The 576,716-nt window shown below is 42.3% G+C and overlaps 4 protein-coding genes and 1 non-coding gene across 10 annotated transcripts; 3 read left to right on the top strand and 2 right to left on the bottom strand.

Moving 5' to 3' along the window:
- Window positions 1–118,675: 118,675 nt before the first annotated feature.
- On the bottom strand, window positions 118,676–529,942 carry CTNNA3 (catenin alpha 3). 4 transcript variants are annotated; one of them, XM_054288361.1, is made up of 20 exons: window positions 526,298–526,399; window positions 521,343–521,535; window positions 512,757–512,923; window positions 501,683–501,802; window positions 446,899–447,162; window positions 442,660–442,863; window positions 399,353–399,368; window positions 329,289–329,303; window positions 293,062–293,079; window positions 287,621–287,688; window positions 282,474–282,626; window positions 258,564–258,656; window positions 237,977–238,133; window positions 217,214–217,414; window positions 199,963–200,114; window positions 178,312–178,404; window positions 170,553–170,734; window positions 140,332–140,437; window positions 132,504–132,638; window positions 118,676–119,957 (listed from the first exon to the last, which is right to left on the bottom strand). In XM_054288361.1, exons 1-20 carry the CDS (start codon window positions 526,397–526,399, stop codon window positions 119,670–119,672), a joined length of 2,727 nt encoding a protein of 908 aa, XP_054144336.1. In that variant the 3' UTR covers window positions 118,676–119,669. The 4 variants fall into 4 exon arrangements, with proteins under 4 accessions (XP_054144336.1, XP_054144334.1, XP_054144338.1 ...); XM_054288359.1 differs by lacking the exons at window positions 293,062–293,079; window positions 329,289–329,303; window positions 399,353–399,368 and adding exons at window positions 330,466–330,481; window positions 402,222–402,250 and having other exon boundaries at window positions 287,621–287,692; XM_054288363.1 differs by lacking the exons at window positions 293,062–293,079; window positions 329,289–329,303; window positions 399,353–399,368 and adding an exon at window positions 529,924–529,942 and having other exon boundaries at window positions 287,621–287,701; window positions 526,298–526,404.
- Window positions 344,369–421,019, top strand: LRRTM3 (leucine rich repeat transmembrane neuronal 3). Of its 3 annotated transcripts, XM_054288367.1 has the most exons (4): window positions 344,369–344,733; window positions 345,069–346,600; window positions 373,288–373,338; window positions 418,979–419,065. In XM_054288367.1, the coding sequence occupies exons 1-3, from the start codon at window positions 344,730–344,732 to the stop codon at window positions 373,291–373,293; spliced, it is 1,542 nt and encodes a 513-aa protein (XP_054144342.1). In that variant the 5' UTR covers window positions 344,369–344,729; the 3' UTR covers window positions 373,294–373,338; window positions 418,979–419,065. The 3 variants fall into 3 exon arrangements, with proteins under 3 accessions (XP_054144342.1, XP_054144341.1, XP_054144340.1); XM_054288366.1 differs by lacking the exon at window positions 373,288–373,338 and having other exon boundaries at window positions 418,979–421,019; XM_054288365.1 differs by lacking the exons at window positions 344,369–344,733; window positions 373,288–373,338 and having other exon boundaries at window positions 344,807–346,600; window positions 418,979–421,019.
- A 13,661-nt stretch (window positions 529,943–543,603) lies between the features above and the next one.
- Window positions 543,604–543,685, top strand: TRNAS-UGA (transfer RNA serine (anticodon UGA)). The gene has a single exon. It is a non-coding gene; the product is annotated as a tRNA-Ser (tRNA).
- A 4,496-nt stretch (window positions 543,686–548,181) lies between these two features.
- On the bottom strand, window positions 548,182–557,557 carry DNAJC12 (DnaJ heat shock protein family (Hsp40) member C12). The gene is made up of 5 exons (XM_054288374.1): window positions 557,478–557,557; window positions 554,439–554,517; window positions 552,652–552,791; window positions 550,723–550,924; window positions 548,182–548,644 (listed from the first exon to the last, which is right to left on the bottom strand). Exons 1-5 carry the CDS (start codon window positions 557,553–557,555, stop codon window positions 548,550–548,552), a joined length of 594 nt encoding a protein of 197 aa, XP_054144349.1. The 5' UTR covers window positions 557,556–557,557; the 3' UTR covers window positions 548,182–548,549.
- A 3,875-nt stretch (window positions 557,558–561,432) lies between these two features.
- SIRT1 (sirtuin 1) lies at window positions 561,433–576,094 on the top strand. Its single transcript, XM_054288364.1, has 9 exons — window positions 561,433–561,868; window positions 564,228–564,344; window positions 565,257–565,498; window positions 566,735–566,887; window positions 567,941–568,088; window positions 570,449–570,528; window positions 572,944–573,130; window positions 573,851–574,408; window positions 575,261–576,094. The coding sequence occupies exons 1-9, from the start codon at window positions 561,433–561,435 to the stop codon at window positions 575,581–575,583; spliced, it is 2,244 nt and encodes a 747-aa protein (XP_054144339.1). The 3' UTR covers window positions 575,584–576,094.
- Window positions 576,095–576,716: the final 622 nt, after the last annotated feature.

Raw genomic sequence — 576,716 nt, 5'->3', positions numbered from 1 at the left:
TCTGTTTCATATTTTGAAGTAATAACCTATGGGTAATACATCCCTGCTGTTCATAAGAAAAAGGTGCATCATAAATTGCTCACAACTCCCTACTGACTCAGAAATAAAAAAACCCATTCAAAATACATCTCAGAAATAGCATGGTCTCTCTCTGGTCAGATTCCATGAGCAAAGCACGAATTTCTAGGTAGTTTGTGTTCATCATCATCCTGCATAAGCAGGATCCTCAGCAATCTGAGTGTCTCTGCCTTCCCTTGGCTAGAGATGGTGTGTGCATTTTCTGGGTGTGGGACAGTTCCAGCACCATTCCAGAGTTCCTCCATGTGTATTAATTTGTGCACTTAGTGTTTGAGATGGTGAAAAAAGACAGAGACTGCTTTGCATCCCAAAACAGCAAGTCTGAGGGGACAGCGAAGGCAGCAGAATGGTGGGCATGTGTTTTAATGAATAAGATGTTGTTATGAATATAAATACAAATACCACGAAAAGATATCTCATGGAAGAAAGAATGGATGAGAGGGGGAAAGGAAGGAACAATAAGCTGAAGTGGTTGGGTACACTGCATATCCTCATCCCTTGAAATGTAAACAAAACTGAATGCTATCAAAGTCAGGGGATTTAAACAGGGAGAACTGCATGCTTTAAAACCATAGTATCCATCATTTTAGTGATAAGTCTTTTTGGGCAAAATGGGCTGGTTTTGCTAGTTTCCTGGCAAGGAATCTAGAACTAATGTTTAATTAATATAGTGGAACACAAAAGGCATCAAAACAAAAGGAGTTTTACAGTAAGACCATACCTAAATAGTCTACATTACCTATATACCATACTATTAATGTAGCAATATATTGCTGTATGATAGATCAAAAGGGGACAACAGGGCCAAGAGTTGAATGCAGTCCAGTATTTCATATGATGTTCAAGTCACCCAGTCTGACATTCTTAAGTTATGAATACTGTTTGCACCATTCCCCCAATTTCTAGATGAGAACTGGGGTCTTCCTGTTGGAAATACTTCATCAATCACCATGAAGTATCTCTATATCTGTTTATTTCACTTTTTCAAGGACAAAAGAAATTAACTGGGAAGCCTGAGCCTAAAAACTAACCAAACAAAAAAGCTCGGGTGGAAGGAGTGACTGATGGGATAGGAGGAGAAAGCTAAACTGTTACTTTGATCCTTAATAGATAGCTAGAGCTGGGTAATGAGCAGGATGGTTAAACATGTTCTAAACACTTGAAGAAAGTGGGTGAGGAAAAACCTATCTCTTTTCCCTTCACTTCTTTCATCATCTACTTAAAATACTGTGTCTATTGGCCATTAACAAACATTCCATTAACAAAAGTTTACTAAATCTTAACAAGGTGTTTCTGTCTTCCCTTGCAAACGGGCTCAAATCCATTCACCTTTTCCCTGTAGTGCTGAGCTGTTCTTCCTTACCTTGTAAGCAGAGGTCTCCTGAAGGAGCCAGAACTTTCAGGTGTTGGATTGCTCACTTTTACAATTGCACACATGAGGCAAAGTGAAAATTTTCCAGGATAGAAATCCATTTTAATTTAGGTGAAATGTACATTTCTGAGTTGAGTTCTGGTTAGAAACCATAGTTATTTAGCCAGACTGCAAGGCCTAAGCTCAGTGAAGTTACTTCAGCGAAGGACAGAGATAAAGGGGAGGAGACAGAAGATGATAGAGACAGAAGATGATAGAGACAGAAGATGCTGTAAGGGCAAGTCAACCTGACCTCAGAATTCTTTCTGATAAAAGGGAACTAGTGGTAAATGTCGCACAAAACCCATAAAAATGAATATGTATGAACCTATTGTGAAACTGTATGCATATGTATTTGAGAGAGAGATAAAAAGAGAGCTGAAGTTCTCAGAAGCACGCATGCCTTTTTTGGAGGAGAGCAATCTCCGCATGCGTCCAGCGCTGTAATAAACATACCGAGCTTTACAACTTTTATGAAGTTGTGGGGTTTCTTCTTTTCTCCGCAAAACACACTTGAGAGCCCAGCTCTCAGCCTGAATGCGTGGCCTGTGTTAAAGTAGTTGCTGACAAAAGTAATCAGCTGCAAGACTCGTTTGGTCCCAATCTCTTAGGTTCAGCTTTCTTGCTATTAAGAAGAGGCAAATCCACAGGTGTGCTGAACTAAAAGGAGAGTCAGGCAGCTTCCAGGTGTCCTGAGTGAATGCACAGTGAAGCAAATATCAGGGGCTCGATCCAAGTCTGTGAAATTGCCAGCCTTTTATGGTGCTAGCAGCGAAACCACTGTCCTTGAAGCTGACTAATTGGTAATGTAAAATTCTGGCAGTGCTTCCCAGACAATCTGTTGAATCTGTAGATGTTTGCAGCTACAAAAGCCTCAGAAAAATTAACACTTTGTGTGTGGGCACTTTTGCATCTCTGTATGCCCATATATATGCACTGTATGTTTTATTCTGATAGCTCTCAATTAAAAGAGCAATAAAAATTTTAAGCAGCTGCCCTTTCTGATAGCTGGTACCGTGGGACTCTTTCCAATGGTCATTGAAAGTTAGTGACAAAGATCCTATTACCTTTAATAATGCAGGATCAGGGCCTTTTATGATGTGGTCAGTCCTGCTGAGCATGTTTTCAAAGAATATTCACTTGGATTAGACCATGCACTAGGCTGCACTAATTCATTTGTGCATTAGCTCTTCCTGAATATTCTGGTTCAGGCCTGTCGGTAACCAGGGATGTCTGTCCATGGAAACAGAGCTGAGTAAATGTTAGAATATGGTCTTGGAAACAGGTTTTAAACTTATGACCTTTCATACAAAAAAATCTGCAGAAATTCTTCCTAGCGAATCATGCAGTTCATGTCTTCAGTGGTAGCAGAGAAGTCTGAGGTTTAAACCCCAAATACTTCCTGATAATGAACTGGTCACATGCAGGCTACAGGCAGGGAATGATCCACCCATGCTGTATGGAACAAAGTCACTTGTCAGGCTGTAACAACAAAAAGTGAAATAATACCTAACCTTCTAAAAGATAACATATTTACTTCCTAACTGTCAACATGTGTTTTTGGAGTATAGCCTTCATCCACAGAGGTGGCAGCTTCTTGCTTTGTCTTAGTAGAGTCTACTATTTTTTACTGATTTTAATGCTTCTCTTCTTAAAATAGCTGAGTTTATTCAGACCAAAATGCCTCTACAAGAATTCTACATGAGTCACATATATTTTGTTATTTCAGGAAGGAATAGAAAAGAAAATCCTCAGCAGAATTGCTTCAGAAAACAATTTTTGTTCTTGGCTTTGTTGTTTTATATCTTCTGCTTCTTTGTGGCAGGAGAACTGAATGCAAATGAGAAAAAAACAGCCCAATCCCAGATACTAACTCTGTGGGATTTAATTTAGGAATTGAAACTCCGGCTTAAACTTTTTCTTGCATTGAATTTGAAATTTGCAAGTCAGATTATTTGAAAAATCCAGATGGTCTAAATATTTCTTTCCTAGGCAGAGGGGTGTTTTGGCTTTATCTTAGCTACAGTTATTTATTTTTTTTTTTAAGGCTGGTGACAAACTTTGCTTTGGGACTGTTTATGAGAACGTGACATTATCTCTGTGCCATTGCCTCTAGGTTCTAGCAGAATGCTTTAGGTGGCATTCTCAGAACAACAGGGATGTCTCCTCTGTTGTTCTGAGAATGCAGTTTTCTCTTGTTTTCTGTCTCTTCCATCTCCACTTTGGCAGAAGCTGCTGTGCAAGTAGTGAACAGATGAAGGGTATCTTCTGAAATCTGTGCCAGTATTTTCTATCTCTTGTAATTAACCTAAGACAATAACACTCTCTTCTAGGAGAACATTTTTTTCACCATGCATTGCTAACGCTTTACACTTTAATCAGAAACAACAAAACCTTTTGTGTGGAATTACTCTATAGTGATGTAAGTGTTTGATGATTTCTTCAAGGTGATTCTTTATATGAGGATGCATATGCAGCTGTTTCATTTGAAAGGCCCATTAAAATCTTTGCTCACTTTTTTTGCTCTGGTACTGGATGAATTTTTATTCAGATCTGCTGAGCTGGGAAAGCTGGGACAAAAGTGTTTGTATTTTAAGTAACTTCTATTGGTAAAGTTGCTACAGCTCTGAGCTCTGAAAGTCTGGAAAGGAGATTTTATTAATTTTGTCTAGGTCATCTCTGTCATGCAAGTTGATAGCTGTTTCTGTGTACCAGACACCAGTTCCTGGGGTGTGAAAAGCCAGGCTTTCTCATCTGCTGTTTGAGAGTACCAGATTCCCAATTCCCATAGCCCTGCTCTAAATTCCTCATGCACTCATTTATTTCCCTGTTTTGACCATATCCTTTCCTTCCAGCAATAGTATGGGAACTTCTGCTTGATCCACAACCACTAGTTTTGTAATTTTGCTATGGCACCCTCCTGTCAGTAATTCATGCAAATATATATAATGTACAAATTGGTTTGGTTTTCATGGAGTAAAACCCAGATCTACTCTCCCTTGAGCGTGAGATTAGGCTGTTCAGCAGGGAAGAATGAGCCCTGGGGTAATCTGCCCTGAGCTGGCTGGCTCCTGTGGAAGCCAGGAGGAACAGGTGAGACAAGCCCCTCTCAGGAGCAGTTTTTCCTGCCTTTCTGCTCAGGGAGGGACGGAATGACCTCCGAAGGACCCTGACAGCTCCAGGCTCTGTGCCTTTGATGATGACTGTGTTTCCTTCATCAGTGTGTGGGTTTGTTTGTAGAGAAAAGCAGCACATGCTGAGGTGGGACAAGCTGAGACTTTAGAGCTTCCCCTTTTGAACCAGAGCTAAGAGAGGGGATAAACTTCCTTCCCTTTTTTACCCTCATGTGATAACTTTGCTTTTCCCCATCCACACCTCCTACCTGTACCAGCTGTGCTCAGTGCAGGACACCCTCTTCCCCTGCTTTTTCTGCATTTGATTCTTCATGGGCCTCTTCCACATGTGAGCCTATCCAGTTCTGCCCTAGGAGTTAAGCAATGTCCTGCTACACCTGCCCTGCTCCTGTGCCCTCCTCAGCTGCCAAGGGTTTTCATCTACCACAGAAGGGAGAGGGGTTTTTTTCTGGGCTGGTGTTTCATGTGCCGTGTGCATTTGTCTTAGCTGGCTTGCATGTAATTCCCATCTGAAAGGTTGCTTATTCTAGCCAGAGTGCCTGCAAGATAAACGGTCATCCTAATACAAAGGTGTCATGTGTAGGTTGGCAAGTATCCTAAAAAAATGCAATGTTATTGTAAAAACATTGTCTGCCTTGCTCATGCACCAAATCTTTAAATGCCTCTTGTGGGTTTTTTGTTCTTTCTGAACATGTTTCAGGGTTACGCTCTCTGTGATCATCTCTTTGACTTTCTTTGCCTCTCTGAGACACAGTGTTAGTGTTGGAGTGATTCACACAGAGTCCAGAAAATCTCAGCCCAGCTGCTGTAGTGATCCCTTTCTAAGAAAAATACAACTTGCTTATCTAAATTAGACTGCTTGTTTACAATATAGATCTAATTGATAGACATTGGCATTTATGAACAAGTCTTAAGAAAATGGTCTGAGGAAAGGATGCCTCCTAAACTGTAATTTCTTTTAGATTCTTCATTAAATGATGCCCTCATATTTCAAGGCAGTTTAGTGTGCCAGTAGTTTCAGTGTTTAAACTAATCCACTGAGAAAAGCCAGAACCAAATGGTTAATATAATAAATACTGAAAGCAGATTATTTTACTCTTTGTATCTATTCCTACAGTGCTATACAAAAGACTTCTCTATTGGTTATTAAGAATTTAGGGCATGGATGAATGTCAGTGGGAGTCTGTGGAAATAATTCCTTTGACTTCAATTGGATTAGTGTCCATTTCTTATGAAATAATTGTAGGCAATCCCTGTGTAGGAACTGTTGCTGAAATTCATAATTCATAGAAATCTCAGACTAAAAGGAATAAATATCAAGACGACTTCCTTGTTATGAGAGACAGACAAGTGAGATACTTTCCACAAGCTAACTAAGAAATGCATCTCTTTTAAAACATCAGCAAAATGCTTCAGACACGCAATGTTAATAAAATCAATGTTCATTTGGAGTTTAGCTTTACTGAATCAGGGCCTGGTAAATGTCTCTGGATTTCGCAGATCTGCTGTTCCACAGAAAACCTGATTTCAAGGTGTGAGGATATATTCCTTACATCAATACAAAATATACACACTCACTTCCACACAACAAGATAGTAACACCCGGCAAAAAATTTCTGTACAACAAAACAACTGCACCCTACAAAAACTTTCCATACAGCACGATAACAACCCCCTATAGTGAACACACACATTCTCACAAACACCATTTTATAACCAACTAGACTAGCAACCTTCCACTGCAACACCACTTCTACTATTACAAGGAGGGGGGAGAAGAAACTGTAATTGTTTACAGTTTTATGAGGAAACACAGACAGAAGAAACAGATCTACAAGATGCAGTTCAACCATATCTAAAGAAAGAACGAAATTTATTTCCTCCAGATAACAGAGACTCCTCCAATTTTAAATCAAGGGCTTATTCAGAAAACTGCTTAAATATGATTAATTACTACATTCAAGGTAATAATTTGCAGAAACTTTGTAGCATTATGAGAAAAAGAGTTTAATGATGGAGTATCAGATTGTTTCCGGATGCATGGGCAACTATACTTTGTTGAGCCTCTGAGAAAATGGTCTCTCACATTAATAGCCCATAACTAAGCATCTGTCAAATTGCTTAGAGCTTAGGTATTCTTTAAGATTTTTCTTCTTTTCAAAGAAAAAGTAATTGATCTAGATTAAAGTAATATTTGTCATGAAGGAAAAAAAAAATTATGTTAGGTGTTGGACAGGTGGTGCTATGACCAAATTAAATCTGATTGCATTGTTTGCTTTGCTGAGTTCTGTATTTATAGGAATTACATTTATCACTAAATAATTAAAATGCCAATTATTGGTCTCAAGTGACATGAAAGCATATGCTTACATCCTATAAATCAATATATACTAGCTTGATTTCTTCTAATTTTTGATCTCTAATAGAAATGTATTCAGTATTCAGCCATTAGAAGTATTTTTGCATCATCCTTATTCCCTTTCAACCCCCACTGAACTTTAAAATAGCCACTGGATTGTCCTCAATTGAGGAAAAGATTGATTTTTCATAGCCAGGAAATATTATTTATTTACAGCTGAAGAACATAGAGATAACCATTTTTGGGGACATTGCTTAACATTTCCATGTAATTGACTTTGATAACCACTTAAAATATCTCTGTAATTTCGAAACACTCTTGGGAGAATAGGAAAACTAATCTCAAAGTTCTTATAGAAAATGAAATTAGGACTCTAATGTAAGTTTCTTTAGCAGTATATTAACTGTATAGCTAGGTGGAAGCAGAGACTCCTTTTCTACTTGATTCTTGGCAGAAAGGAATCTTCTGTATTGGTGGCAGCATTATGCAAAAGAATACATATCAGAATTCAAGCAATTTTAGTTTAATGCATATTTTTTAAAACGTTTGTGTTTTTAATGTATTTTCAAAGGTTTTTTATGCAGCTTCATTTCTGTTTTGCAAGTCATAAGGAAGGTGATGATCATTCTTTCATGTGAATGGCAATGAACAGCTATCGGAAACATTTTGGTCTTTGTTTAGGGCAGGGTTGGCCACAGAGCAAAAAGTGTTTTCAGCCAACTCTTTCTATTTTTCTCAGGGTAAATTGAGCTGCTCTAGTGTTGGTGTAATTCCAGACAGCAAGGTGGTTGGAGAAGAGCAAGTCATCAAAATTCCCAGAGAGCAAGTCATCATGTTTTTCTTTCTGGCATTTAGTGGTGTGTCTGTGTTCTTCATGTGTGCAGTTCAACACTGCTTTAAAGCAATAAAAACAGAGACTGAGGGGGGTTTTGTTTCAGGATATGGCTAAACTTCATTAGGAGGTCAGGTTTCTTCAGGTCAATTTCAATACTAGAAGCAAGAAGCAAGGTTTAATCAATAATACAGCTCTGCACAGGTTTGATTGATTGATTAATTGATTGATTGAGCCTTTCATGTACTCATGATATGGAGGAATGAAATACAAAATATTCCCTGGAATAAGCAGTGGACGGTCCTTTAAGTTAAATGGCTGTTCCCTCTCCTTGGGGCAAAGACCCATGATGCTTATTCATGTGATTTATTATTCTGCTGCACACTACATTGTCTCACAAGACAGGCTCTCCCTTCCCACATCATCCTGGTGATCATTGACTTCATCTGTTCCAGCCTCAGTTCCTCTCTATTGAGCAGAAATATGAATGGCACCTTCTGGTTTTGAGTGAGTTTTCCTCTGGGCCATGGGCATGACCTGATCTTTACAAAGAGAATTTCAGTAAAAAAATCAGCAGAGTTTCTGCATAGCAAAACTCTGAAAACTCCAGCTGGTGAAGTATCAACCCAGCTCTGGATACTGCTTCCTGTACCAAAAAGAAGTCTTCTAAGATTAACTTGAATTTTTCTACATGAAACTGAATTTATCTATGCTTATGCAACCAATTTATGCTGAAATATATATGTAAACATCGTACAGGGGAAGAGACACTTCTGAAGGGCTTCTGGGGATCTGTATAAATTGGTGAGGGCACCCTGAAGATGATACACACATTATGTAAAGGCAAACTACTAGTCTCTGTACCTTTGTAAAAAGAAATGTTGTTAATGGTTCTATAATAATTTATTTATAATATATTATATAATGCTCTTTGAATTCTGGTGACAAAAACTTCTGCAAGTCCTATGTAGGCACTAGGATGCACTTCAGTTTGGTTCATTTACTATTTACTGGGATTTCAGTTCTGCTTTCCTCTGCCAATAGCTAATTAAAAACTTCCATATTACTTGGCTACCACTGAGAGGATATAGCTGAATGGATGAAAGTTCCACCTCTACAAAAGTGATATTTTTATTCACAATGTTCCCGTGCAGTTTTTCCTCTCCATGTAACATTGGTCCTGATATTTTTATCTCTGTCAGCCTTAGACTCCAGAATTTTGTTTGATAGTTTAAGAATATTGCAAGATTTAAAAAAGTTCTACTGACCAACCAAAACCAAGCAAGGAAGGGTGGCTTGCATGAAGAATTTAAGATGGGCAAATGCAATTTTATTTTATTCCAGTTATTTTTGTTTCCATTACTTTCCCTTTCATTTGGCTATCTTCTTTTTTTAAAGTCTTGATATATTAGGTGTGTTCAGCAATGCATGCAGCATTTGAGAGGTTTTCTGAATACCCTGTAAATTTTAATTAGCTGGTTAGCTTTTCTGCCAATGTCAGTATTTTTCTATGTGCTCTGAGTTAGGTAACCATCTCTGGGGACTAATTCACTAAGAAATTTTTGTTTAGCCTTTGAAATCCAGTTTTTAGAAATTGTCCTTTTAAATAAAAATAGGCATTGGTAAAGTTAAATTAATTTTGCCTAGTCTACATTAAAAATGTCAGCTTCTTGAATCAGTGTATCTGCTTGATTGGGTTTTATTTCAAATAGGAGAGTAATGGTTAAACAAAAAAATCTTTCACCACTGCAGGCCATTGGTGGAACACCAGTCGCATTAATGAAAGAGTATTCCCAGAAACAGCCCAAATCAAAACTAGGTTAACCATGAAAAATTGTGTAACTGGAGATAATTTGACTCCTGTTCTCCTGAGTTCCTGCCTTGGATGTAAGGAGTTCAGTGTCTTGGGAAGAGGAGGTACAGATGTCTACATTTTCTTCAGCTTAACTACAGAAATACCTGATCTTTTTTTGTTCCTAAAATGTCCTGATTGTGCCCATGCTTGGCCTTGGTTGGAAAGCAGCTAATTTTTCTGATTTGGCAGCCCTTCTCTGACAAAAGGGAAAACACAGTGCAATTCCCAGTTACCACCAGGCAGTCCTTTATTTGTTTATCTGCCTACACCAAAACAAATCCCAGCTGGCAGCAGATTGGCATGGAGCCTTGGGTGGGCCCAGATTCCTCCCAGAAATGTTATTAATATCCCTGAAGTAAAACATGCATTGAAATGTCTTAATGGGGGAGAAAAAAATAAGTTTCTCTTGGAAAAGTGAGCTTCTCTTCTAAATATTTATTGAGTTATCACTACATAGCAAAGCTCTCTTGCTAATTGACCGAACTGCATTTACATGTGTCAGAGGTACCTTGCTACAGCAGAACCTGGAGCTGTGTTCATAATGCCCAAAGGTCTCACCAGGGATGAAAGTCACTCTGCATCCCTGTGTTAAAACGTGGCCTTTGTCTCCTTGTGCCTGATTATTCATAGAACATGCTGGCATTTTTTTTCACATGCTGGAGTTATTCTTTGAAAGATTTCTCCTGTATGAAGCTTTTTGCTATCTCAAATGTCAGCTACAGATCATCAGATTCATTTCTAAAATGAATTTTAATGTATCACAGTTCCTTCTCCTATTTATACTTGGCTGTCTCCAGCACAAAGCCTCCAGATAGAAGATATTCTCCAAATCCTACCTTTAATCTGTTTGTGTTTATGTTCATAGTGTCAGTTAACATTAAGAAACTGTACACGGGCTTAAAAATACTTTTTACATAATCACTAAATATCACTAAAACTTTTCTTTGTAGAAGCAAATCCTACACCCTCTGTCCCCCAAGAATATGCAGAAGATTGTTATTTCAAATTAAGGTACAAGACAGTGTGCATGGTATACATTTATATACACTTTGAGCTGAGGATACAGGAGTGGCACACAAGGAAGTGGAGCTTCCTTCTTTCCCTGGCAGGGCACTTCACTGCTTTTAGCCACTCCTAATACTGCTTATTGGAATGTGGCTTAGAAGGTTGCTTGGTTGGGTTTTTTCCTTTAAATTTTTAATTTTTAACCCCAGCTTGAAGTGCTTGAGTTTAATTTTTTTTTTTTTAATATCATATTCTGAAGAACATTAAAAATCATTCCAAGAAAGAGATTAATCTCTTGAGTGAAAAACAAGGGTAGATATTTAATGTAATAATTTGGATACATTTGGCTAGTAGCAAAAGGTAGCCAGTCAGTGCATAATAATTATTTTCCTCTTTGTGTTAGCAAAGCCTTGTACTGTCACACTTGGAATTAATGTTACCACTGAGGTGGAATTGTGAAAAGGCTGTGCCAGCCAATTAAAATGGTAATATGACTTCAGAATCTGTTTGTGATCATATTGATTCCTTCTTATGGAACACGTCTCTGTGACCTTTTCCAAGCACATACTGTACTTTTCACACTTTTGTAGATTAATCTTGTAGAACGGTATTTTAAATTGTCACACAGTAGACTTGTAGAATTTCATAAATTGCCAAAAAGATGATAAAAACTACTGTGCTTCTGTGATAAAGAGCATTAGAGCACTGCCAGCAGATCATGCAAAGTGCCTCTGAAGGTCTACTGGGAATACCCCATAGCAGAATGAAAATCACAGTGGAGCAATTAAGAAGAGGAAGATTTCTTTTATGAAGAAATAGGTATTTGTTGTGGTGGGAAACTTGTTTAAAAATGTACTACAGCATAAACTATCAAAGAAAATTTAGAGTAACAATTTATAGTTCATAACGTTTAAAAATATGAGTAAAAAGACCTTTTGAGATTTGAAGGGAAGCAGTCACTACAGTGGACTCTGTTAAACTATAAAACGCTGGGCATGGACTTCATCCCTTAGATACTCGGTGTGCAAGATGGAACCTAAAGCAAAATTCCACCCTGGAGTCCAGCTCCTCTGAAGCTTTACAAGTCTGAACCTTCAGATAGAAACCAACGAGTTAAGTGTGATGGGAATCGACCTTTCTGGAGAGAGAAGAATACTTGGGGAGGGGGTTGTGCAAATGGATTTTAATTGTGACGAAATAATGCTTTGGAGTCCCATAAGGGCAGGGAATTAATGTGTTGCCAAACTTTCTAAGTTATAAGAGATTCCTTGGCTCATAGGAGAGAGGTAAACGCAGATGCAGTGCTTATTGACTGCTTGCTTATTTGAGCCAGCTCTGCCCCTTTTTCAGGAAATAAGAGGGATGTACACTAATTCCTTAGGCGTTTCTTTATAGGTGAGACGCTTTGCCTTCCTTTGGTCTGTAGGTCCCTTGGCCTTTAGAGTGCTCACAGTGCTCTTTATTGTGTGATTCTCACTCATCTCCTTCATGCTCCTTGAGACCTAATCGAGGCTGTCATCTCATCAGAGCTCCCTTAAAAACTTGGTGGTTTTTAAGCAGTCTTTGCTGGCAGCTAGCATTGCCATCCCAGTGTCATGATCAGTCATTCCATCTGGCATGGCCTGTGAGTAAAATAAACCCAAGGTGAAAGCATTCTGATCAAGGCCTCTGGGTTTATATGGGGTTTATATTCTTCATTCACTGTATATTTGATTTTAAATTCTAGGCTCTCTTAACCATCACAGTCCATTCAGTCTTTCCTTTCATTTTTAATTTGTATTACCTTGTCTCCTTGATTATCAAATTGCTGAAACCAAATTTCTGTAATCAAATTTCTTTCTGTGAAATACTTTGGTACTTAACAATAAGGGCTAAACCTTCCAATTCATCATATTTGTGCTTTTTCTCCTGCTTTCAGTATTTCTCTGACGCTGAAAGGTGGAAATAAAGGGCCAGCTTACTGGGCAGTGTGTGTGTCACAGGGCTTGCAAGGGTTGCAGGATGAAGAGAGAGGCGAGAATGTTGACCTCATGTTCAGAAGGCTTGATTTATTATTTTATGATATATATTACATTATAACTATGCTAAAAAGAAATAGAAGAGAAAGTTCTCAGAAGCTAGCTAAGCTAAGAATAGAAAAGGAATGAAATAACAAAGGAGCTCTCTCCAACTCTGTCCCAGAGAGAGCTTGGTCCTGGATTGGCCATTAATTATACACATCCAACATGGGCCAATCACTGGTGCACCTGTTGCATTTCACAGCAGCAGATAACCATTGTTTACATTCTTTTTCTGGGGCCTCAGCTTCCCAGAAGGGAAAATCCTAAAGAAAGGATTTTTATGAAAAGGTGTCGGTGACAGTGCGTGCTGTGAGGTTTGTGCACCCGCTGCAGGTGTGTGCTGGGCAGGCAGTGAGTGGCCGTGAGCTGTGGGCTGGCTGCTTGTTCTTTGAGATGGATGCTCTTCACTGGCACTGAGAGGCTCTGGGAGGCTGGCAGGAACAGAGGTGCCTCTGCTTTGCTGTGCAGTGCTCTGACTTGCACACAGGTGCTTTCATACACACTTCCTTTGCAGCAAGGATGACCTAAACCTGACCAGAAGGCTGGAATTTCAGCTCATTTCCCATGGTGAGTGTTTCTTGGAGAGACTTTATCAGAAGCAGCTGTATCCTTTCTGTACTTGCCTCTTCCCATCCTAGGCAGAGGCAGATGAAGAAGCTGTGGCGGATGCCAGACTGCTTTGCCCACCTGTCCCCCAGAAGGGTGCTATACCTACCTGGTGAGCAGGGCATTGTGGACACACATTTCTGTGTGCAGTGAGTGCCTGAAGGAACACTCTTGGAGACCCATAAATCTCTGCTGGAGTAGCCTGTGCTGGCCCAGAGAGGCCGCAGTGCTGCTGGCCTTGCTCCAGACAGGTAGAGGGGGGACCACACTGGTCTTGTCTGGGGTTCCTATGAGATCCACATTAGCCCCGTGTGGGAAGGTCAATTTAATTTGCAATTTGATACTCTTGTCCATCATGTACAATAATGAGTATGCTGCTGTGCACCAGCAGAAGTGGTCTGTTAGCTCTGTCAACATGTTTCACTTGCTGGTGCAGGAGGATGTGTGTGGGCATAGAGAAATGTAGGAATTGTTTGGATAAGGCTGGGGAGTTGTTCAGCATGGCAGGCACAGAGGCTTATCCCTGCCACCCCTGCATAAACTCACTGCCCTGTGAGTTTTACACAAGGGACTGTGGGGAGTGTGGATAATAAGACCAGAATCTGGGAGAAAAGAGTAAGATTGAAACAAGTGATAGCATAGGCACAGCTGAGTTTTGAAAGCATCATAAATATTGAATCGGCCAAATGTAAATCTATCCCTTTTACTACTGTATCTCAGGCTACTTATCTTGCATTTTTTTTAGCTTCAAGTCTGAATTTCTGCTAAGATAAAGATTTCCCATGACAAATTGTCTGATTTATGTAAAACAGTGCTACAGCTCTGGTCTTTGCAACCTTTGTCTGTGTAAATCTTGGGTTTGATGACTGCCCTGGTAAAGGTATTATTAGTGAGTCCTTTCAAAGATGCTCCCAGATCCACCTCTGAAGACTTTCTGCTTCTGGTGCTTTCCACCCACAGCTGAATTCCAACTGAATGAACACATAGCTGTCATACAGTTGCAGCAGGCAGTGCTGCTTTGCAGCCACATGGAAAGCCTGGGGAAAGCTCAGAGCTGCACCACCTTCTCTGGAAGCTCTCCACCTGTTCAAGTGACCTCTTTTGAGTTCTTTTGGCATCAGTGGGCATTAATAATGGGCAGCTTGCATCAGGAGCAAAGTCCCTCCAAGCATCCCGGACAACCGAGTGCATCTCCTGCTGGAGAGAGGACAACGGGGTGCATTCCCTGCAGGAGATGTGGTGTGAGGTCCTTGACTTGGTGACTCAACATTTTCAGAGGCACTTGCCCGTGCTGGGCTCACCAGATCTGTTTGAGGTGGTCTGGAACAATCTCTCAGCCCACATGACTGTCCTTGTGCCTATGCAACTCCTTGCTGAAATTTTAGGGTAACTTGGTGTTGTAGCTGAAGCACAAGCTGGCCAGTCTCCAGGCTGGTGAGCCACTCTGTCAGTCAAGTAGAACTCCATTAAACCATCAGCTTCTGGTTTGAGTATTCCTACATGAAAACAGATTTTCTCTGCAATATTCACAGGTTTGACAGTGAGCAAAATATTTCCATTTCCCCCAGCAAACAGCTTGTCCTCATGTAATGACAGTTTTCCATCTGCAAGAACTGCCTTTTTGGTACCACAAACCACCTGAGGTGAAAATGTAACTGACTTGCTTCGCTGTAAACCTGCCAAAAGTAAAATTATTTTTGCCTGTAGCAAGAACTGTTTTCGTGCCAGTATATTTTCCAACTTTGCTAAAAGTTACATACTTCTGATTTTATCAGAACGAAAGAATAGCTGTAGTGTATCTCTTAGCAAATTAGCCTATTTTATTGTGAATCAAGGCAGCAGTTTTATTTGGGACTTCAGGCTTCATATTCACTGAAGAAATCTCTGGTGTGTCAAATTATGCCTTGTAAGTACCTGAATCTGAGATTCTAAATCCCAGGTAAGACAGAAAAGCAGACCCATTTCTGGAAATAAAGGGAACTGCAAGTTTGCATTTTCAGCTCCTTTTGAAGTCAAGGCATTTTTTTTTTGATTTAGTAATATAGATTTAAGTATGTAATGCATTAATTTTGAAAATATTTGACCTAGAGAATCATATATTAGTTACAAATGCTCCAATTAGAGAGATTTCCAGAATAAAGAAAAATGACGTGAGAGAAAAAGAAAACAAAATTATTTCAGTCTTTAGAGGTCTGCATTGTAGTGTTTTGGCCAGCATCATGTTCTGACAGACTCTGAGGCCAATCTGAAATATAGTTTCTTATTTTAAAATAATACAGTTTCGTGATGTACCTAGAACTGACTTCTAATGACTTATTTTTCCTTGCACTGTGATTGTCCTTATGTTAGGAAATATGTAATTAAAAGGCATTGCTTGCCCTGACCACTCTGAGAGCAGGAATGGACTTCAGCCAGTATCCTTTCCTAGTTCCTTACTGCTGCAAGGATGGAGAGCTCTTAAATGAGCTTTTATGGAGTGTGAAATACAAAGTGAGAAAAATATGACTACAAGATACCCAAGTAGTCATCACAGTTGCTTCCTAGGAGAAAAACATTGGTCCCAGTGAAATCAGTATCAATATCAGCATCTCTGTTGATTTTTGCAGAGCTGAGAAAAATTTCAGCATGGAATAATAAGCCTTGGCTGTCTCTTTTCCTGGTTCTATTTGCATTTCATCAAGTAATGGAGTATCAGCTACAGCACATTAGAAAAGCCAATCTATATTCTGACTAGCTATGGACTTGGTAATTTGACAGCACTTTAAGTCAACATTACTTTAAAGTATTTTTGATTACAACAACATGAAAAATAGCATGGATTATTATTTCACTAGGAAGTAAATGTAAAACTGTGTAAAATAGCAAGACAGTTAAAAAACCCTAAACCCTCTGCTAGAAGAGACTCTCTTTAACAATTTGCAATAAAGCTTGACTCTGTGACAGTCTAAAAATTGACAGTTGAATCGTCTTAAAATAATACAGTGAGAGCTGTGCAAATGTAGTCCATCAACAACTGCTGGATACCAAGTGCCCTAGAAAAGGCGTTGCAATCACCCAAGTTATAACAGGCATTCAGAGCTTCAGGATGTATCAGTGCAGTTATGTTTGCATGATAAACATGCAGACCAGTGCTAAATCGTATCTTGACTTCTACTGAACCAACTAAAATGTTCCCCAAATTAAAATATTTAGAACAGAATATTGAGTCACAAGAAATTGCTTTAAAGAGACATTCTGGGTATTGATGTATATGATATACATAAATCATCTTGAAAGTATTTTGAGTGTCACATTGGATATAAGCAGAGAGACATTACATTTTCTTTGTGAAAGAATTATTAGGCTGCAGCACCACATTGGGGCTGTGGTTGTTTTGATTTTGACAGTAAATCATTTCAATAGAGATGGAATGCAAAACGTATCAAGCCAAACCTTTAGGGAAATGTATAGGCACTGTCAGCATATTCTTAAATATTCCAGAAAAGAAAAACAAAATTTAAAAAATGAGAAGATTCATCATGAAAAGAGGGCAATCTCAGTCTAGAATTTCTGCTGGAAATAAAACTGCTATGGTACTAGTACCAAATTATAAAGGTCACAAGGTTTTTCTTTGGACCTGGGTTTAAATGATGGAGCAGTAATGCCACACTTGCCTTGGAAACCAGCAATAATACATAAGAGAAATTAGATGAAATAAGTTTAATATGAGGATCCTTAAATATTTGGTGGTTTTAACTAGACTGAATGGAGGCAGTTCTTACTTCAGTACATAGCACTTACATCACTTGGAGCAATTGCTTTGCTGTTCCTCAGTGTTGCCTTACAAGGCTGTGGTTGTTCTGAACCAGGGCTAGAGGAAGGGCTGTGGCTCTGGCACAGAGAGGGTGTTTGTGGATTTTCATAGTAGCCCGTGAAGACAACACAACAAACGCCTGCTCTTTAAAACAGAATTTTAGTTTGTAATAAGGGCGATGTCAAAGTGCCACCTGCTCAGCAGCACAAAGCTTTACGCTGTCAAGTTGTAATGCATGGTAAAAACAGAGATGTAATGCACTTATCACTGTTCTATTCCAGTCAATTCTTAACAATTTATTTTTTTTTTCACAAATTGTTATAACACCATTCCAAATACATGCAGTTGATCCACTGAGTAGCTTTCCAGGAACACTCAGCTGCTTTTGGGTGTCTTGTAAAGACATCCTGACTTTTAAATCTAACTTTTAAATCTGTCTTGTAAACTGCAGTTATATAGTAAAAGTCACTTGCTCAGTCTCTTAGGCAAAATCTCCCTCCCTCTGGAAGCAGAAGAAATGTGGTTTAAGTGTTCATAAATGCATATACCCTTGTGGAGGAGAGTCCCCATATCTAGGGGAGATCTGGAGGAAGTTACTGTCTGGAACCATGGGCCATGTTCACAGACTCCGGCGTCTTTTGAAAGTCCTATTGCTTTCTCCTTTACCATTCTTTATCTGTATGTGCTGTTGCAAATCTGTAATTCCTTCAGCCACATCAATACTGACTTTGTCACTTTGAGGTCTGCATATAACATCTCAAGATTGTGTGACTTTTTTGCTTTCTTACAACTGTTATGGACCAAGAATCACTGTTCCTTTGTATTTCAATCCCATTTTAACTACAAGTGGTAGATGAGAAGCAATGAGAACTGTGTGTTCCTACATGTAAAGCCAGCCTTTCTTTCAATCAGCCTGTGCTCTGCTCTCCAGGCTCCACAGGTGCCATGGCAGTTGTTGCTGCTGTAAGCATGCCTAGCAAAAATCAATGTGGTCTTCATGACCTGTTGTTCATCAAGGGTATCCTGTCAATGTCAGTGACCTGAGAACTGAAGTCTGTTACAGGTACCTAATTTTCATACAGGCATTTTAAATTAATCTTTCCATGTTATGTGTGGAGGGTCCTTTTTCTCTAACCCCTCCATACCCCTGGTAATATCTTATAAACCATTTTTAACTAAGTAAATAAAAAACAAACTTTAACTCAGGGCTTGCTAAGAACTGTTGGGCAAAAAACCCAGAAAATTGCTGTTAGAAATCTCTTCTTCATGTTTTGTATACCTCATCCTGCATTATAGTTCTGCCAGTCACAGTTTGTAGGGTTTTTTTGCAGTTGATGGATTACAGCATTTGTGTAGAACCATTGCTGTCATAACCAACCATACCACTAGATGATTACAAATCCTTGAAAGGATCCTCTCACAGGTAGCATGGTCTCATCCTTCCTTTTCCCAATGCCTGCAACCCAGGTCTCTTTGATTCAGGTCTTTATTTTCTCAGAACCTTGTATTCAAATATATTTCTAGTATGTCCTTATATAGAAAGGTTTTTTGGCTTGGTGTTTATAAAGCTGTTCTGGATTTGTTCTCTGGGGAATAGATTCTTTTCCCCCATATAAATAACTGTATCATTAGTCTTTTGTGCTTTGGAGATCCATCTTTATTTTTCACTTTTAGCAAAGTCAGGAGAATCTGCCTTTCATCCAGAAGGAAAAGCTGTGGTGGCTCATTCCTGCCATTAGTAGGATTTTATGCTCATTTACATTCCTTGTGGTGCCTGCTGCATTTGGCTGACAGTGTCAAGGCAGGACCTGCTGCCTGCCTGACCAGTAACAAGTTGGGGCTGGCTGTGCTGCTCAGCACTGCAGGAAACTGCTGCAGTCACAGCAATAGATGAGAGTTAATGAGTGTGTCCGCCTGCTTGGAAGAGTCTTGGGCTTTGCTTGCTTGTTTATTTCCTGTGGTAGAATTAATGGGGACAAATGTTCGTTTGGGCAGTATTAATAAGGTCACTATCTGTTACATAATCAGTCTAGTAAATTGTTTTTGAAAGTTTAGTCTAAGATGCAAATAGAAGATAATTAGCTACACAGGGGTACAGTGATCACTGCTTAGTGGTAACTGATTGATGAAAAGTGGTGGGAGTCTTCAGAAGCAGTTTCCAAGTGTTTAAGTGGTTATTAGTGTGAAAGCCTATCAGTGGCCTGGGAGGTATATTAAAGGTTGTCAAATGCTTTTCACTGTCTTGTTCTCATGTCGATTACAGTGGAGGATTTTTGCAGATAGCAGAGAAATACTTCTATTTTGCTGTTTTTCTTATAATTAGCAGGTTGGTGTGGGAAGATGTCAGTGGGACATAAGTGATGTTTCCTGATGTGCAGGAGGTAATGTTTCTGAGTGTAATCAGCAGCTTCTTAAAATGGGTTTTGCAGCCATGATATGACAAGGTATCAAATTAAAGCACTTCAGTAATTTAATGCAGTTTATTTCATGTAGCTTGCACATATTACAGAACTATTATCCATTCACAGCATAGTCATTTCAAGACTTAAGCCAAAACAAAACTATGTATATATTGAACAAAGTATGTATTTCTTCTACTAATCATTGAAGAGTTGGCAAAGATTTTCCTATGTGCAAGTCAGCTTGATAACCTAGTAATTAAATAATTTTATCTTTTCAAGTATACATGTCATAGTTTATAAACTGGACAAATTGCAAATACATAAGGCTGTTTTCTCAACTGGTAAAAAAAAAAAAAAAAGTATGATTTGCAGTGAGTTCCTGTCTGTGAATTAGTATGTGCCCATTGTCTCAGAAATCTCGGTATCCAGATAGAAATGCCATCATTTATATCCAGTCATGTATATAACAAAAGAGTGTCAAAGATGGAATAATCATCTGCAAATAGGCTGCCTAAATATTTCAGGGCCAGGTTGAGGAATAATGGTAGGGAATGTGAGTTCTTAGGAACCCAAAATAAGAAGATCTGTTTTCTTCCTAATAAAACTGCAGCTCCAGAAAGGGCAATTGAAGAAACCTAATTATTAATTTATGATTTAATAAGAGCCTGCAGAGATGGAAGACTGCAAGTGATGGAGTGGGATGTCACAACTGTAAGTCTTCAGCCATTCTGCAAAAAAAAAGATAAACTCTGTCTTATTGGTGAGGCCTTTTCACCTTCACTTGTAGGCAGACAGTCAACCCATGTGTGTCTCTCACTGTGACACTCAGACATCCCCCAAGCAATTCCCATTGCATTCAAGAGTAAAAGATCTTACTCAATATTCAGAAGTGGAAACACAGTGCATACTGGAGCACTCAGTTCTTGCTACAAAGGAAGAAAAAGTGGCAAAGAGGAGAAAGGGATGAGGGAAGGACATGCACAGTCTGGGGTACCATCATTCCAGAACTTCTCACCCCACACACTCAAACAGAAGGTGTCTGAAAGATTTAAAAAACATCCAGTGAGCTGCTGAGAAGGACAGAGAAGATGCTTTATGACTCTCCTACATGAGGAGCTGAGCAAGAGGTGAATGAATGTAAAGCCCCAAGACAGAAAACTGCTGCTAACGAGAGGGCTGGAACAGCAGCTGTGTCAGGAAAGAGAAGAAATATGAGGTGTAAAGAGCAGTGGTGGGCGGACAGTGAGCTGGAGGTGTCCTGATCCAGAAACTGTTGAGAACCAGGGAGTGTGGGCCTGAAGTAGAGCCAAAGTGCTGTCCCAAAGGAATTCAATGGAAACAGAAGTAGCAGCTGTCATTGGGCAGCAAAGGAGAGCTTGATTTGTGGCCTGATGAAGTGTTCAGGGAACATGTTCATTGACTAAAAAACTTTAAAAATGCAGAATGAATCAGAACAGACCCAGCGGTTCTAAAGGACTTTAAGGGGTGTTATGGGGACAGGAGCCTTCAGTATTGGGCATGCTTGTGTGGAGTTTAACCTTATACACGTGAATGGTGCATCCATGTGGGAGCAGTCCTGCGTGTGCTGACTGATAGACTGAGGACAGCAGGACTGTCTGAGTGCTAGGTAACCTCATCTAGGCTGCCTTTTGCCAGTTGATTTGTCACGGTTCCTTCCAGCCCAGGCTATTCTGTGATTCTGAGCTGTGTAGCTGAGGTCCGTGTTGGTGGGAAGAGGCAGAGATGGGATATTCTCCCAGAATAGGGAGGGTGCTCCAGGAGGAGCTGCCTGCCAAGGGGAGCACCTACCAGAGGAGCCAAACCTAAGTATTTGCAGAGGGGATGCAGTTCTGAGGGCTTGCCTTCACAGAGAAACACAGGAAGCTTTGGGAGAGCTAAGAAGACAAGAAGCAGCAGAAGACTGAGAAAAAACTACCTCAGGAACCACAGATAGAGTCTGTAGGCATGACTAGAGACTTTTCATTTCCTTATGACCCCTGTTACAGGGCTTGCAAGGGTTTTTCAGGGTGAAGAGAGAGACTAGAAAGTTGACCTCATGTTCAGAAGGCTTGATTTAGTATTTGATGATATATATTACATTATAACTATACTAAAAAGAAATAGAGAGAAAGTTCTCAGAAGCTAGCTAAGCTAAGAATAGAAAAGGAATGAATAACAAAGGGCTGTGTCTCAGCAGAGAGAGACACCCAGCTCTGCCGTGAGTGGTCAGTAAATCCAAACATTCACCCGAGACCAATCACGGATGCACCTGTTGCATTCCACAGCAGCAGATAACCATTGTTTACACTTTGTTGCTGAGGCCACAGCTTCTCAGAAGGGAGAAAAATCCTAAAGAAAGGGTTTTTCACAAAAGATGTCTGTGACAGACCCCTACGAAAGGGACTGATTGGGGCTACCCTGAGAGGGGAGATGATACTAAAAAGCCATCTCACGTGCTCTATTCAGTAACCAAATCAGACAGCATCTAGAACGTAGATGGCAGCTCTTCCTGACTTATGACTACCTGTATTCATTTTCACATGGTGCAATGGTGATTCTCCTTCCATTTAACACCTCTGTGCTTTCAATGAATGGTAATACATTAGTGGACCTGTGGTTTGGGGTGGGTAAAAGGCCACAACCCCATAAACTGAGTCATGCTTCTATCAGTTAAGAATTAAAAGAAGAGAGATTCTTTGTATGCCCTACATCTTAGAGGAATTTCTCCTGAATTTTGACAGTTCACAAAAATGATCAGTATTTTCCAGAATTTTACCATGCATCCAGGTATGTGACTTGCAGAGGAATTGAAGCACTGGAGAAAATCACCGTGCTGCAACTTACACAGGTTTTCAGAGTGTTCTCACCCTCCTGTTACTGCAGGAAGGAAAGGGGCCACAGGAATATTCAGAGCATGATCCCCAGTGCTCTTTGTGGCTTTAAGTGAAAACGTTCTTCTACAGTCGTAGGAGTGATATATTTATGATCATAACAGCTCACATTTCATGGTGAACATATTTGGGGTGATGGCAATTCTACTAAATACAGATTTCCTCTAAAAAGGTTTAATGTTGACTCTGTTAATAGAGAAGAAGCATGTTATGGGAGCAGATGGTGTAGCTTCTTTTTATTCTTATTGCTTGACTGGAAAGTTCAGAAGCTACTACTTTTTCGAAGACCTGTGCTTTCTGTGGGATTGCTTGGTAAGCCTGTGCTCTGTGCTTGGGTTTTAATGCTTGACACGAGACCTTAAAAATTGACCTCTTAGGTAAAATACCAAGACCTTCAGAAACCTGCCTTTTTACTCTTTCTAGAAAAAGAGTAAGGAACAGCTACTTAGGGGCAGTTTTGTGAATATTTAACTGTTTCTCTCCAATGTTCTCCCTAGGAGGTGATGAAAGCAATGCCACCAGGTTTGGTGAGCCCCTGCTGGGCTGAGACAGGGAGCACAGGTGCTCTGGGAATCTGGGAATCCCCAGGGATGTTGGAATGCTGGTGCTGACATGGAGCTGTGCTCCTGGGTTATTTATTTATTCAACCGGCTCACCCAGTACACTCAGCAGCCCCTGGAATAAGAGTGTGCTCCAGGCTTTTCATGGATGTTTGAAACCAGCCCTTCTTCATGAGCTTTCTGTTCCATTCGTTTCAGTGAGAATGGAGGGTGTGTTTCAGGATTCTTAAAGCATACAGTGTAATTATTGGAAATGGTTATTAAAGGAGGTTGCATTCCTTATGCTAGCATTATCTTGGGATAAAATATAATTATAGTCATAGAATTACTAGGAGAAATTACTTCAGTAGTAGAAGTGAAAGACATTGTAATGAGGAGGTTTATTAGGTGAAATTACAAGAGAAAAATTGTAAGTGGGAACAGGCAGACTATTTTCATTTTGAAATAAAATTATTTATAACAAAGTGTGTTTCTCTTGCACTTGTTAGCTACCTGCTTCTGGGGAAAATATATTTTTAAATGGTTTTATAGACACAAATAGAGCAGGAAATTTTTCACCACTAGCTGGATAATGTTTTAGGTAGGAAGACTCAATTTCTATCTTGTTTTCAAATCTTTCTATTGAAATGAAAATGCATCAGAATAAATTATTATTATAAGCTAAAAAGCAAAAGTTGGTTTTTTTAAATTAGTATTAGTAACTTGTAAAATTATAATAAAAATAGATTATATGTTATAGTTTAGAAAATGCAACTTTGTAGTAATTTAATTTTCTAGAAAAACATTTGCACCTAAGAAGTTGGTTTCTATGGCAGACAAGCAGGAGGAGTATTATGCTGTTCCCTGTCACTAACTAAGCTGCAAGATGCATTTAAACACACAAAGAACATTGTTATTTCATATGTCTAGATATTAAATCCGGTTGAAAATATGTATAATTAAAAAATACTTGCACTGGAAAAGTTTTGTTTTGTATACATGCATCCACCTTCAGATTCCACTTCTGTTTTGCTTTTAGTAAGTGCTATTCCAGGAAAGAAATTCCAGGCACATTATTATGGAACTGTACAGTTCTATGGGATGTTTCATTCTATTCTATACTGTTTTGACCCTTCTGTGTGAATATCATGCAGAGGTCCAGAGTGGTAGTGCTGCTTTAGTTTTTCCAACACTTCCTAGCTTTGTGTGCAAGCAGCATACTAAATTGATGTCCCATAACAATACATACAAAAAGAGGGGGAAAACTCTTTGTATTTTTGATGTTGTTTTGGACAAGGAAAGAAAATAAGCAGTAGAAGTTTTCACAGCCCATCCACCTTTTGTGCCTATCCTGGTATGCATGAAAAGGGGCACACACACTGGAGGGAAAAAATCCGTTCTTACATTGCTTCCTGTGCAGAAGCCTTTCATGGCATGCAATCAGCTGAAATTAGAGTGTCATGCAAATTTCTTCACATGCTTGATTTGGGTCCCTCTGTATTTACCTGTTACGGTGAAGTTTTCTCCCATTTGTCCCACAATGCTGAATCAAAGCTTTTCTGCAATAAAGAAGATGCACAAGTCCATTACAGACTAAAATTTTCAAAATGGAAAAAAACAGTTAACATTTTGAGGACCTTTGACCAGTTGTCTTGAAACTTTACAGGACATTTGTCCTTACTCTTTAAAGCTATGCTAGGGCTTTTCAAATACAAAACCAGTCTAAAGGTAATGAAGGGAGGAAAAATTGGAAATTAAAGCATCAGATGCACTTAGCAGTATCTCCATAAGAAGTCCATTCTCTGATTAAAGCCTGAGTAGTCAGAGCTTTGTGTGTCCAACATGCTTTTAGGCCAGACTTAGGACACTTTGAAAAGCGGATCTGCTTAAAAGCCAAACCTGAGATAGCTTTATTAGCTGTACTTTAATTAGTATTTCTCTCTTGACAGCCCTAAGCTAGTGCTAAATGCTTAAATACTCTCAACCCACTCTGTATCTGTAGAACGCAGGCGCTGAAGAGAGAAACGAGGATCCTTTTGTGCTCTTTAAAGCATTATCAAAATTCCCAGGCTCTCAACTGAGTGTAGAATAATTTAAGAGGCTTGAAGCCTGCTGCTGATATTTTACATGACAAAAGTGAGTGGCAGTGGCTGTTTCAAGAGAGCTCTATCTACAATTCCTTCACTGCTGCCTGGGGCTGACCTGCTTGCAGGGAAGTGGGAAGTTCTCACTTTGCCCTCCTTGCTCAGTATTTATGAGCAGGGTTTGGGGTTTCTCAGTGATCTTCAGTGGCTGATCAAAGGCCCAGGGTGAGGATCAGGAGGTGAAAGTGGCTCCAGGTGAATGAAGTCTTTCATAAATGCCGTGGAAGTCTTCTTCTGAGGTGGCTCCATTGGAGTGGATACTGGGACATTTGGCAGTTCTTGAACATGAATGTCAGAACATTGTCAAAAGTACTAAAAGGGCTTAAAGTTGAGGCAAATGAATAAGAATTTATTTTCCATGTTTAATAGATTAACATTCCTTTTTTTTTTTTAATATCCATGTCATTATGATTTATCCATGTCATTTTAATATCCATATATTGTGATTTTCTTTTGCTAAGTTTTTATTGTATATGTACTATAGATAAATTCTTACATTTCTAGCTGCAAGAAGAAAATACAAGGCTTTCTAGTAGGTTTTTTTCCCACCTGTTCTGGAAAAAAATATTTTTGCACATACACATCTTTACTGTTTCCACTCTGCTGTACTTGTAAATAAGTTATGATCTTCAAAATAATATTTCTATAGCTAATAAGATATGAAATTCCTTTTCTGTGAGATACAAAATTTTTTTTTCATATTTTCTGTTTGTAAGCAGAGAAACTTGTGTCTTTTTAATTCTTAAAATAGCTGACAAAACTCCCTATGTGTGGAATAATTTCCTTTGAAATGTTTTCATCCACTGTTTAATTTTTCACTTTTTATTTTTAACTCCAGTTATTTTGGGGTTTGGGTTGGTGTTGGATTTTTGGAGAGTTTTTTGTGTTTTGTTGTGTTTTTCTGTGGTCATTTTTTTCTTATAGACATGAGAACTCAATGAATTTTGGGTATTTATGTGATACTTCATAGCATCTGATTTGCTACACTCTGTGATTTTCTTAGGGCTGCTTCTCCATACTTTGAAATTTTCCTTAGACTTGCAAGACCTGAGTTGTATTTAGTTCTGCATTATTTTCTTTGTGTTTCAAGTACTCCAGTATTCTTTAAAGGACCTGAGTATTAGTTTCTCAGTACCCTCCAGTTTATGGCCATCAGGAAATTATTGTCCACCTATGGAGGTGCAACTGTTGGCCAAGTATTTCTTGGAATGGTTTAGATTTAGGCTTTCATTAAAACAAAAACAAAAACAAAAACACTCCAAACAACCACCTATTGATTCCTCCCCACACCCAAAAAAAAAAAAAATCTCAGTTTTGAAAACTTTCTATGCTTTGAAGTCTGATTTTCAAAGCCTTAATTTTTGGTGAAGTTAAAACCAAAACAGAACAGAGGCTTACTGGCTGGATCCAAATCTCTTAAAATAGAGCATAAATACATTCTATAGCATTCTCCTTTGAATCAGGTAGAATGGATCTTTCTTGGATTGTAATCTTGCTCCAAGATCTTGTTCCCACATCATGGCTAGTGGTCTGAATTATGTCTGCTTCCTTGTGTCTGAGCTTATGATTTATTTCCATTTCAAATTTGTGGAATAATAGAATTTCTCACTGGTGTTGTTTGTGTATAAATCTTTCTGACCCAGAAGTGGTAATGGATAGAGTTTGTGCTCACATTCATCCATACTCATTTTTGCAAACAGTGGGACAGTGTCAGACAGCATGTACTAACCTAGTACAGAGGAGGGGATTAAGGGATTTGCAAAATTGGTCATGTATGGTTTAAAGGATCACTAGTATTTAGTGCAATGTGTTTTGACTGCAGAATACTCTTCTTCCAAATCTTCCAGCTGAGCATCCCATAAAATTCAAACATAGGAGCAATACAGTGAATTGCAATAAAAGCACTTCATACTGTACAGTGGACATGGATCACATTGAGTGGACAATTGATTGCAGTGGATAAAAGCTGATTTGTAAAACCCAAGCAAGTAATTCAAAACAGTTGTTCCTTCTATCTAGTAGTTCCAAACTTGTTTTCAGTCTTACCAGTGCATGCAGCTGCTAATTAATGTTCTAAGAAATAAAGGAGAGAAGCTTAGCGTGAAGACACCACTGAGAATGCTTTAAATCAGTTTATTGGAATCTTGACAGAAGTGAATGTAAAAGATGTTGGTGTGAAATATAGCTAAAGCAGCACCCTATTGAACTAAACATTGGTCAAGTCAACCCCCTGTGGCAGCTGTTTTGTGACTGATACCAGAATTGAGAGCCATGGAAAAGGTTTGTTGAACACCTAGGGCTTTTCTGACTTGCAGATTTTTCTCTCTCTCTCCCAGGTACCTTTCCTGTCTCTCCAAATCCTCAGAAGCGAGGAACTTCTGTAATGAGGATAACGATTTCTGCCCTTCTCCATCTGCAGCCTGATCCCTGCACTCAGCCCCGTCACAGCAGGTTATTTCTGCAGCTCAGGAGATCAGTGCTGGTGGCTGTGTGTGACAGAACTTGGCACAGACACTGAGGTGTCCAACCCTCAATGAATATGCAGTCTCACAGTGGATACGAGGCACAAATATTATAGGCAGCCTTGATCTTTATGGTTCCTACTGATTTAGCATTCAGTGTTGTAACTGTAATAACTTTTATTAAAATACTTTTTGGGTTTCTTATAACTTTTTCAAGTAAAAGCTGAAAAAAGCCCACCACACCAGGGTTGAATTTTTCAGACCCCTGTGGTCCCAGCAGTGCCCAAGGGCAAAGCTTTGGCTCTCCCTTACAGGCCTGTGTTCTCTGCATGCTGAGGTGGTGGTGTTGGGGATTGCTCTTTGCCAGCAGCAATTCCAGGACTACAGAGGACACTTGATTCTTAGGTTTCACAGGTAATTGCTGGTGGAAGTTGGGCTAAATTACAAGCTGAGAAGAGAATTTATACACTGAATAAAAAATTCTCTGCTTGTATCTTTCAAGCTTTACATTTCTTCTGCACCATCCCCTTCCATCCCACCTCACAGTAAATCCTTTTTGGCATACTCCTCATACTATTCCCTTCTTCCTCCAGAGGACTGTGCAAGCCAGCCCCGCAGAGGATTTTAGTGACACTTCTACTCTTCCTGCCCTTTGAACTGTAGCCTACAGATTGTTTTCTGAGGTTTTTGTCAAGGCTGTATATTTGCTCTTTTTCTGCCCTAACAGAGATTTGTTGACACTGTCATATTGAAGAAGATGGTAAAAAAAATGTCTGTGACAGAAAGGACGAGCTTTCAGATCTGTCTTGAACAAAGTAAGAATAAGAGGCATTTTCATATGCAGTCAGCAACTTTTTTTTTTATTTGAGATGCATGGGTGGAAGCAGCAATTACTTTCCTCAGCCATCTTATAAGACGCCTGAGTATTATTGCCTGAGTTTTAAAAAGGCAGTCGGGGACAGATTCATGACTTGGGCTTTATTCAGAATCCCTACATTTTTGGGAAACATTGAATAGTTCTAAATGGATTCCAAATATTATATTTTTTTTTGTTTGTTTTAGTGCTGAGAAGAGCACCAAGGATACAACAGTGTCAGGGTAAGATGTGTTTCTGTGCTGTAGCAGGATGCACAGTGCTGCATTCCCTGGGGATGTGTTTAGCATTGAAATTACAGGACAAAAAGTTATGACAAAGAGATAGGTGCCAAAGAAGGTCTGGGATAAATAACCTGTGTTATAATTTCATATAATTTAGCCTATTTTCTTTATCCATGATAAACTGGTAAGTAGAAATAAGCTTGAGTTTCACTGGGAAATATAAAAAGTGATGTATTATTAAGTATTTGTAGCAGAAATCATGAAAATAGGTTGCTTGGAAAAGCTGTCCATTGTGATGGAAATATTGAAGAAACATATTAGACACAGATGTGCCAGAATTACTTTAATAGATTGAGACAACTGGTGAGGGCATAGGCTACACAGCCCCTGCTCTTTGTTAATGAAAAGTATGAATTCACTGAAAAAGTAGAATAAATAATATGTAATATTTTAGTTTCAGTAAATACAGGCAAATATTAACACAGCAGGTGATGGGGCATTTCTGTGCAGTTCCAAGATTTTTACTGTGCTGGTTCTATTCCTCAGTAATACTACGAGTTTACAGATTAATTTGGGGTGCTCAGTAATGGATAAGAATAGAGATAAATTGATAAAGCAGCAATGAAATGTAGGTCTCTTCAAAACTCAAAATGCACTTTTTACTCACTTAACTGCCCTGCTCCATTGAAAATCTCAGTTCCTGGCACTGTTCCATAACATTCTCGTGCAGTTGGTGCAAGTTTAAATATGCCATCAACAAGTTAAGCTGTAATTTTCTTTGCTGTACAGGGTCACAGCATGGTTCAGATTCACAGCCAAACCTTCTCCTCACCACCTTCTCTCTGACACATCCTAGTGCCTTAAAACCTAAAGATGCCTCCCAGCAGTTCTGAGAGACCTGAGTTTATCAGAAGCACATGTTCATAACTCTACATAGGAACACAATTTTCCTTTGAGGGCAGAAAGGAAAAGAAATAAACGTGGATGTGACTTATTAGCCTCATGATGGCAATCCATTTTCTTACCTTTCTGTTTCCCTAGCAACTGTTTGTGGTTGTCCCCAAAATGTGTACTTTAAATAACTCCAAGAATGTTATTTCAGTCTGAAAGACAAAGTGCTACTGGTGCCAAGCTAAGAAAAGTGGATTATCTGTTGCATATTATTTTAAATAGAAATATTGCCAGTGATTGATGTTCAAGCCTCAAAGCAGTTAATACTGGGGGCTCTGGGATGGGTTTCTTGAAAACAAGCTGCTACCAGCTGGAAGTGATCTGCTGGTAATTTTTCCACTCTCAGAACTGAACATTTTCCATACCAAGCAAAGTGGTAAAGAAACTGCTGTACAGACTGTATGGTGTTTGGAGACTGCTAATTACCTTTCCCCTGGCTGCAGCAAACTCAGGGGTTGCTATTTTGATGTTCTGCTGAGATTATCATCAGCATTTCAGTTCTTTGAATGCAAATTGTTTGGTTATACTTAATCAAAAGTCAAAAAATCAACCTTAGCTTAAGTTTGGCAAAGGCCTTTATGGCATTATTGAAAGGGCTGTTTTCTCATGAAAATGTATGTCAGGGCCATTGTGCTCATGAGAACTTGGGGGACCTTTGTTACCTGGAAAGGAACTTTCCTTTCCTGCTCTGAAGCTCCCTTTTGCAGCATGTCCTTGAAGGACCTTGGGAGGCATTGTCACCTAGTTCAGAGTGTAGTTCTGGGGCAGTTTTGGCCTGTAACTTCCCATTAACTTTAAGACATCATTTTCTTTGTGCAAAGGCTGCAGTAATGACTGCCAAATGAGCCTGCAATATGTCAAGGCTTTCATTATGGTCATGGTCCTGGTCACAACAGAGGTGGGATATTTTCATGAAAAGAAATGTGATCTATTCAAAGAATTCCTTCCCCTGTGTCTGCCCTCCCCCCATATTTTCATTACAGATAAATGAAAGGCAGCTTCTACTTCAATACAAATTAAATTAGTTATTATCATATTGATTTCAATTGGGCTAGTGGCAAGAAGCAATTATTATAAGTGGGAACTTAAAAGGTTTACTACTGACCATTTTAATTCACAAATGGCCTGCTTAAGAATGTCTTACATGGGAAAAGCTCCTGTTAGGCTTCAGAGGAAAGTGTGCCTGAGCAGCAGCAGTGCAGCATGTAGGCAGAAGCAATGAAGCTTGGCAAACATATCTGTGTTCTGGAGGTCTGTTATGGCACACCAATGCAATGTCTATTAAAAACATCTTCATTAAACTGATAGAAGAAATCACAGAAAGTAATTTGAGGAGGTAAAAGTAATAGGAATAGGAAGAAATTAATTAAAACAAAATATAGTGGGCTCTTGAGGCTGGAGAGTAACTTGCAGGCAATTACTCTCACAGGAATTGGTTTTTCAGCCTGGTGGTTACTACACAGCAGAGCAGAGCAGGGACAGGGTGTAATCAGGCTGCCCCCATGGCAGGGAGCTGATGGTGTTGCCAGGAGAAACAGGGATCCAGAAGGGTCCCACCACAGCAGCAGGGCACAGCAGAAGAGAGTGAGGGCTGACATGTTAGGGTCTCTTGCATCCCTTATAAAGAATGCTGTGTGGAAGGGCTGACACCTTAGGGGCTCCTGCATCCCTTACAAAGGATGCTATATGGCAGGGCAGGCAGCCAAGAGGAGCAGGGTCCTTTAGGAAGGAGGAGATGGGAGCAAATCCCAGAGGAACTGTTTGGAGCTGGGGAGTTGGCTTGGGTTGGGGTCTTGTGTTATGGTTTGCCCCATGGGCACTGGGAAGGTGTGACCCCCCTGCTCACACCAAGGCCTTTCTATTTCAGGTTTTGGCATGGCAGGGTTCAGCTGGTGGTGGCTCTGCAGCCCACAGGACAGGCTGTGTGTGTCACTCTGCTCTGAGGCAGGAACAGCTCCCCTGGCACTGCACTGCTGCTGTCCCCAGGGGTGACAGAGTGGGTCAAACATGACAATGGCCAGCTCAGTTATAATGGGCCAGATTTTTAATGCCAGCAGGAGAAATGGTGGATCTGGTCCTCTCCAGGAGGCTGGGGAGGGACTAGGGGAAAATGTGTGGAGTGGAAGGTGAGAGGAGAAGGAGTGAGCAAGAAGGCAGTGCCCAGGGATGGACACAGTGCTGAGCATGCACCAGGGAGTGCTGGGGCTGCTGGGGTCTGTGGGACAAATAACCAGGGCTGTCCCAGGAGCTGGGACAAGAAGGAGGTGAGTGAAGCCAGGTGAGGACACTGCAGGTGAGCAGGGTCCAGAGCCCAGAGCTCTCAGCCACACAGAGGGGCAGGAACAGGGACCACTTGGCTCCTCCCAGACTCAGCAAGCTCTGAGCCCTTCCAGAGAGATCCTTCATGGCCATAATGAACATTTATGTTTCTTTATGCCAAGACCAGAACAGAAGAGGAAAGTACATAGGCTAAAGATTCCTGTCGAGTGTATATCAGAACTTTGTACATCCCATTTCAGCCTGTATTCACCTCACTCTTTCTTGGAGACCTGAATCTCACACCCTCGGCTGCCAGCTTGCCCAGTTGTTCAATCCAGCTGCTATTTCTGCTGCCAGGAACCTGGATCTAACCAAAGGAGCTGGTTTCAAGAATTCTAGTGAGCGTCTGGTTTCTGGCTACAAAGGAGAAGGTGTGAATTGTCACTCTGGCCACAAGGAAGGCACTGTGCATTTTTACAGCAGGGAAGGATGAGGGGAGAGTTCTACAAGAGCACCTCAGCAGATGTAAATGCATAGGTAGTGCTGGCAAAGGTAAGAGATTTTAGTTTATTCCAGCTAAGGATCTGACCCTGGCTTTGGAGCTGTTTTCCTGACATCAGTGTCTTTCATTTTAAAGGCTTCATTTCTGGTTTAGATGTCTAGAAGAGATTCAGAGCTATCAAGCAATAGTAAAGGATGAGTAAGAAATGTCTAACAATGATAATTCATAGATATCAAGAGGTTTCTAGGCTGTGTTTGTACAAGTTACACTTGTGCAAGTGCTTCAATCTGTTGTAGGTTCTGTTTCTGCCCCCTCCCATTGTTAAACAGAAGCAGACCATATGAGCATTCAGTCAGAACTAGATAAAAATCCTGCCTTTCCTGTCTCTGGTCTCTGTGCTGTTCCTGGTTTTGGTACTGAAGGACAAGCAAGCTACTTGGCACAGGAGCGAAACAGACTCCTCGCATTTGGGGGTTTTGCAGAACCGCTTTGTTTTAAAGGTTTTCTTTTCAGTGTGCTGAAAATTTAAATCACAAAAAGTCTGTGTAAGTTTTAAATTGTAATGCAGTCTGTTTAGATGTGTCTTGTGATCCAGCTCATGTAATCAGAGGTGATGATTCACTGAGCACTTTTAAAGTATTCCTTCTCACATCCTTTAGGAAGTATCCCAGGAATTCACAAAGCTGTCCTTGATCAGTTCTACTGTACTGTTTGCACATTGACAGTTTTTGGTGCTTTAACATATTATTAATGTGTGGCTTGGTTGTTTACTTAGTACTACAAAAATTATTTTTCATTATGTAGAGGATACCTGGACATGATACCCTCTTCCTTATCCCTGTAATCCACATGAACATCTAAACTTTGTGAACAAAGCAAAGGTTGTTTCTACAATGAGACAAAGAGACCAATTATTTGCTAATTTGAGATTTTAGCACATGATAGAGCATTCCAAAGTTATCATTAGCAGTTAGCTATTTCATAACTTTTTAATACTATCTAATAGTTTGTGTGATATAAAATTGGAAGACAGATCACAGTGGCTCCATAATATAAACAACTAGCAAGAAATTACAACTGAAATAAGATTTACTTGTGTTTTGGGTTGATTTGTCTTACAGGTATACAATTGTATTATTCTGGTTATGTGGTTGAATTTGTCCTAAGGAGCACTATAAATCTGTGTTCAGAATTGAAAATATGTAGGATCATTTAGTCTGTCTTCATACATAACTTTCATTTGTGCTTGCTTTACCTCTTATCCTTAAGGAATTTTTTCCATGGTTTTGTCCTGTGGTTAGCATGGAAATCCCATGATGTGTGGGGTGCTGTGCTGGTTTAGCACAGCACAGCATTTTTTTGTGAAATGAGGAAGCCTCTGTGTCATGGTTTGTTGCTGGCACAATGCCAGTGCTCCCATGAAAATAAATGCTCCCTGGTGACTGCTGTGAGATGTGACTAGGAATAAGCAAAACAGGCTCCCACTTAGAAATAAAGAGAAAACTTTATAAACTTACAACTATATATAAAAAGAAACACACAGAAAGAATGAAAACCTTCCAAAAACATCTTCTCCTCCCCCCACAAAATTTCCAATACATCCATCCCACAGATCACCAAGTCTCAGTCATTCACCAGCGAGCAGGCTCAGTACGGAGCTGCTTGGGCATCACAAAATGTCAGGACCTGAGCTTCAGGGAGTGCCTGGGACTCAGGGGTGGGTTTAACCTTCCTTGGAAGTGCAGTAGTTCAGACCACAAAGAGAAATGTGCCTGAGAAATGTGTAAATAAAATTCCCTTCCTTACACTTTATAAAGAGTAGAACAATGCAGATAATGTTGAATTAGTTAGCATGGAACTCCCTTTTATTTAGCTTTGTAAGTCACAGCAGGGCTGAAAAGAGACATTTACATTCCCTTTCTCAGTGGGAAATTATGTCAAGGTACCTACTAGGGGAAGCCTGAACCATTAACCTGAAAACTTATGTGGAATAGGAAAAAGTCCCTACGTGCTTTATGGAAGCCAAAGAAAGCAGCTGTTTATTTAAGTAGTGTTTTGCTGGGGTAAAAGCCTGAGACAGTGCGGGATTCCTCTCAACTTGTTAGAAAAGAAAAATAATGGGGTGGTCAGTGCTTTGCTACAGGGTCTGCTAATGCATAAACTCTCTAACTTCTATCAGTCATCCAGAAAATCAGTGGGAACAGCTCAGTGCCCAGGGTGTTGAGACTCCTGAGTTTGGGTGGGAGCAGAACTGTCCAGGGAGCTTTTAATGCACATGCAAAGCCCTTAAAGGAAGTGGCAACATTTGAATTTAGGCATCCTGAAAGCATAAGGCTACTTCTTTGGATCTGAGAAAAGGGGGAAGAGACAACTAATTTCTGCTTTTGATCAGAGAAATCTTTAAATCTTATCTAAATCCTTGTGGGGATCTAGCCCATTCTCCTTTATTTTTATTATGTGCTTGATGGCTGTGAAATATTAGAAGGAAATGGGATGTGATAATATAATGAAGAGTCCATATGTAGCATTACTGTCTTCCTTCTGACTCTAGTTGTTTCTGTAATTACCTGTGTTCCATGTTGAGCACAGCAGGAGTGAGATGGATGAGCTGCTGGCAGAGGAGCTCAGGCACAGGGACCATGCACTCAGTGCCTGCTGAGCTACCATGGAAAGTGAAACAAGTGTGTGGGGCACCCATACATCATCCCCACAGATCCTTACAAGAACATTTCCTAAAGCCCATCTGTAGGGAGAGTCCTATGTATTGGATAAGTGGGTCCCAGCTATTCTAAATGAGCCACAGCTGCAAAGTCCTTAGTTGGGCAGCAGCTGTGGCTCGTAAAGATAACTGGGATAAAAGGGGGTGGGTGGAGAACCCTGGAGGCATCCCTGTGAAGCCACGAGGAACTGTGCTGCAGAGAAGAGCTATGTGGTAGAAAACCAGCTAGAAGGTATGGACTTTAAGAATATAGTAACAACAGTATGGGACTCTAGAAATATGATAATAACAACAAGATAGCAACACCCATCCTGTACACCTGCAGGAGTGGTACATCAGCGTTCCAAACTGCAGACAGGGTGGAAGTTCTGCCAGTACGTCACAGGAGGAGCCCTGTCCTGTTGCAAGTCAGCAGTTACTGAGCCCTAAAGTTTCAGTGAGGCCAGAATCTCAGCTCTTGGGATTTGTAGATCTAGGTTGACAGGGAAGTTTAGGTCTTCTATTCTTTAACTGTCTTATTCATTCAGTGACTTAGGAATTTTCTTTTTTTCCAGCTGAAAGAATTAAATTTTAGTAATCTTCTTCAGTCTTTTCCTTTAGTTCTTCTGCAGACATTTGTACTCAAAAATTATCAGCAACTAAGAATTCCACATTCCTTTGTGAATGTATAATCTATATTTGGTCAAACCTTATCTTAGTTTACCATTTCAGAGTAATTAGATGCTCTACACAGTAAGATAGATGGTGGAATTTTTCTGCTTGGCTCTCCGAAGGTGCAGAAGGAGCCCTTGTTGTGAGCTCTGCAGCTCAGCTGCTCGTGTGTTCAGTACATTACCTACAGCAACATATAATACCCTATAGCCCTGGCAGAAGCCTGAGGGTGCAGCAAATACAGTAAGGGCGAGAGGCACTTAAGGATATCATAAACTGTTTCAATCCTAAATCCTTTGGGACATTTTTAGGTTAAAATTTCAAACAGGACAGGTTAGAATTTCAAACAGGAAAGAGTTATGTTAGAAAAACCTGCCACCACAGGTAATATTGGAATAGCTGGTCAGTTTTATGCCAACACATAAAGAGCATAAATAGGTACAGGTATTTGTGAATTCTTTATAGTCATATTCTAAGTGTTGCTAACTCCACATATTTTGAATCTGGAAAGTCAATTAGCGTGTTTAATCCATACAGTGGTCTTAAAAGAATGATATAACAGTATGTTAATGCTAGAGTACATTTTAGTTACATTTCAGCACTGAAGGTGTAGGCAGGGCTCTGTTAGGTACAATGAGAAGCACAAGCCAGCAGCTGAAAGTTGTGTCGTCCCCTTCATGTATTAAACAACTGAACAAGGACTATGGTTTCTCTGCTCGCCTTGGCATCCAGGCCTTGCAGCTCCTAAGGAAATTAAACACCTGGCTCCTTATAGGGTCCCACAGAGTTTGTATGGCTACCCCAGTCCTGCCTGTGCACCCTCCATTCCAATATTTAAAATAATTCAGACTCAGATTCTGCTGAATGTATGTGTTGCTGTCTGAAAAATGTTGTCTGTGGTTTGCTCAATTTTCTGAAAGAGAGTAAGATCTAAGTAAGTTCTGTAATGAATACAAAACTGTTTAAGGGCATTATGGTTTCAGATGAAAATTTTCATGTGTCATAAGTTCATAGGTAGTGCCTTTTTTTTTTGTTTTGTTTTGAAGACTCTTCATTGTAGGATGACATTTCCTTGGCCTCAAAACAGAAATCTGTTGTTTACTGCATACTGTACTTCTTGCTTTTCAGAGGGTCAGTTTGTCAATGCTATGCTGCAGTTTTGCAGCTCCGTGCAGCTTTAACACTGCCATTTCCAGCAAAACCGAGTAGGAGTGCACCAGAGGCATTACAGGATCTGTGCACCTCCTGCTGCTCTTTACCCTCAGGCAGGGTGGTTGTGAGTACTCTGCCCTCAGAGCTGCTTTGCTGTGTGCCCTACAAGGCCCCCTCCTTTCGGCCTGCTGAATAAATGAGAAGTAAGAGGCAGACGTGACTCCAGATGTCTCGTTACATCAGCTGGCTGCTCCAGGACGGTGGCACGTGGATTAAAATGGCAGTGTTGGGTATTGCTGTGTAGGCTGGCCCACACCACACCTTCTGCAGGAAGCCCTGAGGTGCTGCCCAAGCAGTTCTGGTGACACAGGGATGTTCTGCAAGTGCCAGGTCCTGTCAGCATTTCTGCATCTGCACTGCTGGAAATGGCAAAGAAACTGAAGACCTTGTGACTGTTAAAGGCTGCTTCCAAAGGGCTCTTGAAATCATGAGTGTCTTGAGATGTGAGAGTCCTTGAGAGTCTTAGGAGTGCTGCTAACTCTTCCCCATTTGTTGAAAATGTAAAAACTCTCAGCTCCACAGGCAGTCGAGAAAAGGCTGTCAGAAACACATGCTGCCTGAGAGCTGGTGTGTAATGTGGATTAGAGTTGTTCAAATGTTCTTGTAAACATCAGTAACCTATTCTCAGCGATCCGTGTTGGCTGGATGAGTACTACAGAGTTCTGGCACTTTCAGCTTTGTTAGGCATAGTCTTTATACCGTTAGGGACTTTCTTGGAAAACAAATCTTTTACTTCTTCAAAACAAAATCTTCCCAATTTTCAAGGCTGCAGATGCCTTATACCCAGGAGCAAAACCTACAAGCCTATGTAGACATTGTAAAGTCATGACTTTACAATAACTTTACTTTTGTTAAAGACCAGGGCATAAAAAAGGCAGCTCACTTCACTTTGTTCTCTAATACCTGACAATGTCTGGGAGTGCAGTTTGTACTGAGTATGCTTTCAGAAAGGGTAGACATGCAGTATTCATCTTCCTCTTATAAAGAAGTGGTAACAGTTCTAGGACTTCATAGCGGGGAGGTGGTATCTGACTCATGGAAAAGATGTGTAAGGAACTACTAGGCTCAAAGATTGGGTTTGTGTTTATAGTCTGCTCAGCATTTTGTCACTTGCTTTATGGCTTATTAAGGGTTATTCAGTGTCTTAGCTTGATGTCATACACACCATCTTCCTAATAGATGTTTGGATTTGGTGTGTTATCTCTGCGGTGGACTATAAGTATGCCTAATCATCTCATAATTTCTATGTAAGTGATAAATCACAAGAGATATGGTTTCAACAGTTTCAAGAAAAAGAAGAATCCATAATTTATGAAATAAATTCTTCTACAGGAGATTATGGAAAGGCAGAATACAAAATAAAAAACTCTTATTATTTCTGAGTGTGATGTTTTTAAACATTATTTCTACGACGACTAGATTTTCATATTGATTCAGGACCCTGTAGTACCTTTGATGGTACCTCACCTGCACTTATTTTTATTTCCCCTCCATATCAGCAAGAGTGGGGGGAGGCGTTTTTGAGGAAAGTACTTGAGACCAAAGGATCTTAAAGAGCTGACAGATATTACCTTGGCCATCATAGGCATTTTCTTTAATGCTTGAAGTTAGCTGAATGGGAGCTGGCTGTCAGCCTCTGGAGAACCCCAGTGCCTCCAGGACTAATCAGCTTGGGCACAGCAGTATGATCCTATAGTGAGTTTCTAAGAACAGCCATGGAAATATCACCAGCTTTACCCCTTTGATTTGGTTCTACATGTGTGATTGTGAGAGTGAGAAAAGCCAGAGTAAAATGAAAGCAATCTGAATTACCACACCAGCAAAATTTCCTTTTATTTAACATGCTATTCTTCCACTGTATTTATCAATTCTGTTTTACTCTTCACCTCTTACTAAACCTAAATTGAAAGATCAGAGATAAAAATACACAAAGGGAGGGAAGGATCAAGTAAGTTTTATCTCACTGAAAGGAAAGGCAGAGGTCCCATTGACTTCAATGGCCACATCTCCTTTAGTGCTTTTCTTTGATTCAGAAGTGTGCTTTTGAAGCAGATCATCATCACTTACTGTGCTTTGGCTCACGTCCTGTAGTGTTTGTAGAGACAAACTGAGTTCCTCTTGAATTAGACTGAACTTGAGGATGTACTCCAGAAGCACAACTTCTGGAGTCAGACCATGGCAGGAGAGAAGGGCTAATCTGAGTAAAGGTGCTCTCAAATGGATCTAACCTGGGCATTAAGTTCTGGGTGCTGCTGTTTCATTTTGTAAGTCTGCTACTGCTAGGCCACAGGATTTGCAAATACAGACATGAGCAGTGATTGCTCTGTGTGATAATTGTTTTAAAAGGCACTGTACTCCTTGGAGTGGTAATAGCTTCCTTAAAATGTGTTGGCTGATGCGATGGCTTACGGAAATCACGAGTGCTTCAATTGAGATACAATATGAAATCAAAGTTATGAGAAGAAAAGAGATATCTGAAATTAATTTGAAACTGTGATTCATCCCCTGAGTTTAAGAATAGGTTTTCTTGTATGGCATTGTTGTTACGAAGGTACTGTCAATGTGCTTGACTGGTCTAAAGCATACCTGTCTTGAAGAAAATGACATTTTTAGGATGCCCATCTGCAGAACCAATTTATCACCATGAATTAAATACTGTATTTAGAGTGAAATAGCTGGGCAAATAGTATTTGCATTCTTTCTAGTACTGTAATAGTACCTTGTGAAGCTTCAACGTTTAGTCTTTGATGGGTTTTTCAGTGGAAAATCTGAAAGGAAAAATTGGAAAACTCTTGTGGGAGGGAACAGGAACATATACCCAGTAAGTGAGATTGTGCATTATTTTAACTTTGTGTGGACTTACAGAACATCTTTTTAATTGTGATGACTTTAAAATATATTATTAGTGATCTGAATTAATTAATCTGAAAAACCAAGGACATAAAAAGACATAGCATGCGTTTGCTCATTAGATATGACAGTAACTCTGCAGGGGAAATTAATATTGATATGTATATTGAAACAGAAATACACTGGAGAGGAAGAGAGGCTGAGCACTCTTCTGTGCCATCATTAATAGTGGCAAAATGATTAATATTGACTACAGCTTCTCATATGCTAAGGGTTTTGTGTCAGTTCCTACCATTTCATTTCCTTGAGACAAATGGTGATTCCAGTAACACTGCTGCATTTCAGACAAGGACAACTCCATAATTGGGTCAATTTTCCTAGCTACCAGTATACTAAAATATTTTTGTGAAGACTTGGAGGCTGTGTTACAGCCTACACAGGTTTTGTGGTGTGTGTGAAAGCAGAAGCAGTCAGTGTACATATTAAGCTTTACTCGAATTTCTGCATTTAGTTACCTGGCTCTTTGTAGGGTAATCCAATTTATGTCACTATTGCTACTGTACTATTGTACTCTCTGGCAGCAAGCCAGCAGCTCTTGTGTATTTGGGGTAGGGCACTGGGCTTTTGGGGCAAACATATACATTTTTGTTGCTGAACTTTTAACAGTAGGATTTAGAGCTGTATCAAGACGTATATCTAAGTTGTATTTCAGAAGCATTTGCAAATGTTTTGACTAGCAGACATTTTTCTTATGTCAGTGCAGTTGGGTAAAGCTTTAGTATATTTTATTTAATGGAAAAAATGTTCAATAGTTAAATAGTTAGGAACATGAAGCACAGTGTAAATCAGTGATGTGCTGCTAATCTTGCCTGGTTGCTGTCTATAAGAAGTGCCTCATCTCTATTGGGATTCTTCAGTAGGACAGTAAATGGGGCACAATGTGATGATACAGTTTCCTATAATTCTTGTCAGTTTCTTTGCTTTGTTCCTACTTTGTCTTTCTGAAATATGCATCAGATATAAGGAACTCCCACTACAAAACTTCCCATAGTAACATCCCTGAGGAATTGGGAACAAGCTGCATGCCACCAGCAGACTCGTGGTTTAGAGGCAGCTGTGGTGGCAGGTGCCTTTGGTGGCTCAGTCTCTGGCAGCTGGGGATTTCTGCCCCCCCGCCAGCTCTCCCAGAGCAGCCCTTCATGTGTGGGGTCTCTGACAGAAGGGCCTGGTGCTTTAGCTACGCTGCAGTCGCTGCTAGGAATTGAGAACTTGAGCACTGCATGAAGCCTGCAGGATCTGAAGTGCCTTGAAGCAAGAATGACTTTCTTGGTATGTGTGCATTCATTTTTATAACACCTCTGAGTACCACAGGAGACCTGGCTCCAGTGGTCTGCAAATAAAGTACTGTTTTAGTAGTGAATTGTGACCTTTCTGCCATGTCAGATGATGGTCTGTGACACAAAGGAGCAGAGCAGGTAATCAGAGCCACTGCCATTGAAGCACCAGTTTCCTGGGTATAAATAGAATAAAATAGAAAGCGAAATAGAAATAGAAAATAGTAGAAACTAAATCAAATAGAATTGTGCACATATCTGTCTGTGTAGGTCAAAATAATTGTTGCCTTTCAGGTTTGTTCCAAAAGGGTTTAAGAGAAATTTAATACTTTAATGTTCAGTCCTGTGTTTCTCTTGCTGTTGACCTCTTGGTTTGTTTTGGGTTTGTTTTGTTTTGTTTTTCTTTATTAAAAGGAGAACCTTTATTGTTTCCCAGTTACTGCAAGCAGAGGGCCTTATGTACGTTAAGCATAGAAAAGGTTTTTTGAATCTTGAAATGAAACCCTGTTAATCTGCTGCCTGAGTCCTGCGACCAGGGTGTTTTTTCTTCTGTTGAAGAAAAGAAAGTGGGAAATAAGTGGTGGGCTGAAAATTGCTGTGAGATTGTTCAGCAGCGTAAGCAGCTCCATTACCTGTCCGCTCTTCTCAACAGGTTTGGAGGGGTGTGCTGACTCTTAATAACAAAACCATGTAGTGTGGCCACCCTTCAACAGGTTCCTTATTTGTCATAACTGAAGCCAGAGAAATGATAATGGAGCATTTCCTTTGGGAGCAAAGGGGTGTAGATTGTTGAGCTGGCTCAAAATCCATTCCACAGAAGTAGCAGGAGTGCCAAAAAGGGAGCTCTAGTAGAGAAAAATGTGTGTCTGTGAACATGCAAGTGAATGTGAACAGTCTGGTTGCCTTCAAAAATCTACTACATGTGGAGAGTCTGAGCTTTGGGAGAGCTTCAAGGATTTCTGTTTTTCATTCTGGTGATTGCAGGTGTAAAAACCTACATAGCACTGACAGAAGTTATTTCTAAGCAAGTAATGTGCATTCTGCTTGGGAACTAGTGACCTCTCCTTTTCTAGTGTTTAAACCTCTCCAAATAAGCCTGGAATTAACAGAATAGTAGAAAATAAATTTTTTACACGCAATTTCAATTTGGAAGCAAGTACTGGTATGCAGGTACTGACCTCGAAGCCAAAAAACCAGTTTCATTAATGGTGAAAACATGATACAATTGCTACCTTTGTTAATGGATGAATGAAATATATCTTTCATGCAGAGGATGAGGTATAAATTATTTTGGATAATGGTCCTCAAATGAACACAGGAGTCTGGAAGATTTTATGGAGGTGGTAAAAATTAAGGAAGCATTATATGTGATGTGTATCAATCCATCAACGTCTAGTTTTGATATAACTGTGTGCATTTGACAACCATTTTTCCAACTGGATTGAGTGGGTGTTAAGAAAACACAGTGATTAGGAGCCCCACAGCAGAATATGTGTCTATGCTCTATGAACTTGACACCAGTTATCCAATATATGCTGGAAATTTAATTGCAAAAAGGTGGACTTCCAGAAAACAATGTATATGCAAATCTCTTCAACAGAGAGAGAAATTTAGTTCGCTTGCTGTGCTGAAATTTTCAGATGCTAGAAGCTGGTAAATGCAAATTGAGCTTTGTTTTTCATTCTAATGCATGCTTATCAATTAGTAGAATTCTCTTTATGGGCTGCTGTATATTTTATTACTGAAGTGTGGGAGCATATACTGTGTTGTCTACTTCCACTTCTGAGAGTGGCACACCTTACGCATATACACTAGTCCATTCCCTTGCACCCTGGTGCTCTAGTTCTGCATCCTTGAGGAATGCAGATTTCAAGTGGACAAAAACATGGTTGGATCTGTCTGGCAGAGTTTGGTTTATTTTCCATAATTTTATTAGTTTCAGTAAAATACAGAAGGAAGAAGATATTATGGCAGAATAACTGTGTGAGCATAAAGTACAGCTATTCTGCTCTAATTTGAAAAATCCTTTTAAAAAAAAGAAAGGTAGGTAGTGAACTGAGTATTCACAGGGTATGTCCTTCTAGGAAGCAATACCGCCACAGTTCCAAGATTGCTTGGCACAGGTAACCCTTCAACTGGGAATTATTTATGACATACATCAGTGGTATTGACTGCGTGCAAAGTGTGAATGCCTGCACAGTAATGCAATGCTGAAGGAAGGATTACTTTGGGTGTGCTGTATTCCCCTAACATTTTCTGCATCCTGGTTACTGCCTGGAGCCCCTTGAATCAGAATGTAGGTCAGGGCAACCAAAAGTCATTTCAAGTTCTCATGTGCCCCAAAGAGGCTTTCAGACTGCAGTGTAATATATGGATCCCTGATTGTTTTCAGCTCTGTTTCAGTCAAGCACAGCTCTCAAAAAATAAAGCACCTACAACATAATAACTTGTAGTGACATTCTGCCGGGGGATTTACCTCAGCTCTCAGTTACTCAGCTTGATAAACGAGTACTGGCTGTCTGTGTTTGTATGACATGCTTTGTAAAGGAAAATCTTTGAAGAGGAATTATCAAAGCATAAGTAGACTGCTACTGTGCTGAAAACAGTTCTGAATTCTGCTCTGTACCAGTGGAGGGCCATCATGAAGTGTAAACTCTGTGTTTTTTCTCTGAAGGTGTATGGCAAACAGAAGCTGCGCTTTCTAAAATATGTCTTCAAAGAAGTACCCTGTAAAGCTGGGGTTTGGAAAGTGCTTGACCTCAGCTGTGCTGATGCTCTTTAGCAAAATGCTAATGCTCTTGTAGGCAATGGGAATAGGAGCAGCCCAACAGAGTAAGATTGGCTGCTTTTCTTTTCCCTTTGGCCCAGGTGTCATTTAAAAAATATTTTCAAAGTTTCCCAGTGAGTTTTATGGAAGTTTCTTCCTGTTTCTTTTCTTTATCTGTCCACTTAAATCGATTAGACTTTTAAATTTACAATAATGCCATTTATTTTTAAGATGTAAGATACTGTGTGTTGTGAAGGAGAAAACTGCAGCTTTTAGTTTATGGAAACACAGAATCCCAGAATATGCTGGATTGGAAGGAAACCACAAGGATCATTGAGTCCAGCTCCTATTACTTAGTATTTGCTTCATTTCCTGGTCATCACTACAGAGAATTCTGATGGATCATAGCATTTTGGGGTTTTTGACACTATTTCCTATGTTTGAGTTAAAAATACAGTATTTTCCCTTTTGCACTCTTATTTTGGAGTTCTCACCCGGATTCTTTTGACTGGATTTTTGAATATAGAGCATTGTCTCTTAATGAAAATAGACTTGACTTGTGTTCTAAAACGTTACCGTCATTTCCTAGGCAGTATGTAAAGTAACAACGTGAAATTAATTTGTCTGGCAGTGCCTTATTGCAAAACCGGTACAAATGTGAATAAATGTGAAATGAGGACCTGCTATGATCACAGAATGTGTCAGCTCTGCAAAGGGCAGACTCTGGGAGCTGGTTGAGAAATTTAAACACACTCTGTGAGTGAGTCACTTGGAGTGTGTTTAAAATAACTTCAGGAAAAGGCTTAAAACTCTAAAATAAAGCCAACCCACCACCACAACAATAAACAAACAAGCCCCCACAAAAACAACAGCAAAAACAAGCAGCCAAACAAAACCCAGACAGTCAGTGAGGGCTTTTAATTATCCCCTGTCAGATCTTTCTAGAGGAAAGATTTGGAAGCTTTCACATAGATTATGTCATGATAATATCATTTAAGGTACTCTGAATTGTGCTTTTCAAAGGGATCTGTGTCGTCTTACCTGCTCATGGAGTGCCATGGTGTAGTTAGACATTGAGCTCCTGGGAAGCATCACTAAAATTGTGACTACTCAAGATTTGTGCAGTCCAGAAAACACCCTAAATATACCCAGCAAGGCTTGCAGGTCCTGTTTCTGCAATAAATCCAGGAGGAATGCTGTATAATGTCACATACTGTTTGAGAAGATAACATTCTTCTTGTGAAAAAAAAATTGAAGCGGTTACTTAAGTCATAGAGGTAAAGGTGTCCAAGGACAAAAATACTTTAGAAAGCAAAGCAAAACAAGACTGAAAATCTGGAAATGTTAATCTTACTTCGATGAGGTTTTTTGAATTTACTGGAAGAAAGGAAAGTTGTCCTGAGGATGGGGTACTGCCGAGAGAGGTCTTGGGAAATCCACAGTCATTTAGAGTGTGAATCTTGGGGTATATTGGGATAAAACAAGAAAGTCATAGGCCATTGTAAAATTATTTATTTGGATGGATAGGAGAAAGGAATTGTATGTGGAAACTGAGAGAGGTATTATTTTTCTTCTATTTTATGTTAAGATACTATCCTGAAAATTTACAATGCTTGTTTGGTATCACTGGCCTTATTTTGGGGCAGAACTCCAGTTTTAAGAATTTTACTTGTAAATAGTGTTTTGAGATACTGTGGCATTGAGGAAGAGAGATGCCAACGTCCCCTTTAATTCTGACAGGGAAGAAAGGTATGAAGACATTTCAGATGCCGTTATGGATGACTTAGGAGGAAATAGCTGTGTCTGATTACTTAGGATTGGAAAGGAATTATGTTAATTTGAAAATACTATTAATGATAATTGAATTACATTCAATTTTCTGAAATTAGAGATAATTGAGTGGGAGAAATTAAAGTGACTGTAGAAGGAACTGTAGAAGAGCTAAATTATTATAGCTTTCAAATGCATGAAAAAGGAAGGGGAAAGCTTTTTTTTTTACTTGTTTACAGAATGCTACTTGCAAATTGAGACTGGAACAGATACCTCCTTTGTTACTACCTAGCCTTAATAATTCTTACTAGAATTAGGTTAGTTGCCAATGAGTGTGACATTCTTAGATCTTTATAGCTGCCTCTTTAAATTTAGCCAAGAGGAATATGGCCCAAATAACTACAGTAGTATTTACCATTCATGTCTGTTCATTTACCAAGAACAGTCTCCTTCAAATCTGCTTGTGTTAATATTTCCTGATTTCCGAGGGGGCATGGCATTTTCAAAGAGTTGGCATTTCACTTCATGTTCTAATTTATACAACTTATTCAAGTTACTGTTCTGCAATGAAAGGTGATTGTGGTGCCAATGCTGAATGAAATAGCTGTTGTTGAAGAAACAAATCTAGCTAGGGATTAGAGTCACGAATGCTGTCCATTCCTGAATCCCTCACCTGCAGTGTGAAGGGATAATGCACAGCAGGTGCCACTGAATATTTGAGGTCTCAAGGCCAGCAGCTATCATAGTGACAGCTCAGATTTACAGCTTTAAGTTGCCACAGACACTAAGGCTTATCTCAGAAGAGTGTGGGATGATTGAACTGCTGATGAAGTTGTTTCAGTTTTAGATTATTACAGGGGTGATTACAATTATTTCTATTAAAAATGTGTATTGAAATAGCTAGTAAATTTTATTATTTACAATAGTGATTAAAAACTACTTGCTTTGGATTCAGTTTCAGTACACTGAGTTTTAGTGGAAGAAAAAAGTCAAGTGCTCAGTTGAAGGTTTATGTAGGAGTGCAGCACTGCTCTGCTCCTCCTGCTCATGGGACACCTGGAGAGGAACCAAAACCTGGTGTGAGCAGCACAGAGCCGCATAAATGGCTTGAGAAGGAAGAGCTTTAGCTACAGAATTACTGTTTTCTAAGTAGTTTGCTTGGTGACTTAATTATATTATTATTTATAAGTTACTCCTTTAGTAACTTATAAATAACAATATAATTAAGTGCCCATCTTTTTTCTCAAAAGATCTGTTTCTTTCATCTTTTTGGACATGACTCTGAGATTCATGTGCAAAAAATACAAATGAGTCTAATTCTCTGCTGATTTCTTGAAATTAATGCAATTCTGTTCTTGCATCTTTTGCAAAGAAATGTGCTTCAGGCAACCAAGTGCATTGAGGGAATGAGCAATTGTGCCTCACTTAATGAACTCACAAGTTTCATGTCTGTGAATGGCGGCTCATTTTCAAAGTGAACTTTCATGTTAATGTTGAGAAGACGGAGAAAGTGTGGAAGTGTATGTTTTTCTTTTCTTCTGCTTTCCCAGAGTTCCTAATTTCTGATGTGATTTTAATGCCATTGTGATACGAGATAGCTAATTACACTGATGATTTATTTTCGCATGAAACACCATACAAAAAGCCAGGTTAAAGGGGATGTAGTGTATAAATTGGGGACAAGGCATTTACAAGAAGTATCAATCAGAATGGATATGAAAATCTGGGAATATCACGCAGGATTAAATTGCTTATCTTTATTTAGGAATTGTGGATTGCTAATGGAGCATAAGGACATGATTCTAAACTGTGGGTGATAACTTCATGAAAATTGAGACCCAATGTTGTTAATAGCTCAGTCTTCCTGAGCTGCTCATGAGAAAAACCTCCACATGTATTATTTTGAGTGACTGAAGAAATGAAATAACTTTTCCACTCTGAATTAGCCTATTGTTTATTAGAATTAAAAATTTCCTATTTGATAATTCCTCTGAAATTTCAGTGGGTTTGTGGGTTTCTTCTTCAAGGACAAAACCAGAACTACTCGTTATATGTCCTGTGCCTTGAGCACTGCCAGTGCAGAAAATTCTCAGTTCATAATGTTTGCAGGTATTACATTTATTTGTGGTGTCCAATCCTGCAGTTTTCTGTCATATTCAGAGGCATAACATTTGTCCAGGGGCTTCAGTCATCAACTGAAATGATCAGTAAAACAACTGATCATTTATATAAGGCACTTAAGCAAACAGGAATTCAGGACTGGACCATTTACTGACACCAATAGTTTTAAATCCACCCAAAGTTCTTTGACAGCTACAGTAAGGACAGATCTTGTTTGTCCTCGTCCCACTTGGGAGTTTCCCCATGTTTGCTGTGCTGGCCAGAGCAATGGTTGCTGTGCTGGCCGTGTGCTTGGGCTGGGTCAGGATTTGGGGAAGTGGCCAGCAGGGACAGTGCCAGGTGTGTCAGTGCCAGGTGTGTCAGTGGGACAGCCCCAGGTGTGTCAGTGGGATGGGCTGTGGGACAGGACATGTGCAGTGCTCTCCATCTGTGTGTGCCCACCGAGTTCCTCCCTGAGCACATCAAGGCTCCTGGATCCCTTTACATCCTGTTTATCCAGGCACCCGTTACTCTCCCTGCCTCATTGTTCCCTCAGAGTTTTGGTTGTTCCATAAAAAAGGAAATATTACAGAACGTGAAATCTGGATGCCAGGCACATTTCTGATCGCGTGCTACATCTGGAGCCTTTTGAATCGAGAAGTTTCTTACCACAAACATAGGGTTTATATGTGCCTTTAACCTTGATTTGGTTTCTGAGCTCCTCCCAAAACACAAGTCCATTCACATCTCTAGTTTAAAAAATTTTTTAAAACTTTCTTTGACTGGGGTTTTACCTGAAGTGATCTTGGTTTATGAGGCTGAGATAGTGACTGGGAGGGGTGAGGGGGAGTAAACTACCAGGTACTAGAAACATTCATGTTCTGTGAAGATTATGACACCATTGCTAATTAAACAAATAAAATCTTATAGATTTTTCTCCCACTCTGTCCTTTTAGTCTGTGACTGTTCTTCTTGATACTTACTCTGTAAATATTCAAAATGTTTATTGATCACCACTGGCAAACTATTCTAATTAAGAGTGAAATTCATTAAATAAGTTCATGGGAAACAACTCCATCTGGCTGTAGAAAATGAAATGAATATTTGGTAGTTTGTGATTGCAGTGCAAAATCCACATGAATAGAAAGTGGTTTCGAAACCTTAAAAGCTCATTATCAAAAAGTAACACTTTTAAAGTTATTAAAATTTATATTGAGCAAAGTGAATCTTAAAAGTACTGAGTTTGTAAGGTAGGTTAATTTAGAATTACACAGTTCTATAATCAGCAAAGAACAAGTATACTAGATAGTAGGTCCAGGCCTAGAAAAGTGAAGGGACAGGAAGATGTATTAGGAATGAAAAACCTTACCAATACTCTGATCCTTGAAGAATCACATAATGTACAGTGCAGAAATTGTACACACAGCAAGGGAGGCTGATAAAGCACAGGGAAGGGACAAATTCTACAAAGAGGAATATTCAGGGAAGGGATGTTGACAGAGAGGAACAAAAATCAGAACAAATACAATGTTAGACAAGAAAATTTTCCTTCAAAGTCCTAAAAGTACTTACTTGAACTCCTGTCTTAGAAGGTGTTTTCTGTTTTAAAGTCTAGACATAAACCAAAACCACAAACTTGAAAGGCAATGGCGTATCAATACTTAGTAGAATCTGTCCTAGGTACACAAACAGGCACAAAAAAAATTTAGATCCAGTCTAGTTAGGAACTTTTTTCTGGTGTAAGTTTTTGTGATATTTCTTATTTTTCTCTAAGTTGAATTTGGTTAGAAAATGGTGTGCCACAATAAGTGAATAAAGCAATGTCAGTGATTAGTCACTTCAGAATTTCAGCTTCAAGATACCTCATTCTTGCTACAGCATAATCTAAATTTAGCAGTGCCATTTTTATCAGAAGGGAGAGAATTCCTTTGAGCTGATAAAATGTTCTTCATCTGACAAGGTCTCTACTCAAATGCAGCATGTTAAAAAATCCTACATAAAGAATGCTAACAAAAGATTAAACCAGACAATTGTGTGATGTTTGTAAGAGAAAAGAACTTGCCAGAGAAATCTTTTTGTAGTTCTCTAATGTTTTTCTGTACTGTAAGGGACTTCTGCTATTAGAAAGAGCAAGATGGTAAGAAAATTTAGCTGAAATGGAAAATGCTTCTCCTTAAGAACAGCAACTGAGAGGTAATTGTAGTTAAAGAGTTCTTGAGGAGTGAGGCAGTACTACATTAGCTTGAGTAGATCTGGTTTTGTTAGGGCAGATTTTATATTTGAAAGCTGTGTTAACATTAATCATTGAGTTAAAGATCTGAGTGTAGCATGGCTGAGTCTAATACAGTGCCCTTTGATTTGCCCTTTGATTAGTTCAGTGTCCTGGAGGATATTCCTCATTCTGAAACAGTTTCCACAGACTCAGTGTTGATCATTGTTGGGACAGCTCCGCTAATTGGCACCAGTGTTACTTTCTTCTGTTCTTGAGCTGCTGACAACTTTTTCACATTTAGTATTTTTTTCTTCTTTAAGTTGTTAATTCCAATATTTTTTTTTTCCCTCAGTGTTGACCCATTCCTTTGTTTCAACTGAGAGTGTTCTTTCCTGTGCTATTCATAATCATAACTCATTTTCTCAGAATCCATAAGTGGCTCCAAGGGACAGGCATTTCTAATTAAGGACATTTCAGAAGTTCAGTTTAATAATTCACAAATGAGCAGGTGAATGCAAACTCCCAGGTTGCTGCTCCAGCATTTCATGCTGTGGTGTAATGCAGATCTCAAAACACATGGGCCCAGTCCTTCCAGCTACATGACTTCATAAGGCTGTTGTATTGCTTTAGCCATTTCTGTTTCTGTGAAGTGGCAAAAGCAATATAAGCAATATTGTTTGTTTCAATTTATTTCCTTCTTTTTTAACCTTATTAATTATTATTTTGTCTTAATTTAGATGTCACTGGTTTAGAGAAGTCTACTTGCACAGTATCACTAGTAAATGCCATAAACCATGTCATGAAATGCAAATGCTGCTGGGTACAAGGCCTTATTGGAAAAGCCAGAACTCACAGATTTCAAACAATATCTGCTAGCTGAGATTGAAAGCAAGGATGTGTACAGAGATGGTGCACTTTGTTCTGAGAAGCACTGGAAATGTGGCAACTCTGCCATAGCAGTTGCTGATAGTTAGAACTAAAGGCAAAGGCCTGATTTTTGGTAACTCTGTTAGGGGTTTGTAATGAAGGTCACACTGAATGACCCTTCCCATTGTCTCTCCCTTTCTTTTTGCTAGGAGAGAAAACACAGAGGAACTAACAAAAACCATCAGGTGTGCTGTTACATAATGCATGTGCTTAAACAACATTCAGAAATTTATCTTCTGTGATGCTCACTGGATAAAAAAGTACTTACTTTAAAAATTCCTAATTCCTTTTTTTGTCTGCCTTGGTCAAAATACAACATGAACAACCTGCCTTTTAACAACCTGAGGGCAGGTTCCCATTAGCAGAAACTAAGCTTGCAACAGGAAAACATCAAGGCACAAAACTCTCTCTTTAAATTGTCACAGTTTGCAAGGGTACTTACTCACCTGAAGTCGTAACCAAGTACATTAGAAATCCCAGCAAGGCACCTGGAAATATATTGAGGCATCTGAATACCTTGAGCTGGTAGATCTAGCAGACACCTATTCTCTGTGGAGCATTTGGAGACAAAGTGTATGGTAATGCACTATAACAATGCCCTGATGAGACAGAGCCTGCTGGGGCTGGACCGTGGGTAAGAAGTCCTAAAGATCTCAAACAAGTGAAGGATGTTGATAGAATAGCCTGAGTTCATGTTTTCAGCGTTTCGACTTGGCTTGCTTGTGTGTTAAATCTGATTAAGGGATGTTCTTGCTGAGAATTCCATCTCGTAGATCTTCTTTTCTTCCACATCTGTTGTTGTGCCGTGGTCATTGTTCCCAAGAGGTTGGAGAAAAAGTCTCAAATCTTAGATTTGAGTGATCTGGAGCTTGGATGTTTTGCCAAGTATGAGAAATTGTGGGTTTAGAAAGGGGGTGAACTGGTCTCAATACACTTATCTCAAAAGAATCTCTTTCAACTGAAGTAAGAACCTCTCCTGTAAAAATCTAATTTCCTTGTTTTAAATATCACTTTAAAGGAAAACAATGCTATATGTTCCTGAAACAGCGTTTCATCTTTTGGAGGATTCAGAATTGTCCTTGTCTGGAGGGTGATACTTCATGTAATAATGAAGTGTTTAGCTATGATATATGGTTCAAATTTTTTTTGTCATTGCCTTTTGTACTTCTGTTCTGATGGTTTATATATCCATATAAAGAAAGGGGGGAGAGAAGAGAGGACTGCACTGAGTTGTGCTTTGGTAAGCTGTTTCTGTAATGACTTGATTCAGGTTCTCACCATGAAACAGCTCACTGTCATCAGTTTTAAAGTCCTTTAGTGGCTGTGCTACATCTAAATCAAAGGTGATGGTCATATTTTTACTTGGTAGCGGTACAAGTCATGGGTCACGTTGGTTGTAGATGAATGCACATGTGCATCATGGCTTGAACCCATCCAGAAATGGTGAACTGCTTATGGCAGGGAACAGCAGCTTTATTTCCCTCAGCCTGCTGGAGGCCAGTGAGGTGTCAGCCTTTAACTGTTAGAGTCTTTAATTTTGGAATTTTGTTTACAAAACTACAGCAGCAGAGGGGCACTCTGCACAGGCTCACCACTCCTTCTACATAATAGACAACAAAGGTATTTTCAATTACTTTTGTGGCCCTGATTTAATTTTTTCAGGGTTTGCTGATGATGAGACTTTTCTTTTACTAACCCATTCCTACTCTCTCCTTCATAGCTCTGCACCACCTTTTCTTATTTCATTATTTTTGCTGTCCTTACCTCCTTCCTTGAAGTGTAACTCCCTCAACTTACTTTGTCAGCTACTCTAGCTGCTACTGTGCTCCTTATGCTTTTTATTTACTTCCACACCTTTCATATCCCTCTCTTCTCCTTTCATAATCTTACTTTTTTTTTCTCAAATTACTGACCATAGTCTGTCTTCACTGAGTAGTACAGGCAACATGCACAGTGTCCTACATTTTCACAGAAATGCATGTTTAAATGCTTTACTGAATTCTTCTGCTGATTACACTTCCAGCAAAAGACAGAAATTACAGCATGGATCGCTTTGAGCAAATCTCAAGGGAATGCTTTTCAGAAAGCTGCTTGAAGTTTTGACAAAATACAAAAAACCTAACATTACCTACCCTCTCCTTCCAAATATAAAATGTATGGAAGAGCAAAGACTGTCCCCAAGTTAACCTGTGTAGAAAAATTTTGACCGTTTGCTTGTTTTCATAAGATCTCTTTACAAGAGTTAGTGGATTTGTAGGTAGTGTTTATGTAATGAGAAGGCTTTAGATGGCATTTCTGGTTAAAATGGATGTACAGGATTATGTCAATACTGCACAAATGCTTCATTTTTAAGTTCTTGGGTTGATTTCAGTGGAGTTCATTACACGTGTGTTTGCATTCTTCTGTGGGAGCTACAAAATCAGAAGCGCAGCTGTTATGTCACTGAGGAAAGGCACGTCCCTTTCAGAAGCATAGAAAAGGTGTTCAAAGCAAGTTCTGATAGGCAGGAAGAACAAATTGTTACTTTCAAATACTGTTCAGAAATAACTTTCAAGAAAGGTTAAAGCAGGAAGTTGATTTTGCAAGTATTCTGGAAACAAACCGTTCCTTGCATACCATTTGCTGCACTGGCTTATCTTTTTGTTTTGTTTGCATACTGTTTTACAACAGACTTCAAATTTTACAGTTTTGTTCTTGTGAGTTATTTTGCAAATGCTTAATGAGGAATATCTTCATCTTGTGGGTTGTTTACTAATTGTGTTTTCCATATGTTTATATGATCAGCTTTTCTGTTGAGGGATTTCATCACTTTCATCACATGCTTAAGGACTGTTTTTTCCAGAAATGATTATATGTAGCATAGTGCTGGAAAAGAATATGGATCACTAAAATCTTTACTTTCTCTCAGATGGAGTCTTTGAGACCTTGCATGCTAAAGATTCTGCAGAACTTTATGTCATACATATTTTGAAGAATATGGTTTTTTGCCGCTCATCACTTTATAACCTACTGATACTAAAACCAGTGTTGTTAAAAGCCTTCATCTGTATTGGGGTTTATTCTTTGTCAGACACAAACATTTGTTTTTAAGGAATGAAAGCCAACAGCTGTGGCTACACACCAGGCATTGTGTTTGATGTTGTGAGTTTGGAGCAGATTTAAGAGTCTTCAGATTATACACAGATAATCTTTGCCCTTCTACCTCCCGAGTTCAGTTTCCTTCTCTTGCCTTTTTCATACTCAGCCTTGCATTTCCACTTCCCGACTGATTTATATTCCTGAGGCTCTCTCAGCTTTTTTTGCCACCCTTCTTCCAGGATTCAGAGAGCAAGCCTCAACCTGCCAGAGTTTAAGTGTGGGGCTTTGTCAAGCTCTCAGTGTTGAGTTGTTTTTTAATATGCTAAATCACCTCACAAACAAGTAAATCTCATCTCCAGTCACTTCCTGGCTTTTGGAAGAGTAATTGGAGTTGGGTGGACAGTCAGATTGATTCAGCATTTCAAGTAGGCAACATGTTGATTAATGCAATTTTTCCTTCTGTTTTGGTTTTGAATGTGTCTACAGAATCTTGTGGGAGGCAGGGAAAAGATAGAATTATGCCTGTCTTTGAAATGAAATGGGAGTTTGAGACTGTTAAGGGTTTTGGACAGATTACAATTTCTGCACTGATGAAATTCACAATTTCTTTATGAAACCATCCTAGAGGATGTGCCTAAGCAGTGTGAAGCAGTTCAAAGTGTAATGCTTGTTGGTTTCAAAGCTCAACATGACATACGTAGTCCAACTCCCACTCTCTGTTTATTTCTTCATAATTGGGGAAAAAGAGGAAGAGAAATAGCAGAACAGGACATGAGTCTACCAGTCTGTGAAAAACATCTGAGCTGTTTTTGCCCAAATGAAGTCACTCACAAAGTATCCATTCTCTTCCGTAGGAATATAAATTATCCTTTGTGGCAAAAGGGGGGTCTGTCTTACAAGATCTCTTTAAATTTGTGCATGTGCATCCCTGCAGGTTGTTGTGTCCTTCTAAATCAATGTGGCCTGGTTCTCTCTGCCCGAAGTGCCATCTCAGGGTCTGGTTGAGTTTGATCCATGCAAGAACCAGCAGAACTCAGCTGGGCTTCCTTTGGGCCCAGCTCAAGGGCTTCCTCAAGGCCCAGCTCAAGGGCTTCCTCAAGGCCCTGCTCAAGGGCTTCCTCAAGGCCCTGCTCAAGGGCTTCCTCAAGGCCCTGCTCAAGGGTTTCCTCAAGGCCCAGCTCAAGCCAGAGACTGATTGTGTATCTTTTAGAGCGGGAAACCTCTGACAGAAATGTTATCTCCCCATCTTAGGTGGATGCAGAGACCTGTGGGGGAATGTAGTGTCCGTGTCTTTAGCTTGCATTCACAAGTACGAAGGTTAGCTGTTTGTCACCACTTCTTCATTTCCCTTACACGTTCATTTATTTAACAATCTCTAAACTATGCTGCTGATGATATCAGGATTACAGGGACATTACTTTGGCATCAGAGTGCCAAAAGACACAGTCCTATTTTGTCATTTGATCACTGGCCCAAGTACAGGAGTTCTCTATGGGTTCAGCAAGAGAGGTTGTTATCACATTTTCTGTAAATAGCCTGCTGAGTTCAGTGAATTGCATTGTCCTTCAGGTCTCAAGCAGTGGGTCAAATCAATTTTGTTCAGCTTGTAAGTGCTTCAGGACAGCACATACTCAGTGTCCTGTGTCAGTGAGGAGTACAGCCATTGACTCTGGAAACACTGGATCTCCTGGCAATGAGGAAGTAGCAGTCATCCTCCTCATTGCCTGTGGTACTTTCACTAGGACTGATAACAATTAAAAAGACCCAGACAAACAGAACCTATAAACACGAAATGGCCTCTTGAAAACTGACCTGACAGAAATCCATTTGCTGTTCAAAACGCTGTGAGTTTTTGAATTTTGAAGGGACAATACAAAAAACCATTTTCTTAGTGAAACATTTATGCAAGTCATAAGTTAGCCTGTTAATCATAGCCATAACCTATCTAAGATGAAAGGGCAAAGCCAATGTTGTAGTCTCAGTAGAACTACACCAGACATCAATTTCTCTCTGCCTTCCACTGTCCAGGCAGGCGGTGATGTACTGATTGTAAGCACTTACTGTGAAGGTTATTTTTAGGGGAAACATGGCAAGGTGGTAAAGCAACAGATTTACAGCTGGTAAAAATTGAAAGCAAGGGTTGTCTAGAGTTCATTCACAATTTTTCAAATATTAGATCAAGAGCTATCAAATATGAAAAAATACTGTGAAAATGGGAGACATTAAGACAATGGGCCTTACAATTGCATCAAATAAAAGCAAAACAAGCAGATAGGACATCTAAACCCATGGAGGATCCACAAACAGGTGCAGTAGAGCATCACTTGCAGCACTTTCTCAAATACAGAACCTCAGAATTCTACTCCCATCACTGTTGAGGGATAGCCATGCCAAAAAAGCCAATTTCTGTGGCTGCAGTTTAGATGAGCAAGCAAGGTCTTTGCAATACAACACAGAGGAAGGGATTTTATCTTTAGTGGAAGCTTTATTGTGGCTCAGATGACACAGCTTGATACGGCTAAGGAAAAACAGGCTCTGTCAAGCCATGTGCAGAGGAGCTTTTCTGCTGACATCCTTTGACTTGGACAAGTGAGCAAAGCATCTCAGTGAATTGTTCTGTACCTACACTTCGCAATCCAATCTAACAATGTCAGAAGTGAGCAATCATCTTATCCCACAGGCATCATTTAAGACTGAATGACAAAATGCCTCCTATCAGATGAAAGATAATAATGATATTTATCTTCTAAGACATTACATAAGATTAAAAAAATGCTTTAATGAATGATCTGCAGAAATAACAATATATTAAACTTTATATAAAATATATGGAGGAAAATATTGGGCAATAACTCTTAGGGGAAAATGCCCCAACATACACACAAAAAAGCAAATCAACAAATGTAACAGACAGCTGTGTGAATATGGAATCAAGAAAGTCACTACAATTGCCAGAGCATTTTTTGGGGGGAAAAAAAAAAAAGGAATATGAGAAGATGCTTCCAGTATAATCACCCTGAGATAAAATATTGAAATATTTACCTTAGTATCTATGTTAGTTGTGCTGGTATTACTAATATGTTTCTTGTCTGTCTGGTGTTAAGCCGTAGGTCAGGTTCAGATCTCAAAATCATATCAAGGAGGGGTTTCTGAAAGGTTTTTTTCCTGAAAACTGAAGACTAAAACCAGACATTTAATGAAAAATAACTATGCATATCATTTAGCTTCCCATTTAGCTACCCAAAGTCTATTAATTTTCTCTCATGGTTTCTGCACACAAACATCAAGGTGGAAAAAGGTTGTATTTCTAGGAGGAACAGTCCAAATATTCAGATTGTGTTCTCAAAAATAAATAATATGATTAGAGTATGCTTACAGCTCAGCTTTATTGTTAGTCCATATAGGATGGATAGTTTGATAAAACAAATGTTTGTCTTCAAATTCAGTATCTCATTTTTGCTTTGGCAGTGTCTTCTGAAAAATCTACACCACTGGCAGCCATTATCAGACAATGTTGTCTTTCATTTGACTGAACTAGAAAGATAATTTTGTGAGCCCATCCAGAAAGAAATGTTCACATTTATAGAGGTTTTTGGATTAGCTCATTTTTACTGTCTTGGACAAATAGAAGGAAGTGGTCTGAGCACTGAACTAGATGGAGAGAAAGAAGAAGAATTAGATGTGTTCATGGACTCATCTCAGGAGTTTTTATATCCAGCCTGACAAGAAGGCATTCAGAGATGCAAGATCTGAGAACGCTCCCAGCAGTGTATCATAGGCATTCTGAGACAGTTTTGATCACAGACTCCCAGCTATTCTTCTACATACAGAAAAATTTTAATTGCAAGGTAGGGCATGTATTCAAATGTTTTAATTTCTAAAGGCTTTTTTGCTTTTGAAGAAGTTGACCAAAGCTGGTGGACTTTGTGAAGCCCCACAGCTCTGGTAGGATTAAATAAGCAGAATTGTTCATAAAAACTGTGGTAGATGTAATTATTTTTTTCCATCAGAGAAAAATGCCAGAGAGCACTTCAAAGAAACAAACAAAAGATAGAGGAGAGTCAGCAAGATGAACAGAGATAGGGAATTGCGTGGAAAGAAGATGTGATATTGTAGCCTATCATAACTAATTGCTGACAGGCTTGTACAAGAGGCAGAATCCATGTTCACTGGCTGCAGATGATGGCAGGGTAGCACAGAGGGGTCTCCTGTGTGTGTAACTGAGGCCAGCCGGGTACTAAATGTCCAGCAATTACCAGCGTGTGCTCCGAGTCCCCTCAGTGGCAGACAGGAGCAAGCCGTGGGGCTCCTGCCTTGTTTGTGGTGCTGCCATCACCAGATGGCTCAGTCACCCAGCTCTGCCCCAGCAGAGTGCTGGAGTGTGGCACCTCACAGGCTGCAGCACTGCAGTGTCTCTGAACCACCATGGGCTGTGTGAAACACTCCATGCTGATGTGTGGCACCTCAGAGGCTGTAGCACTGCAGTGATTCTGAGCCACCAAGGGATGTGTGAAATGGTCAGTGCTGATGTGTGGGCACCTCACAGGCTGCAGCACTGCAGTGTCCCTGAACCACCATGGGATGTGTGAAATGGTCAGTGCTGATGTGTGGGCACCTCACAGGCTGCAGCACTGCAGTGTCCCTGAACCACCATGGGATGTGTGAAATGGTCAGTGCTGATGTGTGGGCACCTCACAGGCTGCAGCACTGCAGTGTCTCTGAACCACCAAGGGATGTGTGAAACACTCCAGCACTGAGTGTGGCACCTCACAGGCTGCAGCACTGCAGTGTTTCCGAGCAGAACCACCAAGGGATGTGCGAAATGGTGCAGCTCTTCTCTCTTTCAGAAAGGCCAGCCCAGCACGAGCATGCCCTTCCATAAAGAGCAGTGATGGTGGCTCTGTGCTGGAGATGGCAAGGGAAAGACAGCTCCAGTGTTCCTAAAGCAGTGTGTTAGATCTTAATAATTCAGCAGTAAGTTCCTAGCCAGATGTCTTGAAAGCAGAGACTGAATCACTGCTGTGAGGCTTTTTCAGCCTTGTGTTCTCCCCTCTAGAGGCTTTTATGGCTGTGCTTTGATTTCAGTCTTTTCCTTTCCATATCTGGGCTTTAGGAAAAGAGACAGATATAGCATTTTATCACAACTGCTCTTCCATCAAGCAGGAATTGTTTTGTTCTGTGGCTACTTAAGAGCATTGCCCAGTGTATTTAGTTAGCTCAAATTAACAGCTGTAAACATACAGGAGTGTTTAGATTTCATCAATATTTTATGTGTAATATATATTAGCAACAGCATATTGCACACTAATACGGTATTACTATAATTTAATTTAATTTGAGTATTTAGATCTGATAAACATCTCCAAACATCCAGAGAGATGATGACTGGAAGTTGGAATGTGTGTGTTGGAAGGGGAAGCAAAGCCCATTTGCATTGGCCCTAGCAACAGTCGTTTTCAATCTGTCTGTTCTCTACTTTCACATGGCAATTTCTATTAAAAGTTACTCTTTTTTCAGCAGAGAACAGGTTTTAAGCCACTTCTAGCTTCCCCTTACCTGATGATGGGTTCCCTGAGTTGTCTGTTATGGTAAATTGATTCCTTTGCTCAATAATCTGCACATTTGCCTATTGAAAAGAAACTTTCTTACAGTTCCTCCTCAGAACCCTGTATTTTTATAATAATTTATTTAGTGGAAATGAATTAGCTTGTTAAAATAGAATTGTGTGAGGTCTTGCTGAAATGTAGTCTGGAAACTTTAAATCAGTCGTGTGTCTAGTTTCTGCCTCATTTAATGTGACTCTTGAAAATTGTATTAGGGATCAAAAAAAAGATTGTACTGGATATTTCGGTCCCTAGAGAAATAAAGGCTGTGTGTCGGATCTGGTAATGAATTCAGATTTAACTGGCTTTATCAGGAACTCTGATTCATTAAACATTAGGCATTGTGTACGAATACAGCTGTTAGAGATGAAATGTTTCTCAGCTGGTAAGGATAGAGGTGGACTCAGAAGTTGTGATTTTGGAGCTCCCCTGACAAACCATTGTTCAGATTCTGCTCTAATTATTATTCAAATTATACAATAGGACAGCTCCAGAAGGAAAAATTGGGATCAGCCTATGTCAAACTAATTCAGAGGCTGGTCTTGTGGTGGCATTGATTAACATTGTGGGAGTTTCAGACTCAAATCCCTCTTCTGCCAATAAATGATATGACTGTGGAATTTTTATGTGTTATTTCTTATCAGTTAGCATTTTTCCCCCTGTTCTCAAGAGGCAATTTTAAGGATTACATTAAAATGTAGTACAAATTGTATGATGTAATTTGCACAGACAGAAGAGAAAGAGTTCCAGAAAAGCAGAAGTTGAATGGCACAGGATGGCCTCTTCTTATCCTCTCTCATGTGCTGTCTCTCTTAACACTTTGCACCTGCTTCAGGCCAGGTGTCCTGCCTGCTCTGGGAAGTTCCTGATCCACTTGCTTTGCAGTGTCATCCCCATTGTCCTGAAAAAAATGTGTGAGACCTGTACACGTTACATGTCCCAGAGAAGTCAAAGAAATAATATATTCTGTATGTTTTTGTCTTCAGTGCTTAGAAATTGGAAAGAATGAGCTTAAATGTCTGAGAACACTTCATGTCAGCAGTGGATGGCCCTTGGTGTAAAGTAAAACTGAGGCAATCTTGCAATGCAAATAAATACTCATTTAGGAACTGCATGGCCTCACCACGTTTTGCTCTGCATGGTCAGGGGCCAGTTTATCACTGTTGTCTTACTTATGCAATGCATTATATAACTAACTAAATAAATAAAACTATATATATGATAGACACTTGCTCTCAGCCAAATGGCATTCATGTTCAAATGTTCCTTATCGGTGTTCAAAATTGAAAAAGCTATTTTAAGGAACAGCAAACAATGGAAAGTTGAGATAACTTTCACATCTTTCCTTTCTCATTTAACGTAGCCATTACTTCACTCCACATTTGGAAAAAAGATAGCTGTGCTGTGTCCTTTTGTCATAGAATGGCATGGGAACAGAGAGAGGAGGAAGGGGATATCGAGCAAAGGAGGAAGTGATTCCTGGGTGGAGGAGTATGGTTTCATAGCATTTTAAGGAAGGGGATGCATGGGATTAGGTATATCCAGCTTAATTCTTTGTAGGCTAAAGATTTTGATAGAAATCTGCACAGGGCATTAGGATAATTCTAGTAAAGCAGTCTGTTGGCATCAGCTTTATTTCAGATTGCCTACTGGTGCTGCTTGTCTGTCATCTGCCCTATGTGAGCACAGGCTCTTTTCTGCTGCCTCTCTGCTCTGAACATACACACCTGTGTAGGATTGAAATCAGCCCTGGTGAGACCTGCTGCAATTCCCACTGAAAGCTTGTGCCAGCGAGAAGTAATTGATGTTGCAGGCTTTTACTGATTCATAAAAAAAATTACCCTAAATATTGATTTCAGTCTTCCATTAACTGTTGAAGTAAATGCTTCTATGTAGGGCAGTTACACATCAAGTTGTTATAACAGTTTGAGAAAATCCAAAGACTTGTTTCACTTGATACTATTTTGTGGCTTTTGTGTAAACCTGTGTGAAATTCAATTTATCAGTAAATGGATAAAAGCTATAGTCAAAGCAATTTAAATCAGACTTGCTTTTGTGTTAGATTATATCCCTGAGAAAATCACAGTGCAAATTAAATAGAGGTTAAGCCAGAGAATGTAAAAGCTGTATACCTCTAAATACTGCCTTGAAATTTCATTGTACTTTAAATACTTTTCAATTTGGTTAACACCCTAGCCCAACCATGAAAATGTGTGCTTTCAAGAATATGTTTCTGGCATACTTCTTAATAAGTAATCCCAGGAACTGCTTGATTCAAGTTATTTTTCTACATTTTGCATTCTTGTCTGAAAGACAAAAAGAAAGAGAGAAATTATGAGAATTCAAGTAACAGTAAGATACACTCAAGATTCTCTCTTTCTGATATTTTTACCCTTAGCAGGAGACTTTAGTGGTAAAAAAGCAAAAAAGCAATGCCTAGAACTGGAATTGTGCTGTAACATTTATGTTGAGGTTTGTAAACTACAAAAGGTTTAGATGTGGTGATTCAAATACAAGTGCCACTGCTCTTAACTGGAGTTTCAAGATCCTGTCACCTGTAGCCTGTCACTACTTTTTGAGTTTCTGCTATTCTATTTGCACTTGGTTGTATGAAGAATTTTGTCTGTTACAAGTCTTGCAAGAGGAAGGATGAGCTGGCAGGGAGCTTGGACAGATCAGTGTGCAGACACTGGTGTAGGACTCCAGAAAAGCTGCTCAGTTTGGGTGTGCTCCATTGCCTGGGGCCATTGGGCTGATGTGAGCCTGTGAAAGTCAGCGGCCACTACCTGACGGGAGGAAATAGGTCATCTAAATTTGAACTTTTAAAGGTTTCCTAAGGTTTGAAAGAATTTATTTGTGAAAAGAACATTAGCTACGACTGACTCCTTGTAAGGAAACAGTGCAAATTGTGTAAATATATACCCATCCAGGCAGTGGAAGTGAAGATAATCAGTCTGCACATTCTAGCCCGTGTTTTTGGTGTGATTGGCTGGGGAGGCTGCTTGACATTGTTGAGTACCAGGAATGAATTCTCTTGGGCAGTGTGCATTAGTAGTAAAGAACAGCCTCTGCACTTCTGATCAATATGTTTATTAATTTCCCAGCCAGCAGAATGTGGCTGGAAGAGTACTGCAGTGCTCCTTTCTGCAGTGGGTGTTTTCAGCCCAGTGCTTCGTGCAGCTCAGGCTGCACTTCTGTGCATCCTGGTCCAGCCAGCTGTCACTTGGGCCCTTCCTATGCTTCATTTGGATAAAAGAGGAAAACACAAAATTCATTAAGGAGATAGAATGTTACGGATAGGTAAAACTTTACAGCCTTGCAAAATCACGGCTCAGGCCTGTTACTTGGGCCAAGTAGAAATGGACTGTGGGAAAGAGACTCGGCTGAATTATGAGTGGGAAAATAAGTTATATAACCATTGTGTGTTCACATTGTGGTGTGTGGTGGTTTGTTGAATTTTTTTGTTATGATCTAAAACTGTGCTTGATAAAGGGCTGACTGTTTAACAAGGCTGGGTTTTTAAAATAAAGCTGCTCTCCTTTGCACCTGCCTGGGGACTCTGCATCACTACAGACCCTCACCAACAATAGAAGACAATAAAAATTTCTGAAGCTTAAACTCAGTCTTTAATAGGTTCCTTTTCCTAAATCTTTTGTTTCTCTTGTCCATGATTTTTTTTGTAGATACCAAAGGGTGATATAGTAAAAGTAAAATGTTACTCTTTCCTTTCTTTCATTCTGATTATTCATTTTCCTCCATAAAGATGCAACTTTCCTCCAGAAGCCCACAGACTGATGTGACAATCTTTGGAGTACCTTTTGTTTTTAAATTTTTTTTAGTTACTTACATGAAGACCATGTTTGCAGAGAGCTTGCAAAAGAGACTTCCCTTAAGTAAGTACCTTTTCCAAAACATTGGAAACCTCCAGGAGTGAGCCTGGCTTGTAAGTGACTCGCTTTAGGCAGGTATGACTTTGTTGTTCCACTTCCTTTTGTAGTTTTAATGTGTGAAGGCAGCAGTACGAGATAGCAAAACTCATAAAGAGCTAGCAGAAGGAGTTCAGAATTGTTGGCAGTCAACTTCCATGTTAAGAGAGAACATCAGGAAGTACAGAGGAATGGAAGAGGACATGTGCCTAATGGACCCGTTTGATACTCTGCAGTCACAGCTGTGTACAGCTTGTAAAATATGTCATACAAATTAGGCTCTCCCTTTTTCAAGGTGGGATAAAAAAGAGACCTCAAATTACTGATAAAATAGATGTAAAAATACATTTCAGGACATGGTAAGCATTTGCCTGTGCAGCAGTTACCTGCCTCAGTGTTGGAGAACACTCTGGTTGTGATAGAGCTCACTTAGTGAAATCTAGTTTTGTGCGCCCCTGCTTATCTGAATGTTTTCACATAAAAATTAGTGAAAACAAGACATTTAATAGATTAAAATTCAGCTGGTTACATTACTTTCACAGGGTTCTGAGGCAATGTGTGTATTAAAAAACTCAGCAAGGAAATTGTCTGGAGAAAAGAAAGCAAAAGGAGGAATGATGAATACTGCAGCAGTCATATTTGTTGACAAAAACGGATCTAGCAGGGCTTGCTAGCTTCTGTGAAGTTGGACATAAAAGGCTGTAGAAAGTACAGCAGTTAACAGAGAGGCAGATGTTAACAGAGTAAAATGTAATCAAAATGAATACAAAGAGGTTCTCACTCTGTAAAAGCCAACAATGAAAACATAAAACATGGGAATGCTGACTAAGAAACAGTGTTAGAGAAGTAGGATCATGGGAGTGCTAAATTGAACATAAGCATGCAGTATGGTGCTGCTACAAAAATGCAAATATGGGGATACAACTGAAAGGGGACTTCTCTTTCTTTGGACTAAGAAGAATGAGATTCCTTAAAGAACATTCTCTGGCTGAAGCAGTATCATCAGAATTGTTAGAGAAAATGTTCTGCTGGGTGACTGCTTCAAACTTACACTGACGTGCTCTATTAAATCTTTCTGTCTTCAGAACTGACTTTTCAAAAGGCTTTCCAGATGAAATTATGATCATTCCCTCATGGCATTAGAGAAATTGCCCCTTACAGCCTTTCTGTCTTTGTCCTGCTGGCAGAGCACTACTCCTTTTCTGCAGAGAACAGTTAGAATTGCTGCTTTATTCTGTGTAACCTGTTTATTGCTGCATGTCCCCATTGAGTTTTCAACCTCCACCTGAGGAGCATCTTAGAACAAGCACTCCTCCAGCAGCTGTTTTTCCAGTACTTTGCTGTGCTTCTTGCTGTGTTCAGCTGACCTTTTGTGCATAGTCTTTGCAGCTGAAAGCAAATTATGCTACAAGGAATACAGGAGAACTTTTTTTAAGGTTTTTGTGCTCTCCTTAGGTTAATCATAAGCTTTTCCATTATCACAAAATTAAAATAAAGCCAGTTATGGAAGGCTGTATAAATTGGAATCCAAAGGAGGAAAAAGCTGGTTGTTTTTACTTCTATTACAGTTATTTCTACTTCCAACAACTTTCATCTGACTCATGCTTTGTAAATGGTCTCTTGCAGAGATCTTTCAGAGGCTTCTTTGGTTAATTTTCTTTTTAGCATTCAGTTGATTTATTTCCTCTCTTGCCATCTGAGTCCTACTTTATATGGCTTTTGACAGATGCTTCTGGTTTTAACTTGCTGCAAGCTATAGCTGTTAGTTTCACATTGTACATTTGCTCTACTGTTGTATATTCTGGATTGCACTTTCATATTATTCCCTTTTGGTCTAATAATGCAAAGCCATATGCAATTTTAGCTTCAGAGTTATGAACTAGACACGTAAAATTCTTCACCACCTGAACAATTGCTCTGTTTGAAGCAGTGGCTGTTCTCTCTGTGAAGCTGTCTGATCATAGCATGCATTTTCCTGACTGAGTACCATATATTTCACTGAACATTGTTATTAGCAATTCCTAATACAGGTGGCAGGGGAGTTCTATGGCAGGCGGATGATGCTACTGTTCAAAAGAAACAAAGCTGTTATTTTACTTTTAATTACTTCTAAAAACTATGTCTGTATGCAATACCATATTCAATTCTACTTGAACATGATCTAGGCTGTTTAAGGGTGAGATTAATTTAGTTACCTTGACAAGAATTTTGAAGTTCTTACTTCTGAAGTAATGAAAACTAGGTAAGGTTGTATTTTCTCTGCAAATCCCTCAGACACATGGTAAGTCTCTGGGGTAACAGCTGATGTTAGATAGAGCTGCTGAGAAGAAAAGCACAGATAAATCAGAAGTAACTGCCCTTACTGATAACAGCTGTGGTCACGGAAATTAAGAAAGATTTTTCAAAATGTTCTAATCAGAGACAAGAGGATGAAGGAGTCTCTCAGAGACAACAGATAGTCCTTGAATAGCTGACAAAGACAGCTGCACTTGCGCCAGAGCACTGTCCAGAGCAAATGTCTTGTCAAGAATTGTGCAAGTGTATTTCCTGCTGGGGGGCATCCAGTTCTTTGTGTTTGAGCTGAGCAAAGGAAAATGGACAAGGAACATCAATAAGTTTGTCGAAGGGGGAGACAAGAAAGTCGTGTAACAATTTGGCTTCTTTTATTCTATAAGAAAGCTGTAAGGATCTTATTTCACTTATTTTCAGAACAAGTAATGTTGTATAGTGAGATTTGCCCTCTGGAAATTTAGCTGTAAAGAGACTGTGATGAATAAATGGACTTCTTCCTCATGGCCTTGGCTGTATTATTTACAGATAGAGCAGCTTCTTCCATTAAGCTGTAATTCACTTAGTTTTAAACTGAATCACCAAGAAACAATAAGAGATCAGGAAATATATTATTTGGAAGGGAAAAAAAGTCACATTTACAGTAGATCAGTTTTCTTAGTTTATAGCAACAGGGATATTTTGATCTTTTCATTTAATGATGATTCAACAGGGGTAGGTCTGTAACCATAGAGCTCACACAAGACAGAGTGCTGAAGACCCTTAGGCATGAACATGGTGTGTCTTGGTGGCCTTGCCAGTGACTTCAGGGGAAGCCAAATCCACACTTCTTTAGTGAAACACTGAATAGGAGTCACAGAAATGGGAACAAAATGCCAAAAAGGTCCTTGTTTATGCTTGGTTTTGGGAGAGATGTGGCGTGTGCCACTGGACAGTTCACTCCATGTGCTTTGCTTGCTTCACCTACGTTTCCCACTCAGGCTGGGAAGTGTTTGGAGCAGGCTGGCTCCTACTCTGGTACCAGAGGGTGCTTCTCTACTTCACCACTGCAGGGTCTTCAAAGTGGGGCTTTGGTCATCCTGAAGGCCACGAGGCACCTGTGACGGTGGTCATAAGGGTTGCAAGTGAAGAGAGAGGCGAGAATGTTAACTTCATGTTCAGAAGGCTTGATTTATTGTTTTATGATATATATACTACATTATGGCTATACTAAAAGAAATAGAAAGAAAAGTTCTCAGAAGGCTAGCTAAGCTAAGAATAGAAAAGAATGAATAACAAAGGTCTGTGTCTCGGCAGAAAGCAAGAACAGCTTTGCTGTGAGTGGTCAGTAAATCTAAACATTCACAAGAGACCAATCACAGATCTACCTGTTGCATTCCACAGCAGCAGATAACCATTGTTTACATTTGTTGCTGAAACTTCTCAGCTTCAGCAAGAAAAAAATCTTAAGAAAAGATTTTAATGAAAAGATGTCTGTAAGAGGCACCCACTCAGGCTGCACACAAAGCAGCGTGGCACTGCCCTCCTACAGCCAGTCCCCATTGCCTCTTGCTCTCTGCAGCTCAAGAACAGAAAAGTACCATGCTTCCAAGGACATTTTACAAAAACTCCTAAATTACCCTGGTTTAATGATCTGCAGTTTTCCTTCTCAGTTCATTATTATCTAAAATGGGTTTCTATACTTGCACATCTCAGCAAAGCACAGTTTGTCTAGAAAAAACAGTGTAAGAAGATCATGTTGGCAATTATAAGTTATTTCCAGTCTAAATTGCACCTATTGAATGCTTCTGCTGGATTGTACTTAAAAATCATTTTCTCAATAATAGTGCAAAAATATATGTATATCTTGCAGTCTGAAGTCTTCAGTTGTTAGTTTATTGGGCTTTAATCCATTTTAGTGCAGAAGGCTGCAAATGTCTTGAAGAGAAGAAAAATGTATGCAGTTCTCTTCTGTAATCTTATAAGTTGCTATATCATGTTATTTTAAGAAAAAAATTAGTTGGAAGTCTTCATTAAAACTGAATGCTGATGAAGGAGGCATTGGTGCTTGTTTAAACACTGCTGTAAAGGTCTAATAACAGTGGTAGTTGGTGTAATGTGAGTCTAAAGAATACTCCATGATAATAAATAATCTCATAATAACTAATCACTCTAAAAAGTAAGAAAAACAAATTTGAAGAGTGCTGGTTTGGAGTAGTAGTTTATTTGAACATGAGCTAGTAGAAAGAATGTAAGATTTAGGCTACAAATTAGACCCATAAAAAAGTCACAGTTCCAATTATAATGTTTAAATTAAAACATGGCAAGAGGTGTAATGAGGAATTATATGTGGAACATGACTTTTCAAGTTACTGTTGTACTAGCTTGGCCCAGTTCTTAGCAACAAATACACAGTTGTAGTAGAAAGGGACCTTAGAAGTGGAATTTACCCACTTGGCCTTGAATGACTGTTTATTCTAGCTGAAAATGCATTTTGTAGTGTGCATTTGCATTTTTTTGAAGTTTTAAATTTGCAAGTTATTTTTAAATTTTAAATTTAACTGTGGAGATAGTGAGTTGCATTAAACCAACCAATATAGCTGACAAAAATGAGGCACACAGAAACAGGGGGGAACAACCTCTGTGTTTATATTTGAGACATTGCTACCCTAAATTGCATTTTGTTAAGTAGAGTGAGATCTGACTGCAGGAAATCTATTGCTTCTTAAAGAGAATGAGCAAATTAAAAATCTTACCCCAGAGCTCACGATTGTCTCATGTTTTCTTAAGATTAAATTGACACCATCTAGCAAGATCAGCACTAGCAAATTTTCCAGCTCTTTGCACGATCCTTTGCTGCATCCAGAACTCCCTGTGCTTGTTTGAGCCCTCACTTTGAGGTGTTCCTTTTCACTCTCTGCCCTGTGTAGCTGTGTTCTCCATTCTCTGGCATTTGTGCTGTTCCGCTCTGCAATCTGCCTTAGAAGCTCTCTCGTCTGAAATCCACCCTTTGATCCACAGAAAGTGTGAGATCACACCAAATAGCTGCCTGACTCTGCTGTACCTTTTCTCTTCTAGATCTTTGTGTTTTCTCTCACTGAACTTTTTTTTCCCCCCCTTTCATCTCTTTGGGTTTGTTTTTATTCTCTTTAGTCTAAACAAATTGTCCTAAAGGCAGTTTTTTCTTCTTGGTCTGCACAACACATTTCCTGGCCTCAACACCCCCTTCTTTTTCGTTTATTTACAGGTACTGCCCTGTTATCTTTCCTGCCAGTTAATTTTCTTCTGTGCCACAGGTTTAATGTGTTTGAAATCAAATTGTGTGTTATTGTTGTGTTATTCTTGAAAATAGCATGGTCATAACTATGAATATGATATGAGTAATTTGTACTCTGAAACAGTAAACTGGTCTCACTTGCCCTACAAAAAGCCCTCTGAAACTGGTTCCCCGTTTCTTTGTTTTTTTCAAGTTTGAACAAAATATCTCAAGGCGTAAGACTTGCAAAATAAAGATCTCGGTTGTTTTGGAGTCATGAACCAAACATCAAATTTAGGCAGGGATCATGCATGTGAACAGCAGATGTTTCTTAATTCATCTATTCTTTTTTAAAAGAGGAGGAAAGCAAAACGGAGTTATAAGACATATTGCCAGTAAATGAAAGACACTTCTTACTGAAGATGAACATCTTTTCAAGACAAATGCACAGAAAAAGCCTTTTGGCTGTGTCTGTGCTTTGGGTACTGTGGGTGACTAGCAAAATACTGTAACTTTGTAAGGTAAAGCCTCCTCTAATTACCATTACTATGCAATTCGTATTTTTTTATGAAAGATATTATTGAAAATCTCATTAACCATTTATTATTTCTTAGCTTCAGGAAGAATTTGAATATTTCTTACCTTGGGCTTACAGAGATCACATCACGAAGAGTCTTGTGAAATGCATAAAGGCAGTGGAAATTAAATGAATAGGGGTTTTTTTGTTGTTTTAATTCACCCAGGTGTTTGCTTATAGAAGATCATTATATCTTCCTAGAAGGAGCTGCTTTCACATAAAGTGCAGAGGTGCTGCAGGAGTTACCTGCACAACTTGATGGGATAATGGAGATTGCCAGGGGAGAAAGCAGCACTCCTGTGGAATTGTCTTTTAAACATTCCTTTCCTAGATCCTAGTGCATCATTGCAGGGGCCCAAAGCTAGACCTGGGAAGGTGTCAGCTATGTTCTATGGGAATACTGGATTTATTTCGGAGCCTGCAACTGTGATGAAACAGAAACTTTGTTGGGAAATTACTGACTTTTAAGTTCTCCTTTCCGTCTCCAATTCATGATGCTCACCAGCAGCAGGTTTTGTTTGTTAAGAGTTTATTATTTTTTACTTCATCTTCCCGACATAACCAGGACCTCAGGATGAGAGATGTGGAAGAGTTTATCCAGGATTAATCTGTTTTTAAAGTAAGGGTTGAATAGCATGCAATAAATACTTTGGCATGTTAGTGTGCATTAGAAGGAGCAATAAGAATTAAACAAAACAATACCTGCTGGGTGCTTAATTGACCAGCATTCACTTTGAGCCATAACCAAGGCTGAAGTTCTTTGGGAAAAAGAGTTGTGATTATGTAATGAAAGATGATTATAGCTCAAGCACAAGGGAATGGATTATGTTTGCAGAGATACCAAATGCCAGAACTAAGATTATTTTTGTGCCTGTAGCATCTGGTCCTGTGAGAAAGTAAATTAGAATAAATATCCCCCTGTTCTTGTACAATGACTTTCTTATATTCTTATGAAATATTTTTAATCTACACTTGTGGAATTCTTCCTCCCACATGAGAGATAATTTTTACATGGAGCATCTGCCAGTCATTTATGCATCCAGGCCCATGGAATGTGCATGAAAAGAATGTCTTGGGGAATTTGACTTCTAGGATTGCAATGAGAGATCTTCGACACGTCCCTCAAGACACCGTCTTCTCAACAGGTCATCCAGCAATGGATATCTTGCTCGGACAGCAGCAAAAATCCCCGAAATCTTTTAATGCCAAGGCAGAGTTAGATCAGACTCACAGTCAGACCTCCTCTTGTGTGAGGCCCACGGGGATGTGCAGGTTTGTCTGCAGTTTGACAGTGTGGCACAGGGTGAGGTGGTATTATTCAAAGTTGATTCTCTTGCTCTCAGACCAGTATTCTGTTGGAATGAGACTTCTTTGGTGTCAGCAAGAACCCTGAGTACTCAGCCCTCTTCTCTTTGTTCTTGAACTTATTTTCTCATTGCAGGAGAATATGCAGACCCTTCTTTCCCCAGCTCTGCAGGATGATTAGCTGCACTGTAAACAAAGCATTTGCAACTAGGCATTATTTTCTATTCCATTTTAATGTGACTGTGTCCTTAGAATACACAATTTAAGTTTTAATTGCTTATTAAGAGTAGTCATTGCAGTTAGATAATTCTGTGAGGAAACGGGAAAACAAATTACTTGCAACTAATCCTTGTTCAATTTTAGCACCCTGAAAATGAAGAGTTGCCAGGAGAGTGAGAGAGAGGAGGGGGAAGGAGAAACACTGGTTAAACATACATTATTCTTTCCCCCCGAAATGTCAATAACAGCTTATCCAAATTTCTTTTCTAGATTTTCAAGGCATTAGTTTAGAGCATTAGAAGTTTTTGCACCCACAGACAGTAGGCTGCAATTACCTAGTAGAAAAACAGTCCAGCAGTGTGTTGAAATTTCCTTTTCTCCTAGGAATAATATCATGAAAAAATGATATTATTGAAAGTTATTTTGTAGCACTGATGTGACACTGCTGTCTCAGAAAACAGGTTTTAGTCAGTTTTATTTTTAGTACTTTCTTAGAGAAGCCAAACACACCAACCTGTGTGGTTCTCCCTCTTAAAAGTTAGATATGTTTTAAAAATTCCTTTTGAAAAAACAAGGTATGAGAACTAACCTTAAAAAAACTGGTATTCTGCCATGATTCCATTGGCTGCAGTGGAGCTGTGTGATTTAAAATTAATACTAATAGACACCTGAATTAACTCCTGTGTTTTCCCCTTCAGAATGATACAGGTGACAGGCTTTTAATGCCCTTCATTTAGTCATGTATTAATATTTTAAATCCTTAGAGTAAAAGACTTCCTGGAGGATTGGAATGATGATTTGTGTTTCTAGTCTGCTCTGCCAAACAAGAGAAGTCTGAAAAAGGGAAGAAACTTGTAATATCATGATTTCTTTAAATGCAACTGGGTGGTGTACTTTGAAATTATTTCTTAAGTTTTAATGTCAGTAATATTTGAGCGGTTTAGGTTATTGTTAATAATTGACCTTAAGTACCTTCCATGAACTATTCAATTTCTAATCTGAATTTATGAAGTCTTTAATAATACTGGGCTGGAAAGCAGTGATGAAAATAAAAAAGCATGTGCTTTCTGATTTTTTAATAAACCTTTTTTTTCTGCAGAGAAAAATAGATTTTTTTTAGTGAGACTCGGTTCTTACTTAAATGATAAAGAAGAGGCATTTTATGGGCATTGCATTTACATAGTTGTCTCACATTATTGTTTTTACTTTAATTAGCCTTCTGTCACACCCACGTACCAGTTAGTGGTATTTTTGAAGGGAAATGTTCTCTACCGTTTCTTAATTAAAATCAAGGAAAGAAGAATATGCATTTTTGCTTTATTGTTTTGGTTATTTTTTATGTGTTTCAATGAAATATCTAGCTGCACAAATAGGAAGCATTGGACCTAATATTACATCAATATAGGTGCAGTTTAGATCGTGTGAAAATGCAAATGATGAGTACATTTGTCCGGCTGGTGTATTCACTGGAATGTCTTCAATTAATAATTTCTAAGGGCTTGTGGTGGTGTTAAAGCATTACCCCTGGACTGCACTCATGCTCCATGCTTCAGTTCTCCAGCGTTAAAATAAGGGCAGTAACTCCTTCCCTTTGCCCTTTTGTTTTCTCTTTGGTGTAAAGCCTAAACTGGGGCTCTGAGTCTCTCTCCCCTGTGTTTGCTGGTTCAGCAGTGTGGAATCCTTGAGTGCTGCTGTTACACTGACCCTCTGAACAGATTATCTCTGTTCTTCAGCTCCTGGTTTGCTGCTCGTTGTTTAGGAAGGTGATTCTCTTCAATGTGTTTTTAATAAACCCCTTTAGACATTCTTTCATGACTGTTCTGCTCATTGTGAAGACCTCTTTCCCACAACTACTACATTGGGCTTTTATTTGAGTTGGAGCTTATATTAGCTGACAAGACTTAGGGATTTTCTTTGTAAATCAACCTGCCATTGCTCAGTTGAGTTTATTGTCTCCTGAATTATTCCACTTCTTCCCCTTCCCCAGCGTTTGTCCCTTGGGAAATGGATGGCACTTTTTCAGGGGAATATTTAATGTTGTTAATTTTCAGAACCAGAGAAAGGGAAGGTGCCTAGAGCTCCCCCATAAAAAGTACACAGAGATGGATTTGTCCTTAGCATGCAGGCAGTCCTTAGGCTGTCAGTTGTGCAAGTTCATAGACAGTGATTTCTGACCTAACTTTCTACTCTCTCCTGTTTTCTAGCAGGCAGATCATCAGTGAAATATTTAAAGATACAGAAGGCGTACCTGCATAAAAAAATGAAATGAATGCTAGTAGCTTGTAATGAAAATGATTTGTCTATGCTCTTTCACAGTAAAATATGTTTTAATTTTTTTTCAGCTGCATTGCTGCAGTGATTTGAAAGCCAGATCAAGTTTACCAGGGGCATTATTATAAAACTGGGATTAAAGCTCAACCTACTCAATTTATTTGTATCATAAAACAGTCAAAAATGCTGATGGCAGTTGAACTATTGATAGTTTATCAAGTTTTATGGACTAATGGAATGTAGATCACCAGTACTTGTGTTAATAATGATTTTATAGCACTGTTTTTAAACAAAGACAGTGATTAAAGAATGTTGGTTAAACAGCACGTCTGATAGTTCTCTAGAAAATATTTCTTCTTTCTTTTTTCTTTTTAATTGAAGAAGCCCTATGAGTTGCAGTTTACTTAATTGAAGGAGAGCGTGTCAATAACCATAAACTGGAGAACAGCTAATAAACACGCATGGATTCTTCTAATTAATTCCTGATTGCAAAGTGTCAGAGCAGCAGAGTGTGTGTGGCCGCTTGCTTTCTCTCTCCTTGCACCCTCCGTGTGCCTGTACCTGCCCCCAGGTACAGATTGTACAGCACAGCAACCACATGGACCTGGTCTAAACTGGAAAGAACCCATCAGAATAAGATGAAACGTGAGACTTGTCTTGATTGCTGTCTGAAATGGGCACAGTACAGCTGAAACCCTTTATTCTGGCTGCCACTGTTTGACAGTGCTGTGCAGAGCATTGTTTCATTTCTTGTAAGTGTGAGCTTGGTAATGGTTTATAAGAATCATTTCTTGTCATTTTACAGGCATGAGGGAATTTGTTGGTACCCTCAGACCTCTAAGCCGTGGTTTCTATGACACCCTTCTTTTTCTTAGCTCAGCGGGAAATGCACCTTGGCATTGAGAGAAATTGTTTTCATGCAGGACTGGTTCTTGTAAAATTAATCTGAATTTAATATAAGGATAAGCATGTAGTTAATCAAATAGCATATTTGTCGGGGAAAAGCTGGCTTGACTTAGGGAATTTTCCTTAATTTATTGGCAACTAATGCAAATTTAATTAGTGATCCGTATATTGAGAAAAAAAGCCAAGCAATTTATCCCTTAGAGAAATACTTCCTCTCCCCTCTCCCCAGGCTCAGGTTCAGCCCACCACATTTCCATGCCCCTTCCTACTGTGTTAGCGGGCTTGCAAGGGTCTTTCAGGGGTGAAGAGATAGACAAGAGTCTTGACTTCATGATCAGAAGGCTGGATTTATTATTTTATGATATATAATACATTATTACTATGCTAAAAGGAATAGAGAGAAAAGTTCAGAAGCTGCTATGCTAAGAATAGAAAATGAATGAATCAACAACGGAGCTCTCTCTGATTCTGTCCCAGAGAAAGCTTGGTCTTTGATTGGCCCTTAATTGTAAACATGGAACATGGGCCAATCACAGGTGCACCTGTTGCATTTCACAGCAGCAGATAACCATTGTTTACATTCTTCTTCTGGGGCCTCAGCTTCCCAGAAGGAAAAATCCTCAAGAAAGAATTTTCCGCAAAAGATGTCTGTGACACTGCTGCTGTTCCTGCAGGTTTTCCCCCTTTGCTCTAAACTGGAGGTGCTGTTGGGAGGTTGAAGTCACCTCTTGTCCCAGAGAACAAACCCAGACAGGGCAAGAGCTCCAGCCCTGAGCATCCCAAGGGCTCAGAGCTTGCTTCTGTCAGGGACTGGCACTTGTGGGCTGTAGTGAATTGTAACACCAGATCGGCTCAGTTCAGCCTGGCTGCCTATCTGAGAATATAAAATGGTTTTCTTTACCGTGTTGGCAACCACCTCAGGTTTCTCCTTAGTTCATGTGATGGCCTCATCTCTGGGGTGTGACCCTGTGTTTACTGCTTCTCGCCATTCATCTTTTGAGGTCAGCTAGAGTGTGTTGCCCGGGCAGAAGGAGCTTTGCATTTCATTCACTGCTCTAATTTTTGGTGCTGCAAGCACAGGAGTACAGTGGAAACAGAAAGGTGAGAAAGATGTTTCAAGTGAAATTAACTGCTATTGTACTGACATAGCCTGGTTATGAAATCACCCTGTCTCCTTTCCTCTGCTGGTAGGTACATCTTTTCTCTGTGACTTCAGAAACTGTGGAATAGCTTTCTTCCAATATTTTAAATCCTCAGAGAAAAATAATAGAAGGGATCAACTTGTAGCTTTAAATTACTTAAATAACAGACTTTTAATTTAAAACTACATTAAATGGCACCATCCAGCAAGGGAAGAGCTCCCCTCTTCTCATAGCATATGCATTTTGGATGTTTACTTCATTCTGTTTTTGCTTTTTGCTTCCTAGCCATCACCTCCAGTACAAATCACAGGTCTGAGAAACTGAACCTATGAGGCAAATTTAATGTTTTTCTTTCTTCTGTGTTGTTCACAGTAGAGGAAAGAGATGAAACACCAAGTAGAAAACTCAGGCAGCCACAAGAAAGCAAAATTCTTGATCCTTCAAAGACACAGGGTTTTTTACTTCTTCAAAGTGTGCTCTGCCAGACTGATGTTTAGCATGAGACACAAGTCTCACAGTTGTTGATGGGACTCCTTAAAGATTTCCTTGCGCAAATACCTGATGATTAAGCCTCAGCTAACTTATTTGATATTTTGTCATTAGTTTAGGTTTAAATAAGTGAAGAGTCAGTCATGTAAAAGTCATTAAGTACCTAAGCCCATCACTGAGACTTCCAAACACCACATTTTGGTGGTGCATAAACTAGGAAGTCTCTAACTTTTTACAGGTCCCCGGATGGTTTGGTTTCTGCTTCCTGTCAGAAGCAGAAGTGCCTAAATCAATGTTGGTACCTGCTGGGATATCCAAACCTTGACCTTCTTAGACCCAGCAATAACACCTAGTAAGTCCAGGGAGAAGGCTGTAAGGGAGTTGTAGTCAAGTGTTTAGAAGACATTTCCCCTCTTTGTTTCCGTTTTTAGTTGGCTTTATTAGGTTCATAGTATGTTCTAAGCCTGCCTGCATATGAAACCAGAAGATATCTCGTTGGTTTTGTTATCTGTACAGTAAGAGTTGTAAGGACTGGTTGTGAAGAGGGCATTAGAAACCAGGGGATGGATTAATTTTCTCAGGCCGTCCTGGATATCATTCTTTTGTTAAAGGAAGCTGACTGCTTGAAATACTCATTGAAATTTTGCAAATCCAGAGTGGTACATGGATTCCTGTACTTTATAGAGTGTCTTCCAGACCTTCCTGGGTTCTTGCAGGCAGGGGGATGCTGCTGTTTGGATTCGAGGTTGCACAGCTCAAGCTGTGTTCCTGTAATAATCCAACAATGTTCCCTCACCTTTCATTCCCACCTCAAGCCTTGTGTGGTGGTTTATATTATACACCAAGTGACTGCTCAAGCTGGTTTTTTAGGGGTTCAGGTTTCTTGTGCTGTGTTGCATTTTTATGCTTTCCTAGGTTTTTTGCCTTTAGTGTGATCTGTGGCCATGAATCAATGAAATGTAGATAACTCAAGATGCTATATGATTTCTGATTTAACAGAAGGTGCTTGTGGTTTATTGATGTCGTTCGTGTAAGGTACTGAAGGGCAGTTTCTTATGGATTTAGTTATGTTGCCTCAGTATTTATCCAGCAGCTAATTACAACAAGTTCAAGTCTATCTTAACACCTGTTTAATGATAGGTGTTTGCTAAAAATACTTAGCAATAAACCTCTGCTGAGGAGTAGTATTGCTAAGCAATATGGGTTGGGACATTAAAGGCAACTTTAAAAACAGTGAACCAAGGAAAAAAGAACAAAACATAAAAAAAGGCCCTAGAAGTGATGGAGGGGTGTTTATTGGCATCAATGGCATGATGTTTGTACATTGGTTACGGTGTAACGTTGCACAGATCAGGCACATCTCAGAAGCCACGTGTGTCAACACAGGAGATCTGAGGCATCTTTTTAAGGTGCTAAGGAATGAGATCAGGAAACCTTCTAAGAAAATGAAAAAGTACCTCCCTACCTGCTCAGCTGGGCTGCCAAGGTAAAACACCCAGCTTAGAGCTGCTCTTGGTGCAGAAATGGGTTTTCCTAAGTGTTTCCTATGCACACCTACTGGGAGACACCAGGGCCTCTTCCAGCATTTTGTTCTTGGTTGAGATTTAAGTGCCTGTGATCAAAAAAAAGTGCTGACTTGTTACCATTTCTTACATCCAAAATGCTGTTGGTGAGAGGGGAGAAAGGCAGGTTGTATTCCCCTGGATAATTTTAGTGTTAAAAATAATAAATAGAGAATTTCCAAGTAACTTAGAAAATGAGCTGTGAAGTTTGCAAGGCACAAGTGCTTTCTGAATGTCTTTGTGTTTATGAAGGTGCTTCTTATAAGGGGAGGAAATGCCTCAAGAACGTTAATATCCTTATGCTATTATTAATGCAAATAGTCTCCTTCTGCTCTTCTCTTTTTCTTTCTCAGTCTCTTTTTGTCTTGAGTTGTGAAGTGTTATTAAGAACTAAATTACTTTACCTAAAGATTTTGCTAGTGCCATGGGTGCCAAGAGAATTTCTATGTCACTGCCTCCAATGATTCGATCAATATATTAGTACTTTCCAGGGTCTTCCAGATGTGTAACCCAATTGAATTTATTCCAAGTGCATTTTGATTCATATTGTTCATCCTTACCTAAGTGAAGTGTTTTGAAGGTGAGGATGCAGGTGAAAAAAGGATTGCCAAGGGTTGCATTCGTTTTGTATATCCCTTATTTCTACAAAAAAACCATAATTTCAGAGGAGGAAAATACTATAGATATTATTTAGAAACTAATTGAAATAAAGATATTTGTTAAAAATAAGTAGCCAATCAAAAAAATCTCATTATGCAGAGGAAAAATGTCTACTGTGAATCCTCACAGTTGTCTTCCTAAACTTGTTCAAACTTAGTCTGTGGCAGTAAAACTGTCTTTTTGTGTGATGATTTTATGTGTTTCTCATTGAGCTTCCCTGTGTTTTAGGTGTAATAGGTGATTATAAATAAATAAAATCACAGCATTGTTTTTACCTACACATTTTAGAGTCTTACCGGAATGAGTGTGGAGGGTTTGTCTTTGTGAAGGTAAGGAGACAAAGGTAACAGCTTGAATTGTGGAAATGCCTTGCTGGCTGTATGGTATATATGGTGTTTATATGCCTGATGGACAGATGGATTCTGTACTATGTGTTTCCGTGGCTGAAATAACATGGAATTCCCTGTACTCAGCATTTGTTCCATATGCCTTATTTTTTATTTCACACAGTAGTATTCCAGGAAGGAAACTGCTCTCCTACTTCTTATTAATCAAATAAGACTTCCAAATTTTAGTTATTGTCAGGAATACCTTTATTTCTCTTTCCATTTTTAAATTCAAGCAGTTTTTATGCTGGTGGCCCTCCACCTCTTCAGAATATTGTGTTGCTAAATGATTGTCAGCAGACATAAAATCAGCATTGACATTGATAAAATTATGTCAGTAGACACAATGCAGGGTTAATTAGAAAGTTTGGCATATAGAAAACCACTTTGTATAGTCTTTCACTGCCTGCATTATCATTCTTAATGAGAATTACATAGGGCTGCTAGCAAACACTTCCCCTTTGGAGGTGACTTACACTGCCACACTCTTTTTCTGTATGTGAGATGTCATTTCTGCATATAAAATTAAATATATAATGTTCCCAGACTTGGGAAGCTGGACCTGTTTGACCATGGGAGAGGACAGTTGCTGAACACAGTTACTGCCTGCTCTTGTTTCTCAGTGCCAAACATAGTCACACTGTTAGAACGAGCTGGAAAATCCAGAAAAGAGGCAAATCCCCCCCCCAGCTGCAGTGCTTGAGTCCAGGCTGTAGCTCTTTATCAAATCTGCTTTATCTAGCAGGGTTCAGGTGTGATGTGGAGGTTGTTATGCAAGGTGTGTCACCTGGGCTGGGTTTAAATAAAGCTGCTGATAACCACTTGTTGAAAACCCCCTCAGTTTCAGTCTGAATCTCTCTCTTTGAGGAGCGCTGAGATTCATGATAACCCAAGGAGAAATGATAGTCTTTAGAAGTGGTGTGTGAGGGAAAAGGAAATGAAGGGACTTAATCTTTGTTTATTCTCCTCAAGATCAGAATCTGCAGTTTATTAGTCATAATAAAATAAAGGTAGAAAAATTCTGTGGAGCTTTCTAACAAGACTTCTCCCAGTGAGACTCTCACAAGAGTAAAACATAGGAGAGCTAGAACTTTAGGGAAAAGAAAGGATTTGTCAAAACCAAATCACTGGCATTGTGGGGGAGAAGGAGTGTCAATATAAATCAAATTGGGGAGGAGGATGGGAGGTGATGCCTGCTCCCATGGCTCACAGGCCTTGAGAAACAGGCCTGGCTGTGCCATAGCAGAGAGAATTTGTTCATGCAGCCTCGGCCTCTGCGCGTTCCTTTGGGGTCGCATGAACAGGAGTGGTTTTAATAGATTAAAAGGTGATGTTTTAGGAGGATAATATAGATAGAGACCAGAGCTTATTTTATAGTAATTTCATTTTTCTGCCAGTTTGCAAAGTCAGCGCAGTGCTTTACTGTGCTCCCTACATAGCACTCATGTTTCAAGTTGAGCTGTCCCTGGGGGAATGGAGCTTACTGATGCCAGGCTTTCAGTGGTGTAAACAAATCACACAGAAACATTTGTTCCACGTCCAGGAAATATGGCACATGCTATTACAGCATAATTTAAAAGGAGATATTAATAACTAAAAACTGTCCATCATAATTTATTCCAGAGTGTAATGGAGGATAAATGCTTTGTATCACAGAGATCTGGCTCCCATTTTACTGTCAGTTTGTATATGCAGCAATTCAGCCTCAGGTGAGAGTGAGTTTGAGGGGTGGAGAAGGGGACAGTAATTTGAGCTTTAAAAAATATTTTGTGTAATTTAAGATCTCTTGTTAGAACAAACTATGTTCAAATAGTCTGCAGTGAGCTTAGCCTGGATATATTCAGTGTCTCCTGAAGTATCTTAAGTGAAAGAGGAAAAAGAAGTAAAGCTAGTGTGTTGAACTCAAAGATCACCCTCTAGTTCAGGATTTGAGGCTTATGCCCTTTCCATGCTTTCTGTGATTGGTGATGCTGACACCTGTTGTCAATGCTTCCTTTATTATTGTGAGGCTTAAGCCATGTCTGTACACATGCATCCCTGGTGTCTTGGGGAAGGATGAGATTTGTTCGTTTTGACTTTGGTTAAGCCTTTCATCAGGATGTTTTATTTGAATCTGCCTTTGCTCTGTATTTTATGCATATAGCAAGATACTGAGACACTTGGGAATCTTCATGTAAGACCTAGTTTGCTTTGAAACTGTGAGTTGTGACCTGTTGTATATCAAAATCTAAAGTCTGCCTGCTGGAAGTGTGTTTGCACAAGTTAGGTGTTACGGAGGTGTCACTGAGAAGCTATCACTGATATGTAGGTGAGAACATTAGGGGATCTCCAAAGTCATCGTGACACACTGATTGTTACTGAAAACTAGGTCATTTCCACAGAAACTGGGACAGCGGGGACAGGAGTCAATGAAAAGAAGGGGGGAGAGGGATTTCCAGTTGCATGTCTGAAAAGTAAAATATCTGTCTTCCCTTTGAACTATCTGCTCAGATCTTGGAAACTGATTGGGTGTTTTTTCTTGTTTATTCTGCTCATTTACATCATAATGTATTTTCTTAAAATCAGCCATATCATCTTTCTGTGATTAGCTGTGGTGGATTCAGTCTTGGCCTCTGGAGCTGCTTTCATGTCAGTAACAGAACTGACAGTAACATCTGGAATATCAGGTGGAAAATGGCAGCACTAGAGAGACCTCTGCAGTATCAGCCTGTGTACCCTGTATGTGACATGAGGAGTGACAAGGAGTGTGTTTCTCAGCTCCTGAGCCATTTGCAGCTTTTAATATCTGAATATTTAAATACTGATAGCAGCACAAGAATGCAAGTTTCTATCCAGTCATGTAAGATGCCCAAATGCATTGTGGACAAAAGCCAGCGTGGAGCTTCTTGGACAGGAGGTTCACAGCTCAAAGGCAGAAGCTTTCCAAGTGTCAGGGGCAAAATCCAGAAGGCAGCTGAGCCCCCCATGGCCTCTCACTCACTTGCCCCCAGTGGGATGAGGGGGAAATTGGAAGGGCAGAAGGGAGAAAACTTGTGGTTTGATAAAGTCATTTTAACAGATAAAGCAAAAGCCCTGCACACAAGGAAAGCAGAACAAGGAACTGATTCCCCCATGGCTGGGCAGGTGTTCATCCATCCCCAGCAGAGCAGGGCCCCATCATGTGTGACAGTGACTGGGGAGGACAAACTCCATCACCCTGAATGTCCTTTGCTTCCTTCTTCTCCTGCCCAGCTCTGTGTGCTGAGCACGGCCCCACATGGGCTGGGAAATCCCTTGGGTCACTTGGGCTCAGCTGTCCTGGCTCTGTCCCCTCCCAGCCCTCACTGCTGGGGCTGGGTGAGGCCAGAGGAGGCCTTGGCTGTGTGTGAGGTCTGCTCAGCAATGCCCAAAACATCCCTGTGCTGCCAATGCCCAAACCATCCCTGTGCCACCAACACCCAAAACATCCCTGTGCCACCAATGCCCAAAACATCCCTGTGCTACCACTGCCCAAAACATCCCTGTGCTACCAATGCCCAAAACATCCCTGTGCTACCACTGCCCAAAACATCCCTGTGCTACCAACACCCAAAATATCCCTGTGCCACCAATGCCCAAAACATCCCTGTGCCACCAGTGCCCAAAACATCCCTGTGCCACCAACACCCAAACCATCCCTGTGTTACCAACACTGATTCCGGCACAAATCCAAACCATGGTGCTAGATGAGCTGCTCAGAAGAAAACTAGCTGAAACCAGTGCACCAGGAAAGAAGGGCCATGAGCTAGTCTGTTGCTTATTCAGGACAAACGTGCAGCAGGAAATTTAAGTCACCAAGTCCATGGTGACTCTCCTTGGATCTGCTTGTTGAAAATAGCACTACAATACATCCTCAACGTGCAGGTTCCAAATCAGTGCAGAAGACAAATCTGTGTTTACTGGTAATCTCAAGCCATTCTCATCTTATCTTACATCTTCTTTCTCCCCATAAATCCCTAACTGCTCTTGGTTAAAAGGGCACTCCTTCAGACTGTGTTGTTTAGCACCGACAGCATGTGCTGCCTTGACTGCAGGAGGGTGTCATCAGAACACTCTTGCTATAATTATCAGAAAGACTAGCAACCTCAGGGGATGTCCTCTGAAAAATTCTCATTTCTAATGGCTGTGTATTACCAGCCTGTGCCTGCTTGCATGTTCTGATTAAACATGGCATCTTGAGGCTCCTTCTGTTAAAGTTTTGATAGGAATTACTGCCTCTGAGGGTACACAGAGTTTTTCTTCAGCTATCCTGACTCCTTCAGTAGTGTCAGCTTTTGTTACAGAAAGAAGCCAAGCATGGAGCTTCTCTTGTCACTGTCTTTACTGTCTCCCACTACTTCCCACTTCATCACTAATGTTCATGCTGGCCACCAGTGTTTTTAATGCTAAAGACCCATCCAAACCTAATTCCAGCAGGAATAAGAAAGGTCTCCAGCATCAGACAGCTTAACATACGCATTCAGGGTTACTCTTCAAAGTGGATATGGCTCTGAAATCGCAGCAAGATCCACAGCTCCTGCTTTCCAGAGGGTGCTTTTGCCTCGAAAAAGCAGGTGGAGCAGTGCCCCCCTTGAGGGGGAGCCCCTGTTTTTGTTCCCAAGTGCTTGAAGCGCTGTGCTCTGCAGAGCATTCTCTACCTGTGCTGAGACCATTAGCAACACTCCAAGAGATTTCCGGGGGAGAAGCCTCCCTACAGTTTTGCTTTCTTTCAAACTATTCTGCTTCCCTGCCCTAGCACTTTCTTAGCATGTGCTCCAGAAATTGTCACAGTAAATAATGGTCTGCTGTCATCAGTCCTCAGCATCAAATACCTCAGCAATGAGACAGAGCTGCCAGGGAGCTGAAAGCTTTTAATCCTACACACAGACCCACCACCCATAATTTCAGTCAAATGTCTTTTCAGGGATAGACTGACAGATTTAAATCCTAATGGCAGTCTATAAATTCTGCAAGACAGGCTTTTAATATCCTGGTCTATGGCTATACTTTCTAATTCTTGAGCATATTCAATCTATTCTTCCTTCCTCATCCCCTATCTAAGAAACCATCACAGGGTCTTGAAATCCTATCATTATTTTATCCAGGTGCCATGAAATGAATCTCCTATGCACTTTGATGCAAATGAGTTTTTCAGAAACTTCTTCCCATTTAAAAAAACGAAGGCTAGAAAATATTTTTGATTTTTTTTAATCCGAAACTTCTTCTTTGGAATGCTGCCTCTCTGGGCAGTATTCTGCTGAAGAAGGGAAAGTTCTTCAGTATTCTGCTGAAAGTTCTTCAGTATTCTGCTGAAGAAGGGAAAGTTCTCAGGCTGTAGAATACAGACACCTACACGTGCACCAGATCACTGCATCATATAAGAACCAATCTCAGTCAGTTCCAAGGCCTGCTGGTGATGTTTCCTTTAAAGATTGTGCTGCCAGCCAGCTGACACCTTGCATAAGGGGTGGAACAGGACCTTCTTCACCTGCACAAGTGCTGAGGAGCAGAGCATTGCCTCTGCCTTTGCCATGAGCTCAGGGTGATGCAGGAGAAGGAAGATCCTTGGATCTTTGCACAAAAATGTTAGGCTGTATCCGTAGCTTACAGCAGTATTCCCTCCCCAGTGTCATTTCCAGGCCTCCCCAAGTTCTTGAGGTAATTTTGCCACCAAACACCAATGAAAACTCCCTCAGCATCACACCTGCAGGCATTGTGCAAGATGGAACCGTGGCACAGCCTGCCAAGCCCCCCTTGGGCCGTGCAGAAAAGCCCTGACTTTCTCCTGCCAGTACACAGAGATATCAGCCAGAGTTATCTGTGTGCAGAGTCTTGTGACTCAGCCAATCACTCACACAATATTTCTGTGAATATTCATTTGGATTTTTAAACTAATTAATGGGAAGTGCTTTGAAATAATTCTGTGTTTACTGTTCATTTGTGTCTGGGGAATCATTTTCTCTCGTGTGAATTCTCACAAGTAGCCTGAGCAGGATCTGACTGAACTGCAAAATATGTGTATCAAAATTCCCACTGTTCTTGTTATCTAAACTATTCAGTGAGGAACAGAATACCATTTAATTTCACAAGTGATTTTAAAGAATCTGTTTGTGAAGATAATTTCTGAATGTGTTTAGACAAATTAATGTCGATTAATAAATCTATTCAATGGTTTTTTACTAGATGTGAATTTTCACCACATTTATGAAATTACTCCTTTGAGTTTCTAACAGTTCCAGTAAGACTTGGAACTACATTAACAAAATTTACTGCTAAGGCCACAGATCTGAACCCAGCCCTCAGTCTCCCCTGTGTAACACTGACTTTACAAGCTGTGTTACAGTCCTCAGATCAGAGCCATTCTTTTATGCTGTGTTCATTGATTGCATGGCACAATACCTCTGTTTTCCATATAATTCTTGTTATCACTTGAGAACGAAAGAACATTTTAAATAACAACATACTAAAATATGAATAAACTATTTCTCCAGAACTAGTGAAAACTGTAGTTTATAGTAGATGCTTTCTCAACACATCTTCCCATTTAAGAATGTGGAACCCTATTAAAAAGTCAATGGAAATTTTGTTTATCAAGCCTCTCAAATAATTTTTAAAAGGGCTTTAATATATACTTGGAGTTGTATGGTTTTCAATGAAATAATAATTTTATTACTATTATGTACTTGAGCAGTGTTAAGCTGACCACTAAGTTCATTGGGAAGGACTTTGCTTAGTAACCATCTGATCTGTTCCACTGAAATATTCTTTGACTTCAATCCAAAAGAGAAAACTGTTTGGTATATGACTTACAAAATTTCAGTAAGAAATGAGAATTTAATGAGGTGTCATGAGACATACAGGGGGTTTTTATACACCATTACATGAAATAGGATTAATAATTTTAAGGAAATTACCTACAATTATGTAAAAATACAGAAAGCAGGCTCGAGGTGAATTGTTGAGGAAAACACCCTCAACAAAAGTGATTTTTTCATTTTGTTCAGGAAGCTGCCACTTAAAGTAAAACACTTTGCTTCTAAAACTCAAAATTGTGTTAATGCACCCTGCGTGTTCACTGTAGCAGTTAATTACAAAATTTATTACAATTTAGAGTTAAGAAAACCATTTGCCTTTGAGGTATGGTAGCAAAGAGGCAGTGATAAAGAAAATAATGAGTACATGCAACTATATATGCATATAACATAGGGGTAACATTTGAATGCATGTCTGTCAGTACAGAGCAAGACTTGCAGGGGGTAAACACTCGGAGTTTTGAGGCCAGATTTATTATAAGTGTTATTTGTGGCACTGCCAGAGTTTGACCCCCACCAGCAGATAAACTGCTTCTAACTTTAAAGCTAAGCTCTAATTTTTTCATGAGCTTTTTACTCTTCTGCTGTCTCATGTCCCCACAACAGCCCTGGCTGCGCACAGCTTGCTGTGGTCACCTCATGGAGCGAAGTTTTGTGATGAAGAAAAAGTCCACGAAACAACTTCCTGGTGTCTCATGCATGTATGGAATTATGGAACTGTAGCTTGAGCTGTGCTGAAGTCACAGGTGGGCTGCTGGAAATCTTGTGGAATTCAGGAGGAGCAAATGCAGGGACCCGATACGAGTTCAGCAATCCATCAGGACAGACCCAGAGTGCACCAGCATCTGTGTCCATCACTAGCTCACAGCTGATACTAGTATAAAAACACTGGAATATTTTCATAGAGTACTTAGCTGACATTTCTTCCCCTTTCTTCTTTCTCCTTCAAAATGTCTCTCATATTTTTTACACAAAAGTATTTATTCCAGAGTTCCACTCTCTGGAGTTTAATATCTCTTCTGCCTTACATCAGCATCTAGAAATATATTTTTTTTATATGCAGAACCTTGGAGGTATAAAAAAACAACTGCAAAACCTAACTCTGTTCCTTTTCTGACTGGTTAAAAGCACAGCAGTAGGAGTTAGCTAGCTAAGAGCAATCATTAAGGATTTCATTTTAAGGATTTCATAAAGAGATTTTTTGGTTTTGTTTTCACTTAAAGTCTGTAATTTACCTCTTCAAATCAAAATTCAAATGGAAATAAATAAACAGTTAAAAATATGCTCTTAGAAACTAATTTTTAGTACCTCTAATTTTACTGCAGGTGCATCTATAAATGGAAAAAAATAGATTCAAAGGAGTGGTGTTTAAATGTAAGTAGACTTAGGAAGCAGCATGGTAAACAGGCTTGCTGCCTTATGTTGTGTGCTGTGGGAGCTGCCTCATCCAGCCTTACTCTTTTGTGCTGGGACAGCTTTGTTTTGTTGTGCTGGTTTGTGTTCTCATTTATATAGATGCCAATACTTTCCTGTTTATCACACACTTGCTGGCTGGCTTCCAGTTTGGTGTTTGAATATCCAAGCAGCTGTTGGGATTTGAGATAACAGATACAGTGTTGCGCTAATGCTGGGCGTGCATTTTTGCTTGGATTCACCGCTTTTACAAAAAGTATATACTTAATCAGCAAACTTTGGAATTTGAGAGTGTCTCAGTTCCATTTCTTACTAAAAATTGTCACATATTTTACTGCAATTTAACTTGCTTCCTGGTGATAATTACTGTTCTCATCCTTTACATTGAGACTGTCCTGGAAAAAATTTAGTAGCCATACGCTGAACATGCTTTTCAATCCAAAACCAGCAATTCCAGCTTGGTTCCGTGCAGTTTCAGTTGTTTGTTTGTCCTGTGAGGAATCTCTATGTGGCATATTTCACACACAGTCAGTAGCTCTTGGATGTCACTGTGGCTCCTGCATATGCCTTCTCCAGGCTGGGAAGAACACAAAATGGTTGGAACACAAAGATAAAGGTATTCTGGGATTCTGCAATTTTAAAGGGTTGTGGTTTGTTGTTTTTTGAGGTTTTTTTTTTTTAAGTCAGATACTTTATTCTTAGAATCTGCTATTTAATGGAGTTTTATGTGAGCAGGAAATGAAAGCAGCCTGAAAGGGCAGTGGGTGGGATGTTTGAGGTGTTGCTTTGGGCAAGGTAGAGCTGGCAGGTGTCTGGGTGCTCTGTGTGCCCTGTGTGCCTTGTGAGCGCTGTGTGCCCTGCCCCTCTGTGTGCCCTGGGTGCCCTGTGAGCACTGTGTGTATTGAACCTCTGTGTGCCCCTCTGTGTGCTCTGTGTGCCCTGGGTGCCCTGTGAGCACTGTGTGTTCTGCCCCTCTGTGTGCTCTGTGTGCCCTGTGTGTCCTGTGTATGCCACTCTGTGTGTCCTGTGTGCCGTGTGTGCTCTGCCCCTCTGTGTGCCCTGTGTGCTCATTGTGCCCTGTGTGTCCTGTGTTCCCTGCCCTTCTGTGTCTCCTGCCCCGAGTGGGGACTGTCAGACCACACACAGAAAAGCTCAATAAAAGTATCCAGAGCACATTGCTGATTCAATTACCTGAAACTGCCTTTTTTTTTTTTTTTTTTTTTTCAGACTGGCACCAAAAAACACTCTGGGAGAAAACTACGTCTAGAAAATGAACAGATACAGATAAGACATATGCAAAAATGGAGTTTGTCTCCAGTGTTAAATACCAATTCAGAAGTCCACTTTGATTGGAAGATTTGGTAAATCACTGTCAAGGCTCCATATTGAAGGCTATATTGGTAATTATTTTGATAACTGGGGTATATTTCTTGCTCCTTGTTTGCAGTATGTTATCAGTAAGCTTAATAGTCTTTTATTTTAAACCAACTGAAAATTATTTTCTGGCCATATAAAACAGTTACTTCTGAATTTTTCTGATGTCAACCTCTCTTTAATGACTTCTGTGGAAGGATGTGTTTCATCAACTAGTTGTTGGCCTTAAATAGACTTTCCTTTTTTTTCTTGAATCAGAATTGAAGGGAAAGATTACATAAATAATGTTTTTACTTCTGGAAAGCTTCCTGTATTATGTGACCTGAACTGCAGCAATACATTTACCTTTCCTTCAGCTAGGAAAGTGTCATTTAGTTGCAGAGCTCCTCTGTCACTGCCTCAGCTGTACAGGGTAAGAAAATGCAGCCAAAGGCTCCTGCTACCATCCTGTGCAAAACAGACTCAGCCTGGGGCAATTCCCTTAAATCAGAGTAGAAATGAGAAATAAAATGAAGTCTTAAAATACCTTTCATTCACCCCACCTTTGTTCCCAGGCTCAGCTTCACTTCTGAGTTCTCTACCTGCTTCCCCACAAGGGGATGGGAATGGAGACATGGTCAGTTCTTCTAGTGTTTCTGCTGCTCCTTCCTCCTAGTATTGGTGGTGGTCTAGTATCAAGACATATCACAGGAATATTTCGCTTCTAAAATGCTCTGTACAAGTGTGCAGAACCAGGGGAACTGGAACCAGAGCGATTATAAGCATTTATTATATTAAAAATTTGTCTGGATAATACTTAAAGCTGTTAATGGTGTAAAAGCCTGACCTATGTAAGTGTGGCAGAAAAAGTGCTGAGTGCAAGAGTTTGAGAGAAATACCAGCAATACAAGCAGATGAGATTTCCAAGGTTAGAAATGCATGTGCAGGACAGGAATTAGAAAGAAGCTTTAGTTTTTGGTGATGAAGACAGCTTTCTCAAGCAGTCCTTTCAGCCACCCCAAATTATTTCCTCACCAAAGGATATGCAGGGGCATTTCAGCAGCCAGAGAGAGAATGGGTATAAACTGCTGTGGAAAACATTGTGGTGAGGTGTGACTGGGGTATTGCAGCTGTAGAGCTCAGTCACTGCAATACAACTTCTTATTCATGGTGTGAGTTACTAGGGACAGCAATGGAAAGCCAGGCTGTTTTACTTGATACACATCATGTAAATGGCTGTGAAATGGAAATGGTTATTACTTATGTGCTGTAGTTGGGTTATACCACGTTGTGGTGCTTTGCAAACTGCTAAACGCAGAATTTTGCAGTGCTCTCCTCACTGAGGACTGTGCCATACGACCATATAGCCTATAAAAAAACCCCAAACAACTCAGAGTAAGAGCACATCATGTAGAGTTCTTTAGATCCTAGCTGAGGTATTTTTCTTTCTCTTTTTCTAGGAAAAGTTACTGGATGGAAATTTCTTGGTGTTCCGTAACAATACAAGAGCTCATCAGTCATAAAAGTGTGTCCCTCAAAGCGCCATCAGAAAACCAACTCTGAACAGCCAAAGGCTTCTTCAGAGAATCCAGTGAGCCATGTCCTCTACCTGGGCTGGCTTGAGTGAAGTTTCTCTGGTTTACCTCAGAATCTGACTGTGCCTTGGTTCTCCCTGGGCTGCAAGAGAAGGGGACCTGGTGCTTGCCCACTTACAGTAATCAGAAGTCCCTCCACTTCAGCTACAGACACAAGAAGTGCTTCTCAGTTGTTTCACATCAAGCTTCTGAACAACAGAAATGAATACTGAAACAAAACAAAAACATGCCAACACTATTTAATGTAGTTTTTTTTTTTTTTTAATGTGACTTTTTGAAGGCAAATTGCTGCACAACACTGTTTGAGGTATCAGATATTTGTCTGCATATTGCAAAACCTGCAAATGAGATCCCCCAGTGGGACATGCACAGGCACAGCTGGCAGTGCTTCAGAGGAACTGGACTGAGAGCAAAGGAGGAACAAAGCACAAGGGGCACAGAGAGAAGGAGGAGGACAAGGTAAAGCTTTGGTTTAGGTGCTGCCTTTGAAAGGCTGGTATAGAAGATGAGAAGGGCTGTGAGAACACTGCTTCAAAGTTCTGCTTGGGCTCCCTGTAGTGCTCACTCAGAGTGAGGGAGGGGAAGGAGTATTTACCTGTTGTAAGTACAGGTGTTCTGGGCTGGCACCTGGAAGAGCAGCTGCAAGCCTTGGGAGAACAAGGTAAGATAACCAGAAATAAAGTTATGCAAATAGATGGGCATAGGGGCACAAGGTAAGATAACCAGAAATAATGAAGTTATGCAAATAGATGGGCACAGGGGCACAAAGTAGCACAACACTTCTTTGAATTTTGGTGAAGACGTTGGAAGGTTCTAGTGCTGCTTTGCGGGTGTAGGATTATGCAGGATCAAAATGAACCCATAGTAATCATGTAGTTTTGTTCCTGTAACTATTTACAGTGAGGATTTTTGCTGATGCTGCTGTGGCAGGTACACATATGCCTCATTGCAATCTGATCTGTTGAAACAGTAAGTCAGAGTTGTATTGGAGTAATGCTGCAATCAGAAGCATGTTTTGACTTTGAAGGAGCTATTTCTGCTATAAAAGCTGCTGCTCTGTGTATTTATATACCCACTCCACTTGTATTTTCAAACTTTGAATTTTCTAAGACTTTCTTTGTCTTTTTGATGTTCTGAGTATAGGTAGTTTCAAATTTTTATGTTTCTACAACTGCCAGTTAATGTAGAGCTCAAATGCTGACTGAAATCATCTTAAGTATGGGCACAATACAGGTCAAAGTAATTTTTATATATGTTACCTCAATAAAAGTGCCTCTTGCACTTTAGAAATAAATGCATGTTCCACAATAGCTCCTTGTTACTGTCAGTATTGAGGTGTATCAGCCGGGTAGGGCAAAGAAAATGCTTTTGGAGACACAGATTTATCATAGTTTATGTGGCCTTGTGGCCTATGTGACAACTGCTGAAATTTCAAGGCTCATAATTAATAATGCTGGCACTGAAAGAGGGGAAGAAGCCGTCAGGAGAGGTAATATTTTCCTGTATTGAAACCAAGTAAGGTTGGTGATGAGAGAAGCTACTTTTCAGGAAGAGTCATTAAAAAAACCAGGCGGTATGGAAATGCTTTCATATTTTTCTCAATAAAAATAAAATGTGAAGATGACAGCTGAGAATTGAAGCATTACAGTCAAGAAAATATCTTGTCCTGGGAATAACTGGGGAGGTGGAAGGGGGAATGGGTTTAAAAGTCTTAACAGCTTAGAATGAGTAAGTTAATGTTTTCTACAAAGTGTTTTCATTTTCTCAGTTGCTATTGAGGGATTATATCAAGACTTCTTGCAACAGATAAAGTTTTGTGTAATTTTATTTTGGAGAAACCCTCAGCCTCTTTTTCATCATCTGTAAGAGATGTATTAAAGGATTTACTGGTTTGTGTAAATTTCAGAAACAACAGGACATCATAATTTTATAACTTCTTAATAATGCATGTGGGTGTCTTATTGTTGAGTAAAAGATTATGGATTTATGATTTTTCTTTAAGAAACATTTGTTTCATTAGCAGGGTGCCTTCATAATGAGACATTGCATCCATCCAACTCTGTTTTATGCAAGAATTTCTACAATACTGATCATTGCTAGAACATGCCAGATTTTCAGATATATTTTATTCTTCAGTGTAACATGAGTTGTCTTCAGCTACTTCAATAGTTAGGGTCAAACATATTAATATTAAATAATAGCTGGGTAGCAGTTGTCCCAGTGTGCCATTTCCCAGTCCTTTCTTTGGTACTGGGAAATATTTAGCTGGAGTGTTGAGTGCCCTTCCCTGGCCAGTCTTTGGATGAAAGGCAGTAAAAGAAGCTTTCTCCCTAACAGGAAAAGGTATTCACCTGGTGAATAAGTACCACCTGCCACACTTCTACCAAATTACCAGTTAATTCCTCCTCTCCCTCATAATTAGTACAAAAATGCAGGCACGAATCAGAAGGATTCTATTAGTGCCTTCTAAATTACATCTAACAGAGAGAATACCCTGGGTATTAAAACAGCCTTTACTGTACCTCCCACTCTGTCCTTCCAGTTTTATTCCCAGTCTTTCCTGTTCTTATCCATTTTCTTAGGTATCCCTAAAATGTGGTAGTCTGAAGCTGAACTTTGAAAGCTTGAAAGTGTTCCTGGTGAATTTGTTTTATTTCATAGCTTTAGCCACATGTCAATTTTCATTTTCACTTACAGTGCTGGAGACAAGCAGATGATCAGCTGAGTGAGCAAATGTTTTCAGTGTTCTTTCTGTTGTTTTTGGCCTGTAGGAATCTGGGGCTTCCTCATGGGTCCTGAAATCAAGGAAATTTTTAGATACTGGCCTGTCACTATGGTTCCTGCCAAGAAGTCATGAGAAAGTTGAGTTCTAGTAGCTGCAGTGATGGGCAGCTACAGCTGAGAAAAGCAGGAAATGTTGGAGTGAATTGTTCATGAAGTGCTCATTTTCACTCACCAGTACTTCTCTCTTAATTATAGATAATAATTGTGTCTGCTGGGACGGTGTTATAATGGTATTTTATTGCTTAACAACAAACAAACCACTGGAATTACAAATGGAAGACAATGAATTCCTCCTCTTGGGAAGTGTAAGGCTGGTTTTTAATTGTGGGATGAACTTAAGGAAGAGATAGACTGAGGGGGATAAGTTATTTCTGTGGGTACACAGCCCACTTTGAGATTTATTTTTCTTGCTCCCCATTAACAATAATTGTTAAAATTACAACACTCTTGTGTAATGAAATGTATTTGGCTTGGTAAGTGCCTGGTAAGTGCTATGGGTGAGCAGGGCTCATTTTTTTCTGAGTAAGCAGTGAAGTGATTTGTAGCCATTTGAATGGTATACATGAATAAGCAGAAATAGCTCATGTGTATTTGCAAGGCCACTAGCAGCCATGTCAAGCTTATTTTCCCATCAGCCAGTTCTGAATTAATCAGTTATTTATTGGGGGATTATATACGAAAGCATTTTAAATGGAAATACAGTGCCAATCTTTATTGATTTTTTTTTTTTTTTTTAAAATCTCTGTTTTCAGTTATGGGACGTGTTACCCTGCAGAACTGGAGAATTTACTGTAATCAAACCAGATATTTTAAACTTGGCTAGGAACAGTATCATTGACTGATGTGTATTGGTAAAAAAAACCACCTAGTGCACAGGCATAACTCTGGCATTAGGAATTCCAGGAAGTTTCCCCTACAGGAAGCCTTTTCCCACATCATCAGCTCAGGCTTTGTGATTCTCTTACAGACAGTGGCTGACACACACTTTGAGAGCTTTGCTTTAAGCAGCCCAAAAAGCATTCTTCTGACCAGCACTTGAGGAACTGGCTAGTATGCTCTCGTCTCATTTGTGTTACAAAGCAAACACCAAAAATTCAGTGCGTTTTGTTATTTTGCATGGAGGGGGTTCAGTCTTTTCCCAGTAAATGATAAAGCACTGAATTACTTGCGTACTTACTTTGATCTAAATTCCTCTTTAAATCAAAGCTTCCAAATACACAAAGGGGTGCAGATATGCAGCTTGATCAAATACATGATTAACAACTGTCTTATAATTTAAAAAATGCTTGACTTCTGTGATAAGCATCCCAGGTTTATTTGTATTTCATTGGACCCCCATCAAAGCAGCTGCAGTTGGGATGAATTAAAGAAATTATTTAATGCAAGAGATGGCTGTGAAAGGATGCTAAATTTATGGAAATACCATCCAAGTCATGACATCCCTAGGCTAAAAATACTTGACAGTCAGAATAGTTTTACCTTAGAAGTGCTTATTGCCACTCTTGGAGGCAGGATGGCCTTCATCTGATAGAGTCCTGCTCTTCTGATGGTAAAGTTCTATTCTCGTTTTGCAGCTTGTACTGTCAGAGGAGTTTGAGTCCCTTCTGTAGCCCAGCTTATGTAAGATTTATTACAAAAGCAATTCACTTATGGGCCCCAGGGCTTGAAATACCAGTCCAACAAGGAGGGAATTCACTATGATGTTTTTTTCAAACAGACACGTTGTGATCTTGCTTATTTTCTAACTGTGATTTCTTGGCATCTTGCAGCCTTACTGACCTGTTAAAATACACACTGAATTTATGTTGAACTGTAGGAACTTGGAATATCTTGACAGAACTCACAGTATTTTTACAGACTTAAATGGAAATTAGAAATCTGTAGTTTTGTACTGAAAAAGTTGTTCTGAATTGCAGAACTATATTAAACCTTTTCTGAGAGGGTCAAGCTGCATCCATGACCTGAACATTTTTCACCAGAAAATGTGAGGCATGGGTTTTTTCTCCTGTCCTCACATCATTTCTTGAACTCTCACTCAGTGTAAGTAAAAAAAAAATCTCTTCAGTTTACTGTATCCCTAAACCTTGTGCCATCTGAGTTTCAAAAAACCACAGAATCCTGTGTGTTTGGTGGTGTGTTCCATTCCCATCTCTGCAGGACAAAGCCATTTTGGAAGAGGCTCAACCTCTTCATTTCCAGGGCAGAAAGGCCACCCAGCTGACCAGGCTGCTGCACTGAACTGCAGGACCAAATTAAGCATTTCCTGCAAAATATTATGTGAAATTTCTGCATTCTCAGAAGTAGGAGTGTTCCAGTAAGAGAGAGGAGTGTGATTTTAGTTTAGAAGAATAGGTAAAAATACCAACAATTCATGCAGTGGGTTACTATCACACATTTATTCCCCTCATTCATTCTAAAAATGTAATTAAATCATCCTTCTCTCTTTGTTCAGTTTTGTTGCTTTTTACTCCTAAATTTTTTTCATTCTCTTAATGTTTGCTCTTTTGTCTTTCACTTGCGTTGTCACACTTGCTCATTTTGATTTTAGGTGTTGAAGATGCTTTTTTTATTGTCTGCTTTGTTATCAGATCAGCTTCTCAGATTGTTGCTGCAGGATACTTAAGGAATGAGACTTCCATCTGCAATAGTTGGCAGATTGCATCAAGTCATGGTTGAGGGAGAAAGGAAGTCAGGCATGTTTATATTACACAATTTTTTGTAGCGCCAAGATGTCTTTGCTGAATCCTCCCTGTCTCAGATATTTTGTAATAACTTTGATACAGCTGTGCTTCCTAGAGTGTACTCGGGGTCCACCAGATCTTCGCTCTGCATCCCTGACTTACATTGCTGAATGTTTTGCATCCAACACATCATGAAAGCATTCTTCTTCAAGTGTTGCTGTTTCACAACCACCTCTCTGCTGACTCCTTCACCTCTGCTTGTCCCCAGTCCCAAATGAGGAGTAGGTTTCAATGGCTGTTAGAGAGGAGGCCCACAGAATTTAATGAGGCTGTTGAGCAACTTGAGTCTAGATAATTGCTTAAATACATTTCTGGGTGTATCCCTAACAAATAAAGGACTGTACTAACAGATCATTAAGAAGCAATTAACTTACTGCTTTTTCTTCTCACCTTGAGACTTGTGATTGTGACAGCATGTTATTAATTACCTTGCAGCTTCTCTTGGGACTCCTGCTGTATTTGATGTCTTCTTATGCCTCCATTGTTACACTGGCGTGTAAAACAGGGTGTTTAATTCAGCTTCACTGGAGCTGTGCCAGATCCTGATGGAAATGAGGTTAGCACTTATTTGTCCAGTGCAAGTAAATGGAAAGCCATGCTAAGAAACACTAAAACTCAGCCAAATTAGTGCTCTAACACAAGATTGTCCATAAACATTAACAGGAATTCTGTCTATAGTACAGGTGGGACCGTGCTTGTTCTAAATACATGCAATCATGATATGGATGAATGCAACGAATTGAAAACCACCTTGGAAGTGCTACTTATAATGAAGGCAATATGGATGGGTCTGGGATATCCCCTGGCTCTCTGGGGGTCAGCTTTTCCTGTTGGAGAGCCACTCTTGGGTTGTTCTCACTTCCAGAACAGCAACTTTGATTAAGTTCTACACCATAGCTTGTCTAAGAGTGATAGAAAACCCCTTTCAAGCATTTTCAGCCATAGCCAACCATGAGTCAAAGGGTTTAGTGAAGTCAAGCAAGAGATGATTACTGGAATATTTGAACATGACTGTGATTACTGAAATACTTGAACATGACTGATCGAGCTCTTGAGGTTTGTCCTTGTGCCTTGTCCAAGTGTATGTCACATCAATCCACATTGATATTCTGAGTTGTTTTTTCATCTTTGTATCCTTTTCAGAATAATGACCTTGCTTTCATGCAGCATCACTGAGATGTATTTGTAGTCATAACTTTCTTTCAGTACTCTTTATCAGGTCCTGGAATGTGCATCGATCTTTTCCAGGAACCTGGCTGCCCTCCAGTTTCTCACAGCTTCATGACCATAGAAATCCACTTTGCCCTGAATTAGTATAAATTATCCTCTAATTATATATATATATATTTGTATCCTAAAAACACTTAGTAGCTTATCTAGGAGGCACCCCTCTTTCTTAGTAATGTTCCAATGTCATTTTTTTCGAGAAAATTTAGTAATATGTCTTCCTAAATTTGGTTCTGCTACTTTCAGTTTGGATCTTGCTTTCAGTTTTAACAGTGCTTGAAAACAAGATCCAGTGTCTGCAATATGCGTTCTGTTACATACACAAAGGTGAAACTCAGCATATCAAAAACTTCTTTTCCCGTTACCTTCTGACTCTTGAGTACAACTAATGAGTCACAACGTGCACCAGGTTTGGAAATGTCAGGGTATTTTGCTTGGATAGACCTTCAGTGCAGAATTCCACTAGTTTCTAGCATTTCATTTTAGTTTTCTTTTATTCTTGACTCTTTTCCTTCTACTTTCCCAACTTTAGTATTCCATCAAGGTAAAATATTAAGGCCTTTGAAAATATAACTGTTTAACTCCCTCATTCATTCATTCATTCATTCATTCATTCATTCATTCATTCCTAATGCAGGAGTAGCCATGTAGGCTATGATTCCCTGCTGTGGTGTAAAAGGCCACTGTGTTCTTTGCTGAAGTGTTTAAATTATTTTGATGTGGCCAAAATTTCCAACATATCTGCTGGTTTTAATTGTAATTCATTTACAGTTAATGCAGTTATTGCAGTGCAAGGTGCATAGAAATTACACCCACAAATGTGTTTTCTTAGATTTTTTAGTTTTGATTTTTGCACTCAGTAGCCACTATATCTGAATTTGGACAGGTTGCTGCATCATAAAAACGGTTTCTCAAAGTCTGACCCTTATCTTCCATTACAAACCTACTGATTTTCTACTTTAATGAGAGCAGGAGAGGATTGAGCGAAGTCTCAGTGATTTCTGCACTTGAGTCTATCAGGTAAAGTAGTTCAACCTGGCCTAACAGAAAATTAATTGCCCTCACATTGAAAAAGGTGAAGACCTTCTGTTTCTGTTGAGGAATCATAAATTATTTTTTCTATTCATAGGTCTGTGTCACGGTTTGATGCTGGCACAATGCCAGTGTCCCCATGAAAATAAATGCTCCCTGGTGTCTGCTGCGAGATGTGACCAGGAATAGAGCAAAGCAGCTCCAACTTAGGAATGAAGAAGAACAGCTTTATTAACCTACAACTATATATAAAAAGAAACACACACAGAACTCAGAATGAAAACCTTCCAAAAACATTCCTCCTCCCCCCACCAAATTTCCAATACATCCACCCCTCGGATCATCAGCTCTCTGTCCATCACTACCCTTTAGATAATCAATTCTCAGTTCATCAAGAGGAGAGGAGTCCTTCTTGGGCCATAGGCTTCCCCTGGAAACAGAGTTGAGACCTCTTGTGTTTCCTGTCACACGTGGCACTGCCTGGAGAACATTTGCCATGGTGACATCTTCATTCCATGTCCAGTGCTCTCACCACTGCACATGGACCAGAGCTGCTTCTAGGGTTCCCCTTTTAAGGATGCTTTGTCCAGTTCCAAAAAGAGAACAGTCTCTCACTTTTGGGATACCTGTCTCCCCCAAATTCACCCCCTGGGGCCGAGGGGTTTCAAGAACAGAGATCTTCTTCCCTGAAGATGGAGGGCACCAACCACCCTCCTCACCCATTGTTATCTTGTTGTTATATTTCATATTTCTAAAGTCCCATACTGTCGCAAACATATTTCTAAAGTCCCTTACCTTCTCGGTGATATTTCTTGGGGACATTTCTTCACAGCACAGACTACTTCTTCTCCTGCTTGTTGCTGCTTCTTAGTCAGGGCACATGTTAAGCATGGTGGTACTTTCTTTATCTTCTGTTTCTTTTTCTCAGTTTAACACCAGAATATTCTACATGGAGGTTACACAAACTGAAGTTTTAAGCAGTAACTTTTCTAATAGCAACAGTGGCATAAAATGATGCCCTTAGTGCATGAAAATGGAAAACACATTCTAAAAGTCTCAGATTTCTTTAAACCAGCTGAATTAAATATCAGGCATTCTGAGAGGAAATATTTTGGTTTGGGGCTGTGTATATGGAAGATTAAGTTTAAAAGAAATTAATTTGAGACCAACTTGAAATGGAAGAGATGATAGAAAATATTTTCAAGCCATATTGATAGCTTTACTGGAATTAGTGTGTGTGTACAAATAGGTGCATGTGCTTGTTGACTTCACAATCTTTTCTAGTCTTCATTCTGCAGCCTTGCAGTCATGGGTAGTCTTGTTTCTCTAAAAGAAAATGTCCTTTAATGACTATAATTATTTTCTCTTGAAAAATACTTCTCATGTGGATGCGAGGCATGAAAGGTTTTAAGTACCAAAAATCTGGTCTTATTTCCTGGGTTTTCTACTTCTGAATTTCCACTGTTGTGCTTTAGAATTTATCCAGCATTCTGAGCAGTAGACCTGTGTGTGGAGCAGAGCAGGAGTGTAGGCTTTGGCTTTCCTCAGGCATAAGGGCAGAAATGAGAACTGAAAGAGATGGAGGAGCAGAACATCCCTTCTCCCTGGTGCTGGCACCAGGGACTGCAGCAGGTCAGGGGAGAAGGGAAATTGTGTGTCCTCAGTGAGGAGCTGCCATCTGGCTGCCTTGGGATCCAGATGTCACAGTCCTCAGCAGTCAGAGGATGCAACAACTGTTCCAAGGTTTACTTGGGGGGAAATTCAGCTCGCAGGGAAGAGGCAGATGTGAAGCAGACATAAAGATTTGGAAAGTAATTAGAAAAGATTGGATATTCTGTTTTATACTCTTCAGAGATTTGTTCCACCTGGTTTACTGTTATTACAAATCTTGGGAATATCCTTGAAATGTCAAATACGACAAAAATGTTGATGCCTTTTTACTGCATGTGCAAAGTGTTTGGGTAAAGGCTTTTGAATGCTTTTTTTTTAAGACAGCAGCCTTTCCACAGAACTGAAAACTCTGTTGTTACTAAACCACTATCTTAACAATGTGCTTTAATTTTAGAGAGTATTTACAACAGAGGTGTTGGCTGAATCATTGATGTCGGTATAATAATTAGTGTAAACCAGGATCTAAGGACTGAAATTGGTATTACTCAGCAAAAAATACCTGTTCTGGCTGTGGAGGAAGCTGTGTGCATTATGCAGAATTCATTGTACATCAGAACGTGCTCTGCCTACAACAGAAAAAACAAAATCCATATTCAGGCACAAAGTTGAAAAAGCGGTGCTTAAATAATTACCTATCACTAACTGATGCTTTTTATCTACCCCACGATTCTGTTCTGTAACAGAAATCAAACTGGGATAGGATTCACACCAGCTTTTGAAGTTCAAATTAATTTAATTTCAGCAGCAGAGGGATCCTGATGGCAGTTCTGAGGCAGCATTGCAGTCTGGAGGGAGAAGCATGCATTTGCCTTCAGCCAGCCTGGGGCTAAACCTGGAGGCATCCCACCATCACTCTCATTGTCCTCAGAAATTTCCTTTCCAGTTCTTGCTTGTGTGTGTGCCCCACTTTGGGAACATCCCTGCCAAACTGTTGATTCCAGAATTTTTCACTCCACCTGGATGCTCAGCACTGCTTCTGAGCCTCCACTTTGTGCAGCATTTGATGCTCAAATGGGCAGAGAACTCCCCACGCCTTCACTTCAGCTGCTGTTGAGCTGCAGGTTGGTTTGTGTGGGGCTTTTCCCTCTCCATGACAAACGCATGCATTTCCACAAATGGGATGCAAAGTTTTTTTAATCAGATTTGTCAGCCTACAGTTTAAAACAATACATTGGATTTTTCACACTTGCCCCCTAACTTTAACCTTTTTATTATTAAAAATACCCTGCTTCCAGCCTTTTATTCTGTTGTCTCTGAGTCTTTGCCTGCCCCTGTTATAGGGAATGCTTTTGTGAAAGTCTCCTATAGGAGGCTCGATGCTAAAACATTCAAGTCCTAAAACTCAAAAGGAACTTTTAAAGTTTTTCTGTATTCTAGCAAGAACAGAAAATGGGAAAACATTGGAGACATTTTTACGTGAAAAAACCTGATGTTTGGGGTAGCAGTTTTCATCCAAAAATTCCTCTTTTCAAAAAGGAGATTGTTTGTCTCTTGCAACCTGTAGGATGTTTATAACTGCATGGTTTTAATCTCTATATATAAAAAAAGTGTTACTGTCTCAGGGTCCTGCCCTTTTGTCAGCTCATTGCTTTGACAGGCTTCAGTTCTTACATGCATAAGATGAGAGGGCATGAAGACTTTCCCTGATGTAGATAAGCGACTTTATGAAATAAGAATTCCTGTACCTCCAATCTATTATTCCCTTGTTCAGATGGTTGCACAGCCAGTCTTACTGGCTCATACAGCTGATGCCATTGTTTAGACAATGGGTGACATTAGTGAGTTACAGCTGGTAACTTGGGTGCTGCCTTCTAAGAAGAGGAAAATGTCTTGTGAAATACAGATTTTTGTTTGCTATTGGATGCTAAGCCACATATATGAAAAATCTGTTTGTGTTTGGTGATTCTTTCTTGGCTTTTGTTTTATTATGCAGTTTTCAAACAACTGATTGGTTTGGCCTGTGACCTTTACTATCCCAGGAAGTCCTTTACCTCTGGCTGCAAATAAATCTGAAAACCTGAGTTTATTATGCCATCCTGACCTGTGTCAGTTTTAAAACAGACTGCAAGATCATTATATTAAATTAGGCACTACATATGAATTTATAAAGTAACATGCAAATGTGTCCTTGCAGTGGTGATACACTTAATGAAAAATAGAATCAATATACCAACTCTCCATTGGGCAGCTTTGCATCTGTCATAGGTGATGTTACACCAGTTGAATTGTTTGTTTACCGTAATGTTTTGTGTGGTGAAGAGACACAAAGAAAATTGTTTGGAACCCTTGACATGCAGAAGCCAGCAGATGTGCAAACCCAGCTTGTTGCCATATGGTTCCAATGTCCTTTGGCATGTTTCGTAGAAAGTTCAGATCCGGATCACACTGTCAAACATAAATTTCAAGTAAATGCTTTCCTACTTAATAAGTACATATCATTGCTTGATAGAGCAGTCGGTGAAATATGGATGGATCCAGGGCAGCTTTCTGTTCAGAACTGCTAGAAAAGAGGGGACCTGTGCTAATAATTGTTATTGTGTCTGTACATTTTTAAACTAACCTAATCCCTCCAGAATTCCAGCCTCCTAGATCTGCTTGACCAGTCCCTCCCACTGCACTCTTTCCTACCTTGTATCTATCACTTTTACTTCTCCCTTTGCCGTGTGACGGTGTATTAGACTTTGGGTTTTGGTTCTGATATTTATATTGTATTAAGGGCGTGGAAATGCATCCCCATGGTTTCACCTTTTTTCTGTAAATGTGTGCAGAAGGTGGAGCTGGGACCAGAAGCCTCAGGGGCTGAGCCTGAGAGCCCAGCTCTGTCTTGTGGGCTTTGAAGTGCTCTCCTGAAATCCACCTGAGGAAGGTGAAGTGAGAACGAGCGCACGTCCGATTGATGAGCAACGCTCTCCGATTTATTGATCCAGCTTACACACTTTTATAGTAGTGTTAATTAAGCTCATACATATTGCAAAACCCGAGCTCATCATTGGGTACAGATTACATGTCAACCCCTCCCTTGTTGCTAATACCTGTGGCTTTCTTGTTGAGACTAATACTTGTTTTTTATCGTGCTGCTGACTACATTCAAGGCCTCCATGTTTTCCACCATGTTTTTCTCATCACTTAGCCAAGGACACAGTGTTTATTGTTTTTAAGGAAAAAGCCTGAGAACTTGCTGCTTACATCTGCCTTTTACTTCTTAACCAGCTGTATATGATCATGGCCTTTTTCTACAAGCCATGTGTGGAGAGTCTGGTTCAAGCATGGTTAAAAGAAAGAGGCCATGAAGGCATACAGTTAAGGGAAAAGTAAAAGGTAGTTATGAAGCAATTCCCAGGCTTGATTCTATAAACAATTAGGCTCTCTCAAGCACCACTTTATAAATAATAAGATTCTCAGACAGTTTTCCCATAACAGGCAAAACACTCCTCTGTCCTTGGGCTCTCTGGGAAAAGATAGCTACTCTGGGAACAGATATGGAGGTTTTGGGAACTTTTCATATCACAGTGAGAATGCTGTCCTGTTTTCAATAAACAAATCATAGGTATTGTAAAACAAAAGGAGGGATTAGAGTTTTCTCTGTTAACCTATCGTGAGCTTGGATTTTGCAATATGCATGAAGTTAATTAACACTGTTATATAAAGTGGCTGATTGATCAATAAATCGGAGTTCGATGCATCAGTAGGATGGTCGTCTCCATTCACTTCAATAACCATGTCTGAACAAAACTCTCCAACATCCACCAAAAAACCAGTGAGTTAGAGTGTTGCACTCCATCTACTCAGTTCAAGGAGAGATACATGAAACAGAGCTTCTATAGCTTATATTTAATACTGGGTGTTAGTTCCAAAGTTGCCTTTTCTTTTCCTTTTTTTCCCTCCATTCTAACTGATGGTATATTTTTATACAAACAGACAAAGCCACAGTGTTACAGTTTTGGCTTGGCTGAGCCTCAGTGATCAGTTTGCCTTTCTGTGAAGCTAATGTTGAAATTGTTGATGTTGAAGCTCCTCCATTCTCTGGGTACGTAGGAAGGGAGGTAATTATTCAAATATTAGTCCATTGTTCATGGCTTTGTTGATATGAAACCTACAAGACACCCTGCAAACAGTATTCCAGTGTTACAGAAAGAAGACCAGTGGTGACTTTTTCTATTCACACAGCTGCCAGCTTCAAATCACTAGAGGAAACTGCTTTAATTATTTGGCATTTCTTTCTTTATTTGATGTGACATAAAGCAGAACAGCTGCCATGACATAAATACATGGTTAGAGGATTTTTTAAATGCTCATTTTTTACCATGCCTATTCAGACCTTTTGGGAATCTTGTTGAAAATAGTTTACGGTTTTGGATTTTGCTTTAAAATGGCAGTGACAGGAATGATTTTCATTAATGTCTCTACTAATGGCTAGAGATTCTAAGGCGGAAGTTGCACCTGAATTTCCATAATTTGATCCAGTGGTTGTATTTTCCATGTTATTTTCATTTTGATAGCTTTTTCAACAAATAGTTGAACAGCATGAGCTCTCCACTTTGCCTTCAGTTTTAGGATATTTAATGAGCTCCTAAGTTGAGTTATGACCAAGACAAATTAAATTCTTTAGCTGAATATATAACCTGCCAACAATGTTAGCTTATTGTTGCCATTTGTATTTACAGCTTCATTAGTCATGGTATTAATCCTTTGATCTACTTAATTTCATTTAATTCGAACAACACTGAGGCTAATGCATTATATTATAATATTATTATATAACTTATTATATATATATTATATAATATATATAATATATCTATTACATAATATATATTATATTATATATATATTATATATATTATATATATTATATATTGTATATATTATATAACTTATATATTATTAGTTAGTATTAACAACATATTAATTTGACCATTATTTGATTTGGATCCTGAATTTTTTATTAAGATTTTAAGGACCTCCAGTATAATTAGCATTTACTGACATTGCATATGCTTGCTTTCACATGCATTGCCTAGGAATATGGTGGGTGGTTTCCTACAGTAAATCCCTCCCTTTCTCCTCCTATAGGAAAAATCACAGCAAAGCAAGCAAGGGGAGCTGTGCAGCTGCAGAGCAACAGCTCTGTTCCTTGGCTGGAGGAGAGGGGAGGAGTTTGAGACATTGGTGTTTAATCCTGAAAACTCCCACATTTGGCTCTGACCCTCATTGAGGTTTATCTGGCTCACTGCTTGTGAAAGTTGCAGCAGCAAATTCAGGGGGAATCTGTGTAGGAGCAGCACACACGTAATGGCATTCTTTGCTGGGAAGTGGGAAGATAATCCCAGAAAGAAGTTAGTTCTGAATGAGGGATTTGCACACCCACTCCTTTAATCAGTGAGACAATCCATTCTCCACTAGAATTTCTCCTTTTTAACCCACTTACATTTTTTGTTACCACTACAATTTGAGGCAGTGAATTCCAACATTATATACTGAAAAAGAACTCTTCACTTTCTCTATTTTGGACCTGTCACTTGGCAAAGTTACAGCAAAATATTTTTCTAAATATTGTATCATGCTATAATAAATGCAAGTAGAGCTTTTCAAATAGAGGTATCCGAAGTTTGGTATATAATTTAATCTTGAAAACAACTGAAATTTCTTTCAGAAGTGCTGACATTTATGTCGAAAACTAGTGAGTCAAGTGTTTATTTCTGCTTCTAAGATTGCATGTAACAAAATAAACCTAATTTGGGTTTTATTCACAGGAAAATTCATTTTCACTCTCCTCCTCACCAACAAGAAGTATTATTTCTGAAGTTGGGTATGCCCATTTCCTATGCATTGATTTTGATGGGAAAAAATACAAATGAGGCTTCTAATTTAAATGATGCTTCATTTTCTAATGGTATTTCTGCCAATTTTCAATAGTTAATGCCAGTGTTAATGAAACTTGATTTTTAAGCAATTATGTAACGCATTTCATGCTAGCAAAATGATTAATTACAACCCTTTGTTGGACGCCAGAGTAACAGCTAACACTGTGTCTGTGTGTGGGGGTTTAAAATTCAGATGAAATTCTGCAGTTGTATTAAATTCAGGCTGGGCACTAAATGGCAGAACCATAGAAGCATTTAAAGCAAAGGTGGCTGCAGGTGAGATCTTAATTGCCAGCTGAAAGATCAGCATGGTACGGAGAGCATTTCTCCAAAATTGCCTCTGCCACTTGCTGTCAGTGTTGTTAGGGATGCTGGACTGCTCTGCTCCGTGTGCTGAGGCCCCCAAAGGAGCCTCATGTTCCCTGGGAGCTGCAGGAGAGAGGAGAGCTTCCAGCAGGGTGGTGAAGAAGGGCAGAGCCAAAGTCAGCACCTGCCCTTTCTGATCCTCTCTGCTCCAGCCCTGACAGGGGATTCATTCCTGGGGCACAGAGGGAAGCGCTCAGGCACTGCAGGCAGATGCTGTTCCTCCGCAGGAGTGTTCTTTGTGTACTAGAGCCCACAGGCTGAAATTTGAGATTGGCAGTCTGCTCAGGGTTAACACGTGAGTAATTGCTCCTTCTCATCCCAGATAGCAGTGTTTTATTTTACCTTTTCAATTGCTTCTGTTCTTTCTTTGAAAGTGCTGCTTTCCCTAATGGCTTGAGAATAAATGGAGTTCTTTTCCTGAATCACGTCCCTGATGTCCATCCTCTGTTACTCATGTTCCTATTTAGGTCTTTAATCAATGGTGCAGAAGTCAGTCTGTCTGTCTTCTTTCTGATGCCTAATCTTTTCTCCTGCAGTTCCTTTTCCCTCTTCTCCCTGCAGCTTCATGGCTTGCTGTGTGTGTTCCTGCCTTCCCAGCCCAGCCATTCCCTGCAGAGCTTCCCTCCTTTATTATGTGCACTCCAGCTCTTGAGCTCCTTGTGTTTGCTGGGGGGTGAGGGGGGTTGTGTTTGTTTTGTTCCCAAGGTTTCCCTTTTCTAACTCCAAGTTTTGTGAGGACTCAAAACACACAGGCTGCTCTTGGGGGTTTATGAGTCATGGTTTTCACCTCATGCCTTTGATTTCTATTTTTATTTCCTGTATTTGAGGTGCATTGAATGTGCTGTGTTTAGTGGGCGGTGCTTCCACAATCCATTGAACTTTTAAAATGCACATGTAATTATGTGCATTATTCCTGTCTTTCTGCAAATGCATTTCTGCTTTGCTCTCTGCTACCAGTTATTTAATATAGCATGAAATGTTGCAGGAAAACCTGACAAGCATTCTGTGACTTCATTGCTAATGTGTTCATTCTGAGGTGGATTAACCTGCTCTACAAGCACTACAAGCTTTCCAAGGTAATTTGGCTTTTAGATTTCTTTAGGTTTAAACACTTAGAAAGGAAGTTTTCCCAATTAGCTGATCTGAATGTACAGTAAGAGGCTTTGATTTCTGTGCTGCTTTATCACCTTAGAAGAAATTTCAGTTGCACTTATGGTCAGGAAAATTTGTTCTTAACTACACACGGCAGTAAAAATTCAGCAACATCTTGAAGATCTCCTTTCATTTCTAAAGAACACAGAAATCTTTCTCAGTTTGATGTTGCTGAGTAGCTGGCCATTCCAATTTGTAATTACATAAGGTCACAGCAGAACATCAGTAGTGCTGAAGTATTCCACTGTGAATACTGGGGGGAAATGCCTCTGCTAGGACTTGCTTTATTAAGGAAATAAGTCGAGTATATATGAGGAGCTGCAGTCATGGAAGTGTGTAACCAGAGGCAAATTAATTCCGTTTCCTTTTTTAAATAAGATCTCAGTAAAAGAGGTGAGGTTGAAACATTGTTATTTGACCTGCTGAGTTTCTTTAATTTAAACTTAAAGGGTAATTGATCAGGAAGATATAAAAATAAATCTTGTTTTCTCTGGAGTATTTTTGAAGAGATGCAGATGTGTGAGGATCAACAAGACAACTCAAACCTTCATCCATAGGGACGAGCACACAAGGCCAGATCAGGGTTATGTTCCCACTGGGTGTCAGGACACTTACAGACACAAGGAATTACAGACACAAGGTCTTTTCTTCTGCTGTCTGAAGTCACCTTCTGAAATCTGAAGGTCACCTTTGATTTTGCCGAACTCTGCTTGTGTTGCTATTTCTATATTCAGTCTTTATTCAATAAATTACATAAAAATATTGGGCACAGGACATGGGTTTTAGTAGAGGGTAGGTAGAGGCTGTCTGTAGTGAGGTAGTTCTAGAATAGTACTTCTTTTTGTTATGCAAATCTCCTAAGAATAGTCCATTTACAAGCCTTGCAAAAATCACTGTTTTACAATCCATGCAACCTATGCTTTCATTGTCTGAGCCTTCCATCTAATATGCTTATCTGTGAAAACTGCTCCACTTTCCAATGGATAAAATGTATATATTTACAGGCTCACAGAGGAAGAGAATTGAAATAAGAGCACCCCTCACAGATATAAAAATTAAAAGTCATGTCCCTGTCCTGGTGTTTAGTTGGTTTGTTTGATTTAACTCACTATTGGAGAGCTTTGAGAAAGCAGACTGGTGTGGTTGTCAGTGCAGATCCAGCAGAGGAGAGCTGTGTCCTGTGTTCTGGACAGTCTTGGAAAGCCCCTGGTATTTCAGTGGTACCCATGGGCAGGTCTTGGCTGGAAGCTGAGTGAATCAGTCTGGTGTTCTCCATACCCATCTTTTCTCGTTCACATGGACATAAAGATTTTTGGGGTTTTTTTTTTAGACTGGCATGAAGAGAATTTGTAGTGTTGGTTCCTGTACTTGCATAGATTATTGGTTTACATTAGATTTCTCACTAAAATTCTCTGCTTATAAAGGCAGTTTGGAGTTAATTGTCTCGCACTTTCAGTGTGTAAAATAGTGCAAGAAAAAAGGGGTTTTTTCATAATAATTCAAAACATTGCAATAGTCTGTGTTTTTTTAATCATAGCTTCACCATGAAAATTGCCTTATTAAATATTTCTTATAGTCAGTCATAAACTTCTGAGGAATATTTCTCAGCTGCAAGTACTGTATCAATGCAGGACACAATAAATAAATACATAAATATTTCTGAAAAGAAGCAAGTCTTTCTATAGAATTATAAATCTGCCTTCAGTACTTTCTCCACCTTCTCTCGTATGCACCACCTAAATTCAGCTTGTTAAGGACTGCTGGCATATGAGAACTTTCCTTTACAAGATTCTGTTTCAGTGTTTCCCTCCATAGAGAAGACTGGTATTATCTGGCCTTCTGAACCAGCAATTCTGTTTTCTGAAGCAGAAAATTAAGTTTTCTCCTCTTTCCTGTGAAGAAGCCAGCGTGTGTCTCATATTCACGCTAGACTGTCCTGACACACCAGGAGCAGCAAATGTGAAAATAGTGTGTCCAAGCACCTAGGACAGCAGAACATTATTTTCTAGCAGAATCTCTATCAGGTGCAGGTTCTGATTCTCATTCACACCAAGAGACCTTTCAATTGCTCCAGAGTGCCAGGAGCTGCCCAGGGTAGAAGGTTAATTCACACTCTGCACTGGAATTCCCCCTCTGTGTAAGCACTTCATCTGCACAGCCCTGACAATGGGTTTTTCAGATTGTGCTGCCCTGGATGATCAGCTTAACGTTGTTTTAGTGCTACTGTTGGTGCTTAGGTCCTGAATCTCTATGGGCAGACCAGGAGCATTTATTAGAACAGGGTAAAACACTGGGTCAATGCACAGTGGTGTTTGGGTACCCCCAGTTTTTCCTGGGGTACATCCCATAGCTGTACTGCCAGCCTGCCCAGTAATGTAATTTCTCTCTCCTGCTGAAGGTTATTCAGCTTCTCCTGTAGTTTAGGTTGGAATAACAGGTAGAGAACAGTGCCTTGGGGCTGGAACGTGGGCTGCCAGGTGCAGCGTGTGTCACATGAGAGACACAGGTTACCTGTAAAATTTACTCCAGTGCATTGGGTCCCAGTTTGCTTTTCAAGAGGTGGCACAGCCCACGGCCTTTCCTGTGTCTTACTTAGCTAAAGAAAATAAAATTAACTAACTGGAGTGTTGATTGTACGGTATCTTTAACAAATACGACATTTGCTTGTTAAATATTGAAGGAATTTCCATCTCTTTCTAAACACCAAGTACTTTGACTTTCTGCCATCTCCCTCTGCTCTCTCTTCCTCTCTCCAAAACAAACCAAAGTTTATTTTTTTTTATTTCAGTCTATTCTCCTAACTGAAGAGCGTTTCCCTTGTTCTACAGCCATCACAAATCACCAGTGTGCAGCCCTGCCACATCACATTAAGCTCCTCACTCATTCTTTGTGCCTTTGTCTCATCTTATGAGGGATTTCGTCTAAGGGTTTTGGTTTATGTGTTGCTTTCTTCAGCTGAAATAAGTTACCTGTGGCTTTCTTCTCTTCTGTTGTTTGTGTGCATGTGAAACAGGGTACCAAATAAACTTCATTATGGGAGAGTTGGGAAAATGAGCATGGTGATGATGGAATTTCCTGGTGCTTAGTTACAGTAGAGAATAGTTCAGTATCTCAGCAATGTGGGGTGAATGCAAGCTCTCACAAGAACTATGGAGAGCAAAACAGCTTCCTGTACAAAGGCAGAAAAAATGTAACTTGCATCTCAAGGTGCTGACATATGGAGTAAAATAAAAACTGGCTGCAGTGGCAAAATCAGTTTTGCCTTAGCCTTTACATCAATTTTGAACGGCTTCACAGAAGTGAATTACAGACATTCTTTAATTACTTCACTTGTGTTGCTTTAAATATAAGTCTCAGGCCAAGTGACTTTCCCAAGATCATACATTAAAAAGCTGAGACAAGAGTCTTAAGCTGTACCTCATTTTCTGGACAACAAATAAGCTTTTGCACAAAATTTTGGTATAGAATAAAACATAGTTAAAATGTGTATGTATTAAAAACCATAAAGTCATACCATATTTTAATTATAAGATGTACCATAGATGTGGTTATTCTTTATACAGTCTAATTAACGTGAAAATAAATGGATGTGGCCAGAACACACAGACACAGACTCATCTGCTCCATTCATGTCCAGTCTCCCTCCTCCAACATTTTTGAAACACAACAGGGTGAATAAAAGTGGTCGTTTTGCTACTGTGCTGCAGTGTTAGGACAAAAATAAATTTATTTTGCTTTGGAGATGCCAGGTGCCTTCTGCATGTGGTATTTAGTGATCCTGCAAAGACAGTGGAAAAAAGTGAAAGGGATGTCAAGAGAAAATCCATCTGTAGAGGAAAAATCAATGTTTTTAAATCACTTCAATTTCTCATTTTACAAACTTCATTACATCTAATTCTATTATAAAAATCCACTCTCTCAATATAGGAAATCATTGAAAGAAGAAAGTTCAACTGGATTAGATAATTAATTTATCAAAGTCTTAAAATGTTGCTGGGTTTTTTTTCAATCAGATATAACAAAATTACAGAAGCTCATTTTATCGGTCCAGATACAGTCTCATGCACAAAAGATCCATCCAAATAAGTAAATCTGGTCTGTACTTCTTATAAATTCATACTGAACTAATTCATCATCCCCAAGCCACAGCAATTTACGTTAGCAGGAGTTCACAGTGGTATAATATGCTGTGTTGTTGCTGTGTATTTGATACCAGTGCTTGTTGTGTCTGCTCTCGTGCAGTGCGATGCCCAGGGCTGTCCGTGCACATCCAAGGGCTCTGCGGGTGGAGGGGACGCCGGCCCCAGCAGGGGCTGTGTGCTGCTCTGAAGGGTGAGCAGAGCCCGGGTGCCTCCTGCTGCTGGGGCAGGGCTGGGGGCTCCATGGATGAGGGGCTCCATGGATAATGGGCTCCGTGGATGGGGCTCTGTGGATTGGGGGCTCCATGGATAATGGGCTCCGTGGATGGGGCTCCGTGGATGGGGCTCCATGGATAATGGGCTCCGTGGATGGGGTGGGCTCCATGGATAGTGGGCTCTGTGGATGAGGGGCTCCATGGATGGGGTGGCCTCCATGGATGGGGGGCTCTGTGGATGGGGCTCCATGGATGGGGGGCTCCATAGATAGCGGGCTCCATGGATAGTGGGCTCTGTAGATGGGAGGCTCCGTGGATGGGGCTCCGTGGATGAGGAGCTCCATGGATAGTGGGCTCCATGGATAGTGGTCTCTGTGGATGAGGGGCTCCATGGATGGGGGGCTCCATAGATAGCAGGCTCCATGGATGGGGCTCCCTCTGCACGCCCAGCCTGGGCTCTGCCAGCTCCTCCCTTGCACGGGACATCCTGGCAGCACTGCCGCCATCCTGGAGCCGTTCTGAGGGACAGCAGCAGGCACTGCTTCTTGGAACTTCCCTGCCGTGCCGTTTATCTGTTATGTCCTTACCTACCTGGCTAAGAAAGACATAAAATGGCTCCCTCAGAGATTCTGGACTAAAATACAAGTACAAATCTGATGGCACAATCTTCTGGGGAGAGTTAACTTCAGAGATCAGAGTATTGAAAGCAGTGTCTCCAAAACTCAGAGACAGGAGTACAGAAGTAGTAAGCAGTGACAGAGAGGTGGCTGAGGTCTTTAAAATACTTCTGATTGTCCTCTTTGTCACTGAAGTTAACAAGTGAGAGCTGATTTCCTTGAGGCCCCTGTAAAAAGAGATTGTAGTGCAGTGGCTTCAGGAGTCCAGTAAATGATTCCTGGTTTTAAAGGAGAAATCTTGTTTTCTAATCTCTGTCTAAAAGTCTTGTTTTCTTTTATGACACATGGTTTGCTGTCTGTTCTCAGAGCACACAAGTTTAAGGATGGGAATTATGAAAATATAACCCTATAACAAGGAAATACTGTTGCTGTTGCCAAAGCACAGACTGGGGGGAGAAGCCTTTGCCACTGCAGTTAATGTTGTTGACTTCATTGGTGGAGCCTGCTCTCTTTGCAGTCTGAGGTTTTGAGTGCTTTGTAAGCTCTTCTGCATGTGCTGCTTTAATTCTTTAATGTTTTGCTACTAATCCTTGTTTTATCCTCCCTTTAGGGTATCAGAATCTTTAGACATTACAGTGGGAAATTAACACAGCTTGCTAAAACAGCTTGGCACTTGAGTGAAAAAGGTTGGAATCTTCCTGCCAGAGAGGCAGTGTGGGAATGATGATAATTAGGCTGACACTGGCCAGTGGATCTTTCATTCATTTAAGGAGAGCTAACTACAAGGGAAAATCTGTCTAGAAAGGGAAAAAAGAAGTATGTTGAAGAAATATGGGGAGTTTATCTCTCTCTGTGTCCCTTAGGTTAGCCAAGCAGGAGGGCTTGAGCAGGTTGGGATCATATTGATTTCACAGGACAAAGGAAAACCTTTAATTCAAGAAGCAAGGATGGAATTCAAGTCAATGTTGGTCATGTATAAGTGACAGAAATATTAAAAGCATTGCAAAGTGATCTGAGTGCTATTGCAGCCCATCTGCTGCCAGCAGGCTGGCCCATGAGAGTGTTTGTTATCCAGTGCTTGGGGATGTGTCAGTCCTGGCACTGCCTTTTTCCTCAGACAAGCAAAATGTGCCTCGAGTCCCTTACAGAGCAGTCTGGTGAAAATGAACAGTGAGCTTCCTTAGGAAGGTGGTTGGTGGCATTCAAAATGCTGACAATGAACTGGTGGCCTCAAAGTGCTGAGTACAAGGTGGGCACATGTAGGAGGAACTCCATACAAAGAAACACCCCCAGAGGCATTTCTGGAGGAAAGCAGCACTTCTGCCCCGAGACAGAGTAAAAATCCCCCAGAGCAGAAATCCATTTTGATTTAGGTGAAATGTACATCTTAAGTCTGTAAGGCCTAGGCTAAAGGGAAAACTGTGCCAGTGAATGACAGAGATAAAGGAGAGACAAAGAGAGATGACAGATAAAGAGAGACAGAACCTGCTGTGGGAGCAGGTCAACTTGGCCTAGGAATTCTTTCTGATAAAAAAGAACTAGGGCAAATATCACGTGCGAAATCCATAAAAATGAATATGTACAAACCTATTGTGAAACTGTATGCATATGTATTTGAGAGGGAGATAAAAAGGGACCTGAAGTTCTCAGAGGTACACATGCCTTTTTTGAGGAGAGCAATCTCTGCATGTGTCCAGCCCTGCAATAATAAACATACCGGCTTTACAACTTTCACAAAGCTGTAGAGTTTTCAGCTCTCTCCACAAAACACCCCCTTGGGAAATGCTGCCTTAACAATGGAATTACAAACCAGAAGTTTTCCATGTTTTGTAAATGTCACTTTTCCTTTTCTCCCCCTTCCCCCTTGCTCAGGAAGGGGCACACTTTCTCTCCTGCAGCAGCAGCACAAAGGAGAGCAGGATGGCCACACAGGGTTCTGCCGGCCCACGGGCTCCACAGCCCGGGTGAGGGTGCCAAGAGGGAGTGGGCACGGCTGGGAAGGCCCAAGGGGCTGCTGTGAGCAGTGAGAGGGTGGAGCTGTGCCCAGTGGCACAGCAGCTGGAATTGTTAGAGGTACTGGAACAGGGGCAGAGGAGACTGGCATCTTAAAGTTGTGCCTCCATTAGATACCCAGCTCCAGGGAATTGTAACAGTTTGGCTGGTGACTGGATTTCAAAAACACCAAACTTCTGTTTTAATCACAGACTGAACCCATTTCATTGTGAGATGTAAATCTGGGAATATCTATTGCAGGCAGCGTCTTACATACAAGCTAAAAAAGCAAAATCAAGTAGAGACAGCCTGGGACAAGAGGAGTGAACACGGAATAGTTTGGCAGGTTTGAGTCTTGAATTTCATTCCAGTGACAGGGTTGTCTATACTCTGCTTATTTTTATCTAAGATTATGAGTGAGTTTAATTCACAGTAACTGCTGGAGATGGAATCTCCAGGATGGGTTCAGTTGCTGGAATGTACATTTGTATATGCTGCATTCATTCCAGAGCCCTGTAATGAATTTCTTCCGAGGTTCTTCCAGGGGATGAATAAGGAGGAGTAGGTGAAGGACAGGATGCTGGGGAAGTGAACCATCTTAGTCATTCTTGTTAACATAACAAGTACTTGTCTTGAAATTATATTGGCTTGTGTAACGTTTGCAGCTAGACAGAAATTATTTCAGTGATAACAGAGCTCATCCTGAGCCAAAAAGTTACCTCATTTCCCTTTCTTTTTATACTACAATAGGTATGAATATCCTATTCAAACTCTTCAAAGGTTTGCAGACATAATTGTTCTGTGCTTATTTTTAACTGCTGGGGGCTTAAGTTCCAGTTTGCTTTCTGAGTGACTACATGCAGTTGCTATACTTTTGCCATAGGATGCAGCCATTTTTTCCCTGTCAGAGTAATTCAACAGCAGAAAATTGAGGCTGAGTGTCTGAGATGCTGCACCTTTATAAAGTGAAGCCTCCATGTGCTTCTGCGTACTTGCTCTGAATTCTAACAACTTCAGTTTATCAGTAACTAAATATTATGTAATTATAGAAATACATTTAACTATAAATATATCTGTATATTTAATTCTATTAAAATAATTGCATTGATTTATGTTATTTGTATTTTGTGACTATTATAACACATACATTACTAATGTGTGTTGTAATAGATATAAAACACATAACAGGTAAATTATGTAATTATATCAATAGATAAATAAGAGAGGGTTATTTTATGTCAGCCAAGGGCAAAGATCCCCCAAGCACTGAGGTTTGCACATTGAGGGCAGGTGGTTTGCAGTGTGTGCTTGCGGTCTGCCTGTCTGTGTTTGCTGTTTCTGTATGAAGTCTGTGGCACCTGTGTAATCCACACAGAATCACAGAAAGCTGAGGGGTTGGAGTGGACCTTGAAGACCATCCTGTCCAACACTGTCCCAGCCTGGCCTTGGACACTTGCAGGGATCAAGGGCACCCTGGGTGCCCACTCTCACAGTAAAGAATTCCTTCTCCATATCTAACCTATGTTTCCCCTCTGAATTTGTACCCAAGACATGAAGTAGCAGAGCTCTAATCTTCTTTTCTTGCTCCTAAGTGCAGATGAGCTAAATAGAAATTGTGCAATATGCACCCAGATGTTCTCTTAGAGAAACCAATGCAAACCTTCCTGACAGCACTGGTTGTTTTATTTGCTTATTTTCATTTGAGGTTCTAAGGATCACACCCCCAGCAAGCTGCAAAGCCCCAACCCTCAGTGATGTCTGAGAGGACAAGACTGGGTTTGTAGAGGGAGTGGAAGGCAGAAAAGAGCCTTTTGCTGTTTTGTCCTTTTTGGAAAGCCTTTACTCCAGGGAGATTCTGCTTTCCTGGAGAAATCATTGCTTTAAATGACTCTTCCTCCACCAGAGAAGCTAAAAATCCACCAGGAAAGTTTCACCTGATCTCTCAGCCACGCTGGCTGGTTGAGAATGGCACAAAGTGAGGGAGCAATGTCCTGTCCTGTTTCCATCCAGTGAGGATAACTGGGCACGAGGCAGCCCAGGGACAGAGGCTTGCTGGAGCAGGGAGCTCCTTTAACCCTTTAGCCCCTGGAAAGAGCAGTGCCTCACCCACAGACCCTGAGCTCTGGGTGTTGGCAGCTGCTGCCTTCTGTGAAGGAAGCTGAAAACTGCAGCAGAAAAGCCAATGGCTCTAAAATGACCAGGCTGATAAAAGATGTGAGGGTTGAGAGGAAACATCACCCTGTACAGGGCATCTCTGTGGTCTCCAGCCTGCTTTAACATAGTCATTTTCACCATCAGGAAGTAAAATGTGAATATTTCCTATCCTGTAAAAAGCTCCTTAAAACTGTTAGATCCACCTCTTGCAGTGCAAACTTTCATCTTAACTATTGCTTTAGGCTGGAGCCAAAAATTAGTTCCTCAGCTTCCAGTTCCTTGGGCCATAGCAGCACATTCCTCCTGTTGATGAGAGACATCAGGGGCTTTGAAGTATGTTCATGGTTTGTTTGCCATTTCTGCTTTGGATGTATTTTTTCTTTATGCCAAGAAAGTTTCCAGTGAGTTGTGGTTTATCATTTGAAAGGTGCGTTTTTTCAGTGCAGCAACACCAAATCCATGGCTTTGTAATTAACACTGCCCATGCATTTCTTCCCTTCAAGAAGTTGTTGTGCAAAACCCAAGCCCAGTGATGACCTTGGGGAGAGAGAGAGTGATCTGCTTTATCTTTAATTATTATTTAATTACTCTACTCATGTGCTAAATTGCCTCTACTGGACAATACCAGATGAGTGTTTTTGTTCTGTGAAAGAACTTTCTGTATCATGAAAGAACTTTCTGTTTCGACATACTTTTCTCAAATGCTCCAAGCTGCAGGCTCACAGAGAATAAAGGACACAAGCCTCTCAAAAATCACTGCAGGACCTTTAAAACACCATGCCTGGCCCGATCTCAAGCTGCTTCGTTGTGTTCTTTAGTAGAGATGCAGCTACAGAGCTTCCCTAGTGGTACCAGGCTATGTTGGGAGAAAAAGCACATTGGCTGTTTATTAAAAAAAAAATAAAAATTCAACAGCTTTGGGATTCATGGAAATGATGCAGACCTGTCCTCTCAAACGAATGGGCTTCAGCAATGGGATTCCCATTTTCTAGTGCTCTAGTGAAAATTTTTAATATAAAATTGCCTTCAGTCATCCATCACACCGTGCTCCATGATGTGGTAATGGGGAGAGGCCAAGGCAGGCTAATGGAATAATCTGAGGTGAGAAAGCTGCAGCTCTGCCAGGCTGAGAGCAGCAGTGTGAGGGCAGGCAGGAACTGGGGGAGAAGCTGCCCTCTGAAAGCTGGGCTGGCAGGGAATGAGGAGATGGAGGAATGTGGGAACTCAGCACATCACTCCCGATGTCCAGAGTTACCGAGACAACCCTTGGGGGGCTCAGAAATCCTGGAATGCTTGGTGGTTGGATTTTGACCCTGCACGGGATGTGCCACCTGTATGAGGACATGAGAGTCACTTGGGGATGAATGGTGTAAGAATGATGTATTTACAGGGTGGAAATAGGGATTTTAGGGTTTTGGTACGGGGGGGTTATGGAGACAAGATGGAGGGATCAGGGCGTGTCTTGTCCTTCTTCTGTCTTCTTGTCATCCATTTTCTGTGGTGATGTTGGCACTTTGGGATTGGTTCTTGGTGAAGGTGCACTTGCTCATATGGGTGAAAGGTATTGGGAAATAAAGGTAAATATGATGTACGTAGTTTTTAGTATAAAAATAGATGACTGCCCAGTGGGAGGACAGAGTGCCCTTGGCTGCCTTGCTGGTCAGACCTCCGTCAGGCTGGAAGAAAATTTTGTAGATAAGAAATAATAAACAATTCGAAGACTGAAAATCTGAAGAGTCAGACTCGTCCTTTGGAGCGCGGGCTGTCCCAGAGCTATCCTACGTGTGACCGTGCAGGGACGAACAGCCGGAGTGGTCAGAGGAAGAATGAGGAGCTGCTTGGAATAACACTGAGCAGTTGGTCCTCCTTCAGAATTCTCCCTCGTGGCAGGGAAGTAGGTGGTGGTTCCCTGCTTCCCAGACTGGCTGAAGGGTGATGAGCTGGGCTTTTTACAGCTCCAGGACTTCTTACCCTTTGCCTCCTTAGCCAGGAGTAAACTTTTTCCCTTGGGATTGAATTTAACCCAAGATAAATTTAGTCTAAATGTGATTATTGCTCTTTGGCTCTTCTCAACAGCCTGCAGTGGGTTTTAAATTCCTTGTTCACTTAGAGGGTGTTTTTTGTGTAATGAATTGCTGTGTTGAGATCAAACTGGCTACTGAGCATGGCCAGGGAAGGAACACAGGCTGGCAGTGCAGGAAGGAGCATGAAGGAAGGAAATGAAGCAGTAAAATGTGCTTTAGTGATACTGGTGCTGGAAAACCTCTCGTGTAGAGCAGCTAATGGAGCACACACAGTGTGCTGGAAGGAAGGCTTCTGTGAGCATACCTGGCAGGCCTGGAACTTCAGACACACTGAAAAAATCCCACAGCACTGACAGCAGCTTCTCGGGGTGTACATGCTTTTTTATTAACAATGTGGTGCCAAGGCATTAGTTACAAACATTTGACATCAAGGGGACCAGGATCAAGCTGTGACCTGGAGCCAGGAGGGTTTCAGGACAGTCCCAGCCCCAGAGCAGCCCCCAAGGCTGTGCCAGCTTACCTGCTGCCTCTGGAGCCCTGGGAGGAGCAGCAAAGCCAGGAGACAAGTACTGACATCTTGCTGCAAACATGCTGGAGGGAACTGGAGTTGGAAAAAGGTGATTTTCTTCCAAACTTCTCCTTTTGTTTCCATTTAACTGATTGCAAGGTTAGGGAAGGTGGAAGAATGACCAGTAGAATTTTTAATTCATGAGCACTGTAGTTTCACAGGATTTTATAGAAATTACCCTGCCCCAGTGTGCTGAGCTTACCAAAGGGCAGCCCCAAGAGGAAAGGCACAGTTCAGGGCTATTCCTGCTGCCCACACTGGGCTGGGTCAGGCACTGCTGGGCAAGAATGGTAATAAATGACCTGGAGCAGTGGCCCAGAATGTGGAGCCATCCCAGAGTGGCAGTCAGTGACACAGGGAGCTCTGGCTTCTGAGGGAGCCCTTTCATCTTGGCAAATGTAGAAGCCATGATAAAGGATCTACGGAATGGCCAAGCAAAGACATCTTGAGTAACAAATGTAGTCTGGGAAGAATTCATGACTTGGCAAAAAGGCAAGTTAGAGCCTTCTAAAAAAATTAGTCGAAGTGGATTTCAGATTCAAAAGTATTTAGAAAAAACTAGTTTTTCTTAAGCACATTGCAGAGGTCTGGACTAGCAGGATTTACCTTCCTGACACACTTTGAGTGCAGCCATTCAGTGCTCACCAGCAGAGTCCTGCATTTAGCAAGTCTGTCAGAAGTAACTTAATTCCTTACAGTTGCTTTGGAAAAGTCACCCCATTCTAAGATTCAAGATATGTGTATTTCACACACTCAGAATAATGATTTATTTCAAAGTTCTTCTTTTGTGCAGCCATAGGAAAGTTTTTTTATTGTTAATGTCTGACTTATCTGAACTGCCAAATACAAGAGCCAGCAGGTTTATTGGGGCTCACAGAAGAGAGCAGGGAGCAGAACACAGATTCCTGGTCATGTTTCCAAAGGCCTTCTAAAAAGCTGTCACCCCTGCTGGCCTGCAGTCAGTGCTTTCTTTACTGCATTGTTACATCCACGTTGTTCCAACACTCTGTGTGTTTCATCAAACATTTTCAAGCTTACATTTCCAAGGCACGGTCTTGGCCAAGGATGCTGCAGTCTGGACCCAGGTTTGGGTGGGTGTGAGCTGGTCACAGGTGCCCCTCAGGGCCTGGCCCAGCAGCAGAAATGCCTGTGTCACACCCAGACCCACTACAGTGGGGCCACCTCACCTCCCCACTGCAGGAGAACCAGCATTATTTCCAACTGTGTGCTTCTAACTAATCCAACAGCATTTTCAAAGCATTCAAGCAAGTGTTATCTTACAAATTTAGAGCAAAACATTGACATATATAATTATTAAGTAAGCAGGGGAAAAGATGAAAAATCATGGGAAATTCAAGGTAAGAAAACATAGTGGCAAAATATTAGACTATTTCTCTGCCTCTGAATTCACTCATGACTTGCACAGGATGGATTCTCTTCTTGGCAGAACCTTTTCTGACAGCAGCATAGATTTCTTCTGGCTTCTCCCTTTTAATCAGGGGCTTCTTCTCTGGAGCCTTCATTCTCCACATCACAACTGGATGGCGTGGGCCAGTAGGACTCTGAATCTTGATGATCTTTGTGGATGCAATATAGGACATCTTCACTGTCTGCACCACAGAATTCATTAAGTTTTTGGCGGCCTGAATCAGTGAAGTGACACTGTCCAGCTGTAAGAGGAAACAGAAACACCAGCCTAGAAGTCAGTGTGCTTTTAACCACAGTAGGCACAGGAATAAACACCAGTTAAAAAGTAAGACCACCAGAGACTAAACCATAATTCCCACATTTTCCTTTTGTGTGTTTGATCACTGTGCTCATGCTTTGCTGCTCAGATTTATTGTGATGTATGGAAATTCATGCTGGTGGAACAGATAAAAGCTTTGGAAGATAATGCTAATTGGTTTTTTTTTCTGTAACAGGAATTCATGATGCTTGTCTGCGGGGTCCTATTGCAATTACTACTGATGGGTGATGAAACCAACTTGAAGAAGAGCTGTGAAACTGTGACCACTTGCTTCCTTTGTTTCAGCACTAGGTGAGGCCTCCAGCTGCTCCTGCCCCATTCCAGGCTCCCAGGGGTGCTCAGGAGCAGTGCTGGGATTCTCTGGAGTGTTTGCCTCTAGCTCTGGCAGAGCTGCTGAACCTGCTCTCAGCAGCCAAGATGTGTATGGGGTATTGAAAATGGGATAACCCACAGAAATCCCAGTGACTGTGGGGAGTGCCACCCAAGGGCAGGATGCAGAGCAAACACAGCCCATCCCCTTCCCCAGCACCCAGCACAGCCACAGCAGTGCCACAGCAGGGGTGTCCCCTGTCACTGCTCAGGGACAGCAAACAGGAGCACTGGGGAAGCTCTCCATGGCTGGGATGGAGAAACAGTAGGATCACTCTTCAAAATGGGAGAGCCTCCACACTTCACCTTCTAAACATCCCCTTTGCTGAATCATTTGTGTAAAAGCACTGAAGCCAGTTCTCTGAAGGGCTCTCTGTGGGTTTAGTGGCAGAGTGATCCTTTCCTTTGCCATCTAGCCCAACCCCAGAGCCTTGGGCAAGGTACGGATTTACAAATGGGGTTATTAGGAGAGGTTTGAGGACTTCTCCCTTTGCCAGATCAAACAAACTGATCAGGTGAGAGAGGTGTATTATTATTGCCTGTCTTCATTCTGATTGTGTAACACAAATACCAATAAGGCAGAAATAAAAAATTCAGCCAAGAGGCTGGATTTAGTTGCAATTTGGAAACATCTCTGAACTGGCAGAAGAATCTTCCAATTAATACAACACACACTGCTGCTCTCTGAAAATGCAAAAAACCAAAAATTTTTAAAAAGTTAAGATAACCAGTTTAATGCACACATATGATGGCAAACTGAAATTATCTCAATTCCCCAAGAAAAGGTGTAAAATCTACCATGCTGCAGCATGTGAACTTTCTAGAAAGGGCTGCCAGTCTGCAGCAGCCCTGTGGTGTCTGCAGGGCCCTGCTGCCATCAGAGGACACCTGGGTGTGTTTGGGAGCTGAATCACTGAGCCGGGCTGCCCAGCCCCTCGGCAGCCTTGCCCTGTGAACTTCAGTGCACGTGCTGAGCCCCAAATTTCAAACACTCCTTTATACACTTACACATGTGAAACAAGCCACTTCCCAAGGCTGCAGGCTGTGGGGAAGGTTCTGCTCAGAGTTCCTGTCCCACAGCTCACTGCTGGATGCTGTCACACAGCGTTTCCTGGAGCAGGAGGAGACACAGCTTCCTAGGAACTTCTTCCTTTCATGCTAACCTGAGGACTGGTTATACACAGACACAACTCTGCTTGCACACACACACACACACACACGAAATTTCAATTATCTGTTGCTATCTAGAGCAGCTGACAACACCATAATTCTGACAGCTTCTTGAAAGATTTGAATAGCTTTTTTTTCCCCCCTATCCTAACAGTCCAGCACTGGCATAGTAACACTGCTATGAAGCTGCTTGGACAAAAAAAAAAAAAAAAGATGGTTTTGGTTCTCTGGCAGATGGTAATGGGCTTCAGAGGAAGCTTCCTTCTTCCCTGAAGTCTCCCAGTGACTGCAGTGTGTGTAACTGCTCCACCATTCTGAAGTTGCTGGGTGACAGAGGGTAGCAGGTTGGGCACCAAAGAAATTCTTGTTTGCATGGCAGGGAAAAAGCTTATTGAAGAAACTGGTAGCATCCAGGCAAGATGCTACAAAGCTTCAGCTGTTCTTTATTGTGACCTCAGTGTGTGTAGTGTGGAACATGGAGAGTGCTGAGGTGAGCAGAACTTAGCTGGCCTTGCCTCTCCTGTGGAAACTCAACAGTTACCTCCTCCTTCTGCCCCTGTGGCTTCTTCCACAAATGGGCTGTGCAACAGCCTAGGGCTCCTTCACCCCACCCCTGAGATCACAACACCTGCACTTTTATTGTTTTCTAAACTATAATCATAGGTATCTACTGTAAGCAGCAAAACCCTTCAGGGGTGCCCAGTTTTGGTGAGGCTGTACCTGAACGCAGCGTGCAGCCGTGTCAGCCTCGAGGTCTGCCAGGGGACAGCTGCCAACTGCAGCACTCCAAATGCTGGAGAGCCACAGCCTGACTCCAACCCAACTGCAGAGCTGTTCCAAGAGGCAGAATTCCCCTGCCCCTTGCCACGCCAGGGGAACTGAACCTCTGCCAGAGCACTAAAATTCTACAAAGGATGCCCTGAGGCACAAAGAGCCGTGCAGGCTGCGAGGAACAGCTCTGTGTGTCCCTGCTGCAAGGCACTGACCTAGGGCCCACCAAGGGCCCTTCTGCTGCATTACCTGGGGCTGGGCTGACTCAGAACAGGCACTGAGGTGCAGGACACTCAGTTGATGCTGCCCTTTAGGCTGGCTGCCCACAGCATTGGCTGTGTCCCTGTGTTTACCTGGCCCTTCACCTTTCTGATGCATCTCGCATTTGTCTTCCAAAGAGGAAGGTTGTGTTGGGGTGGATGGGGTATTAACTGCACTCAAAATTTTGGAGAAGCTTTTAGATGTTTTTAGATGTGTACTACAGATGATAATAATCTGGCCATACATTTAATTTCCTCTTTTTTTGGCTTTAGAGAGCAGTTGTTTTTCTACCTCAATGCCAGTAACACTGCATAGTTTGGTGGAAATCTGTTCTATAAAACTGATGTACTCAAGAACTGTATTCACTTGAATGCTTTTATCTCAGATATTCTGCCGGCTCTTCAAGGTCTCATATCTAGGAAAACTGAAGAAATGAAACATGGCATAAATAAAAGCCTGATAAAATATTCATGGAGCGTTTAAGTCCATTTCACTTTGAGAGATGTAGCTGCAAACTCTTCAATGCACAGCGAGCGGTACATAAAGATTCACTGGTGAAACAAACAAACCAACCAACCCCAAACTAAAACCTGCTTTATTTTTGCCTAACTTCACTTTTGCTCTATCAGCATTTTCCATGGAGATGCAATGTCCCGGCCTTGAGATTTTACAGGTCTGTGTAAGTTAAGACAATAACTCATTAAAGGCTGTAGGAAAAACATCCCTTGACATTTCTTTCTTTACCTGTCCTGTGAGCAATAGTACTTGGCTGCCATTGCAAAAGGAATTCAGAATTATTCTGACCACTGTAATTTTACACTGGGGTGAAACACACACAATGCAGAACAGATGACAGTATTTTTAAGAAAAAAATTCCCACCCCAAATCAGGCTGGCAGCACTTGTGCTGAAATCCACTCTCCCTTCCCCAGCACTTAAATTCCTCCTCTGTAGCAAGTCCTGAGAGCAAGAAAGCAAACTCTCCTCTGCATAACGAAGCTGAAGGAAAATGTTGGACAAGAAATGAATTTTGAAACTTTTTTTTCCAGTTTACTTACATGCATTGTATTTTTCTCATTTTGGTAAAGTTATTTCATGTCCACCAAATGCAAGACTTTTTTATCAGTGTTTGAAGTCTGAACTTAAAATTCTTTTGGAAACAAGGTCAGTTATTAAAAATTGATTTTAATTGAAACACAAGGTTCATTATGTAAATTCCTAGAAGCAGATTTCCTTTGGTACACTATACTGAAAGCCTACGACTGAATTTATATTTCTTTGACAGCTACATCTGAAAGTTACATGAGTTCTACATTTTTGTGGAGAACAGTGTGTCTGAGCAATGCTGCATTTCAGGGAAGGAGTCCTTACCATATTGTGCTTTTGATTTTAGTCCTGCTTTTTTACTAGGTGTAGCTAATTGCTGTTTTGAATTATTTTATGGTTCTTTCACTAAGGTTGGTACATAAAATAGTCATTTAATCCCTTAAGATTAAAAGAAGCCAAACAATTCAAAAAGAGTGAAATCTCCATTGTTGAAGGCACTGGAATTTTTACTGGGCCTTGGCCAGGATTTGAACACCACTTACTTGCCTGCTTTTCTGAGCCTCCTTTTTTCCCACTCAGAGTAGTGGTAATTTCCTTTAAGTGGGAATGGGGATCTTGGTCTAACCGTGGCACCAGAAAAGTCAGGTGTCCAAGAAAAGCACAGCAAAGCTGGAACTGGAAGCACTTGGCTACCTGCCATGTGTGCTGACAGATGACACACAGAACCTGCCACAGATTCAACCCCAGCACAGTTTAGATGGGAAATGAGCCAAAGGGAGCCTTGCCACTGGGATTTCTTCTCTGGGAGCTGTTCCCTCAGTGTTTTGCTCACCTCTGCTTCACCATGCTCTCACTCTGGGATACTGGAGAGGTTTCATCCCTGTGGATGTGGCCTAAGGAAAGCAGCTTCACTGCTTGATTTTCTTTTCAAGGAACTGAGTTTTTCTAGAAACGTGGCTGTTCCATTGGTCATCTATGTTTTTGTGTCCATCCAGTGACGGCACTGAACACCTCAGGGGTCTCTGGGGTCTGTTCCATGTTTTACCCATTTTTCAGGTGGGGAAATTGAATCTAATGGACTGAAAACTAACCATTACCAGAGTCTGCTTCAGGCTAAGCAGGATTCAAAGGGCTGAAACTGAGTTCTGTAATTAGGCCAGGCCTATGTCCAAGTTAAATGATAAACAACCTACATTGAGGGCTGTGAAACTGTTCCTGTGCAACAACATAATGGAGCAGATGCTTAGCCAGGCAGATAGCTCAGTCCCTCCCCACTACTGCTGCTTTCACTTCCAGGGAGGATTTTAAAAATCTATTTTAAAAAACAGGCCCTTGAGGAAAAGAACAGTGGCTTAATATAAATCTTTTCCTTACTGTTGAGGAAGAAATTGAGTGTTTGTTGCAGCAATGTTTTACATACACTGAGGCTGAGAACTGTAAGACACATCCTGATTTTGCTGACTGCCAGAGTAATTATTACTGGGAAAAGTTAGCTGTCCTTTAGTGTACATTACCATTATTTCCTACTCCTTTAAATTAGTTTTTCTTGTAGATGCAGTTCAGAATGCAGTAGTACCTGAGCTCTCTGTAAGTGATTGACAGGAAAATCTATCCCTTGCTTTGCTTCCAAAGGCCAGGATTTCTACATCCACACACCTCCCAGTGTACACTAGGCAAAGCTAGAAAGGTATAGTGTTACTAACTAAAAAAAACCTCAGAGTGACATATTTTTGTCAACTCTCAGCAGAAGAAAACTCGTGTCAGCTCTTGGGGGTTAACGTCAGCTTTTAGAAATTGAGCAGTTCAGTATTTTCGGAGTCAAATACTGAAATAAGTCACCTCATGCATGGTGTGAAGCCCTACAAGTAACAGGCTGAACTAAGAATTCTCAACAAGCCCCGAGGAGAAGCAGCAGCCAGGAGAGGCAGAGTGGCTGAGCACGGAGCAGGAGCTGTGCCTGGTGCCTGGGGACACGGCTGTGGCACACACTGTGGGTGTGCAGCGGGGAAAAGGGAGGGGATGCCCCAGAGTCACAGTGCGGTGACAGCGGCACAGGAGCCACCCAGGTCCTGCAGTGACTCGAGGACTGGCAGGGCAGCCCTGCTCCAGGGTGATTCCCAGCTTGCTGCTTTTAGCCCTCCGTGCCTTCCATCCAGTCCTGTCAGGGCCCCAGCAAGGCTGTCCTGCCCATCTCACTTCTCCTCCAGGGGAAAGCACAGCCAGACCCCAAAAGGAGCTGAAAAGCCCTGCTCCCATCTCGTGCCCTGCCTGAGGGGCAGCTCCTCTCCAGCAGCAGCTGAACCCCTTCAGTGGTGAAGGTGTGGGGCTGTTTGCCAGCTGCCACAGCAGTGCACCTGGCCCAGGACAGCCTTTTCCTGGGGTGTGGATAGCCAGGCATTGGGACTGTGTCAGCCAAAGGCCTGCGGGCAGAGACTCTCCCTTGCATTTTTCTAACTTCTGGCTTACAGCTTTGCCTCTGTGTTTTCACCTGTGGTCCAGCCCTCAAAGCTGGAACACATTCATTGCAGTGTCATGCTGGAAACTTGTGATTTAACAAGCCCAGGAACTTAGCAAGGGAAACAGATATTTCAGTCCAGCCTTGGAGCATGAAGTTAGACACATTAAAGCCCCTCCATTTGGCACAAAAGCAGCCTGATGTCAGTGTTTAACTTAAAGTCTGGCTCTTGAGATACCAGGGGGAAGAGCTGAAGATAAATGAGACATTCGCAGGAACAGCAAAGGAAAACAGCCTTTAGTGCACAGGTAAAGCTAGCCAGCCTGGGGTGGAGGGGGAAGATTCTGTGCCTGTTAGCCAATTCTGGGATACTGGGACCCTTGTGAGTTTACTCTTCAAAACCCTTCCTTTTTAAGGCCAAAAGGCTTTGTCTCTCTTGCCAAGTACAATATAAAATTAAGCATAAGCAGATAATGACTGTAAATAGCATAAAACAGAATTGCCTGATGAAAGTAATGGAGCACAATATTAATATGTAAGATATGTTAATTTTCTGCCCTGCAAAATAATTCTCTCTAGTTAAAGCCATTGCTGGAAAAAGAGCAAACTGGCAAGGTAAGGTGCAAGCCCATTGCTGTGCAGTGCTTGTAAGTGAAGTATCAGTTTATCTGCATAAATGAATGCAATTACTATCAATCTGCAAATGTTACCCCATTATTTTGTGCCTGAAGAGGCACCAGTTTAATTAATAGGAGGAAATGTCCATTTCCTATTTAATCACTTCTAATGAAGACTTAGTGAATCCTTACCATTTGGACTGGTGCAGCTTAGAACCTGACAATGCCAGTACTCCCAGTATTGGGTGGGCCTATGAAAGACTAAATAGTGAGCAAGGAATTTTTAATGAATGAAAATAACAAAACTGCAATGCATGGAGACCCAGAAGGTGATGACCCACAGCTCTTCCTCTCTTTCTCTGTACAGGACCCCCTCTAACCTCCATAATGAGGGGCTGACCAGAGAGAAAGTACCAGAGCTTGGTAATGGACAGTAAGAAAGGCAGACCACAAGCGTGTGCAGCCTGAAGTCCCAAAGCCACTAAACAAGGAGAGCAGTGAGAAGAGCTGCCAGGTGGGGAGTCCACAAAGCATCCCAGCTGACAAGGAAAGTGGCCTAAATAACCTCCACTGATGCTACAGTCAGGGATGAACTGCAGGAAGAAAATGCCAGGGCTGGGGGGCTGAGCACTGCAGCAGGGCAGACACGGGCACAAGGCACACAGGTCACAAACAGCTGAAGAGGACTGAGCTGTGTTTATGGATTTCAACAGTTTCTCATATGCATCATAATGCTCTTGGTTGTCATTCCCTGCTGGCAGCCAGCATGGAATCCTCCAGTGCAGATCATGTGGGTGAGAACAGAATTTGCTGCTGACAGAGACACAGCTGCCCTTGTGCCATGGCACTGCCACCCACGGCTCCACTGTACCACCCAAGGTTAACCTGGAGCACCAGTTCAGGGCTCCTTTGGTTTAGGGCTCCTTCCTCCACCACAGCATCATCCAGAACTGGTAAGGCAGTGACTGTGGCTGCTCTGTTTCAAGAAGACAGTTCTTTCTTTTGCAGGTCTGCACACATGTGACACTACATCCTCTGCTTTTCATCCCTCTCTTCCTCTCTATTGCTCCTTAGGCTTCAAAAGAGGCTGGTTTGGGTAATTTTTTTAATGAACTGCTGCTCTTGTGAGAAGGTATTTTCCTTGAAGGTGATTTAAACCCAAGATCCTTGTTCTAATGGTTGGAGAAGAGAGGTGTGGGGTGAATGTAAGGGCCATCCCAAAACAGTGCTTTTATGTGTGGATTCCACCAGCTGGTACTCAAAGTGGGTTTGTCACTGTGCAAGTTGGTACTGACCCATGTGAACATGGAAATGTGTCATTTCTCACAGGAGAGGAGCTTCCCCCCTCAGCTTCTGTGCTGCCAGAGGCCTGTCCCAGCTCCTGAAGGAGGGGCTGTGAGGAGCCAATGCCAGCCAGAGGAGGGGAGCATGCCCGAGCACCAGGGAGGTCATTCCTGCACACACCTACATGGATGCAGGGGAGAGCAAACAATGGAGAAATCTATATGATTATTTCCTAATGCTCTTACTGGTAGATTTCTTTTCCTGTAGCAGATCTTCACTAACCAGAGGATGGATTCAGTTTCAGGTATTTGGAGACTCCCAAGTTTTTTACTTAATGCACAATAAAACCTTTACTATCTGCAAGGGCTTGCTGTCTCATTTTCTGATTCTCATTCAAACAAGATCAGGATTGGGGAGAATATAAAATATAATCCTATTCCAGCTACAGTTCTGATTCCTGTATTTTCTAATGGAGTTCTAATATTATTTTCTGGGCAGGGAGAAGGTGGGAAGGGGGAGAGAACCCCCCTGCTGCCTCACACAGAACTTGGGTTTGTCATTTATTTCAAGGCCAGCTAACCTAGGAATGTGATCAACTTCTCAAGTCCCCACATGAACTTTGAAAACTGGAACTTGCTCCAGCTTTTAAGAAAAGCAATTCAGTAACCAGCCGTTTTATACCACTAGTGCATTTCTCTCCTTCTCGACTGAGCAATTTATCTGCACAATGTAAATCCCACTGTTCTTCTAAAACTGAAGCAATTAAAACATGAAGAGTTAAATTAATACAAAAGGCCATCACTGTTTTGTTGGGCTGCAGTTTCAGATAATCACAATTTTATTTGCAGGGGGGCAGTTGAGCACAGTCAGTCACAAATGACCTCCCCTTCCCAAAACAGAGACCAGCGAGACTTTTTTCAATTTTCTAGAAATTTTTCATAACCACTGGTGCCAACCATGTCTCCACTGTCTTTAAAAGACCTGGAGTGAGAGCACATGTCTCTTTTGACACTGGCTAGCAATCTGACTCTTTTCTATGTAGCACCCATTTAAAAATCAAAAAAAATAACACAGTCATTGTTGGAGCATTTTCTAAGATGATTTAAGAGAGTAGCAACCTTGCAGCATCTCACCTTGATTTCACAGAACACCCCCAAAGCCATTCAGGCCTCTAAGCACGTTCTCCATTTCACTGGTTCCCAAAGGAAGCACCTCCCTGCCTGTTTACTGAGCTAGAGGGGATTGGTGCAGCACACAGAGCAATAATCTCTGCCCTGGGGAGGCTGCACTCAGCACACACAGCAATAATCTCTGCCCTGGGGAGGCTGCACTCAGCACACACAGCAATAATCTCTGCCCTGGGGAGGCTGCACTCAGCACACACAGCAATAATCTCTGCCCTGCTGAGGCTGCACTCAGCACACACAGCAATAATCTCTGCCCTGGGGAGGCTGCACTCAGCACACACAGCAATAATCTCTGCCCTGGGGAGGCTGCACTCAGCACACACAGCAATAATCTCTGCCCTGGGGAGGCTGCACTCAGCACACACAGAGCAATAATCTCTGCCCTGGGGAGGCTGCACTCAGCACACACAGCAATAATCTCTGCCCTGGGGAGGCTGCACTCAGCACATGGGGCAATAATCTCTGCCCTGCTGAGGCTGCACTCAGCACATGGGGCAATAATCTCTGCCCTGGGGAGGCTGCACTCAGCACACACAGCAATAATCTCTGCCCTGGGGAGGCTGCACTCAGCACACACAGCAATAATCTCTGCCCTGCTGAGGCTGCACTCAGCACATGGGGCAATAATCTCTGCCCTGCTGAGGCTGCACTCTGCACATGGGGCAATAATCTCTGCCCTGCTGAGGCTGCACTCAGCACTTGGGGCAATAATCTCTGCCCTGGGGAGGCTGCACTCAGCACACACAGCAATAATCTCTGTCCTGGGGAGGCTGCACTCAGCACATGGGGCAATAATCTCTGCCCTGGGGAGGCTGCACTCAGCACATGGAGCAATTTCTACAATAAAGGATCTCCTTGGGATGCATCAGGGGGTCTGTGTCGATTCATTCCCCGCTGCCACAAACACACAGTCAGCTTTCTCAAGTTCCTGGGTGCACACAGGACAAATTCCTGCCCTCCTTCCCTGAAGCAGGGCTAGGATCTATAGTCATGTCTTTAGGGTTATCAATAAGTTAAATTTGGGGGTTCATTTTCAGAATTTAAAATTTTTGCACCAGACAGATTGTGCACTGTTGACAGGAGCTACACAACAAAAAAGGTAAAGAAAACAACATGAGTATTCCACAGCAGGAGGCAGAAATAGCAAGAACCAAACTTGGTTCCAACATTTGGCTTTACTGTAACCCACACTGGTCACAGAACTGCTTGTGAAAAGAAACAGGTAAGGAAGATAAACTTTGCTAATGTGCTGTCCAAGTAAAAACAAGCATTGGCTTCAGAAATTATCCATGCAATTAAAATTATGTAACTGTATGTTCCAGAGGTTCGAATGTGGTGTCTAAATTACCATTTAAATTAGCCAGCACAAGTATCCTATAGAAATGAGTGCTTCAAATCTCACCTCAGCAACAAAGACTCATTTCCAAATATTTATAAACCACATAAAATGTAATAATAGTTTTAGTGAAAGATAAATAGGGATAGGCAGGCCTAGAGACAGAAATAGGAATGTACAGATATTGATGGTTAGAGACAGGGCTAGACAGGCACAGGGAGAGGCAGAGACAGGTACAGAGAGGTTGACACAGGTAGAGGCTGCTCTAGAGAGAGCTGTGAGTATAGACAGGTAGAGATAGGTACAGACAGACATGGACAGGTAGAGAGACAGGCTGACAGATATGGACAGACAGACAGAGGTGCTGACAGAGTTTGTCAAGCAGAGGTAGATACTGACTATCTAGATAAAAGAAATTTTTGACAGGGAGAGGAAGTGACAGGTACACATAGACATTGACAGAGAGGTACAGACAGATCCTGACAGATTCTGTTAGATCCTGACATTCTCTAAGATTTTAGCCGATTCTGTTAGATTTTGGCAGATTCTGATACGTTTTGACAAATTCTCTTGTATTCTGACAGGTTCTGACAGAGATATTGGCAGGGCTGGAGACAGATCTTTGACAGAGCTTTTGTCAGATATTGACAGGTACAGAGAGGGAGATATACATAAGGACAGAGAGTGACAAGTACTGACAGGTGGAGTAAGTATAGATGGATAGAGACATGTATAGATGACATGTATAGATATAGGTAGAGATGTATAGAGATGTATATAGAGGTGTAGATACATACAGATATATATAAAGATACATATAGACAGAGACAGGTTTAGACAGGCAGAGCTAAATCCTGTCAGGTATAGAGAGGTACTGACAGGTATGAACAGGCACAGGTAGAGACAGGCAGAGATAGGTGTGGTTTGACAGAGACATACAGAGACAAGTACAGACAGGTACAGGTACAGACAGGCAGAGATAAGCACACACAGGTATATATAAATACAGAGAGCTGTAGATAGGGATAGACAGAAATGGGTGACCTGAGACAGGTGTAGGTGGATAAAGACAGAATCAGGCAGAGATTAATACAGATAGGTACAGACAGGTGGAGGGACACAGAGACAGGTATCACTGGGGGTAGATAGGTATAGAGAGATACAGACAGATACAGATCAGGATACACAGAGACAGATGAACACAGATAGCCAGGGATAGGTACAGACACAGAGGAACAGCTGGGGGGAGAGAGATACAGAGAGCAAGCATTCCAAACTATGTGAGTGAAGTTTCCCCTCAACACGGTGCCAAGTATGTGAAGGGTAGGAATGTGCCCAGTGTCTTACCTGGGTTTGGTGCTGTTTGGCAGATTTATACCTTGAAATCACAACCCTATGTGCTCCAGGCAGAAACACCTCACAGAACATGGGAAGGTGAAGGCATTTTATGGATGGCTGTGCCGAGGCCAAGTGCATAAAAGTTCCATAAAAGCACAAAATGTCTTTTCCATGGCTAATGATACTTGGCTGTAAAGGAGCTAATAACTCTTAAAGCAAATTTAAGAGAAATCAATAAATTCACTCAGGAATCAAGTCACTTTGCTCTTCCTGTTATTTATTTCTGTAGACCTGTAGAATGTCTTGCAGCATTTTTTTCTGGCCTGGAACTCCACCCTGGACTGCTTTCACTGTGTTCAGACACACCCATTAGCTTGCAGTCCACACATGCAAGCTAATGCACCTTAGAGTTCTTCAAACCAGACTACCTCATAATAACAGTGATAATGTGCTGTGAGAATTTTAAAAGACCAGGTGATGATTATTCCTTTAAAGCCAGAAGTTCTAGGTGTCACTGCCGTAGATTCTTGCTGTTAAGTGGGTATTAGAAAAGAAAACAGGATTTGGAGTGAAGTGGAACATGCTGCAAGCACAGGTCTGACTAACAGAGCACTTGATGCCATTTTTCTACTTACTGCAGACATGATGAGCTCTCCACCGAGATGCTGGATTTCTGCTTTAACCTGGCTGCAGATCTTGAGCTGGTGGGAGTACAGCTTGATCTGTTCTAGGTAAGCTAGCAAATCCTGCTTGCACGACTGGTCTGGGCACTGAAAAGAACAATAAATAAAGCACTTCAGTAACTGCTGATTCAGAATGGTATCTCAGGAATCATTGAAACTTCACTGGGGAGTATTCCAGTTGCAGACTACTGGAGCCTTGCTTTTCACTGCAGTTTATCAGGCTGCTAAGTTCATTCCCCTTGGGAAGTTTTTTAATCTGTAGTTGGAAGCTCAGATGAAGCCTAAGATTCCCCACATGCACTCTGTATTTAACATTGCTGAGCTTGCCTTAGCAGGATTTCTAAACATATCTTTAATGTATAGAGTAATTACTTCCAGTCCTTAGATGATCTCTAAGAAAATACCTCTATAAACAGTGATGAGAGCAATCCAAACAGATTTCATGGGCTGTGTAACCACACATGCAGAGACATGTTAATATCTGTATGTTATGCTTTATCTTTTAACCAGATCTATGGGGGTTTTTTGTGTTCCATCTAGACTGTACTGAATTCAATCTGCAGATCCTCTCTCGCTGTGGGAACAGCAAAATTAGAATGTCTTATTGAAAAGTCACAATAAAAACTGTCAATATTTTTAACAATATAGATTTATATTACAGAAATCAAACCAGGATTGCTGTAACCTATTTTTTTCCCCAGAATACATGGAGTACTTGGAGTGCAACGTTGCTCTGTGGGTACCAGGCCAGCCATGAAAGGCTGGGTATGAATTTGTTCTAAGGCTGATTCCCATTGCTCTGGCAGAATAAAGGGATCCTAAGGGGAATGGTGAGCCCCTGCTGTGCTCCCACAGCTGCAGAGAGTAAGAGCATAAATAAGCACAAGATCCCTGCAGGTGCAGACATGGTGTTGGACTGGGTGTGGTGCACACATGACAAATACAGCCCCTTCCTTTTGACAGGAAACTCTCAGCTTTGCATACTGGGAAAGCAAAGACACATCCCCACCAAATGCACACTGTCAACAATCACCTGTGGTTTTATTGAATTGTGGTCAGTGGATTTAAATCCAAACCCACCAGGAGCCAGAAAAAGCACCAATTCTACTTAACTCCAAAAGTATTTCAGCTCCTGGCTTTGCTGAAGCAACAGTATGTGTTCAAAGGGCTGCTGTGACAATGCTGTTCTTCATGGCTATGCAATAATAGCAAGTTCATGCTTCAGACTTAGCAAAAGGTAACAGTAAACAAGGTCAGAGTGTACAATTTTAAATTAATTAATATGACTTAACATCAGTCCTTACCTCATGTTCTGCTACGTCCATTATTGTTTCCTGTATCTGGGCACAGTTTACAGCAAAACCAGAACATTTCCTGGACATGTTTTCTTTCTATCTGATAGAAAACTGACCTAAAATATGTTTTTATTTCTTCCTTATTAAGCACTGCTTTAAGAACTGCCCAAATCAGTATTCATATAACAGTATCTCAGTGTTCAGAAAGCTGGAATACTCACTGTTTATTTAATTTAATTAATAAAAAATACATTTCAAGTAAAGTACAATACAATCCCTTAGAGCATCACAACTCATAATACCAAGATGGTGTGTATTCCTGGAATGACATTCTTCCTCCTCTGTTCTTTTTCCTTTCTCCTTAGTTACACTTTGATTTTATCCCTCTGGCCAGAAAAACTCAAGAGAAAAGTGTATAGGGTGCCAATATAGTGCCTCATCCACTTCAAACAGTGACAATGCCAATTACAGAAGTTCAGAGACAAGAATGATTATTACATAGTACTCTTTTATTTTCTTGTGTCAGGTTAGTCACAGTGCTGTCTCTCTTACACAGCCTTACAGAAGAAATGGGCACCACTTTAGGAATGCTACAGATGATACACATCAAAGGGCAGGAAACTGCACTCAAGAGCAAGACCTTGAGGTTCTGTGCAAACACTTTCAGTACCAGAAGGATTCAAAAAAGCAAATGCAGGGCATTGGATAAGAAAATTCTCCTGAAATGTAATTATGCAGTGGCATATTCACAGCTGCACTACCTGAGTAGATCCCGTGCATCCTTGCCCAGCCAAGGCCCAGATGGAAGGAGAAAGATTTTACTGAATCCTGTAATTCTTCCTCCATTACAGACCCCAGGGGTCATTAACAGTGACTCCCAGGAGCACAAAACAAAGGAAATGGTTTTTAACATGAGGGTTGTTAAATTGCAGAAATCTTTGTTACAGAATGGTGATATTAAAATTTTATGTAAGCAGAAGAAATTACTGGACAAACAAATGGAAAATTATCAAGGACAATTTCCCCACATTGAGGGTACCATAACCATATGTTTGGCAGTGTAAATTCTGGCTTGGCTGCAGGGGGCTGGGAGCACCATGAAGCCAGGCCACGCTCTCCAAGCTGTGTCAATAGCCGGTGTCACCTCCTGGCAGCAGCAGGGAGCAGTGGATCCGTGCCTGAGCTCTGGCTCAGCACTGCAGCAGAGGCTCAGGCTGGCCAGAAAATGAAACCTCATGCCTTGCAGCACGTCAGATCAGCCATCAGCAGATGCTGGGAACAAATGTTCTGCAGGGAGGACACTGCACAAGGAGTCATCTACCTACTGCTCAGGAGCAGCTGGTACAAGCAGCACTTGCTCACCAGCAAAACCAAACACTAGGCTGCAACAGAAGGACAATCAATAAATTCTGAGTTTCACCATCCCACAGTAATTGATGGTTACCAGTTTACTGCTGCACATTCCTGACTGGAGAGCCCATCAGATTCTGAGAGGTTTTTCCCCACACATCCTGTGGGCAGTGGCTGTTGCTGCCAAGGGCTTTCTGTAAGAGCAGCATCAGAACTGACCTGCATCCCAAAGATGCAGTGCTATTTTACCCAAGAGAATATCCACCAGAACATCCAAACAATGTGAGAAATTAAAATAATGCAGTAATTAAAACCAGACTGAAACCAGCACTCACCATCCAAGTGATAAAGCCAGTGGCACAGCAGTGGCACAGAGGGTGTGAATGAACAATGCACAGGAGCTTCTGCCCACAGACCATTCTGGGTTTGCTTTGTTCTCACTTCATCCCCTTGCTAACCAAGGCCAAAGCATTTCTCTACAGAACCCAAACCTGTCTTCATGGTGATCAATATTGGGGATAACCACACACCACCTACTACAAATGTGTGCTGGGCACAGACAGGAGGCAGCTTTGCTGCTCCCCCAGTGGGGTTGTGTCACCCAAAGGGATTATTTACACACTGCAATTAGCTCTGACAAACTGCACTCTGAATGAGCCCAGCCAGGCCTGCCTGACTGGGAGCCCAGTGGGTGCAACACAGAGCAGGCTCTTAATACAGACCTCACTCTTCAGCACATTTCATCAACCCAGGGGGAGGCACTCACTGCCTTCATCATCTTAGGGCTTCCAGGTCACATCAAGCAGCAAAAATCTTCGGACAGAAGGAAGAAAGAACAAGAATCTTCTGACAAAAGGGAACGTCTCCTGATAATGAATTTATAATGCACTTGTGATTCAGGTGTGTAAGTTGCTGTTGATGCTGTAACTGTGAGGATTTGGACCCTTGTTACTCTGAGCCATCCTAGAAGTGCTTGTGACTCTGGGCTGAAATACAGCTGAGTTGTGCTGATTGTAGCATGCTGTATGCCGTCTCTTCAAACACAGCAACAGGGAGCTATAAAAATCATATCAATCCTTTTGTTTCACATAATAGAAGCGCTACAGAATTTAGTTGTTAGTAAAAGGCAACATGTGAAATACTCCACTAAAAAGTCCAAATGCTGCTCAGGAAAGCAATACTCATGTTTGACTGGGTACCAAATTCCTGAAGGGCTTATCCAGTTTGGCCCAAATTCAGAGAACAGTTATGTGGTTGCCCAGAGGAATGTAAAGTTTATTTTATTTTAAGACCCCAGAAGTACAGGGCATAGGAAACCTGGCAAAAAAACAGCTGAGAAAAGGAATTTGAAAATACCGTCAAGATTTAAAAAAAACCACCACAATAAGAAAAGAGCTTTCTAAGTTAAAGAATAACTTGCACAGCCAAAAAAAACCTTTTAAACCTTCTTTTAACAGAAGTTAAAAGCTTTCTAGCCATGCAAGGAGTGAGAGGATCATAATAAGACTATCTGTAATAGCAGGAACAAAGCAAGATTCTCTTTAATAAATTTGACACCTACCTAGCAATACTTGCAATTGTGTTCACCATAACTGGAAGGGCTGCCTTGGGCCATCTTTTGATTTGGATTTTTCTGGTTTTAATGCATATAATGTAATGTAAAACTGCATCTAAAATCCAAGCAACACCTGTAAGTAAGGAGTGTCCTTCAGATGCACAAATCCCAGGGCTCAGGGGGCCCCTGGGTGCCAGCTGTGTGCAAGCTCTAGGTGAGGACCAAGGCAAGGAGCTGGAGTGAACTCAGTAAATGGGTTACAATAACCTCAGTGATGTCACATTTCCCAGCAGCTCTGAGGGGACACACGAATTATCACCACTAGTGGTTCATGAATACTTTCTCCTCACACTGATTTGCTCATATTTCTAGGCTGGAGTCATTGTACTAATACAGCTGAAATCTTTCTTTCATAGAAGAAATATTTCAGTGAGAGTGGATTCCCTGTCCTAAAAACCAACAGGAATTTATGATCCTTAGTCAGCTTTGCCTTTGCTATGTCATCAGTTTCTGCAGTGTATCAGTGACGGGTTTGAATTTTAATCAGTAATAGATAAAATCTTGAAAGCAGCTGTTGTCCAGTGCTGGAAGAAAGTGTGTTAAGATCAGGAATTGGGGAATTCAGACATTTTACCTATTTTTTCCACAAATCTGATCACAACTGTATAGATACAAACTAGAAATTCTTTGTTACCTGGAATTCAGAGAGACACAGGACAACCACTAACAGACTGAGGTTTCTTTCTAGACAGTAGGAAAGCAAGCACTGAATATGAAAATAAAAAGTGAAGGGAGAAGAGAGAGCACATGAGGGTGTGGAAACAGTGACTGTCCTGTGCTGCCCTGGACCTGAAAGGCAGCCACAAAGGAAGAAATGCTTCAGGTGTGACACCTGCACTGCTCTGCTGGTGTTGCACAGCCCTAAGGAGACCCAGCCAGCCTGGTGAGGAGGTGCAGGGGTGCCCCGTGCCACTGCAGCTCCCCTAGGCAGGCTGCTGAGCTACCCTGCTCTGCTGGGCTCTTCTGGGGGAGGTTGAGCCATCTAAAACTCCAACAGAGATAAAGCACACCTTCCAGCTCTAACACTTGGCATTTCATGGTGATTAGTAACTCATAAGAGTTACTTAAAATAACTTCAAATAAAAACTAAATGCAAAACCAAAAATCACCTTCAAGCTGCAGATTTGCAGAGGCCAAAACAGACAGTGTTAGCGGTGGGGGGCAAGGAAAGAAAGTACAGGAAAAGTGTGGATTCTGTGACTCTGCAGAGGGTGGAGAGCAAACCATTCTGGAGCCAGACAAGTCTGTCCTTCCTAAGCTGGTGCTCAGAGCCCAGAGCAGCAGAGCTCTGTGCCAGTGCCTCCCTGCTGTGCTCCCACAGCTCACCTGGAGCAGCTGCATTGCTGCTGGGCAATTCCCCAGCTCACTCAGGAGAGGATGAGCCTGCAGCTCTGCAATGCTGCCTGCACAGCTGCTGCCTTTGCCTGGCACAGAGCTCCTGCTCTCCACAGGGGCTGGCCCCCTGCTCTGCTGGATGAAGAATGGGAAGAAGGTGGCACACAAGGACCTTTCAGTGTCCCACCCTCTGCAGTGAGCAGCGTGCAGGCAGCTGGGGGGGAGCACGGCCAGGACAGGTGATGTGAACTGGCCAAAGCTCTTCCATACCAGTTCCATGGAGTGCCATGGCCAGCATGGGGGACTCACCTGGAAGGGGCTGACTGCTGTTCAGGGACAGGCTGGGCATCAGGCAGCACATGCTGGGGAATTGTGCTGGGCATCCCTTCTTTCTCTCTGGTCTCAGTCCTCTCTCCCCCTCTCTTTCAGCATCAATGCTAGTACTACTACTACTACTATTATATTTTAAATTAATAAACTTTTTACAACTACCCATGAGGTTTTCTTTTTTTCCAGTTCCAGGAGTAGGTGACCGAGCAGCTGCATTGTACTCAGTTGCCAGTTGGGGTTAAAGCAGGACAACAGCTTTTTATACAACTATTTATATACATAAGCCTTAATATGTTAATAATAAATAAATTAATTAATTAATTAAAGCAGCCATGAACATATATATTTTAAATGTGTATCTGTATACATGTTCATATATTCTGTATGTCTAAAATGTTGCACTCAGAGCTTAAGGGAGCTCACAAATATTCAGACACATGTACAAACACATGTGCAGATGGATCTGTGTCCCTAGACACGTGTGATTTAAAATATATATATTTTAAATGTGTAGCTATATACAAGTTCATATATACTTTATGTCTAAAATGTTGCATTCAGAGCTTAAGGGACCTCCCAAATATTCAGACACATGTACAAACACATGTGCAGATGGATCTGTGTCCCTAGACACGTTTCATGTACGTACACGTCCCTTTCAGGTGTACATGAACAGACCATGGATACATATAGTAGGAGTCTTAGTAAAATATCTGTATTGTATATTGAATATCTGTATATAGGCCTTGCCCTGATAAGCCCTGGTTGTTTTTGATGGGCTGCAGCTGCGATGTCCTTAACTGGGCTGTAGCTCTAGCTAGTGAAGATAACAAGGATAAAAGGGGCTGGGCTTGGCCAAAGAGAGCTGACAAGGAGCCCTGATAAAGAAGGAGCAACAAGCAGGAGAAGCAACAAGCAGGAGAAGAAATCAGAACTGTGAAGAACTGTCCCCAAGAAGTATTACCGAGAAGGTACGAGACTTTTGAAATATTTTTGCAACAGTATGGGACTTTAGAAATACAACAAGATTACAACATCTGGTGACCCCAACGTGATGGAGATAAGCAGCCTGAGAGCTGTGGTGGCTAAGACAGCCTAGAGCTGTGGAGAAGCATGGCCATTGAATCAAGGAGCTGTGGCAGCCAGGAGTTGTGTTGGATTATGGCCTTTGAATCAGGAAGCTGTGGGGAAACATGGCCTTCGAGTCATGGTAAATATATGTGTTGTGCAGCCAAGAGCTGTGGTAGAATATATGTAGTATATTGTGTCCATCTAAATATGTTTCTGTAAAAAGGGGGAAAAATATAGTAGAAGTCCTAGTTGTATTGTATTGTACAGTCGAGAGCTGGGAAAATATATGTATTATGTAATTATAAGTGGAATATGTAAAACCTGTCTCTGTAAGTAAATGAAAAGGGGGAAATATAGTAGGAGTCTTAGTAAAATATCTGTATTGTATATTGAATATCTGTATATAGGCCTTGCCCTGATAAGCCCCGGTTGTTTTTGATGGGCTGCAGCTGCGATGTCTTTAATTGGGCTGTAGCTGTGGCTAGTGAAGATAACTGGGATAAAAGGGGCTGGGCTTGGCTAGTCAGGGAGAGCCTGGAAGGAGCCCTGACTAAGAAGCAGCAACAAGCAGCAGAAGAAGTCAGAGCTGTGAAGAACTGCCCCCAAGAAGTATCACTGAGAAGGTACGAGACTTTAGAATGGGACTTCAGAAATACAACAAGATTACAACAGATACACACAGAGGGAGGCTCAGACAGAAGCTGTGTCCCAGGCACTCCCTCAGCAGCCCCTGGGAGGAGCTGGGGTGAGGCTGAGCAGGGCAGGCTCCTGCAGTGCAGCTCACCTGGTCGGCGATGAGCCGCGCCAGGGCGTCCATGCGCGAGCCTGACTCCGAGATCACCTTGGCGGCGTTGATGACATCGGCCGTGTGCTTCAGAGGGCCTCTCCCCCTGCAGAGAAGCACGGACAAAATAAATCACAGAATAAATCACAGCCCTGCACACTAGGTGCAGAACAACTCAATTAAACAAAGCAATAATCCATACACAAGTGACAGTAATTAAATCCTCCCCCAAGTGTTTTCATGTCCCACGAATTTGTACTGTTTGGCATCAACAGGATGCAGAAGCACCAGAAAGATGTTACAGTTTCTTCATATTGAAAGTACAACCCATGCCAAATCCTGATTTTAAGAAATTTCTTGGGCAGTTTGCTATTCCCAGAGTTATATGAGGTTCCTTTCCGTTCCATTTTCTAGTAATATGTTCCAAGGAAGTTCAGCTCAGTGTATTCTGAGAGCCATTATGCATATCTGGTCAGAAAAATAGCAGGGTTGGTTTAGTTGGGGTTTTAAAAATGTAATTGGTGCACCCACATCCAAACAGAGATATATGAACAGGGCTGCACATCAGCTTACATGTGCCACTCAGAACACAGATATGCTGTATCAGAAAAATACTTCCGAAAAAATTAGAGAATTTCCTCAGAATTTCAGTCCAGGAAAACAGCCAAATTCTTGTGAACAGTCTGCCAGAAAGTCAGACACTTTCTGTATGCCCTCCTCCCAAGTCCAAAAAGCTGCTTTAATTACAGGAGAATGTTTCTAAGAGCTAAGAAGTAAAATGTGACTACTTGAGGCAGGAAGTATGACCACCCTTCTCTTCACATTTGCTTGAGCCTCAGCCTCTTTAATGTTGAAACACTTCAGCTGAACTAAAATCAACACTTAATTGTACTTCATGCATGTATAAAGGGAGCAATGCTGCTGAACTCAGCTTTGCCTTCCAACATCTTTGACAGGAATACTTCTAGTTTCACTAAGCATTTAATTTCCAAAGGCCCAAAATCAATTTACAAGTTCAGCACTGGACAAAGGAAGTAGACAACATGAAAAAGATTGATGTAAGTCTTTGTTCAAATGAGAAGACCCTTCTCTTCCAAGTCAGTATGGATTTATGTGTAAAGACCATTCCACTAAAAAAACTCATTTAACCTAAAAATACTATAGTATGGACCTGTACCAGCACTGCAGTCAGGAAATGACAGTGGTGACAACACAAGATGACAGATAATGTTTAATCTCTGCTTGATTAATCATATTGCTCAGCAAAGAGCTATAAGTTCTTGGGGGAAAGCATACTTTACTAATTAAAGTTCCTTATTCTCCACTTTGGAAGCCCACAATTGGAACAACCTAGAATCCAGTATTTTACACACCACTGTTCCTCAAGAAAGGCACCTTCTTGTTATGGCAAAGTATGTGGGGAATGAATTTGCAAATGCAATCCCCTGAATCTAGGATTGAGTACTTGAGCCCTCACTGTGTCTTCCATCTGCCTCTCCTGGTCTTTTCCCTTTGAATCCTTAGGCCCAATTCTTTTGTGTGCCTACTGACCCTTCCCTCCATTCCAGGCCACTGGTTCATTGTTATTTGCACTGCAACAAAGGCCAGAGGTTTGTCAGGCATCCACAGCACATCCTTCAGCTGCTCCACAAACTACCAGCAGCCCTGGCAAGGTCCAACCCAGGACCAGCCAAACAATACCAAAGGTGAACACAACCCAGGATTAAAACAGCCAGCAAAGAAGAGATGGCATGGACAGTTCAAGCCATTGCTGCTTAGGTAGTTCTTGGACCTGCAGCAGCTTTGCTGACATTTGAAGCTGGCTTTGAGGGTAAAGTTCTCCAATTAAACCAGGAATTTCCTTGTACCCTCAGAGATCTAATGAGAATGAAATAATTCCACCCCAAAAAATTACTTCAGAGAAATTAAAATGAAGCGTTACTTTTCCCCACAGACATGGCCACCCTCAGAGCCACTAGAGGTGCACTCAGCAAGGACTGTTCTGGAGATTTCTGCCCCACGGGGCACCTAATGCATCAATGACTCAAGTTCTCCTCTACAGCCCCTAAGAAATGTGGGGTGTGATGCCTCTGAGCTTTCAGCCACAGCTCAGTCTTGACATAAATGTTAAATACCCAGGAATGCCTCAGCCGTGTGTTAAAATGGGCTGAATCCCCAGCACAATAAGAAGACAGAAAGCTCCTTTCCTACACCACCAAGGAGCGTCTGTGCTCCTTTTTTAACTTTCATGTAAAATCCAGAGCCTTTGATATAAAGCAGAGGCTTAGCTGTCTTACAGTATAGCATAATAAGCCATTAGTCCCAGTTAATGATGCTGGGAAATTCTGAGTACTCTGAAAGGAATATTTGGGAAAGTACACCAGATCTGCTGAATCACTGGCCAAATGGAAGAAACAGAGGAAAAAGAAAAAAAAAAAAACTAAACAGGATGTTGGTTCAAGTGCAAACACTAAATTTTGACCAAGTAATCTACTGATTAGAAAGAGAGTCCCTATAGCATTCCTGTACAAAGCCAGAGGGGTTGTTTCAGTGTTTCAGCCATCAGTCTGAACAGGAGTCCCTGAGGCAGAGCTGCTGGGAGAACAGCAGACAGCACTGAGGTACACACCCCAGTAAAAGCCTACACAAAGCATTCCTGCAGCTTTCCCTGTTTTGGTAAGGCTGCAGCTCTGTGAGGGTTTCCATGAAGGAAGCTTGGACACACTGGGAGCTGAGCAAAAAGGATGATTACATGTCATAAACACAAGGAGAGACATAGGGGTTCACACCCACAACAACCCGGAGTTTGGAGTGGGGCAGAGGAGGAATGCTGAGCAGGAGAGGCTGTGGGACACGCGGAGAGTCCTCGAGAGGCTGCAGGGCTGAGGTTCAGAGCTCCCCTCTGGAGGGGCTGTGGCACCACCCCTGCCAAGGGGCAACAGCAGCCGTGCCTGTTCTGAGGGTGGGATCCCTCCATCCTCTGCTGAGGGCTCTGCAGTGCTGGGATTTTATAGTTTCAAATTCAACAAAGGAGTTCCAGGGGTTTGGGTGAATAACTACCAGGTTCAATGAATGTTGCCTTCAAATGACACCAGTGCAGCTGTGCACTTTGTGAATTCCCACTTCTCCTGATTTAGCACAAACTCAATAGATTCAGAATGCCACTAACTCAGATTAACTCCCTGAATCCAGATGTTAGAGACACATAAAGTCTATTAAATCATCTAGGTTGTTTTCCTCAGCCACTGCACAGCTTCCTAGCAGTTTTATATGCACTTGAATTTTTTTGTGATAAGTCTGAAGTATGAAAAAACACTTTGCTTTAAAGGCAATGTTTCCCTGAGCTATCCATCTCACTCTCTGGAATGTTTTTCCAGATATTTAGGTCTTTCTCTGTATCACTGTAACAGCATCCCTTTCCTCCTACAGATCTACTCCCTGATCCTCCTCCACTACATGCTGAAGCATCCCAAATCACGGTGGATAGTGCACACCTACATGCAATAGCTCATGCACCTACAGCTGTTCAAGAAACAAATATAAAAAAACTTTCCACCAACTACCATCTGTTGGTCAACAACATCACAAAATTTCTCCACTCTGGCGTCTTCTACCTCTTCCCCTAAAGAAGTTCTAATTTCTCGGCTATGGAAACTGTGTAATATTTATTTTTTTTTTCAAGTCAGCTTTAATCTTACTGTTACTTCCCTGCTTCCAGTCTTTAATGTTTAAGGCTAGACTTTACCTCACACACTCAGTTACTGACGTTGGTCCCCAGTGAATTCATTGAGTTCAAAACCTGCAACAGCAGAGCCTGGATTCATTGCATGGAGGATCTAATGCATCTATTTTCCTCACACCTCACTATTTCCAAGCATAAAGCCTTACAGGCTGAGCAAGCTGACAACACATTCAAGGCAATGAAAAACAAAGACAAGACATGAAGTGCTATACTTACAAGCAATTATATCTCCCCAAGGTAGTGATGGATTGTTACTGGAGCTCAAATCAGCTACTCCATCCAACAACAAAACCAGGAGTACACCATAAATAATATATAGAGAGACATCCAGCTAAGTCTGACACAAAAGAAAATGGATTATTTCCTTCGTACAAAGAAGGAAATAATTTCCTTATTTCTTTCATACAAAGAAAGCCATTTGGAGTATCTCCACAAAGGTATAGGAGGAAAAAACCCAACACTTCACCTCAATGTTTCTTGAAAGGTACAATCACTGGAGGAAAGAAGCTGGACTGTGTTAATTAGTATAACACCAAAGGTTTTGGGTAATTGTGAAAGAGAGCATGAAGCCTCTCAAATCTCATTGTTCTTGCTCCAAGCCAGGATGAACTGAGAGCAACTCCATCCTGTCTGCCTAAACTTAACCACAGCAACCTGCAGACATCAGTATGGGGCATTAGTTTCTGTTTTCCTTCACTCTGGTATGTCACTCTGAAAAGCACTGATACTCTTGATTCTTACAGTAATGAAAACTTCTACTTCACCTCCAAAACATTTTTGCCATCACCTTCTCCAGAGAGAGAAGAGAAGAGAAATTCTTCTGTCTGCAAGCAAAGCTGGTGGCTTCTCCCTCCATGCTGTGCTCCCCTCAGCAAATGCTCCACACTTGCCTGCAGCAGAAGCAGGCAGAGGGAGCTGCACTGAGCAGTGGCTGAGGAACCCACACCCCAACACAGGGACACATTTCACAGCACTCCAGGGTGTGGGCTCAAAGCTCCAGCTCCAGCCACAGCCCCCGTGCTCACAGGCACTCTCTGGCCCTGAGCTCCAGGCTCTGCCCTTGTGCCATCAGGCCCAGCTGGTGGCTCAGCAGGTCCTGACACTGCCACTCGAACTGCAGGTCTGCCAGGGCTGCACAGGAGGCACGACTGCAAACACTCCTAACCAGCATCCTCTCTCTTGCTGTTCAAACCTGAGCAAACCTGTTCAGAGCAGGATCAGGTCTGGCAATCCTGGCCAAAGCCAGGCCAGTGCCCACCTGAGCAGCCCCAGCCTGGTCCATCTGTCAGGGCTGAAGGAGGCAGAGTGCTGGCAAGGGCTCCTTGGAGGGGGAGTGGACAGGGATATTTCCTGAGGTGAGGAAGGTCAGAGCTCCTGTCCAGGTGATGCAAGTGTTACTTCAGCTACATGTTTGTCCTGAGGAAAGTGCATTACTTACTCTGCAATTGTATAAGGTACAGCCAGTTATTTACTCACAGAAAGACACTCCTACAAATAATAATTACCTTTTATGGACACACTTGTGGTTAGTTAATTCAGTTGTCCCCACATTCCAAGGTACCATTTGTACCTCCTGCAGTTCCTTCCCAAACACACTGTGTGTTTCCTCTTTCTTCTGCCTCCCACTGCTGCTCTGCAAAGCGCTTCAGTACTGGCATGGTAGGAAATCTGGATTCCAGTCTCACATTCTGATCTCTATTCTGTGAGCTGTTCTGAAGTTTGTTTTTTGTTTTATTAACCCAGTGATTGTGTGCAGTCCTGAGAGCAGGGACAAGGAAGCAGGATTCACACCTCACTCATTACAAATGCTCTAAACTTACTGAGTCAATCATTTTCTCCTGCAGATCGCTTTGCCTGCCCCACCCAGCTGAACATGCAGAGTTTTAGATTAAATTTGTGAAAGGCTTGGCGTTCAAGGAAGAAAAATCTTACTTTTTAGAATTGCGGCTATAATCAAAAATCCCTTTTATTACACATGGTTGCACATCTCTATCAGTTACATCTACACAAACAGGAGGCAGCAGAGCTCCTCAGGAAATCCACATGGGTAAAAGGTAATTGAAGATTGTACAGGTGGATCCCAGAGTTGACCTCTCTTTTAGCCAGTTTGTTACAGCAGTAGACCCAAGAGCAGGAAAACGCATGATATGAAAATCTTTCTGTTGCTGTCTGGCTGTATAGGTTTGGAAATTACAAGATAAGAACTCTTAATGCTGGTAAAACTAAGTAACTGAACTAAGGCCAAACCCCCACTTGACATTTACAGGTGCAATGGCTGAAGCAGGTCTATTCCTTAACAAAATTAATGTAATAAAAATGAAAGCATGGACAGATGAGAAAAGGGCACAGTGAAAAAAACATTCAAAGGCATGAAGTAAACAAACATAAACTCATTGTAATAAATAGCAGTTTTTTAGATAGAAATACCTTTTGTGAGTAAAGGAATTTAAGACTTAGGAAAATATCTGGTTTCTAAGGACCCAAGAATGGGACAGTGGAGTTCCAGGCAATGTGAACACAGCATATAATATGTATCTGTCTGTTCTGGAAGTGAAAATGGGTTTAATACAGGAGTTTCTCTTCCTTGCTGCCCTCCTGCACTGCTAATACATGGGGTCTGCATCTCCCTCCAAGAGGAGTAAGGGACAGGAGGTCTGAAAGCACTGGCTTTGTACAGCAAGAGCAGGGTAACACACACAAACCCAACCTGAGTATTTTGTAAAGTAAAAAAGTTTGTAAAGGCTGTTCTGGGTTGGTACCTTTTTGACTGTGCACAAGCCAGCCCCTGACCTGGTGCCCCTCCAAACCTCTTGGCAGCAAGGGCAGCAGAGCAGCTGCCCCTGTTGTCTGTCAGCTCCAAATGGTGTCTGCTGAGGGCAAATAAATCCTATCAATTTGAAATAAAACAAAAAAAAGCAGGCAGAATGTAAGAGATATGAGAAACAGCCCAGATGATTTTTCAAGGATAAATATTGTCCGACTAATGGAAAACAAATGTTTATGGCTTCTGGAAAGATTAGAAGCTGTAAATACCATGTATCTTCAGGCAGGGTCTGAAACCTTCTCCTGTTGCATTTTTATGATCTGCCTAAACAATACATGGAAAACAGATGAAGTCATTGCTAAGGAGAGGCCAAACTTGGAAGAGCACACTGCAAGAGGGACTGGTTATCAAAGGGCCACTGCCACAGCGGAGGGCAGAAGAGAAGCAACCTGGTTTCTCTGCCTTGGTGTTGGAGCTGCTCAGTCCTTTATTCATGGCTTGGGTGAAGGGAATAAAGAGAATGCTTAATGAACTTACATTTGATACTAATGGCAAAGAAGAAGGAAATAGGATAGGAGGCCAGATTTGGAATTACAAATTACCTGAGGAGAGCTGGAAGAAAAGGTAGATGCAATAAAAAAAAGATACCCTCAGGTAGGAAAACCAAACACAGAGATACACATGGAGAGTCAGCCCCTACACAACAGTGTCGGATTTTTGGGGCTGTTTAGATGGTCTGGGAAAAGCCCAAGATGGCCTTGGGTCGCCCGCGTTCCAAAGGACGAGAAGAAACTTCAGATCTGTTCTCGGTCTCGGTGTTTATTAATTGCTTATCTAAAAGATTTTCTCTTGGCCTGACAGAGTTCTGCTCAGCAGTCAGCCATGGGCACACACTGAGAGCCCCTGGGGCGGCCACCTATCTTTATACCCGGAGTTACGTATACAATATTTATCATTTTTCTCCAATACCCTCTACCCTTATTAACCAGTGTTCCCCTAGTAAGGTCCAATCCCAGAGTGCCAACACCACCACAGAAGATGGAGGCCTAGAGGAAGAAGAAGAAGGAGAAGGGCACGCCCCAATTCCTCCATCTTACTTCTCTAGACCCCCCTGTACAGAAATCTTAAACCCTGTATCTCACACTCCAATTAACTTGTCCCTTCACCATTCACCCCGGTGAAATCCTCCTGTCCTCATACTGATGTCATCTCCCCTGTGGGATCAAAGTCCAGCCACCAGACATTTCTGGCAACATTCCAGGACTCCCGAGCCCCCCAGGGGTGGTCTCGTTCACCCTGCACCCCAGTTCTGAGAGACTGAGATCCCACACAACAGGAGAGTAAGAAGCACTGAGTTTCAGCAGATCACAAATCCATCAGGAATCAGCACCAGCATGCTGCAGAAGAAGAGGTAATGGGAAATATAGACAAATGACAATACAGAGGAGAAATAAACACTTCTCATCTTTTTTACAGTAATGAGGTCTCTGTAGGAGAATTCCTGCAAAGATGTAAACTTCGTTTAGGAAAGAGAAGACTGAGTGCCAACAGAATGGATGAGGTTTGGGTTTGCTTCTACGCTTCAGCTCATTCCTGGAGCAGGCACTGAGCTCCTCCTGGCCAGCAGCAGTCACTGGTGCTGTGCACAGGGAGCTGTGCTGTTCTTGCGGCACTCACACAAGTGACAACAAGGTCTGGAGCAGCAGTGACACCCTGCCCACCTCCAGCTCCTGTCCTGTCCCTGCTCCTGGGAGCTGTACTTCCAGACTCTCCCCTTCTCCAAGGCAGAATGGTAACACAACTCTGGCTAAAGAAATAGTGAAAATGAAGACCAGTGCAAAAATCCATGGGATTAGTTAAAGGCTTTACACCTCTGTGGCAGTGAAATGGGAATTGAAAATTACTGTTATTTACAGCAGTTTTTTTAGATCAATACAACTTTCTATCAGTCCTATGATTCTTTCTTTTTCTGCTCTGCTATCTAGATACTCATTGCTGATCTCACATTGTAGTTTTCTTATCTGGGTCATCCTTCTCTCCCCAAGCCCCCTGTCCTTTCACCAGCTCTACAAAATAAAGCCAAGCTATTATTTAGAAGAGTTTGCTCTATGAGGGACCCAGTCATTTGGGTTTTTTTCTCTTACTTGCTGTATTGTGCAATCCAAGACCAAAATACAGCTACCAAAAGTTTTCTCAGTGCTTCATACAATACAGAAGCAGAGTTTTCAAAGACCATCAGTGATTATCAATTTCAGTTCTGATGGCCATGTCCAAAATTCCCTGAATCTCACTAAAACCAAGACCACTTGTGGTGTCAGAGGAAAGCCTGAGTGCTGTGGAGATTTCACAAACTCTGGGGTACATCTGTAGCTCACCTCCAGTGCCACTCCCATGTGGCAGGGAATTGTGGGCACCGAGCAGCAGAGCCCTGCCTCCCCATCCCCCCAGCTGCTTCTGAGGACATGGTCCCTGGCTGTCTGTCTGTACAGCCCTCAGGTCCATCCTCACCAGTTCTGCTCCTGACCTCCCCATGCTTTTCCCAGAGCTGGCCATCTCTCACCTGTAACAGGCAGCAGGTCTGCACCATGACAAACACAATGGCCTTTGTCTGCAGCACTGCTTGGACAATGTATTTGAGGCTACAAAAACACAGAAGGAACCTTTTCCTAAAGATCCCTGAGTTTTCTTCCTCTCTGCTTGGATAAATGAAGTCACATCCAGTTATTTAAACATGACAAGGACAAACAGGAGTATTTCTACACTCCCATATTTTGTCAGCTGAAGGAAGTTTGTTAGAGCAATCCAGGCACTGCAAACTTGGCTGCACGGTCAAAGATGAGCACTGCAAAAACTGTCACTAGAATTATTTCTGGTCCACAGTTTTAAAAAGCATAAAACCAGAAAAGAATTCTTGCTTCAGAATGTAGTTCCATATAGCAGAACACTGCTGTACCATCCTGACCATATCACTTGTGGAACTGAGACACCCTGATATCATTCAGAGGGAAAAATGCTGATACTACTTGAGTAGTTGCTGATAATAATGTTACCTATCAGGGATGCTTCAGAATCTGGAACTGCCTCTTAAAATAATATGGAAGAGAACACAAAGCAGCAGTCAGGTGGAACAGAGGAAGGTATGTCAGGAGAGAAGCTGTACTTGCAGCCTGGGAGGCAGAAAAGCAGCTGAAATTTTGACTGTAAGTTGTTAAATCACAATTCTGACAAAACTGATCACAGCAACAACAGAATGTGGGAAGCAAAGCATCAAAGGGGTACAGGTCTGACTCTGCTGCACTGAATATTCATGTGTGCAGCAACCACACACAGCAGTGCCTGCATGTTTACACACACTAGTTATAGAGATGAAAATCAAAGAATTGTGCCATCTTCCCACACTTACACTTGTGCACACACACAGACCTTTCCCTTCACTTCTACACCCCAAAGTCCACGTCTTCTCTACACTCTAAGACACTTGCAGCTCTCTTGCAACCATGATGAAATGTGTTAATGAAAATGTGTAATTTCTGTCCAGTTGAGACCAGCCATATATATTAAAGAACAGAATACCATATAATGAAATACTTTTATCTAGATATAAAAAAAAAAAATTATCAAATTGTCATTGTGATCTAAAGATAAAAAGCACTTCACAAAGCTCACTGTGGTTGCTAAACTATTTAATCAGTGGATTTTACACTGAACTAAAAAAAAAAATGTCAAAAGCCTGTAGTCATGAAAAAAAGTGGAAAGAGAGGAAGCTGCTGTCCTGCAGCTGGTCTCAGCTGGGTATAAACTGGACTTTGATGATGCACCTTACCAAAGACTGCAAGAGAATTCCAAACATCCAAGGGTATCCCTCTCTGTACACAAGTCAAAGTATGGCATGTCTTGGATTTTCAGCTCTGTAAGCACATATAAACATAGAAATACTTCTACATTTGGCACTAGTTTGTTAAAAAGAGATTAAATGATAATAAAAGCAGTGGTTTGTACAAGATAATGCAGCTGGATAAATCTGATTATCCCTTCTGTAGGTAGATGGCATCCATGAAGCTCAAGTTTCGTTCCAGAGGACATTATTTACAGCTGTAGAAACTGTAAACTGGTTTCCCCAGTTTTCAATTTCCCACTCACCATTTCCTGTGCCAGCAGAAATATATCACCAGAATTCCTATGATCTGCCTCTCACAGCCATACACAAACACCATTAGTGCAAAGTGAGGGAACACCACAACATCTCAAGTGTTGTGCCACCTCCACCAGACACTGTGTATGCCTCTCACCTCTTTTTACTCTCATTATCCCTCAGATGCTTCTCCATCTCCTTTTGCTTCCAGAGCCAGCTTTTCAAAGAACACTTCCATTTCCAGTCACAGACTTTCATTTGGATGTCTGTCATTTTAATCACTGTGTTACATTGCCACAGTTACTGTTTCAGTGACTGCAGGAGAACTCTCTGCTATTTGCCTCATCAATCTGCACTCTCCCATTTTTTTCCTGTCATGAACATGAATTCCCTGGAGATTTTAACCTAATACAGGAAACCACCCCAGGACCTCACAGCCTGTGTTTCAGGGATTTACTCTCAGTAGCAGCAACTGGGTTCTGAACAAGCAACATTAAACTAGTGAGCACACATTAGGCTTTGAATGCAGGGCCCCTGCACTCTGAGCTGGGCTGGGAGGGGACAGTGCAAAGGACACATCAAGGCTTGTCCTTGTCCAGCAGGCCAGGACTGCCATGGTACCTGTGAAAAATGCATGTATTTTATGATTGGCTTTTAGCAAATATTCAAATGAATATTGTATGTGTTGTGTTAGAAAGCAATGCTGTATTAATTCTCTTAGGCACTGTGTTAAATACAGTTTTAGGCTATAAAAATTGTTAAAATAGAAACTATGCTGTGTAAGATGCTTTGTTTAACAGAAAGGGCTTGCAGCGAGATAGCAGCCACAGGACACCTAGATCTTTCAGAGAAAAGGAATTTATTGCTTGCTTATCAAAAGAAACAAACTTCTTCTGACCTAAAAGGTGCTGTTAGGATTAGAGGGAAGAAGTTAATGAAGACCAGACAGAATTCTGTGTCTGAATTTATGCATCATGTATGAGGTGTATGAATATGCAACAGGCTGTTGTTCTTAAGGGTTAATCCTTTGTTAACGGGTGTCCTTTTTCGGGCTCGTGATGCCCAGAAAAAGGTACCCGGACGTCCGTAACTCTTTGTTTTTATTGTCTCATATTGTCCTAATTCGATTTGTCCAAATTGTTATTACTCTAATTGTGTTACTATTCTTTTTAACCATTTCATTACTATTAAACTTTTAAAAATTTTAAAAACAAGTGATTGGCGTTTTTCACAGTACCCCTGGGCACTGCCAGCCTGGCTGCAGGGGCACTCCCAGCTGTCCCCTGCAAGGCTGGCACAGCAGGCACAGAGCTGTTTGGCTGTGTGCAGGATGTCTCCAGCTGACCAATTGCAGCTGCACACATCTGCATCCTCCCAAAGCACACAAGTGAACTCCAGCCCAGCCAGCTGTAAGGAATCTGCAGAGAGCCCCCCCTGCTTCTCACTCCTGTGGGCCACGTGCTGAATTTTCAACAGGAGTTAGAAAAAGCAAGTCTTAAGGGTCTGGAAGGAGAAAAAATGCCACAGGAGGGGTACTAATGAGACAAAGTAGGGGTGTGAGTGGTATAGGGCAAAAATAGAGCAATGCCTCTAAAAGAGGTCAATACTGTCTTCTAAAATCCTCTGAAAATGGTGTAACCTTTATGAAATGAAACATCCTCCTTGCTTTTGAAAGTGTATCTTTTCGGTTCCCCAATAACAAGAAGCAAATAGATTGTCCTGAATATCACAAACAATGTATTTTCTTTAAAAAATCCAGCCACATCTACACCCAGACTACTTCCTTATCCTTTCAGAGCATGCCCTGCAGCAAGGCCTGTTCAGCAACTTAAACTCAGTGAATCCCAAAAGAGTTCATGGCTTTATAACTGCTGTACTATCATTTTTAAGGTATTTATTCCTCAATTGTGTCATTTTAAAAAATTACATTAACAGAAGACATTACCTTTCGGAATTTCCCATCAGAGCACAGACACTCATGAACTCAGCAGCAAAAGTAAGTTACAGGAGCCTGGCCCAGGGCCATGCTCCTGAGGGAAATCACCTCTCTAAACCAGTCTTGGGCCTCTCCAGTGCCAGCAGCATCCTCAGGTGGATGTGAGACCTCCCAGGACATCCCTGCGTCCCTCAGCTGGTCCCCCACAGCCTGTGCCTAACCCTGCACTGCTGCTCAGGAACCAAGTGAGGGATCCCCTGGCTGCAGAGAGGCACTGGGGCTGTCCTCGGCCAGCAGCTCTGTCCCTGCACTCACAGCCACTGTCCCAAGGCCATCCCTTGCCTCAGGGATGTGTTATGAATGAGAAGCTTGACTAGGCCAATATTCAAGCAGCAATCAATTTATTAATTAATATGGTAAAGTGTGAGCAATACAGCGCTGGGTACAGTGGGGGAAGTTTTCCCTCCAACTGCACACTGATAATTGATGGTTACAGGTATTTATAGGGGTACCCATCCATTTTTTTCAGCAGTTTCTATTTCCAATCTTTGACTCATCAACAATTTTTATTCCAAATTATTACATCACAATTCTATACACTATTGTGATTTTAATTTCTCAGAATGTATTTTCAAAGGAGTATCCCCAGATGGTGATGGTCCAGTTTCCGAAAGAAGAAAGGCGAATCCCATCTGGTGGGGTCCAGCTCCCCAGATGTGTGTCCACCTTTTAATTGCAGAGACCATAAATCTCATAACAGTGATGTCCAGCTTCCCTTTGGTCAAAACCATAAACCCTTGAGGTGATGTTCATCTTCCTTTCTCAAGCTGTTTTTCTCTGCTTCAATAAGGTGTGAGATAAGCATATTTCCTTTATATATATATTCTAAAGCAATAGTTTCAAGGATACAAGTAATATTCTAAAATTATACTTCAAAAGGTTATTATTGCAGAGCTTTTTATGGATTAAATGCAAGCAAAAAGCAACATCTTTAACACCTTAATTCCAATGCTCCTAAATCAACCAGGGTTAATTTGCAAACAAAAGATGGGTTCAAAGGCCTTTTTCCATGCTTTATTTTCCTCAGTTATTATTAGAATTTGCAACTGTCCCATTGTTGGTGTCCATACATATCGCAATCACAAGTACACACATCACCTGTTTGTACCTGACACCAAACACAGTTTTGCATCTCACAGATGCAAAGGCCACGGGGCACAACACGTGCAATCCAACAAATGGAGCAATCTGCTCTCTCAAACACCAGATTCTCCCTGAGAACAAAGCAGGGATGGAGCACGGGATAGGACCTGATCTCACTTGTTTAGTGGCATGTACAAATGAGCAGAGAGCACCTTTCCCCAGCCTCAAGCAGGTGAGAACATTTCTGCATGTAGAAAATGAACTAACACAAAATATTTCCACGCAATTTAAAAACAAAAGCTACCTGGCAGATGCATAAATATCTGAATTCAGAAAGTCCAAGCTAGAGGTTTCCTGGTGCCAACTACCCTCTGGACAAGAGTTGTAAAGAATCCTAATTATATCATCACAAACACAGATGAAAACACAATGGTGCACTTTACTTACCCATGGAAAAAAAATGGATGGTAGCAAAAGAAAACATAGACATTGAAGAACTGACTTCTAAAGGATTTTTAGATTTTTCAACAACTAACAAAGAAGACAGTAAACTGATTATCCAAGAATAAACATTGAAAAATGGAAACTCTGGGAAACCTGACACAGGCACAGTGCTGGGGGTGTGAACACAGCTGCTGAGAGGGCTTTTAACACAACTAAGCTAAGAGCTGGATCAACAATGCAGTTTTAACTCTGAACCCTTCTTATCTCAAATTTTTTCATTCCCCTTGGCTATCTCTTCAACCACAGTTATTAAAAAAAAGTCTCATCCAGATCTCAAAAACCACAAAACTGCTCAAAAAGTTGTGCTGTTTGGATTACTTGGGGGGAAGGGAGGTATTTTTGAGGCTCAAGACTCCACACTGGTCGTGTCTCCAGGCATTTAATATCTAATCATGAAAGCCCAAACCATTCTACCCTCCAATCAAGGTGATTGAACGGCCAGAATGAAGTCACTGACTGGGGTCACCTCTGCAAGAACTGACAACAAAAGTACCTTCCCAAGTGAAGCAGAGCTCTGAGAGGCTCCTCTACCCACAGCTCCTCAGAAACAGCCATTTTAGGGAAAAAGAAACTTGTATTCCTAGATGGGGCAGAAAATGGCAGAAGAACTGGCAGAAGTGCTGGATAGCAGCAGGGTCACAGGCTGGAAGTGAGGCCAGGCTATGGCCACATAAAAAGATGTATTTGGCTAAAGGGATATTACATTATGGCAAAACTGTCTTTCAGAGCTTCCATCTTGTGTTTTGCAAAGAAAAATAATCACAATTATAAAAGATTTTGTAACTGTGATAAATGCTTTTTAAATTGGATGAAGTTTAGGACGCATAACATGGGAATGGAAGAATTTTTTGGAGTCAGGGAAGTTTCTGGTAGTTAGACTACTGTATCTTAACTATGATAGCTGCATTTATCAAGTTTTCAAGTTTCATCTCCAGAAAACATTGGCAATTTTTGCCAGACTGGGACACTTCCCAGGGGGAGTCATGAAGCTGAGCCATTCATTATAAACTCAGCAGCAACTGGAATTTATGGAGCCTACTGAACCTAGAGAGGAACCAAACCAGGACCACCAGAAGCAAATTCTCCCCCAAACCTGTAATGATAGGCTCCAAGTTGGTAGTGGAAGATAGTAAAACTCACCTTTCAAAATTAGTTCATTCCACAAGCAGAATAGTATTTTAGAATTAGAATTTTAGTATTTTTCAGAAAACTGTCCTCGCCCCATTTGTTCTTTTTTTTTTTTAAACACACTTTCAGTGTTGCCAACTGAAACTAATAACATGATCTATAATATAATTAAAACATTTTGTAGTAAAAAAAGAACAAAGTACTCATAAAAAATGTACATTTTATGTTATATATGCACCTAGCACATCTGCTATGCCACTGGGACAGATGTTTATTAATATGGATATCAGCTCATATTGCTAGACTGCTAATGGCTCAGTAATCTATCTTCTAAATATCACACAAGTTTCTGAATATATGCAGAACCAATTATCAAAATATTTCCAAAAAATCCTGCTTTACTGCTGTGGCCTGTGAAAAGCATCATTAACTTGCAGTTTGGTTTCAACAACAGGGTACAATAATTACAACATGTTGTGTTTATAATAAGTATGTTGTATGAAAGACTTAGAGACACTGCCTCTAATACAGCAACTTAAACAAAACTTCAAACAGTCAGGATTAGAACATCTCCCCTCTTCTTGTCATAGTTCTACAGACCATGCCCTTACCTGAATTACTGGCTTGTAGTGAGTTTATTTAGGCAATTAGACAATTCAGTTAATTATGGAAATGTTTGGCTTCATCTGAGCATCACTGTTTTAAGATTTTTCAAACTGTACAAATAATGATGGTTTATTAGATTAAAGATCCTAATATCCTTTTAACTACTGATGCCTCACCCTCACTGTGGACACACCCTCTCACCAAATCTCCTCATTTCTAAGCCCTCTCAAAGGTATGGATAAAGTTTACTTCAATGCTAGTTCACTAAAGAGGAGAAAGTACCTGGCTGTAAAATGCAAAGAGGAAACTACTTTCACAATAAGAATATCTACTTTGCATAATGACACAGAACAGTCTTAGACTGAAATGCATTTTCTTTGTACTTCATCAATTTGATATGTGCCTTGCCTGCACTTTGGGAAAAACAGCAGGCAAACAAATTCTCATTGATATGGTTGGCTTGGAGTTACCAACAGCCCTGCAGAACCAAAGGAAAAGGGTTATGGTGTTCCCATCCTCCCACATCTCCCCCACTTTCCATGGGGGGCTGTGCTTCCACAAACACAGTGTTACGTAGAGACTGTGTGAATGAAATGTGTATTGTCAGCCCCAAGCACTCAAATACCATGAGTCAGGCTCCAAAATACCACAGAACCTGAATAAACATCAGGAGAATTGAAATAATACATCTGCAGTTCTTTGTACTTCCTTTCTCTTTTCCAAGACTTCAGGGGTCCCATTGTCAGGATTTGCCCATGAAACTTAATTTAAAAATGCTGGGGGTAGGTGAGCTTCTCCCACAATAACATATCTCCAGTGCCAAGACAAGAAATAATACACAAAGATTTTTAATCATGTTTTGAGTTAGAAGCATTGATGTATTATATGAGTCTTAAAAAAGGGCAGTTAAAACATGCAAGGTCTTAATTTCTGTCTGCTCATCAAGTGGCAGTGAGGAGAAGCTCTCTTGCAGCCACACAGTGGTGAGAGGTAAGAGGCAATTTGGCAGGAGAGTATATGGGCACTGGCTAGAATCTACCACTGATGCAAAAAAAAAACCACCCCAAAACAAAAACAAAAAACCCAAACAAACAAACAACAAAAAAAAACAGAGCAAAGACTTCAGAAAAATTAACATAGGTGCTGTTTGCTAGAATAAGCCTTTGGCAGGCAGTCCTGTCTCTTACAGTGCTGTTCAAAGCTTACATGACTTTGCTTTCCTCTCCAGCATTTTAAAATAAGGAATGTGCTACAGACTGGCAATTAGAGAGCATCCATCATTCCTGCTGCAGAACACTGGGGTGAGGAAGGGATTTCCTTCCTCACAGTGATGCAAGAACTCCCCTGCTGAAAGACCTGGCTGAGAGACTGCCCACTGCAGCCAGAATCTGGGGCTTACAGAGATCATTCCTTACTGTTTTGGACTGCCTGCTGCAACCTCAGCAATACAGGCCATTCCTGATTGCACTAATTAGGTACTTTGAGGTCAACAAAGAAGGCAGGAGACTTTTCTGAAGGGACACACAGTTTCTGCAGAAGACTGTATTAACACAACTGACACAGTTCAGCCAGGCAAGCTACTTGGCATCAGCATCTGTGTCACTGCCACTTTGCTGTGTCAAGACAAAGCATTTGAAAACATGTTTGGCACAGGCTCTTCAGTGAATAAAACATTTTTTCTTGTATTATGGAAGGCAAAATTTCCTAGGATGGAAAGGGGGAAGGGAGCATTTAAGTTGAATAAAACATGCCCAAAAAATAATGTGGCAGTCTTGAACAAAAACACCATTTCATCTGATTTTTCCATCAGTATTAAACCACACTTTTTTTCTAAGGCCTAAAATTATAGTGGCAGCTTGTTTCCTCAAGCCTACAGGATTTAAAGTTGAAGAGAACTTCTGAAATAAGTTATTGCCTTGGCAAGGAATGCAGTACAACAGCTGCTTGTTCACTGAGATCCTGACAAAATCCTGAGGCTTTCTGCTGCTGAGACAGCAAAGATGTGAAGAACAGCCCTGAGTAACTTAGTGAGGACTTCCCTCTACAGCATCCCCATCATCATTCCTCCTCCCACCCTCCTTCTGTTTGGTTTGCCTACTGTCAGAAGCTGGGGGAGACCTCACCTGAGTGCTTGTCCCTTGGGAATGTGGGATGTGCATTCCCAACCCAACAATGGGCTGTTGCTCAAACACCAGCCACATGCCACCAGAGAGCCTTGCCATCCTGGGGGCTCAGCCTGCTCCACTGTGGACAACTGCTTTTGCAGAGAATCTGATGGACAGGTCTGGAAGTGGCCTTTGAGGGAAAAAAAAGTGAAAAAAAAAATCCCACAGCTAGTTTAAAAAGGTATAGGAAATGAAGGAGAAGTAAGTCATTGACTCTCTTATTAATCCAGAATGAACTGCTGGTTCCAAAAGGAAAGTTATGGCTGGTGCAGAGGAAAGCTGCAGCCTTGTGTGGTAAACAGAACTTTCCTGACATCGGTAGAGTGCAACAATTAATGTGGACAGGACCTGCCCATGCATAGCCCTGAATACTTTGGAAATGCAAACAACACGTTTCAGCATCCACACAAAATGAAAGGCAACCGTGACTGGATGCTTGCAATGCCCCTTCCAGCTTCCAGCAGCAGTAATCCCTTGGCAGCAGCTCCTTCCTGCCATGCCTGTGCTTCCCACACCATGCCAACCCCTTGGTGTAGCACAGCACTGAGCTCTCACAGTTCCTGCTAACAGATGTCCAGCATCTGGTGTGTGCAGCTCCTGCCTTCCTGCACAGGCACTGAGAGTCCTTTAAGGAAATCACTTCTAGAATATTCATGTTATCCTCATCTGCTGCCTCTGACTGGCCCACTTGAACAGCAGCATCAACAGAGCAGCAGCAGTAATGAAGACATTCCAGAGAGAGAAACAGAACCATGCATATTCCAGTACAGAAACCTTGAAGCACTAAATTAACTGGGATCTATGATCTGTTTATAACTACTCAGCGAAAAAAGTTACTTAAGAGCAGAGCATTACCATATGTCTAGCAATTACCACAGGCCCATACACACCAAAGAGGCTTCTCAGCCATTACCCACTGAATATGCTGCTCTGCACAGATGATTCGGCCAACAGGAAAAAGATGTTTAAACCAATGAACAAAATTGAAAATAAACCACTGCTTAATGCTAAAAGTAAGTCAAAGCTGTTAGTGTAAACGGCCGAGTCTTCTCTTAATCTTACACCTAGCTTCCAGAGCTTGCCTTCAGCTCCAGGGACAGACAGACTCTGTCAGTACAGCAACAGAACTAGTGATCAGGTCATCCAGGTGGGAGTGGGAAGCTGATCAGAATGTTGAAAAGCAGAAACTACATTTCTGTTTCCTCCTTCCCTGACAATGCACAGATCAGAAGCACACTTTCTCCACAAGAACACTCATCCCTGGGGCAGGCCTAGGGGAAGAAGTATGTTCACAACACCTCTCCTGTTGCATGGCTTTGCAAGGGTTCCTCAGGGTGAGAGAGATAGACGAGAATCTTGGCTTCATGAGCAGAAGGCTGGATTTATTTATTTTATGATATATATGTGTTACATTATGACTATACTAATAAGAATAGAGAGAGAAGTTCAGAAGCTGCTAAGCTAAGAACAGAATAGGAATAGAATCACAAAGTTCTGTGTCCAGGCAGAAAACAAGGACAACTCTCCCGTGAGTGGTCAGCAAATCCAAACACTCACAGAAGACCAATCACAGCTGCACCTGTTGCATTCCACAGCAGCAGATAATAATTGTTTACGTTCTTTCTCTGGGGCCTGAGCTTCCCAGAAGAGGAAAAATCCTAAAGGAAGGATTTTTATGAAAATATGTCGGTGACACCTCTCCCCTCCTCCTTCACAGGTCTGGTTTTATTTTATTTATTTTCCTTCTTGGTAAACTGAGGACCTGTGGCCTTTCCATCAGCCTAAAGAACCTCAATAACAGTGCCAGCTACTTCTTTTAAGGCAGCAATAGAGGTGCCTGTGTAGGGATGATCTCAGTGGTCTGTAGCAGAACTATGACTACGGAGCAAAACTATTTGCTAACCTTTGTGAGCAGTCAGCCCAGTGTGAGGTGCTGAATGACACTGCCAGTGCCCCCTTAAGGACAAAGACAGAGTTTTCATTCCCAAAAGCAGCAAAACAGCAGCTGCCAAAGGCACTGAATTGAAAAACGTTCTATATAGCCTTGGAAGAAGGAAGTGTGAAAACCATTGGCAGGCTATGCAAACCGTGAAAGGTCCTGGTTTAATTAAAAAAGTTTGGAACAGACTCCAGTCATAATTTCAGCAGAAAACAGCAGTTCAGCACTGTTTCTGTTGTTCACTGTGCTCCCAAGGTGAGCATTTGTGCATAGTTTATCTCAGAAGTATGTATACTCCAGGAAGAAAACTAAACTAAAATATTACTAAATAAAATTAATTATATAGGAAATACAGTAAGAGTGTTTCCAACCCTGCAGCTTCTGGGAACAGTTATATTTTATTTGATGGCAACTCCATGGCCTGACTCTTGGCCATAAAGAAACCAAAGGTTCTTCCTCTGTGGAAATTATTTCCTGTGGGTTGATCACTCAGAGAGAAGCAAGTCAGACATTCAGCAGGGTGAAGAGAGGGATGAGAACTAATGCAGGAGAAGTGACTCTGGAAAAACAAAAGCCTTAGCCCTCTGAAATAACCATCCCTTCATCTGCACAGAAAAGGGTGACTACAGCAAGTGCTGCAGCTCTCAGTCTAGGGAGGAGGGGAAAGCAATAATAAAATAATGATTTCAGAACGACTGAAGTAATAAACTTCAGTCGAGAAAATTCTAGCTATACTTCTTCTCCCCAGCCTAGAATGTACTGCTGGCATCCTAAACAACCAAAGCCAGACACACAATCTGGGGAGCCTGCAGCTGGTTTGGGTACAGCTGGGTACACATCCACCCGGTTTTCGGGGTACGCTGTGCCCTCACCTCACCTACACAACGACAGCAGACACATGACTGATCTCCTGTAAGCAAAACTTCCATTTGAATCAGCATTAAACTCACAGGGGAAAAAAAGGAACTAATATTTTATGTCAAATTTCTGGTTGTAATTAATTCACTGCTGTGCCTATTCTTCCAATGAAGGGGCTGATAATTGCAAAAGTTTCCAGTCTTATTTCTTGGAAGCCCTCCAAAGGTTTAAGCTTCTAACTTCTGCTAATTAATTCAGGAGGAACCTGAACATATGGTGTTATAACCAAAAATATATAGCATATACAAAATATAGCAAATAAATCCCATAAAAATAGGCCTATATTTTAAAGGGTAAAAAGCTGGGAGAGGTGTTTTGCTTTTTTAATGACTGCTTCTTTATTTTCCTAGGAGACATTGCTGGGTGCTCTCACCCAACAACAGCTTGAGCAAAATAAACATAAAAACAAGACTTGCACAAGACGCTGAAGATCAAAGGCAGGTTCCATGCCGTGCCTTTGGAGAGTGCTACAAAACTGTCATTGTTATGAGTTCCCTGAACACTGTCCTGAGGACAGAATGCCAGCTCATCACGGATCACCGCCTCATACCCAAGTATCCCAGGGGATCCCGGCTTCCAGCCCTGCTGTGCCCAGTGCCACAGCCTCAGGGCATCGGTGACCCTCAGGACTGCAGCCCAGAGCCCTCAGCGCTGCCCAGCCCAGAGCCCTCAGCGCTGCACAGCCCAGAGCCCTCAGCACTGCAGCTCAGAGCCCTCAGCACTGCAGCTCAGAGCACTCAGCGCTGCACAGCCCAGAGCCCTCAGCACTGCACAGCCCAGAGCCCTCAGCACTGCAGCTCAGAGCCCTCAGCGCTGCCCAGCCCAGAGCCCTCAGCGCTGCCCAGCCCAGAGCAATCAGCACTGCACAGCCCAGAGCCCTCAGCACTGCACAGCCCAGAGCCCTCAGCACTGCAGCTCAGAGCCCTCAGCGCTGCCCAGCCCAGAGCCCTCAGCGCTGCCCAGCCCAGAGCAATCAGCACTGCACAGCCCAGAGCCCTCAGCGCTGCCCAGCCCAGAGCCCTCAGCACTGCAGCCCAGAGCCCTCAGCGCTGCCCAGCCCAGAGCCCTCAGCACTGCAGCCCAGAGCCCTCAGCGCTGCCCAGCCCAGAGCAATCAGCACTGCACAGCCCAGAGCCCTCAGCGCTGCCCAGCCCAGAGCCCTCAGCACTGCAGCCCAGAGCCCTCAGCGCTGCCCAGCCCAGAGCCCTCAGCGCTGCCCAGCCCAGAGCAATCAGCACTGCACAGCCCAGAGCCCTCAGCGCTGCCCAGCCCAGAGCCCTCAGCACTGCAGCTCAGAGCCCTCAGCGCTGCACAGCCCAGAGCCCTCAGCACTGCAGCCCAGAGCCCTCAGCGCTGCCCAGCCCAGAGCCCTCAGCACTGCAGCTCAGAGCCCTCAGCACTGCAGCTCAGAGCCCTCAGCGCTGCCCAGCCCAGAGCCCTCAGCGCTGCACAGCCCAGAGCCCTCAGCACTGCATCTCAGAGCCCTCAGCACTGCAGCTCAGAGTCCTCAGCGCTGCCCAGCCCAGAGCAATCAGCACTGCCCAGCCCAGAGCCCTCAGCACTGCAGCTCAGAGCCCTCAGCACTGCAGCTCAGAGTCCTCAGCGCTGCCCAGCCCAGAGCAATCAGCACTGCCCAGCCCAGAGCCCTCAGCACTGCAGCTCAGAGCCCTCAGCACTGCAGCCCAGAGCCCTCAGCGCTGCCCAGCCCAGAGCAATCAGCACTGCCCAGCCCAGAGCAATCAGCGGTGCCCAGCCCAGAGCAATCAGCGCTGCCCAGCCCAGAGCCCTCAGCGCTGCCCAGCCCAGAGCAATCAGCGCTGCCCAGCCCAGAGCAATCAGCACTGCCCAGCCCAGGCTCACCCGGGCCCCTCGCACAGCCCAGAGCCCCAGTTAAGCTCTGCCCAGCAGCCCAGCCCAGCCCTGGCTCACAGCTACAGCTGCCCCCAGCCTTGCCCTCCGCCTGGGGCTGATCCTGCCTTGCCAGCAGCTCCTCCCCCGGGCAGGTTCGGGGACATGCCCCAGCCCAGCTCTGCGGCCCTCAAGGGACCATGGAGCTGTTCCCTGCTCCTCCGGGCTGGGACTGGCAATGGTTACCAACAGCCTGGGCTGCTCCCACACCCCGGTGCGGTGCTCAGCGCCCGCCGTGTCTGCACCGGGACCGCCCCGGCCCCTCCCTCAGGGGGCAGCCGGCTGCGCCCTCACGGTCTCGGCACCTCGCTCCTGCTGCCCCGGGACAAGGAGGAAGGCGCTGAGCGACGGCAGTGGAGCAGCCCCAGCAGTGTGGCTGCCCTGCAGAACCCAGAGCTCCAAGGTTCCCGCTGCCCCTGCTGGGGGCTGAGCCAGCTGTGCCCGCCGTGCGAAGTGCTGAGCGCCCCGGCACTGCTGCAGGGCACCCCCGGCTCGGGCCCGGCGCCGCTCACACGGGCACGGCTCGGAGCTGCTGTGCTGGACCCAAAGGACATGTCCCACCACAGCCCGCCCAGCTCCACGGAAATCTGCCCTGGAAGCTGTACAATTACTGAACATCTCTTTACACTCCTGATGCCTCTGCTGACAGGAGCCCATACTTGAGAGCTCTGAAATCCCTTTGCCCTCTGACTGTAGCAGACCCTAAAGATGAAAGGCAGAAGATGGCTCTTTCCAGCACAAGACTTACAGCTTGTCACTAAAATAGGGCTGCATTTGCTGTAATGTTCACTGTGATTTGTAGTCGATTTGCTTCTGGTCCTGGACAGACTTCTGCCAGAAGCTACATAGATCTGTTTGTCTGCCTTATTTGTGATTTTGCTATATTTGAGTATGTCTCCATTTTATTAATTTGTTGACTATACATATGAGGCATGGACAATAGGTCCTCATGATCCTCTCTGCCCAACCAACAAACATCTCAATCTCTTCTCTTTTTTTCCCTCAACTTTTATGCTAAGGGTTGTAGTACTAGATACTCTGAAATAACTCTTACACTAATTGTAATATTGCTAAGAATGCAAGGAATTCACTAAAATCTTACACAGAACTACAGGAAAAATAAAAAACAAGCACCAGCTGTTCCCTCTGATTGTTCTGAGGATCCCCTGTGTTCAAGAAAATCCCAGTCACGTTTGGACGCGGGGACAGGGAGGTTGTGTCAGTATTATCCACACATGAGGGATGACACACATCAGCACTAACTAAGGACTTCTACACAAACAGCACAACTAAGCCTTACTGTTTAAATGGAGCACATTTTTTGGACTTCAATTTATAAAATTCCTTTAGGATGTGGAGCATGTAATTGCTCTAATCAGAGGAATTAATCTTCACAGCTTCCATGACTACAAGGCATCCTACAGCAAGCAAGAAATGATTCAGAAGTGGCTTCACACAGCCCAGCAGTAAGTCAACTAAATACATCACGCAAGTAAATCATCACCAGAATTTTTAAGCTGAAGAGTTTTACACAAGACTTTTAACCAGATGACTGGGAGAATTCTCTTTGTGAGAATGTGTCTTGATTTCTACCTGTATACATGAAATTTAGGAGTCATTTCCCATTCTAGCTGCAAATGACTGTTTGTTTAAAATCAATTAAAACATTATCTTAAATTCACTTTCATGTCCATATGAAAAAAGTGCCATTCATAAAAAAGGTTCAGTTTCTGAGCCCTGCTACTTTTATCACAATCTGGTTTTCTTGCAGGAAAGTAAGAATTTTTTAAAAATGGTTTGCAAGCATTGGCAATATAAAAAGTTGAAATGTAGAAAGGTCAAATGTCAAGCAAAAAGAATTTTTTGTCACCTTTCTTTCAACAGACTGACTGCAACTGTTAAGCTCAGTAAAAAGACAGTGTTATGTTAATTTTCATTTCTGTTCCAAGGAAATGGAAGTTGCATGAAAAAAGTACCTTTTTTAAAAACAGTTTTTAAATGAAAGAACAAACTGTGAATGCCTCACCCTTCCAAGGAAAGAGGCAATAGATAAACTGTGAAATAATTACACATGCTTGTCTTACAGAAAGATATCCAGGACATAATTATCCCACTGAGAGAGGGAAGAAATAATAACAGAACATCTTTCTGTCCTGACATTTGCTAAAGAGCTTTTATCTTCCCAGAAATTCCAAGAACAATTTCAGGGACTTTGGAGTGTCTCCTGCCTGTACCAGAGCATTCTGAGTGTCATGTGCTGCCTGCAGTCAGCAGCAGCACTCAGAGATGAGGAAAATGTGGGGTTTGGCTCTGACAGAGCAGGCAGAGAACAGAGGTGCCTAAAACGGTGGTGGTTAAGGAACAACAGGTGACAGAAAAAGAACAGAAGGCTGCGAAAACAAAGCTGCTGCAGGCTCTGTATGTACCTGTCCTCTTCCTACTGTTGAGGCTGACAGGCAGCTCCAGTTTATACTTTCCCTTTAGTATTTCTACTCCAGTTATGAGTAATAGCAAAACCTGTTTCCTGACTGCAGCTGTGCATGAGTCAGCTGTACTTGGCCACAGAAATGCTGCAGAGGAAAGGAAGAAATGTTGTGCTCATTATTTTGGCCATGAGCTGCTCACTGTGTTGGTTTACAAGTACTCACCATGCTTTGTTAACCTGCAAAGAGCAGCCATGTGAAGGGTGTGCCTCTGCTCCAACAGCCTCTGCAGCTGCACGCTGCCACCACCAGAACCTGAGGGAATTCTAACTGGTTAATCCCTAGCAGAAGGATCTAAATCACACTGTGCATTCATGAGCTACTGTGTCTGTGTAATAATACTAATATTGATAGTAATTGTGTCTGCTACAGGAAAAATTAATCCACTTAGCTTGCAGGCAAATTGGATATATATAAATACTTGGAGTAACACTGTCACAGAGCCAAACTGTTAAATTATTTTTATTTCTTTAAATGTTTCTCTTTTGCTTCTAAGACTTTGATCCACCAGGTGATTTTTCCTTTGGAATACGGGTTGTATAAAATAAGTAATATATTTGGATTTTATAACTTTTTTTAGAAATGTAACTATTGAAGGATGAATATTTAGCACTAACTATTAGAACTATATTGAGTAGCAACTGCCAAATCAGATTAAATACTTGCTGATGTACATATTTAATAATCAGCTGAAATGATTTCTACTATAAAAGTGGCAGAAGCATCCACAAAAGTATCATATGAGATATCACATTCTATGCAAGTATCATTAATAAAGACACAGTAGTAGTGTAAAGGAAATTCAGACTCAGTTTTTGGGATGGACAGGAAGACACAGATACTGGATTTCTGCCTTCAAAATCCTGACTTATTTGTGTAAATATTAGAAGCTCTGTGGCATTCAGGCAGAAGGAGCAGTATCAGCTGATTGTGCTACACAGCTTAAACTGACACCCTCAGGGATCCATCCCAAAGCTGAGAGCCCGTGTTTATTTGGGAGCAGCCCCTGCCCAAGGCCATTGCCCACAGCCCTGGCAGGACAGCCAGGATCCTGAGCACTGCCCTGGCTCCACTGCGGCTAATGCAGTTCTGCTGCTCATTTTCACAGCACCTCTGTTAGCAAAACATTTACAACCTTCCATCTTTAAGTGATTTTTGATGAATTCATTTAAAGTGGAAGTTGTTTGTTCCCATCTATGGCTCATGATGCAAACACTGAGCAGCTATGGACTCTCAAAAGCATCCCAGATGCTTAATGAAACAGTGCTGAGCAGTGAATGCCCCGAGAGGGGCAGGGAGGGAAGGGAAAAGGGCAATTCCCACATGTATCTCAAGCTGAACTGTGACTGCAGTGACACTTGGTTCAGGGGGTTACTGATAAAGGTACCATTGCCTTTTGTGGCACTGACAGACCAGGTTGGTGATGGGAATGAGACTGAGCAGGAGAGCTGGGATATGGGACTTCCACGTGGGTGAGAGGAGCTGGATGGAGCTGATACAAATCTGAGGGCTAGGAGGGCCAGAAAAAGGTAAGGAAGGCAGCAGAGTTCAGGATGCAATGAAAAAGCTCCACAGAATTTCAAAAGCATCTGGCTGCTGGATGGGAAGTAGGAGGATCACAGGTAACTCTGAAGTGGGAAGGGGCACAAGGAAAAGTAAATCAAATAGTGAGTTATGGTGAGGAACTTGACTCGGAATAGAACCCTTTTCTGTCCTCTGTCATCTGTGTGTCTCTTTGAGTGCAGTAAGTACAGAACTGCCATCTCAGTTTGCTCTCCCAAGCAGAGACTAGAAGCCCAGATGAATTAAGGCTGTGAATTAGGACTGTGGCTATTACCAGGTGAGGAGCCCTGCCCAAAAAGGCAGCTGCACTTGGTGGTAACCAGGAGTACTACAGAGAGAAAAGTTTAGGCAAGCTGCAATCCTTGAAGTACTAGAGAATGACATTTAGTCTTACTACAAAGATAAAGGGGGACAGCTTTTGGAGGATGACTTTGCTAGATCTACATTTTTCTTGTCTTGTTAATTTGTTTTGCTATTTTCACTATATTTCTCATATTAACTCCAATATTGATGCCATTTTAGAAACAAATGTCAAGTAGCAAGAACAAATATGAGATGCTTTCTGAACAGTTTGCTGAGAGCTGCACTCTTTTGTTTAAAGAAAGTGTCCATTTGGAATCGAACAATCTACAGAATGGGTAAGGGGTAAAAAGCCCAGTGATTCTCATTTAGTCTTTACACCACAGAAAAGTGACAGGGATTGTCCCAGAGCCTTCAAAAGGCACTGTGAATCCTGAATCCATGGGCTGCATGCTGTCAGGGCAGGCTGTGGAACATCCCAGCCAGGCCAGTCACCAGCACTGGTGTCTCTGTGGTGCATCCACAGAATCACCTCTGACACAGCAGCCAGCTCTGCCTGGGGTCCCAGTCTTACCTGAGCCCTGGTTGGAACTTTCCTATCATCAAAGTGCTGGGAAAATCCTGCAGACACATCCTGCAGTTCTCTGTTTGAAGGAACTTCCCCTGGTGCACAGGGCTCAAACAGCAAATCTATTCTCAAAGTTTGATAGCAGACCTCCCTTTATGCTTAAACCACTGACCCTTCCTTCCTTCTTTCTCAACAGGACTTACAAGTTCCAGTGTTGTGATCCAAAGCACTGCTTGAATTAGATACATTCCCTTATATGAGCAAAAGGGACTGAGACATGTTTATTGGCAAATATCTTTTTAATTGTAAGTCTGCTTTGGCAATGGAAACAAGGATCCTGCTCCATTTAATCATAAAGCTTAGGGAAAAACAGAACAAACCAAATGCAACCCTGGGATTTTCTTGTACATTTTTAGCCAATCAGGAGAGAATTAGAGTATTCTAATCACTCTATTAGAGTAATTAGAGTATTTCCACTAAAATATTATGAAAACTGTTACAGCAGGTCAGGCCATTTCTTGCTATTTACTTATACAGAAGACAGAGCAAAAACCCCAAAACTTTGAAATCCACTCACTGAGATTAAATAACAATGAATGCAAGGTAATACCATATGAACAGCAGCAATCAGCTTATGTAATGAGTGACTCAAATACACAAATTTACTATTTGTCTGAGTAGCTTCTGATGTAACAAATACAAAATGTCAGGATCTTTTATTTCTTCCACATTTAAGAACTTGGGAGTTACAGAGTGGTGAGCTCAGACCCTAAGGTGAGCTGGTGTTTGCTGTGCCTTCTGCAATATTCATACCCTGGGTGTCCAGAGAAGGGCAAAGGAGCTGGGGAAGGTTCTGGAGCAGCTCAGGGAGCTGGGAGGGCTCAGCCTGGGGAAAAGGAGGCTCTGGGGGATTTTCTGGCTCAGCACAACTCCTGACAGGAGGGTACAGCCAGGGGGGACAGGGCTCTGCTCCCAGGGGACAAGGGACAGGATGAGGAATGGCTTCAAGTTGCACCAAGGGGAGGTTTGTGTTAGATATTAAGGAAAATTTCTCCACTGAAAAGGTAGCCCAGCACTGAAAGAGGCTGTCCAGGGAAGTGGTGGAATCACCATCACCATCCTTGGAAGAGTTCAAAAACCTATGGATGTGGCACTTTGGGACATGGTGGTGCTGGGTAAATGGATGGACCTAATGACCTTAAGGATCTTTTCCAACCTAAACAATTCTATGATCTCTTCCCAGATTCCCACAGAGCAGGAAATGAAGAGCCAGCTGTGCTTCTCAGCACACACTACTGCTACCTTTGATAAGCAGGAAGAGCCACAAGAGTTCACCTATTACTCAGACAGATACAAATCTTCCTTTTGCCAGACTTCATCTGGCATCATTAAAGAAGAAACAGAACTTCTTACTGAAGGACAAGTTTTAGAATGGATTGCAGACTTCTCCATGCAGGTCTTTACCCCCCTCCCACTTGCAGTGGATTTGAAAGTGCCAGTCTGTAAAATGCAACAGCTGCCTTCCCCAGAAAGAGCCTGCAGCAGAGCCCAGCTCTGTCCCAGCTGGTTCAGCTCGATGCAGCCCTGTTCCCTGACACCCACCAAGACACAGAGAGAATGTTCTTTGTCTCTTGCACTAAAGGACTGATTTCAGGAGGCAGTAAGTGTCCTGCAAGAGTGGCTGTGTGTAACAGCTTCACTTGTCAGCAACTATTTTATTGCCAGCTAGGCCGGGGGGGAAAGGAAGTACAGACACCACCACCAGTATCTTCCTTTGTTATCATCAATTGGATGAGATTTACACATCATTTAATTCAGAGCACGGCAGAAAAAGCTCCTGCACTTAAACTTGTTTCCTGTTGTAAGGCCATCATCAAACACACAATGGCAGCAGAAAGAAATACGAGCTTTGAGAGCTATCTGCTCTGGTACTCTTCATTTTTTCAACTACATCTAGCAGCACAAGAGTTCTCATGAAAGCAACAGCAATAATGGGATATAAAATATGTATGAGTCTGAATGTGTTCTGTCACACATGGGCTCTGTACAGAGTGTTTCATGCTTGACAGCATGCTCTGATACAAGTAGACAGAACAACAGATGAGAAATCTACAGCTTAAAATCAAGATTATTTTGTTACTTTTTCCCTTTCACCGAGAGCAGAAATAAAAGTGCTAAAACATGTGCAAAAACCCTACCAACAAATTAATAAGAGAGGACAAAGGCAAAAAATTAGAGATAAGCATAGTTCAAAACATCAAATGCCCCAATACTTCAGTGCTCCTACCTGATGTGTTGTATTAGCTGAGCCACTAAACTCTGCAGAGATGCTGTGAGCTGACATTAAACACTGTATTTGCTCCTCTAACAGTGGCCTCCAGCATTTCTAAATATCCAAGAAACTTTTTTTTAATGTAATTACCTTGTGAAGTCAGTCATCTCCATCATAATCACACACATCCTCTTGGCAAGAACAATTATGTCATTGCTGGTATCATCCCAGATTTCAATCTCTGCATCAAGCTTACTCTTGACTTTTTTGAAGTCAGCCACTTGCTCAGCTATCTTTTCCTTTTCAGCTTCTGGCAATTGAGTCATCTTGGCCTAAAACAGAATCATTTGATTTGTAAAACATCTATGTCAGAGTATTTGATTTTTTAAACAAAACCACTGCACATTAATAAATACACAGTTTAAACACACTATGGCCTGAGCCAACTGCTTGAGTTTGAGCACGTCTAAATTTCAGAATTTGTATGTTGTCACTGGGTGGGGCCAAATAAATAACCTCAGTGTAACAGGGGAAGTGATGTTCCTGAAATCATTCATTTTAACAGCAAGAGAGAGATTATTAAATTCTTCCAAACAGTCTTGATGAAATATGACTGAAAAATTTTCCTGTTTCCTATGGCTAAGGAGCAGTTTTAGGTATGATACACGTAAAAGTTACAAAATGCAGTATTTATTCATGTACAAAATAGTCAACGAAAAGGGTTAATTGTCCTGAAACACTCAGGTATGCATCTTCTCTCTTCTGAGAAGGTTCTATATTATCATTCTAGGAACTAAAAAATATTTATTGTTCAAATATGCATCTTCTGTCTTTGCAGAAGGCAAACAGGACCCAGAAATCAGGATGTGCGTAAGATTACCGAAAGCCCCTAAAAATGTAGCATGGTCAGAGAAATGTTTTGTTTAATGCTCTCCATGAGCAAGATGACCAGCCTGCTGCAGAACCAGGCCAGGGAGCAGCCCAAGGCTGGGACATTACACAGCCACATGAAGATCCTGGCCCTTCATCATCCTCCCACCCCAGAGAGAGGAGCCACGCTGGTCCTGATGGCTCTGCTGCCATGCTGCTCATCTCACACCTTCCCTTCGGGCTGCCAGGAACCCACAACGGCACACAGCAACTATTAACACACTGTCATTACTCCATAATTACACAATAAATATTTTGTGACTTATTCTTGTTTAGAAAACACTGTCTACCACCAGTAAAATAGAAAGTTAAGGCCATGGCTGAATTGCTTCTAATTAATAAAATGGGCAATCAGTTCCATACATGATGTGTATGTTTTTCAAGCCACATGTTTTCAGAGATTTTATTTATGCTAGAAGCACTGTCACAGCGTTAGCTTTCTCACTTAGACAAATTACTGAAAATTACAGGTTTCCCAGCATGTACCTGTAATTGCAGTCACACACAGAATCACAGAATGGTTAAGGGTGGAAGGAACCATCTGACGGTGGTCAGAATTACCCTGCAGTCACAGAGCTAAAAAGCACAAATATTTCGAGGCTATTTCTCCCATGCTGTTAAAAAACCCCAAAATACCCTACAGTGGGAAGAGAACTTTTATGATCTCATACATGTTTGCTGATGGGTGGATGTCTGTGGTATTCCCTAGCCCCGAGCTTCAACACTGCTTTGAGTTCAAGATCACAGGCCTGGATCTCAAAACCAAAAGAAAGATGGCATTTTAATGAGGGAACTGTGACATACAGCATCCTGCTATCTGCCAACAATAATGAGCTTCAGGTGGAAGAGACATTATCCACTGGAACAAAGGGCAAAGGAAATTATAATTCTGACCTTGTCTTGTCTCTCCTTTCCCTCATGCTGGTTTAAAATCATGACCAATAAAAAAAGCAAGTGTATACAGAGCCTTTTAAGCATAGATTTAATTTTGTATCAAAATAAACAACATAACAGTAATTGTGAAATAAAGACCTAAATTGAATGACTATTACATGAGTGCAGGTTTATTCTGTCAAGCAAGAGAAAATTATTTCTTCACTACTTCTAAGACAAAATGTTATTATTACAGTAGCAGGTAACAGATTTAGGACTAGGTGAGAGGAGAAGTTATATCTGTGGTATTTCCTTCCTTCTATTATTAAAAAAAGTACGGATTTTTTCTTAAATTTCCCTGACTTAACTTTTCTGAAGGCTGTTTCTCCCTGGTAGCTTGAGTCTCCAACACTGGAGTTTGCATCATTTGAGCTGCCCCATTTGCAACCTGACTGACCCTGTGAGACTGGTGTTTCCTTTCATTACCTTTCATACCTTTCTATGTTTCACTCAGTTCTGGTGTTTCCTTTCACACCTTTCCATGTTTCACTCAGTTCTGGTGTTTCCTTTCATTGCCTTTCCATGTTTCAGTCGGTTCTGGTGTTTCCTTTCATTACCTTTCCATGTTTCAGTCAGTTCTGGTGTTTCCTTTCACACCTTTCCATGTTTCACTCAGTTCTGGTGTTTCCTTTCATTACCTTTCCATATTTCACTCAGTTCTGGTGTTTCCTTTCACTCCTTTCCATGTTTCAGTCAGTTCTCCACCAATGGAACTGAACTTTTAAGGCCATGTAAGGACACATGGGGGGGTAACTAAGTGCTGATGATTTTGATTTTTCTCTCCCTGGTACCCCGCTGGCCAATGACATCCCAACTCTAAGAACTGGCCTTTTGCTACCTTTATCTTGGGCTGCTCTCCAAGGATCTGACTTTCACATAAACTTTGACTATGCTCTTAAAATCTCAGACTGACATGTTTTTTGTTTCCTGATTTCTAAAACCAAGTGACAGGCCAGACCCACACCAGCACCATTCTTACCACTTACAGGGACCAGGAAGCAAAGAAAGGCAACAGAAAGCAGCACAATACATTCAAACAAAATCAAACAATCTCCCTTGAAAATTATTTAACACTTCCAGCTTTGTCCTGCAAAATGTCATGTAACTATAGAGAAGAAAAGAGGAAAACACTGTTTTTCTGCACTTTTTTAGGCTGCAAGGAAACAAACCCCAGCTTCCCAAATAAGTACATGGAAAACTTCTCAGAGCTTTTACATGCAAGAACACAAAATAACCTGTTCTTCATATACTGTAGTTATAAGAAAATCTCAGAGATCTCAGAAGAACAGATTTGTGTCCCTACTTTGTCTTGGGAGCTGAGGCTTTCATTCCACCAGAAGCCCTCTGGTCTGTTCCTGCCCCCCTGCTGCAGTCAGCTGAATATTTGGTGAAAAAGAACAGGACCCCTGTAGATCCCTTGAAGTACAGCAGTATATTTCAATCATGCTGTTTCACAACAGCTCCAATCATGGCTTTTAACTGGCTTTTTCTTGAACAAACTTTGCAGAGCACTGTCAAACAACACACACACGAGCTGAGCCCTGAGCTGGTGAGTGACATCCCTGCTGTGGCACGAGGTGACCCCTGAGGTCCATTCCAGGCTAAACATTCCTGAGGCTGATTCTGTTTGAGTGCCAGGGTGTTCCTAAGTGAATTCATGGAGACACCACTGAGTCAAAGGGACTGTCAAAATGAGCAGGACATGTCCACTACCTTTTACTGCTACTTCTCCTACTGAGGGAATGAATCAGTTTGTGAGATTGGATGAAGAGGTGACAGAGGTATGTTGGATATTCAGCATTCACAGCTAAGTGAATACACGCCCCCAGAAATGAACTGTGTGGGTTGTGATGCTGACAGAGGGGAGAAGCTCTGTTTCTGTCAATACTTTACTGCCTGCTGTGACCAGCTGCCTTCTCCCCATTTCAAGAATTGCAGCAAGCCTGCTGAAGTGCAGCATTCCTTAAACAAGCTCAGAGAGTGCCTCATTTGTTCTGCCATGACAGTTCTGCTGCACTTTTAGATGCAATATAATTGGATAAACCAGATGAAGAGGTGAAAGTGTTGGGAGATAGCAAACAAAGTGTTTAATGCCATTTTTGCACCAGCCTTCACTAAGAAGATGATGCAAGTATGGCATATTAAATGCAATTTCTCTTTGTCCCAGGGCCATAGGCCCACAGATAAAAAAGCATCATGCCCTGAACCTGGGCTTCACCAGAGCTTTGCCACTGGCTCTCATGTCATCCTTACAAATCACCTGGAGAAATAAGGTCTAGATGTAATCTCCAGTGGGTGGATGTAATATTGGTTAGAAAACTGCTTGCAGAGCACTTATCAAGAACACACACTGAGCCAAGGGATCCATCAGGAAAAGCTGGGAAGGGAGCAGCCAGGAAAAGCTGGGAAGGCAGCAGCATGAGTCAGTGTTCCCACAGACCCAAGGGTCCACACTGCACACTGGCAGGGGAAGAGGCCTGGTTTACAACTCCCAGTGCCTTGAGATCTAAAAACATCACAGGGTGTAGTGCAGCTGAGACAATGACAGAGTTTACCCTAAGAAAAATCATCAGCACACACACAGAACTGAGACAGAAGCAGCCATGGGCAGCTGTGTGGGTGGGAATTTGTGGCTGGTAAAAGGCTGTGCTCATGGCAGAAGGGCAAACCTCATCCAAAGCTCCTTGTGAACTATGCACACAGCAGGAAATACTGCAAAGCTCTCACTTGTGCTGCTGAGATCACAGGTGGCTTCACACATTTTGCAATATAAATAGTCTGGACACAAAAATCAAGAAATTCATTAACCAGCTGCAGAGCACCCAGAGGAGACAGAGACTAAAGGAACATACAGGAACCTCCACCCTGAAGAGTAAATCAAGGTTACTGGAGTTATTCAACCTGGAGTCTCCAAAAGAGGCCACAGAGAAAGGATGCACAAGTACATTAAAAAAATACACACAGAAAGGAACTTCACTCTGTGTCCATTCCAGATGAGTGCTAACATGTTAATTGCAACGTATGAGGTATAAGGACAAAAACTTTCCAATAAACCATCAATTCCAGTAATGAGCTAAGTAGAAAGAGCAATAGAAATGTTCATATATATGTGTGTGTCAAGAAGAAGTGTATTTATTCTGCCCTGGGCCAATTGGCTGGATTAGCCAAGTTCTTGAGGTTCTTTCCAGCTCTACTTTGTAGAAGTATATAATATACTGCTGCAACCTTGAGTATTTCAGTAACTTAATCTCTTTACGGAAATTGGGTTAAAAATTGGCAAGAAAATTAAATGCTTTTGATAGATCATGACTCCTGACAGGGAATCTTTTGCTATGTATCAAGTGTCAAAATTACTATTCATAGAACCTACTCAAAATTACAGTAGTTATCTTCACCATGCTTGAATTCTTACCAGTATTTCCTGCTTGTGTAGGGCTTTGATTAAATTCAAAAAATATTCTGAAACTGGATTTTTTTATTAACAAAATAGCACACACTTCCTGTTAATGCACATCAGCATTTCATTAAATGTAGGAACTTAGATGTACAGTATTTGCCACTTGAATAAAATTTGCTAATTAATCTGATGGCAAACCCAGCTTCCCTTCTAACTACTTTTTATGCTAGTATCAACAGTTCTTCTTGGTCTTTGCTGTTTTACCCAGGCTTCCCTCTCAGAGTTTTGTAGATTTTTAGAGCTATATAATTAAATCGTTGTATTTAAAATGCAATACAAATACAACAATGAAATAGCCTGGATTTTCTCATTCACAGAACACACTGTATCAACTCTTTTTCAGCCCATAATTGTTGCACAAACACAGTGTGCAACAAAACTGTATAAAAAATTATCTTAATCCCAGACATTTTTGTCCATGCATTCACAAAAGTTCTGTAAAAAAAAGTTCTGTGTGCAGAACTCTGACACAAAAGATGTGGGTGTGTGGCTGCCTGAAAGAGTTCTGCTCTTGCCACCCCTAAGTGGATTAAGTTGTGAGGTAAAACATTTTGCCTCTTCCTCAATATGATCACCTTAACCTGCAGCAGCAACTTTGAATTAAGCTAAGCTGTTCTTATCACTAATTTAGTAACTTCAAACACTTAAAGTAATTTTTCCTGATCATTAACATGTACATTGTCCTCTAAACTGAAAATTAACTGGCATAATCTTACTCACCCCTCTCTTCAACACAGAATGCCATGATAACAAGGCACTACCTCCCTCAGTGGAATTCCACTGATCATGGCAGCATAAATAAGTCTGAGATAGGCTTCCAGAGCTGACTGCACAAATTACACACACAACCACCAGAGGAAGAGCTAACTTCAGCTGGGAAAAACTGCATTAGTCCTTGGATCCATGAGCAGTACCTGTTCCTACAGTGGCTAAGGGATTGATCCTAAGGAGCCTCTTCTTCAAGGATGTAAAATCATCCTACAAATAATCATCAGTATTTTTATCCAGTTTGAGTACCCAGAGATCTCCCAGCACACTGCCCATGCTGACCTGTATTCCCCAGCATGGGATGGTGCCACAGGCACTATTATATTCATCTCAGAAATAGGAAATTATCTGAGGGACAAGATCAATGAAGTAACATTTTCAAGATGAGCGAGGAAGATCAATATGAGGTCAAATCTCAGTCTTACTATCTCACCCCTAATCTCTGCTCTCTCTCTTTATGGAGATAGAGTCTGAAGGTGTGATTAATAATACATGACTTTTTCATACATAAGGGAAACAAGATTTGCTAGTTAAGATGTAGCCTTTGTTACAAGTGGGATACACACATCACATCTGGTTTTATATGTTGTGATAAAAACAAAGAAAAAAAAGGCTTCAGTTCCCCATTGGAGCAGTGAGAGATGGGACATCGAAGAAATTACAACACTCTTGAAAAAGCAAGAGGAAGCAAGAGTGCTCCTATGCAGAATGAATATGGAGCCAGATATGTATAAATAAAACTGAATTATTATAGCTGAAATGCCCAAGAGAAAGAACTCAAGGAGGAAAAAAGGCTGCCCTGCAATCTTGCCAAAGGACTTCTGGAACACAGTCATTCCTGGTGTCAGCACCACACACAACAGCCTTCCAACAGGACACAAAGCTGCTGCACCCCACAAACCACACACTGCCCAAAGCTGTACATCTATCTTCCCCACACAGACCCCTCATATGGCTAAGCAGCTTCTGGGCATAGATCTTCAAATATCAATATCAATGAGCACTCCAAACAAAGAGGCCTAAAATCACTGTTCTTGTTTACTGCTGCAGCAGCAAAAAGATTTGTTAAGACATCTTTTAAAAAAAAGGGCGTGCAGGTGTCTGTCAATATGGTACTCCAGTCTGAGTGCATATGTATATAATTTAGTCAAAGCTATAATTTTCTACTGCTTTCAGGGGGTGATGTGCCATTTATCGGCCCAATAGCAGGACCTGAAACCTAGGAAAATTGTTTCTAAACTACAGAATCAGGCTTTAAGCCCTGACCTCTATCTAGGTGCCACAAAAAGGAACATTTACAGTAGCTGTATTATTTTAGGGAGAAATGGGGGAAAACCAGAGATGCCCATACTATAAGGTTAAAGTATGAGGGGTTTTAGCTGCATTAACTACAGGCTGTGTGTGACAGTCCCTTCCACCTCACAAGGAGAAGCACATCCCAGAGAGAAGCACATCCCAGAGACATCTCCCCACAGCACCAGTCTGTGCCTCTGATTGTGACAGCCATCTCCCCACCTGCCAGTCCTCAGCATCTACTCTTGCTTTGTGCCCTCTCAAGTATGTGTTATTTCCAGTTTTCTTTTCAGAGAGAAGCATTCCCTTTGAAGAAGTACTCTGGTTTAGTGAGAAGTAGACAGCATTGCATGAACATGTGATCTCTGAAAGCTTTAGTGGATCTTATTACAGTTTGATACTAAGAACCTACAAACCGCTACTCGTGTTTTGGCAGCAAGAGCACTCCAGCTGTGGAGTGGCCTCCCGGGCAGAGAGCAGAGCAGCCTGTCCCGGCTGGCAGAGCTGCTCCAGCCCTGCCCCACGTACCCGGTCCGTCCTGCCCTCGGTCTGGGCGCTGGTGCGGCTCCGGGTGTCCTGCTCCTCCTCCAGGTCAGACACGTCCTCCAGCTCCTCGGGCGTCTGGGGAAAGGCAGCAAAGGGTTAATGGCAAGTGTCAAACATCTCCTGTTTGGTCTGGGTAAGGTCTGACAAACACCAGCAGCCCCGGTGGAGCCCTTACCAAACTCTGCTTATTCTGGTGCTGCTAGCAAAGGTGTCTCACAATAAAACCTTTACGTGACAAGAACGGATTGTGAGTGCGTCACTTACCAGTTCTACTGAGCAGTACAAGCTCCTGCGCAACCACAAAAAATAATCCTTAACTTGCTATTTTTGTACATGGCATTATTTAATATGCCACTGTCTGTTCCTTCTAGTCACACACACTGCCAGTTGATTCTGTGATTCTGTTTCGTTTACAAAAACAAATTTTCTATATAATCCAGATCTTCAGATTTATTTACTGCTTCCCTTTTACCAGAATATTATTAAAAGAAAAGGGTTTTCATGCAGAAGCTCTGAATTTTATAATAAATAACACAGCAAAACACCCACGCTGAACATGACTTTATAAAGGATACTAAATAAAACATTAAAATCAAGTTTCTTCTATCACCAAAACACTGCACAATGAAGCATACAAGGTTTTTGGGATTACAAACCACTTAAAAAATACTATTGGTTCTGCCAATGCAATAGGGCATCCAAGAAACTTTCCTTTACCAAGTAAATTCACAAAAATAAAAAGTAAAAATATACAGAACCAAGCTCTACAAAGCTCGTGACAGATCTACCACCACCTTGACATCCAGAGCTCCAATTAGAGGGAAATCCTGATGTTCTGAGTCCCCCAAAAGCCTGACATTCCAAGAGAAACATGACAAGACCAGGACTATCAGATAGCCTTAGAAAAAGACAGGCAGAAAGAAACCCAGCCATTACTTTTACCCAATTTTCAATCTAGTCAAATATAATGTTTTTAATGCAGAATTGCTGCATATTCTCACCTTCATGTTTTTACTGCCAAGGCACATACAAAGAAGATCTGTTAAGAGGGACACTGCAGGGCTCTGTCATTTATTTGTGGGTCCATGGCACTGCAATGGCACTGCAGTAACCTGAGTAAATCCACCTGTGTGCATCTGTGTCCTCTGGGAAGGAACCTCTGTGGTCAGAGGGTGGTACACAAACCACAGAGCTCAACAGCAGCCTCGAAACAAGGCTCAAACAGCTCCCCGTTGCTTCAGCAGCACACAGGCCATTTCACTCACTAAAGAAAATCATCATTTCTATGAGATAACACTGCAAGAAATAACTCAGTGTTGGTGCACAAGTTGGCAGAAATAGAACGCTGGGGGTGACAAATACAGCTAAACTTCCTCAAGAAAACAGGCAATCAATTTCTGGCACAAAGATAAGCAGAAAGCTACACTGCCAAAGTGGGGGAAAGGAGCATCTTATTTTCAGGCAAAGACTAACACTGTTCTGAAGTCTCAGTTTTAATGTGGAATTAGACCTAGCAAGAATTCCACAGTAGCCAAAGGCTGTTACCATACAAAAGTTGTTGGAAAAAGCTGCAGTATGGAAGCAAAATGAAATTTTGGTGGTGATGGATATCCCTACAATAAAAAAAAACTATCACAAATTCAATTAAAGATTGAAACACTAAGGGACACTCTTATTAGAGGACCAATAACAAAGGATATTAAAACACAGTAACTTCAGCTTCTCAGGATTACACTGACTCCCTCAGGCAGGTAAGAGCCTTGATTAAGTTTACAGAAAAAATAATTCCTTTTAAATGTAAACTATACTTGGGTTACAATTACAATTTTAAATACCACATTGCAATTCTTGGGTTTCAATAAAACCAGTTTGGATTTTTTTCCCCCAGTGATCATAAAGCTGGATTGATGGCAGAAAAGCACCATTCCTTCCTGGGTGAACAGGTACCTGAGAATGCCACACTTCCAATACAGGGTTTCTTTCTTACTCAATTGTTTTCTCTCCTTGGAAGCTCTTTTATGCAATTCAAAGCAAAATTTGTTGTTTTTTTCATGCTGCTCTGATAATCCAATACCTGAGACACACCTGTATCTGCTGATAGGAATTTTCCATGTGCCAACACGTGGCCATTCAAAAGGAATGCTTGATGACTGCATGGTTAAACTGGCATGAACACGAGGGCTTGCAACACAAAACGGTGTGCTAGCACCAATAAACAGAAATTGTGCACAGGGAGAGCAGCACAGCTGGAGCACTGGAGTGAGAAGCATGCAAGGAAGCTGAGAGTATTGTTTAAGACTCCTAACAGGCATCTTATCAACTGCCAGTGACAGAAGAGGGAGAGATCTGAGCACTGTGCTCTGTGATGCAATGAATACAAGACACAAATGGCAAATTCACTGTGAGACATACAAAGCATGGGATTTCCAGTAAATGTAAGGAGAATGCTGAGGGGCAAAATGAAGCACAAGACTCCAGTCAGCAACAACCTAAAGACTCGTGTAACACAGTGCTAAATGGAGTTTAGAAACAAATTTGAACGGAGAAAAATGAGGTTTCCAGAGGCCACAGGAGCAGAACTCTTTAATAATCTCCCCTGGAAGTGCTGGAGGAGGGGAGGAATTCATTCCAAGATGAAGCCTGAGCAGCCTACACTACAAACAAGGTGATGGAGCAGCTGGCAGTGGAAGGGAGACACAAGGGTGGGCAGCACACCTGGCCCAGGGCTGCAAGAGATTTCAGTCCTTTGTGGAAAGCCTTTGCTGATCCTGACAAAAACACATTCAAGTACATTCCTATACATCCTTTCTAGGCTGTAATTCCATTACTGTGGCTGACAAGCTACACAAGCAGCATGTACTCCTTCTCACGTTTCAATGATTGTAATAAATCTGCATTCTCAGTGGGTTTGCTACTGAAGACTCAGGCTGAGGACTCAAAGTCATATTTATAGCAAAGTCTAATATTGATAAATTTGACATCTTGCTGGTACTCAACTCCAAGCCACAACAGCAAGTCATTACTATTGCACCCAGGTGATTTCAGGATATGAATTACCTTTTCATCTATGAAATGAAAACCACTCTCTGATGACAAACCTTTTAATTTGCTTTCTAGGAGGATTTTAAAGAGAATAATTAATAAAACCAAGGGCTTGCCCCTAGTCTTTAGATCTCTGCCAGTTTTTCTAAACTGGCTGGAAATGGGCTTTCTGATTTCTCTGGTTTTTAATCCAAGCTTTATAGAACAATTTGTTTGACTAAGTTTCACAGCATCTTCTCCAACACAAAGTTTTTTATGAAAACCCCCTCAAAAGCGATCATCCAAAGAACTTTATTTATATCATTTGCTTGTAAAGGTCACACACAACCCATGGAACCATCAATCCTGCCCATAAAAGGCTTCAGCTGCTAGAACATAATGCACAGCCAGGTCTAAAATCTCAAAAAACACAACATAAATGGACAAACAGGCATCATAGTGTGAAAGGAAGCTATCTCCTCTTACCTAACATTCAATTAAATGCTGACCTTCACACTGTCATTATATGCTCTTATGCTTTATCTTATCTTAGTTTCAACAGCCCCATCAGTCATTCTTTTTCACAGATCAATACTAAAACGCAGAGCAGACTAACACCTTAACAGGAGCTAAGCTGGTAAGTGATGTCTTCATTCCACCACTGCAAATGCAGTTATTTGTGCTATGTAAATCCCACAGCAGCAGCAGAAATGCTTGCATGCACTCCAGGAGGATGAGAGTTGGTCTATTATGTCCTTCAGTGAGCACACAATGGCTTACAGAGATTATCAATTCTGCTGTGGACATTTGCCTAACACCCAGATTTGAACAGCTCATCCTGTCAGGCTGCACGTCACTCAGGGTAACAAACCACAGCATACGTGTCACAAATGCAAAAATACCATGCTCTGCAAATATTTAGCTACTGAGTGATATTTTTGTGTATTAGTCACAACACAACCATTATCTCACACTTAATTCTGCCACATGACACACTGCCAGAGCAAGAGTTTTGATGCACTAGAAAGAGAACAAGAAACCATTGTTTATCTTTTCTGAGCAGCTGAGTAAGAGCCTTACATAATTGTTGCTATCTAGTCATTTACAGTACTTATCAAGTTTTTGCTAAAAGCAGTTGAGTGTTGAGAACAATGAACCTTACATCATAAAAGTCAAATTAAAATACTCTGTTCCTAATCTGTCAATATTGTGACATATCAATACTATGGTAAATACCATCCCCTGTGTTAAAGATGATCACCTGCCTATTCTTGAAATCTATTCTTGGCAGCTCCCTTAAAACGGTATCTTTAGCATACCACATTATTGGGAATATTTTTAACAAAAATCAACAAATGCCAATTAAGCCAGAGACCAGAATTCTGTCTTTGATAGCAGTAATGTCACCAAGCACTTTGGCAAGGAATTTGTCATCAAACAATATAAAATCATTATCCTGCCACAGCCTGTACACATTTTCATTTTCAAATGTAGGTACTAAACATTTCTTGTTACTAACAGAGAAAAAACTTCTTTAGATATTAAAGTTGAATTCCTGTTGAGATCAGTGAAAATAAAAACTTTGGTGAAAACAATTTAATTATGAGAATAAGTGGACACTGAAAAGTGACACTATTTTCAGTAATAAAAGATATTACAGGATAAAGAGTACATGTTTTAAAACTCAGAAATGCTGAGAACCCACAGCATAGGGCAAAAGTTGTTGTGTTGTTATTGGATGCTTGGAGGTTTTGTTTACTTGTTTCACAAGTCATCTTAGAACATTCTGCTCCAGGAGATTAGGACCAAAAAAGTTAAAATTAATGACCATTAGAGACAGCAAGGCAGATAACAGCCTGACTCTCTGTGCTTCCAGGTCTCACTGGGCACACATGAGGACAACCATCTTCTCAACAGCCAGCCAGGAGACAGGGAAGGTCTGAGCTGAGGAGCATAACTGCAAAGTTTAAAGTGCAAATTCTGAGTACTTCCCTCTGAAAATCCTTTTAAAGGAAAACTGTGAGGTTGGCACATCTAAGTAAATTGGCACACAGTTTTAGCACCTGTTTCCTATCCTAAGCTACATTTTTTGTGCTGGGAACGTGCATTTCAGCCCTATTTTCATTGCTTCCCCTTTCCTTTCCCCAACAGTACTTTGTATGTGTGCCACTCTCACATAATGCCCACAGCAACTCAAAGAGAGATTTACTCCAGGAAATACTGACCTAGTTATGCTGCACAAAAGCTCTGCACACATCTTTAACTCTAAAAACTTGGGGGAAACTTGACAGCTGCCTGAAAATCCCATCTAGTAATGGCATTGTAGCCAAAAGGGTCCACAGGTACGAGCAGGGTGAGATTTACAAACTGTGGTGGCTAACAGCTGGCCTGGAGGCCTCATGGTTATAAATAATGCTAATTATAATTTTATAACTAATTACAAATGTAGGAATTCTATAACTCAACCAGTCTGGGCTGTTGGGGACACAGGCAGCTATTGGCCACTTTAGCCAGGTGGCAACTGGTGCAGCCCATCAGGAGTGACCTCAAACCCCCTGGGCTCCCAGAGCAGTGTCAGGAATGACCCCAAACCCCCTGGGCTCCCAGAGCAGGGTCAGGAATGATCCCACAGCCCCTGGGCTCCCAGAGCAGTGTCAGCAATGATCCCACAGCCCCTGGGCTCCCAGAGCAGGGTCAGGAATGATCCCACAGCCCCTGGGCTCCCAGAGCAGTGTCAGCAATGATCCCAAACCCCCTGGGCTCCCAGAGCAGTGTCAGCAGTGATCCCAAACCCCCTGGGCTCCCAGAGCAGTGTCAGCAATGATCCCACAGCCCCTGGGCTCCCAGAGCAGTGTCAGCAATGATCCCAAACCCCCTGGGCTCCCAGAGCAGTGTCAGCAATGATCCCAAACCCCCTGGGCTCCCAGAGCAGTGTCAGCAGTGATCCCAAACCCCCTGGGCTCCCAGAGCAGTGTCAGCAATGATCCCACAGCCCCTGGGCTCTCAGAGCAGTGTCAGTAATTATCCCAAAGCCCCTGGGCTCCCAGAGCAGTGTCAGCAATGATCCCACAGCCCCTGGGCTCCCAGAGCAGTGTCAGCAATGATCCCACAGCCCCTGGGCTCCCAGAGCAGTGTCAGCAATGATCCCACAGCCCCTGGGCTCCCAGAGCAGTGTCAGCAATGATCCCACAGCCCCTGGGCTCTCAGAGCAGTGTCAGCAATGATCCCACAGCCCCTGGGCTCCCAGAGCAGTGTCAGCAATGATCCCAAACCCCCGGGCTCCCAGAGCAGTGCCAGGAGAGCACACCTGTGCAAGTTCCCTGCTGCCCTGTGCCCCCTGGCACGCTCTGCCACAGGCCCCTCTCCATTCCTGCAGGTGACAGCTTTATAAACTACAGCATGACCAGAAAGGTGCTCACATTTCAGGGCTGCAAATCCTTCACTAGGTTACCTGAGGAGTCACTTGGGAACCTGGAAGCTTCTTTACTTTTTTCCAGTTATTTTATTTCAAGGAAGCTCTTTTTTGGGTATAACTTTTAAAGAAGACTTTCAAATCCCTACGAATAAAATAAGGTCAAACATAGGTATTTCAATCACACAACTCTGCTGTAACCCCAGCCCCTGCCTTGATCCCATGAGAACCATGACAGCTGACACACAGCTTCACACAAAGCACAGCCTTTGCTTATGTTCATGAAGTAGGAAAAATCACCATATGGCTTAGAAGCCTCCATTTTAAACTCGGAAAACTAATAATTAACAAGAACAGAACAGTAAAGTGATTTGTTCTTCAGCTATCTAAAATGTATTCCCCGTTTCCTCTGCTGGGTTGACATACATTTGCTCCATCTAGTGGGAAGCTAATTAAGACATTTCATTTATAATGGAAATACTTGCTAAGCTGTTTAAAAATGAATTGTGAAAAATGAATTATTGTGGTGGTGCTTGCAGGGGTTCCAGGATGAGGGAAAAGATGAGAATTTTTACTCCATGTTTCAGAAGGCTGATTTAGTATTTTATGATATTTATTATATTAAAACTATACTAAAAGAATAGAAGAAAGGATGTCATCAGAAGGCTGGCTAAGAACAGAAAAAGAATGATAACAAAGGCTTGGGACTGACCAAGACAGTCTGGACAGCTGGGCTGTGATTGACCATTAATTAGAAACAACCACATGAGACCAATCCCAGATGCACCTGTTGCATTCCACAGCAGCAGATAACCATTGTTTGCATTTTGTTCCTGAGGCCTCTCAGCTTCTCAGGAGGAAAAATCCTAAGGAAAGGATTTTTCATAAAACATGTCTGTGAAAAATTAAGCCATTGTTTTTTTGCTAGTAATCTTCATAAAGCAAATTATATATGGCTTTATATATGAGCAGTTCCTAACTGTGTTTGAAACAGATTTCTAAACATCACCTCAACCTTTGAAAATGAGAAGAGATTAGACCTTGCTTTCTCTCCCTCAACTGTGTGTATGAAAGATAAACAAAAACATCTTTACTGTCAGCCTGGCTAACCTCAAAGGCAACCAGAGAGGTGCCTGCATTTTGCTCTGTGAAAACCCATAATGGTTCCATTTTTAATACAGGCCAGAGGAACAAAGTACAGGCTGCTGAGCCTGCCATCAGTCCCTGGAGGGTCATGGCCTGACTGTCACCGGCACAAAGAATACTGGGCAGGAGCCAACAGTGCTCACACAGCATCCTGGGATGGAGTGAGGTGTGGCAAGATAAATCTGCTTCTGACAACCAGAGTGTTGAAATTATACTTTAACACCAGGTAGTAGAGTCTGCCTTCCTGCAGAATCTCCCTTTCCTCTCCAGAAGCCTTCAATTTTTGTGGAGGAGAGTATATACCAAAGCCAAAACAAAACCTTTGTTTCCAAGCAGATGAAATACAGGAAAGAAACTGCTTTAGGAATACATCAATATATTAAAGGTAAAAAAGTGCAGTGAATATCTCATTTTGACTGTGTTAAAAACATTTCAGGGCTCAGAAAGGACAAGAAACAAGAGAAAAAAAGACAATTCAGAAATCCACAAAAAATGTAGGTTTATCACTTGAATAAAGCCTGAGCCATGGTGGCCCCCCTCAGCAAAGATTTCTAACATGCCAAATCAATCTGTTTCTGTTACATGAATTATGCTAAATGATCACACTAAAAAATTCCCTTGGATACATTAATATATTCCTCAGCAAAAGGTTGCCAATGAAAAGTGCATTTCTCAAACTGGAATAGATGAAATTACCAACTACAACCTCAACATCTGCTCAAGCCTCTTCAGTGCCAACGAGCTCAAGTAAAACGCATCCCCCTTAGAAAAGACACACAGAGCAAGCCTGTCCACCACAAACCTCACTGAGAAATGCACACTGTAATGCACAGCCTGCTTCCCACAGGGCAGGGACCACTGCTGTCATCCTTCCCACACATTCCCACCCACAATTTGACAATTGTTAAGCACAAATTTCTGCTTTAGGAGCTATTCCACCCAGACACTCAGACAATGGAAATAAAACCACCCCAGCCATGAATCCTGTATCCATCATTCTCATTCCTGCTTTTCATTATCAAGAGGCTTCAGAAGCCCAGAACACACATGCACCCACCCCAGCCATTCAGCACCCAGTAATGTCCAGGTGACAGGGAATTAAGGAACCCATCACTGTGCAAACCAGCCTTCACATGTCCCAAATCACTCATTTCATTCAGCTTTGGGAGCCTCAGAGCCTTCACTACCAAGCAGAGCAGAATTAAACACACAGCTGCCCCTCAAAGAACACTGGTTTGGATCTAGCTTCTGAACAAATTAGTTATTACAAGATTTTCCCAGAATTTTTGTAGATGCTAAAATTCCTGTTTGCATGTGAAATTACTTCTTCCATCTGGGAAGGTTTTGTGAACAAGTTCTGTGAAAGGCAGTACAGAATCCTCCCCTCTAAGGCATCAAATGAGAAAGTTATTCAGATCAGTACTTTGCACATTTTTCACAATATGCAGCTTTGACAGCCTCTTCTGGCCAGTGGAACAGGGGAGACTCAACACAACTCTGTCATCTGCTAACAGACTGACAGAGATAAAACTGGCACCAAGTCAAACACAAGAGTCTTAATATACATGAAAATTGACCAAAATCTTATGTATGAAATTTGGTTTTCATCATGTCCAAACTGATCTTCCCTTGTAGTCAGAGTTTATTCTGTTTCTATCCATTATGAATACATAACAGAGCTTTTCTCCAGTCCTGTATGACATTTTACATCAGTGAAAACAGCTATCCCATTTTCTCTGCTCTCCCCTTTGGTTCTCTGCTCCCTGGGCTAATTAGGACTAACACATCTGGTGGTTTTTGTCACAGGTCACAATTCCTAATGCTCAGGCCATTGCACTGCAATAAATCAGAGTGCACTTGCTTGAACAGCTAGGGAATTTTGGAGGTTCTCCCTGTTCATTTTGGGACACAAACCCTCACTTCTCTTATTTTTAACTATGGTACTTACAAAGCTGAATTACTGCAACCAACTGTAAATCAGTAAAACCTTGCTTGGTTGCATGGGCTGAAATTAGTCTTTCAGACATCTCCAGTATTATCTGACTTGAACACTAAGTGAACAGCAAGAACTAATAAATCTAAACAGAAATTAACCATAAGCATAAATTTATCAGTAACTGATAGAAATATTTTTATCCCATGGCAATAGATTTTAAAAGATGTACAACAACAGAACAGAATATGGGCAGGTTTTTTTTTTTGTAATGCAAAGAGAAAACCACACACATGATACATACTTGCTAGAAAAGCACTAAGAATTACAGGGAGGCACAGGCTGGAGAGGATGCAGCAGCATCACATTCCTGAGAACAAGGGCAACCAGACTTTTGTAAGGAGCTGCAGGCACAAAGACAGCAAAGCTCATGAAACATGTCCCACTCCAACTGAGACCTGAGCCTCCAGGGCAGGTTCTGCACCAAGTGCTGGGCACTGCACTTCCCAGAGGAAGGACCCAGCAAGCATCAGCATGACGTGGAAAAAAACCAAAACAATCCCAAACTTTAGGGGTACAGGAAACAAGCAGAAGGAGATCCCCCATGCTGAGGGACATGAAGTGCTTTAAGGGGCCATGAGGAGATGTATGGAGTGGATTCAAGGATGAACTTTCTAAAGGGAATGGACTGGCACTGACTGCTTGAAGGAACCCTCTAGTTGCCAGCTGTGGATATTTCTGAGAACAGGTCAGACAAATGAACACTGGGAATTATTTCAAGTTAAATCCTGAGCTGCATTTAGGTCAGTATCTTTAGGGTACGTATTTGATTGCTGCATTTATCTTAAAAATTAGAATTTATGCATTAGTTACCCTTTTCCAAAAAGACTGGCACCCTGTGGGGAGGCCAGGGCTTCACAAAAGACAATTCTTACACTACCTTAGCATGAGGCATGAGAAGAGAACCTGCATATAAACAACACAAGACAAACTGTAAGGTAAAAGGAGAGAAAACAGAAAAGAAATGAGAAAAGGAGGGGAAGGAAAAGAAATTAAGAGGATAAAGAGAAACACCCCAGTGTGAGGCAGGACAATGCACAGCTATGCCTGTGATGCAGCACCACGAGCCCTCAAAGAATGCTGTGCCACATCTGTGTGGTAAGCAGCTTGTGTGGCTGCTCAATGGTCCCTGACAGGAATTTCAATCCTTCCTCTTGCCTTCTCTTTGTGGAGGATGGTAGTTTTTAGCAATTAATGCTGCTCAACCTTTTTTCTTTTTCTTTTCTTTTTCTGCCCAGGCAGTAGATAAATCTCAGAGCTCACCAACACAGCCAAGAATAAACAAAAAAGGAGCAGAAATGTATCACAGCCCCAGCCAAGCCCTGCCAGGTAGAGGCTGCCTGCCAAAGCCCTGAGCTATCTGGCAATCCCACTGCCTGAGCAGGATTGAACCCTGCCATCTCCAGAGCCAGGCTCCAGGTAGCATTTCCTGCAAGAAAAATATCAGGAGAAAAAGAAGCTTTTTACTAATGAACTAAACACAACCTAAAATTTCATCTTAGTTTTACCCTACCAGGTGAGAAATGTGAGAATTTTAGAGGGAGAAAATAGTCCTGTGAGTTATAAATTCAGCATGTTCCACAAATGCATGGTGCAATTTAATACACTATTTAATAACCCAAACATGGAAACAAGACCAACAATACAGCAGCAACCCTATCAGACAGGAGGATCTTTTCATTCAGGAAAAAATAATTCCCTTTCTGCACTTAAAGGACAACCAGGGTGAGTCACCTCATTTCTGACCTGGGAGTTTCCCATAAACTACATGAGCAAACCAAGCAGCCCAGTCTGAGATGGAGGAAGGTGGAAGATGCAAGGTTTAAGGCTGCATTAATGGAATGGAACCACCACAAAAAGCCAAAGTTTAGGCATACACAATTTCAGACTTCATCTCTTTGGGGGACTGGCTCCATTTCAGCATTAAGTGATTAGCTGCAAACCCCAGCATTGATAAATTAATTCCACTGATGTTGCTGTGCCTAAAATCTGGAAGTTCTGCTTCTGGCTCCACTTACCAAGGTGACAAGCAGATGTTTTATTGGCTTCCTCTGAGCAGCCAGACTGAGCTCCACGCTCCCACACATCCAGGGCACTGGTGTGACATCCCATCAATTCTAACACACAACCCAGGTACTCCAGTGGCTCTGCCTTTGTGTGCTGCACTCACCATTCCCTCACTAAAACACCACACAGTTCTTCATGTCTGTTCTTCATTTGCTGAATGTTCCAGAAGTCTGCGGCTTGTTTCTTTATGCATTTGGAGCGCAGCTTTCCCAAACCCACAGCATTCCAGAGTGTACCTGGCACAGCCTCTCTGTGTGCCAGCCAGGCATGATATGCTCAGGTGGGATGCCACACTGGCTCCTCACCAGGGCAGAAGGGTTCAGTTCCCATTCTGAGGAGACATCAGCAACCAACATTCAGCTGACACCTGCTGATCTGATCTCCTCCATGCACAAACCACACACTGACCACAGAGGAGGCAAAAGGCAGGCAGAGGTATGAATCACACTGGCCCATATGATCATTTCTCATGTGCTATTTCATGCTGGACCACGTTCAGCAAGAAGGAAGGCTTCTACTTTTGAAAGGAATTATGTTCAGCTTGCTAAATAATCTGGTTTTCTCCTATTTTCTGTAATTCTATGATGACTACTTCATGAAGACCAGGGTCACAATAAACTAATTTTAAATTAATATTACTGCTCCACTTTCCTAATAAGTGAAGTACCTGTTATAGCAATTACCTTGGAGGCCCTGTTGCTGTTGGCTAGGCTGCACTGCAGGAATGGTGCAGTAAAAAAGCAATTTTAACCCAATCCATGTGCTAGAGGATGCACAAGACTCCTCTGCTGCAACACACTTCCCTTCAGTATTCATATACACTGATTTTGTTGATAATACAATGAAGGGACTCCTCTGTCTCTATTTTAAGAACAGGCTGTAAATGACAGGGTTTCTCAGGAAATTAGGCAGCATCAGTTTTATAAACCTCCACAGAATCTTTTCAGATAAAAAACACTCACAAATACCATCTTCAACTTGCCAGGCTCAGTGCAAGATTTTTTTTTCAGTTCTCTGAAGAATTTTTTTCCAAGGTCTCTTTTTTTGTGAGTCAGTTCCCCAGTTGTCACTATGTCTCCTTATGTCCACCTCCCTTCATCATTCCAGCCCTGATCACACTTTCAAGGAAACAAGTGATTCAAGCTGGCAAGCAATGGTAATTTCAAAAAATGGAAGGAAGCTGCCATTAAAAGCAGAACCTGAACTCAAATATACTCATGGAATCCTAAGGAATTCTAAGAACAGAAACCAAAAGAACTCAGGGAAGCAATAAAGAACCAATTAATCCCAAACCTTGTCCACTATCACACTGCTTTATCAGCAAGGACATGCATGACAAGAGGACCAGATCAGACCCAAAGCACAGAATGACACAGACCCCAGCCCTGCCACCCTACTCAGATCACAGCCTAACACATATTCCCATCAGATTGTGAAGCCCAGTGCCATTCTGAACACATTTGTGATCTATCTCACTGCTTTTCTGCACCACACTCAAAAGATCCATCCTGCCAGATAAAAGGTTCCACAGTGACAATGGCAAGTGAGAAATTTCAGCTGAGCCATGGATGGACCTTACAGCGAGCAGCAGTGAAGGGAAGCACAGGCAGGCCTGGCCAAGGGGCAGAACAGCCCCAGCACAGCCTGGGTGAGCACTCTGTGCTCTGGGAGCTGCAGTCCCCATCCATTCCAGGCCTGCCTTGCTCCTGCTCCAGTGAGCCCCGTGGCAGGAGGCACAGTGTAATAGGGTGTCCATGATTTGTAACACTTCACTGTGCTTCCCAGTTTTGGTTCCAGTAATTCAGTCCTTCCATCTTAACAGCATAATATTCATTCCATTTCTCTGGGAATATAATTTCTATTAGATAGTAAGCACCAAATGGCAAGGAAGGAATACACATCACTTTTTCTTGCTCTAAGAAAAAAAAAAAAAAAAAAAAAAAAAAAAAAAACCCTTAGCAAAGATTTTAATGTTCCAGAAAAAATACTGTTATGTGCTTAAGTTTCCAATGAGCCACTAAACCAGCGCTATCAAATAATTCTGGAAGGTTCTGTCTTTCTGAATGAGAAGGGTAATTCTGTGAACAATTAAAAGCATAATCATGTGTGACACTTGCAATGTAATTTAATCCCTAGACTGGGAAGAACCGACATTTAAAGCAGTATGTGAGTCAAAACTGTTTATGCCATCCATAAGCACTGACTCCTGTGTGTGACCCAGCAATCCCAGCAGGAGGAGATTCCCATTAAAGCCATGAAGCCATTTGCTGCTGAGGAGCTCTGCATTTCCCAGCCCTGCAGGATGCATGCAGCTCTGCAGTCTGGGCAGAAGACAGCCCAGATGTGCCAGGACAGGGAACTGCACATGGACCTTACAATGGATGCAGCAGGCAGTGGACACCACCACCACTATATCTGCATTAGCATTTCTGAAATAATTCCTTATTTTTGTCTGTATGTACCCATAGTGTTCTTATTTTTTTTCTTTTTTTTTCTTAAACAAAGCACAACACAACAGCCTTTCCATTAGCTGACACCTGAACTGGAAATCTAAGCCAGGCTAAAGAAAATTCCATTTTTTACTGGAAAAGATGGGCCATGCATTCCTGTGCTGGATGTAAACAATGAGGCATAAACACAGCCAACATTAGAGAAAGTATTACAGACTAGCAGCAGCATGAAGTGCAGCAAGCAGCTTCCTTTGATACCTAAGTTTAACACACTATTGCTTTATTTGACTCATCAATTCCCCATTACTGTTGGAATTCTAAGAGATAAAATTAAAAAGCAAACAGTGAAGTCAGACATGTCTTGGAAGAGGCCATGGACAACACTCTGCTTTCAACAGCAGGTTGGACCAGCTGATCTCCTGAGGTCCTTTCCCTGAGTGAGCCCTCTGTGCACTGAGAAGAGGGTGAGACAAGTGAAATACATGACAGCGAAAAGTAAGATGGGGTTCAAAAGATACTGCAGTATTTCTGCCTTAAAAAGAAGGCTCCATTAACTATAATATTTTGACAAAAATGAAAAACAACCAAGTAGTATTAAAAGAATTTAAAGCAATAGTATGAAAGGACAGGATTGAACATGGCACTGCCCAAGCAGTGAGTTCTGGCACTATTCCCAACACCCATTCCCATTTCCTGCTCTGCAGTCACCAGGGGGGTGCACATGAGCTGCTGCTCTGCAGAGGAAAAATCCTCCCCACCACTCCAGTACTGTCAGACTGGCCTGACAACATCCAGTGCTTTCTCACAAGCTTTTTGCAGCTGCAGTTAGAGGGAGGCTGCTCCTCCAGCACACCCATAAAGCAGCACAGGAGTTCTACACACTGTTCCTCAGGAGGAGGGCAGCTGCTTTGGGCACTCCTCTACCACTGGATGGTTTCTCTGTACAGAAATAACAGAACACGTGGATGTGAAAGGACCATTTTGGAACTGCACATAGGAGGACAAAGGGGGCACTTACTTTTATAGTCACTGTTCATTTGGTATGTAAAAAAGAACCAGAATCTAAAATCAGCAATCTCCTGGTAAAGCCTGAGCAAATGGCTGGAGCATGGGAATGGGGCAGCAGTCAGAAAGATGTACAAAGAACCAAGAAAGATGTACAAAGAACCAAGAAGTTAATCCTGTGAATCTCCAAGTGCAGAAATGCAGAAGCACACAAAAGCAGGAAATTTCTCTTGTCTTTTGTTAACAACAACAATAAAATCCACCATTTCCCAACCACCCTGTGGATGGACTCTGCTTCTACTTTGTTTAAGCAAAGGGGACCTGAAGATGGGGGAGGAGGGAGAGCCACCCACCCCTGAGTGAAATAATATTTTATCTGTGCTCTGGTTCCACTCCTGTGTCTGAGATGGGAAGGCTAAAGCATGTGGTTTTTTCCCTCTTCTGTCTCTCTCCCCTCTACCTGAGATGTGAATGTACTATCTGTTTTTAAAATCAAGAAACTATCTGTATTTTTACTACCAATTCTTTTTCCCTTGTGGAAATACCTCAGCTTTTAAGAACAGGTGCTTATTATGGCAATTGGGGCAACTCCAAACTAAAGCTATTTCTTAGGGTAACATCCTGCCCACATGTTAAGACAAGTGGATGCAGCTTTCAAGGACAAAACAAGAGGTGGGTATTGTTAACACATCCACTACTGAGCAGCTTCTTACTCTGTAAAGCAACAAAGTCAGCAACACCATCACACTGAGAACCAGAAGCCATCTGATTTGCTGAAGATATTAAATGTCCTGAACTAATGAAACTGAGACCTTTGAGAGTTTGTTACATTGTACATAAATATGAAACAGAAGCAAATTGAAATGTATAGCTGTTTGCCAGAAAATTTGCTTTATTTATTTAGGAAGACAAACTCCCCTGGTACTAGATGGAGATCAGCATTTTTGAAAATGTCTGCATGTTAAATTGAAATGTATGCTGAGTGTGTCCCAAAACTGTTCAGTACAGAGCATTTTGGTAGGATATCTGCAAGGCAGAGTCATAATAATAATGACTGACTCTATGATGCTAATACTGATATAAATTACAAGTATTTGTACATTATGAGAAGGCTTCCCAGGTATACTGTGAAGAACATAGACATTTTTAGAAAATACGTAATATGTCTGTGGGTGAATTAAGAAATTAAATGTAACCTGTGTGGGATAGTGCTTTAAGTTTTCTCATAATGGTTCTTCAAGGCTGGTGATTGTGACTTGAGATGTTAAAAACCAAATAACATGGCAGGGACAAGCAGCTTTCAGAAGGTTTTACCTCAGAGATGTGCAGCTGATTGCAGCACTAAACACTTTTACCTCACCTCTTATTTGGGTTCTACAGCACAAAGTGACATTCTCCTTTTCTGGGACTCAGGATAACAACCTGAAAAAGGAGGAGATGTGCCAGCACCCCTGACAGACAACAGGCATTTGTTCTGCACTCTCTTTTAAAGATATCACATGAACACATTCCTCTGCAGCCACACTACATCCAGACACATCAACCCTTGGGTGACAGGACTGAAGCTGCCAAGGAGGGGGAGGAAAGGTCCTGTCCTGCTTAGGTCAGACACAACCAGAAAGTGCTGAGAGGTGCAGGACCAAGTGGCAAACTCCTGCTGCAAGGGTTCTGCCTCTTGTGCAGTTGCTGAAGGACAGAAAAAGATGAAAAAAAAGGTTTTTATCACACTTCTCAATATGAGTTTGTCATGGATTAGCTTCATTTCTATATTTCAGACCAACAATGAAGTTCAACAAGGCTGTATGAACAGCTCCTTGTCTGTCTGTTCCATGAGGTCTCGAGGCCCTTTTGGAAAAACAAACAATAGGACTGCAGTAAATGTCTGCCATTCTCATATGATTCTCTGTTTTGCTTTGTTTTCTGTAACTTTTAAACAGATGTTCAATTCATGCTTGTTATTGCCTACAATGGACAGGGTCTAACTCACTTGGACTACAGAAGTAAAAACAGGCAGAAAACCCTGCAGGTGTAGGATAATTCTGTGATTAGAAAAAGCTGTGGTAGAATTTAACGAGATACTCAGTAACTGGCTGAAAGGTTTCAGCACTTGCTACCTTCCTGTCCTAGAGGTTCATGTTCTAAATCTTCCTGTAACTCTGCTGGGTGTAAGATAATGAATTCTGCTGTGATGTCTCTTACTGAGAGAAATCCAGTGTACTGAAGAACTCAAGCTCTGGTGAGGATGAATTCTTACATTTCTTTAAAACAGAATGAAAAATCATGCCAGATTTGCAACCAACAAAAGAAGTTAAAAAGGAAACCATCCAAGGGTATTCTGAGAAAGCCAAAATATATGAAAAAGCATTTATGCTGTAGACTTTTGAACGTGTATCTAAACTGAGTTTGACTTTCCAAAGGAAATTAAAACACACAGTAAAAGACTGTTGGCCAAAGAAACAGGAATATTAGGAATTGATTGGAGGTAAAGGGGGGATCTAGTTGAATAAAAGTACCTAGGTAAGACAGAAAAGAAAAATGAATGCTTTGCTTCAGTTTTCAGGGGGGCTGGGGATGGATATCCCACACATCATGGTGCAGGGAAATCAAGGAACAACGTGCAAAACAAACTCCAAAAGCCTAACACCATAAACTCTTGAGGGAACCTATGGTCTCCATGCCAGAATTCTGAGAGAAACAGCACAGAGAATAGACATTCAGCAGAGAGGATTTTTAACAAATGTTTAAATGTGCTAAGGACAGCAATTTCAATATACACTCTGCACTTCTCACAAAGCTAGAGAACTTGGGTTCCTCAGTCACTGCTTCCATGAACATTAGTAAAGTAAAAGCATCTTGCATAGAGCATATGAACCCTTTGCCTTCTTCTTTGTCTCTGCAAAACCTGAACAGCTGCTCACTTGTTTATCCTCCAAAAAGAACAAAGAATTCTGTGAAACGTTTGACTTGGTGACTTTGTTTCCACTGTTCTTGGGATAATTGTTAGCATGACTATTAGTGCTCTGGTTACCAGCAGTTATTATTCTTTTGAAGTCATTCCTTTCCACTAGAGTTTATACCCTAATGGGACATTGGTAGCTGGTATTTCAATCCAGCTGTCTCATATTTTTCAACTAAAAGCACCTTCATACAGAAGTTTTTTACAAAGTTCTACCATTAATCGTAACATTTTGCAGCATTTAATGTGTATTGTCTCAAAAACCACCAACCTGTTTCCTTTGACTTTTCTACATATTTCACACGGAAGAATTCCCTTTAATTGTACTATTTAATCTAATCTACTTCTGTAACATCAATATCCTGATTAAAATGTTATGCAGATCATGTACAAATGCTCCTGTGCAAAATCAAGCCCAGAAAAATCTGTAAAACACAACAAAAATGGGATCCTTAGAGTCAAAAAATGACTGAGAACTGTGGATACACGCTGGACCAACTACCTAGTTATTTCTCATTGACAGCTGCCTCTGCATCAAGCTTGCAAGTGAGCAATGAAAAGCATCTCAAGGGGAGCAGCCCCTGATGCCAGAGGCATTTCTGTTCCAGCCCAGCAGTATCACACACCTGCCACTGTGTGGCTGCTCTAAAGTGTTGCCTCATACCTGGCAGGACTGCAATCAATGTTTTACATATCTTGGATTGAGCTTGGACACTGAAATGCATAGCTGGTAATTTGCATTAACAATAGTATTGGGCAGCATTTTACATTTAAGCACTCTATTTTTAAAAACATTCTTTCTGTGTAATTACATGTTCAAAATGCTTCCTGAGAAACTGATCTAGAGAATTTCTGCTTTTCCTGCCATGTTGAAAAATTGCCCCTTGTGAATGAGTGGCCTCATCCATTTACATTTCCCAATTATTTTTTGTCAATGAGTTCCTGCCCTGATTCAGCCTTGCAATGAATCCCCTGTAAGCAGCAAGGTGCCATTCTCTGGCCTCAGAACATCTCATTTCCTCACCTTGGCTGCTACACTAACAGTGCATGTCTGAGTAACCCCCAGATCCACTAAAGCTTCTTCCAGGGTAGCTGGCACTGTCTGGAACATATCTAACCAGGAACGCAAACACATCCTGGCTCAGAAAATGAAAGGCAGGCTTTTCTCAGCACTCTCTGTGCTGGCAATCACTATCTCTAAGGGATGCTGGAGTAGCTGACTAACATTTCACCAAACCTCAAAAAAACCTTCCCATGGCTGTGGCTGAACAATGGGATTCATTAAGGAGAGAGCTCACATCCTTTCTAACCATTTTTAACTCTCCTGAGCTCTGGTCAGGACTTGCAAAGCAGCAGAGGAAGATGGCCCTGAGAGAAGCCATTCCAGGGCTGCTGTGCCCTCAGGATTTCATGGGTGCACAGCCCAGGTGCTGCACTCTGGGCACCCCCTGGGCCTTGGGCTGTCACAGCCTCAGCACACCTGAGGCTTTTCCCCTCATTTTACCTGAGTGACAGTCCCACAAATACACCCTGTGAGGCTCTTCCCCTCATATTACCTGAGTGACAGTCCCACAAATACACCCTGTGAGGCTTTCCCCTCATATCACCTGAGTGACAGTCCCACAAATACACCCTATGAGGCTCTTCCCCTCATATCACCTGAGTGACTGTCCCACACAGACACCCTATGAGGCTCTTCCCCTCATATTACCTGAGTGACAGTCCCACACAGACATCCCTACAGAGCACTCCAAGCAAATACTGCAGAGCTGAGTCTGCCTCTGCACAGAAACTGACTGAAGCTGTGTTACATTCCTCAGTGTAAATTCTCCAGAAATTCAAAACTCCAGAAAGAAATACACAGTCATGACCATGGAATTCAAGTCTAAGACAAATGGACATAAAGAAGACTCTTAGCTCACTGAGGAACAGAAGCAACTTTGTAATCCTAAAAGACACAAGAGCCCCTGAGTCACTAAGGGAGGGATGAGCAACACAGGCATTAAATGAAGCTTACCTAGAAAAAAAGGAAATTTCCCAATGAAAACTTCTTAGCCTGTGCTCACTGACACAGGAGCTGACCTGAAGACCTGAGCAAGCATCACCCACAATCTGGTTTGCTTGGTTTGGACCTACACCCAGCTCACAAACTCTCACTGCTATGGGACACATGCTGCATGTTTCAGGGTCTGTCCTCAGTGTACAAACTGCTTCCTAACTGACACTGCAATAAGGATGAGACATTGGAATCATTCTGCACATCTGAATTCTACTTTACCTTACACAATGCAGTATGTTAAGACTAATGTTCTTCACATTAGAGTGGTTTTGGTGGGAAGGGACCTTTAAAGGCCACCAAGTCCAACACCCCCTGCAATGAGCAGTTTGCTCAGAGCCCTGCAGCCTGGCCTGGAATGCTTCCAGGGATGGGGCTTCTACCACCTTGCTGGCCAGCCTGTGCCAGTGTTTCACTGGCACTCACACTGCAATAAATCTCTCCCTTTTGTCTAGCTAAATCTCTCCTCTTTCATTTAAAATCATTACCTCTTGCCCTATCACAACAGGCCCTACAGAAAAGCCTGTTCTCATTTACAAGCCCCTGTAAGTACCCAAGGGCTGCAGCATGGCCTCCACAGAGACTTCCCCAGCCCCAGCTTTCCTCGTGGGAGAGGGGCTCCATCCCTCTGATCACCCCTGTGCCTCCTCTGCAACACTCCAACACTCCCTGTCCCTGCTGTGCTGGGACCCCAGGGCTGGAGGAGCTCTGCAGGAGGGGTCTCACCGAAATGAAGCAGAGCAGCACACCCATCTCCCATCAGCTGCTGCTCAGGCTGGGCTGTCATGGCTTTGTATTCACAAGAAAAGGAATCTGTTTCCCACCATGTTCTCAACTGCACAGTCAGTGCAGAAGATAAACTTCCTTGGAAAAATCTATCTATGTTGTTATTAATGCTTAATCTTATATTAAAATGAAATTTCTGAACATACAGACATTGCAGCTCAGTTGTTTATCATTCTTTATGAAGATATTTGGGGGAAATTCTGCATCTGACAAAATTCTGGCTTGAATTGTAAAAATAAGCTTCTCTGATTCAGTTTCTGAACTTCAGGAAAAACACAAACATAAGCACAGTGATTGCAATTGTGTGAGACAAAGAAATCAGGTTGAGTCTTCTGGTGTAAGGCTGAAAGAATTTGATATGGGAATATCAGAATCACCTGAAAATACTCTCTCTCCCACATTCCACAGGTTAAAGCTGAAGAACTACGAGATTTGGTTTTGTAGCTGCAAGTTAGCAACTAATGAAGTGAACAAAGATCTTTACCAACCAAACAAAAGTATGTATTTTTAAAGAAGTAAAGACATTTTTGTGCAACATTCTGATGTGGTACTCAATGCAGTTCTAGACTTGTGGAGCTACAATCACACGTTTCACCGTAACCCAAGTTTCCCAGGCCAGTTCATCCTGGACATGAGCTTGGGGGCATTTATCACACACACAGCTCTGAATGCTCCCAGAAATGCTCTGACATCCTGGCCCATCTCAGCCATTGGTATGAAAAGAACAAATTGCAGACTCACCCGAATCATCATGACGGAGCACCTGATGTTGTGGATTGTATCGTACACCTTCTTGGAAATGTCAACAAACTGGTTGTCATCAAACAGATGCACTGTGTTCTTGCTTAAGCTCTCCAATGCAATATTTACTTGACTAATAAACTCTGGAATCACTATTAAAAAAAACCAAAAAACAACAAAATTCAGTGAGCATAAAAGAACATGTAGTTTATTTCTTTTTGGCAAAACACCTGACATTGATAAAAACTTTATTTTCTAAAAAGCATTACAGTAATAGTGCAATTACTTTTAAGTGAGAATACATTTGGAGTTTTTATCACAGTAGTTATTAAAATGCCCATGGTAAGCACATAAGCTGTGGGTGGTTGTACAGTATTAAAAGAAGAAAGAAGTTTTAAAAGAGGAGCTGGGGAAGCAGTTGTAAAAATTTGTTGGTGATTTCAATAGCAATTTTACCCAGAGAATCAGGATGAACAACCTGGCTTAAAGTTACAACCACAGCTGAACAGACTTCCACTATTTCCCAATCTGCCTTCAGTCTGAATGGAGATGTAACCAGCAGAAGATTGATGTTTATTCCTCAACTGAGCAAGTCCCACAGCTGTAACCCGAATTTGCCAGGGCAATTTATCTTGTTTGAACCAAACAAACTGTGCATTTGAGTCAGCTGGATTTTAACCTTCACCCAGAAGGGCTGGGGGTTTTCTGCTGCTGCCCCAGGGGTTTGTTCTGCATGGTGACCTGGCAGCACTGCATCTCCCTCAAGCCTTCACACCACCCTGAAGCAAAGGAAACCCAGCACAGAATACGGAAGGAATGCAAATGGAAAATCCATCACACACAGAAGGACCCCAAACAAGCCCAGACCAAACTCATTTCCTTTCACTTGGAGTCTGAGAGGAAACAAATGCAGAGGGATAAAACTGAACTTGTGTAATATTCAATATCAGTAACAAACCTCATGGTACTAAAGCTCTCTCTCTGGCAATGTGTTGGTTTCAAACACTAATATTGTTTGTGTTCCACCCTCCACAATTCCACACTGTGCAATTCACAAATCCCTGACACACGAAAGCACTACTACTGATACCATTGATGTGAAACATTTCAGGCAAATCTTGAAGTATTTAATAAATCTGTAGGCAGACAAAGCTTCAGCTGAAGGCATGATGATTTCTGAATTAGAAAACCTGGCAACTTAGGTGCCCCAATAATGCTTTCCTCCCTAACTTTGATGAGGAGACCCACATAGCCCTTGGAGACAGTTAAATTCATTTTCAAATTACAGTAACTTCACTGTCTTTGAGCCAACAAGTAGTTGCCACTTAACTTGAAAAACAGGGTATTTAAAATCAGTGCCTCTTCAGAATATCACTGGAATTGTCATATCTTCAAAAAGGTCAGTGGAAAGATTTATAACAGTACAGAAAAAATACAAGGCATTTTTCATTTGCAATCACATAAAATAATTAAGGAGAACAAGTGCCTATTTATTGGTCTTAAAAAAAATCAAAGAAGCACCACTGAATGAGAACTTTTCATCATTTTGCAATGGTTTTCTTTCTAGTTAAACAAAGATTTTGGCCTTTAGACTATCAAAATAATTCCAAGTGGAGCAACCCAGGCTGCACTGGAGTGCAGAACCACCACTCAGGGCTCTCCTCCAGCAGCATTTCAGATGGGGCTTTGCAGCAACCGCACTTTTACACAGACAATTAAAACACAGGACTATACTGCAGTTCTAAAGCATGTACACACAAATCTGCTAATGAAGTGTGAAAATACACTTGGGCTATCAAACAGGCCTTATTTCCTGCTCATTTTCCCTGTAAGTGATAGGACAACTCCCTCAAATCCAAGACTACTGGGATTTATTTCAGTTTTGAGCTCCCAATCAATGACAAAAAAAAAGAGCATTTTGGTGTGTATATGAGCTCCTACCCATGGATAACTAACATCCAAAATACTTCATAGACCTCAAATAGTCAAGCAACCCTCTGAAACACTGCATCAAGTGGACTGAATTGCACCAATAATGTGCATATTTCCTGTACTTGGCTTTATTTTTCTAGGCAGCCTAAATATAGTAGAGAAGTGGATGCAACTGAGAACAGGAGGAAATTACTTATTTTTTCAGTCTCTGAAAAGCAAAATAAAACTAGTAAAATTAAAAATATCAAGTGTTAGACAACTGAGAAGTACTAAATTTTTATGGGGATTTATTTGTTTTATTTGTACATTTCTGTTTTCTTTGTGTTCCATTCTGCTTCTCCTGCAACAAAAATTAAAAGCAAATTTCAATATGAGCATCTGTAATTGTGCTTTCCCTGAGAGGGAAGGTGCAGAAAGGAGGATGTTTGGAAAATACCAATATGTTCATAAGCATAACGTTCAAAGTCCCTAAAGTAATTGAAGATTTCACACTATCAAAAATATATTATTGAAATTAAACTAATTTGCTTTAAAATTCATCAAGTGTTTCCTAATTCCACTGTTTTTTTAAATAACACTTTTCATATTTCCTTGTAGGCATGTCTTCTTAGTCCTCTAATGTTTTTGCTTGATTTTGCAATCTTCAATCAAAACCAACTAATGAAGCCAGTTTGTAGTTTAATAGCTGTCAGGGCCCAGCTCTTCACACAGAAAACTAAACTTCACTAATCCCTTTTTTCCAATTAGCAACTCTGTGCCTGCGATTTTTAACAATAAAACAATCAGGAAAACAGAGTCTCAGCTTTGCATTGTGTTTGTACCTTTTACTTCAGCTGTGGCAAGTGATTACCCCACTTGAGCCACCACCAAAGCAGCTGACAGTGAAAAGCCAACAGGCTGCAGAGCCAAACTGTGTCCAACACTCAAACACACCTGGCCAGACAGGAACAGTCACCACCTCCTAGAACTGACCCCAAAAAAATGTACTTCTTTTTATTCATTCAAAATCTTTACATTTCTTCACTCAGGGAAAAAAGGAAGAAACTAGCAAACACACGATTTACCCCAAGAAAATCAGTGGTAAATAAGCCAAGTTTCCCTTCAGTGTTTATTTGCATGTACAAAGACTCTGAGCAACCTCCCCAGTGGTGCCAGCAGAGTGAGGAAAGGCTGGAGAGCTCCCACTGGAACAAAGGCTGAAGAGCTGCTCCTTCAAAGGCAGCTTTGAAATGGAAGTGAGAGCACAGGCAGTGACTGAAGCTCTCTGTGGCACAGCTTCAGAGCCCAGCTACACACACTGCAGCCCTGCCACAGCTCTGCCTTAACTCCGGCGGCCTTTCAACACAGGAGACAGCTCTCCTGGGGATTCAGCCACCTGCAGGCATCTTCTGTGCCCAAACAAGTCATTAAAAAAAACAAAAAAAAACCTGGGCAAGCTGGAGTGAAAAAATGGTTTTCCTTCTGAAGGTAAGAAAATCAGGGTAAGTTGCTAGTCATGAATTAGGACTCTAAGAGGAGGAAAACTTGCAAAAACCCACCTGAAGTACAGTCAAGTATGGCCTAAAAAGCTACTGGATGAGTTTCATATGAAGCTAGCACGATAGCAGAGCACTGAAATAAAGCAGATGTGCAGCAGGCAAGCTACCAGAGGTGTGAGCAGCCCAGAGCCACCCCAAGGCACAGGTGGCAGCAGCAGAAGGGACTTGACACAAGAGCTGTGTACCTCAAGTACTTCATTATTCCCCCATAACCTGATCACCTAGCATTAAAGTCAGTGTGATGGGTACATCAGGTTGCTTACAGAGGATTTAAGCAGCTTTCCAGCGGCAAAAATTCAGTGGAAGTGAAGAAAAGTATGGTTGTAAAGATTAAAAACAAAGCTGCCTGTTAAATGCAAGGTAATTCTAGAGAAAGGTAAGAAATCTAGATAATAGCCACACAGCCTCTATTCAGTACTTCTTTATTTAATTACATTCTTTGAGATCAGGTAATAGTTTGCACTTCCTGTGATTTAAAAATGAGCATTTGTAAATTTCTTCTCGAAAGGTGTCTAAGAATTCCAGATGGTAAGAACACTGCCTATTCCAGCAAGCCAATTTTACTGCTAAGTATTATGTCTACTCTTCATGTCACTGCAATCCAGAATGGTACATAAAGAATGAAAAAAATAAAACCCATCTAAGCTGAGGCAACTGTGCTGGCTAAGGGACATCCTGTGAAATAAAAGGGATCTGCTGGCAGCAGCCTGAGTCACAGCACCCAAGATAAAATTCAGAATGGAACAGATTGTTTCAGTGACTGATGGAGATAGCTTCATTAGAGGTGTTCCAAAATACACTGAAATAATAATGGAATTACTGCAAAAAAAGAGTACTGTGCACTCACTGGAAAAGGTTGAGCTGAATAACACAAGCAGGTTTTGAAACTGCAACCACTTGCGACTCTTACAAATCCACATAAAGCAATCCTAACATGAAGATGAAGCAGCTCCTGAAGCTAATTTCACTATGGCACAAACTCCTAATTCAAGCCTCTATTTCTGTGATACAATGTTAAATTGGTAACTTCTTACTCTGCCACTGTATCCAAAGGCTTTCTAAGGAATACATTTACATATATCTACATATATATGAATATATGAATGAAGCAGAAGAGCTTTGTGACTATAGGTATTTGATATACCCCTTATATTAGCATTCACCTTATTTGGTAACAAGTTTACAGGTTTTATGCAGAAGAGATTAACTATTTGTGGGACTTGCAACACCTGAAAGAGCTCATATTCCTCTGGCAGCTTCAATCCTAGGCCAGTGTATGAGAGGCACGACCTCAGAATCCCCCATTGTCCCTTCCCTGACTATTTAGAGCATAAAGATCTAGAAATTATCATAATGGAATTTAGCATTTCATGCCAAAGTTTCTGCATAATAACAGTGTAATAGAACATGAAGTAGTCCAAGGAGAGGCCTGATGCACATAAAAAGTTTCCTAACAAAAAGCAAGCTGTATCTGCCTCTCTAACTCACACCCGTGCCAGCTGCAGCTGTGTATTTTGCAGCTTGCAAAGCTGGCAGACTGCTGGCAGACCCACAAAACACAGCTGAGTGTGTATATACATGTAGACATGAGTATATAATTACCTAGCTATGTACAAATGGGCACCATGAGTATTTTTGTATGTGTATGTTTACAGACATATTTATACAGAAACTGCGCTGAACACAACAGCAGTTTTGTGGTAGCAGATCTTCACTGCTAACAAGGGTAAGATTTTTAGGAGTTAACTGTCCTGAATGTGAGAAAATATTGATAGCAAGTGAGACCTAATTATTGGCAATGAGTGTAATTAATGAGTAACAATCCAGTAAATTGCTGCTTTTAATTTTGAAACGGCCCTAATTTATTCCCCCCTGAACACAGCCATGACAGTGATTCAGCCTCCTACCTGGAACAGGAGTTGTTTTGTTTTGCACCAGGACAGCTCAGGTGCACACAGCAGTCCCTGCTCTCTGTGACATGGGCTCAGGGGATTGTTTGGGATTTAGGAATCCCAGGAAAGCCTGCAAAGGGCATGGAACACTGCAGCTGGGAATTGAAGCAGTGCCCTGCAGCTGAACATCACAGCCCAAGGCTTCAGTGGGACCCCTCTCAGCCACCTTCAAAGGGTTTCTTTGTGGCCATGCTTTGGAGGGAGCACATGAGCTTCCCTGCATAGGGAACTCATTAGAGACAGGTCACAGCATCCAAAGGAGCAGAGAGATCATTTCAATAATTTACATCATCCTCCTTTTTTTGAAGCCCTCTACCTAATACATTTTGCTGCCATGCTCAAGGACAGACTGACCATGAGATCCCAGATGAGAATGACATTTCCCCCTAGGACAGATGAGAGGAATTTCAGAATTTATTTCTCATTCCTTAGCAGACAGTGTGGACCATGTGGGCCTGTCTTGTCTCATCAGTCCCCTGCTACAGCATGGCATCACAAGCTGTGGGAACAGGAACCACTCCTCAGCCCAGAACATGCCTGCCCTTCCTTTGAGTGTCTGGGTTTCATTTAGAGGAATCTGCACTACATGGGATGCCATATAGCTACACAGAAGCTAAGACTAGTAAATACCCGAAGTCTGTACCTAAAAAACACCCCAAACACAGCCAAAGCTCAGCCAGCAAGAGCAAAGAGGCAATTTCTACGGGCTGCTCACCAAATATTCCCAAATTGACTGAGCAGGACACAGGAAATGCCATCAAAAGGAAATTAAGAGGAAATTTAGGTCCTTGTGGGGAGCAAGTGACTTCATTCTACGTAAGAGAGACTATCTGAACAGAGAGCAGCTTTTTAGCAATTTAAGTGGGAAAGAAAAGTCCTGAGAGTTCAATAAAAAATAAAATTACAACCACCCTGAACCCTTCTCTGTGAACCTTCTTTGGTTGCATTGTAGATGCATTGTGCTGTAAACCAAAGCCAGAGAATGGGGTAATTCACAAAGAACTTACAGTTACCCTTTAAAGGAGAAAAGTGGGAAGAAACAACTGAGCACAGCAGTTTCCAACACACCAACTTGTCTGTGATCCCCAGGCAGTCCTTATGGAGGGGGCATGGCAGTGGTGCTGAATTTACAGCTGCTTGGTACAGCTGCTCTTCATGTACTGCAGTAACTTTATTTATTTTGGGAGACACCAGTGTCCTTTCACAAGCTCAGAACATGTAACTAAGACATATCTCCATATTTCAAATATAACTATGCTGACAATGAGTTGGTCTTCAAAACATTAACAGCAGACAACAATTTAAACATTCAATTTTGAAATGCAGCCACCTATTTTGGTAGATTACTAGAAATATTGACTTTTTAGAAATCTGGTTCCCAGTGGGTGTAGCATCAACCTAGAAAACCTAAAATTAATTGAATTAGCCACAAAGAATAAAACTGCACAAGATTCCAAGCTTTTTTTGGCCCAAAGACAAAAAAAAATTGCATATCCCACTGGGAAACACCAGAAAATCAATACAGCTTTTTAGGCAGAGTCAGATACTGTGGTTTTGACATATGTTAGCAAACAACAAAAACATACAAGACAAAATCTCCTTGGACAAAATGGATTGGGAAAAGGGTCACTACATTTTAGTTCTACGTCTACTTCCACAGTAACTTGGAATAACTGAAATAATTTCATCAGGAAGAATTATTTTTCATGGAAGACTGCTGACATTTTAAAAGTAAGCACAAAAAAAAAAATACATCTTGGTTGCCAAAATCCTCAAACACTTAATTACAGTGAAATACCAGTAAATGCTGTCAAGCACAGAAAAGATATTTTTCTGAATGGTGCCAGAAAAATAGTGTCTCTAAATTTAATATTCAGAGCTAGCCTGGGAATGATTCAGACAGCAGTGACAGAGTAAGTGTGTGTGTGCTTCTGCCTTTGCTGCAGCCCCTCAGAGCAGTGGGGTCACAAACACTGGCACCAGGCAGAAGGAACAGGAACCCAAGGGCTGCACCACAACCACAGGAGTCAGTGGCAATTGCTGCAGTGCATTTGGAATTAGGTTCTAATTGCTGAAGGCCAGGTGGAAGCTCCACTGTTAGAACATGGTATAGTGAAATGGATTAAAATCAACAGTGATAAAGGGATGCTGCCACATTTTTGATGAGAATGTTCAACTGTAGCACATCATCATTTGAGAGCAGTAAACCTGCCAGCTGCAGAGGTGAAATACCAATGGGCAGCTTCTTTGTGGCCAAGGTGCCAAACTCAAGTGGCACTCTAAGGGTTCAAAGCAGGAACCTGAAGGGGCTGTTGGCACTCAGTATGCCAACCATAACTGCATCCTGTGTTACACATTCTGCCCTACAAAGAAATCCCATCTTACCCAACTGCTTATCAATAATATTTAAAAGAACCTTCTTCAGTATTCCCCTGAAATCTCTCCATCAGCGAGTGATTAAATTAATTAGCAACATTTATAGTTGTTAGTGCTAATGCTACTGTCATCAGCAGGGCAAAGGTGCTCAGCTAAAGAAAGCTCTGCACAAGGAAGCAAAGGAACAGCTGGAGAATCACTTGTAACAGGTACAGACACTGAGGGGCAGCTCCAACTGCAGGGGACTGCTGCAGACAAGAGAGGGACTGCCAATTACATTTCCTGCTACATCCAATTCCGTGGAGAGACTATGGAAAGGCTGAAAAGGTTCCCAAGGTGTTTTTGTTCTTTGCTTGGGGTTTAGAGTTTACAAAGATGGACTACAAGAAAGCCTCCTCCCAACCTACAATGCAGACATAATGATTTTCCTCCAACATACAGACTACTGAAGATTCAAAAAAGCCAGTTATCAGCTCACAAACAATGGTTAAAAACGGAACAAAACTACACTGAATAAATCTAGACTTGCTTCTAACACTATTAAGATACAAAATCTAAATGTGTTTTTAGGTACAGGTTCTTACTCACCTATCCCACAGAATAAAAGACAAGCAAGACAAGTGGACAAATTAAATAAACACAAGAGGACAATGTTGTTACTGGAAAGAAATCTGAAGCACTGCTGAAAATTTTACTATTAGCTCTCAGGAAAAGAAAGTAATTGCCATGGTTTGAAAAGAACACACTGAAGAGTAAACAAACTTTGAAAAACAGAGCACCTACAGGTTCTAAATGCTTCTTTGCCTATTTGGAAACATATCAGACTAAACCACACAGATGGACTGCACCCATTTGCCATGTTTCTATGCTTGACCACCATTTAATACACAACACTTCATGGAAGAGGTCTGCATTAACATTCTGGAGAAATTTGCAGATTTTGAACAAAGTATACGCAAGCATTTTTACACTCAAAGTCCTTCTTAATAGTAACAGTATGTATTTCTAGTAACAAGCAAGTCCTAAACAGATAAAGAACTCTTCTCTAAGAACTTGACATTGCTACAGCAGAGTATGAATGCCCACATTAAAGCATTTAATTACCCAGAAAAGATGGTTCTTAAGTGAACTTAAAGATAGTTCTTTAAGTTCTTAATGAACTTAAAGTGCATCTTAAGTGAATGCAGCCGGCATCTAACACAAGCAAAACATCCTACACACATAATTTGAAAGGATTCTGCATATGACCTCCTTAGACATAAAACCAACACAACATCAGTCACATCTTTGTCCAGCTAAGTTGTGAAAGCCTTTAAAGACAGAAATGTCACAGCAGCTTTGCTCCAGGGCTGCACTAGAGTGAATAAATCCCCTGCTCTGCCCACACTCCCCCTGATTTTCTGTGCTGCAGCCTGTGGCCCTGCCCTCAGCTGTGCCACCTGTCTGTACCAAGAGTGAGTGGCAGCAGAGTCACTGCAGCTCTCTGGGGAAGCTGCAGTCTCCATCCATTGTCCCTTGGCTGTCACCTCCCCGTGTTCTCTCCCCCTTCTCACAAGTCACCTGCACCAAGGCCCACCCATCCCCAGCACCCTCTGTTCCCCAGAAAGCTTTTCCCCAACACCTGGAGTTTGACAAGGCCTGCTCTGGAAAGTGCACAGTGCCATCCTCTTACCAAGGGTCACACTCTTACATCCTTCCCATCTTATTCTGGCACTCCTGTTATAATCTATGTATCCACTTTGATGTTTAGCACACTATCATTAAATATTGTTTATTTTACCATGAATGCTTCCTCAGAGATCTGCTTCACGGTATCTCCTGAAATCTAGCCTCCCCTTCCTAAAAAATAAGCATATCAAAACCAACAGTGTGCTGGTATCATCCAGAATTGCTCACTAAACACTTCTGACTTCAGACCAAGGAATCCAGTACCAGACAATTATTTTAAGCCTCCCTCAACACCAAAACTAAGGTTCCTGGGAAAACACGTTCTGGCACAGGGAATGCTACTTGAAGCTTCAGGTCAGGAAAGAAATTATAAAACTGAACCCTAAGAAAAAAAACCCACAAACCCTTCAACTAAACAAGCTGTTGGAACACCTATGGGTTTTCCCTAAACGTTCCTGTTGATTAGGAGGGCCACCAACAGTTCCCTGCCTAGCCTGGCTGCTAAGGCCCAGTATTCCATGAGCAAAGCATGGCTGCTGTTTTACAGTGCTTGGGAAGGGTGAGGAATTCTGCAACAACTTTTTTACACAATACCAAGATACAGGCCTTTCCATCTGCTGACTCAAGCTGCCTACCTTTGAATTTTTAATGCCTGACAACAAGCAGAAAGGTGTGAGTGACAGACAGATGTACATTCCTGCATGAAACTCCATGGCAAATGCTTCAGTTCTGATGGATGCATTCCCTGCACCTTGCTGCCTACTGCATCACTCCAATCCACTGCAGCTGTTTGACAGCACTGGGTAAACTGAGCAGGAGCTCTGGTGTTCTCATCGACTGTGACACAAAACAAAGCCTGCAGCAAACAAAACCAGCTTCAGAGATGGGGATTCTGGTAGCAAACAGAATACAGTCCCCAGAAAGTGAGGAGAAGCCCTAGTTACAGAAATTTATTTGGTACATAATGAATTCAATGCCACTTCTCCCAGTAGTGCAATGGATGGTGGTGACAGACTTACTGAGACAAGGTGGCCAAAATGAAGACAAGCTTATCATTTATGATTTCAGCAAGAATCAATTTTACTACATGAACAGATTTACAATCCAAGCATACATACACAGGCATATATAAATACTACTGAATTATGCATGTGCTCCCCCCATCAAGAGCTACTGCATCATTTCCACATCTGAAAGTTCATGGTTTGCACGGAAGGAAGCACGAAGAGCTGAGGGCATGCTGCCAGAAAGGAATCACTAAAAATATCTTAAACAGAGTTAGATGCATGCAGTTGAAAGTATTATTGGAGGAAGGTGGGGCAATCATTTAATTTTGATTATGATGGGGCACGTCACAAAATTATGACTTTTGCTATAAAACATAGTGTATTACATGCAAAAATGAAAACTGTTCCACATTCCAGTTAGGAAATTATTTCTATGAAGAACTTAAGAATGAGCTACAGTTGAAGAACAAAAACATCCTGCAGATTTTCAGGTCTAAGGAAATCCTTACTGAAACTGGACTCATATTCACAATTTAAACCAAAACAGTCCTCGTAGATACTATGAAATAGAAAATGAAAATGAACTCCTGATAATCTGATAATCTATGAAATCCAGTTACTCAGTTCACAATCCTGCTTAGGAGGCAAATTATGCTCTGACACATAAAGGTTACAAAAGCAAATGGTCAGAAGAGTGGCAAATTCCAAAGTATTCCAAAGACTCTAGTACATACTGGGATAACCCAGCAGGCAGGTCTGACCAGCTGGCTCCAGGACACATCAGGTGAAGCCAAAGCTGCTCATTAAGAACTAAAATGTTCCTACTGCAAAAAATTTGTAAAATAGACAAAAATCAGCTTCTGTAAGAAAGATGCCATCTCCAACATATCGCACTGTTCTAAAAGGCAAGAGGATGAAAGGATTCTTTGAATGTGGACTGGCAAAGGAAATAAATAATCAAGGAGTGCCTGAGACACAGCAAGTTAACCATGGGCAAGTGCATCATGCACAGCGTGCTTGCAACTCCCCAAAAATGCAAAGCAACAATAGCATCAGGGCTTGTAGGATCAAGGCTACAAGATAAGCACTATGATAACAGTAATGAGATAAAACTGTGTCCCAGAGGCTCTGGAAAACACATTCCAAATAACTGGAAAGGTTACAAAGCTGGAAGTGAATGAAATGTCCTTAAAATTACAGAGGTCAAGGCACTTAAAAGCTTGTGCAAGAAAGTCACAGCTGAAATGAAAGGAATGGCTTTGATATGGGCATGGAGATAACCTTGTGCAAATTCAAGAGCTTGCTTCAGTTAAAAAAACACAGTGAAAGGAAGAGCAGAGTCCCTGATCTTGTTATCAGCTTAGGGAAGGGCTGTCATTAATGAAGGGACTCTACTGAACCAGACCAGTCCAGTGGTCCTTAAGATCTAAAAGACAGAGATATATTAAAAGGGATATAATAAAGTTATACAGATATTGGACAGCAACAAGTCACTTCTTAATGTAGCTCCAGGTGAGGGAAGAGTATCACAAAATGTCACACACAATGACTACAGAAGGGCAATTCCGCTTGAAAAAACCCAACAAACCGACCAACCAACAAAAACCCCAGCCCACAAAACACCGGAGAGAGAAAAACAAAGCCCTTACTGCCCATCACTACACTGCCATCCCCACTTTCCCTGTGGGGGCTGTGGAAACTGCAGAAGCAAAGACAACACTGGTGCTCAGTGGTGTTCTGACTTTAGGGAAGCTTCCCCACGTGTCCTCTGCTCCAAAACCAGGCTGCAGGTAAACCAGGCTCCACCAAAGTGGCAAATTCATTACCAGGGGAGCAATGATTACCTCTCTCCCACTCCCCATGGAGCTCAGACGGACCAAGACCATGTGTGCCAAATCCACAACTGGCAGCAGAAGGGTATTTACAATCCTAATCCAGAAAAATGACCTAACAACCAAAAAAGCATCAACAACTCAACTGAACACCACAAAACCAAACTTCTTACCTTCAGAAACATGTATTTACTTCATAACAATGCTGCATTTTCAAGGCTGCTCTAACTAAGATTTCTCTTGAGGAGGAAAGTTCCTGGAGACTCTGAGTGTGTGCTCAAGGACTGCCCTGAACAGGGCATCTGTGCTGGGCACTGAGAGCAGCTTCTTCTCAGTGCTTTACATGATCACTAAGTGCAACAGCATCTCAAAGAAGCAGATGTGCAGTTAAAGGCACCTTAATGCCCACACAGTGCCTATAATCAACATGGGCATTGCACTGTTATTAACAGCGAAGCAAAAATATTTCTGAGCTAGAGGAAAGGAAGAAAAGATCGGCAAAAAGAAATTTCAGTGTTCACGGTCATTTTTTGATTACCTGGAACCCAAAAAAATGTTGGTCTTTCCCCCTACTTTTCAGAACATTCTTACATCAGAAGCTAAATCCAGTTTCTAATGCCAGCATTTTTAACAGAATTTCACAGAAGGATCCAAACAGAGTCCTACAAAAAAAAGCCTCACTGCATTCTCCACCAAATGGAAGTTATTGACTCTGTAACAGAGTAAAAACCACAAGAATCAAGGGCTATTTCTTAAGTTATTATCTCACAATCACCATGGAATTCATCAAAAAGCATATTTCAGGCTAAGTCATGCAAATACCCTCAGTGTTTTTCTTGGCCCATTTTTTTTTCCTTTTAGCTCTTACAATAATTCTGCTGAATAGTTGCTGATAAAATGTTCCTTGTCTGGGTTGAGCACCAATTTCACAAGTTCACCAATTCTATAAGCTTGCATGCTCAGGCCTCTCTCCTTCTTCAAGTGCTTGGGGATTTTCTTTCTTTATCTATTTTGAAGTGACAGAAGTCAATTCTCTTCTTCAGCAGTCTTTGGGTTTCATAAGCAAGAGTGAAAATCACTGAACACTAAACAGACTTGAACAGCAAGTATCCTCTTTAGATCTTATTCTGACAGTGATGAACAACTAGTGGAAAATACTTTTTCATTAAAAACTTTCTGAATTAATAAAATTCTAAATTAACCTTTTTAAATTAATAAGAACTTATTGTTTTTGTGTGCCCCACAGAATGAGTAAGGTGTACTCACCTCATTTTAGCCACCCCTAAATAAATAATTTGGAATAAAGTCAGTCATATTGGTATCTTTTGTTCTACAACAAGAGGGAAGGACCTTCAACTGCCCATTCATCCCATCTGAAGAAACCCTTAGGAAAAGCCAGAGAAGTCTCTGAAGTGCTCCTGTCTCCCCACAGTGGCTCAGGGGGCTTTACCAGAAGATGACAACATAAGTACTAAATGTCAGAGTGGGCAGGAGAATACAGACAACCCCTCTTGCATTCTCTCTGGAGGGTGCCTTTTGGGTGAAAGAGAGCCACATTTCCAAAGAAAGACAATCCCTACTGCAGAAGACTCGAGGCAGGGGACAAAGGAAACTGCCAGGCATTTCACATAAGCTGCTGTGACAAATCTGTAAACTGGAATTAAAAAAGGCAGGTGAAGCAGCCAGGAAAGTACAAGCCATTAGCTTGGTGCACACAGGCTTGCAAGAAATGGAAAAGCTGCATAAAAAGCCCAAGATGGAAGGAGGCTTGTATCATGAAAACAGCACTGTCTTTTTATGGCTAAGGTAAATTACCTTTCCCCAGAAAAAAGCAATGCAGTAGATTTAATTCCTCTTGGAGAATCAATTAATAAATTACTGCACAAGAAAGATTCAGGTGTAGGAGGTCAGTATTAATACAGGGCTGTAGAAGCACCCACACTGAAAGGGCTATGAAGGGAAAGGGGAGACTGGAAGGTGATCACAACACCAATCCTGGTGTTACATTAGTGTAACTAAATCAATTCATTCATACAGGCACATAATATGCTAAAATATGCTGCCAAAATGTAACTGAAGGCTGTGAAGGTTTTAAAGAAAATCACTGAACACAAACCCAAGCACTCCAAAAAAGTCTAAAAGTTAAATGTCTTTGGCTCACTGCAGTTAAAATACTTGTCATCTTTGTCTCCACCCTTTTCCTTGTTTTTCTTAAAAGATCTGTAGACATTGAAGTAACTAAAGAATTTATGTTTTTATACTTATATGTATATCATTAGAGTTCAGCATTAAAGCAGAACTGCAGACCAAATTTACAATACAAACCTTTTACTCTACCAACAGATATATGCCATAATATAAATTGTTGACTAAAGTTTAACTGCTGCAGTCTCTGGCAGGCAATAAAATAACAGAGGAGACTGGTATTTAAAAGAACAGAACAAGATCACCCTTCCAGTTCTGAAGAAGAAATACCTTAGGATTTTATAAAACAGAGTTCCTAAAAGTTTCATTTTACTTTGATACAATAGTACATAAACCCTATCAAAATGCAATAAGAGACATATAGTGATCTTTGCTCTTTCCTCACATACTGCAATGCAGAGAATTCAATATCTTTCTTTTCTTATACATTACCTCATCATATATGCTACAATTTAACCTTGATCTTTGTCAAAAGAAACAGTAAATATATCTGCTCCTCTTTATGCACATTTCCTCCCTTCTGTTACCTCCAATTTGCATCTTTCCTATTTCTTCTCCCATTCACTCTTCCATTTTTATTTTTAGTTCTCTGCAATTTTCATGTATGCTCTTTGTCTTTAATTTTGTTCTCACTAATTCTAAACTCTGCCTGCAGTAATTTCTCATGAGTAACACTTTACCTCTTCCTTAGGCATAAAGGACACCCTACACTGCCTGAGGTTGTTGTGGAAGTTAACTGAGGAGTTTATGGCAGCATAAATACAGAGTTCTCTCCTGGTGAGCTTTCCCCTTGCAATCAGCTGAAAGACCCAGCTGGGATAGAATGGTTTAGGTTACACCTGTGGGCTGCAACCTACCTGCATTTTACCTGTAAATTAAATAAAACAAAACCAAGCAGCCCTCTCAGTTCAACATGTGTTCACTGCAGATCACAAATACAGGTGAAAATGAAAAGTGTGTGTCTTTTTTGCCCTCCTATTGATCAATATAAAGACAGTGAATTCTCTGAAGTACTGCAAAGTCATTTGAGATTGTGACCATGCTTGATGTCCCTTGAAACAAGCAAACATTCCAACCACAACCAGTTTTATGCCTCCCTGTCTCCTGCAGATGGACAGGTTCAGGTATATTATATATATTACTGTCAAAGCAAGGCAACAGAACAGAAATCAATGCCAACTCCCAAAGTCTTTAAGCAGTACTAGTTTCAAGAAAAACAGGCTCAGCTTTTACATGAGAATCTAAACTATGCTTTTCTATGCAGCTTCCCTCTCAGTATTCGTCACAGTACTTCCAGAAATCATGAAGAAAGGAGTGCAATGGTGAAAAATTTTCAATTTTCCCATCAAAATATCAGAAAAAAAGATAAAAACAGGCAAGCCTATTTCAAACTCTCCTCATTCTTCTCTTTTGCCACTTCACTGCAATGTCAGTTTACTCCTGTTCACATGAGGGCAGTTCTGCCCTGGACATACTTGAACTTACTAAGAAAGAGCTCAAACAAAATTCCTGCCTTTTCTTGTGGTAAAATGTCAGTTAAATGTAAGGTACTCGACATTTGTTTAGATTGAAAGAGCAAGGAATTAGATCTCTGAGTTCAGGAAGCCAAATCCTATATTCCAGGGATGTGCAGACTTGCCAGAAAATCTCTCAGGAGCAGTTTAGCTCCCCACTATGAGACTTGCAACCATTTAAAACATGGAAGTACTGAGAATACCATAGATTTTTTTTTTTAATTAAGTAAAGCCAGAGATTCATTTATGGAAAACATTTATGGAACCATTTATAGAACAGTGCAGGTTCACCCCCTGTGGCCAGTACAGGCATTTTCCAATATAGGATGACCTCTGTTTTAATATTATGGAAATGTAAAGGAGACTGTTAAGCGTTTTAGAAAATTTCAAATTTGTTTTGTAAAACGGAAGACTTTGTGGGACATCTGATTACTGCTTAACAGTCTTTAAACTGGGAGCACACACAAATCATGCACATCTGTCACAGTGGTCACAAGTGTTGCAGGATGAAGAGAGAGGTGAGAATGTTGACCTCATGTTCAGAAGGCTTGATTTATTATGTTATGATACATATTACAATATGACTATAATAAAAGAAATAGAGAGAAAGTTCTCAGAAGCTAGCTAAGGTAAGAATAGAAAAGAATGAATAACAAAGGTCTGTGTCTCAGCAGAGAGTGAGACCCAGCTCTGCCGTGAGTGGTCAGTAAATCCAAACATCCACCCGAGACCAATCACGGATCCACCTGTTGCATTCCACAGCAGCAGATAACCATTGTTTACACTTTGTTGCTGAGGCCACAGCTTCTCAGAAGGGGAAAAAATCCTAAAGAAAGGATTTTTCACAAAAGATGTCTGTGACACACGTCCTTCACCGAGTTTGCCTTTCATCTGCTTAGAGCAGGCATGGTGAGATGCAATGAAGTGGGAAGCTGCTACCTCATTAGCTCCAAGTCTCCAAACAATGCTACATGCATTAAGGACGCCAGTAACGGGGGATGCCATAACTCAAGAAAGCTTACAGAGACCATGTAATTCAAATAAAACATTAAAAATCAGTTTGAACCGCATGGTCTTGTCCTAGCTCAACAGCTGGCTGAAAGGAGCCACATCAGAGGGAACCATCGGTGCACCCCCATGTGTTACAGCAATGCCCGCGGGATCCCCGCTGAAGGCAGCGCACCAAGGAAAGGCGACAGGCAATGAAAGCCTCGTGCTCGGCCTTACCAGCCCCGGAGAGCTGCTGCACGTGCCCCAGCACCCCCTGGGTGTAGGCTCCGGGCTCGTAGTTGTCCATCTCCCCCGCCACGACGTGCGCGACCCGTGCGGCGCGGCCGCGGATGGCGCCGGCGGCGCGGTCCAGGCCCTCGGCGTCCTGCTCCCGCAGCGCCACGATGCAGCGGTTCACGTCCTCCAGGATGTGGCTCTCTGCAAGCACAAGAGGGAAAAAATGCACGTATGTTACGATTGGCTTTTTGCAAATATTCAGATGAATGTTATATGTGCTGTGTTAGAAAGAATTAATGCTGTATTAATTCTCTTAAGTACTGTGTTAAATATAGTTTTGTGAGAGTCTGTCTGAATTTTCCCTCATCTGCCTGACAATCATCATTTGAGGACCACTGAAGAGAAGACCCCCCCCCCCCTTTCTAGAATATCTGGCTCTGAAGGAGAAAAGTCACACACCACGGGCCCTGAGACCTGAAAGCTCAGTGTTAAGCTATGTTTTCACAGGTGTGTTTGCTGTATGCTAAGAAGAGGGCACCGTGCCCCGTTTGCAACAATAGCAGCTCTGGAAGCTGTCCCACCTCTCGGCCTGGCTGGACTTGTCCTGAGTTTCAGGTGGTCTCCCACAGAAGACCCTCACCTGTTTTACAACCACCGTGACAGACAGACTGAGATGTAAGAAGCTTCTCCACTAAAGACTGAGACATGAAACTCCTAAAAGGCCCCTCTGCTCCTTCCAAGGACTGGGACTGAAACCCCCAGCCCGGGGGAGGTGTGTGGGGGAGGCAAGCTGACCAAAGCGAGATGTTTACCTGCAGGTTGTGACCACTGAACCAAGAAAACAATGTCTCTCCTTTACTGCTGAGAGCATGGACTACCTGTTCTGAGTTAGCCAGAGCCTTTGAGATCTCCCCAGCATCGCAGGTGGACCCTCGACTGGAATGGACCAAAGGACTTAGTCTCTGCGTTGGTAGCTATATCCCCTCCCTCTCTCTCTCTCCTCTCTCTTTCTCTATCTTTTTCTCTCCCTTAATCCCTCTATCGCATTTTTGCTGTGGTTATTTCAATAAAACTGCATTTGATTTGATTATCACTGCAAACCCCCTTGTACTGTGTTGGTTTTTGCACTCTGAGATCATTCCTATGAACCATCAGGGTATCTGTTCACTAGGACAGATCCTGACAGGCTATAAAAATTGTTAAAACAGAAACTATGCTGTGTAAGATGCTTTGTTTAACAGAAAGGGCTTGCAGTGAGATAGCAGCCACAGGACACCTAAATCTTTCAAAGAAAGGGAATTTATTGCCCTCTTATCAGAAGAAACAAACTTCTTCCCACCTTGGAGGCGCTGTCAGGATTAGAACGAAGAAGCTGACACTGCCCAGACGGAATCCTGTGTTTGAATGGAATTTATGCATCATGGATGAGGTGTATGAATATGCAACAGGCTATTGCTTTTAAGGGTTAATCCTTTGTTAGCGGGGGTCCTTTTACGGGCTCGTGCTGCCAAGAAAAAGGTACCCAGATGTCCATAACTCTTTGTTTTTATTGTCTCATATTGTCCTAATTCAATTTGTCCAAATCATTATTACTCTAATTGTGTTACTATATTTTTTCACCATTTTATTACTATTAAACTTTTAAAAATTTTAAAAACAAGTGATTGGTGTTTTTCACAACAAGGACACTGCTTTAGCACCCACCACTGGGGCACTCACACACTGCTGACACAGCTCAGCAGGCTGCAAACCTACACTGAGCTGCTGAAAGTTCCCCTACCAGAGAGATTCCTACAATTCAAAGGCACTGTAATGCTCTCCTATAAGCAAGAGCAACAATCAAATACTGAGTCAAAAAGTGCTATAAAAATAGGAAAACCACAAAACATTACATACAAATTAAATACTTACAAAATGAATAAAAAATTATTAAATCTGCTACATTATTGTTGAAACCATCTTAAGCCACTGTGACATCTTCCATAATGAGAGGAGTCTGCAATGATAAACAATTCCTAACAACTAAACTAACTTCTTTTACATCGATGCCTTAGGATGCTCATGCTAAATCAAGCTCTGAAGTAAATTATCACCCTTTTATTTTTCTAGATATAAATTTTTCGGCTGGCAATTTGTACTTACCACACCATTACTTTGATACTCAAATATGTAGAAATGGGGGAAAAAACATCAGCAGGAAGGATAAAGACAAAGGAAAAAATATTGATACTACAGACTGGTCCTTATCCAGAGCGTAACAAGCACAAGTAAGGATTCAAATAAGCTAGAAGACAATAATGTCAAGAACTGCAGAGAGAACAGTTATGTGGTACATTAATATTTATATTTATACAACCAATATTGAAGGACACACTCCTTTTTTTTTAAGCAAAGTAACATAAATATAAAATTGAACTTACGGTACAAAGGTAGTATCATAAAATATATATTTAAATGATAATATATTTACTGCTTTAAAGCTTAAATACCTCTTTAAAACTTCCCCATTAGTGCTGGTTTTGAATTTCCTTTCCTACACAGATCTGCAATCTGCTTTGTCTCACAAGAGAGTGTATGACAAGAACATCAGAAGTGCATTTTGTGAAGGCAATAGCTCTGTTCCATCTTCAGAAGCATCAGTGAAACTTCCCTTGCACTAAGCCATGAATTAATTCAGAGCTTACAGGTTTCTTGTCAATTCACATGACTGCCCCATTTTGTACAAGAGTATTAAATTATGTTTTATGTTATCCAATAAATTAGACAATCACAGTAATTTGGGCAGATAAAACACACCATTAGGTAATCCTAATCTACTAACTGGGTCTGGCATGACTACCTTGGGATGCTGCCTATGCAAAAATTCATGAATTCCAGTTCAGTTTATGAAATGGCTGCATCACAGGATATCTCTGTAAACACAGAATGTCCTTATCCTCTTCAGATAAGAGGACAGAATGGAGAGTACAACCACCACTTTAAGGGCCTTGCTGTGAAGAATACACTGCTTTTTACTGTCCAGCAAAGACAGCAATAAAGGGCTGAATCCTGTGTAAACACAAGGCTCTTCCAGGACCTACCAAGCAAAGCCTCCATAATGGAAGATCACAGTTACCTGGGTATTTAATGCTAGATGAATCTCAGGGGCATTAAAAAAATAAAATTGCCCATGGTCTCACAGACATACTGTATGAATGGAACACATGGTGGAACGTTCCCAGTTCCCCAACCTTTCTAAGGGATGGCACAAAGAACACTTTTAGGGAACAGCAAACTTTTCCCAGCAGCACGTGCTGAATAACCACAGCCTCTCACCATGCTCTGAAGCTCCTCCCAGATGAGCCACCTCACAATCAATAAAACTTTGCTTAACTTCATTTCCCCAAGGCTCAATAAGACGATACATTTGCCTTAGGAGATCTAATAGAAAAGGAACAGCACTGATCAGAGTCCAGCTAAGATTGTTTCAGCCTCTATCTTTCTTAATTCCTCCTCCTATAACAAATGCATTAGGTCAACTTTTGATTTTCAGCCAAGGAGCTCACTTCCCCCAGAGCAGAAAAGGAAGATTAGGATGATGGATCATCTCTTTGTCATGAGTCAATGTCTAGCAGAAGAGTTAATTGTAACAGTGGATTGATAGATGTTTAAGGAAATTGTCAGATTGCCATGGTTGCCAGAGCAATTATCATGAGCAAGTGCACTGCACCTTCTGATTTCCCACTGGGAGTTTGGTGTTAGTCAAAAATGGGCGAAAATCATATCTCAGCTGAGCTAACCAATGGCTAATAAAGCTGTCTGACAAAGCCATGACTCAGACTGTCTCTGGGACAAAATCAATAGCTCTTCCTCTGCATGTCATCCAAGAAAAAGGCAATGCCCTTCCACTCCACTTGGCACTGATAAGGACTCAGCTGAAGCATTTGAATTAAAGTTTCTCAGCTCAGCTAAAAAAAATTAAATTGTGAACTAAATGGAGACATTATGAAAAGAGAAAAGAAAAATAATTGCTAGAAATTTTAAAAATTTAGTACGTAAAGAAGCATTATACAACTCTACTTGGTCTCCTGAAGACAAGACAGAAAATACAACATTCCTTTTCTGCAAGACCTAAACCATAAAATTAGAAATCTATGCAGAGATAGTCTAGTCAAAAAATGATTTCTATCTTTTCCCATCTGTTGACATGATAAAATGGGAAGCACAGAAACTTTGTACAAAAAGTCAGCTTCCTTTCAGATAACTCCTATTCCCCAGGCATGGCACTTCAGAGTGTTCATCAGAAAAGAATTCCAAGTTTTCCAATAAAGGCACTATCCAGTACAGCAAAAGACACACTCCCACAGACTCATAATGCATTGATGAACTCCAGGAAGATATCTGACATCAAATAATTGGTAAGAACATCCATCCTTAGATTTAGCAAGTTTTAGTGCCAAACTTAAGAGAACTTAAAGCCATTAAATGGAAAGTGCAAGTCCCAGCACACAACTCCATGTTACCACCTTTCTTGCATTCAGACAGAAAAAAACCCCAAAAAAACTCAAAACAAAAAAAACCCCACCCCAAGTTAATCTAATTCCCACCTTTTTGCTACATACTGAAGTTCAGACAATGCTCAAGGCTAAATTTCCATCAGCAATCTTATGAAATAGATTTTCTTGGCACTTGCAGCTCTTTTAATAAAATACCTATATTCTACAAGCAAGACACTGTCTTAGTCACTACTCAGAAATAAAATCACCAGTAATCACTTAATGTCCAAAGTTCCTGGCAATTTCAAGTGAAGAATTTTTAAATTAATAGAAAAGTACAGAAAAATAATTACTTAGAACAAGGAAAACACCTATCCTTTCTTCTCTAATTGTATTAGCTAAACATTCTTCATCTGCCAAATCTAAGAAACAAAATGAAAATTTCTAATATTTTTTCTTGATGCTCCATCTGACAACTCTGTCATTCTGTCTCACACCAAGGGTGGCAGCAACTGATGCAGACAAGTGGGGACAAATGCTGCTGTTTGTAGGTGCTAGAGAAAATGAATTTATTATTCCCTTTGTGGCAGACTCTTTCAGCACTATTTAACCATTACCTCCCTCTGCAAGGGGAATTGTGATGCCAAGAAAGATCAAGCACATACATGAGAAGGCTCCTGAGCTAACATGCATGCCTCATGTTAATGGGACAGATTTTCCTGAGGGAATATGTCTACAAAATTTGACAGAGTGCTCCAGGAAACAGCAGGCTAACTTGGAAAAAAAGGTAAAATCTTAGAGTATCCAGTACACCATGGGACATAAGACAGAAATATGGTGCCTCTAACAGTGAGCTGAGGCTGCAAGCCCAAAGCCAGAAGACAACAGAAGAAAAAGGATGGGAGATGACTGAGGAGAGAAAAGAGGGAATAGCACAAAGGTACCCCCTAGGCAATGTTCTTCAGGATCTATCATGATCTGTGCAAGTCCCTCCAGATTATTTTTCAGGGAAAAGAGACACAATACTTCATGTTTTTAGAAACTTCAACCCGCAGTCTGAAACGCTGCCTTCACTTCTGTTCCCAGAAAATACTACCTGAAGTGTGTATTTCTTCCCAATTTTACCTTGGGGCAAACAAAGCATTGATTGAGTTGGCAGCTTCTCCTTAAGGTTCATTTTCATTCACATATGCATGAATGACTCTAAAATGTCAGTATCTAATCTCATGAATGCTAAAAAAAAAAGCACAAAAAAACCTCACAGAAAAACCCCATCAACAAAACAACCCAACCTACACAGTAAAACCAAACCCACCCAAAATTCTGTGCCACATCACCACCAAAACAGAAGTACAAAAATATGTCTTAAATAAGTATCTACTAATCACAGAGTTGGCAGCCAAAAATTATCAGTTTAACTAGCTGATAAAGGTTTCAGATTACAGAAAATTTCTCTCCCTGCATGAGTGAGAATCTTACAGTAATATTAATCCTTTCCAGAGTTTGATGTCTTTCTCTCATTTCTTTTAACATGACTACAATAAGGTTTGATTGAGATGCTAACTGCTTCTGCTTCATTCCTTGCCCTCCATTTCATGGGCACAAAATTCAGCCTGCAGACATGTTTCTGCATTGTCAGCTTCCCCATTGAGCATCCAGGACCTTGGGGAAATGAAGGAAGCACCAGCTTAGACTCCCAGCATGTTTCAGTGCCTCTCCTCCCCTGAAGCTTCACACAAGGCAGGCTCAGAGAGCTCTGCCAACAGGGAAGGTCCCTGCAGAAGCACCCAGGGCAGCCTGGGTCCAGTGAGGATCTGCACAGAGCACAGGCAGACACGAAGCATGAGAACACTGGGATAGGACAGAGATAAAGGGAAGCCAGGAAAAGTGAAGATGTATCAACATGTGCAGCTGGGCAGGGGTCACTGCTCCATGTCCAGACTTCAGCTGTCCCCTGGGCACTTTCCCCCAGAAACATGCAGGGTGACATGAGCCCATGGAGCTCGGCCCCAGCCCTCCCAAACACACCCTCCTTGGGTCAGCTGAAGAAATTACTGATTTTAGGGCAATCCACCTCGTCCTCCACACACACATGTAAAGGTCTGCAAGGACCTGGGCCTCAGGGGTGCCCATTTCTCTTCTCTGGCTACAATCATCCAAGAATCTTAGCTCAGCTTATATTTTAAACTTACAGGAGATGGTTCATACTTCCCCTCAACAATGTGCACGGGCAACACTGAATTTTTAATGTATTAATGTAACATGCTGCTGGCTCTGTAGGACCAGAAGGGAAAAAGAAGGAATTGGAAATGGACAGGAGAAGACAATGGAGAGTAAATAAAATAGAGCATTTGTCGCAGACATCTTTTCATTAAAATCCTTTCTTAGGATTTTTCCTGCTGAGGCTGAGAAGTTTCAGCAACAAATGTAAACAATGGTTATCTGCTGCTGTGGAATGCAACAGGTGGGTCCGTGATTGGTCTCAGGTGGATGTTTGGATTTACTGATCACTCACGGCAGAGCTGCTCTCACTCTCTGCTGGGACACAGATCTTTGTTATTCATTCTTTTCTATTCTTAGCTTAGATAGCTTCTGCGAACTTTTTCTTCTATTCCTTTTAGTATAGTTATAATGTAGTATATATATATAATAAATTAATAAATGAAACCTTCTGATCATAGAGTCAACATCTTCTTGTCTCTCTCATCCTCAAAACCCTTGTGACCATGGTCACAAGCATTCTTGTTTAATCCTTAGAAATCACTCTAACCACAAACTGTGTTTGCAATATGCCCTCCTGCTCCTTTTCAACTGCTACTAAATTCCAGAATGAACACAGTAAACTTCATTCAGACTAGTCATGTCTCAGCTATGAACCTAGGCAATTATAATGGTGATAACCTAGCTACTCATGATCTTAATAACAACTCTCTCCTAGAACAGCATTCTCTTCACCAAAATAGCTATAACCAAAACCAGTGAATTTCTTCCAAGAGAGTAATTTACCTTCTTAACAAATGCACCACCTTCAACTTCTTGAAGTACAATGGAACAAAGCCCTTCAACCTTCATTTGACCACATTAACCCTGATAACAGTGAGCAGAAAGCCACTGGGCCAACATGAGGCAGCAAACCTTCTTGTAGGAAAACTAGACAGGAAACCTTGTTCTGTCCCAGCTACAGCAGAGACTGACACTCCAACGTGCAGATATTTACATCACAATTCTCAGGCCACATGTGCCACCTGGTCTAGCTGATGCTTTCCCTGCCCAAGGCAGGGCTCTGGAACCAGATGGGTTTCAAGGTCCCTTCCAGCCCAGACCTCTGAACAATTCTACAATCTCCTAAATCTGCTCACAAATGTGGGGACTGACAAATAGTCCCCAGTTCCTCTTCCATAGCAAGGCCTACTTCAACTAAGCTGCTTTACACACACCGGCTTTGCTTAATTGCTCCAAAAAGTAGCTAATACTGTATTAGGAGTAAATATTTCATTTAAAGTGCTTCCAGACAGATTCAAGAAGCTCTGAGGTAATCAGCATACATCCTTCTCCTCTGACAATGCTTTTTAGGTATTTAAATTTTAGTGAATGCAGAATACTAGAAAAACATTGCCACATAACCTTAATTCTGCATTAACAGGTTAATTGTCTCTGGCTTTTCACTTCTGGGAGGCTGGTGAGTGAGCAGTAACAGTGAAAATGAAGCTGCTGAGGACTGGGGTGGGAGAGATGGGGAATCACTGCCAGGATAATGGAATTCTCCAGAAAAAAGAACTCAGAGAGGTTGTTCTTGGTCTGAATACAATGCAGACAAAGCTGTGAGCAGCAGGAAGGACTAGACCTGCACATCCCTTCCAACCACAATGGCTTTAGGATTCTGTGATAGAGAGGGAAGCACAGTAAGAACTGCCAGCCAAAGGGAGCAGGGGCACACCACACTCCCCAGATGACTGAACACGCCTCTCCCACATCAGCAAGGCTTTTACAGACTCTGAGACACAATTGTTCAGAACATTTGCCACTGACTGCCAGCCTTTACTCAGACTTTGCTTTCGAGCTTGTTATCTTAGACGTAATAATTACTTTTCATTCTTCATTTTAGCTACTGGATAATGGAGAATTATTTGCCTTACAAAATTCTGTCACATTTTCCCTTACTACATGCCAGCCAGCTCAAAAAATACACAGGAGAACCATTTTCTTTATACTCAGTCTGGGCCTGTTCCCTTCATTTCCACCACACAGCACAGCCAGAGCATTCATTATCCTCCTCAGAACATTCCCTCTCAAAAAATACAGCAGACAGTTTCCCTTTCTGTCACTTTTATAAACCTCAGGTAAAAATTCTGGGAGGCTTCTTTTTGCAGGAGATGAACTACAGAACAGGAGAGACTTTTCCTGGCAATTTGATCCTTTGTTTCTTCACTGCCATTAGTTTTGCAGCAGCCTGCTGGAAATGTCTGTGGGAGAATTCTGAACTACTGGACAGCATTCTCCTTCAGCATATAAGCAGGGGACTGTGTCCCACAAAAATGCTCCACAAGCCCTGGTTTGTCTTTTGTGCCTCACCTGCCTGCCCAGTTTCAATGCAGAGTTATTTAAAAACCCAATTAACTAAAGCAGATAGAAACTACAAAAAAGAAAAGGGAAAAGGAAAAGGAAAAGGGAAAGTGAAAAGGAAAGGGGAAAGTGAAAAGGAAAGGGGAAAGTGAAAAGGAAAGGGGAAAGTGAAAAGGAAAGGGGAAAGTGAAAAGGAAAGGGAAAAGTGAAGGGGAAAGGGGAAAGGGGAAAGGGGAAAGGGGAAAGGGGAAAGGGGAAAGGGGAAAGGGGAAAGGGGAAAGGGGAAAGGAAAAGGAAAGTTGTATTCTCAGTGCTACGAAAGTTGACATTCAATTTTCCATATCATTTGCTCTGCCAAAAGAGGAGAACAGAAATCTGCACTTTTATTGCCCTAGGTGAAATATGAGCTGGCCCTAAACAGGGCATAAATAAATTTGTTTTCTGCCCTTCTGTGACTGGGAAATGGAAAATTTATTTTGCTTTCTAAATTCTGCATTCAGAATCCAAATCTAGCTAAAATATTGCCTAACTTCATGAAAATATCTCTCAAAAACTCGGAAAGGCCTTGATAAATCAAAAATCTTTAGGTCTAAAATGGCAAAAGCAATGATCTCTGAGTAAAGGACTATCTGAAGGAATTACACTGAGACTTACCTCATTGGAAAGAAGTTGTCTTTGGAGCAGGGGAATAACTAGCCAGATTACAGGGAAATAGTTCATAGCACCTATTTTACAAATCAATGCATAGCTGATAACCTAGTTCATCATTTCACAGCACATACTACAGAATGAAGGGCTGGCAACCTTCCCAGTCTGGACCAAACAGCCTAAGAAGAAATTTGCAATTACCAGAGAATATTCAATGTCTGTCTTTGCATCAGCTGGAAGGTTTGGACAATTTGTTACCTTCAAAAGATTTCATTTCCTCAGGTGGGGAGAGGGGAGAATTAACAGACATGATAATATATAATCTACTTCCTTCTGCAAGATCAAGGGTGTAAAATCGGAGAGCTTTGTGTTACCTGCTTCACAGTGTGAGCAACAAAGCAGACTATTCTGTTAAATGGTGGCTATTTCATTGCTCTATAAAATATTGTTAAAAGATCCTAGCCATCTGCCACTCTTAGATAATTGCTCAGGTGAAAATTCTGACTTTACGACAATATTTTCTTGTTACAGCTTTGTACCTGCTATAGTAAACAGCTGATCAACAACTATAAATATTTTTTGATACAACAACCAGGGCACAGAGGAACAAGTGTTAACAGAGAGAAAACATTTCACTGACAAGAGACAATTGGAAACTCCCAAGTCCCCCTTACAAAAATGGTAACATCTAAGCTTTGACAAACTTATCAGTTTTCCTGGTGGATACTGCTCTGCACATCTGGTGAGAAGTCACCTCTCACTTGCAGAGAGAAGCTGCCTCTTCATTAGATCAACTTTCCCACTGAAGTCTAAGCTGGTCCATTTTTGCTCTTGGTGGAGGACAGGTGCTGCTGGTTTGTTTCCAATTTGTTTGGGTTTCAGAGCACCTAAGTCTGGGAGGTGTGTTGGAAGTTTATTACACAGCCATCCACCAAATTTCTGGGACCAAACCTGAGCTATCTGCTAAACTTAAAGGCAACAGAAGTCAGGGCATAAGTCACACTTGGTGCACCCCACATAGTCAATGAGCACTCTCTTTGATGTCACACTTGGTTTTTTCTCCCCCAGGTCCCAGCTTTGCAGCAAACAAGCACATGTCCTGTCCAGCTGCTGGAAGTTCCAAAGGTAGGCTGCCTTTGGGTTATCAAGAAATCCTCATTTGAATACTCCTGCTTGATAACAGGCTCACAAGAGGGGACTTAGCTCTTGCCCATCTTGTGCACATGTGCAAATCTGTTTGCTCATGTTTCAATTTGAAAGAACAGACAGACTGGACATGCTGCTTCCAGTAATAAAGCACACTCCAGTTTCAGAACTACAACACAGCTGGAACCCGCTCTCCCAGATAAGTATTTTGTGTCTTATTCTTGAAACAGAGTCCTGCATTCTGCACCACAGCAGCACTGTCACCTGGAACTCCTAACACCATTGACCAAAATCCTCCCTTACCATTTGGTTGTGCTTTTGTTCATACCAGTTCTTGGGAACACTTGTGGATGTTTCCAGTAGGCCTCATTACAAAAAGCAAGCAAATCAATTCCTGCAAAGCTGCGCAAAACCATTAAAAGCTACTGCCACAGCTGCAGCTGGAAAGCCATGAGCAAGCAGCCTGTTGGGAAATAAACACACAAAAATGAATCCAAATCTGCATCAAACCCATGCATCTTAGACCATGCTTCAAAGGCTGCCAAATCCCAACTCATCCAAACCCCGTACAAAGTGAATTCCAAATGCATCAGCCTTCAAAACTTTTGAGGAAGATACCAGTAGGCTGCAAAGCTCATGATGAGAAATGAATCTTGCAGCTAACAAAGTCTCAGCTCCAAATTACTGAAAGAACAGAGCAGGAATTCAATATGAAATTTTAGCTTCTGATTGAAAACATCAAGTCATCGAAATTCCAAGTCCAGTGTTGAACTGCACCACCCAGCTCCTAAGTCCTGCCCACTTGCTCAGTGAATTCATGCATCCCATTCACTCTTACCCGTCTCCAAAAGTTCACCACTAAAATGTTCCCATAACCTCACTAACAAGTGCAGAAAACCTTGATTTAGTAAATAATAAATTCGAATTGCAGGTTTTCATGGGACAAGAATGGTTCCCAAAATGAGCCTGTGACCCATGTTCAGATGCAGTGGCAGGACATGACAGACCTGACCAAGCAGCCCCTCAGAACACACCCACTGCCAAACAAGTGTAACACACTGTCATGTTTGCCCTTGAGCCTAGGCCAGGAGTGCTGCAAGAGCAATCTGCATTTCAATCATGTATCAGGACTGTAAGCTACTTCTGAGGCAAGGATATGGAATATGGATCTTGAAGGGAGGCTGGAGACAGTGCAAGATTTTCAATTAAAACAAAATGGCTACCATGACATCAACAAATCTCCAAGAAGAAGACATTCCTCTGGAAAAAAAACTTGAAAATTACTGTAACTATCCATTGTGCCATGCAGCACTTCAAGTTCTATTTATCTTAATAACAGAGTAAGGAAAATGGATGACTGTGGTGAGGTGGTTGGGAGGAATCAGGGCAATCAGAAAGCTGCATGCAGTATTTATGCTGGCAAACTGGTATTAACCACATTTTATACAAAAGACAACAGAGAGACATGAATACTGCATAATTAAGAGCCCAAGCAGCCCCCCAGAGTAGGAAGCTGTGCATCACAAACTGGAGGCACCAGTGCAGAGGGAGATAAGCACTGCAGCTGGTCACTGTACACTGCATTTCTAAAAGGCTTTCAACTGCTATTCCCAGAGACCTTTGAGATGGCACAGGATAAATGACAGATTTACTGGTGTTACTTCTCACAAAAGACAAAAGAAGGGGCAGAAACAAGCAGACAGTCTTCCCAACTCTGTAAGGCAGCATTTCCACAGGGATTGGCTCTGAAATAGTGTAATTCAGCGCTTTCAAAAGCAATATAAAAGGAGAGTCCTGAAGTAATGAAGGAGGGAATTTTTCTTGTCTTTTCTCATTGCAGGCAGTCAAAGCTGACAACAAAGAACTGAAGATGGTATCACAGCACCAAGTGATCAGTGAATTAAGCAAACCAGTTCAATGTCAATGAACTCAAATGTGTAGTGAAAAAAAACCCTAAGCCTATACAAAATACTGCCCTATAAATTAGTTACTACAGTTGAGCCTAGAAATTTCTGAGGTTAATGAAGAAAACTCTAGAAGCATGCTAGCTCAACAGTAATTAAAGGCAAATAATGCTGTGATTTCCCAAAGAATACCTGATAGTAAAGATGGATCTAAGATGCTGCAAATAGTTCTTGTCCTTACTTGCATTTAAAAATACCCATTTTAGTAAGCAGCACAACTAAACCTCCTACTCCTCCACAAGATACATCCCTACATTGTTGAAATGACAGCATTATAATGTTATGGAAGAAAAGGAGTTTAAAAGAAAGAGCAGGGAGAAGCAGAGGATATTCCCAGCAAAGGCAAAGCATTATGATGGCTTTGGCAGAATTTCCAGGTGGGTCATTGAGGGCTAAGAGCTGCACCAGCAAAAACAAACTTGGCATACTCAGTGACGTGCAGATCCAGCTCTTAGTATTGATAAAAAAGGGAAAAATCCAAGGCCATTTTCTTACAAGAAGGTGAGAACAGTGAAGAGGGAGCTTGACCATTTTAAGTTTAGCAAATTCATCTTTATCCTGAAGCACATTACAGTCAGGCTGAACAAATCTGATATAGAAGTTATTGAACCCCCCAGTTTCATTTACCTTCCTATTGGAACTGTGATTAAGGGCATACATCTCTACTCAGATTCTTATGTTTATTCTCCTACAAAAAGCAAAGCATGGTGTTTTGCTAGTGCAGCACCAGAAGGCCAGGATGACAACACTGAATTTCATCTAAGTCTCTGAATAGCATCTTGTTGGTTTGGGTTTTTTCCCCATGATCTCCATAGTTATGCTAAGGGCAAATCTGTAATTGGCAATTTTTGTGAGGAATTCATCTGTAAACATGCTACATGGACTGGAAAAGTGGTAATAAACTAAACCAGAACTTTAAACCATTGATGGAAAACAAATTATATCAAGAGAGATAAGCAAGACAGAAATCTGAATCATTCCCTTCCTCCTTGCCCAAGTATTTACAGTGTATTTTGCAGTTTGAGTGACTTCAGCTGTCCAGATTGCCATCTTAGTGACTACAACTGCCCAAAGTGATGTGAAACAGAGCTGGTCAACATCCAAAACTTAAAGCTATTCATACTTCCATGCTGAGACCTGGCCTTTCCACACACAGAAGTGCTACTCATCAAGTGGTGTTTTTTTTAACATAATAAAATGTGCAGCAATGTCACAAATTTAAAAGGGCGATCTTGGCTCTACAAACAAGCCCTACTAGGGAGCCCCTTAGATGCCTCCATCTCAGAGTCCAGACCAAGAGCATTTCAGTAGCCACAAAGATGAAAATTACTGCATTATTACATTGTCTAATCTGATAAACCCTGATTACACCCAACACTTTGTATTTGCCTTGAGCAGAACTGTGTATTTTGACAAACACAAGTGACCAGTAAAGCACATAAAGCTGTGCCTGCAGAAGTGCAAACTGCAGTAACCTCAGCCCCCCATCTCCCATAATGCAGGCTTGGTGTAGCTGTTCAGCATGATGGGCACTAACATGCATTCCTGAATCACTGAATAAAGCCACAACACAATAAAGTGCATCAAAAGAAAAAAAAAAAAAGGCAGAGATGTCATACACTGTTTGCAAGAGGCTACCCTAAATTAGCAGACCAAGCATTAAAGTTTTACAGCCTTACCCACACGTACTGGCATCTTGCAGAAGGCTTTTTCAGCTGCTTTTAATGAGAAAAGGAGGAAGGAAGGATGCTAGAAGTTTTAGAATATAAACTTCAGAGGAAAGAAGTGAAAAGATTTTGGGGTGGGAGAGGAAGGAAATGAGACCTTTTCAATGGAAATGCACACTACTAAAGAATCGAGCAAATTTAGGAATAAAACCAAAAATCACTTGTAAAATGGTTTCTAAACTTCAACACTGGATACAACCTTTCAGAATTTTTAACCTGAACTTCAGCAGTTGGCTTGAAATAAATTTCTAAGCATATCTTAAACTTCCAATGGAGTAAGAGAAGAATGAGTAGGGATGGACAGGCTTTTCCAGAGTAACTACCACTTCAGTTTGGAAACAGTTTGCTGATGTGTGACCATCAGTGGGAACCATCACAGATCCTAAAAGCAGCAGAACCACTGGGCAGCAGACACAAAGAACAGAGGAGAATATGTTAACCACCTCTGCTGCTCTGCACCTTCCTCCCACAAACCATGAGAAACTAAGTAAAATTAGGCTATTTTTAGCTTGAAGTTTGCTGGTTTTGTTGCTAACAAGAAAAGGGGGGTTTTATACTAAAACCCCAGAGCTTTCTCCTCCCTTCAACTGGAACAAAAAGATATTAACACCCCCTTCATATCTTGGCCTGCTTCCATCCTGCCTGCCTGCCTCCTATGGCAACTATAAATTATTCTTTCAGATTACCTGAGGTTCTGGGGGAAAAAAAAAAACCCCAGCACTGGGTAGACTTTGACAGAATCATGGATAAATGAGTATGATGCCATTAACAGGACAGGCAGCATCAAGAAAGTTATTTCTAAAGAATACCTTTGTACAGAATGTGACACTGAATAATGAAGAACAGCTCAACAGCAGAGTAACTACCAGAGGGCAGAGATAAGGAAGGCTGTGTGATATTCAGAGAACATTATAAAACCTGCAAGAGTACTTCCATGTAATTGCATTTAGGGATGTGAAAAGGCAGAGGAACTAAATAGACATGAGGAGTTTTTTTTAAATGACTGATGCAAAGTAATTTCGAAGAAATAGAGGAAAGGTCTGCCTCTATTGCACAAAATTGGATAATGCTATAGACCTGCTACATATTTGACAAAACCCAGCTACCAACAGGAAATACATCAGACTGGAAAACCAAGGGGAGAATTAATAACATTTTCTGTCAGTCTAATCTCAGGAAGTGTTTTCTGCATTTATGACAGACTGACTGCATAATCCAGAACAAGCAGTCACACTCTCCCAAAATGAGCTTCTCTGGCCACTGAGTACCAAAGAAAAACAAGGGAGACTAAGCTTAGGAAATGTATTCAGCTGGAGATGGAGCAAGAAATGCTCATCAGACTTGGTAAAAAAAATTAAATCACCTACTTAACAACTACTTTTCTTAAAAAGTTATGATTCCTAACAAACACCGGCTTGATACTAATGCAGAGACGATGATATGAAAAGCCTGCAACTGTCTAATTCAAGGCCTCTTAAGGATAAAGTGTGGTAAGACTGACAAGAGCTCAGTGCTATCAATGGTACCTGAGCCCAGGAGAACACGAGTGAAGAACTGTTCAGCCTCCACTCAGTGTTTTAGCCATCAATCACAAACAGACATTAACATAAAGCCTACAAAGAACACCAACAATATACACAGGAATACAGCTGAGACACAAAAGTCCATCTCATGTAGCTCTTCCAAAGAATGCAACAAAAACCAAAAATAACCCTTAAAGCCTGGACAGGCTGGAGAAGAACATTACTGAACAGAAACTGACTTCTGTGCAATCCAGCCAAGAATTAGTACAAACAAACCAAGAGGTTTCTGTCAGGATCTTTTCTAAAAGTGCTCAACTGGTTTAGTACTACACAGAAATAATGAAGCACTGGGTCAGTGCTTCCTTCTCTAGCCCCATTCTCCATCCTGAAAAAAAAAATTTATGGAAATACACTTACATGAATCTACTCTCAATTGGTGTGATTCAGAAGAACTTCATTCTTCTCTCAGTGATGCAAGCAGGAGAAGGGATTTGCCAAGCAGACGTTTTTCACATTTTATTGCAGTAGATTAATACTAGTTGTGTTGCATTGCTTAAGATTTGTTGTACAATAACAGCTAAGACCAAATTCAAACCAAGATTTGGACCACATATAACTGAAGAATTCTCGAACTGAATTTCTGCAGGAAATTGGAAGTTTGCCCTGCTCTGCACAAGATGCTTTAGCAGACAATCTTCAGCGCTCTCTTCTAATCCTTGTTAGTCTTTAACTCTGCTTCTCTATTCTGCTATTTCGTACATGCTACCCCACATGGTGACAAATTCCCCCTGAGCCACTCCTTCCTAATCAACCACTGCAGTAGAAACTGCAGCAGCAGCAGCTCGGGCTGCAGATGTGGGACTGTAAATGTTGGGGAAAGAAGTGAAGCTGGGCATTTGCTCCCTCTCTGTGATGGTAAATTCAAAACCAGCCCTGTGGATAAAATACATAAGGTAGGTTCTTTCTCCTGATTATTTTTGCTGGTGTTTAACTGAGAAATCTTCACTGAAATCAAACAAAAGCAGTCAAAAATATGGTCTCTTAGGCGATGTGGATGGCCATAAGACTGTTTGCACCCACAAAAAGGATTTTCTCCAACAGCTTTACTCTGACATCCAGTCTTTTGCTGCTTTCCTTGAATTAAAGGTTCCTGATGGCAAAGGTTTACATTAAAAGGCAACTTTTGGTCTAACATGGTGGCATCATACTGTTTCCCACCATGCTTGGAAAAAATAACTTTTAGGTTCCAAGGGAAAGACTACAAGACTGCAAAAAATATCTAGCTTGCATGATTTCAGACTTTTCAAGAATTCCCTGCACACTTCACATTTGGAGTGCAATCTTCTCTACTCCATTTGGTGGGAGAAATGTGGAAGATTCCCCAGGATCTGCTCTGAAAGCCTGCCCATCACCCCAGAACAAGAATACCACAGGAAAGTGAACTATGGCTCTTGTCCTTCTTGTCAGGAGTCACTAATTGGTCCCAATTCTTCAGAAAGGAAAAAACAAAAATCACAAGTCCTGAGAATTTATTATATATAAACACACTTCAGATCTTACCTATATGGTCCTTGCAAAAGTTAATTCTGGGACTAAAAGATCCAAGCCTTTTCTTACCATTTTTCTAACACATGACAAAATTGAAATACTTAATAATTGCAATTAGCCTGTCATGGCAATTACACACCATCATCAGGAGCAGAAAACATACACACAAAGGAAGGAAATACTGACATTTCAGATTTTCTACCTACACCCACTAGGTTTACTAAGGCAGTTTTGAAGAAAAGAGTATTAAAATAACACAGAAGAACCAACATTAGGAAATGAGCCTCAAAGTCTGTTTCAGGCTAATTGTATGAGAGAGAAGACACTAAGAGTCAGCTTACAAGAGCAGAGGGTTGAGGATAAAACTTCAGATTTACTACCATGAATGCAATTACAAGCAGAACAAAACCAGTTTCCTGGAAATTCATGCATCAAATGCAACAGCACATTTTAATTTATGAATCTGTAACTTCACCTCATCATGATAAATGGATGACAGTAATTTTTTAACTTAATGTCAGTGGGTTGTAAAGATTAACACCCACATTCTTCCTTGCATAAATTAACTATCCAAAACTGATAGGCTGAGACTGATTCTCTGTTCCTACAAGGTGTAACAAATCTATGAACAACAGTATCATAATTTATAGTGTTCCATAATTACAATGACTTTTTTTTTTGCACAAGTCATTAACTCTTGCTTTCCTTTAGAAGGAACAGACCTCCACTACAACTCTTTGCAATCAGACCTCTTTTTCACTTGTAAAGACCTGATTTCATCTTTTTTGTTCTGTAGTGCTGTTTTCCTTTGGTTATAGTACCATACAACTGGCAACAACAAAACACAACTGAAAAAAAAATCCAATTTGAAGAAGATGCATGAATCTGAAAAGACCAATACACAGAAAAAGAAGAGCAGCATTTTGTTTATTATTAGATGTCATTTCTAAGAACATTAAAAAAACAACAACAAAACAAAAAACCAAAACAAAACAAACAAAACAACAACAAAGAAAAAACAACCAACCTTCCAAATGCTCACAATTCTCCTTCCCTTAGTGCCAGTGGGACAGGCAGGATTACCAGAAATAACTGACCTCTCAATCAGTCTGAGAAGAAATTTAAGATGAACTTTAAAGTAGGCAATTCTCTTGTGTGATGCAGAGCTCTGAATCACCAGCACCACCAGGGAAGGTGTGTACTGTATTTCCTAAAAAGTGTCTGTAACTCTGGATGCAATTCTGACTCCAGGATTCATTCTTTCCCCCCCACCTGCAAACTCAGCAGCTCCAACTCTCATGAGTGAGGAGCTGGCATGCCAGCTCAGCACAGAACCTGTTCTGAAAGCAATCTGCTATTTAAAGAGGCATTTCTTGCCCAGAAAGCCCAAGTTGGCATGAGATGTACAATGCTAACTCCTGTAGAAAAACCAGGGCTGTTAAATACCAGGTCTGGAATTCCCTTGTCTCTAACACAATGCACAATCCTCAAAGCACATTGCCTTCCCCAATTACTGAGTCATTTCCAAGAAAGGGCAGATACCATCTCCTTCCACTTCTGACCTTTCTGTTTAGACAGAGCAGTGTGTGAATGTTTTAATCCCCCAGAACACAGCAATGGTGCTGATACCCTGAGGAGTAAACCAAGTGTGGCTTGCACTGCTCCTTACAGTTACTCCTAATAATTACTGCTCTGTACATGAACTAGTAAAAAAAACCTTCCCAAAGCAAACAGGTGACATTGCCATTGAGAAACATCTTCTCAACAGAGCCCTTAAGAACAAGCATGACACTTGAAGTTTAAACAAATTAAATTAACATGGGCCAAAGGGCTCTACCAAAGCTTACAGAAGATGTTCTGCACACAATTTAATGGAAATACAGCAATGTTTACCTTTCTTGGACTTCATGGCATGTAGGCCTACACATCAGTGCTACCTGAATTAGTTTCTGCTTTTACTTACTGTGAAATAGTCAATCACTTAAATGTGTGCAACCAAAGAATGTAAATACACCAAAAAGCCAGGAGTCTTCTCTGAAATGAGCAGCTGCCCAATGACAGATTTTTCTTCTACACAACTATTATTGGGATGCTTAATTTTATTCTTCAAGTCCAAGAAATTTTAGAAAAAAAAACCAAACTGAAATGTGCTATTTTAATGAATCATAACTGTATAGATAAAAATAATCATTTAGCTCAATAAATCTGACAGAAGACTTTAACCTACTATGAAATCTCCCGAGTTTTAAAGAGATTCATGTATTTAATTCATTAGAAATTGACTTGTTTCATCTCTTTATTAACAGCTTTAGCAATACCTGCATAAATTTCATGAAATCTGAAGAACAGGCAAGGTTTGCACTATAAGCAAGAGGCAGGTTCATAAAGCACTTCCATCAAAGGCTAAATTACACAGGCAGAAAATAATTCTCAGCTTCTGCTACTCTGTATGAAGATGCTGAGATACACACAGGAGAGTAACCATGAATAACTAAGCCACACTATTTGCAGTAAAATCTTCTACACTCAGACCCAAGTCCATGTCAGGTACACAAGGATTTCTAAACTATGCATATGAAGGTGTATTTTAGCAGGATCAGCACCAAAAACAGGCACTGAGCAAAGGAAATGCTTTTGTTTTCCTCACTGAGGAAAGTGAGCCAGTGAGGGCAGAACCTTACTTCAGAGCTGGGATCTTTAAACACAAAAAGTGAAACAACTGCTTTCACTCTTCTTTTTAAATGATGAAGACACTCACTGCTTCAGTAAATACAGTTTACTACCCAAGGCCTGTTCATTGAAGAGATCTGTAAAAGTCTATTTTGTGTGACAGATATCTGTGACTCTGAAAATTCCAGAAATTCTACTGTGCATTGCACAGGAACTGGAACACAGGGTCTCTCAAGAACCTCTTTAAGGTACATGCACAGAAATGTGGAATTCCTTTTCTTGAGACTTCTCACAGCTGCAGAGAGGACCTGGAACTGCAGAGGTAAATGGAGCTGTGGGGATGGAGAAATGCACACCCACTGGGAGGGGACATTTGAAACAACAGCAATGGTTTCAAAAATCACTATAAAATCTCATCTTTTGCTGGTTTCCTATTGAAAAGTGATGAAAAATGTTCAAAGCATATAGAAGAACAATTGGATTCTGAAAATGATCATACCTGACACAGCAAGGAAATCATCAATACTTGTTATATCATCCACAGCCTCAGTAAGAACACGGATGTGACTCTCCCACGTACTCCTGTACATCTCCATGTTGTTTTTCACAACTTGACTTTTTGGTCTGGCAGCAAGAGCTAAAGCAGCATTAATGACCTGTACCAAAAACAGACAAAACCAATGAAATAATTATTTCTTCAGAAATTAAATCTTATGTTTTATTTAACATAGCAAAGCAGCATTCCTTTTCTCCAAACAGAAGTTTGCTCAGCTTTTGGATCTCTTCTCAAGCAGAAGTATCAGTCAGATGCTGCTTAGACCAACTTCCATTTCAGCTTCATAAATTAGGAAGCTGATCGAAGAGGACAGAAAAATCCCAACATTTTGCTTTTAGTTGGAAAATCACACTCTTTCACTTTGCTGTATATCAAATACAAGGAGGTTTTCACTCACACACTTATCAGAACAGCAACATCATTTCAGTTCTGAGTTTAACATCAAGAGCTTGCTATGGAGCGTCTCCACTGAGAGAGAGAATACCAGCCTCTGCCTTATAAAAGTGGGAGGGTTTTCCAGAACAACAGCTGTGTCTTTCAGGATCAGAGGTACAGGACACAACACATACTACAGCTAGATAAAAGCAACAGTCTGGTTGTGCTTAGTCAGTTCAGACTAAAACCAGAAATTATATCCACATGAGGAGAGATTTCATCTCTTTCAGAAAAAACTAACTGAAGATGCAAACACTGGATCCCAAAGTGATTTTTTCTACAGATACTTCTGCAGTCAATTAGCTAGAGAGGCTTTTTCCTAATATGGACATTTACTGATGTAATACACATCAACATTTTTAAATTAAACTAACACATATGCTGGGTAGAAGCTCAACATTCACCTTGCATTTCCCTTTTTTCCTTCTGAATACTGCTTATTTATAAAGGGGGGAATGATTTTAAGACAACCAAACGTCACGCAGAACATGGGGAGAATAAAAACAACACACCCTTGTTGCTGAGCATGGCAGAGAATTAAAAAGCACGGGAAGAGCAACACGAAAAGAAGAAAAAAACTCCAACATCCCAAATGAAATATATTACAAGTTATCTTTCCCTTCCTGGAAAAGGAGGAAACTGTTCAAGTTGCACAGTTGCACTGCCCTTGAAAACTTCATAAAAAGACTTTTCAAGATACTGTAATAGACTAGAATATGCTGGTGCAGTAACAATGAGAATTCTGCCTGCCCCATTTTGTTCAGCTGGGTTCCTGACTTGGTAACAAACATTTGTTACAAACAGGAAAAGAGCAGAAGCTCTGATACTGCCAGGAGCAAAAGGCATCAAGGCTGGAATCAAACAGGCAGCACCTATGTGCTGGGAGACACATTTACAAAAGTGGGGATGCAAGTTGTAATTAATAATTCTGCTGGTTTTGCATTAATTGACATTTGGTGAGGCAGGAAGATGCCACCCACGGAAACAATTTTTCTGAGAGGAGCTGCTGAGAGCTTCCTCCATGCCTAAAACCACCAATCAGTGACTGGTTTTGAAGACAGACGCATTGTTAAACCACTAGAAAGCTGAACACACCCCTGTGAACACACATGTTAGAAATGAACTTCAGGAAAAGCTGTCTGTCCTCTGGTGCCTGTAAAGAACAGTTCTTCCCTGCTGAGGCTGGGAGGCCTGCAGCAGAGACTACAGCACTTCAAGCTTGGAAGGACAGAACCAGGCTATGAGAAACCCCCCTCTGGGGTCAGGGTGAGAAAAGCCTCCCTCCCCTGAGCCTCTGCAACCACACATTAATGGTTTAAGGTTCATTGGCTCCCCTAGTTGATGTCACGGCTGTTCAACCCCCTTTTCCATATTAGCATTCCCCCTAGAATGTTCTCTCCTTTTCTGATCCCCTTTGGCTCTCATTTGCCACATTGCTCCACCCCTGTTGCCTTACTGGTTTCCCTGGTTTACTGCTCCTCCCTGCACCAATTTCCCTGTTTCCACTGGCCCTTGTCCCTCAGATCCACCCCTTCTTCCCTTTATTTTACCCTGCGCCCGTTTTTGTCTTTGTCCCTGTACCCTCTTAGAATAAGCACCCTTTGGATCTCCCGACAAAGACCCATCCTTGCCCTGTTTGCTAGCTCATTTCTAGCCAGCGTGCTCCAGGCCCTGAAAGTGCAGGTCGCCCAAAGGGACTCCCTGAACTGCAACAATTCCCTTCTCCTCCTGGGCCAGGGGCCGGGCAGGGGAGGCCACAGAGCCCCAGCCAAGGTAGGGCCGGGCAGGGGAGGCCACGGGGCCCCAGCCAAGGCAGGGCCGGGCAGGGGAGGCCACAGAGCCCCAGCCAAGGTAGGGCCGGGCAGGGGAGGCCACGGGGCCCCAGCCAAGGCAGGGCCGGGCAGGGGAGCCCTGAAGCCCCAGCCAAGGCAGGGCCGGGCAGGGGAGCCCTGAAGCCCCAGCCAAGGTAGGGCCGGGCCGGGCACCAGCAGCTGCAGGCAGGGTCAAGGGAGAGTCCAGGTCTCATTGGCTGCTGAGTCCAAGCCTGGCTGTCACTGTTATATATTCTAGAAAAATCCCCTTGCCCAGTATTTTCTCCTGGGAAGCTGAGAAGCCTCAGCTTCTCCATGTTTCGCTGCTTTGGAATGAGGTCTGGAGATTGCTTTATCCACCACATTAATTATTTTTACTTAATGACCAATCACCATCAGCTGTGTTGGACTCTGAGTCAGTCACGAGTTTTTATTGTTCATTCTTTTCTAGCCTTCTCTCTGTATCCTTCTTTTTCTTTAGTACAGTTTTACTATAGCATTCTTTAATATAATACCCTAAAATAATAAATCAGTGTTCTGAGAACATGGAGTCAGATTCCTCATATCTCACCTCATCCTGGGGACCCTCACGAACTCAACACCTGGCTGCTGAGATCCCGGCTCTCCACACGGTGTGGCCACCAAAGAAACCAAGGCAGCTCTGCAGCCTGGGCAGAAAGCAGCCCCTGGCTGGAGCTGAGATTCTGACACAGCCCCAGTGCTGCCTGAAGAGCCATCACCATCACCATGAGTGCTCTGGCCTGAAGAACCATCACCATCACCAGGAGTGCTCTGGCCTGAAGAGCCATCACCATCACCAGGAGTGCTCTGGCCTGAAGAACCATCACCATCACCAGGAGTGCTCTGGCCTGAAGAACCATCACCATCACCATGAGTGCTCTGGCCTGAAGAGCCATCACTATCACCACAAGTGCTCAAGCCAGCGCCCAGCAGGGCTCACGTCCCTGAGGAATCACCATCTGCAACTCCCAGGTGAGATCTTAACTCTTTCAGGGCCCAAACAAGGCTTGTAGACCTTCAGTCCTCCCTCGAGTGAGAGAAAAGGACAGAGTGAGGACACGTAGAGGAACAACATGCAGACACCAAGGTCAGTAAAGAAAGAATCGAGTCCCATATGGCAGGAGAATGGGGAGATGCCTTAAGTTTAAGCTGAAATCCTCTTGTAAAGCTATGGAGAAGAATATAATTGACACATCAGACTCTTTTTCTCCATAACTCATTGAAAAGTATGCGGGATGAAGCATTCAAATTGAAAATAGAGCAAAGGCATCTATGCTAAAAGTAAGCAGATGTTGAAGTAGAGAAGTTTGGACAGAGAGAGAGAGGAGTGATGAAGACTCTGTGCCCCCAGGCAGAGAAGAAGACCACCTCTGTTCTCAGAGATGATTTCAAAAGTAGATAAAGAGAACCTTTACTCTTAAACAGCTCATCCTTACAACAGTACCCCATAAGCTGATGTGGCCTATAAACACAAGTGTGAGAAGGCTGCAGAAAGATGGGAGGGACTTCACAACTGCAGATTTTCCAGACAGCTGCCATTTGTGAAAATTAAACACTACGACAGAACTGCTTCTTGTGGAGAAGTCTCCATGGCATGGCAAGGGACACTCCTCTCCCTAAGAGAACTGAAGAAAGGTTGTCCTAGAGGTGATAAACTGGCTGAATTGCTCTGTACATTGTTAGTGGGAAAGAAAAGGTTGCAGGGGGGAGGAGAAATGTTCTGAAAGTTTTATTTTGATTCTTATTATTCTTCATTTTAGTTACTGCTAATAAAGTTTTCTTCATACCTTTTTAAAGTTCTGAGCCTGCTTTGCCTTCCTCCTGATCCTGCCTCACAGCAGGAAATGAGTGAGTACATTCTAGTGAGTGCATTTAGCCAGCACCCAGCCCACCACATGATTTGCTGCATTGGCTGGGAAATCTCGAATTGGCAAACCAAAACAACTACAATAATTTCTCTAATTCTAACTCTAAACATCTGAAAACGGTGGAAAGCAGGTTTCAAGCAGTCAGCACATGTATTTTTGTCCAAATTATACTTTTTGTTAGGATGCACAGCACACCCAGAAATTCAGTGCCTATCCCTGTACAGCTGCATACAAGCAATCACCTCCAGTTTCTCTATTTCAATAGCAATACCCACGATACATAACATTCCACAGGCAGTGCAATATATAAAAGCCCATTTCTGTTTAGCTCTACAGCAGCTTCTCCAACACTTCTAAAATTAAGAAATTTGTAGGAGTTGAGGCTTTAACTATTTTCATTCCTATCACGCTTGATCCATTTTCACAGGATCAATTTTCTAAGCCAGGGGCTCAAAATTTCCCCTCAATAATTCTTAGGTCACATTGGTCCTGTTTGTACTCACCACACTAACTAGCTTAGGTTTTAAAATGTGTCCATCAAGACTGAAATACTGAACAGGTAGTTTCTAACTTTTCTGTTTAAGACCCTAATTAGACATCAACTGAAAGTCAAACTCTATTTCTGCTGAAACACAATAGTCTTTTTCTTACTGCATTTTCTTCTTTGTTTGGCAGATTTACCAGGTTGGCTCTGCCAAAAGTAACAATGGGACGGTGCAAAAAGCTGTTTCACTATCAGAGCCAGCATCTTTTATCTCACCAAAGATAGCAAGAACCAACTTTTGTCTCACCACATGCAATAAAGAGGTGAACTGCTTGGGAAGATCATGAAAACTGTTACAGAATGTAGCCAACTTTATCAGATGGGTGCATTTGGAAATGCTTATGACTTCAGATATCTCTGGAAAAGAAGTCCTGAAGCCTGCAGTAACTAGAGGCCAGGCAGGTGGGCACCCTGCTCTAACAGCACATGGGCTGAGGCTGCACAAGGGCTGCAAATTATCACCTCTGACCACCTCAACAACATCAAGCAGAGCATTTACCTAAGGCTTCCCTCAGGAAATTTACAGCTACAACTGAAATCAGGTCCATCCCACACAAAGGCAGCTAATCCTGAATTAAAGAATTAAACATTAAAGGTGACGTTGTTCCTTATGGTTCCCCTGGTAAACTGCTCTAACCCTTAATGTCCTCCTCAGAAAAGACTGAATTTCACTTTGGATAAACATGGCTTCCAGAAGTGTGGAAACAACTCAGAAAAACATCCCATAGAACAATTCAGCCTGCTAGTAATGAAACCAAAATGCTGTCATAGCTAAATTGCAGAGCACACTACAGACCCCATGTCCTTGTCCTGCCAGGGAACCACATCAAGGTAGGAGACTTTTGGCCAAGCACAGATCCACAGTGAGCTTTGTTCTGTCTGGAACTGTCCCAAAGCACGATCCACATGCACTGTTCAGGCTGTGTACTCCCAGTCTAGCCCAGCAAACTTGAAGACATTATCACACTAGTAAAATGGAGACTTTAAACCCTCTTCTCCTGTAAAAAGAAGAAAAAAACCAAAAAAGGAAAAGAAAACTTCACACTGGGACATACTCAGACTCACCAACAAGAGACCAAGCTGAAAATGTCACTTTCTTAGGCTTCATGAGGTTTACTAGCTTTTCTACTTCACTCCAACTATTTTTTTAATTGGCCTTAAGAAACAATGAGAGAAAAACTCATCAGAAGTCCCTGTTTCACCACTGCTTCCTGATCTAAAATAAGGTTAACATTTGTTACTGGCTAATTAAAAATAGCTTTATTCTACCTTATTACTGCATATTAGGCTGTTCAAATTCCATTATTACTTTTTCCCCATTTGTATTCCTGCACACAAATATCACAGTTCAGGTTACCAGAAAGCTGCTACTACTCCTGCTCACTGCTGGGGCATTTCATAGGAGCTAAATTACCAGTTTTCAAATAAATCCTTGGACTTGTGAGCAAACAAGAGTAAAAAGTACATAGGCAGGGTTGGATTAACATTACCAGAGAATGCTTTTACAGTCTTTCAATACAAAAACAAGGTAAAAAGCAACAGCAAATGTCTGTTATGACAGTGACTACAGCAGAAGGAAACTAGACATTTCTTAGAAATTAAATATAAGGATATTCTGAATATCAAAAACTGTTAGCCCCTCTAACCAAAACAAGAAAAATACCTGAATTAATAGTTTGGGTTTTGTTTGGTAATTATCTCTCTTTCCAGCTGAACAGGAGCTGGCCACCCAGCTCATCCAGCAGATTGCACATCCAGCAGAATAATTTCCAACAAAATTAGGTGGGCAAATACATCAACTTGACACAGTAACAGCAGTGCCAAGTTCAATCAAATATTTTTCCAATGTGCTCGAGAAATTTACCTCCAAGAACAGAAGGGTCAGTGGTATGGTCATATTCAGTCAGGATGCTCATATTCAAGGTGAGCAGTACATCAATTTGTCATTTGAGTCTGACATTTCTAGAGATCAGAATCCATGCCTTTGTTTAAAATCAAAACTATCCTGTGCATCTTACACTGACCCCAATTAATTCATGTAATGTGACCAGTTTCTGAACAAGGTTAATCGAGGTATATACATGGATAACACAACAAAACACAGAAAACTGGTTTCTGAGCTTTTAGAAGGTGCATTTTTTCCAAGCTGTTAGTAAGTACTGATGCTACATCACAAAAGAAATTGCACTACTTGGGACTGTAAGGAAGAAAACTCATGTCCAGCTGGTTTTGATGGAAGAGAACCTGAGGGTTTTCCTCTTTTTTTCAAAAATGATCACTGAACATGTAAAATGCAGCCCTGCAGCTGGGGTGGAGGGACATACTCATCATGGCACAGCCTGGGAAGCAGCGCTGCTGGAAAAGGAGCTGACACCCTGCCCGTGTCAGCAGCACTGCCCAGGGACAGCTGACAGCACAGGCAGCTCCAAGGGCTCGGTGCAGAGAGGAGGTGACACCTCTGGATCACACCTGTGTCCAGTTTGGGGCTCTCTGACACAACACAGACAACAATAAGTAAGCACGTTCAGCAGAAGGCCACCTAGAGGGTTATGGGCTGGAGCTCTTACCCTGCAAGGAGGGAGAGAGATCTGAGCTTTTCAGCCTGAGGAAAAGGCACCTTCAGAGGGCCCCAAGAGCAGCCCTGCAACACACAGGAGCTGACAAAACCAGCACAGGCAGGCTCTCCACAGCCACGCACGGTGGAAGGGTATTCTGACAGCAGGCAGAGGGAGGAGCTGATCAGAGATGGCACAGATGCACACAGGAGACATTTCACACCAGGGTCAGGCTGTGGAACGAGTTGCCCAAACAGTTTGTGCAGTCTCTGCCCTTGGCCTTTCAACACTTGACCGGTCAAAGTTTAGAGAAAGGTCAGAGTTCAGTTTGGAATTGAGCATTGAAACCAACAGCTGTGAGCTGTAGACATCCCAAGGTCCCTTCCAACCTGAACTACTGTGGTTCTGCAATGCAGTTACTCTGTAACTCCGTGATAAGTCCTGACATCAATTCCTTCTGGGGCAGAGTGACACACTTCCCCAGGGTAATCTAGGAAAGGTAACAGAAATGCAAGCAATGCAATCATGACAGGATTTCCTAGGTCACTAATAGGACACTAATAGTGGTTCTACTAAAGAAACCACAGAAACATGCTGGCTCTCTGCTGTTGTTGCTCTTTTAACACAAAATTGTGGGGAACTTCTGCCAAGCTGTGCCTGGCACTTCTCTTAACACAGCAGGGGAGCTTAAATACCCAGATACACCCAAGCTCTGCAAAAAAGAGAATCTATTTACTGCTAAGTCAAACAAACAAACTTGGAAGCAAAAACCCCCATTATAATGGTAAAAAGGTGCAAGGATATGTGACACTGTTGCTTTGGCATCTGGCCTATAAAGCAATTGCAGTAACACAGATATGAAAAACCCATAACAATTTAAAGCTTTGAAAGCTGAATATCTTGTATACAACATATTTAATCATAAAGTGCCTTTCAGTCAATGTAAATAAATAAAATTGAGGTTGTGTTGATAACAGCCCTAGACAATAGAGACACAGTCTACCCAAGGGCTAAGTGCATTCCAAGAGTAAATAAATTACTGGCTGTATGTGTTAATAAAACTGACTTGAATTGCTTGGTAAATTCAAAAACCCCACTGGAAACAGCTGAAAGGAGATGCAGAGTAAAGGGAGATTATTTAATCATTATATCAAAAGTGACATATGAAGACAAAGCAAGATTGTACTTCCACAAGAGGCTTTCATCCATTTCTGAACATCAGAGAACTTCACCCATAGCCCTCTCCTCCCCTCACAACACCCCAGAAAATGCCACTTCAGCAGCATCATCCAGTCCTGATAGTTATGAGGAGCTAAGTGTACAGGTGGTACATGACCATAAAGTTTTACATTATGTTCAAGATTAGGACACCTAGTGCTTCAGAAAGAGACTAAAAAATCCAACAAGAAACAATGATGCAATAAGAACTCAGCAACCCTGAAAATACTAAATGCAGTGGTGAAATAAGTAAGACAAATTATGAGCCAAGACAAAATTTCAAAGTCCTATTTGCAACCTCTCCTTTAGCAGAACTAGTATTTAAAGAACTTACCAGATTCTTTCTCCTTTCCCACAATTTAAAAAGCAGGAAGGAGGGATATCACTCAGGGCATGTGGTTTAACACTGAACATACCTGACTATGTTTGGTAGTAAGCTTGATAAGGTATATATGAGTTATATATGAGTTGTTCTGAGAATATGAGCCAACTTGAAGCTCTGCAAAAAACCTCAGTGAACAAAGAGTTGCATTACCTCGCCTTAAAATCTAGCAAAAGCCTTCTTGATAGCAACAATTAAAGGAAGATTAAACTTTTATATGGTTATTAAAAGCTACTGGCCAAGGAACTTGTGACTAAATTAAGAGCACACAGACTAAGCAATCCCTCAAGAACAAACAGAACTGTGGGCAAGGGGGTAACCCAGCAATTCCACAAACATTATTGGTCTGAAACACCAGGCAAGAAATTAAGACAAAATTCAGCATGGTTTTGTCTCCTGGTGCCTGGGCAGTGGCAGCCAGTAATACAGAGAAATATATTATTACACTGGGATAAGTTTTTTGTATTTTATGAAAACAAATGGTGTAATTTCATTCAAAAGCAAACCTTCTAACATAGTCTGGCCCTGCTGAGAGGCATGATGCACTCCTCAGGAACAAAACCAAACTCACACACACCAAGCAGCCCTCTAAAGCTGTTTCTACCCCTGTACACATCTGTGTTTTGGCTTTACTTAGGGACTACATGCACATTTCTGAATAAATCTGAAACCCTTCTACAGAAAAGGCACACAAAGTTATCTTTAACAAAACAAACTTTCCATTATTTTAGTTTAAAATGTCACAAAAGCACAAAAGAACTGACAATGCAGTTAATTATTCAGCATTTACACTTGGGTGGATAGTCACTCTGTTTTTTGGAGACGGACATCAGAATAGGCTGAACACTGACAGACTGATTCTTAAGTGCATCCAACAGCACTTCCCTTCCAGTACTTACTTCACCTGACCTGACAAGTGCAGCAGACAGCAGATCCCCAAACACATTGGGCTGTTTTTGCAGGTCAGATTTCAGGTGTCTGATTTGCATGGAACCATAATTTCAGTTACTGTTGCTTTGTTTTGCAGTATTGAAACTCAAGTAAGGAGAATGAACATTCCTATTCCTGCCTTTCTGAATACAGTGTCTGTAAGAGACCCAGGGTATGTTTTGGATAGGATATTTGAAGGTATGTGGGTGGATTGCACAAATTCCCTGGTTTATTTCAAGAACCAAAAGTGCATTTTTTGACTTATTATAAAATCACTGTTCCTCCGACCTCCAAATACAATATTTTTTGTATTAGCTATACAGCCATTATCCAGGATCTCACCTAGGATCCAGCAAATCATAACACTGGGCAATTACTTTGATTTTAGGTACAGTTTGAATGTTCTAACTAAAAATTACTTTCTTTTAGCCACAGCTTGTATACATGGGGACAATTAGATTCTGCTCAGAAAGCCACAGAACGCTTCACTCAAGTTTATCAAGCCTTAAACAATGCAGTCTCAAAATCCTGATTTCAAGATAAGCACATTCTTAAAATGGAAGCTTAAAATAATCCTCAGGACTTACTGATACACGTAAGAAGAAATTTTAAAAAATCTGAGTTCTGCTTATAATGGTTTTGAGTATAAAATAACAAAACAAAACATAGTGGAAGTCTTATCTTCAACAGTGCTGCACTGAAATCTAGAGCTCAGCTACCCACAGTTCACTGTAAGTGTATTTACCTTTGTGTTCCAAGCCTCTTCATGCAGCAAAGCTCTTCAGAGATGTAAACCTCTTCTGTGTTTTCTTAGGCTGTGTAAATGCTCTATCAGAGCACACCAGCAGCACCAGCTACATTGGGATAAAACTCCTTTCCTCTGGGCACATCTGGATTTGCTGATCAAGCTGGGACATTGGGATAAAACTCCTTTCCTCTGGGCACAGCTGGGTTTGCTGATCAAGCTGGGACAAGCCATGCACACATCACACTCCCACAGCTGTGGCACAGCTGCCGAGCACAGGCAGGCAGAAAACTCTCTGGGAATCACAGTCTAAGGACTTGATCTCAAAAGGTGTTCAGCATAAAATGCCCCTGTGTCTAAATACAATCCCCATAATTATCAATCAAATTAGCTGCACGCTAAAATTACAGTATAAAACTGAAGCTTTTATCATTAACCTTCTGTTTATTGGATTTTATACCCAAGTAAATCTTGAGTCCAATTTATAATGTAATGCATATAAAACAGAAAGGTCCTCATGGACTATTCATTCATGTACCAAACTTGAGAGAGATGAAATAAAACTGTAATGAAACTGGAACAATTGCACTGTAACTACACTACAGCTACAGTCCTTGAATATTTGGTAAGATGAACACACACATGGATTACATTCATAAACTGGCATGGGGGAAGGACAGCAGTACAGCTCAACATGTATGACACAACTATTGCTTCATGTACATTTTAAAGTACATTATACAAAATCCCAACCAAAACAGCAACAGGAAAATACAAACAACCTACTACATTAGTATTAATTAGTTCCTCCTTCCCTCTTGGGATTTCTAACAAAACCATCACCATTACAAACAAAACTCTTCTTTAGTAATTATTTAAATGCCAATGCCCTTCATTTCCTATAACATCTATAAGCTATGGTATGGTCTGAGCTGAAGCCAACAGCAAGCCTTCAACCTCACACAAAAACAAGTAACTGAACAGACAGAGAGCAGAAAGCTTTGGGAGAGTTACACAGAGACAGGAATATGGAAGTTGGAAATCTATGATGTGCCTCTGGAAAGAACAGGTAGAAACAGGCTGGTGACAAAGTGGGGTGCACAGGCATCCTCAAGTGTACCCCATGTCACTCACACAGTCACACAAACTCCAGTTCTTCACCTGTTTCTGCTACAGTCAAAATCGAAGCAGCAGCAAACACTGTCATGCCCTTTGTGGTCCTGGAGGTTTTTCCTGTCCTCCCAAGGCCTCACTCCGTGCTCCTGGCTCCCACTGTGGCTTCAAGGACCTTGCTGGGCTTTCCTTGCTGCAGGCCACAAACACCCCAATCTTCCTGGGCTGCTGCTCTCCTGCTGTGGCAGACCTCTCATTAGGGGTAGAAATGAGCCAAGACACAGATTCTCATTTAACAATGTGAAAAGGATCCTGGTTTATTCTTCTCTACAGCCTAGCCATCCTGACTCTGACTACAGCAAACTCCTGCTGTTGGCTTTTCTGGCAGACTCAGACTGCTGGCTATTTCCTGTTGGAATGTGACTGCAAGCATTTCCTTGCTGTCTCTGACCACAGGCTTTTCCCTAGCTCCACTATGACTGCAGGCTCCACAGCAGGCTCTGAGTCAATCAGATCCAGACTGACCTCCCAGCAGATCTTTTGCAGCAGCTCTCTTCCTTGTTTCCTTCTTCTTTGTGTTGCTCTGGATCATTCCTTCTTCCTCAGGGCTCCTCTACCTCCTCAAGGTGTAATTCCTCCAGGCCCTCCCTGACCAGCCAAAACACCCCTTTTATCACATGTATCTTTTTTTAGTCACAGCTGCAACCCAACAAGGGCAAGGCTGTTCTTCTTCTTTGGTAATTAGTACAGCTGTGACTTATCAGAGGTGAGGTCACTTGTAATCCCTTCTTCTACACCTACACTCTCTCCCAGTTCAACACAACACAGCTGTGAACAGACAAATAAGCCAACAGCCTATGCAGAGCACATTCTTCCTCCAGCAGGATTAGTGCCAGAACAACACTCAGGTGATGTGTTTGTCTTCCCTTAGAGCAGGACCAGCAATGGGAAGGGCCTGCTTGCATTAAGTAAGAACATTGAGTGCTGGTGGTTTAACCACAGCCAGCAATTGAGAACCACACTTGAAGCCATGCATGCAAGCAAAGGAAAACAGGGAATTCCCATCTTCAGCCAACCCCAGGAAAACAGGGCTCCATCACTGGTTTTACATCCAATGCCATGTGTGCTTGTTCTGATGTTCTGCTCACAGCCCTGAGGTCAGAACTCTCTACTGTCCATCTTCTTCCTGTCAGAGGTCAATTACAGCAAACTCTCCTGCACAGGACAACCACCACCATCCTGTTGGCCAGGTCTCATTGCAGCTCCTGGCTGTCAGAGCTACATGGGATAACAGTTCCATACTCGAGGAAGTTACAGAAAGGCACAGCAAAAATCCAGAGTAAGGTTATGGCATCCTAGCCAAACATATTGGCCACATCTTTTCCTGCTAGGATGTCAATACCAGCATGTGTGGGAAATAAAATGTGAAAACCAACACCACCAAAGACTTTCATAGAGCTCTTAGCAAATGCAAAATTATCTACAAGTACACATCAAGTTGCCTGTGTAGCCTACAAAATCCTAAGAATAATCTTGAAAATACTACAACCCCACGACACACACAATGGCATGACCTTATCTGAAAACTGAAATTTATTTCCCATCAATTCATCACGTAAAGATATACTGGGGGGGGAATTAGCTTGGTAAACAACACCTGAAATTGTTCTGTTTGCAATAGCAGCAAAAGCTTTGTGACATAAAAAAAGCTTTTCTAACTCCGAGTAGCAAATTAAGACTCTGCCTCCTTGTTAACAGGAATGCACAATCATCTAACAGATACAGGAAGGAAACCAACTGCTGCTGTATTTTACTATTACTTTCAAAGCTGCTGTGACTTTTCCCAATTACTTTTAATTAGGAATTTAGTAAAGCAGGCAGTCAAATTGCCAGATATTTTTGCAAATATGAATGCAAAGTGGAACACAGAAAATCCCCTTGCAGACCACATTACCTCTCTTTGCCCCATTTAATGACATTATAGCATTGTAGTTTGCACTCAAAAATCATGAAAACACAAGAAGGGTAGTCATCCGTTGCCTTGAATTTGATTACACTCCTGTAAAACCATTTAAAAGCTCTTTTTAAAATCATGGAAGCTGAGAGACATGAACCAACCAATATTTTTAAGATCTGCCCTTTCACCCCTCTGCAGGTCAGCATTTACATTTGGGTGGATAGTCACTCTTTTTTTTGGAGACAGACATCAGAATAGGCTGAACACTGACAGACTGATTCTTAAGTGCATCCAACAGCACCTTCCTTCCAGAACTTACTTCACCTGACCTGACAAGTGCAGCAGACAGCAGATCCCCAAACACATTGGGCTGTTTTTGCAGGTCAGATTTCAGGTGTCTGATTTGCATGGAACCATAATTTCAGTTGCTTTAGCTTTGTTTTGCAGGATTGAAACTCAAGTAAGGAGAATGAACATTCCTATTCCTGCCTTTCTGAATACAGTGTCTGTAAGTGACCCAGGGAATGTTTTGGATAGGATATTTGAAGGTATGGGGGTGGATTGCACAATGGATGGAATGGCAGTGGCTGGAAGGGAGTGCTGGGGTCAGTCTGGCCCAGGCAGGACCACATCCACAATTCCTTTAACATCCTCCCTCAGAGCTGTGCCACAATTCCCCCAAAATCACTGAAGCCTGACCCTGCACAAAGGGCAAGGGAATAGTGTGCAGGGAATAAAAATGAATTTGCTGTCCAGCTCATGCAGAAGGCAGCAGCAATCTCCAGAAGGCTTGTTCAGCAGCTGCAGCCCCTGGAACACAGAGGCACACACAGGACATGGAGCACACAGCCCATCCTGGCACCAGTGCAGCTCCACCAGGCTCATGGGCACCTCACCCACTGCCCCAAGTGCTTGCCAGACTCAGTGCTCCCATCTGTTCCACATCTGCATCCCCTGGTGACTGCAGGGTGACACAAGAATCCCCCTCACACTGCCAGTGCTCCAGCTGGAAAACATCTCCAGGTAGATGTAATGCTGGTAACAGAGATGCACATTGCCCCAAAAAAGCCATGTCAGATGGATTCATGGATTAGTGATTTTAGCTCCTTGCTTCCACAAGAGCAATGAATTCCCTTGTCAGCCTGTGCTATTTACACCTCTCTATTACTGCATGCTACAGCCACTTACATTTTTGGCTCTTTATTGCTGCCCATACCTCTCTTCCAAAAACCATGTAGGACTCCATCTCTTAACAGTGATATTATTCTGCTGTCTTGTACTGCTCTAAGCTTTCCTACCCTGCTCCCCAGACTCAGTAGGTTCTATACCACAAGAAGTCTCTAATAATGATTCTTTATTGCCATTCTTCCCATCCTAGCATTTTGCTGTAGAACTGTCACCAACGAAATGTAGCATCTCTAACTTATAAATCCAGAAAAAAAGGATGAAGTTGAGGAGATTAAAAAAAAAATACCTTTCTAGGAAAAACACTTTCAAGTTTTAAAGGCAAAGGGAAAAACAAATTGTTTATAAAACATTCATAGCACTATGGTGCAATAGAGCAAATGCCCTCCAGCAACTTTAACATCTCAATCAGTCTCATGCCTTATGTACACTGACTGCAGGTGAGGCAAGAGGAGGATAAAACAGGACAGCTTCTGTATTGCTGCAGAAGCTGAGGCTACTCATGGTTTGTATTTTTGTTTAATATTACAAGGTGAGAATTTGTTGAGGACTCTAGTCTAACTCAACAGATGTTGGAAGATGAAAGTTAAGACTGAAAACAACCCCAAGGCATTTTGTAGTTAATTATTCTCTCTCCAAGTACTATGATAAGTGAGCCAAGCAGTCACAGCCAGCATGAGACTTTCAGGGGAACCTAAGAGTTACAGTGGGGGAGATGTTCCCCCCTTTCTAACTGTTTATTAGGAAGCTCAAGCCAAAACAAACATCAGAGTGTACAGAAGCATAAAGTACTGTGCCTACATGAAAATCATCATTTCACCAGACCAACCTTCCTTTCAGAAACAGTACTACTAAGGCACAATACATTTAATTTAATTCTCCACTGAAAGGCTGGAGATGATACCTAAGAAGTCCAATACTGTTGGATACTAACATCTGTTGTCTGCCTTTTAAGCAGATGGTAGAGATCTCATTGATTTACCATGTTCTCCCCCATTACTTCTGCCCTGTATCTGAGGGAAATTGTATTAATACAGATAAAAAGAGATGCCACAAAGATGGTTCAAGCAAGAAACTGAGGTTATTTAAGTGATGTTGGTGAAGAGTCTTTATGAGGCTGAGAAAAAAATCTTCTTCAATGTTTTCCACTATTTAACGTGCCAGAGCAAATAAAAAATGGATGATTGGTTTTTCTCTCATGAAAGAGTAAATATACAGGAAATGCAAACTAGCTTCAAAAATCCACAGCATCATAAAATACATACTTGAACTCCAATACCTGAAAAATGCAACACATCAAAAGTCCTGCCCACTGATCAGCTATCAAGTCACACTTTTGTGAACAAGAATTTTCATGTTTGCTATTACCTATTTCCTAGAAAATTACACTGAAGGAAATAATATCCATTTGTCTGTATCAACAAAAAAAAGGCAAGACAATTTAAGTGTAAATCCCTGGAAAGAATTCTTTAGCTCTTCTCAAAGGAAGAGCTGAATTCCTCCATCCATTTTCATAACAGAAAAACACAATATTTAATTTCAAGAAATAATTATAGGACATTCCCATGAAAGCTTGATCAAAACTTATAAAGCATAACAGAGGCACAATCATTTCCTAAGAAAGCAAGCAGAGAGCACACCAGCCCTGCTTGGGAAGCCGAGCTTCTCAAGTTGGATGTTTGTGTGTGGGGCACGGAGCTGCCTCTCTTGGGCTGGTGAAAGCTTCCACGACACTTGGCACCAAACTGGAGGCCATGGCTGTACTTGGCAGAGCAGAGAATGCAAGTGGCTGCTGCACTGGAATGGATGCTTTGCCTGGATCCCGTCTGCACACACACACACTCTCCAAAAAACCCCTCAATCCCCCAACTCTTGGTTCTGTGGTATTTCTGAATTCACTGATAAATGCAGATGATTTCACATGACTCTGAAAGACACATGACAGGCTTAATATTCTCTGCTAGCAAGATAGGAAAGAAAGCATCACTACAACAGGGCTGAAATTGAAATTCAAAGGAAGGAAGGCTGCAGGGGCTGGTTTCTTACAAGGCTTGGTGGGTTTTGCCCTTCTCACTGCAGGTACACGTGTCAGTAGGGAAACAGCTCTATAATACCAAAATACAGCAGTCAGTTCCAGATGTCACATTGGCATTGAAGAAACAGATGAATTATGCTGGACAAGCCAAATACAAAATGTTCAAGACAGCTGTCAGATCAGTATTTCAATGGTCTGTAAACATGTGTATAAATATATTCCCACTGATCAGCTCAGCATCTTCCTTACTCCACTACCTCTCTCCCTGTTGCCTGAACTGCCACAGTGACTTATTTACCAAACCAGCATAGCCAAAAAATCACCTTCTGTATTTACCAGGGTGGAATCCTCTGAACCCCTCAGGGAAAGCCCCAGGGCCTCACCCTGGAAGGACACACCAAGGAGTCCCCACCTAGGCTGAAAGAGAAGCTCACCCAAGCAGCTTTTCCACAGGAGATGCTCACTGGGAATTGGGTAGCAGCACCCACCACCTAAACACCACGCTGCTACACACTGGTTTACCACAGAGCAGGCAGTATTAAAAGCTACTAGCAGCATATTGAGTTCTAAGCAGCAAGAAAAGATGGCATTCAAAATCACAGCTGAATCCTTCACAACTGTGCCAAGTGTTACACACTTTTTATTAGTTACAGAGAATTGCTTCTCACCTCACTTTATAACCAGATGGTTTCTATCTATCTCTCAATAATTCAGAGAAAAACAGAGCTCACCAAAATACTGAGATCCAAGGTTCTGCTTATGCCAGTGCTTACACCTCTTCTTTAAAATATCTGGTAAAATTTTCCATGGGATCAAATGACTTCTAAGAATTTTTTATCACCATCTGAAGATCAAGCTAAACCATGAACATTTGTGTTTTTTTCTTGCATTTTCCTTCCTTTCATGATGTTCCAGTAATTACCCTGTACCACTCTGGTACCTAGCAGCAAGCTCCAGTGAGAGCTCCCTTTCAAAGGAAGTGAGCCTAAAATTCACTTTTTCAGATACAGCTCTTCTAAAATATCCCAAACTCCCTGCTCCTTACAACTCTCCAGGGATCTTTATGCCAATAAAAAGGCTCCAGGCAGAGCCCTATGACACACAATCTTAGCTGTTGCCTTAAGACCACTCACCTCTGATCTCCACTTGGACACAACTGTTCCAGTTTTAGGCTCAAGGACATTCTTCTCAAAAGCAGCAGCTCAGGATTTGAAAGCTGATCAGACCATAAAAATGTAAAAACCTATGAAGAATTTGGATAGAGAAACCAGAATCTCTGGTTTCTGGCTATTCTCTGGTTTCCCACAGGACAGTTCTCCCTCTCTGTGTTAACAGGTTTACCATTATTACCAGGTATTCTTAGAGCAACCAGTCTTCCTCAAATACACCACTGAAGTGAAGCACAGGAGTAACAAACCCAAAATGGGTATTAGCAAAACAGCTCCACAGATTTATAGCCTTGCTTTTAAAAACAAAAGCTTCTTAGCTTCTTTTGGTTTTCCCTTCCCTTTCTTTCCCATGCACTCAGCTGAAGTCAAGGTTCTGCTGACACACCAGGACAGGAACATGGATTCCCAATACAAGTGACACTGGAGATCTTACTTACCTGACAACACCCAATTCTCCCAGCCAAAAGTGAGTTATGGGAACAGAAATAATCCTTCACCAAATCATATGCAACCAGCTGTTCATTTTTTTATTATTATTACTGATTGAACACTAAATTAATTTCTCATAACACATTCATAACATTCCAGGACCATTATGTGTTTTGCATTGGCTCCAATATAAACGCCCAGCTTATTTCATTTGTTGAACAGTCAAAATATTGGCTAATAATTTCACTTGACAAAACAAAAAAAGGTTTGTGGATGTGACAGTCAGGTCAGAGACCAAGAAAACCAGATAAGTTTTCCCAGAATTGGCTTATGAGACTTTAGGGAGTCGAAGATGAACAATGATCACTTGTTATTATAAACAACCTGCAAGTGTTGTTTTTCTACTCTGTGTTTTCCTGCTTTTCTCAAAGATTGTTTATAGGAAAGGGGTTTTCTGCAAACTCCCAAGTGTTTTCTGTAATTGCTAGGGGGTTTTTGGTTGGTACTTTTTGGGGCATTTGGGGTCAGGAGGCTCTTTTATTTCTACTTTATCAGATTTCAATCCATACCATGCTTTCCTTTAATAAATATTTTGTAAAGCACATAAAATACCTTTCCTTTCACTCTGAAGATTTAAGAGCATTGGGGAGTTCTGCATGTGAATTTCCCCACTCTGAACTCTAACTGATATGCCTCACAGGGAAATTAAGACATAATTATTTTCCCTATGGAAAGTTTCTAAATGATATGGCATAATCTGGTGTACTGAAAAAAATGCAGGAGCCTTAATCTGCTATTTCTTACCTAGGTAAAAAGCAAATTGCTTTCACAGGGCATGGTCCTTATCTAAGAAAGCAGCAAATCCTGCACAATGAACATGCCATTAGCTGTAATATAATCTTCTGTATATTCCACATTCTCTTTTCAGTCAGATTTATAATCATCAACTAATTCACCCCAGTTTACCTTGAGGTTAAACAAAAGAAAAGAAAGAAACCCAAGAAACTTTCATTTTAGCACATGAAATTAAAAGCCCAGAAACTTAAATGAAGAAAAATCAATATTTTAGTCAAAATTAGATTTTAAGAGTTTCTGGTATCAGACATGGAGTTTCAATTTCAATTAAAAAGCTGTATTGGGATGCATAATAATCCATTATAAAAGTGCACTTGACCTCTGGAGAAACAAAGAAGCTGGAAGAAGCCTTCTTACAAATCCAGGAACAAATTAAATCACATACCAGTGAGATCTGAAACACAGAACTCTTCAAGTTTTAAAAACAGACATTGAAACTGAATTATTCAAGAGAAAACACTGGTTTGTGACATTTTCAGAACATCATACTTCCTTGACAGAAATTTTTCATTTCTCCAAGACCTGCATTTATTCAACAGGCATAAAATGTACTTCTCAAGCTTGCTGTTGAACATATTAATATTTGCTCTTCAACTTTTATTTCAACTACATTACCACAAAAGGGTAAGAATACTTATGCCACTATGTAAACTACAGTGTTCTTCAAAGAACTAATGATCTTGAAATTAACACAGATCAGATTCACAGGAATCAGTGAAATCTTTGCTCTAAAAGATCTACGCTGAAATTTTTATATCTCTGTAACTCTGAACACGACAAAGTGAACACATTTTTTGGTACTTAATATCTTAGAAAAAGTGTATCTGTAGCTGTGTTTTTTTCCCATTCACTTCCTTAAGATGGAAGTTCAAGTTTTTAAATTGGTGATAATCAGAAGAATTCATACTTTACTGCTGCACAAAAACCAAAACAAGCGGTGAGTCTTTCAAGTTGAAGGTGAAAATAAGTACTATTTCAGAGTAAATTATGCCAAATTTTTCATGTTACTCATGAAATTGCTCATTCAATCAGGTGTTTCAGAAACAGAGCAGCATATTTTTGCAGTTGCAGTTTTTAAGAACCCCCAGCCCATGCAGACTATTAACCATTTCTATGTTAACCACAGATTGCCTGAGTGTTTGCATTTATCATTTGGTCTCCATTTGCTGCGCTGAGCTGTGTAAGTGGAATGTGACAAAAGGAACACAAGGAAACATCTGCACTGTGTGACAGCACCCTAGTGTTTGTGACAGTGGGAACGAAGGGAACACCTCCTACCTGTGGGCACAGAGTCTCAATGTGGTTTGCTGCCATTTGGACAATTTTCGTTCCATCTTCATTTGTTGACAATGAACAAGCAAGATTGGCAACCTGAAATAAAATAAATAGACTTCAATTAGCAATCAGCCTTGTGAGCAAGTATTCCTGCTCACACTTCAAGCCTGCCATAAAACATCTCTGCTAGAAAGCCTTCATTTGGGGGGAGAAATATTTTGTCAAAGAATGTTTTTGAACAGGGAAACACTGCAGGAGGGAAGAAGAGCTGAGGAAAGAGGTGGCAGTGATGAGAAATCTTAGCACCTCATCCCAATTTAGGCTCAGCAGGTAACAGCTGCAGAGTAGTGTTTGGAAAATAGGAGGAAATTTCAAAGTAAGAGCCTAAGGTTTCAGCAGATTGCCTGTGATCTTGCCCCCTAATTTTTCAGAGCCCTTCAAACCATAACCAGCTTTTACACAGTCCTTTAAACTTACTTTTAAGACCTTAAAACTCAAATAAAATTTATCTTGTTGTAATTAAACACAAAATAATTTCTGCCCTGAGCTATCAACAAATTATTCTTTTAGTGGTATGGTTTTCAACTGGAATGATCATATCATACAGCATATACAGTGCAACCAACAGTGACAAGGTATATGGAAACTTGAAATCTGTGAAAGAACAAATCTATCTCCTATTATAACATACACCATGGAGATACAGCTTCCTTTGAAGTGAAAATCTCTTCCACAATGCTCCACAAGTTTAAATGGATGAAGGAGAAAGTATGTTATAATGATAATGCAGACCAAACAGTGCCTGACAGCCAGAGCCCTGCAGTGCTGCAAATATCAACACAGCCACAGTCATTGTGGAGTCACCCAAAACCCATACAACAACTTCTACAGTTCAGCTGCCATGAAATAAAAACAAATCTTTCTTTATCAACATTTTGGGACACCATCACTACTAGTTCAAGAATAATCTACCACACCAAAGGCTTTTATTATTCTTGCTTAATTGATAGAAGTATTTAAAAGACATTAGTCAGTGCATAGACAAATAAATTACTTTTCCTATTGAAAATTCAGAAGAGATTAAGAATCACTTTCTGAAGGGAATGAGATTTGGAATGCAGGGCCTCCCACGTACACCTGTGCCTACACGAAAATACTTTGTACAACTTTCCCTAGTATTCCAAGAAAATTCACTAGTTCCCTACCCATGTGATGTATTACCTTTTCCACATTAAAAAAGTGGTTAAGACTGAAGAAATCCAGTTTTCATCAATGCACTAACACTGTATTCTCTTTTATTTGGAGTAAACTGCCATAGGTTGGTTGTTTATGCAGTATCTGAAAAAATGGGTTTGATTCTATGCTTTCCCTCCTGACTCTTCAACTTAAACTACCCACAGATGACTTTGTACCATCACAATCCAGCCCTAAAAGATGCAATTCCCTCCCCTCCAAAAAAATAAATAAAATTAGTTGTTTTTCTTTGGAGTGCACGTCAGAAGTTTGCATTACTGGTCCCAACAATTAATTCATACTGGCTTCAGTATTTTAATGCCTTTGCCTCAGTCTCTGAGGTGCTTGTGTATCCCTAACTTCAATCTGTGTTCACTCACACTTTGTTCCTACACCACTAAGTAAAATAAAGCACTCTAAAGGACTCAGTGCAAACATCATTGATTTAAAGAACTCTTCTATGTCTAAAGCAGCAACATTTCAAGGGTAAAATAAAAAGGCAATGCCAGCCATTCCACCAGGACAAAAACTCTCAGCAGCTTTTTTTTTTTCTTTACCATAAGGTAACCAGGCTTTTCAAATTCATTTGGCAGTTTCAAGAAAAACTTGACTTTCATTTCTTGGAATCCAGAACAAACATGTGCAATATGGAGCTCCTGTTTATCAGTGATGAACTGCTCTGAGCAGTTTTGTCCCTGTCATGATGAGCAAGGCAGATACAGACAGTTCACAGCAACTTTTTATCCTGATTCCTAGTTACACTGGCTCCAGCATTTCAGTACAAATACAGTCCTTGATGTAAATCATGTCACAGTCACAGAATAACAAATTAGGGTGAAACAGGTTCCCAGAGATCATGTACTCCAAGCCCTGTTCAAAACATGAGAATGAACTTGAAACCATCTGGTGCCAGTGGCTCAGTGCAACACACCAGCACTGGGGACAAGTTCTGTGTTACCAATCATGTGGGAGATTAGAAGGGTTGAAAATGTGGCTCTTCTCTGGCAAAGCATGCTCAGGTTGGGAAGGAGCTCTTACTGCACAAGTATTCTTTTTTATTTGAAGTCAACAGCAATAAGAGTTTTTTGAATATAAAGAGGAACAACTTTCTGATCCTTCAGCCCTCAGCATTCCTTGCTCATGGCCCATTCCAGAACAGTATTCTCAAAGCACAAGCAGCAAACCGAGGGCAGGGCATAAGCACTAAGAACTTGCACTAGGCCATTTTACAACAGCAAACAGAGGTCTGTAATAATTACATAAGGTGTCTTAAAAATATCTATGAAGTTAAACAAAGTAGCATTGGCTACTTTGGAATAAACACATGCTGTATTTTGGATGAGTATTTGGAGTTCATACTACAGTGCATTGCCATCAGCAAATTTAGACCTTTGCCTTTCATTTTGAGCAATGTTGATAAGGCTTCTCTTTCCATGAGAAAATGGGTAGAATTTTCTTCTCCTGGCACTGAAGCAGCACTTGTCCGCATGTGCCTTATGCATAAGTAAAAGGATTTCAGTCAGTCTCAGCAGCAGGTGGTGAGGCTCACAGCTCTTCCACCCAAAGACAATTCAGACCCCTGAGGTCACTAACATGGTCTCAGCCATCAGCACATTCACTGTTCCACCCAAAGACAATTCAGACCCCTGAGGTCACTAACATGGTCTCAGCCATCAGCACATTCACTGTTGGCACTTCCCTCAGCAGCTCCTGAAGAGATCTTCTTAACACAAATCCAAACCACAGTGATTCAACTAAACCACATGGAAGCAGGAAAACACCTGTGTGTAATTTTTCCAAGCAGGAGCAAGGGATGTGTGAACCTGCAGTCTCTTTTGAGGCTGTAATGTTGCTAATAAGGAGGGCAAGCTGCTCAGCAATAGTAAATGTCTGGAGTCTATAAGAAAAAATCAAGCCCTAGCTCGGATAAGACTTTACTGTCATCTATCACACACATCTCAAAAGGTTTTTGCAATCTGAGAAATCTTCATTACACCACAGTCTCTCCCCTAAGCAGTGTAAACTACACAAATACATCACATTTCTTTTGTATTCTCTGGAAGAAACCAGCTGTCCCTCGGGGACTGCAAACCCAAGTACACTGCAACTTCAAAAACAAAACTGCAAAATGAAAATCCAAGATTGCTCTCAGTTAGAAAATAATTGTCCTTCTGAAGAGCAAAGTTTGTCAGGACAAATAAAAAGCTTTCTTGTAGGCTGGTCTGATTGAAATCACAACTCTACCAAAGGAAAAAAAATTATCATTTTCTCCAGACATTTTAAAGACTCTAAGAACGCAGTTATAGAGCTTTTCCTTGAAAACATAACAAACAGAGAACAAACCATCCTTGATGAGGTTTAGCAACATCAATTAATACACTAATTAAGGTGCAGTGGGAAAATAAGACTTTGAACTGAGCATGTAAGTGCAGCACTGGCAGTAGATAAAATATTTCCTTAGCTGGATGGATTTTTAGATTCTGAAGGCACCAAAGAGTGCATTTTTTGATGCCCATTATCTCTACACAGAAGATATGCCAATGGACATTTCTTTTATTCCTGCAGTTATTAAACAACTTCTTAATTGGTACTTTTACTATTGGGTGAGGGTTTACCTTTCTTTATTGGGGAGGGGGTTCCTCTCTTTACAATATCATAACCCAACAACTTTTCAGGCTAGAAATTGCTGAACAGTAAGATTTGGGTATTGCAGATTGACTCTGTTAAAAATAATTCAACAAATACGTTGCTCTCCTTGATTTATACATTACATGGGGCTGGTGCATCGAGGAGAGAGCACAACTGGAAATGCGTGTCCAGATTTCTTCAGTTCCTACTCTTTACCAAACGGAAAGGCAAAGAAAGATGCACTTAAAGGCCATGAGAGATACATGAGAAATGAACAAGTTCATCTGTTGTCCAAAATTCCTTGGGGTGGAAGACTTTGTCCCTTGCCTATGCTCACACAAGTGCATGCACACTGTGGATCCCCCAGTGTTCTCTCTCTAAGCAGAGGATGAAGTCTTTAGGTGAAGATGAAGGCTCAAGCTTCATCCAACCTCAGATTTGCACTGGGTGTTAATGCAAAACAGAAAACACATTTAGGCAAAACACTCTGGAGAGTCACTAAGCACCTCCAGTGTGAATTAAGGTGAATTATCAGAATTACCAGGTGTGATAATTCTTAACAGCCAACTACCTGGAGCTGTCTATTGCTGAAAGAAACAGAGATAGCCTAACACCCTTTCTGTGGACAAAAAATCCCTTAAGAGCCTCAGGGCAAGTGGAAGCTCACTGCAAAGTAAGATTGCCTCTTCCCTGTGAGGGCTCTTATGTTCATTCTGCTGGAAAGGGACAGAAATCCTTGGGAGAGATGTTCCAGCCATGATCTAAGGATGCAATAAGTGGTTCAGCAATGAGTCCTGGTGCAGACTTAACTCCAGGCTGAGAACAAAATGGAAAGTCAAATGCAAAAGTGAGATTTTAAGCAGCAGAGGAGTAAATAATCACTGCACTGCCTCACCACCTGTTCCATTTGCAGTTGGGAACAGCTTTGCTGATATATTGTCCACACTGCACAGCAAGAATTAGATGTACCCCCAAGGATTTTTTTCAGTCAAATTCACTCCATTAACTCCCAAAAATAAGTATTTGCTCAGGAACAGATTGTCTGCTAACTAGCTAAATTCTTCTTCTATAAATTGTACAAAATGAAGCAGCATGTTCTCTAGATGTAATCCCTTCTGCTCTACCAGTAGAAGCTCAGATTCTTTTCATTATTTTACCCGAAGTCCCAAAGCACTTTTACTGTAAATCACTGGGGATAACTAAGTCATTAATTCCATAAAAGTTTGTTTCCTCTTCTTGGTGAAGATTTCCTGGTTTTAATTAAACACCTCCTGTCAAGAAACTGTTTCACTGAGGAAGGAGCTCCCAAAGCTCTGCCTAGCCTGAGGTGACCCAGGTCCTTCAGGGTAAGCCTCAAGTCTGTACTTGGAGATTTTTTTAGCCTAGTGTGAAGAACCCTCTGATCCAACCCAATCCCTCCCACTGATAACCCTACAGAAATTCTTAGTACCATACTGGGAAAGTGTTACCAAAATAAAAACCAGCATGCTTCAGATTTCACAAAACATGAACTTGTGTGTCACAAAGCTTCAAACACAGATTTAGGAAGTTTAAAGGACTGATCCTATCATTTTGCCTATTTTTTTAACACATAGTAAATATCAGAAAAACTTACTGGTTTTCCACAAAAGCAAGCAAGAGTATTTCTCATACACACTAAGGAACACTAACCAGAGCGTCCCTTCCACATGTGTAACATTCTCCCTTGCACTGGCAAGGAGTTAAAATGGCCTAAGGAGGGCAGTGCACAATGGACACAAAACCAGCCCAGTAATCAATCCACTGAGGTAGAGTTAATCCTGAATAATCACAATTCAGATGATATTTCATTTGTAGGAGAGCAACTGAGCACTGAGCTGAGGAATAACATTTGAATTCCAGCATTACAGCAGTCAATACAGCTTTCAATATAAATTATATACAGTGTAAACTGGCTATAACTGCCAGCCTGCTCTCTTCAAACCATAAAGGATAAAATGTACTTATGTATTTTCTGCTTCTAATTTTGTGGCGTACAGAAGTATCTTCTACAGGTTTGTTATGTGTTCCCAGTTTCCACCACTAGCTTTATTCATGAGGCCTTAAGAAGTCTTTGGAGGAAAATGACTGTTAATACCAAAAAGAGCCATAAAAAAACTACAAAGGTCAACATTAAATAATGATTCTATACTTTTTCAAGGAAAAGGCTACACTGATGTATGTATGTCTTCCAGTCATTGCTGCTTTTTATATGCATTTATGATTACTATGTGCATTTTTATGGGCTTAATAAAACTTACACAGACTACAGTATTTGTTTATAGTGAAAAAACACATTCTTGTGAACTTAAAACTTACCTCCAGTGGGCAATAAAGTAGTATCAAAATGTTGCTTGTTCTCCAATCCATTTTCTACCATAAAACTTAATTTCTTTCCAGATCAAGTCAAATAGTTATACCTCAGGTTGAAAGTTACACTCTTACCTTTTATTAGCTTTTACTTTTGTGGAGAAAAACTTACAAACCCTACTCAAATGTGCATTTAACATGTATTGTGCTGCTTTCCCTGCCTCCTTTAGCTTTCCAGCTTCTCCTTTTTCAGAAAGACTCTTGAATCTGCTAACTTAACTACAGCAGGCAACTGAAAGCTTCCTCACTCTCCTTTCAGTTTCTTTTGCACTGTTGCTCATCTTACCTGTCTCCACCTCCTTCCACTTTCTGCAGAGCTGAATTGGGCATTACTGCACTGCTGCCTGACCCACTGCTAATTTGACAAAATTAGCTGAACATGCTACACCTGAGGCTTATCACTGCCCCTGCAGTGTGACCAGCCACTGCTCAAGATGGCTCAAACTCCTCAGAGTACTATGTAACTTCAGCTGTTTCCTACCAAGCATGCCCAATATTCTGCTGGTGTGATTAATAAAGCATATATAAATACCCACGGACTGGATTGCTGGGTTTTGTTGTAGGGTTGGGTTTTTTTCCTAGTGACATAACTGCAACTGGTTTATTTCTAGTTCCATGTGCTCAGACAAATCTTATCTCATACAAGTTCATCTAGGGCAGTGCCTTTATGAATTGGGCCTCAACCAAAATGAAAGTAGATAATACATACACTGTGAGACAAACACAGCACACATGCAAGTGAGAATTCTGCCCAGGAAAATTCCCGAATCCATTTCCTTCTCAATAAAGGTGTCAGGCCTGATGCAGAGCCCCACTAAGCTCTCTCCCACTGCTTTAGGTCACAGTTACATTTGAAGAATTCAGGTAAGGATTCCCCCTCTAGACTCTGAGCTCTAGGTACATCCAAGAACAAATACTGTATTTGTATTATGCTTTGGCAAGCTAGCCACAGACTCCAGTAGATCAGATACTGCCTGTGGCTGTGACCTGTGTCTCACTACCAATAGAATACTCAAAATTTCAGGTCTTTTTTGTCTATAAAGCACAGGTAAGATTCAAACATGCACATGGATATATCCTCATACGTTTTCTTATTACTTGTTAGTCAAATATTCCAGAAAAAAAGGAAACAAATAAAAAAAGTAAAGGTCATCCAGCTTTCAATATTCTGCCAGTGGCAATATCTGTAACCCAGCACTCTGAAAGCCTTCCCAGAGCAAGTACAAGTCCATCTCCTAGTTTAAAAGAAGAAATTTACTTAAGAAAGCAAGTCAGAGCCTAAGGCAGCTTGTGTGGTAAAGAACCACCAGGCCCTCCCACTTCACACAAGAACATATCACGTGTGTTTAAAGAATTATTTTAAAGCAGCAGCTTTTCAGAACGAAAACCAGTCCCACTCCCAAAGCTTCTCAGAAGTGAATTCTCTCTTGCAGTACTCTTGGAATCTCTCTCCAAGCCAAGTGGCTCCCTCCAAACTTTGGAAAATAACTTTAGTGTACTGTTGTCCTGCTTGCACTCAGCAGGACTTGGAAAAAGGATAAGCAGAGGATAGTGTAACAACCCATCCCAGACAGCTTCAAACTCAAGGATAATGAGTAAAAGCTAAGGCCCAGCAGTGCCCCAAACAGCAGCCCAGAGCAGGCTGTCTGTCTGTCTGTCTGTCTGTCCCTCTGCACTGCTGAGCTGCACCCTCCACCTCAATGGGGCCGTTCTGTCCCCAGGAACTGGCACTGAAAATCCTGTAAGAGAGAAAAACCTCCAAACACATTGTCTGCTGCTGTTGCCTCAGAGATGTGAAATACAAAGCTGTGTTTCGTGTCAAGTACATGCAGGCACTGTGTGTATTTGTGATTGTGAGATGTGTGGAAATCAACCATGGGACAGTTATAAAGACGAATTCTAATAATAACTGAGGAAAGTAAAGCATGGAAGAAGGCCTTTGAACCTATCTTTTGTTTGCAATTAACCTTTATAACTCTTAAGTTGATTTAGGAGCATTTGAATTAAAGTTTTAAGGATGTTGCTTTTTGACAGGAACTTTCTGTTTGTAAGCCTCAAAGAGTTTGCAATAATAACCTTTTTATATTATTTTTATAATTTTAAAATTATAATTATAATTTAATTAATTTAAATTATTAATAATAATTATAATTTTATAATTCTTTTTAATTATAATTTTATAATATTGCTGGTAATAAGGATATTTTGAAACTATAGCTTTAGAATATATAAAAAGGAAACATGCAGCTTGAGAAAGGAAGATGGACGTCAACTCAAGGTTTGACCAAGGGAAGCTGGACATCACTGTTATGGGATTTATAGTCCTTGCAATTAAAAGGTGGACACACATCTGGAGAACTGGACTTCACCAGATGGGATTGGTCTTCCTTCTTTCAGAAACCAGACCACCACCACCTGGGATACTCCTTTGAGATACACCCTGAGAAAAACTAAATCACAATAGTGTATAGAATTGTGATGTAAAAATTTGGAATAGAAACTGCCGATGAGTAAAAACTGGAATAGAAACTGCTGAGAAAGCTGATGAGTACCCCTAGAAATACCTGTGAGCCCCAACTACAGGTGTGCAGTTGGAGGGAAAACTTCCCCCACTGTACCCAGCGCTGTATTGCTCACACTTTACCATATTAATTAATAAATTGATTGCTGCTTGACCATTGGCCTAGTCAAGCTTCTCATTTATAACACAGATTGCTGTTTTAGAACTTATGCTGCACGAAGTTAGTCTTTAAAGCAGCAAGGCCAGCAAAGATCCTGGGTTTCAAAAGAGAAAGAACAACTCGAAGTAGCCGATAAAGCAGAAAACTCAGGGCTGTGGCTTTAGACGCCCTGTCAGGGTCCCAGCTCACACAGCTGTGTGTGTCTGTGTGTCTGTGTGTGTGTGTCTGTGTGTGTGTGTGTCTGTGTGTGTGTCTGTGTGTGTGTCTGTGTGTCTGTGTGTCTGTGTGTCTGTGTGTCTGTGGTGTGTCTGTGTGTGTGTCTGTGTGTCTGTGTGTCTGTGTGTGTGTCTGTGTGTGTGTCTGTCTGTGTGGGTGTGGGTGTGTGTGGGTGTGTGTGTCTGTGTGTGTGTCTGTGTGTGTCTGTGTGTGTCTGTGTATCTGTGTGTGTGTCTGTGTGTGTGTGTCTGTGTGTGTCTGTGTGTCTGTGTGTGTGGGTGTGTGTGTCTGTGTGTGTGTGGGTGTCTGTGTGTCTGTGTGTGTGGGTATGTGCGTCTGGGTGTGTCCGTCTGTGTCTGTGTGTATCTGTGTGTGTGTCTGTGTGTGTGTGTCTGTGTGTGTCTGTGTGTCTGTGTGTGTGGGTGTGTGTGTGGGTGTGTGTGTCTGTGTGTGTGTGGGTGTCTGTGTGTCTGTGTGTGTGGGTATGTGCGTCTGGGTGTGTCCGTCTGTGTCTGTGTGTGTCTGTGTGTGTGTCTGTGTGTCTGTGTGTGTGTCAGGGTTCCATCTCACACAGCTGTGTGTGTGTGTCTGTGTGTGTGTCTGTGTGTCTGTGTGTGTCTGTGTGTCTGTGTGTGTGTCTGTGTGTGTGTGTCAGGGTTCCATCTCACACAGCTGTGTGTGTGTGTCTGTGTGTGTGTCTGTGTGTCTGTGTGTGTGTCTGTGTGTGTGTGTCAGGGTTCCATCTCACACAGCTGTGTGTGTGTGTCTGTGTGTGTGTCTGTGTGTGTCTGTGTGTCTGTGTGTGTGTCTGTGTGTGTGTCAGGGTTCCATCTCACACAGCTGTGTGTGTGTGTCTGTGTGTGTGTCTGTGTGTCTGTGTGTGTCTGTGTGTCTGTGTGTGTGTCAGGGTTCCATCTCACACAGCTGTGTGTGTGTGTCTGTGTGTGTGTCTGTGTGTCTGTGTGTGTCTGTGTGTCTGTGTGTGTGTCAGGGTTCCATCTCACACAGCTGTGTGTGTGTGTCTGTGTGTGTGTCTGTGTGTCTGTGTGTGTGTCTGTGTGTGTGTGTCAGGGTTCCATCTCACACAGCTGTGTGTGTGTGTCTGTGTGTGTGTCTGTGTGTCTGTGTGTGTGTCTGTGTGTGTGTCAGGGTTCCATCTCACACAGCTCTGTGTGTGTGTGTGTGTGTGTGTGGTGCATTCTTATGCATCCCATTACTTCATTAGTGCATTACAGTATGTTCCTGTGCATTCACTGTAGCCTACCTTTCAAATCTCTTGTAAAAATGTAATTAGTCCTCTCATTCATTTTCACCCTTCCTTAATCCCTTAAATGAATCAGTAATTCTCTCAGGTTTATTAGTTTTTTATGCTCCTCTTTGTAAATGGTGCCATGAAAGCCATGTACAGACAGCCAATTCCAATTGCCAGTGGAGCTGGACACAAGCTCACAGCTCCTGTAGTTTATATGGAACAAAAAAATGTGTGTTGTACTCACATAAAACGTTTCTGTGGCAGTGCAAGTCTCTGTTTCTGTTAATAAAGGTTCATAAAACATTTTACAAGAAACCCCTGACTAATTTTTGCTGTGTGATCTCTGATCTAGGAAACGTGAAGCTGATCACAAAGAAAACATTTGAAGCTGTTGGTAAGCTGCAGCCCATTCTCATTTAGAAAACTGCCCAGACTGCAAACCGCAGATTGCAGCGCGGTTTGCAGCATCAGTGTGGGCTCACCCAAAGCGTGTGCACAGAATTCAAACTGCAGCAATGTGATCATACCAAGTTCACTGAAAAACTCCTGGGAGATCCTATCGTGTTTACAGTACACTGGCCCTGAACAGAGGCAAAAGAATTGGCTGTTACTGACTGCGAAGGATGCCCTGGTGAGAAACGATGCTCAGGCACAGCAGACACCTGTCCTACAGCAACACAAAGACTTCAGCAGTCTCATTTCAAAGGAAACACACCTCTGTGCAAGGAAGCGGAGAATTTAAATCTACAGATGACTGCTGGTTAATTAAGCTAAATCTCAGAATATACTGATGTGAATTTCCCATCACACAAGTTCCCGGGATATGGCTACTGCTGTCCTGTGTGCCCTCAGTGCCTCCGCTGTGACAGTGACTGAGGACAGCTCCAATAGGGAAGGCATGACTGCACTCCTTAGGACTGTCCTTAGGAGGTTCCTTACACCTAGCAGGACCAGCCTGTGCTTTTCAGAAGCTTCTAGCAATTTGTCATGAACTCAGTATTTTGAATACTAGGCTAACAGCTATGAAAAAGGAATTTATTACAGTGATGTTTAAATGTAAGCCATGTAATTCCTTGGCAGTAACTACACTGACATTATTGCACATTGCTCAAGTTGGATGTTCAGATTCTTTTAAAAAAGTTCAGCCAAAGATGAAGAAAACCAAAGGGAAATACCTAGCAGGATATTCCTTTTGTCTCAGCCAAGCTGTCATAAACAAAAACATATCCAACTTCCCCAATAAACAATGATCATTTGCCTTCCTTGTAATCAGGAATTCTAGTCCATGGCTTCCCACAGTGTTTTCTGATAATTATCTTACTTTTCCTCCCCCTCAGCCATTCTTTTTTTTTCAGATTTCATTTATGCTGTTACTCCTGTATTATAAAAGAATTTGCCCTACTTTTTGCTTTCTTGTCTCAAATACAAGATATGACATAGCTCCTCTAGGTATTGTGTACAAACTGCATTTCAGAACAAAGATATTTATCGGTCATTTCAATATATCTAGAAATTCATGTTATGAAGTACAGTCTTGTAAAAAGCATCACCCAGGCAGTGGCAGAAAAATACTGGTTCAAAAGCCATTTGCCAGTGGTCAAATAACCAGAAAGACTCCTAGAGCAGTGGTTAAATTGAGCAAGCCAAGCTGTGGCCCAATCACCAGGAAAATACTCATAAATCACAGAATGCTTTGGGTCGAAAGGGATCACACCCCCTGCCATGGGCAGGGACACCTCACATCAGCAAGGTTGCTCCAAGCCCTGCCCAGCCTGGTCTTGAGCACTTCAGGGATGGGGCAACTTCTCTGGGCAACCTGGGCCATCACCACCCCCACAGGGAAGAATTTCTTCCTCCTACTTAAACTAAACCTGCCCTCTTTCAGTTTAAACCATGCAGAGTAAACCTCCTCCTTTAACAACTGTCACAGCATTCATATTCCAAGGGGATAAAATAAAAACAAACCAGCAAGCCCCAACAAATGACAGAGAGACTTGTTTGGTATTTGAGAAGCACAAGCTTTAGTAAAATGATGTTAATATTTAGATGATGAGTGCTTTTTTTGGCACCTTTGGAATTATTCTGTTACAGCTGACTGGCTCATTACAGATCAATGTATCAAAATGATGAGACTTCTGGGGATATAATGGAATCACAATTATCACAATTTCTAATGCTCTGAGGAACTTCTAAATCTGGTTTCTGCAGTAATAAGAGGCAGGGAGTCAGTGCCAGTGCATGTGTGCAGCTCTCTGTACAGCCTCACCACAGATGTTAACCAGGGGGTCCTGCTGGGGACCCCACTCCCCCTGAGCTCCTGTAGCTCCCAGCACACTGCACCAGGGGCCTGGCATTGCCAGCTGCTGAAATATGCCCCTAAGCACAGAAACTCTGAGAAATCTTTGCGTTGTTTATCTTTGTTCCCTTGCTTCACACTTATGCAATAGAGGCTGTGATTAAGAGGATTAATGAAAATGTCACCATTTATCACCTGAAGTTCAATCAGTAATAGGAAAGTTGAATCTTATTTGATTAATTATACAGAGGTACAAAAATACTTGCATTATTAATTCAGGACTTGCTGCAAAATGCTAGAACTCTGAGGCCCTAAACAGCAAGGTTCAAAGTCTTAAAGCTTACATACACTTGGAAGCACATGCCTGACTTTAACCAAACTTTATTGAATTACTTTTCTTAATTCACTGTCTTGACCACATTAACTCTCCATTAAGCATCCATGGACCAGCTCCAAAACATCCACAAACAAGTTACCCATCTTTAAAGGCTCCTTCAATCTGCCTACCACCTCTCAGTTACTATTGCCAGACTGCTTCTACTAGAACATAATGCATTGTTTTGCATTGAAAGGATTTGTGCATCATTCCTGGGCTGCCTTTAATTTTAGAAGTACTTCCACACAACCCTCTCCCTCAAATTCATTACCATCTTTAGGTAAAGCACCTTTGCCTGTTGCAGGCTCTCTGCAAACACCCACCCAGCTGGAGCAAGGCCTGGCTGCCCCAGGGCCCTCACACCCTCCTGCCAAGCAGCTCAGTTCTGCAACTCACTGAAATGGGAGAGCTGGGGTTTACACATGACTCTTGGGCTCATCAGCACTGCATTTGTGTTCCAGACATCAAATTTGGATTTTTATACAGCAGCAGAAAAAAAAAAAAGTATCTCTAAGTAAAATGACATAGTGCCTTTTTAATTTATTTAGTGGTTAGATTACTATTGCTAATCACAGGCTTGCTAAAATTAGCAGTGTCAGCAGTCAGGTTACTCAAATGGGCCCCCTGAGCTCTTTGGATTTAAGTGAACAATGAAGGGAGAACAAAGGAACCCCCCTGCCCACATGTCCCCAGCGAGCTGCTACCTGAGCCCTGCCTGAGGCAGCACTGGGGCCCTCCTGAAAGGGAAAATCCCACAGCAACAAGGGCAGCCCAAATGGGAACTCCCAGTCACACAAACTCAGGATGCACAGAAATCAGCACACTAAAATTAGGTGGGTTTTGTCTCATAAACAGAGCATTAGCTTACTAACTGAGAGAAAAAAAAAAATGAAAGAATGTGTGATAAGAGAGGAGGGTTAATTAGAATGGTAATGTAATGAAAATCCACTTCCCATTTTTAAATATTGATCACGCTTAAAAGAGCTTATCTTATTTAAAAAATGACATCTTAATTTGCTGACAGATAGATTTTATTCCCAAATGCTGACCACTGTTCTGCATCCACACCTCCATATGCCAAGTGCTGCACAGCTGGATGCTCTCTGAAGCAGAAAGCCACACTGGCGCTCTGTACCTGCAGATCCCACTGTGCCAAGGGACCTGGATCCTCAGGACAGCTGCTGTGCATGACTGACACACAAACTGCACCACAAAAATATATTCAAGGACATATTCTACAGCTTACAGTCTTCAACTGCTATCCTGACATAAATGATCATACCACTCAAAGGACATTAGGGGTTAAAGAAGAATAGTAAGAGCAAAAGCAACAGCAAAAAAAGGACAAGCCCTTGATTGGATCTTACATGTGGGGATGAAAACCCTTAGCACTGAACAGCCTGAAACTAAAAACTTCCACTTAATAGGATTCATGCTTCTTGTCTTCTGATTATACTCCAAAGGAGAATGATAAAAGAGTCTTCTCTCTTCTGATATTCTGAAAGTTAATAAAGATGTTCCAGTCATCTGTCAGTTTGACCTCTGCACATGCAGTTTTGAAGTGCTGCCATTGTCAGAAGTAGTTTTGTTTTTCAATAGCTCAGTAAAATCAATATTAAAAAAAGAGGCAATGAAGGATTAAAATGTTATTTTTATTTTGTGTTTGCCAGTCTGGAATTAAAACTGATAGAAACAGGAATAGTGCTGAGAATACTCAATTCCCAATTGTCTTTGAAGGTGGTAGAAAGAAATCAGAGTCTCCCAATTGACAGGACTTTGTACATGCAGTACTTTGATATATAAGGCAAAATTAAAGGATTGTTAAATCCATTTGAGATTAAGCTGCTATCTGACAGGAAACTATGCAAGTGTATATTGGATATCAAATCAGGGGGATTGTTGGTTTTCAGAGTTCAAGCAGTTTTATTTCCATGGACCTCAGCTCCAAGTAAAAGCTGAGTAAGGTAAAAGAATGCAGTCCTTAAGTACTGGATGTTCAGAGGTAAAAGTAACAGCTGTCACAGGCTGCTTGAAAGTTGTACACTTAGGAAAGCACAAAAGGGAAATGATTTGTTTAGGATGTTTTTGTTGCATCTTCCACACCTGTGAGAAGTTGCTCTCAACCCAATTTTCTGGGTCACTATATTTAAAATTTGACATAGGAAGATGTAGCAAATTACATACAAAATCAGACACGGTGGTAAAAAAGAGCTATCATTTTTAAATGAATGCCAATAAAACAGACTGATGTGTGAGAGTCTTCCCACTGTACTTAAAGAGAAATATTTGCTGTTTGCATAGAAAATAATTACCAACCTGTTAGTTTTTGCAGATTCCATGTCAACACTGACTTTTGGCAGAGCTGATTTCCACAAGAAGCAGACATAGACAGCTTTAGTTCAAGAGCCAGTGGCTGTGTTTTGCCTTTTAGGAGAGAGGAAGCCTTTTCTTGAGCATGCTTATTAATTTATTGTCAATATTACTTTTGGTTACCAGATACTTACTATTATTTCCACTGTCCTCATTTTGCAAACATTTTGGAAATGAACTGCAATTGCTGAAAACGTTTCATTGTACCATATGTAAGTTCTTCCATATTGTTTGCCAAAATGACATTGTAATTCTAATAGCATTAAACAAAAAGTAATTTTTAATCTATGTACATATAAAACCTCCATTTCCTTATAGAAAAAAAAAAACCATTTGCATGCATTTTTATAACTCAAGGGTTTTTCTCCTTTACAGCTTTTAACTTCATTTTTTAAATGCTCTCTTAAGGAGAATTCACCTTCAATAGATGTGCATTTTCTGCACTGGAAATCTTTGCACTAACTTGCAAACTTGTTTTTTGAGCATGCCTCTGCTGCTCTGTACCAACACACCACAGCCCTGATGCACTTAAATATGTGTGCTGCTTGTTACCGTCCCTTGTTTGTAGTCCCAGCAGCCAGCCCTGTCATATTGCAATGCAGGCAAAACTGAAAAACACACTGGCAAGAATGAGGCCACAGGCCAAAGTGTCACATTTATGTATCAGCAGATCTAAGTCAGAGTTATTAGATCAAGGGACAGAGACAAAGGTACATTCATGTGCTGAGAGAAGGGACGAAGAACACAAAGTTCACTTCATCATCGCCTCCACTTCTATTAAATCTCTCTGCCTCTGCCTGGTGTGGCTGACCTTTAAACACCACAGTGGGAGATGTGCATCTGTGCCAGAAGCAAAGATAATCAGAGCATTCTTCCCTGCTCCCATCAAATTCCTTTTTTAATCTCAAGTTCAGCCAGCCTATCACTCCCCCTCTCAGAACGCATTACGTCTCCATGATGGATCAGCTCAGGAGAACAGCCTGGCAGCTTCCCCAAACAAGAAACTGCCACTTACACAGGGCCAGCTTTTCTCCTCCTGTGGATGTGACATTTCAGTCTTCTTGTTACCTAGTTTTTGTTCACTGTTACATACTTGTTATCTCAACAGCAGAATTTGCTTTTGTCTTTGGTAGAATTGAACCAGAGGCCAAAACACTCCAGTCACCAAAAGCAGCTCTGTCTTAAAGGGGACTAGAAAGAACACCTGGGTCCCTTACAGCTTTTCATTATTATTTTGCCTTAATTTTCCTAATTCAAAATGGTGTTTATATTCAGAGATAATTTTGAAATGTCCCAGAAGACTCTTGGAAAATGTTTCCATAAAACCAAATATTTCAACTAGACTTGTAATTTAATTGGAATATTTAAAACTAAAAGGTATTTCAAAGCAAAACCTAAATGTATCAAATCAGGAAGTACTAAATCTTGGTATTTTGAAATATTTTTTTCAAAATTGCTGCATTTTGGTATGGAATTCCCATTAATAACAAGCATTTTCTAAAAAAACCCAAATCTTTGAAGAATTTTTCTTTAGCCAAGGCTCACAAACAAAGACAGACTACAGAGACTCTTAACCCAGATCTTTTTTCATCCTGCAATATATTCTAGGGTGTTTTTTCAATATAACATAATCAATATTCAGACTTAGAAGTATTTGATGCAGTATATGAGGAATGTAAGGCACTGCAGCCTAAAATAACCTCCCTCAGAAGAATGTTTAATGTGACCCTTGGTGCTCACCAAAATACTTCAGCAGCTGAGTGTTGGTTTCATATGTGGGAAGTGTCCAATATCATAGCCCAAGTGGGCAGTTTGATGTGGTTTGAGGTTTTTTTGCTGTGTAACTAGGACTGTTCTGCTTCCTCCACACACCTGAGTACCCTATTCACATTCAGAACTGAGACACTCTGCTGTGTGCAATTATTGTGCACCTATTTAACCATGGTATCCCAAATCCTTTGCCACTGCCTGGGCTTTTCCAGTACCAGTGCTGGCCACAAAGCCCCAGCTGAGGCTCCTGGAAGTGTGGCTGACACCCCAAGCCTGTGCACCTTTTAACAGCAGGTAGAACCTCCAGGCCGTGAGCACAGAGCAGTGAATAAACTCAGCAGAGAGAAAACCTAAGAGCACAAGAAAGAAGATATTTAGTTACTACTGTGTCTGAAAATATTATCACCCTAGAGCTGGTATGGTGTTCAGTCTTTCCATCTCACTGATGCTTTGTACCTCACTGAATTTATATCCATGCTTCTCAATTGTATCACTTTGCTATGTTATAAATCAATTTTTGAAGGAAGGCCCTAACTTCCAAATGCTAATTCAGAAGGGAGATTTGCAGATCTCAGGGCTCAAGCTAATTTACAAAGGTCACTGGCCTATGAGGATACTGTTTGTTTCTTAAATGACAGTGTGAGCAGTGAGCCAGTGTAGCAGCAATTTAGCTTAGCTCAATTAACATTTCCTATTTAGGGAGGGGGAAGAAGCATCTTCTTTTTCAAGACTTCTTGTTCCTATTAGAGAATTCTTCCTTTTCAGATTAAAACAGAAACCACAGAAAATCTCTCTTGATATTTTAAGCAGTACTTCTAGCTTCCATACCAGATTCACTGTTGGATTAACCTTTGTGAGAAGATGAACTTTTGTTTTTATAATATCCAACTCAGTCTATTGTGTTTATATACAAAACATTTCATAATCTACTCTTCAAGCATCCTTGATCTTTCAAAAACAGATTAAAAACTGCCCTCATAGAGGATATGCCTGATTAAAATTGCTATACAAAGTGTAAGGAAATGCAACATAATGCATGTCTCAAAACAGACCAACAGTCAGCTCTCTAGGTACAAATCATCTCACCTCACTTCTGTTGTCTAAAATTAGGCATCCACACTAAACTAATCACTTAGTCATAGAGGAAACAGGCACTTTATGTAATCACAAGAAATCTTCAGAAAATCTTTATCTTGAGTTAACAGTCAATGGGGTAAATAAGGTTTTAAATTGAGAAAAGCCCAACACAATAAAATCTCAGCATACCTGCTTGAATTTGTTCACTTTGAAAGCAGACAAAACAAGCAAAGCACTGAGAGGAGTGACACTGGTGGGTGGGAGGTACAGGCCTGTATTATTAGTACAGGATTTAAACTGAGCACAGAGGGAACACTTAAACTGGAAACAACACAAATATCAACGGCTTGTTTTACTTAGAAATGGACTTACAGCCTAGTTCTGTGATGCTGGCTTGTACAGGGCAGTTAACTTGGCTACAAATCAGAAACCCAGGCGGCTCCAGAAATGAAGCCCTGGGCTTGTGAGATGCAAAGCTGTGTTTGGTGTCAGGTACAAACAGGCCACGTGTGTACTTGTGATTGCGATATGTATGGACACCAACAATGGGACAGTTGCAAATTCTAATAATAACTGAAGAAAATAAAGCATGGAAAAAGGCCTTTGAACCCATCTTTTGTTTGCAATTAACCCTGGTTGATTTAGGAGCATTGGAATTAAGGTGTTAAAGATGTTGCTTTTTGCTTGCATTTAATCCATAAAAAGCTCTGCAATAATAACCTTTTGAAGTATAATTTTAGAATATTACTTGTATCCTTGAAACTATTGCTTTGGAATATATATAAAGGAAATATGCTTATCTCATGCCTTGTTGAAGCAGAGAAAAACAGCTTGAGAAAGGAAGATGAACATCACCTCAAGGGTTTCTGGTTTCGACCAAAGGGAAGCTGGACATCACTGTTATGAGATTTATAGTCTCTGCAATTAAAAGGTGGACACACATCTGGGGAGCTGGACCCCACCAGATGGGATTTGTCTTTCTTCTTTCGGAAACTGGACCGTCACCATCTGGGGATACTCCTTTGAGATACATCCTGAGAAATTAAAATCACAATAGTGTATAGAATTGTGATGTAATAATTTGGAATAAAAATTGCTGATGAGTAAAAGATTGGAAATAGAAACTGCTGGAAAAAAACTGATGAGTACCCCTATAAATACCTGTAACCATCAATTATCAGTGTGCAGTTGGAGGGAAAGCTTCCCCCACTGTACCCAGCGCTGTATTGCTCATACTTTACCATATTAAATAATAAATTGATTGCTGCTTGAATATTGGCCTAGTCAAGCTTCTCATTCATAACAGGCTGACAGACAGGGACCTCAGCCCATTCATTCCCTCCCTCCCCAAGCTGCAGACACCTCGCTGCTCGCAGCTGGGCACAGCACAGCAGAGCAGTGACCGGGTTTGTTTTGACCCTTTGTGGTCCAGATTCAGAAACTTTTTTCACCAATTTCTGCAATCAAGTGAAATATTGTGACAGGAAAATTAAACACTGATGGTTTAATCAATATGGCCACAACAGAATATTTATAACTGAGCCACAGAACAACATTAACAAAGGATATATGAGAGTAAGCAATACCACTGTGCTGATTCAAATTATTGCTCGCTGATTATTTTGAGAATTCAATATCCTCTCTTTTGACATGTTGTTCTGCCTTCACTTTCAAATTACTATTATCAAATTCAACTTGGGTGCAACACTAACATCATCAGTCCAGCTCAACAACCGCTCTGAAGCCTGGCAAGTGTGTGGAACACGTTCAGCTGGAACACTGCCTGACATAATAGAGCTGGGACACTGCTTTTTATAAGAGGAGACTCACTGAAGTTGAACTCATGACTGGATTCAAGACAACCTACATTTTTTTAAAAACACTTTTTCCTTAATTTGGAGAGAAGTAAACTTTTCGTTACACAGGTAATTTCATAGCATGTGTCTTTGAATGCAAGAAGTTACCTTTTTTAAATGAAAAGGAAATAGTCATGAATCTTCCTTATGCTATAAATATCTTTTAGAAGAGCAATGTTAAAATAAACAGGAAGGGACACCCCTGTTTTCATACATGAAAGCAATGGAAGAATGAAAGATTTGGACTACTGATTGTAATGAGATCCAGGCATGTGGATGCCAGATTCCTCCAAGAATTAGGGTGGCTGAATAACCAGCAAATTCAGACAGATTAGCATCACTTGTTTTAGCCCCAGGAACAAATCAGCAGGAAATTGGCAAAAAGCTGTGAGCCAGGAATTTCTGTGGTATCTGCATTAACTTTTTATAAATTTTGTTTACACATATTTTAACAAGTTATTTGGAGCAGTAAATAAAATAACTGATGAAGATTTGCAAAAGGATGCAATGGTACTAGATGACTAAATAGTAGCAGTGATGAAATTCAGTCTAGAGAGATCAAAAGTGAGTATTTTGTGAGGAAACAACCAACAGTTCCTGTGATTCTATAAAATATCTTCACTGTATTGATTACCATGCACAGTTCTGCCCTTCCACCTCATGGGCTGCAAGGTGCTGAAAAAGGTACAGGGAAAGGAGCAAGTGGATCTTTTTGTGGCTTCCAAATAAGGACATTTTTAAAAGACCAGAAATACTTTGAAAACAATAAAAAATGAAAGAATAAGTGGCATGGAGAAGGAAAAAAAAGGGACTGGTGTTCATTTTCCCTTATGATAGCAGAATTCATAGACAGCAAAAGAAAAGATCATATGTGGGGGTAGTCAGGGTGTGACAGTCTTTAGCACAGGATGCTCAAGATGCCAGAGGTTTACAGTGGGCTCAGACCCACACCTGGAGCCCTTTACAGGCAGAAATGCACACTGACAATGCAAATAGGTTTTTTCCTTAACTTTTGTTCCCCTAGACAGAACCTAGGGATTGCCAGCATCTGAGCTGGTTTCCACCTCTCAAAGCTTGCAACAGCTCTGCTGTGTTGGGCATGCCCCACAAAGGCTACTTGTACCTGACAAGAGAAAAAACCACCTTTTTTAATCTGCTAAATAAGATATTGTGCATTTAACAATATGCACAGTCTTGTCTGCTTCACTGGCCTTTGCTCTATCAGCTGGTGCCCACAAGCCACCCAACTCCCTGGATGTCACAACTACACCCAGATGCTAAAACTGCTCTCATAGCTGGATTTCAAAAGCCTGATGTCTCATCTCCCTCAGCACCAGCCTTCTCTGGTACAGTTACTGTTCTGGGCCTTTTTTGCAACATTTTTCTTAGTTGTTTAGCTTTTAAAATGTTTTAACTACATCTATTGTCTCGTAGTATTCCACAGCCAGGTACATGCCACCCATGATCTGACATTTCAGTACTTAAATTTATTTTCAGTAGCAGAGATGAAGCCCACTTCTGCAATAGCACAGCTGACTGGCTTTTGGAGCTGTATTCCAGAACATCCAAGCTGTAAGGGGATTTGTTTGTTGGCTCTTGTACCAGGGCAGGAAATAAACAAGCAAGGATAGAATGTGAGGCCTCCCCTGCAAACATGCAGCTCATAGGTCTCATTTAAGAATCCCCTAATAAAATACAATAATGCTTGGCAATTTCCTCCTAAGTTATGGGAATTTTGTACTGGATTGGGTCTTGAATTCACCTGTTATCCAACTAATATTACAGAGAGCTACCATATTTCTCTCACTTCCATGATACTGTCAGAAACCACTAAATTTTTCTTTAAAATGAGATCAATCTGTTTATCTCCACAAAGCCCTTTCGTGGGCACTTGTTTAGCTGATAGGTTTTTTTCATTTTTGTTCTGTTTTACCTCAGAGAGGCTCACAGTTGATGGATACAGTACAACTACCACCTAATTAATTTGCTGGAGAGTTTAGCAGTTGATATATACAGTTTATCAAAAACCCATCAATCCAGCTCTTGCTTAGAGATACTGGTAAGGGCATTAAAACAATGTAAGCAACTTTTAAGTAAGATACTTAGTTCTACTAGATATCCAGAAGATAACATAAAGTAAAATTGAAGTTAATTTGAATAGCAGCCCATGATATAACCCCCAGTAAAGTGACATTTGGAACAACTAATTCAACAATAGGAGGTGGCACTGTGTAAGGTCTCTCTTTAGAAGGAAGTTTTCTTCACTGTAGGCAGCACACTGAGTCACAGCATAAATATAAATACGTACACACACCCTGTGCATTCACACATGCAGCAAGATCAGGCTGTGGATTTTCCAGGCACAGTGAATCTGTGCAGCCATCAGTCTCTCTAATCACACACCCACACTCATGGCCAGCTAGCTCTTGCATTTGGGACATAAATTCAAACCCATGAAAGAAAACTAATACTGGATTTTATGCTTAGGTCTTCCAAAATGAATCATGATTTGAGTATTTCAGCTGGACTCAGAAATTCTGTCAAGTTATTTGGTCTTCAGTGATCACCTGTTCTTTCTAAAAATGAAGTCACTTCAGGATGGTTTAGCTTCAGTATTAAAAATCAGAAAAGCCTGCAACTTTGAGTTTGTGCTTCAGCTGTCATTTCATTTTGCAGCATGGTCAAAATCAGATACTCTTGTAAGTCAAAAATAACAACTTTTCTTATTCTGTAATCACATGGCCATGAAGAGAAACGTAAATGCAATACCCTAGTTTTACTTTAGCTCTTTACCTACTCTTCTTTCATTATCTCTAGGTCACTCAAGATTAATTATTAATTCTGAGCCAAGTAGTTTTCCTGAGTAAATTTTCAGCTGCAGAATGAATTCATTGATTTTTTCCCATCTTTGCATTACTGCACACAAAAGCATCAAAAGCTAAAAAACCCCACAAAAATTACTAATGCATTCCTTCCAGGCACTTGAGATGACGCTGCTGTGAATTTTTGACTTTAGTATTCCAGCAGCGTTCCAAGCTCCAGTTCAAATGAGTTTAGGTCAGCGTACATTTAGTCACATTTGCAGGACTGGTTGTCCAACAAATGAAAATCTCCTCCCAGTTGTATTTGCAAATCTCTTAGTGCTGGAGAAGTATCATTTGTGAGCAACAAGGAAGCAGATCCTTCAGAAATGAATGCTGAGTCTCCAGTGTGTGCAGGGGATTCATTCAGCATGCAGGCAGGAGCTGGGCTCACTGGTTCCTGGGGGTCCTTTCCAACCCAGAATATTCAATGACTGTGCAGTGAGCTCCTGCCTCTAAGCTGGGTCAGAGCCCATTGCCCCTTCAGCAGATCACAGGTCACAGACTTTCCAAGGGAGAAAGCTGGCCAACAACTGGCACCAACACAGTGCCTCCTGTTCTTTGGGCAGCAGGATCTGAACACTGTGAGCTAATACTCCCAGAAACACACATTTAGTCAAATTCCCACTGAACACCTTGGTGGAAAGGCTTACACTGATTTCTCAAATTACAATTCCACACCATCTGATTTCTGTGCAATGAAATGCTATGCAAGGACAAAGCACTCTGTCTCACTACATACCATTATAAGAAAATGGAGTACATTTACTATTACCCAAGGCCATTTATTTATTCCTTCCTGAAATGCCAGCCTTAAAACATTTTTCGATATCTGCCAGCAAAGGGAGTGCTCAGTGGCAAGTCCCTTACACCATATATTCCAAACAAGTGCAATTCCATCCAACATACCTCCACAAGCCTGCTGGTATGTTCTCGAAATATAGCAGCATACTCCTTTATTTCTTTCTCTCTTCCATTTTTAGCAGCTTCAATGAGAACCAGCAGAGGAACAGTGGTGTCTAAGAAGGAGTCTGAGATGTGATCTATAATGGCTTTTCTGAGCTGTAAAAGAAAGCAGTACATCAGTACCTGCTAACTGAGCATCCATTAAAGTCTGCTGGAATTATTGTCCCTTCCTGTTTGTACCACAGACACATCCACACTGTATTCATGCATTATTTACACCATGGGGCTGAAACCTGTGGCAGCTACAATTCATGCATTAAACACAGAAAACTGGATTTAATTCTAAGGAAAGCTTTAATATGCCACTAGGTAAATATGCCCGTTTGTAAGTGTTTGTACAGATCCATAAAACACTACATCATATACTGTTCTCTTGAAATCAAGGGAGCCAAACTAATATTCCCCTTCCCTGATGAATAGGCTACTTAAGTGATTGCACATGTGAAAAATTAGTTAGCCCAGACCTCATCTCTCCTGGGTATTCTCCCTTGTAATTCAGATGCCAAGGGAGAAGGCTATTTAATTTTACAAAGAAAATATTAATTCAATCATGTTTGTACTCACAAAATAGCTGCATCCCATGATTTCATAATTGCAAAATTACCCAAGTATTTTCTTTCTGGGAAACACAGTCTGGTTTGCAGAATGGCAGCCTTCATGGTAATTATGTCAATGAGATTACTGATTATGCCACCTGATAATGTATTAACAGAGCAAGAAGATCTATAAATGAGGCTGGAGTTCAATTTTCTCTGCTTAAATTAATTGTTCTTGAACTTCTAACTTAAATTATTCAAGAAGTATAACATTCTGCTATAAATTAGGTGTCTTAAATTAGCTTCACAGCAGCTTGTAACCAATCACTGGGACATTTCTTACTTAAGAGGTTATTTTGCATGTTACCTACACATGACAGCTGTTCATTTACACCATGCAGCAGTGCAGCAAACATACCAACTGGAACAACACATGAAATGCAGCTTAATGATCAAATGCACAGAATCTCCCACTCCAGATCCAGTGTTTTTAAATATATAGAAAAGATATTGATTGGAACAGAAAAGGACACTAAATGTTTTTAAGCTCATCACACTGTTGCCAAAGTACTGTTTTCACTTGGCATTTTGCTCCAATATATCTCTGTGAAAACTCAGTAGAAGTAAAAAACCTCAGTAGAAGTAAAAAACCAGGAGAAAAATAGAAAAAAACCCACAATATTTTTGATGCTCTGCTGTGTTTGAAGTAGAGCAGTGACCATGCAGAGCAGAAAGAACAGTGGAGAAATCTGCTGATTATCAGACAACATCTGAATATGAATTCCACCACTAACTTTTGGGTAGCCTCACTGAAAGTCAGCTCTCCTTGACTCACCAGGGGGACACAAACCTTCCAAACAAACACAGGCAATCCATGTTTGGAATGGTTTCTTTGTCTAACCTACTGCAGCCCATCACATTAGGATATACTGTCTGGATACACGGTATGTTCTCCAAAGTAATTTACAAACACAGAGGCTGTGGGATTCCAACACAAAATAGGATTTCTTACATTCTCAGCTTCATTCAGGCTGAAATTAAACACTAAAAAACTATTTTAGAAAGTTTCACTACCAGAAATAAAATACATCAAACCTCCAGTCCTGCCAAGTTACCCACTAAGACTTCTCTGTTGTAAAGGCTCCACTGAGGAAAACAGATATTCTTGCCTGTTTAAAATTAGGTACATAAATGTGACCTTGGAGAGTCACAATTTAAAAATTAAGATTTCAATTTACAAAAAACAACAACAACAAGTGGAACCATCATATCCATGGCCAATGACTGATTATCTCCAGCAGAAATATTCTGGAGTTCTGTACAGCCCAGAGTGCAGGACTTTCACAGCCTTAGCACACTGTCACTACAACAACCTCAGGCACATTTGTGGTGAGCTTGAAATACCCAATTTCAAACCAGCAGCCTAATTTTATCTCTCATTGCATAATTCTTTGCTACAGCTTTTCACTGGTTTTCTTGGCTTAATTAACCTTTCACACAGAAATTATCATTCCTGCTTCGTTCTAAGAAATGCTCTACCCTGCAATTACACGGCAAATTGCATCTTCTTCAAAAAACAAAGATAATGCTGTGTCTTTGCTGAACACAAACAAGTCTGAAATTATGTTCCTGTTGCTGTTCTGCAAAGAATACATGAAGCTGGGAGTTGCAAAGGATGGCTTGTGTAGCATTAAAGAACAAAGAAACACAACATAGAAGAAAAAAGAAAAAGACAAAATAAAAAAGGAGTATCTGAGGCAATATCTATTTCTTTTCATGCTAACTCTAACAAGCATCTCTTCCATGACTCAGTAAGTCTGTTTCTGACTCTGGCCACCTGTAGGGCAAAATGCTGAAAGCTAAGCAGGCAGAAGGGAGGCAGATGAACAAAGGAAGGCACCAGTAGTGCCAGCATGCAATGCTAGGGAAGTTATTGTGCTATAATTAAACTTCTCATATTTTTAAGTGAAAGAGACACAAGTAGAAGAGGGAAAGGAGGGGGAGGATGATGTCTGACAAATTGTTTTCTTCTGAAGATGCAAGGTCTTACCCTTTGAGCAGACTGTTACAGAAGCATGGACAATTTTTGGTTTTGATATCCAAATGCATTAAAAAAATAACACAGGAATACATCATTTATAAAACATGGGGCATAAGGCTGTCAAAAACAGTGAGGGCAGAGAAAAAAATGCCAGCAGCTGTTTGCAACACTATTCACCATCAGTACTGATGAGCACAGAAAACTCAGTTTGCCTCTACTCACCTCTTGCCTTACAGACTACCCTGGCAGAAGTCCTGGGCAAAGCTCAGAGCAGTTACTGCTGAGGGATCTCCCTTTCCCCTTCCAAAGGGGAGCCAGGAAGGCCATGTCCTTTGTGTCCAGAAACAGCTACCCATGATGAAGAAGTTACATAAAAATACAAGAATATCACCAGGAACAACATTTATTAAAGCAGCCAGAACTGCAGAACAAGCACAGGAGAAACATCTGTGCAGTCCATTCATGCTGCACTGGGAAAGAACTGGGAGGCAAGAACTGAGTATGGTAATTTCACATAATTACACATTGGAATGGATAGGCAATTCCTTCCTAAATATTTGTAAGCTCTCCTCAGCAGGCAAGCAGTGATCCAGGTAAAGCTGCACATGCAGAAGTGACACACATATCCTCCAGCACAAGTACAAATCCAAACAAAGCTGAGCAGCTTAGAATCCCCAGAAGTACTGGCCAAGCTCCTGAAACGAGTGCAAGTAAGTTCCCTTGAAAAGCTGGAGAGTTTCTACAGCTCCCAGAAGATCCTGCTCTGGGGACAGCTGCTTTAGCCTTCAGCCTTCTTCATTCCCCTTGCTGGGATGTGCAAGGTGCTCCAAAGGGCCCCTGGCATCACCCACAGCCAGGCTGCTGCCTGGGACAGCACCTCTCTGATGGGGCACTACTGCAGAGATTTTAAAAACACAGCTTTATAAGGTCTCATCTTTAACCCAAATTTTGCAGAGGCAGTCCCAGTGAGGACTGAAAGCAGAGTACACTTCAGAGCACAGCCCTGAAAGCACTGAGAGTGCCTGACACAATGCCAGCAAAGGTACACACAGCACCATTAAAAATACAGCATTAGGAAAGCTGCAAGAGTAGAGCAAACAACACTTTTCATGTTTCTTGTAAAATTGCTGGGAGACAGAGTAATGAATGTCTGTTATGTGAAAGCAAATAAGACTCTACCGCAATATCTGCAAGCACAAAATTCACAACTTCATGTCTCCCAGAACAGGAATTAGGCATGCAGTAAACACTCTTCCTAAAACAATTCTTATGCAATTCATGTGTATGAACATAGAATTGGAGGAAAGATATAAAATATTTCTCATAAATGCTTTCCAGTGGAAAAAAATGTCAAGCAGCACAGAGCTGTTCTGGTAAAAGGAAATTACTGGTTCTAGATTGACTATAAATTGGGCATGATTACATTCAGCCTGAACATTTTCCAAAGGTTTACAGAAAGACACAAATTGAATCAGTTAACAGCTTTTAACCACTGTAACAGAGTCAATAAAGTGTTTTAAGCTGGAGTTTAATTAACTCACGGAAGGAAATGAATGGAAGGGTTGTAGACACACTGAGCTGGTGATGCAGGTCTCTGCACTGAACACATCTGGGACAGAATGTAAGCAGACACTGGATAGCTACTTGGTTGTAAACACTGTATTTATATTACACTCTTCTCATTTCTCAAGGCCTCCCCTGGCTGATTATGGGAGCAGGAAGGAATTGATTCCTCATCTTGAAGCACAGGCTGGCTTGCAAGATGAACCCAAAGCTGGGGGGGACAGTCTTCCACCAGGGAGATGATCAACAGCCCAAGCTGCAAGCAGCATGAGAGAGGTGTGCTCACGTTCTCTGTAAACTTTCATGCACTTGGTTGGGGCAGCCTGGCTCAAAGAACTACTGACTTTCTAGGGGTTTTCTTTTTGAAGGGCACATTATACACACCCAGCATATTCTGCAGTTTTCTCAAAGATATTTATTACAGAGAAAGGGTATAAACACAGCTGATGTCCACTGCTAACCTTCTGCCCTTCACTGGTCCACATCTCACACTGGTTTTAGGACACTGGGATGTAAAATGGGGGGTACAGTGTGGACTGGGCATTCCAGGGACCCTCTGTGGGGTGAGAGTTCTCACAGCTGTAAACACCCACACACACACAGTGACTCTGTAGTTCCTCCAAGGTGTCTGTTCCAACAACCTGTAATAATTCAAGCTTATTGAAAATTAAACAAATCTTGATGGCTAGAGTACATTGCTGATATATATCTACAGCAAATATATTTAGACATGCATACATACAGATATATTCAGCCAGGATCATTTGGCAGAGTTTTCTGCCAGAGTTTTGAAAACTGGTATATAAATAGTCTATGGAATGTGCAATTGTCTTCAATATATTTTTATTATGGAAAAGCAAATATTCTTTTCAAAACACATAAACTGAAAATAGCAAATTGAAAAGAATGCCTCAAGACCTTTTTGTATCTTTCATTTGCCCAGGTCTCACCTGCCTGCGGAGGTCTCTGGTCCTCTTGCACATACTGTCTATGGCAACATTCAGGGCATTGCTCCTCTCTGCCTTGTCAGTCTGCAATCAGAGGGACAGAAAACAATCAGTGCTGCCTGGGACCCCTCAGCAAGCACATCCTTTGTGTCCCCAGAAAGAGCATCAGAGCATTTGGTAAGTCATACATGTTGAAGGATTTTTCAAATTTTTCATACATTTCAGGAGCCAGTACCACAATGTCCACAGAATGCCAATTTGTGATGTTAAGCATAATTTGCTGAATCAAAACTTGTGCTTTAAAAGCAGTATACAGGAACAAAACAAACACTTGTTAACCTCTGAATTGCTGTAATACTCCCAGTGTAATCAGCAACATGAACAGAATTATGATGATAGTGACGATGATGATGATGATTAATAACAGTAATAACAACAACGACAACAGTAATATTTATGGCAATCCATTAACACCCTATTCATGTGAAAAATAATGCTCTCTCTGTCTACAAACAGTGTATAAATTCAGGTGCCCACAAGGCAGTGTGGTTATGCTTTTGTCGGTAGTGTTCATTTTCCTTCTGTAAAACAGAATGGCTGAGTTTCAAAATGTCCAAGCTGGTGCAATGCAAACACTGCCCATGAAAGGGCAACCTCTTCATCCCACAGCACACTCAGCCTCAGCATCCAGAAGATTGAGCTCCTGAGATATTTGAGAGGTCTGAAGAGAACCGGTTTTACTTTGTAAACAATTTGAATTTTTTTATTTCCCCCTAAAGCAAAGTGCTTCTATCATGGTTGCCTATTTGAAAAGTGTACTTCACCCTTCACTCAGCCTTTTTTCCCTGCAACATCACCGTAATATTTCTGTGCCTACTAGCTGGTTAGGATTTTTTTTTTCCTGTTAGTACAGAAACAACATGAAAATACAAAACGTGTGATGAACTTTGCTTGCCTAAAGCAAGCTATCACTGCTGACTGCCTTGGACTGCCCTGGCCTAAAGGAAGGAACCACAAACAGTGGTGTTGACACACAGCCAGCACACATGACATTTCCAGCACAAAGAACCAGGCTCTCATAAATGCTAAGCAATAGCTATGAACAATGACCACAGCATCTACCAAACACCAGAAGTCTTTATTATGGACATGCCTGTGTTATTATATAAATAACATTAAAATTAATATGGAAGTAGTAATATCATGGTAGGCACCCAAGAGTACAAGCTTATTATCTATGTATCATACTTCAACCAGAGTTCTTCCCTTACTAAAGAAACCTGTGAACAGGACAATACGCTTAATATTAAAACTAAGACTAGAGGTGGCAAGAAAAGAACTCTTACATTAAAATGGAATGTGCAATGTCATAAATGCCTTGAAATTATTGGCCCATTCTGTATCAACTGAAAGGAAAAACCACTTTAAAAACTGGACTAGTATTTTCAGGGAGATTTAGAAAATCTCCTATGATTTCTGTCTCTGAACTGGCTGTAGCCTTTGCAGGGAATAGATGATCAAAACCAGGTCTTGGAGAAAGGTCTGAACTTCACCTTAAAACCTTCAAGGAATCCCTGGAGGTGGATACTCACTTTTGTTCCACAGCAATGCCATCATTTCTGGTACCAAGGCTTGCACAGGAACCAAAGTAAATAAAGACTCCTCTATTATGCTTTGCAAGCTCTTGTCAACCTTGACAACAAAATGATCCCTTCTGAACTGCCAGGTAAACAGGGCCAGGAAAAACTCAGTGGATACAACTCAGCTTATGCCTGTGTATTTTCAGACTACAAACCGCACTGGCATATCCTTTGAAAGTTTTATATTTAGAGCCTATTTTTCTATAAAGACAAAATCATTGCAAAATACTGGGATATTTTTCAAATTCCCTGGTAATCTGTAACTTCAAAGGTGGCCACTAATGATACAACTGGCTTTCAGCTAACCTAAACCTTTGAAGCAGCTATTCTGAAATAACCTCAGGCAGCAAGTGGCATAAAATATTGAGCAGTGAACAAGACAAAAATACTTTATTTTCAAATTCTTAACATAATGTCTAGAAAGTAAATCTAACTATAGATGAAGTTATTCTTCACCTCATGATTTCCCTAAGAAATAAAACACACTACAAATGCACTGTAAATGCAGCTTCAGGCTGTAGAATATGGAAAGTCCAGACTGCAGGTAACCTCATTACTGCAGACTCTCATTCTTCCCTGGAGAAACTTAAACACCAAAAACCTCGCTCTTCTGTTTGGATAAATCCTACTTACAAAGGCTTCTAAACCATGTGCAGTCTTTTGCAGTCAGGGGAACAGCTGGCTACAGAGTCTCCTGTGGGAACACTCTGGAACACCAGCGGCCCCAAGCTGCCTCCTCCTGCCTCTCCCAGGTGAAGCCCCTGGCCCTGGGGAGCTGCAGTCCCCCCGTGGGTGGGTGGGTGCTCCCTGCAGACTCACACATTTCACCTGGATGTGACAGCACAGCCCCACAGCTACACCAGATGGTTCCACTCCTGAATAACCAAAAATAGCAGATTTGACAAATGTCCATTGAACTGCTGGCACAGGTGAGCCCCTCCACACCCAGCAGAGTGCAGCTGTCCCACTCCCCAGTGATGGAACCCACACGTCTGGACCTGAAATCCTCTGCATCTGCTTGGCAATTAAATCCTTCTGGCGACTGCTGTACTTCAAACCAACACACCTGTGCTGAAACAGTTCCTCCTTGTACAGAGTGATTGAATTAGGAAAAGGGTTAGGAAAATTATGCACATTATTCTGGGGATGGATTTTTAAAATCAGGCAGTTGAGCCTTTCAGTTATCCTGCACTCACCTCTCCGTTCTCAGCCTGCTGTCTCTGCCCGGTCAGGCGTAGGGTGGCCTTGGGACAGCCCGCGCTCCAAAGGACGAGAGCACTCCTCAGGCTTTTCGGTCTTCAATATTGTTTATTAATTCTTATCTACAAAGTTGTCTCCCAGCCTGACAGAGGTCTGCCCAGCAAGACAGCCATGGGCACACTGACCTCCCACTGGGCAGTCGTCTATTTTTATACTAAAAACTACCTATAAGATATTTACCTTTACCTTCCAATGCCTTTTACCCTTATTAACAAGTGCACATTTAGTGTGAACCAATCCCAAAGTGCCAGCATCACCACCAAAGATGGATGACAAGAAGAAGAGGAGAAGGACAAGACACGCCCCGATTCCTCCTTGTCTTGTCTCCTCAAAACCCCCCTGTACCAAGATCCCAAAACCTGAGTTTTCACCCTGTGAATAATCAATTCCTTCACCATTTATCCCCAAGTGACTCTCTTGTCCTCAAACAGGTGGCACATCCCGTGCAGGGTCAAAATCCAACCACCAAGCACTCCTGGCAACATTCCAGGATTTCCGAGCCCCCCAGGGGTTACCTCGGCAACTCTGGACATCAGGAGTGACGTGCTGAGTTCCCACACTCACCTACTGTTCTTTCCTGTAAAATATATGTAATACCTACAAGCTATATGGCTCCCTTGTGAAGATCCTAAAAGCAATATCCAGTTCCTATTTCAATGCATTTTTAGCATTTGAAACATTTTACAAGCACGAAGACACAGTGTTATTAATATTCCACTGAGTGGAAATAAGTATTTTTAATTAACACTGGAGAGCCTGAAGATAAATGCTGAGTACTGCAAATAATACAGGCCCATCCATTTCACACACTGGCAAACAGCATTAGTTGAATGTCTCAGAAACCACATGTGCAGCAAATCTTTGCTGCTGGATTTCCATTTAAAGCAGGACACAGGTAGGGGCAGATCCTCAGCTGAAACACGTGGCCCCTTCACCACTGGCTGTGATGGAGCTCATTTCCAGCAGCAGGGGATTGTGACAAGGCCAGGCACTGCACAGACCCTTACACAGGTGCAAACCACAACACCTGCCCAGCCCTGCAGGGCTCAGAGCCAGCCTGAGCCAAGCCTGTGGGGCCTTGCCAACAGCTGCCAGCAGCCACAGGGACTGCAGGGATCCCACAAGCTCCAGACTTTGTGCAGCTGATCTTAAAGGACAATACAGACACTCTGAGAAGGGTTTTATTTTCACTTTGTTGATACTTCTGAAAGGCCACAAATGTTTACCTGACAGCTGCACTGATCAGTAGCACAACAAAGATATGGGCAGAACTACTTGAGTGATCATCTAATCTCTTCTAGTACCTAGGCCAATATTCCCATATTTAAAGGTCTGTGGCCAGAAGTTAAGCATATGTTTTGTTTGTTCCCAAATAGTCATTGAACAATCCTGGGAGGAAAAAACAGAAAAAAAATCCAATCTTCTAGCATGATTTTCCTTTGCATTTCCCACAATGACAGAATGGTTTGGGTTGGAAGGGATTTCCAAGCCCATCTCATTCCAAGCCCCTGCCATGGCAGGGACACCTCCCACTGTGCCAGGCTGCTCCAATCCCATCCAGCCTGGCCCTGGGCACTGCCAGGGATCCAGGGGCAGCCACAGCTGCTCTGGGCACCCGTGCCAGGGCCTCAGCACCCTCACAGGGAAGAATTTCCTCCCTGGATCTGGGCTAAGCCTGCCCTCTGTCAATTGTCCCCAGCAGCTGTACCATGACTCTCTGCTGAACAGGTTTTGATATAGTTCTATGTACCCAAGAACAGTTTTAGTTAAAATAAGACTAGCACATTTATCAAAATCAGTTCTCTAGAGAAATATTAAAAAAAGCCAAGCTAAAAGGTAAACACACCAATCAATACTACAATAACTTAAGAAATGTCAGAGTTCCAATGAAGTGATTGACTGTTTCAGCCTCTGTGTTGACTGCAAATAATCCTACACTCAGCAATTAGAGGGTCCTGTTCTTTGCACCTTAATTAAATAGAAACCAAAAAACAAACTCTCACACAGCTTAGGTAGGACATTAAAGCAAAGTCACAGCCTCTACAAAGACACCAAGCATTTTATGTCTCTTGTTACAACCGAGCATGTAACATATCATGGTTTATTTTTTTGCATATTTAATTTATAAATGGTTGTTCTTTTGATTTATAAAGTCCCTGTGAATTCTAATCAAAACCATAAGATCATAAGAAAATTGTATAAAAAGCAATTTTACCATTTATTTTTTATAATGAAACCATCTTGTCATTACTTGGGGCATTTCCGCACCTCAATTTTTTTGTGCAATGACAGGATCTTTTATTCATACACAGCTTATAGAAACCCTGATCTTTCAAATCCTGTTGTGGAACTCCACAAAGTAGAGACATCCACAAGCATCTGTCTCAGAAGAGCCCCAAAGAAGCCCATATAATGGAAGATAAGCCTTTCTAAGGGAAGATCAGTTCCATCCTGCTGCAGTCCTCATTTATCCCAGCTGGGTCACAGCTGCCAGAACTGGTTAACACCATGCTCCAGCCACCAGGAACTAAATGAAAATAATACCATTTCCTCCATTCTTTGCTAGGAGGGCACAAAGGATTTGTTACCTTGAAGGTCACCCAGAGAGAAAAAATTCTAAGATGAGTGTTTGGCTATGTGAGAAATGCCAAGTGTGGGGCAGAACCCCCTTGCATTCCCCTGTACCATTCTGGATACCACTAGGCCCTGGCATTTGTCCCTTAAAGGCAGAATTCATTTCAGCATTATTTCACCCTTCAAATTTTCCGCTTGTTCCTCAAAGTGCAATGTCCAAGTAAAAACCAAGATTGCTTGTTGGAGGTGCCAGAACAAAACAATGACCTTCTCCAAAGCTGCAGGACTCAGAGGAGAAGCCTGTGTCAGGCTGGAACTCAGACATGAAATGGTTGTTCACAGTTCTTCTCATGGATGTGTCACACCTTCAAACAAAACGTTTTAAAGAGCTCCTGGTTCCCGTCCTGGAGGTGGACAGGAATAACTCCTGAGCACAAGCAAGCTCACTGAAACATGGAACTATTCAGATGCATGAACAATTATATGCACAGCATTCACTGCCTGAGAGATCTCTCACATGAACATCTCAGAAGTTATTCAAGGAATCCTCTGACAAGGCAGTTAAGCCAGTACCTGACATTTCTGACATTTATCCTGTGAAAAGGTAAAAGCTCCCAGGCCTTTTCATGCAGCATTTCAAAGCCTCTTTTTACTGTACAGCAAAAGGCTGGAAAGTGAAATTAATTTAGAAGTATATTTATTATCTTTCTTTTTTTAATATGGGAAACACAAATGAATAACCCACAAGTACTTTTAAGTTGAAAATCACTACCTCCACTCAGTGACACACATTCCCTACTCTTAACACACCCATCCCAGTGTGATTTTTTTAAAGACACCTGGCTCAAGAAAACCTATTTCTGTGAAAACAGGCAAGCATATTTTTTAAAAAGGGGTACAGAAAATCATATGCAAGTGAGCGAACAGGGACTCTTTCATGTGGAACTGTTTCTCATTACAGAGAAGGTTTTTTCCTCAACGGCTTCAATATGAATTGTCATTTTCCTCCTCTTCAAGCCCTCATGGAATACTCCCCATGGATCTAATGCTGTGAGATGTGAAGTGCCTCATAAGAAATTAATTACCTCAACCTCCACTGCTACAACTGGAGTACTAAGGGCTCTCCTTCCTGTGCCAATTACCCTTTGCCAATCAATATGCAGGAACAGCCTAGAATTTAAAGGCTCTCAGCATAACCCTTTTCTGGCATTCAGTTACATACAGTTTGTAATACTGTAAAACAAATTTTAAATTTCATTCTAGACAAGCATACATCAAACAGTCTAAAAAAACCCAGAATTTAGAATGCATAACCCTTTAATTCTTAGAAAAAAACACTGAAACACTGCAATGTGCAGATCCCAATAACCCTAAAATCTCAGCAAGAATGATGTTGCTGGAATATGCATATTGTATTGTTGAGGTACAGCTGGTCTGTAGCTGAACAAGATAAATGTGGCCAGGACAAATCCAGCCTCAGAACCCTGCTGAGGCTGGATGCACAATCACCAGGGGCTGGAGAGCTGGGCAGGCAGAGCTCCCATCCCTGAGCTCTCTGAGGCAGGAGGGGCCAAGGAAAAGGCAGCCAGAATAAACTCCTGGCTGTTTGCTGGGGCTGCTCCGTGGGGCTGGCTCCAACCCACGTCCCTGCATCACAATACTGCACATTTTATCCATCTCCAAAACACTGGTGCCAGGCAGCTGAAGGTGTGGAGGATGGCCAGGTTGTCTCAAAGGACAGAGCTGGGATCTTTAGCCCTGGGATAATAAATTCTCTTGAAAGCCGGAATCCAGTCATGAGAGAAGACGAGCAACCTACACAATTCTAAGTTTTTAATGGTTCTTTCTGATAGTTAAGAAACGCATCTCCTTATATCAGTTTTTCTCCTACTTTTTCACAGTGAGAATATTAGAAAATCCAGCATGACTCCAAGGTGATCCTGAAAAAACACCCATACTTTTCTAGTACTTATTTGGGGAGAAGTGTCCTGGGAAGTGCATGCCATACCCAGCGTGTTGCAGAGCAAGTACAACCATCACTTACTAACACCCATCACTTACTAACACCCATCACTTACTAACAACCATCACTTACTACTTGTAATGCAAAATCCAAACACCACAGGCACTTCATAATTGAAATATGACAGTCCTAAAACTTGATAGAGAAACCTTAAAGGCCAGTAGTACTTTATCTCAACTATCAGGTTTGTATTTCAGCTATCAGAGGAATCAGCAGGGAGTAAAAACAACATTAAATTCCTTTTAATCAGATGTTACTGTCATTCACAGATGATGCAGGAAGGAAAGGCAGACATAAGTAGAAATAGAGCAATACTACTGAACTGACAGCAAGAAGTATACTTGAGGTTAATCTGCCTTTTACTAAGAAGCAATTTTCTAAGTTTCTAGTCCGTAGTAGCTTTTAATTGAATATCCATCTACCTTTCACCAAAGTGTTCTGGCAGTTTTACAGCAGGAAAATAGAAAATTAGTTGGAGAAAACCTCATTCTACAGCAGCAGCACAAGACTTTCCTATGATGAACTATCATAGAAATTGCTTGGAGATTATATGCTGTTATGAGAAAGAGGAAGGGGATGGAGGGAGAAGAAAATTCTAAATAAAATATAGTACAGTTGCTGAGACAGTCCTTCTCATTCAGATTGTTTAAAACTCTTAGCTGGACTTTAAATCTGAAAGTTACAGACTTAAACAGCAGCCATAAATAGGGGGAAATGTCCAGCACCAAGCCACTCACATTCTGCCACCCTAGGGACAGGCTGAGTTAGTGCAGGTCCCAAAGTGGCACAGCAAAGGCACACCCTGCATTTCTCAAAGAACCAAACACATCTTATTGTGGCTTTTGAGGTGGTATTTTAATGCACAACGTGCTACGCAAACAGATTCCTGTACACTAAAGAGGAGTGTAACAGCACCCAAATCAAACAGCATTATAAATACACATACACACAATATACATTTAAAAATATATAGGGTGACTAAAGAATTGTATTTCTATAAAAAAGTCTTCCACGTCCTCACAGCCACTCCACGCCCTCATGCTTTCTCCTTGTATTTCTGCTGTGCCATGGACAGATGAGGAAGGTAGAACAGGAAAATGAAGTTTGCTGTGTTGACACACTCACTACTCTGGGAAAATTTTATGATGCTGTTCATGATCCCTCATAGAACAGACATGCTGTGATGTTTCTTTTAACAGAAAACCAAGCCCACTCTTGTATCACCCTGGATGGGCAATGAAGATTGAGCTCCCTGATTTTCACTCCCACATAACTTTAACATTTCTGTGTAGCTCCCCACAAGGAAGCAGCTTGAGATAAATATGGGTGGGCCCAGGACAGAACTTGGCCTACAGACAGAAACCTTAGAAAACAGCTACTTATCCAAGACTTCAGCTCTGAACCAGGCAGAGCTTGGTAATTTCAAATAACACACATGCTGTGGATGGGGCTCTGATGAAAACTGTACTTCTAAATAGAAGTTAAACGCTGAAACCCCAAACAGACCAAAAAATGTAATTCCATTTAATCATGTATTAATTGTATTAGTTAATCCCTTTGTAATCCAGAGTAATTAATTGAATTTAACCCCATGCTGTGATGTGAATCTAGGAGGCTGGGAGGCACTTCAACCTGTGCAGTGAATGCAAGTCCAGCTTTTAGGGAAAGGTCTAAGGTAAGTTCTCAGATTTACACATACTTCCACTGAACACTCTCCAGCACCCTGTGTAGTAGTGAGGCCAGACTGTGTGAACTCCTTTGATACTTGTCCAGTCTGTACAAGGACTAGAAGGTAAGAGGGAGGAACACAGGAGGTTCTGGGGATCATCACAGCAAGAGGGAGGAACACAGGAGGTTCAGGGATCATCACAGCAAATGGCAGCTAAGCCAACACCTCACTGGGTGAATTCAGCCACTTCCAAACAAAACACACCAACAGCATGAAGCTGCTCCAAGGTGGTATTCCCAGAAGAACTAAATGTTTCAAACACTCAGCTGCTATTTAAAAATTCACTATTGCTAGCTAGAGATCTACTCTAGTTCAGAAAGTTTCTGTTGTTAGCACTGTGGGGGGAGGCACACAAAAGAGAAGAGTGCCTGAATGATGCTTTCACACTGAGGGCTGCCAGGAAGGGGCCCTTGCAGAGCCATTTACTCCACAGATGCATCTGCAGAGTGAGAAATCAGTGCATTACTTGGGCTGTGTGATTAGAGTCATAGCACAAGCTTGGAGATCCTGGGTTCCTGTGCTACAAGAGAGAAAAAAGCCCCAATTTGTTAAAAGTAGCAGCTACCAAATGGAACAAGGGAGGCTGTATGTGATGGCATGCAGGGAAGACAACTGAAAATTACAGTCTCCTGCAGGGCTGGGATCTGCAGAATCGTGCATGAGATGAGGAGAGTCAGCTATTCAGGGCATATTCCTCTGCAGCCCTATGCAGAAATTCCCTGAAATCTTTCCCTATTTATTTTTACACTGAAAAAAAACCCAAATACATTTGTGGAAACATTCAAACTCATCATGGAACATTTCTGACATTCCAACATAGCAATCACATTTCATGCTGGAAGTTCATTTTCTGAGGCCTTTTACCTTAAACCTTGTGGAGAACTTTTGTCTAAATCAAAAATGCAAAGTTTCGCGTTTAATTTTTTTACCTATTCACATCTCCAATTAGCTAATGAATTAATTTATTGTAAATGAACTTAAATTTTCATACAATTATCATCAGCTCCATGAAAGAATACAGCAAAAAAAGGAAAGGAGAAACATAGACTCCTAGACATAACTAGAACAGAATCAGTAGGAAAGTCATTAGGGATTATGTTAGGTAAAGCAAAAATACAGAGCTCAAAGACCTTTTTCCTTTAAGATTTATACTAAATCCTTCAACTTTCAATGGAATAAATTAAATACTTAGGTGAAATCTAATGAGTAACCTGTTCTTGCTGTAAATGTGTGCTACTGAATTTCATGTGAAGTTTAAGAAATGTGAAAAATTCAGCCAGAAGATTAAAAGCAAAAGGTTAAGTAGGATCTTCATAAATGCGGTTCCCTCATGGCACATGAAAATTCAAACATTTATAGTTAGCATTTCTACATAAATGCATGTCAGATCTATTTATACTAAAGAAATATTCGGGTGGTGTGGACCTGTAATCAAGGCATTAAAAAGATCTGCATACCGTAGAAGCGGGCACATTCCATACCCCAGAGTGTAAGATGTGAAACGTTTCCATAGGAAAGCCAGCGAGTGCCTGCCCTGGGCTCTCCCTTACAACTCCTCAGCCCCGGGCTCTCCCTCGCTGCTCCTCAGCCCCGGGTTCTCCCTCAGCCCCGGGCCCTCCTTGCTGCTCCTCAGCCCTGGGCTCTCCCTTACAACTCCTTAGCCCTGGGCTCTCCCTCAGTTCTGGGCTCTCCTCTCCCTCAGCCCTGGGCCCTCCTTGCTGCTCCTCAGCTCTGGGCTTCTCTCCCTCAGCCCTGGGCTCTCCTCTCACTCAGATCCTGGGCCCTCCTCACTGTTCCTCAGGCCTGGGCTCTCCCTCAGCTCTGGGCTCTCCCTCAGCCCCGGGCCCTCCTTGCTGCTCCTCAGCCCTGGGTTCTCCCTCAGCCCCGGGCTCTCCTCGCTGCTCCTCAGCTCCTCAGCCCTGTGTTCTCCCTTGCTGCTCCACAGCCCTGGGCTCTCCCTCAGCCCTGGGCTCTCCTCTCCCTCAGCCCCGGGCTCTCCTCGCTGCCCCTTAGCCCTGGGTTCTCCCTTACAACTCCTTAGCCCTGGGCTCTCCCTCAGCCCTGGGCCCTCCTCGCTGCTCCTCAGCTCTGGGCTCTCCCTTACAACTCCTTAGCCCTGGGCTCTCCCTCAGCCCTGCGCCCTCCTCACTGCTTCTTAGTCCTGGGCTCTCGCTCGCTGCTCCTCGGCCCTGGGCTCTCCCTCAGCCCTGGGCTCTCCCTTACAACTCCTTAGCCCTGGGTTCTCCCTTGCTGCTCCTCAGCTCTGGGCTCTCCCTTACAACTCCTTAGCCCTGGGCTCTCCCTCAGTTCTGGGCTCTCCTCTCCCTCAGCCCTGGGCCCTCCTCGCTGCTCCTCAGCCCTGGACTCTCCCTCACTGCTCCCCAGCTCCAGGCTCTTCTCGCTGCTCCTCAGCTCTGGGCTCTCCCTTACAATTCCTTAGCCCTGGGCTCTCCCTTGCAACTCCTCAGCCCTGGGCTCTCCCTCAGCTCTGGGCTCTCCTTCAGCTCTGGGCTCTCCCTCGCTGCTCCTCAGCAGGGATCAGCCCCCCAGTGACTCTCACCTCTCCATGGGCGCTGAACAGGAGTAGGGAAGGGCAGCCAGGGTCGAAGCCCACCCACACTGCCCCTTCTACAACAGTTTACTGCTAAGGAAGTCTCCTTTACTCTTTGCAAGTGCTTGTGTTTGTTCTAGCAGGGCAGCCAGCTACCACCGTCATTTCTCAGCTGGCAGATAGTTTTGGAGTTTCCCATGTAATCACCGATGAAGTGCCACCCTCCCAAAGCCAGCCGCCCCCTGGTTCCTCCAGGGCCGCAGCATTTCATGCATTCCAAATCAAAGAAAAGCCAATTTTATATTAATTTGATATATAAATACTGTTAGTAACTTCCATGAAAAGAGACTTAATCATTTAGTAAAACTGGGAGCATGATTCTGAGAATGAAGACAATATGATACTTACTAGATATATTTATTTTACTTCAGACTTCCATTAATAAAATACTTGCTGTTATTCTAGGAACAGTATAACAGGATGGAAGCCCTCTTCTGTAACCCCTCCCCTCCACTCCTGTTGCACCAAAAGATATCCAGATCTCTGTGTTGTAAAATTACAAGAAGAATTGTATTGTCTCTTTGTAGGAAAGAAAAAAGTGGAATCACTTAAAATATTAACCACAGACAAAAGTATAAAACACATTAAAAGGCTCAGTGCTGAAACTGTATCTTTAATTCGGCATCATCTTTTGTATGTAAATAAAGACACTTTCAAATACACTTGCTGTATGTAATAAACTTCAGGGAGCCATGCTTCCAGACTGCCACAACAAGCATTGCCTAAAACAAAGGCTGGAATCCTCCTTTATTAACTTACTAGAATTTTCACATGGAAAGTATACATTTAAACACCTCCTTTTTGGGGATATTCAAGGGTGCCATATGTTCACTTTTAATTACATTGTGTCTTCCAAAGTAGGCAAAATACCTCTTCAATCACATGACAATATTATATATTAAAAGCAAGTAAAAATAATCAGCGAATAAAACCACATAAATGGGATTCAAGAAAACTCTAGAGTAATTGCACATGAAAAGGTTTATATCAGATTGTGCTTATAGCCTAAGTGAAAATGGATGCTGTAGTACACCATATTACTTAAAGCACAAAGCTGATGTGACACTGAGTCTGCAAAGAATGTTAATAAGAGCAAAACCAAAATAATAAAAGAGTGAGAATGGGAAAGCTAAGCAGAAAAGGCAAAGCCAGTATTTCAGGCAAGGTTTCTTCTATAATTACAAAAAAGAAATTAAATTATGAATTATGGAAGAGTTGTTTCCTACTCAGACAGCATGAGAGAGAAGGATACGTGGAAATGAAATGAGTTTGCAGAACTAGGGCTTAGTTTTGCTTGCTTAAGACTGTCAGACTCCAGCTCATGATTTTTTTAAGGTTACTGATACACTTCTACACTCATCCATAACAACAGCAAATTAAATATAATACACATTTTTGCTACACTCAGGAAACCTCAGGTGGGCACTAACACATAAGAGCACTGCAGGCACACAGATCCTGAGCTGAGGAAACCAAACCAAGCGCTCAAGCCTGAGTGCCACAAAGTTGAAGGCTCATGGATCCTGGGGCATCATTCAGCCATGCTGAGCATGGCAACCTGGCTGAGAAGAGCCTCAATGCCTCCAGATGGTCCTTCTGCTAATGCAGGCTCAGACACACCTGACTCCTCACACAGCATCCAGTGGAGCTCCAGAAGGTGAACAAAGCCACAGAGAACACACCACTGAAGGCAGAAGATGCTGGCTGATCCAGTCACTGGATTTGTCATGACGCCTGCCCCGTACTTCTCCCTCCCTAAAGACACTGTGTTAGCTGAGCAGGTGCCAACTAAAAGATTGGCTTTGGGGGAATCCCATCAAATCCCTCAGTACAACTGCTTGCGCCCCAAGTGATCAGAAGAGAACAGCAGACAGAGCTGCAGGGCTCTGGAGCTATGTCTGATTTACACCACCCTGAGAAAAAGGAGAAAGGAACTTCATGTTGCAAATTACACAGTCCAACAGGATGACTTCATGTAGCCCATCCTGGCCAAGTCCAAAGCCAAAAGCTGACAGATGTCCAACAGAATGTGCTTTCATTAAACCATTATGGTAATCCCACGGCACTTGCAAGCATGTAAAAAAAAAAGCATTGTCTCGATTAAATCAGTCAAATTTTAAGCAAAACTGGTAGATAGAGGTATAGGGACTGGGACAAACCAACTCTTAAAACATGTCAGTGAAATCCACCAGAAGCAGCACAGCAGAAGTGCTCTGAGAAGTCCCTGACAATGTACACTGGGAGCTTCTGGGTACTCTGATCCATGATCCAAGAAATTTGGAGAGGGAAGAAGGTTACTGCAGTGCCTGTGAAAACTTTAGGCACAGGTTTTTGTTTAGAACACACGAGTGCATACACACTCTGCAGCAGCCCAAGGAAGATGCTGCTAGCTCTGCTCACGTTGTGGCTGTTTCTGCAGCAAGCAGCCAGCACTGCCCAAGTGCCAGCAGGAATGGCGCACACGGGGGACATCAAACAGGCTGCAGGAAATACACTTTAATATCCACTTAGGCCTCATGCAATAAATAAAGATCCCCTGTTATATAAAATACCTTGAACTACTTATCACACTATATATTAAGTATGGCATTTACTGAAAATGTTGCACTTTTACTTTTGCATTCTGAACAGTTTTAAAAGTAGTTTGGTAGCAATCACAAGGTTGGGAAAATGTGCAGTATACAAGTAAGTACTATGCTTTTAACAAATTTCATCCACTAAAAAAGGATCCAACCTAATGCCATCCAATATCATTTTGAAAGATAAATACACTCAAATTTTATCTGTAACCCGAGCCTAAATAAAACCAAGACAACAAAACTGAAAGGTTCAATGCATTCAATGCCAGTTGAAACAGCTGGTAAACCTCAATACACTGTACACAACCTTGCTGACAAAGCTAAAAAAAAAGAAAATAAGGACAAGCTTTTAAGCAGCATGAACAACACTTTACTTTCATTTTCATATATAATTGAAATATCAAAGAGAAGCATACTCAGAGGCTCTAAATTATACACGATAGAAATCAGTGATGAAACAAAAATCAAGGGACTCAATTCCAGCATCAGCGAACATTCAACATGGTGCAGAGAACAACAGGAAATGTCAGTTCTTGCTACCTTTAAATTTTGGAGGTTGTTTCACACACCACTGCCATTTCTGAACTTATAAAGGACTAATGAGAATTAAAAACTACATCTTCACTGAGAAGAAAGTGCCTGGTCCATTTCAAGCCTACTACGAATTGACACTGCCATGCAATGAGGCACCAACTGACTGAGGCTGTGGCAGAAAATGAACAGCTTCCTACCTTGGGAATAAGTTCAGTAATGGAAGAGGGAGAGCTGAGCAGGAATGAGCCAGATGACAGAATGGCATCTCGGAAAGGAGCTCTGGAGACAATATCTGTAATTGCCAATGGGTTTACTTGTTGACTTATTAGAGAGCAATGTGGCCTTGCAAAGCAGGGCTTTACCAAAAAGGTTTTCTCCAAACCTTAGGAAGAGAAACTGAAGTTCAAGAAACAAAATCTTTGTTAAAAATATGTTTCAGCTGTTACAGAAGCAGTGAGCATCCTCTACAGTTAGCAACAATTAGTGCTCTCTCATTAGCAATTAGTGTCCTGTGACTCCTGGCCCTACAACACAGCTTCCACAAAACATGGGTCAGGCTCCTTGCTGCATAATTATATATATACACTGTTGAAACAGGTAAAGTGTAAGAAAAGACTGATCCAATTTTTATTCCATATATAAATGAGACCCATTTCTGATTCAGTGCATTTATTAATAAGCCAAAAAAAACCCTGAATTATATGTGTGCACAACATGCACCTATTTAGAGCACAAACAACACTGGCACCACTCCTGGAATTTGTATTTAAATTAATGGGAAATGTTGCTAAACAGAAAAATGCTTCTAATTTAATGCCCCTGCTTAGCACCCTGTACTGTAAAGGGACAGGAGCCAGCACAGAAGACTCAGACTGAAACTCTAAAAGCTGATGGTTCCTACAAAGGATGCTAAGTACCATCTGTGACCTCATGAAGAATTCACCTCCACAAGTTTTGAGACTATTCACATTTCTAACACACTCTAAAAAGCTCTTGTGTTTCTGGATACATGCCAGAACAATATTCAAACTTTTCTTACTTTATTTTGCTAACAAGAGTCTCATTCACCTAAGGCTCAATGAAGACAACTTGTTTCAATTACAGATCAATATCAGTGAGTTTTGTAAAATACATTTCCTATCTGCAGACTACAAAACACTGTGCTAAAGAATACCTAAGCCCCACTTTAGTTTAACAATACAAAATCCATAAACATTTGCAGATTCTGCTCAAGTCTATAGATTCAATAGTCTCTTTTATTCTTTGTATCTTAAATACAACTTGGACAAGTCAAACGCTTTTGAAAACTACACCTTGTCATCCATTACTGAGTCTCTCATTAATATCTGTCTCACATGACATGGCCCTAGAAGTGCAGTGATGCCTGTTGTCTGTGCCATGCCACTAATGACTCTTTGCCACACTCTCCCGGAGATTAGGGCAGCTCTGATAATGGAATGCCGAAGAACAGCTACCCCTAGTGAGAGGCAGGAGTCAAACTTCCAAGTCCTTCTTTGTTTCCAGCCATTTCTCATTTTCCTCAGTGAGCTTGTTGCCAGACACAGAGAACACGCTGAGCAAAGGCAGTACTCAGTACCCAAAAATGTATTTGCATTGCAAATCATTTTACCGGGAAGAGCTTTGTGAATAGGTTTGTGTCACATCGTTACACCCCAGTCACAACTACAGCTCCAAACACTAATAAACTGTCATCTAAAGAGTTAAAGCCCAATTTAAATCACTGCTCTGCCTCCTGCCACACAGAATTGCAAACAGAACCTTCTCAGGGTCTCTGTGCAATACCAGGAATCTTCCAAGCCACGCAGTGCAGGAGAGAGGACATCAGTGTGCTCAGACTGGGCTGGCAGAGTCCCAGATAACATCAGGCAGACCTAGAGCCTGGCACAGGAGAAATATGGAACCACTGTAACATTAAGCATGGAAATCACCTTTAAGAGCATCAAGTCCAAACATTCAATCAACACTACCAAGCTCAGCACTAAGCCATGTCCCCAAGGGTCACATATACACACGTTTTTTAAACACCTTCAGGGACAGTGACAGCCCAGGTGCCCTTGGCCTCAGGGCACACCTGGACTCATGCTCAGCCTCTGTCAGCAGCACCCCCAGGGCCTTTCCTGCTGCCTCCCAGCCCCTCTGCCCAGCCTGGAGCTGCAGAGGGGTGCTGTGACCCAAGGGGAGGAGCTGACATTCGGCCTGGTGGATCCAGCCTGTGTGGATCCCTGTGCAGAGCCCTCCTGACCCAGGCTGCTGTCCCCTGCCAACACATGAGGGTGGCCTCCATGCCCTGCCCAGATCCCCACTGAGGACAATGAGCACTGAGCCCTGGGAGTGTGGGAACTCAGCACACCCCTCCTGATGTCCAGAGTTGCCGAGGTAACCCCTGGGGGGCTCGGAAATCCTGGAATGCTGCCAGAAGTGCTTGGTGGTTGGATTTTGACCCTGCACGGGATGTGCCACCTGTTTGAGGACAAGAGAGTCACTTGGGGATAAATGGTGAAGGAATTGATTGTTCACAGGGTGAAAAATCAGGTTTTGGGATCTTGGTACAGGGGGGTTTTGAGGAGACAAGATGGAGGAATCGGGGCGTGTCTTGTCCTTCTCCTCTTCTTCTTGTCATCCATCTTTGGTGGTGATGCTGGCACTTTGGGATTGGTTCACACTAAATGTGCACTTGTTAATAAGGGTAAAAGGCATTGGAAGGTAAAGGTAAATATCTTATAGGTAGTTTTTAGTATAAAAATAGACGACTGCCCAGTGGGAGGTCAGTGTGCCCATGGCTGTCTTGCTGGGCAGACCTCTGTCAGGCTGGGAGACAACTTTGTAGATAAGAATTAATAAACAATATTGAAGACCGAAAAGCCTGAGGAGTGCTCTCGTCCTTTGGAGCGCGGGCTGTCCCAAGGCCACCCTACGCCTGACCGGGCAGAGACAGCAGGCTGAGAACGGAGATGGGAGCAGCACTGGTGCCAGCCCCAGCGGGATGTGGCTGCCCCCACAGTGCTCCCTGGCCATCAGGCAGGTGCCAGCCCAGCAAACAGAGCACCCACCCAGGCGTGAGCAGCACTGGTGCCATCAAAACACCCTGGGAATCCATGTCCAGCACCCACAGCCTTTCCCCTATGCACTAGGGTGCTCACCTGGGCAGAGGGGGAGCTCAGGTTGTTCAAGCAGGACCTGCCTTCCATAAACCCAGGCTGGCCTGATCCTCTAGCTGTCCTCTTTTCACATAGATGGAAAAAATGAACATGACTCTTTGGTGTGCAGGAATGTTCTTCACCAGAAAATCAAAAATGTCTCCAGCAAGCAGCAATCCTCCTGACCTGTCACCCATGAGTGAATGCAGCATGAGGTGAGTCCAGCTGAACTCTGTCCACGAGAAGGCACCCTGATGGATAATTTAGTACCAGCAACACAGACTATCTGGAGGTGTTTTAACCTGGGGCTTTCTGAACACTATATGGGCTCTTTACTCAAGTCCCACAGTTACTTTCAAATATGCATAATACACTCTTTATATCCATCAAAAGAGGGATACAGGACTAGGAAAACAATCTTTACAAAGAAGCTAAGAAAAAAAATTGCATAAAGAATATTCACATGGCAGGAAATTTAAAGCACACAAGCTGCAACGGCAAAACGAGATAAGAGGAAGAAATCAAACATATACTCTCCATTTACCTGAAATAAAGGAGAAAGAGGTTTGAGAGCCGCAGACAGAAAAAGTCTCCCCATGACCTTAGTGCCCTAGCACTGAAAAAATTATGAAATGTCTGTCCCTTTTAAAGTAGGTATTTTTGTAATTTATTTTCTATTAGATTAAAACACTATTTCTCTTTTGAAAGGGAAATTGGACAAAGTGTGCTAGCCAGGGAAGCATATTTTCATCTCTATTGCTCAAAGTAAAATAAGAAATAATTTTAATGCATGATTCCCTGTACACTATTCACCAGCAGGTATTAACTGGGCATATCCTCACATGAAAAACACAATATATGGAGACAGAAGACTCTTACAAGTTCACCTTGGGTGGAAAACAGTTGGTACCAAGGAATATTACTTCTAGGGCCAGGGAAATGTGTGTGTCAGGAAATAAAAGCAAGGTCAACCCACAGATCCAATCACAAAAAAACCCCACCATTCAGATGCAAGACTGGATGTAATTTGGAGCTGGCACAGGTAAACACAGAACAGACAAGTGCAATTACCAGCCTGCTTTGATCTGCAGGACCACATCCTCTCTGAGGCTTCTGTGCTATTGTGGCAAGCAAGTTTTGCTGCAGAGTGTTAGCAAGCCTGATGATAACGCAGAGTCGCAGTCAATGCAATGCAGAGCTGGCCCTGTTGTGGTAAGGCTGATCAGCTGTCACATTAATCATGCCAGGACACTGTGTCTCTGATGTCCACCTGGGTGGGTGATGAACTCTGAAAGCCTTTTCCATCTGCTTACATACAATGCTCTGGGATGAGGTCCCTGCCGGAAACAAGTGTGGGCACTGAAGACAACGCTCACTACAGTGATGGAGGACTGGTACCAACCCCTCACCAGCCCTTACCACAGTGGCTCTGAGAGTCTCACATGTTCATCTTTAGTCTACTGTAAAATAAGAATTATAATACTTACTTAAAAACAGCAAAGACTAGACAAGAAAACAGTACTTCTACAACTTGCAATACCTTCAACAAGCAGTTCTTTACTGACATAGCAAATATGTTGTAATAACATGAGTATGACTGTACCCTAAGTACCAGGCTTACTTTGAAACATTTCCACTTCAACATCACAATCAGGTATTCATTCACAGCCATACATTGAAATGGTTTCATGGGCTACACTAGAATTGGCCTTATGTTAACTGGTAGAAAAGAACATTTATGTACTCAAACTGTATTTACCAAGCTCTTTTACATCCTTGAAAACTTGACTGGGTAATATTGGAAGGAGCAGTCAGGCTGCCAAAAGTCAGTGGGCCAGACTGTTGAACACAGGAACAAAATGTGACAATTGTAATACCAAAAATAGTAATAATAACAACAACAGCAGCAGCAGCAGCTTCCTGTGATGGCAGACAAGGTTGTGATACAAGTATAAATGCATTCACAGATTTGGTCTCAACAATTTTGATAATACAGGAGTTTCTGAGGGCAGAAGAGCTAACAAGATTTGAAGCCACATCACATGAAAAAGTCTGTCTAATCATATAAAGCAGTGTGCAGTGGATTGAGCTTGCCTGTTTTGTGCCTCACATCCTTGTTTACCAGCGAACAAGACTGTCACTAAAAGTCTCCAGATAAACATCTCTGCTGCCTCGATGCTGTTCATCACCTGGCACTGGAATTCACTGACAGCCACAGAACAGACAGCAGCAGCCCTGCTCCAGCACGGGGGCACAGCTTAGCTGTACTCTGCAATCACCTTTAGCACAAGGAAGATTACAGGGATTTGAAGAGTTATTGCTTTTCATTCTGCCAGGTTTTCTGTGATTTCCTTGCCTGTGCTTCATGAGGATGACCTCTGATGCTCACTGTAAAAGTGGAAGCACTTTTACAGTGGAATCCTACCAACTGCTTTCCTAATGAACACAGATGAATTTGCATTCGGTGATCACTCTGGAAAATATTTCAGCCATTTCTGGTTCACCTTATATGTAATTATTGCAAGCCCTTATGCATGTCGTAGTTTAAAGTCACTGTGATTTAACCTTATTATTTTGTATTCACATTCACACTGCTGTTCAGTGATTTAAACTTTCTGAGGCTATTTCAAAGTCTTCTCTGACAGGTGCTATGAAGGTGCTCTGGGCCTCAAACCTTCTCCACATCTTAAACAGCTCACTTGGGACTGACTTTTTTCATGTCTTTCTCTTGTTTATTTTAATTCCTCTGCTCCAAATCAAGCTCTACCGCCCCAGATGTTTTTGCTTTTGCTATTCTGAAAATCTGGTAAGCTCTCATGTTACATCTCTACCTGTCCACTTTGGCACTTCATTTCTGCAGCCATTGTGGAAAATGTGTGTACTGTGCATGTTGAAGCTGAAATAGGCTGTTCTCTTCCATTTTCTTTTCCTTTTTCATTTTTCCCAAGTAAGTGTTCCCAGGCCTCATCCATATAGTAGCACTTCTCCATTAATCACATGCCAAATGTTCACGGTTCATTAATGAACTCTGCTAAAGGAAGCCACTGGAAGCTGCTCATGAAGGAGTAATTCCACTTCTGCTCATAGCATTTTATCATGTGGCTTGTTTGTTGAAATTGTCTATCAGTTTTTTTCTCAACTAATTGAGAAGTTTTCTAATGTGAGTATTGCTGCTGATTTCTGATCATTGAACAGTTAATTAACAAAAAAACATACATAGAAGGGTGTTACAATTACCAACTGCTAATTCCATTTTAAAGCTATCAATGGCTTTTTCAGCATATTGGTTACAGACAATTTTGCAACATTAATTTAAAAGAGAAATACTTTAAAAGGCAAAAAGCAAAAATCCTGGGTTCTTTGAGATTCAGAGACAATTCTATCAACTTCCTGATTTTGACTAGGAGAAAACATTCTTTACAAGGAGAAAACAAATTAAAGATGTAAGTGTATGTTATTACTCAAAGCCAAACCTCTCTTTGAGATGGATACACAACGTAAATTTGCTCAGAGATGACAAAACACACAGTTACCAGTTCTATGTATCTGCCCAGCTGTATCCACCATGCAATCTGAAATTTAAAGCAGCTGAGTCTCATGTAACAGCAGACCACTGGAGCTATGAAGTCTATAATCAAAAAGGTAAGCTCAGATGTCCAGCACACCATCTCAGAAATATGGCAGGGAGACACACATCAAATTTTAATGGTGCTGTTAAAACCCACTCATTAAAACCTCTGTAAACACCAAAAAGAATAAAATCTTATTACCTGCCCTGCTCCTGTTCCTCCAAAGCAAATAATCAACTTGAGCATAACGACAGTAAAGAGGTGTTCAGTAGCATGAGATCCACAGCAGCTTTTCTCCAGCTGTGTCTTCTGATCCATTAAATACTGAATTGAGACAATTTGAAGCACCTGCCTTTTTACAGACTGAATGAGCAGTGCCCTGAATTTCTCAGTGAACCCAGCACAGAGAGTCCACAACTCAGGATTTACAAAATGCAGAGACACTCAGCCAACTGTCCTCTATTGTTTTATTTACTCTTCCTGTAGAAGAATCAGATGTACAGCCAAAAGTTCTTCTGTGACTTGAGGGACACACACCTACCCATCAGTATGTGCACTTGGTTATTATGTCAATAGGATCAGTCTAATGTCACCTATCATTCACATGGGAACCACTGCAGAATGATAAAAACAGCAGCAAGAGTCAGCTCTTGCACTAAGCCTTTCTCCAAGTGCTGTTCAAGGAAAGCAAGTCCTCCTCCCTGATTTCCCCATGAGAAAACTGAGGCACAGGATGGTGATGTTATGTGGCCATTGCCAACTTCAGGCCAATAGCAAAGCCAGAGATAGAAAATAAAACTAGAAAAAGCAGTTGAACTCAAAGGGGTTGCACATGAAAACAACTGAACACACAGACGGGGTAAATACCAGTACAGCCAATGCAACAAACTAGAGAAAATAATCTGGCTTTCCTGAGACAAGACTCCCAGTGCAAGTTGGGATTTCACAACACAAACGCAGCATCCACTGACAGCAGTTGTGACTGTAACTGGCTGTGGTGGGGAAATGCAGTATCACACAAACATCTGCCATTACCCAGCTAACAACCCACACTGACAAGGCAGGCATGGCAAACTGCAGGGACAGGGGCCATTTGACAACAGCTGAATCATTTCACCTTTCAGTCTCCCTGTTCTGTGCTTACAAAGCCATGTCCTCACCTTTTAAACATTCTTACCCCTTCAAACAACAGATGGGTCCATCTTCTACTTTTGCCAGTCTGAGCTGGTGAGTAATGGAAAAGTTAGCCATCAGTCCAAGACAAGGTTAAGAGGAATGGGAATGCCAACTTCCCTGGGTTCTTCCAGCCAAAAATCAATCTAGGACAACAATCAGTACAAATCTATCATAGATCCTGGCAGCAATAAAAATGTCAAAGCAAAAAAAAAAAAGGCAACAGCAGGATAATTGTGGTAAGAATTAACTTGTTGAAGAACAAAATCATCTGCAGGTCATGCAAACTAGAACAATTAGAATCCATTTGTTCTGCTTAACCTGGATCCTACTCTGTGCAGCACTCACCCTAAGAAGGACACTGACATTAGATGCATATGCCTGAATAAATTCCTACAAATTCCAGAAATGTATTCTGCAAATGTTGCAGAGTTGGGGCTATAGAAAGAACCTGAGCTGGCCAGACTACTGATGTGCATTACAAAGACACAAATTAAATATTACAGCAAAAGCTTAAATCAATCACTTTCAAGATAAAGGAGTCCCTGTAAGTGGTTTGGGTGTACATTACATAACCTTACAGGCAGTGGCATCCCTCTGTCTTGGTCATCATTAAACAAGCAGCAGTGAAAAGCACTTTGTTTTATTGTTCTGTTCCATGGATTTAGGGATGGATGAATCTTATTTAAGTTCTCTAACGTGACAGTTGAGAGTATTTTGGACAAACAGTTCTTTGTTTAGCAGTGAAACTACAGTCAAAAGGCAGGTCAGAGCAAAGCAAGCTATCATTCATGATTTCTTCTTCTCTCACATTAGGAAATAACTCTCAGAATGAAATTAATTCATTTTACACGTCCACACAGTGCTCACTTTCAGGGTTAAGATAATAAACAAAGATGCCAGTAAATAAAAGTAAGCACTGCCCTTCTGACTGCAGTTGATTGACCCTTTTTCAGCAGAACAAGCACAACTGCATATTTTGAGGTTTAAGTTTGCCTCCTATTTTTTAAGGACACAGAACACAGCCCCAGAAGCCCTTTCCCTTATCCCTCACATTCTCAGGTACTGTTGTTCTGGTGCATCACAGAGCCCTGCTGAATGTCCCTGTGTGTGCTGAGGTCTGTCCCTCCAAAGGGACAAAGGATGCCCATGCTCCCCAGAGCACAGCCCAGTACAAACTGTGTCTGTCCTTCTGAGCTCTCCCCACATGGAGGGGCACCGAGGAGCTTTATAAGCCATGATGGGCAATGCCCCAAGGATCTGAGCCCCACAGAGGCTGCCCCAGCACCAGGGAACAGGCAGGGCTGACACTCACACAGTCACAGATAACAAACCCTGTGTGGCTGAGGGCAGTGGGCAGAGGTCTCCCAGGAGTCTCTTGGGGAAAAGATAACAATGGAGCTTTAAAACTCTCCACTCAGAGGGTTTAGAAATCAACAGTACACCATCAATACAGCAGCTGTCTGACAGGGAATAGTGAGGCACTTGGTACCTTACAGTGACTGATGAGAAGTTAACACAGGATGCATTAAGTACAAAAAAGTATCAAGTCAGAAGATGAAGGATGGAAGAGCCAGAAACAACCAGCCCAGGCTGGGACAGCACCACTTGTGCATGTCTGTTACCCATCACAACAGCCAGTTTGGATAGATTGTGAACTGTTACCGAGCTTGCAAGGGTTTTCAGGGTGAAGAGAGAGGCGAGAATGTTGACCTCATGTTCAGAAGGCTTGATTTATTATTTTATGATATATATTACATTATAACTATACTAAAAAGAAATAGAGAGAAAGTTCGCAGAAGCTAGCTAAGCTAAGAATAGAAAAAGAATGAATAACAAAGGGCTGTGTCCCAGCAGAGAGAGTGACCCAGCTCTGCCATGAGTGGTCAGTAAATCCAAACATCCACCCGAGACCAATCACACATCCACCTGTTGCATTCCACAGCAGCAGATAACCATTGTTTACATTTTGTTGCTGAGGCCACAGCTTCTCAGAAGGGAGAAAAATCCTAAACAAAGGATTTTTCACAAAAGATGTCTGTGACAGTGAACCAGTGTTTTATGAACTGCAAACAAAGATCATTGCTGCACTTGGACCTTCACACAGCAGGCATTTTTGGTCACTAATAACTTGAGATTCAAGCTATATCTAGAAGAAAGTGGCAAAAAATGCCTAATAACTGTACAGTCAATCCGTTCCCTAACTGAAAACATTTGATATGGGGGAATATTCAGCACAATGACACCTCCTCTCCTGCTACAGATCACCTGGCACAAAAGAAAGTACAAATCCATTATTATGGGACCAACACTGGGGTTTGCAGCTTGAGAGTGCAGAGGGGCTCAGGGAATGTCTGCATGTCCAGGGGCCATGGGGACCCAGAGGGGGAGCCAAGAGCTGCCATGTGCTCACCTTGCAGTGAGGAGGCTGAGCATGCAGGCTGCATCACCTGCACTCACCCCAAAACTGCAGAGAAACAGCCAGAGCCATGTGCCAGGGATGCCATTCCACCTGAAAGCCTCTCCTGCTCCACTATTCCACACAGTGCCTCTGCCACACAGGACTCCAATCACACAGATAATAAGCCACCTTCTACTGCATTTAGCCATGATAAATACTCTGGGCTAAAAGGCTGTTATATTAGCCAGTTTGCAAAGTGTACTTTGCAGTTATGAAATGTTTACGACCAGCCAAGCCTTTGTTAATAACTCAGCAGGATGATCCTGTAATGTAGCACCTCATATAATGGGAAAGGCACAGGCTCAGTGCTATCCACATTTTGCTTCTGCATTCTTTACATGAGATAGGCACATGAAATACTGTTTACCACCAGTACAGGAACAAAACCATTTCCTATATAGAGAGAAATATCTGTGGGCAAGATTTTTACTGGCTTCAGCACAGAAAAAAGATTCTCAGACACCTAGAATCAATTTCTTCAGAAGCAGTAGCAATGAAAATGTAAAAATAAGTATTATCAAACTGTACAGATTGACAGGAAGTACAGGAGCAGTTCAGTACTGATATAAGGTCAGTGGGAATTTACTGGTGTGCATGTTGACTAGATTTGTTTAAAGTAATTATTAAGCATGAGAAATATTTGTATCGTTTACGTGCAGTATCACATGGAATAGGGTTTTTTAAAAAAATTCTTTTTAGGGTCTTCTTTATTCTTCCACAAAATGGACTCAACTTTACAATTGCATTACACTTCACTATGATATAGTACCTTTATTATAGCTAAATTCCCTTTAATTTTCTCAGCCTTTAAGACGCATTGTGGTTATTTATTTCTTTTATTTGTTCTGTTTCTAACCCAGTATTCATTTTTCTCCACGGAGTCACTTCCATTTGGATGAAGGAGAAAACCCCAAGCTCTCCCAATTCTGCATTTGACTACCACAAAACTTAAATTTGTTTTCTTTTTACTTTAAAATTATTTGTGTAAGTGTTTGGGATTGACACCCAAATGGGCCTAGCTCACTGATACAGTCATAGATCTTGGAAATATCAATTCCCTCTGAACAGCTTAAAAGCTGCATTGAATGTAAAACAGAAGGGGAATAGATGGTGGCTGGACATCTAGCATCACATTCAGAACTGCAAATTCAGCTTTCTAAAACCACCTATATTTCTTAGGATAGTCTCAAACAACTCACACCTAGGTAGTTTGTGAGATCTCAGGATTTCCTGTTTGCATTGTGTTGACAAGAAATGTCTGGCAGCTGGAGGAGAGGAGGCAGGAATGTATAAGAATGTAATGCTTCTGATCTTAAAGATCAGCTAGTTGTCCTCTGAGTTCTGTTCCAGCCTCTTGTATTTTGATGAAGCTCACTGATCTTTAACAGTACAAATCTAATGAAAGCACTGATCTATTTTCTAGTTACCATTAGTCAATATCTGAAAGGCCCTAGTGTATCAAATGTTTGCTACTTTAAATTTCAAGTCTCTGTTTTTAATAGCTGGGTCCATTGATTTGTCAATGCTTGGCAACACAACAGTGAGGAAAGGCACACACTGAATGCAGCAAAATCACCCTTCTCTCTCCCCTCACACCATCCAGCTTCTGGGATCTCCACTTCTGACACCCACACCTGCCTGAGCTGCTCTGAGCCCTGTGCCAGTGCAGGGAGAACCACCACAGACAATGGAGCCAGCTCCAGCTCAGGAGAGTCTGTGATTCTGAACTCAGCCCAGCCTGGGATTCTGTGATTCTGAACTCAGTCCAGCCTGGGATTCTGTGATTCTGGACTCAGCCCAACTTGGGATTCTGTGATTCTGTGATTCTGAACTCAGCCCAGCCTGGGATTCTGTGATTCTGAACTCAGCCCAGCTTGGGATTCTGTGATTCTGGACTCAGCCCAACTTGGGATTCTGAACTCAGCCCAGCTTGGGATTCTGTGATTCTGAACTCAGCCCAACTTGGGATTCTGAATTCAGCCCAGCTTGGGATTCTGTGATTCTGAACTCAGCCCAGCTTGGGATTCTGAACTCAGCCCAGCTTGGGATTCTGTGATTCTGAATTCAGCCCAGCTTGGGATTCTGTGATTCTGGACTCAGCCCAGCTTGGGATTCTGTGATTCTGAACTCAGCCCAACTTGGGATTCTGAACTCAGCCCAGCTTGGGATTCTGTGATTCTGAACTCAGCCCAGCTTGGGATTCTGAACTCAGCCCAGCTTGGGATTCTGTGATTCTGAATTCAGCCCAGCTTGGGATTCTGTGATTCTGGACTCAGCCCAACTTGGGATTCTGAATTCAGCTCAGCTTGGGATTCTGTGATTCTGAACTCAGCCCAATTTGGGATTCTGTGATTCTGAACTCAGCCCAGCTTGGGATTCTGTGATTCTGTGATTCTGAACTCAGCCCAACTTGGGATTCTGTGATTCTGAAATAACCCAAACACCAACCATAAAAGGCATGTTCCCTGAGTCAGGCCACAGTTTTACAACTTCTTTAGCCATTAAATTAAAACACCTGAAATTGGCTATTGGGAGAGATGAATGAAAACATCCAGAATATACAAAAAATATTTCACAAATTTGATAGAAAATAGTAGAAAACAATGCTGCATCCACTGAAGGCAGCAAGAATTCTACCAGCTGTCCAAATGGAAGCAGAACTTCCTGTGGAAGATTTTTTCCGCAGGAAAGCGTTGAAGTACTAGAAACTAAAATATCTGTTTTCAAAAAACATGTATTTTGTGGGAACTCAGCACATCAGGTGTTCAGAGTTACAGAGAGAACTCTTGGGGGGGCTCAGAGGTCCTGGAATGTTGCCAGAAGTGCCTGGTGGCTTGACTTTGACCCTTCCAGGGATGTGCCACCTGCATGTGGGGACATGGGAATCACTCAGGTTTGAGTGGTGCAGGGATGACGTATTTACAGGGTGAAATGTAGATTTTAGGGTTTTGGTACAGGGGGTAATGGAGACAAGATGGAGGGATCAGGGCCTGCCTCGTGCTTCTTCTTTCTTCTTCTTGTCATCCATTTTCTATGGTGATGTTGGCACTTTGGGATTGGTCCTTGGTGAAGGTGCACTTACTAACAAGGGTGAAAGGTATTGGGAAATAAAGGTAAATATGCTGTATGTAGTTTTTACTATAAAAAGACGCGACAGCCCCGTGGGTGGGCAGAGTGCCTTTGGCTGCCTTGCTGGTCAGATCCTGGCTGGGCAGAGAGAAAAACTGTGTAGATAAGAAATAAGAAACAAGTCTGAAGAGCGAATAACTGAAGAGTCCAGACTCGTCCTTGAAGCGTGGGCTGCCCCAGAACCATCCTACACGTGTCTGGCAGAGACAGACAGCCCAGCAGACAGATTTTGTGGAATTATACACTCAAATTAACACCATTTTGCTGAGATGTTTCTCATTTCAAAAACTCCAAAGACTTTATAAAGCAAAAATGCCACTGAATTTTCCCTATATAAAGTCACACTAACATATTCTTTCCCAGCAGTCCAGCCAAACAGGAAGGTTTGATGGTAGCACAGTTCTATAGGAGTTCCAGTTGAAGTTAGCACACATGCTTCATCTAATGCTTAAATTCTGCTCTCAAAGCTAATTCTAATTCTATTATTATTTTATCATAAATGCATTAGCTTTAAATCTCCAGTACTGCCTGTCATTAGTTTCAGAGAAACAAGCATTTGTTTAGCCAAAGAAAAGCCCATGTTATACACTGGACCAAGTCTAAACTAGAAATGTACAGGTATCAATTCCATGCATGCAATTTTAAGAACATTTGCTATTTTAGTGCAAAAAAATGGAGGGAAGCTTGGCTTTAACTTCATTCAAAGACCTAATTTAATGTTCATTCTCTTTTATAGTAATAGCTAAATTCTCTACAATAGATCCTATAGTATTTTTAATAGACATTACCCTGATTAGTGTAGCTTAATGCAGAGCAGCTGGCCTAGATGATTAGAGCAAACTGATCCACTGAATGACAGAAACTGCATCTCTGTTCCTGCAAATACATCCACATTTTCATCTCCTGGGTTTCACTGCTCCTCATTTTGTTTTGCCCCAGCAAAACATGCTAAAGAGCTGGGATTTTCACTACAATTAAAAATAGGGAATTAAAATATATCTTAGTATTATGACAAATTATTTACCCTACTTTTCAGAATCAGTCTGGTTCCATATTCTGATTTTTGAAGATTAAACTCCTGGTCTAAAACTTCTTTTTGCCTGTCACAGATTTGGCTGTTCAGCTGTTTCAGATACACTGTCTGGGAGGCAGAAGGGCCTGGCTGCCCAGGTACCCTCCTCACACCACAGAGGAAGCTCCACTTGCATCCCCAGCTATAGGGGTGAGGATACAGGGGAGCGAAAGGCCTTTCCCCTGAGCTGCAGACACACAGACAGACACACAGACAGACAGAACTCAGTGCTCAGGGCATGGCAGAAATGCAAGCACCAAGCCATCCCCAGCACACACACGGCCAACAAGATACAGCAGGACATTTCCCTCAAGGCCTGAGCTGCTTTGTTCTAAGCAGCATAAATAACATGTTTTTCTACACAATTAAGTTAATTCTGCTTATTATTCAGAGCAAGAGGCTGGTGTATGCCACAAGTCACTCATGTACAGCCCCTCCACTGAACAACTGCAGGAGGGTGTACATATTTGTGCGGGGTCTATAAAAGGGGGGAAGTGTACCACGACAGCATGTGCAGCCTTTGTTTACAATGCATTTTACATTGATGGATTTCAAATAAACTAGCTATCACTTCCCCCTCCCAGGGATAAAAGGAAATGGCACATTCCAGAGAAATGCTATCTCCAAACAACAGCTGGATGGGTACTTTGGCAATGGATGGAACTGGCACAGAGCCCCGGCAGCGCTGTCACTCCCCAAAGGGAATCAATGCCTGATTACATTTAGCACAGCCTCTCTTGTGCTACCTTCACTGCATCTGCTATGAATAACCATTCTCTCTTTTCATTTTTCCCTAAGCTTTCTTTGTCCCTGAATTCCTCTGATTACTGATCCCCTGCTCACAGACTTTGTATCTCTGAAGAGCCAGAGCCCACCCTGGAGGCCCTTCATGTTGGGTTTTCCCCCTTTAAATGTGAATCTGCACCACTTCATCTCAGGAACTGCAAAAGATCTCAGAGCACACAGTTTGGGGCCATTCCACTGCCTTAAGATTGTCACATGTGAAAAAGAACAACACAAGTTTGCTGTCCTGCCTTCATCCCTCATTCTGGGAGGTGTGCAACCAGAGCAGTCCCTGTGCATCCTCTGTGAAGAAGTTACAGGAGCCTCACAAACGTGGGGATCCTGATGATGATGGTGACTTCCAGGAGACAGCAGTAGTTTCCTGTCCCCCAAAATGCCTCTTCAGGGTATGTGACAAACTCTGCTCAAGCAAAGCCGTTCTAGATGCATCACTGTCATTGCTGTGTACTGCAGAGGGTCTCAGATGCACCTCTGGCATGCCATGAAGGATGAGAATTAAGTAGGCTATCAGGTTTTACTACTTCTGTATCCACAAAAGCCAGCAAAGTTAGGTAACAATACAGCACCCTGAAAACACTTCCCCTCCCTCTGAAGCCAAAAGCTGTGGAAGGAACACGGCCCAGCCTCACAACCATCCTGCATGTCACTGAGGTGAGGGCACACGGTGTCTGCTGCTTCCCCACTGACTGATGTAAGGTCATAGTAAGAGATTCAGAGTCTGTGACAGGAGGAGAGCAGCAGGTGCAATGTGCTCTCAAATCCCTACCCTTACCCTTGGGATTACAGCTCATCTGACAATGCTGCAGTCAATGGACAAGGATCCCGTGCTTGCTGCAGGCAAAGCAGCTCACCACCACAGCAGAGAGAGCACATCTATTCTGTGAAGGTTCTGCAATGTCCTCAAGACTCATCTACTAATCCTCCATGAACAACCTTCAGTAGATTGAGAATTACAAGAATGTTCCTCACATTATTTTCAGAGGTTTTTTTCTTACCATAGCATTTTACAGAGTAATAGATCAATAAAGCCCCAGGAAACAACGGGAACACAATGTGAAATTCAAAACCAACCAGGAGTAAAACCAGCTCATATTTAGTACACACAATCGTGACTCTTCTTACTGTACAGGCCTCTGAGAACTGAGCAGAGCCTGCCCACAGTGGGACCTGCTGGGGATGGGTTTCCAAGGGGCCCACAGTCAACAATGTCATCATTTAAGCCTCATTTCCCTAAGAACCCAAGCTAAATAGCAATTATTTTGTGAAGGCCTCAAGCCAGGAAAGCACATCAAATCAGCTGCCAATTTTAAGTCTCCAATCAAATAAGCAGTGGCATAGCACAGGGAGCAGTTTGAGTGCAGTGAAACTTTGCACACCAACAAAAGAGATTCCTCACTCTGCTCTCACCTTCTCCCAGCAGCAAGAAAAACCACTGGGACAGAACCACTGAGCTCATGCCAGTTCCTGCGCTGATTTTGTACTCATCTCCTTGTCTTTAGAAGGTTTCCCTTGGTTTTGTTTTTAAATACAGATATTTTATAGCCAAAACAATATATACTGTGTTGTTGTAGCATTCATTCTAATTTATATACATATAATTTTCTGTGAAGCTCAAACAAAATTTCAAGCTGGGGAAAAAGTGATTTTGAAAGAGCTTTTTTTACTGAAGATATAACCACTAAAATATGGGGGTTTTTGCTACTAGTAGCTAGAGTTGTGTTAATAGTATTGCCAACAAGAATACACTATAAAATGCAAATAGTAGCATATAAAAAAAACCAATTACTTATAACACATATGAATAGATAAACAAATTCAATGTTCCATTAAAATGATGTTTTATTTTTATTATATCTTCCTTTTTTTTCCTCACAGTTTTAAACAATAACAAAAAACCTACTGTCATGCAGAGAAGTTTACCATTTGTGTACAGGACTGCATTATATACATATATACATACATCCTGCATTAAAAATGGACTGCAGAAATAGACTGGTGTGAGGAAGCCCATGGGAAGAGGGAGGAATGTCTTCCAAGAATAAATATGAAAGATTCAAATGAATAAATGCCATATCTTTAGTATGTTGTTCCTAAGTTTTTTATTTCTATTCAGCCACTTTTAATAATACTAAAACCACTTAAATATACAAATTATTATTATTATTCCCTATTTTCCAAACTTCCAAGTCATTGAATTTTCATATGAATTTCTCTCTGCTACCAAACAGGTCCAAAAAGAACATTCCCTCAGTTTACAATGGTAATGTTAACAAAAAAGAATCTTTGCCATAATTCAGCAGAACAAAAGCAAACCATAATTCACCTGGCAGAAAAGCAAACCATAAAATGACCCCAGGTATGATGTTTGTGCTCACAGGCAATGCTTTTTCAGATCTCCTAAAGATCAGCCCCAGTTAATTTAGTGCTGTTATACCCAACCACATCCAAAAAAGACACATACAAAAGTGTTTGGGATTTCATACAAATACAAGAACAAGTGTAAGAAATCAGGCCAAAGGTCCCCACTGCTCAGGATCCTGTCTCTAAATGTTAGGAAAATTATGCAGGACAGAAAAAATACACACTGGTAATTTCCAAATTGTGTGCTCCCACCTACTGGCAATGTGCAGCACAACTTGCTGACCTTGGGGTGAGCCAGGGCTGGCACCCAGCTCTTGGTACAAACCCAGAGTGAGCAGAACTGTCTCACTGCTACCCACAGTAATTCATGACTCTCCAGTCACTGAACCTCAAAGGAGAAACCACACTCTGTGATCCAGGTGAGCAACTGCAGGCCATCAACAATAAACTGCAAATAATTCAAGCAAACAGTTTGTGCCCAAGGGCCAACATTTGTTCACAAACTACGTCAAAGTGAATAATATATAAGGGAAGAGGAATGCTTGCTCATGAATGATGCACAAACAAGCGCTGCTTTAGCCAGATAATTTGTTTGTGACAAAATGTTTGGCCAAATCCCGTGTTTGGAGAGCTGCTAATTTGTGGTGTTGTCCCCTTCTCTTCCCCTCTCCAGGTCTCATCAGCAATGAAGGGACGGGCACTGCAAGGTTACCTGAGCTCCATCTCTTCTGCCTCCTTTACTCCCCCCAGCAGGAGGCAAACAAACCAGCTGGGAGCACAGCTGCAGTGTTTTCCATCAGCTGTAACTATTGCAAGGATGCTTCTCTTTCCCCTCCTTCCCTCCCCTCCAATTCAAGGTGCTACCTAACACGAGCAGCAAGAACACATGTCAGTCTCCTGGAATTCCTAATCACATCTCAGTGCTACTGTCTGAAAGAAAAGCAGAACTGCCTGCTGAAAAACACACTACCTACAGCTCACACTGCTGCTGATTATGTACCAAACAGCAGAAGCACTTTCTGAATGTTTGTCCCAAATTCCACGTACATCTTGTCTGTCCCCCTCAATTTGCAGCATCTTCAAAACACGTTTTGAAACAGCTAGAGGCTTTCAACTAAGAATTTGTACTGAGTGCAGGCACAACAATTAATCCTTAAATGCAGTACCCTCTCCTGTACTGGAGATTTCAGGCTGGATCCAGGCACCCAAGTGCATTTCTCCAAGTAACTCCAATGCTATCTCTAGATGGAGGCCATCTAGAGAGAGCACTCCACATTCCCTCCATAATCAATCAATAGGGAGAAGACAGCCAGCTCCCAGAGGGCAAGTCACAAAATGATGCACAAAAAGAACAGCAGCAGGGGTTGTTAGCACAAAGTAAGAGTGCATCCAATTCCCCTCCTCACTCAGATCAGACACCTGCCTCAGGAAATCACACCACTCAGCCTGACATGGTTTCAGCCTGTGCCCCTTGCTCCCAGGTCTCACCTCCAGACAGAATAGATCAGGTAGGGCAGAGTTTCAGCCCAAAACAAAGCTAGAAACTCCCTGTTGTTGGTTATGTTTGTTGGAGGTGCCACATATGCTGTTACATTATTAAAATACAAGAGGAGGAGGGATTGATCCAATACTGTTCTAGTTAACCAAATAAACTCTGTGATGAAAACAAGCCTTAGCTACTAGATTTGCCATCACAGTCCATAAATTAGGTTTCTAAATCACTTGCACTGCTTTGAAAAGTTCATATTGAAACACTGAAGATTCCTACAGAAGTCTCCTCCTCTTTTAAACTAAACAATAACATGGAACACAAACTAAAATATACATTGAACTAAAACAATCCATAGTAAATGAAGCAAGAGAAACAGCATGTTTCCAACAGCTATGCCAATCACTAAAGAAATTACACAGAAATTATATTATTATCATTCTTCTGGATCTTTTCCACCAAAATAAACTCAGGTTTATCCTCTTCACTTCACAGTACATAAAATGCATTTGCCAGTGTAGAATTATTCACTGTACACACCACTGCTATTTTCAATCTTTTCCATGTGAATTCATAAGTGTCAGCAGAAAGCACATGTTTCTAGATGCCACTTATATTTGTCTTAGTTTAATAACAAATACTCTCACACATCAGAATTCCTCACTGTTTTGAACAGCAATGAAGACAAAATCCACCACCGCTAAAGATTTTGCCATCACACCAACCACATTATGGAGGCACTCTGAAAAATACATTTTCCTTGGTCTTCCAAGTGCAATTACAAAACACGTGAAACAAGCACCTTAAAAATGTTGTTTTTCCATTAATAACTGAAATACCTACCTGTGAATTAAATGTTTCTGTAAGCCAAGCAGGGATGTGCCCAAGAAGAGATGCACATGCAGTTTGCCGTGCTGCTGAAATCTGCACACGTCTACAGAGGTAACATCACACACATACAGTGTCTCAAACCTACATCTGACTGGGAAAAAATGAAAGAATTGCTAAATATTTTTTAATGCAGAAATCTAAGCTTCCCTGCAAAGAACATTTATACTCTTAAAGGCTGTTTCTGAAGCTCAGCATCTCAGATCAAACTATTAGTAACATTGCTGCAACTTAGATTTCAGGTTTTGACCCTGGGATGGAAATTTGGAAGACTTGCAATATTTGGGTTTTTTGGTGCTTTTTTTTTTTTAGGCCCATCAAAGTTAATGCTAAACGCCAAAGCTAATATTTTCACATGTTTCAAATATTTTACAAAATGCAGTTACAAGCTTATTTGTATTTAAATTACTGGGTTTCTTCCCAACCATTTCGCTTCCAGCCTCTATGGTAAGAATCACATGTTCAAAAAAACTCTGGCTACTTTAGACCAAAGTTTCCAGACTACACAATGATAGATGTGAAAAATGCATGTATTATATGATTGGCTTTTCACAAATATTCAAATGAATATTATATGTGTTGTGTTAGAAAGTAATGCTGTATTAATTCTCTTAAGTACTGTGTTAAATATAGTTTCAGGTTATAAAATTTGTTAAAATAGTAACTATGTTAGTGGGGTTTTTTAAAGAAAGGAGTGAGGCACTCGCACCAGATAGCAACCACAGGACACCTAAATCTTTCAGGGAAACGAATTTATTTCCTTCTTATCAGAAGAAATGAACTTCTTCCCACCTTGAAGGCGTTGTTAGGATTAGAAGGAAGAAGTTGACAATGACCAGACAGAATTCTGTGTTTGAATGGGATTTATGCATCATGTACGAAGTGTATGAATATGCAACAGGCTGTTGTTCTTAAGGGTTAATCCTTTGTTAGCGGGGGTCCTTTTTCGGGCTCGTGATGCCCAGAAAAAGGTACCCGGACGTCCGTAACTCTTTTTTTTTATTGTCTCATATTGTCCTAATTCAAATTGTCCAAATTGTTATTACTCTAATTGTGTTACTATTTTTATAACCATTTTATTACTATTAAACTTTTAAAATTTTAAAAACAAGTGATTGGCGTTTTTCACAATAGAGCTGGATACAGTTATAACATCTGTGGAAGTAACTGAGGAATGGAGACTTGAAATCTGGCATCCTAAACCTCTTCAAGCTCTTCTGCACTGTAGAGAACTGCAACTATTTCTACTAAAATCTGACTTTTAGTGGGCAATCAGCACTGGAGAGCTGGGTTGGCCAACCCATGGATCACAGCAATGCCCTCTGGCCCCCAGAGACTTTAAGGAATGCAGCTCACTGAAGTGCCACAGGTTTCTCACAGCATCTTGGCTTAGGTGGAAGATACAAAATAAAGAGTTTCATTTCTCTGGCTATTAGAGGAAATCAGATGGTTAGTAATCAATGTTAATTTGACAAACCAGTAAACAAACATGCATTTCTATTACAGCAGAAAAAAGGCATACATTATTTAATTTCCTTTAGAGCCTACCTAAAGACAACAGCATAGAGCCTGTATGAGTTGAAGGGAGCAGTCTGTGCATAGCCCTGAACTACTCTGCTATTTACCAGCTGCAAGAGGAGCTGGGATTTTAGAACAGAGGAAGAGTTTGAACCTCAGCTTACCTCCCTCCCCTAATTAACTTTTATAAATACCTGAAAATGCAGCATACCTTCAGGGAAAGGGAGTTTGTCCAGGCCTCCAGCACCCTGCATTAAAAACTGGGCCTCAGCAGCAGACATGAGTGTGCTGGGGCCACTGCTGCCAGTTAAATTCATGTCAACCAACCTGAAAAATTAAAAAATAGCGCTGGTGCCATTTAAAGCTATATTTTCTTATCATCAATAAGTTAATATGATTTATATTAATAACATCTTCCTTGAAAGAAAAATAAACCTCTCAGCAGAGAACCTCTTCTAAAGCATCCTCCCTCACTTCAGCATCAAACCATTTAGCTGTGATTAACTCAGTCCCAGTGAGGCCAATGAGGAATTTAACAGAAAAACACAGGAACACAGTTATCTTGTTCATCACCTCTGATTTCTGGAATCTAAACAAAACAATAAAATTACTGGTTTCTTACTTTTTTACCAGCATGTCTTATTTTGCAATAATATTGAGCTGCTTGCCATCTAAGGGCATGTATATATGCATGTATATATAATATATATATAAATTCACTGTCATCTGGAAGTGCTAGTGCTACATGTGTCATCAATTAAGATTGTTTTGTATGTGCATTAGTTTTTATGAATTCTGTGTTTATTAGGTGTTAGTTAAATCCAGTTTTCCAACTGATTGTAAAATAAATACCTTTCTATAGTCCCGAGGAATGAATTGCCTTTTGTTGCAATAGCAAAACCCCGTGACTAAAATGTTTCCAACAGAACTTTTCTAATTATTTCAATTCAAATGCCTTCCACTGTGGGAGGCAATTTGGCTGTGGTCTGAGAGCTCTATCACCACAAATGTCCAAAGATATCACTTTAATACACACTCGGAAAGGAACAAATGCTGTTTATAAAAGGTGTCATTCCCATAGAGACCAGACTGGCAGGCAAGTCTGTGTTCTTATAATTCCATTCTTCCTCAGGGAACAATTTCTGCCATAAAAGTTTTATTCCCATTGAACAATTTTAACTTCCCTTAAAGAGAAGAACCTTCTCTCGCTGCAAGATAAACAGAATTTTAAAGATTCAGGACTGAAGTTTAACTCATTCCATGCAGGGTCCAACATTACACTGCAGCCAGAGATTTTCTCTGTCTCCAAGATGTCCATTGCCACACCCCAAACCAGGGGAGAAGAAAACCACTGTGGTGTAGGGTAGGAGCCTGTGAGATGTGCACTCCTGGATATGAGCACTGGGCGTTGGTACAGGAAATAGGCTCACATCCTTATGTGCTACCATGAAGTAAAACAGTGAAGATGGACTGAGAAATGCTCTCTTCATTCCATAAACAGCTATAGCTCTGAAAAGAGAGGCAGTAATAAAACACTACTAAATATTCAGTGATTCCAAAGAAATCTCTCAAAAATCTATCACCACAGAATGTGGGACAATATTTTGAATCAAAGATGTAAACACACCAAGAACTGAGATCCAAAGTACAGTTAGGTTTTCCTCTTCCTCTAATTGTCTGTCTGCTGTCAAATATTCTTCTCCTATCTGTGCCAAGGCCAACCTTTAGGTAGAGCTGGCAGGTTCCCCAGATTTATCAGTATTACATTTCTAACAACACTGAAGCTGCTGTATATGCTTTCTGTCTGTTGTAATAGCTTCAAAGCACTAATTAAATAATGGTAGCAACTATTCTGAACTTCCCAATGAAATCAATATGGATCAATGATGTCAAGCCATCACGCTGTACAGGTCAGTCTATGAGCAGCTCTGAAAAGAACCACCATTTCTGTCACTCTTTGTGTGTTATCTTTTGATAACATCTGTCATGTCTTTTTATCACTGATACCATGAACTCATGTGATTAACCCTTTCTGCATACTGTCCACTGACTGCTGCACCTAATAAGTTATGCACTGAAGATCTAAACAGAACTTGTGTTATAATTTAAAGGTATGCTTGCATGTGTTGAAGATTGATAAAACCAGAACCATTTCATCCTTGAACACTCCCCATTCAGTGGTCCTAAATACAGAGAGCCATCTACTCTTGCCTTCAACAGCACTTCATTCTCTATTTCATGATCCTGATCCATGACGAGCAGCCAAGCCTAATACTTAATACCTACCTGAAGAGAGAATTAAGCCAGACTCCAGGATCAAGCATTATACTTGACCTTTTAAATTTTGTTCCAATCAATACCTCAAAAATTGATTTCTCTCTTATTCAGTACACCCAAATGGTTTCATTGAACTGAAAGATTACATGACCTCCCAACAGGAAAAGGCCACCAGAACCTATTCTCTAGTCTGTGTTATAGAAAAGCCCTAATCAACAACCAGGGAGTATCTGAGAATACCAAACACATCCACCTCAATTTTTATTCAACAATCATACCAGCAGTGCTGTTCAGAGGAAATTATGGCCAGAATATTAAATATCAAATTTTTAGACTTGGTTAAACATCTGGCAGCAGAACACAGCTGGATTTGGGCTGCACAGGAGTGCAACATCAGCCATTGCCAGTTCATTGTATAGAATGAGAATATTTCCTGAGTGAAATGCAACCAAGGACTCGCACACACCAACTCCCTGGGAAGTGATGACTTCCCCCAGGGCACTTTTAACCTACAATAAGCCAGGTGAGCACGTTTGTGCCTGTTTGTCCCCATCAGCACTAAATGCTTCACTCCTAGGAGGTGGTGAGGCCCAAAGGAGGAATCCCAGGTCCCTTCCCAGCAGCTTTCCAGGCACTCTGCCCTCACCTGTCACAGTGCACAGGGTCACTGTGTCCCCAGGACAGCACTGAGACTTTTGTGCCACCCATTGGGGATTGTGGAAGGAGCTTTGAGTGAGTTAAACATGGGAGCTCTGAGTTGCTTTTGATGATGTGGTTTATTTCTTTATATTCTACATAGGTAGGAAGGGTGAGTTCAGCTCACATCTTTACTGCATGGTTCAGAAGGTCACAAGAATCTTACTTGCAAGACTTTAAAGGATTTATTGACTAATAAAACACTGTTAACAAGGATATTTATGGTTTTGACCTAATCTTTAAATATTTCATCTTATGGACTCATGCTACAGTGTAAGCTTTCTTAGTTAATCATGTTATGACACATAAACTTACAGTACTGCATTCTAAACTCCTTGTTTACCTACGTACTTTTTTTTTCTGTATCTTAAACTCTAAAACTCTAAACTTTCCTTTACTTAAGGTGTTTCTGCTTTAAACTATAAATCTGCATTCTTGCATCTAGCACCTAAGTTTGGAAGATTTTTCCAAGGTCTCAAATCAAATCCTGTGTTTAATTCTAAACTTTGGCTTACAAGACCAAAGTTCTGAGAGTTCCTTCCATTTCAGATTCCAACATCTCCCCCTTCATTTTGTATTAAGAATACTCTTTTGATGGTTTTGTTAATTATTTTTTGTATGTACTGCAGTAGGTAAGGTGTTGTTTTAAGTATAATTATGATGATAATTAAAATATACATGCTTATCTTTAAAATCTCTTTTTAATACAGTGTAAGGTTTAATTTATCGAGTATATTTTTAAATATGTTTTATTATTAACTTTGATCTTAGTTATACTTTTTAAAATTGTTGCATGTTTTTATGAAGAGTTTCTGAATTATTAGGTTTATGTAACACATTTTATTAAAAGTTTTACACTTATGTCTATGTATTAGTAAATGACAATCTATTGTTGTTTTGTTGAGTTGTGTTTCATATTTTTGACACTGGTTCACAAACTAATGTAAGAGAAGTAGCATTGGTTAGTTTATTTAACTAGTACTTTAATTGACTTAATTGTTTTAGGGTTACTCTTGAGATAAGTTGGGGCAAAAATACAGATGTTGAAAATCTTTTTCTAAAAGTTCTAAGGTTTAAAATTAACTTTAGAGTCTGGTTTATACTGATGGACAGACTTTTTTCCCCTGTGCCTATGGTCTTTAATCCTATTTATACTGGCAGACAGTAAAGTAAGCCTTCTAATGCTACTTGGACTATTATGGTGTTTGATGGAGTGGCTGGTTAAGCTCCATCTCTGTAAATGAAAACCATTTCCTGTGGCAATTGTAAAGGGGTAGATTCAGTGTTGAGAACAGAACTGAGCTATAATTGCATTAGGAATCTGTATTTTTATACACAGACTGATAGGGAGCAATATTTGAAGTTTTGCTTTTGTTTTGTTCAATCCCAAAACCACTGGATTTGATGCAAAAATCTCTTTTCACAGAAGTAAGGCTCTTTAATTCTTGGGGTTTAAAGGATGCTTCTGGAAGGAATTTGGTCTAAACACTCTGTCTGCCAGAGGGATTTATAACCAACTGGGCAAGGTGTGGAGGAATGGGTTTTGGTATGGGCTAATATCTACTGGCACACTGACTGAACACGTTGGAAGTGGCTGATGCACTGGGTGAGGTTACTCAGGCATTGGTTTTGGTTGAATGAAGGCATTGCTGAAGGCAAACAAAACAAAAAGACATAAACATGGCACCAGATTGAGCTCTGTGTTCCCAGTTCCTGCATGTGAAGTAAGAGGTGCTAGTTTTCAGCTGTTCACATCTGTGTGCTGTTTTGCTCTCAGAGCTGCCAACGTGGGTTTGTGTTTGATATGGTTTTACACTCTTTGCTGGAACCCACTTTGGTCCTGAAGAAACATGCTTGATCCTGGATCCTGGCACTGGTCTAATAAGTGGGGAGTCCTTCTATTGAAATATCAGAGGTGCTGTGGGCATATGTAAAACAGAGAGAGAATGAGGAATGGCCTGGAGCCTTTCTGCAGTGTGCAAACAGCCTTTTGTTGTGTCATTCCCTGAAAACAGGCTCTCAGTGTAAGCTGACCAGACAATATTTTCTGAGATCTGTCCCTTGTCCCAAACCCATTTGTTTTGCACAAACTCTTTGCTTCAACTCAATACCACAACCTTCTCCACAGCTCTCATCCATTCCTGGAGGTGTCTATTCCAAAGTTACTACAATTCTAATCCATGCAAGAATTTTCCCCTTTATACTGCAAACCCTGACAGAGCTCCCTCCTCATCTTCTGCCCTGAACTGCCTCAGTTTCTCATTTACAAGAACCAGGCATTTTCATTAAAGCTGATTACAATTAAGAAAATTTTAACATTTTTTTAAAAATCATGACTTCCTGGTGCTAAAGAAATGGATTTCTGTTTTTACTATCAGAGGTCCTGTTTCTGCTTTCTTCCAAAACCACTCTTCTAGATCCAGCAGTCATCTTTCTCTTTCCTTTCTCCCATGCTTTTGCCTTTGTACTATCTGGATTGATGTTCCTCTAACCCAATTCCACAATGTCTGCAATCCAGAACTCCTTCATGGCAGCCCCCCTCCTTTGATCCTTCTCAGTAGTAGCTGTTCTTTCCCTGCTCTGCGCCTGCTCCTCACCCCAGCTAAGCTGATTAGGGCTCTTAGGGTGAGGATGTCTGGGTGCAGGCATGGAACAGGAGCAGAATGAAACAACAGCTTTAAAAAAACCCTACCCAAGACAGAAAAAAAAAAAAAAAACTGAGGAGAGGAGCATTGCATGGTAGTTGTCCTGAGTATTCATGCAAGCTCAATAGCAAATACATTCCTTTGCTTGTTGCCTACCAAAAAAAAACAAACCCCCCCCCCAAAAAAAAAACCAACAACAAAACACAACATTTTTGAAACTTACATTTCTTTCAATAAAGTAACTGTAGAAAATACGAGTTAGGATTAGCCTGGTGGGGAAAAAAAAAAAAGTCAATTTTTTCAAGCAGCCCTCAAAATATCAAGCACAGAAAAATAATAAAACAGAAATTTTCAATGTGCAGTTTAACAAATGTTTGATCTCAATGAATCATCAAGTCAAAGGAGGGAAAAAACCCAACAAAACACATTTATTGCATGGCAACACTGAAGTGGTGGGAGTTTTATCTGGCACAGAAGAAATAAGAGAAGGAAGGTTAACCATTCAGTGCCTTAAATCAAAGCTGTTAACTTTTTTTTTTATCCTTAGTTCATTCCAAACATGCTTGCCTGAATATAAACTGTGGGAGATCCCAGGTACGAAAGCAGGGGATGCTGTAACACAAGGGCAGGACCTGGACTTGGTCTTGCTGATCCTCACCCTGCCAGGCCTGCAGCTCCCTGGGTGCTCCTTCCAGCCCTTCTGCACACAGCTGTCCCACAGGTGTCCCACGGGTGTCCCAGGGGTGTCCCACGGGTGTCCCACAGGTGTCCCACGGGTGTCCCAGGGGTGTCCCACGGGTGTCCCACGGGTGTCCCACAGCCACAACTGCTGGGAAATGATGCAAAGGGCCTTGGGCAGTGCCCCTGGGTGGGTGCCAGCTGTCCCCATGGACCTGTGTCAGAAGCATCCATTAGTGTTTCAGTATAACTAAAGGGGAATGTCAAGGAGCTGGATAAAAGGACTATTGCACTTCCCTTGGAATCCCAGAGCAATAACATTTTGCAACAACCTTCCAAACATCAAAAGATGTCTCTTGTCTGCTATAGCAGAACTCCTGTATAAAAGATCATGGGGATGTTTAATTACTTCTTTGTGCATTACAAAGTGATTCAACCTGGATTTATATAAAGATTGGCAGACATAGCAGGGAGAAAGAAAACACCTCAAATCCCAGAATGTCACTGACATAAGGCTGTGAGGAACCTGAGGGCTGGTACTGGTACAGGGATACCCACACAGGAACTCCTCACACAGTGGTGCAGTGTGGGTGAAAATGCACAACTCACACTGACCTTTAGCTGTGGGGGCTGAGAAAGGTCAAACTGCCCTCCTGGATTCTCATCTGTGTGGCACAAATGAACCTCACACACGAGAGGTTTTGCTGCTGTGGGGGGAACCTTTCACCAGGTGGTGATAATCTGGCATCTCAGCCTCTTTCCCCAGGGAGTGCTAATCCGGAATAACAGGACACAAAAGCTCCCCTTTGGAATGTCACATAAACTGCCTGCTGCACTTCCAAGCTAACTGAGATGCAAATTGGAGACACAATGTTAGAGCCTGTCTCCCTAACCCTACATGAAGACATTCCACAGTGGGAGGGACAGCTACCTACAAGAGAAGAACATCTTTCATGCCAGTATGTTCAGACCAAACAGTTTACAGCCCTTGTGCTACCAGAGCCAAGAACATTTCAGCTGTATGCTGCTTTCATGGCTCCTGACTTCAGCAGGCAGACTGCATTTAACACAAAAGTCATACTGCTTTTTCATCACATAAAATAATCCCCTTTCGTGGGGAAGTCAAGAGAATGAGAAGCCTGATGGATGTCAAAACCTATTCCATTAAATAAAGGTAATGGCAAAACTCAGGAGAGGCAGCAGCACTTTACAGTGAGTTCCCATTTATTCATTTTGTTTCAAAGCCAACAACAACTCCTATAGTCTTAGACTCCAAGAAAAGAGAGCATTTGCATTTCAGATTTTATCAGACTTCTAAAGACACTACCTACAGCACACACAAGCATGTCTAATGCATGCTCACAAGCTCTTAGGGAATCATTATGCTCAAATTCAAAATGCATTAATGGAATCAGTATAAAATAAGATAGAATAATCACCCTGAATATCAGCAGTAAACCTACCCAAACAGTGACTACATGGAAGATTTACCTCTGACCTCTGTAATAATCACGTAAAGCACAAATTAGAGACAAGCAGAGACAGCAATTAATTCCATAAGGAACAAAAATCAGACACACAGTAAGTGTTCTGTTAAACCATGAAACTTGGTCAGTATGTTCCTGCTAATGTCCTGTGACAGACATCCCTGTAGGTGCAGGAGGACACTGCTGCTCTGCCATACACACCCCTACCCAGCCCTGCTATTCCTGTTAGCAGCACTCCTGGAAAGTGGGGAAATAGTGCATCTCTCCATACAATGATGTGTAAAGCTCTCCACAGTTTTTTCAATTCCTTTATGTTTGAGAGCATGAGAAACGCTCTGATGAATTCATAAATGCTTTCCTATGTGGTTTCTGCCTTTCCTGAACAATAACAATGGAAAGAATGGGAAAGAGCAGATTCCTTTGCTGCTGCTGCTGGCTGCCTTTGCATGAAACTGTGGCAAGTGAAATAAGGCAGCAGGAACACACACAGGACACTTGGAGCCAGCCCTGACAAGGCAGCAGCGCGTGGCGCCAAGCAGATTGTGCAGAAAGCAAAAGACAAACAGCAGCAAAACGTGGCACAGGCTGCAAACTTGTAAAGCACTGAAAACATTTACTCTTTCAAATACATTCTAGGCACAGTGGGACATCAGGCATTTCATACATTTTTGCTGCAAGTGGCCTAAAGTAAAATATACCAGGTAAGTGGCAACCTAAGCAAAGAATACAAATGTCCTAGAAAAGCATTTGAAAACAAAACAAAAACATAGTTGTAAAGTACTTCCAGTAGCTGAGAAAAAGAAGAGCAACAGAAGAAAGGTCACTGGCATACCTATCAAACTAGATGCTGAACAGTTAAGAGGATAATTTTGACATTTTTAAGAAGATCAGCAACTCTCCAGCTCTTGATTTTTGCATGTAACATATTGTATTAGTTCATTATATGAGTTGAGATTTAATATTCAAAAAGAGAGATAAATACACCAATGGAGAATCCTCTCCCATTGTGAAATTCTGCAACTGAACCACACTCACATGATATCTAATTCTGTCAGCAGTTAAGTCATTTGATACAAAAAAACCCTACAAAGAGTCGGAGTTTTCTCGTTCTCAGCATCCCTGACGCAATTTACAAGCTTTTCTAAGCAGAAGATCCAAGTTTGAAGTTTCTCAGTACTAGAGCAATTCCCACCACTTCAGGAATGGGCAACGACAGAAGGAGGCTGCTACAGTTCTCACTAATGGTACAAAAACCATCACAAGCAGATCTGGATTTTGTGAATAACCCCAGTAGTAGCAGTTATTGGAAACCTTTTCTAAAGCTGGATTTGGGTAAAACTTTGTTTTATCAAAAATAAGAAGTCTGCAGCTCAGCTGTTACAGAGGCTGGCACTCATTGTTTTCTCCCACGTTTCTGTGTTTATGAAAGGGTGAAATATTAAATCCTGGTTTTTACATGAACATAAGAATTGCTGTCTTCTTTAAAATATTCGTCTTTTGATTAGCAAGTATCTGACACAGACAAACACCATGGTATTTATATAAGGAGCAAATGCACTCAAGGACACTTAGTTTTCTTTCTGGAAATGCTGTGAGGCAGTGTGTTCTGATACAACTCAAAGACTTTTATCCGTTTACAAATATCTCAATTCCAAGCCTACTTCTACTCGACTTTAAATCACACTGAGAGGAACACTGAAATTGCTGTGTCAGATAAGAGCACTGGATCTCTTCCAGCTTTCTGTCTCAGAGCAGCAAGTCCTGGGTGTTTGAAATGAAAACTGCAAAGATCTCCATAGGAGACAGCTCTTATTCAGTAACGTGGCCATACAGCACCTTGCTTTTTTCTTTTCCTACAACCCATTAGTTACTTTATGGCTTTTACAGTAAAACAAGGTCTTTTATGTCTTTTAGCTTTTACTAAACACCCCTGTGACCTCTTTATGCACTTGAACAGCACCAGGGCACATCACCTTAGAAGTCCCTCAGGAACTGTATTGTGGGCTTCAATTATCATAGAATTAACTGAACTGTGCAACTGAAATGGGACATATTGGTGATGAAAACAAAAACAAAGGTACATTTGGCTTTCCCTTCAAAGTTCCTCTCTCCTAGTTTTCTTATGAATTTCAAGCTAAATAACACTGCAGCACCACTCTATTTAGAGCTGCTCTGTATATTAGATTTGTGCACTCTTATTTTAACATTTGGGTTCTTTTTAGTCCTGCATTGATAGAATAAAGCACATTCATTTCCTAGAAGTTTACAGACTTACAAAGAAGGAAGGAAACATAGGAAACTGCTTACATAGGAAACTGCTCAACCCAGAGCAGCAGAAATGGCCACAGGAAGCATTTCTGTTGTGTTAATTATATTGGCTGTTCCTCCTCTGCATTTCAACCTGGTCCAGCTGTCTAAATCACAAATAAATGATGGCACAAACTTACGCTGGAGAGCAAAGCAAGCAGCCACTCCATTCCCCTAGGACACACACAGAAGATCCTCCTGTGACAGAAGAGGTTTCCTGTAAGAGGGAGGGAGGGATGGAGGGATGGATGGATGGATGGATGGGTGGATGGATGGATGGATGGATGGATGGATGGATGGATGAAGGATGGATGGATGATGGATGGATGGATGGATGGATGGATGGATGGATGGAGGTGCCCCTGCTTTCCGTCTGCCTGGCTCAAAGTGGTTTTCAAACCGAGTCCCAGTCCATGTTTGTGAGTGTTTCTGTTTCCTCTCAGCTCTGTCACCATCCAGGGACACAAAATGCAGCGCAGCTCAGGCTCAGCTCTCCTATCCCCCCACATGGGCAGGCCACAGTCTGTAGCTGGTTATCAACTGCAGCATTTCTTGCTTTCCAACCACTGCTGTGTGCAACCAAGCTGCAGGAGGAAAAGGTGCCTCTAAGCCTCTTACCTACTTAGGAGATAAAGAATGCTGGCTAGAAGGATTTACAAAACACAAAAATACAACATGCCTGTCCTAATGTTCTTGCAAGAAAGAGAAGTAAGAGTGAAAACTCCAACTCTTCTTTCCATGGCAGCTTCCTCCCCTCTACCCTTCAGCACTGTGTCCATCAGCAATTAGCAGCTTGTAGATCTTTACTGTTCTACACACAGATTGAGTCATTTTGGGTTGGATTGTCATTTGTTTGCTGTCCTGGCCACTGGCTGAAAGACACTTAGTTTTAATAAACAGAGTAAACTGTCACAGAACCCAAAATAAATATGCAGGAACCCAGAATTATTTTTTAAATTAATTCATGACATGGAAGTCTGCTGCACTTTTTTAAAATCAACCAAACAGGCTGGGGTTTGGTTGTATGGGTTTTTTTTATTTTTTTCTGTTATTAATCACATTTAATTTGAGACAATTATTATCTTGGGTAGACATGAGAAGAGGAGCTAACAGGTCATTTGAATCACATGTTGTTTCTTCAGAGCTCTGTGTGTCAGACACCCCAATAGGAAAAGACAAAGAAGGATGGCAAATACAGACTGGAACAGTTAAAACATACCTGCATGTATTTTATTTTCTTTTAAATCATGAAGTTCTAGTCCACCGTTACTGGCATGGATGAGTGGCCCATGCCTAAGCAGCAGCTGATTACAGGCTGGTTAACTGAGACTGTCAGCATAATTAACATTCTCAGCCTGCTCAGGAACACCAGGCTACCAAAGCTGCAATATCTACAAGCTGCCACAGCTTGCTTAATTGAAAAGGACTTGACTGAATTACTAAAAGCTAAAAAATCTGAAACTTTTGATGCAAAAAAGAACAAACTTCTTTTTGCAAGAAAATGACAGAAAAGAGTATCAGGCTGAAGCCAGGGAAGGAAGTGACTAAGCATGCAACTGCAGCCACTTGGAATAAATCATTTCTGTGCCAGTCACGGTGGCAATGAGCACAATTATATGCTTCTTAACTTTGTTCATGTTTTCTCCTTTCTGTTGCAAATCTGCTCAAGTGCCATTTTTAGTTTTCTCTTCAAAATGTTGCTAATGCTGTCTAATAACACATCACTCTGTCTCAGCCTCAGAACACTGCACTGAAGCCCAAGCAGGAGCCCTAACAGAGCAAAGCTGGAATGCTTTTTTCTCTGTGGAGCTTTTCATGCATAAGCAAGTGAAAGGAGAGACTGGAAAATATTTTGGCGTATTTCAGCATGTCAAATGAAATCATTCTGCTCTGCCCTCCTGCCCCCTGCATGCCTGTTTATGCTGAAGAGCAGTAAGACTGGGAAGTACACCAACAAACATCTTCTGCTAATTCAGGTCTGATCCTAAGAAATATTACATATACCCTTTGTTTCAAGAAGCTAAAAATATGTCAGTTGCAGTTTTTATATGGAAAATTAAAGGTAATATTCAACAAATATTGCAGTCATTTTCAAAACAGTACTCTTGTAACATTAGAAAGGTTCTGTAAGTAAACAGATATTGGCAAACTTATTAACCACAAATAAAAGATAATTCTACATTGTAAATAGAAGTCTGTATTTCTGTGTTTGACAATCACACTGTCCTCACATGGAATTCTGCTATTTGGGCACTCAAGCTCAAAAAAAGGCATCAAAATAAATGATACCCATAACAATATAGATACAGAATAACCTGTGCTGGAATTCCAAAAAGGAACAGACAGCTTAACTGATGGCAAGGGTATATGTTTGAATATAACTAGTGTCAGACAAAAATCATCTATTATGCTGATAAACTTACAGAATAATTACATGCCACTATTCCTCTCTCATAAGTGAAGATACTGAGAAGCCAAAAAATTAGAATAAAAGCTCAGGTTTAGACAAGCTATAACGGTTCCTGATATTATGTGGATGTCATGGGTTTCCTATAATGAAAGTTCTCGCCAGCTGCCTTCCTCCAGCAGTCAAGGAGCCACTGCAGCAAACAGGGCTGACCTGACAGAATAATTAATTCTACAGCCTCAGCACATCATGAGACACGAAGGCAGCTTCATCTGGGGCCCCACAGAGCTAAATGCATGGCAGGGTACAGGTCTGAAACTCCTAAGAAATGTGTGACCATGCATCACCTATGTGTGCTCCGTGCTGTGCAAATGACAAATACTAATCTCAGAGATGTGGGCAAAGGGTAGGAGTGCAAAAGGAGCAGCTACAGGCAAAGGCAACAGCTGAGGAGTCAAGGCCAGCCCGGAGGGATTTAACTACACATACACATGGAACACTGGAAAGGTCTAAAGTTTGGTGAACATCAAAACTGTGCAAACGGCCACACGGCTGGCACTACCACCAGCTCGTCTTTACTCACACATTACTGTTCCTGTTCTTACCAATATGACATGCTCAGAGCCCACTCCTTTCCCTTGGCCAGAACTGGACACTGGCAACATTATTGGTTTTCCCTGGGACCACAGCCCTGCTTGGATTGAGTTGTGCAACGCCTCTACACCGATGTCCCAGCCCTTGAAGACTTCTTCTCCTTGAACAAAAACTGTTCTATGAGGCGTCCATGTAAATCTGGCTGCCCGGGACGTTCATTCACTTTGCCATGCCTCACAGGCACGTGCAGAACTGTTCTAGCACGGTACAAGTCAGATCCCGCAGGAGACTGTTGTGGCTTTGGGTTCTTCAGTGAATCCCGTCCCATCTGTTACCTGAAAAAATCTGTTATCTCACGCTGTGAGGAGAGGAAGCTGACGCCCGAGGGATGAACAGTCGGCAACTGCCATACAAAAGAACTGGCCAATGGCTCTAGCACTCCACCGAAATCTTCCAGGGAGGGGGAAAGGGCCATTGGGCACTCTCTTAGCTGAGGGGGACACGGCGGCTGTGCGGGGAGCGGAGCAGTTCGGTTGGTTTCTGGTGCTGGACTTGTCCTGCTGAGGGTCTCGATGCTGCTGCGGAGCTCTCCTTGCTGCCCGTCTGACTGGGGCTTCTGGGCACCAGCCAGCGCCGGGAGACCCTCACCATCTCCGCGGGTGATCGGGGGAAACCGGGCCCCCAGCCCCTTCCTGGCTCCGGAGAGAGCAGCTCCCAGCTGCTGGCGGAACCCCGGCGCTGCCATCGCCAGGATACTCACAGCGCACACATGGGAGCCTGGGGAAAGCGAAGCCCGTGCCTGCTCCCTCTCCCGGGGCCGCCGTCCCCCCGCAAGCTCGGGGCTCGAGAGGCAGCCTCCGAAGCCACGAGGCACGGCCGAGGCCATGAGGGGCCGCCCCCGAGGCCATGAGGGGCAGCACCGCCCAGACTATGAAGGGCCGCTCCCGAGGCCATGAGGGCGGCACCGCCGAGGCCATGAGGCGCCGCTCCCTCACACGGCGCCAACAGCGCCCCCTGCCGGCCGGGCCAAAGCCAAAAGTGCTCAGCGGATGGGAAAAGGCTATAAGCGAGTTTTCTTTGGGGTTGTTTTTTTACAGTTTTTATTGCTGCCGTTGTTCTGTCTTGTTACATATGTGTGTGTGTGTGTATATATATACACACACACACATATATGTATTCTAGTAAGGAACTGTTGTTCCTTTCTCCCATACTTTTGCCTGGAAGCACCATAATTTTCAAAGGGAGGAGTCATCATTCCAGGTCAGGAAGGTTTCCACCTTCCTTGACAGATATTTGTCTTTTACATGAAGCCAGACAAATCGTTCTTCCCAGACAAGCACATTCCATGGTGATAGCTCAGGATCTCCCAGCAGTCAGGCCACCCAAACCCCGGCAGTGCTGGCTGGACAATCACACAGGAGGCGTTCTTCCAGCAATGGCATCCCAGCCCATGGAAGAGTGGGAAGCATTCACAACAAGCCTGGGTTTATTCTAACCTGATCTCTCTGGCACCTTCACACAGACTGCAGGCACAATCACAAGCAGAGGCCACCAACGTGGCCTTGTATATCACCCCTACACATCTCCAGGGCACCGATGGCGGGGATCGTTCATGCTCTGCAGGTTGAAGCACTGTGTGGAAGATGTAATTAATTTATTTCCATGATCATTCATGCTCCAGCACCTTCTGCTGCTTCTACTCATACTACCTTTTCAGGAAGATGCTAGAGGATAACCCTGAATGGAACAACACTAAATCCAGTGAAACAGAAGTGGTCATATGAATTGCAGAGAGTAAGTAAAACAATAGCTTTGCATCTCATGTACTGTCCCTGGAGGATGAGACTGAAGCACAGGCTGCTTGCCCTTGACAGGAAAATTAATCCATAAACAGCAGAGGTTTATGTCCAAAAAAGAGACAGAGGAGTCCTATAACTTTATTCAAATACAGGGAGAGGCCATGGGGCATTTCCCCTGGTGTCTCTCAACATTTTGGAGGACGCAGTCTCCTTTTTATCCTCATTTCCTGGCCCCATGTGCATCTCTCTTCCCCACTGCCTGTGGTACTTCAGAGGTACAGACTTCCTGAAATGTCTCATACCTGAGACCCCCATCTAATGTACAACCCTCCCCTTTTGTTTTCCTTGTGTCAATCCGTGGAATTCCTATGGAATTTATAGTTCTTCCCATTGTTTCTTTCATCTCTCAGTACCCAGTTTTATTTATCAGCAGACCTACAGTTTGTCTGTGAACACAAGTCTCTCCCATTCCATTCATCAATCAGTGGAATCCTTGCCCTTCTTTCTTTTCTCTCTCACTGCTAGTTTTACCTACCAGCAGACCCACAGTTCATAAAGACAAATCCCTCATTCCTTTCACCCTCAAAACAGCTTCAAAATCGCAGGACAAAAAGCCAGCCTGGGCACAGTTATGCGTTCAGCACATTAAGGCCAAGGGACTTTTGACAGGTCACAAAACATCCGGGCCTGGGTGCTGTGAACAAAGGTTTGTGCGCAGCCTCCCCTGCCTCAGGGCAGCCAGAGGCCCCTGTGACCTGGCCACAATGGAAAGGCTTAAGCACAGTGCCCAGCTGGAAAAGCTTCCTTCTCCGACAGTGTGTAAGTGTTCGTGAGGGGAGCAATAGCCCCAGTGGCCCTGTGCCAAGGCCCCGAGGGACCTGCTGGGCACACACACAGTGACAGATGTGTCCCGGTGTCCTCTGCAAGCCGTCCCACATTACAGGGCACACTGACCCCCAGAGTGCAGCACGGCTCCTACACTGCTCAGCTTCTTGCTGAGTGTAACACGGGATCCTTTCACCCTCACAGAGGTGGGGGACACCTTGCAAAATAATACACCCTAGCAGAAGGGCAAGAGAGCATTTTCAATTTATAATTTTTCAATTTATCCATCTGCCTCACCCACCACTGACCACCACGCTCCTTTAGGGCAGTGTAGTTCAACTCCTGGGATAAGATCCTCTCTGGTCTCAATCCTCTTTCCCTATTTCTTCAGAAAATGTTCTGTTGCCTCGATTTCCCTCCCCTGCTTGTTCCCTGAACCCGGCTTTCTCACACTCCCCTCTTGCTGTGTGTGCCTTCAGCCAGCGCCGCATCCTGAGTTTCCCTGTGCCCTCCCACGCTCTGATATTTACCCTGGGAGTTACACGCCCCCAGCTCTAATCTGATCCTCATGGAACAGCAGGTTCATTTAATCACCGGCTCAAAAATTGCAGGCACATTTTATTAGACTTATCTCTCCTAACGATACAGGGATAGCACACCACAATACCACCGAGAGCAAGCTACAACTGCTAACCCAGCTGACTCCTGGCTCCTTTATAGGGGAATAAAGCCAAGGGAACGACACATGGTGTCACTTCATAAACCCAAACAGAGCACAGCGCGGCACTTGCTAACTACAGCTCCCCAAAGGGATGTGTGATTCACACATAAAGGCACTCCCAGGCCCGAGAGCTCTGGCTGTGAGCAGAAAAAAGCTGTATTCTGCTCTGAATTCCAAAGTTTGTGCCCTGTGTCTAGAAAAGCTCAGACTGCATTCTTGAATGTCCATTCTGTTACTCCTTCTCACAGGAGTAACAGAAACCTTTCCATTTTTTTTCTTTTTTCTTCTCTGTAACATCATCATTCAATGGATTTTAAAGAGTAAGCACAGAATATCCCGAGGAAGGCTAAAGTGAACCATGTGACAGGAGAGAGGAAGGCTTTTGATTGATTTGCATGGAATCCTACTAGCAGCTGGTTTCTTACACTCTGGGAGGTTTACATCACTTCCCTACCCCCTCACTCCCGTTCTACTGACACCTGATAATTGTCACTCCCCCTTTTCAAAAGTACTTAGCAAACAGATGTACCTGGCTATTACAGGTGCCTTCTCATAATCCTAAAAAATACACAATTTGCATTTTCCCCTTTTCTCTGTGCAAAGTTTCAATTCCAACCAGCTCTGGAGAAGAACAGGCTTTCACAGTGAATGCCACCTTTTCTTTCACAATTTACAATTTTGGCTGCAGTTCATACTAAGCTTTCCATAGGGAAGTTTCATCTAGGTACAGAGAACTCAGCCAGAATGAATAGCAAAAGAAAACACACTATAATTTAACCACGTAAGAAAACCCAAAACCAAACATGAAATTAAACTGAAGCAAATTAGTGCAAAATCAGATAGCGGTGAAATAAATCTGCTAGATTTATTAGCAGATAAAGTTTAGCACCAAGAGAAAAATCTGGACTACCACTACCCTAGCTTAGTGCATAACTTCCAAACAACTTTGAACTTCTCTGTTATGTAGACAAAGAAAACTATGTGCTCATCACAGGCTCTGCCCAACACATCTCTTTTCATCTGAATGAGTTATCTAGTAAAACATTTGCCACTGTATTTCCTGATCTATGCCATTTTCCCCTCAGAAAAAGCCCAGGAAAAAATTAAGAGTGGTCATGGAGTCATAAAACTCAAAACTTAGAAGCATCTCAGGTTCTGTGGTGTCTCAGTTTATGTTTAGGGCTGAAACCCCAAAACACAGAGTTGAGCTTTGTGTTCAAGACTACACAAATAAATAAAATATTTTTCTTATGAGGTTTTTCTTTGCACCAATCACTTGGGCCTCGAGGTCTCGTTGCCCAGTTCCATGAGTTGAATGGTTACCCCATGGGGGTGCACTGACAGACAAGGTGTAGCTGATACAAGGCAAAGGTCTCTTTAACTTAATTCTTTATCTGTCATAGTTTACATGGGCAGACTGGCCTAAAATTTTATAAGAAATTTTTCATACTGGGATTTGTTTCATACTAGGAGCTTTATTCCCACAACTGGAGAAGAACTTATTCTGCTGTATAAAGATACAGAAATGTAATCTTAAAAAACTCTGGCACTTTTCCTGCTTGTGTAATTCAAAAAGGATCACAGTAAAGAAAATTCAATTTGGCAATCCATTAACATAGATTTGATGCTCTCTCTGTTCATATCTTGATGTCTCACCCCTTTCAGAAAAATGAAAATAACTCTTGGTAAAGAGTGGCTGTTCCCTCTTATTAGTCCAGTATATTGGCAATTATTAAAACCCTGGGAAAGCTGCTGAAGCTCTGCTGACTCATGGTGGCCAAGAACTTATTTGTTAACTCCATAACCAAGGTGGAGGAGGGAGAGAAAGAAAAAAAAGGCAGAGAGCAGGCAAAGTTTGGGAAGAAGGCTGTGTGCCAGGCGGGCACTAAGTTGCACCAATTCTTCAGGAGAAAGGATCTGGATGTTATTGGAAATTTAACATGCTGTGTTTGAACCAGATGAAGAGACAAACCTAATTTCAGCCCATTTAAGTTTAGGAACCTAAAAGAGTCATTTCAATGCAGAGTTTACCTCTCACAGACATCTACTGTCAACGGAGGAAGAGCAGCGGCTCCAAAAGACAAATTGACTTACCAAAGGTCTGAGCTGTCTTCTCCCTGCTCCATCAAGAACAGAGACACCCCAGGGCAGTGATGGAAAGCCTGTACCAGGACAGCAGCCTGGCACGTGGCACTGCTGTCAGCGCAAGAGCTCAGTTCCCACTGCACTCTGCAGTTTGTCACTGCTCCTCCACCCTACAGAGCAGCCTGCAGAGCCCCAAACAAGCTGCAGCAGAGCAAGGGGGATGGAGCTGACAGGGATTAATGGAGCAATTAACCCTTTCCCTCCCCACCAAACTGCCCCAAGGAGAAGAACTCTCACAGAATGTGCCATGACGCAGGAATATATTTCTGACATGAAAGATGTTAGTAGGTGTTAGCCAGGAATGACTCCTCATTTGGGAGCTCTGGTTTGGTTCATTAAGACTTGTGGGATTACTGTAAACCTGAGGTCATTCACAGCCTAAGTACTAGCAAAGGTGGCATTTTAATGCCTGGAAAATTTTAGATTTCACCTCATTTTAAATTATTCTATTCTCACAGCAGTGAATAATTAGGGAAAAGCCAGAGGACATTATTCCCAGGGTACAGATTCTCCCCCAGAAAGGCAAAGTGGTTCTCAGCACTGTCTGGCTGCATTTGAGCACTGCACTCTGCACTCCTAAGGAGCAGCACAATTCTTCCCAGCCCCCTGCCCATTCCTGCACAAAAAAGAGCCAGGATTTTCCACTTGCCCACCATCATCTGTGATCACATCTTTCACAGCAAAGGAAGGCTGCCAGCATGGTGGATTTGCTGTGACACCATCTTACCCTTGCTCTGCCCAGATGAGAGCATGTGTTCTTTCCCCGCAGCAGGCAGGGAAGAAGGGAAAACCAAGGAAAGACAAGGTGGCTCTCTTGGTGGTATTTGACGACTGTAGAGCATCACACATATAAAAAGCTCAGCATTACTGTACCTTCACATAAAATCCTGTCCCTGTCCTGAACAACAGTAAAAACAATTCACCTCATTAAGGTACCACACCAAGCTGCGTAGTCGCTGTGCTGTAAAGGCTCTGGAAGCCTGTGGTTGAAGCGTTAGCGTTGTGGAACAAAGTGACAGCAAGTTGGGAAATAAATGAGCACAGTACTCTCTTCTAACCTCCTGGCACTGAGCCTTTTAACAGAGAAGAAAAAAGCAAAAACGGAAAATGTCAGCCCCAAAAACATTTTTCACGTTGTAAAAAAGAGAGTCCGCTCTAAAGCACTTGATAAGAGACACACTGAGGGGTCTGAAAAATAGCGAGTGGAACAAAAAGGTTATGTGAACACATCTAATGTAATTAAAAAAATAAATCTTTCCAACCAAAATTTGTATCTATGTCTTTCAAACGTCACGTCAGCCCTAAAGACGAAAGTCTCAGCAGCTCGGGGATGCAGGGCAGCGCTCGGGAGCACGCACAGAGGGCCGGGGCAGCGCGCACGGAGCGAGCAGCGCCCGCTCTCCCGGGGGAGCTCGCTCATTTGCAAGGGAAGGCGGGCACTGCACATGCCCGCGGTGCCGCCGCCGCTGGGGGCAGCTTTACATAAGGCTCGCCCGGCGCCAGCGCGCTCAGTCGGCCGGGGCTCTCGGCATGCCGGGCCGCGCTGCCCGCAGCTGGCGCGCCCGAGCCGCGGGCCCGGGGCACGGCGGGGCAGCGCCCGGAGCGCGGCGCCGCGGGCTGCACCCACCCACGGGCGCTCCCATGAAGCGACGCTGTGAGAGCCGCGCTCCCAACTAGAAAGATGCAAAACCGTAATATCCGTGAAGATCCTATTACCTAGGAAGAATTTGACGTTTTGCTGCGAACGCTGTGTTGGGATTGATTTATTCTTGGAGTGCTCTGCACGGCTGGCAAAGAATAATGTTCCAAAATCGGTCCATCTCCCAAGGGGTCCAATTTTTCTTCCTGGGTGTCAGCGAGCCCTGACTCACTACAGTGCAGCTGACAGGGGCTGCCATGCTTGTGGCACACTAAGCAAAAAACAAAAGACCTAAGGACGACCTTTGAACAACACAAAGGATGGGTATGTTTTTCATGTTACCTTTTCAATTTATACTTCATAGTTACTGCATAGCCTGTGCTTTAATTACACCATAAACTTACCTTGATGTGTTTTGTTATTGTACTTAAATGGCTTAGGGATTACACCTTTTACCCAACTATTTGTCAGTAGTTATATTGAGGTATTCTTAAAACAAACCAAAAAAAAGCCGAGTTTAAGAAAAAAACCCAACGTGAAAAGTAGTCGAGTCAAGCTAGGGCTTTGTAAATGATTGCTGAAGTAAAAGATATTAGCATGATTGAAAAAAATGACTGATGTGTGGGGGGATAACTTTTCTAAGTTGTTTTTATTTCCAGGTTTCAATGTAATTAGGCTACTGAGCGGATCAGCTGTAGCTCTGGTAATAGCCCCTACTGTATTACTGACAATGCTTTCTTCTGCTGAACGAGGATGCCCTAAGGGCTGTAGGTGTGAAGGCAAAATGGTATATTGTGAATCTCAGAAATTGCAGGAGATTCCCTCAAGTATATCTGCTGGTTGTTTAGGTTTGTCCCTTCGATATAACAGCCTCCAAAAACTAAAATACAATCAATTTAAAGGTCTTAATCAACTCACCTGGCTCTATTTAGACCATAACCACATCAGCAATATTGACGAAAATGCTTTCAGTGGAATACGCAGACTAAAAGAGTTGATCTTGAGTTCCAACAGAATCTCCTATTTTCTTAATAATACCTTCAGACCTGTGACAAATCTCCGGAATTTGGATCTGTCATACAATCAGCTGCAGTCTCTGGGATCTGAGCAGTTCAGGGGCTTAAGGAAGCTGCTGAGTTTACATTTGCGGTCCAATTCCCTAAGAACCATTCCTGTTCGAATATTTCAAGATTGCAGGAACCTCGAACTGTTGGACCTGGGTTATAATCGCATCCGGAGTTTAGCAAGGAATGTCTTTGCAGGTATGATCAGACTGAAAGAGCTTCATCTGGAGCACAATCAATTTTCTAAGCTCAACCTGGCACTTTTTCCAAGGCTAGTCAGCCTTCAAAACCTTTATTTACAGTGGAATAAAATCAGTGTGATAGGACAAACTATGTCTTGGACCTGGAGCTCATTACAAAGACTCGATTTATCTGGCAATGAAATAGAAGCTTTCAGTGGACCTAGTGTTTTTCAGTGTGTGCCCAATTTACAGCGCCTCAACCTGGATTCAAACAAGCTCACATTTATTGGTCAAGAAATTTTGGATTCTTGGATATCTCTCAATGACATCAGCCTTGCCGGGAATATATGGGAATGCAGCAGAAACATTTGCTCTCTGGTAAACTGGCTTAAAAGTTTTAAAGGGCTGAGGGAAAATACAATTATTTGCGCCAGCCCCAAAGAGCTGCAAGGGGTGAACGTGATCGATGCAGTGAAAAACTACAGCATCTGTGGCAAGAGTACCACGGAAAGGTTCGAGCTGGCACGAGCTCTCCCAAAGCCAACGTTTAAACCAAAACTCACCAGGCCTAAACACGACAGCAAGCCCCCCGTGCCCCCGACGGTGGGAGCCACGGAAGGCAGCTCTGAGCCCGAGCACGACGCGGAGCACATCTCCTTCCACAAAATCATCGCCGGCAGCGTGGCTCTCTTCCTGTCGGTGCTGGTGATCCTGCTGGTGATCTATGTGTCATGGAAGCGCTACCCTGCCAGCATGAAGCAGCTGCAGCAGCGCTCGCTCATGCGGAGGCACAGGAAAAAGAAAAGGCAGTCGCTGAAGCAAATGACTCCGAGCACACAGGAATTTTATGTAGATTACAAACCCACCAACACTGAGACCAGCGAGATGCTGCTGAATGGAACGGGACCCTGCACGTACAACAAATCGGGCTCCAGGGAATGCGAGGTATGAACCATTGTGATAAAAGAGCTTTTAAAGGCTGGGAAATAGTGGTGCTTTATTGAACTCTAGGGACTATAAAGGGAACGTTTTTCTCACTTTTCTGGCACAGCTCTTCCATGTCCCTTTTTTGTACATTCATAATACTGGTCATTTTGCTCTCATACATAATCAACTCATTGAAATTTAAATACCGCAATCAATGTGAAGCCTGAGCTCTGGTTTAATACAATACCTATTGTACAAACCCTCTACTGATCTCATTAAAGTCTCTCTTGTTTTTAAATAGAAAACTTCTTTCATAAGTAATCCACTGCACCTGCACCAACTGTGCCTCTGTTTAGGGAGATAAATGACAACAATGAAAAGAAAAATCAAACTCAGGGTATCCCCCTCTGCCTCCCCAAACCCAGTCCTTGCTCTAAAACTCACTTTTTGAGCCCAGAATGAAGTAAAGATCCAGGTGCTGTAGTATCATATGAATTCTGAGTTGTCTGAGGGCAGAGATGGTGCAGGAACAGCTCTGAAAAAATGCCTGCTTGCTGCTCAACACAAGAGAGACTAAAAAGCACCCTTAGGAATCACACCAGAGGCAAGCAGAGGGAAACCTAGGCTTAATAAAAATTTAAAAATTAAAAGATACAGTGGTATTTACTGTACTGCATTATACCCCAGTGTTTCTAGGGCCAATAGCTAGCAATTGAAACCTGTTTATGTGACTTCATACAAAAGGTGCCAGTGTTTATCCCTACATCCAGTTGCCTTTCAGAAAATAGTCAAAAGGCATTCATTAGATGAGGAGCAGAAATTCCTTATTGATGCAATTAGAGGAACTCAAATGTGCAGCAGCAAAAGCAAGACCACTTCCTGCACACATTTGTTTCAGCTCTCATTAGGAATTCTCTTTTCAGGACTGTCAAAGGCATTTATGTAGCTGAGGAAACCATTAAAATCCATCATTTTCTTCTGTTTCTGTTTATTGGCTGGGCTAGGCTCGCTAAGGTTGTGTGTTATGTTTTGCACAGTGTCCCTCTAATAACTAAATAAAGCTTCATCACTTAAAATGCCAAACACTGTGCATTTTAGACATACTACAGCTGCACAGAGCTTTCAGAGAAAACTGGTTACTCACTGATGTGAGAGGAGTCCACCCAAAAATCCTTTTACACCATTCAGTGACAAATCATTTTCCTCTCTTACCAAAACCCTAATGACATTACAGAATTCACACATATTCAGTTTTAATGTCTAGTCATACAGCAGTGGTTGTGGGCAAAATACAGATTTGTAACCCAGCTATTCCCTGCCTTCCTTCTCCCAAAATCATGTATTTGTTGGCTGCAGAAGAATAGAATATCCCCCATATTTGCAATTAAATCATATCTCTTATTTTGATTTTCAGGAAGGGAGGGTATGAAATAACACAGCAGCACCTTTCTAGAAGTCAGTAATTTAATTATCTCCATTTTGCAACTTGATTTGGCTTTGTAAACTGCACATCTTCAATCACTTGGGAAGGAATATTTCTACAAGGCAGTTTCACTGCAGCAGATTAGAAAAAGCAAAACCTTAACAGAAGGTTCTCCTGAATTGTTACTGAAAAAACCCAATCATAGAAAATCACCTTGAAACATGCTCAATACAGTGAAAACAAAGACAGAAACATCTCTTAAAAGAATTAATACACTTGAAAGGGTTTGGGCTGGGGTTTTTTCACGGAATGAACCCATTCTCCTTTTCAAGGACTGTAGTGAGGAAATAGCTGAGGGTGGAAGCTGGAGCTGTGCTGAGCCCTGCAAGAGAGACCCCATTTCCCTGAGCACCAGGACCCCACAGCATTCACAGTGCAAGTGCTTGAGACACTTCAGCAGCACAGCAGAGCTGCACCTCAGTTGTGCCTGGGAAGCTGCTATTAAAAAGTCAATACACATTTAATTATCCAGGCTACTGCAGGATTCAGTTTTCTACCAGCACATCCTGCTTATCTCTGAAGCTTTAGAGTACTGAAGCTTTAGAGTTTGCTATAAACTTCATGTTAACAACCATCCCTGCACTTCAGGGGCTTCCGTCTCTGCAGTGGTGACTAACATTGGGCACAGCCAAAACACAAGAGACTTGCCCCAAAACATATGGATGTTCATATATACATACATACAGACACACACACACGTGTGTATGTGTGTGTGTGTACAAATATAAATACACATAAAAATAAACTTAATTTTTTATATTTCATTTTAGGACTGCTAACTGCAATCAGAAAATAATTTCATACTGTTGCTTAAGAATTTTTGTTATTCAGAAATATTCAATGCATCTTCCAAAACCTCTTAATGGACTGTGATTGTGAGAGTTGTCTATAATTGAATTGGACTTATTATGCTTTGTGTTTCTTTAATGCCTTGTTGTAAATATCACTCACAAAGAACCAATCCACAGCCTCCTTCAGAAAGTGCTACCTGTAAAACCATCACTAGCTCCCTTTGAATGATCAATTATAGGCATGAAAAAGCAAATCAGGCCAGTCTGCCATTAATCATGGATGGGTAACAAACACCCAGCACGTGCATTCATGCGCAGCCATGCTCAGATCCCCAATCCCCTCCCAGCCTGGGAACTGCAGGTGTCCCCAGACACGTGGGTCAGTGTGTGAATCCTGCCATGGTCACTGGCAGCCCGTGGCTGGGCACACACCAAACACACCCCGTGCAACTCTCTGAGCCTTGTGCACAGCCCAGGGCCTGGGAGCCAAGGTTTTAAATCCCACCCTAGTGCCCGTGGCTTAGAAAGCATTTTGAACCAGCTCCACAGCCCCTTAAAACACATTATGAACTCCACGTTTTCATGTGGGCAAAACCCACATGAACTCAGCTAACCTGAGCCTCACCACTGGCAAATGAAATGCTCCAGCAGTGACTTGGTTTGGGTGGCAGGGCCACCAGAGTCACAAATTCTAATAATCTTGGGAATGACTTGGTCTTGGCTGAGCAGCTTTTAGTCCCCATGAAAGGCTGCCCCTCTCCTGAATACAAATGAAGTGCTGAAGCCTCAAAGGTTCCAGCAAAGAAATTTCTCCTTTGCTTCTCTCCAGTATCTAAAATCTTGATCCCACTTTGTCCTGGTTTTTGGATAGCTTGGTGCCAGTCTCTCACAAACCTGTTAAAACCTCCCTGGGGTGATGCCAAGCAATCCTCAGAGGATGTCAAAGAGCCACAGCAGCTACCATGGCTCTCACAAACCTGGGAGCCTTCACACAAGCATTTTAGGCACTAAGTTGATGAGGAAGATGTGACCAAATGCCTCCAATGACTTGGCTCCTCTTTAATGGAGCTGATAGCACCTACATATTCCAGTTTTAGGAGAGCAGCAATGGGTGTTGAAGATGTGTGTAATTTTTTTTTTCTGTATGTTTTTGGGATCTGTATCCATTTACTGTTCCTTTTCCTGGGACATGTATGGTGTTCTGGGGCTACCACTGCAGACCAGAGCTTTTCAAGCTGCAGACAAAGTGCAGGACTCTTCCATGCCCAGTGTCATTGTCACTGGGTTGGCATCTATGTGTATTTAGACAATGCTGAGACGAATGTTAGGTGGAATCACCAGACTGCTTCATTTCATTGTAGCACCCCAAAAACATTGAGGGCAGTCAGGACTTTCTGTGAGACACAGAGAGACCATGGCAAACAGAATGAGAGATTGGAGGTCATTTGCTGGATCACACAGAGGCTGAGGGCTGGAGTGTAACCCAGCCCTTGCACCCAGGTCTCCTGCTGGCCTCTCAGGGACCCAGCTCATGGAATATTCAAGTGCCATTTCAGACTAACACACCACACAGAATGCACATCTTGGGGAAAAGAAAATAACTCATGCACTGAGCAAATTGGAGGAGACTGGTAATGTTCATTCACCATGTTGAGATCACCTCCAGCAACTGCAGAGTAAAAGAATAATAATGAGAACAAGTGGCTTGAGTATAATGACTGCAAGCTCCTCTGCTGGCTGGCTTTCATGACTCACTATCTGCACCTCCAGAGTCATCACAGCTGAAGCTTTGGCAAAGCTCTCTTTTCCTATTAGTATAAAATGGTGAACCTTCATAGAAAATTCAATTGCAAAATCAACATAAATATACAATATGCCTGCACATACAATTAGAAATTTCCAGTTTGCTGCAAGCAAATGGTCTTTGCTGTCAGCCCTCAGTGCTAGATAAATATTCCATGGGTGAATTTCTGTGTAACAATAGTGACATCCAGTGGGTAGGGAGCTTAATCACAGGTACCTCCTGCATAAATCAATTCCCACTGAGATGTGTTTGCCTCTTCCCTTGGCATCCTTCTCTGTCCCACAGGAGAAGCATCAAACCCTGGCAGCACAGTGAGTGCGCAACTGGAGCTGTGTACAGCAGCCACAACCTGCATGTAGTGAGGACATGGAGAAAATAAGAGCAGGTGAAAGCTGGCAGGAAATGGTGACTTCCATCCAGTGTGGGGGTCACTACTGCCAGAAGAAGGCAAGGAGTACACAAGCAGCTCTAACGAGTTTGTGGCCACTGGTTTACAACTTATTATTTAGAAAACACCACTTTAATAGACTAGAAAATAAACTCAGGCCACAAAAAACTCATTCAACCTCCTAGTAACAGAAGACTAAAAATTTTTTTCTTCAGTTTATAATAATGAGAGAAAGATTTTATTAGACATTATAAGAAGGACAATTCAATACCTGGGAACAAGCCAAAGTAAGAACTTCCTCTCAAAACCACATAATGTTCAAAGAGACAAGAGGAAAATGATGCAAGATCAAATTCACAAACAATAGCAAAGTCCTACAGTGGCAAATATGACATGAATGTGCAGCACATTTGCTTGGGCACACCCTCAGGAGCGTTTTGCTGTACCTGCACTGGGTCCCAGTGACTCTGTGCCACTGTTCCTGCCATGGTCCTGAACCACAGGGAGGGACAGAGGACAATGAAGTCAGGATTGCAGCTCTGTTGATAAGATTCAGATTTCACTGCCCCATAGAAGGTGCACAGGAACTCATTTCCCTCCACACTGGAGGAAATCCAGCTGTAATTCTAATTTCTGATGGCTTCAGGTGCACTGGGAGGTCACCTATCAGTCAGTCCATGCTCCAGTGCTTTGCTTTTCAGCCCTAGCAAGGCTTTGGAGAGTGGGGATCATCACAGGAGGATAAAATTTCTGATTGTGGTGTGATTCTCAGGGCTACAGCCAAACCCTTCCCTGGCATCACCCCCAACAGAGCACAGCAGGGCACACAGACACAGCTCAACAGGAGGGCATAACAGAATAAAAAGGGTTTTATCCCTGCCCTGTGGGACAATTAGCTGTGAGCTGATGGCCAACGTTTTACCTACCAGAGAAGCTGCAAATCTCATTTGGAACGAGCACAAACATCATAAAAGCAAGAATGAAAAAGATTTGCAAGTAGGCACTATCTTTTTATCCCACCAATCCATCACAGAAATTACATCTCCCTGCAAGTCTTGTCTTGCTCACGCTGTGACACCACAATGACCCCAGCACTGTCATTGTAATGGAAGAATGAGCATTGTTTACTGAGAAGGGGCAAAAGGCTAGCTAATTCCTATTTATTAACTGCTTCCTAAAGGGCTTAATGACCTACTGATGTTATTACAGGAAATACTAGATATTCATGTGAGAACTCACACATTTAAGGTTCTTCATCACTAAAATCAACCAAACTCTTTAACAAAACAAACCATTTCATTCTTTACTTACTGTTTGTTAATGTTTCCCACAAACTTTTGTTTGCCAAAAAGCAACTGAATAACTGGAGGTGTAATCTTGAAAAAAAGTCCTCCAAAAACCCTTCACATGTCCTCTTAACCACTAAAGCCATTCCCTTCCTGTGTTCATGACCAACATTCTCATGGGCACCTCTGTTCATGGCCATAATTACACTGAGAGATAGAAAAAACCCAGGGAAAGGGCTGCATGTGGCTTACAGCACTGGTAAAATGTCAGGAAGGGTCACTCAGCTTGTCCAGAACTTAAAAACTGGAAGTAAAAGATACAAAATGATAGATAGATAGATAGATAGATAGATAGATAGATAGATAGATATGGAATGTCCAATAAAATAAACATTTCTGCATCTCTTAGAAGTATTTTAAACAGCTTTTTTTTTAAGTTGCTACTGTCAGGTTCTGGGCATATTTAGACATCAAACAAAAAACTTCTCTTTTCTTTCATACCTTACTAAATGTCAGGAAGAAAATACCTTCCTATAATGTAAGACATTCTTCCCAAAGCTGTGGGACTGAGCTGGTGTTGGAAAAAGTCTAAACGTACTCCACCTTACTGTTGTTGTTTCTGATGTGATTATTTCCAACAGCTGCAGAAGTGGTAAGATACAGCTCACAGGTAACATGTGCATTATTCTAGCTGAGCACAATCTCCTGGCATTTATTTTGAGCTTCATGGCAAATCCTAGGTTTTGCTGTTGGCTCTTCCATGTGCCCTTTGTGGTCAGGAACAACTTACAGAATGTTGGAATGCCAGTTCTTTACCTGTGTCTGCAGCAGTTGGCACTGTAAAACTCATGGTTCTGAATTTTTGGGGCATTCGTGTTTTCTAGTTCCCTAAAGGCTGCAAAGCTCACAAACAGACTCCAAACTAAAGTAATGAGATTATCATCCCCTTCCTGGTTCAGCTCTGAGCCAGGGGAGAAAAGGTGCCCCAAACATTCAAAGGTACAGCCAGGATCCCAGTGAAAGCTGGGTGCCATGATCTAGTTGAGGTATTAGAACATGGGTTGGACTCAGTGATCTTAAAGGCCTCTTCCAACCTAGAAATTCTGTGATTCTGTGATTCTGTGAAAGTTGGGCATCCCAAGAGCCCTGGTGGGCACCCCAAGAATGTCCTGGTGGGCATCCCCAGAGCATGGTGGGCATCCCAAGTGCCCTGGTGGGCACCCCAAGAGCCTGGTGGGCACCCCAAGAGTGCCCTGGTGGGCACCCCAAGGGCCTGGTGGGCACCCCAAGGGCCTGGTGGGCATCCCAAGGGCCTGGTGGGCACCCCAAGGGCCTGGTGGCTGCTCCCTGTGCTGCCCTAGGGAACACTGAACAGCCCAGGGGAGATAATGAGCAGTAGTAGCGCATTAGTAATACAAATCCACTGAAAACACAACCATGAGAAATGGATTCCCTGTTCCAAAAATACAGACTCCATCATGTATATTCTAGCATACACACTGTCTTGTTTGATTTAATTTGTTAAAGTGCATTTATTTAGCACTGCACAAGCATCTGTTTGGTGCTGTGGTGAGTTGTGCAAAAGCTGCAGGTGATGAAAGTAGAGAAAGGGAACACAGTTTACAAAAAGCAGACTGGAGTCAAACAGAAAAACACTTCAGACAATCCTAATTATTGTGCTGTACTCTTTTTTCAGTCTCCTATAGATGATCCTGTTTATTTTAAAACAGACTGCAGCAAAGGTTTTCAGACCTGCAAATGGGAATTTCAACACCCAAATCTCACCCATTTGTTGCACCAGTCGAGCACTTAACCTTTTTTAAGAGACATTATCCCCTCTCCATTTCTCCCCAGAACTGGACATTTGAACATGACTCAAGGGTCACAAAGTGCTCTGGCCAGCTCCATGAAGCTATTTTGAAAAATTACCTCCCCAGAGATTTTGGCAAATCCTCTTGCAAGGGAAAGGGAGCAGCTGTGCCTCAGTGAGTGCAGATGGGGCAGACCCACCTCAGTCACACTGGGAGGGCTGCAAAAGGATGGAAAAGGATGTTGGTGGCTGGGGAACTGCCTTCTGACCTGACTGGCACTAATTCCTGGCACACAGTTACAGTGAACTCACCTCAGAAAATAATCAACCATGGTTCACCTTAAAAAACAGCTACAGATTCTCAAGTCTGGCTTCTTTTAGCCAGAAGAGTTTATTCCTCAATTTCTCACTAATAACAATCATAGTAATCTTATACAAACACTTAATCAAAGTATGAGAAAAGGATCATCTTTTCCTCTTCAATAAAAGAGTAACATCCAATAACATGCCAGCACATCAGAGTTTTGTTAGCAGTGCACTGTATCTTGTAATGTGACACTCTCAGATGGCAGCACTGCCTTGCAGCCCTCTGGGACATGAGTCATATCCTCAGAGCAGTCAGCTTCATCCTGGCCTGCCCCTGAGCCAGCCAGACACTGCACTGTGCACATCCCAGCCATTTCCAATGGGACACACATCCCTGTGCTCCAGACACTGCACTGTGCACATCCCAGCCATTTCCAATGGGACACTCATCCCTGTGCTCCAGACACTGCACTGTGCACATCCCAGCCATTTCCAATGGGACACTCATCCCTGTGCTCCAGACACTGCACTGTGCACATCCCAGCCATTTCCAATGGGACACTCATCCCTGTGCTCCAGACACTGCACTGTGCACATCCCAGCCATTTCCAATGGGACACTCATCCCTGTGCTCCAGACACTGCACTGTGCACATCCCAGCCATTTGCAATGGGACACACATCCCTGTGCTCCAGACACTGCACTGTGCACATCCCAGCCATTTCCAATGGGACACTCATCCCTGTGCTCCAGACACTGCACTGTGCACATCCCAGCCATTTCCAATGGGACACTCATCCCTGTGCTCCAGACACTGCACTGTGCACATCCCAGCCATTTGCAATGGGACACTCATCCCTGTGCTCCAGACACTGCACTGTGCACATCCCAGCCATTTCCAATGGGACACTCATCCCTGTGCTCCAGACACTGCACTGTGCACATCCCAGCCATTTCCAATGGGACACTCATCCCTGTGCTCCAGACACTGCACTGTGCACATCCCAGCCATTTCCAATGGGACACACATCCCTGTGCTCCAGACACTGCACTGTACACATCCCAGCCATTTGCAATGGGACACTCATCCCTGTGCTCCAGACACTGCACTGTGCACATCCCAGCCATTTCCATCTAGGACACTCATCCCTGTGCTCCAGACACTGCACTGTGCACATCCCAGCCATTTCCATCTAGGACACTCATCCCTGTGCTCCAGACACTGCACTGTGCACATCCCAGCCATTTCCATCTAGGACACTCATCCCTGTGCTCCAGACACATCCTCTGTGCATATCCCAGCCATTTCCAATGGGACACACATCCCTGGGCTCCACACACATGCACTGAGCACATCCCAGCCATTTCCATCTCAGACACTCATCCCCGTGCTCCCAGGGTTGTGACTCACACTGTGATATCCTCACCATCCTCCTTCCAACACAGGATCCCTGCAGGAGGGATGCAAACCCAGCTCTGGAACTGCTCCTAAGGCTACTTGTACCTAGCTCCAGCAGCCTCTCTGCTGTGGGGACTAAATGTTTGTCTCTACTTTGATTTATCCTCAGCAGCAGTTCCCAGGTTACACCAGTGACACAAAATGCAGGCCTGCAGCAAAGCCCAGCAATATTCTGACATGAGCTCAGAAGCTCCAATTACCAGACAGAAACTCATCCTTCACTAAAGAACAGATTTACTCCAAGCACACTGGACAGCACCTCCCACCCACCCCTGCTGCTGCTGGCAGCACAAACAAGAGTTTCGTTTTTCTAGTGAGCAAGCAACAAGCACAGAGGGTATGAGGGAGAACATTCCACAAGGGAATCCTGAGCTCTGGGTCAGGCTGGGCAGAGAGCAGCAGCAGTGCAGGGAAAGGGGCTGGGAGGGCAGTGCAGCTGCCTCAGTGTGCAGGAACTGAAGTGCAGCAGTGTCCATGGAGGTCTGCTTTTATGGGAGTTTAGAAAAGCACAGGAACTTAGGCAGCCATGCACAATTCCCTGCTACCCAAAGGACAGCTGGGCTGCAGCCACAGCACATTGTGGCAAGTTCTGATGTGCAAGAGCAATAGAGAAGGATTTGAAATTGTAACATGAGGGGTTGCACTGTCAAATGTGAAAGCATGTTGGATTTGGCCTGTACTGGTATCATAAATTAAAAACACCTGTACATCAGTAATATGAACAGAATGTATCAGTAATATCAATAGAATGTATCAGTAATATGAATAGAATGTATCAGTAATGTCAATAGAATGTACCAGTAATATCAATAGAATGTATCAGTAATATCAATAGAATGCATTTTCCAAAGCCGTGGAACTACTGATATGTATGCTTTGGCTTCATGTATAAACTGACATGGCAAGTTCTAAATTTAGCCAAGCCAATTTCTTTTAAAGCCTCATCACACTAATTACATCCATCAAGTGTGTAAAATACCTTTTGTCAGCTAAGAACAGAAGACTTAAATGAAATGTAAATCCTTACTCAGCACTTTAAGCTGTTAATGGCTCTAAGTCGTTAATGAGATGATGAAAGGAAAATGCTCCTGCCGACTCTGTGGTGAGAATTTATTACCAGTACTCATTACTCCCAGCCAGTGCAGATTCTGGAAGTGTCCCACATTTGTGCCAACACCCCAGTATCAACAGAGAGATCCCAAAATAATCTTCTTTGCTTGCAGATGTGCTCGTGTGTGCCGGTGGGGCTTGGCAGGCACTGCAGAGATGGGTGCCCTCCCTCCTGAGGCAGAGGAGCTGCCCCCATCCTGCAGCAGGGCACAATGTCAGAATGGCATCTCAGCTTGACTTGCTGGCATTGTAATTCATCAAACAGTGTGAGCACTAATGGCTGACTGCACAGCATGCCTGGGCTTATGTGTTTTGATAATGAATTTCGATAGATCCCCCATTAGAATTAGCTCAGAAGAGCACTGGAAAGAGATTTACAGGACTATGGATGTACTACAGCAGGAAGGGGGAGAACATGAGAGTTAAAGGGATATATCCCTGTTATCCAAAACTTGCAAATTTAATTTCAATTCACTAACATCAGGATTTATGAATTTTCATCCTTTTCACCAACTACAGGATTTCCTCTCTCTGCCTATAACCTTAAGGAAGATTATTAAGAGAAATTCCCAATTGCACAAAACCCCTAGATCAGGCTTAGTTCTTACTGAAAGGAAAAATATCATTATTTGATTTCTTTCTCAGATTTCTCTCTCCCAGTCTAGTCCCTTTCTTTCCTTCAGTCTGAGCTCCTCTCCTCTCTTGATTAGCTTTTTCACAGAAGGAAAAAGAAAATCCAGGAGCTACATTTAAATGTAGCAGATGCCCTTGAATTTCTATGAGTTGTGCCCTGTAAAGCCTTGTTTACAACCTCAGCTCCAGCAGCAAGTGAGCTCCCAGGAACAAAGAAATGTTAGAGGCATTTTCACAACAGTTTTAAATTGCTTCCCCCAGTAGAGAAGACTCACTGATCAAATAAATAAAGTGAGGTACAGGAAAGTGATTCATGCTCAAACACAATGAAAATTAATAAAATAAAGCAGTCTGGAATATTTGCACCCTCTGCAGGAACACTGTCCAATCAACTTTTAGTGAAAATTAACATAATGTTCAAAAATTATTATGCATGAGAAAACAAAAGCTATCTCAAATGATTGCCCTGCTGTAAGAGGATGCTGATTAGCTACAGAGAATTGAATTTCTGGTATCAATGCTTTATTGGGTCACTGTAGGGATTTGACAGTCAAGACACCTCCTTACACTGCAAAAACAAAGCAGATTTGCCTAAGATTAATTCCACACAAGCTTAATTATTAATTAATCAATCTCTCCCAAATGGATTTTTTTAAATGCACTTGAAAAGGCCAGTGCAAATAGAAGTGCTGTGTGTAAGGATGGCCAGTTCTGCAGGCAGGGATGCTGCAGGGAGCAGCCTGCACTCCCTGGGCTGAGGGTTCATTACAATGCATGGTTCTAACAGTGGTTCTGACAGGCTCTGGGAGCTGCACTGGATAACCCCTGATCCCTCTCCCCAGGACCACAGAGCACTTTGTGTCTGTTTAATAGGGCTGTTTCAGGCTTTAATCAAAGATTTACAATCTACACCCTGGAACAAGGAGTCTTCCCATTTTTAAAAGGTTTCAAATAAAACACTTTTTTGTAGAGATTTTTCCTGAATATCTGTAGCCTATGCCCCTTACCTGCACCTTCTTACAATTTAATACCTGTTTTATACAATTTCATGCTTCCTCTTCCACTTCTCTGCCTCCCCAACACAAAGAAAACACAGAGACAGTCACATGTTCTTTCCAGCATAAATCTGTATGTCCAATTTTACTGAATGAATTAACAGCTTTGCAGGGAAGGAGTAAGCAGGGAAGTGCAGGAGCTGATGGGAACCTGTGCCAGGCAGTAGAAGGAGCAGGACTGAAGTTCTGTGGAAATCCAGCTGCTCTGTGGCATTTGCTAACACACTGCAGTGGTGCTGCATGCTAATGCCAGTGAGAGAAACAGGGGTTGCAGATTGTGAAGCTGTATGGAAAACAGCCTGGAAGAGAGGATTGCCTCAAAGTCAACCAGTCAAAATTACCTGAAAACACAGCTCCTCCCTATTTCTGTTACACCTCATCAAAACTGCTGTGATAATTACAAAGCTCATTCAGCCAATAATGGCAAAAATGTGGACAGACACCTGAAACTTCATCCCCTTCATCAGTTCAGCTTCAGCTCTGACTGTGTCTGAGTCAGTTCCTTCCCATTTTGGAGCAGTTGGTCATTCCCCCAGATAATTTCTGGCAGCACTATGAAATGATCCTCCATTCCAGGGCCAGGCTGAACAGGGCTGTGAGCAGCCTGGCTCAGTGGAAGGTGTCCCTGCCCATGGCAGGGGGTGGAAACAAATGGCCTTCCAAGCCAAGGCATTCTGTGGTTCTCTGAGTCACACCCCTAACTCCCAAGCTCTAGTCAAACACCTTCACCAGGCTGGCCTGTGCTTCTGTTCCAAGCAGTACTGAAGTCTCCAGCAAGCTGGGAACTCCTGCATCCTTCTGGAAAAGGTCTCATCTGCTTTACATTTACCTTTCCAATGAGCCTCCTCCCAAAATACTGACAAGAAGCTGTTGTCTAAAGCCACGTTTTTCTATCCAATGGGCAAATTCATTAGGGCTCCTCTTGCAGAAGGGGACTGGCAGAATCCTGCTGAAAGGGAGTTTTGGGCAGCCTGACAACCTCAGCCAACACCTCTGCCCTCTGTGTATGGCCCTGGAGCAGCACAGGTCAGGGAATTCAGGGCACATGCCCCTCCTGCTGGTTTCCCTCTGTTCCAGAGTGCAATGCACAAAGCAGGGCTTGTCCCACGGTGTCCAAGAGCAGCTCTCCCAGGATCACTCTCAGGCCAGGTGTGTTGTTTTTTAGCAAGTGTTGTTCTGCTTGACAGTGCTAACACTGACTGCAAGAACAACAATATAGAACTGCTCGTGCCTTCCTGTTCTGTTAGTGTTCCACACATCAGAGCTTGCAGAGCCTGTGGGAAAGAAGCCAGTGACCATTAACCTTCACTTTATTTTATGCTTTTATAATTTCAGGAGTTTAGCTTGCAGCCTTCAGGGCTGCAGAGTTGAGACTGGAGTAAAATACTGCAAAGCAGCAAATGCTTAGCATAAGTTAGAAGAGCTTTTCCTGAGTCCCCATGTCATTTCTCCCAGCTCTAATGCAAACTTTATTTCAGGGGATTTAACAATTTTTTTCTTGACTTGAAGTAAATGCACCAGAGATGCTTTCTGCTTTTGTAACAAAGAATTGGTCCTGGATTTAACAGTGGCCAGTTCACTGAGTTCCCAAGAAGTCACACTGAGTAGGCAAAACCTGACTGTCTTTCAAACCCTGACAAGATGAATCAAGGCTGGAGGGATGGCCAGGACAGCACATTCATATCTTTGTTTCTACCACCCGTAGGAACCCAGCTGAAAACCCCATTGCTATTAAAAACCAGGAAATCCCTCTCATACCTTCATGCTCCCCTTTTCTTTGACTCAGACTGGCCCACTGAAACTCAAGACAAAAACACCTCCCAAAGGGTAAGTGTGCCACAAAATCCCAGGACAAAGCTCAGGGAGAACCCGAGGACTTTGAGGGCATGGTTACCAGAAAGTGATGAGGCTGTTTCAGGAAGTTTACCCTTCATCCATCATTCACACAGCAGAGCACTCCCAAAGGTGAGGTGAATTCCACAGACTCCCATATGCTGCAGTTTGTAAATCACTGCCATGAAAGTAGGACAGTAGTGTCAAGCTGACAAGAGGCCTTAGCATTTCAGAATTTCCTCACTAAACAAGCTTGACTTGTGGTGCCTGCAACAAATCCATGCCCCAGCATCAGCTGTGCAGCACAGCCTTGCCTTGGCAGCACAGAGCAGCTGGGCTGGCTGCACAGGGGACACAGCAGAACACCAGGAGCTGCACTGCAGCTGCAGTGCACCAGGCAGGCATGCAGCATTGCTCTGTGAAACTGGGGCCCTTTGTTCAGCTTACAGAATCATTCCATCTAAGATTTATAGAATTTAAAGGCTGGACAAGGGCAAGGTAAGGCAGCAGAGCAGAGAAGGATGGTTTCATCACCAACAGCCCTTCTTGCATTCTGTTTATCAAAGGCCTGAGTGATTAAATAAGAGCCATTAGTTCCTGTTACACAGAAACTGCAGCAGAGCCAGCAGCCATCTGCACTGGAAGGAAGGTGGCACCACTGATTCTTTACAGCTCCTACAAATCAGGGTCAGGCAGTTCAGCCATCCTGACCTGCAGGTGAAAACCAGATAATAATAAATACACTTTGTGTCTTGGCCACATTCTCCTCAGGGAAAAGAGCCTAGAGCCAGCACACAGAGTCAGAAGGGCTGGGTTTCCTGAGTGCTGCAGGAATGATTCTGTAAGCCCTGCACTGCCATTCCCTGATCTGCTCCAGGGAAGGCCTGGCACAGCATGCACTGCTCCCCCTGTGCTGCTGCTCAGCAGGGCACTGCTCACCACTTCCTCCCAAACCAAAGCAGGCCACAAACCACCAAATCATTTTCACTTTTCCAAGTCAAGCCAGTCCCCCAGTGAGCCAAGTATCTGTTGTGAACTTTGCTAACCTTCAATTTGCTTATGTTCTCAGAACTTAGTACATAGGGACATAAAGATTTCTTCCAGATTACATCCTCTACAGGAACTCTACATCTCTTCTCTTTCATTGCTTTGCTTGGTGAATGCAGAAATCAAAGCCATCCACTTGGAAAATATTTTCCTTATTTGGAGTTTTAGTATCAAATATGGGGGAAAAAAAATTTTTTCCAGCAATCCCAATCTGGAAATACACAGCTCATCAAGTCAGTTATCTCTCAATTAATAAATTAGAGATAATAACGTTTCTCCTCAACTGCTTGAACAATGGAATTAATTAGTTCTAATTAGAAATAAATGTCACTCCTTGAAGTACCTCAATATCAAAAATGTTGAAGCACCTTTCATTAGAGAGTCTCTAAACACTCTGCAAGGCATTATCAATGCCATTTGTACAGAAATGAGGTTCTTTTCAGGCCATGGCAGCACTGGGAGCAGATGCTCAGCCTCCCACAGGCATTATTTCAGTGATTGTTTTCTTACTCACAAAGAAAGTGGAAGCTGGGTGGGAGACATGAGTCATGAGAAGTGAGAGCACAGCATCGTGCAGCAGCAAGGGAGCAACCCCAGACACCTCCACCCACATTTAGAAAGGTACAGAATTTCCTAAACTAAAACATAACCTTAATCCCATAACAGCACACTTCCACAAATGTTGCTTGAAACCTATAGCCTGTCAAGCCATAAAATACAATTAGTCAGTGCTGATAATCACCACTGTTGTAGCCTGTTGTGGTTTGGCAGGCTCTCCTCCTCCAGTGTCAGATATAAAACAGATGATGGTGGCCTACAGAACTTTGGGGAAACATAATGCCTGACAGCAGAGCAACACTGCATGGAAAAGCACTGTATCACCTCCAACAAAATAAACAAGCCAGAATCTCACAAGATTCATACCAGCAATCATCACCACCAGAATAAATAGAGGGTTTCATTTCACTTGTTTTAAAAGGCTTATTCCACTTGGTGAATTATGGCTGTTTTTTCTGAAGTGGCTCCTAATCTGATTGCTCAGAGATTTATGTACAGTCACAAGGTTGGGAAATTATTATTGGGAATGTCTATTCAGATGAGAACTTTCTGAAAATTGAGATAGGGACTAAAATCAGATTTTATACCTCTCACTTAACAATCTATTTATTAATAAGCTTTTTAATTGATGTCAGTGGAAATAATAACTTTGCATTCACAGTGCCAGACAAAATTCTGTTCCATTGCTTAACCGTATCTGTCCTTCCCAAGATGACTTAGCAAAAGCAGATTGATGCTGTGGTGTTAATTCAAAAAGAGCCCAGCCTTAAAAAACAACCCACTTTTATCCCAGTGTTTGTCCATGCCTCTCCATGACAAACTGCTGACATCCAGCTGCAGTGAACACAAGCAGTGACCCACACGTGGGGAAATGAAAGATGTGTCCAAAACTGCACCACACCAGCAATGTGCCACCCCACATCCACAGCAGCAGCAGCTCAGGAGAGTTCTGCATTCCCAGATGGGGTCAAACTGCCAAAGGCTGCTTTCCCCCAGCATGGGGAGGTGTAAACCTCCCTGTGCTTTGCAGGTTGAAAATTCTGATCCAACTTCTGCATCACAAAGGATGAGAGATGGCCCTGGAGAAACTCAGAATCAAACCTGAACAGATGCCAACAGGAAAACTGTTTTCATTCCATTGTGCCTCTGTTTAAAAAGCTCAGATTGTGATGATACATGATACAATAACCTGCCTTGATGGTGAGGATGTATTAGCATCAGCACAGACAACTGCAACAGCTCACAAAGGAAGGAATTCATCCACAGAGCACTGAACTGTTTGTGCTCTCTCCTGAACCAAGGATATCACAATCACAGTAGGAAATGTCATATCAGACATGCCTAGCAGGCTTTCTGACTGGGTGCAACCTGTGTAGAACAAGTACAAACAAACACATACCAAAAAAAAAAAACCCAAAAACCCAGAAGAAGAAAGCTTATGATAGTTAGAAAATGATGTCTTAGCCCTTAACATACCCATGCATGAATGTGGATCAAGTATTATACTTCAAATAACACACCTGTAAATGATCTCATTATACACATAGAAATGAAATCTTTTTATACAGAATTTCCACTAAAACCTTACCATCATTGAGGTCTGGCAGCAAGTTCTACAGATGAATTATGGACTGTAAATAAAAATATTTTAATAAGTCATTTTAAAATCAACTCCCTGTCCCTTGAATCAACTGCTCCTAAACATTTTCCTCACCAAATTCCAAACCATTTCTGTTTCAACTAATCTTCCTTGGTAATAGGGAATTAGAATTGACCACAAACTGAAGAATAAAAGGCAAAATATTTACACAAAGGCATTGTTAATGTACTCTTAACAAGCCATTTGAACTGTGTCCAGAAGGATACAACATAGTCTTTTTTCACTGGTAACACTTTGTTAAATACTAACAGCAGAGCTCTGGCATTAAAATCATTGCTACCATTGCCAACAGGGAATACTCCACATTTGTGAATTGATTCTGCTTGGTAAACTTGTGCTTGTTCTCGTAGCTTTGCAGAGATCTGGAAGGTCCTGTTTGCATTCCTAGACCTGACTGACCCAAACAATTTATATTTCCTGCACATTTTGCCATTTTCCCTTTCCCAGAGACCTCAACGTGCAGCATATGAATGTACCCTGAATACCTGGGGGCTCCCTGCTGTTAACCTTTGGCCATGTGGAAAATTGACACCTCATTCCTTCTCTGTTTTCTGTCTCCAGACAGTTCCTCCCACAGAAGAGCAGCTCCCCTTGCACTCCAGCAATGTTCAGCTTCCCAAACAGCCTCTTATGATGAATGCTAGCAGAGGCTGTCTGAGCCCAATAAATTCTGTCAGTGTGCTCTCCTTTACCTGGCAGACAGCACTGATGAGCTGTTGTGGTACAGCTGCCCTAGAAAGGAAATATTCTCTGGGCTGCTGCTGCTTGAAAGCACCGAAGGCAGCAGTAGTTACCTCTCCCCATTTACCCCAGCCCCTAAATGACATTTAGCAGACTGAAAAACTGCAGCACCTCCTTCACCTCCCTCAGAAAGAGTGAGGGGAACATGAAAATTGAGATTTAGCATGCTAAAAACTACCCTTCGGTAATGGGTGTAGAATCAGATTTGATTAGGGTCTTACTGTTGTACAGTGCAGAAGTGTGTAAATTGCACAAATTAAAATCTATTTGTTTGTGGCTGGCAAATGGGAGTGCATGTAACACCAGACACAAACAGCATGCAAGTTTACAAGCATAGCAAATGCTCAGATAAAGGCACTTCAAGTAATTGTTATTATTCTAACAATCCATGCATGACTGCCTCCAGAGTACACCAAAAAGAGAAGAAAAATAACATGTAAAATATTTGGTTATAAAAAACATAGGAAATCTGTCACATTTTTTGTTTATCTTATTAAAAGACCATCTAATGAAAACTAATACTGTCTTATCTGAGCTATTTTTCCCTAAAAAGAAAAATGGCCTCCTTATCCCACAAATAAACACACCACAGATGAACAGACACTAAGTAAACATATTCTTAGACACCCTACACATATAAACCCAGGAGCCACTGCTTTTTAACCACAATAATTAAATACCATTAAATAACAAACTCTTCCCTAAATTATGAAGGTTCCACTGTCATCCACTCATCCACAAATCCACAAATGAGACACAGTATCATCCCAGTCCTGCTTCACTCCATCAAGCTCAATGAGGTGATGGATGTTCTTGAAGCAAAATTTGGATGACTACTTCATTAGGGGTTTATTTAAAGATTCAGGTTTCCATTGGCAATTTCCCTTTAGGTGGCCAAAACAGGGGTTTAGGAGTTTAGCTCTGGTTTGAACATTGTCCATATTTGTTTTCCCTTCACAGTTCCACGTAGAGTTCATTGTTAATGTGCTCCATTACCTGTAGATGTGTATTTGGAAAGGCATGCCCTTCCAGCATACCAAGAATTACAACAAACCTGTTGAGAAAAGCTTCAGAAAATTGCCTGATGTGCAAAGGCAGAAGTATAGCAATTTTCACAGTAATAAAATGCAGGCCTTTATTTACAAAGAAATAGAGCAATATCTATCTTGCAGGTGCTATCACAGAAGGGGTTATTTTTACTTCCTGTAATAAACTTAAGCAAACAAAATCTAAATGAAAAACCATTTGCAACTAGGTTACAGAAATTTGAACGTAATATGGAATATTGTGAGTTCATTGCCTGCTATTATCAGATCAGGATTAGGTGTATTTGTGCTAAGGCTGTCCTTACAGCCCTGTGGAAGGTTTAATATTCTTTCATTTCTGTAATAAATCAGCTGTTCTCTTCTCGCACATAAAATGTTACATACTTGTAAAACAGCATCTGGTGGAGAGAGAAAGGAGGGGATGTGATTGACATAGGAGTCCAAAATCTGCTGTTGCTCAAAATCCCATTTTATTATACAGCTTTAGGCACCCACTGCAAAGGCAAGACTGAAGATTTGCTTGCATTATTCTCCCCATGATACATTATTGACAGTAACAGCTACCATTATTTGGGGAAGTGACTTGGACAAGCTTCCCGAGGAAAGAAGCATGCAGAAACATTGTACCCTAATTGTTTGGGGCTTATCCTTCAGTAGCCAGTGAAGCATTCTCTTTCCTCACAAAAAGCACTGCAGTTCCACTTGGCCTTGTATCACTTGCCTTGCATTTCCACAGGGAAACCAGAACAGCACCAAAAATGTATCAAATGCTGTCAACAACCAGCATTTCTCACAAGGTTCAGGGCAAGTCTGTATGAGGTTCAGGGCAAGTCTTCAGCCTCTGTGTCTGCAAAATCCATCACAAAAAAATATTAACTAATAGTGACTCAAGAACAGATTTAAGCTGCCAAGTGAAACTAAATTCATTGGAGTCACCCACTCCCATAACATAAATCCATAACAGAGCACAGACACTCCCCAGTCTGACTGCAATATTCACCTGAGTATCAACACTTGCAAAAGAAGCTGAGAACCCCCAGAGAAAGAGACACACATGGGGAGACTTTCTGTCTCCTTTTCCCCATCTGTCTACAGGCCCATGGGCAGAAAATGCACTGGCCAAAGTCACAGGTGAAGCTGTTTCCCAAAAGAGGCAGAAGACAAAAAAAACCTATCCAAATATGTATGTGTTTCTATACAAATGCTGAGAAGGTTAAAAAAGAGATGGCTAGACTACAATGCCTGCCTGTAAGTGTGTTTTGAATAATATCAAACATTGGAGGAAAGAGATAATTATTGGTACTTTAGTATCTAGATAAAGGATTTTAAAATGCAGTAACTTGTGTCAGTACAGGAATCATGTCAAGAAATCGTATCCCAAATATCTTAGAATCATATCAGAGCTTGGTGAAATGTACCAACAAGAAAAATAGAACCTCTACAAAACTCCAAGTCCATGCTCAAATACAGGAAAAATACATTATTAAGGACAATCCAATCTTTTTCATTTGAGAAGAGCAACCCTGTTGTGTGCAGAGAAACTGGAATGATTGCTAGCACAGGAAAACAGCAGTAATGGTAGGGTTTCATTATTTCAGACATGCTGTGTGACAAATCTGATCTGTAGATTGTACTTCAGGGAGAGGCAAATAGGGGACCCACTAAAAAAAAGCCACTTTGTGACACAGCCACAGCAGTAGCAAGGTCCTCATCAAGAATATTAAGAAAGGCAGTGTGTAAGAGATACAGCAAGATTCAATATCTCTAAAGCAGACAAAAGTTTTAAAAAAATTCCACTTGATTTTAAAAAGGTGATGTAACTGAAAGTGAAAGCTTGTTAAAATAAATGAAATTTCAAATGTAAAGTGTTGGCAAGCATGTGAAGGTTATGCAGGCACAGCATCCAGGGAATCGAGCCTATCCCAGTCCCCTCAGAGCCCTGCTGCAAGGGTAACAGCAAACCAGCCCTGGTGCTGGAAAGGGATTAGGAGAGGGTACAGCAAAAAAAGCACCAGAAAATATCATGGCACACGCCTGTAACAGAAAGGAATATAAACCATGGCAGGTTAGCTGTAAAAAACACAGTCTGACAGGCCACAGAAGACTTCAGGTAGAGAGAATTGCAGCATTACAAGAACCTTTGACACACCATCATCATTACATCAGGAGCAGGATGGCTGCCAGAGTCTGTGAATCAAGCTGGGCTGCCCACAGAAAACAGGGACAGCACAAAACCCAGATGGGTCCTTGTGCACTTTAGTACAGAAATCACTGGGAGGTTTCCATAGATGGAAGAGTGATGCAGCTGAAAATGTGACCAAAAATGAACTGACATTTTATTGCACAATAAACTGCAATAGTAAACTGTGAGAACTCACTAGGACCAGCCATAATTCACCAAGCAATTCACAGATAAAATAATAAGCTAATCACTATAATATACATTCTAGTACTTTAGAACCTCACCAGCATCAAGAGAACACAAGACAGCACAAATGACAATTCTTATCAGGAAGCTCTGACCACAAGGAGCAGCACAGATAACATCCATCCAATGTGGATTGCAGCAGGAGCAACAAGAAAGGACCAAAATAGGAGGCAAATGGACAAGTCCTGTGTCAATTATACTGGACAAAGGGTCAGGGAGAGCTTTTAAAAGAAAATTCATACCTCACAAAGCTATTGAAACTTTATGTAGGACTCAAATAACAGCTGGGAGAGCTTTACAGCTAGTTCTTAATTAAAAGATCTAAAAACTTATTAAAATTATATCCGTGGAGAGACTGACTTGTAAAATGTAAAATCAAAATTGGCACACACAGAGAATAAAATGCAGCTTTCAATCCCACCTGTCTCACCTGGGACTTTCAGAGGTTAACAGAACTGGGCACCAATGGGTAATTCTTTAAATATTGGAATTGAACACTTTCTGACGTGGTTCTGTGACAAAGTGAGCTCCAGCCATTCCACTAACAACTTCCTCCAAGTCACTTTGCTATTTCAAGGCAAATTGATTCCTGCAGTGGTGTCACTTTTCTGCTTGAACATTGTAATTACACAAATCCAAGTTTAATAACCCAAGCTATTCAAGTTTAAAATAGACACATTGTTTTTCTTTTGCCATCGCTGTTTCTCTACCTTCAGAACCTCTCCAGCCCCGATTTACCCCCGTCCCAGGTATTCCACAGCTGACAGCATGACAGACACCTCACACAAAGACACTTCTACAGTCTGTAGATAGAAGATACTTTTACAGCATGACAGAAGTGTCCAGGCAGGGAAGGTGCATGACCTCTCCCTTTTCCCAAGCAAAGGGAAGCCTGTGTGAGCTGTACCCCAAGAGAGGCTGAAGCAGGAGCTCACCAAAGGTAGAAGGAGATGGGTGGGGGACCCTGTGACACAAAGGACCCTTGGAAGCTCTGCTTCTCCTTCTCAGTGCCCCATTCAGGGGGCAGCTCTTGTCCTTCTCCCCTGAACGTGTCCCCAACAAGCCACAGCATGGCCCTGGGAGCTGTGCAGCCCTGGGAGCTCTGAAAGCAGCAGGGAAGGCAAGAATGAAGTTCAGGGTGTGGGGAGAGGGCAGGGAGTGAGTGGAGCAGTAGGACAATGAAGAGAGGAATCCAAGCACTTGTGGGGACACAGGGGAGCTGGAAGGAGCAGGTGAGTGCAGCTGAGCAGTGAGCACAGCAGTGTGAGTGAGTGCCCCACTGAGACAGGCATGGGGCTGCTCTCTGCTTCTCCTCTGGAAGGGCACTGCCTTCATCAAGATCAGGCACAAAAGCCTTAGAGACTCACTAAAGCCCTGCAGTTTTATAAACCTAAACAAAAGTGCCTGCTGTGTCCTGCATACACTCCAAAGGAAAAAGAAATTACAAATGGATCTTTAAACCTGTGCTAAAAACCAGGAGTGTAGAGAACAAGTCATACAGGCACTCTTTCCAAAACCGACCCTTCACAGCCACCATCTCCACTTCACTCACCATTTCCTTAACCAGACCCTTAGGGGAAATGGAACAAACTGATTTAGGCTGCTTTTAAAGCCACTCCCTCAATGCCTGAAGCTGTGCTGGGTGCCAGCCTTGGAGAACACCTCAGTCCCTGGGTGCCCCTGCCCTGGGTGAGCAGGCTCTGCATGGCAGCTGTGTGCAGCTGGCACCCCAGCACTGCTGCTCCTCCTGCCTGCCCACCCTTCCCCTGAACACAGCCTGGGACAGGAGATCCCCCCAGGGCTGGGAGGCTGCTCAGGACACTGAGGGCAGGCAGGAATGCATTTCCTGCCCAGGCATGTTGGGCAGCTCACAGTTAAACCTTCTGCTGCAAAGCTTAGGAATATTTTTCTATTAAATTCTACCAGACAGTTTTTGAGCAGATCTACTTACAGACTACCACTGTGACTTCCAGCAGAAACATTCATTTCATATGCTATGCTAGTACTTGCCTCACAACAGCAAGAGAGCAAAGAAAAAGCTTTATAATGCAGAAGAGATCTGGATTTAGCAATTAAACCTTCATTTGTATTTCATTTAGCAATATGAGAATTCTGCCAGCATCTTCAGAAGGCTTTTAATCTATCTGCATTAATGCCCAGCCCATGAGGCAGCAGTGCTTTCCTTTCCCTGAGCACTCCAGTGCAGCTCCAGGTGCTGCCCCAGCTGGGGAGAACATCCCTTGGGTGGGACTGTTTGTCCCATCACCTCCAGGGAAACACAGCACAGGCAGCTCCAAATGCAGCTTCAGAGGAGCTGAACACGACACTGGCTCCTAATCAGAAGCAGAGGATCTTTCCAACACACATTCAGTGACCCAACATTGCTGTTCAGAGAAGCAACAATAGAACATGGAGCAATTTCTATGTGGAAACAAGAGTCTTTCAACACCAGGGGTGACATGACTGTAACCCATCTATTTGTTATGCTTTAAAAGTTACTTAGAATGTACAAAGGAATGATGCAGTGTTTGCTTTAAAGCAGAAAGGAATAATGACATTAGTGACATCATGATATTAGTCAGCCATAGAAAGGGCCTCATGTCCACAGAGTCTGAGAAAGCCAAACCATTAAGTTAAAAAAAAATCTGAGGGAGAGTTTTGCTCAGAAAGATGCTTACAAGATCTGTATTGCCTCATTATACAAATGCAAATTCAAGGATCCATGAAAAATGAAGATAAGCTCAAGGAATGTATTCCCTGTCAGCAGTGCAATAGAAATCCATCCTGCTGGCAGAACAAACCTGCACACAGACACAACCTGCATTTTCGTGTCTCAATTAGGACCTCCCAAACCATGCAGATCTTCCAGAACAGCCTCTTAAAACTGATTCCTTATTACCAACTCCTCTACTGTCAGCCTCCCATACATTGGAGTGATAATGCTTTCCTGGCCTGAGTCACAAACTTATTCTTTTAAAACATTTGACATCTGTATGCCAGCCAAACTGGCCATCTTCTTGAGCAGCCAGGAAACTTGAGTCCTCCCACACGACTCACCCAGATAATACTACTACAATAACTTTTTTAAAAATATTTGGAATTAAACATCAAGACAGAGCAATTATTTTATTGCTCATCAATACTGAAAACAAAATTATTAAATCTGTTCTTTTCAAAGCAGGCAGAGCTATGATTTCAAGTTTATCACCCTATTCCAAGTGTCTTAACTATCCAGTTACCCACTCCCTCAAATAACTTGGTCCGTTTCATCCAGCTGATGTTGTTTCATTTTCAGCTTTACAAAAAGTAACCACATAACAGAAATAACCACACAACAAAAATAAACACATAACAGAAATAACCACATAACAAAAAGGAACCACATAACAAAAAGTAACCCCATAACAAAAATAACCACATAACAAAAATAAACACATAACAAAAATAAACACATAACAAAAAGTAACCACAATTCCCTGTGCTTTTGGTTTCCTTTTTAACGATGTCAGCTTTCCAAAGCAAAGCTTATGTATTGTCCCCAAAGCCTTGAGGAAAATTAGCAGAGTAGATAATGAGAAACTCTTATCAAGGAGGATGATTTACTGATCATTTCCACTGCAGGCTGCAGCTTCACAGTTACTTCAGGCTGACCTAATTACAAACTGTCTGATTTTCTCTCTCCCTTGCCAGACCTGGTACTGAGCACACTGAGCAGGATCTGGGGTTTCACACAGGGCTGTGATTCACTAGAAAAGTCATTGTTGAGCTTCTTCAAATTCTTAACAAGTTACTGCTAGGCTGGATCAGCTCCTTCCCTTGGCTCAGCCCAAGCACCTCAAGGGAACATCGGATTAAATGAGGTTTGAAATTCCATCTGGAGAAGAACTCAGCTCCACCTAGAGAGACAGAAACCCCTGGGTCCTGGGCAGGCCTCCATCCCCACAGCAAATCACAGCAAACCCCCTGGTTCTGAGGGAGTCCCAGCCTTTCCAAGCTGCTTCCAACACTCCATCCTGCTCAGCTCTTCCCCACACGGGAGGCTCCAGCCAGACAGGCCCTGTGTGCTTCCAGACTGCAAAAAGCAGCTCCAACACAGCAGTGTGCAGGGATGACAGATCCCAGGCTTCCAGAAACATGACACAGCTTAGCAAGATGTCAGCAAAGAACATTTGGCTATCAGTATTCCATAAATAGCCAATTTGAAAAGAGCTGCTCAAGTTCTAGAAATCCATCACTTTTCTATTTTCAGGGTTTTTTCTCATTGTTTCATATAAATGTTCAGAACAGACTTCATACTTCCAAGATCTAAAACGGATGTCTTTGTGGTTTTGGGCTGGAAGACCACATGCTTCAGAGACACAAATGGTCACAAACCAATCTGTGTGATAAATGAAAAGAGGAATCCAATGGCAGCAGCTCCAGGTCTGCAAATCAATTAGTAATCATTCAAAACATTAAGTGAGAATATCTTTCTTTACAAGCAGAATTGCCATCTTCACTTGTTTGCACAGGTGCCCAGAGCAGCTGGGGCTCCCTGGGGCAGGGATCCTGTCCAGGGCCAGCCTGGCACAGTGGGAGGTGTCCCTGTGGATGTGCCACTGAGTACTGAGAGCTCACCCTGCACACACAGGTTTAGCAACCTAAGTCCTGTTTTTGCAGAATTTCTCTGGTCATTTCCTGAGCCATAATTCTGACAGCTTCTTACCTTGCCTGCATTTGGCAAGAACACTGAAATTACTGGAAATATCCAGCATTTTCTTGGATCATTGTTGCCATGAATACAGCACACTGCTCAGGTACACTCCAGTCTGGCCTGGGCTCCTCAGAACTCTCACAATTTATTGGGCAGCAGAGAAAGTACTTTATCCTGTAGGCATAGAGCACTCCTAAACAAGGCTTGTATGAAAGGTGATCCTTCACTTTGTGCATTCCAGTACAATTTGCTGTAGGATGATGAATAATAGAAGTGATTATAGCACATGTCTTAATCCCATCTAAACCAGCTTCTTGGGCTTCACAGAGAAAAAATGAAAAAGTTACAGAAGATCATTTAACCAAGTGGGTTTTGAGATTGACACCATACAGTCCCTAACATAGCTGCTTTACTGAAAAGTGGAATCAGATTACTCTTAAGAGAAGAAAAAGTAGTATTTTCCCATATTTCTTAACTACAGGGAAATATCCTTCCCCTTTTCATTTCCTATTAAAATAAAGGTGAAGTTAGTGACTCAAAGAAAACTAATGCTGTAAATTATTGACCTCCATAGGTCTGAAATGATGGCTGGTACCACTGAATCCTTGAAACATGGTTGGAAGAAGTAAGTGGAAAAGTTTTCTACACTACTGTAGAATTTTCTAGTGGTGTGAAAGTGAAGTCTTGTGAAGTCTTAAATATCTGCCTGACAGTATGGACAGAAGTGATTTACAACAGCCAAGTTCTATTCAAAAGCAGCTTGCACTGAGCTGACTGATCTTCATTTAACATGATTACTTAGCCATGAATTAAAGTTAGAACTCTGTGCCTTTTCAATGTGAAACTCAATTTATCCCAGAGTGTCTTTCACACTTGATGAAAAATGAAAAGATAATTTCTTTCTGGTTTTTTATGTAATGTAACCACAGTGAACATGTATTTGCTGCAACATTTCATTACCCAGGTTAACATGCAGCATGGAATACCCTAGCAGCATGTTTATAGAAAATAGAACTTTTTAAATATCACTGAGTTTAAAGAGACAATTGGAGTAAGATGAGTGAAAAATCCATTTGTTCCTTCTCCCTGGGGACAAAGACATTGTTTTCTTCAGTGGGAAATGAGGAGAAAAGCAGGGAAACAGCTATGCAAATGAGGATGTATAGAGGCCTAATTTACAAAAATAAAGCAGAACAGTTAATTCCATTAACTTCTGCCAAAAAGCAGCTTAGGTGGGATTCTTACAAATCTTAAACTTCACAGAACCCAGAGCTTCTGAGGAGGCTGGATGAGAAGGCCTGGAGTGCCTGTAACAGTGCATCCCAGCAGAGCTCTCAGCAGCTCAAGGGCCCCTGGAATTGGAGCCTGGAATGGGCTGTGCTGCTCCAGGGGCTGGATGGCCGGATAACACACGGGAGCAGACATGGCCACACTCACACTGGTCATGCTCAGAAATGCCCTGCGGTCACATCTGCCCAGTTAGCAACTAAATGAGCACACAGTGTCATCTCCACGCAGAGATGAGAGCAGAGCAGCAGCGCCTGTGTGCATGGAGAGCAGGCACACATCCACCCTGCTGCCCCACGGCCACACCATCCACAACCCACCATCCACCATCCACCATCCACAATGCACCATCCACCATCCAATCCACCATCCACAATCCACCATCCACAATCCACCATCCACAACCCACCATCCACCATCCACCATCCACAACCCACCATCCACCATCCAATCCACCATCCACAACCCACCATCCACCATCCAATCCACCATCCACAATCCACCATCCACAACCCACCATCCACAATCCACCATCCACAACCCACCATCCACCATCCACAATGCAACATTCACAATCCACCATCCACCATCACCATACACCATCCACAAGCCACCATCCACAATCCACCATCCACAATGCACCATCCACCATCCACAATGCAACATTCACAATCCACCATCCACCATCACCATACACCATCCACAAGCCACCATCCACAATCCACCATCCACAATGCACCATCCACCATCCACAATGCACCATCCACAACCCACCATCCACAACGCAACATTCACAATCCACCATCCACCATCACCATACACCATCCACAAGCCACCATCCACAATGCACCATCCACAACCCACCATCCACCATCCACAATCCACCATCCACAATCCACCATCCACCATCCACCATCCACAATCCACCATCCACCACCCACCATCCACCATCCACAATCCACAATCCACAATCACCATCCACAATCCACCATCCACAATCCACAATCACCATCCACAATGCACCATCCACAATCCACAACCCACCATCCACAATCCACCATCCACAGTCCACCATCCACCATCCACAATCCACAATCACCATCCACAATGCACCATCCACAGTCCACAATCCACCACCCACAATCCACCATCACCATCCACAATGCACCATCCACAATCCTCAATCCACCACCCACCATCCACCATCCCCCATCCACAATCCACCACCCACCATCCTCAATCCACACCTGAACCAGGGAAAGGCAGGCACAATAACTTCAGCAACATGTTTGCAAAGTGCTTTGGATTTGCCATGCAAGCAGGCTTTTGGTTCACACAAAAAGAAATAAGACTTGTCAATTTTAAATGAATACTAAGTTTAAGCAGTGCAAGCCAGCATAATGTTGAGGTATTTATTGCTAATATGCTGATTAACCATAACCAGAAAAAATCCCTGAGCCTGTAGCACACTACAGAAATAGAAGTGCCTTCAGTGGGAATGCTGGATAAAATCTAACACAGGACACAGCTCAAGGTGGAAGCCTAAAGAAACAGTCCTCCTGCTGTTGAAATGGCAGAACTGGTGTCACTCTGAAATAACCTCCATGGAAGTCACTAGCAGAGTTCCAGTGCTCTGCCATGGGAACTGGGCAGTGCCTGAGCTCTGTCCCACTGCCAGAGGCCATCAGTCCCTCCCCCGGTGTTTTCAATGCACCAGGGAAGGCAGCAGCAAAGGAGAGAGGGATTCTGATTAACAAAGAAAACAACCCTCTGAGAAGCTGATCCCCATAACAAACATCTCAGAAATTCTGTGATCCCCCTCTAAGAATTCACCCTGAAGGATTTAAAAAATATCTGAGAACAGGTCAGAAGAAGGGTTAGAGAGATTAAAAGTACCTAATCCATGGTGCATGACTATTATGGATAGGGGTCATTAAAATTTATGTGCATGAGACATTGTAATCTTTGTTACTTAATTACATTTCAGTTGAACTGTGGATGAACAGGAACATCTTTAAAATTCTGCCCCACCATTCTAATTAGCCTGGCCCACTTAAATTTAGGAGGGAAAAAAATCAAGAAAACCTGAAAATAATGCTGATAGGAATGATTATATTAAAAATTGAATTGGGGGAGGAAAGAACAGAGACCAGAGTTACCTTCAAGTTGGATAAGCAATTAATATTGGCTCCAGGATATTTTATATAAAGCACAGGAGGTCTAGCAGAATTATTTCACCCAACTGTTGTGAGCTAACCCACTGCACTCAGCTGCAGATACTGCATTTTAGAGAAAAGGAAGAAAAAGGTAAAATAATCTAGAGAAAAGAAAATTGGAATAAATATTCTTTTAAAATTACCTACGATGTGTTGAAGCAGTTGCATTTAGAAAAGACTGACAGAAACCACACAACATTTCCCCACTTGACATTATCATTAACAAACTGGAGGGGGGGGAACAAACAAGGGGGGGGAAAATCCAGTTATTTGCAATCAAGATTGGGCTCAGTGACAAAAAGTTCTTTTTCAAGCTCCATCTGCAGTTTTGTCTGCAGCCTTCAGTGTCTCCCCTCCCAGGGCAGAGAGGCTGGTGTGTCACAGACCCTGAGCAGAAGCACAGTGCTGGCACTGGAGCACACACAGCCTGCAGCTCAGAGCAGCTCCCAGGCAGTTCCAGCCCAGCTGCTGAGCTGCCAGATGTTGGCAGAGAACACTTAAGCTTCTTAGCAGCCACAAATAAACCCCACCGTTTATCTGAGGTTCTGTGCAACTTTATTACTTCCGACATGAGGCTACCAAAAATATAAAATATAAAAGTGGTCTTAGGCTAAAGCAATGCAGTGGATTACAAATTTGTCAGTGTGAGTAGAAAACCAGGCTTAAAAAAAAGATTTGCATGTGTACAAATGATACATCCAGAGGAAGTGGAGGACTGCCAGCAGATTAGCAGATGAGGTGAACAATGAAGTTCCAGGACCAAGGAATGACAAAATGCCCTAGAAGTTTCTCTGCCCTGGATCCAACAGTGAAATCAACACTCGTTCCAGTAAAGAGAGATTCTAAACCACTAAATATAGAAGCTACAAATCACAGATTCAGCACAATGAGTAATAAAGATGCCTCAGAAATACAGGAAAAAGAGAAGTAGCCAGATATGATGTCATGGAGCTCATTTACAATCTACCTGAGGCTAATTACAACAGGCCAGGCTCAAGCACCTTTCAGCATAAATCAAGTCTATCTGCTCAAACATGGTGAAAGGATAACACAGATTCCCAATTCCATGCAGGTCCCTTAACTGGGAATAAATTCAGCTTTTCAAGGCACATCCTTCTCCACAGAAATGGCAGTGGTGTATTCCAAGGCAGCTCAGTTAGGAGGCTGCTGCTGGGGCATGGGATTGGGCAGCAGTGAGTGAACACACAGTTCTGAGTGTTTTAGCATGCAGAGTTGTTTAGAGATGGCTGTGACCTTTTGTCATGTGTAAATACACATAGTTGGAAGGTATTTAGCTTCTAGAGGCTACAGAAGGATAACATTTAGGACAAGTGATGTGCATGGCACTGAGTTGTGGAGTCCACTTTGATAGCTCATGTGTCAAAGCTAATAAAAAAACAAAACAAAAAACCGGCTACCTTTGCATGAAGGGAATAAAACTTACAATAAGTTTGCCTTTTCAGCATGTCTGCCCCTCAGATCCCAAGAGCAAATGGAACCAGACTTGCCTCTCATGTCCCCAACACAGGCTCCAGACATAATGGGCAGATCCAAAACCTGATCCTTCCAATGAAAATGGAGTTAAGGATTGCCATTTAACAAAACCTTTCTGATGTTCTCACCTTCCTTCCACCTGCTGCCAGCCAGTGAAATTAATTCAGCAAGCAGATTGTGTAAAGGCAAGAGATTATATGAGTTTAGTTTTCCTCCCTTGTGCCATGTACTATTTCTGCTACCAGCTGGTTGGAAATGCCACCTAGGCAGTCCTGGTGAAACCATGGAACTTGACAGTGCTTTGGAATTCAAAAGCTGCAGAACATGAATAGAAAATATGATTAGAAATATCAAAACTGTGAAAGAAAATACAGATGGATTTCCAGAACAGGAGCCTTATACCAGTCTGATTAAAGGAGATGCGAAGAGACAGGATTTGTCTGAATCCAACATGGCCCTGCAGCACATGGACAGGACAGCCCATCTCATCCATGGGACTTGCACAGTTCTTAGGTCATTCCAGCAGCATTCCATGTTGCTCTTCCAGAGCCCAGAGATGTAAGAAATGCTCTGAGAAGAGCAGCCTTTGCTGTAGTGCATGTATGTAGATCCTACAATGCCTAATAGCTGCTCTTTGCCTGGACAATTTGGCAAATCAGGCAATTTGGGGATGTCCTGTATAGAGAAGAAACTCCAGTTTTTCATTTCATGAGGCACTGAAACTGTTATAAATGTCTTATTTACAAGCACTGAATAGTTCTGCTCCTTGGTCCGTACCTAAATTCTCACTTCACAAGCCAACTGCCATAGGTCTTGCTACAGCCAAACTCCATTTCATGTAACAGAGAAAATAAACTGCAGCAGAGAAGTGACCTTAGTCAGTCCTGCAGGTCTCTGTCCTGTACCTAAACCAGGAGAAGACGGTAGGCCTGGCTAGTCCCAGCAGCAGCAGCACACCTAAATAAATGCAAGCCAGAGCAGCTCTTGGATCACAACCCTGGACCTGACCAGCAGCTCAAACTCTGAAATTCTCAGTGCTGACAGCTGCCCTAAGCAATGTGCTGCAAGCTCTGTGATCCCCCTCTGCTGAGAAGGCTGCTGGGGGCAGCTGGGGCAGAGCACAGAGCAGGGCATCCCACGGGAGGCACAGGCAGCCCCAGCAGCAGGGATGGTGTCAGGGCAGGCACAGGCAGCCCCAGCAGCAGGGATGGTGTCAGGGCAGGCACAGGCAGCCCCAGCAGCAGGGATGGTGTCAGGGCAGGCACAGGCAGCCCCAGCAGCAGGGATGGTGTCAGGGCAGGCACAGGCAGCCCCAGCAGCAGGGATGATGTCAGGGCAGGGCAGGCACAGGCAGCCCCAGCAGCAGGGATGGTGTCAGGGCAGGGCAGGCACAGGCAGCCCCAGCAGCAGGGATGGTGTCAGGGCAGGCACAGGCAGCCCCAGCAGCAGGGATGATGTCAGGGCAGGGCAGGCACAGGCAGCCCCAGCAGCAGGGATGGTGTCAGGGCAGGGCAGGCACAGGCAGCCCCAGCAGCAGGGATGGTGTCAGGGCAGGGCAGGCACAGGCAGCCCCAGCAGCAGGGATGGTGTCAGGGCAGGCACAGGCAGCCCCAGCAGCAGGGATGGTGTCAGGGCAGGGGGAGGCAATCGCTGTGTGTCCCTGCACCAAAGGGCACTGACAAATGAGGTGTGTGCACAGCACAGCGGGTACAAAGCTCTCTGCAAGACACAAAGTGTCTGCAGCTCCTCACATTTGTTTGCAGATGTTCTCAGGGCCCTCTCCCACCAGGTGAGAGAGACAGATGTGACAGGTTTGATAATGGCTCTTGCAGCGCTGCACATGAAGGCAGTGAGCAGACCTGAACCAAAGGGTGATGGCAGGGATCTCACAGGCCAGAAAAGCAAGCAGCGGCAGCCAGGAGTGTTCCAGGAACGTACACAGACAGAGAACAGCAGGGACACGGTGTCCTGGGAGCCTTTGCCCTGTGCCTGACACACCCTGGGACTCCAAACACCGAGAGCCCCACACAGAACTGCTGCACAGCCCCCAAAGGCGTTCCCTTCTCCCCGCGGGCAATGCAGAGACACACTGGAACCAGCCCTGCTTGTGACAGCTGCACTGCCCTGGGCCTCAGCCTGCTGGGGGCACACACAGGGCTCACACACACACAGGGCACACACACACAGGGATCACACACACACAGGGCACACACACACAGGGCTCACACACACAGTGCTCACACACACACACAGGGCACACACACACAGGGATCACACACAGGGCTCACACACACACAGGGCACACACACACAGGGCTCACACACACAGTGTTCACACACACACACAGGGCACACACACACAGGGATCACACACACACAGGGCACACACACACAGGGATCACACACAGGGCTCACACACACACACACAGGGCACACACACACAGGGCTCACACACACAGTGCTCACACACACACACAGGGCACACACACACAGGGATCACACACAGGGCTCACACACACACAGGGCACACACACACAGGGATCACACACAGGGCTCACACACACACACACAGGGCACACACACACAACGCACACACACACACACAGGGATCACACACACACACAGAGGGATCACACACACACAGGGCACACACACACAGGGCTCACACACACAGTGCTCACACACACACACACACAGGGATCACACACACACACAGAGGGATCACACACACACACACAGGGCTCACACACACACAGTGCTCACACACACACACACACAGGGCTCACACACACACAGTGCTCACACACAGGGCTCACACACAGAGCTCTCACACACAGGGCTCACAGACACAGTGCTCACACACGCATTGCTCACACACAGTGCTCACACACACACACACAGGGCTCACACACAGTGCTCACACACACACACACAGGGCTCACACACACATTGCTCACACACACAGTGCTCACACACACAGGGCTCACACACAGAGCTCTCACACACAGGGCTCACAGACACAGTGCTCACACACGCATTGCTCACACACACACACACAGGGCTCACACACACAGTGCTCACACACACACACACACAGGGCTCACACACACAGTGCTCACACACACACAGTGCTCACACACACACGGCTCACACACACACACAGTGCTCACACACACAGTGCTCACACACACAGTGCTCACACACACACAGTGCTCACACACACACAGGGCTCACACACACAGTGCTCACACACACACAGTGCTCACACACACAGGGCTCACACACACACACAGTGCTCACACACACACAGTGCTCACACACACAGTGCTCATACACACACAGGGCTCACACACACACACAGTGCTCACACACACAGTGCTCACACACACACAGGGCTCACACACACACAGGGCTCACACACACAGTGCTCACACACACACACACACACAGGGCTCACACACACGCACATTGCCCACACACACAGGGCTCACACACACAGGGCTCACACACACACACAGTGCTCACACACACACAGTGCTCACAAACACAGTGCTCACACACACACACACAGGGCTCACACACACAGTGCTCACACACACAGGGCTCACACACACACAGGGCTCACACACACAGTGCTCACACACACACACACACACAGTGCTCACACACACACAGGGCTCACACACACACACACACGCACATTGCCCACACACACACAGTGCTCATACACACACAGGGCTCACACACACAGGGCTCACACACACACAGTGCTCACACACACACACAGGGCTCACACACACACACAGGGCTCACACACACAGGGCTCACACACACAGGGCTCACACACACACAGGGCTCACACACACACAGTGCTCACACATACAGTGCTCACACACACAGTGCTCACACACACACAGGGCTCACACACACAGGGCTCACACACACACAGTGCTCACACACACACACACACAGGGCTCACACACACAGGGCTCACACACACACAGGGCTCACACACACACACAGTGCTCACACACACACAGTGCTCACACACACAGTGCTCACACACACAGGGATCACACACACGCACATTGCCCACACACACACAGTGCTCATACACACACAGGGCTCACACACACAGGGCTCACACACACACAGGGCTCACACACACACACAGGGCTCACACACACAGGGCTCACACACACAGGGCTCACACACACAGGGCTCACACACACACAGGGCTCACACACACACACAGTGCTCACACACACACAGGGCTCACACACACAGTGCTCACACACACAGGGCTCACATACACACACAGGGCTCACACACACACAGTGCTCACACACACAGTGCTCACACACACAGGGATCACACACACGCACATTGCCCACACACACACAGTGCTCATACACACACAGGGCTCACACACACAGGGCTCACACACACACAGTGCTCACACACACACACAGGGCTCACACACACACACAGGGCTCACACACACATGGCTCACACACACAGGGCTCACACACACAGGGCTCACACACACACAGGGCTCACACACACACACAGTGCTCACACACACACAGGGCTCACACACACAGTGCTCACACACACAGGGCTCACATACACACACAGGGCTCACACACACAGTGCTCACACACACACACACACAGGGCTCACACACACACAGTGCTCACACACACACACACAGGGCTCACACACACAGTGCTCACACACACAGTGCTCACACACACAGGGCTCACACACACACAGTGCTCACACACACAGGGCTCACACACACAGTGCTCACACACACGCACATTGCCCACACACACAGGGCTCACACACACACACAGGGCTCACACACACACAGTGCTCACACACACACAGTGCTCACACACACGCACATTGCCCACACACACAGGGCTCACACACAGCGCTCACTCCCCTTCCCAAGGGCGCTGCCCTCGCAGGGGCTGGTTCCCCCAGTGCCCTCCCAGAGCAGTCCCACAGCCGATGGTGGCACAGCACAGCACAGCACGAGCTGCCCTCTGTGTGCCCAGCCTGGCACAGGCTCACAGCCACCCAGTGACCGCAGGCAGGTGTGCTCCCCTCGCTGCCTGTGCCCCAGGAACCCCAGCTCAGGAAGGCACAGCATCTCCCAGCACAGCACAGGGAGCCACCACCCCCTTCTATTTCACACACAATTCATTGCTTTGGACTTGAAAAATAAACACATGCATTAAGATTGATCTTCCTTGTAATTACACACCAGCCTTCCTTCTAACTTTATCAGACATTTATCAGATTTTTAGCTGCAGGTTACTTAGGAAAGGCCTTATTCTGCTGCCATTATTATTGCCAGGTAATTCAATCACATTTAATGGCATGATTTGTTTAATGGGATGCTGCCCAAGATGAGAAAGAATGGATAAATCCAGCTCCCAGTCAGGTTCCTGCCTGGTCTCAGCTGGAATTATGCCTTTGCTAACCACACACACGTTACATGGTAATTTCCTTGCATCCTTCCCCTGTGCTAGCTTTTCAAGTGGTTCTTAATTAGCTCTGGTTTATTTATGAAGGCATATTTTGCTAGACTTTCCCCAAGAGCTTTAGTAAACAGCTACATTAAGCTTGTATTTACTCACCACAGCTCCTGCAATGCTTCCAAAGGGAAGGGGAAGGGGAGATGGTTCAGAGGGGCAGGGCTGTGCTTGGGCTCTGAAGGTTTCTGCCACTTGTGATCCATCCATTCAGCCCTTTGGAAATCACGCTTTGCCAAGCCTGCCTGTGTGCAAGCGTCCATTTGTCTCCTTTCTCATTGGTTTCCAGCCAACTAGCCTGTTTTGGCCTGATTTAGTGGAAGGCAAAGCTCTTAAAAATACAAAATTCTTATGAATTCTGTGAACAGGATTTGAGAGAGCACCTGTATGAACATTGCCATAAACACCAAATATCTGTAATGCTTTCTTCCCCACACACACTTCAGCAGTGATCCTTCCATGTCCTCTTGTCTCCTGTCCTGTCACTTTTAACCAGTTTAAAACCTGGCTAAACTGTTTTGGCTTGTTCTGGCCCAGTTTGACCTCTATCTTTTATGTGAGTTTTATTTTGAAATTATAGAAAGTGGCACAATTTGTGTCATTAAAACTGTAAGTTTTACAGGACAGGCAAATGAACATGAAATTTAAAAATTTTGAATTTTTACAATGCTTGCCATTAAAACATTTAGAAATTAAATTAAACTAAATTGATCAAAACATTGAGTTGCAAAAATAACCTCACGGTTTTTTTAGATCCCTGAAAATTTCAGAAGTTGACTAGAAGAAGTAGGCTAAAAGGGAAAAAAATTAAAATACTATTCGATATTTCCCCATTTTAAAAACATTCTTATAATTATTTTTTTTTGCATTGAGCAAAGAGTTTAATGAGAACTTCTTTAAAAAGAAAATATGCTGACTAAAATATAACTTTTAAATCAACACATTAAAAAAGGGTCGTGCAATTAGCCAGCACTCCCATTCCAAGTGCCAATGCTCTGTTTAACTGAATGGAGTAAATAAGCTTTCCCCTATTCTTCTGACCTTTTATGAGTTGTCTTCCATGAATAAAACATTTTTCTGATAGACACCAGGGTTTTCTAAACAAATATCAATGTTTCCAACTCCTGTGAAGATTCCTCATGCAGACTCCCCAGTGCTTCAAAAGAAACCTCCTGCATCTCTGGCCTTCAGTTGTATTTTAGTTTCAGGATATATGAAAGCCAGAAGCTATGGCAGACACAGACTGAAATAAAATAAATATGTACTTTAAAATAAAAAATGGACAAGTGCTACCTCCAAGATTTTCACTGAAGTTCACTGAAGTGAATGGAAAAAACCAAGAGCATTGATCAAGTAGGATTCCACCCACGTGGTCACAGCACTGGATGCTGCGGCTGAAAGCTCTCTGCAGACTTTGTGTCTCAGAGAACCTCTCAGAGCCACTTCAACAGCTCATGTTTACATTTAGCACCTTTTAGGAAGTTTTCTCCTAAGTTTTCAAACTCTTAGCTGACAAATTTCTCAGTAATGCCCCAGAGCAGTCATTTCTTACTGCAAATCAGCATCTCCTGACCCTGCATCCTGTCCAGTGCTGGCACAGGCCTTGGCACGAACACAGGAGCCTTGCAGGGAAAGAAGGGACACACAATGCAGGCACAGGCTTGAGATGTACTCCCATGACTCTGAGCTAACTCAGAAAGTTAGCTCACTCCTTTCCTTCAACTTCCCCCTCTACAAAAGGGGAATATTAACATTTAACGACTTTGAGGGATATGATGAATATTAAGGCTCACTTGTAAACTGCTTGAAGGCTAGAAACACTATCTAAAGGCTAAGTATCACCCCCATCATCAGAAATTCATGGTGTAGCCTTTCCTCCTCCGTACATATGAAGGCAGGAAATTATCTTACCAAGGAGACTGATGGCACCTGGAAATTGCAGGCAGCCACCCTCTAAATGATGGTGCATGAGTCACTTCAAGGTATTACAGCTCTTCCCTCAGAGAGACTGCACTGGCTCGAGCCAGTTGTCAGAAAGTGATTCTGGGGATGTTTGGGAGAGAAACTGGAGTACACAAGAACTATTTCTGACTCTTTCCAACAACTCACAGCAAGTTTAAATATTCTCAGCAAGTTTGAACTAAGGTCATTTTCTTGAAGTTAGGGGAGCTCTGCTGCTAAACAGGGGATGAAGATCAGTGATTTAAACTCTAAGAAATAACTAAAGCAACACCTGAGGTATCTGTAGACAAAACCGCACTGAAATTTCTTTCATAGCTTCATCTTTTGGGGGTCTGTATCTGTTAGTCTTTGCAGGAAGCAGCTTCCCTCAGTTAACTCTGTCACAGCCACACTGAAATGCTTGAGCCCTTTGGGTTTGATTTGTCTAAGTGAAATAACATTGAGTGACATTCTATGGAGCAGTGTCAGCAGGTTCATTAACTTTAGAAAACTACATCAGCACCCTTGAGCTATCCTGACACCCACCCGGTGTGCCCAAACTCTCATTCATCACTCTGGAATACACCATGAGACAATCAAGGGTTTGCCCAAAGACCAAGGACCTTTAGTTAAACATATTTGTGTGTCACAACCTCAAAATGTGCTCATGTGCATCTCAAGAACAGAATTCTAAGAAGGAAACAACGAAATCCAGGATGTTTTTTCTCACCTCACCTCATAAGGCTGCAAAGTGCCTCAGATTTTGGTTTTAGACTTTAAGTCTGGCACTTTGACTTCAGGGGTTAAATTTGAACTGCTGGGATACATCATCTCTGAAGGCTCTGAGCAATTCAACAGTGCTGAAAAACTGGATTCTTCACTTTTCATACAATGGCTTCTAGACTTAGCAAGCCCAACTCTTTCAATCCCTCCTCACAGGAATTATCATCCGGGCCTCTTATTTCTGCAGTGTGTTCATGTCCTAACAGCAATGCCCAAGCCCAACACAATGTATTTCCTTTCCATAACCAAGGAATATCCAAACTGACCTTGTTCTAGGCAGGACTATTATAAATTTTTCAGCAATCTCTGTAACCTTTGTAAAAACTGATACAAGCCTCCCATCTCCTGAGATTTTGTTGTGTGTGTATTTTCCCAGCACACAATGGTGAGAAAAGTGAATTATATGTTACTAGGTTAAAAAACAAATCCAAATCTTGCTCTCTTGGCTCTGAGGAAAAGTCTGAAAATTTGAAATGGGCAGACACTGAAGACTCCAAAATTGAGGTGAAAAATAACTTTAAAATACATTTAATTACTTTAAAATTCCTCATTTCCATTTTCCAAGCCTTATACTCTGATTTTGGACAGTCCTGTTCATGACATTTCTGAAAAATTGCCAGAGCTTCATATAAGAACCAAAGCAAAAGGCATCCCAGAAAATTCTTTTCTCTGCTGCATTTAGAATAACAAGATGTCTACTGAGCTGGTGTTGTCCCAGCACTGGAGTAATGCAAATCATAAGCAACTCAATCCTTATCATGAATTTTATAACTTGGTTCTTAACATCACTTTGCATTTCCTTTTCCAAAGACAAATGACCACTGTCCCTCACGGCCCATTGAGAAGTGTGCTAGGCCACTTTACACTCCAGGATTGATGTTGGGGAGAATACTCTGGAAAAACTGAAGCTGAAAATCTCATTTGGATTAAGTTCTTCCATACAATCTCTAAAAATGAAAAATGGTTTAAGGCCAGGGAAAGCAATTTCCACAAGTATTTTCACTGTGCACAAAAGACATGTGAAGTTCTGTCTTCAGCAGATGCAGTTCTTCAATTTAACATTGATTTTGACTTGACAATTTTAGGGGTGACATGAGAAAAGTAATGTAAGAAAGCAGAGACACATAGAATCAGAAGTTGTTAAAGGCTCAAAACACTTCTCAAGAGCACAAGGTTAAGAAAACCTTTCTATTCATCTTAACACTGCATAGAAAGAGGTGCCAATTTATTCCTAGCAAGCTTTTTTCTTCAGTTGGGCTTGTTTCCACAGGCGAGAAAAAGCAAATATATTTTAAACCAAGCAGCCACACAGCATAAAAAGACTGCAAAAAAAGGTGAGGAACAGCTTAATTCTCAACCTGTCACAGGCAAGCATAAGTTTTATTTCTATCAGGAAAAAAAAGGCAAAATGTTGTTGAAGAAATGGTGAAGAACCCATTCACCTTTTATGTTCACCAGTATCCAGTGCGTACCAGTGCAAACCCTCCACACCCTTTAGAGGTGAATTAATAAATTCTTACTATTCATGATGTTTCTTAAGGCTGCTGCCGGCCTAGGAGAGTTAAAATGGAAGAAAATGACAGGAAACATTTCAGCCCCAGCAGGGCTGCCAGACCTTGGTGAGCACCTTTCCCAGGCAGAGAACTGTAGGGCCAGCAGGAGGATGTGCATGTCAGCAGCATTGACTCTGATCAAACCTCTCTGTTCATTTAGTCCAGAAGGTTCCATCTGGCAACACTGCTTTTTTTCCTCTCAAAAAGCACCTGAAATTGAGGATGTTCCAAGAGCTGAAGGAACCTTTACACTTGGAGACTCACTGAAGGGAAGAATCCCCTGGTCTCAGCCCAGTCTGCCTGCAGTTAAAGCAATCAGTGCCTTGCTGACAATACAGGTTTAAAAGGTGTTAGATTTATGGATACAGCAAGAGACAGATAAAAAGGTGCTGCTCTCTATCTTTACCAGATAATTCCACAACCCAGCTCTCCAGTAAATAATCTATGACTAGAGCCAAGCAAGTCCTTGCAGCAAACTCTAAGATTAAGTGATGATTTTAAAAAGATGCAGTTTCTGTAATGGCTTTTTTCCCTTTCCAAAACAGTTACTTGCATTTAGAATTATTCTTTCCCTGACCACTGCAAAACAAGTGCAGTGTAACCCCACTGAATGCAAAAAACGTGAGGCAGAAATGCTACAGGCTCAAAAGACAGAAAGTCTTTGCTGCCTAAAGAAAACACCAGGTAAAGCACTTTACTGGCTATAATGTAAGCAGAATTAGCATCATTTTCAAAGCCCTCCGTTGTATCCAGCATGCCACAGCTTTCAGCACTGCTCAATTTCAGTGTTTAGGAAGCTGTCTGGATTAGGGCAGTGGTGCATCAGTACTTCACATTCCCACTGGTGTGTCCTCTTTATGGCCTGAGAACATCAGGCACTGAAAGCACTGGTGAGCACCACCTCCTGCAGGCTCCTGACTGGATTTTACCACTCACTCCTCTGTCTTCTCACCCAATGCTTCTCTCATACAGCAATCAGTGATTTTAAAATAATTCTGTGATTGAATAGGCATCTACCAGCATTTTCTTAAAATAAAATATTGCAATTGGGTTGCTTAGTCTCCCAAATAAATTATAGTGCCAATACAAGGAATTAAGCCTAATGAATGCTCTAATAATGGGCCAAATCTTTGGATGCTCTAAATGTCATCAGTGGAATTTTTATACTGGCAGAAAATTTGGCCCCACAGATTCAATAATGCATCAGCAGACACTTTTCAGCATTTTTTGGAGGCACAAATTGGAACTCACCCGGTTTCTGCCTAATGGAAGTAGCTGACAGCCAAGGAACTCATCAGGAGTATTTGAAAATTAACTTTATTCATCCCCTCCATGCATTCTGAGTGTGTTGCCTTCTCCCCCAGCTGCTGGAAGTCACACTTTTTGTGGGGGACCCAGAAACCAGGGGAACAAGGGAATGGCTAAGCCAGCCAGGATTCATTTAGCACATGACAATGTGTTAAAAGCTCAGCCTTATGACACATTTCTCACTAATGTCACAATAGTTACAGAGGAGGGATAGCTTTGATATGTCAAAATGTTATACAGCTTGTCTGTGTTCCCACTGAAGTTCATTTAAAGTGAACTTCTAAAAGGATAAATTACAGTATTTGTAATTTTCTTTCAGATTCTTACTATCCTATTCACATCTAAACTGTAGTGGCTCTATCTAATAAAAGTAATCAGATTTACACTTTATCCACTCATTTTTGTAACAAATGCTGTGGAATAAGGTCAGACTTCCAGTATGGAAGTTTCTCCCCACTGCGTAAGAACAGGAAGAGCAGAAGACAAAAAGCAGCAGGTTCAGCTCGTGGCCACTTGGTGTGATCTGACTGAGGACTGCATGAGCTTCCAGACTGAGGCAGCTTCAGGAATAAAAAATCCATCACTTCTTGATGCTATGTTAATAGTTATAATCCAACTACTTCTAATTACCTAAATACCAGAGTCTAAAAGAGCCATCATTTCCCCACTGAATACAGTCACAGCACTCTGACCTGGTTTAACATTACAGCATCAAAGGCAGAGAGCAGTGCCAGTCAGCAGCAACAAATTCATTGCATTTTTCAAGCAAAGAAGCAGCTCTGATTGCTGAATTCTGCCACTTCTGGACAAATAATGTATTTTCAGTTTGATTCCCTGCAGGAGGTATCAGTTAAGGATGAAGGATTTAGCACAGTACAATTGCCAAAGCAGTATTCATCACCAAACTTCATCAGTTAGTCCAAAGATGCAACACTGGCTCCTGAAGCAAAGAAAATGGAAATCAGTTTTACATTCCCTGTGTGTCAGCTGATTCCCTTTCCAAGGGACTCTATTACTGCCCTTGCCCCAGACTCACAGCTTATAATTTCTTCTAAAACCTCACTGAATCTATCAAACTGACCACGTTATCAGCTCTCTCTGACACCACTGCTGCCCTGCCATGTGCCACAATTAACATCCCATTTCTGCCCCTCATCCCCGTGAGGGACTGCTACTCACTCATCAATTCTACATTCCACCTCTGAAACTTCTTCCCCTCCAAGACACACCACTTTCATAAACCAAGACACTAAAAAAACCTGCTAGTTTTGATGAAAAGATGGCAATTAGCAATGAGAATAAATGGTGGATAAACTTTAAAAGATAAAGTTTAAAAATAAGCAAAAATTCAGTGTTTGAATAAAAAAGCAAAGGCCTGGTGAGAGACTGTAAGGTCATTAAAGGTAAATTTATACTAATGAAATCTGATGATACACAAAGTTATGCAGTATCATCAACACAGGGGCACTGAACTATTATGCTGAAAGAGGGAGATGGCACAGAACAGTGCAGTAGAAAGAAAAATATTAAAATTGATGGGAAATAATACAGTTATGCATTTAGGAACATTTTTTTTCCCATAAACATTGGGCTTATTCACAGAGATAACAGCAGGGAAAGAAAAATATGCATGTATTCATCAATTCCAACCTTAATATGAAGGAGTAATGCAATATGGCTTGGAAAAAGGTGAACCTGATTCTAAACACATCAGTTGAGTAATTTTCAGTAAAGAAAGAGATTTGTTAACATTATTATGAGACATACAAGTAATTTCTCCTGGGTAATACGTGAGGCTGTTCAGCTGTATTCGAGAAAGGGATTCAAAATGAATTCCTGATGGAGAGAACAACCTTTATGACAATCACTAGGATGGATGAAAGGAAATTACCAGCTTGGAAATTTATCATACAAAAATTAAGGACAAAGGAGAAAATTTGGTATATCTCAGTAAATAAACCCCAGAGCAAAGGCAGATTAGTTTAAATTGGAAGCCAGTGAAATGTCTTTATACTGACCCTATCACAATGTAATCAGCAACTGAAAAATTTCTAAAGCGGGAAGATGAGGTCCTATAACAAAACTAGCAAAAGAACAGGGAAGGTCAGAAACAGGAGTTTCAACAATGAGGTAAAGCAGGAAAAGAGAGGAACCCCCACATTTATATTGGTAGGAAGCAGTTCCAGAGCCCTTTGTATGGGAGTCAAAAGCTGGATTCAGGGAAGTGACATTCTGAAAGTCTTCCTCCTCCTCAGATAAAGCAGTTTTCCCCCAGTCTGTGTCCGATAGTATCTTGCACTTGGACTGACCACTCAGGATTTCAGGCTAACCTACTTCCCCAGGTTCTCCTGAGGAATTTCATGTTCTTCCCAAGCAGCATCCCTGGCTCCATGCTCTGCATTCTGGGGCAGCTCCAAGCTCTGACTCTGTGCCAAACTGGGCTTCCATCCCACAAGGAATGCTGACTGAGCTCGTTTTAAGGCATCTCTCCTGGGATTTCAGATGCAGAGTTCTTTGGCCATCACAAGATTTATCCAACAAGTACCAACAACACAGACCTTTCTCCGGTCCCCAAGAGGTCCCCTTTAAACACAAATGAAGATTACTATAGCAAAAGGAGCAGAGCTAACTACAGAGCCTGGAAAACATCCTCCAGTGAGGCAGGACCTTTTAACACACGTGTGATACACTCCACTTTGCACACAGAGTGCTCAACATCATTATGGTTTCTACAGTGAATCCTCAATTATGAGCAGAGTCAGAACAGGTTTTTATGGCACTACTTCACTCATTTACCAAACTCCTTCAAGGTGAGATTTGCCCTAGGTGCTTGCTTGTCTGTGTTGCTCCAGAAGTTATACTAGTATAAAATCTGGTTTTACTCTCAGTGATTCGAGATGATGAATGACAAGCCTTAGCCTTTAAATATTCCTGAGGCAATGTGGATGCCAAACATCACACTCTGTAATGCTTTAATACTTCTCCAGGGAACTTCAGGGCTATAATAAAACCTGAAAGCAGAGGAACTGATGACTTTCCTGAATTCACTGACTTTTAAACTCTCCTGTTTACGGAAGGTTTTCTAGCTTTCAGACAGATCCTAGTAAATGCTCAAGGCACTTGAAGTATTTGCATGTGAAAAAACCAACGGCAATCCAGGAGCCATAGGAATCATGGAGTTTTTTAGCAGGAACACGGTCCAACAACAGCAACACCAATCCAGAGCTTTGCCCAGGGGCTCTGGCACACTGCAAGCTAAAGGAAATCAATAATCGGCTCTATCTCTTTCTGCCCAATGAAAGATAGAAGTAATAGTCATTTAATCTGGTACCATATCACATGTGGCCATACAGCAGAGGAGACCCTAAAACAAGATTAAAGAGTAGAAAGAAGGAGGTCATTTTCTCTCAGAGCACCATGCTGAAACTCAGAGCCACTGTCCCCACAAAACAGCTCTAAAGGTTCAAGCCACCCTGTGCACTACAGGCCATCTTATATAAGCAACATTCCTATTTTCAATTCTTTAACCTGTTCCACAGCAGCTGCAATGACTACAAAGTATGAGAGGCTGCAAAACCGGGCCACATTAATCTTCCAGTAAAATCTGACATTTGAATCAACCACATAAACTGAGTCATCAGATTAACAAAGGTGCATAAAAAATAGCAAATTTTGGAATTTGCAACTTCCAAAACTTTCATCTGATAGAGTAAGGAATGCTCTGTCCTTCACGTCACATCGATTTCAGACTTTTTTAATAACAAAAATTAAATATACATCAATACACAGATGCACAGACTATCTACCACCACTGTAGAAATTTCCAAAAAGAATTATATCCCTGGTCATTTTCTTTGTAGAACACTGCCTCTGCAGTAAAAGAAAACGTTTCATATGCTCTTGAGCAAAAAGTTCCTCAGCAATATTTCTTGTGCCCTTGGCCAGCTGGTATCAGTGCCAGCCTGAGCAGGTGCCCCCGGAGCAGGCACTGCCATGCCAGGCTGGGGATGGCACCGTGACCACGCTGCAGCCATGGTGAGCCATACTGCTCTGCTCATTGAATTGCATTGCCTGGCATCCCAGGGAATTACTCACACAGGCCCAGCTGGAGAGTGATGGAGCATTGACTCAGCAGCAATTACTCACCAGTGCCATACAATGATAAATAGTGACTTTCAAAGATGAGGTGTGAGAAGGAGGGAAGGGTAATGAGCAAATTTCTTTGTACACAGCTGCTGGGAGAGACCTCCTTAACCAACAGATTCTGCATTCATCACAATTACAAACAGGTACATTTATTTTGGGGGCATTTGAATTATAAACTCATATGCAGATCCCAAGCACTACAATAAAAATTATGTCTCCCAAAACTCTGAGAAGTAAGATGCTAGGATCTGGATGCAAATTTTTCAAAACAAGTCTATTTCTACTAATATTAAATAAATCTTCAAATTTCCTGAAAGCACACTATCCAGTTACACACCTAATGAGGGGCAGGAGAAGTAAGAAAGAAAGAAAAAAAGAGGAGATAATCAGGTAGCCATATTTACCTTCTAAAATACTGTTAACTCTACAAAACTCTTCAAGTCAGGATTTACCTTGTTCTTACTTACACAATGCATAAATTTTGTTTTCCAACCCTTCTAGTGATAGCAGTACAGAGTAAATTTTTATGTATTTGTGAGATTAAGAAAACCACTACAGCACCAAGATGTTTTGCAAGTGCCATACAGGATTTAATGAACAGAGACAGTGGGCAGAGAGAAATCTCCTCTGGACGTCTGTCTGAGGCTATTGCAGATCCGAGAGCAGGTATGGACAACCCTTCTGCTTTGCCATCTCACCTGTCTCAGTAGGCTGCATATCCCTGCTTGAGATTCACTGCCAACAGCAACAGCCTAAATAAACAGGATTTTGGTGTGATGTGTTATCCAGGGATGTCTGATAACTCATATTGCAGGAGCATTTCAAACTCACATTCTCCCCATAAGGCATGGCCTGTTTCATTCCTAAAACCTCGTTAGGTAATTATTTGAAGACGTTTTTTCTAGATTTTGTTGTTGCTTTATTTTTGTGTGAGACTCGACAGGGTTGGTTCTTGCCTCCTTTAAAACACAGAAATGCAAAATCCTTAACACTCTGTGCTAATATGTGCACATACTCAGAACATAAATGCAGGGCCATGAGTGTGCAGCTCTAGTTTTATAAGAAATGTATGACAGGAATGAGGGCTTTATTAGAGGAGAGGAAAACCAAACGTTTTCAGGCAGGAGAATGACGCTCCTGGAACCACCAGGACATTGTTATTGCAGCAGGGCAGCTGTGCTGTGCAAGTCCCTGAGCTGCTGTGGCAGCTGTGCCTGTCCCTGGTTCCACTGCAGCTGTGCCCTGTCCCTGATCCCCCTGCAGCTGAGCCTGTCCCTGATCCCCTTATCCCACTGCAGCTGTGCCTGTGCCTGATCCCACTGCAGCTGTGCCCTGTCCCTGATTCCATGGCAGCTGCCTCTGCCTCCGAGCCCCGTGTGCCGGGACCGAGCCCAGAGTGCCGGGACCGAGCCCAGAGTGCCGGCACCGAGCCCAGAGCGCAGGGACCGAGCCCACAGTGCCAGGACCGAGCCCAGAGCAGAGGGACCGAGCCCACAGTGCCGGGACCGAGCCCAGAGTGCCGGCACCGAGCCCAGAGTGCCGGCACCGAGCCCAGGGACCGAGCCCACAGTGCCAGGACCGAGCCCACAGTGCAGCGACCGAGCTCAGAGTGCCAGGACCGAGCCCACAGTGCCGGGACCGAGCCCACAGTGCAGGGACCGAGCCCAGAGTGCAGGGACCGAGCCCAGAGTGCCGGGACCGAGCCCACAGTGCCGGGACCGAGCCCACAGTGCCGGGACTGAGCACAGGCCAGGCCGGCAGCCCCGAGCCCTGCAGGGCCTGCACAAGTTCTGAGGAGGAGGATTGAGAGGAGAGCAGAGGAGGGGCTGGGCTAAAGTAGAAAGAAGATAAATCTAGAGCCATTCAGGGCAAGAAGATTGAAGTCTCATGCATTTACTTAAAAAAGATAAATTTGTGATTTTGAATAGTTTACATTTGTTCTCTCCTTCAGTCTGAGGCCCACAGAAGGCTGGTCATTATGTCACGCAGCAAAATTACACTTAGAATTTGCAGTGGAATTTTGCAAAGAAACAAGCAGCCCCTCCTGAGCAAGCAGCCCTGAAGGCAGCGGCCGGGCAAGGCGCAGCTCTGTCCGTCCGTCCCTCTGTCCGTCTGTCCCACAGCCCCTGCTCCACCAGCCCCTCTCAGAACCAAACCAACCCTCTCAAACCAACCCTCTCCATCTGCTGCAACACAAACTGCAGTGAGACTGAGATTTGCTGGGCCTGTCACTCCTGTACTCAGGTGGTTCCTGTCCCAGAATTTCTTTTATATGGGTTGATTAGATATTGACTCAAAATTTATTGAATGGTTACTGTGTTAGATGAGACATACAATAAAAAGTTATGCTAAATACTAACTTGATAATAAAAACAAATATTTTCCATGGTGTGTTTAAGCCAATAACTTGGAAAAGCCCCCTTGCCCCCTCATGTAAACCTTCCTTTTAACACTGAAACAAACAAACAAACAAACAAATTAAAAATACCATGCAGAAGGTAAACTTATGGAAGTCCATATGAATTCCAAATGAAATTTGTGACTATAGTTGTGACGATCTCTCCCCCTTTTTTCCCATTTTTTTTACAGTCATTTCACTACTACCTTAGTAACTGAAAAAAGCAATTTTCCAAATAGCTACTACACACTCTCCAAGTAATACACATTAAACAACTGGGAAAATGTGGCACAATTTAAAGAAGCACAAACTTTTCTGTTATGCCTAAATGATACATATTTCAGAATATGGAAAATATTAAAAAAAGAGTGATAAATCCCTTAACTCAAGGCTACTCTTATTAGATTCGCTTTTCTCTGAATAAATGGAGTCTTAATGAAAACTGTCACTAGAAAATGGAATGCAATCATTAGATAAACTACTGAATTACAAATTCCACCCACATGTGAATGGGTACATAAAGTTTTACAGTATTATAAGAGTATATTTCTGCACCAGGATTATTAAGGAGCAGAGCTAAATGATTTTTCCTTCCAAAGTGTTTATTCACCACAAAAAGTCACCAAAATTTCCTAAAATTATTTGACAAGTAAAACTTGAATCTACCTTTTTTTCTGGCCACAACACTAAAAAATGGGGGCAGGGGGGTTATTAACAATACTAATGTAACTCAAACCTTTTTTCCCTTACTTAGGTTTTCCAACTCTTCCCATAGTTAGCTGGAATTGCTGAGAAAAGGTTAAGGGGAGATTTCAGTAAGCACAGTAAAATTGTACTGACAGGTAGCAATTTAATACATTTACAACTTATTCATACATCAGGTGATCTAATTGCCACCACTGAAAAACTGTACCCCTACAAGTGGCCCAAAATATCAAGATCCATACTGAAAAAGTAGCAGCAGCCTTGATGTTGATTGTACCATCACTTCTGCTTATTTCTTTGCAAAATTCCACTGCAAATTCTGATAAGTGTAATTTTACTCCATGACACAATGACCAGTCTTCTGTGGGCCTCAGACTGAAGGAGAGAACAAATGTAAACTATTCAAAATCACAAATTTATATTTTTTTAGTAAATGCATGAGACTTCAATCTTCTTGCCCTGAAGGACTTTAGATTTATCTTATTTCTACTTTAGCTCAGATACAAAACATCTGCTTATGAAGATATTGGTGTGACTTCTATTCACATTTAATTTACTGTATTGCTGTGACTCTATCATAAACACAGCCATGCATGAGATTAAATGCAGTTTATGAAATAAGAACGTCCCTTGTTTAATTTGTTTCAAGTAATTCAGCCCTAGTGGGTTTAACAATATAATTAAGTTAACACTAGTGGTGTTCTCTGCTGCCTTGTGTCAAGAAGTGCTGCACTTAAGCCTGCCTCAAGGTCACCTTCCCCCATAACTCTCATAATCCCAAATCACCACACAATAAAAAACCTGCTGTCAGAGACTGAACAGATTGGTATTATTTTTAACAGCCTAACAGAATTAAAGAGTTGTGCCACCTCCAAGAGAGGCCAGATTTTAAGGTACTAGGCATGTAGGAATATTAGACACGTACTTAAAATGAATTACGACACTTCTCACATTCCATAAAAGTCAGCTTCCTCCCAGGCCTCTGGAACTGCACAAACCTTGCTGGGAAAGGAGGAGAAATGACTCACTGCACTAACACTACCTCAGCTAGATGCATTTCCCCACCCTCAGCACTGTGAGGGGTGTTCAGAGGCACTGCCTGCCCTGGGCAGCAGCACAGCCCCAAGGCCAGTGTGGAACAGGGCACTGCAATCAGCTCCCCCCTGCTGCAGATCAATATTCATTAAATAGGACATTTTCTAATGTCTTCCAGTATATAAGGCATAGATGGAAATAGATACATGGAAAACATTTGTACTTACTTCCCTTCAATCAGCTGCTGTTAGATTTTAAAAGACTGTGAAATTATCAGCATCACAGAACAGAATTTGCTATGCTAAAGGCCACAGTCTCAAAGATTTTGTCTGTCCTCATCAATCTTCATCCAGCCCTGTCCCACTCTGGGGCCTAAATTATACTTTCAAGCCTTGATTCCTTGAATTAAGGCCTCCAGAAACAATACATTCTGCAGTGGTACCAGGGCATTTGCCTCCATGCAGATTTTTCAGGGTAGCTCATTAAAAGCATCCATTCCTGCCAGCTGTACTGTACGTCCCCAGAACTGGCACTCTGTGCACTCCCGGTGCTCAGATCTCAGCCCACAAAGCCTGTGCTGCTCCTGGGCTCCTCCTGCTGCACAGCCCTGCTGGCAGCATCCTCCAGAGGCTCCACGAATAACAGTGCTCCATTCCACAGGAAAAAGTCATAAATCATAAAATGAAAGAGGGAGACTTTTACAGATCACACTACATGTCACTATTTCATTCCCCAAGTCAGTCACAAAGGTAAATGTAAGTTATTAAGTAATGTTTTTACTGACTTAGCATTTCTGTAGCTCACTCTGCAGGACAGCAGCCTCCATGAACTGCTAACTTGAATAGATGATAAAGAGCATAATCTTTTTGCTGTACAAGTTCATTTTTTTTCACTGTACCATTAGTATAGAAAGGCTGGAAGAAAAATCCTTTGATCCAGCAGGATAATACTTTAGAGAAGACCAAATGATATTTTTCTGAATTCCATCACTGGGTAAGAAAGATTGACTTAATCAATCTGGATTTCTGGAACTACTCCATTTCTGCTCTTCTTTTGATCAAGCTGTATGTGTAAAGATGCAGTAACTCCAGGCAGGCCAAATTTATGCACCAGCTTCTTTGAACTTCAAACGAGCTTGCTGGACCCTTTAAATTCAATTTTATCTGCAACTCAATTACGGAGAAGTTGTTCTCTCTCCTCTGCCTAAGAAAGTATATTTCCATTTGCAGCATCTCATAATTTCATATAACCTGCTGTGGAATCCTATTTCCCTTGTCAGGTATGATCAGCTTCCCTGGGAAAGTTATAGACTGGAGTTAACAAAGTATTTATCCACAAAGCTTTCTGGTAGTCTTTGCTCCAGTAAAGATGATTTCAACATTTAAAATAACTCCATTCTTTTCATAGATGAAAAACTGAAAACATACCTCCCAAGTTTTGTGCAACGATCAGTTTAGTTCTCCCTGAAATGTTGTAGGAAAATCACCTCCTTCAGCAATAAAATGCCTTGTTGTAACCTTCCATGCCAGGGACTGTTCCAATCCCTGTGGCACATCCAGAAGACAGAAATCCTCACCTGCCCTACACAAACTGCTCCCACAAGTTGGTACTGTCAGGATTAAAGCAAATGAAACTGCCCCAGCAATCTGAGCCCCAGAGCTGCTTCCAAGCCCCTGTTGTGGTATCCCCCAGGACTGCTCTCAGATTACTACAGTTCCAGCTAAGAGTGGGGCTGATAAGAGAGGCAGAGATGGGAACTCCCCCCAGGCTGTGCTTGGGAAGGGAACTCAAGGTAGCTGAGCTGCAGCTCCACACTGATCCCCTTGCACACCGTGCTCTGCCATTCAGTCACACTGCTGAGGCCAAAACTGGGAATCTGCTTCATTTCATTAGCTGGATTGCAAAAAACCAATAAATCTTTCCCAATAAAACTCCGCTGACTTTGCCAATAACTTGGCTCTCTAAAAGCCTGGGCAAAACTGTTACAGAGAGATGAAGATAAATCTTGAGGCCAATTAACAGCTCCTGGATTTCAAGCTGAATTTTCACAATTGTATGGACCTGAGCTCTCAGGAGAAAGTACATAGAACAGACAGCAATTACAGACACTCCCCACTGCTTCATATGCAATTACAGATATCCCCCAGCAACTGAATAATTTTCTTTACAAATAAATCTGACAGTGAGAACTTTTTAATCTTTTTTGAATTTGTCCTTAAGCAAGTAGCCTGTGCCAGCTCTACACTGCTTCCACACTCATTCTGCCCCACAGTGCAGCACACTGAGTCCAGTGCCACTTGCAGAAGAAAACAGGAGCAGGCACAGTGAGCACAGTGCAGGAGCTGAGGTTTCTGAAAGATGCACCAGCCAGGAGATGCCCACTTCCAAGGAACAACTCAATGCCCTAGAGGTGCACATTTAGTTTTGCAAATTACCCAAAAGTTATCTTGGCAATTGTGGTGGATTTATTAAGCCCCAGTGAAATATATCAACAGATTAACCCCCAGATTTCCTTTTACATTTACTGTGCTATTGGCATAAGCCCACTTAGACCAGTTTTGATTTATGATACTGAAAGTAGGAGAATAATTAAATCCATTAACCCACTCTCCCAGAAATAAACCTGATATATAGCATTCTAAGTGGCTTGATGAGGAGGAAAAGATTCCATCTAGCCCAAATCTTTTGTAATTTAAACATGAAAGCCCCTGTGCTGTCCATCCTACGTGACTCTCTCCCAATTACTGCTATCACTTTCATCCTCTTTCTCCAGGATAAGGGAAGAGAGAAACTCTATTAAAACTTCTACAGGGAGCACACAGAAATGGCAGACATGTATTCTGAGCAAAATATTACTCATCCAAACCAGTTCAAGATCAAAGAGAAATAACTCCTTCCACTTGAGTGCCTCCCTCAAGAGGCTCCAGTGAGCCACCAACAACCAACACACAGAGATATTCCTCAGGACCATGCACAAGGGTGCTGGGTCAGTGCAAATGCAGAATTCCCAGTGTTAGAAGCTTGCTCCATGTGCCACCTCTCAGTCCCTCAGCCTCTGCAGACATTCCAGGCTCCAGGCTAGCCAGGCTTTCCTTCTGACACAGCTGTGCCATGCACTGCAAGCGACATGCTGGCAACAGAGGATTCAGCCCTCAGTTTTCAGGCACATCTTCTCCCCTGAGTTCTGCTGAGGTGGAACTCTAATTTTTCACAGTTTAACTCAAGGAGGAACATCACAGGTGTGATTAAAACACACTAAGGGAGAGATTTTGCCAAGAGTCCTGAACACACAGTTTCCCAGTCTGGGCCGTGGGGTTCTTATCTCTGCCCAGAACAGAGATTGCTCTTTACCTGATCCCCATTTGCTGAAGACAGTCTCTGAGGCTTTCCTGGCTCAGATTATTCCTGGTGATTTTACCACCAGTGAAACCTCTCAGAAAGTGAAAACTCAGATGCTCTTTGTGATCCCTGCATTTGGAGAGACAGCCAGCAGGACTTCAGCACTTCAGTCAGACAGCAATGCCTCCTTCTGGAGTGCAAGCACAACAGAGAGGTGAGAAGAAAACAGAGCTGAAGAAAGACTGAACAGATGGGACTTTGGCAAGAATGTCTCTGATCCCACACAAAACACAGCTATCTCCAAATTCTCTTTTAACCTACTTGTTGCTCTATTTCTCTTACAAGTACTATCCTCACTCAAAAGTGTATTGCTTTGATCTACACCTCCTTAATTCTGGGAACAATCAATATCTCTTACTAACTAGGAACTTTTCAAGACTAAAAAGTGGGGTTTTTTTCTTTTTTGGAGGGTTGGGGAGCAGAGGGCATGGAATGCCAATGCTAAATTCCAACAACAAAAAGCCTTCTGCCCAGAAACCTACTGAGAAAATGTTTAATCCAAATCAGACTTGAGAAACACATAAGAGAATTAGCTTGGTTCCAATTCAAAGTGGTATTTTAGAGGGGGCTGAGAGGAGTTGGGGAGATCACCTTTTCCATCACTTGCCCCAGCAGCAATGGCCACAATGCATTCCTGACAGGAGCCTGGCTCATCTGTTTCTGGCTTGCTTCCTGTGAAGTACACTTCTCTGTTTCCTCTGGCAGCTATTACAGTACTTAATTGCTCCTAACAGGAGAAGTTTAATCCAATTTAATCCTATTTGAGACCTGCTTCTTGTTTTGCCCACCACTATGATGGAGAACAGATCTTCCCTTCTTTGCAGCAGAGCTGTATAATATCTGAAGGGGTTTATCACATGTTACCTCATGCTCTCTTGACTGAAGACTCCATTCTTGTAAGTTGTCATTTCTAGATTCTGACCTCTCCCAGTGCTGTCCTTCAGGAAATAGTGTTTGCAGCTTCTCTGGCTCCCAGGAAGAAAACCATGATGCTGCCCCTGTGTACCACAAGTGCCACAAGGACATTCTGGTGTCCTGGCACTTGTCCTGGCAGAGCTCCCAGCTCAGGAACATCCCACAGCTCTCCCAACACCTCCTGGCCCTGCTCTGCAGCCCCTGCACAGCCTGTGCTCTGTGTGCAGCTCAGCACACAGAGGCACCACACAGCAAACATTCACACAGGCACCTTGCAAACCCTCTCTGTCTCATTATGATACAGTGAAGCTTGAGAAGTCACACAAGAACATGCAAAAATCAAATAGACAAGAAAAGCCACTGTGATTATAATAAAAGCTAATTTACCTACCATGCAATTGTCTACAGCTGCTGTGAAATTGCTTTAACCAGTCCTGAGAATGAAATACATCTTCTGAAAGTTTATCAGAAGAAATAGGCATTAACGCAACACTTTGATTTTAAAAATAAGTAAGAACATTGGAAATCAAAGTTCCCAAAGCAACTAGAAGCCTGTCAAATTGTGTATGTGTATTGAAGTGAAAAATTAAAATACAGATATGCACAATGGAGAGACTTAAATAACTGCCATGGAAGAGTGTGACAGCACAGTACTTCCTCAGGGCAGCATTAAGAGATCTCTGTTTCCTTCCCCACCTGGAGAAACAGCAGACCCCAAAAGAACTGAGACACAGGTCCAGAAACACAAAGGATTTCCCTGAAAGTCAGAAAAAGCGTAAGGACCTTTCACCTAGACAAGTTTGAAACCAACACTATCCTTGTCAATGAGAGTGAATGTATCTGTCAGTCTCCCACTGTTAATTCAGGAGTCAGTTAAAAATATTCTTTGATCAAAGTGTCCATAATGCTTTAAAGGCCTGTAACAGATCAGATCCAATACTGAGATGAGACCTCAACCTTCAATTCTTACCATGGATTTGAACAGAGATACAACAATGCATCACATTTCAGTAGGTGCCACAAAAATGGGGAATACCTATGAAACTGCAATCAAAAGAATAAAGGAATGTTTTACAGTAACTAGTTTAAAGATCCCCATTCCTGTACTTACAGCAAGATAATTTGGCAATAAGCAGCCAATAACATTAGGAATATGTATATAATTCTCTAGTCTAAACATTCTTTTCAGTCCAAAGTCTACTTGTGTGTACAGAAAACACAAGCAAGTGTTTAAGCTTCAGCCAAAAAACCAAAAAAAATGTAGCAGGAAAAGCGTTATGCTAAAATCTTTCTGCAAAAAGATTTTCACTTTTAAAAAAATGTAAATTAAATGGAATTTCTGTTATTCAGTCCAGATTTATCTGTCAGCAAGCTGCCAGCTCCTTAGTTGAGGCTACAAAGGCTGAACTCTAATGGAGGACCCAATTCCCCCTTTGGTGGCAATCAACATTAGATTTGCTGTGAACAAAGCACTTTGGGATCCCTTTTCTGACATCTGGGAAAAAATCTCTTTGCATACCCTATTATCCAGAACATGAGAAAAGTACTTTACAGTTCAGAAAAACAGAGATGGTATTTTATAGTATAAATGTATCAGACTTCTTTTATATTTGTCACATCTGTATAAACAGCATGGTAATGGTAGCATGGCATTTTTTGTAAGTAGGTCACCATAAATACTTGGAATTATTATATTACATTTCTCAAAGCTGAAAACTAGGACCTCATTCTGCCAGTTGTGCCTCTTGGCACATCTACCTTAGACTTGCAGCAAACACTTCTGCAAATGTGAAAGAGTCAAAAGCAGAGATTTTAACATAACCTACAAACCAGCTGGTTTGCAGAGCCTGTAACACCCCAGAGTTACGACATCTTCATGGTTAACAGGGCTGTCACACTGTCTGATAGGTGATGGAGGAGAAACTAATCCTGACTCCATCATCCAGGAGCTCAGTGATGGCTTACAGGCTAAAAACCTCCTACAAATGAGCTCTGGGCTGGCTGGTTTGACAAGAACTTGCCAAGAGGAAGTATCCCAGAGCTTCTGAACACATCCTGAATTACTGAGGGGAAAAATGGAGTTTATGTGCACACTGGGCCTCTTGCCCCTGCAGCTGGGCATTTCCCTTCCCTGGCAGCCTTTGAGGAGCCAGGACATGAGGGGGGGCAGCACCAAGAGCCTCCCTCTGTGCCCCTCTCAGGGCCTCTTCACTTGGTGTTTCAGTGACACCCAAGCCAAGCAATCCTTCGTGCCCTGCCTTTGAACACCCTGAGTGAGAGTGTTTTGCAATGGAAAGGTGCAACCACATGTTTAATTTGGGGTTTTGCCCCTGAAACAAGAGGAGATTGGTATCATGGAAAGACATGTAGGAAAACCAGGAAAAGCAGGTCCCATCCAGACTTAGGGCACCTTAACATCACAACACACACAAGAAAAGTTTGGGTGATCCGGGTGAAACAGGGCTCACACTGGAGATTTTACTGTTGCGCATTCTGTCCAAAGCAGTGCTGCAGTGCTGAGCAAGGGAAAAGATAGCTGGCAGGGGCACTGTGGGTTGTTTAATTAAAAGAAGCTATGTCCTGGCCAGGGCTTTATGTTAAACAATTTGCTGTTTAAGCAACCACCTGTTCCATCAAGTTAGAGTTGGCTCTGACGGAAGAAAAAAATTCAGAGACTAAGCTGAGAAGCATTCATAACTCTCCAACACTAAAGAAAAATAAAAAGTTTAAAAGGACATACAGTTGTATCCATCAAAGCAGCAGTTTCCATAAAATCAGTATAAACCACATTTTAGATGTTAGGAAACCCACTGAGCAGGCACATTGCTGGTTACAGAATGAAATGAAAGCAGATAAGACTCTGCCAATCCTCATTCTAGCACATGCACACACCAGAGCTCTCAGGAGTCGGTGCTGAGCTGAGCCCCAGCCCAGAGGGACGCCCAGACAGCACCAACACACACAGCAGTGTGAGCAGCAGGGCTGCCTGAGCCCCCAGCCAAAGGGGACAGGGAAAGGAGCCAGCAGCTGTCCCACCAGCTCCCTGGTGCTGCACACAGCTCAGTGTCACAGGCCCAGCACAGCACGCAGACTGAAAAGGAGCCCTGGCCCAGGGGAACAACACTGGAGAGATCCATCAGGAAATTAAACTGTGGCAAAGACTGGCACAGCTCTGCCACCCAGCACTGAGGCTCCCAAACACTCCTGCTCTCCCTGCACTCGTTTTTTCCAGACAGACACCTAGACAAGCTGAGCTTTTTAAAACCTTCTTCCAACAAGTGCACTTGGGCTGCTGTTCAGTGGAGGTCCCATCCCAGCAATGCCATCATGCTTCTCATGTTTGGCTGGGCTGCAATTCCCTCACCTTCCTCAGTTCATCCAAACAAGCTGCAGGGGCTAAAGCCTCCCTTGCCCTCCCCTGAGACCCCTGCCCAGCTCAGCCAGGCTTTGTTACTGCGGGCACAGGAATGCCCTGAGAGCTGGGGCAGCACAGCACTGCCAGTGCAGGAGGCACAGCAAATGCAGCACCCAGAACAGGCTGAGCAAATGCAGCACCCAGAACAGGCACAGCAAATGCAGCACCCAGGACAGGCACAGCAAATGCAGCACCATGAACAGGCACAGCAAATGCAGCACCATGAACAGGCACAGCAAATGCAGCACCCAGAACAGGCACAGCAAATGCAGCACCCAGAACAGGCACAGCAAATGCAGCACCATGAACAGGCACAGCAAATGCAGCACCATGAACAGGCACAGCAAATGCAGCACCATGAACAGGCACAGCAAATGCAGCACCCAGAACAGGCACAGCAAATGCAGCACCCAGAACAAGCTGAGCAAATGCAGCACCCAGAACAGGCACAGCAAATGCAGCACCCAGAACAAGCTGAGCAAATGCAGCACCCAGAACAGGCACAGCAAATGCAGCACCATGAACAGGCACAGCAAATGCAGCACCATGAACAGGCACAGCAAATGCAGCACCCAGAACAGGCACAGCAAATGCAGCACCATGAACAGGCACAGCAAATGCAGCACCCAGAACAGGCACAGCAAATGCAGCACCATGAACAGGCACAGCAAATGCAGCACCCAGAACAGGCACAGCAAATGCAGCACCATGAACAGGCACAGCAAATGCAGCACCCAGAACAGGCTGAGCAAATGCAGCACCATGAACAAGCTGGCTGCTCAGGGGCAGGAAAAATCCTGCAGTGCAGAGACTGTGACTGCTGCACGGAAGCCAAGAGGTGACACAAAACAGCAGCACAGGGCTCAAACCCCTTCAGGAGTGGAAAGGAACAGAAAGTACAGGTAGATCAAGGATTGAGCCTAGAACGATTTCAGGATTTGTTTGTTTGTCTGCCTCACCTGCTTTTAGTCAAACAACATACGTGAAAACACCACATACTAATTGAATAAAAACCAGAAAATAAAGAATGTCAGAAACTGAAAATCCATTAGGCTGTATGTATTGCTCTTAAAGAATAAAAGATAATCTGTTAATGAAGAAGAAATGAACATATCAACAATTCAATACAAATCATCAGCCCAAGAAATTGCATTAGCTTCTCTGAATGGCAAATAACTTTTATTCTCCTCATTTTTGCTCTTTAAAGCTTTTCCATTTAAACAACAACAAAAAAAGACAAAGCACGTTATTTATTCAAATTACATAACTACTTCTCAGAAAATGAATTTATTAGAGTGTTTTGAAAGCTCTACTGCAATTTTTTACATTTACTCCAGAAAGTGAATGATGGCATGCACTGAAAAAGCTGGCTATCTGGGATGCTAAGTGGTTTGTCTTAGAGATACAAACCAAGCTTAAAATTAATTATTCCTCCTTTCCTTGCTGCACTCTTCTCAAGTTGCCACCTTATCTCTGGAGTAGTTCATAAGATAATTCTTTTCATCCCTTTTCTCAGTAACATCAAGAAAAGGTTATCTCTGAATATGGTGTTCTCCATAATTTTACTTTCTCTTAAGCCCTCAGTTATTACTTTTATATAAGCCAACTTTCAGCCAATCTGCAGTGTAGAGCAGAGGGAGTAAATGCAGCCCTGTGTAGCCAAGGCAGGGGGCTGGCAGTGCCAGCCTGGCACAGCCCCTGCGAGCACAGCACAGGGAACCACAAACACAAACACAGAAAACCCAAGGCAGAGCTGAACAGGCAGGAAAGCTGCAAAGCACTGCTCTGTGCTGTGGAGCAAGAGCATTTTCTGGGGCAACCACTGCAGCATTAATCAATCACACACCAATTTCCTTTAAAGTCACTTCACTCTCAAGCCAGCCTTCGCTTGCCACAGAAATTCATAGAAGTGAAATAAGTGCTTCAACAATCAGCAATTTGGCCGTCTTTCCTAAATCATGATGCTCAAATAATTATTTTATTGCCTTTCTCTTCCAACACACTGCCAAATTCCACATTTCCACTGAGTCCTCAAATAATCCTAGGAAAAAGCAGTATTTCTATGCAGCACTTGGCCTTTCCCAGACCCATTTCCTGCCAATGCCAGGTGCAGAGTGCAGATCCAATCAAAAACTTTGTGGAAGGCAAATTCCAAGTGCTGCCCAGGCTGTGTGGCTGGGACACAAAGTGCCTGCAGAGGCACAGACTTCTAATAAACTCCTGGGGGAGCAAAGGCAGCTGCCTGACTCAGGAGCAGTGCCACAGACTCAGTGCATGACGGGGAGAATGAGCAGCACTGAAATCTTCATAAACTTCCCTTCCATAAATCCTTGTGCTTGTAAAATCAGATAGGAGTTACAAAATGCGTGGCTAATGTTCATGAGGTTGCAGAATATTTATCTGTACAACTGCAAAGCCCATTGCTAGAAAACAAACGTGACCCATTCCAGTTAACTTCACCAGCTCTGGGGTAAGAGATCTTTCATAGGGAATTTTCCAGTATAAGTCTGAGACTGGCAGATTTCTGCACCAGCCACCTGCATCTTTGGGTGGCTCAGCTGAATAGTTCTCTGTTCATTTATTTTTAATGTGCAAAGCACATTACCAAAAGGAACAAAATGATAAATAGCAAACTATTCTTTAAAAAGGTAGAAAACATTTCTGTCACATAAAGTTCTATCAAATATTTCTCTCTTATTCTAAAATTCCCCTAAAGAACTTCTGCCCAAATCTTTAAAAAGAAGGTTTGTAATTAGATATGACCTCTCTTTGACATCTGATTATGAAATTTGGTCAGATTATCAGCCCACCTGCTGCACATATTAAACAACACAAACCCAGGTTTTGAAAAAGCAGTACTGGAAATTAATTTTGCTTTAGTCATTCTCATGCAAATTCTTGCAGCCAAAGTTTTCCACAAAGGTTTCCAAAGCACATGGCTTTAGAGAGGGGTTTGTGAGAGGTAGAGTTAGCTAAGACAATTCTCTGTGGTGTCTCCAGAGCTTTGTCTCATGCAGCAGCTGTGCTGGTCCTTGTGCAGAGCTGCCCAGCACTCAGGTGCAGTTTGTATGCTGAGATGAGATGGGATGATACTTCGTGACCACCATCCTGCTAATGGCACGGCTTGGCCTGAGCAAAGGAGCAAATAATTTCAACCAATCCTTCAAATTATTCTCAAGGTACTCAGAATTGGTCAAAAAGACATGGATGGATTTTTTGCAACAGAAAATTGCAATTAACAAAATTAATCTTAAAAAGAAAAAGATATACACAATATCTCACTAAGAAGTCTGGAACAGTTGGATTAGACTACAATTTCTCATTACAATTTTAATACACTATTGCCATTTTACAGATTTAATCAACATTTCAAAAATCAATTTTGATAATCCATATTGTTGAAGGTTTAATTACTAAGACAGCATGTGACAAAAACCAGTTAGAACAAAATATTCTAATTCAAAATGAAAATATGTCAAAAATGTCAAAAAGTCCTTAACTGTTTTTTTCATTCTAATTGACACCAACATTTCTCAGATTCTTGAATTTCCATCTAAGTGGAAGTTCATGTTCCACCATCAGGATCTGCCTAGAGCTAGTTAAGGTAGAGCATGCAGCACTGTCTTGTCATCTTTAACAGGCACAGACCCATTAACACAGGTGGCTCACACACAATCTCATCCTTGTCAAGCACAGAGGGAAATCCTTTATTACCAGTGCAGCTTTGCCCACCTTGCAGCTGCAGGCAGGAAATCCCAACCCCAGGCAGGCAACCCAGGAGCATCCTGAGAGCAGCTGCACTTCCCTGCCCCTGACCCCTCCAAGCTTGTCCTGCTTGCCACAGGATTCCCTCACCTGTTCACAGAGCACAGAGACCTCTGAACAGAAACACACCCTGCCTTGGAAATTCTGTGAAAGTTTCCCTACAGAATTACATAAACAAATGTATTTACTGCACTGTCTGTACTGTTATCATTTGTTTCAGAAGAATTCAGACTCCATTCTCCTTCTCCAGCCCAGACCTGCTAGAAGCACTGCCACTGCTGCTCCCATTTGGTTGTTCCCCCACGTCCTGTGGGCTCTTGCTAGACATGGGGGGTTTAATACTGCTTAACATCTCAGGCTGCATGAAAAAACCATCCTCTGGCTGCTCACAGGACTAAAAACACTGCAAGCAGCTTCTTCTATCACACAGCAACCTGACCCCATTCTGACTTGAAGGACACATGGTGACCCAGAACAGCCAGGCAGCCGGGGCTATTCATTGCTCTCTCCACAGCTGCAGTAAGAAAATAAACATATTTGTATGGGTTCTAGCGAGGATCAAAGGGACTGGGTGCAGCTGGCTGGCTCTAAAGAAACACCCCGACCAGTGTGCCCTTCCCTCACTGCTCAGGATGTCTTTGAAGAGGAAATGCACTTTACCTGCACAAATCTGAACGGAAGAGCACTGGCACCAAGCGGTGAGCAGGATGGGGCTTAAAGCACCCCTGGTCAAAAAGGCCACAAAGAGGCAGGACAGCCCAGAGAGGCAGAAAGGACATCCCAGAGAGGCAGAAAGGACATCCCAGAGAGGCAGAGAGGACAGCCCAGAGAGGCAGAAAGGACATCCCAGAGAGGCAGAAAGGACATCCCAGAGAGGCAGAGAGGACAGCCCAGAGAGGCAGAAAGGACATCCCAGAGAGGCAGAAAGGACATCCCAGAGAGGCAGAGAGGACAGCCCAGAGAGGCAGGACAGCCCAGAGAGGCAGGACAGCCCAGAGAGGCAGAGAGGACAGCCCAGAGAGGCAGGACATCCCAGAGAGCCAGGCCAGCCCAGAGAGCCAGGACAGCCCTGTGCCTCGGTGCCCCGAGGGCCGTGCAGGACAGGACGGAGCTGTGCCCGGGGGCCTGCCGGGCCTAGTCCGCACCCCGAGCCCCGAGCCCCGGCATGGCTCACAGGGCAGGGGCAGGGCCGGGCACACCAGGGCAGGGCAGGGCAGGGCAGGGCAGGGCAGCAGCCACCAGCACCCAGCTCATCCCCGAGCAGCCACAGGGGCTCCCCAGGCACTGCTCCGGCCCCGCTGTGTGAAATGCTCCATTCTGCCCGGAACCCTGCCCACACACCCCGCACACACGGAACGGCCTCTGCCCCTTATTTACTATAACTTGTTCACTCCAATTTTCCTGAAACTCTCCAAAGTAACTCATTAGCGCAGCATTTAAGAGTGGAAAGGACAGCCTGGCTATCAACAAACTGTCACTTCATATTCGGAAGGGCTGGCCTAAATTTTAGAGGAGTTAATATTGAATTGACCAAGTAATGCTTTGCTGCCCTGAGAAATTTGTAGTCCTAAAGGGAGGAATTGTTTCGTTTTGGACAATTCAATATACAAACAGCCAGCCTGAGTGCCACACAAATGTCAGAGCAGCAGTGCAACTAATATGCACCACAGAAATATTTTCTTAACAAGTGCAAATAGTAACACATCTTAGAAATAAAGAAATCTAGCAAATACTGACATACTGCTTGGGAATGTCACGGAGCTTTTCCCCTCAAGAATTGCACAGTGATAAAATATAGCACGAAGGCCACTCTAAGAGGGAAATAAGTTTGAAAAAAAAAAAAACTTTTTCATTTGTATAAATATCAAACAACACATGTTCAGGATGTGATGGTTAAGGAAAGGAAACAATCTATCATTACTTCCATCACATCAGAAAATAACAATTTTTTATCAGTCAGGTATATACAGTAACCTTATTAAGAACCTTTACTGAGAACTGAATGATAAATATATCCCACACTCCCCATCCATGAAATTTATAAATTATATTAGTCCTGCTCTTGCTTTTCTTAAGCTGTATCTGGTATTACTCTTCTGTTGTAATATCATTCAATTTTTAACCAACATCTTTTTTTAATTTACTTAAATAATTACACAGAGCCCATTCAGTAATGCAATCGGAAATACTTGACTCAGAAGAGTTTTATGAAATTATACTATTCTGCAGAAATAAACAAAACAAACACTGCCCATTTCATGGTGAAGTCTAAGAACCAAATCTGACAAAGCAGTATTTTATTTAAACATTAAACATAAATTTCGCTTTTCTTTTAGATATATTCATCTCTATTAATTTTTTTAATTTTCAGTTAGAATTTTTTTGTTAAAATTCTTCTGTGTTTAGGGGTTTAGGGCTGTTTCTCCCAATATCCATTAGGAAGTCTCTTCTCTCTGTACGAACATATCATTTCTCCTACCACTAACAATGAACAAGGACTCGATTCCAGGAGAGCCTCTGCCAAAACTGCAGTAGCATTTTGGCATCATTCAAAGGGTTTTTTCAGATATATGAAAATGCTCTTGTTCCAACAATTAGAAAATATCAATATGCTAGTTATTCAACTGAAGAGCAATGGTAACTATGTGGCAAATTGGTCTTTTGCCTATTTAAAATATTCTTTGAAAAGATTCTCATCCACTCCTCTTTGAACAACACAAACCCACCCCACAGAACAAAGGAAGGATGAGAGAAGAAAATCTGGAATTCTGTGCAGCATGCATTGCATTTTCAATGAGAACAGCTGCATCACACAGTGCAAAATAGACTTCAAACAGAAAACACTTCCTGCAATAAACAAACCATTTTAGTTTTAGCAAATTATTAAATCCCAAGGGAATCTGTCTGTATCCTTCAACTAATTTAAAGATTTGCATGCAAAACTCAGCATGTGGGGCACATTTGGATTTGAGTCTGGTACTTTAAGGGACTTTGAGACCATAAAAATCAGCAAATGGATTAAAGCAGACTCAGTACAGGCTTTCCATCTCTGACAGGTATGCCTGGATTAGTCACTGGAATAATATTACTCATAGTTTAAGCTGATGTAAGCTGTTAATGTTAGATTTTTAAATAATTTGAGAACACTGCGCACAAAGCAACACCACTCCACAGAAACAAATTGTTTGAAATGTAAAGAGGAATTTCTATTGCAGCACGCCTGGGACTGAAACCAAAACCCCATGATTAACACCCTCATTGCTCAGGATCAGTTTCCTGTGCCCAAAGAGGCACTTGGATGTTCTGCCTTTCCATGATCTGCTCGAGGTGAGCTTGGGCTCAGCACAGCACCACAAACGCAGCAGGACACACAGCACCAGGGCGGGGGAACTGAGGGATGGAGTGGGGGTTATTGTTTGTGCTTTTAAACCCTTCCTATGTGTGTGTTTTTACACACTTCCTGTGGCTCTGGGGCTTGGGATGACATGGGAATATCCCTGGTGCTGTATCACTGACCACCGAACGCCCCAAACTCCCTGGCACTCAGTGGGAGTGCTGCAACAGCAGCAGAACAATGTGAGTGCAGCAGCTGGGGAACATCCTGCCTGACACACCCAAGCTAACGAAATGAAGCATGGCTGCATCTGCAGGAATGCTGCACCAGTGCCGTGGCTTCAGCTACCAGAACACTGTGGGCAGGATTCTGTCAGCTGTGACAGGAAAATGTGTCCTCCAGAAATGCCAGGAGAAAAGCATTGAAAACATCAGCTTTGTGGTTTTTTTTAACTGTTACCCCATTTTAATCTCAAAATACCTGTAATAGAGAATACAAATGAAATACATAGTTTGTCTTCAACTCAGTTGCTACACACTAAATTTTGGGAAAATTAAGCTAGCAGAGTAAATAATGCCTCCTCCTTGCTCTCAGACACAAGTCCCTCTTCCCTTCAGAGGTGATGACACTGCATGTGCTTGGATAAAGTGGGATTCCCTGGGATCCCACAGTGGTTCCACTGCTTGTCTCAGCACCACCAGACTCTCCTGTACCTGAAAGCCTCTTTTGGCATTTAGCACTTAAGGGAAGAGAGCATCAGGGCACCTCAGTGAAAAGCAGCCAAAGAGGCCGTGCAGACTGCAAGGGAAGCAAAGGTGAATGAGATAACAGACCCATGGCAGCCAACATCAATGTAACTGCGAGATGGAGAGCTTACACAAATCAATAATATGGTCAGTAGTAAGAAGGATTCTTCCTCCCTAAGACAGAAACAGAGGGAAAACCATAAAACAAAGCAAGTAAGAAAGGTTAAGATTTGGAAGGTAAGAAAGACAAAGGGCAAAGCACAAACAGGACAATGCTGACATCAGTTTATCAAGTTCCTTGGTATTTCCTAAACCCCCTCTTACTGGGGCTTTAATGACTTCATCTTTCACTAAATTTAGAACTTAGCCTTCATAGTTAAATGTACAAACTATTTCAAATTTCCCAACTGTTCACACACTGAAAAGCAAAGAACCAGCTAAAGATTGTAGCAATAAAAATATTTTCCTCTTCTTAAGGGAAACTCATGACTGTGGAGTATGAGTTGTGGTTCTGAATACTCAGAGTAGCTAACACTTCAGCTTCTGGTTCATTCAGTGTTGTTTATTCTGCTGCTGTTTTATTTCTCTGTAAACAAGCCTGATGAAAAGTAATGAGATTGCCTGTTATAGTACTTAGGGGATATGAAAATTGCCTGTTACATTAAAATAATTAGAGAAGAAAATAAGATCATATTAATGGCACTCTACAGAAGCCTACCCAAGGTATGTAAACCCATCCTTTGAGGATCACAAAAAAATCCTACTTAGAGCCCACTGATGGCCCAAAAAGTTCAACCATCAACCAAAACAGGAGCAATTAATAAAAATCCTTGAAGCTAACTGCAGTTGGTGCTGTAAATGGGTGGATACTGCAGCTGGCAGTCTGCAGTGGGTGTTGCTCATTATGAAATATCCCTGATTGCCATGTGCAGCTCCTGCTCTCCACAGCACCAAGTGTGCCCCTGGCTGTGGGGAAGCCTTGCTGCACCAGCAGCCCCAGGCTCTTGGGCTGAACAAGGCACCCTGATGTCCAGCTGAGCCTGGCCTGCACAACTTCTGAGGAACTTTAAATCGCTGCTTGTTCTTCTTGGTGATACAAGAGATTTGGATTTAGGGGAGACAGACCTCCCCCAAGCATGAGACATATCTATAATGTAAACCCAATTAATTTCAATGGTTTTCTTCCTAGCATTCTAGAACTTTCAGAGGAAAAGGTCAGTGCACCACTGACCTCTCCCAGGGCTTGTCCTCACGTGTGCATGTACAATATGCACACAGTACCTACATATGTGGCTTAAACACATATTTTCTGAGACATCTCCACAAATTCACTTTTCACGGGTGTCTTTTTTCAGGTGCTTTTATTCATACAATTCCCTCATATTTCAAGATAATCTGCTGATTGCTAAATAGAGAATTTTAACTAAGATACAGCATGATGCTCAGGTTCTCCACGCTGCAGCAAGCCTTACAAAGACAAAAGACAGCTCCCTCCTTCTACCTGCAGCAAAAGCTTGCTAGGCAATACTTCCATTTGAGTCCATTATTCATCCAGCATCCTAAGTAAAAGCTTTATCTGTGTTGATTCACTTTTAGACCCACAAAGTTCAGCGCTGTTGTTTTTAAATGACACCTGGGTAATTATGCCTGCAGAGCCTATCTGATAAACATCAAATTTTGCATACAAATTAAAAACAAATGAGAAGCCTAAAAAGGTTAGTGCTCAGTTAGATATGGATCTAATTGTAATAACATTTTAGAGCTACTTTAGGATAACGTACACCTCTATTAAATATTATGAACCATATTTTAAGCAACTGAATGGATTTATCTCTGTTTAGTCACACACTCTCACACCTACTTCCTTAATTCACTTTACTACATTAGAACTTGAAGTACTGCTATTAAAAAGAAACAAAAATCCAAAACTGCAGCTTGTTCAAATTAAAAACAAAACCAAACCAACAAATAAAAACCCACACAACCAAAGGAATCCACACAGACAAATTTTTAAAAAAATACACAAGGAGACATTTACTTTGTCAGGCAGAAGAGTATTTATAACTTGTTCATTTTTCTAACATTATTAGCAAGCATAAGTGTCTAACTGGAAAAATGTAATACACACTCCTTTCAGAGTCAAGCAGGCAATTAGAGCTAATCAAGACACAAGTTGTTCTCATCTTACAAATGTCACATTCTTTGCAGGAAGGAAAGATCTTAAGTAAATATCACCCTGTACAAATTTTAGGAAAATTAACAACATGAAAGACAAAATGTCCAGCACTAGGAAACCATGGCTCATTATGTCTCAGCCTGCACCCAGTGAACTGAATCAGTCAGTGGAATACAAAACCTTTTCCTTCTGATTTCTCCTCTTCATTATCATTTTCCTAAAATTGAGAAGAAAGGGCTCAGCAGCTGTTAGCAGCTGTTCCCTCTGGCATTTCAAAAACTGGTAAAGGTGACTGTCAAAATTAGTATGTGAAAATGGCTGAGAATCTTTTTCAATTCCTTCTACTTTAAGGAATCAAGTCTACACTGACATAACAAAAACAAAAAGCTTTGTTTTCCCATGGAACCTATCTGTGGTTGAATGCCCTCTACACTCTCTTCCAATCCTCAGAAAACCCCACTTTACTGTTCAAGTGTCCAACATTCAAAACAAAGCTTCAGAAGTTCTGGTCTTTGTTTGTCAAGGTGATTTTTACTTTTTAACATCACCCTCCCTTTCCCAGGGAATGTGCTGCATTATAAATTACTGAAAAGTCACGTTGAACACAGCACAGGAAAGATTACTGTTCCAGATGGACTGTAATTCTAATCATGCACTTAGTAAAGATTTTTTTAGTATCAATATAAGCCTAGGGCATTCAGTCACTGAAGCTACTGAAGTCTAGACACAGCAGCTACTTCAGTAAGAGAATCTTTTGTTTGTACTGCCATGGATCAGTGGGTCCTCCCCTCGAGAGTGACTCAAGGGATGGTTTAAAAGACTTTAAAGGATTTCAGGTTCCTCACCTGCCCTTTGCTTCCTCACTCTGCTCTCCCTCTGCCAGGAATGTGCCCTTTAGTCTGGCACAGCAGTGAAGGCTGGGCACAAAGCACCTGTTGGGATCCAGCTGCATTGTTTCTCACTGTGTGGGACTCCAAGTTAACCACAGACGAACATGTCAGAATAGAAATTGCCCACGCCAAGCTGGACACATGAAACATCCCACAACTATGTAGCACAAAAAAGGCAAGAGTTCCTCAGTATTGGAAATTTGTACATCTGGACAGGTGTGCCCTTTGAAGAGAAAACACAATTCTCCCTCACCAAGAGGCCATTAACATTTGTGTGAAGAACAATTTTGCTGGTCAGTGAAAGCTATTCTTGCTGCTTATACTCTTGGTAGGTTTTTAATTACAGTCTGAACTGAGCAGAAAATGAGTTTGAGAGAAGCAGGGAAAAGCCTGAAAACATCTTTCCTTTTGCACTGAACTCCTCCTAGCACTGACAGGAAAACTGTGGAACTGATGCCTGTCCTTGGGACATCTCGTGCCAAAGCTCCCAGCAGCTGATCCAACACTCCACTGCCCTTACCAGGCCTTCAGAACTGGGACTTGGAAAGGCTGAAGGATGTAAACATGAAAGAACCACCTAACAACTGAGACGTCTGAAGGAAAACAGAGGCCTTAGGAGTGACTAGAGATTCCTGCAGCCCTCTCTTATCAGCACTTACAAGGGACAGCAATTCAGCCCAAAGCACTCACTGCCTTAGTGTGGCCTCTTCTCAGTGTATGCAAATTACCACAAAAAGTAACTTCAGGTAACTTTACCCCCACAGCTGAATGAATTCTTGGTAGGAGAGCCAGAAGGATCTGAACTCTAAATCCATGACCATCACAAATTGGCTGCAACAGATTTATCTGTTCCTTTAACAAACGTTTCAGTATCTCCCTTATTTCACAGCATAGCAGTTTGAACTAAGTGCATGCTTGAAAAAGCAGACAATGAAAGAAAAGGGACAAGATGATAATCAGATGGTATTTTCTTTCCATAACTGGCTATCAGACAGCTCTAGGGCATTCTAGAGAGAAATTAAGGGACTTGTTACATGCAAGACCTGCCTGAGTTACAGGGAGAACTCAAATGCAGGGGTACAGAGGCAGGAGATGTAAATGTAGGTACAAAATATTTTGTAAATGCAGGTACAAAACGTTAGCCCTGTCCTAAGACTCCTTAAGGAAAAGAAGTCACAGAGACAAACTGATGGATGGTGAAGTATCAGGTTTGTTTTGAAGTTAATTTGAAATAACAAGACTCTTCCCATGGCCTCACATAAAGCATTACATTTTGATTTGTGTCCATAAAAGCTGTATAGTTCCCTGGGATGTACTATAAGGGCTTGCTCCTTTTTTTAATTGAAGGCAACAGCAAAACTTGAATATGAAACAGATGAAATTCTCACCTATTGGCCAAATGCTGATATACCACATTCCCATGCCTGTTCTGTACATGACACTCTCATTACTCTGTAATTCTGTACATTTTCAGAATGGCACATCACAGCTCTATCACTTCTATTGCTTCCATCCTTCAGCTCACTTTATTCTCCTGTTTCAGTGAGGTTGATGTTCATCCCACCTCTTCATGATCATCTGTTTTTCAGCTCTGTCATCTTCATGGAAAATATTCCATTGCCCTATTGTAATTTCCCATCACAACATTCTCAAGCCACCCAGAACTGTGGCTGTCCCCTTATGCCTTTGTTTTCCAAGTTTTTATTCTCAGGATTCTATGGCTGAGTCTCGAAATCGCCCCGAGAGGTTTGAACACCCCTTGTCCATGAAATTTAACAATATACCAAAATCCTTAGGCTGAAAATATTGCCACTAATTCTAAATACAATACATTCAGAAAAAAATGCAATTTTGTGTCTTATGAAAGGGCAGCCAAGGTCAAGCAATCAGGTAGCAAGACAGGCACAACAGCAGAAGCTTAATAAATGCTGTAAGGCCTTTGCAAGAACCTTTCCCACCTTTGCCAACTGCTGAGATATTCATCTGGAGCTACGAGCGTTCCTCCCCAGCCAGTTCACAGCTGTTGAGAGGTAAATACACTTCTGCAGTCTAGAGAAAAAAACCATTTCCTGCAGATCCCTGTAATTGCTACAGAGACCAGACCCAAATTATCTGCCTCCTTTTTTTTTTTAAAGAAAAAAAAGTTTTCCTTTTAGTCTGTGGTAACCTTTCAACTGCCAGCGATGATCAAAAGAAAAATGAAGAAAAAAAAATCAACATTCCAAACTGGACTACATTCTTTTCAGGACTGAACAGAATTATTTATAAAAATATTCTGGTTTGCCATACAGTTTTGTAAGTACAAACTTTTAGCTGCACCTTCTGTGTAAAGTAAGTCTAGAGTTTTACACTTCCTGACTGAAAAGACAGAGGGTTTCCAGAAGTTCCCCCTCACTGCACAGAAATGCAATATATGCAATGAAATTCAGCCTGCAGAACAGATGCCACTTGAATAGAAACTGCAATGGGAAGACTTCTGAACTGAAAATCTAAGATAAGCTGGGGCATCCGGATGCTCACCTGAACCTGAACTCCAGACAATATGAAGCTCACATATCACTGGTAATTAAACACTGCAGTGGGTTTTACTCCAGAATTGCTGTCAGAGATGAGAACTACTACAATTGCTGTGATATTATTAGATTATTTATTAATTTCAAAGAACTTCAAAGGAGGTTCTTCATAACTAGAAATCTGAGACACACCCCATAAGGAATGAAAACAGGAAGGAAAGCTGCAAAGGAGCAGATACAAATAGGGATGTTCCCTGTTTGGGTACAGTGCCAGGAGGGCTGAGGTCCCCTTCCCCAAGCACTTCAATAGTAGAAACCCTCTCACCTGTATTTCCAAGCAGACCAAAGGTATCACACTCACTGACAAATTCAAGCCACTCACTTGAAAAAGCATTTACATTTAATGTGCAATATTCCCTGTCACAGTGATTGTAGCTGAGGTTAATTACATTCTAAAGATAATTTAACTTGAATCACGTCTTAATCTTCTCAAACACATTCAAGCATGGACACAGCCCTGGGCCTCGAGATCCAAGGTGGTGGAGGTGAGGGTTAAAACACCCTGGAGAGGAGCAGGGTTGGGGTGGAGAGGAGTGGCACGGGGACACAGAGAGCAGCCAGCCTGCTTTTCCAACCTGCAATTCAGGCAATTTGGTAATGTCCCTTGGTAACCGCTGCTTGTCCCCTCTGTTTTTGCCCAGATCCCACTGTCCATGAACATGTCGACGTTCCTGGCCTACGAGCAGCCCACGCTGAGCTACTGCGGGGTGCACCACGAGCTGCTGGCCCACAAGCCCTACGAGGGCAGCAGGCAGGAGGAGCCCATGGACACGGGGCTGGAGGCGGAGCTGGACCTGAGCACCATCACCACGGCAGCACGGAGCCGGGAGCAGGGCCAGCAGCTGCCCTAGGGAGCCCTGGAGCCCCTAGGGAACCCTGGAGCCCCTAGGGAACCCTGGAGCCCCTAGGGAACCCTGGAGCAGGGAACAGGGCCAGCAGCTGCCCTAGGGAGCCCTGGAGCCCCTAGGGAACCCTGGAGCAGGGAACAGGGGCAGCAGCTGCCCTAGGGAACCCTGGAGCAGGGAACAGGGGCAGCAGCTGCCCTAGGGAACCCTGGAGCAGGGGCTGCATCCAAACCCTGGGGGAAGCTATGGACACCAGTGAGCAGGCAGTTCTGTGGAGTGTAGGATCCCTGTGCAAATTAAAAGTCAATCACAAAGATTAATTGTTTCCAGTCTACAATTTGTAATTAGTTCAGTTGTGCAGTATTTTTTTGACTTCAGAGTATGGCCCTCGAAAGTGAATCTTTTTCAAAACTCATCCTACCTACCTGTATAAACTGTACAGATGTAATGTATTTTTCATATTGTAAAGTTTCAATTACCAAGAACAACTGGTATGTACAGTGCCATAATTTAATTACATCTTACTTTACAAGCTTCAGTTTCTAAAGCTTCAAATTAACAAAAGTTATTCCTTGTGTTATTAAGTTACTCTGTTTTGTAGGGATCATTTTGTTACTGCTTTTGTGCCCAGACAACTTTAATCTAAAATTCTGTCCTTTGCAGAATATGCACCATTTTTACTGTGTTTAATGTGTAGAATTTTATCTACTGGTTCCAGAGGGAGGGCTTAACTATTCAAACTTCTAAGAAATTCCTGAAATATATATATATATATTTCCTAGAAATGAAAACTAAAAAAAAAAATTAATTCTTCTCAAACTTACCTGTTGCCTTGAAATACAGCCTGGTTTTTAACAACAAAGCTTGGTTATGCAACTGGTAGTCAAGGCTGATGATATTTTATTAAGTCTCACTGTTCTGCACAACAATACAGGACAGGAGACTTCAACAGGCAGCTACAAAATCTGCTGTGAGAGCCTGCCAAATCAGGCATTTGCATTTCTGCTTAAAGACAAAGGGGTCCAAAACCTACTTCTGTCACAGGCAGCTGCTGACAGAAGTGGCAACAGAAACACATCCTTATACTACTCCTAGAATGTAAAATGTCACTCAAAAGAAACATCCACTTGCTGAAAAATCTAGTCATTTGGAAAAAATGCTAAAAGTTTACAGTCCTTTAACATTATGATAAAGCAAACAAAGAAAAAGCCCAAAACCTTTAAAGAAAAAAAAAATAATGTAGTATTAAGTCTTTAACAATTACTACATTGCTTATTTGTCTGTCATTTAATATCTGGACTGAAGCATTCTTATATCCCATTCTTTTGTTTTAAATCTTCAAGACTTCTCAACACTGTATGAGAGTAACTTTTTATACCACTACACACTACCCTGTAATCATAAAAGATTACAGAAATTAGGAAGACATCATATCATGCTGACTCTGTGAAAAACAAAATGGGAACATAAGCCTTCCAAAATATAGGAAAAAAAAGTTTCATATGGTGAAGCAACTTTTTTATAATAAAGAGAAATTATATAACCTCAAATCTATTTTTCTGGATCTTTATCCTACCATATTTTCATGTAGTTTCAAAGCAGAAGATTGAATTTTAAAATTACAGGGCAACTGTTTGTACAAAACAAGGTGTATAGAACGAAAACCAGCTTCAAAAATCGGTAACAAATCAACCTGCATTCAGTACCTGTTAAGTGGAAACAAAGTGTCAAAAGCAAATACATTGTACTGCTTATTTATTAGCACTTCGATTTTGTAACATATTTTGCATAAATTATTTCCTCTTCAAAACATTAATTGTCTTTTTAAGACACCTCTTACACCTGCACACTTCAGCTCTGTATTTCCTCACTACACTGGTTCTTGAATCTGTTATGGAATTTTCCTACACATGAGTCTGAAAACCCATTTTGCTCATTGCCCACTGCTGACAAACACCCAGGAGTCACTGTGGAGCTGTGAGTGACTCAGTGCTGCTCAGGCTGCAGGGAGGAATTACCTGAATCCCTCCACAGCTGGTTTGAGGTGCAGTGTTGTGGCATTCTGGCTACTGGAGCCAGAAGGAAGGACCCAGCTCCTCCCAAAAGGTGCTTCCAGTTGTTCTGCTCTGTCCTCCCTCCTGTGTGCTTGGATCCTGGAGCATTGAGAGTGTGTGAACAAGGGCCTGGCACTAAGGGAGCTGCTCCCAATGCCCAAATGTGTTCAAAGGTTCCAGCCCCAGCACTGGTCAGCTCAGACTGGGGAGCATGGGAAAAGATTCTCTCATGCAGAGACACCAGGAGGTTTGGATCAATGCTGAAAGAGGCATAGCTGGGCAGACATTCACATACACACCAACATTTCCCCTTTTCTCTTCCTCAATCATGAATCAAAGGCTCCCAGTTCCAGATGCCACAGGACAAATGGCAGAAGCAGAGTCACAGAATCAGCCCCTGACAGATTCCTCCTACTCTCCCAATCACCTCCCAGGCATCTGAATCACCAGGCTCTGTGTTACCCCAGAATGGCAGTGCTCTGCAAGATGGATTGTTGCATGGCTTTGCAAGGGTTCCTCAGGGTGAGAGAGAGAGAGACCAGAATCTTGATCTCATGATCAGAAGGCTGGATTTATTATTTTATGATATATAATACATTATGACTATACTAATAGGAATAGAGAGAAAAGTTCAGAAGCTGCTAAGCCAAGAATAAAACAGGAATCAATAACAATGGAGCTCTCTCTGATTCTGTCCCAGAGAAAGGCTTGTCTTTGATTGGCCCTTAATTGTACACAAGCAACATGTGCAGGTGCACCTGTTGCATTTCACAGCAGCAGATAACCATTGTTTACATTCTCCTTCTGGGCCCTCAGCTTCCCAGAAGGGAAAATCCTAAAGAAAGGATTTTCCACAAAAGATGTCTGTGACAATGGATCCAGCACTCAGGGCCCAGAGCAGCAGGGGTTGTGTGGGATGTGTGCCCACCCCAGTCCCAGACTGCTAACACATATTCAGTGGATACCCTTTTTAAACATGGACTACATCAGCCTGAAAGCTGTAACTCTCAGTAAGACAGATGTCTCCAAGAAAGCTAGATGGCAGGTAGGTACCTTTTCTAAAAGATCCTCATGATGAAAAAACACAGGTTAGGCTAGCCCAGAAAAGACCCAGTCCTGAATCCTGACCTCAGCCTGGGTACCCCTGCTTGCCACCAGACTGCTGCCAGTTGGGCTCTGATTCTGGCTGCACAGCACCAGGAAATGCTTTTGCACCATGGATAAAACACAACAGCATCCCCAATAAAGCCCCAGCCTCCCAGCTAAGACAGCCAAGAAGAAAGGAGTCTGTGGGTCCAAGTGTTCACCAAGAAGGGGTCACTCCCATGTATCATTTCCCTTTGCAGCAAGAGCCACACACCAGGAACAGAGGGAGCCAAGGCATCCACCCCTGTCTCAGTTAGTGACACCACCAGAACTAGGCAGGTCCTTTCGCCAAGAAAAGGCTGGGGGAAGTCATTAAACTTGCAAAATACAGGCTGAGAGACAATATAACCTCTAGCAGTGAAAAACCCGAGACAATGTTAAAAATAAACCTGGCTGCGAGCAACAATTCCCACCAGCATCCATCAGGGGCTCACGCTGGGGCAGCAATGCACAGGGCAGAAACACCCAGCAGCAAAGCAAGCCCAAGCAGCTGGCTGGAGCTCCTCCCCAGGGAAGGGGCTGGATAAAAACAATAATGACTCGTTGGACAAATTCCTGCATGTATCTCAAGGCTGTAAAAAAAAAAAAAACAAACACCATCTATACAAGAAAGCAAATGACTGCTTCAATTAACAAGGTATGAAAATTTGCAGTACAAACTACTCTCAAGGGATCTGAGAGCTACCAGTAACATAAAAGTCCCCAAAATATACACAGTTTTCAGACATACATCACAAGTATCAGACTTCTTTTGGCAGCACACAAGCAGTGGAAAATGCCAGCCTCAGAAGCTGTGCACTAGGCTTGCTCTACTCCATTTCTCTCTTTCTCTCTCAAGGCATGCTTTATCTCCTATTATTTCCTATCCTCAGACAGGACCTGAGAACAGAAATTGTGCAAAAACCATAACATGAAGGCTAAAAAAACCAACATACAAGTGCAAGGGCAACACTATGACCTATGAAATAAGCCACGATTCCAGTGTCACTGAACTGCAATAAATTCTTGATTTTGCTTTTGCTACACTAGCAATGAAAGCCCCCAAAGATGGTGAATGTTAATTAATGATATGATCATTTACAGTGTCACAGACAAGCAGCTGGATTCAGTTCCCATACTTCAAAGCAGATGTTCCTTAAATTCCTCAAAGAAAGTCTAACATTTGAGTGAATTAATAGCTCTATTATAAAATAACAAAGCCCGGTTCCATTTTATTGTTCTACCTAACTACAGAACCTGATTAATTTCAGTTATAAAGTTTCAGACTAAGGTGAACACAATCCGAGTTCATGATTAATGTTATTCTAATGAACCACCAAGAAATTAACATTTCACCACTAGAACTTGGCCAAGAATCTTTATGTAAGCTGCAGTGCAGTGTGTGCAAGTGTGAAAATCCCACATGGCACAGAGCTCACCATCAATCAGGTATGTAAATGAGATCTGCCTGTTCATGGCAGCCTCAGAGGGGCTGGGTGACACAGCTCCCAGCCCAGCCCTCTGCCAGCCAAGCTCCACACGCCCCTGACAGGACACTCAGAGTACACAAATGAGCATTAATTAGCGCTGCATTAACACAGCATTGGTTTGGATAACAGTAACGTGTGAGGATTGCCTTATTAATTGCCTTAGGTCAGCTGACACGAGCAGGATGGATGGTCTCCCAACAAACAGCACAAGAATTCAGTGTGCAGTTATACAAGAGTGTTTTTTCCAGCTTTCATAGAGAGTATTTCCCACTCTGTATTCCCTAAGAAACAGACTTTTAAGGTGGCTGCATTTCAGCACTGGTTCTATCTACAATCTAATCATAAAGTGGGTGCTTCAATGAAACATATTTCAAAGCCCAGTAATTTACACATTCTTATACACTAATTCTGTGTTTCTTAGAGAACAAAACCTCATCAACTTTTGCTGAGAATACTCATTAAAAGAAAATGATGTGTCTCTGCAGCACTGTGCACTTCAATAATTTCAGTGATTTTATACAAGAGTGTGTCATAAATGAGGCATGGAAAGCCATTAACTGAACAATTCATATTGAACAGTTTGTTGTAATTTATGCTTTCAAAAGAAATAATGAAAGTTATTTATTTTTCTAGTAATAATGATGCACCTCCCTTTTATGTCTTGCTGTTGATAACTTTATTTTTAAAGAACCTGTAAACTTGCACAATTAGTCCAGCCTCCACTGCCCAAAAGCCTTATTCTCACTGTCAGGAAAGGAAAAAATACAGCTATCAATGGTGTATCTGAATATGCAAATAGGATTCATGAAAAAGATGTATTTTTGTCTTCTGCTTCAGCTACCTAGAGAGTTCATGCTTCTCTTTGCCCTCTGCAGTCCAGCTCTTTCTCCAAAGTCCAGCTGCCTCAACTGAGAGTGGCAGCAGTAACACAGAACTATTCAGACTGAGGTCCTGGAGGGAAATGCCTCTCAGGTATCACCTCCAGGGCTGAGCAGCTTTGCTGCCAACCAAGCACATGCTGAAGCTTCTCTCACTGATTTTCCTCATCACTACCTCTTGCAAATATAGATTCATAGATATAATAATGCTAGAATATGCTAATAAAAATCAACCCTTTTTTTTTTTCATTCTCCCACTACACAAGGTGATGTAAAGGTTTGGGGTTTTATAATCTCTTTGCACACTAAAGCCGTGAAGAGATATGGTTAACGACTGTCAGTGTGAACGGCACTAACCCCACCTTCATCAAGTGATCATAATAGAAACATTCCAAATTTCTGGAAAGAATGAACATGCTGCCCTGCCCATCTCAAAGCAAAAACTGTACAGGTGTGTCCCGTTCCACGGAGCCAGAGCTGGGGAGGATTCTTTTGATAGATTTATCGGACATAAATAAAGTGCAAATGTGGCAATATTATATCTGAGAAGCGTTTCTTGATGGGAAAAAGGTGAGTGGTCCTACTGAAGGGGGAAAGGACAAGGCACAGAGAGAGGGGGAAAGAAACAGAAGACAGGGACAGTGTTACCACAAGAACCCCGGCGCTCTGTCAGCATCAGCTTAGCAGGCGGAGCGGGGACAGGCGGCCGGGCCCGGGAGCCACAGAGGGACAGGCGGGGACAGGCGGCCGGGCCCGGGACACACAGCGAACCACGAGGCCGTGTCCGTCAGGAGCCGTCCCGCAGGAGCGGGGCAGGGAGCGGGAGCGGGCAGGGAGCGAGAGCGGGCAGGGAGCGGGAGCGGGCAGGGAGCGGGAGCGGGCAGGGAGCGGGAGCGGGCAGGGAGCAGCAGGAGCAGGGCAGGGAGCGGGAGCGGGCAGGGAGCGGGCAGGGAGCAGCAGGAGCAGGGCAGGGAGCGGGAGCGGGCAGGGAGCAGCAGGAGCAGGGCAGGGAGCGGGAGCGGGCAGGGAGCGGGAGCGGGCAGGGAGCAGCAGGAGCAGGGCAGGGAGCGGGAGCGGGCAGGGAGCGGGCAGGGAGCAGCAGGAGCAGGGCAGGGAGCGGGAGCGGGCAGGGAGCGGGAGCACGGCAGGGAGCGGGAGCACGGCAGGGAGCGGGAGCGGGCAGGGAGCGGGAGCGGGCAGGGAGCAGCAGGAGCAGGGCAGGGAGCGGGAGCGGGCAGGGAGCAGGAGCACGGCAGGGAGCGGGAGCGGGCAGGGAGCAGCAGGAGCAGGGCAGGGAGCGGGAGCGGGCAGGGAGCAGCAGGAGCAGGGCAGGGAGCAGCAGGAGCGGGCAGGGAGCGGGAGCGGGCAGGGAGCGGGAGCGGGCAGGGAGCAGGAGCACGGCAGGAAGGCGAGCGGAGCCCTCAGGCGAGCCCCCGCTCCCCTCAGGACCCGCAGGACCGCGGATCGCGGGTTCCATGCGCTGAGACTCCTCCGCAAGGGCAGCTCCCGGACACCCGCCCCGCCAGCCTCTGTGTGTGTGTGTCTGTGTGTGTGTGTGTTAAGGTCTGTGTGTGTGTGGGGGGGGGGGGCACGCACAGCCCGGCCCTGCAGCTCTCTCTGCCCTGCCGTGCCCTGAGAAGCCTCTCCCGGGACAGGGACACCAGCACAGTCTGTACAGGTTCTGCACAGAGCCTTCCACCTCACGTGTCACATACACTGAGGCATAAATAAAAACTATTTTTTATAAAAACTAGATGGTCTCTCTCAAGGTGCTTCTCTAACTTCTTAAAAGCCCTGCAGTCTCTGGGGAACACAGCAACCTGAGTGGGAATAACCGTGTTTGATAAAATTTGCCTAGGAATCCTGTCTCCTACCTGGCTTAAATAGTTGCTTCAATGCTGCCTTCTTCCCGAAACGTTCTTCCATTGCTTTATTTCCCTGAATGACCCCTTGAATCCACAAGCAGTGTCCCTGAAGACCCCTGGATCCAAAGGGGTAGAAGAGCAGAGCCCATCTGGTGGCTCAGAGATGAGGAGCTGCCCCTGCCCCACTCACACACCCTGCACTCATCCACTCCTTCCTTCCCTACCTGTATCCTGAGGCCCTGCCTTTATTTAGCAAAGAAATTAAAATACCCACCGAAATAAAGACATTAATTCATATAATTTATACTGCTAAATTACACTCTAAGATTCCTTCCTGTAATATGCAAGCATCTTACCATAAGATGTAAGTGTTGTTTGGTGTTGTTTGGTTTTCTTTTTGCTTCCCAGAAATAAGCATTAATGACCTGTTTTGAGAGTTTCTAAGCTTTTCTTTTACAAAATATGGAGGGAGGGGAATTTATGCAGGGGCATTGTTAATGCCACAGAAATACAACAGTTACCAAAAAAAAGACTCACACTGCTACCGAAAATTTGAAGATTTAAATGCAAAATAATTCAGCATTACTCCAGAGAGAGGATGTAAAGAAAGGAGCTATAAATGCAACTAAGTTATGCTTCTGGAATGAAAAAAAAAAAGTATTTTCAAAATTTATAGGGACCTTGAGAAGATATTTAAGGCTGGTTTTTAAAAGGAGGTGCAGGCTAATAAGGCACAACATAAAACAGAAGATGAGAAGAATTAAATTTAAGTCTGGACTGGATATACACAGGCAAACCATTAGAGAATGGGATCTGCCTTTCTGAATGTGAAAACCATTTCCATTTTCTTTAGTTCCAAGTATCTCCTGTACATGGCAGTAATCAGCAGCACAGTATCTGAATGAAAATCAGTAACAGGGATTAAAAAGTTGGCCTTACACACATGAACTAAAAGTAAATGACCCCAAAAAAAAAGAAGACAGATACAGATCTGCAAAACTCCTCAGGGAGGCAGATGGATACAGTGAGGTTCTAACAGACCTATACTAGACCCTCAATCAAGTGCTTTTATGTAAAAAATAACATTGCTACTGGCCTCTCACCTAGGAGGACTTCAGAGAAACCAAGGGGAGTGGAAAAGTAAATCAAAGGCGGAACTCTTAATAAATAACAATATATGTAAAGACACCAAAGTAGTGCCCACATGAATATTAATTCAATTCGATGTAAAGACAAACAATTGATGTTGTCCCTTCAGCCTGAATACTTCCTTCTGTCTGGAGATCTCAAGGTAGATCCATTCTTTTCCTTCTGTCTAAAAGAGCTTTTAATTCGCAGCAAAAACTTGCAAAAAACTAGGTTTAAAAAATGGATTTTTTGCCTCTAGTAAAAACACACCAAACTCCATAAAATATTCTGCTCCCAAAATTTTTATAAAAATAAGAGCTTTGCAATCAGATATACATGATTTAAGGATAATGAAGCAGGTTTTATGGGCTGCAGAATATTATAAATCCTTTCTGATTTATTTCAGGGTAGAGGGAAAAGGGGAACTGTTGAAGGAAAAGATGATAGATCACATCTGCCTCTGGGTAATAAGGCTTCCTATAAGAAGAAATGGCATACTCTGAATAATTACATGCAGTCTGAGGCCAAAAGAGACAGAGTCTAGTCCTGGTCAGAAATTTCAGCTGCCACAAAATACTTGCAAAAAATGTGTGAGGAAAATATGATGAATTCTCACTGGTTATCAACAGTTTTTCTTTTGCTAATTTGCTCAGCTTCAACACTAGGTCAAACCATAATTTCACCTCTCTGCTTTGCAGAAATTCTTCCCTTTTGCATCATAAATGTCAGCAGTAACATCAAAACCACAGCACCACTCAAAGAAAGAAAAACAGGGGAGATATAACCAGGACTTTTGTATTTTAACAAAAACACCAAGCATATTTTTCTAATGAAGTTTGTAAGACACTACAATAAACCAGAGTGGCAGGCAACATAGGCAAAACCAAAAAAGAACAGCATGAAATATTCAGTACAGACCAAAGTCTTTTAAAAAAGTAGTAATAGCCCCAAGAGCTGAGCTTAATTCCTTCAAACTAGGTGATGCTCTGGCTCCATCAAAGCCAGCTGCAGCTCCACCACTGGCTTTAGAGACTTTGATGCTTTCAAGCATTGGGGTTTCTGCACTTCTACAGGAGATAATCAGGAGTCAGCACTGGAGATAAGAATGAGAGCTTTATGCAGCACAGCATAAAGAGTCTCCTGCAAGTGAAACCAGTCCCCAGCCTAGCAAGTTCCAGAGGTTTCTTTCTCTCAGATGAGCATTTGCAGCTGTTCCCTAGGAAAAGGCCTTCTCCCTTCCTCCCAAACAGCTGCACCTGAGCAAGGGCTGCAGCCCAACAAGGAAATTAAGTGACCTTTCTCCCTGCCTCTGAGCCAAAATATAATGCACTGTAACATTCAGTAAAGAGTAAACAATTTAATAACAAAATTATGCTATCGATCACACCATCCCAGAACATCAAAAGTCACATTTTATATCACAGTTCATAGATCAAAAGCACCGCAATAACTTCTATTTTTCTTCTTTGTAGTTTCAGGAACTTCGGGCTATTTTCTAGGTTGCCATATGTATGACTTCAGCACAAGCTAACGAGATATTGAGTGAGAAATCATTAGCAGCTGGTCAAGTAAAACCACTCCATCAATCATTTTCATTTTCTTAATGTCAACAATTCTAATTTCAACTTTGGAAAAAAAAACTGTGTTTTAAACTGTGAAATACATCACATAAAACGGTGACATTTGACAGTATGCTTTTAGATTCTCAAGTTTATTGCAAAAAAGTCAGTTCAACACATAATGAAGTCATTCCTCCTTTATAACCACCAAACCCAATTGTAGGGAGGAAAAAAAACCTGCTTCATCTAGGTCAGGCAAACAAACTACCATCTATTCCAGAATAAATCCATTATTCTGTACCTAAAGCACCAGTAAAAATTCTGTAAGAACTGCAAAGCTGTCTTGTGTCTTCTATTTACACCGACACATTCTAGGTTGTTCCTGAATTCCAGTTGGTGAAACCAGCCCTTGACTGCCAAAGGACTTGTTTTATAGTTCATATCCATTCTCCTCAGAAAAACATGTTAGTATGAGAGAACAGCTCACATATTACATTACACAAATGCAATTTGGTTGCTAAAGTTTTAATCTTGTAGAGCAAAATTCCTATTTTCTATTTCTTGTACTTAACTTCCAGTTTATGAACAGATTATAGGATGTAAAATGGTTAGGTAGATCCTGAAATATTAAATTTAGATAAATCTTTCCAATATACTTAGAAATTTGTCAGGATACAAAAGCTCCTGTTGATATGATAAGCTGAATCATTGTTAAATGTACTGTTTTCATGCAAATAGCTCCTAAGAAAATAAACTCCTAGTATGCCTACAACTATTAATAGCTTCTTTTATTAACCAGCCTTCCCCAGATGCTTGAACACAAAATTGTAGAAAGGACAGATTATTATCTGTCTATGGCCTGGAAATCTGAAAACCCCACCAAATTTCACTCTAGCTTTGATCACTGCACAGAAAAACCATTCACTGTTACAAACCCTACACTAACCTGTGGGAAAAAGCAATCTGTAGTGAGAAAACACAGTATGAAGACTGGGAATGTTGCTTTTATAAAACTGTAAACCCATGATCAGTGGGGCTAAGGGGGAGCTCAGGGTCACTTTGCACCCTGGAACAGCCCAGGTGCTCCTCAAGCCCAACCAGCCCCACCTGAGAGCACCAGGAACTCTCAGGGACCTGCTCCAGGGCTTACTCACCCACATGGCTGGGCTTTGTACTCAGTACTGCACAGATTCTGCATTTTGCCACTGACATCTGTCTTCCTCTGGATGGATACAGAGAATAACTTAACAGCACAAACCTTATAAAAGCCTCTTCCATGTCTGAAAATATCAGCATGTTCCTCTTCTCCTCCACCTCTTCCTAAGCTACACAGACTCAGTTAAGTCAGCTGCTTCCTACTTTCTGTAAGTTCTAAAATCCTTGCTCCATTTTGTTCCTTTTACCAGTCCTTGTTATTCTTAAGCTGTGATGCCTAAAATTCCCTACTGCCAGTTCATTTAATTCCTGATTTCCATATGGCATTGGGAGCTGTAGAGCAGTACCACTGTTAAGCCACAAATCCTGCATTTTTATCTATACACTGAACTCCTTCCCAAGAGGAATTTTTTGCACTTATCATTTCAATCTGCAGATTCCAGACCATTTCACCAAACAAAAATAAAAAGAAGAAAAGAGGGGCAACGTTTTTATTGACCTATAAAATCCTTTGAGGTTTCATTCCTTACTAATAGAAGCACACCATACACATGGGTCCCAGGCCAGTCCCTGCAGAATCACACTTCATTAAGCCATCCCAAACTGACCTGCAATGGATTAAACACCAATTCACCAGGAACAGTTTTTCAGTGACCTGTATTTTCACTCATTACACAACAACTGTGCTTCTCAAGTTTGCCTATGAAAACATCCTCTCAGTGTGCACTGCTGTGTGTAACATTACAGCTTTTCCAACTTCCCTTTTAATCCCCAGCCAGCTACTCTGTCACAGAACTCCATGTATTTGACAAAACATGCTGTCAAAATAGATGCTTGTGGCTCAGCACCACTTTCACATCCTGAGCAGTTTTAGGGAATGAATATATAAAGATTTCCTGCAGCTTCTTCATGGTTATCCAAGCTAGAGGGACTGACCTATTAATTCCCTAGATAGAGGAATTTATCTGTTAAGATAAATTTGGCTTTTTGGTTACCTGGAAAGACTCATCTCTCACAGATTTTTACAATCAAGGCAAATGGTTCACAAGCTCCTTTCTTAAATATTCCTGGACTCTTCCTGGCATATATTCACTTTGTCTTATTGACTGCATTAATTTTTCCAGCTAGCTATTTACAGGAAGCCTGAAGCAGGCAGGAAAGAGTATTTTTTACTTCCTCTCCCCCATTTAGAAAGGTCTTTACTTTCCCTCCTGTTATTTCCTTCTAAATTCCTTGCAGTGCTCAGATTTCCACCCTTTTCTTCATTATTAAATTTGCAGGTTACTTCCTTCTATTAACTAAGCAAAGAAGCCTTTGGTGCTGATCAGGCTGATCAGACCATGCATTGCTCTTGTCTCAGAATGGGTTATTTGGGCAGAGGAGCCAAGAGCCACCTAAAGCAATCTGTGTCTGCAGCAGCCAGGGGCATTCCCAGGAGCCCCACAGCAGCTCTGTGTCACAGAGCAATCCCAGGACACTGCTCATCCTTTACTCCACCCCATTCACCTCCTCACACACAGGGAATATGAGGACAGTGCCACATTCCAGCTGTTTGCCAGCAGTGTGGATGGTTCCAGATTTACAGACTGGCCCACAGACTCTTCACTACAAGAATAAGCTAGAGGACAAAAAAAAATCCCCACAAAACTTCTTTCCTTCCTAATTAGTGGTCTAAACAATAATCTAAAGCCATTCCTCCTGATCATTTTTTCAGCCTCCCTATTTTACTTGAGTTACAATAGCTATTGTTGTAATAGATCTGCAATAGTACTTGACCAGATCTGCATCTGAATAAATGCCAAATGAGTAATTTTAATATCTGAATTTTGCCAATCACATTGCATCCAGACATGGAATGAGAAAAAAAAAGCTTTCTATGTGCTTGTAATTCCATCAGGCATTTAAAATGGCATTGACAATGCTACAGACAAACTGAAAAACAGAGCAAGAACTGAAACACAACATCAGAAATCAGGAATATAGCTGGAGATTCTCCAGAGGAATCTTTCTTCTATTAAATTTTACCAATTCATCAAAAGCAGAATCTTCCATGGAAACAGAGAAAGCACAACAGATCTGACACAACACAGGCAAATGCTCTGTAAGGCAGCCTTGGGACCAAACTCTGAAAGTTTCAGATCTGCTGTTCCCAGTCCTTCTGGGAAGAACGTGGAGGTGCCAGTGGCTGAGCAGTCCTGCTCTACAAAATCTCCATTCTTAGAGCTGAGAGAGGCAGGTGTTCCAAGGATCACAGCAAAGCAGGAGCCAAACAGCCTGAGGAGCTGGCAGCCTCAGCCAGGCCTTGCTCAGATGTTGCATGCTCACTCACATGCAGCAGCACTCTGCTCTGCCCTGGGATCCAGGAGAATTGTTCATCCCAACAATCTGCTCAGCACTGGACAGGCAGAGCCTGCTGCCAGCCCTGCCAGTGTCTGCCAGCACCACCTCAGCATCCCAGGGCACTGCATTTCAAGTCCTGCTTTCATGGCACACAGCAGGTGGCTGACAGAATACAAAAGATTATCAGGCCTCTTGTTTTTCAAATGAGAAACAAGTTTTTCTGATCACTTGAAAGCTGAGCAATAACAGCTCCATTTCCTTGCCAGCTGTGGCACACACCCCAAATGGCATTCTGACCTTACCTCCTTACAAACAGCTCTGAGCAGTCACAGAGCATTCCCTTTCCTTTACCTACTCGCTGTTTGGACTCCTTCAGTGCACACCTTCTACAGGAATTTTGCAGTTTTCCCCAATTTCACCCCCTCATTGCTGCAAGCAGTGGACTGGGAACAGCACTGTAAAACCAAATGGTTCTGGCTCATGTGCATCTGCTCTGTTCTGTGTGCACTGTCCCTGTGTCAGGAGCACAGGCAGTAAGGGCACACTAATAGCACAGTGATCTTTTGCTGAATTAAGCACAAAAGAAGCACTAACCAAGTTCCCAGAGAAGAGATTTACCTTGGGCTCCAGGTTTTATTTTCCCATTAACTGCTGCCAGGATGTTTGTAATTATTATATTTCTTATTCTCTCTTATTTACATGGAATAAAAAATGATCATTATTCTTCATTTCTCCTGCAAAGAGCTAAATACATTCAAGAAAATGAAGGGAGGGATTCCTTTACCAATTATCCTCTTTTACAGACTGATAATTCCTCCCCTACAGTATCAGGGTTTAGAAAAAATTAGAATCATCGCTCCTTGATAGAAAAGATAATCTTAGATTATTCCTGAGTACAGCTCCTAGTCAAGTAGCTGATTTATCATTTCTTTCCATCTTTGTATAAATTTCCTTTGTTTTTTCTCCTGATAATAAAACAATGGTTAAGAACAATTAGAATAACCCAAGGTAGTAAGGATTTTCCAGTAAATACAGCAATTAGAATAATTTATTTAATGTGTTCTACTAAGCACTGCAGCTCTCTGACTTCTGACATTTATTTTCTTTGCATATTCAAAGAGAAAGAAAATGTGCCAATTGGCTACACAGGCTTAGAAAACAACCATGAAAAGCAGTTCTTGAGAAGAGCTGATCTTGAAAGGACCAAAGTACATCTTTTTTATTAATGTGATGGGGGGATGGTTCCATTGTTTACTTAGCCAGCCTTCTGATCATACACAATGGTCACAAATGCAATTATACAAAATGATCATCTTCCTTTTTATTTTACTTAATTAAGGAAAGAAGAGTAGCATGTCAGGCAGGAACAACAAACAACAACTGGAAAAGAATACACTAAAAGGAAAGTTAAAATAGGAGGGAAGTGCCAATAAATGCTGTTTGTGACCAAAGACAAAGATGTGGTTTTGTTTTTTAAGTCTTGTTTTGGTTTTCTTTTCGGAAAGAAGATGGTAACGTGGAATTGGGATTCAGATCTTCAAGTTCCTGATCTCCTTTACCTCACTGTTTTAAGATCTGGCTGAACAACTGAGACCAAGAATTACAATTTTTCTGCAACATGATACAGTACTGATTTCATGAAAAGTGTCCATAAGCTATTTCACTTAAAGCTCCATTGTTCATTCTTCATAACAAATATCAAGAGAAGCTGGGCAAGAAATGGAGCCCAGAAGTCAGGAGACAACTCTGCAGGTGTCTCCACTTTATCAAAGAGAAGTCACTCCTGCTACTCTAAATGAAGAAGTGCAGCCTCTCATAGGCTGCTGGCACACAATATCCTGGATCCAAGGAAAGCAGGGAAAGCATTTCCCTTCAGCCATGCAATAGATCTCTGCAGTCTCAGAATTTCATCTCTGTCATGAAATTCTGTGCGAGGGCTTTTAATCAACCACTTCCCAAATGACTTCTACAAGGCATTGTTTTATAGAGAGGATTCATTACAACAGAATTGAACACAGTAACTCTCTTCTTTCATCATCTCAAAATTACCAGAGATTACTGAAATGAAAGAAACTTTCCTTTTACTACTTTATGTAATTTCTTGTCCTGGCTTCATTACCTGAATATCTTTCAATCTTCCATTAGTAAATAATGGGATTTACTGTATATTAAATGGAGCTGGCTGGGTCATCCAGGGCATTGCACAAGCACTGGAATTTATTCAGATGTTTGGTATCAGACTCCACAGACTGAAAACAGCAGCAATGTCTGGACATTATCCAGTCCAACCTACTGCTTAAAGCAGAGTCAACTCCAGCCAGGCTGGTCTGGGTTTTCCATGGGCCCACAACACCAACATTCCATGAAGAGTCCCCTGAACTATCCAGTTATGATTGATCTTTTTATTAGAACTGATATATAAACAAAAAGTAATTTTCAACCTGCAACAGAATGAAATTTAGAAATATATTTGTATAACAAAAATCAGCTGCATTACACCAGAGGATAAAAACCATGACAAATGCACCTGAAACAGAAGAGTTCAGCAGCATTCCTAGAAATGGCACCCTGACATTTCAGAAAATGACCCGTCTAACATCCTCTAAAAAACAGGAAACTGTTGAGAAAAACCTTATGTAGTAACAACCATTTCCAATAAACTCTAAAACCAGGAAAATTCTCGTAAACTAAACAGCTGAGTTAACAAATGCTTGATTATTTTTAATGCTTGTTTAGTACCATAATCAAGGATTTATTTCATCTTGGGGAGAGCAAATGCTGCTGTACTGAAGGTTTCTTGAACAAAATTTAGTCTTGAGCCCAACATATTTTCATATATTGGTATGGTGCTGCCAGGTATGCTAAATGCAAACTCCTGACTCCTGCAGGGAGTCACCCCACAGAGCCACGAGCTGCCCCTCACAGTGGGGTACCCCAGTGCAGAGCTGATCAATCCTGACACAGCTCAGCTCAGGAGCATCCCAGGAAAAGCAGGGCTGAAGGACAGAAAAGCTCCCATTATCCTTCTCCAGCTCACGTGCACAGATCCCAGATTACTGCAGGGTCTGGAAGGGCATCTATAATCAGGTGCATGTAACTGCAGCTTATTTTTCAGCTGTAAATCTATTTGGGGAACTCACTAGACTACTTCTGTCTTTTAAGTACACTTAAGATCCTCCTCCTTAACAATTCATATCTAATTTCCCCATAAAACAAAATGTTCACTGAAAGTTAACATTTAAAAATGATTTTCAATTACACATACTGCATACAAAACAGAAGAAAATCCTCTGTAGGAGTGTTCAAAGTCAACTCAATCAACTACTCAGACAATGTGAACAACAAAATAATGAAAACTACATATTTTCTTGCATAAATGCCAGCATAATATACCATATAGGCATACCAATTTTACTGCAATACATCCTTTTTTGAAAAACATAACACTCAATAAAGTCATAAAAAAACCCAGCCAGGAATAAGAAAAGAACTGAGTGACACTTCCCACCCACACATGGAAATTCTTCTAGTTTACATTTTGACATACCTCAATTTCAAACTTCTCTGGAACACCAGTTTTCTTAAGATGTTTAAGTATGAAGAGGACAGTAAAGTAAGCACATTCCAATCCACTCTTTTTGTAAAAAGGCACAAATAAAAGTGGGTTTCATCTGCTCAGAAATAAAAAACAGATTTAAAAGCAAGGATTTCAAGAAGTCAGTTACTTCAACCCCTTCCATGAATAACCAGAAGCCATTCTGTTCCTGAAGACTTTAACATGGAATTTCCTCAAACTCCTTGTTACCAAGGCTGGGGTCAGTTCTGCAGAGAGCAGCTACACAGAGCTTTGCAAGCTGCACACTGGTGAAAGAAAGTGGAAGTGACCATAAAGCACAAGTCAAACATCCCCTATTTTACCTCCTCAGGTGTCACTGGCAACCAGGAAAGTGGGAAAATTCTTCCTGGGGAAACCATGAAGTACAAGTAAGGCCAAGCTGAGATATCAGCATGCTTGAGGCATCTCTACATCCCTCCACTCTCCAAGAGCAAGAATGGCAATAAAATAGCACAAAAAACCATTATCAATCCCAGTCTCCACATCCAGACGGTGGGTCAGACCTTAAGCTGTTGTTGAAGACTCCTCAACAGAGGAGAAGACTCCTCCTGTTGCTGAAGACTCCTCTACAGAGGTAGAGCAAGGCACAAGTGCTCCACAGCACCCAAATTTAAGAGCTGACACCAAGAGCAAGGCAACCACACCACCAATAAAAAAAGCTCCTGGTTTTCCAGCCATTTTCTGGTTTGAATTTGCAATGCCCACATTCCAGTAAGTGATCAGAGTTTGAAACCCAGAGAGACAGAGCAGCCCAAGTGCCAGCTGCCCACTGTGTCCCCTCTCCCACAATGGACCCTCCCCATGGCCATCCAGGCTCTGCACTGCCCACCTTTCCCCAAGGGCTCACCCAGCCCAGCTGCCCCTCTGCTTCAGGGGTGCTGGCTCCTCATCTCACCCTCACTGCCCTCAGTGATGTGCTCACACCCAAACAGGTTCGTTCTCTCATTCCCAGCAGCTGTGGACACAATCTGATGGTGCAGGACAAGGCTTGGGAGCCTTGAGGGAAGCCAGTTCCATAAAGCTCCAGGAGCTGCATTCCCAGCAAGGTTCAGGTGTGCCCTACATGCAACCCAGGGCACAGCTGACCATTCCTGAGCTCTGCCACAGAGCACACAACACTCCTGCTCAGGCTGCATGGATGGCCAGGGCTTGATGAGCAGTGATATAAATGTGTACTAGGTGGGCAACTTCAGTTCACTTGCTGGTCTGCCTCAAGGTAAAATGTATCATTGCTCTCCTCACAGCTTTTAATGGAAGCACGGCTGGAGAAGCAGGGCTGGCTTGGCTCTGCTCCCTGCCACACACACAGCACAGCTGTGGGACAGCAGGACAGCAGCTGCCACCACCTGCGGCACATCCAGACTAAATTACCCATGTCTGACCCAAACATCTCGGTAATCATGACACAAAAACCCACTTAAGAAACGAACAGTTTTAGAATACACAAGAAGGACGTGAAATCAGAACAGAAAAATCAGAAAAATACACTGACCCACATATATACACACATATGTATCTCCAACCTATAACCATAAGGGGAGAGACTATCCACTAAAACTAATGAAGCTCAAATAGGATGGAACATTCGAACAGTAAGGGGATTTGAGTTCCAGGAAGCAGCTCTCACAGCAGTGTATCTGACCTGCCCCAGCAATCCAGGAGTGATGTTCAGTGAAAGCCAGAGGAGGATGCAGGTAAATGTTCAGGCACACCTCCCTCATTAATGATGGCAGACACAGCAGCACCTGCAGGCCCTGAGTGCTGCTCCAACAGCCCCTTCCAGCCAGGCTCAGCACAGCTGCACCATCCCTGTGCCCCCAGGGAAGGGAATGTCCTTACTGTGACTGAGTAAAACCACAGCTCACAGAACATGGAGCTCGCATTGCTGCACTCCACTGAGCTCAGCAACTCTTCACTGGAAAGGATGAAGAAACAAGAGCTTGTCACTAGGAAAAAGCAAGTCCTTATTAGCAGAACAATGTGATTGCTCCAGTGGATACATTATTCCATTACTGTCCACAGGACAGTATGATTCTGTCACTTATAAGGTATCCAAACCCACAGCAGCAATTCCTGTTACTGGATGCCCTAAACACAATTGTATCTCCTAACAACCTGTGTCTATGAGTAAAATTCAGAAAGGTTAACAACAGTACACAAGTAATTTTGAAGAATTTTTGGAACAATTCAGAAAAAAACCTGCTGCCTTTCAGAAAAATTATAAATATGTTTGCAATTTCCTGTGTGTCTGAATTACTCTGGGAACAGAAAAATGTTTAGGTTCTTGTGGAGAGCATTTTGCTTCACTTTGCATTGTATGATTCACTGTGATAAAACCTCTGTGAAAAACACTCACATTAAGGCAAGTATCTTCTGAAAAGATGTTTCTCCAAGCTTGCATTAAAAACCCTTAAAAAATGTAAAAATTTATCTCACTGACACCAAGAAGCTCTTAATCTTTGATGCCTTTGAGGCTTATTAGACACTTTAAATAATCAAGGAAAATAAAAGAAACAAATTTAGGAACCACAAAAGCAATACTCCTTATACTCTTTCAAATGTTAGTGCTAATAAATCCTAAGTTCCTGTACAGTTTGTCAGGAAAATGAATCCACAAACAGCAGAGGTTTATGTCCAAAAAAGAGACAGGCGAGTCCTGTAACTTTATTCAAATACAGGGAGAGGCCATGGGGCATTTCCCCTGGTGTCTCTCAACATTTTGGAGGACGCAGCCTCCTTTTTATCCTCATTTCCTGGCCCCATGTCCATCTCTCTTCCCCACTGCCTGTGGTACTTCAGAGGTACAGACTTCCTGAAATGTCTCATACCTGAGACCCCCATCTAATGTACAACCCTCCCCTTTTGTTTTCCTTGTGTCAATCCGTGGAATTCCTGTGGAATTTATGGTTCTTCCCATTGTTTCTTTCATCTCTCAGTACTCACTTTTATTTATCAGCAGACCTACAGTTTGTAAGGACAAGTCTCTCCCATTCCATTCATCAATCAGTGGAATCCTTCCCATTCTTTCTTTTCTCTCTCGCTGCTAGTTTTACCTACCAGCAGACCCACAGTTTGTAAAGGCAAGTCCCTTATTCAAGTTCAAGCACCGAGGCCCAGCTTCAAAAGAACAGAGAATGCACTTGCCTGTAGAGTACAACAGTGTTCCCTAGGAGAGGAAAAGTGAATTGTGCTTAAATTGTGCTATGATAACAAATGGCTGTCATCATCTTTACAGCTCATTCAATTCCCAGGCCTGGCTTGTTGAAACTACTAATAGAAGAGCCAAAAAGACACCGATAAATCAGCACTGTTTCCTGGATCTATCATCTTTTCTTCAGCGAGTTAGAGCTGTGAAATAAAGTAAGTGACATCTGGTAATCCTCTCATTGAAAAACTTATTAAACACAGTCTCAGTAATAGCCATAAACTGTTCTCAGTGAGAGTGTTTCCATTCATATAAGAAGAGCTCTAAAAGAAACTAAAAACTTGTCATTCCTTCCTGTTATGTAACCACATGCCTTTAAATCTTTTGTATTTTCTCTCTTCTGCTTCCTTGTCTTTGCCACCTTGTGCATTCATTGTGTTCTGCAGCAAATTATATGGCACTTTCCCTTACTGTCATATTTCAATAGCTGCTGTCTGACTTTCTCAAGTCAGTGGGGTGGGTTATGTATTACTCTTCTCCACCTATTGTACATTATATACCCCTAAAACCACGATTATGTCTGAAGTAGAAAAGATCATCACAATTTTGTTTCAAGAGTCTAAAAATTTAGGACCATTTGAGTTAAAATCTTGTCGTTTCACACCAGAGATTCATCAGAAAGCATTCTTGGGACAAACCCATAGAAATCTTTTGGACTAATATGGGATGCTGTTCACCACATCTGCATCCTGCCACGTGCTCTGGACAGCATCAGAGAGTCATTTATGTTGGAAAAGCCCTTCAAGATCATTGAGTCCAACCATTAAAGGTGGATGCTCTCCTGTACAAAACTTTCAGCACTTAACAGCAAACCCTGACCCACCCTAGAACAGACATTGCAAGAGAAATCTGCTACAAGAATGTACTGAAGATTTACATTCCAAGCTAACCAGAGCTGAAGAAATCTCACTGTCTAACCCATGTGCAAAGCACTTCCAGAGAGCTTCAAGAATTAAGGCTGCATTCAACAGCATTTTGATTAAAACTTTCACAGCACCTTTCTCTGGTGTAAGGGCTGAAACACAATTTGACTTTAATTAAGCATCTGTAAACTTCTAATAAACAATGAGAAATATCAAAAAGTACAATATCTGTCAGATGAAAAAAAAAATCTGACATGCATAATTATTTTAGTCCCTAACCTACATTATCCTAAGGACAATAGAATAAGACAAAGTAAACAGTCTCATTAGAACAGCTTTCAATTGTGTTAACTGCTATGACTTACAGAACAAAAGGGAATTTCAGCCTCCCAAAAAGGGAACAAATATCTGCATCACACAATTGTTCCCTCAATATGCTCAGTGAATCATCCTGAGGTATCTTTAGAAAAGAACATTATGCCTACAGATAATGTTTACGGATGAAAAGCATGAGATTAACATTGTGTACCCATATTAACAGTATTGAGTCTCCACTGTTTCAACATTTACCTGCCAGATGTAACAAGTGTCAAACCCATTCTTCAAATCTAAAAGAAAAACCAATTCTAAAACGCAAACTACGTTCCTTTTCTAATTCACAGCTACAAGCATGTCAGACAATCAGATTTCTGGATTTACGCAACACTCCTGTCTTCCCAATATAGCAATTTAGTCATTCTAACACTTGTAAATCGGCGCTCTTCTCCTCTTCTGGTGACAACACCCTGCTCAAAAACAACACTAACAGATTGCTTACCTTTTAAGAAATTCTTATTTAAATTGTTGCATTCTACAGGAGCAGAGATTACATTTCCAAACTCTAGTCTAGGAAGCGGTATTACCAAAAAATTCTTGTTTCTGGCACATGAAAGATTGTCTGTTCTGAATCAGTGACAGTTCACAACAAACATAAAATAACCTCAATGTACATTTTCATCTGTGGCACGGCATTTTCCACAGACTTTATAGACACAACACAATTAATACAATTTATACTCATGCTGGGGATGTGCATATAGTTTAAGCTTAGATTTCTGGAGGAAAATGTCCCTTTCAACCTTTTAAAGATCATTTTGTGAAATGCAGGTTAAACTGCACTTTAATGCCTCGTTACATGCTAAGCTCCCAGAGCAGGAGGCGCTGAGGCAGGCCCAAGCTGGGCCCTGTGTTACTCAGTGGCCACGCATTACTCAGTCACCCTGTGTTTGTTACTCAGTCACCCTGTGCTTGTTACTCAGTCACCCTGTCCTTGTTACTCACTTGCCTTGTGTTTGTTAATCAGCTCCCTTGTGTTTGTTACTCAATTGCCTTGTGTTGGTTACTCACTTGCCCCGTGTTTGTTACTCACTTGCCCCATGTTTGTTACTCACTTGCCCTGCATTATGCAGTGGCCCTGTGTCTGTTACTCAGTTGCCCCCTGTTACTCAATCCCCTGTGTTTAATGTCACTCAGTTACCCTGCATTCCCTACTCAGTGCCCCAGTTCAATACTCAGTGCCCCGTGTGTGTTACTCAGTTCCCTCATGTTCGTTACTCAGTGCCCTGTGTTAGTTCCCCCTTGCGTGTTACTCAGTTCCCCCGCATTGGCTACTCAGTTCCCTCATGTTCGTTACTGAGTTCCCCATATGCGTTACTCAGTGCCCCATGTTCGTTACTCAGTTCCCCCGCATTCGTTACTCAGTTGCCCACGTTCGTTACTCAGCTCCCACGTGTTCATTACTCCATTCCCCTGCGTTCACTACTCCATTCCCCCGTGTTCATTACTCAGTGCCCATGTGTTCATTACTCAGCTCCCCTGTGTTCGTTACTCCATTCCCTGTGTTCGTTACTCCATTCCCCCGCGTTCGTTACTCCATTCCCCCATGTTTGTTACTCCATTCCCCCGTGTTCATTACTCAGTGCCCCCGCGTTCGTTACTCCATTCCCCCGCGTTCGTTACTCCATTCCCCCGCGTTCACTACTCCATTCCCCCGCGTTCGTTACTCCATTCCCCCGCGTTCGTTACTCCATTCCCCCGCGTTCACTACTCCATTCCCCCGCGTTCGTTACTCCATTCCCCCGCGTTCACTACTCCATTCCCCCGTGCTGGTTACTCAGCTCCCCACGTTCATTACTCCCTTCCCCCGCGTCGGTCACTCACGGAGCGCAGGTACTCGGCCAGCAGCTCCTGCAGGGCCTGGCGGATGGCGCTGCACTCGGCGACAATGCGCTCGCGGTGCGAGTCCCGTGTGCACGAGGAGTCGGCCAGCAGCGCCGCCCCGCTGATGATCGCCTCCAGCCGCTGCTCCAGGGACGGCCTCACCTTCTCCTCGCTCACCGCCAGAGGATCCAGCACTATTAAATTCTGGAAAAAAAGAGGAGCACAGGTAAGAAAAGTCAGTTCAATGGAGCTGCTGCTTTATTTTGTACTTACAGGAACTGCAGTGACATTATGCGTCCCAGATGTGCTGCTGGCCCTTCCCACTGGAAGCATCCAAAATCCTTTTGACCGTGGCAGATTTGTTTTTCCCTAGTGGGGCTACACACAGAGGTCATTTGCAGACAAACCCAGGCTCTCTCCGCCATTCAGAGTCTCAGACCAGAGCTTAAGCTCTGTTTCAAAGAGGGGTTCAATGCCTATAAACTTTAGTCTTCTAGAGATCAGGAGAACCTCTGGATTGAACTGAGAGCCAGCAGTGCTAGCTCACAGCTGAGAAAGCTGAGTCAGATTACACGAGGAGTCTGGTTCTGCTGACTTTTAGTCTAAGCAATCCCACACTGTGGCAGAAAGTCACTGCTGCCACTTTTAATAGGCTTAATATGGGCAAAGATAAAAACTGCAGCTTTTGTTTAACAATTATTTTTCCCAAGGACATAGATATAAGTGTCCTTTTGCTTTTCAGCAGGTAGGGTAAACAAAAGCAGACAATTCTTTTGGCTTGATAAAATTAATTACATTTGTGTGGCAAGCAAATATTCTAAAGAGAGAGAAAAGGAGACTGTGAGATTTTCATAAAACAGCAAAGTAAGTATATGTGAGCTTCAGCATTTGAAGAAATTTACACCAGCAACTGTTAATATAACTGAACATCTGAACCTGTGTCATTATGGTCCTAATCTCCAAACCTGGATTCCACATACACCTGTCCACCTCTTACATCACATCCATAGGTGGTTCCAAGCTTTCAGAAGAAATATTAAACAAGACAACTATGCCAGATACCCTGATAGGGAATTTAGGTAAATCAGAACTTATCTGTGCTTATCCACTAAGTGCCAGACTAACTGCAAACTGGAGGATTTGAATTATTTTTTTCAGTTTAGACTTAACAAGACGATTTCAGGGACTACCTAGCTTAAGCTAGAAATGAAAGTGTTATATTAGATCACCATAAGATAAAAGCTTAAACAGTGATGCAAGGAGATTTGAGTCACAAGCTTGTGTCAGAGATCTGAAACTCTGCCTCCCTCATTCCTGTTAGAGCCCTTAACACCCAGGTGTTCTGGGGTCCCTCACATCTGCTCAAGCTGTGCCACAGGGCCACCCTTCCCTGCAGCAGCAGCTTCCCTGCAAGCTCCTGTATCTCCAGCAGCCCCTCAATGGCAAGCTGCACATGCAGTGTCCATCACAATGCAAAACACACCTGGCAGGTACAACGCTGAAGGGCTGCTGCAGAAAAAACAGCTTCATTGTCTGGGGAAAACTCAGACACATGTGGTGGTCACAGCCAATTATACGATCAGCTGGAAAAATCACTGCCTTCAAATCTCAGCTGACCCAAAACAGAAATGTCCTCCTTTGGGAGACAATTAGGAGAAAGTTTACACCAACATGGACAAATAGCACTGGCCAAAAGCTACTGTGGTTCTTCTCTGAATAAAAAAATAATCTAGGCAGTAACAGCCAGGAAAACATGATTGCAGCCTCTGCCCTACAGATAAAATTCTTCAAATAATTTCATTACTTATTCATAATCAGTACATCTACACAGGAAAGAGAAGACACAATGAGAAGACACCAGGCCCATGGGAAGCAGTCTCTGGTGGGTTTGATTTAACAGGCTGAACAGTGGCCAGCTACTCTGAAGCAGCTCAAGCATAAAGGTGCATTTAAGAGGAGTGATTAGATCTCTGTTTTCTCCCTCACAGGTCTGATCCAGGAAAAAAAGAGGGCCCATGGGAATGCAGAAACTTGGTTGTGCTTGGTGAAGTTCTGCAGTGACTTAGAGCCTTTTGGCATCTCACTGTAACTGCTCAGCTGGATGGCCACGGTCACCCAAGGGCCACACAGCAGCTGAACACACCCACAGAGACACCGGCATGCAGGACCTGCATCATTTTGTGAGAAATCTCTTTGCACTAACAAGGTGAAAGACCAGAGAAAAGTATTAGATAACCTGCACCCAATATGCTCTTTCCACAGATCTTAATATACAATTAAATTTTAAAGTTACAATTTTATGTTTATTTACAAATGACACAGTAGTTATAGGGAACCTTTAAGAGAAATTGTTGAGAATCTACTGATTTAAGAGTTAGCTGCTCTAATTTTACTGGTGGTTTCCTCACCTATAAATCTCTAATAACTTTCACAGTGCCAGCACTGGCAAAGGAAGAATGATATTGCAAAACATAGATACTAGATTGTTGGGTAAGCTCCGAGATACATTTCCACACTATAAACATTTAATGAGATTTGCTCCCACCAGACTATTTACTGCATCAATCTATTTCATGGCACTGTATTTGCAACAAGAAGATAGAGCAAAGGTTATTTCAGGTCCTTAGCCAATAGAACTTTCTGTAAAGCGAGGAAAGTGTAACCATCTAACTCACAAAATCATTTCTGAAGTTAAATGCTCTATAAATTGTGCTTTATCTAACTCACACAGCTTCAATTCCCATTTGTGCTACCCAGGTAAAAATATATTTACAACTTGATAAACAAATGCTTTTTACAACCATCAGACTTCTATGTTCTTACATTTCCAAGTAAAACCAAATTCAATTCAAAATACTTTTTTCCCCATTTTGTGTATATCAAAAATTTCAAATTTTAGAACAAAAATAAATGTTACTGCATTTTTAAATAGTACTGCTTACACAGAGTCAAGATTAATTCATCTGCAGTAATAAAATGCATTCCTTTTGACATTTCTTTTTTTTTTTATTTTAAAGCAATCCAGGTAAATCCAGGGTTTCATATAAGGAATCTCATTTGTCATTCACAGCTACATTGTAACATGTTATGTATTACACTTACATGTTTCTTTTTACTTCCATTTATTAGGAAGATAGATTAGGAACTGTAGTTTCGGAACCCGTAATGTGCAATTGCAGCCTGCTCCTCTGTGGGGAAAAACCTGTCTGCTTTGACTTTGAGCATGCCAGAGAGGCCTTTTTTGATCAATAACCTGCCACTACAAAACCTGTGTCATATTTCTATGTATTTGTTTAATCTTCCTTTGAAAATGTTAGATAAAAATCTACTACCATCAGTCCTAACATCAGTTATCCTGAAAATGTATCACAGTCTCAGCGCTGGGACGCTGAGATCTGCAAAGTCCAAGAATTCACAATCAAAACCACCCATATGTGCAAATGTGTTTAGAAACATACATTCCTTGTGTTGATCTGGGCCTACATCAGTTACACCCCGTGAAGATCATGGTCTGTAGCCTCACCTACAGGAGATCTTTCACCATTTCTGGCAGGACAATGGAAAATTACACTGGTGAGAGCCAGAGCAGCCATGAGAAAAAGGAAAAACTCCATAGAAAAACTTCAGATGAGGTCAGGAATAGAGAAAGTGCTGCCTTCCCCCAGATATTTGCTTCAGTAATGGAAGCAGAAATGCAGAGGTGGTGAAAGCATATTAGCTATGTCACTTTATTTAATGATAAGCAGCAAATATAACAAGGTTTCTGAATTGCTCGATTATAGAAATTACAGAATGATCCCACTGACACATTCTGGAGACAAGGCCTCAGCTTGCATGGCAGCAGCTCAAATGCAGCCAGGGCAGCAGTGGGCACTGTCAGCTGGGAATCACTTCTGGGCACACTGAACTCTGGGTTCTGCCCACCTCCTGCAGGATGTCTCTGTCTGTCTGTCTGTCTGTCCCAGCAGCAGGGACACAAGTGCAGCTGACTCTGCCCTCTATTCAAAGGGAGCCAAACACTGAACACACAGGAACCTTAACTCCAAACTCCTCTGAAGAAAATGAAATTATTTCAGTGAACCATCTCAATGAAATCATTTCAAGTGATACTACTTAGACTAGGACGAAGCAGAGCAACAATCTTTAATGCCTTTAGGCTCATCATTTATGGTACCAATAGTTGTTAAAAAATTAAAAAACTGTTTTCCAAAAACACTGTAATCTCACATGTTTACATACCTCAAGCTCATCAAGTGCACTTCCCAGAGTAGCTGTACGAGGTGCAGGTTGCTCCACTTTATTTCCAACTCCTTGGGAAGCATTGGAAATTACATTGAGAGCATTCTGTATTTCATTGCAAATTGAATCCTTGCTGGCTGTAAGGGATGCAACATCTGAATGTTCCAAACAAGCTGAACATATTGAATGTAGGAATGCAGAATTTTCCTTCAGGGATACACGTGCTGCAGCAATTTCATCTCGCTGATTGCTAGATTTCAAATCCTGCCAGCAAAAGAACACGCTGTTTATTTCCAAGAGCACTCCAAAACTGACACACATGAACATTTTTTCATTTCTATCTCTACCCTGCTTAAGGAAACATCAAGTTAAATTCATCAAAGTTTGTGAAAACAGACTGTACCGATAGTTACAACTGAATCATCATTACCTCATGAGAAATGAACAAAGTATGTGTAAAACAACCACCATTTTTAGTGTGTCTTACAACCAGCACCACAAACTGAGATTTGTTTGTTTTTAAGCAGTTTTCCTATGAGCAAACTGCCCTGGAAATGAGCTGTCTTTCCTCCTAGCCATGTCTTTCCTCGGTGGCAATGGAGAAGGACAGAGGTGCACACAGATAAGGCATTCTGTAATTGTTGCATCTGAACAAACTCCCCGTGTTTGTTTCCCTGCCCCAGCAGCCTCTGTCTTGAGCACGCTGCAGAAAGGAACAGCAGGTCATGGACACCAATCCTGCATTCCCGAGAAATGGGAAGCATAGAAGGTGTGGAAATGAAAAACCTACTTGAGAGAAGCCACCTTGAGGTGCCTGAGGGGGCTGCCTCCCCTCTGACCCTGCTGCCAAAGCACTCAGGGATCTTCCCACACCCACCTTGGTCCTCCCTTCTCCACCAGCCCTCCTTGAAACCCTACAGCCTCCCACCAACAGAGACAAGGGACACTCAGAGCACCCAGTCCCACTGAACTGGCTCCAGGAGTCAATCATGGGCACGGTTATCTGGACAGCTGAAAGTTACAGACTTTGGAACAACCAGAGTCGACATCGGGCTGTATGGAGCCTCCTGCCTCATCCTGTTTTACTGCAGACATTTTCCCCTGCTTCTTCTGCATCATGTCCCCTTGAAGAGAAAACTAATAGATATTTGTGAAGGAGACAGCTAAATTCAGGGGAAAAATAAAAAAGGGAAAATAGCACATCTGAGCCTGTGGCACCAGATTCAAATGATGAGAAGAGGCACAATGAAGAATGAACAAGTAAATGCATACAAAACTTCTCACAGCCTGCCCACAGGCAATCTGAAGTCTAATTATTTTCCTTTGCATTGCATCAGGCTCTATATGCATTATTTACAAAAGCATCACAGTACCCACTTCTCACTGCATGAAGTTTTTAAGTTTATGGCTGTAGAGCATTTGATATTAAATGAACCAGTCCTGTATTTTTAAAATCTCATTTAGTCCAAGATATGCATAGGACATAGGATTGCATCTTACTTCCTCAGGCTAACTTAGAAATCTCGGGGATATAAGTAACAAAAAAAAACCCCAAAGCAAACAAAATGAAATAGATGTAGTCTTAAGCAGGAGCAGACAACAGTTTAACCAACTGATCATCTGAATCAGAAAACTGTGTTTTCTTTAGTGTATTAACTCATCATGTATTTCTAAATTTTTAATACGCAAATATATAAATGAATCACCACTGTGCAAGAGAGATTTTCTTGCCCAGTGTGTTCAAATCCAAATGCTCCTGCATCTCCAACCTCAGTAAAGCAGCTGCAATTTGTCCAGTGCGCTGGTCTTGCTCAGAAAGAAATGTTATTTAAGCACTGACTCTGGTTCTAATTAGTGAATCTATCTTTCCTGCAATTATTCCAAGCCAGCAGCCTGCCCTCTCTTCTCCTGTGCTACAAGGAAGCCGCAGACACAGGGATATGACGAAAGCCAATGCAGCACTTCAGCCTAACTGGCTTCTATTTATTATTAACCATTTCTTACTTTGCCACATCATATGCAAACAATCAAACCCAAATTAAAAAATTACTTTTTCCCTCTAAAACAGCCCTGTCTAACCAGGAGTGAGATGATCATAAGAGAACCAAAACTGGTAAACCAGTAGCACAAAGCCAGCAGTCAGTAACAACGTCTGGAAAGGTTCAGTAAATGGATGTTTTTGTTTCACACAGTACTGTAGAGAGATTCAGAGTCATGGCATTGATAAATTCTCCTACAAAGAGCCCCAGTTTTGTTCAGTAATATGTTAAATTTAAAAAATATGCTCAGACCCCTGAAATTCATCACTACTTTGTTGTTTAGCTGTGAGCTTGGAGAGCCCCCAAAGAAGCTGTAGAACCATTATCCCTTTCCATATTGAGGAAACAATTATGCCTTGAGATTTTTCATGATAAAAAGAAGAAACATCTGATAATCTTAGTCTGAGCTTTTGCATAAATGGACCAAAAAAAACCCCTAAGCTTGAGTGATTTGCTATCAAAGCTCTGCACATGTGGACTGCCAGAATAATGAACTAGTTCTTTGAAGGAGGAAGGTAGTCTCCACCAATATCTGCAGTTCACCCAAGCTACTTTACTGCACTTCAGGCTATTTTATTTTTTCTTCATGGTTTAGCACTTCCCTCTTATTCCAACTTCTTTTTAGACTGGTCTATACTATATAGACATAAACTATATGTTTTTCCACACTAAATCAGTTATGTCATGTGAGAACAGCTGAGATTAAAGATAATCCCATTTCCAAGCACTGCCAATCCAAGAGGCCAACTACAGACATTTCCCCAGGCTGCTGTCCCAGTCCTTCCAGGACATACTTCTGTGTCTTCCTTATATCTGGTTGTCCATGACAAGAATGGAAAATGAAAGGATAATCAGCAATTTCCAGCTGTGGATTGTTCCAGCTAAACCCAGTCAATGGACATGAAGACTTTTAAGAACTTGAAAACTACCTCCTCATTGTTAAGTTTTGACTGCACTACTTCAATAAGGAGAAAAAAAGGAGGGAAAAAAATTGTTCTTTATCCCAAATAATACATCTGAGGTTTGACAGCTCAATGCACTGGGAAGGCAGCTCCTGCTCCCTGAGCATTCCCATCACACAGCTCAGGGGGGCTGGGATCACCATGGGTACAAATCACACTGCTGGATTCTGCACCAGCTGCAGCTCCACTGGGCACTGCAGAGCCCAGCCTGTCCCTGCACAGACAGATGTTACTGAACCCAGTGCTGTAGCCAGGAAAAACACAGGCACACAAACTCCTCCATTTCATGCTACTGTAGAAATAGGGGACAAAAGCATTCGTTTTTCATCCCAGCTTAAACCTGGGCTTTAGCATTCAGCTTTCAGTCAGAGTGACTGCCAAGTCATGCAGAGCTGCTGATTCAAAGACCATAATGAAGCTCAAACTCTTCCAAGTGCATTCATGCACTGTTCATCTGGGCAAGGCTCCAGATGATAAATTCCATAAGCATTGTGTCGTCCTTTCCAGTGGAAGAAAGATCTCACCAACCAAAGCAAGTGAAAAACACCTGGGGGTGACACTGGCAGTAGATGTCCCTCAGCTCTGTCAGTTCTGCCAAGGGAACGCTGCTGTACACAGTGTGAGAGCTGCCAGCCTCAGGCTCTGCCAGCCTCAGGCTCTGCCAGCCTCAGCTGGGAGCTGCACCCACACCCAGGCCCTGCAGCCCCAGCTCCACACAGGCTGGGACCCTCAGTGCCCCTCCAAGCCATGCCACAGGTTGCCAGGCTCATGGGAACCTCAGTGCCCCTCCAAGCCATGCCACAGGGGTGCCAGGCTCATGGGACCCTCAGTGCCCCTCCAAGCCAAGGCACAGGGGTGCCAGGCTCCAGCTCAGGCACAGCTGCCCCTGCCAGTGTGGCCTCCTGAGCTCCAGCCCCATCCCCAGGGCACCTCTGAGACACCCAGGGCTCTCCCCTGAGCCCAGCCTGCCCTCCCAGCTTGTCCTGGGGGCTGCCTCCTCACCCCAAACCCCCCTGAGGAGCTGGCTGGGGCTGGGCCCGGCTGCCCCAGCTGGCACACCCAGCTGTGCCCATGCCCAGCTGCTGCAGCCCTGCCTTGGGGAGCAGCCAGCCCTGGCTGCAGCCCACAGGACCTTTTACCATCAGCAGGGATCTCCTGCTCTCAGCTCCATGCTAAACCTGCCCCTGCCTGCTCTACAAAACTCTCCATTTGCCAAGCTGCAAGCAGCATGGCCTGGTGGCTCCTTTCTTCCACTCAAGGCTTCCAAATACATCTGAACTGATGATGTACACGAGGGACTGTAACCACACAAAAAGGAGACACAAATAAACACTGGGACAAACACCTGGCAGGATAGAGGCTTCATTAGCACAAATGAAACACCAGTGGATGATAGAGCTGTGCTGCACTGCCCAAAGGTTCCCTTGTGAGAACTCACAGCAAGTTAACACCACTCAGCCTATCCTTACCAAGCATGATCACAGTACCTGTTAGGAATTCCAAGCTAACTTTCTAATACAAAAGTCTTGCCTGGTCTCTAAACCCATTTTTTCTGACCTGAGAAATCAGAATCAGCAGTTTTAGTGTCTCGTGGTACCATTATAGCACAGCATGTATAGGGCACAGAAACACCACATACAGAAGATACAGACCCTGTATGGCCAGAAGTGTAGGCAGTTTGCATCACATGCATGAACACACAAAATATCAAGTGTTATATGCACAACAAATGCATATCAGTGTTACCATAAGCCTTCAGCAATAGCCTCTGTCTCTAGGCAACCCAGCAGTGTTGATGAAACCCCAGCTGAGAGCAGGCAGGGAAGGGACTCCCAGGACTGAGGTGCCAGCAGAATTCACTCTCTGCATCAATCCCTGTGCACTGTTCATCACACAGGAGTGACAGATAATAAACACCACAGGGCAGCACAGTCACCTCACACAAAGCCATGACTGGATTACACCCCTGCTCTTGCAATTTACTGATGTTCTCCAGGAATTTCTTGTTCAGACAGAGAAGGATGCAGTTTCTTTTGACACTGCATGATTTGGTTGCAACAAATTGCAACTACTGCACAACATTCTGAGTCCCCCTGTGCTCCAGGAACTCCCAGCCCATTTATTGATGATGGAGCAATCCTTGCTGTCACTTCTCTATCTGCTACTTCACTCCAATACTCTGCTGTTATCCTGCAGTGCCCTAGACGAAGTAGCTGATTTGGGAAGGTAGCAAAGCAATTTTTTCCCTGTAAGAATTGATATATAGCTCACAAAGGCTCTCACCCTAGTACAGCTACAGTCCCATTTGTCACCAGTGAGCTTGCCTAGAACTAGGGCAGGAAGCATTCATCAAGGAGAGGGCTCAGAGGGTAGGAACCTCCACAAGGTCTTATCACATCTGGAAGCTTTAACTAAGCTGTTAAAGCTTTCAGGAAATGTTCTGGCCTGGACTTTTTTCAATGGAAGATGACTCACTGAAAAATGCAGCAGAATGGCCTTCCTCCACAACTATTTTTTTCCCATGGTTTTATTAAACTGTCATAATACCATATGTGACTATTTTATTTGCTTCTTTTCTGAGGTTTTAAAACTAGAAGGGATTTGGGGATGTTTACTGGATTGAAAACTTGTTTCATTCTCTGCCTTAGTGGTAGTAGGCTACTTGCAAACAGCCTAAGTAAATTATTACTGCTGGCAGATCACTTCATACAGAGTCCACAACCAATTCCACTGATACAGTTTAACAGACAACAAACAGCTCTTTCACATTTAGCCTGTTTGAGTCATCTTTTTATATAAGTGATCATGCCAGAACATATCACAGCTGCCCCAAGAGTCCAGGATCTCTTCCCTGGTATCAGCTGAAGTTCCTTCCCCAGGTACAAGTTTCTCTTCATTTCAAGCAGAACACAGTTCAGTTTTCCTAGATTTATTATTATGAAAGATGGAAAATCATCAACAATAAAGAGGTACAGGACTCATATAAGGCAGTCTTGTTCCACCTGCTCTTTCCTCACAGATTATATAGTCAATAAATCTTCATGGCCTTTGCCCCTATTCTTCTGTCAAACTCCAGGTGAACTCTTTTTAATATTAATTATAAGTACTTCTGAAATATTTGAAATAATGTACTTGTGGTTTTTCTAGTGAAAGCAGAATGAAGTGGCTCAGTGCAGCCCCTGCAGCCCAGGATGCACCCAGGGAATGTGAAGTGTCCCCAACCTCAGACACGTCCCGCTGACGTGGGGAACGAGAGCGTCACTCAAGCAAGCAGCCCTGAAGTGCTAATCCATCAAACAAGCTGATTAGCATTACCCATTTCAGCAATGTTAGCAGCAGGGCTTGTTTTCACTGCTCAGCTGAAACTGCAAAATGAGCTGGTTTCAAGTATTTATCACGGACAATCCTCCTTTTTTTTTCTGTATATCAATTTAAGTTTTTTAATTTTGTTTTCTGCATACCTTGCAAACACTTCCAGAACAGAAACTCAGAGCAAGAAAGAAGCAGCCATTAAGCCCTTGAGCTCTGAACTGAATGTTAATGCATTATGTGTGATAGATTTAATACAGAACTGAGAATAAATGACTTCCAGCAGCTGCACTCTGGACCTATAAATTGCTGTGAGTACTACAAAATCCATACAGAGGAAGAACAACTCTATAATTTACAGCATCAGTACCTGTCAAGAAATGCTGCAAATACAGAACTTGATTTCTTCCTTTTAACATTACTATTAAAATTAGACATTATCCTTACACAGATTCCATTTAGATTAGAAATTTTATTCATCTTCCCTGGTGGCACATCAATGCAGAACACCATTTAATTCTCACCACTGTTAAACTCAATTCAAAAAGCATAAACACCAAAAGAGTTTGATAAAATAAACAGGTAACAAGCTAAGGATTAGCTTGTGTTTTACCTAGCAAATGCTTTGGGAAGGTGAGGAAAGGGCAGCACTCTGAGGAGACAGTTTATCCTGCACAGCCACACAAACCCAGAGCAGCACATCTCAGGGGCCAAGGTGTGCACTGCTGGATTCTTCTCAAGCTGCATCCTGACCAGCAGCACTGACAGGCACCATTCCCACAGTCCTGTTTTGGATTCTGCAACCCCTTCACAGCACAGTGAGCAGCCTGAGAGTTTGACCCAATGTACTGTAATACAGAACAGCAGCCATAAAAATGGAATAAACTGGAACCAGTAGCTGCAAACTGCACAATGTTCATTTTATGGAAACATTTCTAAGTTCTGGGTCCCAAATTCACATATCCACTCAAGAGCTATAAATGTTTGCTAATTTGTGGGCACCAAACAAGGGATTGTTAAGGGATGAACCAGACCTGAGTTTTTCATTGAGGAAGTACCTTCCATCAGCTTGTGCATGCAGATCAGCAAAGGGGAAAAACTTCTCACATCTTCCAGTCAACAGACACTGTAACAGTGGTTTTTATTAAAACAAACAAAGACACAAACACACCAAAATTAACATCCTTATTAACGCAAGTAATTTCAAAATCCATGAACCACAAGGATTCTGTTTTGCTGAAGACATTACAGACAGCTCCAGGACTGAGATCAGCATGGGACATTTATTGCCTTCCAGAGACTACTGTCTGTTCACAGTGGTTTAAACCTCCAATTTAAATTATAAGTCAGCTTCAAACTTTTATAGTTGAACTGACCCAAGTTTTACAGGTTAATTGAGTCAATGACTTCCAGGTCTCCCCAAAGTGCATTTTTTATGTAGCAGTAAAGTTGGTAAAGGCTGTTTTCCTGATCTCTAAATAGGTAAGAAATAAGGTGTTCAAGTCCCATGAAAAAATCCAGCTGAAGTATACTGGTATGAAATAAGGCATTTAATTACATTTTTTTTGTGGCAGGAAGTCAAAAGTTTCAATAGATAATTTCCATTTTCCTAAACTGAATGCCCTGTCAGAGGTTCAGCCACATGAAAGCCCTTCAAACAGGTCAGAACTCAGCCTCACCCCTGTGTCAGACACACAACACTAAAAACAAAGCCTGTTTGTAAGTATTACCTCACATGGCATTATTTTCACAGATCTCTCCTCCAACCTCTCTCCACACACAACTTCAAATTCCAGCAAAGTTTGGAGAAACTTAATAAAGAAAAAATTGCAGGTGAGAAATTAGGTCTGAAAAAAAATTGGCGTACTTGGCACTGACTTGCGTAACATTTTCCATTACAAAACCCCTACTTTCACCTGTTCCTAATTCTGACAAATTAATAGGTTAGGCTAAAACTTCTCACATCAGACCTTTGAAGAGGGCTGTTGATGCTTCCTTACTTGATGGGTTTTTTGTTCAGAGAAAACATGGGTTCAAGCACTTCCAGGTTAAACGCTAAGGAAAGCATTCTCCCCATTTTAATAAAGCCTGGGCAGCATTTTCTGGAGAAATTACACTATTTGCAAGTTTTTTGGAACAGCTGAATTAAGATTTGCTTCCTTCGATATCATGTGAAGTTGAAATAGTAACAATAAATACAAAGCACAAAACACTCCAGAGGAATGGTCAGAGAGAAGAAACCTCAGGATCCGTGGTCCTGGGGGCTGCTCTGACAGGATACACGGGGTGAAGGAGCAGAAACAGCATCCCCGGCCCTTCCCTATTTGTGTTGTCCAACTGAGAACACTTCTTAACCTTAACTCTGTGTCAGAAACTCAATGTGAAAAAGCAATTTTCTCTAAATTGGTTTTAAAAACTCTTCTTAAAGAAAGTAAGTTATTCCTCCCTACTAATTATAAGCCTTGGTATTGAAGCAATCACATACTATTCTTCCAATTACTCACTCAGTGCTAAGCTTGGCTATTTTGCACAGAATTAAAGCAAAATTGTACAGAATTAAAGCAATTCTCTTTAATTGCCACATTAAAGTCTTTGGAGGCCTGATGGTTTGCAGTGTGCAAGCTCTTCAGTCTGCATGCCACCAAAGCCCATTCAGCACCAGCAGGCACATTTCTTACCCCTCCCCTGATGATTTCAGCCCTGGCAAACCTTGCCCAGTGCTGAGGAGTGCCTGCAAAGGGCCCCTGCTGCTCCTCCTGGGCAGCTCTGGGGCAGGAGAGGCTCCACACTGATGGGGGCACAGCCACAGCAGCAGCAGCTTCTTCTCTCTCACCAGACACTGCCTAACAAAGGGATTTCCTCCAGCCCTCCCAGATGCTCCACATGCTCCAGAGAGTAAGAGACTGACTGTCAGACCTTGCATCCAAATCACAACAGAGGAAGCAAAAACTGAGGGGAAAAATACCTCATGGCCTTTGTCCCTGTTCTTCTGTCAAACTCCAGGTAAACTCTTTTTAATGTTAATTATAAGTACTTCTGAAATATTTAAAATAATATACTTTTGGTTTTTCTAATTTAAAAAACCACAACCAAAGCAAGCTGAATCAAGTACTGAATCAAGTGGCAGCTCCTGCAGCCCAAGATGCACCTACCCCATAGTGCAGGGAATTTGAGGTGTCTCCAAGGCTGATGTGGGTAAGAGATAAGGAGGAAGAGAACATGGCTGGAAGGTAAGTTCCAGAGCAGGAACGCTAAATGAAGAGCCAGGGCACTCCTGAAGGCACCAAGCAGAAGCAGAGCAGCATGGCAGAGCAGTAACGTGCTCACCATGGCCTGGGCAGCCCCTCTGGGCCACGGGCAGCACAGCAGCCCCTCCTGCCAGGAGGACAAAGCCATCCCAACACCCCCAAGGCACAGAGCTCAGTTTGTCTGTCCCACCTCCCTCTGCTCAAGGCTCTTTTTGCCTCTCCAGCTGTGTGTCAAGGAAGAAAACAACATTTGGCAGACAGGAACAGAGGTGAGCACCCAGCACTGAAACTACTGCCAGAGGATAAGCTTGTGGTTTAGATTTCACCTAGGAGGGCCCCATTAGCAAAACAAGGCTAAGAAAATCAGTCTGTGCAGTATCAGACTTCCCAACAACAAATTATTTCTCACATGCAGGATTTAAATACTTAATTTTTTCCTATTTCATAATGGGAAAAATCAACTTCATGCTCAAGGATGAGGACTTTGTACTACTGGGAGCTTCTCACGAGCAGCCACTCCTGCGAGATGAATCCCACATTACCAATGATCCCATCGTTCTCCAGTGTCACAATCTGTTAAACACAGATTAAATCAAAAAGCTTCTCAAGCCAAGTGGGAAGTACTATATGAGCCTTTGCAAAAAATGTCAATAAACAAGCACAACATAAGCATCAGCAGTCTTCTGTATTTCTGGATCTGCTCTTTTAAGAGTTGACTTGGACATTTCTTTCATTGACTAGCTAAGTACTGCTCAATTAGTTTAAATGTAATTACTTTCCTCTCATTACAGCATCAAGCCTTTTGTTTGCAGCACACCCACAAATTCCAAGGTTTACAAGTATCTACATTGCTTTTCACTTACAATTCTGGACAAGTGCTGTAATTTCTCGGCTTGCTGAGACATATCATCTTATAGTTTCAGGACTGTGAATTCCACTTATATAAAAACGGCAGGAGAGTTCTTCTGTCTTGTAAAGTTTATTTAACATGAAAATAACCTTTCTGAAATGTTTCCTTTCTTCTAGATCATTCTTGTGACATATTAATGCAGCACTAAAACTTTTTTCATAAGACAATACCTCACTGTTAAAATGATAAATCACACTCAATGACTACCTAATCAATTTAGTTTTTAGAGTATTATTAGAACATCGTTTCTGAAAAGTGAACAGAATTTTTAAAAAGTGCAATCCTTCAGAGACCTGATCTTCAAAACTAAGAAGCATAACTGCCACCTGAAAGGGAACAAATCTTTTGTATTTCATTATAATAGTCAATTTTTGCACAATATTGAAGACATTATTCTTGCTCAGGGAAAAAGTTCCACCACTTCTAATATAAATTTCTTTCAGCAGCAATGTGAGATGAGCTGTGCATCTGTATATTTTAGAAGTTTCCTGGATGTCCTCTCACAGCGGATTTGAAGTTTGTGGCCCCCTCGGAGCGAATGCTGCAGAATCAGAGTGAGGGCAGAGGTGAAGGGCTGAGGGACTGAGAGCAGCAGGCAGGGCCCAGCCCCAGCACTCAGGCACTGGGAACCCAGCAGGAGGGACACAGGGATCTGCAGCACCTCATGGCCTTCACAGCAAGGGAAACGTGGCAAGGAGCACATCAACATGGCAGCAGGGGAACCATCACCCCAGCCACACACTCAGCTTCAGGCCAGGGGGAGAAAGGAATGGAATAGGAGGGAGCAGGAAGGGGCTGGGACTGCAGCAATCCTTGCTAAAGAAGGCTTGCTAAACACATGTGACATTCTCAGCATGTCAATGATGGTAACAAAAATAAATGTAACACTCCTTTAAACATGACAGAAATGGAAGAAGAGCAGCTGGCACAGGAGCACCCAATGGAGAAGGAAGGACCTAAAGAGAAGGGCAGCCAGGCAGGCTCTGCCAGCCCCCAGCCTGCCTGGAGCCTCCCCTGGGCACAGAGCACTCACCCCCAGCCTGGGACAGGGCTGGGGAAAGGGCTGGGGAAAGGGCTGCCCCTGGACCCCACAACACCCCACAGCCATTCCCTCCTAACACCCCACAGCGCTTCCCTCCTACCCTGCACAGCCCTTCCCTCCTACCCTGCACAGCCCTTCCCTTCCCTCCCCTCCAAGCATTTCTCACCCTAGGCAACCACCAGTAAAGCTACTCCTATCTCATTCTAAGCCATAGGTACTTCCTGCCATTGGTCTCAGGATTTTTTAGAGAGTTTTTTTATTCTACTTGATCCTTTTCTGTCATTTTGTGTCGGGTTGCTTGGGTGTTTTAGAAACCATCCTCCGAAACCAAAGAAATTTGTTTCGAAATTGCCCAAGTCTTCAATGTCATTTTAATGTTCTTCATCATACATTGTCTCTACAGAATTATCACCAAACTGGAAACTTTATTAGTTAAGTGTAGCATGGAAAACATTCTCCTGTTGAAGTGGCAGTCATACACTAACAGCAACAACAAGAAAAAAAACCACCCAAAAAAGCAATTTAACAAGTGCATACACCTGCATTCTGTATACTTCTTACAGCACCCACACAGCAGCTGTGGCATGTCTGTTATTAACTATTTTTTCCTGCTTCTTAGACACTCTTCTTCCAACTTAGACAAAAATAATTTGTCCTTGTTAAGCAGTCACAGAATGACAACTTCTAGATTTAAAATTAGTCTCATCAATCACTTCAGCCCAAAAAAAATGGCCCAAATTCAAAACATTTGAAATTCTATTGAGCAGTGTATTAAACAGCTAGCCCTGAAAACTCAGGTTTGTGAAAGTCACTGAAGTGTGTTCACATCTGCTGCTGATTCAGCCTGTTAATGCCACAGTAACAAAAAACTGCCAAAAAGCCAACCACATAATAACAGTTGCCCTGGAAAACAATTTTGGTAATTACAGTCTTCTCAGATAATCAAGTAAAAAGCAATTTACAATCTCTATAAGATGATTTTTTCCTAGCATAACAAAATTATTTCCATATAGCATTGGGATGTTGCATTCAATGGGTGCTACATTGCAAGAAACCTCCTGATCATTCATGACCATTTACAGTAATTACATAACAAGCAGCAAAACAAAAATACACATTTTATCTGAGCTGGCCCAAGTGGCAGTTCCAGTAAGTGACAAGAACAGTGGTGTAAGTGCACCTACATGCCAGAGAAAAGGCAATCAGCATGGGAAAACTCTGCTTACTGCCAAATGAGGCTGCTCACCTTCCCCAACAGGGACTGCAGATCTCCTCCTGCCTCCCCTGGGAGCACCACAGTGCGCAAACCTTGCTAGCAACATCAGCCCTTCTGTGACACCTACAGGGACTAACTAGAAGGTTCTGCAAAGCTTTGCAGAGGGGCAGCTCCAAAAAGCCCTGGATTCTGTCTAAAATATGCCTCTTGTTCCCCTGCCAAAAAATCACCTGGAATGAAAGCTCCCTGAACTGCAGCTGGCTCCACGTGGGACACGGGAGAGGTTCCAATGCTGGAGACCCAGGGACAGCTCTGACCTCCAACACCTGAAGTCATTTCTCTTCTCATCACAAGAGGTCCCAGAGTGAGGGAACCACCCAGAACCTTCTGGGAGGTGGAAACCCAGACTGAAACAATGCCTGCCTTGCTCCATGTTTCCCCAGGCTTTCGCTTCTCAGTGTTCTTTACTGCTATAAAACAGGAGAAAATGAGAACTTCAGAGGATAAATCAGTAAAATAAGTTTTAGCTACTTCTGATGTGAAAAAAAACCTGCTTCAAAAATGCATTCACTCACCTCTTAAAGAGAACAAACCCAAAGATGAATGTGACTGCTGTCCTGCTCTTTGTAAGAGTTCCTTATCAACACACAATGTCCTGGCCTGCTGGTCCCTGCCAAGCTCAGCTCCCACAGCCAGGGCACCAGTCCAGGAGAAGCTGAACAGGGTGACTGAGCTTTAAACAATACCAGCCACAGCATGACCTTCAAAGGAGGATTCATTTATCTCCAAAGAACTGACCCAAACCTTACCATTAGGTTAAGCAATCATTTATTTGGCAGCTCCTCTCCAGGGAAAGGCACAGAATTTTCCCACAGACTATCTATCTATCTATCCATTAAGACTGGGGAAAACTCTTCCAAAGCCATTAAAACTCGTTCTTTTCTTTCTGCAAAGAGCATTTTTCAGGAGGAACTCCTGTAAGATAACAAAGGGGCCTGATTCATGAGGTACTTTGTGCCCACTCACTACTGAGCTCAGCTCTTAGTCAGGCTCTGATTCAGCTCAGGCCCATAGAGGTGACTCTGGAGACATCAGTGGCACCACCAGCCCCCGTGGCACCACAGACAGCCCTGCTGCTTCATTCACACTCATTCTGCTGTGGGAGCTGGCACACCAATAAACGGGCACACAGAGAACAGCTGTTATGTGCCATCTCTAATCATCAGAAAAAAGTCAGATTGGAACCTCTGGACTTCTAACAGGCTATCAAACACTGCTATCAAATCCTTGGACTGTACAGCTCATCAAATACCATATGTCAAAAGTCAAATACTCTAATAAAGTCTTCATAGTCAGTAATGAATCCTAAAACAAAATTCATTCTATCACTTAGATGGAATCCTCAGAATTTTCCACATTCTCCTATTTTAGAAAAGGTTAATTAATTTTTTTTTTAAAGGAATGCAAGGCTTCAAATTGATAGCTGGCACAAAGCACAAAGCAAACAGCTCATTAGAAAGACCACAGGTAACAAGCTTATCATCTTTCTGTTGTTCAGTCAATAAGGAAAAACAGACATTTAACTGAAATGAATAGAAGGCATTAGCTTTTCATGAGTAGACAATTCATGATACCAGTTATGAGAAAGCCAAGAAACAAATGATCACAATATGGTGTAGTTAACACAGCCAACAACTCAAAACAGCCTGTCTTGTATATGAAAAAAAAAACCAAAAAACAAACAGAAATAGTGAAAATTCAACTGCCTTATTTTCCATTTCCCACATGAGTGCTCTGGATCTCCAGTTCTCACAGCCAGAGATTCCTTTTTTGTCAGGATTATGGTTGTATACCCTTGCACCAACAGATTAACTTCTGTAGGACTCTAACTCTGTAAACCCTCCTGATACCTCTTTGCTTGCAGTTAAAGGAGGATAAGAGTCTTAGGATAATAGCTAAACACAACTACTTCTCTATTTATGTCATCCACAGTTCTCTAAATCACATGGATGTGTGCTTTGAAGAATATTATACTTTTGTATTTGCAGTTTACTATCACAGTAAAGGTCAAATGGAGAAGCTACAGTTGAATAAATTACATTATGCTACTGCTTCATTAAGAAGTCTGATGCACAGTCATGTTTTAATGAATTACTCACACTATTAAATCATTAAAGAAAAAAAAAACCTTACTATACTCAGAAATATTCCAATGGGTAACAAGCTGAAAAAAACCACATTTAGTAACTTATTTCATCTTCACTGTAAGCCAGAGAATTTCTGAACAGTTCCATTTTCTCAGTTTCACTATATTTGCTAAGGACAGTCAGTAAAAACATTTAATTTGTTGCAGCAGCTTCAGTGCCAAGCACAACCTGATATGAATGAATAATCAGGTGAAGTCCACAGAGGAGGAGTGCCATTATAAATCAGGCTAAGTACAAATAATGAAGCTACTACATCCAGGAGACACCAACACTTGGTTATACAAAGATACAGAACTCTCCCATGCTGTTGCTGCTGTACAATTGAGACATAAACTTTAAGGAATTTAGATATTTTATAGGAGCTAAGATTTTAGTTAGAGATAAGCCTTATTGGAGTTAATTAAAATAAATGGGTAGGCCTTGATGAAGGTAAGAGTTAGTAATTAACTAATAATTGATTGCTTGTCAACACGTTTGGTGAGCTTGATTTATAATGAAGAATATAGAAACTGATAAATAGCTTTTAAGAACATCAGACAATTGTGGCCTCCTCTGTTCTGAAACCAATTGAAGATGGGGAATGGGAGTTCTACCAAGGGTTCATTTGTCACATTTGCATTGGAAAGGTAAAAAGGTCAGAACGAGGAAGACTTCATTTACTTCCTCATTTTGGGACCCCTCCCCATGAAAGGGACCACCGACCCATTTCAAGGAACAAACTACTCATGGTTAATGGCTTTTGAACTAATTACCATACAAAGTGGGGAATGGGATGTGCCAAAGCTATGAATATGTATTTGTACTTTGGGCATTCAATACTTATACAGATAAAAGGACTCTGTAATCACCTGTAAATCACAGTGTGTATTTGGGAGCTATCCCACAATAAACACACACTTTCTACCTTTAAACTGTTAGAGTTTTTGTGTGTCACAGTTGGATATGGGTACTAGATCAACATCCATATTTTCAATAAATCCCAGTGAGGGGATTGCCCTGAAAAGCAGAAGCTGTCAGCTGAGCAGCAGAAGCAGCACACGGCCCAGCCCTGCCCTGCTCTGCTCCCCCAAGCTCCCTGTTGCTCAGGAGGAGCTGCAGCTCTGCACAAAGTGATTCCCAGGGGATGCACATCAGCCAGCACCCACCGCACCAAGAGCTGGGTGTGCTGCACCTTGGAGCTGGTCAGTCTGCACTGACCAATCCCTCTGGAAACGCCTCAGGGCCACCTCAGCTCAGCACCAGTGGGGCACCTTGGGCACCCCCAGGTTTCCAGCTCCAAACCACGCTCAGCACAGCTCCCACCTGCTGCTGCCCCACTCACCTTCCCTGGGCAGATCAGGCCCACAGCTCTGTGCCCTCTCCAAAGGACAAGCTCTGCTTCTCCAGCAGGGACTGCTGCTCCTCCTGCAGCCCCGTCCTGCTCCAGCTGCTGCCCCCGTGAGCACAAAGCCTGTGGGCCACAGCTGCTGCTGCTTTTTCAGGCTGCACACCCCGTGCACACAGGATGCCTTTGCACTCACACATTTCACTCTGCCATGGTACAGGTTTGCTCAGTTTTGTCCTTCAGCAAAATAAAAAGGATGCCCCTGGAGAAAGATGACTTGGCAAACATGGAGTGACCTATGACAAACAGTCACACTGGGGGAAATTGAGAGAAAGAGACCAAATGGATTCATCACCAAAAATTTCCTTCCCTTCTCAGGAGAAGGAAGGTACCCTACCCAAAACAGAAACTCTGTCAGATATTAGAACTAAATATAAAAGAGCAAGTCAAATGCATAAAGAACAAAAATCAATACTAGCAAAACATTTGTAAAATCTGAATTAACCACAGACACCAAACACTGCAAGAAAAGTTCTGGAAACATTGATAGAATAGGAGGAAGTTGAAGCAAATGCTGCAGCACTACAGGGAAATCTCTAGAGTCAGAGTCTTCTTTGAAAGATAAGAAGTTCACTGCATTTTTATTCCAGACATTACTTCAAAGATCAGTAGCAATCCTAACTTAAAAACAAGAAAGAATATAAGAGTTCAGATTAATACTGGAAAAGAACACATTGACAAATACCTAAGACAAGCTGGTATGTTTCAAATTACCTAAACCTGTTTGTTTCATCCCATCTTACCCTGCTCAAGCAAGTGATTCACCTGAGACCCTGCTGGAATACTGATGAGGTAATTAGAGAACTAGGGAAAAATAATTTATCCTTAAAGTGAAGATTCCACAAAAAGAGGAAAACAAGGAAGAGCAATGGAATAGAAGTCTAATTGTAACTCTTAAAAGAAAAATCCACAGCAATCACAGAAAAAGCAAACTGAAAGTAAGTTACACTAATTTGTGCTGGCTCAGGCAATCTCCTTTCTTTCTCTAACAGCACCAGGGAGTGTGACTAAAAGGAGATGGCAATAATGTATATAATTTCTCTAGCATGGCTTTTAACCCCATGGCAAGTGAGGCTCAGGAAGCAGGTTCAAAGAACATGCTCTAAATGAAATTAGTGTAAGGATTGTACAAAAGCATCATCAGGGAAAACATGCTGGAATAGACAATGAAGCACCACAATCAAACAGAAATATATATTAAAGTAAGGCTCATCAGAACTTTTTTCTGCAGCTGGAAAATACCCTAAATATTCTCAACCAAGGTTATGAAGAAGAGAGGAAGCTGAAAGAGAAGAAGATTACAAAGGGCAAGATGAAAACTGCAACAGTCTCAATAACTAGCATAAACAGACCTGCACCTAAAAGCAATTTAAAAACACACATTCCAACATGCACACGTCTATACTCAAATTGGAAAAAACTAACTGCCAGCTATATTGCAGTCCTACAAAAGAACCACAACAGAGAATTCACATCTTAATGGAAACATGCAGCTCTGTTTTAAATCCATCTCCAATTCTGCCTGAAACAAACAGCATTGAAGAGAAGTGAATTAATAGATTGCAGCCTGTAGAAACATCTGGTTACCTTTCATCATCTTTAACAATGACAAATCCACAGCTGAAGTGATGTGGAACAGTTGTGGGCACTACAAACCCTGCTCTCTGCTGCTGTGAAAAACTCTTTCCAAAACAAGAGGGGGGGAGAGCACTGGACACACACAAGAGTCCTCAAAAAAGAACACTTGGATTTAGAGAAATGAAGAAACTGAGGCTGCAAAGAAAAAATTTACAAAAATCGTGGATCATTTTGAGTATATAAAAAGGAATTGAATCATCTGTTCTCTGTGGACAGGAGAAAAGGAAAAAAAACCCATATTATTTAAATGGAAGGAAGAAAAACAAATAAAGGGGAAATACTTTAACAAGAAGGATAGTGAAATACCAGTACAGATTGCACTGAGAAGTTGCAGCACACATAGGGATAGGCATTCTACAGAAAAAACCCAACTGCTGGAATTGCTCTCTTACATATAGTTCTGGTTTGGGATGTGTGGATTCTGCAAGACTTCCTGTGCTCCTTTCTCACCTACTTTTCTGATTCTATGAACACACATTTTGAAACATAACAAATATCACAACTCTCCACCAGACTAAGCAAAAAGAGATTTCACAACTAGTACAGAAGGAAATGTGTCTGACTAACAGAAGAGTGTTACAAAGGCATAAAGAGGCTTTCATTATAGGTCAGTAAACAAATCTCAGTTATTTTGGTTGTGACCAAAGCAAGCCTTGTAGAGACTTGTGTAAAAATATCAGGGCGGTTGTCAGAACAAGCCAGAAGCACACACGGTCTGTGCTTTGTAATTCTGCTCTGCTCTGCAGACACATCGACAGCTTTGAGGCTAAAAAGACCCCAGCACCTGAGTTCTGCTCAATGCAGCAATTACAGAGCACTACAGTAAATGCTGCAAAACACAGCAACTAAAACTAATCTCATGAGTAAGCTGCAGGTGAAGTGCAATAATCTCAAAAGTAGCCATTAAAAACAATCACTTAATAAACATACATGTTCTTTTCATTCACTGTGCCTGAGCAAGCTCCTAAACTACAGTACAAACTAACACAGACTGCAGTACCTGTGTTTAAGGTCCAGGCTTTAGGCACCCTCATTTCAGCAGTGCTCACATCTCAGATCTGTTACCCAAGTAAATCTGGAATTATTCAACAGAGTACCTGCAATGATTCTACTGCACTGGAAGGTGTTACTGGAAAGCCTGAACACTCCTCCTGTGCAGGGCAACAATGCAGAGATGTCTGCACCAGCAATGGCCCAGGGAAATCCAGCGCAGAGCAGAAACACAGAGGAGAAAGAACTCTCCCTGCACAGTGAACTCAACTCTCCCTGCAGAGTGAACTCAACTCTCCCTGCAGAGTGAACTCAACTCTCCCTGCACAGTGAACTCAACTCTCCCTGCACAGTGAACTCAACTCTCCCTGCAGAGTGAACTCAACTCTCCCTGCACAGTGAACTCAACTCTCCCTCACAGTGAACTCAACTCTCCCTGCACAGTGAACTCAACTCTCCCTGCACAGTGAACTCAACTCTCCCTCACAGTGAACTCAACTCTCCCTCACAGTGAACTCAACTCTCTCTGCACAGTGAACTCAACTCTCTCTGCACAGTGAACTCAACTCTCCCTCACAGTGAACTCAACTCTCCTGCACAGTGAACTCAACTCTCCCTCACAGTGAACTCAACTCTCCCTCACAGTGAACTCAACTCTCCCTGCACAGTGAACTCAACTCTCCCTCACAGTGAACTCAACTCTCCCTCACAGTGAACTCAACTCTCTCTGCACAGTGAACTCAACTCTCTCTGCACAGTGAACTCAACTCTCCCTCACAGTGAACTCAACTCTCCTGCACAGTGAACTCAACTCTCCCTCACAGTGAACTCAACTCTCCTGCACAGTGAACTCAACTCTCCCTGCACAGTGAACTCAACTCTCCCTCACAGTGAACTCAACTCTCCCTCACAGTGAACTCAACTCTCCCTCACAGTGAACTCAACTCTCCCTCACAGTGAACTCAACTCTCCCTGCACAGTGAACTCAACTCTCTCTGCACAGTGAACTCAACTCCCCCTCACAGTGAACTCAACTCTCCCTGCACAGTGAACTCAACTCTCCCTGCAGAGTGAACTCAACTCTCCCTGCACAGTGAACTCAACTCTCTCTGCACAGTGAACTCAACTCTCTCTGCACAGTGAACTCAACTCTCCCTCACAGTGAACTCAACTCTCCTGCACAGTGAACTCAACTCTCCCTCACAGTGAACTCAACTCTCCTGCACAGTGAACTCAACTCTCCCTGCACAGTGAACTCAACTCTCCCTCACAGTGAACTCAACTCTCCCTCACAGTGAACTCAACTCTCCCTCACAGTGAACTCAACTCTCCCTCACAGTGAACTCAACTCTCCCTGCACAGTGAACTCAACTCCCCCTCACAGTGAACTCAACTCTCCCTCACAGTGAACTCAACTCTCTCTGCAGAGTGAACTCAACTCTCCCTCACAGTGAACTCAACTCTCCCTGCACAGTGAACTCAACTCTCCCTCACAGTGAACTCAACTCTCCCTGCACAGTGAACTCAACTCCCCCTCACAGTGAACTCAACTCTCCCTGCACAGTGAACTCAACTCTCTCTGCACAGTGAACTCAACTCCCCCTCACAGTGAACTCAACTCTCCCTCACAGTGAACTCAACTCTCCCTGCACAGTGAACTCAACTCTCCCTCACAGTGAACTCAACTCTCCCTCACAGTGAACTCAACTCTCCCTCACAGTGAACTCAACTCCCCCTCACAGTGAACTCAACTCTCCCTCACAGTGAACTCAACTCTCCCTGCACAGTGAACTCAACTCTCCCTCACAGTGAACTCAACTCTCCCTGCACAGTGAACTCAACTCTCCCTGCACAGTGAACTCAACTCTCCCTGCACAGTGAACTCAACTCTCCCTGCACAGTGAACTCAACTCCCCCTCACAGTGAACTCAACTCTCCCTCACAGTGAACTCAACTCTCCCTGCACAGTGAACTCAACTCTCCCTCACAGTGAACTCAACTCTCTCTGCACAGTGAACTCAACTCTCCCTCACAGTGAACTCAACTCTCCCTGCACAGTGAACTCAACTCTCCCTCACAGTGAACTCAACTCTCCCTCACAGTGAACTCAACTCTCCCTGCACAGTGAACTCAACTCTCCCTGCACAGTGAACTCAACTCTCTCTGCACAGTGAACTCAACTCCCCCTCACAGTGAACTCAACTCTCCCTCACAGTGAACTCAACTCTCCCTGCACAGTGAACTCAACTCTCCCTGCACAGTGAACTCAACTCCCCCTCACAGTGAACTCAACTCCCCCTGCACAGTGAACTCAACTCTCTCTGCACAGTGAACTCAACTCTCCCTCACAGTGAACTCAACTCTCCCTCACAGTGAACTCAACTCTCTCTGCACAGTGAACTCAACTCTCCCTCACAGTGAACTCAACTCTCCCTCACAGTGAACTCAACTCTCCCTCACAGTGAACTCAACTCCCCCTGCACAGTGAACTCAACTCTCCCTGCACAGTGAACTCAACTCTCTCTGCACAGTGAACTCAACTCTCTCTGCACAGTGAACTCAACTCTCCCTCACAGTGAACTCAACTCTCCCTCACAGTGAACTCAACTCTCCCTCACAGTGAACTCAACTCTCCCTGCACAGTGAACTCAACTCCCCCTCACAGTGAACTCAACTCTCCCTGCACAGTGAACTCAACTCTCTCTGCACAGTGAACTCAACTCTCCCTCACAGTGAACTCAACTCTCCCTCACAGTGAACTCAACTCTCTCTGCACAGTGAACTCAACTCTCCCTCACAGTGAACTCAACTCCCCCTCACAGTGAACTCAACTCTCCCTCACAGTGAACTCAACTCCCACTCACAGTGAACTCAACTCTCCCTGCACAGTGAACTCAACTCTCTCTGCACAGTGAACTCAACTCTCTCTGCACAGTGAACTCAACTCTCTCTGCACAGTGAACTCAACTCTCCCTCACAGTGAACTCAACTCCCCCTCACAGTGAACTCAACTCTCCCTCACAGTGAACTCAACTCCCACTCACAGTGAACTCAACTCTCCCTGCACAGTGAACTCAACTCTCTCTGCACAGTGAACTCAACTCTCTCTGCACAGTGAACTCAACTCCCCCTCACAGTGAACTCAACTCTCCCTCACAGTGAACTCAACTCCCCCTGCACAGTGAACTCAACTCTCCCTGCACAATGAGCCCCAGCAGCACTCTCAGCACGGTGCTGTGCCAGCGCCTGGCGCAGAACAACCCCTGCAGACACTGAGCATTCACACTCGGGGCTCTCTCACCAAGACCAGGAGGGCAGGACAGGAAATCCAAGTGGCTCAGCCTTGTGCTGATGCAGCTGGACAGCTCTGGGATTGCTGACCATCCCTGTACAAGTGCACACACACATATGACAGTTTGAACCATCTCTCTTGGGAGGTGTGCCAACCACTTTGCTTAGTTGTGGTTCAATCTCTTGATTTCCTCCTACCTGTAAAAACCATTCCATACACTTTGTGTCCCTGAAATATGAATTCCAGAATTTTTACCCAAATATATGCAGCAGTGTTTGCTTAGAGGTATATTTATTTTTCTCACAGAACCTGTGCAAAATAATGACTCGTAGTGGTGTTCATTTTATTATAACAGCAATCATTTAGTGATGTCTCTTCCAACCTTTCACATAACCTGTTCAAAAGCTACTACTCATATTCTGGAATCTGTAATATTACAATTCTCAAGCTTAGCTCCAAACACTCTATCAGGCCTAAGAGCTTCTCAAACATTCCTGAACACATCTCAAAACTTATGACTGAAAAATCTCTTGGAAAACACTGCTTCCAACAGTTCCATGAGTCAGGTGCATATCCTGGCACAGCTTTGCACACCACTAATGCACAGCATCTTTACACATCACAGGAGTGCTGTAATTAGTGCTCTACAAACTGAAAAGCAGCACAGAGACCTGGTTAAACATCAGCAGGGAAATTATTTTGCTAAATGTTAAAGGTTGCATAGAATTCAACATGCATCCATGCCCATCAAGTGGTGCCTTTTCTCCCTCACTGATTAAAATGATGTGCCTCTGATGAGCCTCTGCCATCATCTGCCATCATCCCTCCTCTCCAATTTCCTCATCTGAGAGCCCCTCCTTTGCTTGCTTTATTGGTCTTGTGAGTGAGCAGGCAAATCACAGACACTGCATTAATCTGCTTGAAGGGCAGCACAGGTCTCACAACCCTCTCCCTGCAAGCCTCTACCACTCAATGTTTACAATAATCTGTTATTATGCTCAGACCACCCTGGGTCCTTTTTAACAACACTAAACCAGTAATCACCCTGAAATATCTCCTCTGACAGCACACCTGGGTCACAGCCAGGGCAGCTTGGCATTTAGTGATTGTAAGGCCTCTCACCACTACTTTCTTGCAAACAGAGTCCTTCAGCAGGGTTTAGGCTCAGGAGCTGCTTTACTGACACTGAGGAGCCCCAGTCATAATTCATGACACCTTCTAATGCTCAAACACGACATTTTTCAAGCATCTCCCTGCTGCCCAGTTTCACAGCCATCCATAAAGCCAGATCAATCCATATGTCTCCCATTTTCCATCACCACAGCAACTTGAAAGTAGACAAAGGGGAGGACAGTTAAATCACTTAACATGCTTCACATTTCTTCACAATGTATCTGAATAAATCAGCATGACAATATAAAAGTGACTGCTTCTTCAAAATTACATGTGGAAGCATGGAGGGCTAAGACTCAGAGCATTTAATATATCTTGTTTTCTATTTCATGTTTACAGTGACAGAGTCACCTTCCATTTTCGTTTTTTGGAAACTCTGGGTAGATCACTCAATTGCCATAAATACTGACATACTGTTTGCACTAAGATCTGAAGAGCTGTTAAACTCTTTTTCTCCTTATTTGGTTGTACAGCAGTTGATTTTGTAAACCCTGTGCTAAATGTGAAAACCTGCGTTCCTAATTTGAACACCTCAGATTCCTGTACTGATTTTCAGAGAGCTTTCCCCAGTTTGGGAGTCAGCTCCCCAGGCTCGCATTTCCAATGCACAGCCTCTCTCCAGCCCTGTCAATTCAGTTTTCTCAGTTCCCCTGTGCAGTGCAGCACTGCAGGTGCTGCTGAGCTCACATGGAACAGGATGACCCTGGGGGCAGCCAGGTTTCACTGCAGCACTCACCAGAAGTGCACTCTGGGAAGAGAGAGCCACCAAATCCAGCCTTGGGAACACCCAACTCTTCAGCACCCCAGCCCTGCCTTCCACACAGAAATCACAGCTCATATAAAGGCCCTGAAGCTCTCCTCACTTTTGCACACAACCCCCAGCCCACCGGAAAGTAGGAAAGAACTCTTCAGAAAAGGCAAGACTGGTTGCAAAGACTGAGAGCTGAAAATCCTAAAATTAAAGCTTCAAATAAGTTATTGTTGCAATTGTGAAAATTCTGATAGAAATTTTGAGCTGAGAAAGAACAAGCTTTCACACATCTCTACACATTTCATAAACAACAGTCACTGCTCAGCAGTCTGTCACTTGCAGTCTTCCTTCCTTTTTTCTTTTTTTTTAATAATTATTTTAAAAATTATTTCCTTCATTTCCTCAATACATCCCTACAGAGGTAAGGAACAGCTTTAAAGGAACACATTTAAAATACTTGTGCTGGCACCCTGGCTCCATCAGAGCTTCAGCACTGACTGAAATAAAAAATGCACTTTAAATATCATTTATGAAGGAAAATACTTGTTGGTCACAAGGACATTTTGCAGAAGAAAAGAAGAAGACCAAGACTGCTTTCTTGTGCCTGACTGTAAGGAATTCCAGCATGTGTGAAGCCTGCCCAGCCAAACAAAAAGCAGAAATGTCTGCAGCACTACTGAGCTGTCATTTCAATTTTAAAAATTACTCCTAGAAATATTAAAAAACTCTCTAGAAAATAATGATTCCAGTTAACCTACACACAGTTTCAGTTCTACCCCTACAATTATGACACAACACAATTTCAAATCCCTCCAACAGCCTTGCTTTGATACTACACCTCAAGCTTAAATCAGTATGTTACAGCAGCAGAATAAACACCACATTCCATCTTGAGTGCTAAGAGTTAGGAAAAGAAATAGAAGGTTTTTGACATTGTTTTGGAAATCTTTCAGTAAATAATGGAAAATACACCTCCTAATTAGTTTGCTGAATGTTAGATTCCTTGAAAACTTTGTAAATAAGATACAAATTTATGTTCAGTAAGGTAACCAGAAAGGTCTCCTTAGTAAGTACACATTCTTTGATAAGCTGCAAAGCCAAACAATTTCTGAACATCATAAAACTATTAAGGTTAAAATACGTCTTACAGAATACCCAGACAAGTAAGTATTTATGAAATCCAGTGAGTGCCAGACAATAACCACTGCACAAGGGATTCTCCCTGAAGTGCTGTGCCACAAACACACCCTGGCAGCACACAGCATGGCAGCTCTTTAGGAAACAGTTGGAAGGTTTAAGGAGTGCAAACGCCAGCTCTGGAATTTACCAACACCTTGAATCAGACATGGCAGAACTCTCCAGATCCATGCTCCCACACACCTGAAAGCCATTCCTGCACACCAAGCAGTTTCCTCATGGTGCAGTGTAAGTGCAATCTTCTTCTCCTGGAGCCCTGTTTTCTCCTCCTTTACCCTCAATGCACCATTCAGCAACTCAGAGGGGAAAAAAGAGGGAAGTAGCTGTCTGACTGGAAGAAATAATTAGGCACTTAAGATTCAAATATTTATCTATTTACATAAAAAAATTCCAAGCTTGTTTATGTAGAAGAAACTCCAGGAAAGGCACGGTTGCACCACTTTTTCTGAATAAATTACGCATACAAAAAGGACGGAAAAGATTTCATCAATGTGTATTATCTTTCATGGTCATACTAATTTAACAAAAGAAATAGAAATGTATATAACAATACACTAAAAAGAGCTGTGTTATTTCACAAAGCCAAGCAAAAACCTGAGAGGTTATTCACCAGAATTTAAATCCATGTTTCCATTTGATTCACAAAATCATCTATGATATTGGAAATGCTTCTGAAACTGCAAAAATATGGGACCTCAAAAGAGATCTGTAAATACACCTGAACACTACCAACACCAAGCTACATAATAAATTTGGAGCAAAAAAATTTAAGTATGCTCTTGTCTTCTGGTGTTTAGACTTCAGCTGAATCTGCAGGTCAAAGATGTTAACACCAGAACATCACTGCTCATCATCCTTTTGATTTTCAGTTTGTCATTGAAAACAACCTGGTATAATATTGTCTCACCAGCTTTTTGTTCCCACATCCTATAACCTTATCTCCCTAATGGCTGCTGTGACCAACCATGTGAAAATTATTGCAGCAAATGTTGAAATTGGAAAAAGAAAAAGATTAATTGTGGTTGTACCAGAAGGGATATGTAAAGCACAGCACACAGCTCAGTTTTAAATAGGTCACAAGCTAGGAGGGAAACGAACACCTCTCATGCACCAGGGAGCTGGGAAATGTTCAAAATCCTACATTTTCTCTGACACCCTAGAATGAACAGAAACCTACTGCCTTCTGTATTACTGCAACAATACTGAAGCAGTTTCATTTAGATAAAATTTATTCATTTAAAAATTAAACACTAAAAAATCCAACATAATTTCTCCTTAACAAAATGGAAAACAGCCACATGCAATGGCACCCAGGAACAGTCAGACTTCTGTTCACACAGAACCAGATATGGTGTGGCTCAACTCTCAGATTTTTTTCACCCTGAATTTCACCTGAAGATTTATACCCAGTGCACATCAGGTATTGACTGAATGGCCCTCATTTAGTTTTTGAGAATGCTTTGGAAAGATCAGGTTCTGTTCCAGCTCTTCTTCTCACAAGCTTCTGAAATGCCAGCCATGAGGATTTAGGCCAGAACAAACAGGAATGCTGACAACTTCCTGCTAAACCCAGTTTGAGCCAAAGCCCAACAGACAGAGCCTTCTCTGAAAGCATCAAATTCTGCATTAGTCCCATGGGGACATAGCTGCCCTCATTTTTGCATTTTTCAAGCTCATGCAGTCATTTAACAGTGAATAGGTTTTTCAGGGAAGGTCAAAAGTCCTAAAGTTTATAAATCTCCCAGTCTCTTCTGTAGAAGACAATCACGTCACTACAACATTTGGCCTCTGTCCTAGGGTGGCTTTATGATGCTTGTGTCCCCAGTCTGCTCTGCTTGTGCTGGCATTGAGTTCTGTGCTTTCCAAACTAGCTCTGAGGGCAGAGAGAGGGAGAAGGAGAAGCACTGGAATGTCTGAGGCAGCCCAAACCCACAAAAGCTTCAGCTCTCACTCTCTCTCACAGACACTGCTGCCTGCAGCACACACAGCAGCAGAGAGCTCTCCTTTACCTTCAGTTCATGTTTTAGCCAGCTGAGGCAGAGAAGTTCCCTGAACTATGACTTTTCCTCTTCTTGGAACTGGTCAGCCTGCTCTGGACTGAAAACCCAAAACCATCAGGAGCTCCCACCTGAGACCCACCAGGGCCAGGATGATGACAGACTGAGCGAGCCCAGCTGCACCCCACAAAAAGGACCCTCTCCAAGTCTGCCATCCCTTCGGAACAACACAAAGCTCCATGCTTTAATAGTATTCATTTTTATGCTTGTGAATACTTTGCTTGTTAAATAAATAGGTTTTTCCAACTTTTCTCAAAAAAAGTTTACCTCCTTAAAAAAACTACTTGGGGGAGGAGCTGCTTGAATTTCCTTTCTAAAAAAAAACCACTCCCAAAATTTGCCCTAAACCAAAACAAACACAGCATCATACTGAGCTCTCTCTTCACTGATTACTGAATTCTTGCCAGGTTATGCCATTCCCTTCATTTTTCATCATCATATCACCACCAAAAGCATTAGAATCAGTTCTTAAAAAGACTAAGTGTGGTTTGAACTTTTTCATCACAGATGCCTGCCCTCTTCCACACTTCTTCTACACTCTGTGATTCCAAACAGCTTTAGCTTTATTAATGGGTACTGGGCACTACTGCAATTCCTGAGTAAACTCCTATGAAGCTCTGAAATACTTTCATAAGCAAGAACAGCTCCAATTCCTTCTTCAAATAGTTACCACAAGCCAGCACATCTTTCAAACTATTGAAAGAGTCAGTGCTAGCACTGAACAGAATTTGTGTTCCCAGATCTAGAATCTTATTTCAATCTGACCCCAGCTGTCACATTTATTCTAAATGCAAAAGATGCCTTCCAACCCAAACTATTCTGTGATTCAAAGATTCTGTGATCATTAGCTGAGGACCTGCCCCTGGAGGAATGCTGCAACAACAATGAAGAGAATTTATGCAGATTTAGAAATATTCTTACACCAAATGTCACTGAAAGAACACTGCTCCGACTCTCAGCCTAAACTACTTTCCTAAATAAAACACTTCAAGTACAAAAGTAAAGTGGAAGTGGCATTATCTAAACTCCTCTATCTGTTTTATCTAGAGATAACCAAGCTTTCTGCCCTCCTGTTTTTGATGGATATCACCAACAGAAGAAGTCAATTAAGGCTTCAAGGAGAGGCACATTCACCTACAGAGAACACAATGGAGCTCAGCAAAACCCAAATTCCTGCACCAGTGAGAGACCAGCCAAAGATCTCTTGCAGTTACTGGGATGGCTGAAATGACTCTGCCTGAAGCACAGACCCAGAAAGCTTCAATTGCTGCAGGGAAGCATGAGATCTGCATGTCTCAAGATCACACCAATGCAGTGGCTCTAAAATTTGTTCCAGTTGTACTGGTTCATTCAGGCCCTGGAGGGCTACTAACCAAAATCACAGGAAATTTCATATATATTCTCTTCTGGCTACTGTTTTAGGAAACAAAAAACCAGGAGAGCAAGAACAGCTTAATGTGTGTGGTAAGAGACAATGATCACTTCGACTAGAAAACATAAATTACTATAATTAGAGAAGTTACCAAACACATTCAGTTTTACCTCAGTAAATCTGAACAAGTAAAGGAAATACTTATTCATATGTTTCAAACATACCTGCAGATACCATCTCTGGATTACTTCCATTTCATGTGCTGTTGCAAAAGCTTTGGGTTACAGCACCTGAAGGAATCTTTCAATCTGATTTCTTGATGTAAAAGGTAGGTACTGACAGCATAGAGCTGCATTATTTTCACCTGATTGTTTATTCTTTAATTGGGAGTGATGAAGTAGAATCTGCAGCAGTTGGTTTGCTCTCCCACAGCTGCTGCTGCCCATTTTCAGACATGCAGTGACTCGAGATAGGCACCACTCAATATTCTGCAGGAGGATTATTCAGCAACTCCCCTTCACTTGTATGTGAGCACTCATTTTGTCTGCACACCGCTCCCAGGAGAGAGTGGCAGATGGACAATGCCACAACTCCTCAGGGCTGTCTCATCCTCCCTGATCACAGTGACAAGTGATTCTGGTGTGAGAAGCATCAGGAGCTATGTGAGCAGCAGCTCAGGATCAGGCAGCAATGATGGGTACAGTGTGTGATGGAGTATTAAAGGGAACTGCTACAATATCTGCAGAAATATTCAAGTAACAGAAGAAGTAGGATGTAAGGGGAAAAAAATTCTGTCTCAACTGATTGCTTCTCCACATTGCTAGTCCCAAGCTGGCACAGCCACATGGCAATGGACTTGCAGGATAACATCATTTCAGTGCCACATGGTGCTGAAGCTGAAACTTGAAGGGTGCTCTTTTGTCTAAAGCAGAAATGGTTAAGCAATGCTTGGATTTTAGCCTAGAGAAGGTAACAACCCCCTATATGCAAAATATAAATTCAGTTCACAAGTCTAGCCAGCAGTCAAAACTTACTACATTTTGCTGCAGCTTTAACATTGCTAATAAAGTTTCTTCTGATTTCACTAACAAGCCAGAAACTAAAGAAGCATGGAAAATTAAAGCTTTGTACAGCCCGCAGGCTGTTTTAAATTTGCATCTATTTGAAACATCCAGATTCCTTGCTGTAATTTTTCAGTAATTGCAAGTAGGCCAGCACATCAGAAGTAGGAGGAGCAGCTACAGGACATGTCGATGTCAGCACCCAGCACTGCTCCCTGCACGAAAAAGGGCTGCACAACAGGTTCCCAAGGATGAAAAACCATCTTACTGCAAACCTGTGCAGCAAAACACTACAATTAGCACTGTGGATAACTCCTTACAACACAGTTAGCTCCATGCAGGTGTCACTCAGCACTGCTTTTTAAAAGCCACTTAAAAAAAAAAATCCAGCCTTCCTGTGACAGACATCTTTTGTGGAAAAACCCTTCTTTAGGATTTTTCCCCCTTCTGGGAAGCTGAGGGCCCAGAAGAAGAATGTAAACAATGGTTATCTGCTGCTGTGGAATGCAACAGGTGCACCTGGGATTGGCCCATGTTGCAAGTTTACAATTAAGGGCCAGTCAAAAGACCAAGCTCTCTGAGAGAATCAGAGAGAGCTCCATTGTTGATTCATTCCTTTTCTATTCTTAGCTTGCTAGCACTCTGAGAACTTTTCTCTCTATTTCTATTAGTATAGTCTTAATGTATTATATATCATAAAATAATAAATCCAGCCTTCTGATCATGAAGTCAAGATTCTCGTCTCTCTCTTCACCTCTGAGGAACCCTTGCAAGCCCTGCAACATCTTCCACAGCACAGCTTTAAGTTCTGTAAGTATGTTTTTACCAAATGTTCCTCTTTTGCCACTAATTTTTCCTCATTATTTCATCATCCTTTCCCATCCTTTCAGTTCTGTGGAAAGGAGGGGAAAAAAACAGGTTTTTGTTCTCTCTGCACCTCCTGCCCTGTGCTCCTCAGCTGTGCACAGACATGGCCTGCTGCAGTGAAGCTGTGAAGGGCAGGATTCAGGAATCAGCTGGAACACCTGCCTGGCTGTGGTTATAAAGGTGCCCAGATGACAGGCTCATTCAGGACTCCAGCAGCTTCAAAAAACAAATGAACACTAACAAGAGCCTCCACAATTCTGGGTGGTAAGATAAATAACCAGCCCTCATTTAGCCTTGGGGAAGTTTACTTAAAAGGGAAAGTGTGTCTGCCTGTCTGCAGCAGCTGCTGAGATAAAAACACCAGCATTACATCAATCAGCCAAGAGGCAAAACTGGAGCAGGCAATTCTTTTCAAAAGTTACCTCAAAATGATGCCTGAATGGGGATGTTATGGTTCCTTAAGAATTCAGGGATTGGTTAAACCCGTATCAGAAGGAGTAATACAGACTTGCAAGGTATGTACTGTCTGCCATTTTAAAAAGACTTTAATCCTAAAAGCACCAAAGCACATATCCAGACTCTGTTCTGAGTGTCAGACACACTCAAAACTAACTTTTAACAATCTCACAGAGTAGATTAAACTTCTGTCTTCCCCATAACTTTATGAATAAAGGGACTAGACAGTGGTTTTATTCAGCATTCAAAAATAAGTTCACCTTCGAGAACAGGTCATCCATGAAAAATTTCAGCCTTAAGGATGAATATTTTGAAAGCTCTGAGCATATAAAATAGAATGCCAAAAGAAAAATAGTGCTTCAACTCAAACCATGGACTGGCATTTTGAACCAGCAAGCTTTGAAGGAGAAACATCTTCTACTGCCACTGCAATTTTCTCTTCCCTTACTAAAAACAGGGACTGGCAATAGATTCTCTTGAAAAGCCACTCATTTCAGAAAATACAATATTTTATTTTAAATAATTGTATCAAGGACATATTAATTCCCCCTTATAGATAAAATGCATGTAATTAGGGAAAAAAAATGCACACTTATTACTGAATTTGTTTATAGAAGTAATATTAATAGCCTGTAGGTAGCTTTTTTCCCCCACAGAGAATTATAATGAGTTACATCCTTGTCTGTTTTGCACTTTCTTTTAACAACCCCCAGCAAAGACCAGGAAATCTTTCTCTCATACTTTCATACTTTCCATTCTAAAGATTACAGCCTGAAATTTCACTCTGTATGAGAAAATAAACTGAAAAATCTCGCATAAAATTAAATTTATCTATTTAGTTAAAACCTTTTAATACAGTTTCAGGATTACTATCTCCCATTCCAATGTTGCAATTAAATGAACCAAAATCTTCCGACCAAGACTAATTAAAGCTGTGGTTTCTCAACTATAAAGTCAGCATACACAGTAACCTAAGTACATTTTCCTGTATTTTTCTTATATACATTTTCAGTGTCACTGCTGGTGGTAAATAAAACACAAGCACAATATATACATCAAAACCAGAAACATGGTAAAAACCCTTTCTGCCCAGGCCCTTTCAGGAACAATCTGCAGGAAGAGAAGATTAAAAAAAAGCTGAAATATGTTTCATTTCAATGTGCATTTTAACTAAACCATTTGCTCCATAGTTTACACTGACAAGTGCAAACCCACTTGGTCCTTAAAGAAATTCCTATGTAATCAAATGTGTGGATAGATTTTATCAAACACAGGTCTTTACATTGTATCTTCAGGAATAGATTCAGCCACAAGCCTGAACAACACCCTTCCCCGAAGAAAGAACACCCCTATTTCTGAAAAACACCTTTCCCTGAAGAAATACCCCTATTTCTGAAAAACACCTTTCCCTGAAGAAAGAACACACCTATTTGTGAAAAACACCTTTCCCTGAAGAAAGAACACCCCTATTTGTGAAAAACGCCTTTCCCTGAAGAAAGAACACCCCTATTTCTGAAAAACACCTTTCCCTGAAGAAAGAACACCCCTATTTGTGAAAAACACCTTTCCCTGAAGACTCTTCTTGCAAGAAGAGCTGCCAGAGAGAGTCCTCAATTTCAGAGCTGGACTCATTGCCAACCACCAGAACCTTCTGGAATTCCTCTGAACCCAATGAACAGTGGCCCCAAAGCTTTTCAGAGCCCTCTGCAGCAGAGGAGAAAGAAAAAGACAAAGAACCAACACCTCTGTGCAAGTTGTTCTCCTTGTTGTTGTACTCATGGTATGGTTACAGGTACCAAAACAAAACCAATCTGATTCTTGGGATACAAGTTTAGAGGGTTTTGGGTTTTCTGCTTACTGACTCATTATTCATTGGCTTTACAATGACAGGTAATTCCTACAGATTAAAACTGCTTGGTTTCACTGTGGTGCAATTTATTGCTGTGTGAACATCTAAAGGACCAAGTTCCAACCACATGCCAGTTTTGAGACTGGAGATTATTTTCGTGAATTTTCTACCTCTGCAGTAAGAATATTGAATGCAGAAGCCAGAGAACAAATGTACACCTGTACTGTTCCATTGGTATTAAATCATTTTTCACAGAACCACAGTGTATAATTTAGCATCTTTCCAGAGTAGCTTGACAGCTCAGATCAAAGTGGCATCCTGTGACAAAATCCCACAAATGCCCTACAGAACAACATCAGGTACTTGTCAGAGTTTATGAACTTTAAGAAAAAACCATCCAACAAAAACCGTGCACAAAACCTACAAGCACTACACACCCTGAACTAGTGCTACAATAATTTGCTTTAACAATAAAAAACGCTAACAGTATCACTGCATTTCTGTCACCTGCAACCTTCCATCCTTTCATTTGTTAGAAGCAAGTGTAGCAAATCTGACAGCTGTTGTAACCTCTTTTACTCATCTAACCAAGTGTCAGGGTTTTGTTTAAATACAGGTCTGATTAAATACAGAAGTGCACAGTAATTCCCTGTTTCCTATAATGGAAGATTATAAAATTAATTTTCTCAGCTGTCACTCTGTGCATGCATGTGCAGTGACAGTAGTAATTTCCTACTGAACTTACTAATCCTACAGGAGCTCTTTAGGACCATACAACTGAGATACTCTGATGGGTCTTGTTGAGTCACTGGAAGGGCTTTGCAGCAGGGTTCAACTGTCCAGTGACGGGTACCTGGGTATAAGAGGCAGACTTTTGTTTATTTGTCACTTGCTGGACATTACCAGAGGAGGAAAATGCTTTGAGCACAGCACACACAAGGTAGGTGATGCAAGAACATTGTCTGTGTCACTACTCCTTGCTGCCAGAAGTATCATGGAAGAGGAAATATCATTATGCAATGCATTTAAAAAATCTCTTTCTTGTCCTACCCCCTAGAAATAATTCTTAAATTTACTGTTTTCTTTTATTGTTAATCTTTACATAAAGAATTAGGATGCTTTGAACTAACGCACTGTTGAAAATGAAGGCCCAAAATGCTTTGATGTGTGTTCTAATAAAACAGGTCTAGAATCTCAAGCTCTGTTCTGAACCTAACTTCCACAAACTGTCGCTACCATTGGAAGGGTTGGTTAAGACTTGTTTTCATCTTACAGACTAATTATATTTTTGATCAGTCAACATGGTTCTTAGCATTTACTTTTTATTACTGTGATTTCATTATTTATCATGTATTTAAGTACCACAACCTCCATTCTTTCTGTTCCCCTTTGTTTCAAAGCAGATACATCAAGACAGATCATGAAGTGACCCAGAGAATACATAAGTCCACATAAATCCATATCTGCTTCCAGTGCATAAAATCTAAAAAATCAGGAGCATTTAAGATCACAGCACCCCCGTGGATGTCAGGAAGGACTTAAGAAGGACTCTTGTTTTGAATAGCTGACTGTGGCCTTGCTCAGTAAGTGGCTGAGCTGTGCCCAACAGAACTTTCAAACTTGCTGCAGCTCATTAACATTACCTTGACAAGCAGCATCAAAATGCAGCAATTCTACCTGCTCAAAACTCTTCCCTTCTCCTCCCTGCCTTTTTTTTTCCCCTTTTCTAACAAGTTTCTCAGAGACAAACTGTTAACAAAATTAAAATAATGTTGTGCAAGCTACTTTCAATGGAAATACACTTTTAAAAACAAAATTATTTTCCAGGTCTTTTCAAGGTAAAAACAATTAATAATCTTCTAGAGAGCTCCTGCAGCACTCCATGCATGTGAATCTACTTACACATGTAAACAGTTTTACTGGATTATGGCCATGAAGACTGATGCTTTAAGTCTCTGTGTACAGAAGTCTCATTTGACTCAACAGGATATTCATCCACTAAAACACTGCAGAACCAAAGCCATATGGCCTTTTGGCTTGGATTACAGAATCATAGGAATATTGTCTTTTTACTGTCTCTCTAAGTGAGAATTAACATAGTCATGGAATATGACCCTAAGGAAATATTTGTGCCCAAAAGCACAAGGCAGCTCTTTAAAAGCACAAAGTCTGTTCTTTCACATGAGTTTCCTGAAGTAAAACACTGGACTTCAGTCCAGCAGTAAAAACTGTTAAGAATGGTTAAATAATTTACAATATCAGTATATAATGTAGTTATACCAGTTTGGTTTGTGTTCCTTATCACAGAATCACAGAATGTCCCATGTTGGAAGGGACCCACAAGGACCAACAAATCTGGACAGGGACATGAAAAGAACCTCTTGCTTCAAGTACCCACTCTGGAGGTCAGCTGTTCCATGGTGCTGAGGTGGATTAACACAGGACCCCAATTGTGTGAGTAATGCTTAAATCAGCAAACCATTAACAGCCCACAGGCTTCACAGACAGACAGGAATGGAGGTAACAGTTCATATTTCTAAGCTGGTGATCTTACATCTGTCATAAATAAGTGTAAATCATTTATATCCCCACTAATATCCAACTTGATAAAAGGCCACAATTCACTACTCCACCAGCCCTCCCCAGTGCACTGTAACTCAGTGCTGGTATGACTGCCCTGTTACAACAGTGCAGTTCTTCCAGTTTCCATCACTGAATTTCTTAAAATGAAGATGAATTTTGACTTGTGTAAACCCCCTGCTGCTCTTTACACCTGCCTTATGCAGCTCCCCTATTGCCCAGAGCATCTGCTCATATTTTACCTTCAAATTGTACCGCTTCTTCACATTTTGATTTCTCCTACAACTCCTTAATAAAATCTTTGTAGAGTCAAATGATGAAAAATTGTTAAACCCAGCAAACTGTCTTTTTCTTCAATGGTAGATTTTGTAGTACCTGAAAAACTGCTCCACTTCATCCCCTTCAAACACTGGGATTTGTTTATTAATACTGTTTAATGCAATTAGGGGCCACTGAAACAACTTGTTTCCCAGAAGCAGAGGACATAATCTGAAAATACAGAACACTTATCATCTAAGATTTATTCTGCCTGTATCTTCTAATTCCTTTCTGAAATTCTTACAACAGCACAGTCCATATAATTAAATTCCCAAGAACATATAAACCATTAAAATATGATTACAAGAATTTGTACCATGCTAAATAGTTACAGTAAATTCTGTTGAGTTTTACCAGTATTGCAAAAAAAGACAAGTCATTAAAAGGTGACGTGAACCAAGTTTATCCTATTCAAATTATTTCATACAAAAAATGAGTGTTTTCCACATAGAAATGCATCTGTAACAGCATTCTATCTTCAATCAAGCTGACATGTGGCTCAGGGGTTTGCTATGGAAATTAAGTATTTTCTAACCATTCACAGGGAAGAAAGACCCTCATCTTAAGGAAAAATCCCTACAGGCAAACAGTTAAAATATTGTGTGCTGTGAGGCAAATAGATAATAAATTAAAGGGAACAGCACACGCTTAGCATTTATGGAATATCATTAAATCTAATCATGACTATGTTCAGTATTTGACAACAAGTTAACACAATCTAGTCTGTTGTAGGGTTGGGGAGGGGATGTGCATGCTGATTTTCAGCAGTGACACACAATATATCCCCCAAGGAGCTTTCAAGACCGGGCTCTGCAGGGAATTTCAGCAGGTTTACTATTCCCTGTTGTACTTCCAGCCCTTGCACTGCAGCACCACCACAACAGCAAACCGAGGCTGCTGAAATGGAGCAGCCAGGGAAGTTTGTTAAACCACCCCCAGCTTGGCCCAGCAGCCCCTCAGGCCCTCTGGAAACTTGGGGTGCTTGCACACACCAAGCACCTGCAGAGCAGGCCCTGGTACCACTCACACAGCTCCACCCCAGCATCACAAACATTCACATCAACAGCATCACACAGGAGAGGCAAACGCAGGTGTCGCAGACATTTTTTCACAGAAATCCTTTCTTTCAGATTTCTGCATTTTCTGGGAAGCAAGGGCCCCAGAAAGAGAATGTAAACAATTGTTATCAGCTGCTGTGGAATGCAACAGGGGAACCTTGATTGGCTTATTTTCTATGTTTATAATTAAGGGCCAATCACCAGTGCAAGCTAGGGGACTGAGTCCCTGGACACAACTTTGTTATGGATTCTTTCTTTTCTATTCTTAGCTGTAGCAGCCTCTGCAACTTGTCTCTTTATTCTATTTAGTATAGTTATAATGTATTATATAGCATATATCAATAAATCCAGCCTTCTGATCAAGAAACAAGATTCCCGTCTCTCTCTCACCAGCAGCGACCCACTCAGGCGCTGTAATACACAGGAGGGACAATTTCACCATAAGGAAGACTGACAAACATGGGGGTTACTTCCCCAGGCTGCCTGATTCAAAGCATGAGCATCCTGCTCATAGAAGCAAAGCAGTGCTGGACTGGAATCCTTCGATTAGAAGTCTTAACTTGGTCCAGTTACACAGTTACATATCCTTTTTTAATAGTTTGCATTTGAAGAGACCTTTCTATGGGATCAGAATTATCAACACCACAAAAACAAACCTAACAGGGAATGTACACGGCAGGCAGTGTAAGACAAAACAGAAAATGCACACATTTCTTTGCACTGTCTGCCTTTGAATGCAGAATTAGCAGCATGTGTATATCATAAAGCATTCATGTTTCACAAAAAGAAGTAATTGTAAAAATGCACTCAACACCACCATTTCACTAAGCCACTGTCCAGTTCATAGAGTACAAAGCTTACAGGAAACATGTGTGAGGACTACTAGAACTGTCCTAAAATCCTGTTCATAAACCACACCTCAAATTTCTGATTTTTTCTTTAGAAACTGCACTAAACTAAGAACAGTGAATGATTCTCTGTAGCAGGGAATTACTGCCATTCATTCTTCCATTACAGTGCAGGAGCTGCATTTGTCTGTCCCTGTCATGACAGCATTGCACTGAATGGACATGATATGAAAATACAATTTTACATTTACTACAAAAATAGCTTCTCCACTGTGCCACACAGAATCAATGTCTAAATTAATTACAGCATACAGGTAAAACCATGTCAATTAAAAAACTTCTCCAAGTCTCTATTCACCATCTGCAGAAATTTAGTAGCAGAGGTGGCAGAAATTCTGTCTTATGACAACTCCATTACTTCCTTAAGGTATTTATTAGTGCAGCATGAACAGATCTACAGCTACATAGCTGTGAGTTCTACAGCTCTTTCAAACTATACTAATCTACTCTATATTCAAAAAACTTATGGATTAGACATACTGGGAAAGAATTCATCTTCCAAGACAATTGCAAAACAATTGTGGAAAAGGATTAAAGGATCAAAACATGCTGGACTGACAATTGATTCTACCAAACTACTGAATTTTAAGTCACTAAACAGTGGTCTGCCACTGCTGCATATTACAAAAAGAAAGCAGTGTACAGGGCTGCAGGAGAAAGTTTCTTCAGGTGTAAAAAAAAAGAAAAAGCAGCTTTAAGATACTGCCTTTAACAAAGCCTGAACCATAAACAAATACAGAGAACAGAATTTATGAAGCCTATGCAGTGTACTTTATTTAGAAGTATCTTGCGCAGGAGAGATGTGCTGCAAGGCAGAGTCAAGGCCTGCACAGCACTGCATGGGAGCAGACTGAGACACAACAGGCACAATATGAAAAAGAAAGCTACAGCTTAGATAAAAGCAAAATCTTTTTCCCTGGAAGGATGCCCCAGCAGGGGAGCAGGTTGCCCAGAGGGGCTGAACAGTCTGATCCTCATGAAATTTCAAGGCACGCCTGGATAAAGCTCAGAGTAACCTCATCTGACCCCTGAGCTGATCCAAGCTGGGCAGGAGGCTGTACCAGGACCCTCATGAGGTCTCTTCCTAACAAAATTATTCTGTAATTCTCTAATTACAAAGAGAAAGCAGAGGAACTGACAGTCATAAATAAATCATTGTGACAATTTTGTGACATATAAAATAATATTGCAGCAAAATTATTATGCAAGGGTATAAAGTCTTTATATGAAGGTCCATAAACCATTCTTACAGTATGCATAAACACAGTAAAATTTATGTGGATGGTAAAAAGTCTAATTTAAAACTTTTATAAAATTTAACTACTTACATTTTATTAGCATTACCTCTTTCCAAAAAAAGAGGATTAAGTATTACAATTAAGTACATCTTGCTAAGAGGCAACTATGCATTTTATTATTTAAGTGATGAACATGCTTCAGCTTTTAACTTTGATTTTCTAACTAAATAAATTTTGTATATGCCCGAGGATTTTACAGAACAATTCCCACCAGTGCTACCACTAGCACTGCCCCTACAGAACTCACATTATCCATCTGAAAGGAAGCTCTGTGTCAAACTACACTCTCTGACTAGGAGCACTTTCCATTTTACTCCCTATGTCCATCATTCTAATTTAACTACCAGAACAGCAAACGTGCTGCAACAACCTGAAGCCTTGATTAATTTACAGCTAACCTCAATTCACTTAGACCCACCAGAAGAGGGGTATTTTGTTGGGTGATTTTTGTGGTTTGGGTTCTTTATTTTGGTTCTGTTTTTGTTTAATAAATGGTGTGAGATGTGCCTTAAGTGTTTTTATAGCTGACCCCCCAGAACACAGTCAGGTCCATCCCTGAGGCAGCTTTTAGAGAGCACACAGTTGTGTTTGCACATGCACTTCCTACAGCTGGCAAACCTGTACCAGAAAGCCTGGAAACACCATCCTGGCAGAGCACTTCAGTTTCACAGGACACATGAACTGTGCAATAGCCATAAAGGAAAAAAACAGAATAACCTATATGGATCAGACTAAACAGATATTCAGTAAAGCATCCTTGAAGGATGGAACACCTCCTAAAGGCCCAACAAGAAAGACCAACATTTTAGCAGGGCATGTTGCAATAAGACAATGGGTAATGGTTTCAAACTAAAAGGCGTCAATTTAAGAGTAGATTGAAGGATGAAATTTTGCACAGAGAGGGTGAAACACCAGCACAGGTTGCCCAGAGAGGCAGCAGATGGCAATCCCTGGAAACATTCATGGCAAGGCTGGCCAGGGCTCTGAGCAACTCGATGTAGCTGAAGATGTCCCTGCTCACTGCAGGGGAGTTGGACTGGATGGCCTTTGCAGGTCCCTTCCAAGCCAAAGCCTTCTGTGATCCCAGGGCCCCTCACGTGTGAGCAGGAGCAGGCCAGGCACAGCTGCCCCCAAGAGCAGTGCTGAGTGCACCAGGCTCAGCCTGGTCTGCCTGGGGCTTTAGAGGAGGTGCTGCTGGAATTTAGAGGAGCAGTGTGTCAGCAGTGCCCCTGCAGCAGTGTGTGAGCAGTGACCCTGCAGGAGAGTGTGTGTGTGTGTGAGCAGTGACCCTGCAGCAGAGTGTGCGTGTGTGTGTGAGCAGTGCCCCTGCAGCAGAGTGTGTGTGTGTGTGTGTGAGCAGTGCCCCTGCAGCAGTGTGTGTGTGAGCAGTACCCCTGCAGCAGTGTGTGTGTGTGTGTGAGCAGTGCCCCTGCAGCAGTGTGTGTGTGTGTGTGAGCAGTGCCCCTGCAGCAGAGTGTGTGTGTGTGTGTGTGAGCAGTGCCCCTGCAGCAGTGTGTGTGTGTGTGAGCAGTGCCCCTGCAGCAGTGTGTGTGTGTGTGTGAGCAGTGCCCCTGCAGCAGTGTGTGTGTGTATGTGTGAGCAGTGCCCCTGCAGCAGTGTGTGTGTGTGTGTGAGCAGTGCCCCTGCAGCAGTGTGTGTGTGTATGTGTGAGCAGTGCCCCTGCAGCAGTGTGTGTGTGTGTGTGAGCAGTGCCCCTGCAGCAGTGTGTGTGTGTGTGTGAGCAGTGACCCTGCAGCAGTGTGTGTGTGTGTGTGTGTCAGCAGTGCCCCTGCAGCAGTGTGTGTGTGTGTGTGTGAGCAGTGCCCCTGCAGCAGTGTGTGTGTGTGTGTGTGTGTGTGTGAGCAGTGCCCCTGCAGCAGTGTGTGTGTGTGTGTGTGTGTGTGTGTGTGTGAGCAGTGACCCTGCAGCTCCCACAGGGGCACCCAGGCACGCTGCCTGCCCAGGGGCACACACGCACAGCCCAGGAGCACGCACACACACACACTGCCCAGGGGCACACACACACACACACACTGCCCAGGAGCACGCACACACACTGCCCAGGAGCACGCACACATACACACTGCCCAGGGGCACACACACACACACTGCCCAGGAGCACACACACACACACTGCCCAGGGGCACACACACACACACACACTGCCCAGGAGCACGCACACACATACACTGCCCAGGAGCACACACACACACACACACACACTGCCCAGGGGCGCACACACACACACACACTGCCCAGGAGCACACACACACACTGCCCAGGAGCGCACACACACACACTGCCCAGGAGCACACACACACACACTGCCCAGGGGCACACACACACACACTGCCCAGGAGCGCACACACACACACTGCCCAGGAGCACACACACACACACTGCCCAGGAGCGCACACACACACACACACACACTGCCCAGGGGCGCACACACACACACACACTGCCCAGGAGCACACACACACACACACTGCCCAGGAGCACACACACACACACACACTGCCCAGGAGCGCACACACACACACACACACTGCCCAGGAGCACACACACACACACACACACACTGCCCAGGAGCGCACACACACACACTGCCCAGGAGCGCACACACACACACACTGCCCAGGAGCACACACACACACACACTGCCCAGGAGCGCACACACACACACACACTGCCCAGGAGCACACACACACACACTGCCCAGGAGCACGCACACACACACTGCCCAGGAGCACACACACACACTGCCCAGGAGCACACACACACACACACACTGCCCAGGAGCACACACACACACTGCCCAGGAGCGCACACACACACACTGCCCAGGAGCGCACACACACACACACACTGCCCAGGAGCGCACACACACACACACACTGCCCAGGAGCACGCACACACACACTGCCCAGGGGCGCACACACATACACACTGCCCAGGAGCACACACACACACTGCCCAGGAGCGCACACACACACACACACTGCCCAGGAGCGCACACACACACACACACTGCCCAGGAGCACGCACACACACACTGCCCAGGGGCGCACACACATACACACTGCCCAGGAGCACACACACACACTGCCCAGGAGCGCACACACACACACACACTGCCCAGGAGCACACACACACACACACAGCCCAGGGGCACACACACACACACACACACTGCCCAGGGGCACACACACACACACACACTGCCCAGGAGCACGCACACACACACTGCCCAGGGGCGCACACACACACACACTGCCCAGGAGCACACACACACACTGCCCAGGAGCGCACACACACACACACACTGCCCAGGAGCACACACACACACACTGCCCAGGGGCACACACACACACACACTGCCCAGGGGCACACACACACACACTGCCCAGGGGCGCACACACACACACACACTGCCCAGGAGCACACACACACACACACAGCCCAGGGGCACACACACACACACACACACTGCCCAGGAGCACACACACACACACACTGCCCAGGAGCACGCACACACACACTGCCCAGGGGCGCACACACACACACACACTGCCCAGGGGCACACACACACACACTGCCCAGGAGCACACACACACACACACACACTGCCAAGGAGCACACACACACACACACACACACACTGCCCAGGAGCGCACACACACACACTGCCCAGGAGCGCACACACACACACACACTGCCCAGGAGCACACACACACACACACACACACTGCCCAGGAGCACACACACACACACACACACACTGCCCAGGAGCGCACACACACACACACACTGCCCAGGGGCACACACACACACACACTGCCCAGGGGCACACACACACACACACACTGCCCAGGAGCGCACACACACACACTGCCCAGGAGCACACACACACACACTGCCCAGGAGCACACACACACACACACACACTGCCAAGGAGCACACACACACACACACACTGCCCAGGAGCACACACACACACACACACACACTGCCCAGGAGCGCACACACACACACTGCCCAGGAGCACACACACACACACTGGCCAGGAGCACGCACACACACACACACACTGCCCAGGAGCACACACACACACACACTGCCCAGGAGCACACACACACACACACTGCCCAGGAGCGCACACACACACACACACTGCCCAGGAGCACACACACACACACACTGCCCAGGGGCGCACACACACACACACACTGCCCAGGAGCACACACACACACACACTGCCCAGGAGCACACACACACACACACACTGCCCAGGAGCACACACACACACACACACACTGCCCAGGAGCGCACACACACACACTGCCCAGGAGCACACACACACACACACACTGCCCAGGAGCACACACACACACACACACACTGCCCAGGAGCGCACACACACACACTGCCCAGGAGCACACACACACACACTGGCCAGGAGCACGCACACACACACACACACTGCCCAGGAGCACACACACACACACACACACACTGCCCAGGAGCACACACACACAAACACTGCCCAGGGGCACACACACACACACACACTGCCCAGGAGCGCACCCTGCCCAGCTCTCTGGGGGATGGTGGCTCAGCTCCGCTCCCTCCGTGCCTCCCCCAGGGAGGGTCCCAGCCCTCCCTGGAAAGGTGACAGCTCTCTGCAGAAATGCTCCAAGTGCCAACTCCAACAACATTTGTCACAATCTCATTCCTAGTAACACCCTTGCAAGGCTCCTGTAAGATGGGTTAAGGCTTGTCTCTACTTACAAAGACTTCAGGAGCTGCTTTACTGACACTATTAAAAGCAGTGACAAAATGAGCTACTAAAGGCAGTGACTGAAGGATATAGAGAGAATTTATTCTAGTTATATTGAATTATCTTAAAATACTTCTCTTCTGCATGTTCTTCAGAGGACTCCAGTATTGTTCACATCTTTTTTTACATTATTACTGTCTGTATTTTACTTTCAGAATTGTTTTTTCTCCCTCCCTTGATCGCTGCTTTAATTTTGCAACTATGTCAGAAGTTCTGTCATTTCTCCTCTAAACTGTTACAGACACTTAAGATGAGAACACACTGCCTTTTTAGACTATCCCTACTACTGAGGCAAGATTCATACAGCATGCAGGCACAGGTACACACACTTCTTTAAATTCATCTTCATTTGTTCTAACCTTTTCAAGATTCTTAACAGTTTCTCAGCTAGCTCTTTGCAATTCTAATGAACCATTTTCCAAAGCAAATAAAAACTTTCCCATTTCACTTTCACTAAGCCAGGAAGGAGGCCAAGGCCAGGATCAAGAGCTCTTTAGCATGCCTTCAATGATTGCTGTCACTAACTCCCTTCCCTGAGCGCCCAGGTTCTGCTCACACCCCAGCAGGGAATACACCCACCCTTCCTGGTGACAACTTCACTTCTCCCACAGACACTCCCAGTGACTTCACAGGGGAAAGGATCAAGTGCAAAAGGACTGGCTATTATTTTACTTGTGTTTCAAAAGTATAACCTACCCCTGTAATTGTGGGGGCAGGAAATAGAGAAGCAATAGTCTTCCCTTGTGTTGTCTCTGTACCTATCCTCTCTATTATTTTAGCAATTAAATATCATCAGCATCTCCAAGGTTTTGGTCTGCATAATCTTTTCAGATACTGAAATAATCTCCTGACCTCCACTAACTTAGCAGAAGAGGCAAAATGTTGCAGCATTTTCTTATGATAACCACAAAGACTCTGCACTTCAGACACATCTTCTGCAGGAGCTGCTCACACACCTCCCTCCCAGCTCCCAGAAACAGAAGAGGGAATCACCACTGGGAGACTGAAGTCTCCAGTTCCCTTTACTCAAAAGATACAGAACTGTACTCTTTGACTATGTGCTCTCTTAACCTCTTCCACCTTAGGGAATCCAGTGCTCAATTTCAGAACTGCAGATAACATAAGCTGATAAAGGCACCTTTTTTTTTTTTTTTTGCAACCGTTTGTGATCTAGCTAAAATAAACTACATAAAATTGTCCTGTGGTACAGTTTGTACTTCTCTCTCCCACAAATCAAAAAGGATCTTCCTTCCTCCAGTGCTAACCAACCAAGTTACAGCTAAAATTAATGTAATTGTTGTTTCATTTATAAATCTTGGCTGAAGTAAGACTTTATTACACACTATCTCTTGTTCTTACAAAGTTAGATCCGTGGTCAAATTAATGCAGAAAAAACCCAAATGTATTTACTCAAGGAAATAAACAAATTTAAATTGGACACAGGAAAGCTTTCACTGTCCCACTGCCAGCAGAATTTATTGTTATGAGCTATAAAAGCACTGTTACAAGTGTCAAAATCTTACCTACAAAGAAACTTTTGCTCCATAACGACCATCTATAAAGGCCCAACCTCACTAAATCACATAAAGGCAAACTTCAAGATAGATCAGCTGAGGAATGGCCACTGATAGCTGCAAAGTAACCAGCTGCAGCACTCTCACACCATGAAGAACTTACAATACAGGCTCATGTTCTAAAAGAAGCTAGCTAGCAAATAAAGGAAAATATTAGAGCCTGATGAGGCCCATCAAGCATGGCCAAGGTCTGACTGCTCTCCCAAACCCTGATGAGAAACAGAGCCAGTGATGGCAGGCCTATATACCACAGACAATCAGATCCATTTTGGCTGGGTTGGGAATATGACCTGAAATTCCACAGGGATGGAAAGGAGGAAGTCAAAGTCAGGAAGGCCAAACTGAGGTTGGGGCAGTGCCCTGTGTCCTGACCCACCCTCTGCCCTCCTCCTGCATGCCCAGTATCCCTGTGAGTGTTCCAGGAGCTGGTGATCCTCCAGACCCTGTGGGAGCACCTCCCCAGCAGCAGGGTGCTGTTTGTGCAGGGACAGACAGACAAACAGCAGACAGCATCGCTGGGGTGGCACTGCTGGCTCTGCTTGAACCCATTGTGAAAAGCACCTTGCTGTGAGCAAAATGAATGAGTCAATACGTCCAGAATGCACCAACAGAAATGAGGTGTGGATGACAGATGACAAAGGCTTGGAGGGAGAAGGAGACCAAGTAAGCAAAAAGTGATGCAGGGTGACTGGATAAGAAATTTAAGTGCTAATGACAAAAGTGAGTTTTAGATGGAAACTGCACATGGGATTATGCAAACTACAGAATGCAACTTGATGCAGAACATGCAGGACAAGGGGCAGGGATGTGTACAGGAGAGAATATAAAATAAAGGACTAAGTGGCCAACTTGACAAGGTCACACAGATTACAGAGTAGGAATATTGACTTGGACTCGAGACAAGAGTAATAAATAATTTGTCAGGGTATGTAACAGAGATTTCTCTCCTTAATTTTTTTTCAGCTCTGTGTAGCATTGCTCCAGCTTACCCAGAACAGCTGGAATCCAAAGGCTGAGTGATTACCAAGGGTCAGAACCCTCACAAACAGTGCTAACAAGTTCTTCCCTCAAAACAAGGCTTGAGCCAGGGAAAAGCCAAGAAGCTCCCCTGGTACATAATCCTAACTGGTTACAGAACTTGAGTTTCAGAGGAGACAGAGATCCCCACTTCTACCTCCTAACCTGCTACCACATAAGAAAAACATCCCTCCACCCTGCACAAAATTCAAGGGTTTTATTTCCTGTGTTGATGTTCTATCTACTAAAGCACTGAGGAATGCCCAAGTGTAATGGCCACAGTAACTGCACCCCAAGCTGAGCCTTCAGATACAGACAGCCAGACCCACCTGCTCCTGGCAGAGTCTGCTCAGGCTGCTGCCTGCCACCAGTTCCTGCAGTGCTCCTGCAGGATTTGCCCACCATTCCCAAGCTTTATGTTCTCAAACCATTTTCCATTTACAGCTCAGTTATTCTGCAAGGCTTTGCATTTCATCTGATCTGATTTTTACGAAGCGCCAAGGCAGTGAAACATTTTATATGGAATTTATTTTTCTGTGAGAAGCTGGTGTGTGTCTGTCAGGCTGGGATCAATACAATATAACATTCCCCTCAGATAACTCTTTCACAAACTACTATTACTGTCATTTTCACCAGGACATAACATCACTCATTAGCCACTCTTTAGTAATCAGAGCTCTGCATTCCAAACTGTTATTGCACTTCTAACTTGCATCCTTTCAGCATCTAAATAGCAGTTTTTCTCATGCTAAGAAAAAAAGCACAAAAAAATGAGCCAATCCCCAAACAAAAAAACCCTCTCACCACAAACAAAAACAGTAGCTCAGACTATATGGTACTTACTGTCTCTGAGCCTGTAAAAATGTCAGTTGTCCTCAGACTGAACTTTTTACCTGGACTGACATAAATCTGTTAAAGCCTGAAAAAAGGAACTTCAAATACCCACAGAACCTTACTGGCAAGTCCTTATACAGCAATAAATCTTTAACTCTTGGATGAAGGCATTTAGTGATGCCCTCCAGTAGATCTAGTACTAAGAGGCTTGCTGAAGGTCACACAAGATAGCTGTGAGAAAGCAAATGTGAAAATGTTTACAAGACATTTATATATCTATCTCCCACTTCTCTTTTTTCCTTTACAATTCAGTAAAGAATTTTTTTTTATAGTCACCACTCCCTACTGCTCCAGGCCATTTAATTTCAAAAAAGGAAAGAAAAGAATGTCAAATCAAAGTAGCACATCCATCGTTTTTATAGTGTTCAACAAAGGAAGCATCCTCTCTAAATCTTGCTTTTTCTGTAGAATATGCAGATATGTTACTTCCCAGAAAATTAGGGAGTGCATTTTCTCCTTCAATTATAGCCAAGAATCGTATATCACTTTACTAGGTGATGATTTCAACCCATAAAAACATACAAAGCTGTAGATCTAGCAGAGGGACAAAGAACTCAGCACAGTGTTTGAAAATAAAATTCCTTAATTATTTCCAGAGAGAGGAAGTCAGCACTTAGACCTCATCCAAACATAAATACTGCTTCTCATGCACAACTATGAAAGTGTTATGTTTTATAACATTTATAAGATTTGATTGTGACAGAGGAGGAGGAACTATGTGAAATTCTGAAAGCCACTGCAGTTTAATGCTGGCTCTCATGGAGAGGCATGACAAAAACCTGCCAAACAAACAGCCACGTGTTCCACATGGAGTGGGCTGAATGAGGCATCAGGGCCATGGAAATGCTGCTGAACACTCCTTGCTCCAACATCCAGTGTGAGACAATGCAGATCTGCATGACTACAGGACACTGCAAGGAAACAAACCTGACCCCTCCTCTGTCAGGGACAGAAACTGAGCAATTCATTCATCAGCCACACTTCCATTCCTGAGCAAAAACAGTTACAGCAAATAACGACAGACACTGCTTTATTCACCTAGAAATAAATCCAGGAATGAGTAACAGCCACCACAGCTTTGTCCAGATCAAGTCTTGCCAAACTAGTCTGGGCTTGTAGTCATAGGATTAGTAGCAAGTATCTCATTATATGACTAGATTCTGACATCCTTCACAGGACTTTTACATAAATAAATGGGAAAAATTGATTCAATTTCTCTGGAATCAATGGAGATTTCAGAACGCTTACCAGTGAGTCTCAACAACTACAGAAATTCATTAAATAATTTTCTACAGGAGTCTGTTTTGGTTGCCTCACTACTGAGTATAACTTGGATAAGAAAAAAAGAAGGGAAAGGAAAAGGGAAAAGGGAAAAGGGAAAAGGGAAATTATTTCCTGAGGGGGAGGGAAGACAAGGAACCATTAGTCACTGTAGGGCAGAATTTGAACTCACAGCAATGTTCAAAAATAGGTGTGCTTTTCTCAGGCAGGACACACTGAGGATGAGCACAAGTCATCACATGTAGGCAGGAACAGTCAGCTGCACAATGTATGATTTGAAAAACCAAATAGGCAACACTTCACAGGAATGTGAAAAAGCTCACCTCACTCCTACTGTATAAAACTGCAGTTTTGTTTTTCCCCTTGAGACACTGCTGCCTAACAGAATACTGCAATTGTCATAAAATCAGTTATCAGTGCCTCATTAGGAACCATTCTCCTCAGACTCTGACCCCATTCACAACGCCCAAATTCTGGTTTTATCCCACAGTAGCATAAACATATCACCTAAACTATCATTCTGTTTCATTAGGAGGAAAAAATGAATTGATTTCCAGTCAACTGAAAAAACAAGAGTTTTAATCTTAGCCACTACCTCCCACTGAGATAAACCACCCAACACATCAAATTTCATATGTCAATATTTCATATTTCATGTTTCATATTCATATGGTACCATTATGTCTCACAGGAGATACACATGGTACCATAGCAAATGTTCATGAGCAAAACCAGTGGTGTATCCAAGTCCCCCATGGAATGCACACAAAAATCTCTACAGCTTTTTAAGTCATGCCCTTGTAACATTACTTAGTTGTCTCTGTAATTTAATTTCTAGCTGAAGATCTCATTTCCTTCCCACCGTAACAAACAATTTTCTATTGTTTGTTTGTTGTTAAATTACCTGGTGACTTCTTGGTTGAACGTAAAGCATCATCCATCCTTGGCCCCCAAGACATTTCAGCTACATTTATCAGACAAGACTAGACTGGAATCTTTTATCCAAACTGAAGATATCTTGGGCACAGCCAAAACTAATTCAGTTTCATGGAAACAGCAACAGTCTGAGCTTTGGAAAGATGAGGGGAGGCATGACTTTTTTTCTCAGAGGTTTAGCATGCAGGCAAAGACAGAAAATGGGGAAGCATTGATACGAAAGCCTTCCCCCTACAACCCTGAATACATATAAAAATATGAGCACTTTCAGGTGAGCAGGGAAAAGGAAAACCTCTTCACCCATTAAGCAAGCCACAGAGATACACAGACAGACAGAAGCAAGGACCAAATGACAGGGCTATAATCATGGAATTACTAAAACAAGTCAGGTGGCTGAGAACAGAATTGTCATAATTTTTCACTATCTTAGCTACCGAGACTAATTTGGTGTTTGCTTTTTTAAAAAATGAATGCATAAATCAACCATTTTAATTACACAACAACATGATAGATGTTGTTCCTATGTCAAGGGGAGATAAGCAGCTACAATACTGGAAATAGAACCTATAGTCTCATTTTATAATCAATAGTGTGTGAGTACATATTAAAGGAGAAAACAAAAGAAGGCATTTTCAGAAATCTAATGGGAATCAAATCCCTATATGGCCTTAAAATTACTCTGGAGTAAAGTACAAAGCTTCTTTGAAAATTCCTAAACAAGCTCTCAACACATCCAACCCTAAAATCTAAAACATTAGACAGTGGTAGAGTGGTAAATACAAAACAGAACAAATTCACCCATTTGTTATTCCAGGATGGCAATTCAGAAGACATAATTCTGCCTTTACCCTCCAACAACCAACCAAATGTAGTGTCATTCTTAAGTGGAGGGGAAAAAAGTGAATTCCCATTCAAATTCCCCCAATAGCACAAGCCACAGAAAGATCCATAATTCCTGCCCTTTCATTTGCATCTCAGTTATTTCACATCCTTTCAAAAGGTATGGACAATGGAGAGAAAGGCTACAAGCAGTGATTAATGTACTGCACCTCTTAACTAAGTCCTCTCAGGAGTTAATGGTCAAAAATGCTCATTTGTTTTCTGGTTTGAACTTGTCTGACTGCCATCCATTGGCTCTTCTCATATTTCCCTGTACTAGAATAAAGATTTAGTTAAGTACCTCTATTCCTGACATTTCTAAGCCATAACCTTTTCCAGATAACTTAAGGAGCTCAGTCAGCTTTCTATCATCATGTTTGTTTTCTTGACAACAAAAATTCACCCTGAACTCCCTCCAATTTCCAGCATACTTTTAAAGGGTCTGCCACAAAATAAACCTGCCATTTGATAAGTGATAATCTCTTTCAAAAACTTCTCTCCAGCTGCTGGAGTGGAGCGCTTCAGTGAACAAATCTCATACTGTGCTGTTTTTGCTGGGGTAGAGTTCAGGTGTTTTCCACAGTAGCTGTGCTTTGAATTTGTGCTGGAAGCAGTGTTGGTAGCACAGGGATGTTTTGGGCACTGGTAGCACAGGGATTGTTTGGGTGTTGGTAGCACAGGGATGGTTTGGGTGTTGGTAGCACAGGGATGTTTTGGGCATTGGCGGCACAGGGATGGTTTGGGTGTTGGTAGCACAGGGATGTTTTGGGCAGTGGTAACACAGGGCATTGGTAGCACAGGGATATTTTGGGTGTTGGTAGCACAGGGATATTTTGGGTGTTGGCGGCACAGGGATGTTTTGGGCATTGGTGGCACAGGGATGGTTTCGGTGTTGGTGGCACAGGGATGTTTTGGGCATTGGTAGCACAGGGATGGTTTGGGTGTTGGTGGCACAGGGATGTTTTGGGCATTGGTGGCACAGGGATGTTTTGGGCATTGGTGGCACAGGGATGTTTTGGGCAGTGGTAGCACAGGGATGTTTTGGGCATTGCTGAGCAGAGCTCACACACAGCCAAGGCCTCCTCTGGCCTCACCCAGCCCCAGCAGTGAGGGCTGGGAGGGGACAGAGCCAGGACAGCTGAGCCCAAGTGACCCAAGGGATTTCCCAGCCCATGTGGGGCCGTGCTCAGCACACAGAGCTGGGCAGGAGAAGAAGGAAGGAAAGGACATTCAGGGTGATGGAGTTTGTCCTCCCCAGTCACTGTCACACGTGATGGGGCCCTGCTCTCCTGGGGATGGATGAACACCTGCCCAGCCATGGGGGAATCAGTTCCTTGTTCTGCTTTCCTTGTGTGCAGGGCTTTTGCTTTATCTGTTTAAATGACTTCATCAACCCACAAGTTCTCACTTTCACTCTTCTGATTCTCTCCCACCAAAGTGAACAATCAAAGCTGAAGATTAGAAGTGCATTTAATCCATTTTAACAAAAAGAAGTACCGTTTGACTGAAGTGTTCCTTCAAAAGTCTTCATTCAGAATTAAACCTTTCAAAATGCAAATGTGACCTGTATGATCATGAAGGCAGCTGCAGTACTGACAACAAGGGACTGTGAACTAGAACAGGAATGGCTCTGCTGCGTCTTCTGCAAGCACTGTTTCCCATGAGCACACTAAATCACTGTGTGCCCCATAAATGTCTTTGATACAGTTGGAAACTCCTTCAGTTTCCAACACAACTTTTAAAAACATTTCTAAATCTAACAAACATCAGAAAGAAATCCTAAAATTATTTTTAAAAGTGGATTAACCACAATTATTTCCCATAGATTCAGTCCTTTACAAACAATTTCCCTGAGGGCATAAAATCAACATCAAACAAGCAAACCTTAAATCAGAATACTTTACAACAGGATCCTGCTTTAGCGTGTGTGCACATACTGAAGTCCTGTTGTCAGCTATAAGATGACACGTTGATGGAGGCTTCTAGTCAAAAACTGAATGCCTTTGGATCACAGCCAGCACTGCTCCAGGCATCCTAAAGGCACTGTTGGCACTAAGAACAGCAGCAACTGTGGCAATTTTTCAGTTTGACAAGTGCTAAATACCACTGAACCTCACTGTAAGTCCATTTTTATTGCAGCTATTGCCCAACTCTCCTCAAATGACCTTACAGTAAGATAATTGTAATAAACCTTAAAGCAGTGCCATTCCAGCTGAACACTATATGGACAACTTCCCTCCAACAGCAACAAAGACCCAGGGAAGAGAAGAGGAAGTGTGCACCTACCACAGCATCCCAAGAGCACAGCTGGGATCTATCACCAAGTCCCACCTTATCCCCAAGTGCTTGAACATTTTATCCTGTCAATATTCATATTACAAAGGTGATAATATTGAGGTTGATACAAAACAATGTAAACTTTACTTAGTTTTTACTGGAAACATTCCATGAAGTCACAGAGCAAGAGAGTAAGTTCTAGTACTCATTGTGGCATGCAGCTGTTCTTTTTTGTCAAATTTCAGAGATGAGAAAGTAGCAAGGAAATGAAAAGCTTGCTTTAATTCAAAGGAATTGCCAGACTATCTCCTGGACAAGAAAGAAAATCTACATTTCTCAGACGTAGGCACCTCCTGGCACATTTCAAAATGGCAGCCTGGCTACAAACAGATATTCCCAACCCACAGGAATTCTCTAGTGGGTGCTGCCCAACCATCACCCCAAACAAGTTTGCCACTTGCATACTGCTGCCACTCATAGAAGTTTGGTCTATATTTATGAAATCAGAGTCGATGTGGGACATTCTGAACAGCCTTGAAAAAGCCCAGCTGTGGTTTCCCATCTGTCCTGTAAACCTTCCCACTGAAGCAGCACCTTGCTATGCTGCACTTCATGGCTCATGTCTGAAGAAAAGGTACAGAAGCAGATAACTATTTCTTTCAAAGGCAACATTCATTGCTTTCAGCATGGAAACCCCTTATTTTACCAGCAACAGATTCACACTCAGACCATAGACAAACGTTTGTCTCCAAACAGATGCAGTTACTCAGCATTTTGCCAGAGGGACCATGAATATACCCTTAACCTAACACAAGTGTAGATAAATTGTTATCAATTAAATGTGTTATCAATTAAACACTCCACAAATATCTCCCAGAGTCACAACAGCTTCAGTCCCAAAGCAGGTCAGCAATTTTTGCACAGTAATCCAAGCAATTCTCAATCTTTTCACAAGAAGATTACTTTCTCTTTAAAGCAGGACAAAATTCAAAGCATCTTCTACACTAAATACATCCATGCACTTTTCAAATCCCTCACTGCAGGTTCTCCAGCAAGTTCTACTGAAATGAAAACCTTGGTATCAACAAGCAGGTAAAACTCTCCTCCCCATAGCCAGGTAACTACTGCTCAGATAAACAATGCAAATTAACTAAGACAAATTAATCTAATCAATTACCTGACACAAATAGCTGCCAGTGATCTGCCCCAAGCACAGGAACTGTTTGGCAACACTGACACCAAGTGACAGAATCCAGGAAAACACAAACCACAACGACCCTCACACAAATGCTGCAGCTTTTACCCTCATGCTGTGGAAGAGGTAATTCTTGTTTTATCATCAAGAGAAGAAAATTAGTGAATACCCATAATGATATTTTCACATCAGCTATGTATAAGTGACAGAATATCCAACATTAAACATGTTTTAATAATTCAACTTTGATCTTGCAAATACAAGTCAAAGACCATGTGCACTTCAAAGTTTGATGCATACTAACCTCACAAATTCATTTCTAGAGGAGAAAAAATTAGTGGCTTGCATGCATAGAAAGTATTGTATTCCACTGACTTATGTGAATTTGGTTACTTTTTCAAGTGAAAGACTGCAAATAGTACTTCTACACACTTCCATTTAGATAATAACATGTTAATGCACTTTTAATGCCTGCTGAGTCTCACTTACTGGTTTTGCCTGTGCTTCTCTCTGCTGAACACCCAAAACCCAGCAGTCCAGCACCACATGCTTTAGGCAGACTTGCCCCTCCCAGCCCCTGCAGCCTTACCTGGCACTGCACAAAGCACAAAACCCAATGGCAGAGCAGTGACTCCACCAAGCACAGCAGTTTCACCACCCACCCTGCTCATGCCCAGCATTCTGTCCTCTTACACCTCCATGGTCTTACCTGCTGACGTTTGTATGCCAGGTAATCAAGGTTTTCCAGATCCTTTTGAAACTTTTGGTAGGTTTTCTGCAGATCAGATTTACTGGATACATTTTTTAAAGACTCAAATGTTCTTTGAAACTGTGAGGAAAATAAAAAAAAACAAAGCCAACAAAAAATTATCATTCATACAGTTGCTGTGTTTCATTCTGTATTAGAATTATATTCTACTAAATACTTAGGCTATTGAGATTTGTCACCTCTAACCTTCCCCATATTTCTGCAGTTTTGTTTTGAAACCAACCACAGAATTCAAAGCATTGTAGATATGCCCTCCTCAATTAAATGAGATCCTCTAATTTCATATTCAGACCAAACACAAGCAATCAATCTCTATAGGTGAGTTCTTTTTCTATGCCAAGTTCCAGAAAGTAATAAATTCACAGATCTAAATACTTTCTTTTCAACCAAGAAAAGTGTATGCAACTTCATACAGGCCATGAACTCATTCTATCAAGCAGAACTTAAAAATCACAGGGTGCCTCTTATCAAGTTAATTTACTTAAGAGTAATTTAATACCAGATAATCACCTCAGGCAACGTGCCCACATTCTGCATGAACACTGTGACAACTCCAATTATGCTTCCCTGCAGACCTTACTTTTAAATTTAAAACTTCTTTCACGCACACACTATTATTAAGAAGAGGACTGGTATTTTTCAGAGATGCACAACATCAGCCCAGCTGTAGGAACTGTAACAGAAAGGTTAAGACTTGTGTCAGAGGAGAACTGGAGGTCCAGCTTCCTTGCTACCTTCAGGAAATCATGAGCCTTCTCCTCTTGCTGTTTTCCCAGCTGTAAATTCCCTTCTTCACCTCATGAGCATGTGATGGCTGCAGGCAGCTCAGGAATATTTTGTTATCACTGTGATTACCATCAAGTCTATCAACATATATTTACACTGACATAATCAGGAAGAACTACACACTTGAAAATCCTTCCAAAATACTGACTGAGCCTCTTGCAGTTCCAGGGCCTGTAGGTGAAGCTCACCTGTGGTACCAGTGCCCAGGGAAGGAGGCAATGCACTGCTTCCCAGGCAGCTCTGGACAACCAAGCACTTCTGTACTGCCCACACTGCTCTGTGCTTTTGCTTAAACTACAGACACTGAATTTGAATAATGAACCACAGGAGCAGAAGGAGAAGAAAAAAAAGAAAAAAAAAAGAAAACAAAGCCAAACCTCCACTCATCTTCTGTCCCTCTTTAAGAAGCTGACAACACAACTGACAGCCCATGCTGATCATGGATGTGGAGTGCTCCAGAGCCCCTCATCCCTGAGCAGGTGACTCAGCTCAAGCTGTAGCTGATGCTGAACAGCCCCAGGTACCTCTCCCTGGGGATAATAAGCAGCTGCAGTGGATTTCCCTGGAACCTTTAGGCAAGTTAGCACATCTTGTTTGCTGCTCTGCAGCCTTTATTTCAGTCTCACTGCCCTCATAACCAAAAGGCAAGTGAAGGCAGTGTTTCCATCTATTTGTAATTGATCTTACTCTCTACATCATTCAGTACTACTAGAGGTTAACTGGAGACTTTCTAGCTGCATTTAAATTGTTTGCTACCAAAAAAGAAAATAAAACTTTCTCATCCAAAGTTTATGTTCCTGAATTCTGTACTGACATGGCTGACCGACTACACATGCTAAGACAAAATTGCAATATTCTCTATTCTTTTCTGTTTGATTTCATTATCCTCCAATTTTTGTGTGATTTGTTGTTTTCAGATTTTATCTCTGCTCCAGAGCTGATCTGAAAGCCTTGCATTTGCAATGTTTGCTTTCATCAATTCCCACTCCTGGCTGACCCCTTAGCTGGAAGCAACTCAACTGCAACATTTGCAAACATGACCTGAGTTCAGTTTAAGGTGACCAGAAGCACCCCATAGTCTTTGCTTTTCTTCAAGTGTGTAAGAAACTGCTCATTATGTCTCTGGCAAGTTCATCATGCACCTTCTGCTTCAAACCTTGACATGTTTCTCCAGAACTTAGCCCAAAGCTGTTGCACCCTGTTGTGGGATTGAATAATACAGGGAAAAAGTCTCCAACAATTCCCAAACTCACTAAATAAACATAAGGTACAGTCTCTTCTTGAGGGGTCTTTTTTTTTTTTTTAAGATAATCATCAACATGTTAGACTACAATACAGTTGTAGAATCATCATCATCCTTTTAAGGATGTGCTTAATCCCACAGCTTCCATTCTTCATTAACAGGAGCTCTGCTAGCAAGATCACTCACTTCCTTATGTCCTGCAGCAACCTAAGCATTAATAATACATTTGGCTCTCTGGAAAGAGATATAAGAAGCAGCATGAGAGCACGATCAAATACAAATCAAATGTGTAACTACAAGGGCAACACACTTCAATAAAATTGATGGGTAACGGCCAGAACATCCACATCTGTCTTTAGATCTGAGGGAGAAACACTTTTTAAAAATTTAACTCAAAAGCAAATAAAATATCAACCAAGCAATTTTAAGAAAACATAGATATGCTCTTTCCACTGTCATCAGCAGGAAATCAGAAAATTGTGCCTTGGACATTCAAAGGTTATCAGCACATATGTTAAAACTACATGTGGATCTTTCTGCATACTGCTATCAGTATGAACCAGCATTTTGGGGTGAGTGGTAAAAAAAACCTCTCTCATCTCCCCTGTGTAGAGGTGAAAAGAAATATCAGACTTCCTGACTTTTTTTCTCTTACCAATAACCAAATATAAATAATCCTAAAAGATTCACAGAAGCTCTTTTCTGCCTGTTACATTTCAAAGTGCTTTGAACAGTTTCTGGAAGCTGAGGAGTAGCATTCCTTCACTGCTTTTGCTCTCAGTGGCACTGCTTGGTAGTTACCTGGATTCCTTTTCCCTCTGTGCTAAAATCATATCTCTATGATTTATCAGAGCTGCTTCTGTTTGTCAAGTTACCACAGGTAACTTCCCAGCACTGACAGTGGCACAGACAACTTTGTAGCTCAAAGAGAAGAGCATGGCTTTATATTCATTAACATCACAGCATTCCTGTCACAGGAAACCCAAACCTACCAAATGCAGCAGCAGAGCCCAGCACCTGGCCCTGTAAAGCAGGTGGATGACACAGCCCCAGGGTCCTGAGCAGGCACCATCACTACATGGCTGAATGAAGGCTCCGTGCTCATCCGACTGGAAACCAGCACAGTGAATGCTCCACCCAAGTGACACAACTCTCACTGTCCCATTTTAGGTACCACACAGCAACAAACACCATCAGAACTCTGCAAGTGATGAGGATCACACTTTCAGAGGATGTGGATGGGCCAGTGTAGTGAGAGTCCTATGCATTGGATAAGTGGGTCCTAGTTACTCCAAATGAGCTGCAGCTGCGAAGTCCTTAGTTGGGCAGCAGCTGTGGCTCGTAAAGATAACTGGGACCCACTTATCCAATACATAGGACTCTCACTACATTTCCCCCATTTTTCTATTACCAACAAATATATTCAAATACACTATGTGCATTTCCTTACAATACATGTTTTATCCCGAGACTCAATGGCCTCGTACACCACACAAGTACAATGCACACATTCCCCCATGACTCAAAGGTCATGTACAACACACACAGCTTCTTGCTCAAAGGCCATTTCTTGCAGCTCCTGGCTGCCACAGCTCCTTGATTCAATAGCTATGTTCTTCTGCAGCTCTTGGCTGCCTTTCCCACAGTCCTGGCTCAATGGCCAACTACAGTTCTTGGCTGTCTTATCCTCCACAGCACTCAAGCTGCGTGTCTCAATCACGTCGGGGTCACCAATGGTTGCATTCTTATTGTTATTATCATATTTCTAGAGTCCCATACTGTTGTTACTATATTCCTAAAGTCCATACCTTCAGGCTGGTTTTCTACCATGCAGTTCTTCTCTGCAGCACAATTCCTCCTGGCTTCTCAGGGGCTTCTCCTGGGCTCTCGACCCACCCCTTTTATCCCAGTTATCTTTACGAGCCACAGCTGCTGCCCAACTAAGGACTTCGCAGCTGTGGCTCATTTAGAATAGCTGGGACCCACTTATCCAATGCATAGGACTCTCACTACAGGCCAGAGAGTGCTACAACACAGGCTCCTTGCCTGGAAGTGTGATGTGCCTGATTAGGGTAAGGTGGGCACCATTTGCAGCTGGCTGATATTTACAAACGAACGGAGGCAGGGCAAATTTGAACTAGTGTCGTGAGCTATTTATTCAGCACATCAGTCTCAGTACATTGTTAGGACAATGGAGACAGGATGTTGACAGCTCTCTGATTTAAAGGAAATGCTAAGGGGGTATGACATTACAGCATAGCATAAAACTATTTCAGCTTAGATTTCAGCTAATCACACATAGAGCTAAACATACTGACAAGAATTCTATCTAATTATATGAAACACACGTAATGGTACTTAACACAATGATTTGTTCATAAGAGACAAAGTACAGAGATCTATCCATACTAACTTTCTAAAGATATACATTAAATAACTTTGTTGCAATCTATAAGCCAGTTCTACAGAGGTTTATTGTGCTATTTGTCACGTCTGCTCTACTGCTTAGAAAACTCTTCGCTGTATTAGCAATGTTCACAAAATTTCTCTCACAGGCCTGTCTTTTTTAACTATTTTCTTAAAACTCTCTAACTTTATGAATCTCAGCAATCCTGAGCCTCCCCTCAGACACTGACACAGTTATCAGATTAGCAAGTGTGACTGTAAGCACCAGGACTGCAAGTCCTGTGGTCTCACACCTTACAGACTGCACTGTCAAAGATGAGAGGTGAGCTCTGGCTGAAGTTTCTCCTGCAGTAAAGCAGATTAACAGCTGAGAATCCTCTGCTGTCTTTATGAGCTCCTGACATAGCATTTTTGAGGGTTTTCTCCACTATCCTTCTACCTACATTCAGGAGCCTTGGAACTTTTGCTCTGCTGTCATATGTAACAAAAATGAGGCACTGAGATCAAAGAAAAGAGTGGCTGCACATTCCAAAATGAAATCATATTAAACTAACTAATCATACTGAAATTTTGATACTGCTTAAGCCAAAATTTACTACGTTTCATCTTCAATATGAGCCATGAAAATTAATGGCTTAGCAGCTAAAGAGGAGGCCAGGACACAGAATTATGAGATTATAAACATGCAGTGCAAAGTGCTTCACTGCTAATAATTCAGAAATGTGGGAAGTAACATCACAGAATACAGAGCACAAAGCCATATTCCTGGTAAGCACCTCACAATTCCCAAATAAACAGGAAGAGGGATGGGGGCAGCCCATCCTGCCTCTCCACTCTGTTTTTCACAAATTAGGAGAAATGGCTCTTTCTGTTCATCTAGAGCTGCACAAATCAGAGCATTTGTATTTCAGAGTATCAATCTAACCACCTTCCACTGCACAGGGCAGTACAGTAGCACTGAGCTACTTTCTCCATTGGTAAAATATTTCTCTTTATTTTCATATGGATTAATATGAATTGAATTAAGGACAAGAAGCAAATTTTATTTCCATTTTGACATAAGGAAGCTGTCCATTGAAAAAATATCCATTTCTGTTTTGAGAAGGTACCAGTTCTTTAAAAGACTAAATTATAACTAAATGTACTATTTAAATTACCCAGAGATATGGCTGGAAAAAAGCCATTCACAACCCCTCTTAAATTCCAATTACTGAACACACATACTTATGAGAAAAAAGCTGCACTTCTCCTATTTTGCTGTAATGGAATGGGCAATGTGCCTTCTTTGGAGAGGTTTACAGAAAGCAGCTCACAGCTTTTTCCATTCAGAAAATATCAGATGATTTTGCTGTCATTTTAAAGAGGTCTGAAGACACACACTCTGATGATAAAGCAGAGACTGTTTGTTTTGCATGCATTTCCTCATTTCTGCCTCCCAAAGCACAAATGAGTTATAAAACACATTTCTCTAGATCAGAATGATCTCTACATGCTTGAATTGTTGATCAGACAAGCCATTCTACATTACACCAACTCTGCTGCTCCACTACCAATAAATAACCTGCCAGGAGAAGATAACTTCCCAAGATTATTTCCCCAGCCTAGAATGTGCCTTCCCATATTAGCACTCTAGAGAAGGAAATTTCAGAACATCACTTCCATATTAATCTCCTAAAAGCACAGTGCTTCAGTGGTGTGCAAACACAGCCACAGACACGCCCAAGGGAAGATACAGCCACGTTCCTTCCCTGGCAGATTCCAACAGAGTCAGCTGCAGTGGAGCACTGGTCACTGACTGCAGCATGCAGCTGCAGTGGAGCACTGGGTGGAGCACTGGTCACTGACTGACTGCAGCATGCAGCTGCAGTGGAGCACTGGTCACTGACTGCAGCATGCAGCTGCAGTGGAGCACTGGGTGGAGCACTGGTCACTGACTGACTGCAGCATGCAGCTGCAGTGGAGCACTGGTCACTGACTGCAGCATGCAGCTGCAGTGGAGCACTGGTCACTGACTGACTGCAGCATGCAGCTGCAGTGGAGCACTGGTCACTGACTGCAGCATGCAGCTGCAGTGGAGCACTGGTCACTGACTGACTGCAGCATGCAGCTGCAGTGGAGCACAGGTCACTGACTGCAGCATGCAGCTGCAGTGGAGCACTGGTCACTGACTGACTGCAGCATGCAGCTGCAGTGGAGCACAGGTCACTCACTGCAGCATGCAGCATCTGCACAGCCCAAACAATCATTTCAAACAGGTCTCTGCTCTTCTAACACCTTCCAGTTTCATCACCAGACACAATATGGACTTCTCACAATACCTGTACTTCTGATGACTTCAAGCATTGCATTAACCTCTCTACAAATCACCTTTAGGTTACAGATCTCCTCAAGCTTTATGTTTACAACTTAACATTCCAGTCTGAATTTATCATCCCTCAGCTTGACAATTATTTCTCTTTACAACTTACAAAGGAGCAGTCAAGGGGCTCATGTACCAAGCACAGAAGTGGATCCAGATTCCTACTCACTCACTTTGAAAAAGCCAGCTCCAAAAGCAATTCTTTGGAAGCTGCTTTTCCTCTGTTGTTTCCTGCACATCACAGGGTGCCACAGAGTTTGCAGTGTGATTATTAGCACTGTAGCCCTGATTCCAAACAACTACATCCCACGTACCACAGACAAACCTCTCATTGGCAGCAGGAATCTCAGTTTGATGAGAAAATAAACAGGAGTGGGAACCAAAGGAGAAGCCAAATCTTCTCTCAAAGACTCCTGTCACCTTCTTAACACTCCTAATGCTCCAGAAGTCTCCCTGCCACAGGAGTACTACCATGCCCAAGTAAGGAAGGTGGCAAGAAGTTAGAATTTAATCTGGCTATTGCTGTAAAAACCAAGGTTTCTATAAACACATCAGGAACAAAAGGAGGGCTAAGGACAATCACCATCCTTCACTGGATGCAGGGGGACACAGAGTGACAAGCAAAGAGGAACAGTCTGAGGTACTTCTCTGGCTGAGTCCTCAGCAGCAGGACCAGCTGTTTTCCAGGCACCCAAGCCCCTGAAGCTGAGCACAGGGATGGGAGCAGAATGAATCCCCCCAGCCCAAAATGAAATGTTCAGTGACAGCTCCCCCACCTAAGACTCACACCAGTCCCTGTGCCAGAGCGGTCTGCTGGAGGGAAGGAAGGCTCCACACAGGGATCTGGATCAATTAACAGCTCTGGGAGCTGAAGCATGCCCCAAGACCTGAAACACAAGGCAGCCCAGGTGACTTTCCACTTTCATTCTATGTAACCCTACTGAGCTCTTGCTCAGAGCATTTTTAATGCTGCTGAATACCCTGCAGGAAAGGGAGGAACAGACAGCACTACACTCACAGGGCCCAGCTTCACATGTTGCTTCTTATCTGTAGCCATTTCCTTTTTTTCCCCCTGACAGGAGTTTTAAAGAACTGTGAGCAAGCATTTTGTAAAGATCATGCTGTCTGAGGCATTCATGAGAAATACGAAGACTTGCACAGTAAATCTACAAGCACGACATGAGGAGGAAAAAGGCAGCTAAAACATGTTGGCTCTGAAACTGATTAGGGACAGACAGACTGCCAATGCTCTTTGAATGAAATTCTCCAAACTTGTTACTTTCCTGCTGCTCTCTTCTGATCAATAGATTTAAGCAATACCATTAGTCTGTTAATTCACTTAATTAAATAATATTGAGCATCACTAACCATAATGGATGAGCTGCTAACACAGCTCTGAATCAGAGAGTGCAATACAGAAGACAGTCCTTTGTCTGGCCACATTTTTCAGAACTCAGTTGTTTTTTCAGAGACTCCAAACTCTTTAAGCATGGAAACTCAGACAGAGATAGGTAATTAGATAGGTAATTATTTAAACTGTCCCCTGTTTAAAAAAATTATATTTAAGGAAGGAAAACCTTTCTTTATGGTGTGATGTATTTTATTTTTTCAGTGAACTCCAAAAGGATCTTCCTGTTTGCACTGCACCCTCAGAGCCTTATAGGATTGTGAATTCCACAAGTGGCCAGGAGTGTTCTGTGCCAGAATGTGAGCAGTCACTGAGGGTTTGTAAGCATTATTTACACACACATTTATTCACTTTTTGCTCAGGGACAATCTGATAGAATTCATTACACAGCCAAAATTCTCTCCACTTCACCAGCAAAACTTCTAAAAAAAGCTTATTTCCTGTTCACAAAGCTGTGGTTTTGAACATTCAGTTTGAAATTCCTCCCAGTATTACCAAATCCTTTCAAACTTACTTACCTGTTATTTCTAGTTTAGAAAAGTTACATTTCAGTATTTTTGTGAGAATTTTCAGAATTGCACACTGTTTAATACGAAGACTTGATTACACAGAATTCAAACCCAGTCCTAAGTCTAAGCAGAATGTTCAGAAAACAACATTGTTAGAGACTACATAAACTGGAAGGACACAGCTGAGGTTCTTCTTTTTTTCCTAGATATTCATCAACAGGCAGATGTGACAGGTAACAGTAGGTGAGGCTTTCTATGACAGCCAGTCACACTGTCTTTGTTTTCCTTCTACTTTTATTGCCAGGTTACTGAGGAAATTAAAGTTTAATGACCCAGAGTGTATTCTGTCAGTAGAAAAAGCTATAGTTTTAAACATCAGTGCTGGAATTAACTAATTTTAGGGAGTGAACAAGACTAAAAGCTTTCAGCACTCTTTAATAAATGAGTTTGAAAAATATTAGATACTTGAATATGTAATTCCCCATTAAATACATTCATATTGAGCTCATAAGATCTCAAGATCTTATGAAGATCTTATAAGATGTCACTAATACTGTACAGCATTCTTTCATGATGCTGAACCAACTTCTTTCATTTTATACATGCAAATAAAGAAAAGGGCCTTGATTAGAATTTTTATGCCTTTTATTCTACTATTACTTTTTTTTTTAATTTTTCAAATCAATTTTGTCTACCCCATAAAAATTGCAGTGCTCAGAGACATGGAAATAAAGAGCAATGAAATTTCCCATCTCTTAAATGATAACAGCTGTAACACCCCTGTCTGAAGAACAGAGTAATATCATAGAAGTATTAAGGCTTTAGAACAAGTGCAAAGAAAAACATCTGAAGACTTTTAAGGAGCTGATTTTCAAGGCATATGAACTTGAAAAACCCAAGAATATTACAGCTGATACAGCAAAGACAAGGTCTACTCTGACACTGTGGGAATACAAAGTCTTCTTGTGGGAGCAATTCCATGCTGAAGAAAAACTGAATTCCCAAGGGAGTTTTAAAGTATAATGATTACAGATAAACACTTAGAATAGAACCATGTTGAAATTCATTACAATATTTAATTGCCTTTAAATCTGGCTTAGTTAGCTGTGACCAAAAGTTGTTAGAAACTGAGGGATGTTCAATAGCATATGATAAAATTACATTAAGTCAATTTCCTAATTAGATGCCAACATAAAAGACACCATTACAGCTAATACCACTGTTGGCAAGTTCAACAGCCAGAGCAGAGACTAAATAGATATGGAAAATATAACACACTCTCCTCTAACAACCAGGGTGAATCTTTTTGCACTGGCTTCACTGAGAGTGTTTTACCACACTAATTTATTCTAAGGGTTCTTTTACAAATTCAGTTCTCCTTCCTATTAAGAGGAAATATGGAAGAAGATGGCAATTTAATGGCCCTCTGCAGTGCTGGAGTTGTTCCTGAATGATGCTCAGCATTCTTTCCCCATTTTCAGTTATTTTTTGTTTTCATTTTCAGATGGAAAACATGAAGTCAATTAGACAGCCATTTAGAAATACTGAAACTCTAGTAAGGAAAACCATCTAAATTTAGCTCTCTCATGTAAAACATACTCAAATACATCTCAGAAGAGAGCATCTGGGATTATGAAAATAAACATTAAAAATGTAATAGATTACCATGAAAAATATCATAATTTAAGAACATTTTCCATAAGCAGTGCAAAAGACATAGGCCATTCCTGTTACAGCTGACAAATTTAAACATACAGAACAACACAGAAGCTTCTGCAAGGCAGTGTTAATTTAGCCTGTGGTGCATCTCCAGCAGTGGAGATTTTTCAAGCCCAGTATTGAAACCCACACAACACTGTTTTATTATTAAATACTTTTCCTAGTCTGATTTGGAGCCAAATTTTCATTCTCTCATCTTCATCAAACTGAACTTGCTTCAACATGGTCCTCTTAAGTCACTGTGCTCTCTCGTGGCACGAGGCATTATGAGAGGTGGCACTGATTACTCACCTCTGCCCTGAAATATTAGGAAGTGAACAGAAATTTGTGGTTTTATCAGTCTCTTACACATTACTGAAAGTATTAGTGGAAAAAAAGGAACCAAAAACAGATCAAATATGCTGAGCTGCATGTAGATGAGTTTTTCTGGTCCATTCACAAATCTCATCTAGAATCCACACTTGCCCCAGCTGCTCCGTGCATGAGAGCTGCAAGGCTCAAGTACACAAAGTTTCCATGCCTGCAGAGCCCTGAGCAGAGCCAGCTGTGGCTCACAGGAGCTGAGGAGAGCAGGGATTACTCACCACAGTCAGGTGCTGCAGCAGATAGGCCACATCCACCATGTCGGCCAGAACCAGGAGCCGGGTGACCGCGGCCAGCAGGGAGCGAGCGGCGGGCACCACCGCCTGCCTCCGGGGCAGGGAGCAGGGATCGCTGGTGAACGCCTCTGCCGACACCTGCAGGGCCCGACCTGAAAACGAGACACAGCCTCAGGCTGGAGCACAGCACCCCGAGGAAAGGAAATCACGGAATTCCGGCAGTTATTTGGCGAGTCACGTGAGATGCAAAGCTGTGTTTGGTGTCAGGTACAAACAGGCAATGTGTGTAGTTGTGAATGCGAAATGTGTGGACCCCGACAATTGGGAGAGCTGTGAATTCTAATAATAACTGAGGAGAATAAAGCATGGAAAAAGGCCTTTGAACCCATCTTTTGTTTGCAAATTAACCCTAGTTGATTTAGGAGCATTGGAATTAAGGTGTTAAAGATGTTGCTTTTTGCTTGCATTTAATCCATTAAAAGCTCTGCAATAATAACCTTTTGAAGTATAATTTCAGAATATTACTTGTATCCTTGAAACTGTAGCTTTGGAATATATATAAAGGAAATATGCTTATCTCACGCCTTATTGAAGCAGAGAAAAACACCCTGAGAAAGGAAGATGAACATCACCTCAAGGGTTTATGGTTCCGACCAAAGGGAAGCTGGACATCACTGTTATGAGATTTATAGTCTCTGCAATTAAAAGGTGGACACACATCTGGGGAGCTGGACCCCACCAGATGGGATTTGTCTTTCTTCTTTTGGAAACTGGACCATCACCATCTGGGGATACTCCTTTGAGATACGTCCTGAGAAATTAAAATCACAATAGTGTATAGAATTGTGATGTAATCATTTGGAATAAAAATTGCTGATGAGTAAAAAATTGGAAATAGAAACTGCTGAAAAAAACTGATGAGTACCCCTATAAATACCTGTAACCATCAATTATCAGTGTGCAGTTGGAGGGAAAGCTTCCCCCACTGTACCCAGCGCTGTATTGCTCACACTTTACCATATTAATTAATAAATTGATTGCTGCTTGAATACTGGCCTAGTCAAGCTTCTCATTCATAACAGTCACAAGTACTGCCAATAAATCTGCTATCTCTTTCTTGCCCTAACGCCTTGAAATGAAGGTCAGTGATTACAGATCATACAGGTTAATGTTCCACATCCTCCGTTCTCTTTCCCTTTTCTACAGCACCATTTTATTCTGAAATAACTCCCTTGGCCTTCACACAATTACTCCTAACTGTACACAACAAAGCCAGCAGCTTTGTTAAACTTTCCTAGTCACTACTTGTTACGTTACTGTGTACTTTGGTGTCCTTGCTATTAAATAATTCTGGTCACAGAAAGGAATCAAATATTGCTCTTCTCATTACAAATATAAGTTAATGGAATGAAAACCTCATACACTCAAACATCTGACTGACATAAAGGGAAATCTGTGCCATGGAGCTAGTGACTGCCAGTCACAATATACTGCTCTCCAATGAGAAGTTTGGTAAATGAAATTCAACAACACAGACCACAGTGACAAACACCATAAATTCCTGCAGGGAGGTGAAAAGGAGATGGAGCCAGACTGCTCACAGTGGTGCTCAGCAGCAGGGGGGGAAGCAATGGGCACAAACTGACACACAGGAGATTCCATGTTGGCATCAGAAAATATTTTTTCACTGCGAGAGTGACTCAGCAGTGCACAGGCCAAGCAGGAAGGCTGTGGGGTCCCCATCCTGGGAGATGTTAAACACCTGACTGGACATGGTCCTGGGCAGACTGCTGGCCCTGCCTGCCCTGGGGCACTGGACCAGACCACCCTCAGAGGTCCCTTCCACCCCTCAACATTCTCAATTCTGTGAGCAAACACAAATCAGAAGGCTCTGAATACAAGCCCTTAGAAATGAGCATGACATGAGCTGGGATGGCCAGATGAACACATAAAATCACAACCCTAAAATAGAGCCATGAGATGCAGGCTAGACAGATAGGAGCTGCAAGTACAAACAGCAGAAAATGACAGCTCCAAAAACAACACAATGTTGAAACTTTCTTAAATTGCAGTGGACAGCATGACAATCTGATGCAATTTAATCTATTTTTATTTTAATTCCCATCAACTGGATATTCTTCCATAATTATATTTGTCACAAACAATGAAACGCAAAAAATGTCTTTTTAGTGGCACAAATAGGAATTCAGACAGACAGCAGCATTCAAAGTATTTCAATTCTTTTAGACAACCAAACAAAAAGCAATTCAAAGAAGCAAAGCCAGGATCTATCATAACTGCACAATTACTGTCAGGCAGATATTTCCAAGACTCTGTTCAACACACCCAGATAAGATGACTCCCAAAGTAAATGTTGCTCTACCATCAGCTGATCAGCTACTGACAGCTACTGCTGTGGCAAATACTGTTACTTACATGCGCCTACAAAAATCTGGCACAGGGAAATGTAAAAAACACTGTTCAGCCACAGGTAGTTTTTTTAAATAGTTAGAGAATTTATCCAGCACCAAAAATACCCAAAACCTTACGTGAAAATTCCTTTAAAAACAAGTGAACTGTGAGCCTGTTGGCAATCAGCTGACAGCTCATGCAGGCTGTGTCTGCACAGACACTGCAACAGTGCCACCAAGTGCAGGCAGTGAGCACCCTCAGAGACACTGCTCAGCATCACTGACAACAGCCAAGGGCTCCTCACTGGCTCAGGCAAGATCAACAAAGTTATGCTTTCTTCTTTTATTTATTTGAATGGATTTTTGTTCTCCTATTGAAATCCCATCCAAGTATCACATTTTCCTCTCTTCTATTTGTATTTACAACTGGCTTTCTCATCTCATTTGTTAATTTAACTGCAGCAGTGTGAAATGCACATGGAATGCAGTGAATTGTATGCCATTCTTGGGCCCTCCCACAAGGAGTTGCTGTTGCCAAGACAGTCCTGTCACCCACTCCTGAACTGCCCCGTTAGAGGCTGGTGGCTTCACAGCTCCAGAGAAACACAGTGACAACAGGAGCCCATTTACTAATGGGGGAACAGACAGACCAAAGTTAGTAGAAATAATTTCCAACATTTCAGTCTCAAACTTGAGAGAACAGAACTTCAAACAAACAAGAAAACACCCACAATGGTTTACAATCCAGAATCCTAGAGTGCTTTAGGTTGGAAGGGAACTAAAAGATTATCTGGTTCCAATCCCCCTGCCATGGGCAGGGACACCTCCCACCAGCCCAGGCTGCTGCAAGCCCCATCCAAGCTGGCCTTGGACGCTTGCAGGGATGGGGCAGCCACAGCTCCTCTGGGCACCCTGTGCCAGGGCCTCACCATTTTCATGGTGAAGAATTTCTTCCTAGCATCTAATCGAAAACACCCTCAGTCAATTTAAAGCCTTTCCCACTGTGGAAAGTCCCTCTCCAGACCTCTTGTAGGCTCCCCCTGGGTTCTGGGAGGCTCCAGTAATGTCTCTCCAGAGCTTCTCCTCAGCCTGAACAAGCTCAGCTCTCTCAGCCTGCCCTAACAGGAGAGGTGCTCAATTCTGCTGAGCATCTCTGCAGCCTCCTCTGGACTGGCTGCCACAGCTCCATGTCCTTCTCATGCTGAGGGCCCCAGAGCTGAACACAGTGTGCCACAGGGGGTCTCACCAGTAACAGAACACTTATGGCTCTTGCTGCCACTAGTATGTGCAGCCTCAAATCCTGCAGCCATGAACTAACACATTGAGCAGAGTGAGTACCAGAGAAGCTTCGGAGTCAAGGTCACAGCACAGCACAGAACAACCTACCCTTTCTAAAAACAAGATGAAACAATCCAAGTCACCAGCACAATCACCTGTTCTGTTCCTACAAATACCATCCCCATCTGCTACAGCAAATGAAAGGATTCTGCTCCAGGCAGGCAGCTGCAGTGACACTATCAGTGTCAGGGCACAGCAGATCGATACCTCCTGCATGTGCCCAATATTCAACACTGTGGTAACTCAGATTCTCACAAGAGCTTTCTGGAGCTGTTCCAGGACATTTCTCTCCTGCCACACAGTCTCTTATCCCACTCAGATACCACTGGATTCTGTTGCATAGCAACTGTTTCACCACTGCATATCAGGAAGTTCCACTTCCACATCTCATCCATTTCTTGCTATCATGTAATCAGAGCCACCACACATGCCCACCATGCCTCACACCCACCTCCTCATTCTCCCTGTCCCACTCAAGGGCACCTGATCCTGTGATGCTGATGTCCAAAGCTGCTCGGCAGGGGATCTGGTCTGGGTCTGATGAAAGGAGTGTACAGCACAGACCATTTCAAGCCATTTAAGTTCTGCCTCCCAGAACAGAAGTCCCTTAGATGCAGAATACAGGCACAAACCTCTTCATGTAGAATGAGAAAGTTAAGTTTACTTTTAAGATGAGAGGAGGGACAAACAAGAACACAGTGTAATACAGAAGATCCCTATACCCTTCCTTTAGTAAATGCCCTTCTAAGTAAGCATCCATTTCTTGCCAGGAAATGGGAGTGTCTTCCATGCCATCAAACTCTTGCCTCCCCTGTTTAGTATCAAAAGACATTAAATATGGCCATTCAAAACATCAAAGTATTTGTCAGAATTTCCTTTTAAAGAGTAACTTAAGGATCAAAATGTAACTCCAGCAAGTAACTTGCTTTCAATTCACTGCTCTGTGTGATGACAGGTTTATCTGGGAACACACTTGAGCATGATAACAGCTAAACACAAGGAACACTGCCACTGCAATAGATAGAAACAAGGCAGACAACAACTGTTGTGTTTCTGACTATATATAGTCAGTCAGCAATGGCAGTAAATACCAAACATTTCAGTTATGCCCATGCAACTGTTTGAGAACTGCAAGCCATCACACCTTCACATAAATGCAAAAACTCATCCTCCTAAGGATAACCTCAGACTTCATTCAGACTTCTGCAGCAGCATTTCACCACATGAACAGCATCACTGCTTGCCTTCAAACCGGTTAAATCTCAGAACCAGGACATGAATTTGAGACTGATATTTAGTGCCAGGAGCACTCAAGGTTGAACAATGCTCCTTATACTCTTTGCACAGGGCTCAGGGATTGCACAGAACATTGAATTAGAAGACAATCTTTTGAAATGCTGCACATACATGAAATCCCTCAGTGAGAGTTTTTCAATACACTTACTTGGGGGTTTATTACACTATTTTAGAATAAAACTCTGGACATATGTAGCCTATAACAAACCTTCACTAAATCAGATCAACAAAAATCATGGCAGTTCTTCAGTTACCAGGCCAGTGGAGTTCTGGATGATGCATACAGCCCACCCATAAACCTTCCTGCTGACCCATTCAGCAGAGTTCCAGAAGATGTTATCAAGATGTGGGCAGGCCTTAAAAAGTACTTTCTTTTTAAGAAAAGAAAAATGCAGAGAACATCTATTTAAATTAAGCTCCAAGCCTATAAATCTTTGATAAAACTTTGCAGATGTCAAAGGAAGCAGACACTGTATTTATCCAGGTAACATTATAGTAACACCTCCTTTCAGAGGTCACTTACAGAATCCAACTGAATTTGAGACTCCAAAATCTCATCTACTGACAGTGCCAAGAGCAAGCTGCAGTCAGTGAAGCATATCCGTGCCACCATGATTTCTGAAGGCCATGAATTACACACAGATGAATTAGATACACCAAACATTACCCCCACTCTTCATTTTTATCCCACTCATTTGCTCCTTTATTCTCCAAAGCATCATTGTAAATAGGAATATCAGAAGCAGACTGAAAAAAGTCAAGCGCTCCTTTAAAAGGAGCCCCAGATTAATGGGCTCCAAAAGTAATGAAGGATTGTTCACACTGGCAATTGACACTCAAAAGGAATAAGTGTTTAATGCTCATGATGCATCCCCAACTGAACAAGTTCAGCAGATGACACAAGGTAAAGCACAAGAGGAGGTGAAACAGAATTTATCCTTTCCAGATCTCAGTGTGCAAATCTGAGTTTGGTTGATGTGAGTGAAATTATCTAAAGCATTTCTTCAAAATTCCATTATCCAGGAAATACAAGCTGTAGCCACGTGCAAAACTTCGTAATTAGTTGAAGACTGCATTAATAAAAGTCCCTGCCAGTCAGCACAGTCACACAGGTAAATATGTGTGCTGTGCCATGCATGGCAGGCACCCCATGCAGCCATGGCTGATGATGACCCACATCCCCTCAGAGAGCCTGAGGTCAATAACAGCAGACATTGAACAGCAGCACAATGTGGCCTGAGGAACAGGCACTCCAGTTACACATGATGTGGCATACCACAAATTAAAAATAGCACACAGCTTCAAAGGTTAAAAATACCTGCAAAATTGAAAAACTGCTACCTTTTTCACAATTGTTTCAACAATTTCTTAAAACTAACCTCAGCAGTTTGGCAAATCCTTGAAGGGATATCGGCTGCAACCACTCACTTCATCATTCCATAATGATAGGTGATAACATGGACTTAACTTTCTTTTAAAATGTATGAGGTATATATAACCTACTTTATGTATTATTTATTTTTGTAGTTACCTCTGGTCTTGTCTGAGAATCAATAAGTAATAAAAAAAATATTTCACATTTTCAGTTTCTCTATGTATAAAAATCAATAGCAAACTATATATTTCATTCTTACCTTGTGTTATCAGCCTGTAATGGATGGGCTAACATTTTAAGAGTACTCCAAAATGAATGATTCTGCAAGAGCCTCAGCTGCTCAGTGTGACAGATAACAGTGATACTTGCTGGTCATAAGGCTTTTAATCACAAAGGACCTCAAGGTATCTCAGACACCATCTGCATAGATCAAGCTCTAAACCACAGCCATCTCCACATTCAGAGGAAGCCAAAAGCAACTCATCACTGCCCTGAACAGCAGCAGAGACTCAGAAACCAGCCCAGCTGCATGTGCAAGGTGAACAAATAAAATAAATTTAAATTTAAAGAAAAACCTGACTAAGTTCCATCTTTAGTTAGGGCAGGATGATATAATTAAAACATAAATGAACTTTACCTTGTGATCTCTGCAGGAACACATTAAGGATGTTGGTCATGCGACTCATGGCCTTCGTGCTCACCCAAATATTCCCAGTTTCCATGGGGAAAAGTAAAACTCAAGAAAACAACAAAGAACCTGCAGGAAAATGGCTACAACATTCTCTGCAGATCACAAAAACTAGCCTAGTTCTGGGGATCAGGTTCAAAACTGAGAGATTAAGTCAGGAGGACACAGAATATGCCAAAACTCACCTGAGAGGAGCTGCTCTGTCAGCAGGGGATGACTCTCATGGTAGGATAGAGGATCCATCCTCCTCCTACTCCCAAAACACACCTTCACACTGGACTATTGTACCTCCCCAATGAAATCCTTAATAATGCACTAAAGAGGAAAGATTTAAGAGGCCTTAATCTGAGATTCAGGTAAACAGTACCTTTCAAGAAGTTAAAATATACATTAACTTTTTGTCGCCAACATTTTTTCATAAAAATCCTCTCTTTAGGATTTTTTCTCTTCTGGGAAGCTCAGGCCCCAGAAAGAGAATGTCAGCAATGGTTCTCTGCTGCTGTGGAATGCAACAGGTGCAGCTGTGATTGGTCTTCTTTGAGTGTTTGGATTTGCTGACCACTCACAGGAGAGCTTTCTTGCTTTCTGCCTGGACACAGAACTTTGTGGATTCCTAATCCTATTCTATTCTTAGCTTAGCAGCTTCTGAACTTTCCTCTCTATTCCTATTAGTATAGTCATAATGTAACTTATATAATAAATTAATAAATCCAGCCTTCTGATCATGAAGCAAGATTCTCGTCTATCTCTCTCACCCTGAGAAACCCTTGTAAAGCCATGCAACAACTTTTAGTCATGCTTAACAGCCACTAAAATGATCAAGAGGCATCCTCTCCTCATGAAAAGAAAAAACACATTCCAAACAACAAAACTTCCACTGATACATGTACTTTTTCCCAATGGGGCCCAGCTTGCACACTTTACCTCCTAACAGGTTGTTACAGGGCTTTGCAAGGGTCCTTCAGGGTGAAGGGAGAGGCGAGAATCTTGACTCCATGATCAGAAGGCTGGATTTATTATTTTATGATATATATGTTACATTATGACTGCTAATAGGAATAGAGAGAAAAGTTCAGAAGCTGCTAAGCTAAGAATAGAATAGGAATGAACAGCAACAGAGCTCTCTCTGATCTGTCCCAGAGAAAGCTTGGTCTTTGATTGGCCCTTAATTGTAAACATGGAACATGGGCCAATCCCAGATGCACCTGTTGCATTCCACAGCAGCAGATAACCAGTGTTTACATTTTTCTTCTGGGGCCTCAGCTTCCCAGAAGGAAAAATCCTAAAGAAAGGATTTTCCACAAAAGATGTCTGTGACAATAGGTGGTATCCCAGAATATGTAATTAGAGAACTGCAAGTTGAGACATTTGCACATCCCAACACATTTCCCACAGATATCCTGGTTACACCAGCATGGTGACACCAGCTCCTTGTGTGCCTGGATTGCTGGCCAGGTACTCACTCTCTCTCCGCACATCGGCGAGCGCCGCGTGCAGCTCCTCCTTGAACACAGCCGCTTCCTTGGCAATCTTCTCTCCCTTGTCCAGCAGGTTCCAAGTGGCCTCCTCCACTGAGGCAAGCAGGACACGAGCTCTTTTGGAACGGCCCTTCTTCTTACCAGAAGGATTCTGTGGACAGTTCACTAATGTTGTAACCTACATTTAAAAGAGACAATAATGGTTTAAGTTCTACAAGTGAATTTGTATTGTTATTAAAATAAAAAAATATATAATTATGAATAAGCAAAGAGATTCCCTCTGCTTTGGAGACAGACAGGCAAGCTCAGCATAAATACCAAGAATGGGCAAAAGTACTGAATTCAATCTAATGCAATTTTACTCAGTATGCATCATCTTTGTGTTCCCCCTTCTGTAGGATCAAAGCAAAGCTAACAGAAATGTCACTATTATGTTCTGTGAATCCTGATGCCAACTCCTGCCACTGCTTGTTTTAAAACCTGCTCATAATAAAACAAAGAAATACCAGTGCTATCTGAGGAGGCTTCAGCAAGGCAGGAATCATGGAACCATTAAGGCAGGAAAAGAGCTCCAAAGGCACCAAGTCCAGCTGTCAAGCTAACATTGCCAAGTGCACCCCTAAACCAGGTCCCAAAAACACTACACCCACGTGCTTTCTGCATGCTTCCAGGGAGGCTGAGTCCACCGTGTCCCTCAGCAGCCTGTTCCTGTTCCACCGCTGGACACGCCTTTCAGGGAAAGAATGTTTTGTTAACATCCAATCTAAACTGTCCTTGGTGCAACCTGCAGCCATTTCCTCTTCTCCCAGCACTCATTACCTGGGAGAAGGGACCACCCAGCCACAGCCAGAAGGGTCCCTGAGCCTCCTCTCCTCCAGGCTGAGCCCTCTCAGCTGCTGCTCCTTTCCCCAGCTCCTGGCCCTCCCCTGGACAGGCTCCAGCACCTCCATGTCCTTCCTGTCATGAGGGGCCCAAGACTGAGCACAGGGCTCAAGGTGTGGCCTCACCATTGCACAGTCACTGCCCTGGTCCTGCTGGCCACACCATTTCTGACCCAAGCCAGGCTCCCACTGGCCTCCTTGGCCAGCTGCTATCAGCCAGCACCCACAGGTTCTCCCTCCCCAGCAGTGCTGGGTGTTCCCATACCTCCAGTGTAAGGCTTGCAAGGTGTCCCAGAACAAACACCCAGAATGAGTACAAACACCTTTCACAAGGCTTTCTCTTCTCACCTGTGGCCAGAGCTCAATACCTCCACACTCTTCAGCGTGCTCCCAACATTAATATTACACATCAATTTGCCCAGAATTTATATTTACTGCAGCTTAGACCAAATTTTATTTTTACCAATGCACTTCAACACCCATAAAGAACTTGTTTTTATAGACCATCCCACTCCACATTCCTATTATCTGAATACAGCCTCCACACTCCAAGAGAATGTTTCTGAAAGACTATTCTCTAAGGCATTGCTTGAGCTGCCACACTAAGGAAAGACTCCAAAAACATTTTTCTTAAGTGCTGCACAGATATTTCAAAGCACACCTTATTTTCATAAAGCTCACTGATCCTTTTTAATGCTCCTGTTCCCTGAACACAGATAGTGTTCACATGCCTTAGCTCACCTTCAGATCCCATCCATGAATTCATGCACTTGAGTGCTTCTCATGAATCACTGCTTGTAAACACAACTGACAAACATCCTGTGGGTAACATTTCTATAAACACATCTACAAACACAAAAGCCCTGACCCCTGCACCATTCATGCAATTTAGGAGGGGAGAAGGACCATCCACTTGACATCAAGTGCTTTGGCATGCCACAAGGGAGAGAGCAACATAAATAACTCTGCCTCAGATTGTTAAAGAAGGCTTGGGTATTTTCCTGACTCTGGCTCAAAGGAAGAAAATGGAATTATTTATTGCACATAAATCAGCCAGCTGGTAGAGAATGCACTGGGAATAAAAATCTTTATCTTTTATTTTTACAAACACTTCAATGTCAGTTTTAGAACATTTAAGACAGTTTCAATGTCCATATTTTGAAGAATGAGTTACAGATTACAGGCTAATACTTCCAATAAGAAAGGCATAAAAAACCATCAAAAATTAGAAGTGGCCACAAAAAATCTATCAAATAGAAGGGTTTTTTTAAATTTTAAGTATTTAATCACTATTTCAGTAGAAAATAATGTACTCTACTTTGCAGAGTTTTACTGCAGTTTTTTTAATGTTAAATATCATTCTACATACTGTTCGTTAATATGTGGAGGAGGAAAGGAAATAAAACAAATGAAAAAGTATAAAAAAAATAATTATTCCTGCAGGTGAAAACTCTTGACTGTAAGACTCGGCATCTTCAGCATCACTCTCAGGAAATACAGGAGGTGGCAACTGATCTCAAATACAAGTCAAAACTTGTTAGATAGCTCTTTGCTCATGGAGATTAGGGAAAACAGAAAAACTACTCTGAATTCTCTAACACAGAACCCCAAGGAGGAATGTAAAAACTTTATACAATCCTACCCAGAAAGAACTGAAGCACAGACTAACACAGTGTGCCATTGTTACCCTGCACAGCACATCCCCAGCCCTGGGAGGAACAACACAGCTGTGCTAAAGGCACAAGGAGTCTCTAAGCCATTTTCTGGGCCATGTGCCTCCACATTGACAGGGCTGCATCGTGCCACTGCTGCCTGGTATTGCCATTGGTTATTAGGCTGAAGGGTGGGTATTTGGTTATGCCAAATACTAAGTTTCTAGGAAACTGCAGCAGTTCTTCCAATGCAATACTCAGTTACTGGCAGCACTTTGAGACAATCTCTCAATACTGCAGTAGTTCAGGAAGCAATGTCTTGATACCTTGAGTATCACAGTATTTGATTCACCTTTATTTTAATATAAAAAGTCTTTTTAAGCATCAATCATAAAACATTCTTTTTTGTTAACAATGTAGCTCAGTGTAACTCCATGTCAATCCCCAGACATTTAGGAAAACCAAGACATAACTCTGATCTAATGACAGCAGCAGAACCCCTGTCCACTGTTTCAAATCCAGTGAATTTGTATTATACACAAATAAACACTGGCTGATCCCACCCAGTGAGCAGAAGGTAAACTCAGCATATAGAACTAAACCAACAGTGTGTGCTTTCCCTGTGAGCCAACATCTGTGGTGTGGATGACAGATACAAGCCTTCCAACTTGCCTGGTTTTCATCAGTGATCCAAGGGACTCCAAAATGCAGGGATTTTCTACACACTGTGTCAGCTGAACCAAGCTAACTTTCACAAGTACCTTCTTTGGTGTGCCAGATGCACTGATTGAGAACTAGACTGAGAAGCCTTCCTTCCACAACTAACATCCTCCAAACAGCTGGAATACAACAAAGGCCACAGACAGGGGGAAACACCCAGGGCAATTTAGGGACAGTGTTTTATTCCAAGGAGAGAGAAGCTGCCAACTCAGAGAGGGTTTTACACAGAACAGCTGCTGTACTATTTTCAGAGTTTCACAGCAATCAGCACTGCCAATTCACATGGCAGGGAAGAGAGAGGGTCAATTCAGCAAGGGATCTGCAGCTATTTCCACCAGGACTTCCTAGGTGCCTGCCAGGCTGGCTCTGCCTCACTATTTTCCTGTATTGATGCTGTTCATCTAAGGACTGCCCTAACACTGAGCATACCTGGCTAGGACAGACTTCAGAGAACCTCAAGCACTTCCATTGTTTCTTTCCTGCCACAGCAGTACAAGACCATTAAATAAATAAATTACAACAGAATTCTCAAAATAAAGTTAAATTGCATTCCAAGCAGTAGTTGCTAAAGTGAATCTGGCAAGAGCATCATTTTATCTGTGACTGGTCTCTTTCTAATCACAGACTAATTTTCATTTATTATCTTTCCAGCCTTTCAATCACCTTTCATTAAGTATGAACTTTAATCCCTGTTCTTATACTTTTAACATTTTCTTTTGAAGGGTCCACTCACAACATAAGTTTTCTTTCCACAGGTATGAAACAAGCAAAGCATTAGGCTGAAGAGAGGGAAAAGACAGTCAAAATACTCTCTTAGAGCCAAAGCATTTCCAAGTGAACAGGCTCAAGCTTTTCAATGGTTGAGAAGAGCTGGGAGGGAAAAAACCACAAAGCTTAGATGGTTTCTTTGTTTTTTCAGGTTTCTTTGATCCTGCCAAACTCAAACCAAAATTTACTTTTCTTTACCCCTCTAAGAACACCCACAGTGCTGCAGCTGCCTCAGCACAGTCTGACCTACAGGTCTATAGGAGGTTTTTAAATTCAGTCTATCAAGACATCTATTCTTACTGCTTTGAAATTAATTTTGTAACCATCCACATATCCTCAACAACTTCCACAAATCACTGACCTGTTAACTGAGGGTTTTCACACTATCAATCACATCCAGGCAAAAATAAATAAATAAAGGCAGACAAAATGAGAGACAGGCAGCTCAGTTAATAGTAGCTGGAAATAAAGTCATGATAGAAAAGAAAAGGTCACTTTCTGAGGAAAGTAACCTTCCAGACAGGAAAAATGAGCAAGGGAAGAAAAGACCAAAAAGAAATTTGGGAGAGGCAAAGCTTCAAAGGGGAAAATACAACTTTATTTTTAAAGAATTACTTACTTCACACATTGGAATTCCATTTGCAGTGTATTCTACATTTAAGCATCTCCAGGGTAACACTGTGCAAGAGACCAGCTAGAACATGCAGCATCTCCTAGGACAGACTGGAGGGCAAAGTTGGAAGTGACCAAATGAATGCCCAAACCTGGAAGGCGGAGCCCTGGGGAGCTCCTGAGCCAAGTGCAAGTGCAGAAGAGCTGTGGGTGTGGCTTTCAGGATAATGTCTTCAGTCAAAAGTTCTTCAGCCTTTATTCCCCTCCCTCTATGGTTATCCAGATTATTTCTGCAACTCTAAAATACCTGAATTATCAGTGGTTCCAGTAATTTCTCCACTGTGAATGTCTGGATCTGCAGATTCCGAGGATCAATTTTCAGTTTAATGTTGGGCACTTTTGTTGACATTTCACCTGGGTACAAAACAAGAGAAGTGCAATAAGCCAATATTAACCATGAATACAAGCCTCACTGCCTTCTGTCAGAGCCCAGAGACCAACTATGTGAGTATAAACTTGCTTCATAACAGAGTCTGATCTCAAGAAATACAATTAACTTTCCCAATTCCCCATTTCTAAACCGTTAAAAAAATACACTGATACTTACCTAATCTGTAAAAATCATAGACTTAAAGTACATATAACTCCTTATGTTCACTCACAGATTAACTGACCACATGTTAAAAAAAATACAAAGATAATTCAATTAGAATACCATTAAATAAAATCTTCTACTAGTCCAGAAAGCATCTTTAAAGCAAAAACACTAAATTCCATTACTGAATTTATCACAAAACAAAAACATTAATGCCATGTGCACAATATGTTATCTTATTCCACGTGCCAAATTACAGGGGTTATATAATAAGCACCTTAAGAAGAAAAAGCATATACAGCAGTCTTGAAAATTTCTGGAAATTAACAGCAGAGAAAGGGAAACATTTTGTTATTTAATACCCTGCAAGAACAAATATTTTCTAAGTGTCAAGACAGATTAAGTTGAGAAAGCCTATTACTGAAGTCAATAAGATGGAAGTAAAGCCAAGTAAGGTCTTTAAAGTGAATAAATCATTCATTAGGAACTTGATGCAGAATCTACTGATGTGAATTAATAGTTTCCACCAGGTTCACTGGGCCATGGCTCAGGCCATTAGCCTGAAATGTGTGTGTGTCAACAAAGAATTACAACTGCTTTAGTTGGATTGCAACCCATTATTGTCCCAAAATAAAAGACACTTTAGATTTTGCAGTAACTCAACTTCTTACAAAACACAGCTTGGCAAAGCCTTTTTAGCCAATAAAGACTTCAAATACACAAAAAATGGATATCTGTCCTTTTTAAGCAAGACTTACTCCAACCACTGCTGCTGTATAATGAAGTAATGAGGTACTGCAAGTGTGCAGGCTGAAGAGATATATTGCCACCTTCCAGTGAACCTAGCACTGATTTAATAAAACACAGTATGGGTTATAAAATAAATAAAACACGTTCTGGGTTCCTGCAGCAAGGGGTGTAGAAATGGATCTGGAGAGTTATCCACATTTCAGCTACAAGCAAAGATAATATGAGCAATAATTAAAGAATTATGGTATAAAGCAAATTAGCGTTTTGCCATTCTCATTAAAGGTTACAGAAGTGGCAACTTTTTCTTTAATTACTTTAAATACTTAAAAACTATACTTGTGGCAGGGCTAAGCTCCCACAAACTCAGCTGCACCCAGGCAGGCAATAGCATATGGAATGAACTGATTTTTCAGTTTTAATTCTGAGCCAAAAAACAAAGAAACCTGAGATAAGACTGACCAGAAAAAAACACTTATCCTTCCACAGATATGAATGGAACGAGAACTCTAGAAAGCAAATTAACTGCCCATATTTTACACATTTAACATTTAGATACTTTCACAAAGAAGCTCCTGAGCTGGTTTCCCTGTGTCCACCCCGTACCCAAAAACCTTTTAATTCAACAAGATCCTGTCCTCCAGCTTCACTGGGATTGCATCACACCACACCATTCCACACTCTGGGTAAGGTACATCCTTTTCTGCCACCTGTAATCCACTGGTTTTCTAAATCTTTGGCCAATATTTCAATGAATCTGCTTTTTATTCACATTAGGCAAAATAATAAATCTTTATGGTGTTGGTTACCAACCCTCATCTTCGATATTTTCACAAGTCTCCCAAAATATGGGCACAGACTGAAATCCATCACAAGAGCAGCAAACAGATGGCAGGGATCCACAGTGCTGAAATCCATCACAAGAGCTGCAAACAGATGGCAGGGATCCACAGTGCTGTGCATTTTTTTCTGCTCAGACACACATCAGGGACAAGGGGACAGGTAAAGGATGGGAGCTGCCCTAAAGAAGCCACGAGCTGACTCAGGTTATTTTTCTGCAGATACACTCACACTTTAAACCCTGCAGTGGCTTCCCCACAATTCCTTCATTTTTTATCAAGGGTGTCAGCACCTGCTTTACTCAAAATGGAGAAATTCAACTTTTCTGCTGCTTGCTCTCCATTCTCACAGCACTATCTCCTCTGCTACATGCTATCTACAATCATCAAGTCTCTTTTCTAAATTTTGGCACATAAATATGTATGGTAATTAAAGTCAATTCCTGTTACTGAAGGACTACAGTGCTCCAGAATCCCACCACAGACACTCCCAAACTTGGAAAGTATTACCAATCCAACCCCATCTTTGCAGGTCAGAAGAAATGTGAATCCATGTGTCATGGCTTTCCCTACTCTGGGCTGTTCTGAGGTTTTTGCTTGTTTGTTTGTTCCTTGCCCTTAGCACACTGTCCAACATCAGCACTTTTATCCTTTGCTTGAGTCCTGAGCTCAAAAGGCAGTTAAGCCAATAACAGCTTTCAGCCTTGAGTTGGGCCCAGAACGAGCCATCAGCTGAAAGTCAATCGCAAAAACTATTGTCTCTGAAAATTTCAATTATATTCTAAGATATAAATAACCCACTTAAGGGCTCACTTGCTGATTCCAGCAGTATTTTTAGGTAAAATTCGAATGCTTCCTGAAACTTCCTTTTGTTTCTAAAAAGACAGAAACAGTTTTGCAAGTCAATGCAGCGAAAACCACAACATCTTAAATTATTTTGATAATCTGACTACATATTTTTAGCTTACCAGGCTCTCCTTGCTGTTATATACCATATAGGCTAATCAATATTTCAATTGGGTTCTTTAATTATTTCTTTTTAACTAAGGATAAGAGGTGATAGAAAGAAAAATAAACAGCCAGTAAAGATCATCCTGGGATTTTCTCTGGCATTTCCACTTACTAAGTGAACCTCTGTCCTTCTACATCATACTCATTAAGATGGCAAAACCTGATGTTTGCCTCAGGAAAAAAGTGCAAATCAACATTCCACCTTTTTTTTTTTTAATGCATTTGTACTGCAGCACAACATCCCCCTGAGTACAGCAGGGGCCCTGCCTGAGATATTTTGGTAGAAGGCTGAATAACCTCACACTCAGTCAGATTAACCTCTCCAGGAGGCAATCTCAGCCCTGCACACCAGCAGCTCTCACAACACTCAGGATGTTAAGCACGTGTTACAAGACACAGCTGTGCCCCAGAACAGCCAGAAAACCAGCACACTCCTACCACATGCTACCAACCTCAGGATCATGGAAATTCTGTCTTTTCATCAGATGTCAGAACTATGGAGTCTGTTGGTGTAGTAAGAAAAAGACCCTGGAAAAAGAGCCAAAGTCTATATCCCTCCAATGCAACGAGAACACAGCACCTGCAGCTTTTTTTAGAATCTGTAAGTACACTGTACACAGACAGAAAGAACCAAGTGTCAGAAAGCAGAGCCAAAGCCATTCTGCATAAATTAGAAGCCCTGTACTTTAGAATCCATTTGCTGCCAGATTGTTAGAAAGCCAACAGTGCATCATCACTCACCTATGCTAGCAAACATATGGTCCAAAAGCAGCACTAAAGCACTGTCTATGTAATTTCCTTGTGCTAGGGACTCCAGTGGCAGTGCCCCGGCTGCCTACGGGCTCCTGAGGCATCTGCAGGCACTGCCTGACAGGCTCCCAGTGTATTTCAGGGTGACTGACAGCACACAGGCTGGCAGGGGGATGGGCATCCTTAAAGCTGAACACTGGAGCACGAGCCTGGCAACAAAGGTCAGGGCTGAAAAGGTTTTCAACAATTAGATGGCACAAGGCATGAAATTACTTACACTTGCAGTGATTGTTCTTGGAATTTCCAGCACAGAACCGTTGTGCCATGCATTCTGACTGACGCGTGCCAGCTTCAGTGTGGAGGCAGTGACTCACTCTCAGCCTCCTGAACTGGACAGCAAAGGGATTCACAAAGCTCTCACCCAGGGACTTGGCACCAAATTTGTTTTCTCTGTTGTTTTTTTTCTATTGTATGGTGCCCTACAATGACACACAATCTATTATCCTAGCAGCTTCAGAAAACGCAAAGGCCTATTGCCTTCTAAAGAATGAAGAAAAGTTAAAGTAGTCAGGATTTGTATATATATATAGATATAGATATACACAAATATATATCTATATATATATTTGTATATATATCTAGATATAGATATATATAGATATATACTTGTAGATATATCTATATCTATATATATAGATATAGATATATAGATATATATACAAATGTATATCTATATATATATAGAGAGGGCACCTGAGGATTCCCAAGATATGAAACATTGCTGAGAATATGTAACAGAATTTTTTTATTATTTGTTCTTAATTTCAGTATTTCCTATACAGCTTTATTAGTTGTTACCAACAGCCCTCTGGGAATAAAACTTGTCAGCCTTTTTGCTGCAGTCAGTACAGCAAGTGCAAATCAGACTCCATGGAAGCCACAAAAAAACAATTACTGCATTTTCCTTTCATTCTCTAGCTGACACACAAAATAAGACGCTCAGGATGCTAAAATCTTCTAGCTCAGGCAAAGAGAAGTCCAGGCTGCTGTACTCTGCAGGCCAGAGCATGCTCTGGAGTGGAGCAGTGTCTCTGACACCTGGCCCATCTAACACCAGGTAAAGTCTATAAAGCACCTGCTAAATTATTGAAATCTCCACACAAAGCTGACAGCCTACTCCATAACCCTCTCAGCTTTCATCATTTCTTACCACTAGCCACAAGAAACATTATTAAGGCACAGACACCAAAAAGGGGAGCTGGAAAAGGTGGCAAGATTCAGATCCATTAATAACATTTATTCACTGAAAGCCCCTTTATTTAAACAGGCTTTGCATTTAGGTGTAGGTTGGCAATGAAGTAACTGGAAGATTTTTTTTAATCTTAGCCCCAAAAATTAAAACCAGAAAAACACAGCACTTCTTTTTGCATTTCCTTTCAATTCTGCCTGTGTTTACTATCTCCCTAGAGCACTTTTTCAATGCACATCTGAAGAGCAGCTAAAATTCACAAGAAAATAAGATTTCCACCAAGTTCTTCAACACAGTTCTCAGCATAAATAATGTGATACATCAAACCTTACAGACAATCTAGCAAGAAAACAGCATAAGCCTAGTTCTTTATGAATATTGGAGAATCCCCATGGCAAGCAATGGTATCTGATTAACCTAGTGGCATTAAAAGGTTTTATTAAGGTTTATAAAAAAAAAAAAAAAAAAAAAAAAAAAACTTTTGAGGTGAGATAAAGCATCACACCTCAACAAACTTGTCTCTTGAATAGTTTCCTATACCTAGTGAGATGAAAATTTAAGATTTTTCCCAGGTTTATAATGTTCAGAACAAGCTCTCTTTTCCTTGTTTAGTAACCATGATTATTTTCCCTACAGTGCTGTCTGTCAAAGCACTGCTTCAAGCAGAGGTGCTGTTCCACTGTCACATCAGGAAACAGAATCCCAGAGGAAAAATTAATGACTCCAGATCAGGGAGAATGCCAGTGGCAGAGCCCTGGAATAAAACCACAACTGAAGCACCTTACCCTCACTGTCTTTAACTGAGGCCACAAAGCAGGCTGAGGAGAGCAGAACATTTCCAGAAACAATTTACACCATAAACCCACAGAACATCATCTCTATTCCTGACTCCTATGTCAGGGTTCCCCTGACACTGGTATTGCTCATTCCTAGGAAGGTCAGAAATCCTCTCCCTTACATGTCCTATCAGCACCCCTCCTCTGGTGGATGCACACACCTCAGGCAGCTGCAGCACCAACAAATTCCAGATGTTCCAGCAGCAGTGGGAATCCACAGCCTGAGCAGCTGCACTTTGCTTTCTGCTGCCACTCTGGATTGTTTCCCAACCAACAGCTACCCAAAAAATGTGTTACTGCCCCAAACCTGCAGCCACTGCAGGAAACACCTTCCCACTGGAGTCTGACATGGAAACTGGGGACCTGACAGTATCTCACTACCAGCAAACCAAATCATCTCCCTCACCAGAGGAGTTCCGCTGCATATGCACCATTGTGGGTGACAGCAGAATTAAAGTAATGCTGCTTAGGCCAGAAATACAAAAAAATTAATATTTTTAACCTATTTTAAATTCTTAAATAAAACCCCAAAATCCTTCCACCCCAAAACCCTTCCCCATGAGCCCCAGTGCTATTTTCACTGCAGGCAGTTTGAGCCCAGAGCAAGGACTCCTCTGTTGAAGTGGCACACAGCTCTGACAGGGATGGCTATCTGAGCCCCTAATGATAGGTTAAGGAGGTCTGGCTCCAAGCCCTCCCTTTTGTTATCACATTTGAAGTGTTCCTCTCTGTGTTCAGAACCAGAGACCCGGCTCAAATAAAGTTCAGGTTGACCTTCCACTAAAAATAGGATATTGTTCAACTCATTGAAATAATAGACAATAACAGAAATTCCATGAGGTGCTACTAAAAGATTTCAAATGTTATTTATTTTAAATACAGTTCCCCATTTCCCCTTACTGCTATTTGCTGACAGTTATCTATGACAACACTACACTCTGCTGTTTGGCCTTAAAAATGTGTCTCAGCTGCCAAGAGGTAAAAAGCCAGGGATCCTTCTCTTTGGAGAGCTGATTTTGCCAAGAGATGTGGTTGTTTCCTACCCCAGGATGCTTCACCACCACGTACCATTTTATGTAACTAACTGATATAAATGTTTGCATTATTTGTTCTGTCCAGTGACCTGAGCAGTGTTTTAGCATTCTAAAACAGTATTCTCCTTCCCCACTGCTTACAGACATGCCCAAAACAACCCCAAAACCCCATCTGGCTGAAGTGCAGTCTTAAGGAAAAAACAACCAAACTGTGTTCCAAGGTGAATAAATTTCCCAACATCCATCAATGGGTTTGAACCAGGAGGAAACAGTAACAGTTCATTATGGTTTCCTCCTAAATGCCTGTCACGAGGCCCAGTTCTTTGCTGCTGGTTATCCCTGGGCTTCACTAGGTCTGAACACAGCTCTTGTCTTCAATTTTACCTAACAGAAAAGGGTTTTGAAATGTGCACAATGTTACACTGAATACAACAGCTCTCCTTTGGCCCTCTCTTATAAGAACTTATAAGAACTGGTATAAAATGGTGCAGTAACACATTATTTTCTCACTGAGGCGGGATAAACACACATTTACACAAACCTTCCTTCAATCAGGTACAACATCCAGCAAAGTACCAGGAGGCAAGCTAAACTTTCTTAAATAATAGCATCCATGCAACACTTTATTCTTCATTTTCCAATATTCCAAAATGCCTTCTCATATTCGGAAAATAGGCAAACACACTGCACAACTTCAGCTACTGGCTTGAAGCGATAAGACCACGACGATTGAAATATTTAGAATATTCAGATTTTTTTTTTAATGTCCAGATTTTTTTTTTAATGTTCAGATTTTTTTTTAATCATGTTTAGAAGTTTTTTTGGTTTTGGTTTTTTTTTTTTTTTTTTTGGAAAGCTGGCCAAGAAACCCAGCCTTTTAATTTTTTTTTTTTTTTTAACTTTTGGAGAGATTGTCTTATCAAGCAGCTCCAGTTCCATTTATAGCTTCACGTACTTGCACCACGAAGAGGAAAATTGCCCACACTGTTCTTCAGTCTTACCTTTTGAATCAGGACTCCGAGGAAGGGAGCAGCTAGGACAGCTCTGTGGAGAGCTCCACTCCGGGGCAGCGACAGCGAGGCTGCAAAGCCGCCGGTCAGCCCCAGCTGGAAGGGACAAAGTGGGAGGGCAGCACGGCCCTGAGCTCCTCCCAAAATGGCAGCGCCTCTGCTGGAAGGATCACCTGGAGACGGCCAAGCCCATTGCCAAGCCGGTCTTCACGGAGCTTCTGGAGCCTGCAGCGACACCAACAAAGGCAATTCCTCAGAAATCCGTGAGGTTTGGGCTGAACGCGAGAAGGGAAAGGGGAAGGAGGAAAGCAAAGGTCACTGTGGTAAATCCACACTCAAATACAGATGCAATGTAGCTCTCCTTCATGCACCTTCACAAAACACTCAGAACACGCTTCCAGATTGATAATCCCCCATTTGTAAGATTTTCCACCAAGGCAGACATTTAGAAATGGATATAAATTAAGTTTTGCTAATCTGCTAACAGAGTAAATTAGATACAATACACATAGAACAAGAAAACCCTCCTGAAACTCCCAAAAGGCAGAGGCTGCTCAATATCTGCATCTATTCTGCTGGAGACTGGAGGCCTCAGAACATTCAGTCGGAACACTTGCACAACATCGGGCTGGATTCTCATTTTGGGAAATCTCAACCAAAGCACTGTGGCCGTTTGTGGTTGATTTCGAGGTGAAAAGGGCACAGACAGCCTCAGGCTGAGTAACCTGGCACTGCCTAACAGCACCCAAACAACAAGGAATGAGGGGAAAAACACCCAAACCTAAGGAAGGAGCATATATTGTGACTACACAGAACAGAGGAGGAAAAAAAAAAAAGAAATAAAAATACCTGAACATACATAATAGACAGTACTGAAACAGTTGCAAGGAACAGGAAAAAAAAATCAATCACATTTAAGCCCTGTCATGCAATGCCCAACTGATTTCAAAAGTGTCTTCTGCACTTAGAGATGCAGAGAAGGAATGCAGCAAAAAGGATTATGGATGCAAAAGCATCAAATATTATTAATATAAAGTAAGCAGACTTTCCTAGATTATATAATAATTTATTATGGAGAAATGTACATGGTATTGCTCCATTAAGCTTACAATTTTATTCATAATTCATTCCTCTCACGATCATATTTGAAGCTTAAACTCTGAAAAAATCCTTCTTTTCTCACCTGCAACTCATGAATTTAGAAGGTATGAACAACAACAGACAGTTAAGACAGCTGCTGGAGTAAGATTTAATTTTCTGAGTACTGTATTAAAACTGTATCATGCAATGCAAGTATAAATCTCACCACCTGCAGTTAGTATTTCTCAGCATTCCTTAACTCTCTCATTTACTTCATGAACGTTATTTAAAAGTTAAGAACAAAAACACAATTCACTTCACTGCAAAGGCCAATATAGACATGTGGATTTATGTAAATGATCCCTATTGCACTTTTCTAACCATTAGATCTTTGTAACTGCATCAGTGTTTTATTTATGAAGCAAATTGCTCTAGAGGTGAGCAGCAACCCTCTTTGTTTTGATAAACTCACTAAGAAGAAGTGTTAAAAATGCTCATCTTATTTGAAGCTTTTTGACCCATCATTTTGAGTTATCAAATGAGGAATGGGATTCAGCTGTTTAAGCAAACACCTAAAACTAATTTATATACTGTGGAATCCATCAGAAAAACCTCTTAGACACCCCAGGTATCCCACAGACTTCAACCACTTATGCAAGGGCTGGATGTGGGGATGCTTTAAAAGGCTGAAAGTGTCTAAATCGGTGCTAGACACCAATGTTCAGACACCTCTCACAACTGGAGAGGAGCTGCTTCGAATTCTGGGCATTTATTAAGAGGGATTGCTTCAAAAGCGGTGGTAACTTCATGGCAGCAGTCAGAATTAGCAGGGTTTGGACAAGGTTCTTGCCATCCCAATAAAAATAAGCGCTATCTTACAAAAGACCCTGAAAGCATTTTCAGATGTTGCTGAGGCAGCTGCTGGCAAGGCTGAGAGGAGTGTTTGTACTAATACACCCAAAATGGGGCAGCAGGGGCAACTGTGCTCATTTCCCTGGCAAGATGGGCGAAAGGAGAAGCCACTACACTAAAAGAGACCTCCCAAAACCCCTGTATAAAATATATTTTTGCCTACTTACATGCTCATACCATTCATGCCACAGAAGTCAGTGTGAAATGCTGAAAGTTCTGAGCAAAAGGCAACCAGGTCCAGGGTACACCAGAGTACCCAAAAACACCGGTCTGAGCCACATTCTCTCCTCAGTAAGGGGGGGACATCCATATCCCTCTTTGGCCCGAAATCCTCTCCAGTTTCTACACTGAAGGGGCCGTCTGCCTCGTCAGCATCCTGAACACACAGCACACCTGCTTTCCAACACGCCCAGCTCCCTGCTGCCCCTTCCCTTCGCCCTTTCATCTCCCACAGGACAGGCGCCCTTCCATCGTACCTGGAGCCGGCCATGGCAACGCCCGGGCCAGGGCTGACCTAAGGGGAAAAGGGCGGAACCTGAGGGGATAGAAGGGGTCTGACCTGAGGGGAAAAGGGCGGAACCTGAGGGGATGGAGGGGGTCTGACCTGAGGGGAAAAGGGCGGGAACCTGAGGGGGGTCTGACCTGAGGGGAAAAGGGCGGGAACCTGAGGGGGTCTGACCTGAGGGGAAAAGGGTGGAACCTGAGGGGGGTGTCTGGTCTGACCTGATCTGAGGGGACCCGACGGGTGGCGCTGACCTGAGACTGAGGGGCGGAACAGAGCGGGGCTCTGGCCTGCGGGAGCCCGAGGGGGATGTGGCTCGACGGCTCGGCCCCCCGTCCCTGTCTCTGTCCCTGCTCCTGCCCCTGTCCCGCCGCTCTTCCTTCGCCCCGTGACGGTAATTAGCTCACAGAAGGAACCTGCGCACTAAGCCTATTTGTTGGGGTTGATTTAAAATCATTTTATGTCAGTGTTCACGTATCCTCCCTCCCGGTGTACCCTGTTTTTTCAGGTACTAGGTTGTTCTGGTCTCCCATGATTGCCCCTCCAGTTTGATTCACCAGATAAGGTTCTGCTTCTTTATCCTCTCCTGTAAGACTTTGGGTAGGATTTCACAACTGTGAATGAGAGCTAGACCTATTGACACACTGCACTTCTGGGAAACACATTTAAAATTAATCAAATAAGGTACCCATGAAAACAAAGCAAAATTTAAATCAAATACAGTACTCATATCTGTGTTGGGTGAAGACAATCCCAGTCTTGGCCAGGGATCATCCTGGCAAGGAACCTGGCCGATTCACCTTTCCCACACACCTGGATTTCATTCCCACAGAATGCAAATGAAAAATTCCCAACTGGACAGTGGGTAAATGTACCCCAGAATGGCAGCAGGGCATGGATAGGCTGTCTGACCAAACACAGGACCTCAGACACATCCCTGTGCCCACCAGTAGAGACCTCGTCATATTTTCTAAAATTATTTCAATTCAGCTAGGCAAAAGAAAATTTTATAATCAGATTCTTTAACAAAATGTCATGCTCCTGCAATAACTTTTGATGTTAGCCCTCACTTGAAACAGTTCAGAAATAACTCTAATTTTTAGGAGGGCACATTCAAATATTCTGACTCTCCATTTGGTTTCAGTTATTATCTGTAAGTAAGCCCAGTAATTAGTAATTTCTTTCTATTTACTTCTAATAGAAGCACTGAGTTAATATATTTCATATTTGTACATTATTATTTAATCAGCCTTGTCAGAATGATATTGAATCCCTAAGACATAATTTTATACAAACAAAAAATAATTTTATCTAAAGAGCTGACTCTTAAAAACAGCCTGCTTACAAGGCACTAATTCTAATTCCCACTGAGAAACCATGCAGTATGAAATTAGTAGTTTGGGAGTTTAAATTGCAAAGTTAATCATATTACCATAAGTGTCAGAAATGAAATAGCAATGACTGAAATTCCTAAACTTAGTTCTTGAGATTTCTGTAAATCTATTTCATTTCTGACACTTATAGTGAGATTTACAGAAATCTCAAGACCTCCATTGCTCCAGATTTTGCTTCAAACTATCTTTTAGAGTTTTCACCAGGCAGATTTTTCTTGCATGGGAAATGTAAGAAAAATCTTCAGGTGAGATAACCAAAGACTGAAAAGGATTATTCCTGAAGATCCCAAGGTTCTCAGGCAATTCAGCAAAAGCACATGATCACTGTGTTTCTCCACATGCAGTCCATCAGTGACAAAAACCAGCAGCAATACAGACCTACAAAAATCAAACCTTCACCCATGAGTGCCAATACTGCAGACCACAGATTTCTGCACAAGTACAATGCTAACAGGAGCACTAATTAGCTAATTAGCACATCTGTAATAGTGTAACATAACCTACCTGTAGCAGCTTGATTTGAAAAAATGGGACATGGAGCTGAAAGACCCATGGTGAATTGCCTCTAAAGCATAAATAAAGTTGGTTTTATTCTATTTGTTATTGAGTTTTAGCTTTCCTTCATTCAAGGTGTTGCAATTCAAAATGTACAAATATTTGATTTTGAAGAATTGGGAAGGTTTATTACTGTTACCTGTCTCTGAGGCATAGTAACAAATTAAGTGGTCATTTACCCAGGACAGTTGCAACCAGCCAAGACTGCAAACAGATTTAAAGTTTGATTTAAATTTAAACAGATTTAAAGCATAAATGTGACTAACCAAAAGAGAGATTTTCTGATTAAGGTTTTTTTCATAACTGACCACGACCTGATTTCATTCCTAAAGCTCCTGCTGATCTGCAGGTACTAACACAAGGTGCACTGCTGATGCCACCTAATGTCATAATTCCTCTCTGCAGTGACAATGTGGAAAATAGCCTGTAAAACACAGCAAAATAACAGGTTTTAATCACAACTATTTTAAACAGGCTGTAGATATTGCTTTCATGGGGAGAAAAACTCCAACAAACTGGAAAATAATGATTAAATGAAAAATAAATCAAACAAAAAGTCATGCAATTTAAGATTTGAAGCATACAAAAGGTGAGTAAATCAGGGTCTCCATACCAACATCTGTGCTCAGAATGGGGACAAAAATCAAGCAATGCAGAATGGGAGCCAGAAGCTTATTTTACCTTCACACAGGTGGAAAGAATCTTTGTGGTGTTGCAGATGCACTATGAAAGCCAAGTCTCATTAATAAACCTACCATGAGGGTGGTTTTGGCCCAAGTAGCATTTTCCTGTGATATTCAGTGTAGCTGGATTTTGAATGCATATCCATTTACCTTCTGTTTTCATAAAAATGTAGGAGATGTGTGGATAAACCAGTTGCAAACAGGAACATTCTTTTTGTTTAAAACCCAGTAAATCTGGTAAAGATGTATTAAAGAAAAAAGTTCCAATCCAGTAGCACACACATGCCCAAATTTGCCAAGATTATTTATTAAAATAAGAATGCAACAGAACATTTGGCTGCATTGACGCCTACAACAACATTCAGTGATATAATTTGATAATCTTGTGACACTGAGCCTGTAATTTCATTAAAATTTAAGTAGAACTAATCGCATTTTTCCAAAAATGATCTGTTACTGAACATTTGAGAGGATTAGAGGCAAAAGCAGATTCTGCAGTCTGTCAACTTTAGGAGCCACATTTCCAATAGTAAAATGAAAGCTTTGGGATAAAACTGTGTGCCTCTTTTTGCAGATGCAGGGTGTTCAGACACCTTAATTAACATTGAGCTCCTTGAGCAGGGTTAGCAAACTGTCCATGTCCATTCACACACTTGTGGTGACAGATGTCCTGCTGCCTTCATTCCAGATGTGCTGTGAGGGAGGTGACCAAGCAGCTGTGAGCAGAGCCAGAGGCACAGGGAGCTGCAGCTCAGTTTGCCTGCCCTGAGCGCCCATCAGGAGCAGCAGCACCTCCTCAGCACTCCCTTCCAGCAGCCTCAAACCCCAGAGCACAAAGGACCAGCACCAGGACACTTGGGTTTACCCAAACAGCAGAAATTCCTTCTTGTTCCTCTAGATAATGTTTATAAAAATACCAATATTAATTGGGATACCTCCTCAGCACTCCCTTCCAGCAGCCTCAAACCCCAGAGCACAAAGGACCGGCACCAGGACACTTGGGTTTACCCAAACAGCAGAAATTCCTTCTTGTTCCTCTAGATAATGTGTGTAAGAAATACCAATATTAATTGGCATACCAATGAATTCCATGGAAGCTGCCAGCAGCCATTATGTCTCACCAGATTTTGTCATCCTTGGCAAACAAACAAGGAAAAGTTTGACGTGTCCTAACTAAAGGAGTGAAGACACTTTTGATTCTCTACCTGAAGCTTGCCCCCAGATCCATTCTCAGGCATTCACAGAATGTGACATTTTAGCCATACAGAATTTTCCATAGTAAATTCTTATTTTCATTGTCTGCATGGTTTCAGCTTTGTTAAATGATCTACAAAGCTAACAGACAGAACAGGAGGAATACAGAAGAAATACTCTTCAGTGTGCAGCATTGGTTTTCCTACTGTTATGTGTTTCTTGAGTGAGAAAACACAAAATTCTGTAGCCTTGTGGTGCAAGCATTATGTGTAAAACACAATTTATGCTGGAGTCATTATTTCATTCAAATTCTTCAAAGGTGATGTAAAATTTACTCTTGAATATTCAAAGTTACACATAAGCACAAAGTTGCTGTTCTGCCAACATTGCTGTAAATATTGTTAACTTAGGCAGAATCTAATCTATTTTTTCTGTTGCAAGCATCATAGACTTCTTGCAGGAAGAAATGTTCAAACTAGTGAATTTGTAAAGCTAACAGGATTGATTAAATAAAAGGCCCCAGAGCAAGTGGTGGACAAAGGATGGAACAAGAATTACAAAACTGATATTGCATTTAAGGTCAACTAAGATGAGAAACCTGAAGGATTGAAGTGCTTGGGGCTCAGTCCCTGTATTTCTTAAGAATCCACTAGTGCATTTTTGATACTGGTTGGTTACTGGATACAATCTGTTCATGTGCTACTGAAGATTTTTCAGTATCTGTCCTTGTTACTTGAAGAAATTAAAAACATGAGAAAATATAGGCAATTCTATCCTAGCACCATTATTCTATACAACAGACCCAAACCAGACTTTTCTCTGTTACCTGTTCTAATGTCAAGACCTTGCTACTTTTGAGCAATTAATAAATAAAACTTCTGAGATGCCTTGGGGAGATAAATTCACAATCTAAATACACTTACTCCAGTGGCACTCTGCATGTGTCCCTGACCTTCTGCCAGTGCTGCTGGGCAGGGATGGGTGTGAGAGGCAAAGCTGTGTTTGGTGTCAGGTACAAACAGGTGACTGTGTGTACTTGCGAATGCGAAATGTGTGGACCTCAACAAAGGGATAGTTGTGAATTCTAATAATAACTGAGGAAAATAAAGCATGGGAAAAGGCCTTTGAACCCATCTTTTGTTTGCAATTAACCCTGCTTGATTTAGGAGCATTGGAATTAAGGTGTTAAGCATGTTGCCTTTTGCTTGCATTTAATCCATAAAAAGCTCTGCAATAATAACCTTTTGAAGTATAATTTTAGAATATTACTTGTATCCTTGAAGATGTAGCTTTGGAGTATATGTAAAGGAAATATGCTTATCTCACGCCTTATTGAAGCAGAGAAAAACAGCTTGAGAAAGGAAGATGAACATCACCTCAAGGGTTTATGGTTCCGACCAAAGGGAAGCTGGACATCACTGTTATGAGATTTATAGTCTCTGCAATTAAAAGGTGGACACACATCTGGGGAGCTGGACCCCACCAGATGGGATTCGTCTTTCTTCTTTCGGAAACTGGACCGTCACCATCTGGGGATACTCCTTTGAGATACATCCTGAGAAATTAAAATCACAATAGTCTATAGAATTGTGATGTAATAATTTGGAATAAAAATTGCTGATGAGTAAAAGATTGGAAATAGAAACTGCTGAAAAAAGCTGATGAGTACCCCTATAAATACCTGTAACCATCAATTATCGGTGTGCAGTTGGAGGGAAAACTTCCCCCACTGTACCCAGCGCTGTATTGCTCACATTTTACCATATTAATTAATAAATTGATTGCTGCTTGAATATTGGCCTAGTCAAGCTTCTCATTCTTAACATGGGCGCCCCAAGGAGCTGGGGGCTGCTCTTTGTGCGTGCTCGCTGCTCTGCTGTGGTGCAGCTTTGGCTGGGAGCGCTGGGGGTCACTGCAGCTCTGCTGGGAACCTGAGATCCCCCAGACACCCAGCGGAGCTGCTCAGAGAGAGCTCTCGGTGTGCCCGCACCGCGCTCAGCCGCCTCCGGTTCATTCTGTCTGTCTGAAATTGCACCTTGCATCTCAGTCCTGTGCGTGAACACAGAGCAGTTGGTGTTGGTGAAAAACGCCAATCACGTGGCTTTAAAATTTTAAAAGGTTAATAGTAATAAAATGGTTATAAAAAAATAGTAATACAATTAAGAGTAATAATCATTTGGACAATTTGAATTAGGACAATATGAGACAATAGAAACAAAGAGTTACGGACGTCCGGGTACCTTTTTCTGGGCAGCACAGGCCCGAAAAAGGAGCCACGTTAACAGAGGATTAACCCTTAAAAGCAACAGCCTGTTGCATATTCCTACACCTCATCCATGGTGCATAAATTCCATTCAAACACAGGATTCTGTCTGGGCAGTGTCAGCTTCTTCCTCTGAATCCTAACGGCGTCACCCTGCCCGAGCGAGGTGGGGAGAAGTTCGTTTCTCCTGATAATGGAGCAATAAATTCTCTTTCTCTGAAAGATCCAGGTGTCCTGTGGCTGCTATCTCAGTGCGAGTCCTTTCTTTAGGAAAAAAAGTATCCCACATAGCTTAGTTTCTATTTTAACATTTTGTTATAACCTAAAACTATATTAACCACACTACTTAAGAGAATTAATACAGCATTATTTTCTAACACAGATAATATTCATTTGAATATTTGCGAAAAGCCAATCATAAAATATGCATTTTCCACATTGTTCCAAGTATAGATTAAAAATCAGGAAAATTTAGTATTTTTACCCATTGCAACACAGGTAGAAAGTCAAATGAAATTTAATTTTCATTGTACTTCTGCTGGCATAATAAACTGTTGCTCGCATAAAAAATTATCTACAGTGAGTTAAATTACATATAAAGGTCGTATGATAGATACCTTTCGAGATTTTGTAATAGAGATTTTGCAATAACCGAAAGAAATCTAATGCAGCACCTAATGGCTGCTGTCTGTGTAGGAGTTCGTGGCTGCCTCCTCCCTGCCAGGCCCGGGTTCCATTCGCAGGGGCGGGCGCGGCCCGGGTCCCTCACGCCGGGACTCTCCGGTGTTCACTGGGATTTGCTCCTCCTGTGCTGCTCCTGCCCAGCCGCGGCCGCCATTGCTGCGGGGCCGGGGCGGGGGCGGGGCCGGCGGCACCCATTGGCTGCGCGGGCTGTGGGCGGGGCCTGTGGCTTGCGGAACGCCCTATAAGGCTGCAGCCCTAGAGGCACAGCAGTATCAGCAGCGATGGCCGAGTGGTTAAGGCGTTGGACTTGAAATCCAATGGGGTCTCCCCGCGCAGGTTCGAACCCTGCTCGCTGCGGCCCGGAGGGGCTTCGCTTTTTTCGTTCCTCCCGCTTCTGCCGGCCGCACTTTTACTGCTCTCGGTTCCTCTCCGGCAGCGGCAGCGCCCAGAGGGATGGGCCGGGATAAGAGCACGCAGCGGGGCAGGTCCCGCACAGCCATCATCCCCTGCTGCGGGTGCTCCCGGGGCACCGGCAGGGGCGCATCAGCCGGCCCGGGAAGATCGCCCTGAGAGCCCCCACAGCCTCCCCGGGCAGGCCGGGCCTCTGCTCAGGCACTGCGGAGGAGGGAAGCGCGTTCAGATGGCACTCCCTGGTCGCTGCCTCTCGTCCCGTTGCTGGGCACCACCCGGCTCCACATTCCAGACACCCCCTCTGGATATTCATACACAGTAAGGAGCTCCCCTCTCGGTCATCTCTTTGGGTCACTGAGTAGGCCCAGCTCCCTCAGCCTTTCCTCATGAGAGATGCTCCAGTGCCCCATCATCCTTGCTGCCCTGTGATCTTTATCCCACTGCAGCTCTTCAGGCCGTGCCCACCCGCTCCTCCCCGGCCCTGCCAGCAGGAACAGCAGCGCCAAAGCTGCAGCAGGGCCCAGGGCAAGGTGCTGGCATTGCTCCCGCAGGCAGTGATGGCAGCCCTGGATGGAGGGGAGAGAACAGCACCTGGGCTTGGTGCTCTCTGAACAGCTCAGCTTCCAGGCCCTGCAGGCAGGACAGACAGCGTCCAGCTGCAAAGCTCAGGGTTCACCCAATGCCTAACACACAAACAGTGTCCTGGTTCACCCAAAGGTCCATTGCTCTGCCCCCACGTCCTACAGCTGACACAAAATAAATTACATCTTGTCAGCAGAAGGCTTCTCTATAAGGAATGGACTTGCTCCGTCAAACCTTGCCTTCCCTGAAGGAAGCTGGTCTGATTCCTCCTGGACCTCCAGTGAGCGGGGCCCTCAATCCCCTTTTCCTGCCTTTTATGACCTTCTGCACATGCAGGATGCACATACACGCACAGAAGTTATTATGCCATTAACAATCAGGGAAAACAAACCAAGGCAGCATTCCCCGACCGTCCGTGATTGGCTTAAACCGAGCTCTCACCCCCCAGGTGTGTCACTGTCCCTTCGTGTGGCCCCAGCCCCAAGGAGGGAAGGGCTGCCAGCCCTGCCGGCAGCAGGGGGAGCGTGTGCACCGGGCTGAACAAACCCCAGCACGGAGGAGCTGATAATCATCAACAATCATCATCTGCCGTCTGACAGTGACACAGCCCAACCACCTGAGGAGCGGCTTTATCTTCTGCTGGGTAATTTCATCAGCTTTGCAACAGCCTCGCTGCTTACACTTTCATATCCTGAAATGAGAGATGAGCCTGCTGGGAAGGTAAGATAGCAATGTTGATGCTCAGGAAATTAAAGATATACAGTATCTCTTTTAATAATCATCTTCTACTATAGAACATAAAAACTGCCTTTGTTAAAAATCTCATTTAAAGAGAAAAACAAACGACCTTACCTATCATTCAGCATTACTCAGCCTGAGATTTTAAGTCATGTACTGTCTGTGTTTATTGTCCAAATAACTCTTACACAGTCACTTGGCAAATGTTGGCAAAGCAACTTCTCAAATACTGGCTAAACAAAAAGGTTGAGGATGTTTTAGTTCTTGACAATCTTATATATCCTGCACTTGCACAAGTATAATATCAGCAAATAAAGATATAATAATTTTATATAAATCCAGAATCCCACAATGCTATTCAGTTTCACTGTAAATAACTGGCTAAGTAGTTGCTTAATTTCTGTTTAAAAATAGTTCAAAGGCCTGGGGACACAGCACTGAACAACGTTCCCTATACTCTGTATTTTATCATCATACACCTGCACCCCATCTGCTGTCTCATAACTTCCAGATGAAAACTCCCCAGCCTTCACAAGTCCAGTGAGGGCTGGGTTTTATCAACACTTTTGTCTGGACTCCAGAGGATCTGGGCTCACCTCACTACTCTGTTTATTTTCATACCAAATCCTTCAGAGCTGTGACACAGCACAGTCAATCAGAGCCCTCACGTACCCAAACCCATCAGGACCCTTTGCTGCCCACCTAAGCTGCTCCCAAAGGGAGCTCAGGAAGAAACAGGAGCTTACCACATCTGCAGAGGGCTGCCCTGCTCCAGCTTGAGACTCCTGGGCCCTTATTTAATAAATAGTGTCTGGGCTTGCTGTTCCCCACCCCCTCTGCCGCTGTCTCCACTCTGCAAAGAGAGTTAAAGATCTCAGTGGGCCCCTGAAAACCACGAGCCTCTGGCTCTGCTGCCTCAGTCACACCTGCACAGAGCCTGGGACGCGCCACAACCCTGCCCCAGTTAAAGCTCCACCGCGTGAATCACATTTGGTGCTCACCAGCGCAGGGCCAGAGCACCCCAGAGCTGCTGCTGGAATGTCACTGGGACATTCACTGGATCTTTTCACACCACTAGCAAAAAGCTTCTGAAAGTGCTGTATCTTTAAAGAAGCAGATAGGCAGTTTCTGCTTGGGGTGCGGGCCCTGAATGATCTAACACTGACTAAGCTGTCAGGTGCTTTCTCTACCTTCTAACACGAGGGAGAACTGGGCTGCCCACTCATTCCAGTAACTCTTGTTACTGGCCAACAGGCCAGGTCCCACCTGGTTCTGGGGGATGAAAAGCAGAGCAGGGTGCACAGGCTCCTCTCACTTTCCAATCCATCTGAGTTTGCTCTGCTAGGAATAGATTAATGCAACTCAGGAAATACAGAAAAATGGACCATTTCAAGTTTAACATGTACAGAAATGGAAAAAAGGAAGTCTGTGTCAGTAGCACTGTGTACTGGAGCACCAGTTAGAACCTGCCCTCCTCATGAGGACAAGTACAAATTACAGAGCTGATCTCGAGCAGGTTGTTGCAAAACACAACTTTTGCCACGAGCTTTTACTGGGCCAAGAGCCTTCCAAATGTCTGCAGTTATTCATCCAGAACAAACACCCAAAGGTTCTTTGCCAAAACCAACCACGCAATAATTGGCTAATAATGACATCAGTTTTAATGACACAAACTATTAGTTTGCTGTTCAAAGGTCTATTGTGTGTTCACTTCTCAAAGGAAACCAGCTCATTAGGTGCTAAATCATCCATCCAAGTACCCCCTTTTACCTTTAGCAAGTGAAATGGGCAGAGGAGAATCTGGGCTGCCATCTGATTCCAAGTGCTCCAGCTGGCTGCACTCCCATCTTTTTGTTGGAGGGAGAATTGTTCCCTATTACTTAGTATCCTTCACATACGGTAAGAGTTTCTTCTGTTACAATTGTTTGACAGACATTCTATAAAATGGACCAAAGTCCTTCTTGAACAAATACCTTTGTATGAAGTAAAGCAGCAAATGCACCAGAAAAAACCAAACCAGATGCATTTAACAAACGTTACAGAGCATTACTAATCTCATAGTGTTTGCAGCTGCAAAATATGCCAGGGAAAAGCGCGTACAATGAAAGATGGTGTGCTACAGAAGTGGCTCTGGGCACCAATGCCGTGCACTCCAGGCCAGCGTGGCTGCAGGGCACAGGTGCCCAGAGGTCACTGAGATCCCCATTCCTGGGTTCCAGTGACAGCAGGCGGCAAACAGGCCCCAGGCAGGAGGGGCACATAACCCAGGCAGCACAGAGGCCAGACACACACCCCCCAGGGACAGACAGACAGACAGACAGACAGCAGATTGTTCCCATGTGGGCACAACACCGCGCTCACCAGGGTACACTTTCCATTGCACTGCCTGCGATTCCCAGCTGGACTCTTAAGATGACAAATAACAAGAAATTCCAAAGGAATCTCTTGTGGTGGAAGGAGTATTTAATTAAAAAGATGAAAGAAACTCCTTTTCTGTATGCGTGAAGTTTTATTTGCTGCTGATGGAATTATCTGCCTGCACAAAACCACAATGTCAATACCTGACATATTAGCCAAGTTTGCAAAGAAGAAAACAAACACAAAATAAATAAACAACAATGCAGAATTTGACAAGTTGCCCAACGTATCAAAAACTTTCATGTGAGATTTTGTAGACATTAGTGCTGACTATCTGATGTTTCATTCCTCACTGTACAAAACCCTGGTAAAACCAAGTCTAGCACAGCTGAGCAGGGAGGGGAATTGCTCTGAAGCCACAGGACAATGTTGGCACACATACACAGGGGATCGGTCTTCCACCAATACATCTTGAGACAAAAATTGCTATCTGAAGAAGTAAAGTTCTGAAACTGCCTTCCAAAACAAACATATTGCTGATGCAAAAAGTATTCTTGTTAAGGTAGAAAACAAGTGATTTTCAGGAGTGCTTGATCTGTCACAGAGACCTTGGATAACAAGAACCTTCTTATTTCATCTATAACATAAGATCACAACCCTCCTACAAGTTAAGTTTGTAATGAGTACATTATAAATCACTGTAGTGAGTACAAGGCAATGGAGAAGTGAAGCAGAGCACAGAGTTAAGCAGAGTTCATTGTCATAAAGCTTTTGGAAGATCCTCTCTGAGTAGGATACCCTGGAGCCCGGGGTTCTACTGAGAGTATGTTTTTATAACATCACACTATTGAACGAAATATTAATCATTACACAATATTTGAGAATATAAGAAACGATATACAAGAGGTTAGATAACTTCACAACATCCATTTATATTAATACTGAAAAGGTTATTGAACAGAAAAGTCTCCATCTGTAATGCTCACAGCACGTGTGATAAATCAGTATTTAGACATTGACTAGAACAACACATTTCAATAAAGAACACAAAATGCAAATAACTTATAACTGCTGTTAAAAATACAAAGGGAATGGTGAAGAGATGATCTCATGCTCCTGTGTGTTTCTCATTTCAGATCTCATAGTTTCTGAATTTCCTCAGAAGGTCTGATGGAGCATCGCCTGACCAGCGGAAACGCAAGTGCCAGTAATTCCCCTCTGAAAATCCTGAGGGGAAAAACCAGAAAGTCAATTAAATTATTATAAACATGCATAAAATTTAATTTTCTGAAACAGTACTCGATGGTCTTCCCAGAAAGAAGTAAACAGAAAAGTGGTCACTTGCAGGGCTCTTGCCTAGCAGGGACAAACAGAGCACTGAGTTCTTGGCAGGCTGGAACAGGAACCAAACACCAACCCTCACCAGAGCTCAGCTGGGAAGGTGCCAGAGGAGAACAGCAAGGACCCTGGCAGCCCTGCAGGGACTCACAAAGCAACACTGACAAATTGCAGTGGCCTGATCGAGGGAAGGAGATGGAGGTGGTGATGGGATAAATCTGCAAGTGTGATCTGGGGCCTTTTCATACCAAAGTGTGACCTTCCTTTTACAGCAAACTGAATCCTGTGAGCAGAATTAGTGCTCAAATCTGTTGTTTGAGCTGAAATAGCCATGTAGGTGGCAGTCCAGAATTCATCCAGGCCAGTGACTGTCACTGTCATATTTTCTGGAAAAATCCCTTCACCAGGATTTCTTCTCCTGGGAAGCTGAGAAGCCTCAGAGAAAAATGAAAACAATAATTATCTGATTGCTTCTCCCTCTTTTGCTGCTTTGGAATGTGGTCTGGACATTGTTTACCAACTGGCCATTGTTTGATTGGTTTCATGTGAATTGTTTTGACTCATGGACCAATCACAGCCAGCTGAGTTGGGACTCTGGAGAGAACCAGGACTTTATCATTATTATTTTTTTAAGCCTCTGTAAGTATTCTTTCTCTATTCTTTAGTATAGTTTTAGTATAGTATTCTTTAATATAATATAATACCATAAAATAATAAATTAGTCTTCCAAGAACATGGAGTCAGATTCATAATTTCCTTCCTCCTCTGTCTGGGGACCCCAAAAATGCCACAAGTGACAGGAACAGACAATGCCATGGATTCAAAGTGGAACCCAATACATCGATTTTTGCTGGATCAAAACAAAAACATCATCAACACCCTACCATGGGGTATAAACATTGAAGTGCACACACACCCTGTCAAACATATTATACCATTAACATTTATTCAGGTGAATATATGCCACTGGATAAATGAAGTAGGCACTTGATGAGTTTGATGGTTTTTTTCCATCCAAATATCTGGAAATTAAATTAAAACTAAAAAAATAAAAACTTGAGAAAGAAGATGCCCAAAAGGAAAATTCACCATTACAAGGAACAAAATGATGTTTTCTTTACTTCACAACTTTAGTGTTCTACAAAGGATGCAGTGATGATTTAATTACCAAAAAAAAAAAGCAAATAGTATGAAGTTATACAGCATAATTTTTCAAAATCAAGTTTTCAGTTAGGCCTGGTATGCACCTCCTTGTAGAATTTTCTTACCAATTTTGTGCATTCCACAAATATTTGGGATTACATTAGGTTTTGCTACCCTCCCAGTTGACCCTAATTTGCTCTTTGATCAAACTGGGGGGGAATGGCAGGATTTTGTTTAACAATGACCTAAAGCACAGCCAGGAAATGCTGACTGCCAGGGGACACTTTTGAAACAGACATTTATTCTGGTGCATACACTACTTAGAAAAAACAAAACTGTTTGAGTATAAAAGAAGCCTTCAAGTCTCAAATTTTAGACCTCATTAACTCATCAGATGAAAACTGTGCAAAAGCACTCAATAATGGATAAAAAATCACCAAACAAATATTTTACTTAACAGTTCTAAATTTTATTTTAAAAAGTCACTGAAAATAACTGCCTTCTCTTTTTACATTTTTATATATCAGAAAAACTAAACTTTCCATTTTGGCTGAAGCACTTTTTTTTCTCCTTCTCCAGTTGCAGCTTTTACCAGCAAACAAACAAGGAAACTTGGGATAGGGAGGAAGGAACATCTGAAAACTTCAAAATTACATAAGTAATCAAAAGCATAAACCCCAAACCAAAATCCCAACCCAAAACCACATTTAAAAAGCTGAAAGTTCAACACACTGTTCTGGAGAAGACTTTCCCATGACTGAAAGCCCCCATTTCAGGCCAGTCCCTGGATACTGCAATTTTCTGTAAGTGCTGTTTTCACTTACTTGGGGAGTCTGGATTCTTTGAAGACTGTGGTTGCTCATCAGGGATTGCAACATCTTCTTGTTCCCTGCTCCCTTCCAACAATCCCTCTCCACTGCTTTCCATCTGCTGGGCCCACATCTCGTTGGTTCTGTTGTTGGTGTTACCAAAGCCAGGAGCTTCCAGCATTTGGTCCTTCTTGCTTTGGACAGCCCAGTGCATTGACTAAAGGAATGCAAACAGAACAAAGAACTAAGCCCTGTGCTTTAAGGGTTTAAAATGACTTTTTCTTTTTTTATATTGCAGCAATAAATGGTTAAACAAAGCACATTGAGAAGCCTGCAGGTCAATGGGATGGGGGAAAGTATGGTTACATGTCACAAACAGCACTGGAGAGGACACTTTATGGCAGGTGGGGGTGAAGAACAAAAGGTACATCAGAATTTTAAGGGCCTTTTGTCCAGTTTCCTCTGTCATGAATTCAGACTTTTTTTAAGAGGGCTTGAGTGACTTCAGAAATGTTCATTTTCAAAGCTGTCTTTAACTTCAGAATACCTTTTGAAGGCAAGGCAATTTGAAAAGATTTAATATTAAAGTCTGTGGAATAACATCTGTTTGGAACTGAACTAAGCTTAATTGGATATTTCCACCAAACATTTAAGCTCAGGCATAATGCTGTAGTTGAAGTGTCAAACTTTTCTCCTAAGGAGAATTGAGATGAGCAGAACTGACAGGAAACTTCTATTCACCTGTCTTAAAATATGACCATGTAGCCCAATCCAATATCATGGAATTATGCTGTACTAGGGGCATGCTTCCAAATCTTCTCAATAGCAAAATCAGGAAGGAAATCACCCAAAAAGCTCCTGCCTCTGTCCCAGATGACCCCACCGGCCCCTCAGAGCCCCTCCAAAGCTATGAGGGAAGCACAGGGTTCCAAGGAACCACCCCCTGGATTTTTTCGGTGACATTTTTATTTAATCAGACAACATGAAAAACTCTCTGATAAGCAATATACCAAGAGGAGAATATATTATAAAAAGATCCCAGCTTTACCTTAACTTTGAAAAGAAAAAGTTTCCTACAAAAGCAAAGTGAGCTGAAGCATTTGAAAACAGCTCTTAAGTTACTTAAATTTCCTATAAAAGCAGCAACTTGATAAATTCACTCTAAAGCTACTGGCCTAACACCCTTCTGTGAATGGGCTCCTCAAGTGCTCCAATTTCCCCTGAATTTCCATAACATCCTGTCCTAGGCTGACTACATGATGCTTTTATCCCCAATTGTCTATTCTGTTTATGCTGAATAATAAGTTTTGCACTTTAAGCCTTGTTGCAGAGAGTGAAGGGGGAGAGAAGAAGCTGCAGCTTGTTTCAGACACTGCACTCACTCCTCCACATTCCTGCTCCTGCAGTGTGTTGTCTGTGGATGGACAGATAGCAGGACAGAGCTCTCCTTTGCTTTTAGTTAGTTTAGCTTGCTGAGGCAAAAAAGTTCCCTGGACTGTGTTTTTTTGTTTTTCTTTTTCCCTTTTCTTTGGAGCATTTCAAACCTGCTCTGGACTGAACACTCAGCAGAGCACCGGCAGCTGCAGCTGTGGCCACAGGGCCGGGCCTGGCCCGTGAGGGACTGATCAGAGCCTGAGTGAGCTGAGCTGCAACAGGGGAGCGACTTTCTCAGTTCGTCATCTCTTTTGGAGCAACAAGGGGTTTTATTGGTTAATATTGTTTAGGTTTTGTTGTATAATAAACAGTTTTTTCCCACTTTTCTCCAAGGAGGTAGTTTCTCCCGGACTGGTCGGGAGGAGGGGCCGATTGGATCTGTTTTGCTAGAGGGGGTTCTGTCCCAAGTTTGCCCTGAACAGGCCACATGCCCAGCGCAGGAAGGTGTGTGCCCCATGCCCACAGCAGAAGGAAGGCAGAGCCGTGACTCTCCCGCAGCACAGCACGCACCGTCCTGACGGAGCTGCCCAGCGCCTCCCAGTGCCGGAACGGGACGGGGACTCGGCTCCGCCGCCAGTGGTCGTAGCGGGCCCGGCGCTCCGCGTCCGTCAGCGTGTCCTTGGCCTGCTGCAGCCGCTGGAAATCCTCCACTGCCACACACAGAAACCACGCTGAGAACAAGGCTTCTTGGCAAATACATGAATTCAGATCCAAAAGGGGCCTGCCAGCAATGGCTCAGAGCAAAGGAGAAGCAAGTGGCCAAGGGATGTGGTTCTGGGTCCAGCTTGCACAGCTCTGGCTGGCTTTAGGATCATGGATACCCCTGCAAATCAGCACTGGAATGTTCCTTTGTCTACCAGCTTCAAAAGCTCCTAAACACAAGGTCAGAGAAACTTAGAGAGTGCACAGCCCCTGCAGACCACCTTAAAAAGGGAAATTAGAGCAGCACTGCTTAGAAGGAACGCACTGAGATCTGCAGCAGCACAGGGGTCAGAGCAGAGCACAGCAACAAGAATCATGAGCAGCAAGAAAAAAAATGAACAGGAACAGACAAGAATAATAATCTAAATATAGTTCAGATTAATTAACTTGTGCATTTTATTAGGTGTATTTTCCACGTATGCTAAAATGTTATCCAGACTGGATGAGTAAGAACTCTCATTTCTCCCTACAGGGTAATTTTTCACGGAATGGTTACTAAGGATGCAGCTGCTTGTTACTATTTGTGGAAGGGTCATAAAGATTTAGACTTTATCTATGACTCACCTATGTAGCAGTGATCTAACATTATTGCTATTATTCATTTATTCCAGTTTACAAATTAGAGAGAGTTCTTTTGAAATACACTACACCCAAACACTAATCAAAAATGGTAACAATAAATCAAACAAGAGACAACAGGCTGAGGGAACAATTGTATGAGGTTTTCATATTCTAATATTACTAGATTTTCTTATTCTAATGTTACTAGTTCTCAACAAATAAAAGGTCTACTTTATTACTCTTTATTAACCTTAAGCTGATGAAATAAAACACAAAGTAAACTCTCACTAATACTGTAAAAAGGTACTTAAAGTAAATATGGCATGTTGAGGTAGAGTATAACATTTCTTTGTGCCAAGCAAAGCCGCTCTGATATTTGGCACTTGGCTGCTCTTTTTTTGTACCTCAGCCTTGCTGAGCTCTGCCCAGGGCTCTCTGTGGATTTGAATGGGCAAAGATTGGCTCCAAATGACTCAGGTGCTGCTCAGCCCTGCCAGCTCTGAGGAGCTGCTCCCTCTCACCAACACAAACATCAGCTGCTGCTCTGCAAAAAGAGGCTCCTCGTGGGGCTGCCTTCTCTGCCCTTCCAGCCACTGAATTACATTAAAAGAAAATAAAGCACATTTATGTGCTCCTCACAGCCTCATTCCTGACCCTAAATTAACTGATTGATGCAAGTGTGGCACTTGAGGGCCACTGAGCATGGAAGTGCACCAACTGTGTAGGTCTAGGAAGGGACACACTCCAGAAATAAATTCTGTATCAAAAAATGATCTACTGTAGAAAGAAAAAAGATTCAAGGTCCTAAAAATAAAAAAAAAAAATCCAACAAGTGTCCTCCTTCACTATCACAAAGGAGAGTGCAAGTCTTAGAAAGAATATCACAAGCTTGCTATTTAAATAGAACGTGCTCAATGCGCACCATGATTAAAATGTACTGAGGGGAAATAAAGTTTTAAGGCTGAATTTTTTATCTTGCCATGCTAATAGAAGAAAAAAAAATAGATTGTTTTTACACAGGAAAGAATACATACCCGCTTTGGGGTTTCCAGGATGCTTGTCAGGATGGCATTCAAGGGCCTTAATCTTATATTCAGCAAGAATCTGTTCAACCTAAACAAAACATTGAGACAAAGTGAGTAAACACAGAAAAAATTAGCAAATTTTCTTTTTGAAAGAGGCTGGGAGAAACAACAAGGAATGCTGAAAAGATTTTGTCCCATTCAATTTTACAAGCTTTAGTACAAGCAAAGTAGGTAACAACAACCATCTGCCAGTGACACTGCTTATTTAATCTCATTTCCATCCTTAGCCTTGTGTTTGTGAGGCTCAGTCATCCAGCATGGGTCGAGAAAAATGTGCAAAGACATTTGGCCACAGAGGCCAAATGCATCCCTTCAGTTGCCCTTTACTTTGCTTAATCAACTCCAACCTTCAGCAGAGTCTCAGAGCAGGAAGCAAAGGCTCTCTGCATTGCTGAAGATCAATTTGTGTGTTTGGGTGGCTTCCTCCACATCCTCTCCATAGGAAATTCAGCCAGCACCCCATGGGGTTTCCATCTTGGACACCACAAGATAACTCACTCCATAACCAGTAGTGCATATTCCATAACCAGTAGTGCATATTCTTTCTTCAAGTTAATTTTCCTTGCAAAAAGGTTGGCTTGGAGTAGAATACATCTATAATCAATGTGAGAATATTGGCAAGTGTTAGTTTATCAGTTAATTGCAAATTCCCACAGTTTGTTATACCATAAAGTATTGCAACCACTGGAAAAACTAACACATGTGGAGCCATGAAGCCACTGGAGTGGGCATCAGCTTAGATTTTCAAATATTTAGTGCTTTTCCAAGTATCTTGCTGGTTCTTATAATTCAGAAGCCAAAACTTCTTTATATCACTCCAGTTCAGCTTAAGCTTTCACAATTCACCCTAAGGAATAAAAATGACCATTCTTTCCCATACTACAAAGGCTCTTTATACAAATTGATCATTTTTCCTACCATAAAAGCCACATACAATTTAAATTATTTACTTCAAAATTAAGTCTCATAGCATTTTTTATTTAGAATAAAATTACAGTTCACTCAACTAGCTGGACAAATCTTGTTGGCATATTCTGGGAAAAAATCTGATCTGCAGTAGTATCTTAAGAATTCTACACTTTTCACTCTGCTCAGAAGCTCCTTCCAGAGGGACAGATGTAATGTGGTGTGTCTGCAGTCAGTAAGACACTTTAAAACACACACAGTGCACAGAGAACTTGGTGAGACTGGTTACTGTATAGCCAGTTATCATCTCAAACACTTAGTTACTTAAAGGGAACTTTAAAGTTAAAATGTGTACAGAGGGTTAAAATTTAGCAGAAGGGCAACATGGAAGTTTTCAGCTTAAAAAAAAATCAGTAGAAAGAAAACTTTATAGGAAGTTTATAGAACATACACAAAATTAATATAAAATATATAGTGAGGTGCTTCACCAAGAAAGACATCAATACCCACTATACAAAACCAGCATTGTTCTTGAAGAAGGATGGAGATTAAATCTCCCCTCTTCCTGTCACATCTGAAGATGAAGTAGGTGTCTGTCAGCTCAATTCTACCAGAAGCCACGAATGAACTTGGTTTGTGTTTACTTGAATACAGCAACAAGTCTGTAAAACTGAGAGTATTTCTGCTTAAATTTAACCAGGTCCAACCAAGAGCAGGATATTGAGCAGCTCAGATGAAAGGGCTGCAGCTGGGAGTGTGCTGTGCATGCTGTGCCAAATGCTCGACTCCTGTACAAAGCAGTGAGACTGCAAAATCCCTGTAATGTTCCAAATTCCTGTGACACCCCAGAGGGGCTGTGCAGGTCCTGAGGTGCACCTGGAGCTCAGCCTGGGATCTCCCGGGTCAAAAGCAGTGCAGCAGCATCTGCTGCTTCTCCCAACAAACAGTACTTGAGAGTTTGTTTTTCAGGACCCATTACATTTATTCCACCTTTTACATTTCATTTTCAAGCAATGTGAAAAATCATTATCGCATGTACTTGAAGTGTTCATTAATTGCTAAGCCCTTAAGGAATTAGTGTGAGGTAGGAAGTGAGAAACAGCATGTGTGAAACAAGGCTGCGTGGAGCCCTGCCCTCTGCTGGGATCTCTTCTGAAGTGTCCTCGGGAAAAGCTTCACATTTCCCTCCGGGACTCACTGAGGATGTTCACTCCCGATCCTTATACTTCACCACTAGGGCAGGTGAGAGCATCTGGTTAAATATACTGAGCAAAAGACAGACAGCTTTTATCTCCACTGAATACATCCCTCATTACAGCAGAGTAATCAAAACTCCTTTTCCAAACCAAAAACTCAATTCCACTTAATATAACAGCTAAACTAAACAAAACAAAAACAAACAAACAAGCAAAAAAAAAAAAAAGCCAACAAAAAAAAAGAGAGAAAATCAGCATACTAGACTAGCCAACAAAAAGTTGTATGGACACCTTTAACACGATGCACATCACTCAAAAATAGCTTAGCTAAATCTCATTATAAAGCATGTATCTGCTATCGAAACAAATTAGTAACACTAGTCTTTGAATTTAATTTAAAACAGCATTTTAAAATATCAATATGGTAAATTATAAAGAGATACTGGTTTTGTTTTCATCTCAACAAGTGAATATATTTTAAAAAATATTATACTATGTATAAAGCCCAAGAAACTCAGCAGTATCAGTATTATCAGAAAGCTATGAACTTTCACTGTATTACTTGCACATAAATAGCTCCTTTTCAGTTTTCAAAACCAATAATATATATTCCAAACTATTATTTGGATGCTGTCAAACACATGCAGTTGGCTCTCTCCATAACCCACTCCTGTTCTACATGATATTTTCAACCTAAGCCTTACTCCAGGTTCTTAATGCTGGAGAAAACACGGGAGATAAAACTGAGCTTTCCAAGGGAGATCCTACCAGTGGCAAGAAAGAAGATGCACAAGGCATTTCAAACATTCCTGCTCGCAGATTCCCTGCGGACACAGGAGCACGTTCAAACTGTGAGTAAGCTGGCGAAGGAGGCAGAGACTCTTACCGTCGATAGCTCATCGCATCCCAGCAAGTTGTAGTAATCCTCCAGGTCCTCCGGCTTGCAGTTCAGGATGGCATCCATCGGCACCGGTCCAGCGGGCTTCCCCAGCCGGCGGGGAGGCTGCGGGGCACGGCGGGCAGGCACAGCTCACACGGGGAGCTGGAGCAGCCCAGGGACAGCGCAGGGAGGCTGCGGGGCACGGCGGGCAGGCACAGCTCACACAGGAACCTGGAGCAGCCCAGCCCAGCCCCGCTCCGCTCCGTGCGGCGCTTTTGAGCGCTGCCAGCTGACCCGCTGCCATTGGCCCCGCACGGAGCTGCTCTGGCGCTGCTCCCTGGGATTTGTAGTTGCCACGGTCACTCCAATGTTAAACCGTGGCTCCCGCCCACGCCGCAGGGTTCCGGACACTGAAACGTGCCGGAGATTTCTCTCACCATCACCTGTGCAGCCACTGCAAACAGGCACGCATCGAGAGGCAGCCCTGCACATGGGCCATCTTCTGTTCAAGTTTTATTTACAACTTTTGCCACCACCTTCACTCTCTGAAGGCTTCCTTGGTGCACAGACACTGCTGCTGAACGCCGAACAGCAATGGTACACCGCTCACTGACCAACTAAAGCTACCCGAGGACATGAAACACTCACTGCTACTATCAAATTGAACACTCTTTCTCATGCCACATTACTTTCAGACTGAGTATTGAAGGTCTGTACAGTGTGCAAAACACATTCCTTGTGAAACTCATTCTACATTGAGGTGAAATACCTGAATTTCCAACTATGATTAGTGACCAAGGCCTCGGCCCAACAGCAACTTGACACATTTTGTGTCCCCCATGATCTGTTGATTTCAAAAGATTGCTTCCTAACCTAACCACATGCTGAAGTCTTTGCCCTGGAGCCTTAGGAGTTCTGGTATTACATTTCCCACCCCTGCAAGAGCTCCGCAACCCAAGATGTCATTAATGTCATTTCATGTCATTAACTCCTGATGTTTCCTTAGCAGCTGCAAATCGATGCTGTGAGTGGTTATGCAGTTCTAGATGCACTGACCCTGTAGGAGAGCAGATGGCCAGGCTGTGACCAAGGCTGGAACAGGCCGTGTGTCTATCAGTGAGGGGCCCAGTGACCATTCAGAGCTATTTATGAATAACAAATATATAATTTCTGCGTCCACAAGAGCTTTGATATCTGCAATAATAATGTTCTGCAATGACATTTAATATTAATCTTCCACCATTTCCTCTTCAAGGTTTCATCGTCTGAAATTTTCTACTTTTACTGCATGTTCAGATAGCCTACTAAGATTATAAAATATACAAAGTAACTAAAAGCAACAATATTAAAAGAAAAAGCACAATCTTTGGTTAAACCATTTGAATCTGATAGAAAACTCTACCAGCATATTTCTCTGGGTAAATAAAACAGAAATTTTTTTTCCAATGTTACTACAAGTGGAAGAATTAGCAATTACAAATCTCCCCATCTCCACCATTCATAACCAGAAAAGTACAGGAAAGAAAGTCTTTTAATAACAGAACATGTAAATATTTAAATAGCTTGTACTCTGTGGGAGGACAAAAAACAAACAGCTGTCCCTCCTCCCAACAGCATTCCTGACACCCCTTTCTTTTCCAGGTATTCCTCGTGTATTTGCGTCAGGTGAAAGGGAAGCCCTTTAACCCTTTCCCCCTGCAGCTTTCAGCGCTGTTCCTGTGCTGCCAGGCGGCTGCAGCTCCAGGGGCTGCAGTGACAAAGTGGCAGCTGGCAGGGAATGTTGCTGGTGTTGCTCAGGATGTACAAACTGTTCTGGAAGTGAGGAAATCTCATATTTGTTCTCTGTACCCAGCCACCAACAAAAGGTGTCTCTCAGTCCCAACACATATTGACAATTCTGTTTGTTCAGAGCCCAGAGCGAATCGGAATTCTGCTTCCATGGAACAGAACATTTACCAACAACCTGGAAATATCATAAATAGCCCTTTAAATAAATCTCTATTTGAGTTCATTCCTGTAAAATATGTTAAATATTCCAGGACCTGTTCTCAACTGACCTCAGGGTTTTGCTTCCTGAGGGCAGAGAGCACATTTATGAGAAGTCCAAGGCGCAGTATAACTCGTTTGAGTTTTGCCCCATCCCTGTCCTCACACAAGCTCAGAGCTGCAGAATAATCAGGAGAGGACCCAAGCACTGCCAAACTGCCCTCCCACAAGAAGGCAACTCCTGCAGTGCCATCACTAACGTGGGGAAAATTCTGCAGGATCAGAGGAGGCTCCTCTGGGATCCCTGAGTCACTCCCTCATCGATACCTTCATGGAAAGCCTCAGATCCTACACCTGCAGCACTTGGATTATTTCTTCCTCAGAAGTGTCTTCACAAAAATAACCACCAAACCAGTCTTAAAGCCCCACCTCCCCTTTACATGCTGACAAAAGCATCTTGCATGTGTTCTTTAAGAAATACGGATCTTGCCTCAGCTTCCAGAGGCAAGCAGGAAAAATAATGCTTCCATACAAAGTTGCACAGAACAATAAAAACTTTCTGATCTGGTTACTCTGCAGCTTGCTTTGAGAAGCAGGTAGTGGGAAAAGGCAGTATGTGTGTATTTTTCAGGGCAAAGACCACCTATAAAGTTAATTATCTATAAAGTAATCCCTTTGAAGCCATTTGTATCAAAATTTTTAATCCCAAGGTTTTTTAAAAGTGTTCCTTATCAAGGCCTGCAAGGGGGAAATTCTACCTGTGTAACCTGGGTCTTGCCACTAAATTTAGGAATTCCATTGTATTAAAGCCACTAATACTATTCTGCAAATAGCTCGTGATGTTCAACAGTAACAACAAACCAGTGTTTAAATGTCTATCCACGAAGGTTAGGCCAAAATTCTAGGTTGGTGGCAGTCCTGGGAAAAAGGCTGAGTTCTGTCCAGTCCAAACTCCCGGGTGGAAAGAAACCACGCCATGGAAAGCCCAGGCATGGCACCTCCTGTTCGCTGTGCAGGGATGGCCCCGCTGGGGCACCGAGGGCTGCTCCGACTCTGCACAGAACGAGGGATCCCGGGAAAGCAGGGAGAGCAACGCGCACAGCCCTGCAGAGCTGGGAAACACCATGGGTTTGGGGCCGGGATTCGGACAAACCCCAACTCTGGCCGCTGACCATCGGGTCACTCCTACACCACCCAGGCTCCATTCCCAAAGCAGCGCTGGTTTAGACAGGCGCTGACCGCCTAAAAAAGCTCCAGAACCGCGATGCAGAGCCCCAGGTGGGGCCAAGGTGTTATTCCCGGAGCACAGGGGGCGATCCCTAACAGCAGCCGCGGTGCCGGTGCGCTGCCCGGGCAGACAAGGGCCGTGCCCTGGGCTCACCCTCACCCCGACCCTCACCCTCAGCTCCGAGCGCTCCGAGGCCGCTCCGCGCCCCCCGCCCCGCTCAGGGGCAGCCCCGGCGGGCGGGTTCCCCCGGCCAGGTCCCGCACAGCCCAGCACAGGCTCTGCAGCGGGGAGCTCGCCCTCGGGAAGGGGCACGGTCTGGCCGATACCCTGATGGGAGAGCGAGCCCCGAGGGCTCCTCACGCGGCTGCGGAGGAGCGAACAGCGGAGCCGCCATTTGCCGGGAGCCGCCGGCCGGGGAGTGCAGAGGAACTGCAGGGGCGGGCTGAGAGGGACACGGGCAGGGACGGGAGCAGAAGGAAAGGCAGGGCTCGGGGCCGGGCCGGCGGCGCCTCGGGGGCCCCCTCGGGGCCCCCTCAGGCTCCCTCAGGCTCTCGGCGCCGCCATGGCGCGGCCGGCGCAGGGAGGGGGCGTGAGGCGGCACGAGCACCACGTGACGCCGGCAGCGCCCCCGGTCACGTGCTCTGGTTTGTTGTTGGCGGTCACGTGGCGCGGTCACGTGCGGCGGCGCTGCCCGCGGCGGGCGGGGGGGCCGGGCGCGAGGGGGGCGGCGGCTGCGGCGGCGCCAAGATGGCGGACGGGGACGCTGCGCCGCTCCGCCCGCGCGGCCCCGGCGGCCCCGGCAGCGACAGCGCCGAGCCCGCGGCCAAGCGGCACCGCCGCGGATCGGGGAGCGCCGCGCCCGCTCCGCGCCCCGACCGCGCCGCGGGGCCGCCGCCCGCGCCCACCGCCGCCGTGCCCGCGGAGCCGCCGGGGGAGGAGGCGGCCGCGGCGGCCGATGGCGGCCGGGCGGAGCGGGAGGAAGGCGGCGAGGCGGCGGCGGCGCGGAGCGGCGCGGACGGCGGGGCCGGGCTGCGGGGCCTGCCCCGGGCGGAGCCGCCTCCGCGGCGGGACCAGGGGGAGGGCGCGGAGGCGGCGCCCGGCGAAGACGCGGCGGAGGCGGCCCCGGGCTGCGGGCGGGCGCAGTGTTCGAACGGGGCGGCCGCGGTGCCGGCTCCGCATCCCGGTGAGGACCGACCCCTCCCTCCTCCCTCCCTCCCTCCCCTCCTCCCCGCGCGGGGCACGGTGTCACGGCCGGGCGCGGGCAGCGCTGCGGGCCCGGCCCCGCGCACGGAGCGAACCCGGGGCCTGCGGCTCCGCCGGCCGGGGCAGCGCCGGGCCCAGCACGGCACGGCACGGTACGGTACGGCACGGTACGGTACGGCACAGCACGGCACGGTACGGCACAGCACGACTTGTGCCGCACGGGGACAGCGGCTCCGCTGCAGCCCTGGGAACGGTCACTCTGCTCTGCTGCTGGCAACAAGTTTGTAAAATGAAATATGATAAGCCCGGTTTCCTTTTCATAATCTCTGCCGTGTTAGTTATTGTATTTTTGATCCTTAGAAACTTGCATACAGGCTCAGGAGCAGCAGCCTTGACTAGTTCTCTAAAGAACTCTAAGTGACAGCCTTGGTTAAGGTTTGAGTGCAGCAGAAAACTGAACTATAATCTTTCTAAATTCTTTCAGATCATATTTGAAGTGTACTGGTGGGCAGCATCACTGTGAAAGTGTCTCACAGTGTAAACTGATCAGGTTTGAGTTTTGTTTTGTTGGAGTGGGTAATTTTGGCTTTTTTTTTGGAAGGATATATTAAAATATATCAGACACTGTATTCTGCCAGTGCAGTCTTTACATTTTATCCTGGAATGCAGTTAAAGGTACTTTAACTCTTGAGTAAAACTCTACAGAAACTTTCTCTCTATGCAAAAGCAGTCCAAAAGGAACAGGTACAGAATAAACCTGCAACAGCCTCAGCATTGAAATCCTCCATTGCAGCAGCTCAGAGCAAAGCCAGTGATTTCTGATCAGTGCCTTACACGAAGCCTTTTGCTCAGGCTTCGTGTTTTGCTGTGCCTGGTTTGGTTCTGGCCAGCATTACCCCTTCTGTCCTTTGAGGAATGCTCAGGCAGTGTTACAGTTTTGCTGTTACTTTATCCTGCTTGTATCTGTCTCTGTTTCCTAAATCCCAGGCTCTGTGGCCGGTGTGTGAGGAGCCTTTCACAATGTAAGCTTTGCTGCTTGATACAGAAGCCATGAAGGTTTCTCCACTTAAACTTGCACCCCGCAGTTCCTCATGTGTGCTAATGCACTTTTTCCTGCTCCAAAATTCTCAGTATCTTCACTGACTTCATGCATAATGAGATGGCACTGAAATGCTGTAAATAAATAGATTTATAATAGTAGTGTCTGTGAGCACCTGTGGCCTCAGAAGAACAAGACAGTAAGAACCAACAACAAATTTCTGTCACTGACCTCTTTCTTTTCTAATCGAAAATAAAGTATTTATGCCAACAAGGAGAAGGACTTGGAGAAGAACACAAACTCTGAATAAAAAATGATGGTGTTTTGTGGTGTTCTTTATTTGAGAATCAAGTGGAATAACAGCTAAAATAGTGCAGGGGCTTCTTCAGTTCTTCAGATAAGAGGCTGAGAACTACATTAGTGATTCTTTGCTTTGCAGAGCAGGACTGAAATTTGGTTTTTGTTCATATCTTAGATTTTCAACAACTGTGAATCTATAGGTGCTGAGGCTGTTTCTACTAAAGCCAGTAAAAAAAGGTTGGGTAGTCTAAGTTCTAATAAGCTGCTCAGGTTGGAATGTAGATTTCCCTTCATTGTGAGCTCAGTAACACGAGTGCCTGGTTGTGCCCTGGGCTGGTTCATGGAGGGCTGAGGTGGAGTTAGATTGAGTTTCTCTGGCTTGAGGCCACGGGCTCAGCTTGGCTGACTGGCACCAGACCCAGCTGCAGGGGCACATGGATGAGAGAAACTCAGGGCAGCATCTTCTCTGTCACAACTGAAATATCATAAATTGAGTATGTGGTCAGCAAGTACAGCTGAGCTGCAAGGTAACACCCTCACCAAATCCTGTGAATTAAATGTGCACTTGTGGGTTTCTTTCAAAATGCTGTTAAAATGCTCTTAAAACCTAGTCACAGATCAGTCTGCAATGGTGACATGTTTTCATTTCACCCAGTTTTTCAACGAGCTGAATGCAGTGAGAATTGCAGGGGAAAGACATCTTTAATTGTACTTTTAAAAGGTTTGGATTTTTTTCTATGGTGAAATATCCACAATGCCCAACACTTCAGAGAATGAGCTTTCACCAAGGCCAGGTGCGGTCCCCTGAAGCCCAGCACTGAGGTAGCAAATCCACCAACAGCTTGGAAGTATATCTATACATGTGAAGAAAAACAGACACTTTCTGTGCCTAAGTGACAAAACTGCCAATGGAGAGTGAGATTTTTGTTTTTGTGATGTGTTTGAAGCTACCCTGTGCCCCTGGGCTGGAGTGTAACCCCCTGCTCGTGCTGTCTTGCAGATAACTTCCTGCTCAGCGATGAAATCATTGCCAATGGCTTCCACTCCTGTGACAGTGATGAAGAAGACAGAGCCTCACACGCCAGCTCCAGTGACTGGACCCCAAGACCACGGATAGGTAAGAGCCTGGAGCACGTTCTTGGATGCTCTTTGCCTTTGAACAGCCACTTCATCCTCCCCCGTATTCCAATTATTTTTCCTGTTGCAAAAATATTGGCAATTAGTGCATCTGAACAGCTTAGAGGTGTTGGCTGTATTCTGTATGTTATTTAAGGAGTTTCAAAATGAAACTTGCTGTGTTTTGGTTAAAATTGTCAATGTCTTATTTTTTTCTTGAGTAGAAATCCTGCCACAATCCCTATTGAAAGCATACACACAGGTTCACTAAATTAGACTAATTTATGGCATATTTCTATAGCCTGCCTACTTAGTATTCATTCTTTAGGTTCAAGAAGATGATCCATGTATGATTTTAGGACAGTGAGCCCTCATCTCAAGTGTTTTTGGAAAGATTGATTTAATGGCTTGAGGAGGTAATGTCTGAAGTAATTCAGACATTGTGTTAGAGGAACCAAAAACCAACAAAAATCCATGGATTTCTGGGCTCTATGTGTTTGTTTAGAGTGATGGTTTATAATACCACTGGAAAGTAAATGCATGTTTGTTGTTTGTTTGGTTTTGTTTGTTTTCAGCTTATTCCTGTAAATACCAAATGCTGGGAAAGTACAGATGGAGACACATTGTGAAAATCCTGTTGCACCTCTAAAAGAGTTTTAAGTTTGCTGCAAACTGGGATTTTTACTTGACTGACTTGCTCTGAAATCCTTTATGGGTTAACATAAAATAATGATAAATAAAATGCCCAGCTTTCACTTCAGAGTTTAGACCAAAATACAGGGGGTTTGATGAATGGAGCATTAAATTGGATTCATGAAACTGTACTAGCAAGCATTAATAAATGGAACAATAACTATGATCATCTGCAGTACCTGACTCTGTTTTAAATATCTGTATTTTTTAATTTCCTTAGGTCCCTACACTTTTGTTCAGCAGCATCTCATGTTAGGTACAGACCCACGGACGATTCTGAAGGACCTGCTCCCAGAAACCATCCCCCCACCTGAGCTGGATGACATGACTCTGTGGCAGATAGTGATAAACATCCTTTCAGAGCCACCAAAGAGGAAGAAGAGGAAAGACATTAACACCATTGATGATGCTGTGAAACTTCTGCAGGAGTGCAAGAAGGTCATGGTGTTGACTGGGGCTGGGGTAGGTACTGCTGCAATTTTGGTTGTTCAGTGCAGCATGCAGGGGTGGGAGCAAGTCCCTGTGCTGGGGAGAGTCCAGCCCACTGCAGGGACTGCAGCTTCCCTGGAGATTACACCTCTCTCCTCTCAGGACAAAATATTCTTAGACATAGAAACTTGTAAACACAGCTCTCCCATGCTAAACAGTTACAGAATGAGAACATTTTACGTGTCCAGAACTTTTTCTGTCCCAGTCTTCAGGCAAAGGGGATGGCTTTTGTAAACAAAATCCCGGTGCATCTCCTAAATCCCAGATGGAGTTTGAGGGACTAGAATAGGATTAGAGAAGAGCTGGGGGGCCGAGGAGGAGGATGATCATAGGGACAGTTTGGTCAGATTTCTGCAGACTGAATGTTGCTTTCAGCACATGGTGCTGTGTGATGGGATAAAGTTACTCACTGTTTGACTAAAGAACATTTCTGCACTGCTGCACATCTGCAGCTCTGTACCTGTGCACCAGATCACTTCTTGCTGCTGTTGTTCACACACAGAGGGTGTGACACGACTCAGAGCAGATGAGTAATTCCAATCAGCTTTTACAAGAGCACTGCTACTCCCAGTCCTGCTCTCTCCATACTTGCATACACCTGTTTCTCCTCCTCTTCCCATGCTATTTTGGGGTGGTCTGAGACAATGATTTCAGTCCTTATTGACTACTACAATGCTTTGATAAGTAATATCTATCAATAAACAACTTTTATCAAAAGGGGTTTATTCTTCAGAAGTAAGAATATATATTTTTTAAAAGCAAGACTATTCTGTTACTGTGTTAGCTTGTAAAAAAATTTAAAATATCAACCACCATATCTAAGCCTGAGTTGGCAGATCAGTGAACGATTAATAATTAAATTTAATGCAATAATGCTCTAAATTTTTGTTCACATCTTACAAAACTTCCAGTGGTAAAAGCAAGTTCTGGTGTCCTGTTACTACCTGTGCAGACTGTACTAAAGGGATTTTTGTCCACTTGTCAAATTTTGTTTCTGTGCTGTTTCTCCTGATTGTGATTGGGAATTGTTATATTGGACCAAAGGAGAAAGAAAGAAAAAAGAAAAGAAAAATAAATACAGAGAACCCAGACTGGTTTTGGTCTTAATGTTTCTGAGCACTGAGCATACAGAAATGTGGTTTCCCAGAGCAACACTTTATGGTCCAATATGTAGTTTCACTTATTTCAGACTGCAAAAATATATTTCAGGTGTCAGTGTCTTGTGGAATACCTGACTTCAGATCCAGAGATGGCATCTATGCACGCCTTGCTGTGGACTTCCCAGACCTTCCAGATCCTCAAGCAATGTTTGATATAGAATACTTCAGAAAGGACCCCAGGCCATTTTTTAAGTTTGCAAAGGTATGGATTTCCAGCAGTTCTTGTCTTGGTCAGTAAAGGCAGGTGACAGTATTAAAATGCATAACTCAGATAAAAGCTAGAAACTGTTCAGCAATATTCTCTCTTTGTAAAGCTTATTTTACTGTTCCTGTTGTAAGTTCTTGATATAAACAACCATTTCAGATGGTTGAAAAGATCTCAGTGATATTAAACAGTATCAAAAGCAGTGATTATGTCTCTTAGGCAAGAAGGAATTGTAGAAACTGTAGACATATGGAGAAACAAAAAAAAAAAAAAACCAAACCCAATTGCATTTAGTCTTCAATTTCCTTGGGACCAAAAAGAAATCAAACCCAAGATACAAGAATTTCTACAGGACCAGTAAGGACTTGTGAAAATCAACCACTACTAGTTGTGCTCATCCTTTCTTCCATTTCTTACAATTCATACTACTGGTCTGTCCTGTTACAAAGATTGGAAAAGAAAACCAATGCATTCTTTTTCTGCTTGGCTTTCTCTGAAAGCCTCCTATCCAGATACTAACAAATTTTGATGCTCATTAGTATACTTGGTTCCTTTGGGTTTTAATATTAGAAAACACCACCCCCACAAACAAAAACCCACCCCAAACCAGAAAACACCACAGCAAGCAAAAAAATCAACTTACTTGAAACCTGTCTACAGACAGGTTTTACCAGAAAAGTCCAAATCTAATTTAGCTGATACTTTTTACTTTTCTGCTTTTTCACTCCTCCTTTTCTGTCCATCAGAATACATGCTTCTAGTAACAAATATTGAGGTCACTTGCCACTTAACAAAGGAGAGAAAGCTTTCTATTTCATAATTTTCAAAACCAGAAAAGATCTGAACATTGCTTTTGTGCTGTGTGGAACCCAGGTCCCAGCTTGCAGGGAGCAGTTCTGCTGCCAGGCTGAGGGGCTGGGCAGTGGGAGAGGAGCTGGACCCAGGGCACAGGGAGGGACAGGGAAGGGCTCTGGCATGGCTGGGACAGTGCCCAGCTCAGGTAAACTCTGCACCCACTTGCAGTGTCTAATGTGCTGCTGAATTCCCCAGGAAATCTACCCAGGACAGTTCCAGCCATCCCTCTGTCACAGGTTCATCGCTTTGATGGATAAAGAGGGAAAACTCCTTCGCAACTACACCCAGAACATAGACACACTGGAGCAGGTGGCAGGCATCCAGAGGATAATCCAGTGCCATGGTTAGTGCTGTAGTTTCACTTATTTTCCATGTGGGAGTTCTTACTGGTGCATGTGACAGGGTAATCACTGTTGGAATTAAACCTTCTTTCCTTGAATTCCTGTCTCTTGCCAACAAATATTCCGGTTTTTAAATGCTGAAGTTTTGTTTTAGACAGCTTGCATATTTAATTCAGAAGTGTTTCAAGTAGAAATAACTCCTTCCAGGAATGGAGCTTGATGGTGGGTCTGTGTATCAGTGAAGATCCACACCCTGTTGGCACAAGCTTAGACTGTAACTTCTAGAATGCATTTGGTGCTTCTTGAGCTGTGTGACAGCATGACATGGAAACCAGTCTTGCCAGAGGTCCCTCTCACTGCCCATCCCATTCCTCCTATGAAATGGGAGTCTGGGTGTTATCTGACTCTTTATTTAGGTTATATTCCACTGAAATCTGAAAATATCCTGACACTTCAGTGACTCCACCTCATGTATAAAACATTGAGAATTAATCACCAGTTCAGTTGAACTGAAGATCCTCTTGTTACACCTTCAGTGTCATACAGATTCTGTAATTATGAGGCCTAATTAAGTGGAATTGCTTTAATTGCTTGATGTGCTTTCCATTTCCAAGGGCTTGCATATGTCAAGCTGAGAGTCCAAGGATTAATTTTCAAGAAAAGTATTCAGAAAATTAGTTCTTAAATGCATGTTTGGATCATTTAGTAAACTTCAGACACATAAATCATCTAAAAGCAGCACTGTAAGGCCCATCCATCTAATTGCACCTTTGCCAGGGGCCAGACTCTCGTGGTTTCCATACAAAGCTCAGCTCAGTGCAGATCTGTGGGGTTGGGCTCTCCAGGCACAGCAAGCACAGTGCTCTGAGCAGGGCCCAGGCAGCACAGAGCAGCTCTGCCAGCCAGCTCCCAGCCCCAGGGCTGGTTTCCATCCGTGCTCAGTGTGTCACACGTTTTCTTTTGGCTGGCATTGCATCTGAGGCATTTATCACAAACCCCTTACCGGGCTGGGTTTTTGCACGTCACTGCTGTGCTCAAGCTCCCCATTTTTCCAGTTGCACACTGCAGGGATGGATCACAGACCATCTTTAGTGTCTGTCCTGTATAAAGTGATTCTGAATGACACAGATGCTTTAAAGCTTGTGCACTTGGAGATTTTGAGGCCTCTGGAAATTAGCAAAGGTTATTTTGAGCCCATCAAGCTTTATCTGACCTACAGCTCCTGCTCTTTAACCAATGGTTGTTGCCTAATGATGGTGGCTGGAGAGAAACCAAAACTCCTCTGTGGGGGCTCACACTGCTCTACTTATTCTACTTTTTCCTGTGGCTGGGGCAATGGCAAGTTAATCATGAGCAGCTAAAAATGAACCTTGCAGTGATTTGGGGAGTTCTTATGTGAGCCTTCAGCCCCATCTGTCACTGCAGACCTGCAGTGCAGTTCCTGCTGTGAGAACTGTGGTGTCTGAGGAGCAGTGTGCTGTATTTAAGATGGTTCTTGCATTCAATCCATGCATCTGGAATTAGATTGTATTCCTTGCCATTGCTGGAGCTGAGTGAGCAGGGGCTGTGGCCTGGGAATGGCTCATGCATGGCACCAAACTTCTGCTGCTGAGCAATAATTCCCATCATGGAGTTGCAGAGAAGGGCAGCAGATGCCTCTGAGTTGGGTCTGTGAGCCTGACAGACGTCTCTACCGTGCTGTATGAAGCTCTGAATTATTACAATCAGCTAATTAGGATGAGCCAATGACTGTCACACCTCCCGTAGTCCTTGGAACCCCTCATCTGGGGAGCTGCAGTGCTGAGCAAGGTTTCAGAAGCTGTGCTGTTGGCAGGCCTGCAGTGATCAGCAGAGCTGAGCTGCCAGTTGCTCATAAATGATCTGCTCCAGGTTTTTCTGTGCTTTCACTCTCTTTGTCTTATCCAGATACAATACCCTGAAAGCATATTGTCTTTCCTAATGCATTTCCCCAGTAATTCTGTGCTCTGTGTGGAGTTGCTGTGGGTTCCTGTGCTGCTGAGGCTGTGCAGCACCACTGCTGTGTCATGAGAAGGGCACTTTCTGCTCTCTGCTCCTTGTCTGTGCTTGCACAGCTCAGGGGAATGAGAGCACACAGGATCGTTTGTGCTGACGTGCATGTGGTGTATGGCTACTCCTAAAACAAGATCTCTGCTGACTAACACCTAGAACAACAACAACTTCTAGTGTTACAAGGATCTCCTCTGAATTTTACATTACCTTTTTAATGCCTGATTTCTGTAGCACTGCAACATAACAGCCTTTTTGTCAGAACAGCTTGAGCATAAGACCAGATCTGAATGACTGAAAATCCTGATGCTACCATTTGGGTTTTTCCCCTCAGGTTCCTTTGCAACAGCTTCCTGCCTGATCTGTAAATACAAAGTTGATTGTGAAGTTGTTCGAGGAGATATTTTCAATCAGGTAAAAAATCTACTTTAACTCACTGCAGCTTTCTAATAAGTAATTATCTCAAAACCACCCCACACCAAACCCTGGACCATCATACTGGGATTGCTTACAAGATCTGCTTTTAAAAGCCTCCATATCTCTGCATGTATTTCAAAGAAGTGCCTCTCTGTATTTTAGCATTTCCTCTGGTATTCAGAATTATACTCAAATACTGTACTGCAAAAATTGGGTAATGGCAAAAATCAGAACAAAACCTTAAGAGTCCATTTTTAACAGCTCTTCTGATAAAAAGTAGAGGTTTAATGGTAAGCAGAAAGTTGAGTTTATACCTGGTTTGTGTTGATCTGAATTTAGAGTCACACTGAGAAAGCATTCTTAGGCTTTTATAACACTGGATGTTACTAAAAATGTGTTTTCCTGTATTAAAAATGTGTTTCAAACAGCAGCTGATACATGGAGAAATTGCTAACCACAGAGCAGGCTAGAGCAAGGATCAGATGGGGTGTTGGGGTTCCTGGGACTATTCCATGTTCCAAACTCCCCATGCCTGGGTGACCTGGGACCAAGGCAGGAGTTGGTTCTGCTCTGCCTTTGACATGGAGGGACCCTCTGTGCCTTTGCTTTTCTTCCCCTTCCTTTGAAGGAACAGAGGTGATGATTCTGTGATCAAAAAGATCTCGTTCATGCAAATGAAAGGGGCTCTTTCTGCAGGCTCATTGGTTTTTTTGATAAATGCTTCAGAGTCCACAGTTGCAACTTTAGATGAGAAACATGGAAGGGATGTAAATCCTTCAGGCATTACATTTGAAATGGAATTCAGTGAAAACCTTTCACAAGAGATGTTTGAGTTAAAGCCTTAAGAAATGTGGAATCTCATAAGCCCGAAGCCTTGTAACACTGAGTTACTGAATGTGAAATTTGGTTTACTCTGCTATTAAGAATAGTATTTTTAAGAACATCCTACAGATAATTTTTGCTCCTTTACCTCCAGAGCCAGCTGGCTGGAGTTAGATTTTCTCTTTCTAATATATAAAGATCTGAGGGGAAAGTTCAAGGCTCATTCTAGCCACCTGCTCCTTTTTGGGAATCCTTTAGGTGGTTTCCCTTGACTGTGGGATTACTGAGTGCTTTCTTGCTTGGGTGCAGGGTGAAGGTTTCCACCACACCAGTTCCTAGCTCTTGTGCCAAATTGCTTCTCATCCCACAAGGCATCCATCCCAAAAGGCTTTTCTTTGTTCAAACACTTCAATTTTTGGGAAAGATCATTTGACACTAGAGGAAGGCCTTCTACTTGTGATATTTTCTGATTTGGAGAGTATTGTCTTCTGTCCCACTGCAGGCATCCATAAAATTAATTCTTTCATTTAAAGAATTCTTTCATTCTATATTATTTTTTTCTGCAGCTGTTCTCTGTATAGTAGGGACTTGTTATGCATTTAAATGTCAGTTTTCAGGTATTTTTCTATTCCAATAGGTAATGTACATATCTTTTCACCTTTATAGCTCTAATTTGTAGCTTGTGATGGTTCCTATATGATTGCAGCTCCTTGGATTTATTGTGAAGTCTTATATTTTAGCACTACAGCTGAAAAAATTTGCACTATTAGAAGGAAATTGCTCAGTATTGTCTGTGGATCTATCACTCACCTTCTTGCTTTTCTTCTCTCTTAAAAAGTCTTTAGAGAGGAAAGAATTGAAAGAGGTCCCAAAGATCAGAAAACTCCCTGGGTCAGGAAAAAAGAGAATCTACTTCTCCACAAATCTAACTAGTGGCCACTTTGGTTAGTGAAGCAGGATTCTCCTCTGTTTCTGAGGAATTAGAAAAGTTTAAAATGGAGACCAAGCAAGTTCTGGGCTCTATTCTTGTGCTGGATGCTCTTGGCCAGCTGCCTGCCCCAGTGCCCTGTAGCTTTGTGGGTGCAACACCTGTAACCTTTTGGAGGAGAAGCTGCAGGTAAAGCTCTACAAAAGACTCTTGGATTAGGACAGGGTTTGTGTCAGATCCTCCACTGGAACCTGACAGTGAAATCTCAGTTTTTGTTCAGATTAGACTATGAAAAATCTCTTCCTGTCCAATGGGAGGTGTGCTCAGTTGGTGTTGAGCACGACTGCTGGGCTTTGGTTTGTGCTACAGACCTGCCTGGTTTGTCCCTCTTTATTCCTGCTCTGGCTTTATTTCCCTGAGCGGTGTTCCAGTACATCCACAGAACAATGAAATGAGGAAATATCACTGAAACTTCCCTGTCTCTGCCAAAATAAGTGTCTGTGAGACATGTGGGTGTTTCAGAGGGCATTCCTGCAGGCACTAACAGGGGGCTGTGACACATGTCAATATTTCAGAGGGCATTCCTGCAGGCACCAACAGGGCTGTGAGGTGTCAATATTTCAGAGGGCATTCCTGCAGGCAGTAACTGGCTCTGTGTGCAGGTGGTGCCCCGCTGTCCCCGCTGTCCCCCCGAGGAGCCCCTGGCCATCATGAAGCCGGACATTGTGTTCTTTGGGGAGAACCTGCCTGAGCAGTTCCACCGTGCCATGAAGTACGACAAAAATGAAGTGGATCTCCTCATTGTCATTGGGTCTTCACTCAAAGTAAGACCAGTAGCATTGATCCCAAGTAAGTGACTGTCTCTGGTAATATTTTCTTTGCAAATTTTGGATCAGAAGTGGGATTCTCAGTTAAGGAACTCCAAGCTCTTAGGAGCATCTTTGGTTCAATTCAGTGAGCACCACAAAATTGTAAGACTAAAGCTGCTTGCCTATGTAAAGCTGAAATGCAAAATTGAGAAAGGAACAAATTCTAAATGCTTTTTTACACTCTAGGTAAATCTCAAGGTAATTAAATTATTACCTGAAAAACTGCTCTCTCAAACTTGAATGGCTCAGTTCTAAGATTCATTTTTCTCCATGCTTGTGAAATGCTTTAGAAAGGCTTGAAGGCTTTAGAAAGGAAGCATCTCAAAAGCAGTAATTCCTCATGTGCACTTAAGTACATAAAACAAATGCACAAAATCAACATAATTTGAAGATATTATAGTACTAATTTTAATCTTTAATATTATTGTAGCCAGTATTTCTGTGCATATGTTTCTCAGTGATTGAGAAATGCTTTTAACTGGAAAAAATGGGGGGGAAAAAGCCATCTAAGCAGGCTACAGTAGGCACAGCACCTCAAACCACCATTGTTAAATTTGGGACTGGCTTGCCTTCTTCCTGACCTGGCTGGTTTTGTCTTGGTTCAAGTGAAGGCATGAAGAGAAGCCTGAGCTTTCTCAGTAGGTCTCTGCTGGAAGTAAAACCCAAGTGACCACATTTGAATTCTCTTTTCCACCTGCAGGTTCCATCCCCCATGAAGTGCCTCAGATCTTAATCAATAGGGAACCTTTGCCTCATCTTCACTTTGACGTGGAGCTTCTCGGAGACTGTGACGTTATCATTAATGAATTGTGTCAGAGGTTGGGCAGTGAGTACACAAAACTTTGCTACAACTCGGTGAAACTTTCGGAAATCACAGAGAAGCCCCCGCGGCCGCACAAGGAGCTGGAAGCGCTCTCGGCTGAGCTCCCCCCAACCCCTCTGAACATTTCAGAAGGCTCCAGCTCACCAGGGAGGATGAGCCCACCCAGTCCTGCCGTGGTGTCACAACGCCCCCCTGAATGTAAGCTAGAAAACTGTGAGCCTGCCTCTGAAACTAAAGGGACCTGCTCAGAGGAGATGCTTCAGGACACACAGGTGTCAGCAGAAAACCCTGAAAATCCTGCTAGTGAGCTAATGAACTCTGAAACAATGAAGGAAAATGGATCTAATGATGGAGAAAATAAAGAAAAGAGTGAAATATTGAAGAAGTGTTGGGTAAACAGATCTGCAAAAGAACAGATTAGCAAAAGGCTGGATGGTAAGTGTTAATGCTTTTCAGTATTTTGCTTCCTTTTGGCTGATACATTTATGCTAGACTTACTTTAAAGTGATAAATAAGTTACTCTTGAGTCAATCGGTGGGTTTTGGTGGCTATTTTTGTTCAGACAAGTGTCTACGTAACTCTCATTGAACCATTTCTTTCTTTTGGAGAAGCCAGTAGGAAATATTTTTTTGTATTTCATAATAGGTTTAAAAATCAGTGATAACATCCCCAAAGTTTAGGAGGCTGAAGGTAGGTATCAAAAAATAAATCCCTTCGTAACATTTTCAAATGCATTTTCAGAAAAGTTAGTTTGATCCTGAGGTGTTCAGAAGCTGGTCACAGTAGAGCATGAGTTGGTATTGCAGTACAGCTGGAAGACAAAGCAATGACAAGACTTAAAAATCTCACAGCTGGAGTGAGGTACATTTTTAAGGAATGTTTAGACTTTCCAAGGAAGCCCTCCAGTGTGCAGTCTTGTAACTGATGTAAGGAGTCAGGAATTAAAGTGCAGTTTTCTAGAGGAAAGGCTGGGTTTAGACTTTGATACTCCATGCAGGGGCTCCTGTTCTGTCATAGGTGGAGGAAGTCTAGCTGGGAACATGTTCCCATAAAACAGCTGCTGAACAATCAGTGTAAATTCTCTTTGGTGTCAGAGGGAGGGGAGGATGAGCACTGAATTTCCAGTGACGTATTTCTTCTGTCCTTCGTAATAAATACACATGCATGGCATAAATGCATTTTCATGCCATCTGATTTGTCAGCTAAGAGCCACTGTTGGAAACAGAGCTCTGCAGGCACCTTCTAACACAAGCTTGTGTATCCCTGACTGTTGCCACTGTGTTGCAGGCTCCCAGTATCTGTTCCTGCCGCCCAACCGCTACATCTTCCACGGCGCCGAGGTGTACTCGGACTCCGAGGACGACATCATCTCCTCCAGCTCCTGCGGCAGCAGCAGCGACAGCGGCTCCTGCCGCAGCCACAGCCTGGACGTGGAGGACGAGAGTGAGATGGAGGAGTTCTACAACGGCATCGAGGATGAGGACGCTCCCGAGCGCGAAGAGGAGCCTGGCTTCGGGGAGGATGCAGCCGAGCAGGAGGAGTTGGCAGCCGAGGAATCGGCGGAGACCAGCGAGGCCGCAGGGAGGGAACGGCCGCGCAACGCGCCGTGAAGCGATCGCCGATGGTTACAGGAACTTCCCACCAGCAATAGGAGCTTTGGCATGTCAGAATGAATGTTTACGTCTGAATTTAGAGCAACAAAACCATAAGGATGTAGTGTTTATAAATAACTAAAACAGATTTTCATGCTTAGTTTTTTACCTTTTTCAATAAAAATCTATTACTGCGCACTCAACACTAACTCATCTTTTTTTTAAGGTACTAGGGTTATCTAAACAACTGTCACTATGTTCACTTTTAATTTCATCTGTCTGATCAGGCATCCATGTATATAATACATATTTTTGCTTAATAAATTTCAGCTTATATTATTTTTAAACAGTTTTGAAAAAGCCATTGGAATGTTAAACTAATATAAAGGGAACAGCTAATTTAGACCAAAGAATGGTACTTTCACACCTCTTGCTTTGTAACACTTTGGTTTATTTAAAATCTTCTCACGCTTCTGCTAAACCTTTCATTCACGCCTAGTCTGTCATTAAACACTGGCATTTTCTAAGACCTACTGTGGCAGCTAATTTTTTTTTGCTTTAACAGTTCCTTTGTATGTTTGAGACAAACCTAATTGCAAGCAGATAGCGAGATGGAAACAAGACAGCAGCACTTGAGGAATCCAATGGTTTTTAGCTTGATCAAGAAGTGCTGTGAAAATGCTGAGGTTGCTGAGTGTTTGACTTCCCTGTGGACAGGAAGCATTGTTGACATTGGCTCCCTAGCAGTGAGAATCTAGCATTTAAACAGAAAGGATCCCCCGGTCAGAGGCTGCCACGCTGGATCCAGGGGTCACATCTAGAGCAGCTTGCTTTATAAACAGCATTTGAGGAATTGCCAAGGCTCCAGTGCGGAACAGAGTTGGGAAGAGTGTTCCTCCCAGCGTGAGAAGGCGCAGAAATGAAGCTGTTCCTCTGTGCCCACGGATGCACCAAGCCCAGGAGAGACTGACTCCAGTGGTGGGAGCCTCTGTTTGTGCAGCCAAGGAGCTCCACGTGGATTAACCCCTGCTGGCCTGAGCTCCAGCTGCCAGCTCCACCCCGACACCACAGCAAAGCGGCCGCTCCCACCCTGCTCTCTCAAGTGCGAGGCTGCCTTAAAACTGGATGTTGCAGATGCTCAAGTGCAGATT

The sequence above is a fragment of the Melozone crissalis genome, unplaced genomic scaffold, assembly GCF_028551555.1.
Source record: "Melozone crissalis strain CALT ecotype California unplaced genomic scaffold, PUWL_Pcris_2 ptg000062l_1, whole genome shotgun sequence".
Classification (NCBI taxonomy): Eukaryota; Metazoa; Chordata; class Aves; order Passeriformes; family Passerellidae; genus Melozone; species Melozone crissalis.
This window is presented reverse-complemented; position numbering and strand designations above follow the sequence as displayed.

What these genes read in the sequence shown, in the direction of transcription:
- DNAJC12 (XM_054288374.1), bottom strand. Translation starts at nt 557,555, where the DNA reads ATGGATGCCATCCTGAACTGCAAGCCGGAGGACCTGGAGGATTACTAC. An exon ending in TCCTGGAAACCCCAAAGCGG is followed by an intron (nt 552,792 to 554,438) that starts GTATGTATTCTT and finishes TGTGTGTGGCAG; the next exon opens with TGGAGGATTTCCAGCGGCTG. An exon ending in AAAGAATCCAGACTCCCCAA is followed by an intron (nt 548,645 to 550,722) that starts GTAAGTGAAAAC and finishes TTTTCCCCTCAG; the next exon opens with GATTTTCAGAGGGGAATTAC.
- CTNNA3 (XM_054288359.1), bottom strand. Translation starts at nt 526,399, where the DNA reads ATGTCAACAAAAGTGCCCAACATTAAACTGAAAATTGATCCTCGGAAT. An exon ending in TGCTGCAGCACCTGACTGTG is followed by an intron (nt 501,803 to 512,756) that starts GTGAGTAATCCC and finishes TTTTCCTCACAG; the next exon opens with TTTCAAAGAACATTTGAGTC. An exon ending in TGGCCGAGTACCTGCGCTCC is followed by an intron (nt 402,251 to 442,659) that starts GTGAGTGACCGA and finishes TGACAAGGATAG; the next exon opens with TGTTGGTTTCAAACTTGTCT.
- LRRTM3 (XM_054288365.1), top strand. Translation starts at nt 345,020, where the DNA reads ATGACTGATGTGTGGGGGGATAACTTTTCTAAGTTGTTTTTATTTCCA. An exon ending in CGGGCTCCAGGGAATGCGAG is followed by an intron (nt 346,601 to 418,978) that starts GTATGAACCATT and finishes GTTTTTGCCCAG; the next exon opens with ATCCCACTGTCCATGAACAT.
- SIRT1 (XM_054288364.1), top strand. Translation starts at nt 561,433, where the DNA reads ATGGCGGACGGGGACGCTGCGCCGCTCCGCCCGCGCGGCCCCGGCGGC. An exon ending in CATTTTTTAAGTTTGCAAAG is followed by an intron (nt 566,888 to 567,940) that starts GTATGGATTTCC and finishes TGAATTCCCCAG; the next exon opens with GAAATCTACCCAGGACAGTT. An exon ending in GATTAGCAAAAGGCTGGATG is followed by an intron (nt 574,409 to 575,260) that starts GTAAGTGTTAAT and finishes ACTGTGTTGCAG; the next exon opens with GCTCCCAGTATCTGTTCCTG.